Below are 576,716 nucleotides of genomic sequence, written 5' to 3' on the forward strand. Positions count from 1 at the left end.
AAATTTCTCAATGGATATCTAGAAGAAGAAATTTATATTGAGCAACAAGAAGGATTCAGATTCATTGAAAATGAAGGGTTTGTGTGCAAACTAAAAAAGGCCTTATATGGACTCAAACAGGATCCCAAAGCTTGGTATGTATGATTGGATCGATACCTTTAGCAAAAATGCTTTAAGAAAGTACTGTAGATAGAAATCTATACATAAAATCTGAAGATAATCATCTACTAATCGTAGTAGTGTATGTGGATGACATAATCTTTGGTAGCAACCTGGGACAATTGGGAAATAAATTCAAAAACTATATGTAGATAGAGTTTGAGATGTCCATGATCATAGAATTTTCCTTCTTTTTAGGATTGAAAATTTCTCAATAAAAAAATTGGGGAATTTATCTCCCAATCCAAATACCTACGAGAAACTCTAAAGAAGTTTGGGATGGAAGATTGAAAGCTAGTTATCACTCCTATGGTTATAGGTTGTAAATTGTGCAAATAAGATGAGACAACATTGGTAAATCAGACTGAGTACAGATTAATGATATGAATCTTGTTGTATCTCACAACTTCGAGTCCAGAAATCATGTATGCAGTGGGCTGTGTGGCCATATTTCAAGCTTTCACCCATGAAAGTCATGTCATTGTTTTCAAAATGATTTTCAAATATCTTCAAGGAAAAACTGATTATGGTTTGTGGTATGCTAAAAGAAGAGAGTTTAAGTTAAAAGCCTATACTGATGTTGATTGGGTAGGAAGAATTGATGATGGAAAGAGTACCTCTAGTGCAACATTCTTGTTAGGAAACTACTTAGTGTCCTAGATCAGCAAGAAATAAGACTCCAATTCTTTGCCAACTATTGAAGCATAGCATATTGTAGCTTCCACTTATTGCTCAAAAATTCTATGGATGAAGAAGACATTGAAGGACATTAAGGTAGAGTTGACTGATCCCATTCCAATCATGTGTGATAATACTAGTTCCATCTGTTAGAAAATTATATATTACGGAGCAATGGAACACATAAAATATTGCAGAAATATAAACACAGAAAATGCACAAAACAAGAGAGACACAGATATACGTGGTTCACCCAGTTTAGGGTACGTCTACCCCGAACAGCCAGTCCTTCCTTTCTATTATCCAGCAAAATGAAGAGACACAACCTACAACAAATCCGCTGTAATATCCTCTGTTTTCTCTCACAGTCTCACCTCTCTGTTTCTCGCTCACAGAATAGACATCTATATCACACAGCCTCAAATACAATACAGAGACACAACCTACAGCAAATCCGCTATAATATCCTCTGTTTTCTCTCACAGTCTCACCTCTCTGTTTCTCACTCATAGAATACACATCTATATCACACAGCCTCAAATAAAATACCCTCATACAAAGAGAGGGGTTGCCTTCTAGGGCAAAAAACCCTAAACTAAACATAAGTTCTACCGTCAGATCATCCACCTAATGAACGGCCCAGATTGACTAGAAATTACTATACTTTTACAAGGCAATTTTACATTTATTTTTGGCTTCAGGGGCGCTGCCCCCGGCCCCCGCCGGGGGACCGCTAGCCCCCGGACCCCCCAGCCGGGGGGACAAGTCCCCCCCGCACCACCCCACGTGGAGGGGTGTACAAAACTTCCTGGGATATACATCCGGTTGAAACAAAGACCTCTGAACAATCATGCTCCACACACAACAATCTCCCACTTGGAGAATGATTGTAGCAACTCCACCGCTGCTTCATTTGCTGGACAATGACTCCTCTTTGGACCTGGCTGTTTCTCATCTTCATCGTCATCCTTGAAGACCAATTGAAACTGAGCATGTTCTCAGTTTCTCCCTGGTTACAACTTTTGTTAGCATATCTGCAGGATTCTGGCTAGTGTGTATCTTTTTCAGCTTCAACTCTCCATCTTCCAACACTGATCGTATGAAATGATACTTGAGCTGTATGTGTTTAGTCCTGGAATGAAATGTTGATTTCTTTGCAAGATGAATGGCACTTTGGCTATCACTGTATAACGTGCCCATATCATGCTTCTTACCCAACTCACCCATAAACCTTTGTAACCAAATCATTTCTTTACTAGCCTCTATAGCAGCAACATACTCTGCTTCTGTTGTTGAAAGTGCAACAACACTTTGGATTTTTGAAACCCAACTAACAGCTATTCCTCCAACAGTAAATACATATCCTGTAGTGCTTCTCCTGTTATCTCTGTCACCTGTCATATCTGCATCAACATATCCTTGTAGGGAGATGTTTGAACCACCAAAGCATAATGCTTGATTTGTGGTACCTTTCAAATATCTGAGAATCCATTTCACTGCCATCCAATGTTCCTTTCCTGGATTGTTCATGTACCTGCTTACAACTCCCACTGCATGTGCAATATCGGGCCTTGTGCAGACCATTGCATACATTAAGCTTCCAACTGCTGATGCATATGGAACTTTAGACATATAATCCATGTCTTCTTGGGTCTTTGGGCACATTTCCTTGCTAAGTTTGAAATGGCTAGAAAAAGGTGTACTAACTGGTTTTGCATTGTGCATGTTAAATATTTTCAACACCTTTTGTATGTACTCATTCTAAGACAATGTTAATTTACGATTTTTCCTGTCTCTAGTTATTCTCATACCAAGGATTTGTTTTGTAGCTCCCAAATCCTTCATTGCAAATGAATTTGCCAATTTTCTTTTGAGCACATTTATTTCCTGCATGTTAGATCCTGCAACAAGCATGTCATCTACATACAATAACAATATAATATAGCTGCCATCATTTTGCTTTTTCAAATAAACACAATGATCAGAGTGATATCTAGTATAACCTTGTTCAGACATAAACTTGTCAAATTTTAGATACCACTTCCTTGGAGCCTGTTTTAAGCCATACAAGCTCTTCTTCAACCTGCACACTAGTTTCTCCTTCCCTTTCACCTCATATCCTTGTGGCTGCTGCATACCTCCAAATCCCCATGGAGAAAGGCTATCTTTACATCTAACTGCTCAAGATGCAAATCTTCAGCTGCTACAAGACTTAAAATAGTTTTGATTGAAGTCATTTTAACAACAGGAGAAAATATTTCATCAAAATCAATACCTTTCTTCTGTGCAAACCCCTTCACCACAAGTCTAGCTTTATAACTCTGTTTTCCTCCATCTTCTTCCTTCAGCCTGTAAACCCACTTATTCTGCAATGCTGCTTTACCTACAGGCAACCTGACTAAGTCCCAAGTTTGGTTATGTGCTAAGGAGTCCATCTCTTCTTTCATGGCTTGCTCCCACTTCTTCCTGGTTTCTACTTGCACTGCTTCTCCATAACATTCAGGTTCACCAGAATCAGTCAACAATAAATAATATAATGAAGGAGAGTAACGTTCAGGGGGTCTACTTATCCCAGTAGATCTTCTAACACCACTTTCGGGTGTTTGGGGTGCCTGTTGCTGTTGTGGTGGTTGTTGTTGTTGTGGTTGTTGATTATTATTATTTTTAGGCACCTTTACTTTTTCAGTGATTTCGTCAAGAACTGCGTATTCCTTGTTTTCTTTTTCTTGCTTCTTTTCCTACAACTGATTCTTATACAAGACCTTTTCATTGAATATTACATCTCTGCTCCTAATGATTTTGTGATTTTCATAATCATATAAGCGATAACCAAAATCATTAACACCATATCCAATAAAGGTACATTTCTTTGACTTTGCCTCAAGTTTTGTTCTATTTTCTTTATCAATATGGACAAAGGCCTCACAACCAAAAGGCTTTAAAAAAGAGTAGTTTACCTTTTTACCTGTCCATGCTTCCTCTGGAACACCACCATCCAAGGAACTTGAAGGCCCTCTGTTTATTAGATAAACAATAGTATCTACAGCATCTGCCCAAAATTGTAAAGGCAATCCTGCATGCAATCTCATGCACCTTGCACGCTCCATGATTGTTCTGTTCATCCTTTCTGACACACCATTTTCTTGTGGTGTTCTTGGAACCGTCTTCTCTCAGCGAATTCCATGCTCTGAACAGTACCTATCAAACTCTTTGCTGCAATATTCACCTCCATTTTCTGATCTAAGACACTTCAATTTCTTTCCTGTCTCAATCTCAACCAAAGCTTTCCATTTCTTGAAAGTACCAAATACATCAAATTTATTCTTAATACAATAAATCCAAGTTTTTCTAGTTGCATCATCAATAAAGGTAACATAATAACGAGAGCCACCAAGAGATGATACCTGAGCAGGTCCCCATACGTCTGTATGCACAAGCTCTAATTTTTTGTTCTTATTTTCTTTCCCAACTCTGAGAAATCCGACTCTCTTCTGTTTTCCATAAATGCAGTTCTCATAGAAGTCCAAATCAACATTCTTCAAACCCGACAACAAATTCCTTGAGTGAAGAATCTTCATCCCCTTTTCACTCATGTGTCCAAGCCTATGATGCCATAATGTTGCATCTGCTCATTTGGAAGTTAAAGCATTAACAGAGTTAGAAATACCATTGCATAAATACAATGTACCAACCTTTTCACCTTTTGCTATTACCAGGGCTCCTTTGTTGACCTTCCAAGCTTTATCTGTGAAAGTTGTCACACAACCTTCACCGCCTAACTGCCCTGTTGAAATCAGATTTTTCTTTAGATCTGGAACATGCCTTACCTCCTTTAATAGCCATTGGTTTCCATTCTGCTGTTTTACAAGAACCTTACCCATTCCAACGATTTTACAGGGTTTATCATCACCCAGACGAACTTGTCCAAAATCTCCTTGAACATAGTCATGAAAGTATTTCTTATCAGGTGTGGCATGGAATGAAGCCCCTGAATCTACCACCCAGGAATCAGTAATATTTTCGAAAGAAAGAATCAAAGCATCTTGTAACACCTCACCTGTCACATTTTCTTCATGATTGTTTTCTTGCTGTGCATCTCCTTCTTTTCCCTTCCGAGATCTACAGTCTTTCTTTAGGTGTCCTTTCTTTCCACATTTCCAGCACACTATTCCCGATTTGGACTTGGATCTGCCTTTCCTTGATTTACTGCGATATCCTGAGCTCTTTCCTCTTTCCATTTTTCTTCCTCTAGACTCTGCACTCAAAGCATTTCCTGATGTCTCACCGGAGCTTTTCCATCGCATTTCCTCGCTAAGGATAGCACCAACAACATCATCAAACTTTAAAGTACTAGATCCAGAAACGGAGTTACTAATGGCCATTACCAAACCATTCCAACTTTCTGGTAATGAGCACAAGAATAACAGAGCTCTAACTTCATCATCAAAGTTTACCCCTACAGAACTTAACTAACTTGTAACTGTATTAAATTCATTTAAATGGTTTGCAACAGATCCACCTTCCCACATATTCATATTAAATAACCGTTTCATAAGAAATACCTTGTTTGAGGCCGAGGGTTTTTCATATAGTTTCGACAACGCCTTCATCAAACCCTCTGTCGTGGTTTCCTTCGAAATGTTGAAGGCGACTGACACAGCAAGGCACAACCGTATTGTTTCGAGTGCCTTTCTATCAAGAAGGTTCCATTCTTTGTCTTTCATACCCGTCGACATCTTTGTTTTTCCACCCAATGGTAGGTATAGATCTTTCTAATACAGATAATCTTCCATCTGCGTCTTCCATAGCGAGAAGTTTTGGCCGTTAAATTTCTCGACCCTAAACTTACCATCTTCCACCATTGCTCCCACTCAAACCAGGAACCCTTCTTTTCTGCGAGTTTATCAGCCAAATAGACCTTCGGCTCTGATACCAGTTGTTAGAAAATTATATATTACGGAGCAATGGAACACATAAAATATTGCAGAAATATAAACACAGAAAACGCACAAAACAAGAGAGACACAGATATACGTGGTTCACCCAGTTTGGGCTACGTCCACCCCGAACAGCCAATCCTTCCTTTCTATTATCCAGCAAAATGAAGAGACACAACCTACAGCAAATCCACTGTAATATCCTCTGTTTTCTCTCACAGTCTCACCTCTCTGTTTCTCGCTCACAGAATACACATCTATATCACACAGCCTCAAATACAATACAGAGACACAACCTACAGCAAATCTGCTATAATATCCTCTGTTTTCTCTCACAGTCTCACCTCTCTGTTTCTCACTCACAGAATACACATCTATATCACACAGCCTCAAATACAATACCATCATACAAAGAGAGGGGTTGCCTTCTAGGGCAAAAAACCCTAAAATAAACATAAGTTCTACCGTCAGATCATCCACCTAATGAACGGCCCAGATTGACTAGAAATTACTATACTTTTACAAGGCAATTTTACATTTATTTTTGGCTTCGGGGGCGCTACCCCCGAGCCCCCGCTGGGGGACCGCTGGCCCTCGGACCCCCCAGCTGGGGGGGATGGGCCCCCCCGGACCCTTGCCGGGGGACAAGTCCCCCCCGCACCCCCCCGCGTGGAAGGGTGTACAAAACTTCCTGGGGTATACATCCGGCTGAAAGAAAGACCTCTGAACCATCATGCTCCACACACAACACCATCAGTATCTCTAAGAATCTTGTCATGCACTCAAATACCAAGCACATCCCTATCAAGTTCCATTTCTTAAGAGAGAAGGTTGCAACTAGCATTGTTCGACTTGAATATGTGGCCACTAAATACCAACTTGCAGACATATTTACCAAGCAACTGGAAAGAGAACCCTTTGAATATCTTAAGTAGCAAATAGGGGTTGTGACTCCTCCTCCCAAATGAATCAATTATAATGTGTGTTGGTAGCTACTTAGCATGTGGGATCAATTGAAGAGTAGGTTGCAGTGGTTTGGGGGGATTTTCAAGATCATTCTTTGCAATTGATTTCAAAGGGGGAGAATATTACTTCTACATCAGAGAAGAACAATAATGAATAATACCATGCCCGGTTTCAGGGGGATCTTATGTAAGGGTGCATCAGAGAAGAACAACAATGAAAAAGGCCATGTCTAATTTCATGGGGAGCTTATGTTGTTGCCATCAATGCCAAAGGGAGAGATTATTGGACAATTGACATTGTCTGATTGATTGGTGGCACTTGGTGTGTTGGCATTGATGTCAACCAAACTAGCATTGAGGTTAGAAGCACCTAATTCCATGCACAAGAAGAAGAGTCAAGGTGAAAATAATGGAAAAGAGTTTGCAACCATGTTTTAGGTAGAAAATGGGCTCAAGGACTGTATTAGACCTTATCGAACAGAAAGTGCTTTGAAAAATATTTCTAAAGGTGTGTGGATGTCCAGAAATGGATTTATTGATGGTGATGGACCCACCAACATGTTAATGGACCTCCCCAGTAAGAAGTCCCAACTAAACCTCAAAGCATTTGGAGTAGGAGTCCCAACAATGGGTACTAAAGCTATGCCCTGATTGGGATAGTGCATAGAGGTAAGCAGGATATCTTTGTTAGAAGCAAGGGTATTATCTTGTAACAAGTCAAGAGATATGTATTGGGAGGTTCTAACACATGGAGGGAGAAAGAAGTGTGTCCCTTAGAAGCCTATAATATTACATAGCCTAAAAGGAACACATTAGTTGAAAGACATTAGCAACTAGAAATTAGAATAGTCAAAATTCCAAAGTGATAAGTCAAACCAACAACACGCTTCAATAAGATTCATAAAATCACATATGGAATAGTCCATACATAAAAGCATAAAATAAAACTACATACATTTCTAAAGTAACTAGAATAGTCAAACTACAATAACAACATCTGCATGAAATGTGTTGGCTCTGTTACATTATATAAAGTGAAAGTTCCATCCATACATACAACCATGATAGCCACTAGCTCCAAAGTGGAATGTTACAGTCAAGACCGCTTGCTCCTCCAAAGCCATGTACTCGCTCTGCACTGTGGAGAAGCCAAGGCTCATCACAGTACTCTCCAATCCCTCTCTAAGAAATGCCTAGCAAAATCTTAGCTCCCAAAACCCCATTCTATGAGTTATGAGGTTCTATTTATAACAAAGAGTTGGGTGACCCTTGACATTCCCCTTTGTGACTCTTGGACTACCCTCATGACTCTTCAACTTCATTACATAACTCTTTACATTACATATGATTGCTTGCATTCCGCTAATGACACTTGGAATTTCACTTTACATCATGTTTACAAAAACGATATGTTTTCGACATATACCCATCTGGGACAAAAATGACTTGAGTCAGCCAGAAAAGATAACACTAAGACTCAGAAAATTGTGGAAATACCAACTCATCAACATCCTCTCTGTGATCTTCAGTGATGAATGGATGCCATGCTTAGTAGTACACAATGGTGTCTGCGCACTCTTTGATGATGTCTTTTTAGAAATGAACTCTTGTTGCCATTGCTTCTGGGTATACTGATTTGGAAGCTTTGTCCAACTCATCCTATAACATGCATAGCTTTGTCATGACCAAGGTTGGACCGGAGATGTACATACGCATGTTATCTATGCTGACTTCCAAATTTGTGCTGGTCGCTGTGAGCATCAACTAATCAAAGTATGCATCAAGCTCCCATCTGACTTGGTTCTTCTCTTTGGCCTTGGTGAGAGTACTAATCGATGGGGTGCCATACTTTCTCACCACGACATCCAAAATCATGTAAAACTGTGCATACGAAGCCTCAACACCGGTGATGAGTGGCAAGAGTTCCTGATAGTTTTGGATCAAACTCCAGATGTGTACTTTGTCCAACTCTACCTGTGGCTTCATCATCTTGTGCAAGTGAAGTGGGGCTCTCTTTTACCTCATTATCCATGTCTATACATGTTCAACTGTGGCATGTATATATGTGAGTGTTCATGCTATCTTGATGTAGTGCTGCTAATGACCATGTAGATGGAAAATTGCCTTTTGCACAGTGACGAACCTGTCATACAGTCTTTGCGTGACTGTCTCAAGAGCCGGTACTTCAGCAAGTATCTCTTTCTTCATCTCTACTCTAGCATATCCTCTTGATTGTTCCGCTCTATGCTTGGCTGTTTGCAAATCCTTAGCCATGTGCTCATTTTCTACTATCAATAACTTAACACTCGAGCTCGTGGCTTCGGCATAAGCCTTTGTAGCATTAGCCAAGGCAGATGGATGTCTTCCCACATCTGACACAATCACTCATTCTTCAAAGTGTGTGGGTGATGCATGCTCATCTGGTGTGGGCGCTCTACATGCATTTAAAAACTTTGTGTTGTGACTCATCAAAGGCTATGTTGTACACATATGTTCCCATATTATCCTCAAGGAGAATGGTATCCCCTTGTTCACTCAGGACTTTATCTGTTGTTGGATCTGGTGAAGCTTGTGGGGTGACCTCAATTTCTTTTGGTATTATGTCAGTGTCCTAATCATGTCCCAACTACTCCATATCCATGTCCATCTATTCTATTATTGGTTCATCCTACGAAGAAAGTTCCTCTTCCTGTGGTTGCTCACCCTGTTCCTCTTTAAATACTAATTCAGAGTCTTCAACCTATATTAGCACAATTTTCACTGTCTATGCACTTTGTGCTTCCACCTGTTCCTGTTCATTTTGTGCTTCCTTCTCTCTTCTATTGTTGTTGGAGCTGGTGAAGCTTGTGGGGTGACCTCAGTTTCTTTTGGCATGAGGTCGGTGTCCTAATCTTGTCCCAACTACTCCATCTCCATGTCCATCTATTCTATTATTGGTTCATCCTACGAAGAAAGTTCATCTTCCTATGGCTGCTCATCCTGTTCCTCATCAACTACCAATTCAGAGTCTTCAACCTATTTTAGCGCAGTTTTCACTGTCTGTGCACCTTGTACTTCCACCTGTTCCTATTCTTGTTCTTGTTCTTGTTCATTTTTCACTTCCTTCTCTCTTCTATGCAACTCTTTTTCTTCTTTGAGCTTTTGTTGTACTTCTTGCAAATTCCTCTCTACATCTTCCAGTCTTTTCTTCTCCCTTTTTCATTGCACTAACCTCTTGTCGCGTTGTCACCTCTTTGCATCTATTTCCAAATATAGTTTCTCCACAAGTGGGTCTTCCTTAAACTTGTAGCTTTGCTCCATGTTTGTGCTTTCGGTAATCTTCCTCTTGCCTTTGTCTTGCATAGGCTTGTTGCTTGTTGTTCTTGTTCTTGTTACTCCCTATGGTGTTGTTGCCTTGAGTGCTACTAGCCACTCTACTGCCATGTTGAATGATTCATTGAGACTAGAGGAGTTATAACAATATCTCCATGGGTCTTCCTCTGGCCAATGACACGCCTCGTGGATCTAAGAATAGTGCACTTTCGCACAGTGGTCCCTACATAAACCATGTGGATCATACGGATTAAAACTCTTGGTGTTGAACTTAAACTTCTTGAAGTCTTCGACCTTGGCATCTGCTTCTTTCAAACTTCTGATCGCATACAACCCAATTCACAAAGGAAGTAGGCCATGGTGCACTCTTCTTCCTATACAATCCAACTGATAACCCTATCAAGATGTGGTATGCAACCTCCTCCATGACCAACTTGTCCGTGGAAAACCTTGGCAACACATGCAAAGATTTCTCCATGTTGTACATCCTAATGAAGGTGCCATCAGGTGAGGCCTACCAATCTGCAATGTTCAGGAGCACCTCCATTTATGCTTGGGACATGTAGGGCAGATCTTGTTCAATGATCATCGTGTATAGAGGGGCGATGAAATGGTAAGATATTCTATCCATTACTCCTCGATAGATGCAGTCTGAGAGAAACTTGCAATATACGTTCACATCATTCTTTAAAGGTGTCCACGCCCAACCCAAGCCAAGAAATTGTTGACGGGTGTTAGGGCCTAAATCTACCTCAGGCTGAGAAAGACAGAATCTAGGGTAACATCAAACCATGCTTAACTTGGTAGCTAGCCCTACCAGGTCGGGAGAGGGCTCTCTCCTGGTCAATCTCGAAAAATATGGCCAATAAATCTTGAGATGATTGATATAAAGACTAATTTTAGGCTAGGTATATGCTCAGAGGAGTTTGATTGAATTAATTTTGGTTTTCTAGTCCTATAACTATTTATTCCTCTGCTCAAGATAATTGATTATCCACTTGGCTCTTTCCAGGTTGACAGACAAGTCATGAATGTCATCTTGCTGCTCCCAGATGATCTCTTTGAGCTTTGAGCTCAAATCAGTGTCATCCTCCTGAATGAGAATGAAATCTGCCTCTGACCTTTTGAAGGTCCCTCATCATGTAATGGTTGCTTACCCTTGTCCTGTACCTGTTCTGCTGTTGGAGGAAATGAGACCCTTCCACCCCGGGTGGAGATAGTACTCGTTTTGCTGCTACAAACAATCTCCTGGTGCCCTTCTGGTAAGTGACAAACACTGGCACACTAGTGGTTTGCGTCTCATGCACCTCTTACTGATGTGAAGGCTCTCCTGGCTCATGAAAAACTAATGGGGGCACTTGAGGACCTATGAAGACCTCATGTGAAATGAAATCCTTCCATGAAACATTTAGTAAACCGAGCTGATGCAAAACCACAATTTTGATTAGTACAAAGTGATAGATGCTATTATACTGCTGATGAGGAGGCTTCCTTTACACTAATGTGGTCATTTTCTCAATATTTTGGCAAATGAAATAGGGGAGGTTCATCATCCTCACCCTAGTGAAATGCATCAACAATCTGATATGATAGGTGTATAAGCGAGAAAATCTGCCCTCACAGCTGAAATATTTGATTATGAGTTTCATAAGGGGAGCATATGTGTCTTGTAGGTACCTGAAAGGGAAGACCCTACTGACATGCCTCTGAAAACCAGCCTTGATATAAGGCTCATAATGATCTTTGTCCACCAGCTGCCCCTTATTCCACTGCTCACCTACATTCGGAATACTGGTTGCTTGAGCTATAGTCTCAGGTGTCAAGGTGAATGTCACACCTGCCAAATTGACTTGGCCATTGTGAAGATGGAGCACAAAGAGTCTGGAAAGCTCATGGTGGTATTTGACTCTTTCCACCATCTCACAAAATTGATAACAAGATTGAAGTTGGAAGAATGTCACAACAAGAGGGCAAGACAACAGTTCCAGCAAGTGAATTAGGCTCCTCCCGGTTATGTTTTCCACTCTTGTGAGGTCTCCTTGGTGCATGAATTTCTTTGGAGGAGTCACTGACTGTTTCCTCATTTCTGTCATAAGAAGAATCTGACTCCATGTTTTCCAATGCTTGATTTTTCTTAGATGAGTATGAAGAAATTTTATAGTGTCAATAGGTATTTGCTACTAAAAGATAGGGATTGATGATGAGTGGAAGGGACTGTGAATGAGGGGTTGGGGATGCTACTGGTAGGGTTAGTGGAGATGGAAGGGTTTGGGGAATGATATTTAGGGTTTAGGGTTGTTGACTAGGGTTTGGGATAAGTGAAGGTAGGGACTAGGGTTATTAGTTTTAAGGATAGGGGGAATAGGTATATGTAAGTGGAAAATGGAAGGATAAAAGAGGTGAATAAAATGTAGTGAGGGAGTGAAAATGGTAGGGGTGGGTTTTAGACAGCAAAAACAGTGATTTGTAAACCCTAGGCAGTTTTCTCAACAAACTATGCAAGGAACTAGGGTTTAAATATTTCGCTATTGAAACACCACAGACACTAAAGCAAACTCATGCATTGGCCATATGGAGGTGTTGACTTACTTGTGTCACGCCTCTCTGGTGCATGGTGCCAATTAAAAATTTGAATGTGAACTATGCTCTATGTGCGGCGCACGGGCTAGGTGCGCCGTGCCTGGACCCAGGTGCGCCGCGCTTGGAATTTTCACTGTTTTGAATGCAAAATGACTCCTATGCTTCAAAAACGTAGCTTTCACTTTCTCTCATTCACTTTTGGACACAAATGAGCTTCCGTTGACATGAATACACTTTATATACCAATGATTTTGATTTTTCACTTATGAAAACCCACTTTTCTAATGTTTGTCTTTCATTTGCTTCTTTTTTCTAAAACTCTATTTTGGGCAGTTTGTCTTACTTTTACCTTTGATGGAATAAATTCTTTGACATTTTGTTTCTTTTGCAGGAACTAGAGTGCGAAGGCTTGGCAAGGTGACTAGTGCTACCTTTTTAAATTATTACATATAGAAAAAATGAAATTACATGAAATTTTATACATAAAACATAAAAAACTATGTTTTTCCTCAAAATAGGGTTTTGAGGAAGAATCAATCACTGAGCATGTAATTATTGAACTTTTTGTTGCTGAAACTTTACTTGATCTCCTCATGTTCCTGCTGACCATTATTGAGTGTTTTCAAGACCTTATTGACAAAACCCTAGACCTAATGAGACCTAAAACCCTAAAAATGACTTTTGTAGATTTTAAGGACAAAAAATGACTGCAAATGACCTAAATGTATGAAAATGGGCCAGCAGGTAAAGAACATGAGGGAAAATGTATAATATGCCTCTACCATCAGATGATCCATGACCCTAATGGAATGTAGATAATCGGATGAGACACCTAACATGCAATGCAACAAGAGAATTTGATCACTGATGGAGGGATGAAGATACCGACACTAACAACGGGCACAAATTGCATTGAGAAGGTAAGAAAACAAGAAGAATATTTCTTGTTGATCCTTGGGTGAACTTCGGGCATTGGATACATGAAATTTCAACTAGAGAGCCAACATGTCAGACTAGTTGAAAGGTTTTCCTTCACTTGCGAGCTAATCCAACATAGTAACCCAACTCTGCAGGAAGGTCTTTGTACTCCCTCGTCCATACAGATGACATGCGAAAACGACTAAGAATTAGCAATCCTTCCTAAGTGTCTTCATCTTGTATATCTGGTTGGGAGTCATCTTGAAATTTTCTAGCTCCCTTACCCAACACTTCAAAATGTCTCTTGTATTCGTGCTATTGTTGAGAGTGTAGAATGGTGCATCAATCCTGCTCATCGGCGGTGGAAAATGATACATATGTTTATAATATTTTGTCCTAAAGGAAGCAAGCTTTGCTCCACTGAAACTTCTTAATATCATCATCTCAGGATCTGTGTGTGAGACAATCTAGTAGATCACATCTTCACATGGGAATACAGGAAACCTGCATGCAACCTTGTACAATTCTGACTTATGAATATTGACATAGACCTGTCAATCCTCCAGATTCTCCTCAAATCTGCCTGTGAAAATTGTGTTGATGTATTTTCATGTGATATTGATGTATTTCTCGATGAACAGGTGTGTTTCTATGCACATGAGCAAGCTCATAGATGCCTACTCAACCACATCCCCAATACTTATTTCAAATGTGCTTTTGATCAAACTCTCTTGAAAGCCATGATATCTATATTACTGAGAAGCTACTCAAAACCCTGTGGTACCTGGAGACGGAGAAGACACTCATGGAAAGACAATGTTAGCTAAAAAAATATCAAGAAAATCGAGAATCAATTGGGCAACAAACTAGTAACTATTGAGAAATATTTCACAACATTGACTTTGGGAGGCTGGAAGACTGTTAGTTGGAAATGAAAATTGTGCAGTCTAAGTTGTCAGTGAGGCTTACTACTACCTAGAACTACCCAATGTGCAGTCTAGTGAGGTTGATTACTGATTGAAATTGCACAATGCGTAGAACAGTCACATTGGGTTGTTGGTTGGAACTACGCAATGTGTAATTAGAGTGGGGAGGACTGGGCACTACCTCCCAAGATTGTGCAAAGCATAGATGGGAGCTAGTGTGGGAAGCCTATGCATAATTCCTGGATGCAAGGCAAAGCCTTGACTATTAGGAATGCGTAGAGCATGCTGAGAGAGACAAGATCAGGGCCAAGGCAGCCTGAATCTACCCAATGGCAACCTAAAAATGCGAAGGACTAAGTGTGTGTGCAAAGTTGGTACAGATCTGAGTGAATAGACATGCATGCAATTCAAGCAAGTGCAAAAATTAGTCAAACGACAAAACCAAGAAGCTCATGAAGATAGTCACCGCAATGGTGACCGTTAGTGTAGAAACAGTGTTATGCATGTGACACTAAGGAAAGGTAATGCAAAACTTGAAACATCACTTCTACAAGCTAAAAAACATTGAAACACAAGTGGTCTTTCAATAAAACTAAGGAAACAACACTCATACAAGCCAAAAACTAAAAGGAAACAAACAAATCGGCAAAAGGCATGAAAAGCAAAACTTACCTGGAAAAGTTGCGCTGACTATGCCGAAGGTTCCTAGATGCCTCGGGAATGCCAGAGATCCAAGATCGAATGTGAAGAATCAGCACTAAGGCGCCGTCTAAATATATTTGGTGAAGTTAGGGTTTATGACACGCATGCCACAAATATAGGAAGAAGTGACACTTGGCAAGGAGTTTCTAGAAACGACTTTGCATGTAACTCCTGCTGCTAAAAATAAATCCCTAAAATCTAGTGATGCTTTTTCATTCTTTTTTCTTTTCTCTTTTTTAGGAAAATATTCCTGGAATGCAAGGAAGGATTGCATAGCTTTGAAGGGAACCAGACAACCTACCAACACATGTAATGGACAACCATTGAGGGAAAAATTTTGCACTATTTCTGGGTTGGGTGGCCCTGGCTGGCTAGCCAGCTCTGCTCAATCTTCTAGAGCAGTGATGCTAGCCTACTCTACGGATTTTTCTGGAGCAGTGTTGCTGGCCAATTTTGTACATTTTCAGAGAGAAGTGTAGCTAGCCTGGGCTACTCTGTGCATTTCTGGAGAGCAGTGCAGGCTGGCTGGAACTACACATTTCTGGAGAGCAGTGCCAGCTGGCTAGAACTGCACATTTTTGAAGAGCAGTGCAAGCTGGCTGGAACTGTGCACTTCTGGAGAGCAGTGCCGACTGGCTGGAACTACACATTTCTGAAGAGCAATGTCAGTTGGCCTACTCTGCGCAATTTCCAAAGGAAGGTTGGATGTCCTTATTTGCGTAATTCCTAAGTGTAGGGTAGCTGCTAGGCTACTTTGCGCAATTCCTGAGGGGAAGACAGACTATCCTCCAAGATTGCACATTTTTTCCTAATAATCCATTGACCAGATGTGAACCAAGCACTTGTGGTTGAGTGACGGGACAAGTGAGTGAACATAAGTTGTTATGCGTCAGATGAAATCAAATAAACACAAGTACCTAATCAGTGCAAGGTAGCTATTATGATTTTGAGGAGGGAGGCTCCAAAATGAATCGAAGGAAAAATTTTGGAGGGTGTTTGTCGTTGCTACAACATTGGTGACACACTGATAAAACTCCAAATCTCTGTATGGACCTTGTTCATGAAAAGTGAATCTAATTGCTTCAGAAGTATTGTTTGATTCATTGATCTTCATGGCTTTAACACTCAGCTTAAGTTAAAGGCATAGTCCCTACCATTCTCTTGATTGGTTAGCACACATAACAAGCCAAGACAATTCAGTGGTTTCGATTGGGGATGAGGGGTATATTGGTGCACAAGTAATAAATATGTCAAAGTCTTAGTTTCATCTACGGTGTTGCTCCGCTACTAGTAGGCCTGGATAGTACCCCGGTGGAGTCACATAGGAACACAAGCATCACTTCATTTCTAGTGATTTTGGTTAGTACCTCAGTGAAGTTACTTGCATCACCTCTCTTTGTTGCAATCCTTTCTCTTCTTTCACCTTATTTATTTTTTCAATTTTCAAAGTGTTTCAGGGAAAACTAGTGTCAATTCAAACTGCTAGTCCCACTAAGATGGGTAGCTATCGTAGAAACAAACAATGAAAGCCTTTCGAGAGTTCCTTTAAGTGTGATAGATTAGAGGGAAGAAAAGAGGACCAACCTGGATCTTCTGCTTTGATCCTAGCTTGATTTCCCTTTCCCTTGATAGAATTTTCCACTCCTCTCCTACATTTCTTGCTTCAAAGAGTACCTGTAGAGTCAAAGTAACAACAAACCATCAAAGCATCTCCATCTAAAACAGCATAAACAATGCGGAATCAGAAACACATTGACCATACAATTGCATTCATAAACAATAAGATTCACAAATACATGATTATATGGAAGAAAACTCAAAAAACTTTATTAATAGTAATGAAAGAGAGGATTACAACCCAGCTGTCTGATCCAACATCGTCCTCCTAGTGTAGAAGGCCTCTTCACCTCATGAACAAGCAAATCACCCAACAATGCAATGTCTCTTCTCACCAACAAACCAACACCACTTCCTTACAAATTACAAAATTCCAGCCTCCAGATCTCCCAGATGAGGGATCCATTTATAGAAGTATTGCAAGGGTGTGAGTCAGCTCTGGGTTTTTTTATTAGTGTCATTCCACTGATAGTTCTTGGTTCCACTTGGAGATTTCATTGATCTATTACTCATCCCTGGGTGAATTCAGAGAGGCAAGTGTCACAGGAGAAGTTTCTAGAAGATTCCATGATCATCCACTTAGCAAACTGTCTCTGCCATTTGTCTATTCTCACTCATCGCACCCCACAGAAGGCCATTTCAATATGCATTTCACCTGGCTAGTGAGGCAGCCAGTATGCATCGCACCTTTTCCATGGAGTGGTCAGTATGGTTCAGGTTTGGCCAATTCTGAGTAGTTTTTCAGGTGGAATTTCTGGGAAATGATGTAATCAGTTGAGCATGATCCTTTAGGGTATGAAACAACACTTTTAGGGACTAAATAACCCTTATTTTATGGACATATGAGTTGGGGTTGCAGTTCCCAAATATGTCTATAATAGCTGCCCCCTAAAGCATGAGGTCGTAAATCTTCTGATGTCGGGTGAAATGCTTTATCATGAGGATTCGAGGTATTCTTACTGGAAGGTGACTTGGTCTATAATTTTCCCTTCGGGCAAACTTGTCGCTTTGTGTTTAGCAAGCCTAGCATTAGCGAGACTCGTTCTTGTTTAGGTGGACAAGTTTGTCGTTATTGTTTTAACGAGTTTAACGACAAAGATAACTTGGTCCTTTTCATGTTTATAGAGTTTGAAAAGGGATGAAAAGGATACTCCAATAGTCATTTTTCATGGCATAATCCCTTAGGTCCGAAAAAGTATAAAATAATATGAAAGGGATGACTTTTCAATAGCTTTAACGAGTCGACAAAGAGAAGCGCTCGATCTTTTTGTTTAATAATCCCTCAGGTCCAAAAATATTAAAATATATGGGAGGGATGGTGTTCCCATTACTTTAACGAGCTGGAGATGCCAATGGCTCAACAATCTTTTTATGTTTAACGAGTCTAAAAAGAGTTTAAAAGGGACTCTTTTTTTAGGAACGAGTGGTATTTTCGGGTAGCAACTGGTTCCAGGTAAGTTTGGAACTTCTCAAAACATGGCAGTGTGAAGAGGGTGGCAATCAGAATCACTCATCGCAGATGTTCCTCAAAAGGGTAAACAATCAAGTGGAAGTGTATGGTCGGCCAAATGAATGGAGGTGATGGTAGGAACACAACCAAGGTTCAAAAAGGCTGATAGCATTGTGATGACAAAGGTTATTTACCAAAGGTGGTTTCATTTTTTAATGAGCTTGAAACAGAAGAAAAATATGCTATGTGCAGGTTTATTTTTTAACAAGCTTGAACCTTGCAGGAACATTGCTCTTACCAATCTTTTGATAATGTCTCTTGGTATATTTATTTCTTAATGAGCTTGAACACTACTATAACATGTGCTCATTGCCTTTTTATGCAAGCTAGAAACGACCAAGCTACGAGGTTAAAGGGTTGATAACCTACAAACTAAGAAAATTAAAGGGTGTTTTTCACTTGCATACAAAGGTTTGCATGCCCCCAGGTGTTTTAGTAAAAGGAGAGTTTCCAGGTTACCAAATGGAAGTCCTTGCAGTTAGGTAGGATTGTTTCTATCGGCAGACAAAAACTCTTCCTTTTCTTTGTCTACTGAAATAGGCGAAGGTGACTAGTGTGAGCTTCCAATCATATAACATACGAAGGTGAATGGTGTGAGCTTCCAATCATAGTCATACAAAGGAAATAAGTTATCAGACTGATCACATAACCTACACGGGATTGTTTTTCAGTCCAGGAATTATAACCTTTCAAGAAAATCTCTCTTTTCCTCTGGGTTTTCCTACCGAAGCAAACTAGGGTGTATGCCCCCTAAACTTCATCACACTCACCGAACTACTCGGTGTAATTAGGTGGGTGGAATGAAGGTTGAAGAGACATTTTTGATGCGAAGAGACCATTTAGGGATGATGGTTGATTCATAGCTATGTTTGAGCCAGGAAATGAAAGCTGGTCGACAAGTTGCACCATTCTGCCTTCATGTGGAAAACACATCACTCGAAAGTATGTGGAAATAATAGCTTCCATGCTCTATATATAATCACATCTAAGGAGTAGATTGTAATCTAGTGGACCTTGGACTACCATCATGTTCAAATGAACGATTTTCTTTCTCAAAGTTATCGGTAACTTTGGAAGGATCCCTAACGGTCGACAGGTTCCTTTGTTGAAGCTCGACAAATTTTGTTTTTCAGGAAAAAGTGATGGCGAACCAAGTGCTTTCCAAGTAGTTGAGGAAAGGATACTCACTGAAGCCCCTTCATCTATGATAGTGCCAGACACGATCATTTTGTAAACTTGTACTATGATTCGAAATGGTACATTAGATGGAAGGCAAGATTTTTCTAGTTGATTCCAATCAAATAAAACAACTAGACTGCTCGAAGGAGGTACCGAATAAATGTTCGGATAAGTTTCATGAACTGGGGGGGTCTCTTCCTGTTGTAAAGGAATGGGTGGATCGCCCCCAATTTCATTAGACTCTGTATCGATAAAAGGAATTTGAACAATGTCGTTCTCATTCTCTTTGGGAACTGTATCATCCGAAGGTGGGCCTTCTGAAGGCAAGACTGGGTCGACTTCCATCTCGACCAGTTGACTTTGGTACGGTATGGACTTAGAAGGTTCACTTTCAATGATAGGTGATTCGATCGACAATTGAGTTATGTCAATCGGGTTTTCAACTAGCGAAGGACTTGGCAAGAGTTTCCTGTATCTAGGTGGAAGTTGCTGCAGTGAAGCAGGATGGTTATCCAAAATGCTTTTGGCTTCATCCATAAAAGGAAAACAATGGAGAGTATGATAACCTTCACATAACCTACATGGAACTCTAACTTTTCCTTTCTATCTATTGACTTCGTTTTCACTAGTTGACGGTGTGCTATCAACCTGACTATTAGAGGTTGATGATATTGAATGGTGCAAACAGGGAGACCATTCTCTCAAAATCTGCAGAATGCAAGGGAAATCTCAATGGTAGTGGCTCCCCTTGCAAATTGTGCATGGATTTTTTAGTTTGGAAAGTTTAGTGTGCAGATTTTCGCCAAATGATGCATTGTTGTTCCCTTGTTTAGCTAGCTTCTTCTTCTTCTCCTTCCCTTTATTTTTCTTCTCAGCTACTTGGTTTTTAGTGTCACTAGTTTCACCAAGCGAAGAGGAAGAAGGGGAAGGAGAAACAAACAAAGTAGAAGGCGAAGGGGTAACTTCAGTATCTTCTGGTTGCTGATTAGATTGTTGAGGAATTACGATGTTTTGAACGACAGAGGTCGAGAAAAGCCATACTGGTAAGCTGATTGTGGTTCCTGGAAGGGACAATGTAGCAATATATGGAGAACCAATATCTCCCTAAGAGGAGAAAGGACTAGGATTTCCTCCAAGTGGGATTCCTTGATTGGTGGACTGCATTATCTCAACCTTAAATCAATGATTGAATAGGGATGTTATTCAGATTTAAATGAATTTTAAGACACTTTGACGCAACTTTCTTTTTCAATTTTTAAGAGTCAAGAAAAAGCTAAAGGTGACTCTAGTCGCCTTCGATTTTTAATGAGCTTGAAGTGACAAGTGCTTAGATGTACCTTTTCTTTTAACGAGTCGAAAAGGAACGAAAGTGACTACTCTAGAAATCTAGACAGAGGGATTACCAAACCAATCGCAAAACTGCAAAATACACCTTGGTGATAAATGATAGAGAAATTACCAAGGACTTATGTACGGCAGTCAATCTTTCCGAATGTTGTGTTCAGTGCATTGCGATCGATAGGGCGACAAACATGGCTTCCTAAGGATAAAGGATATCAGCCTATTGTGATCTCCCAATATATACTCGACGGTACAGGGAGCACAAGTCTGTACTAGCACTTGTCGTATCAAAGAGGAGGAATCACCCAACCTTCGATGAAAACGATAGTTACCAGGTTTTACGACATCGGAACACGTCTCTAGCCTAGACTTCTAGATGTGTTACGTTAGGTTCCAAAGCGTTTTTATGTTCATTGAGATTTATTTTAGAATTGGTCTTGCTTATAAGTTTGTCTTTCAAGGTTCACCACATGATGTAGATGTAAAATTCCTAGATATGCAATCTAAAATGATAAACAGTCATTTATGTTCTTTTAGCAATAAAAATCCTAGCTACAAAGGAAAGAAGACAATGATTTTTCTTTCAGCAGAGAGCATAAAGCACACACTAAATGCACTTTCCTAAATCAAATTTTGCATGTAGTCAAAATGCAAATGCACATGCATGTATTTGTTTTCTACTTCCTTAATGTGTGAATGCCAAAAAGGAAACCTAAGTACAGATCTGAACTATTTTCTTTCAAAGTGACATTTCTAACAATTTCTTTTCAAAATGAAAGGAAGACTAAGACGATACTTTTCGAATTTGAATTGAAAACTACAAAACAAAAATTAAAATACTAATAACTCAAATCAAGTACAATCAAATATCTAGAAGAGGAAGACTTTATGACATTGTTCTTTTGATTCAAAATGACAATTACGACACTTGTATCATAAACGACAGTTCAATTAAGCTACTTTCGACAAGGGAAGACTGTAAATGATTCACAAATAAACAAAAACATTTACAATTCCTAACTGATGGAGGCTGAAATATGTGAAGGAAGAAGGTTCTAGCAAGAAGATACTGATAATGAACAACAAAACTACTGAATAAAGCTAAAAACAAGGAGCAAATAACCAACTTTCAGAGAATAAAACAATATCACTCAATCATCGCACCTGCAACACAGGGAAATAGGGATGCATCTCACCTACAACACACGGGAGGTGCGATGCATCCAGGTTGCATAGTTACAGACAGTGCGATGGACCAAGGAGCGAAACTGAGCTTGGTTTTTGCTCAAAATTTGCAGCTAAGTTCAGTGATTTAGGCTGAGTAATGATGGATAGTAAAAACAAAGCATAGGGGTAAGATCTTATGAGGTTCTGAGCTACCACAAGGGCACTTAGAATGCTTTGTAAGTCAGATGTTCAGTTCATAAACCAACCCAGAGATTGACTGAAGTAGCATTCATCTACTTCACAATTGCATAACAAAGGCGTTTCGAAGGCTAGCTGGCTAACTTCAGGCTCTGTCTGTAGTTTATAAAGCAAACAATAAACAAACAAAACAAACTATTCGTTCCCTAGCAGAGTCGCCATTTTGTTTCAGGGAAAACTAGTGTTGATTCGAATTGCTAGTCCCACTAAGATGGGTAGCTATCTTAGAAACAAACAATGAAAGCCTTTTGAGAGTTCCTTTAAGTGTGATAGATTAGAGGGAAGAAAAGAGGACCAACCTAGATCTTCCGCTTTGATCCTAGCTTGATTTCCCTTTCCCTTGATAGAATTTTCCACTCCTCTCCTACTTGTCCCGCTTCAAAGAGTACCCAGCTATCTGATCCAGCATCATCCTCCCAATGTAGAAGCCTCTTCACCTCATGAACAAGCAAATCACCCAACAAAGCAATGTCTCTTCTCACCAACAAACCAACAACACTTCCTTACAAAATACAAAATTCCAACCTCCAGATCTCTCAGATGAGGGATCCATTTATAGAAGTCTTGCAAGGGTGTGAGTCAACTCTGGGTTTTTGATTAGTGTCATTCCACTGATAGTTCTTGGTTCCACTTGGAGATTTCATTGATCTCTTACTCATCCTTGGGCGAATTCAGAGAGGCAAGTGTCACAGGAGAAGTTTCTGGAAGATTCCATGATCATCCACTTAGCAAACTGTCTCTACCATTTGTCTATTCTCGCTCATCACACCCCACAGAAGGCCATTTTAGTATGCATCGCACCTGGTTAGTGAGGCAGCCAGTAAGCATCACACCTTGTCCATGGAGCAGATAGTATGGTCCAATTTTGGCCAGTTCTGTGTAGTTTTTCAGGTGGAACTTCTGGGAAATGATGCAATCAATTGACCATGATCCTTTAGGGTATGAAACAACACTTTTAGGGACTAAAGAGCCCTTATTTTATGGACATATGAGTTGGGGTTGCAGTTCCAAAATATGTCTATAACACAAAGAACTATGCATAGGAACTTATTTATTTCATAGGCAGAAGAGGGATCCTGACTTATTGAGAGAAGAAGAGGTTGTCCCTTCAAAGAAGTGTTTTATATAAACCTCTAACAATAATTGTTAAGGTTTTCACCCTCACCTTACTCTACCTAAATGAGATGACAAGGGTTAACCCAAAGGAACCAATTAGAGTATATGGCACTAGTTAAAAGTGCAAGCGTTGTGTTTTCACCAAGACTCAATCTGAACAGAACGTATTTTCCATCAGGGTATCATCAACTTAAGACAACAAGCTATTCATAAAGAGAGAGTACAACATATAACAAAGTGTTCATAGATGTACAAGTCCTCTTGCTTTACCTTGCTTGTCTCAAGAGCCACAGGAGATTTCATGCGAAACTAAACCTATGAGTGCAAAACAAGTAAACAGACAAGAAAGCTAACAAGCAATGCAAAAAAAGTAAACAAAGCAAGCATGAAACAAAGCAAAAAAAAAAGCAAAGGACAGAAGTAAATTAAAGCAAACAAGCTATCCAAACAAAGTAAACAAAGCAAGCATGCAAACAAAGAAAAGCAAGAAAGAAAACACTACTCCTACTCCTAAACTAAACTGTGCATGGGCCCACTCACGTGAAGTGATATTTCCAATGCAGCCATCAACGCATTTGTTTACCCATGTTGGTGAAGGCACGGTTTTCTAGAAAGATAAGCATGCAAACAAACAAACAAGAAATATATAACAATGAAGACCAGCATGCTCTGAGTTTAAAAATATGCACAAAATGGAAAAGAATAAAAGTGCAAGATAAGAATTCTGTGGGCGTATCATGGTTATGCATCACATTTTGTGTAGATGATAAACATGCACACTCTTTTGATCGTGACAAATTCGCAATAATGAGAAAGAAAGACAACTTACATTTAGCAATAGTGCTCGTTGTGTATGATTCCTTCAATGCATGAGAGATAGGATCATGTGATTTAGGTGGAGGGTGTGAATTTTGTGAATTAGATTGATCTTAGATGTAAAGAAGAGAGTGATGAGGACCTTTGGGGTTTTCAACATATTTCTGATCTGAAGTGGAATTGACCATAAGAAAACGAGGGCCTGACATAACCATAAGCTCGGGCTGAAGTGCCTCGATAGCTTGTGGGGTTTCTACTTCAGAAATAGGTAGATCATCAAAGATGGGTGGTTTAGAAAGATCAACAGTGAATGAATCAAAATCATGATCTAATGAAGGAGAAAAGAGATCACGATAACCACGATCAGAAAATTCGATGGGTTTATCGGCATCCTCATGATCTGATGAATCGTACAAAGGGGTTGATGAGAAGAAGGAATGTTTACCCTATGCATTTCTAGAAATTACAGATGAAATATTGAGTGGATTTACAAATAGAGATGTGTCCTCTCTGCTATGCAATGACATACTGACATCCAGTCTATTCTATGAATGATTGGAAGTAGATTCATCTGGGAATGAATTATCACATGGAGAATTAACAATGGAAGAATTACCAAAGATGTCATGGAAAAGTGGATGAGGTGTGAACATAAGGAGGTCATCCTTCACCGAAAGTTATTCTTCAGATTCCCAAACATACTAATCATAAATGATAGCGTAGGTTTATTGCTCAACACCAACTCTGTCAACAACTTGATCCTTGTAAACAACAAGTGTGGAGTCCGGAATGGGAGAACACAACACAGTACAATCTAGAGGATCAACAAAGCACAACGACGGAGGTTGAGGAAATGAGTCCACATGACAACCAACATTCTTTCAAGCCAAATCTATGCAAAAATCAAGAGCAGGTGGGGTGGTAGGATGTGATAGTTCAGCATATAGATGTGCACCTTCTCCCGCCTCACACTGTTGGGCCAGAATTGTTTGATGAGATGAGGATGGATAATCACTTGTGATAGCAACCTTATCTACCTTGGATTTAGCAGCTCTAACACCAAGGTATGTTGGGATGGGTTTGAATGATTCTAACACGTGTGGATTTTCAGATATGTGAAGAAGGTATTGAAATATTTCACAGAGAAATTTCAAATCAATTTCATCCTTTGGGAATTGAAATGTAAGATTACGAAAGTGATCCTAGTGTTAGAAAATTATATATTACAGACCAATGGAAAACATAAAAATATTGCACAAATATAAACACAGAAAACACATAAAACAAGATATACACAGATATACATGGTTCACCCAATTTGGGCTACGTCCATAGAGAAACAACCATTCCTTCCTTTTATATTATCCAACAAAATGAAGAGATACAACCTACAATAGATCCACTGAAATTCCTCTTCGCTCTCACACAATCTCCTCCCTCTTTCTCGCTCAAAACACACATCTACATAGCTGCCATACAATTCCCTCAAATATAGCGAGGGGTTGCCACCACATTACGAACTTGGGTCCAATGTGGTGATACCGAAGATAATCAAGCTCCACACCCAACACCTAGACTTGCACCAAGGATTCATCAAGGGCTTTCCATAATTCGAGAATTTTTTTGTTAAGTTCTTTATGGTCAAAGTGATGGAAATCACAGTCTATCTCTTCAATGAAGTGATTGAAAGAGTGAATAGATTTATCAGGCAATGTGACACACCATTTCAATGGGTGCCCTCAAAGCGCGAATGCAAACTGTTAGGGTCCCACCCTAACCCCCTTATTCATGTAGTAGGATCGAGTCATAGTTATAGTTAAGTAAGGAGTCAATAAAGCCCATATTAATAATTGTAAGTGGTTAGCCTGCAATTAATGACGGGACCATAGTTAGTTGCAAATGGGCCATGGTATTAGATAGATGGTATTAGTAAGAACCATGGTATTGATCCATGGTATTGCATGTATGAGTCATATATAAAGGATAGAGACTCCCTGCGAGGAGCATCCTGTCTTATTTTGTAATCGAGCTCTGCTCTATTGGAGGTTGCCCCCTCGAAGAGGCAAGTGAACATTGCTTTCTGAATAGTAAAATATTTGTTGTTTCTCACTATTCTAAGTTCTGGGTATATTTCTTCACATATTCTGTATTCCAGTATCGTCTTGCATGTTAAGAGCATAACAAGTGGTATTAGAGCTCTTTCCAGGGCCGGTGGGATCTCCATTTCTTAGCAAATTTTTTTTTGGCTAGAGATGTGTTCCGGCGTCTTTAAATCACGGGATCTGTCGTTGAGTGCATAAACCTGCGGATTTGGGGAGGCATGCACGCAGGAAATACAAGAGGTGGTCACGCTTGTTGGACTCCCTTGTAACCCCTGTGGGTACCCCTTCGAGTAGTAGCGCATTAGAAAGAATCGTGCATGGACTGTCTTCCAAGTACCCTCTGGGTATGTCGGAAGCCCCCTAGCTCCTTTGAAACCTCTCCATAGATAAACCATCGGCCGTCTTGCTGCTACAATACACCGAGAATAGCACTCGGAGAGATTACTCGCCCGTACGATAGGGTAGTCGGGTTGTACGGCTAAGGGTATGATTGATCCTCCTTAGTTAGAGCCCTGAAACATTGGGCCAAGTACTACTGTCAAACCCTTATGTATATTGTAATCTGTAGCACCTAACACTCCTCGAGACCATAGTTCCCTTTTCTATCTCAGGATCACGCATAATCTCTGCCAGATCAGATCTCACAAGTGGGGTTGCAGTAGCAGCAGACATCAGATCCACAGCAGCAGTCGGTGCCGCCGCTCAGAGCTATCTGATCAACCATTCAGATCTCTCAAATCCACCAGATCTGAGTAGTTTTGTGGGGTTCCTATACCGAGGCGTGATTTTCGTAGGACTTTTGGCAGCATTGACATTTTTGGGATTCGACTACTGCAGTATTCCTAAGAACGGAGTAAAACTCCGTTGAGAGTTTTCAGAAACAGAAAAAGAAAAAAAAAAGTCTGAGACCCCCAGGGCGCTTATTGGTGATCTAGCCCATAAGAATTAAGACGACGAGCTGAGCAAGGTGGTACCATTCAATTGTCAGTGAAAAAAATTCGGGCGGTCCCAAATTTCAAGTACATAGGATCGGTGCATGGTAGAAACTAGAGCTCAAACTATGGCCAATGAGAAGATCGACAAACTTGAACAATCCTTGCAAGCCATCCAATCTCAGCTTGACAGACTAACTGACACACTCTTTAAAGGCAAGGAGGAAGCCTGCGAGGAGGCGTATATTGGCAATGGACACAGTGAGGGTGAGTCTAGCTACTCTCTTCACCTCTGGGGCACCCACCAACAATCTCGTCCGTGACCTCCCAAGCTGGATATGCATAAATTTGATGGTACTCACCCGACCACATGGATAGCACAAATGGAGCAGTATTTCAATCTAAATAACATCTTAGATAATGAGACTCAGCTTATGGTGGGGAGCATGTACTTGGACAATGCAAGATGGCAATGGTGGGAATGGCATCAACATTGCAATGGAAGTTTTCTGACTTGGGCCACCTTCAAAAAAGCTCTTACAGAGCGCTTTGACCAGGAATCTTCTTTTTTGGGTCATCTCACTAAGCTCTGACAGACTGGCACAGTGGATGAATATGTTACAGCCTTTGAAGCCTTAGCTTTCCGCACTAGGGATCTCTCAGATGCGTTCTACACGGAATGTTTTATCAGCGGTCTTAAAGAGGCCATACAAGCCAACGTTTGACTACACCACCCTCCCACATGGTCAGAGGCTTGCAAGGTATCTCGTAAGTGAAATGTGCGTTAGTAGCCCAGTCCATTCGCCCAAATTTCACCACCAAGGGTTGCCCCCCACAGGCTCACAGCACGACTCAAACACTTAAGGTTCAAAAGGTGTCACCTGCAGAAATGGCCGAAAGAAGAAAACAGGGATTATGTTACTACTGTGATGAAAAATACTCCCCAGGTCATAAATGCAAGGAGCCTAAATTTTTTCAAATTGATGCCACTGATTATAGCTCATTGGAGGAAGCCCCACCACTTAAGGAACTGGAGGAGGTAGAAGAAGACAACCAGAAGGATAATGTCCCTGATGAACCAGTTATTTCGCTGCATGCTTTGGCAAGGATTTCTTCACCTCAAACTCTAAAAATCAAAGGTTTTATTAAACATCGCCCAGTAGTAGTCTTGATTGATAATGGAAGTACACATAATTTCATCCATCAAAAAGTCGCGAAAGCAGTGCATTGTTTTGTACGAGTAGTTTCTAACTTCCAAGTCCAAATTGCGGATGGGGGAACAAAGAAATGTGAAGGCCGCTGTGAAAATGTCAAACATCAAATGGGGGATTATCAGTTGAAGACCCACATGTTTTCCATACACATGGGAGGGTGCGACATTGTCCTCGGTGCTGAATGGATTCGCACTCTTAGGCCAATCACAATGGATTTTCAGGAGTTATATATGAGCTTTAAGCAAAACAACTCCACATATACCCTCCGTGGACTCCAGGTGGGAGCTCCCTCTATCATCAGCTCACATAGGATGGAAAAATTGCTAAAAAAGGGCCATCATGGAGTTATCGCTCAATTTAATGCCATCCAGGCCGTCGAACCCAATTCTCTGCAGATTCATCCTGAGATGCAACAAATTTTAAATAACCATTTGCCAATCTTTGATAAGCCTCATGAGCTTCCACCCTCGCGAGGGGAACATGATCATAGCATCACCTTGGTTTTAGGGGCCCAACCACCAAATTTGCGCCCATACAAATATCCATTCACCCAAAAGAATGAAATAGAAAAAATAATCAAGGAACTTTTGGAAGCAGGTGTCATTCGTCCCAGCATTAGTCCTTATTCATCACCAGTGGTCATGGTGCTCAAGAAAGATGGGGAATGGCGGATGTGTCTAGACTTCAGGGTGCTCAATAAGTTGACAGTCAAAGATAAATTTCCCATCCTGGTTGTTGATGATTTGTTGGATGAACTCAATGGGGCTCAATTCTTCACTAAGTTGGATCTCCGCTCAGGCTACCACCAAATTCGCATGAAGGAAGCTGACATTCCAAAGACTGCTTTCAGAACTCATGAAGGCCATTATGAGTTCTTGGTCATGCCATTCGGTCTTTGTAATGCCCCCATCTACTTTTCAGAGCCTTATGAACCACCTTCTCAAACCATATCTCAGGAAATTTGTCCTTGTCTTCTTCGATGACATCCTCATCTATAGTTGCACTTGGGCTACACATCTTCAGCATGTAGATCTGCTCTTGCAACTGCCCCGCAAGCATAAATTATTTGTTAAGATGTCCAAATGTTCTTTTGGCATGGAAGAAGTTGAGTATTTGGGCCACATTCTGGGGCGTGAAGGTGTCAAGGTGGACCCCAAAAAGATCCAGGCAATGCAGGATTGGCCTCAACCTAAGACCTTGAAGAGCCTAAGAGGATTTTTGGGTCTCACAGGCTATTATCACAAATTTGTTCGCAATTATGGCCGCATTGCGAAGCCCCTCACTCAACTCCTCAAGAAAAATTCATTCTTCTGGAATGATGATGCACAACAGGCATTTGCAGCTCTCAAAAATGCCATGTGTTTGACTCCAGTCTTAGCACTACTTGATTTCACCAAATCTTTTGTCATTGAATGTGATGCTTTGGGTACAAGTATTGGGGCAGTCTTAATGCAAGAAGGTCGACCCTTGGCCTTCACAAGCCAACAACTAAGTGGGAGGAATCTGGGACAATCTACCTATGAGAAGGAAATGATGGTCATCTTACATGCAGTAGATACCTGGCGACCTTACTTACTGGGGCGACATTTCCAAATCCGCACAGACCATCACAGTCTTAAATATTTGTTGGAGCAACACCTATCCTCCCCACAACAAAATAAATGGCTCGCCAAAATGCTGGGATATGATTATGAGATCATTTACAAGAAAGGGTGCGAAAATAGTGTAGCAAATGCATTATCTCGCTAATTTGAGGAGGAAAGTACCCTGCTCGCAATTTCCCTTCCCATTCCAGAATGGATTGAAGAAGCTCGCAGGGAATGGTTTTCACATCCCGGGCTCTCCCAACTCATTACTCAATTGCAGGCAGATCCAAATTCCACCAAGGGCTACTCATGGCAGGATGAGATTCTTCGCTACAAGGACAAAGTCATAATATCAACAACATCCACCCTCAAAAGCCTCATTTTGGCAGAATTGCACTCATCCCCCACTGCAGAACATTTAGGCTTTTAGAAGACATATGCTCGCACAAGAAGATCATTTTTTTGGACAGGCATGAAAAAGGACATCCTTACTTTTGTAGCGGAATGTGATGTCTATCAACGCCACAAAGGGGAGACAGTCAAAGCACCAGGCACATTACAATCATTGCCCATCCCGACATCTATATGGACGGAGGTTTCTATGGATTTCATTACAGGTCTTCCAAAGTCAGGAAATAAGTCAATCATCATGGTGGTTGTGGACAAAATTTCTAAGTATGCTCATTTCTGCACCCTACCCCACCCATTTACACCGACTTTGGTTGCTCAATATTTCATGGATCAGATCTTCAAATTGCATGGCATGCCCACTTCTATTGTGTCTGATCGTGACCCGATCTTCACCAGTAAATTTTGGCAGGAACTCTTCAGGCTACAAGGCACCCAACTAAAACTCAGTACTTCCTATCATCCACAAACGGATGGTCAAACTGAGGCCATCAACAAATGTTTGGAAACCTACCTTAGGTGTTTCACTTCAAAAAAGCAACATCTATGGGTACAGTGGTTGCCTCTAGATGAATGGTGGTATAACACCAACTATCATGCCACCACCAAAGTGACTCCCTATGAAGCAGTTTATGGTCAACTCCCTCCTTCCCCTATTTCTTATATCAAGGGGTGCTACAAGGTACAAGCAGTGGATCAACTCCTACAAAACCGCACAACCATGCTCGCCCATCTTAGAGAGAATCTTCATCAAGCTCAAAACCGCATGAAGCAATAGGTAGATCAGCATCACTTAGAGCGCCGATTTCAAGAAGGGGATTAGGTATTTTTGAGGTTGCAACCATATAAGCAAACTTCACTCAAAGACAAGGGTTGTCAAAAACTATCTCCAAAATTCTACAGACCATATCAAGTACTTCAATGCATTGGAGAAGTGGCCTACAAGCTAGCTTTGCCACCCACTGCAAAAATCGATACAGTTTTCCATGTCTCATGCCTCAAGAAAGTGATTGGGAACAATTGCAGAATTCAAACCAGTCTACCTGAATTGGATGAAGAAGGGTCAATCTGGCTCCAACCTGAACAGGTCCTAGACACACGAGAACGACACCTGCGTGGCCGCATGATCAAGGAAGTCCTCGTCAAGTGGAAATACACCTCTCCGGAAGATGCAACCTGGGAACCAGCCACTATTCTTCAGCAGTTTCCACAACTTCAGCCTTGAGGACAAGGCTATTCTTAAGGGGGAGGGCATGTTAGGGTCCCACCCTAACCCCCTTATTCATGTAGTAGGATCGAGTCATAGTTATAGTTAAGTAAGGAGTCAATAAAGCCCATATTAATAATTGTAAGTGGTTAAACCGCAATTAATGACGAGACCACAGTTAGTTGCAAATGGGCCATGGTATTAGATAGATGGTATTAATAAGAACCATGGTATTGATCCATGGTATTGCATGTATGAGTCATATATAAAGGATAGAGACTCCCTGTGAGGAGCATCATGTCTTATTTTGTAATCGAGCTCTGCTCTATTGGAGGTTGCCCCCTCGAAGAGGCAAGTGAGCATTGCTTTCTGAATAATAAAATACTTGCTGGTGTTTCTCACTATTCTAAGTTCTGGGTATATTTCTTCGCATATTCTGTATTCCAGTATCGTCTTGCAGGTTAAGAGCATAACACAAACAATGAGGCCACATAATCCTTAGGGTATTCCAAGGTATCATAGAGATCCTCGAAAGTAGCTAGATGCCTAGGCCAAGTTTTTCCACCTTCACCTTCATATGTGTATTATGACAAGTCATTCCAGACATCCTCCGGGATTCCGAAGTCCTGTCCATAAGACATACATCTCAGAGTACGAATTGTACATATAGTCATGAAATATGTGTACAGATTGAAAATTGACTTTGATGAATCAACTTGTCATCTGGCCCTCCCTCTAGCACCAAAAACGTTGACGGTGCTAGACCCACCAACATGTTAGGGGATCTCCCCGGTAAGAAGTCCCAACTAGACCTCGTACCATTTGGAGTAGAATTCCCAACATTTGGTAGTAAATTTATACCTTGACTACGATAGAATGCAGAGGTAAGCAGGATATATTTTTCGGAAGCAAGGGTGTGACCTTGCAACAAGTTAAGAGAGATGCATGGGGAGGTTCTAACACACAGAGGGGGAAAGAAGTGTGTCCCTTAGAAGCCTACAATAGTATGCAACCTGAAAATATCACACATGTTGAAATACATCACGAACTGGAAAGAAGAATAGTCAACAATCCAAAGTGATGAGTCAAACCAACAACATGGTTCAATAAGATTCATACAATCACATACAGAATAGTCCATACATAAATGCGTAAGTTAAAACTACATACATTGCTAAAGTAACTAGAATAGTTGAACTATAAAAACAACATATGCATGAAATGTGCTGGCTATGTTATATTATATAAAGTGAAATTTCCATCCATACATACAACCATGATAGCCACTAGCCCCAATAGTGGAATGTTACAGTCAACAAGCCTTCTCCTCCAAATATATGTACTCGCTCTGCACTGTGGACAAGCCAAGGCTCATCAAAATAATCTCCAAGCCCTCACTAAGCAATTCCCAGCAAAATATTGGCTACCAAAAGCCCATTCTATGAGTTATGAGGTTCTATTTATAACAAAGGGTGGGGTGACCCTTGACATTCCCCTTTGTGACTCTTGGACTACCCTCATGACTCTTCAAGTTCATTACATAACTCTTTACATTACATATGATTGTTTGCATTCCACTAATGACACTTGGAATTTCACTTTACATCATGTTTACAAAAATGATACAATTTCCACATATAACCATGTGGGATAAAAATGTCTCGAGTCAGCCAAATAAGAAAACATTAAGACTCAGATGGTTGTGGAAAGACCGTCTCATCAACATCCTCTCCATGATCTTCAGTGACGAACTGATGCCATGCTTGGTAGTGTGAAATGGTGTCCGCATACTCTTTGATGATGCATTTTTGGAAATGAAATCTTGCCTCCATTGCTTCTAGTATATGGATTTAGAACCTCTATCCAACTCGTCCTATAACATGTGAAACTTTTCCATGAGAAAGGTTGGATCCACGATGTACATACGCATGTTATTTGTGCTGGTGGCCATGAGCGTCAACTGATCAATGTACGCGTTGAGCTCTAGTATGATTTTGTTCTTCTCTTTTTTCTCAGTGAGTGTATCAATCGATGGGGTGCCATATCTTCTCACCATGACATCCAAACTATTGTAAAATCGTGCATACGAAACCCCAACACAATTGATGAGTAGCAAGAGTTCCTCATAGTTTCAGATCAAACTTTGGATGTGTGCTTTGTCCAACTCTACTTGTGGCTTCATAATCTTATGCAAGTGAAGAGGGTCTCCCTAGCTTGCACCTCATTGTCCATGTATGTACCTGATCAACTACGGCATGTATATCTATGAGTGTTGGCACTATCTTGATGCAACACTACTGATGACCATGTATATGGAAAAATAGCTTATGAACGATGACGAAACTATCATATAGTCTCCACATGACTATCAAGAGCCAATACTTCCACAAGTATCTCTTTATTCATCTCTTCTCTGGCAAATCTTGTTGATTGTTCCTCTCTCTGCTTGGCTTCTTGCAACTCTTTAACAATGGATCATTTTCTGCTATAAAGTACTTAACACTCGATCTTGTGGCTTCAGCATAAGCCTTTGTAGCATTGTCCAAGGTAGCTTAATGTCTTCGTACATATGACACAATCACCTTTTCGTCAAAGTGCACAGGTGATTCATGCTCATCTGGGGTGCGTGCTTGTACAACTCTATGTTGTGACTCATCAGAGGCTATGTTGTACACATTTCTTCCTAGATTATCCTCAAGGAGAATGGTATCCCGTTTTTCACTCCGGCATTGCTCTGCTGCTAGAGCTGGTGAAGCTTGTGGGGTGACCTCGATTGCTTTTGGCATGAGGGAGGTGTCCTGATCCTGTTCTAACTGCTCCATCTCCATGTCCATATGTTCTATCATTGGTTCATCATGCAGAGAAAGTTCTCGTTCCCGTGGCTTCTCACCTTGTTCCTCATCTACTACTAGTTTAGAGTCTTCAACCTGTATTGGCGCAATTTTCATTGTCTATGCACCTTGCACTTCCTCATGTTCTTGTTCATGTTGTGCTTCATTCTTTCTTTTTCACAACTCTTATTCTTCTTTGAGGTTCAGTTGTACTTCCTGCAACTTTCGCTCTACATATTCCAATCTTTGCTTCTCCCTTTTTCTTTGTGCTATCCTCCTGTCTTGCTGTCACCTCTTTGCATCTATCTCCAAAGCTACTTTCTCCATAAGTGGGTCATCCTTAAACTTGTAGCTTTGCTTCGTCTCTATGATTTCAGTAATCTTCTTCATGCCTTTACCTTGCACAGGTTTACTTCTTACTGCTGCTATTGTTGTTGCTCCCTATGGTGTTGCTACCTTGAGTGCTGCTAGCCACTCTATTGCCATGCTGACCAATTCATTGAGCCTGGAGGAGTTATAACAATATCTCCATGGATCTTCCTCTCACCAATGACATGCCCCATGGATAAAAGAATAGTACACTCACTCAGTGGTCCCTACATAAACCATGTGGATCATATGGCTTGAAACTCTTGGTCGAACTTAAACTTCTTGAAATCTTTGACCTGGGCATCCACTTCTTTCAAACTTCTGATCGCTTACAACCCAATTCACAAAGGAAGTGTAAGCCATGGTACTTTCTTCTACTTGTGCAATCCAAGTGATAACCCTGTCGAGATGTGGTATGAAACCTCCTACATGACTAGCTTGTTTGTGGCAAACCTCAGAAACACATGCAGAGCTTTCTCCATGTTGTACATCCTGAAGAAGGTGCCATTGAGTGAGGCATACAAATCTACAATGTTCAAAAATGCCTTCATTTCTGCCTGGGACATGCAAGGTGGATCTTGTTCAAAGATCATCATGTACAAAGGGGCGATGAACTGGTCAAATATTCTAGCCATTACTCCTCGGTAGCTATAGTTTGAGAGAACCTTGCAATATACACTCACATCATTCTCTAAAGATGTCCATGCCCAACCCATGCCAGGAAACTATTGATGGGCACAGATTGCATCGAGCAGGTAAGAAAACATGAAGACTCTTTCTTGTTAATCCTTAGGCAGACTTCGGGCATTAGATACATTCACTTTAAACTAGATATCCAACATGTCAGACCAGTTGAAAGGTTTGCTTTCACTTGCAACTGATCCAACATAGCAACCCAAATGCGGGAAGGTCTCTGTACTCCCTTGACCATACAAATGGCATGCGGAGATGATCAAGAATTGGTAGGCCTTCCTAATATTATTTTTCTTGTATATTTGGCTGGGTGTCATCCTGAACTTTTATAGCTTCCTTACCTAACACTTCAAGATGTCTCTTGTATTCATGCTATTATTGGGAGTGTAGAATGGTGCATCCATCCTGCTCACCTACAATGGAAAATGATACATCTACTAATAATCTTTCATCCTGAAGGAAGCAAGATTTGATCCACTGACACTGTTTAGTATCATCGTCTCAAGATCAGTGTGTGAGACAATCCAGTGGATCACATCTGCGTATGGGAATATGAGAAACCTACATGTAACCATATACAATCCTGACTTATGAATATTGACATAGACATGTTGGTCCTTCACATTCTCCTCAAATCTTCCAGTGAAAATAATGTTGAAGTCTTCCCATGTGATATTGATGTGTTTCTCGATGAACATGTGTGTTTCTATATACACGAGCAAGCTCATAGACCCCTGCTCAACCACATCCCCACTACTTATTTCAATTGTGTCTTTTGATCCATCTCTCCTGGAAGCCATGTTACCTGTACTGTTGAGACGCTGCTCAAAAAGTTGTGGTACTTGGAGACAGATAAGACACTCATGACAAGAAAATGTTAGCTAAAAAATATCAAGAAACTTGAGAATCATTCGGGCAAAAAATTGGTGACTGTTGGGAAAGGTTGTGCAACATTGACTTCAGGAGGCTAGAAGACTGTTAGCTAGAATTTCACATTGCATAGTCTCAACTTCAAGTGAGGCTTACTATTGACTGGAACTATGCAATGTGTAGTCCAGTGAGGCTGACTACTGACTGAAACTACACAATGCGAAAATAGTCAAGCTAGGTTGTTGGCCAGAACCGTGCAATGCGCAAATTCTTGTGGGTAGGACTGGGCACTACCTCCTAGGATAGCCTAGAGTACAGCTTGGAGCTAGTGTGGGCAGCCTCTATGTAATTCCTGGAGGTAAGGCAAAGCCTTAACTACTAGGAATGCGTAGAGCCTGATGGGAGAGACAAGATCGGGGCCAAGACAACCTCGATCTGCCAAATGGCAACTTGAAAATGCAAAGGACTAAGTGTGTGTGCAAAGCTAGTGCATGTCTAAGTGAATAAACATGCATGAAATTCAAGTAAGTGCAGAAATCAGTCAAACAGAAAAACCAAGAAGCTCATGAAGATAGTGGCCGCAACAACGATCATTAGTGCAGAAACAATGTTATGCATGTGACACTAAGGAGAGGTTTTTCAAAACTTGAAACAACACTTCTACAAGATAAAACACATTGAAACGCCAGTGGTCGTTCAATAAAACCAAGGAAACAACACTCATACAAGCCAAAAACTAAAAAGTGATAGAAAAAGCGGCAAAAGGCATGAAAGCAAAAATTACCTGGAAAAGTTGTATCGACTGTGCCGAAGGTTCCTAAATGCCTCAGAATTTCCAAAGCTCTAATATCAAATGTGAAGAATGATCTCTAAGGCATCATTTAAATAGATTTTGCCAAATTATGGCTTATGCCACAAGTCTAGGAAAAAGTGACACTTGGCAGGGAGTTTCTAAAAACGACTTTGCATGTAACTCTTACTGCTAAAAATAGATCCCTAAAGTCTAGGGATCATTTTTTCTTTTTATTTTTTATTTTTCAGGAAAGCTACCCAACATGCAAGGAATGATTGCACAGTTTTGGAGGGAACCGGGCAACCTACTGGCACATGTGGCGGACAACCACTAGGGGAAAACATATGTGTTGTTTCTAGGCTAACTAGCCCTAACTGGTTGGGGAGATCTACAATTTTCCAGAGTAGTGGCATTGTCCTGCTCTACACGTTCTTCTAGAGCAGTGTTATTGTCCAGTTCTGCAAATTTTTGGAGAGCAGTGCAACTGGCCTAGGCTTCTCTACACATTTTTGGAGAGTAGTGTAGGCTAGATGGAATTGCACATTTCTAGAGAGCAGTTTCGGCTGGCTAGAACTGTGCATTTATGGAGAGTAGTGTCGACTGGCCTGCTCTACGCAATTTTCATAGTAAGGTTGGTTGGTGCATTTTGCACAATTTCTAAGTGCAGGACAGTTGCTGGGCTACTCTGTGCAATTCCTAAGAGGAAGACAGACTGTCCTCCATGATTGCGTAGGTTTTCCCAACAGGGAAAATTTTAAGAACCCCCCCTAAATTTATAAATATAATAAATGGGCGAATCTCCATGGTATATAGGAAAAATGAAAGGCGATTTTATCAATAATATAATATGCATATATAATTTTTTCGCGAATCTCTCACCAGGCATGGCGAATATTTTACTTAGTTATAAAATCTTGTAAGATCTTGGCGAGTCTTTCACTAAATAATAAAACTTTGTAAAGTCCTAGTGAATCTTAGCATAGGCTACATGCTGGTTTAATTCCCCCATTTAAATAGGCTACATTCCAGGTGAATACCATGGGTCAATACCATGTGCCATTTTGGTGAATACCATGGGTCAATACCATGTGCCATAATTCCCCCATTTAAATAGGCTACATTCCAGGTGAATACCATGGGTCAATACCATGTGCCATTTTGGTGAATACCATGGGTCAATACCATGTGCCATTTTTATTTTTATTAATTCTAATATTAGGGTTAATAATGGTTTTTTGCATGGTATTAATAACAATCTAGTCCATGGTATTTGTCCCATAGTATTTTGGCCATAGGTTTCACCTAAATATAACCCATTTTTTGAGTGTTCGTAAATATAAGGTGACTTATGGAGTAAATATAAAAAAATGTTTTATTTGTTTACCATACCTCTCGTTTATTTATATTTTTATTAATTTACCATTCCTCTTTTACAAATATGGTATTTGGCCCACAGGATTCACTTAAATAAAACCTCTTTCTTGAGCCTTCATAAATAGTACGAGGGTTATGGACTAAATATAAAAAGAGGTTTTATTTATTTACGATACGTCTAGTTTATTTATATTTTTATTTATTTACCAAATCTTTTGAGTAAGTATAAAAAGACGTTTTATTTATTTACCATACATCCACTTTACTTATATTTTTATTTGTTTACACCCTTACATGTATATAAGGTGACTTATGGAGTAAATATAATTTTTTTTTTTTTTATTTACCATAGCTCTCATTTATTTATATTTTTATTAATTTACCATACCTCTTTTATAAATATGGTATTTGGCCCATAGGATTCACTTAAATAAAACCTATTCTTGAAAATGGGCGAATGGAAGGTTGTAAGTCCTAATTTCAAGGGCTTAATTTACCTTTTTTACCCTCTCCCTTAAAATAAGGTGGACTATTTGAGGTGATTTGTAAAAATGTACTATGATACAAAATATTCGCCCACTAAAAATTTAAAACCCCTTAATTTCGCCAAAGGGCAAACATTCGCCCCTAAAATTATCCTTGTTTCCCAACAACCCATTGACCGGATGTGAACCAAGTGTCAGGTCAACTTGCGGTCAGTGAATACAAGTTGTTATGTGTTAGAGGAAATCAAATAAACACAAGTACCTAATCAATGTAGGATAACTGCTATGATTTTGAGGAGGGAGGCTCCAAAACGAAGCGAAGGAAATTTTTTTGAGGGTGGTTGTAGCCACTACAACTTGATCTCTAGATCAAAATTTATTGATAGCCAAAGTAAGGATCTTGAAGTCCTTTGGAGTAAGCTAAATTTCAGAACCTCAAAACCAAGGAAGCAGGCTGAATATCAGAACCTTGAATTTCGAAAGTTTGGAACTTTAGAGGGTTGGAATCTCGGGACCTCGAAGGGTCAAAATCTTGGGACATCAAAGCATTAGAATATAAAAAGCAGGTCGAATATCGGAACCCTAAATTTTAAAACTTTAGAATTTCGAAGGGTTGAAGGGTCGGGACATCAGAATGTTAGAATATTAGAAGGAGGTCAAATATTGGAACCCTGATTTTTGGAACTTTAGAACATCAGAGGGTCAAAGGCTTGGGATGGTCAAAGGTCAGAATATCAGAGCCTCAAAGATTTCTTTAATAGAAACATGATATATCATGGAACCAGGGAAGCAGGCCGAATTTCAGACCCCTCAAAACTTCAAAACCTCAGAACCTTGTAAATTTTGTTGTATTGTTCAACAAACCCCATTTTAATATATTATAAACTTCTTATGAAATTTACTATATTAAAATAGGGACCCTTTAGTTTTAAAAAATCCTTTGATTTTATTTCTTTAAAAAACAAAATATAAAAAATATCAAATCAACATAAAAAAATGTTAATAAAATCCCATAACCAAAGTTTAATACTTAGAATTTTTAATTAAAACCCAAGTATTAAACCTTGAATATAAAAAAACCAAATTTTAAATAGCCCCAAGACCTAGATCACACATATGCTTTTAAAGCCCTAAGTATTAAAACATGGGTTATTTAAACAAAAAATAAAAATAATTGGAGTTTCATTCTTTACCACTCCCGCACATCGAAAATAAACAATACACTAAGGCAATAACGCTCCACTAATTCCATTTGCGATTGTGATATGATATCAAACTCGATGAGATCGTAAACTTCACTTCATTAAAACCCTGCATCTGCGTAATCGCAAGTTCCATAGACTTGATGCCTGCGCCACCGATTATGATATGCGATAAAGCCCAGACTGTTATCGGGAAAACTAGTGTCTATGCAGAGCTACTAGTCCCACTAAGGTTGGTATCTACCTTAGAAACAAAAAAACTAAAACTACTTTCATTTTCCTTTATGAGAAATAGATAAGAGGGGAATAAGGAGACCAACCTCTGTCTTGCGCTTAGTTCCTTGCTCGATTCCTCTCCCTTCTGATAGATCTTTGCTACTCGCTTCCTTGTCTACCCAACTTCACAGACCACCTGTAGAATCAAAGCAGCATAACACTATCCAAGAACATAGATCTATTATCATAAACAATATAGGATCAGATATATATTGACCACACAAATACACATAACATCAATCATACAAGAATGTGGAGGAAAACTTGAATAGCTTTATTGATAATCAAGAAAGAGCAAAGAGGATTACAACCAATTGTTCTGACCCAACATCATCCTCTCAGCAAGAAAGCCCTTCTTCACCTCATAAAAAGCTTAGATCACCCAACACTATGATATTGCACCAAGAAACCAGCAGCACTTCCTTACAAGATACAAAATTCCAGCCTCTGGATCTCTGGGACGAGGGATCCATATATAGATGTTTGCAAGGGGGGTCAGTCAGATTTTGAGAGTTGATTAGTGTCCTCTCTCTGATATTTCTTGATTCCACTTGGAGATTAATGATCTCTTACTCATCCGTGGGCGAATGCAGAGAGGCAAGTGTCACAAGAGAAGTTTCTAGAAGATTCCATGATCCTCCACCTTGCAGATTGACCCTGCCATTTGTCCACTCTCACCCATCGCACCCCATAGAAGGGATTTTAAATATGCATCACACCTATTGTGTGTATTTAGGTGGGATGCAGCACACTTTGACCATGGAGCAGGTGAGATGGTCCAGTTTTGACCAGTTCTGAGTAATTTTTCATGGAGAACTTCTGGGAGAAGATGTAATCAGTTGACCTTGTTCTTTTAGAGGTTGGAAAAACACTTTTAGGGACTTACGAGCCCTTGGTTTATGGACATTTATGATTGGGGTTGCAGTGCCCAAAAATGTCTATAACAGTTGTCCCCTAAAGCATGAGGTCGTTAATCTGTTGATGTAGGGTGAAATGCTTTATCATGAGGATCTGAAGTTCTTTCAAGCTGGAAGGCGACCTGTAATAAGATAAAATACAATACATTATCTTCATAATATTTTCATGATCTAGCTGAGGTGGGCATTCCCATGCTCGGCTTTATAAATTCATTTTCATGTACATAAGACATAAAATCGTCTGAGTGTAGACTGATGATTATGGTAGAGCCATCATCCCTTAGATTGGATGATTATCTGTGCAGTAATGATGTCCATTTGATGTCTTTATTTTCCTGAATATGTATCGCAGCCCGGATGGATGAAACTAGATCTGGGGTCTTCAATCTCATTCGATCTTCACTCAAAGTACAAGTCGATCCATGTGAGAGATGTTCTGGAGTCGAACATGGAAGGACATCGCCTGATTACCAGCCAATGATGGAAGCTGTTAACAGGCGCGAGAGGAATCACCGATAATGATGATGACCCTCAAGGTATTACAGTACAATTCACGTGGTGTGAATAAGGGACTTGGCGTCGAACACCACGCAAAATCTTTCGGTCGAAGGCCATTGATGTAAACCTGTTGCCGGAAGTGAGAAACTTGCCACTGAGGCATGCAAGCTTCAAAGTACTGAAAGGGTTGTTCCTAGATCGACTTCTTGGATAATGAGCTGATGTCGACAAGAAGCAATCTGTCATAGGAGGGCCTTAATGAATCCCAGATCAACGACACGGAACGGAGCAAATGATTTTAATGGAGGTAAAAACGATCTGGTGATATAAGGTTCAGGGTGGCGTTCATGAAAGAATGGAGCGTGAATGTATTGCAATAGGTGAGACACAGGTGAATTCTCTGAGTGACTTCTCTTGAACATATCGGCGACACTGACATGATGGATTGATAGCATTAACCCCAAATATGGATGGTGTGACGGAACCATGGTGATGTGACTAGTGAATGGAACAACCCAACCCGACTCGGATGCGGAGTGAAAGTGTCATGTTCAAGAGCGACTTGCTACCAATAAAGTTTCTTCAAGTTTTCTTCCCAATTTTCCCCAGTCATTGCTGACTAGAACCTCTTTATTTTTGTCAAGATTGAGGAGGATAACATATGCTTGTTCTATAATTTTTCCTTCGGGCAAACCCATCGCTATGTTTTAACGATCCTAGCGATAGTGAAACTCGTTCTTGTCTGTACGGACAAGTTTGTCGCTATTCGGTTTTAACGAGTTTAACGACAAGGATAACTCGGTCCTTTTCAATTTTAGAGAGTCTGAAAAGGGACGTAAAGAAAACTCCAATAATCCTTTTTCGTCATATAATCCCTTGAGTCCGAAAAAGTATAAAACAATACAAAAGGGATGGATTTTTGGTACTTTTAACGAGCCGAACAAAGCAAGCGCTCGATATTTTTGTGTAATAATCCCTCAAGTCCAAAAAGATTAAAATCTAAAGGAGGGATAGCACTTCCAGTCCCTTTAACGAGCTAGAGAGGCCAATGGCTCGGCAATCTTTTCATATTTTACGAGTCAGTTGAAAAGAGCTTAAAGGAGACTCGTGTTTTGAGGAACGAGTGATAAATATGGGTAGCAACTAATTCTAGGTAAGATTTGGAATTTTCCAATCACGACAGTGTCACAAGGATGGCTAACAGGATCACTCTTCGCAGCTGTTCCTCAAAAGGGTAAACAATCAGATGGAGGTGAATGATCAGCCAAAACAAAGTGGAGGTGATGATGAGAACACGACCAAGGCTTCAAAGGCTGATGGTAATACATTCACAATGGTTATTTATCGAAGAATGGTTCATTTTTTAATGAGCTTAAACTCTGGGGGAACATTTGCTCATTGCTTATGTTTATTTTTTAACGAGCTTGAATTCCACGTTAAAACTACTCGATATAATGGTCATTGATTGTCTTGATTTTACCATTGACAACTTTGTTCTTTCAAAGGTTGTACTGCCTATTCAATTGCTTCATCAAACTAGTTAGAAACGAACAATATACGTTTGAAAAATGAGTTAAAACACTAATATTTTACTTGAATTACGTGAAAAGTAATTTAAAAGTGCTTTTTACCTCTCATTTTACCATTTCATTTGAACTTTGGTTTGTTGGAGCTTTGGAGGTGTTTTCCCCCTTGATTTTCACTAGCTGATTCCGGGAGATTCTGTGGACGATTCTCAGCGCCGTCTGGACCAGGTAGGAGCTAAACCTGAGCTCTTTAATTTCATCCTTTCCATTTTGCATTCTGAGCATGTTTTCTGGTTTTTCTGAGCCTCTAGGGTTTAAAAAACTCACCTTGGCTCCATCACACCTCTTCTACATCGAAAGGTGTGATGCATGCTGGCTTGGCCATTGGCCAGTCAGCATGCATCCCACCTAGAACACTGTTGGGGGTACGATGGGTGCAAAGAGGGCCATTTATGCATAGTTTTTCATGGAAATTGTTGCCTGTTTCTCACCAAATCAGGACCTTGACTCTTCTCTTGTTTGTTTCAGAGATTCATTGGAGCAAAATGCATGTTACATGGTGAGAATGTGAGCATGAAGAAGAGGACATGCTTTCTTTACATGATCTGGTTACAGTAAATGCACTGCGGAACTGTGGCCTGCTCAAGTTTTTCCGCATCTCTTGCATGAGGCAACAAATCAACTTGTTGCAGTATTTTCTTGATGCATGGGATCCTACCACCCAGGTGTTCCAGATTAGGGGCAAGCATATCCCCTTGACTGTCGTGGACATCTATTTTTTGACCAGCTTATCGAGGCGGGGTGCCCCTATCTCATTATCAGGTTCGACCCGTGGGGGTGAATCTGTGAGAGATTACATTCGCAGGTATTGCAGAGAGGGATCTCAGCCGAGTAAGGACGGCAAGATCATTATCCGAGATATCACTAACAGGTCCCTGAGGACCATTTTGTTAACTTTTGCTAGACTGGCTGGTAGTGCGGCACTTCACGTGGCCAACAGGTCTTATATGCAGTTCGCCTTGGAATGCCTTGAACCAAAGGTGTTCAACTAGTGTGATGCAGTACTCTCTGTGATGAAAGAAAAACTGACCAAGGTGAAAAATGGAAGATTGAAGAACTTTGGATATGGTTCTATCTTGACAGCTTTCGCCTTGGAAAAGATCCCGCCGATGTAGCCGCAGTATGTTTCACTTGGTTTACCTCCACGGACTGAGCCACAGATGCAAAGATGGGTCGACCTTATGGCCAGACATGCTGGTCAATCCCATATTTCTTTCTCTGATACCTTTTTTGAGTGGTTCAACCATCAGGAGATTGTTTTTTCCAAGTATCCATATGCTGGTATGGACTTTCGAGGTGATTCGGATTTGGAACTGCCTGCTAGCGAGTAGTGGGGTGTCATTGGCAAATTCTCTGACCATATCTCTGTTTATCATTTCTATATATAATGTTCTTGTGTTTTCTTCTATCAGGACTAATCAAAACTCATGTGCTCATGCAGATGTTGTACCAGTTCGACCAGTAGTGTGCCTGAGAGTGCCAGCTGCCGCTCCAGCAGGAGAGGGTGCGGGAAGGGCTATCCTTCGCGATCTTGACGTGGTCGAGACTCTTTCAGCATTGCGAGATCAGGTCAAGGGCCTTACTCTTGGTATTCCGAACGTGAGGACTGACGAGCTGCCCCTAAGGTTGCAGCGACATACCACTGGTGTGCCGAGTCGGTGGACTAGGCTTTTATGCATGATTGCACAGGCGATGACTTGTTATCACCAGCATCATTAGACTAGGGTGCCCCCTAGCATTTTGAGTTTTGGTTCAATTGACCAATTTTTTCTTGGTTACAGAACATTATGTGTAAACCATAAACAGTTATATATATATTTTTGATTTTTGAAGTTTTATTTTGGTTAAGTTACATGATCTTGATGCAAATACTGATGAAATGCTTCTTTTTATAAATGTTGCAAATGTCTATCTAACACATAATTTGCCAATGATTCTGTTAATGTGTTTAAGTTTCTGGAAATACACTGATATTGAATGAAATCAAATTGTCTTTCCAAAATCTTGACCCTTAGGAACATACGATAGATAGCTGGATTTCGAACGGAGTAGATACCGGTGAGTTGTAGTATGACGAGCTGTCAGTCTAGCCTGACGACAAGTCAGCTTATGCCATGTGTGATGGCATCAGAGAGAAGTTCTATCAATGCGCTATATTCAGCGATGTTATTTGTTTATCGACCAATACATACCCCTCTGAAACTTACTAACTCACCGCTTGGATAAAAAATGGCCCAGGCCGCAGAAGATAGGTTCTGTGAACTACGACTTGCTCCGTCGGCATATCCAACGAAAGATTCCAATGGGTCCAACATCTGTGAAAAATGTAAAAAGTGGATTACTTGACCAAAACAATTACTCTTAGCGAAAACAAAAATGTAACAAAAGCACATAGGTTACCACACTGAATCATGCGTAGTAACGCTTAAGGTACAACCCATTACGGGGTTGCGCCAGTGGAATCCCGTCATAATCCATTAACTTGTAGGCTCCTTTTACTAACACTCACTTAACAATATAGGGGCCCATCCATAAAGACTTGAACTTACCTGCTCCCAATTTATCAGATTCCTGGTCATAAAGTAAGACCAAGTCACCTTCTGAGAAAACATGGTATTTGACATTCTTATCGAACTACGCCTTGACTCATTTCTTATGGGATTCGTTAGCTAAAGTGGCATCATGACGGGTTTCATCCAATTGGATTAGTTCCAAGAAATGAGCCTCCTCTTCTGAAGTTCCGGGGAGAAGGTCAACTGCGAGTTTGAGGGACAAGATTTCACACTGAACTGGTAAGATTACTTCTAGGCCATACACCAGTTGAAAAGGTGTGAACTCGGTTGCATTCCTTACCGACGTTCGGTATGCCCACAAGGCTGAGTACAGGATTAGGTGCCAACTCCTTTTGTGGACTCCAATCATCCTTTGCAGCATCTGCTTTAGGACTTTGTTGATTGCTTCAACTTGTCCATTGGCCTGCGGGTAATATGGAGTAGAGCTGTCGTGGGACAACCCTAATTTGGCAGCCAATTCAACCATCATGTGGTTGCGAAAATGCGATCCATGATCTGTGACTATAGCCTGTGGAACGCCGAATCTGGCGACTACATGATTAAAAAAGAAAAGGGCAACTGTTTCACCAGTGTTATCTAATGTAGTCATCGCCTCGGCCCATTTGGTAAAATGGTCTATGGCGACTATGATATACCCATGGCCCCCGATCAAGGTGGGGTTACATGTCATGAAATCAATGCCCCATTTGGCGAATGGCCCAACAACAACTATCGGTTGCATTGGAGCAGGTGGCTTTCTGGTTTTGCTATCGAAAATTTGACATGCATGGCAACTTCTGATTGCGGTTATGCAATCTTTGAACATTGTTGGCCAGAAGTATCCTGCTCATAAATTTTTTTGTGTTGTAGTGTAACCAGACTAATGCCCCCCACATGCGCCTGAATGGCAATCATTCAGGACTTTTTCAGCCTCCTTGTGGGTGAGGCACCTCCTCATAACTGTATCGACACCATGATGGTAGAGTGTATCACCGACGGTCATGTAGTCTTTTGATTGGTATCGAATACGTTTTTGTTCCGAGCGGGAGGTATTAGACCTATATTTTTGGGTTTAGAGATAGATGATTATATCTCCATACCACGGATTACTTGAAGATATCAGAAACAATGATTCATCCACAATGGTTTCTTCGGATGTTTCATCGTTGGACGACGATGGGAGATCGCATAGTAATTCCGTGAAAACCAGGGATTTCTTTGATTTGGATTTTACGAATTCTAGATCAAACTCTTGGAGAATTGCTATCCATTTTGAATATTTGCCCCCCAGCAACTGTCGCGACAATATATAAGTCATGGGGTTGTAATCTGACAAAATGGTAGTTTTTTGAAAGAGGACATAGTGTCGAAATCTTTGTATCGCTTGAACAGCTGCGAGAGCCAGCTTTTCAACATAGGAATACTTGCTTTCTGTATCATTTAAGTTTCTACTCAAATAATATATAGGATGTTCAATTCTGTTGTCTTCTTGAACTAAAACCATTGCGATGGTTGTATTTGCTGCAGCGAGATACAGGTTAAAGTCTTTTTGATAATCGGGAGTGTACATTAATGATGCTTTCATTAGGGATTATTTTAAAGCATCAAAGGAAGCTTGCGCGACCTGATTCCATACGAAGGGCACTTCCTTTTTCAATAGACGTGTATAACCTTTAGCAAGTTCGACATAATTTGGAATGAACCTCCTCAGAAAGTTTGCTTTCCCTTGGAGTTTCTGAATCTGAAGCAAATTTGAAGGTGGAGGAAAATTTATGATTGCCTGAACCTTACATGGGTTGAGACGAATCCCGTCCTTTGAGACTACAAAGCCAAGCAAACGGCCAGAACTGACACAGAACACACACTTTTTGGATTGAGTCGTATCTTGTAGTGTCAGCAACGTAGAAATATCGCTCTCAAATGCTGCAGATGATCAGTTCGCTTTCGCGAATGATCCGGAAGGTCGTCGAGATATGGTTGAACGATGTTTTTGATGTCATGGAAGGCATAATTCATTGCCCTTTGAAATGTTGCCCCTGCGTTCTTTAGACCAAAGGGTAATTTACGATATGCAAATGTGCCCCACGGACAAATAAATGGAGTCTTTGACTAGTCCTGTGGGTGGATATTTATTTGATTATACCCAGAGAATCCATCCATAAATGAAAAGATTTCACATCCAGCGCATTCATCAATTATCTGGTCAATAAAGGGTGTAGGGTAGTTGTCTTTCAGACAAGCTTGATTTAGATCCCTATAATTGATGCACACTCTAATCGTTCCTTGTTTTTTCATCACAGGAACAATGTTCGATACCCAATCGGTTAGAGGAACCGGGTATATAAAACCAGCATGGAGAAGTTTCTCAACTTCTTCCTTGATGGCAGTGGCCTTCTTGGGGTGCACCTGCCGTAGCCGTTGTCATACCGATTTGACATCTAGATACATCTTGATTTCGTGTTCAACTATACTCGAGTCAATGCTTGGAATTTCATCATATGACCAAGCAAAGACATCTCTGAATTCACGAAAGAGAGCGTTATGTATTTCAAGTTCTGAAGGAGAACAACATTTGCCAACATAAATATTCTCTACAACATCCATTTTGGTCGAGATGTTTATGGTGATAGTCTCTTCAATATTGGACAAGTTTCGCTCAGAATCCACTGTGTTTACAGTATTTGATAGGAAATCAAAAACTGAAGGATGATGAAGGTTATCAGGAGTATCTTCTTGACAATGTGGAAGATGGGAACGATGGTGGTAATCTTCCCATGGCGACCCTTCAATTGTCATTGACTGAACAATTCCTTCGTCGGTGTAATGCACTTGCGACCAAGGATCTGAAGGGGTGCCATATTCCTTAGACCTATCTATCCAAATGCTCGATGAGCGTTGATTTGGGTCTGCCTCCCATGCCGAAAACATTGATTGCTACAATATTTCTATTGGGCTTGGAGGAATTACCTGCGGATGATCCATGTTAATATCGTTTTCTGAGATCTTTTGAATCGAAGATATCATATTGCAGGTTCCTACCATCGCCACTTCCGCTAGGTTGATTGGAGGCGGGAGGACAAAATTCCCTATTAATATAAGGTCTTTTAGTAGGCCTACTTCGATATTTTGAAGCGAATTGGGGCTTGCATGGATCATCGGAATGCTTCTCATAACTTGGGAACTATTGGGGAAAAAAGTCTGTTGGTCGACGATTGTAATTCCTCCTTGAAAAGGAAGTCCAATCTTCCTAAAATAGGTCGACACAACTGCTGCCATGGTATATATCCATGGTCTTCCCAGTAGGATGTTGTAATCGAGGTTTCCGTCGATTACTTCGACATCTATTTCTACTGTTTTCCCCCCTAGTTCAACTTGCAAGTTACTTAGAATACCATACGGTGAGAGTCATTGGTTCAAATCCAATAGTAGGTAAACTTATTAGATGCCATCGAGTTTTCAATGGTATCTAATAAGTTTTACTCCACGTGTTTGGATCGAGGTGGAACATTGAATACATTTTTCAGATCATTATAGAAAATGTTAATTAGAGACAGGGGGTATATGTTCGTCTGTCAAATGCTTTTAATGTCGTCGAAGATCGTGACAAGGTTGGAGATCCTAAAGTTTTCCAGCAACTCATCGACATAATACATGTAGATGCCCCCTCATCAATGATTATTCGATGAACAGTTTTGTTGAGGGATTTCACCTGAATGAGGAAAGCTAGTTGAGCTGGTAACTGAGGATCGTATCCTTTATGATTAAAGGACACCATATTAGAATCCTTTGGGTCTATCCCACCTATAGCTGATAATAAAGCCTGCTTTTGGGATGGGCAATTCTGTAGTACTTCAAGTGTTGACATAGCAGATGGTGATTGGGCCAGATCTTCCGCTATTTTATAATGTTGTGCTGCTCTGGCATGAGGATTAAATGTCGATTTGTGTACTACTCCCTTTGGCGGTTTTATTATTAGCTCTAGAATGATGGGCAGCGTAACTTCTGTCGAAGTTGTTGTCGAAATACTAGGTTAATCCTTATCCTTGTTGTTCGACAGCTGTGGATTCCTGTAATCTTTATTCCTTGTTGATATCAAAACATCATTTTGCTGTTTCGAAACCAACAACATCAGTACTTGGGACGGGGAAGCATTTTCACTAGCAACCAGATTTGTCCCTGGATTTGGAAACAGATCAGTTAATACCGCTGAGGCTTTTGAATTCTTGAAGAATCTTTTAAACTCAGCTTTATGTGGACAATCTCTTGTCCAGTGATCCTCATCACATATTAAGCATGGACCTTTTGGTTTCCTATCTCTAGGAGGGTTTGCAGAAGAATTTTCAGGTGATGATTCCTCCTGTTTCTTCTTCTTCCCTTTGTTTTTCTTCTTGCCTCTTGGTTGCTTGGTTTCTTTGCCTTTATCAGTCAAGATGGCATTTACTTCTGAGGTGAGAAGTTCTTATTTTTCATTTTGACTGGAAATCTTACGGGCCTTTTTAGATGTAGCCTTTGTCGATTTCGTGTCTGTCGTGCCAATCACACCATCGCCGGCATAAGAGTCATTGTTCGATTTAGGAGGAGGAGGGACGGAAAATTCCGGTCTGGGAGCGTCAGGGATTTTATCATAGAGCATGCCAGACCGGGTATAAATCAAGTCTACATATTGCGCACGAGCAATTACTTGCTCTTCAGTGATGACTCCTCCTTTTGCCACATCTTCTGTAATGGAAGGTAATAATGAATTAATAAACCACTCAGCTAAAAGCTGATCAGGAACATACGTTTTTACCATTCTACGACGACGTCACCACTCATGTATATGATCGGATATGTGAGTGGTCATTGTTTGCTTGAAATTGGTAAGAAGTTCTGTTCCCGTTTCGTACCTTATCGATAACTGAAAATGGGTTAAAACGGTTGTGGCTAGGGCACTGAAGTTTTCAAATGAAGCTCTGGGTAACTCAATATACCACTTTGCTTCCGGACCAGTTAACGTCCTCTAAAAAAGGTGAAGTCTAATCGAATCATCATTTAGGGTGTTTGATGAACACCACAGATGAAACGTCATCACATGATTCGACGGGTCTTCACCTAGATTTCCATTAAATTTAGGAATATCTGACGAGAGTTTATGTGGAATCGTTGGCCACCAAGGGGCATAAGCAATTGGATCGTTTGTTAGCCGATTTAGATCTGGTAACTCTAAAGTTGCCACAAAGGGTAACTGTTGATTCAGGTTTGGCGAAGCATACCCAGGATATGACAGAATGGCCTGAGCAGTTGGTCTTTGCATACCAGCATAATGCATTTGATGCTGGTAACTTTGGTAAGATTGATGGGCATAGCCATTATAGAATGGTTGATTTTGACAGTTTTGAATATACGGCTGCCCACTTTTTGCAAAGATTTCTTGCTCAGATCCTTGGTATACTTGTTGGAATTGCGGTTGTTGGTATTGCACCAGCCATGGTTGCGAAGCCATGTGCTGTTGTCCAATACTGACCGTTTGACCAAGATGAGGGGTAATTGTACCCGTTTGGGCCTCTGTCATTCCACTAGTTGGCGACTGTGGTTGAGTCGCAGGGACAAGAGGCTGTTGCATTACAACCTGAGAAACCTGAGGTTGGCATACAACAAGAAACGCTTGTACTTGCGACACCGTCACGATAGCCGGCGTAGTTTGTATATTTGACATAGGTAAACATTGTTGCATCGAATATACAACTCTTGGTTGTTGAGGCAGTATTGGCACCCAACCACTAGATGTAATTCCAGCATAACCTGAATTTTGTTGTGAACTCATGTATGGTTGTCCTCTCGGAGGTGACAATGAAAGGGTATACTGCCCCCCATACGGCGGTAATCCGGTACTCAAAGGAATCGTTTGTCCTTGAGAACCGGACTGCCCAAATTGACACCCTGGAGGATCAATTTGCTGAGACTCAACATAAGAGTTCCTGGATGAACAAACAGGATCGGACCATACTGTCGAAATAGCCCCTATGTGGGCCCCTTCTAGCGATTGAGAGCTAGTTGGGACAGATGGTATGCCGATGAACATTGTTGGAGTGATAGCAGGAAGTTCTGTTGTCACTGTGTTGGATGACACAATCCTAGATGTCGACAGTTGTTTAGACATTTCTAGTCTGTCCAAAAGATTGCCTAGCGATTCTACAGGAGCTTCCGATAACGGTAGACTAATTTCTGATGAAGAAGGATATAGGGTGATCCCGACTCCAAACTGTAATGGAGTACTAGATGGAGGATCCTCCACAATCTCTTCTATAGCAATCAGACCAGGTGGAAGAGGTAGACCGTCAGGTCCATAGAATATTTCTAGTGCCGAAGAAGGTATAGAATCTGCAGCGACAGATGTTTGGGGAATAACATCTTCTGAATTAGCTGTAGATGGAGCTGGTTCAGTAATACAAGTGTTTACCTTCACACTAGGATCAATTCTACTATCCTTTGGTGACTGCTGAACTTCTTCTGTAAAGGCAGGGATACCAGAAATGTTTGGAGTAATCGAAGTCTCTGATGGTGTTGGAACACTTGTTCTAACTTTACCAGGGGATTTGGAACCAGCTAAACGAGTTCACTTTGTCCGTAACAGTTTCGATTCTGGAGACAAAGACGGTTGACTCGTAAGCCTCCATGAATGATGGGGTTTCAATTGAATTTCTTCCACGATTGTGGATTACTCGATCAACTAAAAAATCAAGGGGAAGTATGTTTCCGAATTAGATGAATTTTAGATGCTTTGACACAACTTGTTTTTTCAATTTTTAAGAGTCAAGAAAAAACAAAAGATGACTCTAGTCACCTTCGATTTTTAATGAGCCTAAAGTGACAAGTGCTCAAATGGACCTTTTCCTTTAAGGAGTCTGAAAAGGAATGAAAGGGACTGCTCTGGATATCTAGACAAAGGGATTACCAAACCAATCACAAAACTGCAGAATACTTTTTACGGTACGACAGTCAATCTTCCCGAATGCTGTGTTCAGTGCGTTGCGATCGATAGGGCGACAGACACGGATTCTTATGGATAAAGGATAAAGCCTATTGTGGTCTCCCAATATATACTTGACGGTACGTGGGAGCACAAGTCCGTACTAGCACTTATCGTCTCAAGGTGGAGGAATCACCCAACCAACAATGAGAACAACAGTTACCAGGCTTAACGACGCCGGAATAAGTCTCTAGCCTATACTTCTAGATGTTGTGCATTAGGTTCCAAAGTGTTTTTAGATTCATTAAATTTATTTTACAGTTGATCTTGCTTAAGAAATTTTCCTTTCAGGTTCACCACGTGATGTAGATGTACAATTCCTAAAATGCAATCTAGGATGATAAACAGTCATTTAATCTTCTTTTTGCAATGAAAATCCTAGCTACTAGGGAAAAAGAGATGGCGTTCTTTCAACATAGAGCAGAGAGCACACACTATATGCACTGTCCTAAATCAAACCAACAAACAGTCTAAATGCAAATGCACGTGCATGTATTTGTTTTCAGCCTTCTTAATGTGTGAATGATAAAAAGAAAGCTAAGCACAAATCTGAATTATTTTTCAAAGCGACGTTACTAACAAGTTTCTTTTCAAGACAAAATGAGGACAATGATGACACTTTGCGATTTGGAAATGAAAACTTGCTTTCGACACTTGAAAAAATACTAATTCAAATCAAATACAAGAGTAACAGTGTAATTGACTATCAAGAACAATCAAATTCTCTTCTATGACTGAAAACAACACTTGCGACACTTTCAAATCAAGAGACAACAGTACGATTACGCTACTTCTTCGTAAAAGAGAACTGAAAATGGCTCAAAATACATAAAAAATTTACAGTCCTTTGAACAATAGAGGTGGAATAATAGCAAGGAAGGGGGTTTCAGTAGAGGTGTACTGACTACAGGCAGCAAAACTCTTGAATAGAGCTGAAAAGAGTGAACACAGAAACCAAATCTAGGAGTAGGAAAGGCCTTGTCTGATCAACGCACCTATAACACAGTGAACTGGAGATGCAGCACACCTACTACACTTGAGAAGTGCGATGCATCTAGAATTCAAAGAAGAGATAGTGCGCTGGACCAAGGATGAGACTTTAACTGGGTTCCGGGTCATAGTTTGCAGCTCAGTTCAGGGATTTAGGCCGAGCAAGTGGTAATCAGTAAATCAATCATAGGGGTAGATCTAAAGAGGTTACTAGATCCACCACAAGGGCAATTAGAGAGCTTGTAAATCAATTTTTCAGTTCATAAAGAAAACCTAGAGATAGATTGAAGCAGCATTGATCTACTTTGCACTTGCATAGCAAATGCAGTTCGAAGGCTAGCTGACTTAACTTTAGGCTCCGTCTGTAAGTTTATAAAGTAAACAAATGCAGATAAACAAACAATCTATTCGTTCCCCAGTGGAGTCACCATTATGTTATCGGTAAAACTAGTGTCTATGCAGAGCTACTAGTCCCACTAAGGCTGGTAGCTACCTTAGAAACAAACAAACTAAAACTACTTTCGTTTTCCTTTATGAGAAATAGATAAGAGGGGAATAAGGAGACCAACCTCTGTCTTGCGCTTGGTTCCTTGCTCGATTCCTCTCCCTTCTGATAGATCTTTGCTACTCGCTTCCTTGTCTACCCAACTTCACAGAGCACCTGTAGAATCAAAGCAGCATAACACTATCCAAGAACATAGATCTATTATCATAAAAAATATAGGACCAGATATATATTGACCACACAAATGCACATAACATCAATCATACAAGAATGTGGAGGAAAACTTGAATAGCTTTATTGATAATCAAGAAAGAGCAAAGAGGATTACAACCAATTGTTCTGACCCAGCATCATCCTCTCAGCAAGAAAGCCCTTCTTCACCTCATGAAAAGCTTAGATCACCCAACACTATGATATTGCACCAAGAAACCAACAACACTTCCTTACAAGATACAAAATTCCAGCCTCTGGATCTCTGGGATGAGGGATCCATATATAGATGTTTGCAAGGGGGGTGAGTCAGCTTTTGAGAGTTGATTAGTGTCCTCTCTCTGATAGTTCTTGATTCCACTTGGAGATTGATGATCTCTTACTCATCCCTGGGCAAATGTAGAGAGGCAAGTGTCACAGGAGATGCTTCTAGAAGATTCCATGATCCTCCACCTTGCAAATTGACCCTGCCATTTGTCCACTCTCGCCCATCGCACCCCATAGAAGGGCTTTTCAAGATGCATCACACCTAGTGTGTGTATTTAGGTGGGATGCAGCGCACTTTGACCATGGAGCAGGTGAGATGGTCCAGTTTTGACCAGTTCTGAGCATTTTTTCATGGAGAACTTCTGGGAGAAGATGTAATCAGTTGACCTTGTTCTTTTAGAGGTTGGAACAACACTTTTAGGGACTTAAGAGCCCTTGGTTTATGGACAGTTATGATTGGGGTTGCAATGCCCAAAAATGTCTATAACACAGACCCAATGGAATTATACACCGTATTCCATAAATTCTTGTGTCCACAGCTATCGCAGTTACCAAAGGGCCCTAACTCATGCCTTAACCGATTGTTATATGATATCGGACCCGATGGGATTATACATGTTAATTCATAAATCCCCCACATCTGTGGCTATCGCAAAAGTTCCGAAAAAGCTTAAGCTCATACCACAACCGCATACTAATTGCGATATGCGATTAGCTCGGACTTGATAGGATTATAAATTCCATTTCATACATCCCCCACATCCGCGCAATCACAAAAAAGCATGGAACTTAATCCATTCCTCCTCCGCTCTGAATGTTGATTGCGATATGATTTGAGAAGGCCCCGTCTGGATTTTGTTTGGAGTACTCCCATCCTAAAAAATTGATTGCAATCATTCTAAGTTTTACCTCTGGTCTAAAAGCGATTGCGATTTGGTCTTTCTTGTGATTTAATCAAAACGGATCAGATCTAATTTGCCTAGATCAACAACAAGGAAGATTTCAGCCCCCCCTGTGCTCAATTTTAAGTTTCTCAAAGAGGGGGTCCGTAAAGTGGTTTTTTTCATCTAGCCCTATATCTATGTGTCACTTTTTTGTTCTTTCAGAATCCCCTCTTCACAAACTACTTATCACTTCAAATCCCCTCTGAAAAAACTACTAAGCATCCCCTTTTTATCAGCATCTGTTTTGTGATTTGCGATAAGACCATAAAGTCTGCCTCTCTTATCACAAACCTCACTCCACATTATTCTCCATGATGTTTGTGTTTGAGATTTATGATGCTCTACATTTTTATCCTCATTTCCTACAAAACGTGATTTGTTTTAAATGAAACTCTCTTATCAGTCTCATTTAATTTTTACTTATCAATTCATGTTTTCCATTTTCAGGTTCATGACATAAGAGTATAGTTGTGCTGATAAGTAGCAGTTCAATTCAAAAACATGAACAAACATCCAGATAATATGGTGGAACAAAAAAAACTTATGAAGACAACAAATCACATTCAGAATGTTCTAACAAAGCATTGTTTTCCTTTAAGTGTTATTGAAGGGATCTGTTTAAATTCCCTCAACGCTCTACACAATACATTCAATTATTTTTCTACTATTTAAGCGTACTTGTTGTATGAAATTTGGGTCCTTAATTTTATGAAGAAAGGCTTACAAAATCTTGCCCTATTTTACTTTCATACTTTTCTCAATAGAACGACTAGAACATTGTTTTAGGAATTTTCGTAAAGAAATTTGAGAAGCTACATTTCTGTACTCCTGAAATCATCTTTCTGAGAAGGACTAACTGTTGCTATTCTTTTATGAGCTGAGAAATGTGCATCTAGTATTTCTATCTTTGTACCTTTGTTTTATTCATAAATAAATAGTTAATTTATCTTTTTATATTGCTTATTACATGGTAGTTAAAGAACAGTGTTACATGTATTCATTTCTGATCATGCTACCATTGATATTTTTAAATACATGTTAAGCAATTTTCTTTGATATTCTAAATGTGATATGAGTAATACACATTATTTTGATTAACTATTTAATCAAAATAATCATCTTGAAATATTTTCATTTCCATTTGTGTTTGAGCACTCTATATTTTCATTTACTAAGGAAAATCATTATAGATCACATCTAGATAAATGTTAAACAATCCCGGGTTATAGAGTAGATTAATGCATATGTTTTTTATTTGATTCATTTTTTCAAATCCGTCGATTTCACTCCACTATAAGAATTACACATTCATTCAATCACCTTTCATTGGGAAATTGGTCCCATTATATCCAGTCATAGACACTACCTAAATGGAAAAGGAGTTGTCTTAATATCTGGACTGGGTGGTTTTCCCTCATGTTGATGCAGCGATTTTTGAGGCCTCAACACTTTTGGTGCTAGAAGGAGGGCCTGTAGACTATGAATGGAAATTAAGTCCAATCGAAAAAGAAAAGGCCATTCCAAGAGTCATTTCCCCTCTAAATACCGTACAACTTGCATATCCCCTCCAGAATCTCCTACTTTTAGATCAGGAGTTGTACAATCACCTCCCAAGTCTCTTAGAATACTTCCTAAGGTAATCCCTATGGATTATAATATAAAATCACTAGAAATTACAACTTTTATAAATAAATTGGAAGACGTCTCCATTTCAGCAGAAAATCCTGAATCTTCTGAAGTTTCTGAAGGAAGTATTACTTCTATTTTTCATGGAACTAGTGTTTTGACTCGGTCTCGAAGTGAAAAAAATGGAATCTCGCCATTCAAATTTCCAATTCAATCCCACCGAACGAAAGCTTGTTACATCATATTCCCAAAAATCTACTAGTGATATTACCTCATTCTATCATTCACAAACATCTCCATTTATTCCTTTTTCATTTCCTTTATCTCTACCAATCACTTCATATATTCCCATTTCCTCTACACAAATGACTAGTGCTACCTCAAGTAGTACTATCACAGCTGTGAGTTCTTCTTTCATCACATCCACCTCCCCAACTATTATAATGGCACATAGACCGTGGTTCAATCCAAGAGTTGTTAAAATTCCAACGCCACTTCATCCTCTACCAAAACATCCTGAAAGATGGCTTCCCAAATTCAATCCTGATGATGGGTTACCTACTAAAGAGAACCTTCATAATTATTCATTAGACATTAATCTTAATGAGGTAGCTGAAGAAGGCATTGTTGTTAGATTATTCCCGTACACTCTTATAGGATCAACGGGGTCTTGGTACTTTTCATTACCAACCAATTCTATTACTGGTTAGGATAATATTTTTGAAGAAAATTCTTGACTGAATTTGGTGATGATCGCTCAAACGCATCTCTTATCAATGACCTTTCCAATTTAAAAATGATTTTAGGGGAAAAGATAAAATATTTCAATTCTAGATTTAACAAATTGTTAAATAAAATCCTAGCTACTTCTAGACCTAGTGTCGATGTACAAATTGGATGGTATATTTCATCTCTTCCTTCTAACATAACATTTTTTGTAGATAGAGCTAATAAAAATGCCTTGGTAGAAAACATGAAAGAAGTTGTGTCTATAGAGAAGGGGATAAATTCACTAAAAAGAAAAAGGATTAGGAAGACAGAAAATTAAAAAGAGTTACATTTAATGACGAATCTAAAAAGAAAACACTTAAAGATCCCTTTGATCTTGAAGGCTTGCAACAAGTCCTTAAAACTTTGTCTAACGAGATGGTAGAGATAAAAAACAAGTAGCTAAAAATTCTTCCAAAAAACCTTTAAAACGTACAAAATAAATTAGCCACCTAATCCACAACCTCCAAAAATGATCTCTAATGCAGAAACTGATGATGAAGATGAGGAGGAAGGAACATTTTCTGTTGATGAATCCCAAGATGAAAAAATATTTGAGTTAAATGGATTGTGGGATTTTATTCTTCCTATTTCTAATAGTAAAAATGAATATGAAGCATTATCTGTTGGCACAAGAAGTAAAGGTCCAGTTGATCCTATACAACCAATTCAAAAAAAGAAACCTTCAACTTCCACTACTAAAGATAAAGCTATTGTTAAAAAATCCACTTCCACTTCCCCCCAAGTAATTCTGTCTTCATCCAATTCTCCATATTCACCCAGAAACTTAGTAGTTTCATATACTATTGAGTATAATATAGTTGAGGATATGAAGAAATAAAAAAAAAACATTCCCCTTCATGAACTCACTAAACTCAAACAACAACATAAATTTTTACTGAAAGAATTGAACGCAGTACCCGCTTCTCTTCTTCTTGTTGTTGTGGTATCCAAAGCTTCTAATGGAATAGGTAAACCTCCGAGTCATTCATTATTCTATTCATGCGATGCTATTTTGATAGGTGATAAGTCTAATTCACATACCCCTCCTTTTCTTTAAACTTTTGAAATATTTAGTAAGAATGTATATAATTGCTTGGTAGATTCAGGGGCTTCGAATATCATGCCATATTCTGTTTATATGAAATTAAACATGTCACCCCAAAAAACTATAGTTCACATTGCAAAACTCGATAGGACAAAAGTCAAAGTCATAGGAGAAATGAATTCAGTTCTTATTAGATTATCTTCAAATCCTAAAGTTTGTCAAATAATTGATATACTAGTTGTTGATATCCCATATTTTTATGGTTTAATTCTTAGTAGACATTGGTCAGAAAAACTACATAGTTATTTTTCCACTAATTGGTCTCACTTATGGCTCCCATTTAATGGAAAGATGAATCAAATTAGAATCAATCGATAAAAACACATGAAACATTCGGTAACATATTTTGAAGGTGAAAATGAGAGAGTAGTGTTTAATAATAACATTCTTGGAAACTACTCTACTGAATCAGTTTTTGAGAATTTTAAAGCACAAACATCACCATTTTTGAGTAATTCTGTAACTTCTCAAATTGAAAATTTTTCATAGAGAGACTTTTCCAGATGTGTAAATATGCTAGAAAAACCATTAGTTAATTCTTTATTTTGGGCATTGTATTTTTATGGATCTAAATCAAGTGATGGTGCAGGAGTAGGTTGCATATTGATTAATCCTAAAGGTGTGAAGACAATGCTAACTTGCAGATTGGAATTCGAATGTGCAAATAATATTGCAGAATATGAGGCATTGGTCCAAGGTATGTACAAAGCAATTAGCCTTGACGTTAAATACCTTCAAGTTTTTGGAGATTTAGAAATTGTAGTTAAACGAGTAAGAAACGTGATGCATTGTATCTCTACACACTTGAAGCATTATCAGTCTTTGGTTCAGTCTCTCATTTCACATTTTTTAGCATTTAACATTTATGCTATTCCTGGGATTCAAAATGTCAGTGTTGACCTTCTTGCTAATGTTGCATCAAAATTGATCCCATCCGAAGATTACAGTCCCGATAGATTTTCTATAGAGTTAATTTTTAGACCATCCATTCCTGATAATATCACCAATTGATGAGTATTTAATGATGATGAAGACATTTTAAACTTATTAACTTCTGAAAAATCTTAAATAATTGATGAGGATGAACAAAATGACAAGTAAAAACATAAAATTGATGATAATCCCATTCCCAAATCTATAGTAAAACTTGAGGATCTTTATGATTTAAAAGATTACTAAGTTAAAACTTCAAAGTTCAAGTTTGAGATTTGAATTAATAAACCTTGGGATTTTTGTCTTAGGGGGTCCTAACCCAGGTTCACAGTTAGTTGCACCAAATAAATCCCTACACTACTGGCCCTTTCGGCATCAATCCGTAGTGCGCGGACTGAAGTCTCACCCAAAGCAGTATGGGGAGATGCTGGAACCAAGTTTTCGCACCCAGAGATCAGTGTGATGTCCTTTTGGTGACCTAGTTATGCCTTTGCACAAACTTCTATGCTCCTACGGTCTAGTGCTATAACTTCCCTTAATCGGTCTCTAGAACTCCGTGAAGGTCTATGGCTGACTTTTGCAGACCTTGAATAGGACAATTAGCTACTTACGCGCATCTTAGATTACCCTTAGATAAATAATTACTCAGGATTACCTAAGTGTTCGATAACTTTAACAAAAATCGTTATGATCTTCGCATAATCACTTAACATTAATCACGTTCAGATAACAATACAGATCAAGTAAAGTCACGCATCAATACATCATTATTTTATAAAACCATCATTCATCACAGCATATAGCACATTCATACATAATAGGAAATAAATATAGGAATTTCTGTAACAATATTCTTTATTGATATTTAGCAAAGGTTTACAGACTCAAAACTTCCTTGTGCACTTAGCTGCGGACACTACTCTAGGCCTCTGTGCACTCAGCTGCAAAGCCTCTTCCTCCTAAGAATTCTATCTTGATCTTCCTTCTAATGACCCATTACATTCATCATATCTTATCATCCCTTAGACTCTCTAAGACACACCTATTTATACAATCCCATAGTCCATAGACCATGGATATATCTTCAAAATATGACTCAAGTTACATAAAAGAAAGGTAAAACCATTTTTGACTCTTAACTAGCTACGTGCTCCGCGACCACAATTTACAGAGACTTTACATACTTTTACATCAAAATTTGGGCTTTTCCCCCAAAACTAACCCAGGGGACCCCATCCTAACAGGCCCCCAACACAAATATTGTTACTTTCCCTCGAGTCACTCATCTGGCGCAAATATCTTGTTGTGAAGATCTCCCAGCTCCACCAGCACCATGGCTACTTCAGTCGCACTCTGCATGGCTACTTGGTTCACCTGTTCAACCAGTTGTTCTGTGGCTGGCCCTTCGATGTCCTGCTTGACCTTTTGCTGTGTAAGCTACAGGTTCACCAAACTTTCCTGTATGTTGGTGGAGACTTGGTAGGCTTCTTCGAACCAAGTATCTAAATTCCCCTTAAGGACTTCCACTTTTTTCTACGTCGCTTCCTCTTGTGTAAGGAGTTGCTTCCCCTCCTGCAACTTGGAGAGGCGTTGCGCTGTAGCCACAGAGCACGCCATCACCTGCACTTCATCGTACTGCTGCTGAAGCACACAAATCTCTATCTTTAATCTCTACAGGTTGGTATCTTCCTGTAGGGTCATCACTAATTCCATGGCCTACTCAAACAACTTTGTGCAGTCCACAACTGTGGCATCCACAATAGCTATTCCATCAAAAACAATAGCTTCGCGTTGTTCCCTAAGGTATGGCAGGGTGGAAGGCTGTGACCTGAGCTACATTTCTATGATTTTCATGTTGAGCTCAAAATGAACTCGAGCCACCTCTGTCTTAGCATCATGGACACCCACTACAAGTTTCCTGATCTTGGCCTTAAGCAGTGCCTCCTCAGGTATGTGTAACTTCGGTATTGTCCTGCAAACCTCTGCAACCGCAGCCGCCAGCTGGGCGCTCTATGCCTAGATCATCTCTTTTTCCTTTATGGCCTCTGTCTTTTTGGTGAACATTTTCTCATTATTCACCCGATATTCACTTATTAGGCTTCTCTCGTGCTCTTAATTCCACCATCACACCTATATGTAGCGTGTGAAGATATTCATTGGGTAGCATTGGGAGGTTCAGGCCAATGTTTTTCATATTCCTTACGATTACCTTGTCATCGACTGATTCTAGCTCAAGGACCCTTCTGGTAGCACGACTACTCGAAGATCCACTGAACCAACCATCTCAGTAGCCTGACTGGTCCTAGGTGCCAGACTTGTCTATGCGGCGGTCACCTGCCCTGTGCCCACCTTGATCCTGCTGGTCTGGATTTGTAGTTCATGCAGATCCTTATAAATAGTTCCCAGTGACTATAGGTGTTCTTGTTCGAACTGGTGCAATAGTTCCACAATCGTGTCGTGCACTTTATCTCCGATCTCGTTGAGATCACCTTCTATGAGCATAATGGGATCAAGCGGTGGCTTCGTCACTTTTGACTTCTTCCGGGGCCCCTCCTTCTGTTGTTCCCTGTACCTCTTCACCTAGAATGGAGTGCTCTGTCCTTCATCACCACCACTGCCCTACTCTGACTATTCTTCTTCCTCGGTCTAGGGCAAAGGGGATTTACCGCTTTGCTTAGAGTCACGTTGTTCATGTTCAGCCTGCTGCTTTGCAACGCACCCCTTTTTCGGCCGGGCCTTCTCCACAGCCTCCTTCCTTTGCTTCTCAGCCAACTCTTGGACTGCCTGCTTTGCTTCCTCTTTCTTATTCTTCTCCATGGAAATCCCTACGTCTTTGCTCGTACCCGCAACTATATCATATGTAGAGTTCCAATTTGTCGGACAGTGCTTGATGACTTCTTGAATGCCATCATCCGTGGTAAGATAGGGCAAATTAAACCACTTCTATTGTAGATCCTTTCGCTTCGTGATATATACGTAGTGAAATTTTTCCTTGAACTCTACGTACTCTGATAACTTCTCATACACAGTCGATGACAACCAAGGCTGTTGGTTGATGGCCATGCGAATGCTCACCTCCATCAGAACACAATTTCTTTTTGTCTCCGTGACCCACACAGAGCCATTTGTGGCCCACAGGGAGGCAAACTGGTTAGCCTCCGATAATCCTTTCTCCAAGGGAGGTAACTGACTATCGTCCAGCAGATCCCAAGTGACTAGCACAATGGAGAGCAACAACCACATGTAGTGGAAGGTCTTGCTCTTGTCCTAAGCCTCATGACAATTCGCAAGGAACTCGCTATAGAGGTAGCACAACCAATTAAACTGCACACCCTCCATGCACTTTGTAGCTAATGAGATCACGAGCGCCAGAACCTCATCCAAGTGGCATTTCCTCATGACTTTATCGGCTAATATCTGTGTGGCTATTTGTATGACGGGGTTGTTTATGGACGTGATGGAGTACCCGCACCGCTTCTTGACTAAGTCAAATTTCTTCTTCATCTTTTCTGTCAAGTTTCCACCAAACGCCTTAGCCAGATTCAAGCCTGAATGTGGCAGGAGCGTGATCTGATAGATAAGCATGTTGTGATGGGGATAGGCATGCTCAGCCATAAACACCCATAATGCACCAAAGTCAGTAGTTGCTTTATGCAGGTGATATTGATGTTGGAGCAGTGGTAGTGGGGCACCCATAGCAGGTTCAACAACCCCGATTGATTTACTCCATGAATCCACTCAAATGGATCCAACATAGTGACACTTGATTCTTTGTAATACACCCACTTCATGTAGTTCTTTGTCACGAGGTGGGGGAACTTCTCATGGTGAGCCAAATCCTAGTCTTCCATCTTTAAATGGGGAATCTGCGCCAAGTGTAGACCTTCAAAGGTGATGTTCTCTAGTAGCAGGGGTGTATTAATGAGGAATTTCACCACGTCTGGGTCCTTGGTGACCTTCACCTTTCCTTTACGTGGAGGGATATAATCAGAAAACTTGGAGATGGGCTCCATGCCCTCAACATCTACATCCTTCATGCCCTCTTCAAACTATAAATATATCACCATCTCCTTATCCTTCGCTAGCAGCTTATCTTTCTTCTGGGCCTGGGTAGTAGAGTTCTTTTGCAACAACTCACACACTAGCATTGGCTGCTTCTACTTATCTTTCTTTGGCTTGGGGTTTTCATGCGCTGGTGTAGGCTTCGGCCTAGGTGACCTTAGCGTAGGCGTAGGAGCTGGAGCCTCCATACTCACAACTTCTGGAGCCACTCCTTTGGAGGAAACAGTTCCTCTGGTGCTTGCAGTCTCACCTAGTCCTGACATAGTGCTAAGAATAAACTGCTGGGTATCCTTAGGTAAAGTATCAAACACAGAGCGTGCGACCAAATCTGTGAAAAACTAAGGATTCATAAACGATAGACATCACATCTCAAAAATTCTATGGACGCAAAGTGTTCTCTGCTGGACAGCCATGCGTAATTTATAGGTAAATTTAAATTCAAATCCCACCGTTCCCCCCAAAATTCATCCATAAATGCTGATTTGGTAGTAGATCTTCAAATATTTCAGCCTTAAATGTCACCCCCCCGCTCCTCTTAACCGTCTCCTAGCTGTCAAATCATGAACAATGACTATAATGATCATTTTCTATCCGTGATGCATGGTATCTCCCTTCATAGTGCAGCTCCTTTCGCACACCTTCTCATACTGTGACATCACCCTTTTTTATGCAGCTCCTCTGTCACATAGCTCCACAAACCAAGCAGTGTAGTTTATAGTCTCGTGCTCCCTTGGAGCTATCTAGAGCACTAAGACTTTCCTACCATCATGTAGTCATTAAGTCGGGTCTCCTGTCTATGGCTTTAACCGGCTCCCATTCACTTTTCCTAGGAAAGGTTCTCTGTTCAGCTTTGCGAGCTGAACCGCACCCCCATCTACCCAATTAGATTCCTCCACTAGTCCAATAATACCTACCTCAAGCATCTTTTCAAACTCCAAGTGGACATTTTCCTTGTATTTGGGATTAAGGCGATATGGCCTCTGCTTAATGGGCTTCGCATCTAGTTTCAAATTTATTTTCATCACTCCCAAATCGCATATGATGCCTTTCAAGTTTGAAAATTTTGTAGGAAAAATATTGTGGTACTCGCAGAGTAACTCAAAAACTTTATCCACTTTGGCATCATCCCAATAATCTCTTATCTTTATGGATTTATGCTCCGCTTTAGTACTAATGTTTACCTACCTAGTCTTCAGTAGTGCAGTGATATCTGGGTTCTCTATCTATGGACCTTCAACCTCATGGTGGCCTTCCGCTTCTGGGATATTGATATTCCTTGGATCCTCATCCTCCACTTCAGTAGTCATATCATAGCATTCCAGCGCATAGCATATTTGGGTGCTCCAATTTGGTTGAACTAATTCCAAAGGATCCTGCGGAATTCATAAGAACACTGCCTTAACCTCCTACAACACCTTGTCAATGATTTTGAACCCATATTCAAAGCTGAATTTCCTCAAGAACCCTTCTCTGAAGATATCCGACTCCACGGTGTTTTGGCGGAGCTCTGTTTCTAAATACCAATTATATGTATTATATCTAGAGTGTGACACAATAAATGCACCCATTCTGGCTCTGTCTTTGTTCCACACACCTTAGTCCATTCGACCAAATGATCGTGTAGATAATTCCTCCCATCATACTTCTCAGTTAACCATACTTTAGGATGACCAAATCACATCCTCATCATCCTTCTATAATCACGCCACCCATTAAAGTTATCTTTATGTGTACCCCATCACCAAGCAGGTGTAGTGTGCAGTGCCAAATCTAGCGTCTAAAAGTAGTGATCCTCTAGAACTTCTCTTTCAAAAGCATCCAAAAATTTATCTACATTAGTTAAACCATTATAATAAGGCAAATTTATTACCTCTAATAACACACAATGCAACAATTTAGTCATCATATTGCAACACAATGTGGATACTTCATGCATCCTGTTTTGCCAATTTTGCAACTCTTTGTCTGATTCTGAGCTACAAACACTTTCATGGTCTCATGCAATTCATCCATTAGCTGTCGGATTAACCTAGTCTTGTTCTCACACTATTATTTTATAGACATGATCAAAATCGTCATCACTTTCCTCATAGTTGTGGACCGGTTCAGTATAGTGTGGTCTCTCTGCAGGGTCCAATGATACTACAACGCAGAGCGGTTTCCTTTCAAACGAAATTGTCCGATTCTTCAAATTTATGACCCCATTCATTTCGATAGCCCAATCAATTCCCAGGAGTGCAGGGTATGGATTTCTATCATCAACAATCTCTATAACTTTAAAATCAACCAGTGCGCTCGCACCTTCTATATCTATGGTAACTCCCTACAATCGTCCCATAAGGATAATCTTCTATTGGTTCGCCATCCTCAGTTGAATATGATACCACTACAATTTAGGTCTCCCCATTCTCTCCCCAGTTTGTTTAGGCAATACGTTCGCGTCAGACCCAAAATCCAAAATAACTTGGTCCATCTCATAGTCTCCTATATGTGTGGTAGGCCTCATCTCGCACCCTGTTCTTGCCTTATTCTTACCAATATTTTTGACTATGTGGGGTCCATAAGGAGCATTATTCTTACTGGCACATTTTTTTATCAACTCATGTAGCCATTTCATAGTCTTTCTATCATGTAGTAGTTTCATACAAGTCTCTAAGAAGGTGGCAAGCACAGAGGTGTCAACCTCTGTAGGCAGTTTGTTCTGACTTCCTCAGGTAGAGGCCTCAGTGAAGCTTTTCTTCGCTTCCATAAAATTTTCCTTCACACAATCCAGATCAAACCCAACCTCCTTTTCTAGAGCCTTGTGGACCCATCCACCTTCTTCAAGTTGTTTTCTCTTATCATCATCAGTTGCGATCCCACTTCACAACATGATATTCACACTCGGGTCCTCTTCGCATGGCTCGGCCCTCATCATTTGTAAGTTTTGGGTAGGATGTTGAGGTTGCGCCTTCTTCTCCTACATCTTGGCTATCAGAACAGGACATTCTTGATTGTGTGGTCAAACTGAGTGCAATATTGACATGACAGGCGTGTTTGATTCATATAATCCCACACGTAGTGTCCTGGCATTCTGCCATTGTAATAATTGACCTACCCACGACCCCTACCAGGTCCTCCTCCTCCTCAGCCTCGTCCGTGCCCCTAATATCCTCTGTGCATTCCCCCCTAATCTGGAGGCTGAGTTTCTGCTTGCATTCGATACGTAGGCATCCTCTATATAACTAATTTATAGCTTTAACAGTGGCGCTCATCGTGGGCCACTGATTTGTAGAAATCATAGAACAATTGTTGTGGCGTCTATATAAACTTTTGCTACAAATTATCATTGTTTGTTACATGTTTTCTAGCTACTTGAAAAATAGTGCATCATAGTGCAAGCTCTGCACTTGGTCCTGCTGGAGCTTCAGGCTTTAGGGCCATTGACCCCCCTCCTATGATGTAATTCATGAAGACAGGGCAATGATCCTTATCAAGCCCCTGGTTTTCACACTTAAGACACCAAACTTCTTCACGCACCTTTGGTCGAACTACTTTTTCCTTTTTCAAGCTCTGCAACTCCAAGTAGAGGTTCTGCAACTCTGCATGAATCTGTTGAACTCCCAAAGAAGCATCCTAGATAGGTGTCTCATGTAATCTTATCACAGTTTCCTGGGCTTCCACCTGAGTTCCTATCTTTTGCTGCGACAAAGCAATCCTTAGGTGGGGCAGGAGCAGGCTATAAACCAATCACAACACTGACTACCTATGAGATTCATATTAGCTTTCAGGATCTCACACTTCAATCTTTGATCTAGCTCCCATAGCATTTCATCGGGCCCCATCATGATTTCCTTAAATCCAATTATTGATTGTGAGGTATATTTAGGCTTACCGAATTCCTTGTTCAAAGTGGTCTGAGTATCTGTCAATGATGCCAATGGGTTATCAATGCAATACTTAACATACCATGTTAGTGTGCGGTCCTGCAGAGCAATGACTAATTGCGCCTTCTTTATATTATTATCCTTAATTTGTTGTTTTTTCCACATAGCCTTCACAACAAACCAAAATTGATCTAGATCCTCACTTCCTAAGCCCTTGAAAACTGGCAATTTCATCATATTCGACCTATTGACTGGCGGTGGTGGTGGTGGCGGCATGGGTGAAGGTGTATGTTGTGGAGGTGAAGGTGGAGGTGGTGTGGACATATGAGGTATCCGCGGAAAACCCTACCTTATCAACTGGACAACGCTCTGCGGTGAAGCCTGTGATGCTCCCTTGTTGTCACTTGAAGGAGGTCCAATCGATGGACTATATTCAGGACCTGATTTTCCTTGATTTCTAAAGCTTTGTCCACTTTGCGTAGATCCAAACATCAAGGTAGTGGCATAACCCACTTTTCACACAAGAGCATCTTAATCCAAGTATTCAAAGATCTCAAATACTTACCTCACGATCCCTTCAAGAAGCGTTGCTCTACTGTAACTGACCGAGGTATCAACCAAAAACTCTATAACAAATCCTCTAATGACTCGATCAAGCCAGTGATCAACTGCGCACACAATCTTACCTCATGAAGCTTCCAACCTTTGCACGAGCTCCGGGGTTGACACTATCACATCATTAAGCCTCCACCTTCCTTGGCCATCTGCCAATTTGGTGATCCACTCGTATAGTTCGATCAGAAAGGTGTAGAAGAAGATTTCTTGTATTTCTGTGTATAAATATCTATCCAACCACTGTTCTTTTGTCAGGCACGGATTTCTATTTTCTTGCACTACGAATTTGTGGATCTTTCTATCCAACCACTTCTCAATTTCCTTCTTGGTCGGATTCCAGTGATGCGAGATCACACATCTCTTTATGAAGATCCCAGTCCTGACAATGGAACCATTTGTTGGCTTAGGGGATCCTAACCCAGGTTCATAGTTATTTGCACCAAACAAATCCCTACACTATTGGCCCTTATGGCATCAATCCGCAGACTGAAGTCTCACCCGAAGCAGTATGGGGGGATGCTGGAACCAAGTTTCTGCACCCAGAGATCAATGTGATGTCCTTTTGTTGACCTAGGTCTGCCTCCGTGTAGAATTATATGCTCTTGTGGCCTAGTGCTGTAACTTCCCTTAATCGATATCTAGACCTCCACGAAGGTCTATGGATGAATTTGGCGGACCTTGAACAGGTCAATTAGCTACTTACATGCATCTTAGATTACCCTTAGATAAGTAATTACTCGGAATTACCTAAGTGTTCGATAACTTTAATAGAAAGAGTTATGATCTTCGCGTAATCACTTAACATTAATCGCATTTAGATAACAATACAGATCAAGTAAAGTCGCGCATCAATACATCATTATTTTAAACCATCATTCATCACAGCATATAGCAAATTCATACATAATAGAAGTAAAGGGACCAAATACGGAAATTTTTGTAACAATATTCTTTATTGATATTCAGAAAAGATTTATAGACTCAAAACTTCCCTGTGCACTCAACTACAGGGGCCCGTGCACTCAGCTGCGGACACTACTCTAGGTCTCTACACACTCAGTTGCAGAGCCTTTTCCTCCTCTAAGAATTATATCTCAATCTTCCTTCTATTGACCCATTATACAATCTCATAACTCTTAACTAGCTACGCGCTCTGCGACCACAATTTGTGAAGACTTTATGTCTTTTTACATCAAAACTTGGGCTTTTTCCCCAAAATTGAACCATGGGACCTCATCCCAATGGGATAGATCTTAAACCTTAGAACATCAATTTAGGACTTGGTATCTGTTTGAAGAAATATTATCCTTCATTCATTTGTTAAAAAAATATAAGGATATCTTTGCTTGGAGTTACAGAGATCTAAAAACATTTGACACCTCCAACATTCAACACATAATTCCAATTACATCTAATGATAAACCTATCCAACAAAAATTAAGGAAAATTCATATGAACTTAGTAAATCAAATCAAAAAAGAATTGAATAATATCCTTAAGGCTAAAAACATTTTTCCTGTTAGGCATTCAAGATGGGTTTCCAACTTGGTACCTATTAGGAAGAAAACCGGTGATATATGCATTTGTATAGATTTTAGGATTCTCAATAAGGCCGGCCAAAAGGATAATTTCTCGCTACGCACTATGAACATATTTTATGATCAATTGTTGGTTCGGAACTTATGTCTTTCCTTGATGGTTTTTGAGGATATAATCAAATCATGGTCCACCTAGATGATAGGCTAAAGACTACTTTCAAAACTAAATCAGGAACTTATTCCTACCAGAAAATTCCATTCGGTTTAACAAATGCAGGGGCCACTTTCCAACAAGCCGTGGATATAGCTTTCAAAGATCCGTTAAACAAAACAATTGTTGTTTATTTGGATGATATTACTATTTATTCAAAGAACAAAAATAATCGTTTGCAGGACTTAAGACAAATTTTTGAATGCTTGTTGGCTTGTTGGGGCTTAACCCAGGTTCAGCATTAGTTAGCCAAAAAAATCCCTACACTACTGGCCCTTTCGGCATCAGCCCGTGGAGCGCGGACTGAAATCTCACCCAAAGCAGTATGGGGGGATGCTGGAACCAAGTTTCTGCAGTTTGAGATGGTTTTGATGTTGGTTTATTCCTTATATTCCTTCTTTTGCGTAGGTCACCTAGTTCTAGGGCTCACCAAACTAGCCCTTTACTCCGCCCTTCAGTACCTCCACGAAAAAGGATGATCGACCTTTGCGCATCCCTAACCTATAGCTCAAGCACTTTCACGATGCTAGGGAAGCGTACCGTGCAGATTCCTAGACTAGTTTAAGTGTCTTACTTATCTTATTAAACAATCATAGTTAGCACCGTGTAAATATATGTTCTTACTTACGTTCACTTAACCAATGTAATTACATACATTCGTGCATCATATAAGCATTATAAATGAAATTCATACATAACATGTCAAGATGCATTAACAGGAAAAAAAGACATAGAGTTTGTAAAATGATTCTCTTTATTGATATCTTCAGATGATTACAGACTCTATCTGCCCTGTGCACATAGTTGCAGGGGTCCACGCACTCAGCTGTGAACTTCTACCCTAGGCCTCTGCGCACTCAGCTGCAGAGCCTCTACCTACTCTATGACCTAAACTTAGATTTCTTTTCTTATCTTCAAGACTTCATCTACAACTCATGACTTGTTAAGACTACTTAGAGCTTACTTAGCTCTTTTTATACAATCCCATGGTCCGTGGATCATGGGTAGATATTTTACATCTGACTTTACTTTACAAAATAAGGGCAGACAACCCTTTATGACTCATGACACCTCTATGCTCTGCGATCACAAAATGTGAAGACTTTACAACTTTATTACAAATTTCGACCCAAAACTGTCCTTGGGGGATCCCGTTCCCAACAACATTGTAGAAAATATGGGATTTCATTAAATCTGAAAAAAAAAATTTCACTCTTAGTGAAGGAAAACTTTTAGGATTCATCGTGTCAAAAAATGGAATTTACATTGACCGTAATAGAATAAAAGAAATTTCTCCACCATATAACAAAAAAAAAACATGCAATCATTTTTTGGACAGATCACTTTTGTCAAAAAGTTTGTCCCTGATTTCTTGCAAATTACTTTGTCGTTACAACAAATTATTAAGAAAGACACAGTTTTTAAATGGGGTCATCATGAAAAGAAAGCATTTGATTTAATCAAACATGAAATTATCAATGGTCCTTCTTTAAATACTCCGAATTTCTCCGATCATTTCATCTTATATACCTTTGCTTCTTCAACATCTTATGTCGTTGTTTTGACAGAAATTAATAATCAGAAAATTGAAGCACCCATCTCTTTTTCCAGTTCAAATTTTCAGGGTACTAAATTGAATTATTCAGAAGTAGAAAAACAAGCATTTGTTGTATATAAATATGTAAAACATTTTAGACCTTTTCTTTTAAAAACATGCATGAAAGTAATAGTCCCACTCCCAACGATGAGGAAATTACTAATGTAGAAATAATTAGGAGAAAAGAGATAAAATTGGGTAACATCTCTACAGGAATACGATATTGAATTTAAACTAGCCAAAATTGTCATAGGGCAAGGTTTCTTGAAGTTGCTTACAGGCGAATCCAACATAATAACTGAAGGGAACACAGGATACAATGAACACATTTATGAGGTAACTGTAATTGATGTTGAGTCCCAATATGCTGATTTAATTTTTTATTTGAAAAATGGATATTCTCCTCCCGAACTCAATCATAAAAGAAAAATAGATTTACGATTAAAAGCAAGTGATTATGAGATTGTTGATAGTGTGTTATTTAGGAGAAACTATGATTCCATATCATTAAGATGCCTTGAAAAGTTTGAAGCACAAACAGTTTTGCAGGAACTTCATGATGGACCAGCAAGTGGGCACTTTGGAGGAGATACTATTACACACAAAATCTTACATGTTGGATACTACTGGCCCACTCTCTTCCAAGATACCCACACATATGTAAGGAAATGCAAAACATGCCAAACTACTTCTGGAAGACAACAGAAACCAACCTTGCCTCTGTAGCCAGTCAACATTGAACAAACTTTCAAACAATAGCGACTAAATATCATAGGTGAGATCGTTCCTCATTCTTCTAAAAAACATAGATATATTATGACTGCTACAGATTACTTCACTAAGTAAGTGGAATCAATTCCTCTAAAGGTAGTCAATTTTGAATCTGTTATTGAATTTATTTATCAATTTATCATTACAATATTTGGTTTTCCTTCTGCACTTATATTTGATAATGCATCTTATTTTTTGGGTACCAGTATGATTGAATTTTCAATTAGGAGAGATTTTAAACTCAAATATTTTGTCAATTACTATCCCCAGGGAAATGGTTTGGCAGAATCCACTAATAAAAATCTCCTTAAAATAATCAAAAGAACTGTTGATCAAAATCAAAGAAACTGGCACAAAGATTTAATATTTTCTCTATGGGCTGATAAGATAACTCAGAAGGCCTCTATAGGCACTTCTCCATTCAACTTAGTATATGGAAAGGAAGCCATAATTCCATCACATTTATCTCTTCCTTCATTAGCCCTAGTTCAATTTATTGAAGAAATACCTTCTTTTTCCTTGCAATTAAGAAATTCACAAATCCTAAAACTAGAAGAAGAAAGGGAAAAGGCCAAATTCATACACACCAAACATTAATAGATGGTGAAAGCTTATTTTGATGCAAGTTCAGTCACACAAAGATCCTTCCAAGTTGGAGATATAGTTCTCAAGTGGAACAAAGCACATGAAGAAAAAGGGAAACATACCAAATTTCAGAAATTATGGCTTGGTCCATTTCAGATTGTTGAACATATAAGACCATCTACATTTATACTTCAAGATTTATCAAGAAAGAGAGATTCTCTTCCTGTAAATGGGTTCATCTTAAAGAAATTCTTTTCTTAGGAATGAACAAAAAAAAAACGGTAAAAGATAACTTCCATTGTACATCCCGCTGCACTCTATTTCCTTTTACATATTTTGTTAATAAAATGTTAAATAGTACTCTATTGACTTTTCAAACATCTCTTGAAGTTATTTTAATTTTTTCAATTTGAAGGTAGTATTTTTTTAAGAAGTGGTTACCAAAATTGAAAATTAGATAAAAATTATAGAGCTCTAAAAATCTTTTCCATTAAGTTGTAAAATCTTTTAAAAACCTCAAAAAATATATCCTTTTACTCTAGTTTTAGTCAAAAAAGGTTATCCTTAAAAATTAAAGACTGTCTTATGACTAAAGAACTTTCAACTCGGATTTGTCATCCAAAACACTTAAGGAGTCAATAATCCTCCCCATCCATCAAAAAGAGAATTTTTAGAGTGTAATTCTAAAATATAATAAATCTAAAAAGATAAGAGGTCTCATCACCAACCTGCTTACCATGTTCATAGGGAACCAATTAAACTCACATTACCTATTAGCCTCCTGTTGCAACAGGTTTCATATTTCATGATTGACAGTGGAAGTGCCAAAAATGTTCATCTTTTCCATACTGCAAAAGTTCCATTTTTGAAAAAATTCCTCGGTTAAAGGAAGGCCAAATAGCTTAATCTTGGCTTCCTTAGGTTTAAATTTCTTGTTTTAGAGATAGAGAATAAATATTTGTCCAAACAGTTTAAGCTTGGCAGATTAATAGCTAGGTAGAGAATGAAGGTGCCCAACTGTCTAGTCAGGTCTCTTGGATGAAATAAGGGTAGTTTTTAGATAGGAGGGAAGTTAAAAGAAAAAAGCAATCAGGGTTTGCAAGTCTAAGTGCACCCTTCCCGAAGTAACCAAAAATGCTAGGAGTATTAAGCTGGGTAGGTTGCCTGGGGTTGCGGAAACAAGATTATCTTTAGTTTTGGCCTTGGAAAAGAAGGCTCATCTCATTAGTGGCAGAGGTACCAAAGCAGTGTTTATGGCAGAATTCTGAGAAGCATGTTTAATTTCCCTTCACCCCCCTAAAAGTCTCTTACTAACATTCCCCTGAAGGACCTTGGGATCTGCCCAACAAGTCCTATTTTCAGTCCATTTATGTGAAACATTAAGTCAAATTTTTGGCTTTCTCCATGGAAAGAAGCCACATTCTTGGGTAAAATCATTTTTCCACTTCCTATGCAAATCCTATGTATATCATCACTTCATAAACTTATCATTGTTCCCTTTCCATTTGCACTTCATAAAGTCATATTAACTTCTAATTCTACTATGTAGCTCCCTAACTACTTTCCTATCCCTATTTACTACTAGAACTATACAAAGTTACAAAAAAAAAAAAATATTCCTACCCCTTGGCACTATAGCCATATATTCCAGAGGTTTGGGGAAATGTCAAATCCATCTGGGACTTGCATTTAACCCTTCCCCGTTTGTCCCTTGGGATCAGTTAACCCCTGGTTGAACTGTTAACCATTTATTCCCCCTTCATCAGCCATTTTCTATCACACTACGCGTTCACATTTTGGAATATAATTGTTTTAACCCACACCCATGCCGCATTAACCCAAAAACCCTTCTTTATTAAAGTCCCCCCCCCCTCGTCGTATGAATAAACTAATAAAAGACGCCGCAGGCCCCATATCTATCCATCCGCCGCATTAACTGTCCCGCCGATCGTCAGATCTGGCACGTCCAAGATCTACGGTGGGCGGGTCTTTTCATGCCCCAACATGCCGAGGGTTAGCGTCCGGGAGATGGGCGGTTTTTCCGTCATACTCCCGCCACGCGTCGACCTCTTGGCTATGGCAGAGCCCCTCCCTTCGAAACTGCCTGCGCACAAAAGCAGTGGCCTAAAAACAGATATCGCCCTCCCCTGTGTGACGTTGGCGCCACGTCTTCCCCATGACGTCACCTCCGTGCCTCTGCTGTTGTACCACGATTGTTGCCACCTCATCCCTTTCGCGCCCACGCCCTGCCACCGTGTCATTGCCACGTCACCCATCCGTACCTCGGACCCACCGATGACATCATGCTGACATCATCCCAAAAAAGCGCCAAAAGCGCCAAAATGTCATTTTTGCATAAAAAGCGCGCAAACGACCGTTGCATTTCACTTCTATTGGTTCATTTGCAAGGCACTGGCTCACTGTTTTTACCATTCTCTCAGTCCCAAAGCTTGAAATCGACCAACCAAGCTGCTGCGGCCTACATTTCGACCCCATAGCTTGCCATTGCACTGGCTCATCCACTCTCGGCGCCGTTTTAACCAGGTATTTTCCCATTTCTCCCCTCTTCGCTCCGGTTCTTCCATGTTTTTTCGTTGTACATGCTGCAAACCTGCAAAACTCCTCAATTGGCAATTCTGCTACACCTAAGACTTCACTAAAACCCACTGGTAAGCCCTTATTTAAAAAGCAATCTTGTAAACCCGCACCCGTTTACAGTTTCACCATCAAAAACTCCATTTAAAGCTTGGCCTCCAGACAAAACCTTGTAAGAGCTCAACATTGCCCAATTTCACCTCATTCCACTATATACATCAGTCCATTTGAAGTCATAGTAACTCCTTCCCCTTCTACATTGCTCCTCATAGTCTTTAACTCCAGAAATTTCACTAAGAGAAGGGAAGTTGGCTCACAAACTTTGCAAAGATTGTCTCTCTCATAGCATAAGTGCCAAGCAGTCAAGCTATCGTTACATTTGAGTTCAGTCCTAGGTTCCTCTGCTACTCCTTGCAAGCAACTTTGTTAGCCAGCTATTGCATCGACCTTCCTTCCAAGCTCAAACAGTGAAAAGTTCTATAATGGCCACTCCATCAGAGCTGAGCGTCGCTCCCATAAATCCAGCAATCAAAGAGCTTGAATCAATGGCCTTGGCTGACACAGATTATCTCATTCAAGACCTAATTGGGAACAGGAATCATTTGCATACCTACTTCCAGCTAAGAAACAGCTTCATAAACAACACTGACATGTATGGCATATGGGAGTCCAATTTGCCACATTATTTCCTCCCCTCTGTCAATATTTTTCCTGAGATTATTCACCTGTGTGCTGCAAACTATGAGCCAAATCATAGGGCTGTTAAGTCTCCATCTGGGAGCATACTTTTCTACATCACTCCTGACTCCATCAACCAGATGTTAAATTTCAAGCAGACTGAGCTACTATTGCCTTTCTCCATGAAGCACTTGCTGGATGAGGCCTCCTGGCTCCCTGGCCCCAGGATTGAGAGAATTGCTAAGACATTTATGAGGGCAGATTGCCAACCTAAGGAACCACGTCCATTCCTTTATGACCATTTCAATGAAGTGGGCAAGCTACTTGTAGACATGATATCCTATGTGTTAGGCTTTAGAACGAGTGAACATGTGGATGAGACAGTGTTGGTTCTATTGTCTTCATTCAGCCAAGGACAGCCTCCTGCTTTCAAGTATAATTATGCCAAGTTCATAGCAAACAAAATTCATGACCAGCTCACCAAGCTAGATAGGCAGGGAGTTTTCAAATATTCCTCATACATCTATCATTTTTTCATGTATTACCAGTCTGAATGCTTCCAATGCCCTATCAACAAATTGGATTCAAAGGGAGAAAGAAGATCTGTTGTCTTCTGGTCATCAATATTCCATCAAATCCAGCATTCTCCTTACTCTTACTATGATTTCATTGACCAGTTTGTTTATCCAGTCTCCTGCCTCCTAATGAAGGCTCCTCCTCCCAGAATAACTTATGAGATGCAGAAGATACTGTAGCTATCTAAGAGCTACAAAGTAGGTGATTGGTACCTATACTAGAATCACACTATCATCAGAATCTATGGCTGTCAACTTTGTCCCTACAGGCTCCCAAGATATGTACCAATGAGGTTGTTTACCTTGGAATACTACAGGCAGCTCATCAATTCAGATCTGACTCATTTTCATAGCACCAAGAAGAAGGCTCGACTGAAATTTAAAGACCACCTAGGCCCCTTTATCATGAACAAGAAGGAAGGTTGGCAAGATGCTGACCTAATACTCAAGGATCAACTTAAGCTGAAAAGAAGTTTCTGGTGGGTCCCTTATGACCCACTTGGCTTTATTAATGCCAGAAGAGTCAAATATAGGTTGACACCCTATGATCACTGCAAAACCCCACACATTGAAAAATATGCTAATCAAGATGCATGGGCACAAGGCACCTTAGTTGAAGAATTCACTCAGGAGGAAATTTTGGAGCAAACTGCTAAAGATCTTGAAAAAACTCTTGACTTGGATTCTGCTGACCAGGTAACTTTCAAGCTGCCATACCAAGTTGAAGAGGGCACATCTACAGCTGCAGCTTCACAAGCTGCCCAAGGAGCTTCTACATCAGCAACAGGTACAACTAAAGGAAAAGAGCCAATGGAGATAGAGCAAGGAGTGGTCACAGATCAGCCTGCCACTTCAATAGAACAAACTCAAGGGCAGGACCCTCCTCAACAAACAGAGGTGCTACAAGTGCCACCTTTGCAAAGTCCTGTCAATGAAGAAAGAAGAAAGAAGCGGGATAGGGAAGAATTTACACCAGCTAGTGGCTCTGCACACTAGCCCGAAGCTAAAAGACAAAGAGTTGATCCTCCATTTGATGAGGAAGTCAGTGAGGAACTTATAGAAAGCCTGAGAAGGGAAGCAAGCCAGCATACAGCTACAAGTTCTTTCCAACAAGAGCAAGACAGACCTGCCATGGAGGTATCTTCCTCCACACAACAAAGCAAGAGACCAACTAGCGTCAAAGCCAGCTTTAAAGAAATTAAGGCTCAAAATGAGCTACTGAGAGTGCAATTGTATGACCAATTCCTGAAGGCAACACCTGCCAAGCAGGAAAGGTTGATGGCAGCATATGACATTAAAGAAGAAAGGATGATTCTCACCCACTTCAAGCCCAAGGTTCAGCAGCCACAGTCAGTTGCAGACTATGTCAGGACAAGATTAGAGGTCCTATCCAAGGACATTCACCCCATGGATCAAATAGAGTTACATAAGCAAGCAGGGGAAATAGTTTATGCCACCCTGGTAGACAAGGCCACATTGGCCCATGAGTTAAAAGAATCTCTGAGGAATACAAACACCCAGTTGGATTTAGAAAGAATGTCCTCCACAGCTAAAGACAACAGAATTAAAACATTGGAGGAGATCATTATTGACTTAGGACATGATCCTAAGGATCCTAAAGGTGTGAGGGCACTTATGAAAAAGAAGGATGATGATATTGCTGCCTTAAAAAAGCGATTGAGGTTGCTTACCACTGAGCATCCTCAAACAGCAGAACTGGTGAAAGAGAAAGAAGCTGAGGATACATTGGACCTGTTAGTGCAAATGAACCAGAGAATAATTGAGATGGAAGGGGAGCTGGAGAAAGCACTACAAGGCAAGCAGGGAGAGTCAATTTGCCAACCACCTCAAATAGTTCCAACTGTTGTTACTGTTCCTCCTTTGCAAGCGGCAGCTACCCCTCCAATTATTCCAGCTACTACAACAGCTACAAAAGCTACAGCGACTACAACAATAGCTCTTGACTCTATCTTGAGCATGGATGAATTGACAAAGGCTATCAAGGAGCTAGAGCTTCAAGCAACAGAGATAAAAGAGGCCAAAGAGAAGCTGGCCAATCTTGAAGGAAAATATGATAAGTCCAAAATGACAGTAGCTGAGAAGACAAGGGAAATTAAAGCCCTGAAGGACAAGATAAAGACCTTGGAGAAAGAACTATCTTTGGACAAAGCCCTGGCTGAAATAAAAAATATTCTGTGGGCCAAGGTTAATTAGTCAATCACAAGCCAATGGAGGTCAATTCAGGCCATGTATGAACAGGTAGAACTAATTGGCCTTGCTCAGTTTGAAACTCAGAGAGCCAAAGCAGCATTGGGAAACATGCCTGAGCAGGCCAACAAAATGATCAACTTTTTGAATCATCAGAATAAGAAGAGTTGGCAGCACTCCATATCATGAACAGAACAGACGCCATATTGACAGCAAAGAGGGTATTAAGAGGCTTTGTGCAAACCGTAGAAGCAAGATGTCGGGAAATACAAAGGGATATAGACAATTTTGAAATAAAGCTTGCAGCACTACAGACTAAAGGATTTCCCAGCCTACTGACCAGCATTAGGAGGTTGTTGACACGTGACCAATATGCAACCAGGCTCAATAATTATGTCACAAATCAGCTTACTGCTTCATCAAGTTCTCCAGCACAAGCAGAACCTCATTCAGGACAAAGTCTCTATGACAAGCTGGAAAACTTATTTTACATAGAACATGAATTTAACCATCTGTTTGAGATGCCACCCAACTATTACAGGTACACAGAGGCTGATGAGACACTCATCAAGATACAAAAGCATCAGTTGCCTCCCGAGGATTGGTGGCAGGCAATGCTGGCCATTTTGCCCAGGTAATTTTCAGTTTTTGCCCTTTTTGTTTATTTCAAAATCTCGGTCAGCTATGAGTCAGCGAAAGGAGGCACGAGAGCACCGGACAGAGTGGTCAAGGAACGCACAGAGCAGGTTGGAGCAGTGGAAAAGCAAAGAGCTGGGACGACAAGCCTAAAAGCGCGGATTTTTTGAAAGCGCAGCCCAGCCGACTCAATTCGACTCAAAAGTCAAATTTTTCTGACAGAATGAACAACTGTTACATTCATAATTACTGCGGCACTTATTTCCTTCAGCTACTACTCCTTAAAAGTTGGCGAGGAAGTTATGAGCTATTAATTCATCATCTAGATATTTTGTATCTTGTTTTTGTATATATACGACCCTCTGCATTGTAAAAAGGGTTGGTTGGTTGTATAGCTCCAAGAGAGACTCGCTCTGTATACCTGATGTTTTACTTAATCAAAGACTGCTGAAAAGCTTGGAGGAATGACTGTGTGCTATGTATCAATGTTTTGAAGAACTGAATGTGGAATTCTTGTGCTGCAACATGACTCAATAAGTGTTTCTTACCTAAAACGCACCAGTAGTCCTACTCCTTGACTCCACACCCAATGGTTCTAAAACTTTCATGCTATCCCTGCCTCTTTACTTGAAAGCATCATCCATCCCACCAAAACTAAACAAAACCCCTTGTACTCAATAACTAGCCTAAAATCACCATCAACAAAGCTAAATCCTAAAGAGAGAGCCCTCTCTGACTGCTGGTGGGCTAGCACCTGCAGTCCAAAGATTGGTTTGTGATTACCTCGGCCGTATCCCTCAAGGAGCTAAGGGACAACCTGAGTGATAACATTACCACACTGAACACGAAATCAAGGTAATGGCTTATGATTTTTAATTATAAGACAAGGGGTCTCATCACGAGCCAACTTGTTTAGTTTTAGTTATTACCGTTGAATGACATTTTCGTTATCTGGCTACCAAACCAGGGCAATGGCTTTTTAGCATCAAAAAAGAAAAGAAAAGAAAAATAAACTTACCTCTAATTATTACACTATTAAATGGATAGGATATTAGATTGTTCTTGGTTAAAAGGTAACCCTTCCGAGGCTATAAACGCTTACTGGCAGTAGTGGCTCTACCTGTGACAAACAAGTACACTACAAACTAAGTCATAAAAGGCCCCCTAATTTATTTTTATAAACTGATTAATGATTGGTACAAGTAAATAGGTGTTTTTCATTCATGAAAGGTTTTTAAAAGAAATTGAAATTTAATGAGTTTTATAGTCAGAGTAGTTTTATTTATCTAAATGTTTAAAAAAATAGTTTCCACTTCCTAAATTATTTTTATTGAATCTTTGAAGAAATTCGTTATTTATTAGAGATAGTTGGTTCTTCCAATGAATCACCAATTGTTGTACTATTCAACAAACTCCATTTTAATATATTATAAATTTCCTATGAAATTTATTATATTAAAATAGGGACCCTTTAGTTTTAAAAAGCCTTTGATTTTATTTCTTTAAAAAACAAAAAAAAAAATTAAAAAAAGAAAATCAACATAAAAAATGTTAATAAAATCCCATAACCCAAGTTTAATACTTAGGATTTTTAATTAAAACCCAAGTATTAAACCTTGATTATAAAAAACCAAAATTTTAAATAGCCCCAAGACCCATATCACACTTAAGATTTTAAAGCCCTAAGTATTAAAACATGGGTTATTTAAACAAAAAATAAAAAATAATAAGAGTTTTATTCTTTACCTCTCCCCCGCATCGCAAATAAATAATACACTAAGGCAAGACCCCTCCGCTAATTCCATTTGTGATTGCGATATGATATCGGACCCGATGGGATCGTAAACTTCACTTCGTTAAAACCCCGCATCCGTGCAATCGCAATTTCCATAGACTTGATGCCCACACCACCCATTTTCGATATGTGATCAATCCCAAACTCGATGGGATTATACACTGCAGTCCATAAATTCTTGCGTCCATGACTATTGCAGTTACCAAAGGGTCCTGCCTCATGCCTTAACGAATTGCGATATGATATCGAACCCAATAGGATTATACATGTTAATTCATAGATCCCCTGCGTCTGCAGCTATCACAAAAGTTCCAAAAAAGCTTAAGTTCATACTCTTGACTCATACTGATTGCGATATGTGATTAGCCCCAACTTGATATGATTATAAATTCCATTTCATACATCCCCCATGTTTGTGAAATCGTAAAAAACCATGGAACTTAAGCCATTTCTCCTCCGCTCTGAAGGTCAACTGCAATATGATTTGAGAAGGCCCCCTTTGGATTTTCTTTAGAGTACTAGCCTAAAAAATTGATTGCGATTATTTTTACTTCTACCTCCGGTCTAAAAGCGACTGGGATTTGATATTTCTTGTGATTTAATTAAAACGGGTCAGATCTAATCTGCCCAGATCAACGATAGAGAAGATTTCAGACCCCCCTGGGCTCAATTCTAAGTTTCTCAAAGGGGGGGTCTGAAAAGTGGTTTTTTTTGTCCATCCCAATATCTACATGTAATTTCTTTGTTCTTTCAAACTCCCCTCTTCACAAAATACTTACCACTTCGAATCCCCTCTGAAGACATGCTAAGTCTCCCCTTTTCATCAACGTTTGTTTTTCGATTTGTGATAAGACCGTAAAGTCCACCTCTCTTATCACAAACCTCACTCTGCATTCTTCACCATGATGTTTGTGTTCGGGATTTATTACGCTCTACATTTTTATCTTGATTTCCTACAAAACATGATTTGTTTCAAATGAAACTCTCTTATCAATCTCATTTAATTTTTACTTATCGATTCTTGTTTTCCGTGTTTAGGTTCATGATAGAAGAGAGATAGTTGTGTTGATAAGCAGAAATTCACTTCAATTAGACGGACAAACATCCAGATAATATGATGGAAAAAACAAATCCTATGAAGAAAGAAAATCATGTTCGGAAATTTCTACCAAAAAATTGTTTTCCTTTAAGCGTTATTGAAGGGACCTATTTAAATGCCCTCAACACTCTGCACAATACATTTAGTTATTTTTCTGTTATTTAATCTTACTTGTTGTATGAAATTTAGGTCCTGAATTTTATTAAGAAAGGCTTACAAAAGCTCGCACTATTGTACTTTCATACTTTTCTCAATAGAGCGACTGGAACATTGTTTTAGAAAATTTCATAAATAATTTTAAGAAGTTGCATTTCTGTACTCCTGAAATCATCTTTGTGAGAAGGACTAAACTACTACTATTTCTTTTATGAGCTGAGAAATGTGCATCTAGTATTTCTATCTTTGTACCTCTGTTTTGTTCATAAATAAATAGTGAATTTATCTTTTCAGATTGCTTATTACATGGTATTTAAAGAACATTGTTACCTGTATTCATTTCTGATGATGCTGCCATTGATATTTTTAAATACATATTAAGTAATTTGCTTTGATATTCTAAATGTGATATGAGTAATACACATTATTTTGATTAACTATTTAATCAAAATAATCATCTTGAAATATTTTCATTTCCATTGGTGTTTGAGCAATCTATATTGTCATTTACTAAGAAAAATCATTATAGATCGCATCTAGATAAATGTTAAACAATCTCGGGTTATAGCGTAGATTAATGCATATGTTTTCCATTTGATTCATTGTTGCAAATCCATCTATTTCACTCCACTATAAGCATTACACATTCATTAAATCACCTTTTATTAGGAAACTAGTCCCATTATATCAAGTCAGAGCCACTACCTAATCAAAAAAGGAGTTTTCTTAAGGTCTAGACCATGTGGTTTTCCCCCGTGTTGATGCAATGATTTTCAAGGCCTCAACACTTTCAAACCCCTCATAACTTCGAAACCTCGGAACCTTGTAACTTATTATTATGAATTATTTTAAAAGCATCGAGGGTTGCATGGAGCAAGGATTTGCAAAGGAAAATGTTTACAAAAGCAAGGAATGAGGGGCTCTTTCTCTCTCCTTGGAAAGGACACATGATAGCAGTTGATTGTTGCTCAAGAGCAAACGGTGGTAGATGAGACCAACATGACATAGAAGTACTAAGAACATGTGTAAAACAAATTCAGCATTATTGAGTGGCCTAATGGAGCAAATCTTGGTGACATGTGTCACCACTAAGGAGATGCCACGTGGGAATCATGACACGAGAATGATGTCACCATGGAAGTATATTTCGGAGGTCGAAGATTTCGTAACTCTCTATAACTGTATTTTGAGAAAGTCTTGATGTCAGGGAGCTTCCGATGTTGTTGGCATCTAGTCATGGAGCCCAAAGAACCAAGGGCATAGAGTAAGAAAACAAGGAGATAGGGCCCCGACAAGATCCTGAAGGGCTTAGAACCTAAGTGCTATGGAGACACCATGTGGGAAGTATATTTTGGAGGTTGGATATTTCATAACTCCTCCATAATTACACTTTGAGAAATTTTCGATACCAGGGAGCTCCAATGTTGTTGGTGTTTAGTCATGGAACTCAAAGAACCAAGGGCGTAGAGAAATAACACAAGGATATAGGCCCCAAGAAGGATCTTGAAAGTCTTAGCACCTAATTTCTATGTTATTAGTCATAACACCTAGTCATATGGTGGAAAAATAATAAAAGTCGAAGCAAAAGGGGTTAAAGGCAAAACTCTAAATTTCGAGATGGTTCTTGTAATATCTTGGAACATATCACCTTAATAAAGTTACGATATGTGGGGCTCTGAGATTTCAACACAGAGGTGTATGAAAGATGAATGAGTTGGTAGCTAAGAGTAAATGTGCACAAAAGAGTTGGTCTTTGAAATAAATAATGACTGTCAATATCACTAAGTCAAGGGTGACGAGGACCACGATTTTCAGAGAAGGGTGTTGGGCCTGTCTTGAGTTGAAGTAAGCCACCCTTGATCTCCCATGCATGCTATAAGGGATTAAATGAAGAACAGAGCCTCATAACAAAATATTTGATTACATGAGGGAGATTCATGCCTGAGGTATGTGTTAGTCTCCATAAGACAATTCAGAAGTATGTCTTGAGCTATAAAAATTCATACTGTTGGTACAAGCTAAATTTAATGGAAGAGCTCGTTGAGTCTACAGTTTGATGGAGATTTATTTATCAGTAGGTTGAAAGACACTAAGGCGAGCATTCCTTGCATAAATTAATATGCAATTGCAGTTGCTGAGTAGCTGAGAAAGAGAAAATTCTCAGAAGCCCATGCTCTGTGTTTAATATGATTGTAATAGAAATGTATCATACACAATAATAGGAAGGAATTCCATGTGTAGGAGTACACTCGGGTAGTGTGAATGGTGAAATGATTGCTAACAAAGACAACATTGATCACAATGTAGGAGAGGAACAAAATTGTGGAGAGGAGTTATACAACTTGAGTTGGCCTAATGGTTAAGAGCATGTGTTTCCTCCTAAGAAGTCACAGGTTCAAAACCAGAGGGGGTAGAGTATGTATGCCTTCGTAGACTTAACAGTCAAATCGCTGCGAGGAGGTGGGTCCCTTATCCCACAAACAAGGGGGTCTCATACACCAATTTGGTGTCTGGCTTGGCTGTGACCTTAAAAATGGATATTATTATTATTATTATTATTATTATTATTGTGCGAGCTGAAGAGTGTGGAGTGGAGTATGTGAAAGTTGTGAAAATGACCGAAGTGTTAAACTGAGACATAGTGTTGTAGAGGGCTATGATTAGAGCTTAAGGATAATAAAGGAGCACAGTTTAGAGGAGATCTACAGAGAATCATATTTTTATTTCTCTATATATGTATTTTCCCCTATTTTTAGTTTGAAAATTGTATGAAAGGTAGAACAATGGCTAGAGAAAGTGGTGGCCTACATTCATAAGAGGTTAGTGCCTCTTGGAAAGTAGGGGCTTGCTATCTTAAGGGGGTCGGTACCTCCTGTGAGTGGGTGCTCACAAACAAATTGATGTAATTAAGTAGGTGCTTAATTTACATCATAACAATAAACAAATTGGTGGTTTTCTCCCTTTGGGTTTCCATATAAAAATACCTATGCCAAAATGTATATGCTACTCATATGATGGATTTTATGTACATTTGAATGCCTTATTTTGCTGATCATTTTTATTTTGTATGAAATCTCTCACAAGTAACTTACCATAGTGAAAAGAGTCAAATACTTATACTTAAAATTCGAAAGAACCTCATTATTACTGATTCACCATCACTCTCAGTAATTCCTTACCAACAATCCTCATTGGAAGAAAACTGGGAGTTGGTAGGGTTGCATTTCTACACCATACAATATAATTTATATGTAATCTCCGAAATGAAATCAGTCTCTTACCCTTGTATCAACGCTGAGCTACATGCATTCTTCCATTTCTAGCTAAATTCTAGAAGAACATTGATCATTTAGGAGAGTGAAGGAAATAGACATAAAAGATGTGAGGAACTAAGAGAACTCTCCATTTTCCCCCCTTTTTTTATTACGTTGGTCAAATGAACAACTGATTGGGGTTGATCTTGTACTTTTGACATATTCAAATTGATGTGAGCAAACTTAGATGCATGCAGATATAAAAATAAGAGAACTAAATACGAAGGATATTTGAAACATCTAGTGTCATGAAAGTGTTGTAATCTAAAATTGATTGGTTGGGATAGGTAAGTAGGGAATACAAGGTAATTTTTTACTATAACAACATATTGAGAAGACTGAGGACTTTTTCATTGATCGTATTGCTATTATCTTCCCTAAGGACATATAAAATAGCTGACAGGGTTTGGTGAGGAACCTCGTGAAATGTATGAAGAGGGTAATAAGGAGTTTGTTGTGGAATCAAGGTTTCTTATGATAGAATAACTTTAAATATATTTTCACTATCATCCTGAGACAAAGAATTTACACCTCGACCAACCCTTCATTAGTGAATTGTTATAAATTTTCATCAACAAGGAATTGGAAAGAATCTCGAGCAACGGTTGAGGTAACTTGAAAGACATTATTTCCCATTTTAGAAATAATGACATTCTGTCAAGGGAAGTAGGCAACTCCCAACCAACTAATAAAATCTTGAAAATCATAAACAGTGGGGAAAATTATGTGATATAACCCTAACTAGACGAAATGAAAGAGGTCATTTGATTGATTAAAATGACCCAGAGCTTCTTGAATAATGGTTAGAAGATCAAGTGGACACTGATAATCATAAATGTTTACTTCTTGGTATATAAGAGGGATTTTACTGGGTGCTTGTCATTTAGACGACTGGGGTTCTTTAATTTTCATCATGTTTTAACACATTTAGGACTAAAACTTTGAAAAGATAGGAATAATTAAACAAACCTTGAAGCGTTAAGAATTAGAACAAGGTTATAGCACATGGAATAATGTAACAATTCAAACCAGAGACTTAATTACCCTTCGACCATTTGAAAATAATTTTTGTTTGTCTCAACTTGAAATCTCCTTTTTTTTTTAAATAATAACGTCATTTCTCCAGGCTCGCTTGACTAGTGGTTTTCTCAAAACCGTAAACCACTACGTTGGAACTAGATTTGGTAGTTTTAGACATAAGGGTCTCGGGGAAGGGGGGGGGTTCCTCGCATTCACTGTTATCTGTCAATCCCATGATTACTAGTGTCAAAAAACCACCAACATGAGGGTTTGGCTTGTTTTGAAATCTGATACATATGAACCCTAGCCTACCATCCGATGGTGGGCCTCATACACATATCAGGAAATGAGAGCTAGAACTTGTTCACTCCTTAAGCTTTAGAATAATTTTGGGATAGAGCCCACTTTTATATATTTAAAAAAAAATTAAGTTGAACCTGTGATTCTGTAAGCCCAAACATATTTGATGTGAAATGAACTTTTAAGATCTTTAAATACATTGAATAAGAGTCATTCTTCCTTTTTTTAGCATTAAGATAAATTCTTCACCATAAAACAAACAAAAGGATATTTGTGCAACAACACCTAGCATGCGTAATATTTTCTATGAGTATGCTCTGTAACAAATTGTTCTTGATGGAACCTAAAGCCTATGTCATAACCCCCTAATATGGATTTCTTAACTCTATTTCTTAGTAATAAATTTATGTCTAGGCACTTAAATTAGCCAGCCAAATCATGTTTTCTACTATGCCAAGTACACTATGTAGATGAGGATGTTGCATCATGTAGTAGCCTCCTTTCCCTCTAGTCAAGGCCATCTAACTTCTTTAGTGTTTTATACTTGTGTCTATACTCATCTAAGTTCACTATAGTTCATCGAACCACTAGATAAGATGTCTAATAATCGAATGGGTGCCTTACTATGGGTAGGGGAAATCATCCATTCAAGGTGCAACAAGGTAAGGTGACTATCTTAAGTGCACATTACTAAAGGGCTGTGTAATTTCAACAGAACTATACATCCAACAAATCCATTGAGTGAAGGTCTTATAGATTTTCCCTAAGGGATTGCTTTCATTTTAGGAATGAAAATTTGCTATAAATTCATATGGTAATTTGTATACCACCAAAGCTATTTTTATTCACAATGACCACATGAATGCATGTTCAATTGGATTGTTTAGCAAGCCTTGACCTATATTAAATGGATTGAGTGTGTGGAACTACTAAATGATTTTCTAGATCCTTGTTTGGTAATTAGTTTATTATATTTCAATTTCAAATGCAATTTTTGATTATTATGTAGCTTTTGTTATCCCTGTCGCCAAGCTACTATAATGCAATAGGTAAATGGTTGAATTTCTATTAATTAAATCAAATATATCATATATTTTTCACTTTACCAAGCTAGTATATCATTTCAAATGCAATTTTTGATTATTATGTAGCTTTTGTTATCCCTGTCGCCAAGCTACTATAATGCAATAAGTAAATGGTTGAATTTCTATTAATTAAATCAAATATATCATATATTTTTCACTTTACCAAAGTATAACTTTAAAAAACGATTTTCTATTTTGTATTAATTATTTTATTCAACTTTATATCTCACGAATTGGTTATCTAAATGCACATGTTATTGGTCATTACCTCAATTAACCAACCCCTAGTGACCTATCTGTCTCGAAGAATACTTCTAAAATATGCATGTCATTCATGCAATCATATCAAAGTAGATAGTGTGTTATTTTCCATAATAAATCAAATAAATGCTAATAAACAACCACCGTATATCCATATGCAGTTAGAAAATCAAACTTACATGTATAAATTAATAAACTATAGATCAGTGCCATCTTTTATACTAGTCAAAGTACACCTTCTCGATAGATTTACTCAATCATTAGTAACAAATTATGATCATATCTATGCCATAATCAATGTGTTTTTTTAATGTGATCTTCCTAGTATTCCACACTAATTCGACTTAATGTCTACCACATCAAAGGAAGATTATGAAAATGTAATCTACTTTACCCATTATTCCACGTAAGTTGCAAGTGGTGCGTGCCATGTCAAATGATATTGTATTAAGGTGGAAACAATCACTTTATGTTACTTGTGATTTCCATCTTTGAAAGATTTTTTTTTGTGTCAACATTGTCATTGTCTTGTCTTAATTTATGTTTGGCCACAACAATAGAATTAATAATTTTATGATACTTATTGGAAAATATTATAAATGTCTTAGCCGAGTCATTGTTAATAAGATGGTATGAAATGTCCATATGCAAGGAGAAAATTAAAGTTACAATTAGAAATTAATCACCTTGTAGATTGATACATTTTTAGAACTACTAAACATCGTTTTTAATTGTTGGTAACGATTATTCATGTCCCAGGGGAATTGTGTGATTGTGTTTGGTGTCGTGTCATTTCTTTTATGTATTTGCAATGTGCCTTTTCTTGTTTGTATGGATTCGATTGTGGATTTGAGAAATAACAATTATATTTGTAATATAAATTATTCATGAAATATTTATGTTTTTTATTATTTTTTTTAATTTTAATTTAGTTATATTTAAATTACGCAGAAAGGACTAGCTACTGTGTAATATTTGTTTTAGAAATCTTTGTGTTATGATATAAAATTGTTCATATATTTTTTGATTCTTATATGATATATTTAAAGATTTTTTTTTGACACAAATGATTAGGTTGACATTAATTATGCACTGGTACACAACAAAATAAATAAATAAATAAAATAAAAAATAAAAAATTGGAGAGAATTATAATGTTCAGGATGATGCATATTCGGCAAGGGAAAATATGGAGAGATGCTTGAGACCTTCTTTTAAAAACCTATTATAAAAATACAATCTGAGAGCTATATTTTTTAATCAATAGGGAATTGGGAGGCATCTCGAACAAGGCCTACGGTAACTTGAAAGACCTTATTTCCCATTATAGAAATAATGACATATTGTTGAGGGAAGAAGGCATCTCCTAACCAACTAATAAACTCTCAAAAATCATAAACAGTGGGGACAATTATGTGATATAACCCTAACTCAATGAAATAAAAGAGGTATTTTGAATGATTAAAACAACCCAAAGCTTCTTGACAAATGGTTATAAGATCTAGTGGACATTGATAATCATAAATGTCTGCTTCTTGGTTTATAAGAGGAATTTTAACGGGGGCTTGTCATTCAGAGGACTGTGTGTCTTTAATTTTAATTATTTTTAATGCATTAGGGACTAAAAATTTGAAAAGATAGGAAGAGTTAAACATACCGGGTATGTGTTAAGAATTATAACAAGATTGTAGCACAAAGAATAATGTAGGAATTCAAACTAGAGACTCAACTACCCTTCGATCGCTTGAAAATAATTTGTGTTTGTCTCAGCTTGAAATCTCCTTTCGTGTTTAAAATTATAATGTCATTTCTTCAAGCTTTCTTGACTGGTGGTTTTGTCAAAATCGTAAACCACTACGTGGGGACTATCTCTGGTAGTTTAGACATAGTGGGGGTGGGGAGGTCCCTGCATTCAATGCCAATTCTCATTTCGATGATCAGTGGTGTGAAAAAACCACCAACATGAGGGTTCGACGCGTTTAAAAATTCATTACATATGAACCCCCATCGTCCATCTGATGGTGGGCCTCATACACATGTGGGGAAATGAGGACTATAACTTGCACACTCCTTAAGCCTTAGAAAATTTTTTGCATAGACCCCACTTTAATATATTTTTAAAAACTTTTAATCTACACATGTGAAACTGTAAGCTAAAACATATTTGATGACCAATGAAATGTTAGGACCTTTAAATACATTGCATAAGAGTCATGCTTCTTTTTCTTTTTTCTTTAACATTAAAAAAAATCTTCACCACAAAACAAACAAAAGGATACAACACCTAGCATGCCTAGTATGCTCTATGAGTGTGCTCCATAACAAATTGTGCTCAATGGAACCTAATGCCTATGTCATAACCCCCTAATATGGATTTCTTAACTCTATTTCTTAGTAATAAATTTATGTCTAGGCACTTAAATCAACCAGCCAAATCATGTTTTCTACTATGCCAAGTACACTATGTAGATGAGGAGGTTGCATCATGCAGTAGCCTCCTTTCCCTCTAGCCAAGGTCATCCAACTTCTTTAGTGTTTTATACTTGTCTCTATACTCATCCAAGTTAATATATAGTTCACCGAACCACTAGACAAGATGTCTAATAATCGAAAGGGTGCCTTACTATGGGTAGGGGAAATCATCCATTCAAGATGCAACAAGGTAAGGTGACTATATTAAGTGCACATTACTAAAGGGCCATGTAATTTCAATCGAACTATACATCTGACAATCCATTGAGTGAAGATCTTATAGATTTACCCCAAGGGATTGTTTTCATTTTAGGAATGACAATTTGCTATAAATTCATATGGTAATTTGTATACCACCAAAGCTATTTTTATTCACAATGAACACATGAATGCATGTTCAATTGTATTGTTAGCAAGGCTTAACCAATATTAAATGGATTGAGTGTGTGGAACTACTAAATTATTTTCTAGATCCCTTTTTGTTTATTAGTTTACTCTATTTAAATTTCAAATGCAATTTTCGATGATTATGTAATTTTTATTATCCCTGCCACCAGGCTTGTATAATGCAATGGTTAAATGGTTGAATTTTTATTATTTTAGACAAACATGTCATATATTTTTCACTTTGCCAAAGTTTTGTTGAGAAATGGCAACAAGAAATTGCATTTTAATTGTCATTGAATTATACTATGAATTAAATTCGAATTCTATTCTCATATCAACTTAAAATAGTTAACGTAAGTTTATTAAACTTACTTAACTTGGGAAATTCGAGTTGGAAGTCTTATGGAAGTCATGTATATGTTCTCCCTACTTGTAGGAGTCTAGTGTGAGTTAATTGTGAGTTGTAAAATAGAAGACTCAGTTTCATGAGTCAGTTCAGTTAAATTAGTTCTCAAACCATTTGAGAGAACTAATAGTGAGTTAACAGTCAGTGGTGACACTAATGAACTCCACTAGTGCTACTCTAGTTAAATAGATATTTACTCATCAGAAACTCATGCATGTTGATTATGAGAAAGACCATGTTGAGACTAGAGTGGAGGGACAGTGTACTATTTTTTTTAGATTTTTCTAAGTTGCACTGATAGTGCATGCATTTAAGAACTGAGCCTTAAGGGATTGCGCTATTTTTAGAGGCTTTATTTCCCTTTAAATACAAGTTATCCTGAAGAGGAATTACACTTTGGAATAGAGACTTGGAGAGCTTGCGAAGAGGCTAACATTTAACCTTGAGCTTGCTTATGAGTTGGAGACTGAATTTGTTAAGTGTTGGGATTGTTCTAGAGAGAACAAGCAATGTAATTTCATCTTGATTTTCTGGATTAATACAAAACAGATAGTGGGGTTTTGAGCTATGGTTTTCCTCGGATATTTATTATGTTATGTGCCTTTGATTCTCTTGCTCTATTGATTATTGTTTGCTCAATGTTTATGGGCTTCTGCTGTAAAGAGTAGAAGTAGATTCTTGTCTCTTTCTTTAGCAAATTGCATTAGCTTGTGAATCTACATGATTTTCGAAATGGTATCAGAGAAAGATAGTTTTTTGGGCTCAGTGTTTGCAAAGTAAATCTAAGAATTTATGTCAAAAATTTTCAGAAAAAGAAAAAAAAAAAAAATTGCAAATCTGGATTCCTTGGGAAAAGATACCCAAATTCAAAAAAACAAAATCTGCCAAATCAAAGTTTAGATAAGGGAGATATCGTTGATTTAAAATCAACTCTCTAGAGGAGATTTCAAAGTTTTGAGTTTCTGAGTTACAGGTGAAAGTCGAATTTGCATACATACTTCAGGATCAATGGATGGCGTTCCATGGGTTAAGGCTTGAGTATGACTTGGAAGGCAGCTCAAATTTCATAGCCTAGAGGGATAGGATGGAGGTTGTGCTAGAGGTCAATGGCTTGAAGGAATTTTTTGAACAAGCAATTCCTAAGCCAGCAACTATTGATGCGAAGAACTTGGCTAAGTGGAAGAAGTGTGTGGTGAAGGCAAGGTAGATAATCATAGAGGGGGTTTGAGATCATATTTTCTTAAGTCTCCATGGAAAGGAAACCTCACATTCTATGTGGAAAACATTAACAGACTTGTATTAGAATAGCAGTGATCAAAGGAAGCTGGAACTGAAGGATAAAATTCCTAAAATCAAGATGGAGAAAAGCGAGAAAATTCCAAATTACTTGACCACGTTCACTCAATGTAGAGATGAAGTTGTAAGTGTTGGAATCATGGTTGCTGAGGAGAATATGGAGAGCCTTTCTCTTCTTGTACTCCCAAAGATTTGGCATAGTTATCACGATTTTGTCAATGGTCAGGAGAAGATACCAGATTGGGAATGACTATGGTCGGATTTGATGTAGGATGAGATCAGGAAGAACACCAGGGATGGCTCTTCATTAAAGACTGATGATGAAGAGAATTGTGCCTTAGAAATTAAGGCGAGGAAGGGGAAAGGTAAAATTTATTGTTCCAAATCATATTCTTATCATGGAGGTAAGAAGAAGGACATGAAGAAAGTTAAATGGTTTCATTGTCACAAGATGGGTCACTTTGCTACAAATTGGCCATTGAAGAAATCCAAGGAGAAGTCCTCAAGAGGAGCGGTGTGTGAGGCTTTGGCCTCCCAATTCAAATTGGATTTTTCCTTCATTAAATGAATGATGTCTTCAATGATGGAAAGTTTCTGGTACTTAGACAGTGGGGCTTCATTCCACATGATTGGCAACAAAGAGTTATTCAGTGAACTGGATGAAAAATATCTCAAAATGCATATCAATATGGGTGATGATGGTAAGTATAGTGTTACTGGTATGGGCACTATTACATTTCAAAGGGAGCATGTGGATCCACTCACTTTGAAGAATTTTATGCATGTACTCGAACTGACGAAGAACTTGGTATCCATTGTCATGCTTGAGGATAGAGGCTATGATGTGATATTTTCTAAAGGAAAGGTGTTCCTTTGACACATAGCCACGGGTCAAGTAAAGAATATAGGGATTCGAGTTCGGAATCTCTATAAGATAGAGGTAGAGGATTGTTCTTCTTTGAGTTCAAAAGAAGAAAAGATGTTGAGTCAAGATGCCGGCGAGTTGTGGCATAGGAGATTGGGCCACTTGCATCATGGGGATTTGAAGATATTGTAGCAAACCTCTACCAGTGTTCCCAAAGGTACGCTTGATCAAGTTGATACACGCAAGGGTTGTACTTTGGGAAAATACACCAAGCCTTCCTTTGGAGATAGAGACAGTCGAGCAAAGTCTATTCTGGAGAGAGTCCATTCAGATGTGTGTGGACCATTCTCGATAGCATCCACGACCAAACATAGGTATTATAGGCTTATTCCAGTAAGAGGCCAGATGATGGTCACTTCAGGATTTTTAGGTCATCGATTTATTTCCATGTGTCCAAAGATGCATGGAAGAAGCTTGAGCCAACAAGAGAGATGGGGATCTTTGTGGGGTACACTAATACTCCCCACAACTATCAGGTGTACATTCCAACTAGTCAGATTACAATGGTTCACATGGATATCAGGTTTGATGAGGAGAATTCCATGCAAGTATCCCTTGAGAGGGTGATTAAGCTACATGCAAATGAGGAGCTTTTAACTCCTAAGGTTGAGGGGCCTCAGATTGATGTGGATCAGCCACATTAGAGGTTCATATAATGGAGACATCCACTCAATCAAAGTCTTCTAGAGAGGGAAGAAAGTGCACTAGAGAGGCTGACAGATTGTTGGATGATGCACGAGATAATGTGGGAGCACCCTCTTCTCAGCGTAGATAGAGGATGTCACTAGAGAGGTACATTGGATACATGGCACTTATGGGTGCATGTGTTGTGACAGAGCCATATTCCCTTTAGGAAGCAGTGCAACAATCGGTTTGGGTTGATGCGATGGTGGAGGAGTATGACTCCATAGTTCGAAACAATGTTTGGGATGTGGTTCCAAGACCGAAAGGAAAGTCAATTGTGAGCTCCCATTAGCTTTACAAGGTAAAGAAAGCTATCAATGGTAGTGTGGAGAAGCATAAGTCCAAATTTGTGGCATGTGGCTTTTCAAAGGTAGAGGAGATTGACTATGATGAGACCTTTTCTCTTGGAAGATCCATCAAATCGATGTGAAGACTATTTCCTCATTTGCATGATTGAGGAAGAAGTGTACATAGAGCAGACCAAAGGTTTTGAAACCTTGGACCATGAGTTGCATGTGTGCCAACTCAAGAGAGCATTGTATGGGCTGAAACAAGGACCCCATGCTTGGTACACCAGGATAGATACTTACTTCACTGGGTTGGGCTTCACGAAGAGTGAAGCAGATGCGAACCTATATCACATAGTTGTGGAAGGTAGGATGTTGATCACTGCACTTTATGTAGATGATCTCATACTGACAAGTGATGAGAAGCTCATCAAATCTTGTAAGGAGGACCTTGCAAGGTATTTCGAGATGAAGGACATGGGGCCCATGCATTACTTTCTTGGCATAGAGGTATGGCAAGGAGATGGGGAGTGGTTTGTATCTCAGGGAAGGTATGCCAATGAGATACTCAGGAGATTCTGCATGGAGAGCAATAAACCCATGGAGACTCCTCTAGCTGGTAACTAGAGGAATGAGGATGCTACTTCAAGGGAAGTAGTGGAAGCTGATGTTTATAGGAAGCTTGTGAGTTCACTCCTATACTTATTGAACACACAACCGAATATGTGCTATGCATTTAACCAACTTAGTCAAGCGATGGTTAGGCCTATCAAGCTGTATTGGAAGGTGGAAAACCATGTATTGAGATACGTCAGAGGCACTACTCAGCTTGGGTTATGGTACATATGATAGAGGGAGTGAAGCTTCAAGGCTTCAACAATGAAGGCTGGGTAGGGAGTCCATCTGACAAGAAGAGAACACCAGGAGGGATATTTAGTATTAGGTCAGTGGCAGTTTCTTGGTACAGTAGGAAACAGAGATTGGTTGCACTCAGTTCGACAGAGGCAGAGTACATGGCTGCAAGTCAGGAAACATGTGACATTATATAGATGAGGAGGATCTTGGTTGGTTTTTTTGGTCAACAAATGGATCCGACAATGATTTATTGTGATAATAAAATTTGTATCAAACTCTATGAATATCCATTATTTCATTATCGGTCCAAGCATATTGATATCTGATATCATCATCTAAGAGATTGTGTATTGAGGCAGATCATGTTGTTAGACTACATTCCCACGAAGGAGTAAGATGCTGACATCTTGATAAAGCCATTGTCAAGATGTAAATTCGAGTTTCACAAAGACAGGATTGGGGTAGTTGATAATCCCTTTCTTGTTGAGAAATGGCAACAAGAAATTCTAGTTTAATTTGTCCTTGAATTAAACTGTGAATTAAACTCGAATTCTATTCTCATAGAAACTTAGAATAGTTAAATTAAGTTTATTAAACTTACTTAACTTAGGAAATTCGAGTTGGAAGTATTTTGGAAGTCATGTATATGTTCTCCCTACTTTGTAGGAGTCCAATGTGAGTTAATTGTGAGTTGTAAAATAGAAGACTCGGTTTCATGAGTTAGTTCAGTTAAATTAGTTCTCAAACTAATTGAGAGAACTAATAGTGAGTTAATAGTCATTGGTGACACTAATGAACTCCACCAGTGTTACTCTAGTTAACTAAATATTTACTCATCAAAAAATCATGCATGTTGATTCTAAGAAAGACATAGTTGAGACTAGAGTGTAGGGACAGTGTACGATTTGTTTTAGATTTTTCTAAGTTTCACTGATAGTACATGCATTGAGGAGCTGAGCGTTAAGGGATTGCACTATTTTTAGAGGCTTTATTTCCATTTAAATACAGTCTATCCTTCATAGGAATTACACATTGGAATAGAGTCTTGGAGAGCTTGTGAAGAGGCTAAGCTTTGGGCTTGAGCTTGCTTATGAGTTGGAGATTGAATTTGTTGAGTGTGGGGATTGTTATAGAGAGAAAAAGCAATTTAATTTCATCTTGATTTTACATATTAATACAAAACAGATAGTGGGGTTTTGAGTTGTGGATTTCCCCAAAGATTTATTGTGTTATGTGCCTTTTATTCTCTTCCTCTATTGATTATTGTTTGCTCTTTGTTTATGGGCTTCCATTGTAAAGAGTAGAAGTAGATTCTTGTCTCTTGCTTTAACAAATTGCATTAGTTTGTGAATCTACAGGATTTTCTACAAGTATAACTTTAGGAATATTTTATTTTTATTTTGTGCCAATTGTTTTAATAAAATTAATATCTCACATGATTGGCTATCAACTTGCACATGTTATTGGCCATTGCCTCGATTAATCAATCCCTAGTGATGCATCTATCTCGAAAAACCCTTATGAAATCCATAAGTCATTCATGCAACCATATTGAGGTAGATAGTGTGTTATTTTCCATAATAAATCAAATAAATGCTAATAAGAAACCATCGTATGTCCATCTACAGTTATAAAATCAAACTCACATGTAGAAATTAATAAACTGATAGATTGGTACCATGTTTTGTACTAGTCAGAGTCCTTACTTTCTCGATAGACCAACTCAGTCATTCATACCACCCATGCAGAGTCATTATTTCATTATTAACAAATCAGGGTCAAACGTTTTAAATGATCATAGCTATGTCATAATCAATATGTTTTATTAATATGACCCACAATGACTATGCAGTGAAAGTATTATAAATTATTCCTCTACTTCTATTATTCCACACTAATTCAACTTAATTTCTACCACATCAAAGGAAAGTTATGTAAATGTAATCTAATTTACCTATTCCACATAAGCTGTGAGTGATGTGTGCCACATCAAAGAATATATATTAAGGTGGAAACAATCCATTGACATTAGTTGTGATTTCCATCTTTGCAATATTTTCTTAATACTAATGTTGCCTTGTTTTCATTTATGGCTGGCCACAACATTCTAACCCTCAATAGAATTAATCCTTTTTATGATAATTAATGGCAAAGATTATCAATTTCTCAATTGAGTCATTGTTAATATGGTGCCACAAAATTTCCATATGCAATGAGAAAAAAATAAAATTACAAGTAGAAACCAATAAACTCGTAGATCGATACATATTTAGAACTAATGAACACAAATTTTACTTACTGGTAACGATTATCCATGTCCTAGTCAAATTGTGTTTTGCACAATGTTATTTCTTTTGTGTATTTACAAAGTTCCTTTACTTGTTTTTATGGATTCGATTGTGGATTTGAGAAAGAGAAACTACATTTTTAATATAAACTATGCATGGAATATTTATGTTTTTTATTGCTTTTCATTTTAATTTAGCTATATTTAAACTAAGAAGGAAGGAATAGCTACTATGTAGCACTTGTTTTGGAAATAACTTTGTTATGAATGTAAAATTATTCATATCATTTTTGGTTCTCATATGATATATTTAAAGTTTTTTTTTTTTTTACATAAATGGTTAGGTTGATATTAATTTTGCATTGGTACGTAGCAGGAAAAAAATTTGGAGAGAATTAAAATTTTCAACCTGACGCATATTTGGCAAGAGAGAACATGGACATACATCTGAGACCTTCTTCTAAAGACCTATTGTAAACATACAATTTGAGAGCTATATTTTTTCAAGAATAAAAAGCGAACATCTTTTTATTAAATAAAAATAGTGTTTACATATGTCAAATAGATCATAGTTCCCCAAAAAATTGTCCACATAAAACATGTTGACTAGATTTACATTTATATCAAAAAATAACTTCCATATGTGCAACAACATTCTCATTATAGTCCGACTATCCACACAAAAATATATCCTTTATGTCATATGATCATAGTACTTAGGTATGTGCAAATAACAATACCATTATATAATGTCCTTTGATAGCCATTATCCTTCTTCACCTATTGTACGACTTAGTATAGATCATGGTATCCAAAAAAATGATAGAATTACATAGAACAAAAATTAACATGAGAGAAAATTATAAGAAGGCCACATCAACTATGCCATAGGAATTTTTCCCACACCATGTAATTTGTCATTTCTGAATGATTCATAGCTGAATATGAGAGTTATTGTAACAGTATCGGGTTAAAATTTCATGTAATAAAAGTTAATAAAGGAAAAATAAGACCAAGGTCAAGGGACACTTATTCCAAGCTAAATGTTGGGAAAAATATCCTAGTGGGAATCGCTTGTTGTGTTTATGGCTAAGGGGAAATTTGCAAAGGCAATGGAAAAGGTTTTGAAAAGGCAAAGATGCATTAATTGGAATTTTTTTTTATGAAAATAAAAGAACTTAGGAGAAAGGGAGGTGAAAGGTCACAAGTTGCATGTGAGGAGAAAATTGAAGGAATAGAGAGGGAAAATGAAGAAATTAGAGGCATCAATAATAAAAATGCATCAGAGCATCAATTGGTAGCCTTTTGTAAGTTTAGTTTTGGAGTTAGTCTCAGAGAGGAGAAGAGCACCAAGAAGAGAAGGAAAGCAGGTAAGAAAAGGAAGGGTAAGGAAAGTAAAGGAAAGAAATGATCAAGCAAGGAAAGGTTGGATCAGGCTGCTTCAGTAGAAATAATTGCAGGTAACATATTGCATGTATGGTTTACTAGTTGGCTTTGGCATGCATGGAATATGCATATGTGTATTTGGTTTCTTTGTTGTTCATGGGATGGATTTTTCCTGGTTTGTTTACATTGGTTTCAGCCTTTCCTTGCCATTTCCGAATATCCATAGTGTGATGGGATTCTTTTCGGTTGAGCTATGGATTTCTGGAAGGTTTTCGATCTGTGTGAGGTGGTCTCAGGAAAATCCCAAGGGCTGGGGGTGGAGATGCTTTTCTCTTGGAAGCCCTCAATAGGTGGGTGGAGACGAAAAATTCCTCAAGGGATGGTGAACGAATTATAAGGAAACCAAGATCGGTTTCATTTTGTGATCCCAAAACTGGTTTAGGTGAGATCATGGTATGGTGAGGGTGGAGGTGGTTTAATATCTAGATTCCCATGGTTTTGTATGGATGGTTTTATCCCATGATATCCCACATTCATGCTTAGAATAGGGCACGAAGGTGATTGGATGAAAGAAAGATTTGGTTCAGCCCAATCTATGGTCAGGGGGTATGTGGAAGTCCCTAACTTGGTTGGATTTTTCATACGGTTAATAAAATATAATTTCATCTTTCTTTTATTGAGTAAATTTACTTGTTATTATGTGGCTTTAATGGTTGTTCTCTCATTTTTATTTATCTAGTTATATGTTGGTTATAAGCATGGTTAATTGACAGATCTAAGTATGGCTCTTAACACATTTCTATTAATGAATGTCTGGATAATGAATGCAAGACATAATTGGTGTTATGACATATATTGTGAGAAGGCATTGTTCCTTATTGTTTATTCTCAGATAAGTTTTCAGATCATTATGATCATATTTTCATTCATGACCTATAGGTTGCATGTTCACCATGTGTTTGACAGAATTTTAGTCCCGGTTGGGAGGGATTAGGTCAAGTCCTGGTTCAAGTTTTGGTTTATAATATTTATTTCTATGCCATTTATCATTTCTGGAAGTTCCATTGAGTTCTAGGTAGAGGACTAAGTCCTGGCCAGGAAAAACTGGCTCAAAATTCGGGGTTGCTAGAATAGAAATGATTGGAAAACTTCACAGTCGCATGGAGGTAGGCTACATTCACTTGCATGCCTTGGGAAGGGAGCGATTGAGGCTCTAGGTTAGTGAAAAGAGAGTTATCTTAGGGGTTGGACACATAGAGGGGTTGAATTTCCCTTGGAGGTCTTGCAACACCTAAGGGAAGTCAAGAAGGTCTTAAGTTTTCAACTCCATTTCCTTAAGTTAATATAAGAGGTTGAGTCTTAACATAGTGACCCTCGGTTCTTGTTTACACTGGGAAAACTAGAGAAGTGGGTAAATGTGGTAGGAGGAAGTTACAACTATATAGAAACTATAAACCCGACAAAATTGGCCTACCAAAAAGGAAACTTTAGAAAAAGAAACCATTCCTTAAGAAGGGGGGTCAATTGACATTTTAGCTAACGAGGCTCCAAAACTACCACTTCTTGAAATTTGTTGATCTTATTCATTCTTGTGAGCTTGAATATCAACAATATAGCAATGTAATGCTTCATTCTTATGTTCTAACTAGTTTACATGGGTTTTGAGTTGTTGCACTTCATCCATGAGGATGTGGATTGAATTATAAAGTTGTTGGATATGTTTATGGAGACCATATTCTAATACATGTTGGGAAAGTAGAGGGTGGGGACAAGATTCAAAGATATCGGAACCTCCTGGCACTGTAGGGATAGACTTGAAATGATCCATGTGTCTTATTGCACTAAGGAATGGGAACTGAGTGAAGTAGGATGAGCTTATGAAAAGAAAAAAAAGGAGTGGGACTGCACTTGCAAACAGAGGGGAGGTGAAACTTGACAAGTAGAGAGTGCAAAGGGAGGAGGACTACATAGGAGAAGGAGACGGGGGAGATTGAGAAAAAATATATTTCCAAGGAAGGAACTAAATTATCCACTCTCTAGAGCTTTGATTAAGTCAGAAAAGGCACATTTTTTCAATTAAGGAAAACCTAGTGCTCCAAGGGGAGAATTTAAATTGGAGCATAAAAGGATAATACAAGTTTGTTGCTTCTCTTGTAGCCAAGCTTCGAACTAAGAGGTCACTGTACATTTTAAAAAAGGAATTACAACATTAGAAAGATCCATGGAAGCCCATACCAATAAAGAGAAGATCATTGAATTTGAAAATTGAGATTCCTCATAGCTCTTTGTTACCATACAACCTCATGATTGACTTCCTTCCTTTTGAGGAGCCATGCAAACCATAGAAACCTAAGCCAGAGTTGACATATAATATTTAGGAATGATGAGGAATAATTTTTCATCATAGAGAGGATTGTTGGGTTGTGTTATATTTTTTCCACGAATAGCCTACGTATTTTACAGGGGGGTTAGAGGGGGGGGGGGGCGGAGCCCCACCTTCGTTGCACCAATTGCGTAGTGGGGGGGTCACAGGGGGTTTGAGGGGGGCAGTTGGCCCCCCTCTACAGGGTCCTGGGAAACGCCCCAGGGAAATGTTTTTTGGTCCCTATATTGGGTTGGGAGGACCTACTTATGGTCTTGTGCATGGTTTTCACACATGGTTTTGGACGCAATGGTTTTTCGGTCCATGGTGTTCGAAATGTATAAATATGTATTGTAACATTGAAAGGAACATAATGAAAAATCAATTTGGTAGTCCTAATTTTGGGATCCAGGGGAAAATCTCTGTGTATATGTGTTTTATGTGTTATGCTCTTGCATTGTTTATTTTTTGTGTTTTATAATTCATATGCAGTTAATTTCTGTACATGGTTAAAACCTACATTTGGTATCAAAGTTGTTTTGGTTTCAAGGGGACGCCTTTGTTGTTGAGGGGTTTCGCTCAGGCCTGTGGTAGACCTTGTTCAATGGGAGATCTGCAGGATCGATTCTCGTGGTGAAAGAATATGGCGAGTAGTGGAAAGATAAAGATCGAGAAATTTAATGGTCAGGGTTTTGAGTTGTGGAAACTTAAGATGGAGGATTTGTTGGTGGATAAATATCAGTGGATCACAGTAGATATGGGTACTAAACCAACGAGAGGGTCTGATGAAGAATGGAAGAAGTTGGATCGGAAGGCTAAGAGCACAATAAAATTGTGTGTCTCAAATTCAGTATTGCTGAATGTATCAGGGGAAGCTACGACGAAGCCTTTGTGGGACAAGTTAGGGACTTTGTACCTACCTAAGTCTCTAGTGAATAAACTGTTCCTACGGAAAAAGTTGTATAACCCGAGGATGAAAGATGGAGACTTGGTGACAGAACATATGAAAACATTTAATACTGTGGTAAGTCAATTATTATCTATTTATATTAAAATTTCAGATGAAGATAAGTGCATCAATTTTTTGTGTTCTCTACTAGATTCGTGGGATGATCTGGTTGCAATAGGTAGCAATGCAACTGCCTTGCATTTTGATGAAATAGTCTCATCCTTGTTGACAGAGGAGATGAGAAGGAAATATATGGAGAGCCAAAATGGTGATGCCTTGTCTGTACGAGGATGATCCCAAAACAAAAACAAAAATAAGTCATCAAGTGGGAGATCTAAATCTAGAGGGAGATCTAAATCTCCAAGAAAACGTGTAAAGGTGGTTTGCTAGAAATGCAGAAAGGAAGGGTACTACAAAAGGGACTGTAAATCTAAAGCTCTTGAAAAAGGAAAGGGATCTGATGATGCTCCTTATATAGAGGCGAAAACCACCTCAGATGAAGGTGGGGATGTGTACTTGGCTTCTTCAAGTACACATGTAGATCACGAGGCATGGTTGATTGACTCAGGTGCATCCTTTCACTTCACTCCCCATAGAGAGTGGTTCTACGAATATGATAAATATGATGGTGGTGATGTCTTCTTAGGGGATGATAGGAAGGCTAGAATCATTGGTCATGGAAAAGTAAAGTTGAAGTTGCAAGGTGGAAGAGTTAGAACACTTCTGGGTCTTCTGCACATTCGTACATTGGCCAAAAATCTGATTTCTGTAAGCAAGTTGGATGATGCAGGTGTAAAAATAGTGTTCGAGAAGGATACCTGCAAAATGGTTTGGGGAGCACTGGTATTGATGTGGGGAGTTCGTATTGGAACTCTGTACAAGCTGCAAGGTAACATTGTTTTTAATGGGTGCAATAGTTCTGTGGTTCCTAAAAGTGGAGCAGAAAATCTAGTGGTCTCTGGAGAGATTCAAGACCATGATGTGGCATCAAAGGTTTGGACATATTGGAGAGAAGGGCCTTCTAATAATTCATTGTAAAGGTATGGTAGAAGTTATGAGTAATAGCTCTCTGGATTTTGATTTCTGTGAAAATTGTGTATATGGCAAGTAGAATCAGGTGAGTTTTGCCTCTGATGGTAAGAGGGCAAAACAGATATCAGAGCTTGTGCACAGTGATGTGTTTGGACCTGTGAAGGTTCCATCATTGGGTAAGTCTGTGTACTAAGTATCATTTATAGATGACTTCTCAAGGAATACATGGATATATTTCCTTAAGAAGAAATTTGAAGTCTTTGACAGGTTTAAAGAATTTAAGGCTCTGGTGGAAAACCAAACAGAGAAGATAAAGGTGTTGAGGTCAGATAAGGGTGGAGATTTTTGCAACAAGGAATTTAAATGATTTTGTAAGAAGTGTGGTATAGCACGACAGAAGACTACTTCATACACACTTGAGCAAAATGGAGTTGCACAAAGAATGAACAAGACATTGATGGAAAGGGCAAGAAGCATGCTCAATGGTGTCGGGTTATGACAGGAATTCTGGGCAGAGGTGGTCGAGACAGCATGTTGCCTGGTCAATATATCACCTTCATTAACATTGGAGGATAAGAATCCACAAGAGTTATGGACTGGTAAGAAACCCTCTCTTTCACATCTGAGGGTATTTGGATGTGATGCATATGTACATGTTCCAAAGGAGAAAAGAACCAAGTTGGACAGTAAATCTGAAAGCTGTATCTTTATTGGGTATAAAAATGGTTTAAATGGCTATAAGCTTTGGAACACAGTAACAAGGAAGGTTGTGTATAACCAAGATGTGGTGTTCAGAGAGGTGAAATATGTTATTAAACATGAAGTCCCATCAAAGGAACCTGATAAGATAGAGTTTGAGCTAAAGGAGGAAGAATTAGACTCTATAGCAGAAGAGGAATCAGAAGATGGAGAGCCACAAACTCCGTGTGTTAGAAGATCAGTTCAAGAAAGAAGGTAGCCAGAAAGGTATAGTCCATCTGATTTATGTTCAAATTTTTCTGTACCTGTTACTGATGATGATCCCAGAGTTGTGAAGAAAGCAGTAGATTCATAGGATGGAAAACTCTGGAAAGAGGCCATGGTTGATGAAATGGCATCTTTGCATAAAAATGAGGCTTGGGATCTTATGGAGTTACCGATTGGAAGGAAACCCATTGGCAACAAATGGGTCTTCAAGAAGAAGACAAATGCAAAACGAAAGGTGGAGAAATACAAATCTTGGTTGGTAGTAAAATGTTATTCCTAGGTGTCGGGAATTGATTTTGGTGATATTTTTTCTCCTGTTGCCAAGGTAGCTTCTATTATATTACTTTTATCTGTTTTTTTTTTTTTTAGTTTTGAAGTAGAACATATGGATGTGAAGATAGCATTTCTTCACGGGGATCTAGAAGAGGAAATCTACATGAAGAAACCTGAAGGTTTTGCGGTGAAGGGTAAGAAAGAACTGGTATGCAAGTTAAAGAATTCTCTATATGGGTTAAAACAGTCACTAAGGATGTGGTATCAGAAATTTGATACATTTATACGGGGACTTGGCTTCACCAGAAGCAAAGCAGATCACTGTGTGTATTTTAAATTAATTGTTGACCATGTTATTTATCTGGTCTTGTATGTGGATGATATATTGCTGGTTGGAAATGACAAAGAAATTATCCAGGATTTGAAGACCCAATTGTCCTCCAAATTCGACATGAAAGATCTTGGTGCCGCAAACTATATTCTGGGCATGGAAATTAAAAGAGATCGAGCAAGGAGGAAGCTCTAGTTAAACCATAGGAAGTATGTTGAGGCAATACTACAGAGGTTTACTATGCATGATAGTAAACTGATGAAGGTTCATATTCCTGTAGGTGTAAAGTTATCTGCCGAACAATGTCCCAAGATAAAAGAAGAGGAAGAGGACATGTCCCATGTTCCATATGCAAGTGTAGTCGGTAACCTGATGTATGTAATGGTATGTACTAGACTAGACATTGCACATGTAGTGGGAATATTGAGTAGGTTTATGTCAAAACTAGGGAAGGAGCACTGGACAGTAGTGAAGTGGGTTTTCAGGCATTTTCATGGCACTAGTGATTATGGTTTGTGCTACCAATGAAGACTAGGATTGGACTTAGTGTTGGATATTCGTGGCTTTGTTGAGGCAGACTGGGCTGGAGATCTGGATCAGAGAAGATCTACAAGTGGGTATGTGTTTAACCTATTTGGAGGTGTAGTCAGTTGGATGAGTAAGAAACAACCTATAGTGGCACTATCAACTATAGAGGCAGAATACATGGTAGCCACTCATGTAAGCAAGGAAGCAGTTTGGTTGTAGTGATTGTATTCAAGTATGGGGTTAGTACAGGGAGCTATAAGAATAGAATATGATAGCCAAAGTGCAAATTTTCTTGGCAAAGAAACCTGCTTATCATTCAAAGACAAAGCACATTGATGTTCAAAATCACTTTGTGAGGGATATGATAGAAAACAAAACAGTGTCACTGGTAAAGGTGGACACTCTGAAGAATACTGCAGATGCATTAACAAAATCTGTGAGCTCTGAGAATTTCTCTTGGTCTAGAGAAACAATGGGCATTTAAGGTCTGGATAAATGACTAAGCTCTCCTCTACCCCCCTGTGGAAAGAAAACAACAAGTGGGAGAATGTTGGGTTGTGTTATATTATTTCCACAACTAGCCTACGTAGTTTACGGGGGGGGGGGGTTAGGGGGGGGCGGAGCCCCCCCTTTGTTGCACTGACTATGCAGTCAGGGGGTCATAGGGGGGGCAGAAGCCCCCCTTATATGGGGGGTTTGATGGGGGCGGTTAGCCCCCCTCTATGGGGTCTGGGGTAGCACCCCGGGGAAAATATTTTTGGACCCTATATTAGGTTGGCAAACCTACCTATGGTTTTGTGCATGGTTTTTGCACATGGTTTTGGACGCAATGGTTTTTCGGTCCATGGTATTGGATGCTTTGGCATGTATAAATATGTATTGTAACATAGAAAGGAACATAATGAAAAATCAATCTGGTAGTCCTGGTTTTGGGATCTAGGGGAAAATCTCTGTGTATATGTTTTTTATGTGTTATGCTCTCGCATTGTTTATTTTCTGTGTTTTAGAATTCGTATGAAGGTAATTTATGTATGGGGCTAAAACCTACAAGGATGAGGTGAGGATGAAACCTGAATTCCTGCACCCCTATAACTATTAGATACAAAATGAATCCACCGTGCACCATGAAGACTTCCTTCCCCACCTGTCGAAGACAAAGGCAATTCTCATGGAGTTTCTTCAAATGAAGTCCTCACATGGCTATAATCTCGAAGGGAAAATTTTCCCATGCTCAAGCATTTGATTTATCCTTCAATTGTAATGAATTTCCCATCCTTTCAACCCTCCTGCCAGCTTAAGGGATTATTAAATTTTTAGCAAAGAATCAGTCGTTCGTAGAAAGATCCACCTACCTAGAGAGGGAGGGAACATGACAAGAACATGTACTACCTCTAGATCAACCTTGATGACAATGATATGATGCCAAGGAGTATGAAGTCACCCTTTGTAGCATGATGGGATGGGATTTGGAGCTAGGAGGGTTTGCATTATAGTGTTTTCTTGTTTGATACCAATTTCTAAAGTTTTGTTGAGGAGACGATATCATTCACTTAGTTGAGCTCAATGGAATAATTTTCATTCTAGGGGCCCCATTGATCACTAATTTCCTGGTTGTAAGAAGGCATGCTTATTTGCTAGAGCATCTGTTGCTGAATTTTGATGTCTCAAAATGTGAAAATAGGACTTTGAAGAAAAAGAGTCCAAAAGACTAGCGACCCTGCATTGGAGGAGGTTGATGTAGTTGTTTTTAGGAGAGGACCCCTTTAGGAGATGATGAATAATGATGAGGAAGTCTCCATTGATCACAATTTTAGACACATTCATCTCTTGGGCTAATAGCAGACCAAGATAGAGGCTATACGTTTCTACCACATTATTAGTCTTGTATTATAATCCCCATGCATAATAAAAAAAAAAATTCCATCAAGACAATTAAAGAAAAAATTTAAAGAGGATAAATTACATATAAAAAAAGCACTTTGTTATTAAAAAATGAAGAATTGAGTCATATTGAACTGTGTAGTTACTTATAAGTCTCATAGAAGTGAAGACAACATCCTTATTATTTGTAATATTAGCCCCATAAATATCTAAGACAAAGTATATCGATAGAATTGGTTAATAAGTAAAACAAGAAGCACACATTTTTAGCCATTAGGTAGCCAGAAAAGAATTTGAATAGGTCTTAGAGATCATAGGCCATGCTAACATCAACATAACCACATTGGGAGACATAAAATGTGTGCATCATTGCATTGTTCATAAACCAACTTCTTATTTGTTACGTATATATAGTAGTGTCAATGCAACGAGACAATTAGGAGGGCATAACCCACCTATTAGTATATCAAAGAGCTCGCCCATATGATTGATAAAATTCAACATTTATCCTCCAAGCAATTGTTTAGGAGTTAGGTGGAATGTTTATTGGTCCATGTCAGGATGGTGTGCCATAAGTTTATACCTATCCTCCTCCATCAAACAAGAATTCCATGTTTCCTAAGAAAAATGTTATTCCAAGTCTATTTTGAAGGAATTATTGTTTCCACTCTCCTTTGCATGAAAAAGTAGAAACAAAAATTTTATTTTTTGAGCACAAATTTGAAGGTATTGCTACTGCTTGCATGTCTCACCTATTTTTTTTATTTTTAATATTGTATGCATCATTTGTTAAACGTTTTTTTCTACATGGACATGTTGGGCTTACATGAAACAACTAAAATATCATCTTTTACATAAAATGTTGATAGAAGATATCAATTAGCAATTTAAAAGTATAGGTAAATATCTCTAACATGTTAACCACAAGATTAGGCATTTTTAGGGTAAACCCCATACTACATGATAAAGTTTAATTGGTTACCCAAGTGGATATGAATAGTTCAATAATATTCACCTCATTGTGTAGATTAATGTTGAGAAATGGCAACAAGAAATTCTAGTTTAATTTGTCCTTGAATTAAACTATGAATTAAATTCGAATTCTATTCTCATAGCAACTTAAAATTAGTTAATCAAGTTTATTAAACTTACTTAACTTAGGAAATTCGAGTTGAAAGTCTTTCTATCATCATGTGTATGTTATTCCTACTTTGTAGGAGTCCAGTGTGAGTTAATTGTGAGTTGTAAGGTAGAAGACTCAGTTTCATGAGTCAGTTTAGTTAAATTAGTTCTCAAACTGATTGAGAGAAATAATAGTGAGTTAACAGTCAGTGGTGTCACTAATGAACTCCATGAGTGCTACTCTAGTTAAATGAATATTTACTCATCAGAAACTCATGCATGTCAAAAAATTCCTTGGCCGAGTGGAAGAAGTGTGTGGGGAAGGAAAGGCAGATAATCCTTGAGGGACTACGAGAGCATATTGTCTCAAGTCTCCATGGAAAGGAAACCCCACATGCTATGTGAAAAACATTGATGGACTTGTATGAGAATAGCAGTGATCAAAGGAAGTTGGCATTGAAGGATAAAATTCATAAAATCAAGATGGAGAAAGGCTAGATGATTTCAAAGTACTTGACCAAGTTCGCTCAATGTCAGGATGAACTTGGAAGTGATGGAATCATGTTTTCCAAGGAGGATATGGTGAGCCATGCTCTTCTTGGACTCCCAAAGAGTTGGCATAGTTATCAGGACTCTATCAATGGTCGGGAAAAGCTGCCAGATTGGGAACGATTATGGTCGGATTTGATGCAAGATGAGATTAGGAGGAACACCATGGATGGCTCTTCATCAAAGACTGATGATGAAGAGAACTGTACCTTAGCGATTAAGGAGAGGAAGGGGAAAGGTAAAATTTCCCATTCCAAATAAAATTCTTATCATGGAGGTAAGAAGAAGGACATGATGAAAGTTAAATACTTCCATGTCACAAGATGGGTCACTTTTCTACAAATTTTCCATTGAAGAAGTCCAAGGAGAAGTCTTGAGGAGGAGTGGTGGGTGAGGCTTTGGCCTCCCAATTCGAATTGGATTTTTCCCTCATTGGATGCATGGTGTCTTCAATGATGGGAAGTGTCTGGAACTTAGATAGTGGAGCTTCATTCCACATGACTAGTGACAAAGAGTTATTCAGTGCACTAGAGGAGAAAGATATCAAGATGCATATCGAGATGGGTGATGACGATACGTATAGTGTTACTGGTGTGGGAACTATTACTTTTCAGAGGGAGAATGTAGCTCCACACACCTTGAAGAATGTTATGCATGTACCTGGATTGACGAAGAACTTGATATCTATTGCCATTCTTGAGGATAGAGGCTATGATGCGATCTTTTCGAAAGGAAAGGCATTCCTTCAACACATAGCCATGAGTCAAGTAAAGAATATAGGGATTTGAGTTTAGAATATCTATAAGATAGAGGTAGAGGATTGCACTTCTTTAAGTTCAAAAGTGGAAAAGAAGTTGAGTCGATATTTCGGTGAGTTTTCACACAGGCGATTGGGCCACTTGCATCAATGGCCTTTGAAGATATTGTAGCAAATCTCTATTGGTCTTCCAAAAGGTACACTTGAGCAAGTTGATACATGCAAGGGTTGTACTTTGGGAAAATACACTAAGCATTCCTTTAGAGATAGAGACAGTCGAGCAGTGTCTATTCTAGAGAGAGTCCATTAAGATGTGTGTGGAACATTATCGATAGCATCCATGGCCAACACAGGTATTATGTTATATTTGTTGATGACTATTCTCATAAATGTTGGGTATTTTTTATGTAGAAAAATGATCAAACTTTTACAAAGTTTTGTGAGTTAAAAGCATTGGTAGATAAATATTCTGGCAAGAAGGTTAAAGCTCTATGGAGTGATAATGGTGGTGATTATGTATCCAATGAGTTTAAGAACTTATGTGCAGTTGGTGGGATTAAACAAGAGTTAACAGAACCCCATAACCCTCCACATAATGGGGTCGCTAAGAGGAAGAACAAGAGCATAGTAGGGGCAGCAAGGGTGATGGTGCATGAACAGGGCCTACCACTACACTTGTGGGCTGAGGAATGCAACATAGCGATTTATGTTCAAACCATAGCCCACATCGGATACTTGAGATGAAGATACCAGAGGAGGCTTATCCTAGTATGAGGCCAGATGTTGGTCAATTCAAGATTTTTGGGTCATTGGTTTATTGCCATGTGACCAAAGATGCACGGAAGAATCTTGAGCCAAAAACAGAGTTGGGGATCTTTTTGGGGTACACTGATACACCAGTCGGATGATAGTGGTTCGATGAGGAGAAGGCCATGCAAGTATCCCTTTGAGAGGGACCTTGAGCTAAATGTGGATGAGGAGATTTTAGCTCCTAATGTTGAGGGGCCTCAGATTGATGTGGAGGGGCCACATTTAGAGGTTAAAAGAGTGGATACATCCACTTAGGCAGATTCTTCTAGAGAAGGAATAAAGTGCACTAGAGAGGCTGACAGATTGTTGGATGATGCACACAAGAATGTGGGAGCACCCTCTTCTCAGCACAGAAAGAGGATGTCACTAGAGAGGTACACTGGATACATGGAACTTAAGGGTGCATGTGTTGTGATAGAGCCATCTTCCATTCAGGAAGAAGTTCAACAACCGATTTTGGTTGATGTGATGGTGGAAGAGTATGACTCCATAGTTCGAAATAGTGTTTGGGATGTGGTCCCGAGACCGGAGGAAAAGTTAGTTGTGAGATCCCGTTAGCTTTAGAAGGTAAAGAAAGATGCATATGGTAGTGTGGAGAAGCATAAGGCCAAATTTGTGGCCCATGGCTTTTCACAAGTAGAGGGGATTGACTATGATGGGACCTTTTCTCTTGTTGCAAGGTACTCATCAATTAGTTCTATTTTGGCACTATCAGCACAAATGTGTTGGAAGATCCATCAAATGGATGTGAAGACTTCCTTCCTCAATGGCATGATTGAGGAAGAGGTGTTCATGGAGCAGCCCGAAGGTTTCAAAAACTTGGACCGTTAGTCGCATGTGTGCCAACTCAAGAGAGAGTTGTATGTGATTAAAAAAACACCCTGTGCTTGGTAGACCAAGATAGATAGCTACTTCACTAGGTTGGGCTTCATGAAGAGTGAAGTGGATGCGAACATGTATCACATAGTGGTGGATGGTAAGCTATTAATCATTGTAATTTATGTAGATGATGTTATACTGACAGGTGATGAGAACCTCATCAAATGTTGAAAGGAGGACCTTGCAAGAGAGTTTGAGATGAAGGACATGGGGCTTATGCATTACTTTCTTGGCATGTTGGTATGGTAGGGAAATGGGGAGTTGTTTGTATCTCAAGTCAAGTATGATAACGAGATTCTCAAGAGATTCTGCATGGAAACCAATAAACCCATGGAGACTCCTCTAGCTGGTAATTGGAGGAAGGAGGATCCTACTTCAGGGGAAGTAGTGGAAGCCATTGTTTACAGGCAGCTTGTGGGTTCACTCATGTACTTGGTGAACACATAACCGGATATGTGCTATGTAGTTAACCAGCTTAGTCAAGTGATGGTTAGGCCTAACAAGATGTATTGGAAGGAAACAAAGCATGTATTGAGATACCTCATAGGCACTACTCAGTTTTGGTTATGGTACAAATGGACAGAGGGAGTGAAGCTTCAAGGCTTCACTAATGCATATTGGGAAGGGATTCCATGACAGGAAGAGCACATCAGGATGGATATGTAGTATTGGGTCAGCAACAGTTTCTTGGTACAGTAGAAAATAGAGATTGGTTACACTTAGTTTGGCAGAGGCAAAGTACATTGCTGTAAGTCAGGCAACATATGAGGCTATTTGGATGAGGAAGATCTTGGTTGGTTTTTTTGGTCAGCGGATGGATCCGATGGTGATTTATTGTGATAATCAAAGTTGTATCAAACTCTCTAAAAATCCAGTCTTTCATGATCGGTCCAAGCATATTGATATCCAGTACCACCATCTCAGAGATTGTGTATTGAGGCAGATCATGTTGTTAGATTACATTCTCACGGAGGAGCAAGATGCTAACGTCTTAACAAAGGCATTGTCAAGATGTAAATTCAAGTTTCTTAGAGACAGGATCCGGGATAAGAAATTCCAGTTTAATTTTTCCTTGAATTAAACTATGAATTAAATTTGAATTCTATTCTCATAGCAACTTAAAATAGTTAAATTAAGTTTATTAAACTTAATTAACTTAGGAAATTCAAGTTGGAAGTCTTTCTGTCATCATATGTATGTTCTCCCTACTTTGTAGGAGTTCAATGTGAGTTAATTGTGAGTTGTAAAATAGAAGAATCAGTTTCATGATTCAGTTTAGTTAAATTAGTTCTCAAATTGATTGAGCGACCTAATAGTGAGTTAACAGTCAGTTGTGTCATTAATGAACTCCACTAGTGCTACTCTAGTTGATTGAATATTTACTCATCAAAAATTCATGCATGTCAATTCTGAGAAAGACCCAGTTGAGACTAGAGTGCAGGGACAATGTACTATTTTTTAAGATTTTTCTAAGTTGGACTGATAGTGCATGCATTTAGGAACTGATCCTTAAGGGATTGCGCAGTTTTTAGAGGCTTTATTTCCATTTAAATACAATCTATCCTCCATAGGAATTATGCATTGGAATAGAGACTTGGAGATCTTGTGAAGAGGATAAGATTTTGCCTTAAGCTTTCTTATGAATTCGAGATTGAGTTTGTTGAGTTCTGGGATTGTTCTAGAGAGAACAAGCATTGTAAATTCATCTTGATTTTCTGGATTAATACAAAATAGATAGTGGGGTTTTGAGTTGTGGCTTTCACCGAATATTTATTGTGTTATGTACCTTTCATTCTCTTCGTCTATTGATTATTGTTTGCTCGGTGTTTATGGGCTTCCGCTGTAAATAATAGAAGTAGATTCTTGTCTCTTGCTTTAGCAAATTGCATTATCTTGTTAATCTACAAGATTTTCTACAATTAAATAGTATCATGACTAAGCATGGCCTTATGGTTCAAAGTTGAAATGGTGAGGTTTTAAATGGGTGTGGTTACAATTAATGGTTTTTAAAGTTTGAAGCAATTACACTGGTTCTTTTATTCGATATTTACAGTTTGAAGAACAGTGGCTCTCATTGTCTCAGAATATTGAAAATGTGATTTTTTTTTATACAACATTGACAGTCTGTAAGTAAATTCTATTTATTGACCCTTTTAGATTCACTTTAATTTCTAGTATAGGTTCAACCCTTGGTCCATGTCTGAAGTGACAAGTTCCATTCTGAATATGGGAGAAAGTATCCTTTTATTCTTGCAGGGTCTCTCATGATTTGTTTTGTAGTGAGTACCGATGACTCTAAATATTATAACGGTACACCTCATTTCTTATTTCTAAAGGCTTACGTTTTCTATTTATTTTGAATCATTAGTTTCTTGTCTTTGCCCACATATGATTTAACTTTTCAATCAAGTGACAATTATAGGATTTTCTAGGGATATTGGTTACTTTTTAGGATACACTTGAGCATTGGGAGTAAGAAATATTCCTAAAATGTATATCTATTCCTATGTATTGATGTTATGCTTTTATAAACAAAAATTTACATGCTTAACTTTATTTTTTAATTAATTTGGATTTACATGTGGCTACTAATATTATTTTCTTTTTGAGATCTCTAGGTATAGCCCCTGAGTTCATCCATTATTGAGTGCATGTACGTGGGAATTTGAGGAGGGTATATCTTCTTTTTGAGTGGAAATTGAAAGATTCAATTCACTTAAAGCTAGGGAAAAGGTCTAAATTCAAACACCTAATAAGAGGAAAGGTTTTTCTGTTGATGTAAAAGAAAATAAACATCGTCGAAAAGAAATTCAGAAATATGATTGGACTCCAAAGTTTACTATGGGAGGTATATTTTTTTGTAGGTAAATATCTTTAGTATTACAGGAGAATTACATAAATTACATTCATCTGAGTTTTAAATCTCAACGGAAACCAACCTAAGTCTGGCAGAAGCATTAAATTTAGCTAGAATCTCTTCGATGGCCATTTTGTTGTCAACCAAGAAGTCAGAGTTCCACATGTCCTGGAGGTTAGCTTCGTGCGAATTTTCCCTGAGATACATGACATAAATGTGACTAGGAGGAAGGGGACTAGGGGCTGCGCACTAGACCCAAGAAAAATTTCAAGCCCTCATAATTGTAGCACATAGTGTTGAGCATAGGTAAAATGGCTTGTCCCTCGTGACATGCTAAGATCGATGGTGATGGTTCATCATCCAACAAATTATGGGGATCCAAAAGTGAATGCGAGACCCCCCTCCTTCACCATGTCAATTATTACTTGACACCCTACAAATTGTTGATTCAATGAGATCCATGCAAGCCATTGGATTGGTGTAGTGGAACCGTGTGATGTAATAGTGTACAAAGGCCCTCACTCCTTCACCTTGCCAATTATTGCTTGACCCCATGCATGTCATTGATTTCACCAGTGGGTATTTTAATTTTCAGATCTTATGATGAGACTCAAAACGTGGGTGTGATGCCTTCCTTTTTTTTCCTTATCTGTTGTCATTTGGTTGGATCCAGAGGTTGCATGTCTCAGAGTGCCAAGGCATGACACTGAGAGGTCGAGTTTGCGGAAAAAATTTGGTTTTCGTGTTTTTTAAAATTTGTGATGTCATTAGTATTTTGACGACACAATACATCACCACTATGGAACATTTGTTAGAAGGAAAACTCAGCTTCATTACACATACTTTAACTTTCATTGATCATTTGACGACACTACACAAGTCTTGCGACATTTGTTGGTCATATGAAGACAGTTACAATGAAACATAATGTGGACACTATGGAACCATTCTTGGATAAAAGCACCTCATGTCAGTAGACCGACCCCACATTCCTTTGGTCATCCGTAAGAGATGTGTAGGTTTTTGCAATGATGGCCTTTGACTCGTTTTCGCTAGACCAATGTAAACTTTGTCAAATTTAAATAGTGTTATAACCCTATTTTCCACTCCATTAAATAGTGTTTAAATAGTGTTATAACCTCAAGTGTTTGGCTAACATGCATCCCTTTTCACATTTTCTTCTACTTATGTGAGATTTATCCCATGATAAAAGGATGGAATTATATAATTGAGTTATTTCTCATAATTAATTTGCCAAAATATTATAATTAGGAGATAATAATATTTCATAATTGAGATAATGGAGGAGAAAACTCATAATTGTTAAGAAGGTTTCTAGAGTATTCCATTCCCAAGGAGATCAACTTGACCCACTTATGTATGAGTTGGCTAGGGGTCCATTATTGTAGACGTTTCCTAACTTCTCAAGCCCCTAGGTTTCCAGATACATTCTCCCAAAGGATAGAATGAGCTTGTATATTCTCACTAAGAGGAAAGGGGTTAGGGGGTGTTGTGGTGAAAACACAACCCCCCCATTATTGACTTGCTCAACTCAAATAATGGGGACGTTTTTTATAAAAATTTGGCTAAATACCTTTTTGGATTTTTATTTAAGTTGATTGCCCTACGCTTTCGTTAATTTTACATTTTTTTGGATTATTGTTTTGATTGCTTTGTTAGAATCGATTTTTTATAAGCTTCCCATTGATGCTTGTTTCGCCTCATTTGGTCAACTGGTTTGAAAATGACACTCTTTTGAAGTTTCATCATTTATCTAGCCTCGGTTAAAAATACATAAAATGTACAATATTGCATTTTGTAAATAAATTAGTTCAATAAGGCATTCATTTTAAATATTTACCCATAGCGAGTTTTTACTAACATTTTTCCATTTTTAGTTATGCAGCTAAATCGTTAATTATCGAGATTTTAATAATTCACTCCAATTTCCAAATCAAATCCTAATCTCGAAAACCCAAAATTTTCAAAATGGTTGTAGTTTATTTTTATATTTTTACTTTTATTAAGAGTCGCTGTAGTTTATAAAATAACCCTCATAAAATAAAATCAAAATCAAAATTGATTTTTAATATTAAATCTTAGATTAATTAAATTAATTATTAATTAAAATATAATTAATTTAATTAAACTAAAATTTAATATATAAAAAAATATAGATCAGGTCGGAAATTTTATTCGGAACACATTTTAAAAAGCCCCGATACACATCATACCCCGATGCGATATCGGATCGGGGATTTTGTATTGTATTGTTTTAAAAGCCCGATGGCCATACCCCGATACCTCCGATCGCCGAAAAGCAAAAGGGAATGAACATTTATATCGCGTCGGGGCTCTCGTATGAAACAATTTTAACAAACCCCGATATCCATCTCCCTCTCGATCCGATTTGCCGATAAGCGTAAGGGCAAAGGGGCATTAACTTAATATTTGTTTTATGTTCCGACTTACTCATAAATAAAAAGTCATGAACATATATTAGAAAATACTAACCATATAAGCTTTGTTTTTATGCTAACACTCATTCATTCGTTGAAAGGTAAGTTAGTTAGGAATGAGTAAGTAAAATAGGTTGTTATATATTAGTTTAGTTATAATATAATATATTAAAGTAATTATTTAACATTGTAAATTAATTAATATATTATTTAATTAATGAATTTTAAATTAATCAAATTAATTAATTTATAACATTTAATTAATTTGATTAACTTAAAATTTAAATATCATTTAGATTAATATTAATTAGTTTTTTAATTAGATTAAATTTGTTTATAAATAGTTAATTAGATATCAGTTAATTAGATTAATAATTAGTTTAGTTTATAATTAACAGTTAATTTAGAATTAATTAGAGACTAATTTAGCATTAGTTTTTAATTTCAATATTTTTAGCCCAACAAAGTTTCCAAATTCATGACAGATTTGATCCATCAACTTTGGAGGCTTATAGATTAAGTTATATTTGGCCAAATGAGGCCCAGGACGGCTCATTGGAAAGATAAAATCAAGGAGAACATTTCTGAGGAGGTTTCGTTGACAGATTTGGTCATTTATTTGGTCGAAAATCAGGCAGAAGATCAAGCTCCGAATTTCTAAAACAAAATAAATTTTCTGAGTTATTTTTTGCATTTTCATTTGCCCAAGCCTCTTCTAATTGCATATCCATTCGTCAATAATATCCTTGGCCAATTAAATCATCCCAGGCATCAAGAAAAATTTTATATTTTATCTTCAATTAGTTATTTAAATAGAATTTGATTGGATTTGATTTAAATGCCAACAATGCCATGTTGATTTTATTGTTGCATTTTAATTTATTTTGATTTCTTTTTGTAGGAAAACAGTGGAAGAAATATGGAGAAAAAGATCTCAATCAATGAGAATGCTCCAACAATTTAAGATTAGAATTTTGAGCAAGTAAAATTGGATTTAGCAGATTTCTCTTCAACAAACTGTTCTCTCAAGAATTCCTTCACAAATGGTATAAGTAATAGATTGCAAAATGGAATAGGGGCTACTCTCCTCTGCAATTTTAGACTTCTGAAAGCACTATTGTAATAGGAATTTAGAGTTGTAGGAGAGAGGAGAGAAAATCTCAGATCTGGGGATTATTGAGGATTTTCCCTTTGTATCTTGAATTATGCATGAAGGGCAAAGTTTGCACTATTGTGGCTTTAGCTTTGAAAGTAGAAGTTCAAGCAATGTAAAGGGTTGTTGGAGACCAAGTACAGAGAAATGGATGCAATAAATTGGTATTTCTAATACTATTGTTTCAAATATCAGTTTTAATTTTATGGTGACAGGAATGTGTCATTTTATTCATGTTTGTGCACTATTGTCAATATGGGTAATTTGTCTCAATCTTGTTATTATGGATTAATTTCTCATTTTTGAGTAACTACTTACTCAGAAATCTGTCTTATGAAACTGATTTATTGAATGGTAATTTGTTGTGAACTATTTCCACATGTCATTATTCAATTATTAGATTTACTGATTTGATAATTAATATCATTTTTGTGAACTAGTTCCTGAATGTTGTTGGTTTATTATTTCAGTTAAGAGGTCTCAATAGGATGTGCTTTGGTAACCATAATATTAAGTTAATTGAACTACTTCATTAACTTGATATTCATTATAAACAAGACATATTTAAATCCCAATACTTTAATTATCTTGCTCTTAGTTGGTTTAGATTTATATCTGCCTAATTAAGATAGGATTTAGATTAGTTTCTTTTGCTTGCATCATAGAATAAGCTTTCATTTAGAGTAAATTATACATTCTTTTAAGCCCTCTCCTCAAAGAGGCAAAATTTTAGTTGTGGCTTGGCTGAACCCAAATCAGCGTAAGGGTCATTCTCTTGCCTGATCAGCAAGAAGAAGTGATCTGATATCCCTGTCTATTGGTAGGTAAAGATACATCATAAACCAATAGCAATAGGGAGAAGGTAACTGGACCTAGTTAAACCAGTTGGAGCCACCACACCAAACAGAAAAGGAGCTGCTTTAAGTTCCGGACCGGGTGGTTATCCCCCATTTTTGTTGCAGCGATTTTCGAGGCATCAACATTTTTGGCGCTAGAAGGAGGGCCTGGGATTTTTTTTGTCTGTTGGAGTCTTTTCAATTTTAATATTTTATTTATTGTGATGGCTCCTCTTAAACTTCCAATTTGGAGTTGTATCCATGGACGTGCATCTTCCAATACTCCACCCGAAGTGGTAAGACTCTTGTCTCAGGTAAAATTCAATGGCAAGAGAAATTCTTCTACTTTTAACCATGCCTTTCAATTTATTCAAAATGTTTCAAATTACGATTTTCGAGGAATTGATGAAAGCATTTTATGCAGAATTTTTACTCTCACATTTGCGGCAAAAGCCAGAAGCTGGTGTAGAACTCTTCCAGTTGCTTCAATCCACAGCTGGGATCAATTTGTTACAATTTTCATTTGTAACTTTGACGGCTATGATTATGAATAGGTATGTGAGGAAATTGAATATCTACGAAGGTTTGAAAATGAGTCTGTTAATAATTTTAATATTCGATTTCATTTGAATTGCTTAAGATTTAAAGACGAAGATAAACCTACAAAAGAAGAATCATTAGATTGGTTTGAATATATTTGTTCTCTTCCACCCATTCCCAACCCATATGAAATTAATTCAAGCTTTGTTCCATCCCATTACAATATAAATGAGAATTCCAATATGGATATCCAAATAAATTGTGATGAAGTGGTTGTACAAAGCTTGGAAAATATTTCCATTCAAATGCAAGAAGACAACAACAGCAATTTTGGAGAAAAAGTCGCCTTGAAATCTGAAAGCTACTTTGAAGTAAATTCGGAAAATCAAATCGCAAATCAGCAAGTACAAGCAGCAATCAAAGTAAATAAAATGCAAACTGCTGTACAAATTTCTGAATTTCTCCATGATGAGCAAATGCCGAAATCACAGCGGCAAAGCAACCTTCTTCAAGAAAGCCTGAGTATGCAAAGGAATGATCTACAATCTGAAATTTACAATGAACATAATGCACAAGAGCTCTCAAACAGAGACAGTTTTAAATGCATTGTTTCAGGTTCACATTTTTCCCTTTATCCTGATATTTTTAATGATAGTAATTTTTCCCCTCTTGGTATCAATGATATTTCAGAAATGAAAGAGGATGATTTAAATGAATTACCATTAAATTTTTATCAAAATAAAGAAACAATAATTTATCATTCTTTTGCCACTAATGAACATGAGATTTTTGTTCCTCCTTGTTTTGGTATATTGGATGAAATCGAAGGGAATTCCAGACAATCTTGTGAGGTCATTTATGATGATTACTCTGACATTGAGGATGTTGATTTCTATTCTTCTCAAGAGAATCCTTATGATAAAATTCAAATAACATCTGAGGATGAGGAACGCTTCAATTTAGGAATTATCCCAACTAATCCTCATTTTAGAGCAGCAAATTATCTTCATGATTTCACCATTCAAGAAAACATTCCAATTTATGATTCATATGAGGATCAAACTCCCATTCCTATTCGTAATCATAGTTCGTTTTCTATTTCACAAGTTGGAATTCGAAATTACCCAAATTTCATAATTCTAGCCAATCCTTGTGAAAGAGAAATTATTTCAAAATAATCCTAATTGTGCTGTAACATTAGTTGTACAAATAGTGATTTCATTCTAGTTTTTCTTTCACAGTTATTTTGTTTAAACTTAGATTTATTTTCTGATTTTATTTTGCAAAATTTTCACACTTTTCGTTGGCATATTGAACACCTTACTATCAAACACTCAATTGATGCATTGCCCGATTGGGAAATTGAAGTTTCATATTATAATCATGAGCATCAAAAGATATCAATATTTCAATTTCAATCAATGCTAATGTTTCATCAAAAGCTTCTATTTTTTCAAAGGCAATGTCAACAAGAGAATGTATTTTTGCAAACCGGCCAGCAATTCAATTCAATTAATAATTGTCCATTTCATTTGAAAGAATTCCATCCATTTTTCATTAATTCATTTGAAAAATATTTGGAAATTTTTCTCTCAAATGAGATTTTTAATAGCTTAACATTTGTACACAACACTAACAATTTTTTCCAGGCCTTTGAATTTAAAAGCTCATCTTCACAATCTGGTTTGTTATCTCTTCCTTTGAACATTTCTCAATCATTAATGGAAATCCATCCAGATTTTTGTGATCCAATTGGTATTGAATTGGAAAGCAAATTTCAAGAGAAGGAGATTTTAATCAACTTACTAACACTAACTGTACATTTTGATTTCATATTTAATTTTCTTAGTTTAATTATATTTGTATTTTTATTACTAACATTTGAACTGTACATAAACGCAGCAATTAAAATGAGAAAATGGCTACACTGGAAATATGACTATACCTAGTCATTTTCATGTATATGGTTAGAATAGGAGTAGAATTAATTTAGTTAGTTTGTTTTGTATAGTTAATTTGTTTTAACAGTTCTGTAGATTAAAAATAAAACAAAGCAATCAGCCATTCTCATACATGTTCAGTGAAAACATTTTTCCCTATCAGAAAATTTTAATTCTTGCTTCTTTTTTTTAAATTTCTTACAGCAATACCTCTACTCTGCCTATTTTGAATAATGTCTTGATTAAATTCAATTAAAGTTGCACTTGGTATCGATTTCCTCAAAGCCACTTTTCTTCATTTCGGAATTTCCTTCTAAGATTTTCTTTTGAAATTTATACGGTAAGGATTTGAGGATATAAAAGCTTCATGATCCCATTATCCCATGAAATGTATGACTGTCTATCAAAAGCTTAATTCTAATTCAATCATTATTAGTCAATCTAACCTTTCACGATAATCATATGAAGTTCATATTATCTTCCTCGGAATTTGCTAAAGCTTTCCTTCAGGATGTCCATTTTGCCGAGTGCACACATTCAAATATGTTTTGATATTTTTCCACAATTAGTGGCTTTATCCCATTCTGATCTTTAGTTGATTATTTGATGCTGCAATACGCATCATATTTATTTACTAAAGGCATTATTAAATAGTCGCTATAACAATACAGATTCTTCTCAAGTTATTCAGAATAAGCAGAGATAATAAATTGTTGTTTCAATTCAAAAGGGGAGCCTATTTTTATATTTATTTCTGGTAAAATTTATATTTCTTAAACATGAATAAACATATTTTATTTATGCTAATTGCACACTTAGATTTAGAATAAATGATGAGATGATTTTGAACAAAGTCGAAATTTTGATAAATCAAAGGAAGAATTTGAAGATTCATAAGGTAAAATTTGCAGACAATTTCCTTCCAGGTATGCATTTGCAAGTTCGTTCTCATCTCTTATTAGTTTCTCTTTTCCTTAGTTTATTTTTTATTTGTGTTCTGTTTTATTTACAAGTTTTCATTCGTTTTCGAAACTTGAAGTAAGTAGCGAACCCATTTCAAATTGCAACAGGTTCAGGGAAATTTTATTTTTGATTCATTAGAATTTGAACATTCTTTAACTTTGATTTTATTCACTTAGAAAACACAATTGAAATTTCAAGGAATATCGTAAGACCATTCGCATCATAAGATTTCATCGGAAGTAGTTCTTAGCATTTCTTTTGATAACAAATTGTTCATAAAATACCTCCGATGTATTATCTTACTCATATGCCATATCGCATTTCGCATGTCAGAGCTTTGCAGTCGAAGTATACTTCCATTATTGTGAATCACCAATAATTGGCTTTACCGATATTGCGATGAACACATAATCTTGGACCCGATAGGAAATTCAAATCAAAATCATAAAAAATATCGCGTCCGTTCAATCGCAATAAAAGTAAGAGCATAATTTTAAAAGGGACGATGTCTCGGATCCGATATGTTATTGAAATCCCATCATAAAAAGTTATCGGGTCCGCTCTTCATCGCATATCGGCATCGCAAAAAATACATTTTGTTACATCAGGTACCCAAAGTTTGCCGATTGCCGATTAGATACGTCATCCATCGCATCACTGATAGTGCAATCATTTCATCACATTTTTTATGCTCACGTCATTTCTCTGAATGTGCGTTTTGTGATACAGGAAGTGCAATGTAAATATTCTTCGATTCCCGATATAATATTTCTTTAATGATGTGATCGCTTCATTTCATTGCACATGTTCTTATCGGCAATTTTCCATTGCAATCTCCGATGCGATAACTTCCAATGCATGCCTTTGAGCCATTAACATTTTATCGATATATGGCATAGCAACAAAAGTGAAGTCTTGCAAATTAAAATTGAAGCATGGTGAAGAAACATGTTATGGGAATCATCCGATACGGCGATATGTTATTTTAAAAGCAAGCTTGGGAAACCACTATGGGAAAAAAACAATTATTGACAAAATTGTAGCATACAAAAATCATTTCAATTTCTCATACATTTTAGTTTTAAATATATAATTCCATAATTAAAAATGGAATTCAAGACCTCTCTATCTTCATATTTGAATTCTATTATCTTCGATTTGGTCTTGATTTTGGATTTTATAAAATCATGGAGTTTATATGAAACTTATAATATTTTGAGAAACATTCGTTACTGCAAATTCTCATTCTCATTTCTGATGCATTTTTTTAATTTCAACTCCCTTGAGCATTAAGCATTCCATTTTTACATTTTACTGCTTGCTTTAGTGTAAATAAAATAAATAATGATTTTGGGTTACAGGATTTTGGTTAGTTTGACTTCTTTATGTTTTGAATGCTAATTAAAATTAGAAGTCAGCTAGTTTGGAGAAACTGATACTTTCAGGTAAGATCAAAAGAAATTATCCAATGGTAAGATTCATGTACCCACTTTCATTAATTTCCATTTCGTTGCTTTAGTTTCAGTTTTGTTTTTCTAATATACAAATCTGTTTTGCAGCTCTTCATAAAAACTTTCAATCCTCTGCCGGATCATATTCTTGAAGTCCATACTCTTCTTCTGGCTTAATTTCAAGAAGCAGCGATAATCTTCGTCGAAACAGCTACATCAGGAAGTTTCTCAACCTTTAGTTTGTTTATTTAGGCATCTTGTTTTTATTAGAAAATGATTAAGATGATGCTTTGAAACAAGAAGAATAATATAAGACAGAAAGGTTTTCATTGTGGCTGAATTTTATCATCGCTGCTATTCAAAAAGCCTAAAACACTCACAACCCTGCAAGGTATGATTTATCCAATCTCGACCTGAGAATGATTGATTACACGATTATTTTCTTTCTCTTCTTATTGTTGAGACATTGGTATAAACATTCTTGTTTGAGTTTATCTTGCGAAACTTGGATTTTCCTTTCCATTTTTAGAGATTTCTTCGTTTTTATTTTTGTTCATTGATTTCTTTTCTCATTTTAGTATAAGAATTCTTTTCCTTTGGATTTCAGCTTTGATTTTGGTGACTTTGCCATTATTTATATGGAAGGCCTATTTGTTACCTAACAATGGTCAGAATACGTGGAGAAAAATTGTTAATAGTCACCTATTAGTTTTTTCTTAAATCTCTTAGTAAAGTTTGATTTTCTTATTATAAAGGTAGACATACTTAAGGAAGAAATTACCAATTTAGAGAAGTTGGCAAAGTATCATAAAATCTGAAAATTTCTTTTTTCATCAAATTGTAATCATTTTGAGATTTCAAAATTTTATTAAGATCTTTCAAAATTTTATTATCAGTCAAGAAAAGTTATTTATAACCAAGTAAAGACACTTTACAGCAAAGCACCTTTAACTCTGAAATTGTCATTCTTAACTCTTAAGGAGTCAATGATTCTCCCTGTCCCAAAGAGTCTTATTTTTCTAGAGTATAATCCAGAAATATATTTAAACTTAAAAGATAAGAGGTCTCATCGTGAGCCTGCTTACCATGATCATAGGGGAAAAATAGGCTGACATTACCAACACTGCTAAACAAACCAGGGTAATGGCTTATGATTGCAAACAATTATAAGACAAGGGGTCTCATCACGAGCCAGCTTGTTCAGTCCAATTTTAACCAGTGAATGGCATTGTCAACTATCTGGCTACCATACTAGGACAATGGCTTTTAAGATTTACTTAAAAAATAAAATAAAAATAAAAAAAGAAACATATATAAACGGATTTATCTCTAGGGAAATATTTTTCAAAGAGATGGGATTTTGAATCATTGATGATTAAAAGGTAACCCTATCGAGACTATAGATGTTTGCTGGCAGCAATGGCTCTACCTGTGACAAACGAGTATACTTTGAAAGCTAAGCTGTAAAATGACCCCTACTTTATCTCTACAACTAATTAATGACTGATATAGAGTTTTGAAATATTTTAATTTATGAGAAGTTTTAAGAAAAATTACAATTAGATGATTTTTGTTTTTATTCAGATTAATGAACCTAGTCAAGTATTCCAAAAAAAATAATTTTCTCTTCTTTAATTATTTTTACTTTAATTTTAGGAAAATCTCATTCATATCAAAGAGAGATAATTGGTTCTTCTCCCATGTATCGCCATTGTTGTGGTGAAAACACAACCCCCCCATTATTGACTTGCTCAACTCAAATAATGGGGACCCTTTTTATAAAAATTTGGCTAAATACCTTTTTGGATTTTTATTTAAGTTGATTGCCCTACGCTTTCGTTAATTTTACATTTTTTTGGATTATTGTTTTGATTACTTTGTTAGAATCGATTTTTTATAAGCTTCCCATTGACGCTTGTTTCGCCTCATTTGGTCAACTGGTTTGAAAATGACACTCTTTTGAAGTTTCATCATTTATCTAGCCTCGGTTAAAAATACATAAAATGTACAATATTGCATTTTGTAAATAAATTAGTTCAATAACGCATTCATTTTAAATATTTACCCATAACGAGTTTTTACTAACATTTTTTCATTTTTAGTTATGCAGCCAAATCGTTAATTTTCGAGATTTTAATAATTCACTCCAATTTCCAAATCAAATCCTAATCTCGAAAACCCAAAATATTCAAAGTGGCTGTAGTTTATTTTTATATTTTTACTTTTATTAAGAGTAGCTGTAATTTATAAAATAACCCTCATAAAATAAAATCAAAATCAAAATTGATTTTTAATATTAAATCTTAGATTAATTAAATTAATTATTATTTAACATATAATTAATTTAATTAAACTAAAATTTAATATATAAAAAAATATAGATCGGGTCGGAAATTTTATTTGGAACACATTTTAAAAAGCCCCGATACACATCATACCCCGATGCGATATCGGATCGGGGATTTTATATTGTATTGTTTTAAAAGCCCAATGGCCATACCTCGATACCTCCATACCTCCGATCACCGAAAAGCAAAAGGGAATGAACATTTATATCGCGTCGGGGCTCTCGTATGAAACAATTTTAACAAACCCCGATATCCATCTCCCTCCCGATCCGATTTGCCAATAAGCGTAAGGGAAAAGGGTCATTAACTTAATATTTGTTTTATGTCCCGACTTACTCATAAATAAAAAGTCATGAACATATATTAGAAAATACTAACCATATAAGCTTCGTTTTTATGCTAATACTTATTCATTCGTTAAAAGGTAAGTTAGTTAGGAATGAGTAAGTAAAATAGGTTGTTATATATTAGTTTAGTTATAATATAATATATTAAAGTAATTATTTAACATTGTAAATTAATTAATATATTATTTAATTAATGAATTTTAAATTAATCAGATTAATTAATTTATAACATTTAATTAATTTGATTAAATTAAAATTTAAATATCATTTAGATTAATATTAATTAGTTTTTTAATTATATTAAATTTGTTTATAAATAGTTAATTAGATATCAGTTAATTAGAGTAATAATTAGTTTAGTTTATAATTAACAGTTAATTTAGAATTAATTAGAGACTAATTTAGCATTAGTTTTTAATTGCAATATTTTTAGCCCAGCAACATAATTTCCAGATTCATGACAGATTTGATCCATCAACTTTGGAGGCTTATAGATTAAGTTATAAAAATGATATCTAATATAATGCACTGCGAAAATCCCCCATACTTAGATTAAGTTATAATTGGCCAAATGAGGCCCAGGACGGCTCATTGGAAATATAAAATCAAGGAGAACATTTCTGAGGAGGTTTCATTAACAGATTTGGTCATTTATTTGGTCGAAAATCAAGCAGAAGATCAAGCTCCGAATTTCTAAAACAAAATAAATTTTCTGAGTTATTTTCTGCATTTTCATTTGCCCAAGCCTCTTCTAATTGCATATCCATTCATCAATAATATCCTTGGCCAATTAAATCATCCCAGGCATCAAGAAAAAGTTTATATTTTATCTTCAATTAGTTATTTAAATAGAATTTGATTGGATTTGATTTAAATGCCAACAATGCCATGTTGATTTTATTGTTGCATTTTAATTTATTTTGATTTCTTTTTGCAGGAAAACAGTGGAAGAAATATGGAAAAAAAAATCTCAATCAATGAGAATGCTCCAGCAATTGAAGATTAGAATTTTGAGCAAGTAAAATTGGATTTAGCAGATTTCTCTTCAACAAACTCTTCTCTCAAGAATTCCTTCACAAATAGTATAAGTAATAGATTGCAAAATGGAATAGGGGCTGCTCTCCTCTGCAATTTTAGACTTCTGAAAGCACTACTGTAATAGGAATTTAGAGTTGTAGGAGAGAGGAGAGAAAATCTCAGATCTGGGGATTATTGAGGATTTTCCCTTTATATCTTGAATTATGCATGAAGGGCAAAGTTTGCACTATTGTGGCTTTATCTTTGAAAGTAGAAGTTCAAGCAATGTAAAGGGTTGTTGGAGACCAAGTACAGAGAAATAGATGCAATAAATTGGTATTTCTAATACTACTATTTCAAATATCAGTTTTAATTTTATGGTGACAGGAATGTGTCATTTTATTCATGTTTGTGCACTATTGTCAATATGGGTAATTTGTCTCAATCTTGTTATTATGTATCTCTGTTTTTATGGATTAATTTCTCATTTTTGAGTAACTACTTACTCAGAAATCTGTCTTATGAAACTGATTTATTGAATGGTAATGTGTTGTGAACTATTTCCACATGTCATTATTCAATTATTAGATTTACTGATTTGATAATTAATATCATTTTTGTGAACTAGTTCCTGAATGTTGTTGGTTTATTATTTCAGTTAAAAGGTCTCAATAGGATGTGTTTTGGTAACCATAATATTAAGTTAATTGAACTACTTCATTAACTCGATATTCATTATAAACAAGACATATTTAAATCCCAATACTTTAATTATCTTGCTCTTAGTTGGGTTAGATTTATATCTGCCTAATTAAGATAGGATTTAGATTAGTTTCTTTTGCTTGCATCACAGAATAGGCTTTAATTTAGAGTAAATTATACATTCTTTTAAGCCCTCTCCTCAAAGAGGCAAAATTTTAATTATGGCTTGGCTGAACCCAAATCAGCTTAAGGGTCATTCTCTTGCCTGATCAGCAAGAAGAAGTGATCTGATATCCTTGTCTATTGGTAGGTAAAGATACATCATAAACCAATAGCAATAAGGAGAAGGTAACTGGACCTAGTTAAACCAGTCGGAGCCACCACACCAAATGGAAAAGGAGCTGCTTTAAGGTCCGAACCGGGTGGTTATCCCCCATTGTTGTTGCAGCGATTTTCGAGGCATCAACAGGGGGAAGTATCCAAACTATGGCGTGAGAGCTCTATTGTATTGGGAGAGGAGACCATACTAAAAGATGGAGGATAGGATCTTATTTGTTGAAGGTATATTGATGTCCTTTCACTTCTATGATTAATAAAAACATATGTTCCTTCCCTGTATCTATTTGTATTCAACATGTTTTATAGTTGTTTCTATGATATTCTCATGTAATGATCTTCTGAGGAAGGTAACTTGTTGTCTCTATCTATTTATGGTTATGTGTAGGGATCAATATCAAATTTGGATGAGGTGGATTGCTCGAATGGAGCGCAATAATCTGCATCAAACCCAAAATCCTTCCCTAACCTGTGAGGAGGCCAGGTGCACACATATTTCCTTGTAGTATATAGAACTGATTGTCTTATGCATGTTTGATCATTTGGGTTGGGACACTATTATATCTCTATTGGTATTTCCTTTTTTGGTCTAGTGATCTCAATCGGGCATGAGATCATGGAGCAATAGCTCCTTGCATAATTAAATGCAACAGAATTGGTGCTTTCAATGAGAGCATTTTTCTTTTTCCCTCTTTGTATTTAGATCTCTTCTCTTTTGCTTTGGATCTAGTTATTTTTTGGTATCCCATTGATTTCTCCATGGATTTTTGGACTTTTCTTTATCTCCATTGGTTTTACTTGCTTCATATCTTAGAGGATCGTAGATCTGAATTTTTGTTTTTGTTTTATTTTATTTTTTTTAATGAGAGAATTACATGTCGCAATTATTTTACCAATTTTTGTTCTTTTTTGTACAGAATTTGATAAAAAAAAACCATGTATCGGGATTCCTCTCACATTTCTACCCCAAAACAAAAAAAAAACAATCACTGAAAAAGGATTCTGTGTGAGAGAGTTATGGCCAATTGAAGATCAACCAATTTTTTTTCTTCCACCCTTGCGTGCAACTACTTTTTCTATTGGTTTGTGTATTTTCTATACATAACTGAGTAAAAATAATTACATATCTATAATCCTCTTTAAATTTTACCTCAAAAAAAACTACCTTAAATGGAGTTTGTATGAGCAAGATATGGCTGATTAAAAAATCAGCTTATTTTATATTTGTTTTTCCCAATTTTTGGGTTTTCTTTCAACTTATTTGCATTGTTCTTCTTCAAAAATTATTGTTATTTGTTAGATATGTTTCTTATTTTTGCTTTCAAATATGAAACATATCATATCTAAGCATACTCTTGTTGTGCTTTTTTTTGTATCATTACTTTGGTGCTACTCTAAGGTTTTCCTTGGAGGTTTGGTGTGCTTTGGTTGGGGCCATTGTCCTCATCTTTAGATCTAATTTTTCAAATCTATTTAGTTGATCAAGCAACAACTAAGATCTATTTTTTATTTAATTTTTTCCTTTATTTAGCTTTTGTCACTTATTTCTAAGTGATCTCTTTCCTCTCCTGTTTGTTTTTGTCACAATTGATGGTGTTGTGATTGGTTGTGCAATTGTCATCTAGAAAACTTCATTTGAGTGTGCTTTATATCGCTTTATATCACTCTCGTTTGATCTCGTTTAGACGTTCCTACCTCTAGGTTTTGGTTTTGACCTTTGTATAACATTGGCCTTAGTTGAGCCATTGTGCTACATCCCTAACCTGTTTACATTTCCTTCCCTCTTCGACTTTTAGCTTTCAGTTTGATCACTTTGAGTGTGTTTGTTTGTTTGGTTTTGTTTTCCTAGCTTTAATGCTTTTGGAGTGCTTTACGTTCTTTCTTGGGAATTTTTCTTTGGAATCTTCTAGGTTACCTTATCTTTCCTTTTTGGTTCGTTTTTGAGTCATCAATATAAAAATAAAAAATAAAAAATAAAAATTGGGATAATTTTCATTTAGTGAGAGTGCATCAATAGGCATTGGTGTGTTGTGTAGAAAAACTATTACCCTCTTATGCCTAGAATTCATCAAACTGAAACGAGAATTTTCATATAGCTGCATCAAGGTTACTAACAAAGATTCATTCACACCATTTTAATTTCACGTTGCAACCCAATTGTGTAAATTACATCTACTTGAAATCAACGTGATAATTAAAATCTACTAGACTCGTCTTTTATTTTTACTGGTAGCATACCAACACTAGCTTAGGCTAGGGTCTTGGAGATAGGAGTGTGAGTTAACTGCTCGAAGACTACAAACAAACATAGCAACTTTCGATAGGGGGTTAAATCCATTTGCAGTAGTGCATTCTAGGAATCTCTCTTCATAAAAGGGTCAAGCATGAGGTCACACTTGGGCTATGTAGGGTGACATGACCCATTTAGCTTAATTTAGGGTGTCACAATATTGTGTAATTTGCACACTACAAAATATGTTATTACCATTTGTTGTAGCACTTAGGGAGAACTTGGGAGGCAACTCTCAAGAGGGTTTCAGTTTTAGCTCCTTTTTGGAGTTACGTGTCCTTCCCTTGCATGTGGATTTGTCCTATGATTGTCCCCCTAGGTCATGTTATTGTTAGTGGTAACCATAGTGGCCTATATCTTAGGGATCATACATAGGTGTAGGGTCAAGGTTGTCTTCTCTGTACCTGGGACATATATTAGTCATACTCTCTCAGTCCTCTCAGGGGATTGTTCCACATATAATGAGGGAACTTGTACCGAGTTCATAGCTAAAAGGGCTAGGAAGTAGATCGCTAATATAATTGTTTCACTATCATACTCTTTGTATTTTGGTCTACATGTTCTATCTTTTAGGGCATTTTTAGTGTGTGATGTTTGGTTCAAGTCAATATTTTTGGCCTTAGGGTGTTTGCACTAACATAATTGTATTAATCTATAATTTATCACCCTAGTTGAATTTTCCCGCCATTAGTCACGTCATCTTCATGGTTTTCCTCCTGAACAAGGTGGAATTATCACTCCTACATGGATATTTTCTGTCAATGCTTAAGACTTAGACCAACACATAGTCTTGGACACTATACCTGGTCCTTCTGATAATGATCTGATCTTTGTTGAAACTTTGGTAGACAATTATGATGCTCCTGCTAATCCACCCCTAACCAATCCATTAGGACCTATGTTGTTGCAGCTTAACCTTGACAGTTCTACACCTACCTATACTTTCCTACCTTTTTCAATTATCCATCCTATGATGGAGTTTGAGACCTCATTACCTTCAGCATTGATAGTGTCAACCACCATGTCATCATTGTCGCCTCTTAGTGTGGTCATACCTACTCCCCAATCTATACCTCTCACTTCTTGGGGAATTTTGCTAGTCTCATCTATAGCTCCTGCAAATTTCTTAAATGTTTCCATGCCCACACCATATTGTATGTCGACCATGGTGCCTTATCTTAGTTATTCAGTAGGATCAGGAGTCTTTTCACCGATCTTTTCTCAACCAACAATTACTTTTCCTCAGGTAGGTGTGGTTACTTTCGGAAATATGTGGGGAGGATCATCAGTTGTTCCTAGTCATCCTAACGGAAACATTTCTTCTAGCATGTTGCAAACCTAATATAGTTCGTTTTTTAGAGGGGCAACACCTACCAGTACTTTTCCTAGAGGTTCTAGTTTACATGGAGGCAACCCTATTGCTGGTATTGTCACTCATATAGGTTATTATCCTTATGGTGGTCCTACCACTCAGGTTAGTTCATCTTATCCTCCTAGTTACAACCTTGTGAGAAGTCATGCTCTTGGGAGTCCTTTTTTCTCTAGGGGCACATACCTTGGGGGGCATATTCCTAACACCACTCATTCTGGCCCACAACATTCATATGTCGGGGTGAACCCATTCCTTAGCCAATCACCATGCATCAAAATCCCTATATGGGGGGACAACAAGGTTGGTCAGGGGCTTCTTTTGCCTATGATCCATTTAGCCAACTCCACAATTCGTTCTTATCTTCTCTTGATTTACTAGATTTGGAAAAGTTGACAAATGACCCCGTTTGTCATGATCCCTGGCCCCGTTTGTCATGATCCCTGGTGGCCACCTATGCCCACTAAATTACCATCTAACATTCCCAAGTTTGAAGGGAATCCTGGGGAGAATCCGTCCACCCATATTAACACCCATCACTTATGGTGTTCTTCTAATTATTTGGTGGATCATTCTATTAAACTTTGCTTGTTCCAACGTATGTTAACTAGGGATGACGCAAAGTGGTATATCTGTAGAAATTTGAATAATATAACACTTATTCATAGAGATTATCCTGATTATACACTATTTGCGGAATGCATGCATAATACATAACCTCCTCTACCATTGATCATCAATTTGCAGAATTAAAAACAATCGCATGCGGACATTGAAACATCAATCGCACATATCAACACAGTATGTAATGGGGAAAGCATACAACTGAAAACCCCCAACTATCTGTATATTATAATGATAGAAAACATGTAACAATACATAGTACAATACTCCTCACAAGTACTCAGTACTATCTCCACATGCTACACACAAAACTATCTCAGATCTGAACGAGTCACGGGTTCAAATCTCCTCCATTGTTTGCCTACCTCCACTACACAATACAAGTTGAGAATAGGTTAGATCCAAGTTAGAATTCCCTTGGCTTGTACTGCACAATCCTCATTGGCAATCTCAATCAATGATTGTGCAAATCTCATGCACAGCTATAGTCACAACTAATAGTAGTCTCACCCTTTCCCCCACCTCTAACACTTGTCTCCACTGAACTGTCCATGCACTAAGTTAACTGATGTATTCTTTAGTTGATTTATGAGTTAATAATTAGTGAATTAATTAATAATTAATTCACATCACTCATCACTAGTGTATTTGGCAGTTAGACTAAATACAACTAGTTCAACTAAGTCAAACTGAACATAACTCCAACAACTCCTCAATCAACTCCACCAAACTCAATCACTTGAGTTCTAACTGAAGTCCATCATGCAATAACTCAACTAACCCATAGGAAAAGCATATTTCCTTCTGGTAGTTGCATTTTCCACATCCGTGGCTCGAATTGAAGTGCTGCAAGAGGATAAGATAATGTTTATAGTCCAAATATTATTAAGAGCTAATAATATTCAACTATTCTATTTTTAGACTGGCAGTCTAAAAATAGACTCCGCCCATATGTCTAAAAATAGAAGTCCATCTATTTTTACCAACATGATCAATCATATATAAATAGTATCCTGCAACTCATAGACCATGATCCATATTTCTAAAAATAGACATAGTCTAAAAATAGACTTTGCGCCAAAAATAGCCTGCGGGCCCACTTAGTGAAGGCAACTTCTTTTCACTAAGCTCCATCATCTTGTTGCATTTTCAACACTCCCTCTCAATAAGATATGGATTATCTGCAACCCCTATCCTGCCTCTGTGGTATTCGAATTTGCTCCTGGTAAGCGCCTTCGTCAAGATATCAGCATCCTGATCCTCCGTGGGAATGTATGAAAGTAACATGATTCTCCGCTGCACACAATCTCTGATATGATGGTACCTGATGTCAATGTGTTTGGATCTATCATGAAATACTGGATTAGCCGAGAGTTTAATGCAACTCTGATTATCACAATAAATCACAGTAGGCTCCAAGTGTGACCTGAACAACCCGACCAGGATCTTCCTCATCCATATAGCCTCACATGCAGCCAAACTTGTTGCCATATACTCGGCCTCTGCTGAATGAGTGCCACAGATCTCTGCTTCCTGTTGTACCAAGAAATTGTTGTCGACCCGATACTGAAGATCCCTCTAGATGTGCTCTTTCTATCCATTGGGCTCCCTGCCTAATCTGCATCTGTGAAGCCACATAGCTTCACCTCATCCTCCTGTTTGTACCACAATCCATATCCCGATGTGCCTCTGAGATAACACAATACATGCTTGCAACCATGCTTGTTGAACTTCTCCAGTATCTCTCGGGCATACTTACCCTGAGAAACAAATAGTCCATCATTGCGCTGCCAAATTTCAAATCCCAGGAAATAATGAAGGAGGCCCAAGTCATTCATCTCAAACTCTCTAGCAAGATCCTCCTTGCATGAAAGTATCAACAGCTCATCTCATGTCAAAATCAAATCATCTACATAAAGTACAATGATTAGCAACTTATCCTCCACCACAATCTGGTATAGGTTAGGATCCGCCTCACTCTTGGAGAATCCAAGTCCGATGAAATAACTGTCTATCCATGTGTACCAAGCACGAGGTGCTTGTTTCAACCCATACAACGTTCTCTTGAGCCTGCACACATGTGACTCGCTGCTAAAGATCTCAAAACCTTCAGGCTGCTCTATGTACACCTCCTCCTCAATGACTCTATTGAGGAATGTGGTCTTCACATCCATCTGATGGATGTGCCACCCCATCTGTGCTGAGAGAGGAAGAATTGTATGTATGGAAGAATACCTTGCAACGCAAAGGTCTCCTCATAATCGATCCCCTCTCTCTGTGAGAAGCCTCGGGCAACAAATCTTGCCTTGTACTTCTCCAAACTCCCGTCAGCTGCCTGCTTCACTTTGTAGATCCATCTTGAACCCACCATTGATTTCCCCTCTAGTCTTGGGACAATCTCCCATGCACTATTTCTGACAATTGAATCATACTCTTCCACCATGGCATCTACCGATGCGAGATCCTCCACAGCTTCCTTGAAAGAGGATGGCTCAGTCATGACACATTTTCTCACAAGAGCCATGTATCCAGTGTACCGATCAGGTGACTATCTCTGTCTATGCTGTGCTGTAGGTGGTCCTACAACCTTCTCTACATCTTGATCCAGTCGCTCAGCTTCTGTAGTGTGCTTTCGCCCTCTGATGGTTGGCACTGCATGAGTGGTCTCTTCCACTCCATGAACTTCATCTTGTGGTTGATCCACATCCTGAAGCTCATCCTTAGGAACTAATAGCTCCTCATCTGCATGCAAGTGTGGCTCCCTCTCAAGTGAACACTTCATGGCTTTCTCCTCTTGAAATTTGATATCCCGTCACACAACAGTCTTGTGACTATCTGGAAAATACACACGATAGTTGTGGGGCGTATCAGTGTACCCCACAAATATCCCAACCTCTGCAGTCGACTCCAGCTTCTTCCTAGCATCCTTTGTCACATGCATGTAAATAGGAGAACCAAAAATCCTCAAATGGGAAATATCAGGCCTCTTACCAGAATAAGCCTCCTCGGGTTTACTCATGCCAAGTATCTTGTGAGGACAATACTTCTGAACATATACTGCAGTATTGCATGCCTCCACCCACAAGTGAAGGGGTAGGCCTTGATCATGCAACATCGCCCGTGTAGCACCCACGATCGTTCTGTTCTTCCACTCAACAACCCCGTTCTGTTGTGGGTTATGGGGAGCTATGAGCTCTCTTCGAATCCCTTCTGCACTGCAGAAGTCCTTGAACTCGCCAGAGATGAATTCACCACCATTGTCGCTACTAAGAGCCTTCACCTTCTTCCCTGATTCCTTCTCGACCAGTGATTTGAACTCATAGAACTTTGAGTATGTCTCGCTCTTCTTCTACATGAAGAAGATACAACACTTTCAAGAGAAATCATCAACAAATATCACATAGTACTTGTGCTTTGTTGTCGAAGCTACTAAGAAAGGTCCACACACATCTGTGTGAATTCTCTCAAGGATCGTCGTGGCACAACTATCCTTCTCGTGAAAGGTGGCTTTCACAAATTTTCCCAAAGTACACCCCTTACACTGATTTGACTGCGCAAGAGTGCCTTTAGGAAGCCCAGTAGAAATCTACTGCAGTATCTTCAAGGCTCCATGGTGAAGGTGGTCCAATCTCCAGTGCCACAGCTCGCCATCATCCCGGCTCACCAGTCCTTCTGCCTTGCATGCCATTGTTGCATAGCCATCTACATGCAATTGATAAAGGTTCTTGACTCGAACCCCTATCTTCCAGATTTCTCCAGTTGTCTTACTATGCAGGAAAGCCTTTCCCTTATTGAAGACAACATCATATCCCTTGTCTTCTAACATCGCCACAGAGATAAGATTCTTCCTCAATCCTGGAACATGCATCACTTCCTTCAATATGAAGGGTTTACTAGACTCCCTCTCAAAGGAAATGGTACCGATACCGGTCACACTGTATCTACCATCATCGCCCATCTCGATGTGCACTCCAAGATCTTTCTCATCCAGATCAGAAAACAAATCTCGATCTCTTGTCATGTGAAAAGACGCACCACTGTCCAAGAACCATACCGATCCCATCACACTTGATACCAAGCATGCGATCAGTGAAAAATCTAGCTCAAACTGCGAGGCTAAGGCCTTTCCCGCTGCAGATCCAGCAGCTTGCTTATTTTTCTTCTTCTGCGGACAATTTGTGGCATAATGTCCATGCTGGTGATAGTGAAAGCACTTCACCTTGGACATGTCCTGCTTCTTGCCTTTCGCACCGGAATGAGAAGCTTTCTTGTTCTTCCCCTTCTTTTCTTTAGCAGCCAAAGCACAATTTTCTTCATCAGATGCCTTTGATGAAGATCTGTCCCTGGTATTCCGCCTGATCTCCTCTTGCACAAGATCAGACCAAAGTCTCTCCCATCCTGGCAATTTCTCCCGACCATTGACAGAGTCCTGATAGGAATGCCAACTCTTCGGAAGACCAAGGAGAGCCAAGCTCACCAATTCCTCATCATCGACAGTCACCCCCACACTTCCCAGCTCATCCCGACATTGGGTGAACTTCGTGAGATACTTGGGCATACTGTCTCCTTTCTCACACTTAATGTTTCTGAGTTTATCCTTGAGCGCCAACTTCCTCTGGTCGCTCTTGCTTTGGAATAAATCTGTCAACGCTTTCCACATCAAGTATGGAGAAGCCTTTCCATGCAGGCTAGATAAAATGTGATCCTTCACACCCTCCAACAGAATCCTTCGACACTTTGCTATCTTCTTTTGCCAAGCCTCAACTTGAGCAGCATCAGTAGGCTTTGGGACTTCAGCATCTATGAACTCCTTCAAACCATTGTCATCTAACACCACCTCCATCCTATCTTTCCATGCAATATAATTCAAGTTGCCTTCAAGGCCATACTCCAATCGTAATCCGTTGAAAGACATTTCAACTTCAACACCAAGAAAACACTACTGCAAATTCGAATTCCACTAGCTCAAAACTCAACCGCTTCTGATCTAAAATTCATGAGAAAAAAGTATTTCGCGTACAGATATTGACTGTATGGGAATTTACCGGATATCAGGATGAATCCATAGGCTACCTGGCTCGATTATAGACTCTGCCTAAAGAAATAAAATGTAATCACTTTCTGAATAATAGATCTAATGATCAACTTCGCTCTGATACCATGTAGAACTTTTTCTACAAATCAGCTAGCTCTGATACCATGTAGAAATTTGAATAATATAACACTTATTCATAGTGATTATACTGATTATACACTATTTGCAGAATGCATGCATAATACATAATCTCCTTTACCATTGATCATCAATTTTCAGAATTAAAAAAAATCGCATGCGCACATTGAAACATCAATCACACATATCAACACAGTAGGTAATGGGGAAAGCATACAGCTGAAAACCCCCAACTATCTGTATATTATAATGATAGAGAACATGTAACAATACATAGTACAATACTCCTCACAAGTACTCAGTACTATCTCCACATGCTACACACAAAACTAGCTCAGATCTAAATGAGTCACGTGTTCAAATCTCCTCCACTGTTTGCTTGCCTCTACTGCGCAATCCAAGTTAAGAATAGATAAAATCCAAATTCAAATTCCCTTGGCTTGTACTGTGCAATCCTCATTGGAAATCTCAATCAATGATTGTGCAAATCGCATGCACAACTATAGTCACAACTGATACTAGTCTCACCCTTTCACCCACCTCTAACACTTGTCTCCACTGAACTGTCCATGCACTGAGTTAACTGATGTATTCTTTAGTTGATTTATGAGTTAATAATTAGTGAATTAATTAATAATTAATTCACATCACTCATCACTAGTGTATTTGGTAGTTAGACTAAATACAACTAGTTCAACTAAGTCAAACTGAACACAACTCCATCAACTCCTCAATCAACTCCACCAAACTCAATCACTTGAGTTCTAACTGAAGTCCATCATGCAATATCTCAACTAACCCATAGGAAAAGTGTATTTCCTTCTGGAAGTTGCATGTGCCACATCCGTAGCTTGAACTGAAGTGCTGCAAGAGGATAAGATAATGTTTATAGTCCAAATATTGTTAAGAGCTAGTAATATTCGACTGTTCTATTTTTAGACTAGCAGTCCAAAAATAGACTCTGCTCATATGTCTAAAAATAGAAGTCCATCTATTTTTACCAACATGACCAATCATCCATAAATAGCATCCTGCAACTCATAAACCATGATCCATATGTCTAAAAATAGACATATTCTAAAAATAGACTTTGCGCCAAAAATAGCCTGCGGCCCCACTTAGTGAAGGCGACTTCTTTTCACTAAGCTCCATCATCTTGTTGCATTTTCAACAATATCAAGTTATATACTACATCCTATAGTGACTTCCCCTCCTTAGCTCAAACCTTCTTGGCACACTTCTAGTTGCATACTCAATATGAAATCAACTCTAATCCCTTGTCCAATTTCAAACAAGATGATGCCACAATTATTTCTAATCACATTCATGAGTAGCGTCATCACAAGAGGTTAGTGAGAAATAATTTACCTGATGAAATCTTACATAAATGGTACATTAGATCTCTCTGGCCTCAATTTTCCAAGGATGTGTCTATGTTTTGAGCTGTTACTAAGGAGAAAGTCATTTTAGCTTCCCAACAATTGGATCTTATCTATTCATAGTTGGATACGCTATATGAAGTGTTGCCTAATGCCCCTAGTCCTTCTATTAACCCTCCTAAACCTTTTCCTGGCCCACATGCCGATGGCATGATTGGTTTTGTTTCCGGTTCCATGAGCCAACTTGCTGCCCAACTTGAGAAATTGATTGTTACATATCAAGCCCCAGCAAGTTCGCCTGGCTTTACTAAAAAAACCTCTCCTAAGCAGTCCACCGACATTCTAACATTGAATTCCACTCAACCGAAGAAAAATCAACAATCTAGTGGTAAAAAGATTAAAAAGAAGAATAAAAAAAGAACCAAATTTCTCATGAACCCCAAAACCAACCCTCATAATTAGGGAGGGGGCACCAATGAACATCATCGTAACTAAAATTCCCTTGCAAAATATGTCAATATGAACACCAAACTCATGATTTCCCTCAAATGGATGAACTCCATAAACTCCTTTCACCACCATCTACTCAACAACTTATTGTTTTAACTCATCCATTCCCTGCACAACCTTAGGAATAGATGGTTTCTCAACCTCCTCCACCTTCACAAGAGGGAAATGAGGGGTCATTTTCTCATTCCACCCATTGCTCGTCTGTCTTTACATGCAAAGAATACATAAATGTGACTACGTGAGCCAAATCATATGATGTTCCTGATTCGTGTTCTTCTTCTAAGGACTCACCCACTCCACCTACTTCCACTAGACATTTCACATTAGATAAGCCTTTGGAACCATTTTATCACCCCCCACAAGGTTGCCATCCATAAGACAACACAGAATCCCTCTTCCCAAGCTGCTCAACATTGCAGTATTGTTGAAGATCTTGCCCAAGCTCCTTGTGCCATGTTTGCCATGGAGGTTTTGCAAAGTTTTCCTCAATAGCACAGGGCCTTGTTGTCTATTATTGGTGGAGTAGATATATCTAACTCAAGTCTCATTCCATTTAATACCACTAATGATGCTCCTCGCCTTTCCCATCAGATCACTTTTCAGATTATCGTGCATGTTTTCCACAAGAATATTCATCACACTTTCATGGATGAAGGATATTTGACATGTGTCATGTCAGTATCATGTTGGAATTTTGTAGGCTCTCTAGCACTCGCTAAGTCCAATACCACTCTCCAAGCCTTTGATGGACACAATTTTGTACCTAAGGGGGTTCTTCCCAAGCTTTCCATTGAGGTAGGAGGTAAAATTACTTGTGTCGATGTTGAATTCATTGACTCTCCTTTGGATTATAATCACCTCCTTCACCATAGCCGGTTTTATTCCATGAGCGCAATTATCTCATTCATGTTCTATGTCCTTTGATTTCCTCATGAAGGCAAGATTGTCACCATAGATCATCTTGATTATTGCATGCCATCAACCAAATTTCTACTATGGGAAATTCAGTAACACATGTGGGAGATAATCTTGGTTAGTGGGAGATAATCCTGGTCAGTATTAGAGTGTTGGCGTGGTCTTGTTCAAAAGTTCATCTCTTATTGGAGACTTTCCTCAATTACCACTCCGTGATATTCGTTCCTCCTCTTCTAAATATCTTATGCATATGATCTCTTCTAACACCTAGGGACCCCATAAATCTCCTGATCCTTGAGTGGCGTCTCCTGATCTTATGGAAGTTGATCAAAATAGTGAGCATCCTTTGCCACCTGTTGTGGAAGAGATTGCCTCTCCGACAGTCCTATTAGTACCTCCTGACGGTGGTCAGAAACTCCATCTTAATATGGACTATGACCAGGCTCATTTTCCCATAGAGTCCACCACTCCACATGTTCCACATGACTCCCTTGATGACAGACCGGCTGACTAGTCAACTTGGAATGATTTCGGGGGAACCTCCTCGGCCTTCCTTGGACGATTTTGGGGGAACCTCCTCGGCCTTCCTTGAACGATTTCGGGGGAACCTCCTCGGCCTTCCTTGGAAGTGACACCCTTGGATCGAGTGAAGTCTTTGGCTTCTACTACCAAACATTCCAACAAATTTTCCACCTCCTTTCCACCTATTGACGAGCATCCTGTACCCCATTTATGTCTTGATACTCCTTTATGTCCTTAGGTTACTTTCAAGAGTGCAACTATGCTAGAATGTCCCTGGCATGGTCAATCTTTCTGTATTGGGCAGCTTGACTTCCTTCGGCATGGCCCCACATTGGTGATCCATATGGTCCCCTCACCTTCCATGAGTTCGCATATAGAAACCCTAGGCATGTGCCTAACTATGGCCACTCTTTAGCATGACCTACTGGACTGTGTTGCGCTTGTACATAGTGCACATAGGAGTGTGACACTTTATCTATTTTTTGGTTTGATGTGCAATGCAAGTACTTTTCATGTCTTATTTATGCCAAAAATCCAACAAAAAAAGTTATAAAACTAAAAAAAAATTAAAAAAATGTGGTCTTTTTTTACCTCATCCATGTTTATTTCTTTCATTATGTGATTTAACAATGGGTCTAGCATTTTTTGATGGTTTTTACAGAATAGGGTGGTGCTTATATTGTGACATCCATTGGACCTTAGGTGTGTTTCTCTTGAACTTGAAATATAGGGGTAGGTCATCTATCACTATCACCAATGCATTATTAATTGTCAGTGCCATATTTTTTCCTTAGGTCTAACCCCGTCAAGTTGTGACTTTAGCCACTTTCCATAATGCATGTTGTCACTAGGTGGTAGAAATTACTTGCTCACAAACACCCTAGTTAGCCCCTTTTTCCATCTTAGTGTCCATGCAATCATTTCTATTACATTTTCGGAATCCTTCCTTCTAACCCGCCATGACTTAGAATCTGAGTCTCATGTCCTATTCTTCATCTCTTTTCTGGCCATACCCAAGGAATATTCTATACTTTATCCCTTGTGATTACCACTTTTATCAACCTACTTCCACATGATGAGCCTTGGTTTCTCTCTCCCATCGCCATCATTTGCTTGGTGTTTTACCCTTTCTTGGAGGAACCGATGCGATGAGTCGTCCTATTAGCCAACCTCTTGTCCTCTTTATGACATGAGAAGTTCCACCATTACCACAACCAATTGTTATCCTTTATACCACTTGTTCTTCCAAGAGGAGTTTTCTTTAAGCTCTTTTAAAACTCCTTAATTTAGAAAAGACTGTTGAGTGAACTTGTCTCCTTCATGCTAGTAAAAGTACTTGATGTTGTGTGTGGAGCATGATTGTTTAGAGGTATTTGTTTCAACCGGATGTATACCCCAGGAAGTTTGTACACCCCTCCACGGGGGGGGGGGTGCGGGGGGGCCGATCCCCCTCTGCTGGGGGGTCTGGGGGCCAGCGGTCCCCGGCGGGGGCTCAGGGGTAGTGCCCCCGAAGCTAAAAGCAGATGTAAAATTACCTTGTAAAAGTATAGTAATCTCTAGTTAATCTGGGTCGTTCATTAGGCAGATGATCTGACATTAGAACTTATGTTTATTTTAGGGTTTTTTGCCCTAGAAGGCAACCCCTCTCTTTGTATGAGGGCATTGTATTTGAGGCTGTGTAATAGATGTGTATTCTGTGAGCAAGAAACAGAGAGGTGAGACTGTGAGAGAAGACAGAGGATATTACATCGGATCTGCTGTTGGTTATATCTCTTCATTTTGTTGGATAATAGAAAGGAAGGACTGGCTGTTCGGGGTGGACGTAGCCCAAACTGGGTGAACCACGTATATATGTGTCTCTCTTGTTTTATGCGTTTTCTGTGTTTATATTTCTGCAATATTTTATGTGTTCCATTGCTCCATAATATATAATTTTCTAAAACTTGAAGGGTCGTCTACCCAATATAAGTTTAACCATTCTTTGGACTAGGATAGAGTAGTTATGAAAAAGGAATACCCTAGTCTACTTTGGCTAGGATGTTCCCCCTTGTATACTTTTATCTCTTTTCTAGGTTTAGGGGACAACTTTACGAAAAAGGAACTTATAAGAATATAAGGTAGGGAACATTTATTTCCATCACTCATTAAATAGAAGCATCCTTTATGTCACCCTTAAACATGGCACCTTTTTTTTTCATTATCTCATAGTTGGGTTTTAGCTTGCCTAGGAGCCATACCATACAAATGAGCTTGTCTACTCCTCCACCTGGTTTCTCTTCTAGTCATATAGAGCATGCCTCGATGCCTCCTGTGTTGTTACATAATATCACATGGTGCTCATTAGTTAAGTTTCCAAGTCACTTTTTTGTTTTGCTACTATGTGTTCAAGGGAAACCTCAACCTGTGTTGGAAATATTTAGTAGCCTATTGACCTTTTTGTGTCGGCCATCCCTTTGTTAGTTGTACTTCATCGCTTCATGACTTCATCCATACATCACATCATCCTAGTTTGTTATGTGTCGATTGATGGGGGATACATTAAGGCCCTCCTTTGAATGATCTTCCCTTGTTTACTTTAGCTCATTATCCAGGTGTTTGATCTAGGAACCAGTAGTACCTTGGAGCTTGCAGACCTTAGTGGCAATCTTCCTCGCGATTGACAATGGGTTTACATCATTGGCTCATGATTGGTCACATTCATTGGTGTTTCACGTCAGCTCATTTATTCACACTTAGTGGATTATACTAGGTAACTTGAGGTCCATTTTCCTCATTGATGGATTTCCTAGTGTATGTTGCTAGTTTAACTCATTGGCTAGTAATCAGACAGTTTCTACCATATTCAACCTCAGCTGATCTATTCACATGCTGTAGATTCGTACCATCGGGGTTATGTCGAAGACCCTAGGTTAGGGACATATCACTCTTATATGGCATTCTTCCTAGGCTACGTTGGAGTTATGTATAATTTATGTACTTTGAGGATTATCTTGAGACACTTCTTTGTTTATCATGTGTCCACAATCCTACTGATGTATACTATGACATAAATCCACATTGCATTTGCTAGTGGCTATGCTCTATTTTTTTAGTCACATGGATCCATTGTGTATGTCTTCATGGCCATGTTCTTCATTTCATGTCATGGATCAACAGTGTATTTTATGGCAGCCATGTTCAGTATCTTCTTATGACTGAGCATGGGTATGTCTGCCTCGAGGATGTTATCAATAGAGTTAACACTTCACCATTTGAGTTCCTCCGATCAGGATTTGTATTCTTCACTCCTTCCTCCAATTTTCAGCTTTGAGTATTATTGTAATGCATTTCGGCCATTAATTTCTCTTCTAAACTCATGCATTAGGGGGCATATGTTAGAAACCTATTTTCCACTCCATTATAGTGAGAGAAACCCAATATCAACTTAACTCAGTTGTTTGGATAAAATGCATCCATTTTCGTCTTTTATTTTACTTATGTGAGATTTATCCCATGATAAAAGGGTGGAATTATATGATTTAGTTATTTCTCATAATTAATTTGCCAAAATATTATAATTATGAGATAACAATTATTTCATAATTGAGATAATTGAGAAAAAAAACTCATAATTGTGAAAATGATTTCTAGAGTATTCCATTCCCAAGGAGATCAACTTGACCCACTTGTGTTTGAGTTGGCTAGGGGTCCATTATTGTATAATTTTCCTAACTTATCAAGCTCCTAGGTGCCTAGATACATTCGCCAAGAGGATAGAATGATCCTATATAATCTCACTAAGAGGAAAGGGGATAGGGGGAATTATCCAAACTATAGTGCAAGAGCCCTATTGTATTGGGAGAGGAGACCATACTACAAGCTAGAGGAGAGGATATTAATTGTTGAAGGCATATTGATTTACTTCCATTTATATGATTAATAGAAACATATTTTCCTTCCCTATATCTATTTGTATTCAACATGCTTTATAGTTGTTTATATGATATTATGATCAAACAATCTTCTTAGGAAGGCCACTTGTTGTCTCTATTTGTTTGTGGTTCTATGTAGTGATTGATATTAGGTGCAGACAAGGTAAAACACTCGAGTGGAGTGCAAGAATCTACATCAGACCCAAAATCCTTCCCCAAGCTGTGAGGAGGCCAGGTGCACGCATAATTCCTTGTAGTATATAGAACCCAATTTCTGATGGATGTTTGATCATTTGGGTTGGAACACTATTATATCTCTATTGGTATTTCCTTTCGCGATTTGGTGATCTCAATAAGGAATGAGATCACAGAGCAATAACTCCTCACATAATTAAATGCAACAATATATATGGGAAGGGCTTTTAACAAAGACCTTTGGCTTCAATGACAAAGGTTTCAATGATGTTTTTCATCAGAATGCCAAGGAAAACTTGGGATGTATAAATTTTGACCATACCACATGCGACATTTATTGGAATCCAGAATATTTTTTGTGAGAGCAATGACAGGGGGTCGAAAGAATAGCCAAAGGCCATCGAAAATTAAGTGAATTTGTGGTAGTGGAAGACAAATTGATCTTGAATCTATAAGGATAAATTTGAAGGGGATATGCCCATATTTGAGAGGGTCCAAGAGGAGAAGGGAATAGGACAATGATCAAATGTGGTTGAGGGAGGATAGAAGGTGAGATAGTGAGGTTTCTATCAAGGAAATATATATGAACAAGGAGGAGGTATAACCTATTTTCAATGTTCCCCAATCCCATTCGATGATTAGTACAAGTGAAACTATCATTTAAAGCTTCAACATTCATCAAATTGAATTGAGAGATGGTGTTTTCCATTCACATTTGATAAGGATCTTGAAATATGATCCTTCCTTTATTTTCTCTTTAAATAAGTGTTTTATTGAATTCTCCTATAATGATTAAGTGTTCCAAATGCACATCACTTCTCTTATTTGAGATGAAATTCAAATACTATACTTTTTCTTGATAAAATAAAGGCATATATACATTGATGACTATGATTTCTTCATTAGTTTGGACATGAATGATTCTTATTAGGAGTTACTATCGGGCATAAAGAATATAATCTAGATGATAAAATTAGGAGCTATAGATGGTACATATACGTCCATAAGCTCCAAGATTTGTCACCATCTATCTTGAAATACATATCCAAAACATTATTATTAGTTTGATGGCCTCAATGGCTTCAAGTTTCATTTCTTGTAGAAGGAAAATGATGGGTCTCTCTTATCTAATAAGATTCTTGACTACATATATTTTTGTTGAGCTACCCATTCCTTGGTAATTTTGGGAGATAAGCTTCATTTAAAATTAGTTTCTTTGGGAGCCTCTCTAATTATTATTGTTACTAGTCTCGACTAAATAGATCTGATCTATCCTATGTTGTGTGCAAAGGTGAATCCCTTTTTCAAGAATTTCTTCCTTACATCTTTGTTTAGATTACGACTAGATTTTAAAATTGTTTTAGGTCTTGAGGCTTCTCAAATAATCCCCATCTCTAAACTCATTAAGCAACACCTTGATACTATATTATGCATTCTAGGCTAAGGAGTGGAGGGTTTTGTGAAGGGCATGACCTACTTATTCTTCATGTTCAAACTAATGGTTATGGTTTTCCAACAAGGGAACTTTAGCATTTTCTAGAGGATCTACAGTTTCATCACCATTTTGATCATTTTCCAAATAAGATAGGGTTTCATATCCATTGTTGAGAAACCTAAATTTTGCTTTCCACTTACTAATAGGAACTTCAAATTAGAACTTTTGTTTGCTATAATTGGAATTGTTAGGCACGGTCTTTCATGTGCATGGCTTGAGCCTATTATTTTTTATCAGGGAATTAAGGTTGATGCTTACTAAAGAATGTTAAGGTTGGGTAGTTTCTTTCCTATAGTACACTTTTTCTTAACCATTTTCCATTATTCCCTCATTTCTTGAGTTCCTAGGGTGTACTTTTTGAGAAATTATTGCAAATATGACCATATCAGGACAATATTGGCATTTAAATGGGAGTTTCTCATACTCTACAAGTTGGATGTGTTCCTAGTTATCCAATTCCAATTATATTGATTTTTAAAATCCCTTCTCAAAATCAACCTCATTGACACATATTCTATCATAATTCATCCTTTCATCTCAAGGTTTTGAATTATCTATGTATTTCCAAAGGTATCCTAATAGTGGTTAGGGTATCATCATTCCAAAAATGTAATGGAAAATGAGGGAGATGAACCTAGATAAGAATTGTTGAGCGGGTGTCATCTTCTATGCTAAAATCAAGGGTCCATTTGTTAAGGTACATGCCTCTTGCTCTCATGAAGTAAAAATCACTTCTAAAGATGTGATTTTAGTATTATTCTCAAAAAGGGAAGGAAATAAAAATCACAACTACATAAGTATTCGAGACTTTCCCCTCGATGAGGGTGCACAAACCCTTGTCCAACAAAAGTCTCATGAACTTGAGTCTTATCACCAAAAATTGATCATCTAGCCATAACTTACTAGATGGATCGAAGTACACCATGTAGGGCCAATTTTACCGTAGTAAAATTGCTTTCACTATAAGAAATTACTTGATAAACCACATTTATTAAGTTATTTCTGGTTAAAACCATGAGGAATAATTAAATAAATCATTATTTATCTTATTTTACTATAGGATAACTAATTAATCATTATTTTGTTATTATTCCATGTTAAATTTGACTAAATCCCCTAGGAATAATTAAAAAAACCATTTTTTGTTTATTATTCTTTAACTACATTTTCGAAATAATAAACAAATCATTTATTTATTTATTTATTATTTCTAAACAAAAGTATTTGACAAAATTAAATACTTTTTCCCTCCAACAAACTATAATAAAATATTCCAAGTGGTTAGGTCTAGAATTTGGTTAATAATGTTTTATTATTTTACATTATTAGAGAATAACCTAATATTTTGTTATAAAATGAAGGGTTTTACATTGATTCTTCACTTTGGATCATTTTCATTATTGCACTCACTGTTGTAACTTTGATTATAATCATTTTCGCTTACCGTTTTCTTTTTCCATTTGAGTTCCCATTGAGCTCAAACATTTTTTGTTGGGTTTACACATTGTAGAGAAGAGAGACTCTACAGAGCTGAAGACATTGAGGATAACCAAGAACCCATCCCATAGACGGGGACTGGTAACATTATTTGTTCCCTTCACAGGTGTCATATAATAAAATATATTTTTATATTTGGTTTCCATTGGATTATTGGATTTATTTGCGCTTATTTTATTATTCCATTTTGTTATTTAACTATTTATGTTGCATAGATCAAGACTTTGGCAGGTTTTGTTTCTATCATTTGTTGCAGATCCACACTGTTTTATATCCATTTTTATTGTTAAGGTTGTTTTACATCCGCAATCTAAAGTGGTTTCTTTTCGTACACCTTCGAGAAGAACTCCACACAACATATGGCAACTCCGCTGGGAATTAGTTACACATTTGTCATCCAATAGATGGCAACTCTGCATTTTAAATTATGATTTAGAAACCTGGGTGACCTTCAATTTTCAACTTAGGTTTTTTCCTTTTTTTAGTCTCTTAATGTTGTTTAATAGCATTCTAACCCTATATTAGTCAAATTTCTAACTTTTGAAAGCTTTCTGGTTATTTCCGTAAGTAACAGGAACTAGCCGCAATAGAGACAGAAATTTTTTTTTGCGACTTGCTGCCCAAGAACTAAGGAGAAAAAATCACACTTTTTAGTCCCAAACCTGCAATCTGGAGGTCCAGAGCACACTTTCTAGCACAAATAGTGTGATCTCCCCTAAATGAGGTCAATACCTACGATTTTAGGGTTTTCGGGAATTTTTCTAATTATTTTATGGGTTTTGCTGAGAGCACTCTACTAGGTTGGTTGACCACTGTCTTAGCCCACTTAGGCCTTGATATACTCTATTTTTCTCATTGAACTGGAATTTAGCCCCATAGGGCTTCTAGTACACTTCCACCTAGGAGGAGTTTAGCTGAGTAAGAAGTATGAGTTTTTGCAAAGCTTTCAGCCATACATTTCAGATCTGTACCTTTCCTTTTCATATCTTTAAAGATAGGCTGTTTCCATCCAAATTTTCCTTTTGAACATTGTTTGGTCATTTGCCTTTGGGTGCCACTATTTTCCCTAGGTTCCCAACCCATCTCCCTATCTTTTGCAATGATTTTCCTTACTGCTTTTTTGTTGTTGGTGCACCACTTTCTAGTAGCATACTGTCATTTGATCCTAGTCACATAGATGCTTAGATCTCTTAGCCATTTTAGTGTGTTATCAGTTGAATTTTCCACCAACCAGCACAGTGTTTGTAAACCCAATTTGGGTGGGGTTTAGATAATTGATTTTCTGTTTATTTTCTATTTTTAATTTCAGTTTATTTACAGTATTTCAACAATCTTTTCCTTTTTCTTTTTTCAAACACAATCTCGTCTTTATTACTAAACACACATATTTGCACACATAAGTACACCTTAAGAGAAGGGCACTTGGTTAACACCACCAATCCAAGACTTAATTAATTTATCTCCCTAATAGAGACATGGGCATTTTGTTTATCTCCCTTCACCATTTCCATGTCACTCATGTCTTGCAACCATTACGCCACCAAGGCATTTTTCACGGAGACTTTTAGGTCTTCATCCCTAGTTTCCACTTGGACATATTACTCCTCCCTGCAGAGTTCGAGTTAGTCCTCCCCCGAGTCCCCATACTAGCTCTTCTTTTGGTTCATCTTATTGCTCATCCAATTTTGAGCCTCCTTCCTTGCACACCGTCATCATGTCAAGACCCACTGCAGGTGCAGGAAACCAACCTGGTGGTGGCTCTAGTTCTGCCCTGGTAATCACATCTAGCGGAACCATTATAGGAACCATCCCGACAACTCCTTTTCTACCTTTCATGGCAGGGTTAATTCCTTCGGATTTTAGCCAATTTATTAACGACCCCATACACCATGATGATGGTTCGCCAGCTATTCCGACTAAGCTTCCTTCAAACATTCCCAAGTTTGAGGGTAATTATGGAGAGGACCCCACTAATAACGTCCACTCCTTCACTATGTGGTGTTCATCGAATTCCATCATCGATGACTCCATTTGTCTTATGTTGTTCCAATGCACGCTTACTGGAGATGTTGTGAAGTGGTACATTAACCAACCCTCCACTTATCATTCCACTTTTGTCACACTTGCTAAAGCGTTCCTTTCATAATTTCAGTTACCTCTCCAATACAACACTCGTATAGAGCTCTTGCCCACATTTCGTCAGTCCTCTGCCACCCATCTTTCCGACCATGTCTAGGAATGGTGTAGAACGAGGAGCATGTTTCGTGCTCCTTCCTTCAAAGACCATGTCTACCTTGCTTGGTTTCTTATGACTCTTTTAGTGCCCATTGCCAAATATGTGACATATCACTTTCCTCAGATAGAGGAAGACGCTCTCGAGACCACTCTAAGATATGACTTGATTTATGCTTAATCCGGTTATGTCTATATCATTATACCAAAACTTCCTCATCCTGGTGGTGCCAATGCATCAGGGGCATCTCACACTACCGACGGTATCGTTGGAGCTATTTCACATCCTTCGTTGTATACTCAATATAATTATGGCTATCCACAGAGGGCACCAGTTCCTCCAACACTTATTCCCATCCTCCCAGAAACATGTATTTAGGACAAAGCACATATTATGCATTCACCCAACCACATCAGTAGATGTCAGGGCTAGCTAGTGCTCAACATGTCTACCAAACCATTTCCCCTTCACCATCTTACACCTATGCACTGTCGAGCGCTCCAACCCCTCAGGCATTAGCGTCGTAACCTCCCATGCATCCTCAGCCCCAACAACCACTGCCCCCTCAGGGTCAAGTGTATGCATAGCAGAGTGCGACCAATCCCCAAAATTCGAAGAAAAAGAATAAGGAGAAGGGTAACAAGGGTAACTAGGGTAACCAACCTAACCAACCCCAGGGGAACAAGCCTAACACCAACAACCAACAATAGGGCAATCATCCTAAGCAGAACAAGGCTTTTCGTACAAACAAGCCTTGTTCATGTTGTGGTGTACATGGCCATTATACTCATGAGTGTCCCCTCTTACCTCAGATGCACCAAATGTGGGAAGCCCAAGCAACTTCTAGAGGTCAACCGCCCATGCAATAACTGCTTCATAATCCTACGCAAGGATTTGTTGCTACTCAACCTCAGCAAGGTCAAGCAGCCCACCCTCCCCAACCTTTTGGTCCTGGTGACTACCATATCCTCATGGTGAATTCTGATGAGGTAAGTACCTTCGATGTTAACTTGTAAACTCAATCGTGTTAATATGATAAGCCATCGACTTAGTCCGTAACCGAGCCCAAAACCAAAGAGTATATTGAGTCACTTACAAAATCAAATGGTCCTTTATAGATCCCTCAGCCCAAGGTTGATTCAATTCCCAAGATCCCCAAAGGGCCATTGTGTCATAATGCGACTTCTAACCAAGCTACCCACACATACAGTATAGTAGATGACTTGGGGCAATCACCTACTGGCATGTCGATCCTGGAGGTCCTCCAGTCATGCCCATCTCAGCAGAAAGCTCTACTAACAACTTTGGGCATAGTAGATCCTTCAAATGATCGTTTGATTGTCTTTTTTGTTGATGCGGCATAACATCCTCCATTACCATCATCAGTTTCTTTCCTAATACAATTTTGAGTCTATAATGACATCATCTCTCGGTGCATTATTGACGAAGGTGGATCCACCTACATGATTTTCGCTACCATTTGGAAGCAACTCAAGTCACCTAAACTATGCCCATCCACCATCACTTTGCATGCTTGGGACGATCACACCTCCCAGCCTCTCGGCATGTATCGCAATTGTCTAGTGACTCTTGCAGGCAATATTATTATTGTAGAATTGAGGTTATCAATGCCCCTCTAGATTACAACATTCTATTAGGTCGTAGTTACACTTATGCCATGTCAGTCGTCGCGTCTGCAGTTTTTCGTAAGATGTGCTTCCCCCATGAAGGGAAGATCGCCACTATCGATCATTTGACATACTACGAGCTATCATCCTTGACCTCCACTGAGTCCATCATCTCATCGATGTCTGACATGCATTCTACCACCCCTATCATGGTGTTTCACCTAGAGTCTACAAAGATTCCACCTTGTTGGTTGCTTACCCTGGCCCTCGCCCTCCCATCTCTGAGCCCAGCTCATCGAATGTTTGCATGTTACAAGCATCACGGGCTGCTCACAAGCAGTCTGGTACCTCTAGTCAATAGTAACCTCCTCAACGCCCTGCTATTGTGACTTCAGCTGAACCATCTGGATCCACCCCTCCAAGACCTCCTCCTTTTGTGGGTGCCTCTCCTTTGTTCCCACCAGGCACTCTTCCTCCAAGTCTTAACCATCTAGGAACCATCCTGTTGGGAAATTATCCTATAAGATAGATACCTTTCTTGTTTCCTCCTCCCAAAATCTTTTATGTCCCTGTCATGGCTTCGTTGAGTCTCCCTAATATGAATTTGGGGATCCCAGTCTGGTACATTGATCCCCCAAAGCACTCCACCTGATCAATTCAGAACATATCATTCTTTGACCCCAGTTCAACTAGTCCCTACGACCCCTGCTATTGCTCCAGTTCCTCAATAGGAATCCACTTCTATTTTGAAAGCATCTGAACGGGGGGGCAAAGCCAAGAAGAAGCAACCTAAGGACAAGGCTCCCAAAGCACCTCTAGCTCCCAAGCCCCCAAAGTGGACACCTTCGTGTGCTTTCTATAACGTGGTTGGGCATGCCACCAATAACTATCCTGACCTTTCTGGTGTCAAGCCCTTGGTCAATGATATGTTTCCTGAGTCTAACATACCTGAGGTCTAACTTACCTTACTTGATTCAGCCAAGAAAATCAAATCGTTGGTTACGAATCACCCTTGTGCTTTGTGCGATCATTATGGCTACTATTCCCATTGTTACCCTAATCTCGACGAATTTCGCAATTGCCTTCATGTGCTTTGTGACTTCGAGGCCACTCATAGTGGATGATATACTCCTCTAACTGTGGATTCTGGTGCCACTAGTACACCAAAACAAGGGGACTCTAGTCCCACCATCGTGATTCCTATAGAGCTTTGAAATTACACCTCTCCTACACATTTTCCCAGACTTTTTCCCTCACCAGCACTCCATAAGCTATCAGAGATCATTGCATATTTATTTTAAAAGAGCATTTAAGTGCTTTTCTGACTATTTTTTTGTGTTTGATGTTTGAACTAGATTTTTCTCATTAGCTGCGGAAACTAGTCACTTTCTGCTGCTGATTCAACTTTCAGCAATTGTTTTTGTTAAAATCTATGTTGCAGGTGTCATTAGGCAAAACAAGCCACATGGGCAAGTTAGAAATGACCTAGACATGGATCAAGTCCTATTGGTTCAGCCGGATTCATCAAGGGAAGCTGTGGTCAACGGTGGTCAAACGGTGGTCCAACATAAGAGTCCTATGGCAGCCAGACTCTGTTTTCCAACACGTGAAGGATTCTGAAGGATGCGTGGCCATTCCTAAATCTCTAGGGTCTGTTGCCACCTGTAGACTACCCCACGATGCAAATCCAATAGCCACAGTTGATAGATTTAATAGTCTCGGCAACCATTACGCTAAATCCATGGACGTTGTCTTTTACGTGTCTCCTGTTCACGTAGTTTTACAAGAAAACAGTTATGTAACCTTTGTTAGAGTTAGTCTTTTGAATGTAATTTTGTTGTTCGAAACCCATTGTGTCGTGACACTAATTTTATTGCTGTAACTGTGTTTTGAAATATACGAGAAGACTCTGTTTCTACATGATTGTGTGAACATAATTTTGGATTGATAGCCTGTTGACCGAGGCTATGCAGAGGGCCCCTGTACACTGAGGTTTTGTTTTCATTGTTGCTGTACAGTTTTTATATCTCGTTTCCTTATTTCCATTGCATATATTCCATAGTCATCCACCTGTGTATAATTCAATTGTTATGGTATTAACATTCCACTTCTGTTCATGATTTTACAGCTTTGTATAACACTGATCAGTGTATGTATGTTTCAGGATAGAGTAGGCAGCTCGGGCATCTGCATATAATTTTCACAATGACTAATGACATGGGATTAATTCTCTGCTGACTTTGCTTTTCTTAGTATTTTAATTCCAGTTCTGTTTTGTTGATTTCAGTTTTGTTTACTTGCTTTGATAGTTAGCTTATATATTAAGTTGCTCAAATCATTGATGGTTACCTCCAAAATCCATAGCTAGACTAACTGGTGAGGGATCGAATTATGAATGTGTGATTTGATTTTAGTTTTACTTTTCTGCAATTAGATATTAAATTGCTCATATCATTGACGGTTACCTCCGAAAGCCGTAGCTATACTAACTGCCAAGGGATCGAATTATGAATGTGTGATTTGATTTTAGTTTTACTTTTTTGCAATTAGATATCAGATTTCTCATGTCATTGATGATTATCTCCAAAAGCCATAGCTAGACTAACTGGCGAGGAATCAGATTACGAATGTTGTGATTTGATTTTAGTTTTACTTGTCTGCAATTAAATATTAGATTGCTCATGTCATTGATGATTATCTCTGAAAGCCATAGCTAGACTAATTGGCGAGGAATCGGATTATGGATGATGTAATTTGATTTTAGTTTTACTTTCCTTGCATTTTTTTATTTCTTTGAGTGCAGTAGATTAAATCATTTTTCTGTATTTAGACAGCAACAGAGATGATAGTTCCATGATCAGTAGTTCACTACTTACTTGTTTTAGATAGCAGCACATCTTTCATTCTTGTTCAAGTATTACTGTCATCACTAGTATATTCTAAGATCTTCTGGAGTGTTAAGTGTTGGAAACCATTATAGAGGACATAATTGCCTAAAATATAAATCCATACTTGCCTTCTAAAGACTTAGGAATAGGATTTACATTCATATTAGGAGATAAACGAAGATAAAAACCCCCAAAACAAAACAAAAATCGAAAGCGACAAAAAGTAAGGAAAGGTTATCTTGCACATATAGTGCACCACACTTCATCAGTTTATGACTCCAAGATTGATAATTAATGTAGCAATTTAGGACACACTAAATTGACCAAACAATTCCTCCCCCCGATGTTGAGATGAGGGATGCCATCATCCATATCCTTTACCTATCATCATCCTTGAGATCTTAGCAAGAAAACCTCTCTGAGGTTCCCACGCACACTTTTGTCAAACCTCCCTTGTTAGAAACCCAGGTCTAAACATCGCTAGATCTTCCATCTACTAGCTCGTCACCTACCATTTCAGATGATGTGTATGTGAACCTTCTTTCTCAGGATGATGCACTAGGTATTACTGCCGCATCATGTAGTCAATATTCCTCACGTCCACCCATATTCCATTCTGATGAGGACATCATGGAAGCCATGACTACCCCTGATTACCCTTGGTATGATATGCACTATCGTGCATACTTCCTTCCATATTTGTGAATGCATAATTTTTACCCCCCATCTCACTTGTGATGATCAATGATGAATTCGATACCAGGCCCCTCGCTACCTTCTCATAAGTGATGATCTTTATCATCATGGTGTTGATACTATCCTTTGTCATTGTCTCACCAATCCTAAAGCAGAGCAAGTGATCAATTCCTGTCACAGTGGCACTTATGGTGGTCACCTCTCTAGTATTGACACTGCCTAGAAAATCATATGCACGGGTTACTTTTGGCCTTCTCTCTCTAGTGATTGCATTGAGGTAGTCAAACACTACCCCAATTTCCAAAATTTTTCCCTAAAGGAAAGAGCCCCACTGACTCCCCTCCATCCTATCATCACAACCGGTCCTTTCTGCAAATGAATCATTAATTTTATCGAGTGTCGACCACCATTTGTTAATAACCATAAGTATATTATTGTGGTGGTTGACTATTTTACCAAATGGGTTGAGGCCATGCCTACGTTCGACAACACGGTGGCTATCATGGCCCTTTTCTTTTTTAACCATGTTATCGCTCGATTCAAGGTTCCGAAACAATTGGTCTTTGACCATGGTTGAAATTTTGAAGATGAGGTATGGCTCGATCTATCCACACTGTTGGGCTTCCAACACTAGTATCCATCATCTTATTACCCCCAAGGTAATGGAAAATTCGAAGTAGTCAACAAGATTCTCAAAATGATACTTCATTGGACAGTGAATAAGCACAAGACCAACTAGCATATTATGTTCTTCCCAGATTTGTGGGCCTATACAACTTCTGTTAAATCTACCATGGGGTTTACTCCTTTCCACCTTGTTTCTGGTGAGAAGGTAGTCTTACCGATCGAGTGTGAGATCCCTTCCCTTCACCTAGCAGTTGAACTTCTCCCTGACACCCAACCATTAGAACAAAGACTTATCATGCTTGAGCATGCCTCTGAAGACCATCGTGTTTCTTTGCAAACCATTGAAGCAGACAAAAAGTGCACCAAAGCCCAGTATGACCAAAAAGTCCACCCTCGTACCTTCCATGAAGGTGATCTTGTTCTGGCGTTTGGCTAGGCCCATGATGCCCTAGGACATGGGAAGTTTGAATCGTTATGGCTATGACCTTACATCATTCGTAAGTACTTAGGTAAGGGGGCATATCTTCTGGAGGATTTCGAAGGCCAACTTCTTCCTAATCCTAACAATTCACTCTACCTCAAGAAATTTTACCCATAGCATATCCAATTGATTTGTGTGTATTTATTTCAGTCATGCATTTAGGTAGGTTGCAACATCTCATTTGTTTTCTTTTGCACCTTTCAGAAGAATCCATCATGCACACTATATATCGGTTATGCCAACGGTGTGAGTCGCTTCTCCAGGAATCTAGGCTCAGTAACAAGGGCCATTTTCACCCCCTTGCATACGTTAGTCCATTCTAATGGCATGTGCATTGGATCTGCCACCAATAACCAGGCCGAATATGATGCAATGATAGGTTTTTTAGTTGATGCCCTTACTCATCACATCCTTCATCTTCATGTTCGTTTGGATTCCTTGTTGCTTGTCATGCAATTGAATGGTGTGTATCATGTGCATAACCAAGTCCTATTTAGAAAATATCTATGAGTTAAGTTGTTGGTATGTGAATTTGAAACCATTATTTTCAGTCATGTTCCTAGAGTCCAAATTAATTATTTAGATATCATTTCAAATAACATTCTAGATTGGCATTTATCGCATGTATACCATAGAAGAAAACCATAAACAAAACACATGGTGAACCATCATCATCATATCTATATATATATATATATATATATATATATATATATAAGATGCATAATCACATTATGTATCACATAAAGCATATAAGTGTTTGGAGCCCATAGCTGTAAATACATTATACATGATATGTTACAAAAATCAAAACAAAGAATGTCCCCATCCCTAGTCACTATTTGGTGGATCCCGCGCCAAAGGTTGTGCTCCACCTTCCCACAGATCATGTACTACCTGATCGGCCATCACTATGCACCACATGATCCTTTTCCACTCTGAGGGAAGACCTATACACTTATCTTTGTACCGATCTTCTAGATCATGCCTATTAGAGCCTAGATTGACCTCAGGCTGAAGAGAGGCAAGCCTAGGATAACCACAAACCAAGCTTAACCTGGTAGCTAGCCCTACCAAGTCGAGAGAGGGCTCTCTCCTTGTCAATCTCAGTTGAGATGACTAAATAAAATATGGATTTTAGGCTAGGTATAGCAGCTCTAGGGTTTTTGGTTGATTTTGAAGGTTTTGTTGCTGGATCAAATGAAATAGGCAGCTTTGGGTCTGGGAAATGAAGTCAAGATGCAGGGTGTTCTATGGGGTGAGGTAGGTAGGTGTTTTGGCACTTGGAATTGAATGAGATGGTAGGTAAAAGACTGGTGAGGAGCTAAGGAGGGCATGCAAAGATCATGAGTCCTCTTCAAACAACTGAAAACATTAAAAACTAAATGTATTCCCAAGGCATAGCACTGTTACCAATGTATTCTACCTATCTATCTTGATTTCATTTAGTTAAGAAGAATGAATCATATTTTTGCACACATAACACATGAGAAAAACTAATTATAGAAGGATAAACAATGAAAAAACACATTACCACAAGAATCCCTCAAAAATAGCTGCAAATCCTGGTTTATTTCCTTGCCAAATTGCTGTAGAGATGTACAATGTAGCTCAAAGCATCCACTAGAGTCCAACCTCACCAAATGACCAAGAAAACACATAATATAGACATCAAACAACTCATCCTAACCTTCAGGGGTCGAATCCATGAGAAAAGGGGTTGTTTCAACCATTTCCCAACTAAGAACTGGAATATAGGCAGTGGAACAACTTGCCTCTATAAGCATGGAAACTGATTCATTGACCCCCAAACCACCTCAAAATGATGAATCTACCCTCTAAGGTCATTTTACAATTACATTTACATAGCATAGCATCATTTACAATCATAAATTCATCCAAGATGAGAGAAAAAGTCAACTTGTAGAAAAACTAGGCGAAATTTGGATTTTCGAGCACACTGGCTCTATGCGTAGCGCCACCTACTAGGTGCATAACACCACTTCTCAGCTGATTTTTGAGGCCTTCCCCTTAGAAAAATTGAGCCCAAGATAGCTCATTGGAACGGTCTGCTTGTCTAGTTTCTAGAACATCTTGAATTTTTGCATTTGGAGGTCATTTTCCCCCTCAAAAGTAGAATCTCCCAAAGCTGCTTCTGTGTATCCAAAAAGAGGTAGAGAGGTCATTTTTTGATGGTTTTTTGACCTTTAGGTGACCAAGAGTTTCTCCAAAATTTCTGAAACTTTTAGATATTGATGCTCTCATCATGCTGAATCCAAATATGCAAACCATTTCTCCAAAAAGTCTCCCAGTTAAAAGCGTAGCACCAGCCTCTGGTGCGTAGCGCCGACTTCAAAATCACTTTTGATAGCCTTCACAATGTCCAAATTGGGCGTGTGATAGATCTTTGGGAATCGTGTCTATTCTACTTTCTAGAACATCTTGAATTTTTGAATTTGGAGTTCATTTTCCCTGTCAAAAGTCCAATCTCCCAAGACTGGTCAAAATGTGCAAAATGAGGCTGCCTAAATGCAGAGTGCTATTGCAGTCAACTTTTGAAGGTCTTCCTCAACTCCAAATTGAGCTCATGATAGCTCATTGGAAATATATTTGTGTCTAGTTATCATTTGACTCATCAAGAAAGTCATTTGGTCATTCCATCTAGGAGAAAAATTGATTTTACCAAGGTCACTCCAGAGGTGCATTAACCCTCCTGAGGCAAATGATGTTTTCGACATTTCTCCCAAACCATGAAACTTGTGTAAAAAATGAAAGAGGTTTTTTCTTCTTGGGTCAATGATGGACAAACCTCTCTCACTTTTGTCAAATTCATCTTCTATTTCTCAAAAACATCATTTGAATAAAACCTATCCTGATATGTGGAACAGGGGATTTGTAGAAATGAAGGGAAATGAAGGGGATAAGGGGCTTCTAAATTCTTGAGAAAATTTTGGAGAATAGGGAGGGATGTTAGGAAGTAGGGGAAAGTGTAATTTCAAATATTGAGTGAGGGGAAGGGGTCCAAAAGGGAAAAACATAGGCCTAGCCTAGAAAATTGTCAAATTGTAGCAATTGGCTAGGGTTTGTGGGAAATTAATGAATTTGAGGGATATCAGTGATGGGAAGTGCTTAAGAAGGTATATTAAGGATAGGGGAAGGTGTATGAGCATCAGGATACAATTTTTGTTGATGATTTGACCATCCAAGAAAAATTACCTTCAAAACCCTAGGAGAGGGAAATGAGCCTTACCCAAGTACAACTAAAGCACGAACAAGGTGTAAAATGACCCATTGGAACCTGAAATGATGATGACAACTTTTTGAATGATGGTACACTCAGCTGAATGGTGACATGGACCAACACTTGGAAAACTTTGAAAGGAGTGAAAACAAATCCTAGACCTAATACCTAGTGACCAAATTTTACTTGAAGACTCATTAAAATGACAAAATTTGACTTTGACACCCTAAGACCACTTTCTAAGAGCATGTTTGATCATTGGTGGAAGGTTTCAAAGACTGACACTAACAATGCCATCTGCGCTCAAAAAATCCAGTTAGGAGTACATCACATCTACAATGTATGTGAGCAAGTAGAGCACTGTCATATGGACCCTAGTGTGACGCTGATGTTCTCTGACCTGTAGCCCCAAGCACTATAGCTTGGCATGCATATCCTGCTAGTTTCACTAGTGATATATGTGCATACCACATATTTTAAACTCAGTATAATGTACATGTAATAAAACTATGAAATGCACCATAAAAATAGCAACTTAACACTTATCGTCTGGTCCCCATGCTCATTTGGGTGGAAGTGGCAGGTCAGGATCACCTTGGTAGTTCATCCCACTATAGGGATAATCATCTATTTATAGGGGCATTTGATCCCAGTGTGCAAAAAATTATGGTCAGAACACATTCCCTACCCCCCCTCCTCCCCCTCTCTATAGTAGTTTCCCCTAGTGGCTCATCCTGGCCTCTTGTGGGCCCCCATCCCTGATATGTACTTAAGGGTGGATGGTAGCTATCTTCTCAAAGAAGAAAGCACATAGAATTGTGCTAAATGCATAGTCATGGTGCACCTGTCTCCTTCATAGACTCAATTGTCGTTTCACTAAAAACAAGACCATTTGGGCCCACCCATAGTAGTTCCCTACTAATACACTCTCAACAAGCATCATCTACCCACTAATGATGTGGTGGAACACCTGGCTGCCTAGAAACCATAGCACTATTGCGACGACAGCCCGTGTCTCCAGCCTCTCTAGATCACTAATCGCGATGGTCATTCCCTTCACACAAACACCTCGTGGATAATGGCAATCCACGAACTCTACAATTTTCCTCCCATGAGGCAGCATCGAATGTATTTCCCCCACCATCCCTAAGGGGGGGAGTCCAGTGAAGAAATAAATGTCCTAGAAAGTGAACTCAATCTTGTGCCCCTGCACCATAAAGACCTCCTGTTTGGGATCCCAATAGCTCACGATCCTAGACAACAAGGGCTCACTTGTCCTCATCAAAGGGTTCCCTAACAACTTGAGAACCCCGTAGCGAGCTAGTGCCCCTCGAAGCACCTGATTTTCCCGAATCTTGGATCGAAGGGTGTCCAAATCGCATTCACGCCAGTTGATTTTCAACTCTTCCATACCCACAAAACACCACATGTATTGTCATTTCATAGATGAAAACACTGGTCTTGATTGTTCAGCATTCAGCCCCCACCAGTCCAGCAGATCACCCTCCCTCTCAAGTCCAGCTCATAGCTTTTTAGCCAAAAAAGTGTGAGCTCGCAGGTTTTTGACCAGTTCCTACAAACCAGATTGCACTTCAAGCCCAAAAACATGTGAGACGGTCGTGAGGAGCAGCAAGGCTCTCTGAGGGAGCTATGCGGCACCAAAATCAGAAAATGAACCACTGAAATTGAAGAGATGAGTAAGTCTACCTACCTGAAAGTCATAGATCCTAATTCCAACAGTCGGTTTGCCTACTACGATCTCCACAAGATTTAGGCATTTTCCTCCTCTCCAAATTCACCAATTCTTAGTTAGCAAATGAACTAAATTGAAGGGGAAAAGCCCTTTTCTAGGATAACCCACAGTGTTTATGTCACCCATTGCGACCAAACCATAGCTCAGTTTGAAAAACCGTTAGCACCATTGGAAAGATTTCATCAGGAACTATAATGTGTCTCTCTTCATTTTTGATGATTTGACACCTCACTCGGAAGCCAGTTTTCCAAGAAGGGTCACTTCATCACCTCTCAAAATCAAATTTCTTCATATGCGACACTTGTACTTTGGGGATCACCTTCCCTTGGCTCTTGTTGTCTCATGTGTCGATTTTCTTCATGAGAAACCATCATTTTCTCATGTTTTCATGGTCCCCACTGGGCCTATTCAGTGTGGCAGTATCATCTAGTCACCCTTGTTCAGAGCATCCGTGATGAGTCACCTTTGCATCCATGGAGTCTGTCTCATGTCCCATTTTATCATGTCATAGTATTCCATCCATATTTGCATACCATTCATCCTATGTTTCCCAGTTTTACCTTTAGTCATACTATCCACCATCCCCTTTGGAGTCGAGTCAGTTGTTTCCAGGTCAACCATGCACTTTATGCTCTGACAACGGAAGTCGTCTGTTTTTCCCTCAGTCCCATTTTCCCCATTTTCCCTAGTGTCAGTCCATTATTCACATTACTATTTTCCCTCATGCCTTAGTTGAGGATCTCCTTGCCTCACCTATGGCAGGCCCTATTCTGTCAACCTCAGCACATCTATTCCAGAAGAATGGCCTAGAGGGTGATGTATCTTGGTTCCAGCGTCCACTCTTGTTCGGTGCCTTGGATAAAGCAAAGTGAATCATAATTTCCCCTCTGACTTGATTGTTTCATGCTCATGATTCATACATTTGAGGGTCCAGTAATGCAGCAAATTGTACTAGTGATTCCCGGGCGTGTGTGAGATGTTTCAGACCTCATGAGGGGGTGGCCCTTCAGGTAGCTCCCCACATGCCTGGATCACTTCATATTATGCTACAACCTCAAATGCAATTCTGCAGATTTGATGGGTTCGGTTCCTTTCGCTTGCAGCGCTCATAGCATGCATGTCTCCTTCAAATTATCCATTCAATTTTACAGAACCCTTTCTAATTTAGTAAGGCTTCTTTGGTTGTTATACCCTCCCTCCTGCCAATTTTTTTAGGGAAGGGCCATTATGTCTCACGTACTGAGATGTTATTGTATTCAATCATGGCTCATGTTTTTCTAGGTGCATTATGTATATCAAATACATTGTATTATTTTCTGGCTCAGTTATGCCATCATGCCATGTACCATTCAAAATGTACTTTAGTGCTCAATTTCATTTTGTTGGGTGCACCATTATTATTTTTACTCAGTTATCTCGGTCAGTATAGGTATGCCTCCCCCACCTCATTTGATATCAGGTACCACATCATAAAAGGAGACTTACATCAGTTAGTTGGTATCACCCCCTAGTCACTATCCTCTTTTGATTCAGATCCATTGGTCTCTCTCTCTCTCTCTCTCTCTCTTTGACTCCCCTTTGGTGTCTAATGATTGTGTCCTTCCAACGTACTTTTGTCATATGTTTTTCTCCTAACACTTGTACATTGGAGGGCAATCTATTATCACCAAAAATTGATTATCTAGCCATAACTTACTAGATGGATCAAAGTACACCGTGTAGGTCCAATTTTACCATAGTAAAATTGCTTTCACTATAAGAATTACTTGATAAACCAAATTTATTAAGTCATTTCTAGTTAAACCCATGAGGAATAATTAAATAAATCATTATTTATTTAATTTTTCTCCATGAATAATTAATTAAACCATTGTTTAACTAATATTCCTTGTCATATTTGACCTAATCACGACAAATAATTAGATAAATAATTATTTATCTTAATTTTCTCCAGGAATAATTAATTAATCATTTTTTAGTTATTATTCCATGTTAAATTTAACTAAATCACCTGGGAATAATTAAACAAACCATTATTTGTTTATTATTCTTTAACTACATTTTCAAAATAATAAATAAATCATTTATTTATTTATTATTTCTAATAAAAGTATTTGAACAAATTAAATACTTTTTTCCTCCAACAAAATCTAATAAAATATTCCAAGTGGTTAGGTCTAGAATTTGGTTAATAATATTTTATTATTTTCCATTATTTGAGAATAACCTAATATTTTGTTTTAAAATGAAGAGTTTTACATTCATTCTTCACTTTGGATCATTTTCATTGTTTCACTCACTATTGTAATTTTGATTATAATCACTATCGCTTACCATTTGCTTTTTCCATTTGAGTTCTCATTGAGCTCAAACATTTTTTGCTGGGTTTACACATTGTAGAGAAGAGAGGCTCTACAGAGCTGAAGACATTAAGGATAGCCAAGAAACCATCCCATAGAGGGGGACTGGTAACATTATTTTTCCCTTCACAGGTGTCATATAATAAAATATATTCTTTATATCTAGTTTCCATTGGATTATTTGAGTTCTTTGCTCTTATTTTCTTATTCCATTTTGTTGTTTAACTATTTCTGTTGCATAGATCAGGTCTTTGGTAGGTTTTGTTTCTGTCATTTGCTACAGATCCACATTGTTTTACAACCATTTTTACTGTTAAGGTTGTTTTTCATCCACAGTATAAAATTGTTTCTTTTCGTACACCTTCAAGAAGAACTCCACGAAAAAATGAGACAAGGCTAGAGTCTCATGATTTGACTAATGAGTCCATGTGCAGCTAATTTCAATGCCACAATTTGAGAGAGTCTAGATTTGATAGAATTTTTGGGAACATTTTCGATCATTTTTATGAAGCAGGTTAGTTGAGACTTGGACGACTTGCCCAAAGAGGAAACTAGGGCACAAAAGGCATCAATATCACACATGATGGGTTGGATGGCGGGTAGTGGTTCATTCCAATGGGTTGCTCCATGGGGGAAACCAAAGCTCTGAGCTAGGGTTTCAGAGACAAGATTACACATTTTTGTAACCTTTTATCTCATCAATTTATGGCAATTTAGGAAAGCTTATCTTAAATATTTTGAGTACATAAATAAAATTGTAAATCAAACCAAGTATTTCATTTCCTTTCTTAAAATAAAATAAACTACATTTAGTCTTAGTGAAAGTTTTTTTTTTTTTTTTTCTAGTTAAAACTAATCTATTATATACATAAACAGAATTCGGTTACATCATTTCAAGACAGAAAGAACCAGATGCCTATAATGGCAGCTTAGAACAACTGAGACTACAATGTCCGAGGACTTAAACAGACCAAAAATAAACCAGCCCTCACAAAGGCGCCAACAAAATAACAGGATAATCCTGCGCAGGGGAAAACAGACACATCCCACCCAAGGAACAAGAGCCCGGTACCCAAGACCCACACAGAGACAGTTAGCCGACATAACAAAAACTTGAGACCAAAAAATAAACAGAGCAGCTGGAGAGGTCGAAAGGCTAAATAGAAGTGCCGCCGAGACCTGGAACGATGGCGCCGCTATTCGTCCAGTTCCTCCTCAACCACTCGGCACCACCCGTATTCCTCCACCTCCGCTGCAGTGGGAGCAGTTTCCATGTTAGCGTCTTTGCCTGTGCTGATCATCTCCTTCTGAGCCAGAGGGCGATTTGAGACATCCTCTGGTGTAGCTGCAGGCGTTTCCATGACTGTCTCTAAACCATCAGCAGGCTGCTTCCCGTGATCATCAAGAGAGTCGCTGCCGTCCTGTGAGGCATCGATGAAGAGAACCGAGACATGGGCACTAATCCTAGGGCAATTCATAGAACTATTGAAGTTGAAAATGGCAGAGCTGAAGGCGGGCATTGAAGCAGAGTCAGGAGCACTTGAGTCTAGGAATTGACTGGACTGAAGGGGGTGGGCATCAAGGGAACGATGAAAATTGCAACGACAACAATGGGGATAGGAAGCTTCTGTAGGAGGGCGAGAAGACCCCCCACGAGAGGTGCCACGACGACTGAGCATACGTTGTCTAGGCCTGACCATAATTGCAGGGTCCAAATGGAGAACACACAACGCGTAATTGAGGAACAAACCAGACCAGGGGATACCAAAAACCGACGGTGAATTGACCTGGGCGAAAAGATAGCCTCTTGGAGCTACTTGCAGCTCCAGGGGTTGCATAAACATACCCTGGGGATGAACAATGAACATACCCTGAACCAGCGCAGTGAGATCCAACCTCCCATTGCTTTTGACATAGTTACCTCCACCTCGAAACCCGTTCGCCATTACTGCGACCTCCATGCGAGCTGAAGTGCCGGACAGGGCATTTAAGCGTTTCTGGAGACTAACAAACATTTCATTCCCTCGCGGCCAAATACAGGCCTGCGCCCATGTGTTTCCCTTGCGACGACGCATGGCTGGCATGTGGCCACAATTAAACGCACGTCCCATCCAAGCTGTCACCCGCATCCGGGGGAGTCGCATCTCTTTGGAGCAGACGAGTGCATTCCTGTGCTTGATCATGATTTGATATGATATCCAGTTTCCCTGTGAGTAGAGTATTCTCATTTTCCACCCCTATATTGGCCAGGAGGTCAACGACCTTGTTGCCTTCCCTTTTTATGTGATTAAAGGTGATGGCCCTGTTGCTGTGGAGCGCTTGCTCTAAGGCTTCCAGTCTCGCTTCGAGCCTCCAACTGGTAGCTATTTTCCTTGCATGAGATCCATTTAGGAGATGCTTGGCCATATTTATAAGAATCTGGGAGTCTCCTTCCACTTCCAGGGGTTGGAAATTGTGTTTCCAAGCGAGAAGGAGTCCTTGCCAGAGTCCCTCTAACTCAGCCGAGTTATTGGTATCCCACCCGATGTTCCCAAAGTAGAGCAGTAGGGGTGTGCCTTCGTGATTCCTTACAATTCCGCCAAAGCCTGCAATTCCAGGATTTCCTTTTGAGGCCCCATCAAAGTTAAGCTTGAAGGTGTGCTTTGGGGGGGCAGTCCAGGAGACTTTTTTAAGGTTGCTGCCATTAGAAGGGCTGTTATTGTGAAGTCCTTGAGGAAGATGCATTTGCCAGTTTTCTAAAATGGCTTTCTCATTGTCTAGAGTCGGAAAGTCCTTCTCAGTCCATGAGCGGAGCAACAACGTCTCTTTGAGATTCCCACAAAGCGTACTCCAGATACTATCTATCGAAGATCGCTGATCTTTGAATATGCGTTTGTTCCTTTCCTTCCATATGCTCCATAGGAGGAACCCTGGGATTATGTTCCATAAATGGTTGAGAATTTCACTTTTGTAAGGATTCTGTTGCCAATGACGTAAAGAGTTGGTGATATCGCCCTCCAGTCTGCATCTTCTTTGACATCTGAAGCTAGCCTTTTCCCATAGTTGATTGGCTAAGGGGCAGGAGTCCAGGAGGTGTTGGAGAGTTTCCTCATGGGAATTGCAATTAAAATAGATGGAGGGGCCATCAAAATTTCTGCACTTGAGTTTATCCCATGTGAGGATTCTCTGATGTCCCACCAACCAAAGGAAGTAGGAGACTTTGGGCCATGATCCTAACCCCCAGATTTTGCTCCAAATTGGGTCAGGGGGAGCAGGGTTATTGCTTATGATTTTGTAGGCCTCAGATGTAGTGAAGGCTCCTTTAGGCCGATACCCCCATCGTAGAATGTCTCTGCCTTCGTCAAGTCTGATGCTTCTTTTACACAGCTCCCTTTCTAGCTCCTCAACGATTTGGTGATTTTCAATTGTGATTAACTGGTTGCCCTGTTTCCATTTCCTGAAGCCTTGCTCTGTCTCCTGGGTCCAATAATGCCGAATCTTATCTTGCTGCTGCTCCTCCCCAATGAAGTTCGGAGGTGGATTAAGAATACGACTGAGCTGTGGCATTTGGTTCCAAGCATCTGTCCAGAATCGTGCAGTTCTGCCATTTCTTACTTCCCAGAAACTATGCTGCTGTATCAGCTGGAAGTAGTCTTAGTGAATGTTGACTACCATCATCTATATCTTTAATAAACCCATCCACATAAATTAATAAATCTAATTAACATAAATGTCTAATAACATTAATATAACCAATTAAACTATTCTCATAAACTAATCATGTTATTTTTATTTTTATTTTAAAAATAATAAATATTTTTTTATATTTTTTATTTAAAATAAATTTATAAAAATTAATAAAGTTTATCCTACCTAACACTTTATAAAGAAATGTACCATTAAATAAAACATATTACAGCAAAAAGAAATAATAATTAACCATTTATAATTCCATAATATTATTACTTAAGTGGAGGGCTTATAATTCTATAAAGTTACAAAATCATGTTACCCAAAATCATTTTTTAAAATAATCGAATATTAATTCATCGCTCATATTATTGCTCTTAGAAAACTATTCTCACTTGCGACTTAAACCCATCATTATGAACATTTTCTACTCCTCATGACTTCCTAAATCGATGGTATTAAATGATAAAACTCAAATGGTATTAATCTTTTAAGCAGGACCCATTTGCATTATGTTAAAATTAATGATTAATAATTTCATTACTAAGAATTAAATTGATTCTGAATAAATCTTAATGGGATAGATTCAATGAAACTGTGTAATTTCATTCAAAGTGTATTTTTTTCCCTCTAATTTATCTAGATAATACCATACAACCATTACAAAACATTATCAATTTCATATTTGTCTTACAAGTTAAATGATTTAAAATAAATTTCTTGCTACATAGGCTCATCATGAGATGAAAAATGATTAAGAGATTAGATGACCTTGTGTAAAATTAATAATGATTTGCAACTAGTTTTAGAATTAGAAATTGCCTATGTCTATGCCATAAGTCTCGCTAGAAAGTAATTTAGTTAAAGAATGTGTTTATGTATTTACATGTAAATTTAATAGTTTTATGGTGTTTACAATATAATAAAATCATGTCTACCCAATACAATATATAATATATATTGTAGTAAGTAATAATTTTAATATAGTTTAAAATAAAATATTTTTGTTGGGGTTGTGGATGTTTTGATATTCAGTTGAATAATTCAATAGTGTGAACTAATTGTGTAGTCTTAGAGTTCAATAATGTTATTTCGGTCATTTGCAATATGTCAAATTAACGATTAATAATTTCATTACTAAGAATTAAACTGACTTTCAATAAATTTCAATGGGGTAGATTCAATGAACTATGTAAATTCCATTTTAAAGTATAATTTTTATCTCTAATTTTATATAAGGAAATTACAAAACATTATCAATCTAATATTTAACTTACAAATTAAATGATTTAAAGTATATAAAAAAATTGTTGCATAGGCTCATCATGAGATATAAAATGATTAAGAGATTGGATGAGCTTATATAATTTGCAATTATTTTTTTTATATTTGGAGTTAGAAATTGCATATGTTTATGACTAAGTTTGGTTAGAAATAAGTTTAGTTTAAGAATGTGTTTATGTATTTACATGTAAATTTAATAGTTTTTTTGTTTGTTAAGTTGTGTGAATTCTGAGATGATTGTATATTTAATTTTTGGCTTGAGAAATCGTGACCGAGAGGCATCTAAGTTATCAAAATCATTCAATGGTTGCATCCAACCTAGGCCACACCAACCCTTAACATGGCTACATTTTTTCCCATAGAGTTTTGAACTGGTGACCTTCACATTATGGAGTGTCTTAATAGCACACCCCATCAATGTCTATTCTACACCTATATGCTACATATAAAATTAATAATTGTATGAGGTCTAAAGCATAATAAAATCATCTCTACCCAATATATTGTAGTAAGTAATACTTTTAATATAAATCAAAATAAAATATTTTTGTTGTGTTGTGAATGTTTTAATATTTAGTTGATTAATTTAATATTATGAACTAATTATGTAGCCTTAAAGGTTCAATGATGTGCTTTTGGTATGATTATTGTTGTTATTGACATAGTCACAAGTGTGTTGCTAAATGGATAAATGCAACATATTATTTCACATAGAATCCCAATAGTGACCACCAATTCTATTCTTCTCTCTAATTTTCACTTCTTGTATTTTGTATACATTTGTAATTTAGAGATTATGAATAGAGGAGAAATAAAGTAATTCATATTTCCATTGATTAGTTAGACCTAACCTTATGATTGTAAACATGTTAGTCGATGGATTTATAATTTTTTTTGTTGTAATGAGATTCATGTTGTTCATATATCACCGTAAAATTGTATTCAATGAATAAATACAAAGTTGAGCTTGTTTCACAATTTTCTTACTGTATAAATTTATTTATTTATTTTTTTTTTTTTCTTTTCAGAAGAAAAAGTTGTATAGTATTATATTATAGTCAAAAAAGATCTGTATATACATATAACAACAAAATTATATCCTAGGGATAGTCTCCTAATCAGAGAATATTTTAGTATTTACATTTTTTAGATCATATTCAAGTATGTGGACAGTATCATATAGAGGAAATATTCCAACAATTTCAAAATTATGGACACACCTGGCCAAAGGACTTTTTATCCAGAAAATAGGAGCATGAAGCATACCAGATTTTTGTCCACATTAAATACCCGGCATTGAGAAGGGCTGAATGATGTATGTGGAGGATGCAGTAGAGATACTCAGATGCCACTTACCATATGGAGACTGCATACCCTTCTTTGATAGTTCATCCGCTTGCTCATTTTGCGCCCGCTTTATATGTGTGATAGGGAATAGTGAAGGCTTCCATAGAGAAGTAATCCTGCCCAACCATCTAGAAAGGTTGTCATTTTTTATAGATAGATTTCCCTTCACGTGTTCTATGATTATTTTGGAGTGACTATATATATTGATAGGGCCGATGTCCATGAATATGCAAAAAAGAGGCAGACCATGTAAAGCCATGGCTTCAGCATTTTTATTGGTACCATTGCCACCATTTCAAAACATGAAGTATTGAAACTCATTTGATATACCAATATAAATGCCACATGCACATTTGCCTTCTTTTTCTGCACCATCAAAGTGTGCCCGTGGGAAGAAAAGCTGTTGTGAACTTGAGACTGTATTTTGATGCTTCATCTGTTGAGGAATGTTTGGGAGTATCGAGAAGTAGAAGGGGATAATCTTATCAAATATATGCCCAAATTCCTCCTTGCTGTTTTGAAAAATCTTGTTGTTTCTCCACTTCCATATGAACCAGTTGACAATTAGAGGAATGGGACGCCAAATTGTTCTCTGTGAACCCCACCATTCATATGCATCTGTTATGGAGGGATGTGAAATTTCAAGAAAACCAAAATAAGAGGCCATTCACTTCCATAAATTCCGAGTTAGTGGACATTTTAGAAATATGTGCATGTTATCTTCTGCATCAAATAGGCAGATTATCCATATGGCTAATCCATGCCAACATCTTTTCTATAAATTTTCCCATATGAGATTTTTGTCGTGGTAAACTAACCACGAAAACAGTATTATTTTTAGAGGACAACCAGCGTTCCATAAAGAGTATGGAAGAAGTTTATGGGAGGTTTCTCTTCGTTGTTCAATCATGGAGAGATATATATCTCTCACTAACACATAACTTATTACTTTATATCACCATAAAACAATAGTGGAAATGTAAGTTGAACTTACAAAACTTGTTTTTTGGTTATTTCATTATGCTAATGTACTCTTGTCATGCTAAAATCTATATCATAACATCATTTTGCATGTAATATTTTAATTTTTTACCCAACGTATGGTAAAGACTTGATGTTGTAGGGAAAAATCTTTGATAATTAAGGTTAGATCACTGCAAGAAAAATTCCTACTTTGTAAAACTGATTGATTGTGATATGTAACTAAATTATATAAGAAAAGAAAAAGGTGCATATGAATTTATGGTTAATTCTTCATTATTTCCCATGAGCAATCTAAATAATATTTTTACGACTCTAACTTTTTTCTAGATTTGCATATAAATAGAAAAGTAACCTTCTCAAAATATAAATATAAATTGAAATAAATACATAAAGAGATCGTAAGAAATTATAATGTATTCATTTTCATGAATATCAAGTAATTACTTCAACCTCAAACCCTAAAATTAAAAGCACATAAACGAAAACATTATATGATTATGTTTTTGATTAGGGTTGGGATGGGGAGCAAGGGATGAAAAGAGAGATGTTCATCAATAAATATAATGTGAATAACAATGAACCATATATTTTATTGATGTTGCTAACACCTTCATCACCTAAGTTTGGATGTCTCTTATCCAATTATCAATTTGTACTTTGTGTTAGCACTTTGTAGTTTTCCTAGGTTGAAGAGGAAACTGTAGAGGTAACCATAAACCACTTTTAAAGTTTGGATCTAGTATTTTCAACTTCAGAGAGGGCTTTCTATGTATGTTTTTTAATCTTAGTGTTTAGATCTTAGGCTAGGTATGAAAGGTCAATGATAGGTTTTTTAAAGTTTTGGTTGTAAAATGAAAGAAAAGTCCATTGGGCATGGAGTCATAAAATCTTTAATAATCAATTAAAATAAACAGAGGAGATGAAATAGGGTGAGGTAGGAAAACTCCTAGATCTCGTAGAGTTGTTGTGGTGTGGATGGGATGAATAAGAATTAGGATCAATTAAATATAGAGCATACACAGATGAATTCTATACTTAATATAAAAAAGAAAACATTTAAGATTGTTTAAACAAGCCATAGCAGAGTACCATAAGTAAATTCAACTCTTAATATTCTTGCAACAATCAGGAAGGAAAATCCATGTGAAACTTGAAAGGAAAATAGATTTACAAAGAGGGAAACATCACCATTTGCTTGAAACAAGAAACCTGAAACCAAATTGCCTCTATATTATTGAATTGATTACTTCAAAATATGTTGCTTACAATCATAGAAAAATAGTTTCTTCTTGCATAATCCAACCCTTTCTAAATATTTTTACAAAATATTTATAAATTTTGTCTCGAATTAATTCGGACTTCAAAACAAAATTTATTACAAAATAATATCTACTGAAATAATGTAGATATTTCAAAAATAAAACTAAGTAATAGGAAATCTAGACTATTTCTCATGTTCTATTCACACTTCGAGGAGATTTGTTGCTGATTGTAGCTACTTTTGTGCTTCTTCTATTTGCCTGCTTCCTAATTTACATGATTCTTGTTTACCAGTATTCAACGAGCTCCAACAATGTATCCCACTGCTCTTCATTAGGAATGGGGAAATTTAACACGTTCTGAAACCTCTCATCTACTTCTCTGTATGTCTGAAAAGTTGGCTTATTGAGAAATAGATGGTGGACTTCATGCTGAATGTAGAGGTTGTGTTGTAGTCCTTCTAAGAAATCTTCTCTAGTCATTGTTCCTCTAACCTTGGTGAATTTGGAAGTATCTATAGTGATGTTTCATAACTCGTCTTGATAGTTCTCTAATGAAATCAATTTTCCATTAGAGGATTTCAGAGATGGAAGTCCTTTTTCCTGTGATACATTAAATTTTTTGTTAAATCTTTTCATATGTAACTCCAACTCTTTGCATTTATTCTCCAAATGTATCATGAGTTTCATCTTTGTCAGAACTCTATTCACTTCCATAATTGTGCATGTTATGTCTTGAATTTGGGCTTCTTCTAACTCATCTCTAGTCTTGAAGTTCGCCACCTTAGTAATTATGTGTGCTTCCATTGGTCTGTGCTCAATTTTAGATTTTGTTTTCTCAATTGTTGCTTTGATCCTTTGTACTAGCTCCTCCTGCTAAAAAATAATTTGAAATGATGACCACAATTCTGTAATATTGACATTGATGTTATGCCATATACTTTTCTTGGCCTCTACCAAAATTTGAGATGTCAAAGACTGATTCTCATATTTTTCAATTTGTTAAGTCAATTTGAAATTCCTTTGTACCTCTGCTAGATATGCATTGTCAGCTTTGATTTTGTTTTCCTCCATCTTTGTCAGTGTTTCCATTAACTTTTCTTTCTCCTAATTTGTTATTGATAGTTCTCCAAAAGATTTGAATAGATTTTTAGAAGAATCTGCAATGGATGTCTCTGTTTGTACTTCCTACTATGTTGGTGTACCTATAGCTACTAATTGTTCCTTCTCTTTTAACAGTGCATCCATGTTTGCCTCCATTTTTTGAATCTGAACGTTATGTTCAACTATTAATTTGAACAACCTTTCCTTTTCTATCTCCATATTAGTTACTTCTTTGGCCTGAGGGTGCTCTGTGGTTGGAAGCTTGAGTTGTTTCCTCAGAGCTTGAATATCTGCATCTTTATTTTTAATTATCTCCTTAGCTACTTTGATGTTACTAGGATCATATCATATCTTAATCACTAAATATTCCAAATTTTTGGTTCTAGTATCTTTGGCCAAAGATGACATTCGCTCTATCTTTAGCTTCGAATGCATATCATTCAAGGATACCTACAGTTTTGAGGTAGTTATGGCTAAACTTGCCAGTGTTGAATAGATCATTTCATCTACCTATTTATGTAAATCAATTTGATCAATTACATGGACCTTTTTGGTATCAAAAGAAAATATTGAAGATTTGTAGCCTTCTGCACTTTTGGTGACAAGAACTATGGGTTTCAAGAAGGCCAATTGGAAATGCCTCTTCTCAGTTTCAGGTGCAGACAACAACTTGTGTTGAGTAGTAGTAGTTTTCTTCCAGAACTCTGAATATGTTGTATCCTTTAATGCTTCATTCCTTCTCTTGGTCTCCCTGTATTTGGCAAAAATATTCTATTGTGTTGTAATCTGAGATGTAGAAGACATAGGTGACTCAATTGTCTCCTCAACATATGGGAATGAAGTAGTGGGAATACCTGTCAAAACCACTGTGGTTTGCTCCTATGAGCCCTTTTATTATGAGGATTCTTCCTGGATGTTTATTATTTGAGAATAAATTTTAGTATCAGTTTTGGTATTGGTCTAAGGATCTTTATTTGTCCTCTTGAAAACACGAAATTTTGAAGCTCGAGCTTCTGAATCTGTAGGGGACATATGTTCCCTTCGTCTCCTGATTTCTTTGTCCTTTGTAATAGGAGTTTGTATAGAGGATTGACTGACAATTTGCTCTTCAACCTCCTATAGTGTGTTCTCTATCCATTGTTCATGATTGGCATACTTCTTTATCTTTGGCCTAGGTGTATGTGCATATGGTGTGGTCTTCTGCTCGACTCTTAATCTTGAAATTATCCCTAATGGATCACAATACCATGTGGAGCTTAGCCTAAATTTCATTTGATTTAGTATTTCATCTACTTCCATTGTTTCTGCTCTAGTATTTATAATATAAGGCCCAACATGTGCCTTCAATTTAAATTGTGCCTTCTTTTTACTTGATAAAAAATGTAGGTCATCCATGTTTAACATATGTCTAATGTATTCCAAGGAAAAAATACTTACTTGTACAAATACTGGTAATCTATAGGGAGGAAGTTCACACCCATAGATTTGAATCTCTATATAGTTCTAGTAGAGATACCAGTCTCCAACCTTAGCTTATTCTATAAGATGAAAAACCTTCTGGATCTCTGGTAAAATCCTTGGTATAATATTGTTGCTAAGAAGACACAAGGATGTATGTAAAAACTGATCTACAAAATTGGTGAATGAATAATATTCTGAATTCCTTCTTACTAAAGAAGTATAGTGAATGACTGATAGTGGACTTCCTTGATCTTCCATATTCTATAACTAGAACTTGAACCTATCTGCTTGATAGAATAACATCAAATATACTAAGACTTATTGGTGTTTGAATGCACCTTCAGTGTTAAACTTTAGAAATTTTTCATGAATAACATCTAACAAGTATTGACTGTAATTGAAAATGAGAGATGGCTTCTGACCAACTGAAAATACTGACAAGAAATCTAACACTAATTCATATACCCATTGGTTTATAGGATAACCTAATAGGAGCGTAACCATGGAAATATCTTGTCTTTACATCTCAGGGAAAATAGAAGCAAAGTATGGGGGATATGTTCTAAGAAATTCAGAATTTTCAGGTAGAAAACATTCAAAAATATGGGCTTGCTGGGGGAAGTTAAGTTTTTTGTATATTTCCATGAGTGCATTAGTGGAAAATGGGTGAAAATAAGTTTTAGAATTAATTTGAATGGCTTAACAAATAACTTCTAGGGTAATTCAGAACAATATTTCAATATTTTGAGAAATTACTTCTTTCTAGCTTGGGAGGTACTTGAGATGACACCAGGTAGCGCACTCTGGGAAAATATGAGTTTGGGAAAAGGTAAATAGGTAAAATAGATTCTGAGATGCTTAAATCATCACTATTATTTAATTACTTTTGTTTTTCCCAGTTATGAGTCTCATACAAATCAAATTCACATTGAGTTTCCACTATCTTATAGTGTGTGTCAACTAAAGGCATCCCATTTAAATTGGGACAAAGGGTAATACTGGACTTTCGACCACCATTTTCGCTTTTCCCTTATGTGACGACAATTCATATTGTAGAGAGGTCGAAAGGAAATTACCCAACCTTTGCTTAATTGGTACTGAAAGAGGGTGGCGATTGCAAAAGACACTGGTGCACAAAACTATCTCGCAGCGTGAACCGACACTGATACAATGTAATGGAAAAGGGAGAAATGTTGGGAAATGTAGTGTTTTTAAAATGAAATGGGAAAAATATCAATGATGAAATTACCATTTTTGGAGTGTCACCATTAATAAATTTAAACGTTGGCAAGAGTTTAGTGACCAACGTCTACATGATTGTTCGTGGGAGATTTTACCAACAATCATGTGATGTCATGGGGTGGAGTGACATGGAAGATGAGGTGATGTGGACATATGTCGTATGTTGGTGGATGTTTTTGTGTGTTATGAGTGAGTGGTAGCCAGCGAAAGTGGGGGCAAATAGAAAGAGGAGATGGTTTTTTCTTGGGGGGGTCAGGCGGTAAGTGGTAAGGGAGGAAAGGCCCCCGAAAATCTTATGGGGTCACCTCGTGCCCCTTCCCCCAATTCAAATCTCTAATTTATACCACAAAAGGGTGGTTGAGTTAGTTGGGGATGTATATTAGAGTTGTACATGTGTATGAACTACATAATCCTACATCATGAGTGTGCATTACATGTGATTTATATATATATTAAATTCATTTTGGTGGCACTCATGGATTTAATGGAGGAACCCATGGGTAGAATGCAATATCTTCAAGGAAATCCACATCCATCTACATATGTGATCAAAAAATATATCAAATGACTAGAAGGTGATGGAATAATCATAGCTAAGTAGCCACTAAGGGTATCTTTAATAAAGGGTGACCAAATAAAGTTATAATAGATGCCCCATATTATACAAGGTCAAAAGTAAAGTTGATGGAAGAAATAATTTATAATAATGTAGAAAAATATAACAAGTGAAACCAAGTGGATTCAAACAAACCAAGGATTTGAAAAAGTAATTACAAATAAAAACCAAAGCATCTATTACACTCTTCTTTGAGGTAAGCATACCCATGCTTAGGAGGATGAAAAACATGGTCACCAATCAAGCAGATTGTGAATCCATGAAGTTATATAAAATGAAATATCATGGTTAAAAAGTAAAACGCAATGGATCCATGTCAAAATAGTGTCATAATAATGAATTATACACTAAGGATCTATGTATATTTATCAATTCATAGTAGATTAAGGAGACTCTTCAAGTATTTAATCCTCCTCAACTTGGAAATTTGTAGGTTCTCCATAGCTTATGATAGTTTTATTTTCATTGCGACAAACACCCTCCAAATTTTTTCCAATACTTGAATTTTGGAGCCTACCATGGATCTTTCGATCTATCATTCCATAGTCACTTCTTGGTCAGTCGATGCTTTGTTAATTCTTTGAGATTTCTTTTGGATCGTAAGTGTCAAAGTCACCTACTCACACATGCTCAGTCTATAATGCATTCATGAAATCATTCTTTCCCACAATATTGAACAATCATCGCATAGTCCAATAAGATAGTTCATGTGCAATGTTCAACCCATGTCGGTAGTCAGTGCACACTATCATTGATAGTCCATCGCTTTGTTTGCGATCATACTTCTATTTCTTTGAGTTTCTTCAATCGTCGCCTTTTGTGCACATTCATCTTCACAAGTTTCATTTTCATGCTTATGACTATCATTCTTTTCTTGCGTTCACTTTAATTAGTGCCATTTTCATGTTATCTTCATCATGCATGTGTTATTTTCACCGTCGTTTACATATCACAAGTGTCGTTCACACTTTTCTTGCCATATTGCAAGAGTTGTCTTTTAGCGAGGGAATTATTGCTTATCGCATAAAGTGGAGTGTTGAATTGTTTCAAGGGCCAATGCTTGTGATAATGAGTTGATATTATCATGTAGAAATGTTTTGTACTCATTTCTGTAGTTTCAAATATTGTCGCAGAGTGGCGTCACTCTCGTTGCAAAGTGTACCTTTGGTGTCGCACTTGGGGAAAGTCGTTGCAATGTCGTTGCATTGATGGAAGTATGTTGTTAATGTATTCATAGTGATCAATGTTATGTCTTCAATTGTTCTATGTGTGTGATCATGTTCTAGATTTTTCCTTGTTCACATTGCCTCATTGATTCCACACTTAGCCTCATCAAGAAAATTTCACTCTCAGGCAACTTGACCTCACTCGGCCTTCCTCAATTGTGCATTGCGTAATATTAAACCTTAAGCTCTGACCTTACCTCTTGGAACTGCATATTTCCTGTCACAGTGCCCAACTTTGACCCTTGAGCTCTAGAACTGTGCAATTTATGCCTCCTAGTTAGCCTAACTGCACACTTCGCAGTGTGAAGCCTCAAGCTTCCAGCCTGACACCTTGAGCTATGCAACTACGCAATCCTTGAGACTGTTATCCCTTTAGAATTACACATTTAGTAACTTCAAGTCTCAATCATTAACCCTAAGCCCTTGAATCCCTCGACTACACAATCTCCCAGCTTGTTCTCCATTTTGGACTGCACATTGGGCAACTTCAAGCCTTAAGCTTGACCACCTAAGTCCCCCAACTATGCAGTCACTTAGCCTATGACCTTAGAACTCCATAATACATAGTCTCAAGCCTCAAACCTCCAACTTGATCCCTTTAGTTCCTCAATTACGTAGTGTCTCTTCCTCGGCCTCATCAACTATGCATTGCACAATCTGAAGGCTCAACCCTCCATTTTGAGTCCTTGTGTCCCTCTATTGTGAAATCCTTTGACAATGACCATCTTAAACTATGCATTCCACAGTATCAACCCTAGTTATGGACCTTAGCCTCTAGAACTGTGTAATCCCTAAGTTAGTCACTCAATCAGTCATCAATTCCAATCCTAACAAGTGATTTCATGAAGCACTTTAGGCTAGGGGCTTATCAGAATTATGTTGCCTTATCACGAGTAGTTTGTAGTTGCAAGTATTCTATTATGTCATGAAGGATGATGATGAAGGAGATGGAGAAGGAGACCTACTAGAATATACCCTTGTACCAGCAAATACAAGTTGATCCATCAAGAGAAGACAAAGGGACATTGGTTTGCAACAACAGATGAAGACCAAGACCACATTGGAGACTCCTTATCTTCAAGTCACAAGGAGAAGGAATAAGAAGAGAAAGTTCCATCTTTCAAGAATACAGAAAGTGTTAGAAAATTATATATTACAGAGCAATGGAACATATCAAATATTGCATAAATATAAGCACAGAAAATGCATAAAACAAGAGAGACACGAATATACATGGTTCACCAAATTTGGGCTACGTCCACGGTGAAACAACCAGTCCTTCCTTTTATATTATCCAGCAAAATGAAGAGATACAACCTACATCAGATCCGTTGTAATCCCCTCTCTGCTCTCAATATCTTTTCCCTTTCTCGCTCAGAATACACATATACATAGCCGCAATACAATTCCCTCATATATAGCGAGGGGTTGCCTTCTAGGGAAAAAATGCTAAATTAAACATAACTTCTATTGTCATATTTCTGCCTAATGAACGACCCAGATTGACTGCGAAATTACAAAATTTTACAAGGCAATTTTACATCTATTTTTAGCTTCAGGGGCATTTCCCACGATCCCCACCAAAACTACATGTTAGAAAATTATATATTATAGAGCAATGGAACCCCTTTCCCCCACGGACACCCCTTGCAGTGCAAATAACAGGCGGCGTTGCCACCCCATTACGAATTAGGGTCCAATGTAGCAATACCTTTAAATAAAGAAGATAATCAAGATCCACACCCAATAGAAGGAAGCAACAGTAAAGAGTGACTTGAAACTACCATGTCATCATGCAGTCCATGTCACCAATGTCATGTCATGTCATGTCACCAATCATCATCTGCCACATCATTTTATGGAATATGTAATTCATCATTGGAAAATGTATTGTAAAAGTGGAAGTCCAACAGTCGTCCATGTAATCATGTAGGAAGTCAAAGAGTCAGGGAGAATTCGAATAGTCATGAGGGTTGTCCGAGAGTGACAAGGGAGATGAATGGTCACATCATTTTTTATATATACACCCTCATTGTACAAGAAAATGACTTTTCACCTTGGCTTCTCCCATAAGGCATAAGAGAGACAAAGCCAGTGCTTTTGGGGAGCAAGTCGTGGCTCCAATGTTCCACTATTGGAGCCAGTTATGTTCGTTGTATACATGTATCTTGGGACTTTTACTTAATAATTGAAGCCTGATGGTCATCAAATTTTCATGCATGGATTGTGAACATTTGTAATATTGTTCTATGAATGCTTATGACTCATGTTTTCTTTCACTTGTACTAAAGTAGTTGAACTATTTCAGTTATTTTAGTGCTTATCTTATTAAAAATGTGTTGTAATGGTTCTAACAATTGTCGCATCTATGTGGACTATTCTACTTGATGTTAGGCGATTATCTTTTCAGTTGTGTGTGCCTACACTAAGGTGGTACTATTACCTCTCTCTTAAGAGGCTCACCTCACCTCCCTCTGTAGTAGAAGAACCTTGATACACCTGCAACCAAACATTCACCAGGCACACTTAGTTGCTTTTTGCAAAGGCATGTACACACTTCTCTCTCTTTCTAATAGCAAAATCCAAGGCAAATCAATAAGAATATATGGCAATTGGGCTGATACTCTGGATGGCGTTCCTATTCCAAATGGTGTGAGGTCTAATTGGGACTTCACATCGAAGAGACCCCTTTGTGACAGATTTTCAGCGTTGTGAACAACTGGTGCTAGAAAGAGGGCCAAATGACAAGTTGTGCCTTTTGAGTTTGCTATGAATCTCTTATCATAAATGGCTCATCCTACAATCGCACTCCTGGGGAGTTTTTCTAATCTATCACCTAGTAAACTTTTAATCCTCGATGAGCCTCTTTATCACTTATCTCAATTGAGGTTTGATGGTGAGGATGGAACATCCATAACTGAGAAAATTTCTAAATTTATTAATTTTTGTGAATATTATGAAATCAATGATGAACATAGTTACTGATCAAACGAGAAAATTACATAGTACCTGCTTTTTTGAGGTAGCAAAAAATCACTCGATTTTGAAAAATGGTGATTCAGAATACACCTTTTTTTTTGGACAATATTTTTGGAACTTTAAATTTTTTTATGTATCAAGTAATTTTTTAAATGTTAGTGATTTTCATGCTAATTTTGAAAAGCATTGATGGAGCATCAACGCATTATTTTAGAGGGCTTACTTTTTACACTTTAAATTTTTTTATGTATCAAGTATGAACATTTTTTTAAGTAATTTTCATCTTGATTTTGAAAAGTGTTGATCAGCATCAATCCTTTTTGTTTAGAGGGCTTATTATACCTGTCGCAATCATGGTATAATGCGTTCAGTTTTTCCTTTGACTGGGTATTAATTTGTCTTTGACCAAACAATTATGATGCTTATCCACACTTTAACATTAGGGATTCAATTTTTATTATTATTTATTATTATTGAAATTTATTTATTTGTAAGGTGATTGGTTGAGGTCTTATTATAGGTTGTTTAGTAACTTCCATTTCTATCAGTTACTATTTTTTGTTTTTTGTTTTATTTCCTTTTTACTTAGCTTTTTCTTTTTTTCATTTTCTTTTTCTATTATTTCTATTTTCATGAATTATATTCTTTTCACAATATTTTCAATTTAAGGTGACATTGAGTTTTGCCTTTGACTTGGTATTAGTTTGTCTTTGACCAAAGATTTATGACACTTATCCATAGTTTAACATTAGGAATTCAAATTTTGTTATTTATTATTATTATTATTTAAATTTATTTTTGTGTAAGGTGATTGATTGAGGTCTTATTATGGGTTGTTTAGTAACTTCCATTTCTAATAGTTACTATTTTTTTCGTTTTATTTCCTTTTTATTTAACTTTTTGATTTTTTCTATTTCTTTTTTTCTATTATTTTTATTTTCATGAATTATATTTTTTCACAATATTTTCAATTTAAGATGCCTTATTATTATATTAAAAACATATTTTAATAAATTTAATTGTAACAATTATATATATTAATAAAAATAAAACACATATAGATATATGTATGTTAATATAAACAATATTAGTTAATCATATTTCTTAATTTTTTGTATGGCACTTAACAATACAATATTTTTTTCTTCTTTTTTTTTTGGTGATGAAAACTGTCTTTGTTATTTTTTTATTTAATTAAGCTATATTTAAGCTAAGCGATAGGTACTAGCTACTACATAGCCCTTGTTTTTTACACTTTAAATTTTATACTGTATTAAGTGTGGATAATTTTTTTTTAAATGTTGGTGATTTTTATGTTTGTAATAAAACATAAAAATAAATTAAAAAAAACATGACAAAAAAAATCAAATATAAAAAAATATATAAAATAAATAAATAAATAGCCATAAAAATATAAAAAAAACCAAAATTATCTTGTAAAAAAAAAATTAAAAAAATAAATAAATAAAAGAGTATCAAAAAATAAATAAAAAATGAAATTTAAAAAATATATATAATTTAAAGAAACAAAAAAAAAAAAAAAAAAAAAATTAAATAATTACCAAAAAAATTTAAAATAAAAAAAAAAATTAATAAATAAAAATTTAAAATTTAAAAACTAAATTTAAAAAAAAAAAAAAAAAAAAAAAAAAAAAAAATTAAGAAAGAAAGAAAAATCCTAGCTCGCCCCACCCTGCCCTCACTCCCTGCCCATCCCACTTGGTCAAACCCACCGCACCCTCCTTACCCACCCACACCACTCCTCCCTCCCTCTCTCCTATACCTCCCCCACCTACCCTATGTCGTCCTCCCTCCCACTCCTCCCCACGACTCCCTCCTTGCCCACGCTACCTCGCATTGCCTTCCATCCCTCCCCACCCCTTCCTCCCTTCCACTCCACCCCATAGGTAAGGAGGGCAGGCTGGGGTGAGAGAGAGCGTGCAGTGGGGAGGAGCAGGAGCGTGGGGTGGGTTGGTGTGGAGGGCGGAGAGCCGAGGGCAGCGAGTGAGTGGGGTGGGAGGGGGGAAGTGGTGAGCCAGGATTTTTGTTTTTAATTTTAATTTTTAATTTTTAGTTTAATTTAATTTTTTTAATTTATTTTTTTATTCTTATTTTTTTATTTTTTTCCTTCTTTTTTTTTTAATTTTTAAAGTGTTAATTTTTTTATTTTTTATTTTGCTAATTATTTTATATATTTTTTATTATGAGTTTTTTTTGTAATTTCGTAATTTTTTATTTTTATTTTTCTTTTTTTTGGTTTTTATTTTATTTTATTTTTTCAACTTAATATATATATATATATATATATATATATATATATATATATATATATATATTTAGATTTTTTTCGTTAATCTTTAATTTTTTTTTCCTTAAATTATGTCTATTTTTGAAATATTTCCCCCCTTTTTATTTAATTTAATTAATTTAAATTTTTTTTGTTTCTTATTTTTATTTCCTTTTTTTCTTTAAATTTTTAAATTTTACAAGTTAATTTTGATTTTTTTTTTTTTTTTTTTTAATAGCTTTTTTTGGTCCTTTCTATATATTTTTTATATTTTATTTTTTTGTCATATTTTTTAGGTTTTATTATTTGTTATAATTTAAAAAAAATTGTGTTTTTTTTTTTGTTTTTATTTTTCTTTTTCAATATTTTAATTTTTGTTTTCTTTTGCAAGCACGTGAGCCAGCTGTGGGAAAACCAGGGCAGCGAGACTAGAAGCCCCAACTAGAATTCGAGCAAACTCATGCCCTATCAAATACCCCTATCATAGATACAAGTATCAGATGCACGTGGTGGCGGCCATCAGAACTGTGCGCAAATTGGACTCAAAGCCGCCGGGGTCTTACAATATCCGCTATGTTCTTAAGGCGTATAACGAATGGCTTTCGTTTAGAGATATGTGCGTTGTGTTGAAGGAGCAGCAAGGTTGGAGGCCTGCCACTAAATTCTTTGCCTGGATAAAGTTTCAGCTATATGAGCAGTGTGAGAAGCGTGGTCAGCAGTGAGTAGTGAGAGTAGTGAGGAGTGAACAGTGATCAGTGTGAGAGTAAGGAGCTTTTATGTAGCAGAAGTATTGAGCAGTGATAACCTAATCAGCAGGGAGCAATGCGAAGTAATCTTGGCATTTTATAGACATACATATTTCCTGAAATAGGTTGGACGACAAATGCATTAAAACATGACAAAGGAACAAGAAATTTTAGAACATGTGGAGACAAATGATTTAGGACAAGTGAAAATTGCCTCACTCGCCAAAGCTGAGAAGTGGGTTTGGGTCAATGCCAAACAATATCGAGGCATTTTAAAATGAAGAATAGCCCTTCTAAAATGGGAGCAAATAAGGAAGAAATGGTCTAAAAAGAAAAGTGTTTGAGCCCTTCGCAAAAAGCATTCAAGCAAGTCTCCTCTACAAGCACATGGCAACAAGAAGTTTAGAGGAAAAGTCATTGATGATTCTGCCTTATATATTCCTATGTCCACACCTCTCACCTGGTCATCCGATCTTTATGTGAAAGAATTGTTAAATGCAAAACAAAGGTTGGAGGTTTTAGAAGCTAAAGGGCAGGAAAGAGATCATAAAATTCATATAATAACAGCTAAGAACAAGGCTTTAGCAAAAAGCAATAAAGTTTTAAAAGAACAAGTGGCATTGCTACAAGAAGCTCTCCTAATAGGGAAGATAGAATGGCAACGCATGAAGGCAGATGTGCAAAACATAAAGAAATCTATAGTGGAAAGTAAAGAGGTGGTGAATGTGAAATCATCCCACGATAAAGGGAAAATGATTGCCCAAATAAACAACCATGAAGAGAATGCAAGAGAAGAAACGAAAGGAGATTCCACCAAAGTTTCCAAAACTTGGGCTCAAGTTATTAGCAATTTTGCTAATAAGGATGGAGAAACAAATATTCAGGTTCACAACATGCAAGATAGTGAAGGCAAGGAAAGACAAAGCAAGGCAACAAACATAATTATCAAAGGGGTGAAAGACTATGGGAAAAATGAATGTACTCTTGACCTTGCAAGAGACTTCTTGAAAGAAAGGTTGCTATGGCAAGGACAAATATGCCAAGCATAGAGGGTGGGTAAGTTTAATGGGGAGAGAGCCAAGCCCATAAAAGTCATTATGCCTAGCTTGTGTGATAAATATATCATTTTAAGCAAGAAACATCTCTTGAGGGGTTCTCATTTTCTCTTAGAAGAAGATTTAACTGTAAAACAACAAGACGAAAGAAGGGAGGAAATTTTAAAGGTTAGGACAGCAAGAGATGAAGGCAAGAGAGCATGGATTTATAAAGGCAAAGTTGTGGTAGCATGATTTGGACCTCCTTCAAAACAGAGCAGCAAGATGGTAATAAAGAAGAGACAACAAACTCTTCAACAGGAAATCAGAATGCAAGGTCAATATGGGAAAGCAGGGACAGAGACTCAAATGTGAGTCTTGCATGTCAAAATAAATAGAAATCAAGTCATACCTAGGTTTCCTTAAGATTAGTTTGTTGGAACTACAAAGGTTACCCATGGAGACGAGGACCTAGGTTAGGGTCTATTGCAAAGGATAGAGACATAATTTGCCTCATAGAAACACATGAGCATGAAGGGTGCAAGACACCTCTGTTTGAAGGATATTGGAAGATGGCAGTGTGGAACAAGGCATCAGGGAATGGCAAAGGGCACAATGGTATCATGGTTTTAGTAAGGAAGAAATAAGATCGTCTCATTCAATTAGAAAAAGAAAACTCAAATAAGCAATTCATTTGGTTTAAAATATCAAAAAATGGAAACCACATCAAAATTGCAGCATGCTATTTTGTGCTGCAGGTTTCAAAAATCTACAAAGGTAGAGGGCTTGACCACAAAGATCCATTTGTAGCCTTAAAAGTGGATATTGCAACATATTCGCGGCTAGGTGAAGTCCTTATAGTGGGTGATTTCATGCTAGGACTGCAAGTGAGCAAGCTAGCATTCTTTGTTGTAAAGATGATTGTGATGCTATTTGGCTTACAGAAGAAAGTAATCATCAGTGGGAAAGAATTTTAGAGGACAAGGGCTGAAATCTCTTTGGTGAACAATTGCTTACTCTGTGTGGGGAATTTGATTTAGTCATTTGTAATTCCTTGACTAAATGGGCAAAGTCTGGTAATTTCACTTGCAATACTTACAATGGAGCAAGTGTGGTAGATTATGTAATTTGCTCGCATGGTTTGTGTGAGAAGATGGAGGAAATTTTTTTTGGAGATCAGTTGTGGGACTTGAAATCAAATCACAAGCCAATTTATTTATGTTTCTCTTGGATTGGAAATAAACAATTAGAGTAAAAAATTTAGCATGTCCAACAAAATCTCCCACAGGGCAGAATTCTTTTGACCCCAGAAAATTGTAATACCTTCAAAAATTCACTAGAGAGGCTCTTTGAGAAGAAGAAAATTACAATTCACAGCCTTCATAGTCATGAATTAACACATTTAATTCAATGTGCACTTGCAAAGTGCAAAAGAGAAAAAATTAAGAAGTTTGAAACAAATTTCTTTCTGGTTAATGCTTGGTTTGACAAGGAATGCAAAAAGGCAAGGAGAATTTGGAAAGAGTCAAACAAGGATAACATAAAGCTCAATGCTTACAAGCAGTTATTAAGCAATAAAAGGGCTGATTTCATGGTTTCAATGAGGGAATAACTAATATTCCTTGGGAAAAATAATCCCAAATTATTTTGGAAAGAGCTCCAACCGAAAAAGATACAAATTGGAAATAATATTACAGCTTCTAAATTATTTGACTATGCAAGACAACTTTATGAGCAAGTTCCCAAGGTTGACCCTCCCCCCTTGGTCAATGCTAATACTGAAATATTCATGATACAAGAGGTAGAGATGGGTATCAAGAAGTTGGGTGTTGGAAAAGGAAAAGACTTAGCTGAACTCCAATCAGAATATCTAAAGTGGGGCTCAAAGATTCTTTCACCTCACATGAAAAAATCTTCAACAACATCATACAACAAGGGCTCCCCATAGATTAGACAACTAGTCTAGCAATACCTCTTTTCAAAAGCAGCGACGTCAATAATCCCTCCAATTATAGGACCATCATGATAAACCCTTTGTTTGCAAAGCTATTTGGAAGCATGTTAGAAAAAAAATTAGCAAGTGGGCAGAAGAAAGAGATAAGCATGCTAAAGGGAAAGAAGGTTTTAGACCTAAACATCAAGGATAATTTTAGGGGCGAATGTTCGCCCTTTGGCGAAATTAAGGGGTTTTAAATTTTTAGTGGGTGAATATTTTGTATCATAGTACATTTTTACAAATCACCTCAAATAGCCCACCTTATTTTAAGGGAGAGGGTAAAAAAGGTAAATTTAGCCCTTGAAATTAGGACATACAACCTTCCATTCGCCCATTTTCAAGAATAGGTTTTATTTAAGTGAATCCATTCGCCCATTTTCAAGAATAGGTTTTATTTAAGTGAATCCTATGGGCCAAATACCATATTTATAAAAGAGGTATGGTAAATTAATAAAAATATAAATAAATGAGAGGTATGGTAAATAAATAAAACATTTTTTATATTTACTCCATAAGTCACCTTATATACATGTAAGGGTGTAAACAAATAAAAATATAAGTAAAGTGGAGGTATGGTAAATAAATAAAACGTCTTTTCATACTTACTCAAAAGGTATGGTAAATAAATAAAAATATAAATAAAATAGACTTATCGTAAATAAATAAAACCTCTTTTTATATTTAGTCCATAACCCTCGTTCTATTTATGAAGGCTCAAGAAAGAGGTTTTATTTAAGTGAATCCTATGCGCCAAATACCATATTTGTAAAAGAGGTATGGTAAATTAATAAAAATATAAATAAACGATAGGTATGGTAAACAAATAAAACATTTTTTTATATTTACTCCATAAGTCACCTTATATTTACGAACACTCAAAAAATGGATTATATTTAGGTGATACCTATGGCCAAAATACTATGGGACAAATACCATGGACTAGATTGTTATTAATACCATGCAAAAAACTATTATTAACCCTAATATTAGAATTAATAAAAATAAAAATGGCACATGGTATTGACCCATGGTATTCACCAAAATGGCACATGGTATTGACCCATGGTATTCACCTGGAATGTAGCCTATTTAAATGGGGGAATTAAACCAGCATGTAGCCTATGCTAAGATTCACTAGGACTTTACAAAGTTTTATTATTTAGTGAAAGACTCGCCAAGATCTTACAAGATTTTATAATTGAGTAAAATATTCGCCATGACTGGTGAGAGATTCGCCAAAAAATTATATATACATATTATATTATTGATAAAATCGCCTTCCATTTTTCCTATATACCATGGAGATTCGCCCATTTATTATATTTATAAATTTAGGGGGGTTCTTAAAATTTTCCTTGCTAAACATTCCACAGTTGGATCATTGTATAACTTTAAGGCACATCATTGAAAAGGTTTGGGAGATAAAGGAAGAAGTCTTTTGTTGCTTTTTTGATTTCAAAAAAACATTTGACTCGATTCCTAGGGATAATCTTTGGCACAGAATGGAGGAACCTGGGGTTCCTAAACGTTTGAGAGCAGTTGTGCGTAGACTGTATGAAGAGGTGAAAGTCAAAATTAGAACTTCAGCAGGCATTTCTGAAAGTTTTAGAAGTGATATCAGGGTCAAGCAAGGTTGCCCACTATCTCTTACCCTTTTTGGTTTATATGTCGACAAGCCTAAGGAGTGGCTAAATTCGCAAGGGGGTGATGGTATCTATTTGGGCAACATTGTTATAAGGCTTCTTTTATATGTAGATGACCTTATTTTGATTGCTAAATAAGCTCTTGGTTTGTAAGAGAACTCACTATCCCTTAAGCATTTTTGTAGAAGTGTGGGGATGCAAGTCAATATCATCAAAACGAAAGTAGCGGTTTTCTCTAATAAAAGAAAACCTAACCATCATAAGTTCTACTTTGAAGGCAACATTTTGGAAGAAGTTGCAGATTACAAATACCTCGAAATTGACTTCAACAAAAATATAAGTTGGAATGATTATAGAAAGAAAAGAACTTTGGGGAGTTGGAAAGCATTTTATGCTTTTCAAAATAGGTGTAGAGAGGCAGAGTTATGGTACTGGAAAACCACTCAAACTCTTTTTGGGCTTCTAGTGATTCCGATGATTCTCTATGGTTGTGAACTATGGGTCAGTAGTACATCCAACATGCAGTGGAGTCAAATTGAGAAAATTCAGAAGAATTTGATTATAAACAAATTTAAGATTAAAAGTGCAGTTCCTTATGCTATCTTGTTAAGTGAAACAAGGACTGCTCCTATTGAAGCAATTTCTATGGTGCGAGTCATAAGGTATTTAAAAAAAAAAAGGAGCAAATGGAAGAGGGTAGATGGCCTAAGGTTGTATTTAATGATAGATTGTGCAAGAGAAAAAAAACTTGGATGCAGCAAAATAACAAATGGTTTAGTAAATGGGGTATTTTCTTGATGCATGTCCCATAAACAGCAAAGGGATAAAATATTTTGTTATGGAAAAGTTCCACAAGTGTACTTGGGATAAGGAGCTAGGAAGAAATAAAAAGTACTATATTGAAGTGTTTAATCCCACTCATATTCATCAACCAAAACCATACATAGAGTCCAATATCTCTTGGAGAGCCAAAATTCTTATTGCTCAGTTAAGGACTAATTCTCATCAACTCCGTTGTGAAACAGGGCACCAGAAAAGGCCAAAGGAAGTGTAGGAGGAAAGAGTATGTATTTTTTGTTCTTCCATAAAAGTATAAATAGAAAAAAATTTCATTTTAGAATGTGAGGCCTTCAAAGACAACAGGGAAATTTATGTAGATATGCTGACAACCAACTCTTGGAATAATCTATTTAGTGAGGGGTTTGTCAAGAAGCTAGGAGCATTTATTTTGAAGCTTCATAGAAAAAGGGTCGAATACATCAAGCAGATGAAGAAGCAATCTATCCCATAGGCTATCTTTAGCCTCGTGGACATTAAAATAATTTCATTTTTTCTTTATTTATTCCTTCTTTATTTTTTTTCAATATTTGAATTTTTGTTTTCTTTTGTATTTTTCATTTTTAATTATTTTTATATTTATTGATTTTTATTTTTATTTTCTGCAGAGTATATGTTGATGCTCATCTAGCAACCTAATCCCATTATGTGCAATTTGATAGTTGATTTTAAATTTTTCATTATAATGAATCAAGTATGCCCCCACAATGTGTCAATTTCATTGTTGGTCTTTAAGTTTTCATTACAATGGGTCGAGTTCACCTACACTGCATGTCAATTTGATGGTTGATTTTTAAATTTATTTTGCAATGTATCAAGTTGTCTTAGGCTAAGATTTTAAAATCACTATACATTTAGCATTTAAAAAAAAATACTCTTGGTATAATAACTCTTTCATTCAGATGTTCTTTTTTAAAGTTTTTTTAGTCATAAATTTTTTCCATAATGTCATCCTTGAAATATTTTGAAAACTTAAGATTTTTTTGTAGTCACTATCATTGGTTTTAATTCCATGCTTGAAAAATTTTCATGATTTTAATGTTTTTCTAAGTCGTGATATTTTATCTTTAATGCTATGGTTGAAAACAATTATATGTATTTTTTCTTAGCACCGTGCCTGAAAATTGTTGGAATTTTAAGGTTTTTCAAATACGTGATATTTTAAATTTAATGTCATGCCTAAAAATCATTGAAATTTTAAGGCTTTTCAAAAATGTGATATGTCATGCTTGAAAATTGTTGGAAATTTAAATTTTTTCATAGGATATTTTATTTTTAACGTCAATATTTAAAATTGTTGAAAATGTACCCTGAAAAGAAAAAAAGGTGTTATTCCAACATCAACACTTTTCGTTTTCAAGGTGTTTTTTACACAAAAAAAATTGGTTTGTATTGTCATTTTTAAAAAATGTTGAAAATGTACTCCAAAAAAAAATGTTATTCCAGCATCATCACTTTTCGTTTTTAGTCTGTTTTTTCATGTTTTTTTGGGGTTTTTGGGCTAGAGTACCCATTTTGAGGTAATAGTTCCTATTTGATTGGTAATTACGTTGATGAATATTTTTCTTGTGTGGATTTCTTCCTCACCCTTGAAGATCGTGTTAATCGATGGTATCATATCTTACCATCTGCTTCCATCCATTTTTTTCATCATTTCCGCAAGGATCTTTATCAAGCGTTTGATAGGTATGATTACCAAGATCTTCTTACAATAATTAATTAGTTAAGAATGAAGCCTAATCAATCAATTGAGGATTTCTCTAATCTATTCATTCACATTTGTTGTGAATTTCCTTAAGAAGATATGCATTATAATTTCTTTAAGCACAAGTTTGAACATTTGGTTCACAGCTCTTTGCATGGTAAATCTGAACCTCTTGATGTTTCTACTTCCCCAACTCTTGTAAATCATGAGACACCCCAAATCTCAAAGGAGGAATATGCTATTACTTTTATTTCTTGTTCTCCTTTTCCACTTCCAATGAGGGTGGCTTCGTACAATGATAATAAAGTTGAGAAATATACACATCACATATCTAATCCATCTTCTCATCCTCCTTATGATTTTCATGATTCAAATCTAATGGAGGAAATCCTTGAATGGCTCATGAAGCTTATGGTGAAAACCAATTTTTCCATTCTTGAAGATGGTATTAACACAAATAACTTTGATTTGGATTTTTGTTATCCTCTATCATCTACATGCCATGACTCTTTGTACCATGATCCACTTGATCAATTTGCTCCACTAGCTAGTTTTTCACACTCTCTTGATTTTCAAGTTGTTGGTCCAAATTTTCATTAGGTTCAAGGTAGTCACATTTCACAGGTAGAGGAGTAGAAAGGTGAAGATTCTTTCAATATTTATTCTCTTTTTGAAAATCTTTTGAGTGAAGGTGGTGTTTCCTGATTCTAGGTTGATTATTGAATTTGGTAATCTTGGTAGTCAATCAAATGGAATCAATTCTCCTAATCAATCTCAAGTATTGGGCAACATTCATTCTGATGAGGATGACTTCATTGATATATATGATGGTGAATTCCCAAGTGCACCAACTAATCTTTCAGTTTCTCAAGAAGATTCTATTTCGAAATATTTAGATCTTAAATCTGTTTCGGTCAAAGAAAATTTGGTAATGAATACTTCTTCCTCTTCACCTCCATATCCTTTGTGCTCTACTCTTTACAATGCATCAACTTGTGACAGAGACTCTCAATTCTCTTCAAGTTTGTTATATCATGAGTTGAATCTTGAAATGACACAAGATAGTGAGAATATCCATGATGAAGAAGAAAGCAATGAAACTATAGAGCATCCATTCCATCCCTTATCATCTCTTGTTTTGTATGGGGGAAACTCTTCGAATCAGTGTGATCACAAGATTGCTTTGATTCATACATCTTTAGATAAGATCAGAATAATATTATGACTTGAGTAATTTGTTTGTTGAAGATAAAAAAAATGATCAAATAAGTGATGTACATAGCTATGGTCCAGATAATGGTGATCATGTTAACTTAATCAATAGCAATTGTCCCCATGCAATTTACAATCTAGATTAATTTATAAAATGTTCTTATCTATCCTTTCAAAGTTTTGGAACATGTCAAGAATTCGAGGCACTTCAACTCTCGTTCATGGTTGTGTCAAGTTCTCGTGATCCTAGTAAAAATCCTGAACCATGTCAGATCTGGATTTTCTTGTGCAATTATTTCATTCATATTGTTTCATTGAATGCAAACTCATTCTTGGTGGGTTTTTGGATTTCTGATTACAATTTTCCTATTTCTCGAGATCTAATTTTTGATCATACTGTGGTAATGAATCCATCCTCATAAGAATATATTCTATTGAATTCACATTGAATTTAGGTTTGGAATGTACACCTTTCATGAATGTGTGGAATCGCAAAGTTGATCAATTTGAAGATTAACTTTGGCTGAAGAGTTCATAAATGTTGAGTGTTATGGTGAATAATCAACTCTTATTTTTTCTTGTGAATGTCTTCATGACACCAAAAATCCTCTTGAATGTTAGCAAGTGCTTGAGTTACTTATTGAATCAAGTTCCTATTTTTCATCTATTACATCCTGACTAGTTTCATATGTTCTCTATACCAGCATTCCTTTTCAATTATTTCAATGATTGTGATGCATGTATAGTTTGTCACCAGTTACATGAAAATGGTTTTTCATATTTATCATGTGTGAAAGATGTTTATATTATTCATAGAATTTGTGAAACGGTTAAAACTGATCTATCTTTGTTATCTTTTAATCGAGAATCTCATGTCGCAAATGGTCCATCTGATCATAATATTAATTGTCATTCATTTTATAATTTTCCCATTAGTATATCCGATGACATTTGTTTCACGTTGATTAATATTTATAGCTTATCTCATTGTTCAGATACTTGGCAAGAAATTGAGGCACTTCAACTTTCATTGATGATTATGTCAGGCCCTCACTATTTTGACAAGCCCTCTAAATATGATCAGATTCATTTTCCTTCGCAACATTCTCATCTTGATACCATGCTTTTAATTGCAAATTCATCTTTTCAAAGGTTTCATGGTTTTGAAGAGGATTGCTTTGAATTTTACAATGCAATCTATGATTTCCTAGAAGCATCTTACTTAGTAGAACCTTTTCTAATAACAAGTTGCGCTCTTTTCTCATTCTTGCTAATAAGGATGGCACAGATGAAGGCACATTCACAAGAAAATTTTGAGGTTTGTATCTTTATAATTTTCATCAAACTTTAGGTAAGATTGCAAGTTGGGAAGTAGTGATGATGACATATCTTTCTGTTTTTTTTTTCTAAGGAAAAAATTGTAATCTTTCATTATGAGAGAAAAATTACATGTAGTAGATGCCTGTGGCATATGCTGTGTCTTTAAGATCAGTATAGATCTTTGTACAATAGTTTGCTGAAACAAATGATATATCTTTCTGTTAACAAGGAAGACCTTCAAATTTTTGTGCAAGTTATTCAAGATCTTATTCTTTCCATTTCACATTGTTTTATATTTGTTTTAATTTCTCACATCCTTGTGAATGTGGGTTGGGAAAACTATGGTGGATTCACTGGAAGTTTCATTACACTTGACCCTGAACTTCTGGTTGTTTATGTTAGGAGTAGGAATAACTGCATTCTAGTTTCCCCTCTCTTGCACTCATTCTGCATTTGTTCTCCTTAGTCTTTCTTTTGTTTTCTCATTTTTGTCTTACATCATGTTTTGGTTTAAGCTTCCTTTTGCTTGTATTTTGGTTTTTCTTTATTGTCGTGTCGTATATTTCTTTTCTATTATGTGAATAATACATTACATGAAGGGTGTACCATTTGGGCTCGAAAGACAATGTGGCCAAATAGAAAAGGGATTTGTGAATCTACAATATTTGGATGACCTTCTATCCTTCTTCTCCATCTTGGCTACACCTTTGGTCAATGATGTTCTAATGGAAAACACTATCCTTGCATAAGGAAAACTTTGTGTCGAACCATGATATTTATGTCTATTCTGGAAACCTTATGCCTTCACTTGGTTATTTATGTTTCAGTGTTTTCACGATTATCCAATTAAGTAGAAGAGTAAAAGAGGGAAAATATAAACGAGCAAACCCAAATCAAAGGTATTTATATGCTTCTCTGAAGGAAAAACCTCTCCTCCTCTTAATAGATCGGGATCCCTCTTCACCCATGAAATAAATAAGTGCTTATGCACAATCCTATATAAATGAAGGTGAAAGGAGATAAAGGCTTCCTACATTGAGAGGTGAAGCAAGCAAATTTGTTGGGGTACTGTCTAGGCTCGTTGGTAGAGGAGAAATTAGTTTTTTCCCGTAGTAACTCTGTCAGGGTATTGTCCAAGCTTGTTGGTAGTGGAGCAACACCAGAGACGAAAAACTATGCTATGAAAATATAAGGCTCGCAAACTATACTACCCTTTCCTGACTTGAAACATTGTGATATCACTAATCTATGTTTTTGTTCAATCAAGAAAGCATAGAGGGGACAATGTGTATTCACGGGGTAAGTGGGGAAGCCAAGGTAATCTAAATAGTGAATCAATACTTCCTAAAGATATAGACCTTGCACAAAGAGTTATTGAGGTAGAGAAGTTGGAGCTCTACCAATGTGTCACCAAGTGTTGTCGTTGCGACAAACACCCTCCAAAATTTTGCCAAAACATGAATTTTGGATTCTACCATGGATCCTATGATTGGTCATTCCATAGTCACTTCTTTGTCGGTCGATGTTTTGCTAAGTATTTGAGCTTGATTTTGGATAGTAAGTGTCAAATTCACCTACTCACACATGCTTAGTCCGTAATGCATTCATGAAATCATTCCTTCAAGCAAGCTTGAACAGGTATGGAAAATTCCACTAAGATAGTGCCTATACAATCTTCAACCCGTGTCGGTAGTCAATGTGCACTGTCATTGACAATCCCTTTCTTTGTTTGCGATCATACTTCCATTTCGGTGAGTTTCTTCAACTGTTGCCTTTTGCACACTTTCATCTTTGCAAGTGTCATTTTCATTATTATGACTATCATTTTTTTCTTGTGTTCACTTTAATTAGTGTCATTTTCATGGTATCTTCATCCTAGCATGTGTTTTTTTCACTATCATTCGCATATTGGAAGTGTCATTCATACTTTTCTTGTCATATCACAAGTGTTCTCTTTTGGCGTGGGAATTTCCACTTTTCATGTAAATTGGAGTTTTGGCTTGTTTCAAGGGCCAATTTTTGTGATAATGAGTATTATTATCATGTAGACATGTTTCACACTCATTTCCAAAGTTTCAATAATTTCCACATAAGTGTCGTCACTGTCGTCACAACATGTACTTTTAGTGTCGCACTTGGGGAAATCCATCGCAATGTCGTCGCATTGAGGGAAGTATGAATTTACTGTATTATGAGTGATCAATGTTGTGTCTTCAATTTTTCTAAGTGTGTGATCATGCTTCGGTTTTTTCCTTGTTCATGTTGGCTCAATGATTCCACACTTAGCCTCATTTAGGAAATTTCACTCTTGGGCAACTTGACCTCACTCAACCTTCCTAAACTACACATTGCATAGTATTAACCATAAAGACCTATTTTTTCCTCTTGGATCTGCACATTGCACAGTCACAGTACCCAGCTTTGACCCTTGAGCTCTAGAACTGGACAATCTCTGCCTCCTAGTTAGCCTTAACTGCGCACTGTGCAATGTCAAGGCTCAAGCTTCTAGCCTAACATCTTGAGTTGTGAAATTCTTCAATCCTTGAGACTATTCTCTCTCTAGAACTGTGCATTGTGAAACTTCAAGCCTCAATCCCCAACCTTGAGCCCTCAAACCCCTCAATTGTGCAATCTCCCAGCTTTTTGTGATATTTGGACTGTGCATTGGGAAACTTCAAGCCTCAAGCTTGACCTCCTGAGTCCCTCAACTATGTAGTCACTTAGCCCAGGCCCTCAAAACTATGCACTACATAGTCTCAAGCCTCAAGCCTAAAACTTGAGCCCTTGATTCCCTCAACTGTGTAATCCCTCTGCCTAGGCCTCCTCAACTATGCATTGTGCAGTCTCAAAGTTGAAGCCTCCAGCCTGAGTCCTTGCTTCCCTCAACTATGGAATCCTTTGACCCTGGCCATCTGCAACTGCACATTGTGCAACCTCAAACCTCAGTCTCAAACCTTGGCCTATGGAACTGCACAATCCTTGAGTCATTCACTCAATCACTCACCAATTCTAGTCCTACCAAGTGATTTCATGAAGCATCTTAGGCTAGGGGTTTATCAGACTGATGTAGCATTGTCATGAGTGGTTTGCAGTCACAGGTATTCTATTATTTCATGATAGGATGATGATGAAGGATATGGAGAAGGATATCATGCTATAAAATACCCTTGTAGTTGCAAAGACAATTTTATCCATCAAGAGAAGACAAATGGACATCGATTTGTAAGCAAATGAATACCAAGACCACATTGGAGAATCCTTATCTTCAGATCATGAGGAAGAGGAAGAGGAAGATCATTTTCCATCTTTCAAGAAGACAGAAAGGAAGCAGTAGCAAAGAGTGACTTGAGACTGTCATGTCATCATGCAATCCATGTCACCAGTGTCATGTCATATCATGTCACCAGTCATCATCTGCCACATCATTTTATGCAATATGTAATTCAACATTAGAAAATTTATTGTAAAAGTGGAAGTCCAAGAGTCATCCATGTAATGTGAAAATTCATGTAGGAAGTCAAAGATTCATGGAGAAGTCGAACAGTCATGAGGGTAGTCCAAGAGTCACAAGGGAGATGAATGGTCGCCTCATTTTCTATATATACACCCTCATTGTAAAAGCGAAGGACTTTTCACCTTGGCTTCTCCCATAAGGCATCAAAGAGACAAAGTAAATACTTTTGGGGAGAAATTTGTAGCTCCAATGCTCCACTATTAGAGCTAGTGATGTTTGTTGTATACATGTATCTTCATAGTTTTACTTAATACTTGACGCCTAATGGCCATCACATTTTCATGCATGGATTCTAAGTATTTGTAAGAATTTTCTGTGAATGTTTATGATACATGTTTGCATTCACTTGTACTAAAGTAGTTGACGTATTTTGGTTATTTTAGTGCTTATCTTATTGAAAATGTGTTGTAATGGTTATAGCAATCATCGCACCTATGTGGACTATTCCGTTTGATGTTGGGAAATTCTTTTTTGTTTGTGTGTGCCTATACTAGGGTGGTACTATTACCTCTCTCTTAAGAGGATCACCTATCCCCCCTCTGCAGTAGAAGAACCTTGATACACCTATAATTGAACATTCACCAAGAACACTTACTTGCTTTTCGCAAAGGCACGTACATGCTTCTCTCTCTTGTTAACAGCTAAAGACAATGCAAATCTATAAGAATATATGGAAACTGAGCCGATACTCTAGATGGGGCTTCTATTTCAAATGGTGTGATGTCTAATTGGGACTTCACATCAGGGAGACCCCCTTGGTTGATGTATTTCCATCACCGTCAACAAGTTTCCATTTAGTGATTGGATTTTGATAGAATACCTTGTGAACCTTTAGGGATTCTTCCTCAATTACTTAGCATGCTAGGTGGGGAATATTGTCCTAGTTGATTTGGGTAATAGTGGATGGAAAATTGGACTTTAGCATGCTCCTTTCACTTGATTATCTCTATGCTATGAATTTTTTGGTGACTACAATATTTTGGCTCATCCATTTTCCTCACAATGGAAGCATTTTCGTTATTAATCATCTTCCATCTAATAATCAGCATTGTAATTCAAATTTACCTAGGTTGCGAATTTAAGTGTTTCTAATATTTGAGTATATAAAACCCCAACATGGGTGGATTATGTGGCATCATACCCTCAATGTTTAATTATGTGAGTATATTGTACAAGCCATTTAGAGCTTCCCTATTGATGTATGTTTAGTTCAAAGATGGATTACTCGGGGTGTTATTTTGGTTATATGCACCCTTCCTTGCCATATATATAAGAATCTTTCCATTCTTGTGCATAATGGTTTGGATTTGAATATGTGTGTGTCTGTGTATGTGTGTGTGTTTACTTTCAAACTTTGATATTTTATGTATTTTTTGGTCCCATTTTTTTTTCTCTAATTCTATTTTGGTTTACATTTTTGGGATTGATTGGCTTGATGAAATATAGTACTGAAAACTATGGGATCAACACGTTACCATAGTAAAAATGATACATGTTTATTAGGAATACAAATTCATACCAAACACATCAATAAAAAAAAAACTCATGGTGATAACAAAAGAATATGAACTTGAAATAATATATGCAATTTTCATCAATTCCATGAAATCATGGCATTTAAGAAAATATTAAGATGGAATTAATGTTGTTCATGGGTCTTGGATAGATGGTGATTGGGTGCAATGTTGAAGTACTCCTATATGTTAAGTCATCAATTCAATTCCCCACCCTACTCAGAGGTTATTCTTGGACATGATTATGATGTAGCTTCACCAATTCCAAACTTAAAAAAAATATATATGGTAGTAAGGCTATTTCCATCAAAGAATTTAACTTACAAAATACTAATAATAACGAATGTCTTTTGCTAAAATGTAGATATGGTTATTTTGAACAGTTGTGACACAGTGTATTCAAATGAAAAGAAGTACAACACACTACAATATGCATAGGTTAGTCAACATTCAACACACCATTAAAGACAAAGAAGAAATTTGATTATCTAAAAACGTTGCTCAAGTCCACAAATCAAAAAACATTGTAACCATATAAAAATATGCTATATTACACGTGCTTCTTGTTTGAAAAAAAATCACCAATACATATATTGAATAATGTCAAATAGGTTTATGGTACATTGACAATACCAAATATTAATTCCAATCATTTTCAACCGATATGCAAAAAATGCAATCCAATGGAATAATTTTGGATCAATACAAAGAACAATGCTATATCGTGCCAAATGTCAGGTTGAAACCATTTTCAACTATTCATACTAATTAAAGTGCACCATAACCAACAACAAAAAAATACAAAAGGATCACGTCCTCTTAGAAATGACATCTTAAAGAAGCTATTACCGAATTTCATAGATTTATCACATCACAATTACTTAACAAACAAATTTGATGTCAATTACATGTTGTGTGACTTTGTTGTTCATGGAAACTTTATGATTCATCATCGAATGAGAAATTCCTAACTATTTTTTTTGCAAATGAAAGAGCATCTACTTAAAAAGTCATGTTTGAAAACATCATTCTACTAAAATATTTTAGAATTTCAATTTTGTAATTCATTGAATTCATTCTTATACTTAGTTTCAATATGAAGTACAAGCCTATCAAAATTGAGATATGGATACATGTGGCCGGTTGAAAATGATAAAGAAGAGTGCTAGGGAATTTCTATTGAGAAATATGATCAGAGAAATGAACAAGAGTGGGGAAGATTATGGAAGCTCCCAAAATTTTGCATCATGAGATAATAGAACTATCTATCACTTTGCATTGGAGATAATAAATATTATTAGGATTTTAGTTGTATGAAAAGTGCACTTACCACAATTTTGATTCCTACTAGAATTTTTGTTAGACATTATTTTAAGGTTCTAGCTAATGAAAGTTGTCAATGAATATTATTCAATTGAGTCTTTTGAAAAAGATTTCAACTTGGCTTGTATTATGTCCAAATTCTTCTATAGATTTAAGTAAAATTTTGTAAAAATATTCCAACACATTATCAAATTTCCAATAGTATTTTTTGTTTCCTTGACTTGGAGTACTTTCTTATTGGCATTTACACCTCTTTTATTTGTAGCAACATTTTCCTAGAATGTAGGTTTCCACAATTATTCATAATGTGCTTGAAATTTTTGTAGATAAATCATCTACTTAATTATGAAATGTCTAGCATTTTGAGTGGACCCTCCAATGATAGTTATGGACACAAATCTTGAATTATATTAGAAAAGAGTGTTGAGGTTTGGATTTGTATGTTTTAACTTTGTACAATTAATTGATGCAAACAAATTCTTAATAAAAAGAAAAGATGCAATGGAATACACACACATTAACAAAAATATTTTATCTTGGAAACCCAAAAAGAGGATAAAAAATCCATCTAATAGCTTATTCTATTAATCCCTTGGAAAAAAACCAATCAATCCGACCAAGTGAGCCTTCACTGCTCATATCCATGGAACAATGAAATGAAGTCTTCTAAAACCTTTTAAAGGCTTAATTACATGCAATCCATGGGCACAAAATCACGAGAAACAAAAACCACCACTATTAACTAAGTAACTTTGACTCTTTCCCTCAGCCACTTTTACCGAACAATCCACCTTTAAAACTTTCCTTGAGTTTCCCTTGACCAAATGGGCTAAATTGGCCAATTGAATCAACACTGCTCACCTCTAGGCCCTACCCCACTCAAATGTTATATCTAGGGTATCTTATAATTTAGCATGCCCCCTTATCACCTAGGTCTAACTCCATAATTTATTCTTAATTTTCTAGGGGTACACATGCCTTATTGGGTCTAACAATAGTATGCCCATTTACATGTAAAAAATTTCAACTCCATCATAATAATATTTTTATTACTTATGTTATTTAAAATAAACAACTAATATATCTCTCTTCCATAGGTCACTTACTTCACCATTAAAAATGTACAATTTTAACCAAACAAGCCATGATAAATCATCACATACAACACTTTTTCAAACACTTCATTTGCATCCTTGGCATAAATATAGTCTCAACACAAGGATTAGCATGGGTTTTCTTGTACACCTACTTGCACATAGCCATGGCTCTTCTCATTATCACACCTACTAATGAAAACCCATCAAGATTCTCTCTAATATTTGACCTCATCCCATGGCCCTAATACCAAATGTAGGTTTTAACCCTATACAACTAATTGATAAAAACAAATTCTTAATAAAATAGAATATATGCAATGGAAAACAAAATAGTTAATAGAAATATTTTATTATAGAAACACAAACTAAGAGAAAAACCCAACTAGAAGAATATTCTATTAGTCCCTTGACTAAAACAACCAAGCCAGCTAAGCGAACCTTCACTACTCACTCCAAATTTTAAATTCTTCATGACATGCAATCCATGGGAACAATACCATGGGATACCAAAACTATGTTCCCAAAATCACTATTGTTAACCAAATAATTTTGATTCTTTCACTTGGACAAGTTTAACTAGCAGGATTTACAAAGCGATATTGATAACCATTAGGAGAGATTTCTTAGAATAAATAATAAGTTTGTTGACACCTAACCTTTAGGATTAGGAAACTATTGTAAATATTTCACATAATAAAATGAGAAGGTGAAGAGGCACTAGAATATGGATTCCAAGAGTCTCCCTCTCAATGTATATTGTCAATCTAGGTTGTTATTGATGTCAATTTAGCATTGGAAAATATCCTTGACATGTCATAGGATGACTATAACTCATGTTTGATAAATATGTCAAGATACCTTGATGATCTAGAAACTCTTGATGACTTATGTGACATACACAGGATGGCATGTCCTACATCCGATGATATTGATGAAAAACACATGATGGCATGACAAACCTCTGATAATGTGAAGCCATAATCCTTGATGAACTTACCTCTAGTGATCCTAATAATGGAAGACTACATGATGTAGCATATGCTCGACGACATGTCATTTATGATATGGTGACCCTATGATGAAGAAGGCAAATGACCCTACCTCCAATTTTGCACCAATAAATGACCAATCACATTAAAAAATATTTTTTTACTACCTTATTGTCAAAATTTCTCTATGAAAACTTCACCATCCTTTATAGAATATTTTTAGCTTTCCAATGAGCTATTACTTGGCCCGAAAATCCAAGTAGTTTGAAAGTTATTGATTTTACAAGTTAAAGTTATTTTTCTGCCTAGTAAGTTGACCTGAACAAGCCTACTCATGTCGGCTCACCTAAAAAGACATGACTATTCATAGGATCAACGACTATAAATATAAACCTAATGCATTTAGATAAGGGCAATATTTGAGGTCTGCAACTTGGTGATCATTTCAGATAAAAGAAAAAATGTAGTGAGGAAGATGAGGACAAGGATCAATAGAGTTTCTTGTACTATCTTTCAAGCTTGGATTAGTGGCATGAGAAGCCTCGATTGTAGTCTTATAATCATCAAATATCTATGATATCTCACCTATGGACAAGTAAACACCTCACACTACAAGAATAGAAGCTCAGACTTATTCCTTGATTACAACACCACATACCTACAGTTCTGAAATTTCGGGTCTATAACAGTTCTGCCACTACAGGGACAAATATTTTTTTTTTGGAGCTCAGACTTGACAAATTTTGGATTGTATCTCTTCAACTCAGATCTATGGTGTAACCAGACCTGTGGTGACACCTTCTGAGAAGACAAGGTTGTCATTAATGAAGTGATTTGGAGGAAGCATTGTTGAAGATAGACAACGCTCGTTGAAGAAGATATTGTGAGCCATGAAAAATCATTAAACCTATGTTAACGAATTGAAGTTGAGGGTTGAAGCCCTTGAGGTAGGTGCCTCATAGAGACAAGGTTGGTGCCTTGGAAGATAGGGTTGGAGCCCTAGAGGATAGGAGACCTCAAGAGACTAGGTTGGAGCCTATACTAGAGATAGGGTTGGAGCCCTAGAGGTTAGTGCCTCAATGTGACAAGGTTGGAGCCTTGGGAAGTCCAAGTTGGTGCTTGGAAAACTACAGGATGGAGCCTAGGAGATTGAATATTGGTGTCTTCATTTAGGGTTGGAGCCCTACACATTATTGTATTGAATTTATTGTAAAGAAGAGATTAATAAAACTATTTATTCTTATTGTTAATTTTGTGTTCTAACTATAAGTGATCTAAATGGTAAAAATAACAATTGAAAAGGAATATTGATTCACTCCCCCCCGTCAATATTTCCAACATATACATTGATAATTTCTTTTAGTGAAATTCATTCATTCGTGGAGTTACACAATGCCTAGTCTAACATGGTATCAAAGCTATAGTTCTCATTTAATGTTTTATGCTTCTCTTGTTATTTTCCTTGATCTATCCTATGTCCACTAAATGCATATTGTCCTCTATCGTTGAATGCATACAGTAATATGTCAGATCAAAATTTATTTTAGATTCCTCTTGAATCTTAATTCTTTGTCCGTGGATATCTACAAAAATTTTGGAGCGTTAATCCTATGCTATGCCGGTCAACATTGCATTTGGTTGAGCACTAAAATTTGTTAGAATGAATGTTAATCAAATACTGATATATATGTGTTGAAGAAACTATTAGAGTCCTATAGTGATAGGATTCATAATTTTGAATTGGCTAAGGTTAAGCCTTATAATATTGTACATAAAAGAAATATCAAAGGACAAAATGAATAAGAAAAGATCAAAAAATGAAAATATATGAACCCCCCCAAAAAAAAATAGATCATGAAAGTGTGAAAGTCTAAATGCCACTACTATTTTACTACTTTACTATCTTAAATAATGGTTGTGTGCAGCTTGTCATACATGCCACAACCCATGGTAATCAAACTGCTTAATCTTGACTATTTCATGCTTTAAATTTTATGTTTATAGTTAGAGAATAAAATTTGACCAAACAGTTTAATCTTGGCAGATCACTATATAGGTAGAGAAAATAAAAGGAGCTTATCAGTTTAATCTGAGCCCTTGGATGAAACAAGGTTATAAGTAGATAGTTTACTTTTCAAAAGAAAAGTGAATGATAAGGGTTTTCTAGCCTAAGTGCACCCAAATAAAATGAAGAAAAAATGTTAGGGTAAGTAATGGGTAAGTAGAAGAAAGGTTGCCGAAGTATAAAGTTGATTGGATAAAAGCACATTTATCATGCTTAACCATATCTTTCAATGTGCATGAGAAGTTATCAAAGAAAAAATAATGGTTTACAATTTCATTTAATTAACTCCCCCTCATTCATTTCATCCCTTCATTTACTAATTTCCCCATTCACAAGTAAATTCTAATACTAAAAATCCTTCAAGTCATAAAGGCTTAGAGCATTTCTCTGACTTTTGGTGGGACCGGACCCTTGGCTTAATGAATTACGGACATCAAGTGTTAGAATTCCCATCATAAAATTCATTTCCCTCCATTTCCCTAATAAAACCATTTTTCCTAAGGTTAAACTCAATTTGCCTATGAAAAGTAAATAACCCCAAGTTAAAATTCCATTTCATTGAAAAACCCACAAAAATATTTTATCCTAAGTATAAAGTGTATGTGAATAAAATGCACAAATGTTACATTATGCTTAGTGGTATGCTCACTCCGCTCATTTAATTTCATCTTAATTTTTAACATAATATTATAGTTCACGATATACCTTTTTCCGTATATAATTAAATCCCTTATATAAATAACCCAACCCTTAGTTTAGTTATAAACTATACTTTATCCCATATTCTCGACTTAATTCATTGCTTCTCAGTAAAGCTAAAGTAATCCCATCATTAAACCCCGCCTGATCATTTAAATCCACGATTCAATCATAATTAATCCCAAACCTCCAAGGCTTAAAGCCCTGGGCCCCCCGAAACCTATGATCATATCATCCACGCACATCCCTCGCCCAACTACAGTCTGATCATCATCGTCCTGATGGTCCACAACCATATTGTATTCACCCAATGACCAACCGTTACCCACCCGATAAGGTGGTTTTCCCTGGCCCCCCATCTGTTATGTGTCACGCGCTAGCATAGATTGGGTGACCCCTCCAAAATACCACTCCCTCCATGAAAGAAGTGTGATGGCTTGGGAAACCACCTCCCCGCCAAACCCGAAAAACCGCCCATTGTTCATTCATAAATTACCTGCCAAAAAGTGATCGTTGCTCAATATAATGGTCGAGAAGCCCTTTTCGCCTTTTTTCGCTCATTTTCTTTGTAAACCTTTTCAAACCATTGTGACACCTGCAAACGTTGAAATCACCAGTTGACCTCAAATTCCATTCCTAAAGAAGCTGCAGAGACCCCAATTAACCTCACAGTTCATACCAGAGCCATTCAAACTTCTGTAGTTGTCGAGAACACCAAATTTCAAGTCAATTCACCCAAATTCTAGGTATCTGAAAACAAATTACCAAACACCCTTTCAAATTTGAAAATGTTTAGTCTGTAAAGTGTTTTAATTAAGTAAAATTAATTGAAATTACTTTAAAAGTTAAATTGTGTGCCCAAACCCTTTTGAAAGCATCTGAACTTTCCTCAAAACCTCTGAATAAACCTGTATTGCCAAATTCAAATCCACAAGAATTGAATTATGGCTGCCCCTGTCGCCATGGATGTTAGACCTATCACAACTCCCCATTTGGACCTTGACCACCTTCCCCTGGCGGATAGGGGTTTTCGAATCAGAGACACAAGTGCATATGAAGTCCTGCTCAAAATTCATTGTTTGAGTAAAGACATATATCATAACCATTCTGATGACATTGGCCTTTGGGACTCCAATTTTCCCAACTACTAGTTTCCCCAAGTACATATCTTTCTTGAAATCGCCCATATATGCCATGCCTGTTACATTCCCAGCCAGAGAGCTATAATGTCCCCTGACCAAAAAGTCTTGTTTACCATCACAATTGAGTCAATCAATGAGATGTTGCAAGTCCAACCATGTCCAAACCTGACCCCACTCGCCATTGGGGATTTTTTAGACCTGTACACCAAATTGAGTCCATCAAAATTGGCCCAAATATTTCAAACTTTCATCGCAGAAGAGTGGCACGTTCCTAAAGAATCCCCTCCATATGTTTTTGCCATTTTTTCTGAAAGGGGAAAACATATTATAACCATGATATCATGTATTTTGGGTTGTACCACCGATGAATTTTTTTATGAGCTCGTCCTAGCCTTCATGTCCATTTTCACCCTAGGAAACCCTCCTGCTACTTTGTACAATTATGCCCAGTTCATAGCTGAAAGAATGCATGAACAATTTACCAGAATGCATAGTGAAAGAGTATTCAAGTACTCATCTGTACTATACCACATGTTTTTGTATTATCAGTCAGACAGATTTCCCTTCACCATCCAAAATCTGGATACTATAGGCCAACCCGGGTCTGTCATATTTTGGACACCACTTTTCCACAAGTATTCATCATCATACACCTATACAGACTTCATTGACTCTTTTGTCCATCCAGTCATGACTATGCTAACAGGAAGTCCTCCACCATAATAAGCCAATAGATCAAAAGAGTCCTCCAATTGTCCAAGAAAAGTAAGGTGGGAGATTGGTACCTTTACCAAAACCACACTAAAATAAGAATCTATGGTTGCCAGCTTGCCCCATGCAAAGTGCCCAAATACCTCCCCATGAGGTTATTTTCTCTAGAGTATTATAGGAAAATAATGAACTCTGATGAGGTCAACTTTGTATCAACCAAGAAAAGAACTCAGTTCAAAGTCAAAAATCAGTTAGGCACTTTCATTTGCAATTCTAGAGAAGCAGGGCAAGAAGCAGACCAAATTCTGCAACAAATGAAGTTCTAGAATAGTTTCATGTGGAGGTATGACCCTCATGGGTTTATGATCGAACTTAGAGAAAAGGTCAAATTGGGACCTTACATTCATCACCCCATACCAAATATAGAGAGATATGCCAATCAATTTGAGTGGTTGGAAAACACTTTCATAGACAGGGATAGTACAAAGGTAGATTTTGAGAATACCTTGTTTGATTTAGAGAGACAGCTTGATGAAATCTCATTCCTACAGGTACGAGAGCAAGAAGGAACCATGAGTACCCCTACTATTTTGCAGACTCCTTAGAATGAGGAAAAGAATCCCAAGAGGAACATAGAGGGAGCCTCCAGTTCAGGTATGGACACTTCAAATGTGCAATATGAAGCCAGCCAGAGAAAAAGGCCATGACCCAATCCTATTTCAGAATAGGAAGACACAAAAGGCTCAGTAGAAGTAACTAATACTGAGTTAGACATGAGCAAGGGTACAACTCCATCTGGAGAAACATAGGAGCCATCTACATCACAGACTCAAATGTTAGAAAGGAAGCTCAGTGTAGAAGTCTCCTCATTTAGTAGGCCTACTGATAAAGATAAGGACATTAAGGATAGGTTCAAAGAAATCAAAATGAGAAATGAGAAACTGAAGGCACAATCTTATGCACAATATCTCAAGCTTACACCTACCAATCAAACCAGGTTGATGTCAGCTTTTGACATCAAGGAAGGAAAGATGAAAATGTCCTTCATAAAGCCAACTATACAACAACCAAGGACATCAGCAGATTTCAAGAAGATTGATTTTGAGGTATTGGCAAGGGATATTCATCCCATTGACCAAATTGAATTTCACAAATAGGCTGGAGAAATGATTTACTCCACCCTTATAGGAAAAGCCATAGCTTCCCATCAGTTGCAGAATTCATTGAACAACATTTCATCCCAGTATCAATTGGAAAAAGCCTCCTCACATGCCAAAGATACCAGAATCAAGTCTTTGGAAGACTTAGTGATTGAATTGGGACATGATCCCAAAGACATCAAAGCTACTAAAAAACTGATCAAGAAAAAGAATGATGACATTACAGCACTCAAGAAGCAATTGAAGATACCTCAACTACAGCATCCTCAGACACAGGAAGTCTTGGAAAACCAAACCAGGCATGAAGAGTTGATGGACTTAATCCTTAAACTAAATGATTAGTTGAGGGAAATAGAAAAGGAATTGGATAGCTTAATCCAATTGAAGCAAAGTGATTTTGGCACTACATCAGTGAATGCCATCCTATTAGTTACCACAGCTATTCCTTCCACATTTGCAGCCTCATTGGCTCCCACAACTCCTATGGCCACAACGCAACTAGTTTCCACAGAGTCTACATCAACAACAGGTACATCAGGTGAAGAAGCAACAAAGTTGGTTAGAGCTATGGAAGAAATGTCCATACAGGCAACAAAGATAAATAAGCTCAAAGAAAAAGTGACAACTTTGGAAACTGATTACAAGCTTGCAAAAATCATGCACAAAGAATAAGTGCAAAAATTTGCTTGAATGAGTGAGAGATTAGAAGTGATGGAGAAGGATCGAACACTGAAATAACCCCTTGGGCAAGCTAAGGAACTACTATGGGCCAATATCATTGACTCTGTCAATGATATTTGGCCATCTATTCAGGCGATTTTTGAGCAGACAGACTTAATAAACATGGTTATAGAGGCCATCCAAAGATTAAAAGAAGAATTAGGAGAATTGCCAGAAGAAGCTACCAGAATTATCCAATTCCTTAATAGTAAGTATAAGTATGAGCTTCAGGAATTGGAAATAGAGGACAAAACATAGACAATTTTGGAGGTGAGAAAGGTCCTCTCCAAGAGAAACTTAATGCTAAACTTGGAGGACAAGTGTCAAAATATGTAGGTAGCTATTGACAAATTTATGGCTAAGTTTCAAATTTTGAGAGAGAAAGTTTTACCTACTCCCTTAGTGATACAAGCTCATGACACAGCAGGATTACAACAGCAAAATCAGAGAGCTAGCAAAAGAACATGTCAATACATCATCAATCAAGGCATTGCCAACAGGAAAAGTATTCTACTAGACATTTGAAAACTTGTTTTACCTCTAGCATGAGGTAAAACACTTGTTTATTAATAAGCCTACTTTTGCCAAAAACACCGAGGCAGATGAAATATATAGGACGATGCTAAAATTTCAATTACCTGATGCTGAAGCATGGGAGAAATTAACCGATTTGCTACAAGAAATATGTAGTAAAAAGGTTAATGTACAGTAAAAGTAAAAAATCAAGGTAAAAAGATGAAGACAGATCAACAGAGTTAAAGTGTATCAGTGTCAAAGTGTACCAGATGAAAGGCTAAAGTAAATGAAGCTTCCAGCATCAAAGATCAAATAGCAAAGCAACATAAAGGGCTAAAATCAAACCATAAAAGCCAACACTACCAAAATAAAAGGGATAGCATGAAGCAGTTCAACAGTTGTCTCTATCTTCTTGCAAGAAGATATTTCTATTTCCTATATTAAATCTCAAATTAGTTTGAGATATTTTGTAATAAAATTTTGTATAAATAATGCACAATTCGAAGTATGTATGGGGATTCTATTAGACATTTCTATAGACTTTTTGATCAGACAACCTAGAAGGTTATTGTATCATTTGCTGAGCCAGCAAGCTAGATTGATGAATAAAGATCAGACATTTCAAAGGATTCATGTGTTAAGCGAATTTCAAACAAGTATTCTCATGTGTTGTTGTCATTTTTCTCAAGTTATTCATAATCTTTAATGGTTTTCCAAATCTAAATGTTATAACTGGAATACTACTTTAGAACTTGTTTAATTACACTCTATCTTAACAATTATGCATTTGAATGTTTTCTTTTGATATTTAAATTAAAGAATTCTTAATTTTTCTTTGGTTTAGATTGATTTCATGAATATCCAGGTTAAAGGATTCTTAATTTCCCTTTGATCTTGACTACCCCTTCATTCCTCATTCATTATTTGTGTCTAAGAACCCTTAACTGCTTTCTCACCCTGAGTGAAAGCCTTTCACCCCTCTATCTCAAAGATCTAAAAACACTTTGCTATCTTGCCCTTTGAAAGTTCCCTTTGGTGAGTGAATCCAGTTTTGATTCCTTATTGTTTGACTCCATAGCCTAATGGTCTAAAAGACATCATTTTATCCATCTGTCTAAGTAGATCCCACCACCCAATCTCAAATACAAATAAAAAACATCTTGAACATTCATAACTAGCCTAAAATCACATAACTAAAACAAAGTTAAATTATAAAGAGAGAGCCCTCTCTGAGCATTAGGAAGGCTAGGTCTGATCTCCAAAAGTGGTTTGTAGTTACCTCGGTGATTTCTTTCTTTAACCTTGAGAAATACTGAGTACTAACATAATGGCGAATCCACTGGGGACTTCGATCCTCAATCTCCTAAAAACTTTAAGGAAACCTTCAATCAAATATTGAGCCCCTTAAGGTCCTTACTTGAAGTAAGTTTTCAGAAAATTTTATAAAAACAATTTAAAACTTAAAATTTTGGCTCCTAAAAAGATTCACTACACTAGGGCCAACCCAAATCCAAATCCTGCAATTGTAGTGGATAACCCAGAGAGGATTTTAAGACAACCTAGAACAACAAAAACTCAAGCCAGTAGTAGCTAGCTAGACAGAGCCAATTCACTCCTTGAGGAGTTTTTAACTTTAGAAGAAGTCCCTTTTGACTTGTCATTTGACCTCTCACTATTTAGAACCAAATCTGAGAATGATATCCATGAAACAGTTTTAGACCCTAAGTTTACTCAACTCATTGAATCAAAAAGGTTTATTCATCCAGATTTGGATAAATTTTTCTTTGATGCTTTTGACAAGTTAGAAGCCTTGACCTCTACGTTTATCAGTAATATAGATAGTGCTTATCTTCAGTAATCTATAGAGCTAGTTGCCCTTACTGTTGTTGCATCTCAAATTTCTTCATAATCATCACTCATTGTAAATCCACCTTCCTTTACCACAACTTCGTCAATTGTATCTACCACAATTCAATCACCTAAATCACTTATTTATCAATCATCTTCATCATCATCTAGTTCACCTCCATCAGTTTCAAGCCCTTATTCAACCACCTCAACTTTACCCCCTAGTCAAACCAGAATCACACCAATGGCAAATAGATATGTTACTTTTATTTTACCTACCCAACTTCATGCCATGCCTGCAAATTATCAGAGTAAGATTTTCTTGTTTGATGCTACTGGTCATTACACTACCCAACAACATGTAAACAAGATGTCTGACTTTTTTGAATTGCATGAAATAGATGAGGCAGATGTCCAGATGAGATTGTTTTCCCAAACTTTAACTGGTGATGTCAAGAAGTGGTTCAAAGCCTTTCCTGCCAACCATATTGCAGACTTAGCAAATTTTCAAAGGTTATTCATTGATAGATGGGAAAGAAAGAAGAACCCATTGCAAATACTTTCTGAATATGACAATATTAGGAGAGCTCCCAACGAGTCAGTTTAGGACTATTGCACTAGGTTTAATAATATCTATAATGTAATTCCAGCCAACATTAAGCCCCCTCATGACCTAGCATTAATTAAGTTCCCTGATGGTTTTGATGCTGATATGTCATACCAGCTAAGGGAAAGAAATCACGAAACCCTTGAACAAATTCAGAGTAATGCTGTCAGTGTAGAAGCCAACCTGTTAGCTAGGAAATCATGAATGAGGAATGAAAAGAACATTGTATTTAAAGAAGAAGCTTCAACTTCAGATGGAAAAGTATATGTTTTAGCTAAAAGTTTAGAAAGAATTATGGATAGGTTAGATATCATGGATAGGAAAAATCAATGGGAGAATCAACAACAAAAACCCCCAATAAGAAACCCAAATTTTAGGAAGAACCCTAATGCTGCAAAAAATGCTACACCAAAACAACGGATTAGGCCACCCTTCCAAGAAAAGTATGTTGAGGAATCACAAAACCAAGAAGCAGAGGATGATACCCAGATTAACTTACTAGAAACCACAAACAAAGACATTTTTTTTCTTACTCAAGAAGAACAGGAGTTATATATGCTTCAACAGTTACAGTTAGAATCTGGTGAATCTTTTGATTTTAAGCAGGGATATGAATCAGCTATATATGAGGTACATAAACAATATAGCTTGAGAAGTAAGAAGAATAACGAAACTCCCATTAAAAGATCCATCCAAACTCAGACTAAGATAATAAAAGAAACTCCAGTTAAAAAGTATTGCAAATTCTCCCTAGGGGAACACCTGAAACTTCAACCCCTAGGATTGTAGATATAACCTCCATTGAAACCCAAATAGAGCCAATCATTGAAAATAATCAAGATAAAAGAGATCAAGGTAAAATAGTAGAAACACAGACTAAAATATGTACTTCTGAGAAACAGGATAAAAACAATCAAACTGCACACATTAAGGAAGATTTGAATCAAACAAACAAACCTCATCTCCCTTTCAATATTAAAAATGAAATAGCTAAATTAAACATATTAGTTCCTCTGACCAAACTAGTAAAGAATGAATCTTATAGGTCATAGATAACTGAGACTTTGAACATAGTAGAGGGAGAGGATTCTGTTAATTTAAACGATGACCAACCTGAATTGTTGTTTGGCCCTGAGGCCAATGGAATTCATTAGCAAGGGGGAGTTCCTCCATTTTACATCAGCCTAAATATTCATGATAAAATTTTGCATAACGCTATGTTGGAATCAGGAGCATCCCACAATCTCATACCAAAAGAAATAATAGAAAGACTGAACCTAGATATTACCAGGCCTTATAAGGATTTATTTTCTTTTGGCTCCAGCTAGGTTAAATGCCTTGGTTTAATCAAAGACTTATGTGTGACCCTTGTCCAGTGCCCTGAAAAGAGCATTCTAATGGACATTGTAGTTATAGATATCCCACCAAAATATGGAATGCTACTATCTCGCTCATGGGGAGAAAAACTGTAGGGATCTTTGTAGTTGGATATGTCTTATGCCACCATATTCGTTTTTGGCCAACCAAGAAAATTATGTAGGGAGACATTGATGAAGTATGTTATCACTCAGATTTTCCTTGAAGTTGTTGGGAAGAGGAAAGGGGTCTGAGGTAACCACAAACCAACTTTTAGGTACAGAATCTAGCCAATCTGTACCCAGAGAGGGCTCTCTCTTTAAGTTTTAGCTTTGTTTTGAAAGATATTAGGCTAATTATGAACTTTAGGAGTTTTGGTTGAGTTTGGGTGGTGAGATTCAATAGCAAAGGGGTGGGACTGAGTAATTTAGGCCCTTGGGCTACTGGATTCAAAGAAGATGGCTTAACTAGATTTGGTTTCTTAACAAGGGAGGGTTTCACAGGGCAAGATGGCCAAACAGGGAACAAATAAAGACTTAAAATAGATGGAATGGACTCGAAATAGGTGAAGGGCAGTTAAGAATCCTTCAACCTATTCAAAAGAGGGAAGTTTAAATGATCACTAATAAAGAGCAGTTAAGTATTCTTTACTAAATAATCAAAGTGAATAATCTAGAAAACAGGAGCAATTAATATTTCACTGTTTATGCTAGTTAAGAATTACTCTTTTTCGTTTATCATTCAGATATGAAACATAGATGATATAAGAAACAAGGAAAACTTTAACACATAAGGTATAGAGGACGTATTGATCTAGTGTTTGACTCAAGAAATCTGTGAAAAGTCCTTTGCATCAATTCTTTATCTAGCAAGCCATACAAAATTTGGTCCAATAACGCTTTATTCTAAAATAAACAATATTATAGCAATGTCTAAGAATCCACCCTCAATACTCCAACCGAGGGAGTATTTATACAAAAATTTTACAAAAAATATCTCATAACACAGTGAGATATATTCTAGGATGACTATGAATAAGTTACAAAAAAATAGAGACAAATGGTCTGAAAGATAGGAGAAAAGGTAAACTGATGTTGTGCTTTTCCTATTCGTGTGAGTGTGCTAGAGGCAGGCCCTATGATTTGGCTTGCTGCTATCTTCTTTAGTAACTCTGTGCTCACTGCCCTATTTTCACTTATACTCTTTACCTGTTCTAATATACTTCGACCTATTTGATCTCTGCTCATCTTCTTTGCTATTACTTACTGCAGTAAATAACCAAAATTTACATTTTACCAAGGATAATTTTACAAAATTTCTAATATGTGTAGAAATTTCTGTTTTCCCACCCCGGTTTTCAGTTTCTCATTATTTCTCCCATATAGTTAAATGCCCTTTCCCATAACCATACATTTAACAAGCTGAAAAAAATAAATTTGCTGAAAACACAAATTCTGGAAATTTTACAGAATGCTGGAAATTGCATAAATAAAAATCAGCAGTAATAAACAGCCATTAAAACACATTTAAACACTGAGATTTTTGGTCAATGTGACCCTAGAAAAACCCCCTACAACTCTTGGGGAAAACCAGTTTGAGAGCTCTTCTTTATTTCTGAAAATTGCCTTTTACAGTGAGAAATTTTCAGCAAAAAATCAGTAAGCAAATTTACAACTTATCTCTTTTCCCATGCTTCACAGCAAACTGGAAATTACAACAAATAGGACAGCAATAAATGATGTACGGTCTCCTCGATTTTCGTGCCCACTTTCAGCATTAAATGCTGTTGTATGGCCCTCGTTTTGTGTGCAGAAAAAACTAGCAAACTGCTCCTCGATTTTTTGCAAACCTCTCCTCGAAAATTGTGCCAAAATCTGCCTTTCACTGTATATTGAATCAGCTGTACAAATCTGCTCAACTGCTGCCTTGGAATGTGTGCCAAGCTGCTATCTCCTTCTCCTCCCTGCTCAGAAATTTCTCTTGCTCTCTTGCTCTTCTTCTCCCAATCTGCTCATGAAAGAATTGAATCGAATGTGATCTTTTCCTCCTTTTCCTCCCTTAATATAACTCCAAATGACTTTTGGGTGATCCAAGTGACTTTTGGGTGATCTCTAAATCCAATGGCTGAAATAGATTTAGATCAATGGCTGAGAGTAAATGCTCATTTAAATCTCACTTTTTATTTTTTAATTCACCCCACTTTAATAAAGACCCACTTAGTCATTTATTTCCAAAGTCACTTTTCCTTTCTAATTTTTCATTGACTTTATAAAAGTCACTTTAAAATTAGACTTAGTAACTTTATCACTTAAAGTCACTTTTAAATTAGATTTAACTTTATAAAATTATAAAGTCACTTTAGGAGAAAAATTAAATTCTTTTGGACACTTTTCCCTAGGCCAAAGATCAAAGCCTAAGGGAACCACCTGTCCTCCGGTACCAAATTTCAACACTCCCTCTTACTGAGGAAGGTGTTCCTCACCACACCCATCTTGTCTCTGAAGTAGACATGCTTGCCCCGTGGTAAGGCTTTGGTAAGGATATCTGCAACCTGCTCATCAGTGGAAATATACTCAAGCTTCACAACTCCCTTCTGAACATAGTTTCTAATGAAATGATATCTAATCCCGATATGCTTTGACCTGTCATGAAATACTGGATTCTCCGTGAGTTTAATGTAACTCTGATTATCATAGTAAATCACTAAAGGTCTCAACGGCTGACCAAATAAGCCAAACAACATCTTGCGAAGCCAGATAGCCTCACAACTAGCTAGACTGGCTGCCATATACTCTGCTTCCGCTGAACTCAGTGCTATTGACTGCTTCTTCCGGCTGAACCATGACAGTACTGCTGAACCCAACCCAAAACAGCACCCTGAAGTGCTCTTCTTATTAGAAGCACAACCTGCCCAATCAAAATCAGTGTATCCTGCCAATCTCACTCCATCTCCCTGCCTGTAGTCCAGACCATAATCCACTGTCCCCTGCAAGTATCGCAAAATGTGTTTTGCAGCCACCCAGTGAACCTTCCTAGGCTCACACATAAACTGACTCATCGTGTTGACTGCAAAACAGATATCTGGTCTAGTGTTGACCAAATACATCAAGGAACCAATCAACTACCTGTACAATGTGGGATCCACCAACTTGGAATCCGAAGCATGAAGCTTCTTCCAGTTGGTGATCATTGGTGTCGACATGGGTCTACAATCCTCCATGTGGAATCTGCTAAGGATGTCCACAATATACTTCCCCTGCCCCAGGAAGAAATTCCCCTCCTCCTGCCACACCTCCAAACCCAAAAAGTAATGCATCAAGCCGATGTCCTTCATCTCAAACTCCGTCGCAAGATCTCTCTTGCAGTGCTCTATGAGTCTCTCTGCACCTGTAATGATCAAGTCATCCACATACAACACCAGAATGAGAGGCTCCTCACCAATCACAATAAAGGTTCGGATCTGCCTCACTCTTTGTGAAACCCATCCCCTGCAAATATGTATCTATCCTAGAGTACCAAGCTCTGGGAGCTTGCTTCAGGCCATAAAGGGCCTTCTTCAGTCTGCACACATGGGACTCCTTCCCATGCACCTCAAAGCCCTGTGGCTGCTCAATGTACACCTCCTCCTGTATGAAGCCATTGAGAAATGCAGTCTTCACATCCATCTGGTGGATCTTCCAACCCATCTCTGCTGCTATCGATATAATGGAGCGGATCGAAGTATATCAAGCCACGGGAGCGAAGGTCTCCTCATAATCAACTCCCTCTACCTGGGAGAACCCTCTAGCCACAAACCTCGCTTTGAATTTCTCAATACTGCCATCTGCAGCATGCTTTACCTTGTAAAGCCATCTCAAAGTAACCACAGATTTCCCCTCAGGCCTCGGCACCACCTCCCAAACATCATTCTTCATGATAGAAGAATACTCCTCCTACATGGCCTCTCTCCAGACCTGCTGGCCAGCTGCCTCCTCATAGCTAGAAGGCTTGGAGTCAAGGATGCTGGTAACCATCGCCATATAGCTACAAACCTCTCAGGTGGTCTACTCTCTCTGACCAGCCTCTTCGGCTCAGCAACAGATGTGGCATCTCTCAAGGTGTCCTGAAGCCACTTGGGCTTTCTCTTCCCTGAGCATGCTTCTCCCATAGGAGAATGAAACTCCTCCTCCTCATCACCATCAGTAGCCTGAACTCCTGACTGTCTGTCTGCTGTCCTCCTGCCTGCACCTGAACCTGTAGAAGCTGAGGCACCGTGTGAACTGTCCATCAATGGACTCCCTAGTGAATTGCTCTGTGAACTGCTCTGCATGATGCCTGGAGCACCACCCCTCTGGCTTGGCAAGCCACTGCTCACTGACGGACCTGACATCCTCATAGATGTACCTCCGGATCCTCCTGATCCCTGCCCACTGGATCCCTACGACTGACTCAACTGCTGCTGAGGGTCTGGCTGATCCAGATACTCTAACTCACGTGACCTCCTAAAGGCCCTGTCCTCCTCGAACTTCACATCCCGTCTGACAACAACTCTCCTCTGTGCAGGAATCTAAATCCGAAAGGCCTTTGAGGTCTCACTGTAGCCCACAAAGATACCCTTCTCTGCGGTGGGCTCTAGTTTGGTCCTCTTCTCCTTGGGTATATAGGAGTATGTAATGCATCCAAAGATATGAAGATGACCAATATCAGGCTTCTTCCCAGAGAAAGCCTCCTTCGGAGTCATGTGCCCCAAGGCACGATGCAGACTCCTGTTCTGCAAGTAAACAGCTGTGTTACAGGCCTCTGCCCACAAGAACAATGGCAACCCCTGATCATGTAACAAGGCTTTGGCAGCTCCTATGATGGATCTGTTCTTCCTCTCCGCAACCCCGTTCTGCTGGGGGTTGTAAGGAACAGTGAACTCCCTCCTAATGCCTGCCTCCGCACAATAGTCAACAAACTCTCCAAGGGTGTACTCTCCTCCATTGTCCGACCTCAAGGACTTGATCTTTCGACCTGTCTGAGTCTCCACAAGAGCTCTGAACTCCTGAAACTGCTTGAAGACCTCACTCTTGGTCTTTAAAAAATAAATCCAGGTCCTCCTGGAGTGATCATCAATGAATAAAACATAGTACTCATATCCACTCAAGGAAACATGAGACATCCGACCGCTCACATCGGAATGAATCAAATCAAGTATCCCCGTCGCTCTGCTGTCACTGCTGGGAAAAGGGGATTTGGCAAATTTTCCCATCGCACAACCTCTGCAAGTATCAAAGTTATCAGTACTGAAATCTGGCACACCTGTAGTGATCTCCCGCAATGTCCTCAAGGCTCCATGATACATATGTCCCATCTTGCGGTGCCAAATCTCACACAGCTCAGAACGGCTAGCTCTGCTGTCGGTACTACTGCTCAATGCCAAAAGGGGCTGGAATGCAAACTTGTACACCTTTGCATGGCGTGCACCTATCACTCTAGCTGAATCAGCTGGAGTGCCCCTGGGATACATCAACACCTGTCCTCCCCTGAATAGTACCTCATATCCTCTGTCCTCCAAAGCTGAGATGGATATGAGGTTCTTCCTCATCCCTGGCACATAAAGAACCTCTGACACCTTCAAGGGAGGTTTGGACTCCCTCTGAAATGTCACTATCCCCACCTCGACTGCTCTAACAACTCTGTCATCACCGAGTACTACCTCAATATCAGTGCCACTCTCTGAAAGCTTTGAGAAGTACTCACAGACTCCTGTCATATGACGTGAAGCCCCACTGTCCACATACCAGATACCTGAAGATGCTCGTCTAATCGAGGGAAAAGCATGCTCCCTCTGAACCTGTGTGGCAGGTGATCCTGCACTAAAGGACTCACATGTAGTGAACGGAAACTCTCGGTCAAAACGACCAGCAAAGTCCTCAATCTCTGCTGAAGCTGCCACGTCCTGGTTCTTCTCCTTCTTCTTCTTCTTCTCCGGACACACAACTACATAGTGTCCCATCTTTTGACAATTCCAAAACTTCACCTTGGAATAGTCCTTCTGTGTGTTCCCCTGTTTACCTTTACCTTTGCCTTTGTTGCCTCCTGCCACCAGTGCTACATCTTCATCCTGCTCAACTAGCTTGGCTGCCCCAAGCTGACCTTTCCTGATCTCTGTCTGAATGCAATCATCCCAAAACCTCTCCCATGTGGGAAGGGTCTCACGTGCACAAACCCCATCAGCAAAGTTCAACCATGAACGGGGGAGGCCATTCACTGCAATCCGCACCAACTCAGTGGGTGGAATGACCTCCCCAATCGCGACCAACTCATCTCTCACATTAGTAATCTTTGTGAGATATCCAGCTGCACTATCATTACCCATCTTAATGTTCTTCAGCTTCTCCTTCAGGACCATCTTTCGGTTCTCATTGGTACTCTGGTAGAGATTGGACAATGCTGTTCACATCTCATGGGCATTGCTCTTTCCTCTCACATGAGGAATGCAATGGTCTTTGATTCTGTTTAGAATCAACCTCTTACCCTTGTTGTTCTTTTTATTATAAGCTATCAACTGAGTAGCTTCAGTAGGCACAACAACAGGGTTCTGTGTGGTATGCACCATGATATCCCATACTTCTGCCTCCCCAAAGATACTCTGCATTCTCTCCTTCCAAACACTGTAATTTATATGCCCATCCAGCCTATCCTCCACCCTCAATCCCAATGACATCCTGCTGTCCTAAAACTAAAAAATAGCACTGCTGTAGTAAAGATAAAACTACTATTTATGAAAAAATCAACTTGCTGGAATTTTCTGAGTGAAAAATCAGCAACTGTAATTTTTTCTTTTGCTGTCCCAAACTGCCCTTCAGCACTCAAGCTCTGATACCATGTAGAAATTTCTGTTTTCCCACCCCGGTTTCCAGTTTCTCCTTATTTCTCCCATATAGTTAAATGCCCTTTCCCATAACCATACATTTAACAAGCTGAAAAAAATAAATTTGCTGAAAACACAAATTCTGGAAATTTTACAGAATGTTGGAAATTGCATAAATAAAAATCGGCAGTAATAAACAGCCATTAAAACACATTTAAACACTGAGATTTTTGGTCAATGTGACCCTGGAAAAACCCCCTACAACTCTTGGGGAAAACCAGTTTGAGAGCTCTTCTTTATTTCTGAAAATTGCCTTTTACAGTGAGAAATTTTCAGCAAAAAATCAGCAAGCAAATTTACAACTTATCTCTTTTCCCATGCTTCACAACAAATTGGAAATTACAGCAAACAGGACAGCAATAAATGCTGTACGGTCTCCTTGATTTCGTGCCCACTTTCAGCATTAAATGCTGCTGTATGGCCCTCGTTTTGCATGCAGAAAAAACCAGCAAACTGCTCCTCGATTTTTGTGCAAACCTCTCCTTGAAAATCGTGCCAAAATCTGCCTTTCACTGTATGCTGAATCAGTTGTACAAATCTGCTCAACTGCTGCCTTGGAATGTGTGCCAAGCTGCTATCTCCTTCTCCTCCCCGCTCAGAAATTTCTCTTGCTCTCTTGCTCTCCTTCTCCCAATCTGCTCATGAAAGAATTGAATCGAATGTGATCTTTTCCTCCTTTTCCTCCCTTAATATAACTCCAAATGACTTTTGGGTGATCCAAGTGACTTTTGGGTGATCTCTAAATCCAATGGCTGAAATAGATTTAGATCAATGGCTGAGATTAAATGCTCATTTAAATCTCACTTTTTATTTTTTAATTCACCCCACTTTAATAAAGACCCACTTAGTCATTTATTTCCAAAGTCACTTTTCCTTTCTAATTTTTCATTGACTTTATAAAAGTCACTTTAAAATTAGACTTAGTAACTTTATCACTTAAAGTCACTTTTAAATTAGATTTAACTTTATAAAATTATAAAGTCACTTTAGGAGAAAAAATAAATTCTTTTGGACACTTTTCCCTAGGTCAAAGATCAAAGCTTAAGGGAACCACCTGTCCTCCGGTACCAAATTTCAACAATATGTCTTCCCACCATTTTTCTTCTGGCAATCTGTTTTTCTGAAGTTTTCTCAGGGTTTCATCAGTTTCTGTGTACCTGAAAAAGGTAGGCTGAATTGGAAACAAGTGCTTTATCTCATGCTCGACATAGAACAATTTCTCTAGACTGTCATAGAGAAATTTGCCTGTAGGTAATGCTTTTGTTCCTTATGCACTTGTTGATGAACCTGCTTGGTTGCCTGCATACTTATTCAATTTTTCCACATAGTCTTTATGACTCTTTAATTTATCATGAATAAATAAAGGACTTGGCCACCCTTTACCCTGCAAAATATCAAATCTCTTCATGAAGGCATTGATTTATTCCTGCATGTCATGGCACTTTCTTTCTAAGTTTTGCATCAGAGTTCTTTTAGTAAAAACCCTTTTGATTTCCAAAATTGTCCCTATTCTATCTTGAATGCCCAACGCTTCAAGCTGGTACTTATTCCTGGTATTCAAAAACTATATGAGTCTCTTGGCTTCCTCAGGCATATTTCCTAATTCCGCCCTTGTCTTTTGAATTTATTCTTGCGCTAGTTTCACTAAATCAATTTGCTCAAAAATTATTTGAATTGATGGCCAAGCATCATTTATTGATTGAGTGATGTTGGCCCAAAGAATTTTCTTGATTTCTAGTAGAGGCTTGTCAAAAGTAAGATTTTTTTCCAATGATTTCACTTTGTTTTCTAACACTTTAATCTCTCTTGTATTTTTTGCAGCATTTATTTTTGAGAGATCATACCTTTGCTATAAGTTGGCATACTACTCTTTACCTTATTTAGCTCTAAAACTTGTAGTTTCAGGTCCTCCATTGATTTTATTAGCTCTCTTGTGCTTAAATTAGCAATGCTACTCTGTGCTACTCGTTGTTCCTATTTTTGTTGTACATGTAATTACCTCTGTTGTAACTGCTGGAATATTTGGTGCTAGCACTACTCCAAGAGTTGAAGGGACTGCTGTTGATACTATTGTTATCACATTGGGAGGCTGAGAGGTCGACTCTCCCTGCTTGTCCTTCAATGGTTTTTCAAGTTCCTGCTTAGTATCATTCAGTCGTTCATTAAGCTTTAAGAGCAAATCCATCAGCTCTTCTTCAGATTTTTGCTTTATAATCTCAGTATCTATGGATGCCTGGAAGGTGGCAGCTTTAGTTGTTTCCTTAAGGTAGTAATATCTTCATCTTTCTTTTTGATTAAGGCTTCTGTAGCCTTAACATCTTTGGGATCATGGCCCAATCCAATAATTATTTATTCCAAAGACTTTATTCTGTTATCTTTGGCTTGGGAGGATTCCTTCTCCAAGTTTAGTTGGGCAGTAGTGTTATCCAAAGAATTTTGCAACCTGTGGGCCATCATTGCCTTACTAGTCAAGGTTGAATAAATCATTTCTCCAGTTTGTTTATGTAACTCAATCTGATCTAAAGGATGAATATCCTTTGCCATGACTTCAAAATTTGTTCTGAGATAATCTGCTGCTGATTTAGGCTACTGCACCTTTGGCTTGAAATAGCTCATTATCATTCTTCCTTCTTTGATGTCATAGGCTGAAATCAATCTCTATTGATTTGTGGGAGCCATCTTCAAATATTGGTTATAAACATGAAGCCTCAATGGATCATTCCTGGCCTTTATTTCTGTAAATGTTTTCTTGATATCTGAGACATCTGTCCTTGGTGGCCTGAAAGAAGATATTTCTTCTCTATGTTGTCTTTCTAGCTCCTGTCTCTGTGAGCTAGTGGATGTTCCTCCTACTAGAAAATTCTGTTGGCTCTCTACTCTTTATTCCCTCTGACTATCCATAGTTTCTTCAGTAAATTCCTCCTCTGAAAGGGGATTTAGTCTTTGTCTTTTTGTTCCAGGCTATCCTAAAGGTTCACTAGCAGGGGTAATTGTTTCCCTGTCTGTCTTTTTGTTTCTGTCCTCATTTAGAGGCGTTTTCAGAACTGGAGGCTCTCCCATATTGATCTGAGTGGGAGGAGTATGTATTTGAGCCTGTTCTTTGAAAGCTTCAGGCTGCTTAGGCATTGTAGGTTGTTCTGTGGTTTGAAAGTTGGTCTCTAATTCCTTGCCCTTTAATGTTCATGTGGCTGGTGTGCTTGTTTCCTCTGAGGGTTGCTGAGAGGTTCCAGCGATAGAGGCACCAATTCCTGATCCTTGAGATAACTCAAATGGTACCTGCCCAAAAGAATCCAAGTCAAGTGTTTTCTCAAGATTTCTCATAACATTCTCAATATTGACTTGTTCACTATCATGTTCTACTAGGTTCCCTTCCCTCCATTCATCCATATTTGCAAATTGTTCGATCTCTGCAATCCTATGGTGAATGTATGGTGACAACCTGTTTTTCATTCTCCTATCACATATGAAACTATTAGGGTCATATGGCCTCTAACCAAAACTTTTGTGCAACTTAAGATGATCTTCTAGAATTATCTCTGCTTCTCTCCATGCTTCCCTATCATTGCAGACAAAAGGGCCTAACTAATTTTTGTATTCCGAGTTGAGCTTTCTTTTGGCTTTGCAAAAATGAACCATGTCTATATGTATCATTTTTCTAAAATACTCCAATGCAAACAGTATCATTGGAACGTATTTGGGTAATTTTAAAGGGCAGAGCTCACATCCATATATCCGGATCTCTATATGGTTCTTGTATAGGTACCAATCACCTATTCTGTATTGCTTGGAGAGTTGTAGGATTCTCTTGATGTCACCGCTGATTCTAGGAGGGGAAACTCCTATCAATAAAGTGGTTGCAGGATGAACAAATTGGTCAATGAACTCATTGTATGAGTAAGGGGATTCATAGGATGCATGGAAAATGGGACTCCAAAAGGTAACAGACCTTGGGTTGCCTTTATTGTCAAGTTTCCTCACAGGGAAAGGGAGGTTCTCTGACTGATAATACAACATAAGATGATAAATGAAAGTAGTGTATTTAAAGACTCCTTCATTGTCCAGTCTCAGGAATTGGTCATGAATTTTATTGGCAATATAGGAGGCATAATCATACTTAACAGCAGGGGGTTGTCTAGGAGTAAAAATTGACAACAACACTAGGGTTACATCATCAACATACTCACTGGAGTTGAATCCCATGATTAAGGATATCATATCAACAATGAGTCTTCCTATGTCTGTGAAGAAAGTTTGCAGATAGGGGGGTGGGCCTTTAGGCTGATGTTTAGGCTCGATGAAAACCTGACAGATGCGAGTCAATTCTGACTGAGACAATTGGATAGATTTCTCAACTAAATATCCTATAGAAAGAAGAGTGAGAGCTTGTTTAGGGAAAAGTTGCAACATTTCATTAATGGATTCAGCTGTTATGGGGAAAAGAACTGTTTGACTTGGGGACATAATAGCTCTGAGGTTAGGGTCATAGTTTGCTTGGCATTGATGAATCAGATCAGGGAAAATATGGAGTGAGGGGAGAAAATACCTAGGAAGGTTTGATTCCCACAGTCCCAGGATATATGTGCCATTTAGGAATTGGTCTTTGGCTTGGCAAAAGACTTTCAGGTGGTTTATTTCAATGGCTAGGTCCCTTATCTGAAAGCCTTTATCTGCAAGAGGCAGATAGTCTAAGTCTTTATGAGGGGCATTTATGGGTGCAACAGATAGAGCCACAGGGGTTTCCATTTCCGGTTCTTGTGGATTCAGAAAGGAATTTGGGTTTTTGATGAAAAATGGGCGAAGAAACTGATCTGGGAACTTATATTGGCAAAATAAAGACTGAATTTGAAATGAATTTTGATTTTCTCTATGGATTTTATACTGTAAAACCAAACTTGCAGGGTTTCAGCAGAAATTGGATAAATACCTATATTTGAGGAATGAACAGAGTAATAATAGGTGCTGATGGTGGCTAACAGGTTCTGGCTGCGTCGACTGCAATTTTCTTGGCAGGGTGGCGGTTGGAAAGCTTGAACACTTGACTTGGACATTGTTTGCATGGGAGCACGGGTTACAGTACAGAATAATGAAAACGACACTTTGTTAGTTTTATTAACAAAGTGAAAGGTTGCGGGATTTTTATTATGCGGGCGGATGACATAAGGGCGAAAGGATGTTTTGTTGCATGCGGAGGGCGGTAAGTGGTATGGTATCGTACCACTTTTGGAGACGGGCGGGATTTGACCGGGAGCCAGTGATTCCATAGGTTTTGCGACGCATGGCAGGGTACTGTGCGAAAACCACTTTGCGATCACGTGCTAACGCATGGTCACAAAGTGGTGCGCGATATTATTAATGGTCGTTGGATGATGGAGGTGTGATCGGATGACTAACGGGAGGCGCGATACGGCGAGGTTTAACGTGAGCGGGCCCGACCCAATTAAAAATTATTTAATCGTATTGGGAGTGATATGATTGGTTGGGAAAGGTTCTTAATTAACCATGAGGGTTAATCAATCCCATTTTGTGCAGCAGGGGGATTAGGTTGTTAATGAGTTACAGATTAATTCATTAATCCTATTTTAAACAATGATTATGGTTGTATTCAACCGGGGGGTGGGGTATATAACAATTTGGGGATTTTAATATATAGTTGAATACTATGGGAAAGGGTGAAATAGTGCGGGATTTATATAATACATAGGTTAATAGTTAATATGACATGAAATGTAGAAGCGCTAAGAAAAACAATAGGATTGTGTATTTAACTTAGGCTTAAGTGGAAAAAGGGGTTTTTATGTGATATTGTATGTTTTTGAGAGTGAATGAATGATGATTTTAAGTACTTAGGCTTTGAAAATTATTGGACTGAGGGTTCAGTCCCTCCAATAGTCAAAGAAATGCTCTGAGCCCCTCTAATTTTCAAAGACCTTAGTACTTTAGGGGGGAATTAATGAAATTTTTAGGGAAAAATGAGAAGGGAAGATAATTATTTGACCTTGTCTTGCTTGAAATGTATCAAGTGTAATGTCTGCCTTGTGAAAATTAACACATTTAGAGACATTATCCATCACATGTAATTCTGCAACATCATCTACCTACCCTACCTACTTTAACCTGACATTTTTCTTCTTTATTAGGGTGCACTTAGACTCGCAAACCCTCATCATACTTTTTTTTCTTTTACATGCAGATGTCTATCTAAGTCTAACCTTATTACATCCAAGGGCTCAGATTAAATTGTTGAGCTCCTTTTATTCACTCTACCTATCTACTTATCTACCAAGATTAAACAGTTTGGTCAGATCTTTATTCTCTATCTCTAAAACATAAAATTGAAAATTTGAACTAGTCAAGCTTAAGTTGTTTGACTGTTCATCAATTGTGGCATAAATTACAAGTTGCACACAATTTTTTTATTAAATAAGAGTAAAAATTAGTGGCATTTAGACTTGCACACTTTCCTTGGTATTTCTTTTGGTGGGGTTCATTTTCTTTCACTTTTTTGACCATTTTATTCTTTTCACCCTTTGATTTTTCTTTTAGGGTATACCCTCTTTACATTTTTTAAATTTTTTGATTTTTGACAATATGGAAAACCTTTGAAACAGGTAAAGGTATGAACATATTACATAGCCCATCAAGTCAATCATGAAATATGACACCTATTAGTATAGGAGCATAACGCTGGCTCCACTTGGGGATGGATTTTCGTGGTGGAAAGTCAAGAACAGTAGGTCAGATGGCCTCTGAATGACTTTGACTGTGCTCTGAAATCTTCTTTTCCTTGATGCTTTATTGTATGTATGACAATGACACTTCTGAAGCTCAGGGCCTTCTCTTAGGGCTTCAACTCCAGCAAGTTACTATCCAATCAAAACTGTGACATTACCAAGGATATAGTATGTACATATTAAAATCAAGATACATTAAAAAGTAGGATCAAAGTAATGTTTCAACATCTGACCATTAACTAGCTCTTATTCTGTTTCTGTGCCATCCAAGTTTTTTCGGATAGTAAGTATTGTTTCCTTGTAAAGCATAGATAATAAAAGGTCCTTTCCATAGGAAGTCGAACTTCCCATGTTTTCCCTTATCCTCTCTCCTAGAATCCAATCTTAAAAATTTGTCTCCAAGGTAGAAATCTTCTGCCTTGGTTCTTTTATCAAATATTTTCTTAAGCTTCTCCTGCAACACTTGGGATCTTTGATATACTTCCTCTCTGGTCTGCTGCAGATGGATGGTCTGGTTTATCCTCCTTTGAATATCATTAGGTTCCACTTGAGCTTCTTGAAGTAATTTCATTACAAGAACTCCTAAGGATGAAGGAAATACAGCCTCCATGCCATAGACTAACTCATATGGACTAGTTCCAATAGATTTCTTGGTGGTGAGTCTGTCTGCCCATAGTGCATTTGTAAGTTTCTTGTGCCAAATTTTCTTATTCTCTTCCAATAATTTTTTAATAATATTAATGAGGCTCTTGTTGGAAGTCTTAGCCAGACCATTACCTTGAGGGTAATAGGCTATGGAATGGCCTAAGGTGATATGGTACTTGTTATAGAAACTTGTCATCTTCTTGGATTTGAAGGCAACAGCATTGTCAGTTATGATTTTATTAGGACAACCAAATCTAGACAATATGTTGGTTCTTAGGAATCCTATAATGACTGTGTCATTGGCCTGTCTGGAAGAAATGGATTCTATCCATTTGGTGAAATAGTCTATGGCAGTGAGAATCCATTTGTGTTGGCTAGAAGAGGGAGGATGGATTTCTCCAATGAAGTCCAAGCCCCATTGCTGGAAGGGTTTCTCAATGGAAATTGGTCTCAGGGGTAAAGGTAATAGTTTTCTCTTGCCTTAAAAAATTTGACATTTATGGCAAGCAGTGACAAATTTCTTTACATCAGGGAATAAGGTTGGCCAATAAAATTCAGCCCTTAGGATCTTGTCTGCAATTCATTTACAGTAAAGGTGTCCACCACAATCTCCTGCATGAAATTCTTGGAGAGCCTTGTCAGCTTCTTCTTTCAATAAACAATTCAATAGAATACCTTCATGATTTTTCCAAAAAAGAGCATTATCTAAAATACAAAACTTTGAAGCTTTCATCTTTAAAAACCTTTTCTTTGTTTTGAATAACCCTGGAGGAGCCTGCAAGTTTAATAGTACATAAATTATATCAGCATACCAAGGTGAATCTAAGAAGGCCTAGTTGATTTGTGGAGCCTCCATCTCCAGTTCATTATCCAGTTCATTAATATCCAGGGCTTGACAATTTGTTTCAGTCATGAGCTTGGCCAATACCTATCCTTTTATAAGCTTTGTAGGTTTTATTTTAGTATCATACTCTAATATAGTAGCAATCCATTTACCTCTTTTGCCCTCAATTCCATCCTGGGTTAAGATGTCTTTGACAACAACATTTGGTACATAGGCTATCACATGGGAGTACAATATGTAGACTCTAAAGTCTTTGATGAATTTTACAAGAGCAAAATCTTGTTTCTCCACGATTTTGTATTTTAATGGTGCATCCCTAAGTGCTTTACTAAAAAAGGCTATAGGTTTCTCACATCCTTGATCATCCTTTTGTAATAAAATAGCTGCTATGGTGTGTTCTGATGCAAATGAAAATGTTATGAAGTCTCTATCAAACTTTGGACTTGTAAGGACTGGTGTTCTGGTCAAAGCCATTTTAATTTCTTCAAATGCTTGTTTGGCTTCTACTGTCCATTTAATACTTGAATCCTTTTTCAACATATTATTAAGCAATCTAATTAATTCAGCTAAGTTAGATATGAATCTTCTCAAAAAATTAATCTTTCCTAGGAAAGCTTGAAGTTCATTGACATTTCTATGGTGGGGTATTTGCAGAATAGCTTCTATTCTAGCAGGATCAATTCTAATGCCATCTTTGGAAATGATATGGCCCAAGAGTTTGCCTTCCTCTAGACCAAACACGGACTTCTTTGGATTCAAAGCAATACCATATTTTCTGCATTTTAAGAATACTTGTCTAAGATAATCCAAATGTTTCTGATCTGATTTAGAAAAAACAATTAAATCATCTAGATACATAACCAGAAAATCATGAATTTCTTTTGCAAATTCTATGTCCATTGATCTTTGGAAGGTTGCTCCTGTGTTTTTAAGTCCAAATGGAATTTTAACGTACTTGAATGTGCCCCATGGTGTTGTAAAAGCAGTTTTTTCTTGGTCATTAGGATGAACCAGAATTTGGTTATAGCCTGAGAACCCATCTAAAAGTGAAATCCTAGAAGCACCTACCACCCTTTGTAAAATATGATCCATCTTGGGTAAAGGGTAATTATCCTTCAAAGAAACCTTATTTACATTTCTTAAATCAACACATAATCTGATTTCTCCAGTTTTCTTCCTAGTAGGTACTAGATTAGACACCCACTCTGAAAACCTAATAGGAGCAATAATCCCTGCTTCATACATATGTTTAATTTATTTTTCAATTAAGGGCAGTAGTACAGGGTTAATTATTCTGAGCTTTTGTTTGAATGGTTTCTAATTTTCTTTCAGAGGTATTGTATGCTGAATTATAGAGGTGTCATATGATTTTAAGTCTTCATAGCTCCAGGCAAAGACAACCTGGAATTTTCTCATTAGTTCAACATATTTTACTTTTTGGTCAAGGGGCAAAGATTTAGATAACTTTACCATTTTCGGATTTTCTTCAATCCCCAAGTTATAGTCCTCAATACCTGCTTTTAATGGTTCCATCTTAGGTTTCTTTGGAATATCATTAAAATCAAATAAATCTTCCAAAGGAGTTAATCCTTTAGGCAAATGATTGTCTTTTAAATTAATGACTTCATATTCTCCTTCAATAATCTCATCAATATCCATTTCTTTAAGGTCCTGCATTTCTTTGATGGTGAACTTTGTTTGATGAAGCATTTGAATTGCACTTTCTGTTGAAATGTCTGTTTCTATCTTATTTTTTTGATCAAACTCAATAATTGTATCTACATCTATGTTACTGCTAGAAAATTCTTCATCTAAAGTCAAGAAATTGTTAATCTGCTTATCGCTATCAAACACTTGCCAGTTCTTTAAATTGTCAGGTATGGCTGGTCTGTGTCTAATCTCAGCTGTGAACTGATGATTAGGTTCGAATGGTAATTTATAGGTGCTGGCAAACATTGCTAGACTATGAGCTTGCAATTTATGTTTTCTTGGGATTTTAGCAAGCTTAGTTTCCAGAAATGTATTGAGAATCTCTATCACTGTTCCTCTATAATATCTCAGTCTGGGATCATTTGTTAGATACTTCCCTTTGATGTGTTGAATTATTAACTCAGAATTTCCTATGACAGATACCCTAATTGTCCCTAATCTTTTGACAAGTTTAAGACCTAGCAACAGAGCTTCATATTCTATCATATTATTGGTGCACTTAAAGTTTAATCTATAGGCACGGCCTTCAGCATGATCATTTTCAAGATTGTGCACCCAAACTCCTGCTCCTACTCCTAATTTGTTAACTAAACCATCAAATTCTAAGTGCCAAAGAATTTCATGTTCATAATTGGTATCAGGAGTTCAGGAATCTGTTTAATAGGGAGATCTGATTTTTTACTTCCTTCTGGTTTGGGTATCTGATGTTTCATTGTTCTCAGAGATTTCCTGGATTTGAACACTAGACTTTCCATTTGTAATTTATTTTGGTTCTGCTGCTAAAACTTCTAATTCATTTGAGGGATCACTTTCAACATTGTAAAGAATGAAAGAATCCATATCAGAGTGTATTGAGTAGATAGGGAAATTTTGGGGTTTCTCCTGACTACTTACTACATATTTCATTAATGTTTCTCTATATAGTTTCTTGGGTTGACCGAACACTGAAATAGTAGCATAAGACATGTCCAATTGTAGAGATCCTTGAAGCTTTGCACCCCAAGATCTGGACAATAACATGCCATACTTTGGTGGAATATCTGCTACTACTATGTCCATTAAGATTGTTTTGGTAGGATATTGAACTAGTGATACACACAAGTCTTTGATTAATCCTAAACATCTCACTTGACTCGAATCAAAAGAAAAGAGGTCTTTGTATGGCCTGGTGATGTCTAGGTCTTATTTCTCCATTACAGACTTAGGAATTAGGTTATGAGATGCCCCAAAATCAAACATGGAATTATGAAGTATTTTATCATGTATGTTCAAACCTACATAGAAAGGAGGAATTCCTCCATCTACTAGTTTTCCATTCACTTCAGGGCCAAATATTAATTCGGGTTTATCATCAAAAACATTTACTGAGTCTTCATTTATAGAGATTTTGAGTGATCTATTGATTTGGCTTCGGTAGACATCATGTTTAGCTAATTCAGACAATGGAACAACTATTTTTAATTTGCCTACTTCAGTCTCCAGATTAAAAGGTTTTTCAGTCCGAGTTCTTATATTTTAGACAGTTGGATTCTCTTTATCTTCTGTATTTTCTGTGTTTTTCTCCTTCTCAGGAGAGGGGTTATGGGCTGAAATTGTTTCCAAATCATCTTCTAGAGGTTCTTCCACGTTTCCTTTGGGAGGAAGAGAACTAGAGAGTTGTCTATTATTGGGTTGATTTCGAATACATCTTCAATAATTGGATTAGCAGGATTAGGATCTGATCTAGAAAGAATATGTACAGGGGTGGTATTGGTCTTGCCTTTGTTGGGCTGTTTTGTAGCTTTCTATTTGTTGGTTTCAGGGACATTAATTCTTCTACTCCTCAGATTATATTGCTTGTAGACTTCATAAATGGATGTATCATATCCCTCCCCGAAGTCAAATGATTCACCTGATTGAGTTTGGAATTGTTTAAGAATGTGAGCTTCTTGATCTTCTTGGGTCAATAAAACTTGTTGTTCATTGTTGAGTCCCATCAAATTTATTTGAGTATCTTCTAATGGTTCATCAGAAGTTGAGGCTTCAGCATAATTTTCCTGGAATGGGGGCCTAATGTTTTGATTAGGACCAGTGTTTCCAGTGTTCTGGTTTTGGTTCTTCCTGAAATTTGGATTTTTCCTAGTATTGCTTGGTTAACCATCCCAAGGGGATTTCCTTTCAATTGTTTCTACTCTATCTCTAGCCTATCCATTCCTTTAATAATAGCATCCAGTTTCTGTTAAAAGGCTGAGGGTTCTTCTTTCAATGGTATCCTCCTTTCAGTTCTGGCTTTAGCTCGTTTGGATATTAGGTTGACTTCAACACTGACAGCTATACTTTGAATATCTTCTAAAGTCTGAGGAGCTCTTTCCCTAAGCTGGTATGCCATATCAGAATCAAATCCATCAGGGAATTTGATCAATGCCAAATCTGGAGGAGGTCTGAGGTTTTGAGGGATAGCATTGTAAACATTATTGAACCTAGTGCAGTAATCTTGCACAGTTTCTTGTGTTCCTCTCTTCAAGTTTTCATATTCTGATAAGATTTGGAGAGGATCTTTCTTCTTCTCCCATCTGTTTAAGAATTTTCTATAAAGAGCTTCTAGGTCATTGATACTATTTGCAGGGAGGGCTCTAAACTAGGTTCTAACTTCTTCAGTCAGACTTTGAACAAATATTCTCATTCTTACATAATCTGCATCTATTTCATATATCTCAAAGTAATTAGTCATCTTTTTGGTATGTTGTTGTGTAGTGCAAGTACCAGAGCCGTCGAAAGGAGTGATTTTACTTTGATAGTCTTGGGGCATAGCCCCTAGATTGGCTGGTAATACCAGAGGAGTATATTTGTTTGCCATTGTAGTAGATAGTGTTGAAACAACAGCTGGGGTTGGTCTTGGAGTGGTGGATGGAGGGGTGGAAGGGGTGGCTTGAGGTTGAGATGTCTGAGGTATTGATGATGAACTTGGAGAGGTTGTAGTGATCACAGAAAGGTTTGGTGTTCCTTCAGAGGTAAGCTCAGATTGTATGGAGTTCTGCAAATGTCTATCAAGATGTGAAGTGACAACTTCAAGTTGTAAATCTTCAATAAATACTGGGTCATGAACAGTGCGGGCTAGCTCGGAGTCAAAAAAGGTTACAAATAAAGAAGTCTCAAAATACACATCAAAGGGTTCGTCCTCAAGGTAGATCCACTTCAGAGGACAGGATCTTGATCTGTATAAAGGCCGAGAGCTAGCAGAACTTTCTTGGCTTTCCTGTCTCCTAAGAATTCTGGGGATCATATTAGGATTTTCAAACATAGGTGGTGGATTTGGATCAGGATTAGCTCTAGTGTAATGAGTCCTTTCTGAAACCAGGTTTCTAGGTGTATTTTTGGTTTTTTTTTCTAAATGGGTTTGACAATACAACTTCTACGGTTTCTTTAAGAGGCTTTAGGCATGGGATTTGAACTTTCTTAAAGACTTATTTGACAAAAGGAACTAATCAAGTGTTTGAAACTAGATGTTCAATCCATAAACTAGACCAGAGATAGACTAAATCAACATTCATTTACTTATGCAATTGCAAAGCAAGAGAAATTCAAAGGCTACCTGGCTAACTTCAAGCTCTGTCTGTAGTTTATAAAGTAAACAATAGTAACAAACAAATTATTCAGATCCCTAGTGCAGTCGCCACTATGTTATCACTCAGATTTTCCTTGAAGTTGTTGGGAAGAGGAAAGGGGTCCGAGGTAACCACAAACCAACTTTTAGGTACATAATCTAGCCAATCTGTACCCAGAGAGGGCTCTGTCTTTATGTTTTAGCTTTGTTTTGAAAGATATTAGGCTAGTTATGAAGTTTAGGAGTTTTGGTTGAGTTTGGGTGGTGAGATTCAATAGCAGAGGGGTAGGGCTGAGTAGTTTAGGCCATTGGGCTAATGGAGTCAAAGAAGATGGCTTAACTAGATTTGGTTTCTTAACAAGGGAGGGTTTCACAGGGCAAGATGGCCAAACAGGGAACAAATAAAGACTTAAAATAGATGGAATGGACTCAAAATAGGTGAAGGGAAGTTAAGAATCCCTCAACCGATTCGAAAGAGGGAACTTTGAATGATTACTAATAAAGAGCAGTTAAGTATTCTTTATTAAATAATCAAAGTGAATAATCTAGAAAACAGGAGCAATTAAGATTTCACTATTTATGCTAGTTAAGAAGAAAACATTGAGAATAATAACGATTGAAAACAGATTGCAATCAAGCACTTTCTGAATTACTCTTTTTCGTTTATCATTCAGATATGAAACATAGATGATATAAGAAATAAGCAAAACTTTAAAACATAAGTTATAGAGAACTTATTGATCCAGTGTTTGACTCAAGAAATCTGTGAAAAGTCCTTTGCATCAATTCTTTATCCAGCAAGCCATACAAAAGTTGGTCCAACAACACTTTATTCCAAAATTAAGCAGTATTACAACAATGTCTAAGAATCCACCCTCAATACTCCAAGTGAGGGAGTATTTATACAAAAAATTTACAAAAAATATCTCATACAGAGTGAGATATATTCTAGGATGACTATGAATAAGTTACAAGAAAATAAAGACAAATGGTCTCGAAGATAGGAGAAAAGGTGACTGATGTTGTGCTGTTCCTATTCTTGCGAGTGTGCTGGAGGCAAGCCCTATGATTTGGCTTGTTGTTGTCTTCTTTAGTAACTCTGTGTTGGCTACCCTGTTTTCACTTATACTCTTTACCTGTTCTGATACACTTCGACCTGTTTGATCTCTGCTCATCTTCTTTGCTATTACTTACTGTAGTAAATAACCAAAATTTACATTTTACCAAGGATAATTTTACAAAATTTCTAATATGTCTTCCCACCATTTTGCTTCTGGCAATCTATTTTTCTGAAGTTTTCTCAGGGTTTCATCAGCTTCTATGTACCTAAAAAAGGTAGGTTGAATTGGAAACAAGTGCTTTATCTCATGCTCGACATAGAAAAAGTTCTCCAGACTATCATAGATAACTCTATCGGTAGGCAATGCTTTTGTTCCTGATGCACTTGTTGATGAACCTGCTTGGTATTCATGGAGATATGAATTTATTTTGATTATGGAATTATTATCAAGCCGACCTACAACTCATGTAGGCTCAGAAGCCCAAAAGTCACATCTATTGACCCACCAACGTTGTGTATAAATATAAGAGGACTTTTCCTCATTTGGACTCACTCATCTCATCACATCTCTCTCTCTCTCTACTGCGCAGATATGAGTCTCTTCTCTACTGCGCTGAAATGGGTCTCTCTCTCTCACACATGTGAAGCCGGAAGCTGTTGAATTTGAAGCTGCAACTGTAGAAGTAAATATTGACTTGTGTGGCCTACAAGATATCCTCTTTGGAACTGTACTGTAGGTTCATCTGAACCTCCTTTGAAAGCCGCAACTTTTGGTGGTGGAATGAAGTCAATCCGACGAACGGTTTGCAAGATATCGACTACCCTAGTTTGAAGCCGGAAACTACTGAAACTGAAGCTGCAACTGCAGAAGTAAAGATTGACTTACGTGGCCTAGAAGATCTCCTCATCTGAACTGCACTGTAGGTTCATCTAAACCTCCTCTGGAAGCCAAAACTTTTGGTGGTGGAATGAAGTCAATCCGATTATCGTTTTGTGAGATATGGTCTGCCCTAGTTTGATAATGAAGCCGCTAATGCTGATGCTACTGATCTAGGGTTTGCTACTGCTGATATGAATCAGATTTATTGTACTATTTCTCTCTGCTGAATTATTGAAGATAAAAGAAGATTTGATCAAAGGGTTTCCCCACACATTGTGGGGTTTGTCCCTGGCTAGCCGCCACATCTTGTGTCTCTTGTCTTGGCTTGTTTTCAGTCGATCGTTTAATGTTCTATCTGCACTTTACTTTATGTACATGTGATTGCTAATTGGTGGAATATAATAAGAAAAAGAAGTAAACTGTTATAAGCATAGAACATACCATAACTTAACTTGGTATCAGAGATGAGGTGAAGACAAAGCCTGAGCAAGAGCAAGAGCAATCATTGAAGACAAGATTGGCAAGGCTATCCTAAAAGAACTATGGGGTCCTCAACACTCTTTCCTGCCGAAGACAAGCTCCGTGAGAAAGCTCACTATCACGGATGGAAGATGTCTATCGATCTAACACTTGAAGATCAAGGAGTGTTGGACCATGTAAGAGGCAATATTGTTGAGCCTTCATCAAATGCATCTGCTGCTGCCTGGAACAAATGGAAAAATGGAGAAGTCAAAACAAAGAAGATCATCCGGGACTCTATCGACAAGCGCTTGGTGACCTACATCTCTGATCTAGACACCTCCAAGGAAATCTACGACAGACTGGTGAGTTTATTTAAAGTTAATGATGCAAATCAAGTTTTGTTTCTTAGAAATAAGTTGAGGGAAATCAAGAATGGTAAAGATGAAAGTATGCAAGCATACTTCTTAAGAATCACCGAGATCAAGAACGATCTCCTATCTATTGGGGAAACCATTACTGACAGAGAAATGGCACTCACAACTCTTGGAGGATTACCATCTGAATGGTATGTGTTCAGGACTACTCTTCTGAACAATAATGTAATTCCTAGTTTCGAGGAATTAATGGCTAGATGCATTCAAGAACAAACAAGGGTAGAAGAGCAGGAAATGCCCTTGCCTAAAGGTCCTCCTACTGATTTTTCTTCTCATGCTAAGAAAAGAAATAATTCTGGGTCTAAATCGAAAAGAAAGGCTGGATTTAAGGGTGGAAGAAAAGGACGATGTTTCATTTGCAATAAAGCAGGTCACTATGCAAGGGAATGCCCTGATAGAAAGGACTCTCACTGTGACGATGATCAAAATCCCTCTCATGGTAATCGAAGGAATGGAAAATTCAACAACAAAGGAAAAAGGAATGCGGGAAATCAAGGAAGGGGGCAACCATTCAAGAAGGCTAGAAATTCCAGGTATGAATCTAACACTGTTGACGATAAGCAGGCTGAATATTATCTACCAGCTGCTCTATCTACCTCCGCTCCTTCGGACTAAATGGGAATTTGGCTCATTGATAGTGGTGCCTCAAGACACTTCACTGGTTAGAAAGAAGTACTCTATAATCTGGTAGAGAAAGAAACTAACCTGGAAATTGTCCTTGGAGATGACATGAAATACCCAGTGAAAGGTGTAGGCAATGTTTCTCTTAAATCTGAATCAAGGTAATACGATTCACTTACAAGATGTATTATATGTACCTGATCTCAAAAAGAACCTGGTATCCATCTCGGCAATGGAAGACAAAGGCTATAAGGTAACCTTAAGCAATGGCAAGGTATGTATATGGAAATGCCTTTACTCTTGGGTTTAGTGTTGATTCATCATATCAAGTCGATGGAAGTCCGCTAGGTGTCATGTCTTGTGACACAACTCTTCAGTCCGAACTTTGGCATCAGAGGTTTGCCCACCTTCATTACTAAGCCCTACTTGGTGTAAAACAAATGGTGACAAGGATGCCCGAATTCCAAGTAGAGAAAGAAGGTGTATGTCCGGGATGTGTCGAAGGAAAGCTCAAAAGGGGACCGTTCCCCTCAAGCCAAAGCAAGACCTCTGATATATTACAATTGGTTCACTCAGGCATACCTGAGGTTGGCATTAAGAGGGAGACTACTACACCACATACTCCTTAGCAGAATGGTGTGGTGGAAAGGAAGAACCGCACAATTATGGAAGCTGTCCGGGCCATGCTACATGATCAAAGTCTTCCTAAGTTTCTATGGGCTGAAGCTACAAACACTGCTGTATATGTACAAAATCGATGCCCTCATCAAGCATTGGGTTCCAAGACTCTTGAAGAAAAATTCACCGGTAAGAAACCTGATGTTTCTCATTTTAAAATTTTTGGAAGCCCTGTATACTTTCATGTGCCGAAAGAGAAAAGAAATAAATTGGGAGCATCTGGAAAGAAGGGAATTTTCGTGGGCTATGGTGAAAATACTAAAGGCTATAGAATCTATGTAGCCAGTCAAAGGGAAGTCATAATTAGTCATGATGTCACCTTTGACGAAGATATGGCTCTCAGCAAGGTGATCAATCTTCCGACTTTGAGGAGCTCTCAAGAAGTCGACACCAGGGAACCGAAAGAAAAGAATGATGAATCAATGCCTGATGTAGAAGAACCCATGGATCCGATTGATCCTCCTCCATATGAGCCTTCCTCTTCTAGGAATAGGCCTTCATGGCTTAAGGGGTTACTTGATGATGCTGAAGGACATGCTGCACCCTGAGGAACCTTCCGTCAAAGTAAGAAACTTAATAGGTATCAAGGATACCTGACCAGCATCAGCACGATCATACAAAATGAGCCTTCGTCATTCTCAAATGCCGTCAAACATCAAGTATGGAAGGATGCTATGACCGAAGAATATGAGTCTATCATAAAGAATGATGTTTGGGAAGTAGTTCCCAGACCCCAGGACAAGACTGTTGTTACTTCCAAATGGCTTTACAAGATAAAGCATGCAGCAGATGGAAGTACGGAAAAGTATAAGGCTCGTTTTGTTGCTCGTGGAAGGTATAGGCTATGATGAGATATTTGCACCTGTTGCCAGATATACTACGATCCGCTCGATCATAGACCTTGTGGCTTCACAAAAATGGAACCTACATCAGATGGATGTCAAGACCGCGTTCTTGCATGGTTCTATCAAAGAAGAGGTCTATGTGGAGCAACCTAAAGGATTTGAGATTTATGATTGAAAATCTCATGTATGCAGGTTGAAGAAGGCTCTCTATGGGCTGAAGCAAGCACCCTGAGCATGGTATGAGAGGATCAATAAGTACTTGATGAAGCTGGGATTCACTAGGAGTGAAGTCGATCCTAACCTTTACTTTAAGGTTGAAGATGACAAGCCTCTCATACTGGTGTTGTATGTGGATGACCTCTTTCTAGCAGGTGTAGACCCTCTCATTCACAAATGTAAGAGGGAGATGGCTTCTGAATTTGAAATGAAGGACCAAGGACTTGAAGTGTGGCAGAAGCAAAGGGAAATTTTCCTATCTCAAGGAAAATATGTGGTAAAGATATTGGAAATGAAGGACCAAGGACTTGAAGTGTGGCAGAAGCAAAGGGAAATTTTCCTATCTCAAGGAAAATATGTGGTAAAGATATTGGAAAGATTCGGTATGATGGACTGCAAGCCTGTGACTACCTCGAGGATCTTAACTTTTAGAAGTTATATGGTAGTGATGTCAGACCAGACTTGGGAAATGCCTCTGAGTTTCAAAAACTCATTCGCATTGATGTTCTTGGTGAACCTCCGTCCGAACATATGTTTTGCAGTTAGCATTGTGAGCTCATATTTGGTTGAGCCTCACTGGATTGATGCCAGGAATCTTCTGAGTTGTCTTCAGGACACAATCTCTCATGGATTAAGATACACTGCCGGAGATGTGAGACTACTTGGATATATTGATGTTGATTGGGCAGGCAGTGTGGTGGACCGTAAGAGCACTTATGGGCATTGTTTCACCTTGGGATCTTCTTCAATATCCTGGATGAGCAGGAAGCAGAAGTCGGTAGCTTTGAGCACCGCCGAAGTAGGATATATTGTTGCTAGCATGACCTCATGTGAGGCAGTCTGGTTGCGAAAGCTCTTCAGTGAGCTGTTTGGATTTACATTGGATACCACTGTGATTCTCTATAACAACCAGAGGTGGGATTCGATTATTGAGGAATCCCATATTCGTCGATTGCTCCAGCAGATAGACATCATCTGGGATATGGTAAGAAACCCTTGTACAAGGGTCCTGCATGTTGCATACATTGAGCTCTGGGAGCTCTGAGGGCTTGCGGTTATTACTGGAGCAACATACGACCACAGGGTGACTCACCCTCCCCTGGTGGTGCACACTGGAACACGATGATTCGCTCTCTTATGGGACAAGATGATTCGCTCTCTTGTGGAATAGGATGATTCGCTCTCCTGTGTAGCAGGATGATTAGTTCTCCTGTGAGGCCTGGATTGATGTGTTCTCCATGGCGATTGTAGCAGGATTGATGTGTTCTCCTGTGAGGCCTGGATTGATGTGTTCTCCATGGTAGCCTGGATTGATGTGTTCTCCATGGCAATTGTAGCAGGATTGATGTGTTCTCCTGTGAGGATAGGATTGATTAGTTCTCCTGTCGAGGCATCCTACCCATGCAGTCTGGGACTCATGGGAAGTACCTCTCATCTGATCAATGAGCAGGGAAATGAAGTTAGGGACCATAGTAGTACCGATGGACACACTGTTGTAACTACCGTACTCCCTACGCTAGGATGACCTCCATTGATCTGGGATCAATGATACTAGTCTGGGACCAGTGGTAGGAGTTGTACCATACTATGACGCTGACTTCGGGTCGGTTGAGACTGGTCTGGGATCAGTGGTACATACTCTGAGACTGACTTTGAGTCAGTGGAGGATGATATTGGTCTGGGACCATTAGGAGTTGTACTCACTATGACGCTGACTTTGGGTTGGTTGAGATTGGTCTGGGACCAGTGGTACATACTCTGAGACTAACTTTGAGTCAGTATGATACATCCTCGATCATTTCTTCTTCTTCATAATTCGGACAAAAGCAGAGTAGAACAAAACAATGCAAGAGCAAAGCAGAACAGAACAAAACAATACAGATCAGTGTAGGGAATAACAAGACAAAGCAAAACAGGCAGAATAGAGCAGAGCAGAGCAAGGGTCAGGCTGTACAGGGCAGTGCATTTGATGGATGAATAGTAACGATCGATAGACAGATTGCAGATGAAGTTCTCCATGGTTGAGAGGGAGTGTTAAAATTGGCAACCAGGGCAAAACTTCATGTGGGTCATCTTATTCATGGCTGATAATATTTTTATTAGATTCCTCTCGTCGAGAGGTGTAGGATTGATATAAAGATCATCCAATTCCGATAAGTATTCATGGAGAGATGAATTTATTTTGATTATGGAATTATTATCAAGCCGACCTACAACTCATGTAGGCTCAGAAGCCCAACAGTCACATCTATTCACCCACCAACGTTGTGTATAAATATAAGAGGACTTTTCCTCATTTGGACTCACTCATCTCATCACATCTCTCTCTCTCTACTGCGCAGATATGAGTCTCTTCTCTACTGCGCTGAAATGGGTCTCTCTCTCTCACACATGTGAAGCCGGAAGCTGTTGAATTTGAAGCTGCAAATGCAGAAGTAAAGATTGACTTGCGTGGCATAGAAGATCTCTTCTTTGGAACTGCGCTGCAGGTTCATCTGAACCTCCTTTGAAAGCCGCAACTTTTGGTGGTGGAATGAAGTCAATCCGACGAACAGTTTGCAAGATATCGACTGCCCTAGTTTGAAGCCAGAAATTGCTGAAACTGAAGCTGCAACTGTAGAAGAAAAGATTGACTTGCGTGGCCTAGAAGATCTCCTCATCTGAACTACGTTGTAGGTTCATCTGAACCTCCTCTGGAAACTAAAACTTTTGGTGGTGGAATGAAGTCAATCCGACTGTTGGTTTGTGAGATATGGTTTGCCCTAGTTTGATAATGAAGCCGCTAATGCTGATGCTACTGATCTAGGGTTTGCTACTGCTGATATGAATCAGATTTATTGTACTATTTCTCTCTTCTGAATTATTGAAGATAAAAGAAGATTTTATCAAAGGGTTTCCCCACACATTGTGGGTTTTGTCCCTGGCTAGCCGCCACATCTTGTGTCTCTTGTCTTGGCTTGTTTTCTGTCGATCGTTTAATGTTCTATCTGCACTTTACTTTATGTACATGTGATTGCTAATCAGTGGAATATAATAAGAAAAAGAAGTAAACTGTTATAAGCATAGAACACACCATAAGCATTTAATTTTGACAGATCATACCTTTGCTCTAAGTTGGCATACTACTCTTTTACCTTATTTAGCTCTGAAACTTGTAGTTTCAGGTCCTCCATTGATTTTATTAGCTCTCCTGTTCTTAAATTAGAAATGCTGCCTTGTGCTACTCCTGTTGTTCCTGTTGTTGCTGTACCTGTAATTACCTCTGCTGTAACTACTGGAATATTTGGTGCTAGAGCTGCTCCAAGAGTTGAAGGGACTGCTGTTGAGACCACTGGTATCACATTGGGAGGCTGAGAGGTCGACTCTCCCTGCTTGTCCTTCAATGGTTTTTCAAGTTCCTGCTCAGTATCATTCAGTCATTCATGAAGCTTTAAGAGCAAATCAATCAACTCTTCTTCAAATTCTTGCTTTATAATCTCAACAGTCTGTGGATGCCTGGAAGGTGGCATCTTTAGTTGTTTCCTTAGGGCAACAATATCTTCATCTTTCTTTTTTATTAAGGCTTTTGTAGCCTTAACATCTTTGGGATCATGGCCCAATCCAATAATTATTTCTTCCAAAGAGTTTATTCTATTATCTTTGGCCTGGGACGAAGCCTTCTCCAAGTGTAGTTGGGCAGTAGTGTTATCCAAAGAATTTTGCAACTTGTAGGCCATCATTGCCTTACCAGTCAAGGTTGAATAAATCATTTCTCCAGTTTGTTTATGTAACTCAATTTGATCCAAAGGATGAATATGCTTTGCCATGACTTCAAAATTTGTTATGAGATAATCTACTGCTGATTTAGGCTACTGCACCTTGGCTTGAAATAGCTCATTATCATTTTGCCTTCTTTGATGTCATAGACTGACATCAATCTCTGTTGATTTGTGGGAGACATCTTCAAATATTGGTTATAAACTTGAAGCCTCAATGGATCATTCCTAGCCTTTATTTCTATAAATGTTTTCTTGATATTTGAGGCATCTGTCCCTCGTGGCCTAAAAGAAGATATTTCTGCACTTTGTTGTCTTTCTAGCTCCTGTCTCTATGAGCTAGTGGATGTTCCTCCTACTGGAAAAGTCTATTGGCTCTCTACTCTTTCTTCCCTCTAACTATCCGTAGTTTCTTCAGTAAATTCCTCCACTGAAAGGGGATTTAGTCTTTTCCTTTTTGTTACAGGCTGTCCTGAAGGTTCACTGGCAGGAGTAATTATTTCCCTGTCTCTCTTTTTGTTTCTTTCCTCATTTAGAGGATTTTGCAGAACTGGAGGCTCTCCCATATTGATTTGAGTGGGAGGAGTATGTATTTGAGCCTATTCTTTGGAAGTTTCAGGCTACTTAGGCATTGTAGACTGTTCTGTGGTTTGAAAGCTGGTCTCTAATTCCTTTCCCTTTAATGTTCCTGTGGCTGGTGTGCTTGTTTCCTGTGAAGGTTGCTGAGAGGTTCCAACAATAGAGGCACCAATTCCTAATCTTTGAGATAACTCAAATGGTACCTGCCCAAAAGAATCCAGCTCAAGCATTTTCTCAAGATTTCTCATAACATTCTCAATATTGACCTATTCACTATCATGTTCTACTAGGGTCTCTTCCCTCCATTCATCCATGTTTGCAATTTGTTCAATCTCTTCAATCCTATGGTGAATGTATGGTGACAACCTGTTTTTCATTCTCCTATCACATATGAAACTATTAGGGTCATATGGCCTCCAATGAAAACTTTTGTGCAACTTAAGATGATCTTCTAGAATTATCTCTGCTTCTCTCCATGCTTCCCTATCATTGCAGACAAAAGGGCCTAACTGATTTTTTATTTTGAGTTGAGCTTTCTTTTTGGCTTTGCAAAAATGAACCATGTCTGTATGTATCATTTGTCTAAAATGCTCCAATGCAAACAGTCTCATTGGAACGTATTTGGGTAACTTGAAATGGCAGAGCTCACATCCATATATCCAGATCTCTGTATGGTTCTTATATAGGTACCAATCACCTATTATGTATTGCTTGGAGAGCTGTAGGATTCTCTTGATGTCACCACTGATTCTAGGAGGGGAAACCCCTGTCAATAAAGTGGTTGCAGGATGAACAAATTGGTCAATGAACTCATTGTATGAGTAAGGGGATTCATAGGATGCATGGAAAATGGGACTCCAAAAGGTAACAGACCTTGGGTTGCCTTTATTGTCAAGTTTCCTCACAGGGAAAGGGAGGTTCTCTGATTGATAATACAACATAAGATGATAAATGAAAGTAGTGTATTTAAAGACTCCTTCATTGTCCAGTCTCAGGAATTGGTCATGAATTTTATTGGCAATATAGTAGGCATAATCATACTTAACAGTAGGGGGCTGTCGAGGAGTAAAAATTGACAACAACACTAGGGTTACATCATCAACATATTCACTGGACTTGAATCCCATGATTAAGGATATTATATCAACAATGAGTCTTCCTATGCCTGTGAAGAAAGTTTGCAAATAGGGAGGTGGGCCTTTAGGCTGATGTTTAGGATCCATGAAAATCTGACAGATGTGAGTCAGTTCTGACTGAGACAATTGGGTAGATTTCTCAACTAAATATCCTATAGAAAGAGGAGTGAGAGCTTGTTCAGGGAAAATTTGCAGCATTTCATTAATGGATGCAGATGTTATGGGGAAAAGAACTGCTTGACTTGGGGACATAACAGCTCTGAGGTTAGGGTCATAGTTTGCTTGGCATTGACGAATCAGATCGGAGAAAATACCTGGGAAGGCTTAATTCCCACAGTCCCAGGATATCTGTGCCATTTAGGTATTGGTCTCTGGCTTGGCAAAAGACTTTCAGGTGGTTTATGTCAATGGCGAAGTCCCTTATCTGAAAGTCTTTATCTGCAAGAGGTAGATAGTCTAAGTTGTTATGAGGGGCATTTATGGGTGCAATAGATAGAGCCACAAGGATTTCCATTTTTGGTTCTTATGGATTCAGAAAGGAATTTGGGTTTTTGGTGAAAAATGGGTGAATCAACTGATCTGGGAACTTATATTGGCAAAATAAAGATTGAATTTGTAATGAATTTTGCTTTTCTCTGTGGATTTTATACTGTAAAACCAAACTTGCAGGGTTTTGGATGAAATTGGATAAATACTTGTATTTGAGGAATGAACAGAGTAATAACAGGTGCTGATGGTGGCTAACAGGTTTTGGCTGCGTCGACTACAATTTTCTTGGCAAGGTGGCAGTTGGAAAGCTTGAACAGTTGACTTGGACGTTGTTTGCATGGGAGCACGGGTTGCAGTACAGAATAATGAAAACAACACTTTATTGGTTTTATTAACAAAGTCAAAGGTGGTGGGAGTTTTATTATTCAAGCAGATGACGTAAGCGGGAAAGGATGTTTTGTCACATGCGAAGAGTGATAAGTGGTATGGTATCACACCGCTTTTGGAGATGGGCGGGATTTGACTAGGAGCCAGCGATTCCATATGTTTTGCGACGCATGGCAGGGCACTGTGCGAAAAACACTTTGCAATCGCATGCTAACACGCGGTCACAAAGTGGTGCGTAATATTATTAATGGTTGTTGCATGATGGAGGTGTGATCAAACGACTGATGGGAGGCGCGATACAGCGAGGTTTAACGTGAGCAGGCTCGACCCAATTAAAAATTATTTAATCGTAGCGGCAGTGATATGATGGGTTGGGAAAGGTTCTTAATTAACCATGAGGGTTTATTAATCCCATTTTATGTAGCGAGGGAATTAGGTTGTTAATGAGTTATGGATTAATTCATTAATCCTATTTTAAACCTTTATTATGGCTGTATTCAACCGGGGGGTGGGATATATAACAATTTGGGGATTTTAATATATAGCTGAATAATACGGGAAAGGGTGAAATAGTGCGGGATTTATATAATATATAGGTTAATAATAATATGACATGAAATGTAAAAGCACTAATAAAAACATTAGGATTGTGTATTTAACTTAGGCTTAAGTGGAAAAAGGGGTTTTTATGTGATATTGTATATTTTTCCTAAGTAAAATAGGATTTTACTTAGGAAAAGACTTATGAGAGTGAATGAATGATGATTTTAAGTACTTAGGCTTTGAAAATTATTGGGCCGAGGGTCCGGTCCCTACAATAGTCAGAGAAATGGTTTGATCCCCTCTAATTTTCAAAGACCTTAGTACTTTAGGGGGAATTAGTGAAATTTTTAGGGAAAAATGAGAAGGGGAGTTAATTATTTGACCTTGTCTTGCTTGAAATGTATCAAGTGTAATGTCTGTCTTGCACTTGTGATGAAAGTGAAAATTAACACATTTAGAGACATTATCCATCACATGTAATTCTGCAACATCATCTACCTACCCTACCTACTTTAACTTGAAATTTTTTCTTCTTTATTAGGGTGCACTTGGACTAGCAAACCCTCATCATACCTTTTTCTTTTACATGCAGATGTCTATCTAAGTCTAACCTTATTACATCCAAGGGCTCAAATTAAACTATTGAGCTCCTTTTATTCACTCTACCTATCTACTTATCTACCAAGATTAAACAGTTTGGTCAGATCTTTATTCTCTATCTCTAAAACATAAAATTAAAAATTTGAACTAGTCAAGCTTAAGCTGTTTGACTGTTCATCAATTGTGGCATAAATTACAAGTTGCACACAATTTGTTTATTACATAAGAGTAAAAATTAGTGGCATTTAGACTTGCACACTTTCCTTGGTCTTTCTTTTGGTGGGGTTCATTTTATTTCACTTTTTTGACCATTTTATTCTTTTCACCCTTTGATTTTTCTTTTAGGGTATACCCTCTTTACATTTTTTAAGTTTTTATATTTATTTTTGAACAATATGGAAAACCTTTGCAACAAGTAAAGGTATAAACATATTACATAACCCATCAAGTCAATCATGAAATATGACACCTATTGGTATAGGAGCATAACAAAGTACATGGTTATTAGTGAGGAGAAGCCCCAAAAATTTCCCGTATACTCCATGCACTCAGATATGGACTCCTTCATCTTATACAATGCAGAAATTGATAAAAAGGAAATCACAGCCAAAGACCTTAAGTATAGAACAACTAATAGTGAGAACATATTCCATGAGCCACTTTGGCATTTAGACTTTGATGGGTCTGTAAATAGGTTAGGAGTTGGTGTAGGAGTCAGGATCCATAATATGGAAAATAACTATGCTGAGGGACATGCTTTTAGATTGAACTTCAAATGTACCAATAACATGGCCGAATATGAAGCCCTGACTCTAGGGTTACAATTGGTTAGGAAATTGGGAGCCAAAAGAGTTTCTGTCATGGGAGACTCAGAGCTGATTATGAAACAAATCAGTGGTGAATATTCTGTCAACAACCCTAGGCTTGGTAGATATATGGATACTATTTTAGGCTTGGTCAAGGACCTCCTGGAATCAAACTTTGCTTCCATTCCAAGAAACCAAAACATGCAGGCAACACATTGTGGCTACCTTTGCTAGTACATGTAAATTGCCATTCCAGCCAAACCACCAATACAATGAAGAAGTTAGACCTAGGCTTGTTATACCAGATAACCTTAAGTATTCACAGATCTTTTCCCAGGACTCTCAAATCTATGATTTCATGAACAATGAAGGTGAATTTCGAAACTGTAAGATAGATATTGACTGCACAATAGACAATAATGTAGAAAGAAACTTAGATGTAAATATTTTTGATATACATGAACCAGCTAAATTTACTGAGGTAGAAATAGATAGTTTAGAAAATGTAGAGATACATGAAATTACGGATGATGATCTTAAGATTCTGAATTTGAAAGATAATTTTTTGCCTAAAGGATTAGTACCTTTAGAGGATTTGTTTGACTCTAATGATGTAGCTAGAAAGCCCAAGATGGAACCTCTAAGAGCTGAAATAGAAGAAGTTAATATAGGAACTACAGATAATCCAAAGCTCATCAAGATATCTAAAGCCTTGACCCTAGAGGAAAAGGTCAAATATATAAATCTGTTTAAAGAGTTACAGGATGTATTTGCATGGAGTTATGAATACTTAAAATCTTATGACACCAGCATAATCCAACACAAAATACCTCTAAAAGAAGATCATAAACCTTTCAAACAAAAACTAAGAAGGATAAACTCAGTTCTTATGCCATCCATAGAAAAAGAGGTTAAAAGAATGTTTGGTGCTCAAATAATAGCACCCATTAGATACTCAGACTAGATTTCAAACTTAGATACAACTAGGAAAAAGACAGGTGAAACTAGCCTTTGTGTAGATTTTAGAAACTTGAACAAGGTTTCTTTAAAAGACAACTACCCCTTATTGAAAATGGACCATATATTGCAAAGGGTAGTGGGCTCATCTAGGATTTCACTCTTAGATGGATTCTCTGGCTATAACTAGATATTAGTCCAACCTGAGGACCAAGCCAAAACTGCTTTTACTACTCCATGGGGTACCTTCATGTATTTGAAGATTCCCTTTGGATTAATGAATGCAAGTGCCACATTTTAGAGAGCTATGGATATAGCTTTTGCCAAAGAAATCCATGATTTCTTAGTAGTATACTAGGATGACATCACAGTTTTCTCCAAATCTAACAATGAACATTTAGACCATCTCAGAAGAGTATTTATCAAATGCAGGAAATTTGGGATTTCTTTAAATCCTAAAAAGACACTTTTCGGTCTAGAAGAGGGAAAGTTGTTAGGACACATCATATCTAAAGATGGGATTAGGATAGACCCTACTAGAATAGAAGCCATTTTGACCATTTCCCATCCCTGAAACATAAAAGAGCTACAATCATTTCTAGGTAAGATTAATTTTCTTAGGAGATTCATCTCAAATCTAGCATAATTAATTAGGGAATTAAATAACATGCTAAGAAAGGACTCATCAATCAAGTGGAAATTGGAGGCCAAACAATCCTTCGAAGCTATTAAGGAAGAATTAACCAAGACTCTAGTCCTAATTATTCCTGGCTTCAGCAAAGATTTTATTATTTTTTCATTTGCTTCAGAACACACCATTGCAACAGTCTTGCTACAAAAGAACAATAAAGGATATGAACATCCAATAGCATTCTTTAGTAAATCCTTAAGAGATGCCACACTTAAATACAATATCATGGAAAAACAGGCATTGGCTTTGGTTAAAGCTATCAAGGATTTCAGAGTATACATTATGTACTCTCACATCATTTCTTATGTTCCAAACTCTATAGCTAAGGACATTTTGACTCAAAATGGGCCTGAAGGAAAAAGAGGCAAGTGGATTTCCACAATATTGGAATATGACATAGAGATAAAACCCACCAAGGTCATCAAAGGCCAAGGTTTAGCCAAATTCATGGCTGAATCGAACTGTCAGACCCTTGATATCAACTTCATTAGTGCTTTGGATGATCAGGAGGAGATGGTGACTCCACAGATCAGTGAACCCTTTATTGAATCACCATGGTATGCAGATATTACATTTGTATTACTAAACTTACAAGCTGCTCCTGGACTAACAAGAACTAAAGCTATATTCTTAAAAATGAATTCATTAAGATATTGTGTTATAGATAATGCATTGTTTTGGAAGGATAGTAGTGGTATTCTCTTAACATGTTTATTAAAAGATGAAGCTGACAAGATTTTACAAGAGTTTCATGTAAGGGACTGTGGAGGACACTTGTACTGGAAGAGTACTGCTGACAAGATTCTAAGAGCTAGTTTCTACTGACCTACTTTGTTTGCAAATGTCAAAAAACATGTGATCTCCTGTCATAAATGCCATATTTTTAGGGAAACAGAAAACTTTTACCCTTTCCTCTTAAACCAACTTCGACTGAGATGTGATTTCAATAATGGGGGTTAGACTTCATTGGAGAAATACACCCCCCAATCCTCAGCTTAGCATAAGTCGATTTTAATAGCCATAGACTATTTTACCAAATGGATAGAGGCCATACCTTCTAGCCAAGCCACAAACATTGTCATAATCACCTTCTTGGAGAGTAATATCCTTTCAAGATTTGGATGTCCTCAGAAGCTCATTACTGATAATGAAACAGCCTTTAAGTCCAAAAGAATGATAGATTTTTGTAATAGATACCATATCACCCTTGGCTATTCCACAGCATATTACCCTCAAGGTAATGGACTAGCAGAGTCATCCAACAAAAGCCTAGTCAATATTATCAAAAAGTTAATGGAAGATAATAAAAAGACACGGAACAAGAAGTTAGTCAATGCCTTATCAGCAAATAGAATAACTACTAAAAAGTCCATAGACACATCACTCTACCAGCTGGTTTATGGGATGGATGTAATTTTCCCATCATCCTTGAGAGTGCCAGACATGAAAATTCTTCAGGAAATACAGGTGGAACTGAATGACATTCAAAGAAGAATAAACCAAACTATACACCTGCAACAGACCAGAGAAGAAGTGTATGTAAAATCACAGATAATCCAGGAAAAAATCAAGAAAGTATTTGATAAAAAGACTAAAGAAGATGATTTTCACATAGGAGACAAAGTCCTTAAGTGGGATTCAAGGAGAGAAGATAAAGGCAAGCATGGAAAATTTGATTTTCTGTGGCAAGGCCCTTATGTCATTTTTGGCTAAAGAGGCAACAATGCCTTTTTCTTGAAAAACATAAATGGATTAGATCTACTAGGAGGACCTATTAATGGTAGGATGCTAAAGCACTACTTTTCCATTGACTTACAGTAGTTCACTTCATTTTCCATCATTGCACATAACATTGCAGAGTGTAGATTGGATTGTATGGTAATCCTTTCAAGTTGAAGCCTGTAGAGAAGGCCCTAAGCTTTAAAAGATTTACTGTCATAAGTATCAATAATGCAGATTCACAGAAGGAAACTTTGTAAGGTGACTTTAGCCACAATTCAAAGGCTACTGATATTTAGAGTTCTTGACATTTCACTAGGAAATGTTATCCCCATGTGGAGCCACTGTTAGAGTCCTATAGTGATAGGATTCATAATTTTGAATTGGCTACGGTTAAGCCTTGTAATCTTGTACGTACCTTTGCTTTCTGCAAATTTTTTCAATGTTAAAAATTAAAAAATGTAAGGAGGGTATGTCCTAAAATAAATATCAAAGGACAAAAAGAATAAGAAAAGATAAAAAAAATGAAAATATATGAACCCCCAAAACAAAAATAGATCATGAAAGTGTGTAAGTCTAAATTCCACTACTATTTTACTGCTTTACTGTCTTAAATAATAGTTGTGTGCAACTTGTCATACGTGCCACAACACATGGTAGTCAAACTGCTTAATCTTGACTATTTCATGCTTTAAATTTTATGTTTATAGTTAGAGAATAAAATCTAACCAAAAAGTTTAATCTTGGCAGATCATTAGATAGGTAGAGAAAGTAAAAGGAGCCCATCAGTTTAATCTGATCCCTTGGATGAAATAACGTTAGAAGTAGATATTTTACTTAAAAAAAAAAATGAATGATAAGGGTTTTCTAGCCTAAGTGCACCCAAATAAAATGAAGAAAAAATGTTAGGGTAAGTAATGGGTAAGTAGAAGAAAGGTTGTTGAAGTAAAAGGTTGATTGGATAAGAGCACATTTATCATGCTTAACCATATATTTCAATGTGCTTGAGCAGTTAACAAAGAAAAAACAATGGTTTAAGTTCATTTAATTAACTCCCCTTCATTCATTTCATCCATTTATTTACTAATTTCCCCATTCACAAGTAAATTCTAATACTAAAAATCCTTCAAGTCATAAAGGCTTAGAGCATTTATCTGACTTTTGGTGGGACATGACCCTCGACTTAATGACTTATGGACATCAAGTGTTAGAATTCCCATCATAAAATTCATTTCCCTCCATTTCCCTAATAAAACCCCTTTTCCTAAGGTTAAACTCAATTTGCCTATGAAAAGTAAATAACCCCAAGTTAAAATTCCATTTCATTGAAAAAACCCACAAAAATACTTTATCATAAGTATAAAGTGTATGTGAATAAAATGCAGAAATGTTACATTATGCTTAGTGGTATGTTCACTCCGCTCATTTCATTTCATATTAATTTTTAACATAATATTATAGTTCTCTATATACCTTTTCCCGTATATAATTAAATCCCTTATATAAATACCCCAACCCTTAGTTTAGTTATAAACTATACTTTATCCCATATTCCCGACTTAATTCACCACTTCTCGGTAAAGCTAAAGTAATCCCATCATTAAACCCCACTTGATCATTTAATTAATCCCAAACCGCCAAGGATTAAATCTCTGGGCCCTTAGAAACCTATGCTCATATCATCCATGCACATCCCTCACCAAATTGTCGTCCGATCATCATCACCCACATCCAACGATCCACAGCCATATCTGGTTCACCCGATGACCGATCGTTACCCACCTGATAAGGTGGTTTTCCCCACCCCCCCATTTACTACGTGTCATGCACTAACATAGATTGGGTGACCCCTCAAAAATACCACTCCCTCCATGAAAGCAGTGCAATGGCTTGGGAAACCACCTCTCCACCAAACCCAAAAAACCACCAACTGTTTATTCATAAATCACCCACCAAAAAGTGACCGTTGCTCAATACAAATGCCAAGAAGCCCTTTTCGCCTTTTTTCGCTCATTTTCTGTGTAAACCTCTGCAAACCATTGCGACACCTGCAAATGCTGAAATCACCAATTGACCTCAAATTCCATTCTTGAAGAAGCTGCAGAGACCCCAATTAACCTCTCAGTCCATACCAAAGCCATTCAAACTTCTGCAGGTGCCGAGAACATAGAATTTCAAGTTAATTCACCCAAATTCTAGGTATTTGAAAACAAATTACCAGACACCCTTTCAAATTTGAAAACGTTCAATCTGTAAAGTGTTTTAATTAAGTAAAATTAATTGAAATTACTTTAAAAGTTAAATTGTGTGCCCAAACCCTTCTGAAAGCTTCTGAACTTCCTTCAAAACCTCTGAATAAACCTGTATTGACAAATTCAAATCCACAAGAACTGAATTATGGCTGCCCCTGTCACCATGGATGTCAGACCTATCACAACTCCCTATTTGGACCTTGACCACCTTCCCCTGGTGGACAAGGATTTTCAAATCAGAGACACAAGTGCATATGAAGTCCTGCTCAAAATTCATTGTTTGAGTAAAGACAGATATCTGAACCATTCTGATGACATTGGCCTCTGGGACTCCAATTTGCCCAAATACGATTTTCCCCAACTACAAATCTTTCCTAAAATTATCCATATGTGCCATGCCTGTTACATTCCCAGCGAGAGAACTATAATGTCCCCTGACCAAAACGTCTTGTTTACCATCACCGCTGAATCAATCAATGAGATGTTGCAAGTCCAACTAGGTCCAAACCTAATCCCACTCTCCATTGGGGATTTGTTAGACCTATACACCAAATTGAGTCCATCAAAATTGGCCCAAATATTTCAAACTTTCATTGTAGAAGAGCAACACATTCCTAAAGATGCCCCTCCATATGTTTCTGCCATTTTTTCTAAAAGGGGCAAGCAAATTATAACCATGATATCATGTATTTTGGGTTGTACCACTGATGAATTTGTTGATGAGATTGTCCTAGCCTTCATTTCCAATTTCACCCTAGGAAACCCTCCTGCTACTTTGTACAATTATGCCCTGTTCATATATGAAAGAATGCATGAACAATCTACCAAAATGCACAATGAAAGAGTATTCAAGTACTCATCTGTAATATGTCACATGTTTTTGTATTATTAGTCAGACAGATTTCCCTCACCATCTAAAAGTTGGATACTAGAGGCCAGCCCAGGTATGTCATATTTTGGACACCACTTTTCCACAAGTATTCATCACCATGCACCTATACAGACTTCATTGACTCTTTTGTCCATTCAGTCATGACTATGCTAACAGGAATTCCTCCACCTAGAATAAGCCAAGAGATCAAAAGAGTCCTCCAATTGTCCAATCAAAGTAAGGTGGGAGATTGATACCTTTAAAAAAACTACACTGAAATAAGAATCTATGGTTGCCATCTTTCCCCATAAAAACTACCCAAATACCTCCCCATGAGGTTATTTTCTCTAGAGTATTTTAGGGTAGATAATGAACTCTGATGAGGTCAACTTTGTACCATCCAAGAAAAGAACTCAATTCAAAGTCAAAAATCAGTTAGGCCCTTACATTTGCAATTCTAGAGAAGCAGGGCATGAAGCTGATCAAATTTTGCAACAAATGAAGTTCCAGAACAGTTCCATGTGGAGGTATGACCCTCAAGGGTTTATGACCAAACTTAGACAAAAGGTCAAATTGGGACCTTACATTCATCACCCCATACTAGAGATAGAGAGATATGCCAATCAATTTGAGTGGTTGGAAAAAAATCTCATAGACAGGGATAATACAAAGGTAGATGTTGAGAATACCTTGTTTGATTTAAAGTGATAGCTTGATGAAATCTCATTCCTGTAGGTACCAGAGCAAGAAGGAACCATGAGTACCCCTGTTGTTTTGCAGACTCCTTAGAATGAGGAAAAGAATCCCAAGAGGAACAGACAGGGAGCCTCCAGTTCAGGTATGGACACTACAAATGTGCAATATGAAGCCAACAAGAGCGAAAGCCCAAGACTCAATCTTGTTTCAGAATAGGAAAACACAGAAGGCTCAGTAGAAATAATTGTTACTGAGTTAGACATGAGCAAGGGCACAACACCATCTGGAGAAACACAGGAGCCATCTACATCATAGACTCAAATGTTAGAAAGGCAGCTCAGTGCAGAAGTCTCCTCATTTAGTAGGCATGCTGATAAAGATAAGGACATTAAGGACAGGTTCAAAGAAATCAAAATAAGAAATGAGAAACTAAAGGCACAATATTATGCACATTATCTCAAGCTTACACCTACCAATCAAACCAGGTTAATGTCATCTTTTGACATCAAGGAAGGAAAGATGCAAATGTCCTTCATAAATCCAACTGTACAATAGCCAAGGACATCAATAGATTTCAAGAAGATTGATTTTGAGGTATTCGCTAGGGACATTCATCCCATTGACCAAATTGAATTTCACAAACAAGCTGGAGAAATTATTTACTCCACCCTTACAGGAAAAGCCATAGTTGCCCATCAGTTTCAAAATTCATTGAACAACATTTCAACCCAGTATCAGTTAGAAAAATCCTCCTCACAGGAAAAAGACACCAGAATCAAGTACTTGGAAGACTTAGTGATTGAATTGGGACATGATCCCAAAGACATCAAAGCTACTGAACAATTGATCAAGAAAAAGAATGATGACATTGTAGCACTCAAGAAGCAATTGAAGATACCTCAACTGCAGCATCCCCAAACATAGGAAGTCTTGGAAAACCAAACCAGGCATGAAGAGTTGATGGACTTAGTCCTCAAACTAAATGATCAATTGAGGGAAACAGAAAAGGAATTAGACAACTTAATCGAATTGAAGCAAATTGATCTTGGCACTACATCAATGAATGTCATCCCAGCAGTTACCACGGCTGTTCCTTCCACATTGGCAGCTTCATTGTCTCCCACAACTCCTATGGCCACAGCACAACTAGTTTCCACAGCGTCTACGTTAGCAGCAGGTACATCAGGGGAAGAAGCAACAAAGTTGGTTAGAGCTATGGAAGAAATGTCCATATAGACAATAGAGATAAATAAGCTCAAAGAAAAGGTGACAAGTTTGGAAACTGATTACAAGCTTGCCAAAATCATGCACAAAGAAGAAGTGCAAAAAGCTGCCAGAATGAGTAAGAGATTAAAAGCCATAGAGAAGGATATAACATTGAAAGAACCCCTTGGGCAGGCTAAGGAACTACTATGGGCCAATATCATTGACTCTGTCAATGATATTTGGCCATCTATTTAGGTGATTTTTGAACATATAGATTTAATAAACATGGTTACAGAGGCCATCCAAAGAGTAAAAGAATAATTAGGAGAAATGGCAGAAGAGGCTACCAAAATTATCCAATTCCTTACAGTAAGAATAAGTATGAGCTTCAGGAATTGGAAATAGAAGATAAAACAGAGATAATTTTGGAGGTGAGAAAGGTCCTCTCCAAGAGAAACTTAATGCTAAACTTGGAGGACAAGTGTCAAAATATGCAGGTAGCCATTGACAGATTTATGGCTAAGTTTCAAATTTTGAGAGAGAAAGGGTTACCCAGTCCCTTAGTGATAAATGACAAGCTCATGACACAGCAGGATTACAACAGCAAAATCAGAGAGCTAGCAAAAGAATAGGTCAATACATCATCAATCAAGGCATTGCCAACAGGCAAAGTACTCTACCAGACATTTGAAAACTTGTTTTACCTCCAGCATGAGGTAAAACACTTGTTTATCAATAAGCCTACTTTTTCCAAATACACTGAGGCAGATGAAATATATAGGAGGATGATAAAAATCCAATTACCTGATGCTAAAGCATGGGAGAAATTAACTGATTTACTGTAAGAAATATGCAGTAAAAAGGTTAATGCACAATAAAAGTCAAATAACCAGGTAAAAAGATGAGGACAGATCAGCAAAGTTAAAGTGTATTAGTGTCAAAGTGTATTAGATGAAAGGCTAAAGTAAATGAAGCTTCCAACATGAAAGATCAAACAACAAAGCAGCATAAAGGGCTAAAATCAAACCATAAAAACCAGCATTACCAAAATAAAAGGAACAACATGAAGCAGTTCAATAGCTATCTCTATCTTCTTGTAAGAAGATATTTTTATTTCCTAGATTAAATCTCAAATTAGTTTGAGATACTTTGTAATAAAGTTTTGTATAAATACTTCACAATTCAAAATATGTAGGGGGATTCTATTAGACATTTCTATAGACTTTTTTATCAGAAGACCCAGAAGGTTATTGTATCATTTGTTGAGCCAAAAAGCTGGATTGATGAATAAAGATCAGACATTTCAAAGGATTCCTGTGTTAAGCAAATTTTAGACAAGTATTCTCATGTGTTGTTTTCATTTTTCTCAAGATATTCATAATCTTTAATGTTTTTCCAAATCTAAATGTTATAACTGGAATACTACTTCAGAACTTGTTTAATTACACTCTATCTTAACAGTTATGCATTTGAATGTTTTCTTCTGATATTTAAATTAAGGAATTCTTAGTTGCTCTTTGGTTTAGATTGATTTCATGAATATCCATGTTAAATGATTCTTAATTTCCCTTTGATCTTGATTACCCCTTCATTCCTCATTCATTTTCTGGGTCTAAGAACCCTTAACTTCTCTCTCACCCCGAGTGAAACCCTTTCACCCCTCTATCTCAAAGATTTGAAAACACTTTTCTATCTTGCCCTTTGAAAGTTCCCTTCGGTGATTTAATCCAGTTTTGCTTCCTTATTGTTTGACTCCATAGCCCAATGGTCTAAAAGACATCATTTTGTCCATCTACCTATGTAGATCCCACCACCCAATCTCAAATACAAATCAAAAACCTCTTGAACATTCATAACTAGCCTAAAATCACATAACTAAAACAAAGTTAAATTATAAAGAGAGAGCCCTCTCTAAGCATCAGGAAGGCTAGGTCCTGATCTCCAAAAGTGGTTTGTAGTTACCTCGGTGATTTCTTTCTTTAACCTTGATAAAATACTGAGTTATAACAGAACCAATGAGTCGCATATGCAACATTTGGTGTGGTTGCATAGGGTATGTACACTAGTCAAAACCTTAAAGTTAGAGCATTGAAATGTGCATTGATTCTAGTATATACGCTGGTCGAAACCTTGAAGTAAGAGTGTTGGAATGTGCATTCAAATCCTATGTATAGTATGCTATCTATTACATGTTGCATTGAGATATTTTTGAAGGCCATGTGGTGTATGGAATGGATTGATGTTAATGGTATGTGATGATTAATCCTGGTATGCATTTATTAATGCCTTTGTGTTGAATGGAATTATATGTTGGTGTTGTTATATTGTATGCATTGATATCCTGCACCATCTCTAGTATGTTGGTGTTGTCACATTATATGGTGGTATACTATATGTTGGTGTATTATATGTGTGTTGGTATGTTCATTTATTATTGTACATTTGAATTTGAGAATTGGTTAATATATATATAATGAAACTCTTATATATGTGCTTTATGGCACAAGTATGCAATTTGCATTGTAATCTCAAGAAAGGCAGAGGGATTGTGAGGTGTAAGTATTGTTAAAATGCATTCTCTTATTTCCATAGTTGGAGTAGTTCTCTCTGGAAAAGATAAATACCATGAATGGTCCAAAAAGATAAATCACAACCCTCATTTTTAATGAATTGTGGAAAGGAGTTTATGAATGAGAAGTTGGAATCCACAGGAAAAACACACATTAGACAAAGAGCGCGCTATATGGGATAACAAGACAAGCAAGGCCTATGCCTTGATTATAGCATCAATCAATGAAGAGCTTAGTCATCATATCACACCATTTAAAAATTCCTTTGAATATTTGAAGAAGCTGAAAGATTCAGTATGACTCACACTATGAGCTTGAAGTAGTCCAGCTTATGATCAAAATGTTAAATATAGAAGTGAACAATGACGTTCCCCTTGCCTTAGCCTCTAAATAAGAGTCATTAAGTGTGATATAAAATATACTAGAGTTAAAATATATGTTCCTCTCACAACTTTCATTAAGGCACTATTTCCTACCTATTCCCATTATCTTGAATCATTACATGCCAGTGGAAAACTTAAGGATATTTCCTTTCACTCTTTTGTGGAGAAGTTTGTTGAAAGAGAGAAAGATTTTGGGAAGATGAAAAAAGTTGCTTAGTCTTCTAAAGAAGTTTTGTTCCTTGCATAGAAAGAGAAGAATTAGGCATGTGATTCTTCTAGAGGAAGAGGTGGCAAAAGAGGACATAGAAGGAAGAACAATAAAGGTAGGGGGGGCGGGGGAAGCCATTACCAAGGAGGAATACCTAATATTCATTGTATATGGTGAAACAAAATTGTACATGATTCTTTCGAATGTAATATATCTTAGGATAGAATCGGAAAGGAAAGGAATTAAGAGAAAGGAAAATCACCAAATCAAGGGAAAGGTAAAGAACTCAAATTTTCTCATTATATTGTGGCTCATTGAAATATTGGAGTAATTAAATACTTGTTTAATGCTTCACTTGCTTCGTGGAAAGATGCATGGTTGCTTGATTCAGGAGCAACTTACAACATGACTTTTTGAAGAGATTTCTTTGAAGAATTCATCAAATATGTTGATGGAGCAGTCTACTTTACAGACAAGTCAAAACTCAATCCATCTAGTCTTGGAACCATTAGGCTCAAACTGCCTAGTCTCCCTAACTTTATTCTACATGATGTTCTCTACTTCCTAGAGTTGCGAAGAAACTTGTTGTCCTTGGCTCACATCTATTGGCAAGGACACTCCATTCACATGTTTTATGGCAAGGTTGAGGTGAGAAAAGCATCAAACAAATCACTTTTCATGACTAGGATAGAAGAAGAAAGCTTCTTAAAGCTGCAAGGAACCTCTACTCATGCAAAAAATGTTGCATACAGTTCTCAATTTGATGAAGGTACACTACCATCTAGTCTCCTATGGCATGCTATATTTGGACATATAAAATATGACATACTTCACTTATTGAAGAGAAATGGTGTTACTCATTTGCCAACCATTCTTTGGAAACTTAAGCAATGTGATGCTTGTATCTTAAGAAATCAAAGACAACAATCTTTTCATAATTCTTATTCTAGAGCACATAAAAATATTGAATTTGTGTGGCCCTATGCCTATACCTTATGCAAATGGAAATAAATACATGATGACTTTTATTAATGACTACACCAAAATGTGTCAGGTACATATATTGAAGAACAAATCTGAAGCTTTTGAAACTTTCAAAAAATTTCATGCATGGATTGAAAATGATACACAATCTCATAATGGCTCTATTCATATTGATAATGGAAAATAATATACTTCAAATGAATTTGAAAACTATCTTCACTGGCATGGGATAAAACATCAAACAAATTCCTTACAATCCTCAACAAAATGGTGTAGCTAAAAGAATGAATAGGACAATCTTAAATATGGTACGTTTAATGATGTTTTTCAAAAAATTAAAGCTAATATTGTGGGTTGATGTAGTTCTATGTGTAGTTTATATTAAGAATAAGTATTCATCTCAGGCTCTCAAAAACAAGGCTCCCTATAAAATGTGGTATGGCCACATCCCTTCAGTGAGGCATCTTGGGGTTTTTTATTCCACCTGTTATGCCTTGATACCTAAGGAACAAAGAGAAAAACTTGGTCCAAGGAGTCAGAAATGTATCTTATTAGGGTACTCAAATACCTCCAAAGCATATTATCTCTATAATGAAGTAAACAACAAGTTTATAATATCTAGAGATGTAATTTTATAATCCTCAAACAACATCAAACAACAATGCCTTATAATGCTCAACAAAATGGTGTAGCCAAAAGAATGAACAAGACAATCTTAAATGTTTTATGTTTGATGATGTTTTTCAAAAAATTAAAGATAATGTTTTGGGTTGATGTAGTTGTATGTGTAGTTTATATTAAGAATAAGTGTTAATCTCATGCTCTCAAAAACAAGACTCCCTATGAAATGTGGTATGGCCACATTCCTTCAATGAGGCATATTGGGGATTTTGGTTCCATTTGTTATGCCTTGATACCTGAGGAACAAAGAAACAAACTTGGTGCAAGGAGTCAAAAATGTATCTTATTAGGGTACTCAGATATCTCTAAAACATATTGTCTCTATAATGAAGTAAATAACAAGTTTATAATATCTAGAGATGTAATATTTCTTGAATATTCTAAGACTGACACATGCAGTGAAGAAAAACATATGAATGAAGAGGGGTTGGAGGAATTCATTCAGGCATTCATTTATTTATGAGGTGTTGGAGTCAATCATCAAAGAGGTGAAAATTCCTCACAAAAGGAGGAACAAGAAAATAATACTCAAAGAGAGTTCAGAAGGAGCGATTTCACTCTGGTGATAGTCCATCTCAAGAAACCAAGAAGGCTTATTGGTTGATAGTTTTAGAGAAATTACTTCCCTGAGGACTGATGAACCCACTAGAAGTGGCTTTCCTTAGGACTAATCAACCCTCTAGGAAGCTTGTGGATTGATGAACCTGCTATCCAAGTGTTGTCGTTGTGACAAAAACCCTCCAAAATTTGTTCTACACTTAAATTTTGAAGCCTAATGTGGATCTTGTGAACGTTCATTCCATAGTCATTTTATGATCGAGCGATGATTTTTTAAGTATTCTAGTCTTCTTCTCAGTTTGTAAGTGTCAAATTCACCTACTCACACATGCTTAGTATGCAACAAGTTCATGACCACACTCTTTTATACAAGCTTGAACAGGCATAACACAAGTTCATCAAGACAGTGCCTATGCAATTTTCAACCTATGTTGATAGTCAGTGTGCACTTTCATCGATAGTCTCTCACTTTTGGTTGTGGTTGTTCTTCTATATTGGTGAGCTTTTCCAATTGTCTCTTTTGCACACCTTTGTATTTACAAGTTTCACTTTCATGTTTACGACTATTGGTTTTGCTTGTTTTCACTTTTATAAATTTCATTTTCATGTTATATTTTTTCTAGAATGTGTTGTTTTTTATTTTGTTTGCATTTTGTAAGTGTTGTTTGCACTTTTCTCTTGCTGTCACAAGTGTCGCCTTTTGGGCATGGGAGTTGTCATCTTTAGGGCATGGGAAGTTTCGTGCATCACATAAGTGGATTTATGGTTTTCCTCAAAGGGTAAATTTGGTGTTAATGAGTCTTATTTATCATATAGACGTGTATTACATTCATTACCAAAGTTTCATGCATTGTCGCATAAGTGTCGTCACTGTCATCACAAACTATACCTTAAGTGTTGCACTTGGAGGAAGTTTTTGTATTGTCATCGCATTGAGGGGATCATGTTGTTTTTTTCTTCAAAGTGATCAATGTTGTTTCATCAATTGTTTTGTGTGTGTGATAATGTTTAGGTTTTGTTCTTATTCACTTTGATCTCATTGATCCCACAATTAGCTAAATCCGAAAAAGTCTATGCCTGAGCAACTTGACTTCACTCAACCTTCATAAACTATGCACTACGCAATATCATCCCTAAATCTTAGACCTTTCCTCTTGGAACTGTGTAACGCATAGATCCTGCCTCCAAAACTATGCACTATGTAGTCTCAATGCTCAACCCTGACGCTTGAGCTCCAGAACTACACAACCATTCCTTCTAGTGACCTTCTTCCGCACACTATTCAGTCCAATCATCAAGCCTCCAGCCTAACCTATTGAAATGTGCAACTTCATAAGCCCTATTCCTTTGTCCTTCAAGAACTGTACAATGGGAAACCTCAAGCCTCAAGCCTCAAGCCTACCTTCTTATGCCCAACAACTGCACAATTTCCTTGTCATGGCCTGCCTGAACTATGCATTATGAAGTCTGAAGGCACAGTTCTGGCCCCTTACCTATTTATCTATGCAACTACGCAATACTTGATCCAGCCCCTCATCCCAACACCCAATTCTAGCTTAGTCAATGGTTTTCATGAAGCATGTTAGAAGGAGTTTATCAGACTGATGTAGTCTTGTCATGAGTGGATTTTAGTTATAGGTATTATAGCATGTTATGATAGGATTATGAAGAAGGAGACCTTGCTGGAAGACACCTTTGTAGCTGCAAAGACAAGTTGATCAATGAATAAAAGACAAACGAACACCAGATTACATCAGTAGTTGCAGATCAAGATCATATTGAAGACTCACTATCATCAATCCTTATGGAAGATGTTAGCACTCAAAATGAACCTCAAGGCTAAGAAGAGGCAATTCTGAGGTAACCACAGACCAAGCTTTCGATCTAGCATCTAGCCCTGCCAGACTAGAGAGGGTTCTCTCTTTGCCAACAAAATGTGGCTCCAATAAGTGAATCTTAGGCTAGCTATGAAGTCCGAGGATTTGATTGAAAGTTGAGGGTCGAAAACAAAAAGAGAAGGGACCATTGGGCTATGGAATCAAGGCTAGTTTCTGCCGTCAAACTTGGGGCAAAGTAAGTGCAATGTTCAGCCAGATAAATGACGTAAATGAGAGAAGGAAAGAGGAGAAATCCCGCTGCACATCAGGCATCAATTAGGGGATGGATCTACAGTGGCAAATTTAGAAGAAAGAGTAGCACAGGGTTACTCAACAGGGCATCTAACAGAGGATGGATTCTAAAAAGATAACCACTACATTAAACAACATAATCATTGTGAAAGGAGAATCGTGCGTGGATGGATTCCTAACACTTCCCTTAGAGAATGTTGTAACGAAATTAGCAGAAAAAAGTAAATAAATAAATAAATCATGGAAATGAATTTACAAGAAAAACATGTTGCAAATTAAACACCATGATGGATCCTAAGTTTAAAGGGCAGAGACTGCTGCAATAGAATAATATTCAGAAAAGTTTAAGCTTTACACAGTCCAATAGCAGCTTTCCTCTGCTAAAAATTTGAACCCTTTACACTCTGAAATTCATAAAATATATACAATTAGCTCATCCATGTACTAAGGGAGTTGAGCTCAACCATATCCCTAAAGATAAAAATAGTTACATTAAATTTGGACCGAATTTCTGAAAATATGGGTCAAAGATGAACTCGTATCTCTTGAACCATAACACCTGTTACAAAACAGAAAGAGGTTTTTGTATATAAGGTCAGTTTTGAGAAAAACCTCTCTAAAATTTGGGAAATTCGTTACCACTTGCTCGGAATCTGTGCCACAAAATAATCTCTAAAACATGAAATCATTAAATATTTAAATCTGTAAAAATAGGTTGTAAATATCTAGTCAAATATTCCAATTCATGACACCTGTGAATAAACTGAAAGAGGATTTTTTTATATGGCTTGTTTTTGATAAAAACCTCCTTGGGTTTATCAAAGTTACTTTCCATATGTTTTCAAATGGCACCACACTACAATGACTAAAACAGTAAAACAAATGCAAAATTTGTTTTGTTTTAATGTAGGCTTCAAATATCACTGCATATCGCCCATATAGTAACACCTGTGCATAAAATGAAGGAGGTTTTTGTTGTATGGTATGTGATTGAGAAAAACCTCTTTCAATTTTGTAAAATTCATGTCCATTATGTCAGAAACGGATTTTGTAGTAAACTTGTCCCTATGTGCAGCAAATGACCTCAAAACATGCATAACCAAGAATCAATCATTCATTTCAATCATATCTTCTAATCCAGGAACTGGTTTCGGGCATGAAATATACCGTTGGAAAGATATTTCTGAGCTGCTTCTGATGAAATTACTTAAGATATGATTTGCACTGAAAATCATGGGTAAAATATCTCTAAAAACTAGACATAGTAAGAGACCATTTTGATCCCTTGTGACAGGTTGCAAAGACTGGAACTAACATTGGCCTTATTGGGGATGATAGCTCCTTAGAGGTGTCAAGAACACCGTAGACCAAGTGCCTAGCTAATTGGGCCAATATGGTCAAAAACTTACAACCAAACCGAACACTGAAAATCACACACTGCAAACTGAAAACCAGATGTTGAAGGATGTCTATCCAACAAGCTTATTACACACTTATCCTACACTAATCTACTGAATAATCACTGAATCAAGTGATACTAAAGTGCCAAATCAACCAATCAAGCAGTTTTTGTAATGATGCGGTTATTTGATGGTGTTTGAACCAAAACATAATTGGAAATTCTACCAACAATATATACACATAGTACCTTTGGCTCTGTAAAAGGAAATCTGGTTTTTCATTCAACTTAAAAAAATATTCCATACATGCTGCTATAGGATCATAAAAACTAGATTTTATCTTCTACCCCAACTCATTAACATATGCTCTTGGCTGGAGATTGTCACATCCTTGTTGTAAATCAAAACATCCTTCAATCCAACCATCCAAGGGTAGCCTTACCTTTTCTTCTTTTGGAGGAGGGAGAGTTTCCAAGAATTTTTTAGGATCTTGGAAATCATATGATTCAATTTGAACGTCCAATAGTTCAATTTCATTTTCTAATCTTTTAGCAACTAAACCAAGAAAACAATTTTTACCTTCAAGTGTGAGTCAGCTGGATTTCGAACAACAAAATACTGATGTTGAGAAACTCTGATCAATCTGAAATTTCGCTAACTAATTCCTTAAAGTTAGTAATATTTCCCCATATAAAGGATTCTCCACATACCTTATCATCGGTGATTACCATAAATGCTCTGAAATCTGGATTCTTTGGCAGTGAAGTTGCTCTGAACTTTGAAACTTGGGATATTGAACAATGGAGTCACCAGGTGAATGATTCCAGCCTTCATATGTGTCTGACTGTTGTCCACCATCAACAATCAGATCTGCAATTTGAAAGATCTTTCTCAGAGAAGGTCTGTCACCTCATCCCCAGCAATGGCGCCAATATGTTAGCACTCATAATGAACCTCAGGGCTGAGAAGAGGCAATTCCGAGGTAACCACAGACCAAGCTTTCGATCTAGAATCTAGCCCTGTCAGACCAGAGAGGGCTCTCTCTTTGCCAACAAAATGTGGTTTCAATAAGTGAATCTTAGGCTAGCTATGAAGTACGGGGATTTGATTGAAAGTTGAGGGTTGAAAACAACAAGAGAAGGGACCATTGGGCTATGGAATCGACCAACAAACTTGGGGCAAAGTAAGTGCAATGTTCAGCCAGATAAAAGATGTAAATGAGAGAAGGAAAGAGAAGAAAGCTTGCTGCACTATAGGCATAAATCAGGGGATGGATCTATAGTGGAAAATTTAGAAGAAAGAGAAGCACAGGGTTACTCAACAGAGCATCTAACAGAGGATGGATTCTGAAAAGATAACCACTACATTAAACAACATAATCATTCTGAAAGGAGCATCATGCGTGGATGGATCCTAACACTTACCTTAGAGAATGTTGTAAAAAAATTAGCAGAAAAAACAAAGCATGTAAATAAATTTACAAGAAAAACATGCTGCACATTAAACACCGTGTGGATCCTAAGTTTAAAGGGTAGAGACTGCTCCAATAGAATAATATTTAGAAAAGTTTAAGCTTTACACAATCCAATAGCAGCTTTTCTCTGCTGAAAAATTTGAATCCTTTACACTCTGAAATTCATAAAATATGTACAATTAGCTCATCCCTGTACTAAGGGAGTTGAGTTCAACCATCTCCCTAAAGATAGAAACAGTTACATTAAATTTGGACCGAATTTCTAAAAATAGGGGTCAAAGATGAACTTGTATCTCTTGAACCATAACACCTGTTATAAAAATGAAAGAGGCTTTTCTATATAAGATCATGTTTGAAAAGAACCTCTCTCAAATTTTTGAAATTCATTTCCAGTTTCTCGGAATCTGTGCCACAAAATAATCTCTAAAACAGTAAATCATTAAATATTTAAATCTGTAAAAATGGGCTATAAAGATCTAGTCAAATTTTCCAATTCATGACACCTGTGAATAAAATAAAAGAGGTTTTCATTATATGGCTCATTTTTGACAAAACCTCTTTGGGTTTCTCAAAATTACTTTCCATCTGTTGTGAAATGGCGCCACACTACAATGACTAAAACAGTAAAACAAATGCAAAATTTGTTTTGTTTTAATGTAGGCTTCAAATATCACTACATACCTCCCACATAGTAACACCTATGCATAAACTGAAAGAGGTTTTTGTTATTTGGTAGGTAATTGACAAAAAAATCTTTGCTTTTGTAAAATTCATGTCCATTACATCAAAAACTGATTTTGTAGTAAACTTGTCCCTCTGTGCAACAAATGACCTCAAAACATGCATAACCAAGAATCAATCATTCATTTCAATCATATCTTCTGATGTAGGAACCGGTTCCAAGTGTGCAATATATCATTGGAAAGATATTTCCAAGCTGCTTCTGATGAACATACTTAGGATATGATTTTCTCTAAACTTCATGTGTAAAACATCTCTGAAAACCAAACATAGTAAGAGCCCATTTTGATCCCTAGTGACAGGTTGCAAAGACTGGAACTAATAGAAGATGAAGAGGAATAACATGTACCATCTTTCAATAAGACAGAAATATAGCAACAACAAGAATGGCTTGACATTTCCATATCATCATGCAGTCCATGTCATCAATGTCATGTCAATTTTTGTAAAGGTGTCATGCCATCATTTTCCACATCATTTGTGGATTATGTAATTTCAATGTATGAGAAATGTAATGTAAAGTGGAAATCCAAGAGTCATCTATAGAATTTGAAAAGTCATGAAGGATTCAAAAGGTCACATAGAATTCAAATGATCATGAGGGTAGTCTAATATTCACAAGGGAGGTGAATGGTCACCCCATTTGTTATATATACACCTGTTAAAGCCCCGAAAACCGGGTCGACAACAAGGGGGATACCCGCCCGGTCCGGACCTTGGTTGGCAGCTCCTTATCCGTTTGGTATAGCGGGTCCGACTAGGGATAATGGGACCAGTTTCCCAATCTAAGGGTGTGTGTGTGTGTGCAGAGTTGGATGATGCTGATCTAAGAGTTCTAATCTAAGCTACTTTAATCTAATTCTATGCTATTGTAATCTAATGAAAACAGCACATCTAATCTATGCTAACCCGGGATGTATTTTTTCTATTATACGATCTAAAGAGATTTCAAATAATAACTGGTAATAAAGATCATTCATCTATCATAAGAATGGAAATAAATTAAGATGAACCACTTTGCATAAAAAGTTAGGAAAAACAGTTGTGAACAGCATATCGCATAATAAGTTATTCATATATCAAACATAAACAAATGGCTCCACTGTACAAAAGTGCCAAATGGTAACTCAAACATTCATGCGATAACATATAAACAACTAAAAACTGTATATCACTTTAAAGAATATAAACAGAAATTGTTGAGATTGCAACAAGATGATGGAGCTTAGTGAAAAGAGTCGCCTTCACTAAGTGGGCCCACAGTCTATTTTTGGCGCAAGTCTATTTTTAGACATATGGATCATGTCTATGGATTGCAGGTTGTTGTTTATGGATGATTGGTCAAGTTGGGAAAAATAGATGGACTTCTATTTTTGATCAAAGTGTGAATGATCACAGTGTGAGTGATCAAAGTCTATTTTTAGACTGGCTGTCAAAAATAGAAAAGTCAAATATTATTGTCTCATAATAATATTTGGACTATAAACTTGATCTTATTCTCTTGGAGCACTTCAGTTTGAGCTACATAGGTGGCACATGCAGCTGTCAGAAGGAAGTACGCTTTTCTTATGAGTCAGTTGAGTTGTTGCATGCATGACTTCAGTTAGAACTCAATCAGTTGAGTTTAATGGAGTTGATTGTGGAGTTGATGGAGTTGTGTTCAGTTTGACTTAGTTAAACTAGTTGTAATTAGTCTAACTGCAAATAGACTAATGATGAGTTGTTAAACTAATTATTAACTCATGATGCAACTAATGAATACATCAGTTAACTCAGTTGCATGTCAGTGCATGTTCAGTTCAACAGGGACAGGTGGTAGAGAATCAGATTGCTATCAGTTGTGACTATAGTTGTGCACCAGATCTTGCACAATCAAGGGATTGAGTATGCCAATGAGTTTGCTCACGTATTTGCCCAGTATTGTAGCCTTTGCTCACGTCCAACAAAGTGTGAGTGATTATTTTGAGGTGAAATACGAGTTTGGGAAGTCATTCTCATCAGTTCTTGAGCAGGTATTGAGCAGTGGAGGCAGGCAAGTAGTGGAATAGATTTGGAGATCAGATCTGAGCTGTATTGTGTGTAACAGGTGGAGCTGGTACTGGATTGCTTGTGATAAGCATTGTACTTTGTAATGTTACATGGTCTCAATCATTAATATACAGATAGTTGGGGTTTTTAACGAGATGCTTTCCCCGAGTTACATACTGTGTTAATGTGTGAATGCTCTTGATGTTTTATTGTTATTGATGCTGCTATATTGATGATCAACGTAGAGGAGCTTATGTATTGTGTATGTATTCCGCAATAGTACATGATCAGGATAATCTCTGTTGAATATGTGTTAAATTATTCAAAATTTCTACATGGTATCAGAGCTGTTGATCATCAGATCTACTATTCAGGAAGTGTCTACATTCTATTTCTTCAGGCAGAATCTGTAATCGGGCCAGGTAGCCTCTGGATTCATCCTTCCTTTGGAAGGTGAGATATCCGATGAATGCCCATACAGTCAATCTCTGTACGAGAAATATTGTGTTCTCACGAATCTTAGATCCGAGGCGGTTGAGTTGGTTGCTGGTGGAATTCGAATTTGCAGCAGTGTTTTCTTGGTGACAACGCAGCAATGTCTTTCAACGAATTGCGATTGGAGTATGCTCTTGAGGGCAGCTCAAACTATATTGCATGGAAGGATAGGATGGAGGCAGTATTGGATGATAATGGGCTGAAGGAGTTCATAGATACAGATATCCCAAAGCCTACTGATGCTACTCAAGCTGATGCTTGGCAAAAGAAGATCGCAAAATGTCGAAGGATTCTGTTGGAGGGCGTGAAGGATCACATTGTGTCCAGCCTCCATGGAAAGGCTACTCCATATTTGATGTGGAAATCATTAACAGAATTATTCCAAAGCAAGAGCGATCAGAGGAAGCTGGCACTCAAAGATAAACTCAGAAACATCAAATGCGAGAAGGGTGACAGTATTCCCAAGTATCTCACGAAGTTCACTCAGTGTCGAGATGAGATGGGAAGTGTGGGGGTTACTGTCGATGATGAGGACTTGGTGAGCTTGGCTCTCCTTGGTCTTCTGAAGAGTTGGCATTCCTATCAGGACTCTGTCAATGGTCGGGAGAAATTGCCAGGATGGGAAAGACTGTGGTCAGATCTTGTGCAGGAGGAGATCAGGCGGAGTACCAGGGACGGATCTTCGTCAAAGGGAGCTGATGAAGAGAATTGTGCTTTGGCTTCCAAAGCAAAGAAAGGGAAGAGCAAGAAAGCTTCTCAGTCTGGTGCGAAAGGAAAGAAGCAGGATATGTCCAAGGTGAAGCATTTTCACTGTCACCAACACGGACACTATGCCACTAATTGTCCGCAGAAGAAGAAGAACAAGCAGGCTGCTGGATCTTCAGCAGGAGAGGCTCTAGCCTCACAGTTTGAGCTTGATTTTTCATTGATCGCATGCTTGGTTTCAAGTGTGATGGGATCCGTGTGGTTCTTGGACAGTGATGCGTCTTTTCACATGACGGGAGATAAATATTTGTTCTCTGATCTGGAGGACAAAGATCTTGGAGTGCACATCGAGATGGGCGATGATGGTAGATACAGTGCGACCGGTATCAGTACCATTTCCTTTGAGAGGGAGTCTGGTAAACCCTTCGTATTGAAGGAAGTTATGCATGTTCCAGGATTGAAGAAGAATCTTATCTCAGTGGCGATGTTAGAAGACAAGGGGTATGATGTTGTTTTCAGCGAGGGAAAGGCTTTCCTGTGCAGCAAGACAACTGGTGAGACCCGAAAGATAGGGGTTCGAGTGAGGAACCTTTATCAGTTGCATGTAGATGGATGCGCAGCAATGGCAAGAAAGGCAGAAGGATTGGTGAGCCGGGATGATGGCGAGTTGTGGCACAGGAGATTGGGTCACCTTCACCATGGAGCTTTGAAGATACTGCAACAGATCACTACAGGGCTTCCTAAAGGCACACTTGCGCAGTCAGATCAGTGCAAGGGGTGTACTTTGGGGAAGTTTGTGAAAGCCACCTTTCACGAGAAGGATAGTCACGCCACGACGATCCTTGAGAGAATTCACACAGACGTGTGTGGACCTTTCTCAGTTGCTTTGACAGCAAAACACAGGTATTATGTGATTTTTGTTGATGATTTCTCTCGTAAGTGCTGGATCTTCTTCATGCAGAAGAAGAGCGAGACATATTCAAAGTTCTGTGAATTCAAAGCTGGTCAAGAAGGAGTCAGGGAAGAAGGTGAAGGCTCTTAGGAGCGATAATGGTGGTGAATACATCTCGGACGAGTTCAAGGATTTCTGCAAGGCAGAAGGGATTCGTAGAGAGCTCATAGCTCCCCATAACCCACAGCAGAACGGGGTAGCTGAGCGGAAGAACAGAACGATCGTGGGTGCTGCACGGGCAATGTTGCATGATCAGGGCCTACCCCTTCACTTGTGGGCGGAAGCATGCAATACAGCAGTTTATGTGCAGAACCGTTGTCCTCATAGGATACTTGGCATGAGTACACCCGAGGAGGCTTATTCTGGTAAGAAGCCTGATCTTTCTCATTTGAGGATTTTTGGTGCTAACGTTTACATGCATGTGACGAAGGATGCTAGGAAGAAGTTGGAGCCGACCGCAGAGGTTGGGATATTTGTGGGGTACACTGATACGCCCCACAACTATCGTGTGTATTTTCCAGACAGTGGTAAAACTGTTGTGCGACGAGATATAAAATTTCAAGAGGAGAAAGCCATGAAGTGTTTGCTTGAGAGGGAGCTACACTTGCATGCAGATGAGGAGCTATTAGTTCCTAAGGATGAGCTTCAGGATGTGGATCAGCCACAGGATGAGGTTCATGGAGTGGACGAGTCCACTCATGCAGCGCCAACCATCAGAGGGCGAAAGCGCTTGACAGAAGATGAGCGACTGGCTCAAGATGTAGAGAAAGTTGTAGGACCACCTACAGCCCAACGCAGGCAGAGACAGTCACCTGATCGGTACACTGGATACATGGCTCTCATGAGCAAGTGTGTTGTGACTGAGCCATCCTCTTTCGAGGAAGCTGTGGAGGATCCCGCATGGGTAGACGCCATGGTGGAAGAGTATGATTCTATTGTCAGAAACAGTGCATGGGAGATTGTTCCTAGACCGGAAGGGAAATCAGTGGTGGGTTCGAGATGGATCTACAAGGTCAAGCAGGCAGCTGACGGGAGTGTGGAGAAGTACAAGGCAAGATTTGTTGCCCGAGGCTTTTCACAGATAGAGGGGATCGATTATGAGGAGACCTTTGCACCTGTCGCAAGGTATTCTTCCATACGGACGATTCTTGCTCTCTCAGCGCAGATGGGATGGCACATTCATCAGATGGATGTGAAGACTACGTTCCTCAATGGAGTCATTGAGGAGGAGGTGTACATTGAGCAACCCGAAGGCTTTAAGGTCTTCAGCAGCGAGTCGCATGTGTGCAGGCTCAAGAGAGCGTTGTATGGGTTGAAGCAAGCACCACGTGCTTGGTACACACGGATAGACAGCTATTTCACAGGACTTGGATTCTCCAAGAGTGAGGCGGATCCTAACCTATACCAGATTGTGGTGGAGGGTATGTTGCTTATCATTGTACTGTATGTTGATGATTTGATTCTAACGGGTGATGAGCTGTTGATACTGTCATGCAAGAAGGATCTTGCTACAGAGTTTGAGATGAAGGATTTGGGCCTCCTTCACTATTTCCTAGGATTGGAAATATGGCAGCGCAGTGGTGGACTGTTTGTTTCTCAGGGCAAGTATGCTCAGGAGATACTGGAGAAGTTCAACATGCATGGCTGCAAGCCTGTTGATACTCCTCTTCCTGGAGGTTGGAGGAAGGAGGATGCCACTTCGGGAGAAGAAGTGGATGCCACTGTTTATCGACAGTTGGTGGGGTCGCTGATGTATTTGGTCAATACACGACCCGATATATGCTATGCAGTTAACCAGCTTTCACAAGCTATGGTTAAGCCTACCAATCTCTTCTGGAAGGCGGGCAAGCATGTATTGCACTACTTGAGAGGCACATCGGGATATGGTTTGTGGTACAGACAGGAGGATGAGGTGAAGCTATGTGGCTTCACGGATGCAGATTGGGCAGGGAGCCCAACAGACAGAAAGAGCACATCAGGAGGGGTCTTCAGTATTGGATCGATAGCAGTTTCTTGGTACAGTAGGAAGCAGAGATCCGTGGCACTCAGTTCAGTAGAGGCCGAGTATATGGGAGCAAGTTTGGCTGCATGCGAGGCTATATGGATGAGGAAGATCCTGGTTGGTTTGTTCAGTTCTCATTTGGATCCTACTGTGATTTACTGTGATAACCAGAGTTGCATTAAACTCTCGGCTAATCCTGTATTTCATGATAGATCTAAACATATTGACATTAGGTACCATCATATCAGAGATTGTGTGCAGCGGAGGATCATGTTGCTTTCATACATTCCAACAGAGGATCAGGATGCTGATATTCTGACGAAGGCTCTCACCAGGAGCAAATTCGAGTACCACCGAGGCAGGATAGGGGTTGCTGATAATCCATATCTTGTCGAGAGGGAGTGTTGAGATTGCAACAAGATGATGGAGCTTAGTGAAAAGAGTCGCCTTCACTAAGTGGGCCCGCAGGCTATTTTTGGCGCAAGTCTATTTTTAGACTATGTCTATTTTTAGACATATGGATCATGTCTATGGATTGCAGGTTGCTTTTTATGGATGATTGGTCAAGTTGGGAAAAATAGATGGACTTGTATTTTTGATCAAAGTGTGAGTGATCACAGTGTGAGTGATCAAAGTCTATTTTTAGACTGGCTGTCAAAAATAGAAAAGTCAAATATTATTGTCTCATAATAATATTTGGACTATAAACTTGATCTTATTCTCTTGGAGCACTTCAGTTTGAGCTACAGAGGTGGCACATGCAGCTGTCAGAAGGAAGTATGCTTTTCTTATGAGTCAGTTGAGTTGTTGCATGCATGACTTCAGTTAGAACTCAATCAGTTGAGTTTAGTGGAGTTGATTGTGGAGTTGATGGAGTTGTGTTCAGTTTGACTTAGTTAAACTAGTTGTAATTAGTCTAACTGCAAATAGACTAATTATGAGTTTTTAAACTAATTATTAACTCATGATGCAACTAATGAATACATAAGTTAACTCAGTTGCATGTTAGTGCATGTTCAGTTCAATAGGGACAGGTGGTAGAGAATCAGATTGCTATCAGTTGTGACTATAGTTGTGCACCAGATCTTGCACAATCAAGGGATTGAGTATGCCAATGAGTTTGCTCACGTATTTGCCCAGTATTGTAGCCTTTTCTCACGTCCAACAAAGTGTGAGTGATTATTTTGAGGTGAAATACGAGTTTGGGAAGTCATTCTCATCAGTTCTTGAGCAGGTATTGAGCAGTGGAGGCAGGCAAGCAGTGGAATAGATTTGGAGATCAGATCTGAGCTGTATTGTGTGTAACAAGTGGAGCTAGTACTAGATTTCTTGTGATAAGCATTGTACTTTGTAATGTTACATTGTCTCAATCATTAATATACAGATAGTTGGGGTTTTTAGCGAGATGCTTTCCCCGGGTTACATACTGTGTTAATGTGTGAATGCTCTTGATGTTTTATTGTTATTGATGCTGCTATATTGATGATCAACGTAAAGGAGCTTATGTATTGTGTATGTATTCCGCAATAGTACATGATCAGGATAATCTCTGTTGAATATGTGTTAAATTATTCAAAATTTCTACAGAAATGGTCAAGAGATAAAAGTACCATTTATGACTGGTCCTACTCATAAGTTTCAAGCAACAATGATTTATCTCTCCTTGTTCTAATATCTACCAAGAGTACAGAAGTGCAACATCAGTAGCAGATATCAAATGCAAACATCAACAAACCTTGATCCATTCATTCACCAAAACCTCCTCTGAGGGTGCAAAGTGCATGTTCTGAGGACAAGTTTTTGATAAATTTCTAGACCCTTCTCTAAATGCATGAGAAGGGTTTAAATACTTCTAACTAAATAAATTAATTACATAAATTTAGGATACGGTTTAAATGACCGCCCTTTATCTAAGCAAACTTATTTATAAAAATTGAATCTAATTCCTAACTATTTCTGCATTTGCTCTTTAATGTTGCGAGCATTCAACATTTGCCTGGGAAGAGTCCGTTGGTTGTTTTTTGCTTTTGCTTGAGCTACGCAAATAGAAATGGCAAGCACTGGCACCACTTTTTTAGTAAACTAGAAGATATTTTTGGGAATCATCCTCTGGCTGGGTGAATTTACTGTGTATATACTTTGTAACAACCCAAATTTCTCTCAAATTGCTTCTGCTTTTACTATCTCGGTTTCCGGACTTGTGGATGACTAAGCAAGTTAGGGACTTTGCTTTCTGAACAATTTTCTTAGCGATGCGCGATTAGTGCTAGGCGCTAATCACGCATCGAAAACTGCCTTCGTTCTTTGATCTGGGCCTTTCTGGTGCGTTTTCTGCCTTTAGCGCTTTTTCCTTTACCGGGCATAAGCTTCAGAATTTTGTAAACATGCTGCTTTTGTGAGCTTTTGACCTTGAGTATCGAATCGCCTATTGATATTAGCATCTGTTCAGTAATACTCTTAAACCTGCGTTTCTGTTGCATGCGGTATCCGTTTATGAGGACATCTCTTCTCTATTCTTCGAGTATTGACGCTTTCCCTTTTTCCTTAGATGTTTCCTGCACATTGCTTCATGTTGTTTCCTGTTTTTCATTCCTGCAGTTCACGCAAAGGAAAAGAGTAATGATAATAAATTTTGACACGAAAGCTCTAAGCTCTACGAATGTATAAAATCATGACACCCATAGTGAACTGACTCTTCGAAAAACACAAAACTGTCCTTCATGAATACTTTGGCGTACATTCATTAATTTCCTTTAAGGCGTGCACCCAATTTTGGTTTAGGGACAACTTTTCTTGAATGCTGAGCCGAGGAAATTTGTGATGGGTGATTTCTGCGACTTGCATCACAGCATTGCGGATCGCATTATCAAGATGTGTCATCGCAGATCAGTTTATCACAGAATCATGTTATCGCGTTGTCGCAAGATCGCAGCATCGCGTTTATCGCAAGATCGCAGATCGTAGATCGTTGCAATTTGTTAAGTTATTGTGTGTTTTTTATACGATGTTGCGATATGTGATGTCGCATATTGGCCATCGGAGATTTCTTAAGATCTTCATTTATGGGTGCTTCTTAATGTATGCGATGTGATGAATTTCGCGTCGCTTTTTCACAGTTTTTTATTGTGCTCATAAAGAAATGTTTTACTCTTCTCCGTGCGATGTATTTTTTAGTATAATACAAAAAAAAATTATTAATTTTTTTGAATTTTTTACTAAGGGTCCCCACTTGTTTAGTGTTATTGCTAATACTAAAGAAGGAGGGCGGTTGTTGGTGGCCACAACAATGGCGATTCACTTGGAAGAACCAGTTATCTCTGCTTTTATATTGAATTTTTTAAACTTCCAAAACGGAAAAATTTTCATAAATCTAAACTTTGTTATGGACAGATAGAGTACATTATGCCTTATTCTATCAATGATATTTTGTTTCAACCTCTTTCTATTCTAATTGTTTGCTTCCTCAGGCTTGTCCTTGTATTTATATCAGCCATTACTTGGTCTTGTAAAGATAAAATAAAGTCTTCTCTGTGTGCTAGCTTTAAAATATGCTCGTTTGTCGTAGGTAGAGCCTCTACTGCCAGTTGGCATCCATAGCCTCGACAGGGTTACCTGTTACCCAGCAATGATCCTTTATCCTGCTTAAGGTTATCTACAACCTTCAAAGAAAAATCCACATTGACAATTTTTCCTTTTTTATTCTTAAAGAACAATGTCTTGGTTTGGTAGCCAAATTATGACACAGTCATTCACTTGATTTACACTTTTGCTGAACAAGCTGGCTCGTGATGAGACCCCTTGTCTTTTGATTTCAACAATCTTGAGTCATTTCCCTATTTTGAAGGACAGTGTTTGGCAAAGTCAGCAAAGTTATAATATCTGTGATCATGATAAGCCGGCTCGTGATGAGACCTCTTATTCTTTGAGATATAGTGTTTCTTGGATTGTCCCTCTGAATGCTGTGATTTTCTTTAACAGGGAGGAAATCATTGTTTTCCTTAAGAAAGCTCTGGATGACAATAATAGAGTTTGAAAATAACAGTTTTACAGAGAATCTTTATTTTGTTATTGATACCTTTCATTGTGCTGATATAAAACAATTTCTTCGCTAAAGGTTGCTTTCATCAAATTTTTTGAAGTTGAAACTAGTATCATATCTAGGCTAAAGTTTTTAACTGTATCTGTCAATAATAAAGATCAGATTTTCAAAAATTTTCTATTTATACAAGCGAAAAGCTCAAAATCTGAAAGAGAATTGGTGTCTTTTCGTGAATACTGGTAGTAACCATTTACAACTGGTTTTATTATGAAAAAGAAAAGAAAAATAAAACTATTCTACAAAATAGAAGAATAATCTTCTATGGAAAATATATTTTAAGGATTTGTCCATTAACAGGCAAAGAATCCCTTCTACCTGCTAAATCCTGTAAGACAAACGTTGATGGACCTATGACTTCAACAATTTGAAAAGGACCAAGCCACATCCTTTGAAATTTTGTATGTTTGCCCTTTTCTTCATGAGCCTTATCCCACTTTAAAACTAAATCTCCCATATGAAAATTTTTTCTGGTCATTATGTTTGAATCAAAAGAGGATTTTATTAGCGCTTGGTGATGAGTATGGGTTTTCTTAGCTTGTTCTCGTTTCTCTTCTAATTTAATTATTTCCATTTGTCTTAGTTGTATGGAGGAAGTAGGTACTTCATCAATGTATTGTATTAAAGACAAAGAGGGAATGACTAAGTGAGTTGGAAGAACCACTTCTTTCCCATAAACTAAATCAAAGGGGGAAGTGCCGATCGAAGCTTTTTTCGTTATTCTATCTGACCATAAAGCATTTACCAAAGCTTTATGCCAATTCTTTTGGTTCTGGTCAACTGTTCTTTTAATAATCCTGATTAGGTTTTTATTTGTTGACTCAGCTAACCCATTACCTTACGGATAGTAATTGGCCAAATATTTTAGTTTGAACCCTCTTTTAAGTGCAAACTCAGTCATTGCATTTCCAGAAAAGTATGATGCATTATCAAACATTAAAGCCGTTGGCAATCCAAACCTAGTGATTATAAATTGATCTATGAATTCGATAATATTTTCATAATTAGCTGTCTTGAGAGGAACTGCTTCTACCCATTTAGTAAAATAATCTGTTGCCGTGAGGATGTATCTATGCTGCTTAGAAGAGTGAGGAACGATCTCACCTATTATTTCCAAGCCCCACTGACTGAATGGTTTCTCGATGTTTACCGGTTGTAGTGGCAGGGACGGCTTCTTTTGTCTTCCAGCAGTAGTTTGGCAGACTTGACATTTCCTCACGTAACTGTGTGAATCTTTGAACAGCGTAGGCCAGTAATATCTTGCACGTAAAACTTTATGTGCAGTAGCATCTCCAGCATAGTGTCTGCCTGCTGGTCCATCGTGGAGTTCCTGCAAAACTTTTTCAGCTTCAGTTTTTCAAGACATCTAAGAAAAACAGAATCATAATTCTTTCTAAAAAGAATATCATTTATGAGCTAATATTGTTTAGCTTTCAATCTCAGAGCTCTTTTCTTAGTGTGATCTAGGTGTGATGGAGCATACCCGTTCTTAAGATAATAAATGATATCAACATACAATGATTCTGCATCGTTTAGGCTTACCTCATACATTTGTATGTCTTTAGATGAAATTTCAGAGATTTGCGATACTCCAGCCAACATTTTGCAGAAGCCTTGACCTCTTACAATGTTTGCTGGTTTGATCTCAAGGTCGTATTCCTATAAAGCAGTGATCCAATTTGCTCTTTTCTCGCCCATTTCCTTCTGCACTAGAAGATTTCTTACCGCTGGAAACGGTACTATGATCTTAGTATGGGTTTTAAGTAAGAAAGGTCTGAAATATTTGACCGCTTTGAAAACAACATAGGCCTGTTTTTCCACATCTGAATAATTGAGTTCAGCACCTTGTAAATTTGAGCTAAAAAACGCAATTGGAGCTTCCGCTTTTTCTTGATTTGCTTGAGTTAGAATCGCAGCATATGATTTCTCTGAGGCAAATGTGTATAAAACAAAAGATTCTGAAAAATTCGGGGTTGCTAACGATGGAGCATTAATAATAGCTTGTTTGATCAGGTTGAATGCTTCATGTTCATCTTGACCCCATTTAAAATTTGAATTCTTTTTAATCATGGTTTGCAAAGGAGACACAATTCGTGAAAAATCTGGGACAAATCTCTTTACAAAATTGATTTGACCAAGGAAAGATTGCATGGCTTTTTTATTATGAGGTAGAGATATTTCAGAGATTTCTTTGATTCTGTCAGGATCAATGTGAATACCGGCTTTTGACACTATGAATCCTAGAAGTTTTCCTTCACTTAATGCGAAAAAAGATTTCTTTGGGTTAAGTGAAATCCCATACCTTAAACATCGTTGAAAGATTTGTTTTAAATCTTTGAGATGGTCGCTTCGCTTCTTGGAGTACACTATTATATCATCCAAATAAATTACTACAGATTTATTGACTAAACCCTTAAATGCAATGTCCATGGCTCTTTGAAATGTAGTGCCGGCATTAATCAAACCAAATGGCATCTTCCGATATGCATATGTGCCCCATTTAGTTCTGAATGTGGTTTTCAACTAATCATCGGGATGCACCAGCACTTGATTATATCCTGAAAATCCATCCAAGAAAGACATCAGTTCTGAGCCTGCTACTGCCTGTAATATCTGTTCCATAGGTGGAAGAGGAAAATTGTCTTTTTGACAGGCTTTGTTAAGATTCCGAAAATCGATATAGATTCTAATATCTCCATTTTTATTTCTAATGGGTACCGTATTGAAGACCCATTTGGAATGTCTGACGGGGAAAATTATTCTGGCTTTTAATAACTTATTTAGCTCAGTTTTTATCTGATTTTCTAAATTGGGGTGGATCTTTCTCAGTTTCTGTTGGACAGGTTTTTCGTTGTCAATCATAGGAATAGTATGCTGAATGATAGAATTTTCGTACGTCTTCAGCTCATCGTAATTTCAGGCAAAAACATTTTTATATTGTCTCAAAAGACGAATATACACTAGTTTTTCTTTAGGGACTAGGCCGATGCCTAGATTAACGTTTTATGGTTTATCATCGGTTCCTATGTTTACTAATTCATAGTTCAGAGTTGGACTGTAGAGCTTTGAATTGGTAGACCTTTTAAACCGATTTTTCAAATCGTATAAGTCTTCTAACTTAACCACCAATTTAGGTATAGCATTATCAGTGCTATTTTGTTGTATTTGTCGATCGTGATGGTCTTCGTCAATTATCTGATTGGAGTAGGATCCTTCAGAAGTGAGGAAATTTACAATATCAGGATCGTCATTGAATACTCTCCAATTTGTAATGTTGTCAGGGATGGACAGTCTAAAGATTAATTCTATTGAGAATCTATCTGGACTAAAATATTCGGAGGGAATAAGCCTAGAGGCTATGTTAGCCAAAAGGTCTGCACTTGCGTTTTGGAGTCTCGGGATTGAAGAAATATTAAATGCTATGAAATGCTCAGTCAGATCTTGTACTAAAGATTGATAGTGTTTTAAATGACCTGATAGGCAATGTATAGTGTTACGTACCTGTTTGACGATAATCTCAGAGTCTTCGAAGACTTGAAGATACTTGACGTTTAACCTGATTGCTTTGTATAGGCCTTGCACCAAGGCCTCATATTCTGCTGTATTGTTTGTGCAATTGAATTCGAGTCTGCACGTAAGCATGGTCTTGTTTCCTTCTGGACTAATCAGAACGCATCCTGCTCCTGCTCCTTCGTTAGATTTAGAGCCATCGAAATATAATTTCCAAAACAAAGATGTATTTACAGGTTTATCTACAAAATTAACACACTTTGAACTATCAGTTTGGGAAAAATTTTCGACTTGGGACAAAACTGAATTTTCTAAGTAAGGTGATGTGTGAGAATTGAAATTACCGAGAAAAGAATCTATCGAGTAATTGCCTATGATACTGTTGTTATATGACACTGCTTCATTTTCTCCCTCTAATTCCGTTACTATGTACTTCTGGTGTAACTCTCGTTCAACCTTTATTTGATTCGGTTTATCGTTGTAGGGTAACCACATGTGCGACCAATCGGTTGCAAAGTATCCATGGAGTTTCTCGGACCAATCCCTGCTAAGAATTAAGCCATAGAATTCCGGGATATCAGCCACTAGAATGTCAATAACCTGACATACCTTCGGGTTAGATGACAATCTTATGGTTACTTGATTAATTTCACCAATCACTTCGACTTGAGATCGATCAAGTTGAACTATGCACACTGCAGATTTTTGTGGTTGAACATTTAACTTAGCACATATTGATCTGGGTTAAATATTCGATGAAGCACCAGAATCTACCAAACAATTGTGCACATTTTTATTGAAAATTTCATAAGTGAGAAGAAACGGGGGAGTGTGAGATCTTAATCTTCCTCCAATCAAGGCGATATCATTTGGATCAATCTTATTGATCGCGTTAGTTGGAGGTCTTCCCATGTTGTGGGAAGCTTGAGAGAGTACAACGGTAGGCAAAGGTACAATAGGCATGGCATGTAATTCTTTCATCATTATCTTTTGTTGATGCTTCAATTTGCTCAATTCATAAAGGGTAATATTAGCCCTAGTCTTTTTCATGTCATCAATAATATTGTACTCCATTTCATCCGACACTATCAGTGTTTTAGATGGAGTTGTTTGATCTGCTTGGATTGGGCTAGAAAATCGGGTCGACAACAAGGGGGATACCCGCCTGGTCTGGACCTTGGTTGGCAGCTCCTTATCCGTTTGGTATAGTGGGTCCAACTAGGGATAATGGGACCAGTTTCCCAATCTAAGGGTGTGTGTGTGTGCAGAGTTGGATGATGATGATCTAAGAGTTCTAATCTAAGCTACTTTAATCTAATTCTATGCTATTGTAATCTAATGAAAACAACACATCTAATCTATGCTAACCCGAGATGTATTTCTTCTATTATGCGATCTAAAGGGATTTCAAATAATAACTCGTAATAAAGATCATTCAGCTATCATAAGAATGGAAATAAATTAAGATGAACCACTTTGCATAAAAAGTTAGGCAAAACAGTTGTGAACAGCATATCGCATAATAAGTTATTCATATATCAAACATAAATAAATGGCTCCACTGTAAAAAAGTGCCAAATGGTAAGTCAAACATTCATGCGATAACATATAAACAACTAAAAACTGTATATCACTTTAAAGAATATAAGCAGAAATGGTCAAGAGATAAAAGTACCATTTATGACTGGTCCTACTCATAAGCTTCAAGCAACAATGATTTATCTCTCCTTGTTCTAATATCTACCAAGAGTACAGAAGTGCAACATCAGTAGCAGATATCAAATGCAAACATCAATAAACCTTGATCGATTTATTCACCAAAACCTCCTCTGAGGGTGCAAAAGTGCATGTTCTGAGGACAAGTTTTTGACAAATTTCTGGACCCTTCTCTAAATGCATGAGAAGGGTTTAAATACTGCTAACTAAATAACTTAATTACATAAATTTAGGATACGGTTTAAATGACCACCCTTTATCTAAGCAAACTTATTTCTAAAAATTGAATCTAATTCCTAAGTATTTCTGCATTTGCTCCTTAATGTTGCGAGCATTCAACATTTGCTTGGGAAGAGTCAGCTGGTTGTTTTCTGCTTTTGCTTGAGCTAAGCAAATAGAAATGGCAAGCGCTGGCACCACGTTTTTAGTAAACTAGAAGATATTTTTGGGAATCATCCTCTGGCTGGGTGAATTTACTGCGTATATACTTGGTAACAACCCAAATTTCTCTCAAATTGCTTCTGCTTTTGCTATCTCGGTTTCCGGAATCGTGGATGACTAAGCAAGTTAGGGACTTTGCTTTCTGAACAATTTTCTTAGCGATGCGTGATTAGCGCTAGGCGCTAATCGCGCATTGAAAACTGCCTCCATTCTTTGATCCGGGCCTTTCTGGTGCGTTTTCCGCCTTTAGCGCTTTTTCCTTTATCGGGCATAAGCTTCAAAATTTTGTAAACATGCTGCTTTTGTGAGCTTTTGACCTTGAGTGTCGAATCGCCTATTGATATCAGCATCTGTTCAGTAATACTCTGAAACCTGCATTTCTGTTGCATGCGGTATCCGTTTATGAGTACATCTCTTCTCTATTCTCTGAGCATTGACGCTTTCCCTTTTTCCTTAGATGTTTCCTGCACATTGCTTCATGTTGTTTCCTGTTTTTCATTCCTGCAGTTCACGCAAAGGAAAAGAGTAATGATAATAAATTTTGACACGAAAGCTCTAAGCTCTACGAATGTATAAAATCATGAAACCCATAGTGAATTGACTCTTCGAAAAACACAAAACTGTCCTTCATGAATACTTTGGCGTACATTCATTAATTCCTTTAAGGCGTGCGCCCAATTTTGGTTTAGGGACAACTTTTCTTGAATGCTGAGCCGAGGAAAATTTGCAATGGGTGATTTCTGCGACTCGCATCGCAGCATCACGGATCGCATTATCAAGATGTGTCATCGTAGAGTTTCCTGATCAGTTTATCACAGAATCGCGTTATCGCGTTGTCGCAAGATCGCAGCATCGCGTTTATCGCAAGATCGCAGATCGTTGCAATTTGTTAAGTTATTGTGTGTTGTTTATGCGATGTTGCGATATGCGATGTCGCATATCGGCCATCGGAGATTTCTTAAGATCTTCATTTATGGGCGCTTCTTAATGTATGCGATGCGATGAATTTCGTGTCGCTTTTTCGCAGTTTTTTATTGTGCTCATAAAGAAATGTTTTACTCTTCTTCGTGCGATGTATTTTTGAGTATAATACAAAAAAAAATTATAAAATTTTTTGAATTTTTTACTAAGGGTCCCCACTTGTTTAGTGTTATTGCTAATACTAAAGAAGGAGGGGGGTTGTTGGTGGCCACAACAACACCCTCATAACTCATTCAAAGGAATTTTCACCTTGCCCCCTACTATCAAGAATTAGAGAGGATGATAGTTCTTTTGGAGGAGCAAGTGGTTGCTCTAACACTCTAGTATTGGAGCTAGTAGTGTTCATTGTATTGTTGTATCTTGGAAATTTTTCTTAATACTTGAAGCTCGTTGAGCCAACACACTTTCATGCATATATCATAAATATTGTAAGACTACTCTTTGAATGTTTGCAACGTACGTTTTTTCATCTATACTAAGGAAATTGAACTATTCCAATTTCTTTGGTGCTTATCTTGTTAAAGGTGTGTTGTATGTTTTTTAACAATTGTTGCTTCTATGTGAACTATTTCACTAGTTTATCATTGGTTCATTCATATATATGCTCATGTGTATTTATTAGCTCAATACTATTACTCCTCTTTTAAAGGCTCACTTTTATTTCCCCTCTCATAGAATAACTTTGATACATTTTGCAACTAAACATTCCATAAGGCATACTCACTTGTTCAACTAAAAGTACATGTGCATTACTCTCTTGTGCTAACCATCGTAGCCAAGGAAAATCTCTAAGAACATATGGAAGTCGGGCCTTATTTCTAGAAGGGCTCCCACACCAAATGGTGTGAATTCTGATTGGGACTTTTCATCGGAGAGAACCCCTTGGTTGACAATTTTCCAACATCATCAACAAATTGTGCTAGAAGGAGGGCCAGATGACAAGATGTGTCTATTGAGTCTATTTTGAGCCTCTTGTATTAAATTGTTCTTCCCTAAATCATAATCCCAAAATTTTTCTCTAACCTATCCCCTAGTAAACTTTTCATCTCCGCAGAAAATCTTGATGACTTGTCTCAATTTAAGTTTGATAGTGAGGGTGATACATCCATTGCCAAGCATGCATATTATTTTCTTAAGTTCTCTCAACACTATGAAATTGACTGTGAATATGTGCCTTGTATTCTTTTCTACCTCACACTTGAAGGTCGAGTTAACTAGGGGTTTCATACCTTGCCACCCACTTCCATTCATTATTTTGAACACCTCATCAAGGAGCTTCATTTAGCATTTGATAGGAATGATTGCCAAGATTCCCTTAAAAGAATTAATGAACTAAGAATGAATCTTAATGAACCAATTGAGGATTTCTCTAATCAATTCCTTCACCTTTGTTATGAATTTTCTGAAGAAGACACGATTTGGGTTTCTTTAAACAAAAGTTTGAGCATTTAGTTCATATCTCTTTTCATGGTGAATCTGAACCCCCCAACGTTTTTTCTTCCACGACTCTTGTAAATCATGAGATACCTCTAATTTAAGAGGAGGAACCTACTATTCCTTTTTTTCCTTGTACTTCTCCTTTTTCAGTTCTGATGTGGGTGCCTCCTTGCGATGATGTCGAAGTTGGAAATCTGAAAATCAAATGGTTGATCCGTCTCTTCAACATTCATCCATTTATTATGATCCAAATTTGATGGAGGAAATATTGGAATGGTTCATGGATTCTGGGGTGAAGGTTGATACTTCCACTCCTTAAGATTGTACTAGCATTTTTAACCTCAATCCTAAATCTTGTTCCACTTAAAGTATTACTTCTTCAAGGGACATTTTTCATCCTTTATTATCTACATGCCATGACTCTTTGTATCATTCTCTTCTTGATCAATCTACTCGACCAAATAGTTCTTCACACTCTCTTGATTTCAAGTTGTCAGTTCAAATTGTGATCAAGTATAAGGCAGACACATTACACAACTAAGGATCATAAAAGTGAAGAGACTTGTGATCTCTCTTCCCTCTTTCAAAACCCTTTGTGTCAAGATGATGTTCCTTCATTTTTGGATGATTTTTAATCTACTAATCTCAGTAGTCAATTGAATGAATTTAATTTGGTTAATGAATCTATAGTCTTGGGAAACCATCATTCTAATATTGATGACTTCATTGATGAATTCCCAAGTGCACCATTCAATCTTTCAGTTTCTCAAGAATATTTTGATTTGAAAGAATTAGATCCAGAATATGATCCAGTCAAAGAATATGTCCTTATGGAAACTTCCTCTTCATCTCAGTATCCCTTGTGCTCTATTTCTTGCGATGAATCGACTTGCAATGAAGATACTCCTTGCTCTTCAATTTATTCATCTGATGAGTTAGCTCCTTAATTGACACAAGGTAGTGAGGTTAGCCATGATGAAAAGGGAAACAATCAAATCATTGAGTATACATTCTACCCCTTGTCAATTCTCGTTTTGCATGAATAAAATTCTTCTATCCATGTTACTCATGAAATTTGTCAAGTATATTTATCCTTACATGTGCATTTAGAAGAATCTTTAGACTCAAGTAATCTGGTTTTTGAAGTTGTAAAATCTGGTAAAATCAGTGATAGAGATGGTTGTCACCCGGTTAGTAATGGTCCTATTAAAATTACTGGTAGTAGCTATCCACACACCATGTATGATCTTATTCAATATTCAAAATTTGATTTTACAATCCTTTAAAGTTCTAGGACTTTTTAGGAAGTCGAGGCACTTCAAATTTCGTTGATGGTTATGTCAGGATCTTCCAACTCTGGTAAGAACCCCGAACTACATTAGATTTGGTTTTTTTCACAAAACTCTTTTCTTTAGATGGTTTCACTGGATGTAAATTCCTTCTTGAAATAAGTTTGGTATTTTAGATTTAGTCTTTATAACTTTCAAGATTTGGTATTTGATTGGATTCAATATTCTATTTCAATTGATTCATCTTCATGAAAGCCTCTTACACTTAACTCAGGTTTGGAGTGTGTATCTCTTATAGAAGCATGTAACTACAAAGTTTATCATTTCAAAGACTATCTCTAGTCGAAGCAATCGTCTATCATATGCATTTCAAAATAGCCAGCTCTTGTTTTTTCTTATGAATGTTATACTGCTAATTTTTTTCTTCATTGCACCTGAAAACCTCTTGAGTACTAATGAATGCATGAGTTATTTGGTGAATCAAATTCTTCTTTACTCATTGTATCCTAACTAGTTTCATGTGCTTGCTATGCCAACATTCCTTTTCACTTCTTTTGACAATTACGATGCTAGTGCAGTGTGTAACCAATTACAAGAAAATGGTTTGTTACATTCATCAAGAAAGGAAGATGATTCTATTATTCAAATAAGTTGCAAAACTTTTCAAGTTGACCTATCCTTATTGTCTTATAATTGAGAATCTTATGTTTTAATCATTCCATCTGATCATAATTCCAGTCATGATGACTATCATTTAGCTTATCATTTTCTCACCAACATATCCGATGAAATTTTTTCTACATCCTTTGATCTTTATGATTTATCTTTTCCTTGTTCAGATACTTGTCAAGCAGTTGAGGCACTTCATCCCTCGTTGATGGTTATGTTAGGCCCTCACTATCTTTGCAAGCCCTCTGAACATGATCAGATTCATTTTCCCTCACAAGATTCTCATCTTGATCCCATACCTTTAATTGAAAATTCATCTTTTCAAGGATCTCAAGGTTCTCAAGAGGATTTTTTCAAATTTCATGATCCAATCGCTGAATGGTTGGACCAATATTATCTGGAAATATCCATTGCAAATAACAAGTTTCGATATTTTCTCATGCCTCCTAAGGAGAACAGTGTAGATGAAGATACATTCATAAGGAGCTTTCGAGGTTTGTTTGATTATGGTTTTCATTGAAAAGGTAAGATTTCAAGTTAGTTATAAGTAGTGCCTATGAAATATTTTTTTGTTGACAAGCAAGACCTTCAATTTGTTTTACAAGTTATTCAAGCTATTATATTTTTTATTGCACATTGTTTTATATCTCTTTTAATTGCTTGTATCTTTGAGTATGCGGGTCGAAAGAAACTAGAATGTTTGCACTGGAAATTTCATTACACTTAACCATAACCTTCTAGCTGGTTAGGTTAGGAGTAGGTCTAACTACATACTAGTCTCCCTTACACACTCATCCTAAACTCAATCTCTGTACTTTATCTTGTGTTTTCTACCTTTGTCTCGTACTTTGTTTTTGGTTTAGCCTCCATTTTGTTTTTCCTTTTGAATTTGTTTCCTTGGCATGTATTGTTTCTTCTTTTCTATTTTATTTAATAAGACTTTGCATGAAGCATGTTCCCTTTGGCTCGAAAGACGATGTGGAAAAATTTGAAAAGGGCGATTTTGACAATGAACAATGCTTGGCTTATCTATTATCCTCTTCTCTATCTCAGGTTCATATATTTTGGTCAACGATGTTTTAATGGAAAATATGTTACTTTCATTAGGAAATCTTTATGTAGAACCATGATACCTGTATCTATTTTAGCAACCTCATTTCTAAGCTCAGTGTTGTAATGTTTTGATGTTCTACATGTTGATCCAATCAAGTAGAGAAGGAAATGGGGAAAACCTTGATGAGAAAACTCATATCAGAGGTTTTATATATGCTTCTCTGAAGGAACAACCTCTTCTTCCCTCAATAAGTTGGGATTTCTCTTCCACCCCATGAAATAAATAAGTGTGGAAGCACAGTCTTATAAAAAAAAAAAAATAAAGGATGAAAAAAGATAAAGGCTTCCTGTGTAGGGAGGTGAAGCAAGTAACTTCGTCGGGTACTTTCTAGGCTCCATGGCAGTGAAACAATGCTTATGTTCCTATAGTGACTCCATCAGGGTACTGTCTAGGCATCCTAGTAGTAGAGAAACACCAAAGATGAAAAATCATACTATGAATATCTTAAGCTTGTGGATTGCATTACCCTTCTCCTGAATCAAAACATTGTGATATTGTTGGCCTTATGAATGTGTTCAACCAAGAAAGAGATGGAGGGGGTTGTATATATAACTGGGTTGAGTGGGGAATCCAAAATACTGTGCACAATGAATCAAAGTAATATGCATGATGAATCAATACTTCTTTCCAAACTAGACCCTATGCATAAAGTTAGACTAAGGTAGAGAAGTTGGAATTCTACCAGTGTGTCGCCACGCATTTTCGCTGCAAAAAACACCCTCCAAAATTTAGTCTATACTTGAATTTCATAGCCTACTCTAGATCTTGTGATCATTCATTCCATAGTCATTTTATGATTGATCAATGCTTTGTTAAGTATTATAGCCTTCTTCTCAATTTGTAAGTTTCAAAGTCACTTGCACACAGATGCTTAGTCTAAAAAAAGTTCATGAGCACACTCTTTTATGTACGCTTGAATCAGCATAGCACAAGTCTATCAAGATAGTTCTTGTGTAATATTCAACCTATTTTTATAGTCAATGCACACTTTCATCGACATTCTACACTTTTGGTTGTGATTGTCCTTTTATGTCGATGAGTTCTTCCAACTGTTGCTTTTGTGCACCTTTGTATTTGTGAGTGCCTCTTTCATTTTTATGACTATCACTTTTTCTTTTTTTCACTTTTATAAGTTTCATTTCCATGTTATCTTCCCTCTTCCTTGTGTCATTTGCATTTTGCAAGTGTCATTTGCACTTTTCTCTTACTGTCACAAGTGTCATCTTTTGGGCATGGGAAGTGTCGCGCATTGCATAAGCAGAGTTATGCTCTGTCTCAAAGGGTAAATTTGGTTTTAATGAGTCTTATTAATCATAAATACATGTATTAAACTCATTCCCAAAGTCTCATGCATTATCACACAAGTGTCGTCACTATCATCGCAAAGTGTACCTTAAGTGTCGCACTTGGAGGAAGTTGTTGTATTGCCATTGCATTAAGAGGATCATGTTTTCTTGTCTTCAGAGTTATCAATGTTGTGTCATAAAAAAAAAATTTAGTGTATGATCATGTTCATGTTTTTTTCTTGTTCACTTTGATCTCATTGATCCCACACTTAACTAAATCTAGAAAAGTCCCTGCCCAAGCAATTTGAATTCACTCAGCCATCTTGAACTGTGCACTATGTTGTCTCAGCCCTCAAGCTCAGACCTTTCCTTTTGGAAATATGGAATGTGTATATCCTTCCTCCCATAACTACACATTTCATTATCTCAGTTCTTAGCACTAACCCTTGATCTCCATAAATGTGAAACCCTGCCTTCTAGTCACCTTCTTCTACGCATTGCACAGTCTCAAGCATCAAGCCTCTAGCCTAATCTCTAGTGTTAGTACGAAAAATCTTAGTATGTGTGCCAAAAATGCTTCACTTAAGTCACTGGTGACAATTGACCCTAAAAACAAGATGTGGTTGTTTACGCTTCATATCTGCAAGGACAAAATAAGAAAACCCTGCAGTAAAATTATCATATGTAGCCCAAAACATAGAATAATAAGAAATAACCAATGTAATAACCCAATACAAGCTTAGAACGAATAATATTTTTATTAGAAAACACCTAGTGAAGGGGGTTTACAACATGTGTTTGCAAAATCCCCCTCTGAGAGATGGGTCCTTTGATGTCCTTGTGCTTCAACAATTTGTTTCTCTCTCCATATGTAGAAAAAACCAAAAGCAAGATGGAACTCAATTGGCAACTTAAATGTTATTATGTGATAATGGTGATGATGATAATGATCACGGTGAAGAATGAATTCTTATTTATAGCATAATATTGGGCTCAATTAGGAATTGGAAAATAATAAAATTTTATTGACCAATTCAAAATCTAGCCATTATGAATACTTTATTATATTTTTTGGAAAGGGAAAAGATATTCAAAATGGGCAGTTACCTTTATTAATCACTTTGCATGGATTAAGAAAAGTGTGAATTTGAAATAATTATTAAATAATGGTTTAACAATTATTCCAAATATAAGAATAAGGAATAATAAATAAATAGTGATTTATTTAATTATTCCAAGGTGATTTAGTCAATTGTGTTAAGAAATAATTATGAAATAATTATTTCTAGTGAAAAATAAATAATAATGATTTATTCAATTATTCTCGTGGGTTTTTTTTTTATTTTAACCATAAATACTTTAATAACAATGGTTTACTAAATCATTTCCTATGGTGAAAGTGATTTTACTATGGTAAAATTAATCCTCCATCATGTGTTTTGATCCACCTAGTTAGAAATTGCTAGGTGATCATTTTTTAGGTGATAACAGATTGCCCCCCAACGTACAAGCATCAGAAGAAAATATTATGACCAAAATACGTTGTAGGTTACACTTCCACGAGACACCAAACAAGAGTCAAAGAGATACATCTAAAGCAATGCAAGGAAGGACAGAGGAATGGAGGGGGACAGACCTACTAAGCTTATATAATTCGCCTTTCATCACATCATTGGGGGTTAGATGATGTTTGTAGAGAGTGTACTGGCAGGGACCTACTATGGTTGGGCCCAAAGGATGTTTTCATTGTTGAAACAATACTTGGGACTATGCAGGCGACATATTAATGATAATGTTTCATTTGGTATAGTTGTGTGCTCATTATTCTTTGTGAAGACCTCGACCATTCGTCCACATGTACAGATTCGTGATGGGGGCCCATAAGAGCCCGATATGCATCACTCAGGGTAACTACTATGATGAGGTGGAGAATGGGGAGTTGGTCGGGTGTTCCAACCTAAGTTCTTTGCTCATTGGAACTAGATGTCACTACACATAGATGACTATCCATATAGTGGAATGAACTTTCAGGGGGGTGATGATCTACCACTACTACCAAGACAAGCGTGGGGTCCAAATGGTAAGTAATAGTTGCTTTATTTTGGTCCCATGTATATTTTAGGAAATATATGTATGTGGTACTGATTTCAAAACTTGTGGTATATAGATAAATCACCACTGAGGTCGGAAGGATATGCAGGATGAGATGCAACACCTGGGGATGCAGATCAGAGAGGTTTGACATCACAACAAAGATCAGATAGTAATGCACTAGTGGAGGATCTTTGTCGTAGGTTCAGTGTGCTACTGACCAGGGTGACAGAGCATGGATGGCATGTGCTAGAAGATCAATATACGGATGAGTGCACTAGGCTTCCCTCGCAATGGCGAGGTATCACAAGGCACATAGCTATGTTCAGTCAGGAAATTCAAAACTTACAAGTAGGTGGAATGGAGCCATTGGCCTGGGATCCTCCAGAGGATAGTGGTTAGGCATAGGGACATGTGGGCCCCTATTTTTTGTATGTAACATGCTATGGTCATGTCAGATGTATTTAGAGTAGTGGACTCCAAACACTATATGTTAGATATTATGATACATAATCTGGTTATGCGTATTTTGTGATGATTGTGGTTCTCCATTTGTGCATGTTATGGATGTATTATTGTATATGCATGTGATAAATTCCAATATAGAATGTTATTTACAATGGTATCTACATAGTTATTTTGTGCTCTAGGGACATGACTAAATGTAATGGATTTAGATTCACATGCCAAATTCTTAACTCGTAGATATTTTCTAAATAGGACAGGATTACGCACTTGATAAACATTGTTCAATTGAATTATAAGTAGCAAGGAATCAAAACAAACATGAAGGTAAAGGATGCGATGATCAAGGGAATTATCTAACAAACCTATCATTTCATCATATTCAGACTGGTTATTGGTGGCAGTTCCAATGCAGATGCTGTTGGAGTGAACTAACGAATGCAAAGGGATGAAAATGACCCAAGCTGCCGAGGCTAGATTCCTGGAGAAGTAACTTCCACCATCGGCATAACCGATATGTGGTGTGGATGATGGATCCATCTAAAAGATGTAAGGAGACAATGAATGAAATGATGGGGAATGCAGGCTACCTAAATGAAAAAAAAAAAGGACATGCATTTCCATGGGAAATGTTATGGGTATAATTACTTCAAGTAAAGTGAATTGTGAGGCTGAGGAAGGATTTCACCTTCTGGACCCTCTAAAAGGTATTCCCCCTTTCACCATTTAGGAATGATGTAAGGAATGATCCATAATGGTTCAAACTTCCCATGCCCTAAGACATCATGAGCTTGGTCATAGATGAGAACAAGGTCACCTTCATGAAAGGTATGAGGGTGGACTTTCAATTCATACTAAGCTTTGGTGCATTTTTTAGCCACTTCAATGGTTTGCGATGCAACACGGTGGTCTTCATTTGTGTGCTCAAGCATGTTGAGTCTTTGTTCTAAAGGTTGGGTATCTAAGAGGATTTCGATAGCAAGGTGGAGGGAGGGGGTTTAACACTAGATCGATAAGACTGACTCCTATCCAAAAACAAGGTGGAAATGAGTAACCTAGTGGCGGTTTTTACAAAGTTTCTATAGGCCTACAATGTAGGGAAGAGAAATAAGGTGCCAGTTGGTCTTGTGTTTATTCATCATTCGTTGAAGCATAGTTTTAAGAACTTTATTGACAACTTCAACTTGGTCATTGCCTTAGGGGTAATAAGACGATGAATATAGGTGTTTAAAGCCCAACAGTGAGGATAGCTCACGCCATATCTCATCTTCAAAGTGTCAACCATGGTCGAAAACCAACTAAAATCAAGTGATAACATGGTTAAATAAGAACATGGTTGTAGTAGCTACAGTGTTATTGAACATGGAAATGGATTCAACCCATTTGGTGAAATAGTTGATAACCACGATAATATACTTATGGTTATTAGCAGGTGGGGATCGAAACTCAATAAATTCAATGGCCCATTTACAAAAAGGACCAGTTGCGATGAAAAGAGGGACGGGAGTGAGTGGAGCTTGAGCCTTGGGGTCATATAATTGACAATTCATAAAGCGTTTGACTGCCTCAATGCAATCACTAAAGATAGAAGGCCAAAAGTACTAGCACGCATGAATTTCTACGTAGTAGCCATTCTAGAGAGATGACCACCACAAGGGCCACCATGATAGGAATCGAGCACTTTCTCAGCTTTAGCATGGGTGAGACAATGACAAAGCATAGTATCAACACCACAACAATAAATATCATTGTTGATGAGGATATAGCGAGGGGATTGATGTCCAATATGTTGTTGACCATCATGAGTTAGATGGGGCTTGAAATTTTGGGTTCGTAAATAGGTAAGGATGTCGCCATACCAAGGATAATTTGAGGTTATGACAAAAAAGTGTTCATTTGGAAGGTCATCATTTACCAACGGATGTGGTGCACTAGTAGGAATTCATAAATGAGTTCATCAAGGGCTAAAACTTTCTGACTTTTGGGTGTGAGAAATTCTAGATCAAATTATTGAAGGATAATGATCCAACGGACATACTTCACATTAATGATCCATCAACTTAACAATAATTCCATGGCGTTGGAATTAATCATAACTTTAGTGGTACACATAATGATATAGTGACAAACTTTTTGAACAGAGAACACAACATCCAGTGCCAACTTATTTTCATGGGAATAGGACATAAGGGTACCATTAAGGTTCTTACTGTCATAAAAGATAACATGCTCATTTCCAAAACCATCTTCTTGGATTAAGACCCCGACATCCAAATAGGTGGAAGCTGAGATATAAAAGATAAAGTCCCTTTCGAAGTTAGGTGGGCTAATCAAGGGAGCAGAAGTCAGAGCACATTTGAGGGCATTGAAAGAATATTGAGTTTTTTTTATCCTGGATTAACAAAATTTTAGATAAAAGAAGTATAAGAAACCCATGCGCAGTGGTGGCATAGTCAGGAACAAACCTACGAAGAAATTTGGATTTGCCTTAGAGGCTTTGTATACGGCAAAGGGTATGAGGAAGAGGAAGTTTGAGAATGGCTTGAACTTTGAGAGGGTCAATCATGATGTCATTTTGGGACACAATGAAGCCCAATAGTCAGCTAGCAAGAACACAAAAGACGCACTTAAGGGGATTGAGTCGAATATTATACTTGCGGTATCGAAGGAAGATGGTACACAAATCATGAAGGTGTTGCGATCAAAGCTTGGAACAAGAGGTGAGATCAACTAGATACGCAAGGATAATGTGAGCAAAGTCATGAAAACAATATGACATGGCATGCTAATGATGCAGGAGCATCTGACCCTTTTCTAATTTAAAGAGGAATCCAAGAGGAGCGATGAAGACGTGGACAGTCAAGCTGGAAAACAGGACGAAAATCTGCTCTAAAACAGATTTAAAGAGGATTTGATGGATTTTTATCTATGTGCATGTATTTTGGAGAACTTCGTTAGAGGAAAACCAGGAAAGGATCGGATCGATCCTTCCAATCTAACATGTCTTATTTAAATGTAATGAGATAGAGTGTGTAGGATATAGGAGAATAGAGAGGTATTTGTGAGTGGCCAGGATGTAACCGAGGGTGAGCTTGTTCTAAGGCTGCAATGCCTTAGACGCAAGTGATTTTGTATATAATAAATTTATTATATTCTGTTGATTTCCTACTGCGTGTTGAGTTATGAATTTCTGTGTGTGAGTTGTTGATCGACATTGACCTCTTCGAAGTCGGTGTCGATCTATATATTGTGTAGTTGTTATATATGTTATTGTTTAAATGCTATGTATGAAGAGCATTGGCGTGTTGATTTGAATTAATATAAGTAACAACTCTGAGAAGAGTCGGGTCCGCTTCAAACCATCACATCGGGTGGAGAGGATGGTCAGATATCGCAACCTTTGACAATTCCAACTTCCGAATGGTGACAGTTCTGATTTTTCGATTTCTGATTGAATCGAATCGAAATGTGAATCGGACAGAAAGTCATTACAGAGACAACCATGGAAAATCCAGACCATATGTGCCACTAAAGTCCTTGAAAGCAGCAAAGGACTCTGCTAAATGTAAATACATTGAGATCGGCAGTCATGCTACATTTTTTCCGGTGGATTGTGACAAGCGGTGTTGCGCTTGGAACAGATCGGAGGATCTCTGATTCCGATCACGTCTTTGGTAATATTGCACGGGTTTTTAAGCTCAGACAAGGTGATGCTCGATTCAATTGAAGATCCACGTCAATAAGTTCAAAGGTTTCCACTTCCGATAAGGCTTGTGGGCCATAACCCACAGGCCCAGGATCGAGACTTTTCCATGAAAAGGGATTTTGGGCTTACCCCAAGATTTCTTTTCATCAAAGTGGTATCAGAGCAGGGAAAGTTTCCTGCGAGGAGAAGGATTCCAGAGAGAAAGAAGAAAAAGCAGGAGGTACATTTATGCTAAAGCTGGAGAGTTTATGGTCTTACCGTTATGCAGATGGCGGCAGCGGAAGGTGAGAATATTTGTAGCAACCTAGAGCAAGGTTTGCTCAATTGGTTCCAGAGAAGAGAACCAGAAGGATGCCAAAAGACCGAGTGCGGAGGGCTTGGTGAGGTATCGTGTAAAAGAAGGAGACTGTTACTGCATAGGTTGGTTGTAGCTCACAAAAGATCATGAAGGCAGTTCCACTGAAGAGATACAATGGGTAGAATTGCTAAGGACCAGGAGAAGTATATGACCAGGAGGTCATAAATTTTTTTTTTTACCTCGGAAGTCTGATGCAGGAGCATCTAACCATTTTCTAATTTAAAGAGGAATCCAAGAGGAGCGATGAAGACGTGGACAGTCAAGCTGGAAAACAGGACTAAAATCTGCTCTAAAATAGATTTAAAGAGGATTTGATGGATTATTATCTACGTGTATGTATTTTGGAGAACTTCGTTAGAGGAAAATCAGGAAAGGATCGAATCGATCCTTCCGATATAACACGTCTTATTTAAATGTAATGAGATAGAGTGCGTAGGATATAGGAGAATAGAGAGGCATTTGTGAGTGGCCAGGATGTAACCGAGGGTGAGCTTGTTCTAAGGATGCAATGCCTTAGACGCAAGTGATTTTGTATATAATAAATTTATTATATTCTGTTGATTTCCTGTTGCGTGTTGAATTATGAATTTCTGTGTGTGAGTTGTTGATCGACATTGACCTCTTCGAAGTCGGTGGCAATCTATATATTGTGTAGCTATTATATATGTTATTGTTTAAACGCTATGTATGAAGAGCATTGGCGTGTTGATCTGAATTAATATAAGTATTGACTCTGAGAAGAGTTGGGTCCGCTTCAAACCATCACATCAGGCGGAGAGGATGGTCAGATATCGCAACCTTTGACAATTCCAACTTCCGAATGGTGACAATTCTGATTTTTCGATTTCTGATTGAATCGAATCGAAATGTGAATCAGACAGAAAGTCGTTACAGAGACAACCATGGAGAATCCAGACCATATGTGCCACTAAAGTCCTCGAAAGCAGCAGAGGACTCTGCTAAATGTAAATACATTGAGATCGGTGGTCATGCTACATTTTTTCCGGTGGATTGTGACAAGCGGTGTTGCGCTTGGAACAGATCGGAGGATCTCCGATTCCGATCACGTCTTTGGTAATATTGCATGGGGTTTTAAGCTCAGATAAGGTGATGCTCGATTCAATTGATGATCCACGTCAATAAGTTCAAAGGTTTCCGCTTCCGATAAGGCTTGTGGGCCATAACCCACAGGCCCAGGATCGAGACTTTTCCATGAAAAGGGATTTTGGGCTTACCCCAAGATTTCTTTTCATCAGCTAAAAAGTGGCCCCAACATTCTTTAAACCAAAGGGCATGACCCTATAAGCAAAAGTTCCCCACGGACTAGTGAAGGTGGTTTTAAGTTGATCAACATGACGGATACGTATCTAGTTATATCTAGAGAATCCATCCATAAAGGAAAGAATCTCATGCCCCACACATTCATCAATGATTTGGTCTATGAAAGCTATGGGAAAGTTGTCTTTGGGACAAAATTTGTTTAGATCATGAAATTGTGTGCAGACATGAAAGGTGCATTGCTTCTTTAGAACGAGAACAAGATTGGACACCCATGTGGTGTATTCAATGGGGTAAATGAAACCAACCTGCTTGAGCTTATTGATTTTGGCTTTGATAGCATCACACTTGGAAGGATGGATAGGCCTTTTCTTTTGGTGAATAGGAATGACATCGGGCCAAGTGTCGATGTGATGTTCAACAATGACAGGATCAAGTCTGGGCATCTTGAAATAACATTAGGTGAAAAAATTAAGGAATTATTTAAATAACTTAGTGTAAGAATCAATTTTTTCAGGGGTGCATTGAGCCCCCAAGGTGATATTTTCTTCGATCCTTAGTTTCTTCAAAATGCTAATTTTGATGGTAAGGAAGATGTTAGCCATATTTCCTTTTTCAAAAGCATCTGGTACAGGAATGGGTTCTCTAAACCAATCGACCTCATAATGGATGAATTCTTTGAATTCCACAACATATTGATCACGGGTTTGTAGCATAAAGAAGTATGCATGATGGTGCATATCATCCTAAGGATAATCAGGGGTGTTCATGGCTTCCATGATGTCTTCATAAGAATGAAATATGGGAGGATGGGAGGAAGAGAAATCACAAGATGAAGAGGAGCTACTTGAAGCATATTCATGACAGACAAGGTTCACATGCACATCGTCAACAAGGGGAGACAAATGAATAATAGATGTAACATATACCGATGTTGAGACCAAACTATTCTCCAAAAAAGGTTCAGTAGAATCACAATAATAAACATCAAGAGAGTCCCAATATATCGATACCATGGATGATGACAGGTAGAGAATAGGGACAGAACTATCCATCATGTTGACATCAAGAGGGGGAATCACAATGGTGGGTTGGAAAACCCCCTTTTCTCGCATAATAGTGGGATGAGAACCCACAGGTAGAGGAGTAGTGGAATCACTATGAGTGGCCTCTAACTCGCGAAGCACTTGAAGTGTATCACAAAAGTCTTCGAGACAGGGACAGTGATGGGAATAATGATCATAGTTATAAGACAAAGCACAAGGGTGATTTGTGCCTAAGGATTTGTTCTTCTTAGCTGACTCGAGTAAGGTGACATGGACCTCGGTAATGTTAGAGTCAGTGAAGGTATCAGACACCACATTCTTGATATGAGGGAGCTCAGGACAATTATTGGTGGCATGCCCAACAACATCACACAAAGCACATGGAGGAGTAAGCTTTGACAGTTTAGGAGGAACTAGAGTTTTTTTGGGTGCCTTGTCTTTGGGTCCATTTTTCTGGGCTTTGGCCCCTTCACCAGATGCATTCACAATAGGATTGGCTTTCTATTGAGGTTTTTGTGGAACTAAAGAAAAGGAAGAGGTAGGAATAGCAAGTTGAACTGAGCTCAAAGCTATGTAAGGTTTGAGTTGATTAGGAGAATTGTTTGCAGGAGGATCAATGTACTAGAATGGGATCCCCAGGGTGATTTTAGGTAAACTCAATATAGACATAACTAGGGTAGAAAATATTCGAGGTGGAGGGAATAAGAAAGGTATATAACAAGAAGGGTAGGTGGAGGGAATAAGAAATTTATCTAACCAGAAGGGTAATGGCCTAGGGGCACTGCTCCCAAATGGTTAAGACCTGGGGGAACGGTTCCAGGCTAAAAAGGAATAGAAGAGATACCAGCAGAAGTGTTGGGTTGTGTTATATTCTTTCCATGACTATCCCACATAGTTAACTAGGGGTTAGAGGGGAGGAGGTCATAGGGGGTTTGAGGGGTACCCGTAACCCCACTTTATGGGTTCCGGGGTAGCGCCCCAGAAAATTTTGGTTTTCGACCCTATGTTAGGTTCGGCGGACCCACCTATGGTTTTGTGCATGATTTTCGCACATGTTTTTTGGACGCGATGGTTTTCGATCCATGGTATTGGATGCTTCGGCATGTATAAATATGTATTGTAACATTGAAAGAAATATATGAAAAATCAAGCTGGTAGTCTCGATTTTGGGATCCAGGGGAAAATCTCTGCGTATATGTGTTTTATGTGTTATACTCTCGCATTGTTTATTTTCTGTGTTTTAGAATTCGTATGCAGGTAATTTCTATACAGGATTAAAACCTACATTTGGTATCAGAGCAGCTATGGCTTCAAGGGGACGCCTTTGTTGTTGAGGGGTTTCACTCAGGCCTGTGGTAGACCATGTTCAGTGGGAGATCTATGAGATCGATTCTAGTGGTGAAAGAAGATGGCAAGTAGTGGAAAGATAGAGATCGAGAAATTTAATGGCCAGAGTTTTGAGTTGTGGAAACTCAATATGGAGGATCTGTTGGTGGATAAAGATTAGTGGATCAAGGTAGATTCGGGTACTAAACCAATGGGAGTGTCCATAAAGAATGGAAGAAGTTGGAGCGAAAGGTAAAGAGCACAATACGATTGTGTGTCTCATCTTCAATATTGTTGAATGTATCAGGGGAAGCTATGGCGAAGGCTTTATGGGACAAGTTAGGGACTTTGTACCTCTAAGTCTCTGGTGAATAAACTAATCCTGAAGAAAAAATTGTATAACCTAAGGATGAAAGATGGAGACTCGGTGACAGAGCATCTAAAAACATTTAATATTGTGATAAGTCAGTTAGCATTTGTTGATATTAAAATTTCAGATGAAAACAAGTGCATCAGCTTGTTGTGTTCTCTACCAGATTCGTGTGATATTCTAGTTATTGCAATAGGTAGCAATGCAACTGCCTTGCATTTTGATGAAACAGTCTCATCCTTACTGACGGAGGAGATGATATGGAAAAATATGGAGAGCCAGAATGGCGATGCCTTGTTTGTATGAGGACGGTCCCAAATAGAAACAAAAATAAGTCATCGAGTTGGAGATCTAAATCTCCAGGAAAACCTATAAAGATGGTGTGCTGGAAATGCGGAAAGGAAGGGCACTTCAAAAGGGACTATAAATCTAAAGCTCCTAACAAAGGAAAGGGATCTGATGATGCTCCTTCTGCAGAGGTGAAAACCGACTCAGATGAAGGTGGGGATGTGTACTTGGCTTCTTCAAGTACACATGTAGATCATGAGGCATGGTTGATTGACTCAGGTTCATCCTTTCACTTCACTCCCCATAGAGAGTGGTTCTACGAGTATGAGAAATACAATGGTGGTGATGTCTTCTTGGGGGATGACAGGGAGGCTAGAATCATTGGTCACAGAGAAGTAAAATTGAAGTTGCAAGGTGGAAGGGTTAGAACACTTCCGAGTGTTCTGCATATTTCTGCATTGGCCAGAAATCTGATTTTTATAATCAAGTCGGATGATGCAGGTGTAAAAACAGTGTTCGACAAGGATACCTGCAAGATGGTTCAGGGAGCACTAGTATTGATGCGGGGAGTTCGGACTGGAACTCTGTAAAAGCTGCAAGGTAGCACTGTTGTTGATGGGTGCAACAGTTATGTGGTTCCTGAAAGTGGAGCAGAAACTCTAGTGGTCTCTAGAGAGAAGGCCATGTTGTGGCATCAAAGGCTTGGACATATTGGAGAGAAAGGCCTTCAAATACTTCATGGTAAAGGTATGGTAGAAGGTATGAGTAATAGCTCTCTGGATTTTGATTTTTGTGAAAATTGTGTATACGAGAAGCAGAATCGTGTGAGTTTCCCCTCTAGTGGTAAAAGGGTGAAACAGATATTAGAGCTTGTGCATAGTGATGTGTTTGGACCTGTGAAGGTTCCATCACTGGGTAAGTCTGTGTACTATGTATCATTTATAAATGACTTCTCAAGGAAGACATTGATATGTTTCGTTAAGAAGAAATATAAAGTCGTTGATAGGTTTAAAGAATTTAAGGCTTTGGTGGAAAACCAGACAGAGAAGAAGATAAAGGTGCTGAGGACAGATAACAGTGGCGAGTTTTGCAGTAAGGAATTTGAAGAATTCTGTAAGAAGTGTGGTATAGCATGAGAAAAGACTACTCCATATACACCTCAGCAAAATGGAGTTGCAAAAAGAATGAATAAGGCGTTGATGGAAAGGGCAAGAAGCATGCTCAGTGGTGCTGAGTTAGGATAGGAATTCTGGGCAGAGGCGGTGGATACTGCATGTTACCTGTTCAACAGGTCACCTTCATCAGCGTTGGAGGATAAGACTCCACAAGAGGTATGGACTGGTAAGAAACCCTCTCTTTCACATCTGAGGGTATTTGGATGTGATGCATATGTACATGTTCCAAAGGACAAATGAACCAAGTTGGATAGTAAATATGAAAAGTGCATATTTATTAGGTATAAGGATGGTTTAAAAGGGTATAAGCTTTGGAACCCAATCACACGGAAGGTTGTGTACAGCCGAGATGTGGTGTTTAGAGAGGTAAAACATGTTATTAAACATGAATTCCAACCAAAGGAACCTGAGAAGATAGAGTTTGAGGTTAAGGAGGAAGAATCATACTCTACAACAGAGGAGGAATTAGAAGACGAAGAGCCACAAACTCCGGCTGTGAGAAGATCAGTTCGAGAAAGAAGGTAGCCAGAAAGGTATAGTCCATCTGTTGTCTGTTCAAATTTTGCTTTATCTATTACTAATGATGATCCAAGAACTATGAAGGAGGCAGTAGATTCAGAGGATGGAAAACTCTAGAAAGAGGCCATGGTTGATGAAATGGCATCTTTGAAAAAAAATGAGGCTTGGGATTTGGTAGAGTTGTCGGCTGGAAGGAAACCCATTGGCAGCAAATGGGTGTTCAAGAAGACGACAAATGCAGAAGGAAAGGTGGAGAAATACAAAGCTAGCTTAGTAACAAAAGGTTATTCCCAGGTGCTAGGAATTGATTTTGGTGATATTTTTTCTCTTGTTGCCAAGGTAACTTCTATTAGATTACTTTTATCTGTTGCTGCTGATTTTGATTTTAAGGTACAACAGATGGATGTGAAGACAACATTTCTTCATAGGGATCTAGAATAGGAAATATACATGAAGAATCCTGAAGGCTTTGCTGTGAAGGATAAGAAAGAACTGGTATGCAAGTTAAAGAAGTCCCTGTATGGGTTAAAATACTCACCAAGGATGTGGTATCAGAAATTTAATACATTTATACAGGGACTTGGCTTCACCAGAAGCAAAGTAGATCACTGTGTGTATTTTAAATTAATTGGTGACCGTTTTATTTATCTGGTCTTGTATGTGGATGATATGTTGTTGGCTGGAAATGACAAAGAAATTATCCAGGATTTGAAGACCCAATTGTCCTCCAAATTCGACATGAAATATCTTGGTGCTGCAAACTATATTTTGGGCATGGAAATTAAAAGATATCAGGCAAAGAGGAAGCTCTGGTTAAACCAGAGGAAGTAGGTCGAGACAATACTGCAGAGGTTTAATATGCAGGATAGTAAACCGGTGAAGGTTCCTATTCCTGTAGGTGTGAGGTTATCTGTTGAATAGTGTCCCAAGACACAAGAAGAGGAAGAGGACATGTTCCGTGTTCCATATGCAAGTGTAGTCAGTAGCCTGATGTATGCAATGGTCTGTACTTGACCAGACATTGCACATGCAGTGGGAGTATTGAGCAGGTTTATGTCAAAACTAGGGAAGGAGCACTGGACAAAAATAAAGCGGGTTTTCAAGTATTTGCATGGCACTAGTGATTATGGTTTGTGCTACCAAGGAAGACCAGAATTGGATAGAGTGTTGGATATTCATGGCTCTGTTGATGCAGACTCAGCTAGAGATCTGGATCAGAGAAGATCTACAAGTGGGTATGTGTTTAACCTATTTGGAGGTGCAGTCAGTTGGATTAGTAAGAAACAATTTGTAGTGGCACTATCAACTACAGAGGCAGAATACATGGCAGCCACTCATGCAAGAAAGGAAGCAGTTTGGTTGCAGTGATTGTGTTCAACTATGGGGTTAGTACAGGGAGCTATAAGGATAGACTCTGATAGACAAAGTGCAATTTTCTTAGCAAAGAACCCCGCATATCATTCAAAGACAAAGCACATTGATGTTCAGTGTTACTTTGTGAGGGATATGATAGAAGACAAAAAGGTGTCGCTGGTAAAGGTGGAAACTTTGAAGAATACTACAGATGCATTGACAAAATCTATGAGCTTTGAGAAGTTCTCTTGGTGTAGAGAAACAATGGGTGTTTCAGGGCTGAAAAAATTACTATGCTCTCTTGTGGCCGCCTGTGGAAAGAAAACAACAAGTGGGAGAATGTCAGGTTGTGTTATATTCTTTCCATAACTAGCCCACGTAGTTAATCGGGGGTTAGAGTGGGGGAGGTCACAGGGGGTTTGAGGGGTACCCGTAACCACAGTTTATGGGGTCTGGGGCAACGCCCCAGAAAATTTTGGTTTTGGACCCTATGTTAGGTTGGGCGGACCCACCTATGGTTTTGTGCATGATTTTTGCACATGTTTTTTGGATGCGATCGTTTTCGGTCCATGGTTTTGGACGCGATGGTTTTCAGTCCATGGTATTGGATCCTTCGGCATGTATAAATATGTATTGTAACATTGACAGGAATATAATGAAAAATCAAGCTGGTAGTCCCGGTTTTGGGATCCAGGGGAAAATCTCTGTGTATATGTGTTTTATGTGTTATACTCTCGCATTGTTTATTTTCTGTGTTTTAGAATTCATATGCAGGTAATTTCTGTATGGGGTTAAAACCTACATTTGGTATCAGAGCAGTTTTGGCTTCAAGGGAACGCCTTTGTTGTTGAGGATTTTCGCTCAGGCCTATGGAAGGAAATGGGCTTGGTGGAATTGTACTTGAAGGTTGGGTTGAGTTGGGAGAAAGAGGTTACGGAGGGGTAGACCGCTGTTAAGGCATACCTGACTTCTTGTTGGTAGCCTGTGACACTTGAAGCATGAAAACACTAGATGATCTAGGCTGAAAAGGGCTAGGCAATGGGCCATAATAAGCCCCAAGTAGCATGGAATCTTTGTAGACTCCAAGAGACACATCAATAAGGGAAGTGATAGTACTATTGCTACTCACTGATTAGATAGTGATATGAGGAGAGGTCTAAGACTGAGAATCATAGTAAGTCAATTGGTCGATAGTGACAATATTTCCATTGTGGGGAAAAAACATCTTGTGAAATATAGCAGATGTGAAATCGGACATGGTATAGGTGTAACTATGACCCAAAAAGATGTTATAATATAATGGGGCATCAATGACTTCGATATCAATTAATACATTCTTGTCGGCAACAGTGATAGGACAGTTGTGATACAAATTGAGGGGCTGGGAAGGATGACTGTCCCAAGCATGAAGAGTGATAGTGGATGGGGACAGGTCAAAGGAACCAATTTTCTTCCAAACACTAGTGTACATCACATTGGTGGAGGCACCTTCATCTATGATACACCACTTGACTGTGGCACTCTTTATGGAGACTACTATTTGAAAGGAAACTAAGGAAGGAAGGGGGGTTGTTTTAGGGAAAACTAGTGTCGATTCAAACTGCTAGTCCCACTAAGACGGGTAACAATCTTAGAAACAAACAAAGAAATCTTTTCAAGAGTTCCTTTAAGTGTGATAGATGGAAGAGAAGAAAAGAGGACCAACCTAGACATACGAGTTTGGGGTTGCAGTGCCCAAATATGTCTATAACAGGGGGATTTTCAACTTTCCCAACGCCAAAAACAATCATACGATCGTTAGAGGTATCCACATATCCTAATGCAGATAGTAGAGCTTTTTGTTGGGGTAGGAACATCAGGAGGACTTCCAGCGTTGGCATGGCAGTAAGAGACTGCGCCAAGTCATCTACTATGCTATAAGTATGGGCGACTTTATAATAAGTATCATTTGTTAGTATGAAAATTCTTAGTATGTGTACCAAAAATTCTTCACTTAAGTCACTAGTGACAAGTGACACTAACAACAATTTGTGGTTGTTTATGCTTTAGATCTGCAATGACAAAATAAGAAAACCATGCAATCAAAAGATCATATGTAGCCCAAAACATGGAACAACAAGAAATAACCAATGTAATAAACCAATAGAGGATTAGAACGAATAATATTTTTATTAGACCACACCTAGTGAAGGGAATTTACAACATGGTTCTACAAAATCCGCTTCCATGGGATGGGTCCTTTGATGTCCTTATGCTTCAGCAATCTGTTTCTCTCTCTCAATATGAAGAAAACCCAAAAGCAAGATGGAAATCAAGTGGGAGCTCAAATGTTATTAGGAGATAATGGTGACGATGATAATTATCATGGCGACGAATGAATGGAAAACCCTCTTATTTAAAACAAAGTATTGGGCTCAATTAGGAATTGGAAAATAGTAAAAAATTATTGACCAATTCAAAATCTAATCATTAGGAATACTTTATTGTATTTTTTGGAGAGGGAAAAGATATTCAAAATGGTTAAATACATTTATTTAGAAAATGGTTGAAGTAATTAACAAATAAAATGACTTATTAATCACTTTGCAAGGATTAAGAAAAATGTGAATTTGAAATAATTATTAAATAATGGTTTAACAATTATTCCAAAAATAAGAATAAGGAATAATAAATAAATAGTGATTTATTTAATTGATTTCTCTTTAGTGAGACTTTTTGGAAGCTTTTCTGGTGAGTTTTTCTGGTCTAATTTCTCTAAAACTTGGCAGGAATTTATTGAAATCATGACAAGCTTGATGGGTAACCCTTGCACAATCAAGGTTTCCTTAGGGTTTTTCAGGGTGATGAATCCATATATGAAGTCAAAAAACCGGTTTAAATAATAGAAATCAAGATTTCACCTCAAATGTTTCCCTTGGATTCCGACACCGGAAGTTCAAAAAGTCGCACTAAAGACAACTCCTTATTTAATTATTCCAAGGTGATTTAGTCAAATGTGTTAAGAAATAATTATCAAATAGTCATCAAATAATTATTTCTAGATAAAATTAACTAAATAATGATTTATTCAATTATTCTCATGGGGTTTTTTTATTTTAATCAGAAATAATTTAATAGAAATAGTTTACTAAATTATTTCCTATGGTGAAAGTGATTTTACTATGGTAAAATTAATCCTACATGGTATATTTTAATCCACCTAGTTATAAATGGCTAGGTAATAATTTTTTAGGGGATAACATCTAGAACTACATAACTGTGCAAGCCTTATTCCTCTGTCCCTCTAGAATTGCACAGTGGGAAACCTCAAGTCACAAGCCTGCCATCTTGAGCCCCTCAACTCTGTATTTTCGTTGCCCTGGCCTACCTTAACTATGCATTATGCAATCTCAAGGCTCATTCCTAGTCCCTGACCTCCTAATTTGTGCAATTGTGTAATCCTTGAGCCGGTATCTTAGCCTAGCACTCGGTTTTAGCTCAATCAGTGGTTATCATGAAGCATGTTAGAAGGGGCTTATCATATGATGTAATCTTGTCATGAGTGGATTTTAGTTGGAAGTATTATATCATGTTACGACAAGATGATGAAGAAGGATACCCTACTAGAAAACACCTTTTTAGCTGCAAAGACATGTTGATCAATGAAGAAAATACAAAGGGACACCAAATTGTGGCATCAATTGGAGATCAAGATCATATTGAAGACTCACTATCTTCAAGCCTTATGGAGGAGGAAGAGGAAGAAAATGTACCATCTTTCAAGAAGACACAAACATAGAAGCAAAAACAATGACTTGACATTGCCATATCATCATGCAGTCCATGTCACCAATGTCATGTAATGTTTTGTCAAGGTGTCATGTCATCATTTGCCACATCATTTGTGGATTATGTAATTTCAATGTATGAGAAATGTAATGTAAAGTGGAAGTCGAAGAGTCATCTATAGAGAAGCCAAATAGTCATGAGGGTATTCCAAGAGTCACAAGTGAATGGTCACCCCATTTTTTATATATACACCATAGCTCATGAAAAGTACTTTTCACCTTGGCTCCTCCTACTGGGCATTAGAGAGGAAGATAGTTCATTTGGAGGAGAAATTGGTTGCTCTTACGCTCCACTATTAGAGCTAGTGGTGTTCATTGTACCAATGTATCTTGGAACTTTTGCTTAATACTTGAAGCTCGCTAAGCTAGCACACTTTCATGCATAAGTTGTAAATATTGTAAGACAACTCTTTGAATGTTTGCGATATAGGTTGTTTTCATTTGTACTAAACAAATTGAACTATTTCAGTGGCTTTAGTTCTTATCTTGTTTAAGGTATGTTGTATGTGTTTTTGAAACCGCTGCTTCTATCTGAAATATTTCGCTAGTTGATCAATGGTTCATTCATATATATGCTCATGTGTCTTTATTAGATTAGTACTATTACTCCTCTTTTAAAGGCTCACTTTTATTTCCCCTCCGGTAAATGAACCTCAATACATTCTACAACTGAACATTCCACAAGGCATACTCACTTGCTCATCCAAAAGTACATGTACGTTACTCTCTTGTGCTAACCATAGTAGCCAAGGAAAATGTCTAAGAACATATGGTCGTCGGACCTTATTTCCATAAGTGCTCCAACACCAGATCTTGCAAAGTCTAATTGGGACTTTTCATTGGGAAGAACCATAGATTTCGAGCACCTACAACACTAGGAGAGAAACACCCAAGTAATACGGGGGTTGATGAATCACTGGGTGTAACCTTGGGGCTAACAACACTAGTGCTTTCTCTCACTAATGAACTACCTAATTTTATGATAGCTTATCCAACTGATGAACCTTCCCATGTTAAAATGAAAATCTTCTCCTAGAATCGAACTTTGACTCCATGTGCTTGTAAAGAACCCCTATGTTGATATTGATCGAGCCAAAAGCCTTGTGGTGTAACAATGGAGAACTGTTGAGAAAACCTTAGGGAAACAAATCCTTGTTCATTATATTGGACATCCTGATTAGCTGGTGGGTAAAGGTGGATTGATCTTTGGGGACTATGTTTCAGCCGGTAGCACTAGTTTTTATTCCTTTGAGCATTCTTCCTCAAGTTTTGGAATCTAGCTCGAGGGTGCTTACATGCAAGAAGGACTACAGTGCAAGCCAATATAAGGGTTATTTCTTGTATGGACATTGTAAATGCTCACAAGGTGTTAAATGCATGTATTAATGTTAAGAAATGTCATCTCCTAAATGAATGTGGAATGTTATTTCCTGTATGGTTTTGGGGAATGTTTATTATTTATGTTAGTAATGGGAATGTCATTTCCTATGGGATTAATGAGGAGTTGTTCATTTCCTATATAAATGGTTTAATCCCTATGTGAATGATAAAGAATGTCATTTCAATGTGAATTAGTGAGGAAAGGCTTATTTCCCATAAGAACACTGAGAAATGATGTGTCCTATGTGATTGATGAAAAATGGCTAACATATGTGTCTAATTACGAGCCTGAAAATCTAGTCTAATTGCTTGAGTGTAAGAGATGTATCATGTCTCGATATAATTGATTTTTCTTGAATTAAAAAGGGTTTGCATCAGCAGGCCCTACATTATGGAATTTGTTCATAGGAAGCATGTATTTATTTATGTAGTATTGGTTGGAATGGGTTGAAATCACATTTAACCTTAGGAGATATAGCATTATGTGTGTGTGTGTGTGTGTGTTTTGTGTACCTACATATGGGCTAGATAGAGTTCTTATTATGTATGTATGTATGTATGTATGTATTTATGTATATTACAAAAAATCTCAAGGGAGATAGGCATGGGCAAACCATCGAGAATTTCTAGTGAAGCTCAAGAGGCTCACATATACACATTTACAAGAAGCTTAGGAGGGACAAAAAAAAGGGTGAGTTGGGAGTCGATGAGCTTGGAGGTATTGAGAGAGACGACTCGAATGTGATGTGGGAAACTAGGGAAAGTTTGAGCTTGAGCTAGTCGGGGTCTAATCCCAAACTATATGGTAGGGTCGGTGTTGGCAAAAAATGGTTCATCCTAGTAGGTGTATGTCCACCACATTAAATCTTAGTCCCTAGTAGTTTAAAAATGAGGCCACTTCTACTTTAAATAAAACTCCCAAGGTATTTATGTCTTGGGGTATTCATGTCGTGGGATGGGAAATTTTACCATATTTAATAGGAGATTATTTGTACATAAAGGAAAGATCCCAGTGGGAGCTAAACCATGAGGACACTAACGTCTACCTAGGCTAACATTGCACCATAGTGGCAAGCCACATGGTAGCCAAATTTGACCTTTTAGTGGGGCCATGTTGCCCAAAAATATGTGACACATGACACTTTTAAAGGAGGGAACATGGATAGTGTCATGTAAACATGACATCGGAGAGATGTCACCCTTCATTGACATCACCTGTTGAGAACGGGTTCCCCCAAGGACAGTTTTGGGGCTAAAATCCCATGTTTTGGGACAAATTTTGTAATAAAGTTGTAAAGTCTCCGCATTTTGTGGTTGCAGAGCACGAAGGTGTCAAGAGTCATAAAGGGTTGTCCACCTTTATTTTGTAAAGTGTAAGTCAGCTGTAAAGATCCACCCATGGTCTGTGGACCATGGGATTGTATAAAAAGGAGCTAAGTAAGTAAGCTCTAAGTAGTTTTGAAAGTTGAAGGAAGAAGTAGAGAAGTTTTGGAGTCTTGGTAGAGAATTCTAAGTGTTTCTGGTCTTAGCATAGGTAGAGGCTCTGTAGCTGAGTGCACAAAGGCCTAGGGTGGAAGTCGTAGATGAGTGCATGGACCCTTGCGGCTGTTTGTGTAGGGCAGATAGAGTCTATAAACTGAAACTGATAGAGTTTAATTTACAATTTTTATGTGAGGCGCGGATATATGTGATTATATTGGTTAATTCAACGCGAGTAAGAATATCAGTTTACGCGGCGCTAACTATGATTTTTTAGTAAGATAAGTAAAACACTTAAGATAACTTGGGAACCTGTACAATACGCTGTCATAACAGCGCGAAAGTACCTGAACCGTGGGTTAAGGCTGCGCGAAGGTTAATCATACACCTTCGCGGAGTACTGAAGGGCTAAATAAAGGGCTAGACTGACAAAGCCCTAAGGCTTAGTGACCTGTGCGAAAGTAGGAACAGAGGGTATAAACCAGCATCACGATCATCTTAGGGTGCGGAAACATGGTTCCAACATCCCCCCATACTGCTTCGGGTGAGACTTCGGTCCACGCTCCATGTGTTGATGCCAAAATGGCCAGTAGTGTAGGGATTTTTTTGGCTAACTAAAGAACCTAGGTCAAGCCCCACAAAGCCAAGAAATGGTTCTGTTACCGGGACCCGAAATCTGCATGAGAGATGTGTGATGTCGTATCACTGGAATCCAACTAAGAAAGAGGTTGAAGACCAGTTGGATAGGAAGATCCATGAATTTATGGCGCAGGAGAATAGAAATCCATGGCTGACAAAGGAACAGTGATTGGATAGGTACTTGTATATGGAAATCCACAAGATCGTTTTATGTTCCTTTCCAGTTGAGTTATACGAGTGGATTGCAAAGCTAGTGGATAGCCAAGGAAGGTGGAAACTTGACGGTCTTATTATCTGGACCTCGGAGCTAGTATAGAGACTGGAAGCCTCTGAGGATAAGATCGCCTATGTTGTTGGTCATTAGCTAAATCGCATCATAGGAGGATTTGTGACTGAATTCACGGTCGATACCTCGGTTAGTTACAGTGAGGTGAAGCAGCGCATTTTCAAAGGTCCGTGAGGTAAGTACTTGAAGTCTTTAAATACCCAGATTAAGATGTTATTGTGTGAAAAACAGGTTATGCAGCTACCTGATTGTTCGAAGCAACACAAAGTGGAAAGGCTTACAGAAATAAAGGAAGAAAGGGTCCTGAATATAGCCCACTGATTTCACCTCTGTTCAGTGACGAAGAGGGAGTAGTGCAGGCTTCTCTGTGAAGTGTAGTTCAGTTAATAAGACAGGAATTACCGTGATTGTCACATCCACCTACACCACCTACAACTTCACCACCATCACCTGCGACTTCACCCATACCACCACCACCTCCACCGAAGTTTAACATGGAAAATTCAGTGAAGTTTCCTTTGTTTAAAGGCTTGGGAAACGAGGAATCGGACCATTTTTGGTTCATCGTGAAAGCTGTATGGGAATCTCAAGGCGTCACATATGATCACATGAAGAAGGCAACACTGGTTAGCACTTTGCAGGATCACTTGCTAACTTGGTACATCAAGTACTCTAATGATAACACAAATGCTAGGTTGGTAGAGATCCAAACCACGCTGAATAAAGAGTTCAGTAGGCTTAAATCCGAGGCAAAATCGATTGTGGGGTTCAAGGAAATCACGATGAAACCAAGTGGGATGCCTTCGGAATTGGATGAGAGATTGAAGTGTAAAATCCACGAAGCCAATATGAACTTAACAGATGGACAACACTGCGAATGGTTCGTGGCTTCGCTCCTGCCTCACCTAAGGGTTGCATTGTCACAATAGAAGATCATGACTCAGGAAAAGGCCTTGGATATTGCCATAAGATTGCATGAGACGCTAATGCAAGATCTCAATTTGGGGGTTCAGTAGATCCATGTGTAGTTGCAAAATCTTTGCCTTGAAATGCAAAGTTTGAAGCAAGACAGAACAGTTCGATCAGAGGTACATGAAGAGATATGGTGCATAAAATGTAAGGGTCAAGGGCATGACAAAGACCACTGCTCGGTCTTTGCAAACTATATTGCAGGAGGAGGACCGATGCCTTTGAGGTTGGAGGCCCAGGAAGGACCGAGTGCGGGGCCTACATTGTGGTGCGCTATATGTCAAGTAGCAGGGAAACATACGATGGATAACTGTCATTTGCTGCAGAAGTTTGTATAAACACCACAACAACTATTTTGCAATTTCTGCAAGTTGGTAGGGCATGATGAGTGAAACTACCAAAGTTATGAATTGATGATGGAAAAAACACCTACCGATAGGGTTCAAGTAGAAATGTGGGCCCCTGACTAGAGCATTGGGATGTTGCGAACAGGCTTTCAGGGGCGCAAGCGAGACCAAGGCAGAGGAGGACCTGGCAGAGGTCGGGGACAACTGATCTGTTACAACTGTGGAGGACCAGGACACTATGCTAGTGAATCCACTAACACAACATGTCCGTCGTGCAAATATTGTACTCAATTTGATCATGAGACAGAGGACTGTTCTACACTGATAGTAAGGATATGTGAGAAAGGGTTGCTACCACCTCAACCGACTCAGAACCTATAGATGATGAGGTCTGAGCTTCGCGAAGAGCATCCGTATGTGAACATAGTGATCTGAAGTGGAATTGCAATGAGTGATGATAAGGGGAAACAACCTGAAGATAGTGCATGGGTTTGCAAAGCTCCGATGAAGGAGGCTGAAGTTTATTTGGAGCGCGCACGCGAAACGTTCATGGAAGCAAAGAAGAGCTTCATTGAGGCATCTACCTTAGGAAGCAGGAATAATCCCTATTAGTAAATGGACCCTTCTATGCTTACGACCTTTCTAGAGACCTGCATGAAGCTGTTGCGCAATAATAGGGCTATGAAGGGATTACAAGAACATATAAATAGATGCACCGAAAACACTCTGGGTGAACCGCACGTGGTGCAGAATATTGGTAAGCATAATGCAAGTACAGGATGAGAGATGAGAATGACCGCACAAATTGGAGAATATGAAATGGATCAAGTTATTTTGGATCTGGGGTCAAACGTGAACGTTTTACCAAAGAAGACTTGGGAGCGGATGGGGAGACCCGCGCTGCAGTGGTCTCTAATTCAGTTAAGGATGGAAAATCAGAAAAATATCATCCCCATGGGACGATTGCAAGGAGTGACTATAGATATTGAAGGCACAAGCGCATTGGCTGACTTTGAAGTGATAGAAATTGTGGATGACAGCAACCCCTACCTTCCGCTCCTTGGTATTGATTGGGCTACTGACATGAACGGGGTAATCAACCTAAAGAAGTGAAATATGATATTTGAGACGAAATCGTTATGCATAATAGTACCCCTAGATCCTATTGAAGGATCGCGCTACACTGAACAAGTCTACGATTACGAAAGGATGACGATTTTGATTGCATATATAAGATAACAATGCGAGACCAAGATCGGGTGAATCTAACACCAGATGGATGAATTGCATGGGATCGCGAAAGTTCCGCACCTCAGAATCTGATGAAGAATTAGAGCACTAGCAGAATCAACTACATGAAGTAACCACATTGAGTAGTAACATGATAACCTGGTGGCTGCATTGTGTATCATCAAAGGTAAGAGACCTGCCCACTTACGATGGCCTGAATGATGTAGATGTATTTTTGGATGCATTTGAGAGGGAGGTACCAAAAAAGCAGCGCTTCGAGGCTTTGGACTGGGCATTGCGTGCTACGCCCGCAAGATGGTGGGGTACACACAAGGGTAGCTTTGACGATTGGTGCAAGTGTAGGCGGATGATGTGAATATGCTTTAGGAAGCCAAAGGTATGAATGACAGACAAATATGACGGGAAGGATGATCCGCACACACACTTGGCCAAATGGGCTAAGGCTTATGGAGTGAAGCCCCAACCTGAATGGGTGCACTTGTTTTGTCACACCTTGGATGTCATCCCGATGAACTGATACTTGGAGACAAAGCTCCACCATGGCACGGGTGGATGGGATATTCTGTGCAAAGGGTTCATAATGACGTTCAGCTTTGAAGATGGGTTTGACTGTATTGACGAAGTGATACAAGAAGTTAAAGCAGCAATCTTTAGAATACAGCAGGATCCTTTGGATCTGATTCAACCCAATTGGACTACTCAGCTAAGCCATGTGCTGGAATGCTATAATGTGATTGCTGAAGAAGAAGACAAGGATCCACAAAAAATTAATATCCCTGAAACCGAGGGTCACTGCGAGGTCGAGGGAACGCAGATTGAGAATCCTGATATAACTGTGCCACTAAAAATGAAACAAGTAAATATTGGTATGGAGGCAGAGCCAAAATTCACAAAGAATGGATATTACTGGGATGACGCGACGGTAGATAAGGTCACTGAATTTCTCTGTGAATATCAGGATTTGTTCCCTACCACATTTACAGAGCTAAAGGGGACAATAGGAGACTTGGGCCTTTTGAAGATCAAGTTAAAACCCGAGTGAAGCCAGTTAATCAAAGACCTTACCATCTGAATCCAAAGTATAAGGAGAAGGTCTACTTAGAGCTAGAAAAGATGCTCGCGGCAGGCATCATTGAGCCTGTAGAAGAATCTGATTGGATGAGCCCAATGGTAGTATAGGAAAAAAATAAAAAGGATGAAATAAGGATATGCGTAGATCTCAGGAAGTTGAATGATGCTTGCGTACATGATCCCTTCCCCACTCCATTCACTAATGAGGTATTGGATAATGTAGGTGGCCATGAAGCGTACTCCTTCACTGATGGGTTCTCTGGGTACCATCAGATCAAAATCGCGCCTGAGGATAGAAGCAAGATGAAATTCGTGACTGAGTTGGGATGTTTTCAGTACACTGTGATGCCTTTCGGATTGAAGAATGCACCTACGATTTTTTTGCGTGTAGTCTTTGCTGCATTCAAAGAATTCATTCATAAGTTTCTGGAGGTGTACTTTGATGACTAGACTATGTTTGGATTGGTAAAATGCCATGTGGCAAGTTTGCGCTTGATGCTAGATACTTGTTGAAGGTACCAAATCATGCTCAATCTTAAGAAATGCCTATTTTGTGTTCCTTTTGGGACTCTGCTAGGACATGTGGTTTGTAGACAGGGACTGATGGTAGATCCTATGAAGATCACATTGATACTTAACTTGGAGGTGCTGAGGAGTGTAAAACAGTTGCATGCAACCTTAGGAAATACTGGGTATTACAGGAAGTTTATCAAGGGCTATGCCTAGATCACCAGGCCTATGGAGAAGTTGTTGAAAAAGGATGTCACATTCTATTGGAATGAGGACTGTAAGAAAACATTAGATGTTTTAAAAGAAACAATGGTCACCATGCCGATTTTAGTCTTCCTGGATTGGAAGAAGGAGTTTCACGTACATGTAGACGCATCATCTATAGCACTGGGAGCAGTGCTAACACAGGCTGGCGAAGGAGAATTGGATCATGCTATAGCATTCACAAGCAGGAGGTTATCCAGGCCTGAGAAGAACTATTCCACCACTGAGTGTGAAGGGTTAGCCATGGTATACGCACTCTAGAAGCTTTTACACTATTTTTTGGGTGGACATTTTAAGATGTATATGGATCATTCTGTGTTGAAATACCTGGTCAATAAGCCTGTGTTGGAGGGGAGAATCTATAGGTGGTTGTTATTTTTCCAAGAGTATGATTTTGAAGTTATTTTGAATCCTAGATGACTAAATGCGAGACCAGACCATCTATTGCACATTGAAACAGGGGAATAGCCCACTAATTTGGAGGAGGGATTGCTTGACGCACAACTATTTACAGTTCGCATCATAGATGGTCACTTTGAAGACATCATACACTTCTTAACAACAGGAACCACCCCGGAAGGTTACAACGTCCAGTAGAACAAGGAGTTAGTGGTGCGCATGGCAAACTTTTCTGTCATTGCCGGTCATTTGTACAAAATGGGATCTGATGAAGTATTACGATGATATGTACCAGAGTTTGAGAGGAGTAGTATCCTCATAGACGCTCATGGGGTCATTGTGAGAGGCCATTATGCTGGAAGAGAAACTGCACAGAAGATTCTATGTGCAGGGTTGTGGTGGACAACCCTCCATTAGGATTCAAAAGCTTACTGCAAGGCCCGTGATGTGTTTCAAAGGACTGGTAGGCCATTGCGAAGGGATGAGCTGCCTGTGAACCCATAGATGATGTTATAACCTTCTGAAAAATGGGCGATAGATTTTGTGGGACCCATTCAGCGCCAAGGAAAGAAGACAAGAGCATGGTACATTATCATCGCAACTGAGTATTTGACTCGATGGGAGGAGGCACAACCCTTGAAGGACTGCACAGGCATGACTTCTGCGAAGTTCCTCTTTGAGTATGTACTGACGTGATTTGGGTGTCCAAAAATTTTGATGAGTGATCGTGGTACACACTTTCTGAATGAAATGATTAGCGAAGTGATTAGGACTAGAAAAGCATGCCTTATCACCCACAAGCTAATGGGATGGTGGAAGCACTCAATAAGGTGCTGGAAAATGCATGACAAAGGTTTTCAATGCTCAGCGAAGTGATTGGGACCTGTGCATACCCACAGTACTATGGGCCTATCGGATGACATGCAAAAAGCTGACTGGACAGACACCCTTTAGGCTAGTATATGGCGTTGAAGCAGTGATGACCATGGAATACATTGTGCCTAGTCTGCACATAGCGACACTCATGGGTATGATGGATCGCGGAGCCCTGGAAAAGAGGCTCACATAGCTGGCTGAACTTGACGAAGAGAGGTTTCTAGCTGGATTTCACCAACATGTACAAAAGTAGCATGAAAAAGCATGGCATGATCAACACATTAAGCTGGGCACCTTTAAGGTAAATGATCTGGTTTTGTTTTTATGAAAACAAGTTTGATAGATTTCCAGGGAAATTTAGAATGCACTAGTTAGGGCCCTATGTCATTAAGGAGATTACCGACGGTGGAGTAGTTTATTTGGTTAAATTGAATGGAGATCCCTTCCTAGGAAAGGTGAATGGCAGTCGATTGAAGCCATACGCTGGTGATCCATCCAGGTGACTATATGAGGATAGCATAGTCTTAGCGCTCCAATAAGCTGAAAGGAGGCGCGGGACTTTAAACTACACTGCCCTGGTTGGGGAAATGTGCAATTGAAGGATTGTGCGGAGCGAGGAAGTGTCACAGGTTTCGTGATAGCATGAAGAGAGCTGTGCTACCTAGGGAGAAATCATGCAGGTCATCCTGAAAGTGACTGTTAAAGACATTGTTCATGATTTGACAATAGAAATGTGGCCAAATGCAGTAGGTGGCAAACATTTAAGACAAACTTTATGGGTAAGACACTTGGAAATCTACAGCCAATCCGGATTAATGAACCAAATGTGGGGGGAACGGTCGGAGTTGAATTCAAAATGCCCTATAAATTACAGCTGGCTGCCTGATGAAAAACACTTGGCATTTTGAGAATTGAGTTGTTGAGCTCTCAAGCGAACATGAATCGTGAATTATCTGAAGCTCTAATAGCGAGTTTGGCATTTGAGAAATTACCAAAGGAGACACAAGAACTATTGAATAGCATCATGTCAACACCGAAAGAAACCGTAGCTATTGGGGAAGCAGTGATAACTGAGGGGGTTTCACCGGAAGTTGTTAGGGAGGCAGAGGAGTTGCTCCAGAGGTTGCTGAGGTATTAGCTAAAGTTCCCAAATCACCCTGAACACCTAGATAGAAGCCAGCCCCAACCAAGAAGAGTGTGAAGGATAAGAAGGGCAAGCAGGCTGCGATACCAGTGTGCACGTCGCCCGAGAAGAAACCCACCGAAGGACAAGCCCACCTTACAAGAAAAGGGCAAAGCCATTAACCTGGAGTCAGAGGAGGAAGAAATTGAGGACATCCCGATGGATGATGAGGACTTGGGGATAGAAGTGGAGGAAGTTGAAGTTCAGGGTGCTGACTTTATCACTAAGTTTCCCGAGTACATCCCTCCACACAAGGGCAAGACCAAGGTGCCAAAGGACATTGACAAGAGCAAGGTCCCCTTCCAAACCCCTCTGATGCTAGATGAGATTTCCTTTGAAGGACTATTCTTGGGGCAGGTTCCTCTGTTAAAACTAGAAGATTGGGACTTAGTTGACCATGAGAAGTTCCCGCACTTAGAGATAAAGTAGCTAATGCGCCGCATTATTGACACAACCACGGGAATAACTGCATTGGAACCACGTAAGTGGCTTAGGAGAGTAGACAAGGTAGGTATGCTCAACGTACTATGGGTGTCACACTACAATCACACCCTGATTATAGTATTGGTCATCAAGTAGCTACTATGCTTGGTGCACGATGGGTGTTTGTGGCTAGAGGAGCCAATAACCATCACCGATAGATTGATCCATAGGATCACGCGGCTGCCATACAAAGAGGAAAATATGGCCATGATGTTTGACTAACAAGGTGGCGAGCAGGCCCTTGTAGAGGCCATGAAGGAGAAATTCAAGCTTGTAAAGAAGTCGCACAGTTATGCCATCTCAAGTATCAGTGACCTTGTAGTCAAGGTGGCCACACAGATTTTGGCGGGAAAGGTTATGAGGAAGTGTCGAGCAGATGAAGTGCCGACACCAGTCATTGCTCTTGCAGCCCAATGCACCAAAGGAGTCTAGTTCAATTAGGCACACTATCTCTGCAGCGAGTTCCTTGCAAACTGCCATGAGGCACAGGAGCTCAGCAATACTTTCCACTATGTGTGGCTCTTGCTGTCTATTGTGCTAGTAGCTTGGGAGCTACCAGAGGATAGTCAATTCCCCTCGGTCATGCCGGACCTTCCAGAAGTAGCAAAATATGCTTCACTGTGGGCAACCAAGGATGCTCAGCGCATCAAAGATACCAATATATTCTAGATCTTGATGGAAATGAACATCTGCATGGCCATCAATCGAAAACCACATTTGTCGCGTACAGTGTTTGCCAACTTGTAGGGGTACACGGAGTTCAAGGTAGACTTTCAACATGTGTCTATCAGGGCATGAAAGGACCCTACACAGACATGGTATGACTTGCCTTACTTGGCAACGAATGATGCAATTGATGCAGTCCTTTATCATTGGCCGGCAGAGTAGCGCACTACCTTAGACTTGGCGGTGGGGGTGAGCAAGTCCGCCATGCAACACAAAAAGTAGGAGGCCAATCTCAAGATGGCACACCTAGTCAAGAAGAGGAAGAAAGAGGCTGCTGACAAGGCCTAGGTGGAGCGTGATGCCGCCCAACAAACGGAAAAATAGACAAGTGAGACAGAGCATGGATATGAAAAAGGCACGAGGTCGCCTTCGCCTGACATAGAGGAAGAAACTGACGAGAAAACAGAGTAGCATGGAGCAGACCCACAGACAACATCGAACTGCATCAAGTGTCCAAGGGAACAAGAGAAAGTGGGGTCGAGGAAGAAATCCAAGGCCACTAAGGTGACACTGGACCCAATCACCCTCACAAAGCGCGATTTGCATGACATTGGAGACACGGTGCGGGATGTCACTGTGGAGGCACTACAACAGTTTGAGCAGCAACATCAACTGCTATTGGGGGCCATCTAGACAAGTCTTCAAGAGCTACAGACCCACGCATCACAAGCTGGCATGATGTGTACCAGCCTCACTATCGACACTTCAGAAGCTACGGAGATGCTGCGTATGAAGGTATCAAGTGCAATAGTGTTGTTGGATAGAGCACTAACCACAAAGAATGTAGCTGACAAGCCCACTATTAGCACCCTCAAGGGAGTGGGGTTGAACTTGGCAATGCTTCCTGGTGAGGCACTCCACCTATTGTAGGATGGAGTGATCATGGAGCTGAGGGCCTGTAAACGCCGTGCTTTATAGGTGATCAATGAGCAGAGGATTAATAATGAATAGATGGCCCTACAGAGAGACTCTGTCATTGCCGCCATGACCAAGGTAACTGACTGAAACAAGTGCATAGTTCAGGTTGTGGAGGAGGCATGCCAAATGGTCCCGGAGTTGGCCATTCCTAGGAAAGAACCAGTAGAGGTGCACATCTGCAAACTTGCTACAGGGATGTGCGATGCTCGCACAAAGTTGGCTAAGGTTCAATTGGAGTTGAGCCTACAGATTGCAGATCTACAGTTGAAGCCCCAGCCTTCAACTCCACCAAAAGTAAAGGAGCAGCGTTCAACCACTGTCACAGAGGCGATAACAGTGGTAGACAGTGTAGTAGTAGACTGCACACAACTTTTTGAATAGCTGTTCGAGGTCTTCACGAGCCTGCAGGAGGACCCTAATGTATAATGGCTAGAGATAGAAGCATGAGAATTGTAGCAGCGCTATGACAAAGTAAAAGGTACAGCATGATCCGTCGCTCTCATGTAGAGACTAGCGAAGCTACAAGAGGCCAAACAATTGAAAGAACAGGTAGATGCAGCACGATACAAGGAGTCAGTGCTGAAGGTGCGCTTAAAGCCCTAGTTGGATGAGGCTTATACGGTCACAGCCTCTATTGAAGCCAAGCTTGCTAATCTACAAGCAACTCAGCAAAGCTTCAGGCTGATAGTTCAAGACCCGCGATCAAGCAATTGGTTGAAGAAGAAAAGCAAGCAGTCGCACAGTGCACTGCTGAGGTTGTTGTCATACAGGTCGAGCTGGGAGGTCTTCACACCAAGATCTCTGCACCCACATAGTGACTCGAGGGCAAGTCACCATGTTTGTGTTGGGGGCTTGTTGGGAACGAGTTCTCCCAAGGACAGTTTTGGAGCTAAAAGCCCATGTTTTGGGACAAATTTTGTAATAAAGTTGTAAATTCTTTGCATTTTGTGGTTGCGGAGTGTGAAGGTGTCAAGAGTCATAAAGGGTTGTTCGCTCTTATTTTGTAAAGTCTAAAGTTGGCTGTAAAGATCCACCCATCGTCTGCAGACTATGGGATTGTAAAAAAAGGAGCTAAGTAAGTAAGCGCTAAGTAGTTTCGAGGAAAGTTGAAGGAAGAAGTAGACAAGTTTTGGAGTCTTGGTATAGAAGTCTACGAGTTTCGGGTCTTAGAGTAGGTAGAGGCTCTGCAACTAAGTGTGCAGATGCCTAGGGTGGAAGTCTACAGCTGAGTGCGTGGACCCCTGCAGCTGTGTGCGCAAGGCCGATAGAGTCTGTATTAAACTGAAGATATCAATAAAAAGAAGTATTCTACAAATTTTGTGTATTTATTTATTGTACTGTATATGGTTATATAGTTTTTTGGGTTTAATTTACAATGTTTATGTGAGGCATGAATATATGTGATTATATTGGTTAATTGAACATGAGTAAGAATATCAGTTTATGTGGCGCTAACTATGATTGTTTAGTAATATAAGTAAAACACTTAAGATAACTTGGGAACCCATACAATACACTGTCATAGCAGTGCGAAAGTACCTAGACTATGGGTTAAGGCTATGTGAAGGTCAATCGTACACCTTCGTGGAGGTACTGAAGGGTGGAATAAAGGGCTAGACTGACGGAGCCCCAAATCTTAGTGACCTGCGTGAAAGTAGGAACAGAGGGTATAAACTGACATCACGACCATCTCAGGGTGTGGAAACTTGGTTCCAGCATCCCCCCATACTGCTTCAGGTGAGACTTCGGTCCGCGCTCTATGGGTTGATGCCGAAAGGGCTAGTAGTGTAGGGATTTGTTTGGCTAACTAACGTTGAACCTGTGTTAGGACCCATAAAGCCAACATCACCCTAGTGGTTTCAGAAAGAGGGCAAAATGAAATGGCTACGGAAATTGTTCTGGGATATGTCAACATGACATTGGAGTGACATCACCCCAGGTTGATGTCACCAGGAGATTTCAGGAGTAGAACAATTAGAAATGGGCAAGGTATATATGTTCCAAGATAGAGATATTTCCCAGTAAATGTGAGCAAGGGAGTTCTATCTTGGGAGATTTAGAAGGGGACGTAATAATGATGTCAGCAAGTTATTCGAGCCCCTAAATGGAAAAATATTTGTGATAATCGAAAGCAATTGAAATGTTTGTCCTGCCCTAGCATATTTATAAGGAGGGCTATAAGGTGCTCTCAAAAAAACATTGTGGTTAAGTGGCATGCCACAAGAGAATTCCACGATGGCTCTATATAGGAAACAATGTGATACAAACAAGGCAAGGAATGAAATGGCAATGAGATGGGATGCCACATAGGGAATACATGGGTGCCACATGATAGGACATGGTAATGTGGCAAGAGGTCATTAGAAAAACCTTTGAATGGCCATATCCTTCAATTCAGAAGTTGGATTGAGGTAAAATTTTATATCGTTAGAAATCTCTCAATGAGACAAATGCAATGGAGATGTTTATTTTAAGTTTCAAAGAGTTTGAAAAGTGATTTTATGACCCATTTCCATAACAAGATATTGGCAGTCAAATAAATGATAGTAATGCCTCTTTCTAACCCTAGTATGGGTTATGGGTGGATGAGGATATGTTATAAACTGGTATCAAAGAAAAGGTTTCAACACTAATCCTTTGGAAATAAAGATTGGATCCTCATTATGGAATAATGTTAGAATAGAAGGTTCAACACTCAACCTATGGAGAGAAATTTTGGACTCTAAAGCAGTATAATAACATATTAATAGTCGGTCATAAGGTAATGTTTAAAATTCCAAGTTCAATTTGAATTGGATGGGATCAAAAGAAAAGGTTTCGCGTTGTACCTTTGGGGCATGATATTTTTTGTTTTGTCACTCTATTATAGAGTGATGTGTTTTTTATGATTGCTTTCTTGTGCAAGTGGGTGTTCGTTGTAGCACTATGATTGTTAGTTATATGCTAATTTCTTTCTTGTGCAAGTGGGCGTTGGTTGTAGCATTGTGATTATTGGGTGGTTATGTGTTGATTATGGACTGTGCATTGCATGCATACCCATTATGAAGTTTATAAATGTGCTAATTATGAATTATAAATATCTCAGATGCTTATGTGTTGGTTGATTTCTATTTGACCCTTTTAAGGTTGTAGATGCCATGGTTGTTGGCCTTAGTGAAGAGCCTAAATTTAATTACTAAAGTTGGCCTTGATACAAGGATGAATTTAATTTGCTAATGTTGGTCGTGGTAAAAGGTTGAATTTAATTAATGTTACTAGCCTCATAAAGAAAGTTTATTTAAAAAAATTTAAAGCTTGATTTTTAAAAACTGATAAAGTTGTTTTATGAAGAGGATGATTTAATTAATGTGGATGGTCTTGGTAAAGGACTAAATTTTACAAATTTTGATGGCATGATAGAAATAATGATGACATATATATGTGTTTCTAAATTTTGAAGGCATTTTGATATATGTGTTTCATTTCATTATTGTGTCCTGGTTTGAGACATGCAATTGATAATAAATTTAAAGATGTGTGAATATTTGAAGGGTAACATGCTTAACCTAGAATGGAAAGTGGGGTAGATGATATATATGTATTTTATTTTCATTTATGCACTAGCAACTGAGTGTGTGGTAACACATAGGAAGACTAAGTGGCAGCAGAAACAAAGCATGGTACAACATGATATGGACCGAGTCCATTAAGAACAGAAAAAGGGGGAAATCTCTTGAAAGAGTAGAAGCTTTCAAGAGCTTGAAGGATGAGTTCAAGAGCTCCAAGATAGAGAATAGGAAAGGATGAACACCATTCTAATGTAAAATATGTCTTACCTACAAGGGTTGTTACAACACACTTAAACCCTATGAAATGTGGACAAATGTTTAGCTAACAAGGCCAAAAAGAGATCTCGTGATGCTGAAAGGGAAAGGAAATCTATCTCCTATTAGAATTTTGGAGGGGATCACATAAAAAGGAACTATTCCCACAAGCAAAAAATGAAAGAAAAAAACTCTTGTGCTTGCCACAAGGACATGAACCAATGGGGTATAATGCTAGGAAAGAGGAGGGGTTGCTCCCTCAATATCTTTGAGATATTTACATATACGTTAGGGTCCCTCTGTGAACTATTTTGAGGGATTTTGATACTTCACTATTGCCATAAAACCTTGGGAAAGGTCTCAAAAAAGCTTCCATAAAACTATTGGCCTCATGTCTTATTTTTATTGCTTTGACTGATGACTTGAATCAACAACACTATCCTTACAAAAAGAATCAATGAAACAATAATTTTTAAAGTTTTGGCCATTCCACCATAAAATATTCTAATTTCTCGGTAATAACCCATTTCCTCTCCCCTTTATTTTCTTATATATATAAACAAAACATTTCAATTGATAAAATAGTTTAATATCAACTATGTATATATTATATAGTGTAATAAAAAGTTATGATTAAAAGATTTTATTGGTGTGTTGTGAAAATGTATAATTCCTTTTATGATAAACATAAAATTGGTACATGGTATGTATGTGTATATATAGAGAGAGAAATAATTAAAGTAAATCCATCTTAAGCAGATATTTATCAAGTTCCAAAATGGATCGAATCCCTTGAGGTGCAAACCTTTTTTCTAATTTTACATTCTAAAACGGGTTTGCAACTCAATAAGTTTAATCCCTCTAAATACTTAATAGATCTAGGATTAATATAAATATATATTGATTTAAGAAAAGGAAAAAATGCAAAGATACCATTGCAATAAAAATTGACAATTTATTTTTACCATGCAAGCAAGCCTTGAATATGGGTTTTTGATAGTCAATCTAGCTCCTTCATTTTGAATTTTGGTTTTTTCATATCCACAAATGACAAAAATACATAATTTAATGTTGATTCAAGTCATTGTTTCCTCTATTAAGAAATCCATAACAAATTTGTACCCACCTTTGTTACTATTTTTGTTAGGTGGTTCTGGTAAACATGAATCAATCAGGTTACCAATAGTTTTCGAGCTCTAGGTTTATGAGAACCCATGGTATTCATATCAAATGTAGCATATTTAAAGGTGGAAAGACTCTAGGTAAATTTGTTCCCGTGGCCAGTGGGATCCCAACAATGGTGTGTTTAGACACCACCACTTCTCTCCAGGTTTCATGATCCTAACAATTGGTATCAAATCAAGGTGAGATGAGCGAAATATATGATTGTTGAGTGGAGACATAATCAATAAGGAGTAGCATGAGCAACCAAAATATCCCAGTGGAGGAAAGAGACTTTTTATGTGAGTAGTTCATCTATTAACTAGCTAATGCAGATGGTGGTAATTTACTGCACAGTGTGGAGCATGAAAGAGGGTTTGAAGAGGTTGAGAAGAAAATCGATGAGAAGAAGCTCGTGGAAGAAATATCCCCACCATAGAGAAGAAGATTTCTCCTCCTAAGGCCGATAAGAAGCTTCCCAAAAAAAGTAATAAGAAGAATGGAAAAACAAAGAAATTGCATACTGTTGTAACAAAGCCATTCAAGTTGTGATGAAAGCTGCAATGATGTGATAACACCAGTGGTGTGTGAATACCCTAAAGTTTTTTGTTCCAAGTTATGAAATCCTAACATAGTCAAGTCTATGTCCCTAAGAAGTTGTAAGACCAGTTTTTCAAGCATACATGTTGAACAGGAGCAAGTGATTATTGTAAGGCCTTAAGACTTTGATCAAGCATACATGTAATGTAGTGGTGTATGGAGTCATGAAGTTGCGGAATGGATCACTTGGATAGGTACCAGGGTGTCAGGTGTATCAGCATCCTAGCTTGGGGGGGATGTGATATCCTAGGTGAGATGGTTGATGAACTATTAGGACCATCTTATCTCCTCAAGTCAAGATTAAGGGAACAATTTTTAGGGTAGTTCAAGTAAACATGATTCGGTCAAATTACCAATGGTTTTCTTGCTCCAGGTTTATGAGAACCCATGATTTTTACCATGGTATTCATCTCAAATGTAGCCTATTTAAAGGCAGAAATACTCCATGTAAATTTTCCCTTGTGACAAGTGTGATCTAAGCAACAATATATTTAGACACAACCACTTCTCTTGGGGTTTCATGATCCTAACAAATGTGTCATGTTGCTTCTCAACTAGCAAGTGTCAATTCTAGAAAATTTACTACTCTTGTTCATCTAATTTTTGTTTCTTTCCTTATTGACCAAAAACACTTCTTCACAAACACTTTATTTTATGAAAACAAATTGAAAATACCATACTTTTGATGGTGTTGGACCCACCAACATGTAAGGGGTTCTCCCCAGTAAGAAGTCCCAATTAGACCTCAGACTATTTGGTGTAGGAGTCCCAGCAGTGGGTCATATGGTAATGCCTTGACTGCGGTTTCACACAAAGGCAAGTAAGACATCCCTGTTGGTAGCAAGGGTGTGACAACTACAGTAAGTTAAGGAAGGTGTATGAATGATTCTAACACATGGAGAGTGATATGAGTACCCCCCTTGGAAACTTGTGATAGCATGGAGTTAAGAAGGGAACACACGAGCAAAGATGCACCACAACATGGAAGGCAAGTTAGCTAGCAATCCAAAGTGATGGTTAAACCAACAACACGTTTTAGAAAGATTCATACATACTTATACAAAATAGTCCATGCATGCATGCATAAGCAAACAAATACATATATGATTTAGAGTAAACTAGATAGCATAGAATACAATACAACATATGCATGAAATGTGTTGGCTCTATTATATTAAGAAGTGTAAGTTCTAGTCATACAATACATCCATGTCTAACCACTAGTTCCGAGAGCAGAATGCTACAGCCACAACTGCCTGCTCCTCCAAAGAGATATATTAGCTCTGTGCAGTGGAGAAGCCAAGGCTCATTACAATACTATCCAATGTCTATCTAAGATAGTCCTATCGGAAGCTTGGCTGACCAAAAGCATTTAAAATGAGTTGTAAGGTTCTATTTATAGAAAAGGGTGGGGTAACACTTGACATTCCCCATTGTGACAGTTTTTCTACCCTCATGACTCTTCATCTACTCTATGACTGTTACATCAAACTATCGACACTTGAACTTCCACTTGACAAGACATTACATTACAATGCACATGTGCCCATGTGAGACAAAATGGCTTGAGTGAGCCATGCAAGATGTCTATGACACTCGGTTCGTTGTGGTGAGACCAACTCTTTGACATGCTTGTAATGGTGAAGGTGGTGAATTGATGCCAAACTTGGTCATCTGTGATGGTGTGCATGTGCTCCATGGTGACATCTTGCTGAAGCAAACTCTTGCCTCCTTTGCATCTAGGTGCATTAGTATGGCTCCTTCGTCCAACTCATCTACTATCATGCGCATGGTCTTCTTGTGTGTGGCCAAACTGGCAATACACTAATGCATAGTGTCTCTGCTGATCTTCTAGTGTGTGCTGGTGGTCATGCACATCAACTATCAATTGCATGTTCAACTCCAGTTGGACTTGCTTCTTGTCTTTGCCTTGGTGAGTGGGCTGAATGGGTGGGATTGCATGAGTGTGCACAATGACATGTATGATGTTTAATTCCAATGCATGCAATCAACAATACTTCTCACCATGTCTGCTCCATGCCAGCTACTGGGATGGATCTTTAACTTGTATAGGTGTAGTTTCATCCATGAGTGCATGTTGTGCCCGTTGCTGTACTTGTTTCTACTACAACTCATTCTCTCGTCTATGCAGCTCATGTTCTTCCTTGAGTTTCTGCTTTAGCACATGCAACTCCTTCTCTATTTCATTCTCTATCTTCGCGCAATCTTCATGTCACATCGTCACCTCATAGCCTGAGTCTCCAAAGTTGCTTTCATCACAAGTGGATCTTCTTGAGCTTGCAACTGTCTTCTGCCTCTATGTTGTCAACAACCTTCCTCTTGCATTCATTGCATCCAGTGTGTTGCCTTTAGTTGTTGTTCATGATGCTACTTGCTATGATGTTGCTGACATCATATCTTGATGTCCTTGTCTACAAACAACTTGATGTCTTCGTGGGTAGGCAAGTTCATAGACACTTAATCGACTACATCCCTGAGTGTGCTGTAAATGGTGTCTCCGACTCTCCTCTCCGAGAAACCATGGTACCTATGCTGTTGAGAGGTAGATAAACACCTGTGATACCTGGAGACATGGAAACACTCATGGAAATAAATCTGTCAGTCGAAAACCAAAACTAACTTGAGAACTGACTTGCAACATACCTATGTGACTGATCATGAAGGTCGCACAATTTCCACCAGGAGGTCGGGAGACTGACTACCAAAACTGCACAAGGAACAGTCCAAGCTATTAGGAGGCTAACTAACTACTAGAACTGTGCAATGCACAGTCCAGCCTGGCCTACTAAGGACTGAAAATGTGCAATGTGCAATTTTAGTTAGCAATGACATGCAACATGTTATATACCTAGGGGGGATAATAGGGGGTACCAAGGGAGGTACCCAAGGTAATAATGTAATAATGGTATGGGCCATAGTAATAAATAAGGTGGTTAACCCATGTCATGTAAGGGACCACAAGTAGTTAATAATAATGTAATGGGCCCATGGTATTAGTTGATGGTATGAGGAAACCATGGTAATGATACATGGTATTGTATGTATGAGGCCTATATAGAGGCTAGAGACTCCACATGGAGAGATATGAAGAGAAGTATTATTGTATGAACAGGCATATGGCTTGTGGAGTGTTCTCTTTCCTTAAGGAGTGAATGTATGGTGTTGCCCTACCTTAAGGGTTTGATCAATAAAGAGAATCATTTCTATCTATATTCAATCTTATTATTCTTGGGTTTATTTCTGTTATCATATACTTTTGGGTTAGATCTACAACAATTGGTATCAGAGCTACAACAAGTGGTATCAGAGCACTTTCTTGGGCAAACCATGGAGAATTTTTTTTGGGATTTTTGGGTGGCGAATTTGCAGATCAGATCTGTACGTTTTGATGCAAGATCTACAAAATCTAATTGAAGATCTGTATTCCAAGTGAAAAAATAGCTGATTTCAAAAAAAAAATCGGTTGAATCGGAGTCCGGATGAGGGAGATATCGCTGATCTAAAAATGAGTGGGGTTGCAGACAATCTTTCAGGACAGCGAATTTTCAGCGCAGATCTAGACGTCTTGGCACCAGATCTACAAAATCTAATTGTAGATCTGGAATCTTTGTGAAAAAACACCTGATTTCAAAAAACAAATCAGTCAAATCGGAGTCCGGATGAGGGAGATATCGCTGATTTAAAATCAGCTCTTTTTGCAGAAATTTTGGGTGACGGCGGGAGAGTAGCAGCGCAGATCTGAAATTCCAGTATCTGAATCAGGATTTCTATCACATGGGCAGATGCAGAAGGGTTGTTCCATTTCCAAAAACAGGTTATAATAGAGATTCTGAGCAATATTGACAAAACTGTGACAATTACAAATTTTCGCCAAGTAAGTGAATTTATCTCATGGAGAAGTATTATTTTACAGGGAAAGATAATGGTCTTACTATTGAAGAATACATAAAACAAAAAAAGTTCGTATGGGACAAAAGTTGGAAATGGTGGGTAGTGCAGAACTTTAGAGATGAGGCCACCACATGGTGGGGATTACTTAACCAAAAGAAGTGTTACAACCTGCCCGATGAAGAATTTGAAAAATTACTTTTAGACAGATGGTCTCATGCTAGAAAACAAGATAAGGAGAAACATGTGGGGTTATTTCCTACTGGTATATCTTTATTGCAGGTTCATGGATTGATTCAGAAGGAGAAAATCATTGTGACTATAAATCCTAGTTGCAAGCAAAATCTTATAAGTGTTAATTTGGCAAAAAGATTGCAAGTTCCAGCAAAACACATTGAAACTGCACAAGTTGATAATGAGGATGTTCAAGTGTACAAGGATTTGAAGATTTCTATGGATAAATATGTGTTGCATGGTGATTTTTATGCTTCAGAAATGGATAATATGGATGTTGTTTTGGGATATCCTTGGATGGAATCCGTGGGTACTATCAATATTAATGTGCAAAAGAAATTCCTGAAGCTCTGGTATAAAAAGAAGAAAATTATATTACAGGATATTTCCATCAATAAGCAGGTAGAGCACATGGAGGCTGAACCGGAAGATGTTCCAGGGACTGACATATTAGATGATGGGCCTTTGATGATCAACAATCAAACACAAACAGAGGCTGAAGAAGAAAAGGTTACAGGTGATGATACATCAGAGGAGGGCTCAGTGGTTGAAGTCATATTAAAAAAGAAGACACCACAATAGGCACCACAGCAGGGTGAAGTAAAGAAAAAGCCATCGTGGGTTAAAACTTCAACATATCATCACCCACATCACCCCGCAAGACAACCATCAAGATGGCAACCAATTAGCCACATGGACAACAACCCCCGCATAACAGATCGAGAGGAGCGAAGATCCACCTACTACACATCCACACAGAAGAGCTACCACAGTCAACTTCCATCTCAAGCGAGCAAGGCACCAGCGAGATCGAGGGTTCACCTTTCTCTTGGATGGCTAGATGCACGTGCATGGTACCAGTGGACTACTCTTTTGAGTAGATCTTATTATTTATGTTCTTCCCATGTTTCAGGGACGAAACATGCTTAGGGGGGTGGAATGTTATATACCTAGGGGGGATAATAGGGGGTACCAAGGGAGGTACCCAAGGTAATAATGTAATAATGGTATGGGCCATAGTAATAAATAAGGTGGTTAACCCATGTCATGTAAGGGACCACAAGTAGTTAATAATAATGTAATGGGCCCATGGTATTAGTTGATGGTATGAGGAAACCATGGTAATGATGCATGGTATTGTATGTATGAGGCCTATATAGAGGCTAAAGACTCCACATGGAGAGATATGAAGAGAAGTATCTCTCCTCTCTGAGAAACCATTGTACCTATGCTGCTGAGAGGTAGATGAACACCTGTGATACCTGGAGACATGGAAACACTCATGGAAATAAATCTGTCAGTCGAAAACCAAAACTAACTTGAGAACTGACTTGCAACATACCTATGTGACTGATCATGAAGGTCGCACAATTTCCACCAGGAGGTCGGGAGACTGACTACCAAAACTGCACAAGGAACAGTCCAAGCTATTAGGAGGCTAACTAACTACTAGAACTGCGCAATGCACAGTCCAGCCTGGCCTACTAAGGACTGAAAATGTGCAATGTGCAATTTTAGTTAGCAGTGACATGCAACAAGCAAACTGCATTGCGCAGTTTCTAGGGCCAACAGGACAATGTCTCCAAGAATTGTGTAATGCATGCCTACAGGTCAGTTCCTAGCTAGACTTGCAAAATTTCTGGAGGGAAGGCAGAGCCTTCACTTTCGGAAATGCGTAGTGCTAACCAGGCAAAGCACAGTCCCAGCCAAGGCAGCCCAGTGCGGCTAATGGGCAACTGAAAACATAAGAAGTGTGAATTCATGATGAGATGAGTGCAAACAAGAGTGAATAATCATTCATGCAAACAAAAAGCATAAGATTCATAAAATGGGAAAGCATGCATGTGTGTGAAGCGAGTCGCCGCATCAGCGACCATCTGTGCAAAATAGTTTCATGCATGCGACAGCAGGGAGATGTTAACAAAAACTAAAATGGTGCCAGTACAAGATAGTATGTATGAAAATGACAACAAGCACTCTCTGAAATCAATCAGACAACATTCATATGAAGCGAAACACAAAAAGCAACAGAAACACAGTGTGAGACATGAAAAGCAGCTTACTCCAAAACAGCTGAGTTGAATGTGCCAGTGAATCCTAGATGCAATGTGGGATGTCATAGATCCAAGATCAATGGGAGGAATGAGCTCTGTAGTTTCCGTATGATAAGTTTTGATAAAATCGAGGTTGTGATGCGCATGCCACAAATCTAGCAAAAGTGACACTTGGTGGGAGGTTTTTGAAATGATCCTTGCATGTAACCTCCAACTACTAGAAATAGATCCCTGAATTAAGGGATGGATTTACATGCTGCCTTGGGAGGAGCATCCCATGCATGTGAATCAGTTTTTCTCAGTCCCGTAGGGAATCAGTCAACTCAACTGCACATGAAACAGTCTGCGCAGCTAGGAGGAAAAATGTGCATTTCTGGGAGGGAGTTGGGCTGGCTCACTGGAGGGATTACACAATTTCTGCGTAGAGCAGCCAGCTGCTGTCTAGAATTGCACAATTTCTTGGTTTAGCAGCCATGCTGGAAGGAATTGTGCAATTTTCTTAGTGAACAATGACAAGAATATTTGTGCAATTTTGGAGCCTAGCAGGTTGCCAGACATAATTGCGCAATTTCTGAAGTGGAAGGTTGGTTTCCCTCCAAAATTTCACAATTTCTTGAGGGAGATGTTCAACCTGCAAATGGACCAAGTCTGATGAAATAACCTGTGAAGGGGATGCAACAAGCTTTGTTGGACAAGTTGTCATTCTGCAAGAAAAACAAGGAAACTTTTGTAGTTGACATGGCAAGACATGCTGCTGTGAAAGGTTGGTAGGGAGGCTTGGTAGGGAGGCTCGAAAATGAAACTAAGGAAAAATTTTGGAGGGTGGTTGTAGCTACTACAAAACTTGGCAATGCACTACTAGAACTCCAGCTCTGTGAATGGACCTTGTTCGTGAAAAGCAAGTCTAACATCTCCGAAAGTATTGTTCAGTTCTTAGTTTGTCTTGGTTTTCACACTTTCTTGATTGTAAGTTGTAGCATCTGCCAAGCCCTTGGTCGATCGACACACATTCCAAGCCAAGCCAACATGTTTTTTTCGATTGGGGTTGAGGAGTATATGATACACAAGAAGTATAGTTGTCAGAGTCTTAGTTTCATCTCTGGTGTTTCTCCGCTGCCAGCAGTACTGGGCAGTATCCTGACAGAGTCACGCAAGAACACAAGCATGGCTTCACTACCAGCGAGCCTGGTCAGTACCCTGGCGAAGTTACTTGCATAACCTCTCTACATAGGAAGTCTTTTTCTTTTTCCTTATTCATTTTTCCTGTCTTCAAACTTTTTTCACTTTTTCATTTTTTCATTTTTCATCTTCCTAACTGTGCATAACACTTATTCATTTCAAAGGCAGAAGAGGGATCCCGAATTATTGAGAGCAGAAGAGGTTGTTCCTTCACAGAAGTAGTTTATGTATACCTCTGATGTGCTTGCTAAGGTTTTCCCCCTCACCTTACTCTACTTTACTAAGATGACAAGGATTAACCCAAAAAGAACTTACTAGAGTAGGTGATACTAGTTAGCACACAAGAGTTATGTCTTCACCAAGGTTCACTTCGAACAATACATATTTTCCATTGATGTGTCATGGACTGAAGACAACAAGTTCTTACATAAGAGTACGGACAATAGATAACCAAATGTTGATAGTTGTACAAGTCCTCTTGTACTTTACCCAACTTGTTTCAAGAGTCGCACATAGTCCATGCGAAACTAACCTACGGACAATAACAAGAAAACAAACCAAAAAGAAAAGCAAGAAGCAGAAGCAAATGCAAAAGCAAAGCAAGTAAGAAAACAAACAAGCAAGCAAACAAACACACAAAGAAAGAAGCAAACATGCATGCAAGAAAACACTACTCCTACTTCTAAGCTAACAGTGCATGGGTCATCTCACATGAAGTGATACTTCCAATGCAGCCACCGGCACATTGGTTTACCCATGTTGGTGAAGGCACAGTTTGCGAACATTGTAGTTGCGCAAACCAGCAAGCATGGAAGATAATACGATGAAGACGGACACACTTCGAGCTTACAAGAGACCACAGAACAAAGATGAGTGAAAGTGCATGACATGCACTCCATGGAGCTGCCATGGTGTTGTGCTACACTGCGTGTAGATGTTGAGTGTATGCATTCTCTTGACTATGACATGCAAGTAAACATGAGAAAGGTAGAAAACTTATGTTGTTCATGTGTGCTTGTTGTGTAAGATTCCTATAATGCATGAGCGATGGGATCGTGTAGTTCAAGTGTAGGAAGCGAAATCTAGGTGTTTGGTTGACCTTCAATGCAAAGCAAAGAGTGATGAGGAGCCTTGCATGTTTCAACAATTTCTTGTCCAGAAGTGAAACTAACCTCATGACAGCGAGGGCCTCACATAACCATCAGCTCATGCTAAAGTGCCTCGACAGTCTATGGGGTTTCGACTTCGTTGATAGATAGATCATCATAGACCCGTGTCTTAGATAGATTAACAATGATTGAATCAACATCGTGATCAGATGAAGAAGTAGAGAGATCATGATAACCAAGATAATAAAATTCAGCATGTTTGTCGTCATCCTCATGATTTTATGAATCGGGCAGAGGGATAGATGAGAATAAAAGGTGTTCACCCTCTCTGTTTTTAGAAATGAAAGATGACTGATTGGACAGAGGTTGAGGTAACAAATCCATGTGACAACCAACAGGCTTGTAAGCCAAATCTACGTAGATATCAAGAGTAGGTGGGGTGGGAGGATGTGACAGTTCAACGAATGTGTGTGCATGATCTCCCACATCACTCTATGGTGGTGGAGTTGTTTGAGGAGGTGAAGGCGAATAGTCACTTGTGACAGCAACTGTGCCTGCCAGTGATTGCACAGCTCCATCACCGAAGTGTGTTGAGCAAGGTTTGGATATGCGAAGAAGATACTCAAATATTCCATAAATAAATTCCCAATCAATTTCATCTTCAGAAAATTGGTATGCAAGATTACAAAATAGTGTGTAAAACTGATCAACAGATTCATCGGGTGCTTTTCGTAATTTTAGAATTTCTTGATCGAGTGCTTTATGGTTAAAGAGATTGAACCCGCGGTCTATCTCTCCAACTAGATGAGAAAGAGTGAATATATTTTTTGGGCAGCATGGCACACCAGTGCATTGGGTGCCCTCGAAGCGTGTAGACGAACAGTGTGCAGGTCATGTATTCTTCAAAGATTCCATGTCTTTCACATGAGCCTACAACGATGACCGCGTGCCTAACCAAGGCTACATGGGCTCCACCATCGTATGTTTTATGTGACAAGTTATAAGATAGCTCTTCCGAGATTATGAAGTCATTTCCATAAGACATACACTCCGGAAGAGAAACTTTGTAGTTAGTCATGATAGATATGTAGAGATTCAAAACAGATGTATGGGCTCAGCTTGTCATCTGGACCTCCTTCTAGCACCAAAATGTTGATGGTACTGGACCCGCCTACATGTAAGGGGATCTCCCTGATAAGAAGTCCCAATTAGACCTCAGACCGTTTGTTGTAGGAGTCCCAGCAGTGGGTCGTACGGTAATGCCTTAACTGTGGTTTCGCACAGAGGCAAGTAAGATGTCCCTATTCATAGCAAGGGTGTGACAACTGTAGTAAGTCAAGGAAGGTGTATGAATGGTTCTAAAACAAAGAGAGTGATGTGAGTGCACCCCTTGGAAACCTGTGATAGAAAGGAGTTAAGAAGGGAACACACGAGTAAAGATGCACCACAACATGGAAGGAAATTTGGCTAGCAATCCAAAGTGATGGTTAAACCAACAACACGTTTCAAAAAGATTCATACATTCTTATACATAATAGTTCATACATGCGTGGGTAAGAAAACAAATACATATATCATTTAGAGTAAACTAGATAGCATAGAATACAATACAAAATATGCATGAAACATGTTGGCTGTATTATATTAATAAGTGTAAGTTCCAGTCATACAATACATCCATGTCCAACCACTAGTTATGAGAGTGGAACATTACAACCACAACCGCTTCCTCTTCCAAAGAGATATACTAGCTCTACGTAGTGGAGAAGCTAAGGCTCGTTACAATATTGTCCAAGCTCTCTCTAAGATAGTCCTCTTGGAAGCTTGGCTTAACAAAAGCATTTAAAATGAGTTATGGGTTATAGAAAAGGGTGGGGTGACCCTTGACATTCCCCTTTGTGAAATTTTGTCTACCCTCATGACTCTTCATCTACTATATGATTGTTACATTGAACTATCGACACTTGAACTTCCACTTGACAAGACGTTACATTACAGTGCACATGTGCCCATGTGAGACAAAATGGCTTGAGAAAGCCATGCAAGACATCACTGACACTCGGTCCGTTGTGGTGAGACCAACTCTTTAACATTCTTGTGATGGTGAAGGTGGTGAGCTGATGCCAAGCTTGGTCATCTGTGATGGTGTGCATGCGCTCCATGGTGACATCTTTCTGAAGTGAACTCTTGCCTCCGTTGCATCTGTGTGCATTGGTATGGCTCCTTCATCCAACTCGACTGCTAGCATGCACATGGTCTTATTGGGTGTGGCCGAACCGGTAACACACTGATGCATAGTGTCCCTTTTGATCTTCCAATGTGTGTTGGTGGTCATGCACATCAACTATCAACTGTATGTTCAGCTCCAGTTGGACTTGCTTCTTGTCTTTGCCTTGGTGAGTGTGCTGAATGGGTGGGATCACATGAGTGCACATAATGACATGCATGCTACTGATTTCCAATGCATTTGATCAACAACATTGCTCACCATGTCCGCTTCATGCTAGTTGCTAGGATGGATCTATAACTTGTACGGGCATAGTTTCATCTATGAGTGGATGTTGCGCCCGCTATTATACCTGTTCCTGTTGCAACTCATTCTCTCATCTATGCAGCTCATGTTCTTCCTTGAGTCGTTTCTTCAGCACATGCAACTCCTTCTCTATTTTTTTCTCTATCTTCGCACAATCTTCATGTCCCGCCATCACCTCATAGCGTAAGTCTCCAAAGTTTCTTTTATCACAAGTGGATCTACTTAAGCATGCAACTTTGTTCCACCTCTGTGTTGTCAACAATCTTCCTCTTGCGTTCATTGCATCCGATGTGCTGCCTTCAGCTATTGTTCATGATGTTGCTTGCTATGATGTTGCTGACATCATATCTTGATGTCCTTGTCTACAAACAACTTGATGTCTTCGTGGGTAGGCAAGTTCATAGACACTTAATCGACTGTATCCTCGAGTGTGCTCTAAATGATGTCTCCTAGAAACCATTGTACCTATGATGATGAGAGGCAGATGAACACCTATGATACCTGGAGACATGGAAACACTCATGGAAAGAAATTTGTCAGTCAAAAACCAAAACTAACTTGAGAACTGACTTGCAACATACCTATGTGACTGATCATGAAGGTTGCACAATTTCCGTGGGGAGGTCGAGAGACTGACTGCCAAAACTGCTCAAGGAATAGTCCGAGCTATTAGGAGGCTGACTGACTACTGAAAATATGCAATGCACAATCCAGCCTAGCCTACTAAGGACTAAAAAGGTGCGATGCCCAATTTCAGTTAGCAGTGACATGCAACCAGCAAACTGCATTGCGCAATTTGTGGGGCCAATAGGACACTGCCTCTAAGAATTGCGCAATGCATGCCTAGAGGTCAGTGCCTGGCTAGAATTACACAATTTCTGGAGGGAAGGTAGAGCCTTCACTTTCAGAAATGCACAGTGCTAGCCAGGCAAGGCACAGTCCGGACCAAGGTAGCCCAGTCCAGCCAACGGGTGACTAAAAACATGAGAAGTGTGAATGCATGATGAGATGAGTGCAAACAAGAGTGAATGATCATTCATGCAAACACAAGTGCAGGATCCATAAAATGGGAAAGCAAGCATGTGTGTGAAGCGAGTCACCGTAATGACAGCCATCCATGCAAAACAGTTTCATGCATGCAACAACAGGGAGATGTTCACAAAAAATGAAACGATGCTAGTACAAGCTAGTATGTATCAAAACAACAGAAAACACTCACTGAAATCAAGTAGACAAAATTCATAAGAAGCGAAACACAAAAAGCACCAGAAACGCAGCGTAAGACATGAAAATCAGGCTTACCCCAAAATAACTCAGTTGAATGTGCCGACGACTTCTAGATGCAATGTGGGATGTCATATCTGCAAGATCAATGTGAGGAATGATCTCTACAGCATCTGTTTGATAAGTTTTGATAAAATTGAGGTTGCGACACGCATGCCACAAATCTAGGGAAAGCGACACTTGGTGGGAGGTTTCTGAAATGATCCTTGCATGTAACCTCCAACTACTAGAAATAGATCCCTGAATCAAGGGATTATAGGTTATAACCCCATATAGAAATTACCTCCATACAAATTCTAAAACACAAAAAATAAAAAATGCGAGAGCATAAAAACCATATACACAAAGATTTTCCCCTGGATCCCAAAACTGAGACTACCAGCTTGATTTTTCGTTATGTTTCTTTCAATGTTACAATACATATTTATACATGTCGAAGCATCCAATACCATGGACCGAAAACCATCACGTCCAAAACCACGGACTGAAAACCATCGCGTCCAAAATCATGTGCGAAAAAACATGCACAAAACCATAGGTAGGTCTGCCCAACCTAATATAGGTTCCGAAACCAAAATTTTCCGGGGTGTTGTCCCAGACCCCATAGAGTGGAGTTACCTGCACCCCTCAAACCCCCTGTGACTCCCCCGCTACGCAATTGGTGCAACGAAGGGGAGGCTCTGCCCCCCTTCTAACCTCCTAGTTAACTACGTGGGCTAGTCGTGGAAAGAATATAACACAACCCAACATTCTCCCACTTGTTGTTTTCTTTCCATAAGGGGTCACAAGAGAGCTTAGTCATTTATCTAGCCCTGCAATGCCCATTGTTTCTCTACACCAAGAGAACTTCTCAGAGCTCACAGATTTTGTCAATGCATCTGCAGTATTCTTCAAAGTGTCCACCTTTACCAGCAAAACCTTTTTGTCTTCTATCATATCCCTCACAAAGTGATACTGAACATCAATTTTCTTTGTCTTTGAATGATATGCAGGGTTCTTTGCCAAGAAAATTTCACTCTGGCTATCACAGTATATCCTTATAGCTCCCTATACTAACCCCATACTTGAACACAATCTCTACAACCAGACTTCTTCCTTGCTTGCATGAGTGGCTACCATGTATACTTCCTTTGTAGTTGATAGTGCCACTACAGATTGTTTCTTACTCATCCAACTAACTACACCTCCAAGTAGGTTAAACACATACCCACTTGTAGATATTCTCTAATCCAGATCTCCAGCCTAGTCTGCATCAACAAAGCTACGGATATCCAAAACTCTGTCCAATCCTGGTATTCCTTGGTAGCACAAACCATAATCACTAGTGCCACGCAAATACCTTAAAACTCGCTTCACTGTTGTCCAATGCTCCTTCCCTGGTTTTGACATAAACCTGTTCGATACTCCCACTGCATGTGAAATGTCTGGTCTAGTACAGACCATCGCATACATCAGACTGCTGACTGCGCTTGCATATGGAACACGGGACATATCCTCTTCCTCTTCTTGTGTCTTGGGACACTGTTCAAAAGATAAATTTACACCTAGAAGAATGGGAACCTTCACCGGTTTACTATCCTGCATATTAAACCTATTCAATATTGTCTCGACATACTTCCTATGGTTTAACTAGAGCTTCCTCTTTGCCCAATCTCTTTTAATTTCCATGCCCAAAATATAGTTTGCAGCACCAAGATTTCTCATGTCGAATTTGGAGGACAATTGGGTCTTCAAATCCTAGATAATTTCTTTATCATTTCCAGCCAGCAACATATCATCCACATACAAGACCAGATAAATAACATGGTCACCAATTAATTTAAAATACAAACAGTGATCTGCTTTGCTTCTGGTGAAGCCAAGTTCCTGTATAAATGTATCAAATTTCTGATACCACATCCTTGGTGATTGTTTTAACCCATACAGAGACTTCTTTAACTTGCGTACTAGTTCTTTCTTACCCTTCACTACAAAACCTTCAGGTTCCTTCATGTAGATCTCCTCTTCTAGATCCCCATGAAGAAATGTTGTCTTCACATCCATCTGTTATACCTCAAAATCAAAAGCAGCAGCTGTAGATAAAAGTAATCTAATAGAAGCTACCTTGGCAACAGGAGAAAAAATATCACCAAAATCAATTCTCGACACCTGGAAATAACCTTTTGCTACCAACAGAGCTTTGTATTTCTCCATCTTTCCTTCTGCATTTATCTTCTTCTTGAACACCCATTTGTTTCCAATGGGTTTCCTTCCAGTCAGAAACTCCACCAGATCCCAAGCCTTATTTTTGTGCAAAGATGCCATTTCATCAACCATGGCCTCTTTCCAGAGTTTTCCATCCTCTGAATCTACTGCTTCCTTCACAATTATGGGATCATGATCAGTAATAGATAAAGAAAAATTTGAACAGAAAGCAGATGGACTATACCTTTCTAGTGGCCTTCTATCTTGAACTGATCTTCTCACACCCAATGTTTGTGGCTCTTCATCTTCTGATTCCTCCTGTGTTGTAGAGTCTGATTCTTCCTCCTTTAGCTCAAACTCTATCTTCTCAGGTTCCTTTGGTTGGACTTCATGTTTAGTAACATCTTTCACCTCTCTGAACACCACATCTTGGCTATACACAACCTTCCTTGTTACTGGGTTCCAAAGCTTATAACCCTTTAAACCATCCTTATGCCCAATAAAGATTCACTTCTCATATTTACTATCCAACTTGGTTCTTTTCTCCTTTTGAACATGTACATATGCATCACATCCAAATACCCTCGTATGTGAAAGAGAAGGTTTCTTACCAGTCCATACCTCTTATGGAGTCTTATCTTCCAATGTTGATGAAGGCGATCTATTGACCAGGTAACATGCAGTCTCCACTGCCTCTACCCAGAATTCTTGTCCTAACTCGGCAGCACTGAGCATGCTTCTTGCCCTTTCCATCAACGTCTTGTTCATTCTTTCGGCAACTCCATTTTTCTGAGGTGTATATGGAGTAGTTTTCTATCGTGCTATACCACACTTCTTATAGAATTCTTCAAATTCCTTACTGCAAAACTCTCCAGCATTATCTGTCCTCGGCACCTTTATCTTCTTCTCTGTCTGGTTTTCCACCAGAGCCTTAAATTCTTTAAACTTGTTAAAGACTTCAGATTTATTCTTAAGGAAATATATCCATGTATTCCTTGAGAAGCCATCTATAAATGATACATAGTACACAGACTTACCCACTGACGGAAGCTTCATAGGTCCAAACACATCACTGTGCACAAGTTCTAATATCTGTTTCACCCTCTTACCACCAGAGGGGAAACTCACCCGATTCTGATTCCCATATACACAATTTTCACAAAAATCAAAATCCAAAGAGCTATTACTCATGCTTTCTACCATACCTTTACCATGAAGTATTCGAAGGCTCTTCTCTCCAATATGTCCAAGCCTTTGATGCCACAACATGGTCTTTTCTCCAGAGACCACTAGATTTTCTGCTCCACTTTCAGGAACCACAGAGCTGTTGCACCAATCAACAACAGTGCTACCTTGTAGCTTGTATAGAGTTCCAATCTAAACTCCTCGCATCAATATGAGTGCTCCCCGAACCATCTTGCAGGTATCCTTCTCGAACACTATTTTTACTCATGCATCATCCAACGTGCTTACAGAAATTAGATTTCTAGCCAATGCAGGAATATGCAGAACACCTGGAAGTGTTCTAACTCTTCCACCTTGCAACTTCAACTTTACTTTTCCACAACCAATGATTCTAGCCTTCCTATCATCCCCTAGGAGGACATCACCACCATCGTATTTCTCATACCCGCGGAACCACTCTCTATGGGGAGTGAAGTGAAAGGATGCACCTGAGTCAATCAACCATGCCTCATGATCTACATGTGTACTTGAAGAAGCCAAGTACACATCCCCACCTTCATCTGAGGTGGTTTTCGCCTTTGCAAAAGGGGCATCATCAAATCCCTTTCCTTTGTCAGGAGCTTTAGATTTACAATCCGTTTTGTAGTGCCCTTCCTTTCCGCATTTCTAGCACACCACCTTTATAGGTTTTCCTGGAGATTTATATCTCCCTCTACATTTAGATCTCCCACTCGATGACTTATTTGTTTTTCTGTTCTGGGGCCGTCCTCATACAAAAAAGGCATCACCATTCTGGCTCTCCATATTTTTCTATCTCATCTCCTCCGTCAGCAAGGATGAGACTATTTCATCAAACTGCAAGGCAGTTGCATTGCTACCTATTGCAATAACCAAACTATCCCACGAATCTGGTAGAGAACACAACAAACTAATGCACTTATCTTCATCTGAAATTTTGATATCAACAGATGCTAACTGACTTACCACAATAATAAATGCATTCAGATGCTCTGTCATCGAGTCTCCATCTTTCATCCTTAGGTTATACATCTTTTTCCGTAGGAACAGTTTATTCACCAGAGACTTAGATTGGTACAAAGTCCCTAACTTGTCCCACAAAACCTTTGTCGTAGCTTCCCCTGATACATTCAACAATACTGAATCTGAGACACATAATCATATTGTGCCCTTTGCCTTCTGATCCAACTTCTTCCATTCTTCATCAAACAATCTTGTTGGTTTAGTATCCAGATCTACCGCGATCCACTGATCTTTATCCACCAACAGATCCTCCATCTTGAGTTTCCACAACTCAAAACTCTGACCATTAAATTTCTCGATCTCTATCTTTCCACTGCTTGCCATCTTCTTTCACCACCAAAATCGATCTCCCATATCTCCCACTGAATAGGGTCTACCATAGGCCCGAGTGAAACCCTTTAGCAACAAAGGCATCCCCTTGAAGCCAAAATAGCTCTGATACCAAATGTAGGTTTTAACCCCGTACAGAAATTACCTGCATACGAATTTTAAAACACAGAAAATAAAAATGCGAGAGCACAAAACACATATACATAGAGATTTTCCCTTGGATCCCAAAACTGGGACTACCAGCTTGATTTTTTGTTATGTTCATTTCAATGTTACAATGCATATTTATACATGTTGAAGCATCCAATACCATGGACCGAAAACCATCACGTCCAAAACCATGGATCGAAAATCATCGCGTCCAAAATCATGTGCAAAAAAACATGCACAAAACCATAGGTAGGTCCGCCCAACCTAATATAGGGTCCAAAACCAAAATTTTCTAGGGCGCTGCCCCAGACACCATAGAGTGGGGTTACTTGCACCCCTCAAACCCCCTGTGACTCCCCCCGCTACATAATCGACGCAACGAAGGGGAGGCTCCACCCCCCTTCTAACCCCCGGGTTAACTACATGGGCTAGTCATGGAAAGAATATAACACAACCCAACAAGGATTCATTTGCATGTTGCCTTGGGAGGAGCAGCCCATGCATGCAAATCAATTTTTCTCGGTCCCAAAGGGAACCGGTCAACTCAACTGCACATACAACAGTCTGCTCAGCTCGGAGGAAAAAATGTGCATTTCTGGGAGCGTGCTAGGCTGGCTCCCAAGAGGGATTGCACAATTTCTAGGTAGAGCAACTGACTGTTGCCCAGAATTGCACAATTTTTAGGCTGAGTAGCCCTGCTGGGAGGAATTGCTCAATTTTCTTAGTGAATAGTGACAAGAAGATTTGCACAATTCTGGAGCCTAACAACCTGCCAGATAGAATTGCACAATTTCTGGAGGGAAGGCCAGTTTCCCTCCAGAATTGTGCAATTTCTTGAGGGATCTTCTCAGCCTACAGCTGGACCAAGTCTAGTGAAACAGCCTGTGAGGGAGATGCAACAAGCTTTGATGGACAACTGTCATTCTGCAAGAAAAACACTGAAGCTTGAGTACTTGACAAGGCAAGATATAATGTTGTGAAAGGTTGGTAGGGAGGCTCCAAAACGAAGCTAAAGCAAAATTTTGAAGGGTGGTTGTAGCTGCTACAACAAATACCAACTAGGGGTTAAACTTGTACCTTTATTTTTCTTATTTAACCACTAAATATTAACGATTTTAAATTTTACACTTTAATAATGACATACACTTAATTTTTAGACCCGTCAAAATGTTATACATACATACATACATACATACATACATACATACATACATACATACATACATACATACATACATACATACATACATACATATATATATATATATATATATATATATATATATATATATATATAGTTCGAAGATTCCATATGTATCCATAGTGTTCAAACTCACAACAGGCATAAACTCTCCAATAGTAACTCTTTGGACTTGTTAGAAAAAATCTCATCTTCATCTCCACCCACGTCATGTAAACTTGCACTAAGTTTAAAAGTTAAAGGTTGAAACCCATGTTGTGTTACCACATGCATGGACCATTATTAAACTATATAAAACACTAGCCTGTGGACATAATCAAACTGAAAGGTATTTTAGATGTCTTACATTCTTTTCTTTTTTTTTCCTTCTTTTTTCGCATGAAATAGTGATTTTATCTCATTTTGAGAGTTTTTATGTACTTTATTTTCTTGTTTTTCTATGTCAAATAGCAATTATTTGTTTCAATTTTAGAGATTCTATGCAGTTTCATTAGCGTTGGAATTGTATATTTTAACTTTGTATAGATAATACACACAAATTAATTCATAAAACAAAAATAGAATATACAATGGTGAGATCTGAAAGTATCCACAAAGATTCTTCTCCTAGAACCAAAAACCAAAAAATCATATTGATTTTTCATTATATTCATTTCAATGTTATAATACATTATATACATTATGAAGCATTCATAAAACCCCAATCCATTAACATTGGATTAGAACATAATTGTACTTCCTTTGACCATATCTACAAAACCATGGGAAAAACCACTATGTGTAAAACCATGAGCAAAACCATGGGGAAAACTGCCCTAAAAAAAATTCAAGGCACTTCTCTGAACCCCGTACAGGGGGACTACTACCCCTTATGAACCCTTCCACACTCGGAACAATGCATCATCGATGGGGTTACTCATGCAAATAATATAAAACATACCCAACAGGTATGTTGATGATAGATCTTGGTTTTTATAAAATGGGTCCATTTGTTAGTTTGATTATAAAATGGATCTATTTTTTGGATGTGTATGGAAATATGAATTGCAAGGTTACCAGGGCTATGTTGTGTTCAATACTTTTTTTGAAATCCCCTGTGGGTTAATTTCCCTTGTAAACATTTCCTTGTAATTATGTAAGCATAAATTAAAATGGTTGAGAGAAAGGGACATGAATTCTAGAGTTTTAGGAAGGTGGTTTTTTGGGATTTAAAGGAATATTAACTTGTTTTATGACAATAATGAATGGTTGGTATGTATGATTTAAATTGGACTAGTTAAATCAATTAATGTATTTGGGCAAGAGGACAGAAGAACCATGCCTGCCTTGGATAATTTCACAAGGCAGAAAGGATAAAATTAATGGATGATGGGCTAGATGATGGACGTGAAGACAAAACCACTGTGACCGATATGGAAGGAGGCGACAAGGAATCTCTACCACACAACTTAAATGGTGGAAACTACATAATGGAAGAGTGGGGATCACACTTCATGCATGAGAGAGAAGAACATTCTCAATGGGCATTGTCTTTCTCATGCATTGAGGAGGATACACTCCTTCATTGAGGGAAGTAGAGGAGGTCAAGAGGATCTTGTTGAAATGAGCAGAGGAGGTTGGTAGAATCTTATTGAAATGATTAGGGGAGACCGAGAGGCACTTGGGAACCTTCATTCATTCATGAAGGGAAAGAGTCAACAAGGGGAACATTAACTCTTGCATTTGGAAAGGGAAAAGTGATTGCAGAGGAAAAGAGAGCAAGAAATTCATCATGAAGAGGAAGGAAACAGGATGAGAAAATTTGACAAAGAGGGAGAAATCAGACTATAAATAGACCAACTTATGAATCCAAGAGGGCTTGCTAGTGGAGGATAGAAGTAAGTGGCTTTCCAAGGACCGATGAAGCCACCAATAAAGGTTTTCCTTGGACTAAAGAACCCATTAGGAAGTTTTTGGATGGATGAAACTACTGGATTGGGAAGAGACACTCAGGTCTTTGTCAGGTTGATGAACCACCAAGAGTTTCCTTGAGGCTAAATCTATGATGTTTGACTCACTAATGAAATACCCAAAGAGGTGATCTCTTCACCCATCCATAGCTTATCCATTTATTGAACCTTCCCATGTTGAACTGTCATCCTCCTGTGGTTTCTTGAGGACTAAAGAAACCACCTGATGTGGCTTTCCTTAATCACTAAGAGGATTTTGGTCTAAAGAACCTACTGATTTGTCAATATATTTCCCACTTATTAACCTTCAAATATTTTCATACTAATCCCTCCTCCACTTGTAATCAAGTAGTGGCTTATCTCATGCTGAAGAAACCACCAAGAGTGTCTTTCCTTGGGACTGAAGAAATCATTAGGAATCTTATGGAAAGAACCTATTGATTGATCAATAGCCTTCCACTGAATAACCTTCCCATGTTATAATAAGATTACTCTCTTGATCTAGAGATGTGATTCTCTATGAAACAATGGACCCTCGTGATAAAATTTTACTAATTTAAAGATACTAATACTGAGTAGTGGTTTGCTTAAGGGTGAGGAATACCACTAGGAAGCTTATAGCATGAAGAACCTATTGATCTATCAGAAGCTTTCCACTATGGAACCTTCCTATACAATAATGAAATTGTACCCCTAGATTAGAGATGTCAGTCTATGTGCTTATAAAAAACCCTTGTGATGAAGCTAACCAAGGTCAAGCCCCGTGACATGATAGTAGGAAACTATTGAGAATAGTTGAGGGAAGTGAGTCCCTATGTATTTGTTTATTTGATTGGATGGTGGGTGAAGGAAATTTGGCCTTGTGACATCTTATTTCATCTTGTGATAGTAGATTTATAGTTCTTATTGAATTATTTGAAGGGTGGAGGTGGTGGACCTCTATATCCCCTGTGAGCAACTGACTGCACTAAGTATCTTGTGGGTGGAGGTGGATTGTCCTTTAGAGTCCATGTTTCTGATGGAAACATTAGTTTAATCCCTTAAGCATTGATCCTCAAGCTCTAGAATCTGGCTCGGGTGTGACAACTACAAGAAAGACTTGGTTGTGGCTTGTTTATGATTGGGTGGAGAGTGAAGTCCCAATCTCAGTTGTTGAACGCATTTTACCAAATATGTATATACTCAAGATTTCTATCGTGAATGCTCGTAATATTTTTAATGCGTTGGATTAAGGCCTATAATGGTATTGAATTGATATGTTGGTTTATGCTTGAGATCTAATATGGAATCTAATTTCCTGCATAGTTAGAGAATGTTGATTTCCTATATGTTTCCTAGGTAATTGAATAGATTCATTTATGCATCCTCGATTCTGTTTTTTTCTTATCATTAGCTCGAGATGATGTAGATCACTAAAATATTATGAGCTTGAAATTAAACTAAGTTTCCTAAGCATAAAGAGATGGCTAATCTCTATTAGTGATTAATTACTTGTAATGAAGTGTTTGAATATCTAGCCACTGTGTTGATAAAGCACTCTTTCTAACAATAAAGAATGTGATTTCTTGTATAGAAGTGCTCCCTGTATATTTTCTTAGGGATGGATTTATTCATGTATCCATTCTACACTTACAATTTGGTCTAAATGGCCTATGTATGGAGAGATAGACAACCTATGTTAATTAATTGGATGATCGTATGAAAATGATGTGGCTAGTAAGCCTTGATTTATAAATTGTAAAATTTAGGAGGAATAACTATAACTTATACAAACATGTAATTATGTAATGCCATGCCAGGCTAAGGTGTATTTCAGCTCAAGAGGGATAGAATTCATTTATATATATGTATATGTTATACATACATGTTTTTCTTGCAAGCTACAGGTTGAGTTGGGCTAAGTACTTACATAAATATCAGGAGGGATAGCTCTAAAGGGTTCACCACTATATGTATAAATGCTCGTATGGGATTGACCAGAGCTTGGGCCTTAAGGAATGAAGGGCCCAAGCATCAAGTCATAATAGTTCCATGTGATAGAGCTCCATGATCGAGCATCAAGGGTGGAAAATCCCAAACCATATACACATCTATGATGTAGGGGCTATAATTTAGGCTCGAAGGAGCAAGGAATGATCAAGCCTTACATGCCATATGGCCAGGAGACATGACCAAGGATGCACAGGCAGATGAGATTTGAGTCATTGGATGTGAAAGTAGGATTAGCACCATCCACATGTCCTGAAGGATTTACCCTAGAGAATTTGAGTGGAGGTTAGATTAGAACTCGTCGAAATTTAATCAGTGGGATGATGCAACATTGTGGGGTCCTCCCATCTAATCTCAATTGTCGATTTGATATACACACTTCACACTGTTGGATTGACCCTGAAGAAATTTCCCCAGAGATTTCAAAGGGAGCTAGAATGGAAACTCTCGTGAATTATTGTAGGAGGAAGGTCCACAAAGTCTATAAGACTTCATGCAATTGGTTGATACACTTCCTCATAATTTGATGTGGCACATGATGGGGCAACTTCCACGTAACCCCGGAAGCTCTTCCTCAATAGTTTCGACAGGGAATTGCAATGGAACCCACTAGTATTTTATTCTTAGGGTGATGTGGCAATGGAGGGGCCTATGTCCTCATACCTCAAATGTTATATATATATATATATATATATATATATATATATATATATATATATATATATATATATATATATATCATATGAAGGCTCTTTTGAAATGAACACAATAGCAGATGGAGCAGTGTTGCCACGTGGTAATGGTTCAGATATGAATTGGGTAACCACGTGGCAAGTCAAATGATGTGGCGAGACCTGATAGGCTAGAATTTGATCGGCCATATATTTTGATCTAGGAATTGAATTGAAGAAAATATTATATTGTTGGAAAGGCATTGATGAGATGAACACAACGATTTTGTCCATTTTAAGTTTGGATGAAGTTGAAAAAGATCGAAAAATTTAGACCCCATTTCCATAACAGGACATTGGAGGTTGGGTTGTCAAAGTAACTACCTCCTTCTAACCTTAGTAGGGCCTAGTGATAGTAAGGGGTATGTTATAAAGTGGTATAAGAGCTTCCATGTTCAACATTTGGACTAGATGGGCTCTATGTAGAAGAAATGCAAACCAAAGTTTCAACTCTAGACCTTTGGGAATAAGTTGGTGCAATGTTATGGAATTAACGGAGCATAAAGTCAAAGCATTGGACCTATCTTGAATATTTGGAGCTAGGATAGAGCTTTAAATCTAAGTGTTGTAGCTGAATTTCGATATAGTTATAACATTTGATTGTGATTTGTATGATAGTCACAAGGATGTTCTGTTATGATTGATTTTATTGAAAATGCAATGGTATTCCATGTGTTTGTTAGGCATCTTCAAGTTCTGGATAGTCTATTGTTGTGACCATGGATGCTTGTTATTTCTTTAGTTTTTGCAGAACTACCTACATGGTTTTTTGCATGATTGTTTAAGTGGTGTGTTCTAACACAATTGGTAGGAATGCACATGTGCATGTAAATTTTGATTTTTGAGAAATTATGTTGAGATATAAGTATGCCTAGTTATGTCCTATAATTTTTAGACATGTGACTAATGAATAAATCGAGATATATGTGCAGCTACAAGATCACATGCTTGGTATAGCATGACAAGGTAGAAACTAATGTGTAGTTTGCATGGATGATGCTAACACTTGAATGTATGTGGTAGCACATAAAGGGACTTGGTACAACAAGAAAAGAGAAACTTGTAAAAAAAATTAGACACTTGAGATAACAAGGTATAATGTTGGATGAGAGGGAAGAAGAGAGACCCTTTGAGAAGCATTGAAGAAATTCCTCCTGGGAGAAATTGGAGGGGCACCACAAATTCAGAAGATTATCATAAAAGCTTAAAGAAGGCTTGGGAAAAATTTTATTCATGAAGCATTAAAAACAATAGAAGTCATGAGGATTGAGTCATTGATATCCTTTAATATTTTATGTTTTGTGCCTCTCGATTGATTTTATATTTAATGTACCATTTTGGTTGTTGACTTGTGCATGGAAATGCTATTTTGTTTTGTGATTTTATGATTGTTGTCATGAATTTCATTGTTTTTACAGTTGCCCTCTTTTCCCTTGGATTTTTCCATTTTATTTTTGTGCTTCGGGGTCCTTGGGAGCATTTATTGCATGTGGAAATAAAACCACAGAGCTCTAGGAAGAGAGCTGAGGGGGAACCCAATTGAAGCATGCAAACTGGGTAAGGCCCTTACATATAAATAAAAGCATGAGTAAAAAATCGGAAAGTTAGAAATGGGCAGTGCGAAGATGGCATGAATGAGAACATGTTGATATTGGGTGGATGTGCTGGAAAAAGGACATCGTGAGAATACCTTGAAACATTACTCCAGAATGTGATAGCAAGCATAAATGAAGAAATACACATGTTTATAATTTGACTATGCAAGCAGTGCTAACAGAAAACAATAATTGTAACACTGGTAGTAACAACAAGGTAAAAAGGTAAATGGGAGGAGTTGGACAAAGAATTCCTTTGGCAGAGGATGTTGAAACTTCATGCATGCTTGCATAAAAGAAGGGATTTCTCTAAAGCTCTAGTTTTATTTGGCATGTGTTAATGTATAATATGTGTGGGACACCTAATTCACTAAGGGTTATGGTGTGTAATATGAATAGTCATTGGATTCCAAGAGACCACTTGGAATATGAAAACCAAGGGTTGGAAAACAATGTATTAATATATATATATATATATATATATATCTTGTTAATAGAATGCAACCTCACATTAATCATAATCTTGTCTACCCTTTGTGAGTGTTAAACATGTTATCAGAGTGGACGAATTCTTTCCCTACTCAAGTGTGAGCCATTGGTTTTGTAGCCTTTCTCTACGTGTTAATTCTTCCCTCTGCTCATCAAGATTGTTGTAATAATTTGTCTACTCATCAAAACTGTTTCCCTAAACCAAAACTAATACTTGTCAAAATTGTTACCCTAGATTATATCTTTCCCAACTATGCTCATTAGGTAAATATTAGCTCCTAGTGCTTCAACTGTTATTGTGCAAAAAAGGTGTGAACTTCCACTACCATCACGAGCAATTTCCATAGTTATTCATTGTACAAAACATAGTATTTTACCAGTTCATCATATGCCCTTTGCAGTAGATCATTTGAAAGTTCAATAACACTACTGAGATTTGGATCCTTATGACTACCTAAAAATTGAAGGATAATCAAAACGAATTGTTCTCTGTGTATGTAATAGCACTCTTTGTGCATATACAATAGCAGTCACTTGAGGTTTATTCTTTATGAAAAGGTTGTGTGAGAATAGGGTATGTTGTTAAGGCTTTAACAATCATTGTTGATGATAGAAGGAGCGTCAGTAGAAATTCAAATACCTTTTATCAAACCCCAAGGAAGTTGATGACTTTGTGTTTGAAGCAAACTTTCATTCATAAGGTGCAACCCACTTGTAACATTTGTCATCATTGATATTAGTTGTATAATAACTGTGAGAATCCATCATATAGAACCAACACTCCTTTTCCATTTTTGGTAGGTAGTGTATAATAGCTATGAGAGCACTCGTCACATAGAACCAATGCTTCTTTGTCATTTTTTTATAGTTTTTGTGTAATAGATATGAGAATACCTGAGTTTCCTATTATGAGTGTGCATGGACGGACTTTCCCTTCATGCACACAGGTGATTGGGTGTACCTTTCCTTCATGGATGAAATATATTATGATCATAAATTAAAGTAGGGAAAAACCTAACATCGCAGAGTTGGATATTGGAAGAAGGAATTGATATTTAACCATTCTTTTTATCGTCAAAAGTAATGGAGTAGATATCGAATTAAGTTAGGAGGAGTGTGTTTGTATCGCTATCAAGAAGCTTCAAAGAATTCTTAACATTTTCAACTCTTCATTTTCAAAGGTACACCAGGGTTCTTGTAACCCTTGACTCGGTAGCACAGAAACCAGTGGAGGTTTCTTAGTGGAATTCATGCTCCATGGATATGCTATATTTTCCAACATTGGAAAACACTACATAGTAAGTGATGAAAGTATCTTGACACTTTTTTGGTTTGGAAGTGCCATATTCTACATTTTAGTTTGATGTTTTTTTTACTAAATCAATGGTACATTGATTTTGAAGATCAATTCAAACTATAGAATAACTGTAACTTGAAATTTGTTTAAATTGTATGTGTGTGCATTATTGGTTGAAGTCAACACCCTTTATTTCTTTAGCTTGAGTTGTCAAAAAAATGACTAGAATTACTGAGTTATTAGAGTTTCTAAATACTTTAATACACTCCATTGTTCATGATATAGTCGAAATTTGTAAGGGAAGTCTCTCTGACATTCAAACCTACTTGCAAAATGCACAAAACAATATTGAGTTTCTGCAACTCAAATCCCAATTCCAACGAGATGAGCTATAGTAAAAGAGTCGTTATTATGAACTTGTTTTTATTTATAATAATACTCTATTTGAGTTTGAGATGGATTCCCATAAGAAACCAAAAACTAATAAAATTAGTGAGGTTGAGGTTGATTTTCAAGATCATATTTGCATGCAGATGTAGAAATTCAGCCCACACTTCCCAAGCCCATCATCAGAACTTGGGAAGAGCTTGTCCACAATAAGAATAGAATTGATATTGGATATGAAAAGGATGTTTCCTTTCATACTCATGACTACTCTAAGCCCATTAAGTTTCAAAGTGTTGGGTTTCTTCAAGGCAACTCAATTTCATCTACTACTTCTCTTCCACTGCAACCACAAATTGTCAAATTCCAACATTGTGATAGAGTTAACCATGTTAAATTCATTCTTTTGATCTTCACTCATGTGAGAATTGTCATAAAAATACTTATCATTTAAAGAGATTCTTCGAAAACAAGCCTCTTGCAAGAAAGAAGATTCATATTGGATGGATTGCTTCTTGGAAATGGGCTTCAACGGCCAAGAGGATATTTCGGTCATACCACATAATTTGTTTTTTGAGTATTGACAAGTATTGAAGTTGAGATTTCTTCATCTTCTCACCTCGTATCTAGAAAAGGGTGAATTGATGGTCATCTACAAACTTCAAAGATACATCAAGTGAGCCTAAGCCATAACCTAAGGTTGTTACCTAAGCCTAGAGCTAGAGTCATCCATACCAAGATTCAGAGTTGTAGCTAGAGGTAGAGAAATTCCCCATGAGCATACCTTTTGGTTGGTGGCCTTCCATAAACCACCATAGGTTGAGACCTCGGTCTCCCTTTTCAAACATTAGGGAGAAATTCCTCTAGCAAAATACTTGAACTTCTAGCCACATTTGGAAATGTTCCAGGAACTGCATCAAGAATTCTAGGTTGAGACCTCAATGGTCTCCCTTTTCCAACATTAAGGAGCACTTCCTATAGAAAAAGACTTCAACTTCTAGCCAGATTTGGAACTATTCTAGGAACTACACTAAGCATTGCAAATTTAGTGTTCATCCTTAAACCACCACCAGTTGGACACCTAATCTGCTAAGGGTTATGATGTGGAATATGAACAGTCATTGGAGTCTAAGGTACCACTTGGAATATGAAAACCAAGGGTAAAAAAATAATGTATTAGTATGCATATCTTATTAATAGAATACAATCTCACATTTATCTTAGTCTTTCCTATATTTTGTGAGTGTTTAACAATATGTCCATGATTGAATGGATAAAGTATGATAATGAAGAAGGTTGGTTGGGTCCATGGGAAATAATGTACACTGAAATGGCATCCATGAAAATGGCACAAAGGAAGTCCTCTTAATTTAACCTTAATTACAAATGTAATTATGTATTGAATACATGATCCTGTTGGTGAATATACATATGTAAATATATGATATGTTCATGATCATGCCAAATGTTTATATACATATATGGATTCCATTGTGACTAACAGGTTTTCTCAAGAGTCATTCTTAGGGAAGAATGATGGTCTATATTTATCTAATGCAAATATTGTTGGCATGTAAGATTCTTGTTTGTATGAGGAATCAATTGGGGAAAAGTAGCCTTGGTTGATTTATGATTTTAATATCATGTGAATATGATTCTTATATTGTGCCCTATTTGCATTATGAATAGGGAATGTTGAAGGATATATCAGCAGAATGAGAGCAATGTGATTTGTAGCATGTTGGGACAAGCATGAAAAATGAAGGTCTTGGAATTTGGGTTATGGGGACACACAAGAAAGCATGGGAATTTCTCGATCTTGGTCAATGAAGTTGATTGAAAGAGAAACACAGCTTGAAGATACCAAAGTGTAGAAAAAGAACCAATAATACTGCAAAGAGCCACTAAAATATCTTTGATTTAATGGGTATATATATCCATTGTGTTATTGGGAAAATGTAACAATTAAATGTAAATGAGTTGTAAATATAAATCTCATTGTCGTTATTCTTGGGTTAAGCATGTTTTTCTTTTGTGTTTAGGAATGAGAACATTGAATATGGTGTTCCTATAAGGGGGTGAGCATTGTGACATCCTCTGTGAGTTAATTCCCCTTGTAAACATTTCCATGTAATTATGTAAACATAAATTAAAAAGGCTGAGAGAAAGGGACACAAATTCCAGAGTTTGAGGAAGGAGGTTACTTGGGATTTAAAAGAAGCTTGACTTGTTTTATGACAACCATAAATGGCTAGTAGGTATGCTTTAAATTGGACTAGCTACATCAGTTAATGGACTTGGGAAAGAGGAATAAAGAACCATTCCTACATTGGATAAATTCAAGATGAAAAAAGGACAAAATTAATGGATGATGGGATGGATGATAGATGTGAAGAAAGAAAAATCGTGACTGAGCTAACAATAGGTGACAAGGAATGTTTTCCATGAAACATAAATAGTGGTATTTCCGTAATGGAAGAGTGGTACAGGTCACACTTCAAACACATGAGAGGAACATTTTTGAATGATATAAAGATAAAAAAAAAAATAGGCTAAAAAATGAAAGTGCTCGGGAACTCTCAAAATTGGCGTCAAGTTGTAGTGTTTGTCATCCTGATTCCAATGACACTTGAACGGCCTCAAACCAACATTGTATGCTCAATTTATGTTGTTCTAAAGTTTTGGCCAAACAACCAAAAAAAATTGCAGATGGGTTGATTGGGTTACTGACTGGGCAATTTATATTGCAGACGTCAGCATGCCAACTAGTCATACAAGGGGCCAATCAGAGCTGGTAAAGTGTTGGTTCATACATGGGTGAGTTTCCATCATTCTATTGGCTGAGGTTATTTTGGTGGCCCAATAGGAGGCTGCTGTGTGGCCCAACCAGAGGTCACCATGTGGCGCCTCCTCATTGGCCAAATTTTTTGTTATAGGCCCTAAGGCCTCATGGGGGGGTGTTCGACCCCTCGACCTACCACACTATAGTCCATTTCTCTACTGTCACACCATCAATTAGTTCTTAAATGTATTTCATCATGTTATATTGAAATTTGAATGGTTTACACATTGGGGGGAAGGGTGGGGTGCTTAGCCCCAACCATCGGTCACATATAGCCCATGGGACCACAAGCATGCACTTGGTAGAGAGGGTGAGATTGTAAGCCTTGAACCATGATCACCTGGTTTGTCATATGACCTGACATATGCAAAGGGGAGTTGGGTGGGGTCGTTACCCCCAGGCCCTAGTTTCATGCAGTACCATATGATCGTAGACAAGGGGGATATGGCAGCGGAGGCAGGCGGTTAGCCTCGAATCCCAGCCACATTAATACCATGTGACTACAGTTGGGGTAGATCCAGCAGGGACAGGAAGTTGGCCCCCATTCCCTGACCATATGGCCACATGTGACCTCATCCCTACTAGAAAGGAGCCAAATCCGATAGGGGAAAACTGTTGGCCCTAACCCCTGACCTTATGGGTGCCATGTGGCCCTAATTTTGCACATAGGGGCTATTGTGAAACTTAATGAGAAAACAAATTTCCCATTTTTCAATGGGAATTACATCGGTCCCTAGTGAATTTGTCACTCAACAGACTATGTAATGGGTAAATTTGCAGGACAATTAGCAGGTTTTGTCAATTTGCAGGACAGATAGTAGAGCTTGGCTTTGAGAAGTATAACCTACTCAATGTGTAACATTTTTTAGCTCAAGAAGAGACTAGATGGGGGTTTTTTAGCATCCTAGATCGAATTGAAGCCTCAATTTTCTGATTTGTGCACTTTATGATGGAATTTTTGTAGAATCAAGTCTTTTAGTGTTATAGACAATTGGAGTTTTGAATTAGTATGAAGGCATTTTGAGCATGGAGAGAGTCTATTTTGAGGTTTTCCAACCTTCTAGTTTCATATGCAGCAGTTGTTACTTCAGTAGATCAGCTCTTTTTAGTTTTTCTCAATATGTGCTCATAAGAGAAGCTCTTCTCAGCACCTCATTATGTACCTGTTGTATGTTTTTTCTTGGATTGTAGGTGGAGTAAAGGGCCCTGTTGTGCGAGTCCTTTTTATGTTGACATTTTCATGACTTCCTATAGGGAGTCATTTTTCTAAGTGAGAATTCTTTGTAGGAGAAAAAATCCACTCTATTGTCAACAATTTATATGTATTCATTTGTTGTTGAAATCAATAGAGCATTCTTGTTGTTGGAGCAGGCCCGGAAATGTAGCCCGAGAGGGGTGAACTTCATCATCAAATGTTGGTGTCTTCTCTTCATGTTTGTCATTTTGACTTGCATGTGAATGTGTTCTTTTTAAAGTTATTGTGAAAACCAAACTCACCATTTTGAATGGGATGTGAAACTTGTTTACCTTTAAAGACCCATTTTATTTACGTGCAAAGCATGAGAGCATGGTTAGTTTTTGAGAAGAGAAGTTCTCCTCCATTTTCATATCATCGAGGGGAATTTTCTTTCTCACATATTGAGGAGGAGACACACTTTCATTTAGGGAAGTAGAGGAGGTTGAGAGGCTCCTATTGAAACAAGAAAAGAGGTCGAGTGGATCTTGTTGAAATGAGTTGGGGAGGTCGAGAGGCTCCGAAGAACCTCTAGACGGTTCTAGAAAATTTTCCAACCCTAAGGGGGTCTCCCTGGTATGAAGTCCAAATTAGACCTCACACCTTTTGAGGTAGGATCCCCATCTAGACCCCAGCTCGGCTACCATTGTGATTGTTTTTTTCTCTTGGATATCAAACGTAGATACAAGTGTGAGACTGAATGCAATATATTAGAAGAATGAGAATGAGATCAACTCTACATTGATAGCTTGTGGAACATGATATAATAATACAACAACAACATCATGAGAAAAAACATGCCTTAAGGAAACATCAGATAGAGGAAACTAATTAAGACATAGTCAAAGGGAAAGTGTTGGCAATCAACAGTGAATCAATTCATAATCAACTACTAACATAAACATTCAATAAAGGGAAAAGATTCAAAGTCAACATACAAGTTGCATGAAAATTAATTAGTTCATAAACATGTAATCGATGTGTAAACCACATACATACATAATTGAAATACTATATAGCCAATATAAAAATAGAGGAATGCATGGGAATCAATGCAAGAATGAAAAAGTTTCTCATTAATATTGTCGCCAATTCGCTTACATGTACAACAAGCTTGTCAAAACCAAATAGTGGGACAAGAGTAGTTCATATCATCTTCATAACATAGCACTAGCCTCACAATCGCTCTACCTATAAGCTATCAAGAGTGAAGGATTTCAACTTTTCAAGCAAAAGATAGCAATCTTATAACTAGCCTAGGTTAAGTGCTAAAATTCTCCTTGCTTGAGCCATTAGGCTAAATTTAAGAACAAATGAGGTGACCCTTTACCTTCCATATGACTCCTAAATTCCCTCATGATTCTTCATCTTCCAAAAGGCTCTTGGAATTCTTTTTAACTTTTGATATTCTCCCTTTTGTCCTTTTCTATAATTTCAGTATCTGTCATTTATAAGAAATAATTACATTTACAATATAGTTATTGGAAATTCAATTCACTCTTGGTGTAGTGACTTGTAGGAAACATTAGTGTTTAATGATCCAAGTGGATATTGGTGGCAACCCAATTATTCCACCTAGACCCCCTAGTCAGTTTCATCTGTTTACTTGTTCATTTCAACATTTACTATTTTTAGCGGTTTTTCAAGTCCTGAACTTCTGGAGCAGTTTTGACCCCCTAAATGGTGTTTTTTGAGGTCCATAGTAGGCCCATAGCCATGGGCAAGGGCCTACAATGAAACCTATAGTACTCAGAGAGACCTTTCGAATAAGGTATCATACATGCCAAACAAAGATAATATCACCAAGTTATGACCCCAGGAAGTTGGCTACCCAACTAACGCCTGTTGGGTTGTGTTATATTCTTTCCATGCAGTTAATAGGGGGTTTGAGGGGCACCTGTAACGCCAATTTATGGGGTCCGGGGCAGCGCCCTGGAAAATTTTGGTTTTGGACCCTATGTTAGGTTGGGCGGACCCACCTATGGTTTTGTGCATGATTTTCACACATGTTCTTGGATGCGATGGTTTTCGATCCATGGTATTGGACACAATGGTTTTCGGTCCATGGTATTGGACGCGATGGTTTTTGGTCCATGGTATTGGATGCTTCGGCATGTATAAATATGTATTATAACATTGAAAGGAACATAATGAAAAATCAAGCTGGTAGTCCCGGTTTTGGGATCCTGTGGGAAAATCTCTATGTATATTTGTTTTATGTGTTATGCTCTCAAATTTTTTATTTTTCTGTGTTTTAGAATCCGTATGCAAGTAATTTCTATACGGGGTTAAAACCTACATTTGGTATCAGAGCAGATTTGGCTTCAAGGGGACGCCTTTGTTGCTGAGGGGTTTCACTCGGGCCTGTGGTAGACCCTATTCAGTGGGAGATCTGTGAGATCGATTCTGGTGGTGAAAGAGAAGGCAAGCAATGGAAAGATAGAGATCGAGAAATTTAATGGTCAGATTTTTGAGTTGTGGAAAGTCAAGATGGAAGATCTGTTGGTGGATAAAGATTAGTGGATCATGGTAGATCTAGGTACTAAACCAATGGGAGTGTCCGATGAAGAATGGAAGAAGTTGGATCAGAATGTAAAGAGCACAATACGATTTTGTGTCTCAAATTCAGTATTGCTGAATGTATCAGGGGAAGCTACGACAAAGGCTTTGTGGGAAAAGTTAGGGACTTTGTACTAATCTAAGTCTCTGGTGAATAAACTGTTCCTGTGGAAAAAGCTGTATAACCTGAGAATGAAAGATGGAGACTCAGCAACAAAGCATATGAATGCATTTAATACTGTGGTAAGTCAGTTAGCATTTGTTGATATTAAAATTTCAGATGAAGATAAGTGCATCAGTTTGTTTTGTTCTCTACCAGATGCATGGGATAGCCTGGTTATTGCAATAGGTAGCAATGCAACTGCCTTGCAGTTTGATGAAATAGTCTCAGCCTTGCTGACAGAGGAGATGAGACAAAAATATGGAGAGCTAGAATGGTGATGCCTTGTTTGTACGAGGACGGTTCTAGAACAAAAACAAAAATAAGTCATCGAGTGGGAGATCTAAATCTAGAGGTAGATCTAAATCTCCGGGAAAACTTGTAAAGGTGGTGTGCTGGAAATGCGGAAAGGAAAGCCACTTTAAAAGGGACTGTAAATCTAAAGCTCCTGACAAAGGAAAGGGATTTGATGAGGCTCCTTCTGTAGAGGTGAAAACCACCTCAGATGAAGGTGGGGATGTGTACTTGGCTTCTTCAAGTACACATGTAGATCATGAGGCATGGTTGATTGACTCAGGTGCATCGTTTCACTTCACTCCCCATAGAGAGTGTCTACGAGTATGAGAAATATGATGGTGGTGATCTATTCTTGGGGGATGACAGGAAGGCTAGAATCATTGGTCGCGGAAAATTAAAGTTGAAGTTGCAAGGTGGAAGGGTTAGAACACTTCCAAGTGTTCTACATATTCCTGCATTAGCCAGAAATTGGATTTTTGTAAGCAAGCTGGATGATGCAGGTGTAAAAACAGTGTTCGAGAAGGATACCTGCAAAATGGTTCGGGGAGCACTGGTATTGATGCGGGGAGTTCAGATTGGAACTCTATACAAGCTTCAAGGTAGCACTGTTATTGATGGGTGAAATAGTTCTATGGTTCCTGAAAGTGGAGCAGAAAATCTAGTGGTCTCTGGAGAAAAGACCATGATGTGGCATCAAAGGCTTGGACATATTGGAGAAAAGGGCCTTTGGATACTTCATGGTAAAGGTATGGTAGAAGGTATGAGTAATAGCTCTCTGGATTTTGATTTCTGTGAAAATTTTGTATATGGGAAGCATAATCGGGTGAGTTTCCCCTCTGGTAGTAAGAGGGTGAAACAAATATTAGAGATTGTGCACAGTGATGTGTTTGGACCTGTGAAGGTTCCATCACTATGTAAGTCTGTGTACTATGTATCATTTATAGATGAATTCTCAAGGAATACATGGATATATTTCCTTAAGAAGAAATCTGAAGTCTTTGATAGGTTTAAAGAATTTAAGGCTCCCATGGAAAATCAGACAGAGAAGAAGATAAAGGTGTTGAGGATAGATAATGGTGGAGAGTTTTGCAGCAAGGAATTTGAAGAATTCTGTAAGAAGTGTGGTATAGCATGGCAGAAGACTACTCCATATACACCTCAACAAAATGGAGTTGCAAAAAGAATGAACAAGACGTTGATGGAAAGGGAAAAAAACATGCTCAGTGGTGCCGGGTTAGGACAGGGACTATGGGAAGAGGCGGTGGATACTGCATGTTGCCTGGTCAACAGGTCACCTTCATCAATGTTGGAGGATAAGACTCCACAAGAGGTATGGACTGGTAAAAAACCCTCTCTTTCACATCTAAGGGTATTTGGATGTGATGCATATGTACATGTTCCAAAGGAGAAACGAACCAAGTTGGATAATAAATATGAAAAGTGCATCTTTATTGGGTATTAGGATGGTTTAAAGGGTTATAAGCTTTGAAACCCAGTAACAAGGAAGGTTGTGTACAGCCGAGATGTGGTGTTCAGAGAGGTGAAAGATTTTATTAAACATGAAGTCCAACCAAAGGAACCTGAGAAGATAGATTTTGAGCTAAAGGAGGAAGAATCAGACTCTACAGCAGAAGAGGAATCAGAAGATGAAGAGCCACAAACTCCGACTGTGAGAAGATCAATTCGAAAAAGAAGGAAACCAGAAAGATATAGTCCATCTGCTTTCTGTTCAAATTTTTCTTTGTTTGTTACTAATGATGATCCCAGAACTGTGAAGGAAGCAATGGATTCAGAGGATGGAAAACTCTGGAAAGAGGCCATGGTTGATGAAATGGCATCTTTGCAAAAAAATGAATCTTGGGATGTGGTGGAGATGTCGGCTGGAAGGAAACCCATTGGCAGAAAATGGGTGTTCAAAAGGAAGACAAATGCAGAAGGAAAAGTGGAGAAATACAAAGCTTGGTTGGTAGCAAAAGGTTATTCCCAGGTGCCGAGAATTGATTTTGGTGATATTTTTTCTCCTGTTTCCAAGCTAACTTCTATTAGATTACTTTTATCTGTTGCTGTTGCTTTTGATTTTGAGGTAGAACAGATGGACGTGAAGACAACATTTCTTCATGGGGGATCTGGGAGAGGAGATCTACATGAAGCAACCTGAAGGCTTTGTGGCTAAGGGTGATGCAGGAGCATCAAGGCCAATTTTCATTTTTTATTGATGTAATAAAGGGGAGTGTGACATTTTAATTGTTTTATTAATTAATTTGGTATTTTTAAATAAAATAGGAGATAAATTATAAAAGTGGGGATTTTTTAAATATTCTTTTATTAATTAAAAGGATATGAGAGAAAACAGAATTAGGTAGAAAATTTAGGTAGTAGGAATGCTATGTACGGGACTTAGTTGAGTCCATACCTAAAATGAATTTAAATTAGATTTAGTTGAGGATTAGGTGGAGAGATTTTTGGAATGAATTAAATTCATTATTTATGTATAAATATGAGTGGTTTTTGTGAGAAGGTAGAATAGAATAGAGAGGAGAGGTGAGGCTTGGACAGACAAAGTTTGTAAGCCTCTAGGCATTTGTAAAGGGCCATCGATTTGAAAATCTGGTCATGAACTAAGAGGTTTTTGAAATTTTTACATTTGGTTTTATTCATGAAGAATTTTGGTTTTAGAATTCTTGTGTGAATTGTATATTGTGTGATTGATAAATTAGTCTTGAGCTTGATTGGATCGATGCCATTGAAGTTGTTGAGACCATATACATAGCTGAAAGTGAGTCTGCGCAAACACCAAGTTCAACAGTGAAGCGATAGATGAATCGATGGTTTAAAACTCTATTGCCGAAGTAATTGATTTATTGTTGAATGTCAATGCCCAGTGCAAATTTGAGTCTACATTCTCTGTGTAGGGATGGGTTCTTGAATTCTATTTGATATTGTATAATCTTGAATGACTGACATATGTGAAAGGGCATAGAGCTCATTTTGAACGCTGTCTATTTTGAGCAGATCAAACAGTGAACCGATTGATGCAGCTGGTGGTCGATATCAACGTGGAGGAGAAACAATAAACAATTCAGTGGAAATTGAGTCGAATAGTGAGAACGTTGTGGGTGGAGTGTACGCAGGAGTAACTACTGCGTAAATCAATTCTTTACAGTACGTGTCTCATATGAAAACTATGCAATTACACAAATGCTGGCGTAGAGTACCGGTCTATAAACAAAGGGTAATGTTGTTTTAAAACCCAGTTTGATTATCAAATCAAAGGCGCCGTGGTAGAAATCAATTGTAGATTCTCTATATATTTGTTCTACGTGTAAGAAGTTGGAACATAATTGTGATAAATTGCCAAGTCCACATGCGGCGTAGAGGCGGAATGGTAAGTGTGTGGTTCAATAGTTGTTAGCATTCGATTTTTAATCATAGCCTAAGTTGGTAATTGCCATAGTGAAATCGATGTGTGGAAGCATTCGTCAAACCTGAATAGATGAAAGGTGAATTATCGATTTGCATAAGCATTGGCTCAAATGGAATTTGATGTTGCATAGTTATTTCAATAGTCAACGTGTAATGTTGTGCAGGCGATGTTCTTTTAAATGATATGCATTTGGCATAATTTGTTCAAATCGAACTCTTAAGCAGATGGTGGATTGCATAAATTGGGAATCCATGGTTATTAAAATATAATCCACAAGGTTGAAACATTTTCATTCCATGATATGCATTGAGGGGTTTAATCACATGAAAAGGTGATAGTTGAGGGTATGGTTTCTTTCGCATGAGTTAATTGAATGTTGGGTTTTAATAAAGAACCTTATGTATTTAAGTATGGCTTCCATAAACCATAAAATTTGAAATAGACGTTATTAGCTTCCGCTTATGAGAGTATGGTTTTTGTGAACATATGTTGAAGAGCTTCCGTGTGCAATATGATAGTTTGTGAAATTGCTCGGACATTGAAGAATTGTTTGGGCGATTATTCGAGATGCATTTTGTATATGCATGAGAATGGAGAGATTCTGGGTTTTGTAGGGTTTTTCCTGCGTCATTTTGGTATCAGAGCTGGAATAGCTCTGTGTGGAGATTTAAGTTTTCAGTTAAATTAATTGCATGTGTTAAGATCAGATTTTGGAACTGATGAATATTGCAGCACAGAGATGCAGTGCAGTTGAGGAAGTGAAGCAAGATCAATAGGATCTTGAAAGGTGAGCTGACAGGTATTATTTATCTCTGGTTTAAAGGTTATGCTTGGATAATTTGATTTACAGGCATAGTGAAGAAATCTCAGCGGGAAGAAGTAGATCACAGCTAGATCGCAGTGATGAAAGAGTCCAACATGGATTCTAAGAGAGAGTGGCAGAACCTGAAGATTCAACAGAGGTTGAATAAAGTTGCAGATGAGTGAAGCCTGAAGGAGCAGTGAAGAAATAGAAGGGGCCGAGTACTGGTTTGAACCAGAGAAGGATGCAAACCGAATATCAGCAATTTTCGGTTTGAACTTTTATTGAAGAGACCATTCTCATCAGTGTTGAGGATGTAAATTTTATTGGGCGGAATTCATTACCTAATCTCAGTCAGCAGATTATGCCAGGGACCAGGCAGGCGCATTCTGCGTAGATTGTCAAGGAGGGACGTGTATTACTGGAACAATGAATTGATTGTAGAATTGCTGATGGTAATGAGGAGTATTGTGGAATACTGAGTTCGAATGGCATGGTAATTATCGTGGATGAACTGGTTGCATGGGTTCCTACCCGAATCGGGACAGAGTCAAAGCATCAAGTGCGGAGGGGATCTCGTCTGAAGATGGTGAAGATTTGAAACTAACGAGAGCATCGGTAAATGTGCTATGGGCGCAGAAGCAAGCGTGAAGGATTACTGAAGGGAGGATTGAATGAAATCCACAGGTGAACAGATGAGGTTCACAAAGGAGGAGAAGATGACTGCTGATAGTCATTTCAGAGGTTCTGGAAAAGACCTCAACAGAAGAAGGAAGAAGGAAAATGCCAAGGTAAGTGGCATATGTGAGCAGTTGACGGATGAAGAGTACGAGCGGGAGAAAGTTGAGATAACAATTCACCTTGAATTGTTAATGGAGTTGTTGCAGGAAAATGTGAAAAACCAGACACGTGGTTGGACCATGAGAAAGAGGATGAAGTGGAAGAAGCTACACGCAAAGAGGGAAATATTGATAAACATACAGTTGGCAACAGAGCTAAGGAAGCTCGAGCAGATGTTAAGTTGTGGAGAACTCAGAGAGGCTGAGTTAAAAATGGATGTTTCCATTTGTGGCCCAGAACAGGGTGAAAGTCTGGGTGAAGAGACCAAAGAGGAGGATCTCATGAACTATTGGGATAGTTCATAAGCATCAGGTTCCTTTAGCTACCGTTCTGAAAACTCGATTTCATAGGTAGTGGCTAAAGGAACCTGATGGAGGAGGAAAACTTGTAGAATTTGATCCAGAAGAAATTACAGTTACTATGCATGATAGAGATGAAATATTTTTAACATTTATGGAGTTAAATGAATGTTATAAATTTTCAAATAATGATGTAACTGTAGGTACAAAAAATTACATTAACAGATATGATGTCGAAATCAGAGGAGTCGAGCAGAAGTTAGTTGGCAGTGAGATGGAAGATCATAAGCAGCAAGGAAGTTGTGTCTGTAGGGACATAAAGGAAACTGTGAATCAGGAGGATGAAGACGAAAGCAGCCAAAAATTCGAAACAAGATCTATTGAAGTCCAGAAAGTCAATGATGGGAGATTGATGCCTGAAGCATCAAAAGAGACCGAAAGGTCTTATCTTTTTAAAACTAACAATTTATTGGTGAACACAGGTACAACACTGGATGAGAGAGTTGTTGATATAAAAGCAATCCAAGACTATAGTTGTAATAAAGGAGCAGTTATTGATTATTTTCTATTGCAGGAAGTTGAGTGTTTAGCTCAGTTGGAGACGACAGAATTTGACAAAGAGGAATTACTTAGAGAAATATAATTAATCAGGAGAATCATGTTGAAAGTATCTCAGAGGAAGACATCAGCAAAGAAGAGAAGCAATAGCAACAAAGTGAAGACAAAGACAGATTGTGAAAGCAAAGCCAATGGGGCAATGCAGCATAAAGTGTGGAGACCTGGAGAAGAACAATAGACAGAAGCAGCGACAAATGGAAAGTTGCAGCACAAGATATGGGATCCAGGCAAACAGAGATCCGAACACATGATCAGACGATCATGATTAATTTCAAACTTGGGAGTCTAATGCAGGAGCATCAAGGCCAATTTTCCTTTTTTTGTTTATGTAATAAAGAGGGGTGTGAAATTTTAATTGTTTTATTAATTAATTTGGTATTTTTAAATAAAATAGGAAATAAGTTATAAAAGTGAGGATTTTGTAAATATTCTTTTATTAATTAAAATATGAGAGAAAACAGAATTAGGTAGAAAATTTAGGTAGTAGTAATGCTATGTATGAGACTTAGTTGAGTCCACACCTAAAATGAATTTAAATTAGATTTAGTTGAGGATTAGGTGGAGAGATTTTTGGAATGAATTAAATTCATTATTTATGTATAAATATGAGTGGTTTTTGTGAGAAGGTAGAATAGAATAGAGAGGAGAGGTGAGGCTTGGACAGCCAAAGTTTGTAAGCCTCTGGGCATTTGTAAAGGGCCATCGATTTGAAAATATGGTCATGAACTAAGAGGTTTTTGAAATTGTTACATTTGGTTTTATTGATGAAGAATTTTGGTTTTAGAATTCTTGTGTGAATTGTATATTGTGTGATTGATAAATTAGTCTTGAGCTTGATTGGATCGATGCCATTGAAGTTGTTGATACCGTATACATAGCTGAAAGTGAGTCTGCGCAAACACCAAGTTCAACAGTGAAGCGATGGATGAATCAATGGTTTAAACCTCTGTTGTTGAAGTAATTGATTTATTATTGAATGTCAATGCCCAACGCAAATTTGAGTCTACTTTCTCTGTGTAGGGATGGGTTCTTGAATTCTATTTCATATTGTATAATCTTGAATGACTGACATACGTGAAAGGGCGTAGAGCTCGTTTTGAGCGCTGTCTATTTTGAGCAGATCAAACAGTGAACCGATTGATGCAGTTGGTGGTCGATATCGACGTGGAGGAGCAACAATAAACAATTCAGTGGAAATTGAGTCGAACAATGAGAACGGTGTGGGTGGAGTGTATGCAGGAGTAACTGCTATGTAAATTGATTCTTTACAGTACGTGTCTCATATGCAAACTATGCAATTACACAAACACTGGTGTAGAGTACCGGTCTATAAACAAAGGGTAATGTTGTTTTAAAACCCAGTTTGATTATCAAATCAAAGGCACCGTGGTAGCAATCAATTGTAGATTCTCTGTATATTTTTTCTGCATGTAAGAAGTTGGAACATAATTGTGATAAATTGCCAAGTCCACATGCGGCGTAGAGGTGGAATGGTAAGTGTGTGGTTCAATTGTTGTTAGCATTCGATTTTTAATCATAGCCTAAGTTGGTAATTGCCATAGTGAAATCGATGTGTGGAAGCAATCGTCAAACCTGAATAGATGAAAAGTGAATTATGGATTTGCATAAGCGTTGGCTCAAATGGAATTTGATGTTGCATATTTATTTCAATAGTCAACGTGTAATGTTGTGTGGGCGATGTTCTTTTAAATGATATGCATTTGGCATAATTTGTTCAAATCGAACTCTTAAGCAGATGGTGGATTGCATAAATTGGGAATCCATGGTTATTGAAATGTAATCCACAAGGTTGAAACATTTTCATTCCATGATATGCATTAAGGGGTTTAATCACATGAAAAGGTGATAGTTGACGGTATGGTTTCTTTCGCATGAGTTAATTGAATGTTGGGTTTTAATAAAGATCCTTATGTATTTAAGTATGGTTTCCATAAACCATAAAAGTTGAAATAGATCTTATTAGCTTCCGCTTATGAGAGTATGGTTTTTGTGAACATATGTTGAAGAGCTTCCGTGTGCAATATGCTAGTTTGTGAAATTGCTCGGACATTGAAGAATTATTTGGGTGATTATTCGAGATGCATTTTGTATATGCATGAGAATGGAGAGATTCTGGGTTTTGCAGGGTTTTTCCTACATCAAAGGGTAAGAAAGAACTAGTATGCAAGTTAAAGAAGTCTCTGTATGGGTTAAAACAGTCACCAAGGATGTGGTATAAGAAATTTGATACATTTATACGGGGACTTGGCTTCACCAGAAGCAAAGTAGATCACTGTGTGTATTTTAAATTAGTTGGTGACCGTGTTATTTATCTGGTCTTGTATGTGGATGATATGTTGCTTGTTGGAAATGACAAAGAAGTTATCTAGGATTTGAAGACCCAATTGTCCTTCAAGTTCAACATGAAAGATTTGGTGCTGCAAACTATATTTTGGGCATGGAAATTAAAAGAGATTGGTTAAAGAGGAAGCTCTAGTTAAACCAGAGGAAGTATGTCAAGACAATATTGCAGAGGTTTAATATGCAGGATAGTAAACTGGTGAAGGTTCCTATTCTTATAGGTGTGAGGTTATCTGCTGAACAGTGTCCCAAGACACAAGAAGAGGAAGACGACATGTCCTGTGTTCCATATGCAAGTGAAGTCGGTAGCCTGATGTATGAAATGGTCTGTACTAGACCAGACATTGCACATGCAGTGGGAGTATTGAGCAGGTTTATGTCAAAACCAGGAAAGGAGCTTTGGATAGCAGTGAAGCGGTTTTTCAGGTATTTGCGTGGCACTAGTGATTATGGTTTGTGCTACCAAGGAAGACCAGGATTGGACAGAGTGTTGGATATTCATGGCTTTGTTGATGCAGACTGGGCTGGAGATCTAGATCATAGAAGATCTACAAGTGGGTATGTCTTTAACCTATTTGGAGGTGAAGTCAGATGGATGAGTAAGAAACAATCTGTAGTGGCATTGTTAACTACAGAGGCAGAATACATGGCAGCCACTCATGCAAGCAAGGAAGCAGTTTGGTTGCAGGGATTGTGTTCAAGTATGGGGTTAGTACAAGAAGCTATAAGGATAGACTGTGACAACCAAAGTACAATTTTCTTGGCAAAGAACCCCGCATATCATTCAAAGACAAAGCACATTGATGTTCTGTATCACTTTGTGAGGGATATGATAGAAGACAAAAAGGTGTTGCTGGTAAAGGTGGACACTTTTAGGAATACTACAGATGCATTGACAAAATCTGTGAGCTCTGAGAAGTTCTCTTGGTGTAGAGAGACAATGGGCATTTTAGGGCTGGAAAAATGACTAAGCTCTCTTGTGCCCCCCTGTGGAAAGAAAACAACAAGTGGGAGAATGTTGGGTTGTGTTATATTCTTTCCATGTAGTTAACAGGGGGTTTGAGGGGCACCCGTAACCCCACTTTATGGGGTCTGGGGCAGCGCCCTAATTTTTTTTTGTTTTGGACCCTATGTTAGGTTGGGCAGACCCACCTATGGTTTTGTGCATGATTTTCACACATGTTTTTTGGACGCGATGGTTTTCGGTCCACGATATTGGACGCGATGGTTTTCGGTCCATGGTATTGGATGCTTCAGCATGTATAAATATGTATTATAACATTGAAAGGAACATAATGAAAAATCAAGCTTGTAGTCCCAGTTTTGGGATCCAGTGGGAAAATATCTATGTATATGTGTTTTATGTGTTATGCTCTCGCATTGTTTATTTTTCTGTCTTTTAGAATTCGTATGCAGGTAATTTCTGTATGGGGTTAAAACCTACAACGCTAACGAGGCCCACAAACAGTTGTTGTTACATCTCTTGGGGTTAGGGTTTTGGCTGTTTAGAGTTTTCTCATGTTTTCTAATAATAAATAGGCCCTTGAGCCTCATTATAACATAGCTCAGATGCATGTAGCCACCACATCTCTTCTTAAAGATAAGCTACCATCGCCCGAGCTATCTTATTTCCATTCTGTTTGTAAGCATAGTTCAATATTTTTCTATTAATGAAATGAAGTGTTTTTTTGTTGCATCTCTATGTTTATGATTATATATGTAAGTTGTTGCATTCCTATTTAAGTTTAGATCAATGGTATCAAAGCGGTCCGATCTTTCTCTTTTTTCTTTACATGTCCCCAATGATGTCAGGGTATAAGGAGTTAGGGCTTGATCTCGTGGAACCATTGCAATATCAGCCTCACAAAACCGAACGATCTCCCATGGCAGAAGAAAAGAAAGATGAGGGGGCAGGATATCTTTTCAAAATGTTTCTTGAGGAAGCCCTCGAGCAACAGAGGGACACGATGATGGATAACTTTGCCCAGATCCTTCGACGGCTTTCCACCGGCAATGCATCTTCATCCAGCAACCACTCTGGAGGCACCACTCCTTTTAAGGTACAAGTTAACTTCGATATTCCCATATTCGAAGGCTTGATAGATGCAAATGTCGTAGATAAATGGTTAAATCTATTGGAAGGATATTTTTCAATTCATGAGTTTTCCAATCGGGAAAATATTACTTTTGCACTACTTAAAGTTGCCCCACACGTCAAGGATTGGTGGGAAACCTACTATGAAAAAGAGGATGAGAGTGAACCCTCGTTCTTTTTAGCCACACCCACTTGGAATGCTTTTCGAGATACCATCAAGGAACAATATTACCCTGTCGGGAGATATGAATACAAATACATAAAGTGCACCACGCTACGACAGGGAAGGGACCAAGATGTGCTAGAGTTCATAAATAGTTTCCATACCCTTCACACGAAGCTGGGTATCAAGGATACTGAATAGAATTTGGAGCTCAAGTATCACAGTTGTCTACACAAGTACATCCAAGACAAGATGGATTTCCTGGACATTTCCTCGGTCGGCACGGGGTATTGGTATGCTATCAAGATTGAGCAGAAGTTTAAGCAGAAGAAGCAAGACTTTGGATTTGTGAATCCAAAGCAAGGAAAAGGAGCCCCCAAATCGTAGAACAAAGGACTAAGCCAAGACGTCGCTACCCAGGACAGCCCACCGAAGCCGCAAGCAAAGAACAACGCCCCAAAGACGAAGAAGGACACGAGAAAATGGTGTGAGTTCCATAAGAGCTCCCCTCACAACACAAGTGAGTGTCGGGCCAAGCAGTCACTGGTGGCCAAGCTGAAGACTTCTGAATCAAACTCAAGTTTTGAATCTGAATCAGAACCCAATAAGAGAACTAACAAAGGGAAGTAGATCATTGATTCACATCCCAATGCCACCATGGCCACCACCAAGATCAACAAGATTTAGCCTAAAGATTGAGAGGAGGGGGAATGCCTCTTCCACTCATAGATATGGGTGAATGGTTCTCCGTTGTAGTTCAATGTTGATAGTGGGAGCCAAAATAACCTCACTTCAGTAGAGTTCATGAAGCAGTTGGGCCAAAAGACTATGGCACATCAATAGCCTACACCAATGGGTGGCTTCACCAAGGATGAGATCTTCGTGTCAGCCAACAATGTCGCCTTCCCTACAACATCAAGCCCTTCATGGATGAGGTACTTTGTGATGTTGATCCTCTTGAATTTTGTGATGTATTGTTAGGACAACCATACTTGTGGAAGCAACATGTTTTATATGAGTCTAGACCTCACTCTATGATTATTACTTGGCTAATAAGTTGTACAGGATACTGGAGGTATCCCCACCTACCACCATCTCTTTCATCACTACAAAGAAATGTAGTAAGATCATTTCCCATACTAGGAATTCTTTTTTCCTTATGATTCTCCCCCAAGGAAAGAAGAAGGTTGTGGCCACAGTTTCGAAGCAGCGCTCCTCTGCACAACAACAGCATATGGACAGGTCGTGGAGGAGTACAGGGATATTTTCACCTCACCCATAAGGGTGCCTCTGCACTTTTAGGTCATGCACTCCATTTATCTGACCCTGGTTGCGTCACTTCCCAATGCACCGATCTATCCACACTCTATTATTGAGAACGATGAGATCAAGAGGTAGACTCAGGAACTATTATAGAAAGGGCACATCAGGCCAAGCTCATCACCTTGTGGGAGCCTGATTGTATTGGTACAGAAGAAGGATGGGACTTGGAGTCTTTGTATTAACTATCAGGCACTAAACAAGATCACTGTCTAGAATAGGTACCCAATCCTGCGGATTGATGACCTTCTAGACCAACTCAAGTTGGGAAAATATTTCAGTCGGATTGACTTGAAGTCAGGTTATCACCAGGTGCCTATCGAACCCTCTGATGTGTGGAAGACTGCCTTCAAATCCAAGGAGGGCCTTTTTGAATGGTTGGTCATGCCGTTCGGATTGGAGAACGCCCCTGCAACCTTCATGAGACTAATGGACGACATCTTTTGACCCTTCACCAATGCATTCATGGTTGTGTATTTAGATGACATCTTGATCTCTAGCCAGAGTTGGGAAGAGCACCTCCACCATATTTGACAGGTCCTTCAAACCCTGCGCAAACACAAGTTGTGTGCTAACTTAGAGAAATGCACCTTTTCCCTGACCTAGGTTCAATATCTGGGGTACATCATTGATGAGCAGGGTGTACATGTGGACCCATTGAAGATACAATTCATTCGAGATTGGCCAGCCCCAACCATTCTAACAAAGCTCTGTAGCTTTTTAGGTCTTTCCAATTTCTACGGTAGGTTCGTGTTGGGGTTCTCTCATATCACTTGGCCTTTAAGTCAAGTCACCAAGGGCAGAGCGAAAGCAAAGCTTTTTTGGTTTGAAACCCAACAACAAGAATTATCCAAGTTGAAGAATTTAGTTTGTTTTGCACTAATGCTCACATTACCAAACCTGCAATAACCATTTGAGATTGAGACAGATGCCTCTAACTATGCTATTGGTGTGGTTCCTACTCAGCATGGGCATCCAGTGGCTTACCATAGTGAGACACTTTCAGACACAGTCCAAAAGTACCCCACTTAGGACAAAGAAATGTATTCCATTGTGCAGGTTTACCGTCAATGGAAGCATTACATTCTGGGGAAGGAAACAATCATCCACATATACCACTGACCTCTACATTTCATATAGACACAAGGGAAGTTGCAAAACAATCGCCATCAGAAATTGTCCACCTATTTGCAACATTTCCATTTGAACATTAACATAAGAAGGGAAGGACCAATAATGTTGTTGATTGCCTCAGCTGACCACTAGTCATGATGTTGATCACTGTGCTCAACTCCTGTGTGCACGAGACATCAGGGTGGCCGCATCTTTACAAGAGCGATCCAAAATTCAGTAGAATATACCAAACACTCCTGGAAGGGAAGCAAGTTCCAAATTTTCACCTTCACGGTGCACTGTTATGCCATCTAGGACACATCTGTGTTCCTTCGGGTGAGCGTGCCAAGATGATTTGGGAGGTGCACTATAGTCGGGTCGTTGGACATTTCGGAGTAGAGAAAATAGTGGCGGTATTGCAGAAGTATTTTTATAGGCCGAAACTTCGTTAGGATGTTGGGAAGTACATTAGATCATGCACTTCCTGTGCCATTTCCAAACCAACCATCAATAAGCAAGGCTTGTATACTCCTCTACCTACTCCTAGTTGGCCTTGGTAATCTGTCTCCATGAATTACATGTTGGGCCTTCCTTCTACTAAGCTCAACAATGATTTCATTTTCATGGTCGACTACAGATTATCTAAGATGGCCATCATGGCAGCTTGCAAGAAGAGTATCACAACAAAGGCCACTGCTAAGCTCTTCTTTGAGCGAGTATGGGTACACTTGGGGATCCCATAGCCCATTATCTCAGATCGGTACAACAAATTCTTGAGTGCATTTTGGTCAAGTCTCTGGTCGATGTTGGATACAAAACTTACTAAGTCCATGGCTTTCCATCCCCAAATGGTCAAACAGAGGTTGTCAACAGGATGATCGTACACATTCTATGCATGTACAACTCAAAGCATCCACACACATGGGATGAAATCTCCCCTATATCCAACACAGCTATAATAGAGTTGTCCATAGCTCAATAGGCCACAACCCCTTTCAGGTAGGACTGGGATTTCAGCCATTATGCCCCATTGATGTGGCCATACCATTTGCAGCCACTCAGGTAGATTCGGCTCACATTCAGTCTGAAGCTAAAAGGGCTAACATCTTCATTAAGCACATTCAATACATCTGCTAGTAGTTCCATGATATATTGGACAGAGCCAATGCTAAGTACAAGAAGCGCCATGATCAGTATTGAGTGGCGCACAAGTTCTAGGTGGGCAACAAAGTTTGGCTACATTTGTAGAAGGAGCGCCTTGTTGGACCCAATCGCAAGATTCGCCCACTCCAATATGGGCCATACACCATCATCAAGGCCATCGGTGATAATGCCTTTGAGTTCAGCATCCCACCGTTCCTTGGTCTGCACCCAATGTTCAATGTAGATCGCCTTCAACCATACTTTCCACCATTGTTGGACACATCTAACATTGTAGAACAACTCACACCAATAGAGCTCAAACCGGACTGCATGGAATAGGCCACAACTGATCAGATCATGGACACACAGACCAAGAACTCTCACCAACAAAGGATACAACTATGTCAAATTGTCAAAGAAGACTAACTCCTTCACTAGGGAAAGTGGTTCACCAAGGACCAAGTTCAACAGAAATTTCCTCACCTCATGGAGGTTCTGCACATAATGGGGACCATTGCTTCCTAAGGGGGCAGGAATGATCCAGGTGGATATTGGTTGCCACATGCCTATTCCACCTAGACCACCCAGACAGTTTCATCCATTTCCTTATTCATTTCAACATTTACTATTTTTAGCATTTTTGCAGGTCCTGAACTTTCAAAGCAGTTTTGACCCCCTAAACATCATTTTTTTGGGGGTCTGCAACAGGTGAACAAGCCTGCAGTGAAACCTATAGTACTCAGAGAGACCTTTCCAACAAGGTATCGTATGTGCCAAAAAAAGATAATATGACCAAGTTACGACCCCGGGAAGTTGGTTTCCCAACTAGCCCTAATGGGGCCCACAAACTCTTGGTGTTACATCTCCTAGGGTTAGGGTTTTGGTTGTTTAGGGTTTTCTCATGTTTTCCAATAATAAATAGGCCCTTAAGCCTCATTTTAGCACAGTTCAAAGGCATGTAGCCACCACATCTCTTATAAGAGATAAGCTACCATCGCCCAAGCTATCTTATTTACATTTTTTTTGTAAGCATAGTTCAGTATTTTCCTATTAATGAAATGAAGTGTTTTTTTGCTGCATCTCTGTGTTTTTTATTATATCTGTAAGTTTTTGCGTTCCTGTTTAAGTTAAGATCATTTAAGTACTTTGTCGTTGCGATCATATCTCCATAGAGTCACCCTAGTGTTGTTTGGATCATCTAACCATTATTATGGAGGCATTCATACATCCCTGTGACATTAGACTTGCAATTTTCCCACAACTTTAGACCTAGAATACATACAATTAATAATTCCATCAGCAAATTACAAGACTAAAAAATAACAAGATAAAATTAGTAATAATTATCTTTCATTTATCATGAATGAAATTATTCAACAAAATTAGTCTTCAAAAACTCGAGAGTGTCTACATCCCTAAAATGAGAATTCACTCAATCTTTATAGGATTTACAAAATCCTTTGCACGTCATCACCATATATTATCTTATAACCCCTTGTCGCATCATTCTTCACGGTTTCTATAATTCTGTGCTACAACATTTGGATATGCCCTTTATTGTTGCATTGGCAAACTTCTCATATTATTAAATCCCTTGAATCCTTGCTAGCATAACTCTTGTTGTGTAACCCTTTCACACATTGGTTACTCCCTGACGCATATGTATTTCCTTGTTTCATTTATTTTTTTGTTGTCATTTTTTGATACAGTATCCTTATGCACTTTTTAAAAGATAATCCTTACAATGCACTATGATATGGTATCTTCATAACGTTCCTTTCAACATGCATTATATGACTTCCACATAACATTTGATTGTATAATCATTATTTTGGATTGGCATGGCACATACAACTAATACATATCCTCCCTTCATGTCATGGGTATGTTACCTACATGCTTGGATTTAATACATGTCTTGGAAGTGATCCCATTATGGTTACCAAAGGTTCACCCTTATGCTTATGACCTGCGCTCTTTATCTTGACATATTTTATGCGCTTGGTGTATCAAGTTTTAGGTGCTTGATTTGCTATATGAAGTTAGAGGAGTCCTCGATGAAAACAAATCCAGCAAATCAAGCACCTAAAACTTGATCAAAATGACATCATGGTTAACTTTGATGTTGTTTCCTTATTTACCAATATTCTTGTCCCCGAAGCCATTGATCTAATCTCCAAGTTGGTAGACTATGAAACTCTCAACCTTATCAAAATTTTCCTTACCACCACCTTTTCCACCTTTGATGGAGTTTTCTATGAGAAAACTGAGGGCACGACCATGGGTTCATCTCTTCCCCGTTGCAGCTAATATTTTTATGGAACACTTTGAAACCTTATCCATTGAGACTTTCCACTTAAAACCTAAATTCTGGAAGTGGTTTGTTGATGACACCTTTGTTATTTGGTCTCATGGTCTACCCAAGCTTCATGCCTTCCTTTCCCATCCTAATCACATTTCCCCTCACATCCAATTCACTATGGATATTGATGTCATACTACCTCGCCTCCCTAATGGATCCCTTACTCAACAAGTCTATCGAAAGAAAACTCATACAGATAGGTACCTTCATGCCAGCTCCCAGCATCATCTAGCTCAAAATTATATCGTGCTTAAGGCCCTTGTTTGTAGGGCCATTCAGACCTCCTCTTATCGATATTTCATAAAGAGAAATCCCATCACACCAAATCCCTTAAATCTAATGGTTACTCCACATCTCAAATTAACAATGCCTTCCATTTCGTTCTCCATCCCCATCTAAAAATCCCTTCCAATAACCCTCCCTTAGCCAAGGTAACATTACACTACATTCAAGGAGTAACTCGCCATATTTCTAATATTTTTTCTAAAAATAACATCAAGACATTTTTGAAACCTCAGAAAACCCTCAAGCAACTCTTCATATCGGCTAAGGAAAAGAATGATCTTATGCTAGGCCATAGAGTCTATGAAATCCCTTACTCTTGTGGGATGTCTTACATAGGGAAAACTGGTAGATCCTTCCAAGATTGCCTAAAAGAACATATGGATGACATCTACCATAACAAAATTGTTAAATTTGTCATCGTCGAGCATTCCCATAATACCAAGCATCTTATTAGTTTTGATAAAACCAAAATCTTAGCCTTCGCTCCCTTCCATGACAATCGTGTCATCAAGGAAGCCCTCGAAATCGAAAAACACCCTAACAACTTCAATCAAGGTGATGGATATCATTTAAGCCAATCCTGGAAACCCATTATTTATTTCTTGTCCTCTAAACCTCATTCCCCTCACATAAGTTATAACCCCTCTTAATCCTCTTATTCTCCTATTTCTATTTCTTCTCTTATTCATGTTTCCTATCCCTTAGATTTTTTCCATCCCCTTAACTTATTTTTATTTACTTTTATTTATTTTAGTAGTTCCTATCCCACCTACAATAATATTAATATTAAAAATTCTCAAAAAAATTGAATTGAATTCATTCATTTATTTTTAAGTTCTTTTTAATTTCTTCCCTATTTTATCTTATTAAAAATATATTTAGATTTGTTCGCAGGGTCTTGGATAGACAACGATTTGGTGCTTTGTTAAGGCACTCCTTGATGTGAAGTCATTGGGTCAATTCCCCGCCTCGATCGGGGTGATATATTGAACATGACGAAGATGTAGTCCTCCCAAGCTTTATATATATTCCTTTATCATTTAATGATACTTTAGTTAGTTTCCATGTTTTAATAAAATCTATTAATTCTTATTTTTTTTTAATTTAATTTGAACATATTCATGTCTTTAATGTTATATTAATTTTTTCATATTTAAATATCCATTATTTTTTAAGCCAAGATCTTCTGGGGAAATCACCATTATTTTTATTTAATAGTTAGTTAGTTTTATTTAATTTAATTTAATTTGATCAATATTTTCCTCTTTTAAAAATATTTAATCTTAATTTAATTAAACCAATATTTATCTCTTTTAAATTTCAAATCTTATTTTATTTAATTTGACCAATATTTATTATAATATTCTTTAATCCAAAAAAAAATATTTTATTTATTTTTGACCAATATTTATTATAATATTCTTTAATCCAAAAACATTTAAAATAATATAGATCTTCTGAATAAATTTAACCATCCTAATTATTTTTTGACCAATTAATTTACTTGGGTGGTTTGACCTTAAAATGTTTAATATAAATATTTTAATATATTAATATTCTATACTTTAATACATTTTGTTCCCCTCAAATATTTTTTATTCTCTTTTAAATATTTTATTCAAGTCAATTTTAAATCTTTTATTTAATAATTTAAAATCGTCAATTTTTCCAATGGTTAATTTATTAATTTCATCAACATTATGGCCTTCCCAAATAATCTCATTTTTACTTTTTCTAACTGTTACATTTCAACACCACCCTCTATTTATTTGGGTCTAACACTCTTCACATTATCATAAAAGCTTTTAGTCCATGAAGATGGGTGAAGGGTTCACCCGAAATACACAATTCCCCAAAAGTCCTCACCAACAACTATAGTGTCATTATCATGCAGTAATGGTTTGGATATGACTTGGGTACCATGTAGGCACCACGTGGGGGCCATGTTGACACCACGTGGTAGGTCTGATGATGTGGTGAGGCTTAATAGACCAAACTTCGATCAACCATATCATTTAATCTAGAAGTCAAATCAAAGAAAATTTAATATCGTTGGAAAGGTCTCAATGAGACGAACACAACAATGTTATCCATTTTAAGTTTGAAGGAAGTCAAGAATGGTCAAAAAATTTAGACCCCATTTCCATGACAAGACATTGGAGGTTGGGTCGTCAGAGTAAATACCTCCTTATAACCTTAGTAGGGGCTAGGGATACTAGGGGGTATGTTACACATTTATACTTGAATGTGAATGTAACTAGATTTGGGAATTTTAGAGGACCATAGGGAGAGCTCCCTCCTTAATGGTTGGAAGATTATGAGTTTCTTCAAAAGCATGTCTATATTTTATTATTTCTTAACATGTTAAAAAGTTCATATATATTGTTCATCTTCAAAATACGTTATAGTTAATGGGTTTGACCAAGATACTTGAGAAGTTTTTAAGGATGGTTGACCACGATTGTAAAATCTTTAAAATTATATAAATAGTGATTATGTATAATTGCACTAAATCATTAGCTATTTAGCAATGTGACTGCAAACAATTGAATATATTTGATATTTTCAAAATAATATAAAACATGTACATCTATGATGTTATTTGGTTAAACTTTATTTATTTTATGATCAAGCTACATCTATTAAAAAAATTCTAATAAAATAGAACACAACAAAAAAAAATAACAAAAACACATATAATACATGATATGTAAATAATGGATAAAAAAATGGAACGTCATAAACAATAAGCTTTTAAAAAGAATTTTTTCATAAAAAAATTATTATCAAATTTACACCATAATGACTAGAACTAATCTTTCTATTTCAAATTTTATTAAATCCTACTTTTTTATTTCTAACATTTTTTTTTTCATATCACTAATCAATTAAAGTGGGTAGTTTATTGTCCATTCCACTTACAATTTTTCTCTACCTTTCTCATTATTATTTTGTTTTTTCTATTCAAAACCATTTTTGTGTAAACAATTATTATTGTGATTACAACTCATTGTGAGGGAGATGTGTAATTTGGTTAATTTTAGTTTAAAGTATTATAAAAACATACTCTCACTCTCATTGTGCTCACTCCTTCTCTTAAAGAATTATGGCAAGAATATTTCACTCTCACTCTCCACTATAAATAAATTATTTAGATATCCATGTCAAATAATATAACTTTATATCAAATTTAAAAAAATAAAGCTAAAAAACCAAACAAAATTTATATTTTCATATTTCAAAATAAATATTTAAATTTCCATCTAAATTCATTTATTTTGATAGCAACTTCTTATATACATATGAACCATAGTAAAATATTTTAATATCCATTACCCTATGCCAAGGACACTTGCAACAACTCAAAGATTGCTGATGTGACCCAGCCCATGCTTCCACGTAGCCTCGGCTTTACACCTGTTTCGGGCTTTATGACGTGGTGTGTTTGTTTGTTGTTTCCGGCGGTTGTATGTAATGTGGATAACAGATATTTTGTTTTGGAAAGTGGGAATGATTTAATGCATTATTTAATGCCCATCTACGGTCCTTGGCCCTGATTCCCTCGTTCAGTCTATGCCCAAAATGGTTCTGCTTCCCGATCATTCACGATGGTTATGTTCTATTGAGCGACTCTGCAAGGGTTTGCTTGTCACTTTGTATGGTTTTTGCTCCGACGCATATGGCAATCTCTGGTTTCTCTTTGGGTATGGTTGTAAATGAATGTCGACCTTCCAAACTTGTTGATGCAGTTGTTTGTGGACTTCTCCTATGGCACGAGCCTATCTTGGCTCTAGAGGTGCGCCTACTCGAACTCTTTTCACACAGTAAGTTTCTTGATCTCGTGCTTTCATTCTTTTGTGGTTTGGTTATGGAATAAGGTCTCTCATCTGATGATTGTCACTTGTTGTTAAATTGTTATTGCCTTTGTCTACTCGATATGTAAATCGGTTAACTTCTGGTGTCCATGAACTCAGGTAACAGGGTGATGGTCTTCCGCGGCTACAAACAGGTAAATAGTACTCTCCTTGATTTAATTCGACCTTCCTCTGGCATTGACACTGACTGAGCCTGCTCCTTCTGTCTCAGGCTCCTTCAATGCATCAGCGGCTATGTTTCGCAAACCCCTTGGTCCAGTCGCACTTAGGTAAGTTATATATCCCTTCTGCATCTATTCTGCTTCAATTTCGAGGTCTCTCTATACAGGTATGTTGACTCAGCTCTGTTTGGTATGTCCAGGTCAATGGATCAACCTGGGTACGCGGATTCCTTACGGGTTCTGTATTCAAATGTAACAACCCTCTACCGGTAAGCTCTAGCTCTTAAAGTCCGTCAATTTACAGTTAGGGTCTTTAAGTTTCTGTAGGGTTTGTCGCTCGCCATTTTGCATTCGTGTTTAGTCTGAATCGCTTTCGAAGATGAAGCTCAAGTCTGGCTTTAGTTTCTGTTCTAGTTGGTTGTTCGTTTGAGTTAAGGGTGTTCACTGTTATCAAACCCTAGGCTAGGGTTTGTCCACTCTGTGGATGTTGGCACTTGTTTTTGTTTATAAACGAATGTAATACATCTATATTTCTTAGATCAACATCAATGTGAACATAATTTTGTTATCTCTGTTTACTTATGAAAATATGAAGATTCGTTCGAAAGTGCCTCTGCTATGGTTTGTTTTCCCCGGCACTCTGTTTCCGATTTTATCCTCTCGGTCGACTTGCTATACTTTACTGTTCTAGTCGTGGGCTCAATTTGTTGATTCTTCGCTCTGATTCTGTACGTATGTATGAATTCGATATTGTTTGTTGTTCGATGAGGACAAAAGGAAACACGACCTACAGTGGTCGTTCTCTGTCTGCTAGCATTATATTAACAGTTCAATGAAATGAAAAATAAAATAGTACAGTATGTAGGCAATGACACAGATGGACAATTTAGAAAAATGTTCTGTCTCTGTTTTATTCCTTGATTCTAGAAATGCTGAACCTTTTCCTTGTTTTACATTGCTACATTTATACATTGTTTGTTTACAGTTAATTGAAACTGTAATTGTTTTCAGTTGAACAGAAATAATATGTTTGTGTAACTACTAGTTCTCAGTTCGGTTGACATGACAAGATATTCAGTTAGACAACTTTGTCTTTTCCTCTTTAAGTTGAAAAAACAATTATTAAACTGTTGTTTATTTCTGTCGAACAAATAACAACCCTAACCGACTATTAACTTTGACTAACACAGCAATTAATAGTAAAACAAAATAAAATCATATCCCATGTCCTGATAAACTAAACATAAAAGAAAACAATCCAAATACTCAAACAACTTTCCAACCTGGCAGAGACTTCACCCGGTCATGGTGAGCTGGATGCTCCTGCATCAACTGTTGTCTTCATACGAACATTCAATGTGAACGAGAAGACATGTCAAAGGCTATTGTCTCAATAGAAACCATCAGGCTATAGTTGGTGGTTGAAACGAGAAAGTTCTCAACAAAAAGTTGTTCTCCTTTCAAGGGAGACCATGTAACTACTTTACACAGTTTAAACATGATAGTCAACAAAATTATTTTTTCATAAATATGGTTAGTGTTTGAAGGAACATGATGGTCAACAAAATTATTTTTTCATAAAGATGGTTAGTGTTTGAAGGTGTATTTTAATTTAAATTTGAATCATAAATTGTTGAGAGGAATTTATTGTTAATTATATTTTAATTTTGAAAATATAAATAGATTTAATATTTTGAAAATATTTAATTTGTAATTTTAATAAATTTTCATAACAAAATTGTTAAAAAATATATGTAAAAAGATTAAAAAAAATTGAACAATTAAATTAATTTAGTTGAGAAATAGATTAACAAGTTGTAAGCAATTGAATTACAATATTTTTAAAATGTAAGATCCATGGTAAAGTGAAGCTCAATATTTATGGTTAAAAATCTTGTTATATTGTAAGTATTAAGCTTTTATGTGTTTAATAATAAATTTTAAAGATGGTTACAAAATTATTATTTTAATTTATATGGTACATGGGGTCTTAATTTATAACTATTATTTATATCTGATATGTTTTAATGTAATAGAGGGTTTAGATATATCTCACAAGTATACTCTTTTTGCTTTTAACTTTAATTAAATAAATGTTATAAAATTAAATTCAAATAAATTATTTATAAAATATTTTGATTATGAAATGAGAGATGGTTTTTGGGCATGTGGTATTGATAGTCATGGTATTGTAGCAAAAAAATTTACACATTAATGACCTCGAGAGGGGCTCTTATTACATGTAAACATTTTTTAAATTCAAATTTTTTATATTATATTTTTGTTTTTATTAATTAAATTACAAACATTTTATAGATAAGGGAAAATCACAATACACATATCACATTAAAAATATATATAACATATATAAATAGTAGTTATAAATTACTATCCATTTTACAATAGAAATTAAAATAATTATTTTGTAGTCTGCATAGGTTTGGTCTGGTGGCCAGTGGACGATTTGCTAAGTTGTCCGTGCCGCTATGCAGGTCACTAGTTCGAGTCTGTCTTAACCGAAGGTCACAAGTTCAAGTCTCCTCTTAACCGAGGAGTTCGAGGCTCCTCTTACCGAAGGTCATGAGTTCGAGTCTCCTCTTAACTGAGGGTCTTGCGGGCTGGGCAGTTCCTCCTAGAGGTTATAGTGGCAGCCATACCACCGCCATTGCCTAGTCACCAAAAAAAAAAAAAATTGTAACTATATTTAAATTTAATTAATAAGTATATAAAAAATATTTTTTTACAATATAACAATATTTTTAACCATGAATATTCACTCTATTTTACCATGAATATTATTAACTTCTAAATAGGCTTTCTTACAATACCATGGCTCATTTAAAAAAAAAAGAAAATTATTAATATTTTATTTTAATTTAATTTTAGAACATTTTTTAAATTAAAACTTAATACTTATATTAAATATAGAATATAACAAGATTCTTAACCGGGGATATTCACTCCCATTGTACTGTGGATATTATTAACTATAAATAAGTTTTGTTACAATACCATGGGCCAATATCATGGTTTATCAATACCACTTTCCCAAAAACCATAACTCATTTCAAAATCAAAATATTTTATAAACGAGTTGTCTAATTTCTCTAAAATCTACCAAGAAATTATTGAAATCACAAGCTGGAGGTAAGATGGATCTAAGGATCTATAGTACTTTGGGGGTGAATATCCATGTTTAAAAATAATGTTATATTACAAGTTTATTGTAGGTATTACAAATTTTATGTGCTTATTAATCAAATTTAAATATGGTTATATAATCATTATTTTAATTTATAAAGTAAAATAGACCTTAACTTATAGTTACTACTTATCTATTACATATTTTAATGTGATATGTATATTATGATTTTATTTTATGAGAAAAGTTAGTAATTTTATTAATAAAAACAAAATAACAAATATAAAAAATTGAATTTTATTATTTTTATTACTTTTAACTTTTTATTATTATTTAATTTAGCTTACATATATTCAAACTAATTATAAATATATTCAAACTAATTATAAATATTTTTCAAATTTTATTTACTAATTTGAATGGTTCTTCTATTTACTAGTTTAAATTGTTCTTCTTTATATTCCTCTAGTTCTGAAATCTCTCTTCCTTAAATGTTTCTATAACATAGACCTTTTAAATTATCAATAAACAAAATAACACATTCAAACTAATTAGAAATATTTTTCAAATTTTATTTACTAGTTTAAATTGTTCTTCTATTTACTAGTTTGAATTTTTCTTCTTTATGTTCCTCTAGTTCTGGAATCTCTCTTCCATAAATGTTTCTATAACATAGACCTTTTAAATGGTCAATAAACAAAATAACACACCCTTTGTGAATCTTACAATATCTTAATCTTAATAGTAATCAGTAATTGTTAATTTCACATATATATACACTTTGAATGCTTGTCCTTGAACCATAGCAAGAGAACTCTTTGCTATCCAAAACCTGTGATTATATATATTATATCGCTTCAAAGGCATGTCCATGTGCCCTATAGTTTCGTTTCGTTGATCTTTGGAGAATAATTGTTGATGATAACCTCTTCCTTTGCCTTGCGTTTTTGTTTTTAGTTTTCGTCCAAGTGATAATCTGGAATGAATTGCATTTACACATTACCCTTTGCCAACAAAATGCATTTCCTTTTTATTTCATATTCTTGTTTAGTACCTTTTTATTAGGGTGGTGTCTTGATTTTATAGTTGGTGGGTTTGGTTTATTCTATTTTTTCTTTGGAGGGAGAGGAAGCCACAATAATTGTTTTAAGTCTACTCTAGGTTTTAACTATGTGGTTGAGCCAGAGAATGAGGTGTAGACAAGGGAGGTGGCAGTGCTCCTCAAGGTCATAGAGGAGCGAGACCCTTCGCTTATGACTAGGCTGCCACTTATTTCAATGTGGTTCCATTAGAGACTAGGAAAGAAATTAGAAAGCTTGAAACTCAAGCAGGTGATTGAAAGACAACCTCATTTGGACTCTAAAATCATGGAGGTCATGTTAGCATGGGTTCCTGGCTTGGGCACACCAGGGGTAGGAAGAAGAAATATTTGAATTATGTGGCTCTGCACTGGCAAATGAAGAGCTTGTTGGGCCTAGTATTGAAAGATAAGCAAGTGAAGTGGTATAATGTCTTCATGAGTGTGGCGCATGTGGAAGGTCATATTACTTGTGAAACCAATAGTGGTAATCTAATAGACCCTTTGGGCTCAAGTGCAAGGGTCCCCATAACAATCTCCTCTTCAAACAATGATTAGTGACCAAATAGTGACTTATATAGACAATTATTGCAAATACAAAAGCAAAAGTACTACTAAACCAAGCTACTCAGAATTTTACTACTTAAAATAAAGTGATTTGTGAACTTTGTCCAACATAAAATGAAAAACACAATATACTAATTCTTATTATATTAAAATGAATATCAATATAAATTTAAAATTATATATATTTATATATATATATATATATATATATATATATTAATTGAGTATACCTCATTTATATATATATTAATCGAGTATACCTCGTGTGATAAGGAAGAGTGGCTATTATCCTCTCTACCTTGCGAGTAATTTTTACATTAAAAACACTGATTGGCTTTACGTAGATATAGCTAACATTAATCACTGATACAATAAACCATAAATATATCAGTTCCATCCTCTTTTCCTGGTCAAGACTTCCATTGGTGATCTGCACGATCATTGGTGATCTCTTCTTTGTCAAAACTAATAAAAAAACGTTTTTGCTTAATTCGTTTCAAGGGGAGAAAATCTGTGGTGCCTTCATATTGTTATTTACTGACTCGTTGGGTGCTAATTAACGGTTTCTTCTTTGTTACTTGTTTATTTTGGAGTACATTTCCTTTCATGGCCCTTTTTTATTCACTTCTGGTCAATCCCTGTTTCCATTGCTTTCACACTAGTTCAGTCCTGATATGATTGCATTGCTTTCACACTGGTTCAGTGCTTTTCTTGTACTGTTTATATATCAGTTTTGTTCTGTCTGGTTATGATGAAAATAAGTTCAGTTTTGTTCTGATATGGCAAATATGTGAGTAAAATGCTTTAGGTCGGTTTTCATAAGAGTTTGATGAAAGAACTTATTTTTGTCTTGATTATGAGATGAAAGTGGGCAAAATTGTGAGAAAAGTGCTTTAATTTTACTATGTAAAGCATTTTTACTAATAATAAAATTTTATTCGGTTAGAAATAAAATTGATGTATAAGATTTTTTATTCATTAGATGAGGAACTCTTAGGAAGGATTTGAGATAAAGGACTTTTCGGCTGAAAGATTTGAAATAATAAATTTTTTTGTTTAATGATTTGATTAGCAAAATCTATAAAAATATAAATAATCTATTTTTTCTAAATTTAAAGACCTTTCTAAAAATATATATATATATTCTTAAAAAAATTACATTTAAATTTAAATTTGTTTCCCACATTTTGATTTTTATGCTTAAAAAAGGTACAGAATAAATTGCTCATTGATACACTTAAAACCAGAAGACATACATCAAAGTTGTTATTATTGGGCATGGAAATAGAAAAGGCGTTGAACATAGATATATATTCTGAATCCAAGCCTTGTTGTATTTATTAAACAGCTACGGTTTTGTTCTTACAACATGCCTCTTTTGTTTAAAAAATGCAAACATTTTTACGGTTCGTTTCCTAGATTTTGTACAAAACAAACAAGATTATCCTATATCGTTTCATTTGACTTGTGCATGGCTGGTAAAAAAATATGGTTTCACCTCACCTTCAAGGTAAAGAAATAATGGTATTGTTTTTTATATCTATTTGGTTTGTGTATGGGTGGTATCTTTATTTGGATTGCAAATTTTAAGAATATGTAAATTTTAAAAATGTTTTGAAATTTAATTTTTTTTATTCTAAAATATTTGTAGAATTTAGTACAACACTATGTGTGACACAACATTTTTAGGTTATTTGATTGTTGAAATTAAGAGATAGTTTTTCTGGTTATTTTTGAACAGTTTTGCAAATAAAGTGAACTATGTTTTCCTCATTATTATTTTGTAAATAATGTGTACTAAATTTGAATTTAACTAAATTGCAAATTTCAAAAATATTTCGAAATAACAAATAAAGGCAAAGTAAATTATTTAATTTGATATCACTCTTATTTATCAAATTTCAAAATACTCCAAAAATTCACAATCTTAAGTAAAGATGCCTATTAGTGTGAACAAGTCATTGTAACAATGTTTACCACCAACTAATGATGTGCTTTATTGCACGAAATGCCCATGCATACAATGTGGTCATGTTGCAATGTTAGTACCCTATGCACAAGTACACTTGTGCAACAACTCTTTTCACAACTTGCTCAAATATCTTGGGAACCTGTCAATTATTGCTGTCTTCTGTCAATTATTGCTGTCTTCCTACTAACATTCAATGTGAAACAGCCAGACATCTCAAAACCTTTTGTCACAATAGGAACAATGTGAACTATACCTGAAGAGTTTTGGAAAAAAAATCCCATGGTTCTTCCAAAAATTTCTGCAATTCAAATAAGACAAGACCATTGAGTTGTCTTGCACTTTGCAAATATTCAACTTTTTTCAAATCCCTCGTTGGTGGTTGCAACGAGGAAAAAGACAACTCGGCCAAACAACGTTTGGCAGTTTTCCTCTCTTCTATAAATGCAACTCCAGTAAAAACTTGAAGAGTCTTATTTATTACCTGTCAATACAGGACATAATACCAGACCATGATGATCACCCTTTTTTCCTGTAACTATTTTGCATAGCTTACACATAATAGTGGATAAAGCTGGTTTTCCATAAAGAGAACATAGACTATAAAACCTAATGCAGTTAGTGTTTTAAAGGGAAAGTTTAATGGTTGTATTTATTTTGATCTTTTAGTTTGAGTAGTATATTTGTTTTTGGCCAAAGTTGTAATTAAATAAGTTATATTTTTGAATATAGAAATAAATTTAACTAAATTGATAATAAAGTATTAAGATTATACAAATTAAGCAATAACCTATAAATCATAAAACTATAATATTTTTAAGATATATGATAACTTTTAAACAATAAAACTATAATATTTTATGAACAAGATAACTATATTTATTTTGAAATATATTTATTAATGATAAAAGATAATTACTCTTATAGGTGTCTTTTTTATTGGACCTTCCTAGATTAATTCTTTCTCAATTTTAGTATCAAGAATTAATGATGTTTGTATAGTCTAATAGTTTCCTCTACATTAAAACATGGAATTTATACTCATAACTTCATTGGATCTCTAAATCCATGTTTATGTTTTTCACATTTACCTAATATGATTATAAATTTGCTATCCACCTTCTTTACAACCACATATCATGATTAATGAAAAATAAAGTCAAAGCAGTTTAATGTTGTTGAAACTCACCAAAATACAAAGCATGAATTTAGGATAAAAGCGAGATGCATTCTCATTTGTATGATATACATCAATACAATTTCACTCACCCTTGGTTTTCATCTTCCAAGAGGTCTCTTGGACTTGTCATGATTGTTGGCCTTCACTTGAGCCTTTCCGCCTTCTTCTCAAACTGAATGTGCCAAATTCACATAACCTCAATGGATTATGTTTCCAACATTCCCCCTTAATCTGAACAGGTGTATATGTTGGCCCAAAATTCACATTAAGGCAGGACGGAGGGAAGGGGGGTGAATTAGTGTGAGATCAATTTCACAATTTAACAATCTTAGTTGGTTATTCATTCATTTAGTAGTGATTATGACCATCATTTATCACAATACATCATCACATAAGTATCATAAACTGAAGCAACAAAAGAAAGCATCACATCACATCACAAGGAGACACAAAATTTTTAGGTGGAAACCCAAATGGGAGAAAAACCACCAACCCTTCTTCTACTTATTTTTCAATTCTTCTACATCAATTTGCAGGCCCCAACCTACGGTAGTCAACTACCTCCAAAATATGCAAGCCGCCACTTGTGATAGGCTACAACATGATTAAGGCTTCGACCTTGAAGATGCAAGTAGTTGCTCACTGTAGGTCATAACCTAATTGAGGCTCCAACATCAAGATTGAGTAGGCTCCAACCTACTCTAGGCTCCATCCTAATTGAGGCTCTAAACTCATCAAATGAGTAGGCTCCAACCTCCTTTCTTTGCTTCCTTATGGACCTATATTTCATCATATTATCAAATTGGATCCATGTTCATAATATATCATTGAATCTACATATAAGTAATTTGCCACAAACTGTAAACACAACCTACACACTCTACCACTACCATAAACATTGCCACTGTAACAATCATTGTCTCTTCAAATCAACTTAAAACCATTGTACTACCCTAAAACCTAAAATTAGGAATTGTTATTACTGTCACAAAATTGATGTCAATCTTTATTGTTGGTTGTCATATTGTTGTCCCAATACTCTACTCCAAATATTACTATAATTTGGTCGCTTAACACCTTCTCTACACCATTTTACTTCATGTATCAAAAATACATGTAGCATGCTCATAACTTTTTTCCAAACACACAAAAGAGCTTCTAGTCATCAAACATAAGCCATAACAATGTCAAACCCTTTGAATGCATCCATCTCTGAATCTTGATCACTTAGCTTCTTTCATATTTCAATTTGGATAAAAAATGACTTCAATAACCCAAAAAGACCATAATAAACTATATAAAGGTTTAAATGTTCAATAGACTGCCTCTTTCTGGGTGCCCTATAATCGACCCATTGGATTACGATGTTGGTCACTGAAACCTACTAATTGTTTGACAAAATGCTCGAATATAATAAAATTGCATTACCAACTTATACTGCCATAGGTAAAACTTTCGACCACCAAAACACAATCCCGATGACTTACCAATATTGCTCTGAGTTCTGGCTTGTTATGTGGCCCATCCGACTTGTATTTGTTGATGGTATATTTTGAGGGACCTAAAAATGACGTTGGGCCCTACCTCATATTCTCCACCAGAGTTCAAATGGCTCGGGGATTAACCAATCATCAACGTCCCCATAAGTTATACATTTCCGCATGTGTATCGTCATTCAAAAAGTGAGGGTCTTGGACTCTGACATGACCACCTCGCATGGAGTCTAAGTCATTATCGTCACTAGTAATCCAACTGTATACTCTACCAAATAGTGGCAGGACCCTTTCCATGCAAGGCCTTCCTCCACCAAAATTTAAAGCAAAGTGACAACCACCAAAATTCAAACATATCCACAAACATCATAACAAGGTTTGTTATCGCTACAAGAACCATAACCATAACCAAAAGAAAAATGATGTGTATAATTTGAGCCAAAAAAAAAACTTCACTTTAGAACCACGTGAACAAGACTAAACAACTCCATCACACTATGACCATGATCATATATTAGACCTTTGAAGAGTATTGTAACAGAATTGAAATTGTGTGTTAGTTTATTTGAATTCATATGCATTGTGACTACAAAGTGTGTGTGTGTGTAGTGAAGGTTGCATGATTTGGGAGCTTAGGGGAAACCAAGGGCCTCCCCATATAGCCTGAAGTTGACCTATCGTATGACGATTCGACCTTTCCAAAAGTCATAAGACCTAAATCTTTATAACAATATGCCCTCACCACATGGATAGGACCTAAGGCTCATTAGACATCCATGTGTTGATATCATCATGATGTCACACACCCCACATGGCACTCCCTGAGTGAGCCACATGTCATCTAGATTCGTGCCTATTGGACCACTAAAAATGTTATTTTTGCTTGCAACATGACAACCTCCGGTGGCTCCACATCAACATGTTGGTGTCATCACCCAATGAAAATCATGTCATGTGTCATCATGCAGTTGGATGATTAACCATCATGCATCTTTACCCTAATATGATAGTTGACCTTTTGAGAACACGATTGATCAATTCTGGACATGCATGTTGTTTAGCATCATTAAATAGTGTGTTACTTCTATGATTGTGGTCATTGATATGTTAAGTCAATGGTGGATCCACTCTAGACTTGCATGACATTTAATGAATTCAATATTTGGTTTTTGGCCCTATAGTTTGGCCTTATAATTTTTCCCCAACTAATATTGATTTTCAACATGCAATAACTTCTCATCTAGGAGGAGTTTTTCTTATCAAAATATATCATTGGAAATATATCGATGAGCACTATGCAACTATGTTATCTATAATATCATTTAAGAATCTTAACTTAGTGAAGAACTCAAATAACATCAAGTACCCATATCCTCATGTAGTGAGACCTTGCAAAAGATCAAGCTATCTAACTACTTCACGAATTAGAGTTCTGTTGCTTTTATGATCATCAAGTATGGTCTTGTTGTTGTTGTATGTGCACCCCCTTTGACATCAAAGACATCTTGTTGTTGTTGTATGTACACCCCCTTTGACATCAAAGACATCTTGTTGTCATTAATGACAACAGTATGTGCAACAATATCCCCATTTGTCATTGATGGAAACACCCCTATACATTGATGGTCATTGGATGTCAAATCGAATCAGGGCTCCAAATGAAGTATTGTAATCTCTTCCTTTTGCAATACCTACAATATCTCCCAATAACATCAATTTTTGCAATCTCTCCCCCTTTGAAATCATGGAAAAGGGTCACAGACGTCTGTAAAAATATTCCATTTTGATGAACATGTATGAGTATCTCGTTCTGAATGATCATGTGGACCTATCATGAACCATTCTTTAACATATATTCTCCCCCTAAGACCATGTTTCTTCTTCATGCTTCTGACTCTTCCAATTATCCCCTTGAAACCATGCTTCCACTATTGTTGTACTCCACCTGAGATCGTGCTCCTTTGTTTATCTATAGGTACATATCATATGCATGTATTTTTTTTACATATGAGATATCAAAACATAGCCCAAAAAATATTTTTAATATCTACATTCTCGGATTACCTTTGAATTATCCCAAGGACCTAATATTTCCTGTGAATGTGATGAAGTCCCCCTTGTCTAACTACAATAATTCTTACTTCCTTCTTTTTCTCCTTAAATTTACCTTCTCAATGAGTGTCATATTCTAGATCAATATGTGTATCATATTTTTCCTCTGTCAATTTGTTCCATAACTTCTTCCTTTATCATCACCCATTATTTTTATTTCCACAATCAAATCATGTATGTCATAACAATCTTTGAACAAAAAAACTCCTCGTATTAGGAAAAAATTTAAATGGAACAATCATAGATTCTGCCAAGGACACATAACATAATTAGCAACTCATGACATAGCCTTGATTACTCAAGGCATGTTTAAATTATGGGTTGTTAGCGCCTAGATTTACCTCAGGCTGAAAAGGTAGGATCTAGGGCCAACATCAAACCATGCTCAGCCTCGTAGCTAGCCCTACGAGGATAGGAGAGGGCTCTCTCCGGGTCAATCTCAGAAAAAGATGATCTATGGGGCTTGAGATGACCAAAATACAAACTAATTTTAGGCTAGGTATGAAGTTCAAGGATTTGATCTGGTTTTTTGAGGGTTTTGTTGGAAAAAAGGGAAAGGCAAATTTTGGGTCCGGGGATGAGGCCAGATTTTTGCAGAGTTACCGGTTGGGGCAAGGTAGGCAGTGGTTTTGATGCTTTAGATTAAATGAATGAATGGAAAAGATCGCTGAGGAGCTGAAGAGGGTGTGAGGGTATCAAGAATCCTCCTCAAACTGGAGACAACATTGAAAACTAAACAGAATTTAAGGCAGAGCACAACAAACTCATGAATTCTACCTGTGTCACTCAATTTGTTTAATTTCAGAAGCAAAGAGAAGGGAAATGGCATAAATAAAACATCAATGAACTTATGATTACATGAAGAAAAACACCATCAAAACACAGAGCCACAAGGATCCCAACAAGTGTTGCAAAACCCTGGTCTTTCCTTTGCCAAAAATGTAGAAATCAGATGTACAATGGAATGCCAAGCAATCCCAAGTGTCCAACCATGAAAATGACTGAGAAATTACATGATATAGACAAGCCTAACTCCTTCCCATGCCTCTAGGGGTCGAGCTCATCATTCTAGGAGTTGTTTGAACCAATTCTAAACAAGGAACTGAAATCTAGGCAATCAAACAACTTGCCCCTATATGCTAGGAAACTGATTCATTCATTTAATTTTCACTTTTTAGTGAATGAATCCTCTAGAACAAGTAAAAATGTGCCAATATTACATCATGGTTATCAAATTACATCATGAAAGATCAAGAGTAACATCAAAAAGCAAAACTGGTCAAAACTGGGTGAATTTCTGAGCTCAAGAGTGAAAATGAGGCCAAATTTCTCTATGCACCGCGCCCAAATTCTCTATGCATCGCACCAATTTGGAGCTGATTTTGAGGCACTTCCCGAAGTCCAAATTGAGCTCATAATAGCTTGTTGGAAATCCTTGCCTGTCTACTTTCCAACCCAAGTGGAATTTATAAATTTGGATGTCATTTGCCCCTCCAAAACTTCAATCTTCCAAGACTGCTTCCTGTGTGTCAAAATAGGGGCAGTGAGGTCATTTTTTGAGTGTTTTTTGACCTTTTGAGGGCTCAAAACCTGCCCAGATTTCTTGGCCATGCACAAGAAACCATAATTTTTCATGCCAAATCCAAAAATGTAAAGTTTTTGAGATTTGGAGCCCCCTAGCAAAAGCGAGTGCCACGTGGCGCGGCACATAGGGAGGAAAACTTTGTTTTTTGTGCCGAAAATTTTCAAAAATACAAAAATTGCTCCAAATTTCTTGAAATTTGGGCTGAGTCATCTCTATCAAGTTCTATGATGGGCCAAGGAAGCCTCAGCCAAGATTTGAAGTCCTTCATCCTCTTTTTGCCTCTTTGATGCCTTCCTTAATTTTGCCTTTAAATCCCTGATTCGCGCCTTGCAAACTTTGTTTTGTGCCATGTAGTGGAAAGCCATGTGTCTCAGCAATGCTTTGTCCCTATCGGCTTTGTCCAGTAGTCTCTCTAAGTGGATGTTGGCTCTTTCAAGCCATGAATCTCGATCGGCATTAACCTCCTGCTCAAGTGAAGTGAACTCCACCCTCCTCCTTTGGGCAGCTTGGTGATTCTCCCGAATGTTTTGCCACCTTTATGAGGTCTCCTGGATGCATGTACTCTTGTTGGTGAGTCAATGTGTGTCTCCTCTTCATACTCAGATGAATGCTCAGATGCCATAACTGCTGATAGACAAATTGGTTTGAAGAAACAGGTGCTGATGTATGAAAACTGTGTTGGACTGCCTTTTGGTGAGGTCTTTGACCTCTGGCACCAAGGGGAAAACAGTGAAACAAGGGACTGCAACGGGAGGGGAAAACAGTGAGGGATTAGGGACTGTTGGGATAAAATCAGTTAGGGAAATATGGGAGAGTTTGGGAATTTATGTATAGGGTTAGGGTTTGAGGTTTTGGGTTTGAGAATTTGGGAAAGGGAATTTGGGAGAAGGAATTAATGATTTTAGGGGTAGGGAACAATGAAATCAAGGAACAAATGGGATAAGGGAAATAAGGGAATGATGGAAAGAGGATAAACTTGGTGGAAAATAGTTGTTAAAACCCTAGGTAGCAACATTTATGTGAAGACTTTGAAATGGTAGGGTTTGATCATTTGTTTAACCATTTCCACTCATCAATCATCATACCATAGCACAAACTTGGATAAATTACAGAGATGAAGGCTCTACCTATTAAATCCGTGCAAGTTCTAGGCGATTTGGAGCAAAGGTTAGTAGTTCCGGGCCCTTTAACTGTATGCGCCGCACAGCATACCCAATGCGCTGCGCCTCCCCAGTGCGTCGCGCCTGTGTAAAATAACACTGCGTGTTTGCTCCCAGTGCACTGTGCCTCACCAGTGCGCCATGCCTCACCAGTGCGTCGTGCCTCACCAGTGCGCCACGCCTCACTAGCGTGCCGCGCCTCCTACTCAGTGTGCCGCGCCAGAGATTTACAGCGATTTTTGCCCAATATCCTCACTTGTTCACAAAAATCGATTGGTGTTGCTTCGTCTTTGCTCTTGGCATGAAAATGAGCTTTCAAAACTGGGAGACATGTTTTATACATTGGCTTTTCAAATTAATTTTGCCAAAGACCCGCTTTCATAATGTTTTGGATTTGTTTTATCTTTCAACTCTATTTTTGGACTTTTTTCATTGCTTTTTCACTTTGCAATGAGTGAAATGACCTGAGCTTGGCTTATCTTTGTAGGTGATGGAGCTTTTGGGCTAAGGAAAGAAACCAGGGTGCAGATGAAGGAATTTGCAATGACGAAAACAAAATTTACATGATTTTTGTACAAATAAGGCTAAATACTCTGTTTTTTCCTCAAAACCCTGTTTTGAGGAAAAACACATTTCCGAACACTTGTTGAGGAAATTTATTAATGTTGAAACATCCTCATGGCCTGCTGGCAATTATTGAACACTCTGACACATGTTTTGACAAAACTCTAATACAACCCTAGACCTAAGTGACCATGAAACCCTAAAGACAACTTATGTAGTTTTCAAGATAAAAATACTATATATGTTTTTTAAATGATGAGCCAGTAGGTAAATAACATGAGGGGAATGAGTGAAAAGGCCCTTCCATCAGAAGATCGATGCTCCTAATGGAATGCAGATGATCGAGCTAAATGAGACACCTAAAAATGAAATGCAACAAAAGAGGTTTTGATCTCTGACAGAGGGCTGAACAGACCGACTCTAACATGGGTCACAATTTTTTCTCCTCCAAACCTTGGTGCGTGTTTCTCTTTGCTGATTAGGTCCTTCTTCTTTCTCGGTTTTCTTAGGGAACCTTATGTAGCATTCTCATGTAATCTGACCAAGGTTATGACATCTAAAAAATCTTTGAATGAGGGAGAAATTGATGCATACTTTCTTCCATTTAAACCACATCAATCCAATATGCCTGCAAACTTACTTCTAAAATAATAATAACAATCTCTCTCATAGACTCTGCAATATTTAGCCTTATGTCCAAAATTTGTACATAGAAAGAAATAACCAAAAAATGCACTTTCATACCTAGATGGGAACAATTCCCTTGATAATATTTTGAAGCCAGTATTCCTTAGACAAGGATTGATCCCTTGATGATATTTATTCTTCAATACCTTGGCATCTTCTTTCTTATGGTGCATATTGGTGCAACAATCGAGAGTAGCAACACTTCTAGTTTGATCTTCATTTTGTCTTCAGTCTTTTCTTCAATTTCATTTATTGAGTCTTATTTGCAACTAATACTTGGATATCTTTGGTAGTGAAGAAAGTTATCCAATGTTTGTTAACTTCTCAAACTTTTGTTAAGTTTATCAACTTTAGCCCTTAAGGAAGTAAATGCTTAAAATTGTGACTTCAAGGAGATGATTTCTTCTTTAAGAAGACTAGTAAATTTTTCTTCTATATTTCTTGCTTCCTTTTCATATGTTTGAATGAAATTGGATACAATATTGTCTTCTTTTATGTCTTTATCATGACCCTTCTTGGTCCATGATTCATCAAGTATGTATAGACTATTGTCAATCTTGAAAGGTTTAACTACCAATTTGCTTATGTTTGACTTTCGAATTTTGTCAATCTTCATAGCTTTAACTACCAATTTTCTTATGTTTGACTTTCAAATTTCACACCATGTGGAATTAAAGATGACATAAAAACCCTGATAACATATCTAACTGACACTCTAGATTATGCTTCAGTCCTTCTATGCACAAGACATCTTAAGCTTCAGTTCTTCCATCATTAATGACAACCATGCCTTTTCAATGATATTGGCGGATGCATTGTTTCCAAAATTTACTTTACCTTCATATGTCTCCTTAATGTTGATTAACTTACTTTGATCACCTGTCATGTGTCTTGAGCAACCCTTATTGACGTAGCACTTATCCTTTTGCTTATGAGCATATAATATAAGACCACAACTCTCTTCCTTCTCTATCTTAGATGGGCACTTTTCTTTACAATGATGATATGGAAGATGACTGCAAGTGGTTTCCTTATGTTCAAATGAATGACATAAAAAGAAAACCATAAAATAATGTACGATACCTAGACGTTTTCCCTTCGCTACTTGTTTTATTCTAAACATGTTCTTGAATTTTCTTAGCTAACTGCTTTGCTACATCTTCCTTTTTCTTGATATGGTTGATCATGTCATTTTTCTCCTCCACTTGTTTCATGGCTTCATCTAGTTGCTTTATCAAGATTTCATTCTTTATTTTGACCTCCTCTAGCTCAAATTCTATAAGCATAATCAATGTTGCATCTAAGTCCATATTACCTTGATCCAACTTCCAATGGTTAACTATTCTAGTATATGACCTGATCTAATACCACTTGTTGGCCCAAAAGTCACATTAAGAGAGGGAGGCAGGGGGTAAATCAATGTGAGGTCAATTTCACAATTTAACAATATTAATTAACCATTCATTAATTTACCAGTGGTTATAGACATCAATTATCACAATGCATAATCACATAAGTAGCATAAATAGAAGCAATAAAGAAGACAAAAATTTTATGTGGAAACCCAAATGGGAGAAAACCACCAACTCTTCTTTTGCTCAGCTTTTAATTCTTTCACATCAATTTGTAGGCTCCAAACTGCAGGAGACAACTACCCCCAAAATATGAAAGTTGCCACTTGTGTTAGGCTACAACTTGATTGAGGCTCTGACCTCAAAGATGCAAGTAGATATTCACTTTAGGCTACAACCTGATTGAGGCTCCAACATTGGGATTGAATAGGCTCTAACTTGATTGAGGCTCTAACCTTAGCAAATGAATATGTTCCAACTTGCTATAGGCTCTAACATGATTGAGGCTCCAACCTCTTTTCTTTTCTTCCTTTTGGACCTCTATTTCATCACATTATCAAATTGGATCCACGATCGTAATATATCATTGAATTTTCATATAAGCAATCTATTAGAAACTGCAAACACAACTTACACACGCTACCATTTCCATAAACATTGCCACTTGGTGGCCACCTAGGATCATGGCATATGGGGTAATTTGTTCGTTTTCCGAAAAGTCAAGAGGTGTTATAAATGGAATTTGTTGTTGGTTAAATGGATCATAAGGGAAATAAGGACACCCTAATGGACCATATGGTCCCACATAACATACTTGATGGCAGATGAATGTGTACCAAGGTGGTATTTTATCCCATTATACTAATCTCATAGGCCAACAAATGAGGTTAAAGGATGTTTCTCCCAAGGTAACTTCCCCTAGAGAACAAATGACTCCCAAAATCATGACTACTCAAGGTATTATACCCAGTAGTAAAGGAAAAACCTCCTTGTACAAAAGCACCATCATAAGCATTAGAGCTCATACACATAGTGGTACTAACGGGGTGAGTGCCCCTGTAGAGCTATAAAAAGGGTCTCTTTCACCTCTAATTACCTCACATTAATATGTCAATCCAGGAACGTTTCGTTATTTCAAAGAGTGTCTCAGTTTGAAGCTATCATTTGCCAGAGTAATGCTAGTAGTACAGTGTTCAGAAATACAAGAGTAAATGGATGATTGTCTATAGCTTAACCACTTCAAAAGATTAAATCACACCTTCAAAAGACTAAGCAACTTATCAGTCAAGGGTTCGGTAGCAATAACCCATCCCTTTGGAAACTGATGGAAAAGGAAATCAGAGAACAGATCGTGGATCTGGGAGCTGGACAGTAGATGTCAATGCTCACTACAGTCTGCAATCGTTCTTCACGCCAATACCAGGAATTGGAACGGCAAATAAGAAATGGAACAACAATTAAGAAATCAAACAACAAGTCTGAAATGGAACAACAAATCCGAAATGGAACGGCAAATATGAAATGGAACAGTAGCTAAGAAATAGAATAGCAACTAAGTCTCACAAGCAGTAACTTCTTAGTCTATTAGATCAAATGCATTAATCATAATCCTCAGGAATCAAACGGAAATCTTTCACTCTTAAGGGTGGATTGAATAACACACACCAATGGAACAGTACTGATTACTGATAAATTATGGAACAGCGCTTGAAAACCATATACGCACGCAACACACTTATGTAGCAATCTGATCCAAGTATCGATCTCAGTTAGAAAGAATACGACTGCATTTCAAAATAGAACAACATTGTTCGTAAATCCAACAGTCACAAAGAACATAACTTCCAAGATGAATTTCGTAACGTTAATGAAAAGGTGCACAGCACAAAAGCTCTGTAATGGAACAATAATAGTATTCTGTAAAGACTAGCAGTATTATATCAACTCTTAAAAGAACAGTAATATGATGCAGAGTCAATACAATCGTTCTGTCTGTAGAAGCCTTAATGAATTAAACATAACAGAGCATGTGATGTAAACTTATAAAACACACCAGATTACCAAATGACGTCAATAGGCAAACCACGCATGAACCAAACGTAATAATACAGGAGCAAGTGTCCTCCGGGGCCAGGCCCTTAGCCTCCAGGGGTACACTACTTAAAGTTATTCCAGACTCAGAGATGAAATAATAACCAAGTTTGTATTAACGCATAGAGCAGAATTACAATAAACCAATTCTTAACGAGACTCGATGATCAAAGTTTTGATATTAAAGGAAATTACATAAAAGCATAACCGTTTCTAACCCTCTTCCCGAGCTAACAGTGCTGCCCCTTTTATAAGGTTGATGGCGGAGATATCTAGGTGCAGAAATAGATAAAACAGTGATCCCTCAGGATCAAGGATCCTGAGGGATTCGCCAAACCGTTAGTCTTCAGTCATTTCTTTTCTCTCCTCCGCCGAGCTGATATCTCCACCTCCTTTCCCGGGCTAATTCGCTTTGATTTTCTTTTCCTTGTTTGCATTCGGTCTCCCGTCAAAGGGACAGAGATTAACCTGTCCTTGTCCTTTCCTTTGGAATGGCAACTTCTCGTTTTTCCTCCTTTCTGCATAAGGAAATGACAATTGTCAACGTTTTCGTCTTGCATATTAATCTCACATGGTCTATTATAATTCTTTATTATTTTCCTAGTTCATGATGCAAAAGGTTTGTAAATTTCAATGAAAACATACTGAAATAATCATCAAAAACATACCTTCTTTAGTACTCCACACACCCCCCTGCTTACCCTGTTTCATGCCCTCATGAAAACATTATAGTTGACATGTAAGGCAATGAGAGAATAGGCTGGAGATGGAATCTCATGTGGAGGCCTACAGCCGTGATGAGTAACTAGGTAGTCAAAGAAATGGCCTGTCTGACCCTCAGGCATCTCATACAGGGCTTGGTATCCAAGTGCAGGGTGCCAAATAATTGGACTCTGGAACCTATATCCTAACCAGGATGGCCCTGCCCTCGAAACGATTTCACCATAGAGGTGCAAGCGGTTGGCAGCTAATTTAAAATTCTCATACTTAAACGGTTCCCTGAGCTAGATATTTGGATTAGAGATTTGATACCGAAATTTAGCTACATCAATGGAAAGGTCTTTGATAGAGAAAAAGTATTCTAATCCCTGCCGAATGAGTGCCTCATGCATGGGTCCTAATGCTTCAATTACACCCAAAGTCTTCATGAGGTTTCTATGTGCTCTCCACAACTGTACTGGGTCCCTAGGCTCAGCCCTTACCCATAAATCTAATTTGTTTTCTTGCCTTTGGAAAGTATTATAGGCTTTAAGCCATTTAATTTGATTAACCCCAAATGAGATGAACGCCTGCAATTGGACATCCCCAACAAAAGGGCCAGGGTTCAACTCGGTCTCCTGGTCTAATACAAGGTTATGTAAATAGAACTCACATAGTAGTCTTTGGACTTTTACCCTGTAGTGCTTACAACAGTCTATAAAATCATTGACAGTGTTAATTTGTATGGGAGCACTTGCTTTAACAGCCTTTATTTTTAGTTGCAAATACCGTTCCAGTAGAGACAAGGCATAATTCTTGGCAGGGGCTCTACATGCTAAGACGTCATTGTATAAAGAACACAAGGTATCCATTTGCTTGATAACTATATCTAACCTACGAGTTACAATTGTGACTTTCTCTTGTTCCCTTCGCCACCCTTCAAAGGCCTGGCTTTCGGATAGATTGACGTTCCTAAGCTACTGCTGTAGCTCTTCATACTTTTCGCGAGGGACTGTTTGCTCCCTAAGCTTTTCTGCTTCTTGCTGAGCTTGCTTCAAACCCTTTTGTAGGGTTACTGTTTTTGGATCTTTTCTCCATGCGGCAGTGGAGGCCGGGAGTTTTACCTGAACTTTCCTATTGCGTTGCTTTGAGTTCATAACCCTTATTACTCCCGAAAGTGGTGCCTCCGTCTAAATTTCCTTATCACGGGTCATCATCTCATCCATTTCTATCTTAACGTGGATATCAGTCCATTGCTGTTCCTTTTCTATTGGAACAACAGTCTGTTTCTCAGCATCAGTTGGAACAACAGCCTAGTTTTCGACAGGGTTTTGAACAGCAGGATGGATTCTGGTCCTCCGCCCCTTTGCCTTGAGGGGTTTTGCTGGAGTGGTCACATTTTTCCTTCCCGAAGTCCTTTTTACCCTTTGCCTTGCTTTTAGAATCCTAATCTGCTGGTGGAGCTGGACTATTATATTCAATAATCTCTGTTGTTCCTTTCGCAGTTCTTTAATTTCCAAAATTTCCTTAGAAGGAACAGCAGGCTGTTCACTGCAGCCTGGACTGTGACTAATTCCCAGATTTTCCTTCTGGGGTGTTTCTTCACTGTCCTGCTCTGGCTGTTCCAGGGCAAGAACCCTAACTAGTTCTGTTATTTCTTGGGCGACCTCTCTTTCTACCCCTGTTTCCTCCGGAATTTCTTCTGGTGTCTTCTGGTTAGGAACGGATTGTTCCTGTTCAGTATCTCCTATCATCTTTTCATCATGAACAGGAAGATTCTCTTCTTCTGCCTCCTTTGCATGTGGTTCTTCAGGTGCATTTTCCTCCTGGGGTTTCTTCTTGGCATGGGGGTCTGATGGACTGGAAGGTTGGCCATATTCGCCCATATTGGCCAAGACTTCGGCCAATTCGTCTTCTCCCACTAGGTCCTGCAATGGGCTACCTTCCTATTGTTCCATTTCCTCCTCCTGCTCGGATTGCTCGGCTTCTTCTTCCTTATCTTCTTCAGTTTCAGTTTCTTTTTCTCCTTCTTCTTCAGATTGTTCGGCTTCTTCTTCATTTTCTTCTTCTTCTTCAAATTGCTCGGCCTCTTCTTCTTTTTCTTCTTCTTCTTGCGATTGCTCGGCCTCCCCTTCTGGCCGTGAGGGTTGCTCATCTTCAATTTCTACCAGCTGGCTGGTGTTTTCTTGGGGCTTCTCCAGCCTCCCTCGTAGTCGTGACCGATTTCCTACGTTTTTCTGGCCGTTCGGGTATACCGGCAACATGTTTACGCTTTGCCAATTCCCTGCGTTTTTCTGGATGCTCGGGTGTACCGGTGGCATGTTTGCGCTTTGCCAATTCCCTGCGTTTTTCTGGACGCTCGGGTGTACTGGTGGCATGTTTACGTTTTGGGGATGGTGCGGTCAATCCCCCATTTATCATGGCAATTAGCTCTTCCCAGCTACTCTACTGCTGGGTGAGGCTATGGCTGACAATTAACCGAATCAACCCATGATGACTAACAAATGACTCTACATGCTATGCCTTTTTTATGCTCCGTGCAACGTCATGAAGTAACAAATTCAAAAATGCAGGTAAATTCACAGAGCATTTTTGCTTTAGTACAACTAAAAGTTTAAGATGTCGTGGTCTTACCACGTCTTTTCTGCCTTCACAGGTGATGTAGCTTTGAATGGTCTTTGCCAATTCTGCCCACAACTCTCCTAGTGCTGCTGGCAGAACTCCCTTTCCTCTAATTGCCAGGCTCTGGCCTTCATCCTAGAAGATTTCTATAACCTTCTGCAATCTTTCCTTTTTTAACATCCATACAGGTCTAGTGGCTAGTAGTCCCGAGACTTCTGCGATTATGTCATCAGTGACTGCTATGTGTCTCCCCCTCACTGTGGAGTAATCCTCTTGCAAATTCTGCAAGAATTCAATTGCCACAGTCTCGTTAGACTCCTGCAAGCAGTTGAGATAAGTCAGCCACCCTGCTCTTGCCAGGATTTCCCGGGCAGCAGCAGAGACTGTTAACACCTGCGGTTCTCTCTGAATCGATCTTCCTCCCATGGTTTCGCTATAAACTCTTAATGGAACGGCAGCTGTTCGTGCTGTTGAAACACAGAGAGGCTGACAAATGCAAGACTTGTTCAAAATCTAATGCTGCAGAGTATACAATAGAACTGGCTTATGAACAGCAAGTCGTGCAGAAAAAATAAACATAGTATGCCATTGAGCCATGCCATGCCCTAGTACACAACTTCCCGAATAATGGGCTGACACGTAACCCAGGGAATGATGAGGTTAACCTCCCCCCCCCCGCAATGTGATAGGCTATCCCAGCCATCAAATAAAGGAGCAGCGCCTGCTCTGAAGCAGAGTCATAAAGGAACAGCGTATGGCAATATGCCATGTTTACAAAAGCAGCAAATTACCGCAATCGAGGCATGGAGTTGGATCGCTTAATACATCAGAAGCTGCTGTGATATGATGCGAGGCTGGGAGGATAGGACATCTGTCGTACATTCCAAGTCTGATGCGGTCATTGTCAACTGCTTTGCCATGATTGGTGATAATATATTTACATGCGTTATATGATTCGGGAAATAATATATGATCAATTACTAAGGTATAAGAAACAGAAGGGTGCTAGTAACTTACCTATTGGTGTAAATAATGTGACTTCAATACCATTAACAGTGCTCTGCTGCCGACAGGTGTCCATAACCTTGGCAGAGTTGTTTATTTCACCCATGGAACCATGATCCTTTGTGTATGCTTAGGGAATGTTGTGTGATGTCAAAATGTAGGCCATTATGCTGGCTTGGTGACCAGTTAACCACAATGCCATTCACGAGGAAGGAGCGAAAAGTGGGCAGGCCGGCTCGTGATGAGACCTCCTGTTCCAAGGGTTGTTTATTTGGTATACCTTTTGGACCATATCCCTGGTGTGGTGGCCATAGTGGGAATGCCACTTCGCTTTCGTCCTCATGATCATGGTAGGCTGGCTCTTGATGAGACCCCCTATCCTGCATTTGACAACTTATAAGTCATGTTTGCTCTTTTTTTTCTTTGTTTTTCATAAAGTACTTTCCCTTATTTATACACAAAGGGTGGTTCAACACTCCTTAAGAGTAGGAATGGTGGAAGAAGTCTTAACATCTCAATAGGAAGATACAAACCCTTTGCTCTTATTCCTAAATAATTATCAAAGAGGATAAAAAGGGATCATCATGATAAAGATAACCAATCAGAGGAGAATTAGTAGAACAATGGCAGCGAAAGATGATAAATAAGTGTGTCCTTCCTTCTGTCCTCTTACCAATTCAGAGCAATTTCTTATAAAGATAGCGATTTATGATTGACTAATTCCAGTATGTTATGATTTTGTATCCATCGCATAAGTGCATAGCTGTATTCTAAAAGACTTGCAAGAACAGGAGCAATAAGCATCCTATATTTAGAACAGCAAAAGGAACAAGCTGTTTCTCAAGGAGAGCAAAAACATGCAAGGGACAATAGAAGAGCACAAATGTTGTTCCTTTAGAAAAGGAACAACAAAAAATGCAAATGTCATTCCTTTGAAAAAGGAACAGCAAAAATGGAAAGCACTATTCCTTTGGAAAAGGAACAGCAGAACACACAGGTGTCGTTCCTTTGGAAAAGGAACAACAGAAATTGAAAATGTTGTTCCTTTGGAAAAGGAACAGCAGAACATACTAATGTGGTTCCTTTGAAAAAGGAACAACAGAAATCGAAAAAATGTTGTTCCTTTGGAAAAGGAACAGCAGAAACACACAGAAATGTTGTTCCTTTGAAAAAGGAACAGCAGAAATCGAAAATGTTGTTCCTTTGGAAAAGGAACAGCAAAACAAGCAAAAATGTCGTTCCTTTGGAAAAGGAACAGCAGAAATAAAAAATGTTGTTCCTTTGGAAAAGGAACAACAAAACAAGAAAAAATGTCGTTCCTTTGGAAAAGGAACAACAGAAATCGAAAATGTTGTTCCTTTGGAAAAGGAACAGCAAAACAAGGAAAAATGTCGTTCCTTTGGAAAAGGAACAACAGAAATCGAAAATGTTGTTCCTTTGGAAAAGGAACAGCAAAACAAGGAAAAAGGTCGTTCCTCTGGAAAAGGAACAGCAGAAATCGACAATGTTGTTCCTTTGGAAAAGGAATAGCAAAACAAGCAAAAATGTCGTTCCTTTGGAAAAGGAATAGTAGAAATCGAAAATGCTATTCCTTTGGAAAAGGAACAGCAGAAACACAAAGAAAAAAACCAAATTACAACAAAATGACGGTTGATCCAAAGGGGGTTGCTCTTTTGAAAAAGGAACAGCCAGAAGAAAAAGCTGTTCTTTTGAGAAAAAAAAGGAACAACAAAAATAGCAGCAAAAAGTTGATTCAAAAATATGTACAAAAATGATTCCAAAAAAAGGAATTATGTACAAACTATAAAAAGAAATAAATTCCTTAATGAATTACAGGTGAGGAAGACTTCTCTTCCTCCCCCAAAATCTCCATATCAGAGTCTTGGCGTAGCTACTGGCAGAAGGACTCCCGAGTAAGTGGTTTGCGATAGAGACAAACTCGGTGGCCGTTTGCCTTGAAGGCATATCCAGAACCGTCAATAGTGATTAGAGTAAGGGTCCCATTCTCATGTACCTTCTGGATTTCATATGGTCCCAACCAACGAGTCTGGAGTTTCCCGGGGAAGTCCTGAAACCTGGAGTCATACAAAAGAGCCTAGTCTCCTTTGTGGAAGACTTTATTTTTAATGAGAGCATCATGCCATTTAGCTCACTGCTGTTGGATCAGGGCAGTGTTTTGAAGTGCAGAGAGCCTAATTTCGTCCAACTCATGCATCTGCTGCAATCGATTAATTTGTGCCTCGGTTAAATCTAAGCCAACTTCCTATGTTGTTCGTAATTTTTGGATTTCGAATTCTATGGGGAAAATGGGTTGTTTTCCAAACACTAATTGATAAGGTGAGTAACCAATGGTGCTTCTCCATGTTGTTCTGTCAGCCCACAGTGCTTCAGGTAGTCTGGCAGCCCAATCACGTCTATGTGATGCAATGGTTTTCATTAGGATTGCTTCTATTATTTTATTGCTGCTTTCTACCTGCCCATTTGCCTGTGGGTGGTATAGAGTAGTGATTTTATGCTGGACATGATAGTTGTTGAGTGTTGCAGCTATTCTGTTCCTAGCAAACTGTGGTCCACCGTCTGTAATTATTTCTCTTGGAAGGTCATAACGTATAAATAGATGGAACAGGAACTGTATGATAGAGTCCTCTGTAGCTCTTGGCAATGCCTCTGCTTCAACCCACTTGGTGACATATTCTGTTGCCACCAAAATATATGTTTTCTGGTTTGATGATGGGTTAATTGGTCCAACGAAATCAAGAACCCATCGCTCTAATGGTTCAATGACTAGTTGTGGTTTCAGAGGCATCTCATCAGATTGACCAGGGCGTCCTGCTCTCTGGCAACGGTCACAGGCTTGGACAAATTTCTTTGCATCTTTGAAAATCATGGGCCAATAATACCCTATCTGCAGCACTTTATGTCCAGTTCTGCGATCGGCAAAATGTCCACCACATGGTCCATCATGGCAGCCTTTTAAAATGTCAAAGATTTCATCTTCTTGAATGCATCTCCTGATATGCATGTCTTCTCCTATATGGAACAAATAGCCCCCAATCCAAGAAAATCGAGCACTCCGCTGAACAATTTGTTTCCACTCATTAGGGGTTAGATGCTTTGATAATTTACCCACTGCTAGATAATTGGCAACGTCAGCATACTAGGGTGTTTGAACAGCCACAGCAAACAGATGCTCGTCCGAAAATTGGTCTTCAACTGCTACTGCATCAATTGGCTTTGGAATTCTTGAGAGAAAATCAGCTACATGATTTTCTTTGCCAGGTTGATCCTTGATTGTAATGTCAAATTCCTGCAATAAAATCAGCCATCTAGTTATTCTGCCATTTGTGACAGGCTTATTTGCTAGATATTTTATGGCAGAATGATCTGTATACAAGATAACAAGATATCCAGTAATGTATTGTCTAAACTTATTGATAGCATGTATTACAGCTAGAAATTCTTTTTCAGTAACAGATTAATTTAATTCAGCAGGGGATAAATTTTTGATGATGTAGTAAATTGCATACGGTTTTTTATTCTCTTCCTGACCAAGGACTACTCCAATGGCTGTATCTGAGGCATCAGATGATATCTGAAATGGCAAATCCCAATTTGGTCCTCGAAGGACTGGGGCTGTGGACACAAGCTTCTTTAGATCCTTGAAAGCATGTTCACATTTTCCTGTCCAAAGAAAATCAACGTTACCAGTTAGTGCATACAGAGGGCAGCACTGTGTGAATAATGTTTTATAAATCTCCTATAATAACCAGAAAATCCAAGAAAACTGCGTACCTCCATTTGAGTAGTAGTAGTGGGAATAAGCAAAAGTATTTGGATTTTGTCTGGGTCTACCTGAATGCTAGCTGCTGAAATATAATGTCCTAGGATAAGTCCTTTAGTCATCATCATATAGCATTTTTCGTGGCTTAAACAAAGCCTGGTAGCAATGCAGCGTTGTAGGACTTTTCTAGGGTATCTAATGCTAGATCGAAATCATCTTCGTATGGTGTAAATTTATCCATGTATACTTCAAGTCCTTCATTTATTAAATCTGCAAAAATGCTAAGGATAGCTCTTTGGAATGTGGCAGGAGCATTGCATAAGCCAAAAGGTAGAACTCGGTAGGCAAATGTTCCCCAAGGACAAGTAAAAGTAGTTTTGTCTTGATCTTCAGGGGCAATCTGAATCTGATTGTATCCACTGAAGCCATCCAGGAAAGAAAAGAATTTCTTTCCTGCCAAAGTGTCTAATACTTGGTCGATGAATGGGAGAGGGAAGTGGTCTTTTTGTGTTGCTTTATTTAGCTCTCTGTAGTCCACACAGATTCTCCATTTCCCATTCTTTTTTGGTACCACCACAAGCGGAGAGACCCATTTACTATCAGAGATAGGGTAGATAAAATTGACATCTACAATATTTTGAAGTTCGGCTTTTACCACATCTTTTAGATGAAGATTTAGTCTCCTCTGAGGTTGATGAACAGGTCTTGCATCTTTTTCTATATAAATGGTGTGTACATAATTGGAGGTCAATTCCTTTCATATCAGGATAGTCCCATGCAAATGCTTCTTTATATTTCCTTAACAAATGGATGAGCTTCATTTCTTGCTCGGGTGTGAGGTTGGAATTAATATTTAAGGTTTTACCCAGTTCAATCTCCACAATTTTACTATTTGCAATGGAAGTAACAGGTATTGTTTGATCATGCATATCTTTCAGAGGACCTTCTTCTAATTCATTATCAAATGCTGCTTCTATCATATGACACTGTGTGCAGGATCTGGATTCAGTTTGACTAATGAAATTATTAATGGCATCGTCTTCTGTTTGGTCTTTGAAATCAAGTGCCTCTTGTATGGTTAATGGAGATCTAATGTTATCAGTAAGATATGATACAGGGTGCTTACTAGTTTTGATTATTGTGACACTTGGCTGCGTTGGAGGATATAGAACTAAGTTCTTGATATTTGGTCCTCTAGTTATGGTCATATTTCCTTGCCGACAACCAATGTAAGCATCGGCAGTGGCAAGCCAAGGTCTACCTAAAATCAATGGATGTCCATCAAGTCGGGTTTTGGGATTTATTATCAGGAAATCAATTGGATATTCCCAGGAATCAACAGAGACCATGACATCATGCAGTGTACCCTCCGGCCTAACCACATATCAGTCAGCCAATTCTAGCAAGGTAGAGGTGGGTTCTACAGATGTAATGCCTAGCTTTTGGCAAGTAGTGGTTGTTAAGATATTAATTGCAGCTCCTAGATCAACTAAGGCATTGGACAGGGTCTGACCATAAATTTGGACAGTTACAATTGGATTTCCTGGGTCTTCATATTTAATGGGTGTTTCTTTTCCTGATAGTAAGTCAGATAGAGTGCCGACGACTTGGACTCTTGGATTATTTGTTATATTCCTCCTTGGTTTCTTTATGCACAATTCTTTGATAGTTTTTGTGTATATCAGGATGTCTTGAATGGCTTGGAAGAATGGAATTTTTATGTACAGATTTTGTAATTCTCCCAGAATGTCAAAATCAGGATATTGTATAGGTCGAGGTATGACTAATCGTTCTGGGAACGGGGGAGAGGATGTGGTTGCTTGATTATGAGTTTGTTGTTTATTCACATCCTCTTGTTGTGACAGATGTTCTCTAGGTAACTAATTGTCAACCTGAACTATCTTATCTCCCTCAGTTTCAATAATACGCCCAGATCTTAACTGCAGATCATTACACTCCCTCAGATCGGCTCCTATTTCTAGTGTTTCTATGATTTGGACAGATTGGACCGGTCTATTATTTGGATTGGGTTTGGGTTGGGTTGGGAGTTGCGGTCTCAGATTAGACTGGGGATTTTGTTGTAAGGCTAGCAGTGTAGGTTGAGGGAGCGGAATGGTTCCTATTGGCTGATGCATCGGTCTCTACTAGTTTGTCTGCCAGGCTGAACTTTGTGAAGTAGGGGGAGTCCATTGTGGTGGATATGAGTTACTTTGCCAATATGGTGGGGTATAAGGAAGATTCGGCCAACCAAATTGGCTTGCCTGATTCAGCCACGGGTTTGAGGAAGGAAACGACTGCGGTGACCAGTTTGGAAATGGGGATTGGGATTGACTCTGCCTCATATTATATTGTTGAGCATTATACTACGGAGGCTGAAAAGAAGAAGTTGGGTTTGGAAACATACCAGATTGTCTCGGTTGCCACTAACGGCATTGGTTGAGAAAATACACCGATTCTGGCTCTTATTCTGCTTCCTTATATACTTCTTTCAATCTAGGGAGTGAGGGGTAGCTTTCCGTCAGGGGATCTTTTGTACAGATAGCGCATGTTTGGACTGCATCCAGTGGACACTCCTTATGACTATGCTTTTTCCTGCATCGGGGACAGAAGATTGCCAAATTTTGTTCTGCCTCCATTTGCTTCTGTTTGGCCTGCATAATATCAAGTTGTGTAGTTAGTGTCCCTAGTATATCAGTTTTAAAATTTTCCAATAAATTTCCAATTTCTACACTCGTTACTCCTCCTGTCATAATTTTATTATCTCTTACAAACCGATCATGTTCTACCGATTTTACTCTTGTGCTGCTTCTCACGCTCCTGATACATGAATCAATAATGTCAGCAAAATTTTCTTGATAAATATCTCCGTTTCCCATAATGTTTAATGTTTCAATCCATTGTTCCTTCATGCCCCTTATTAATGTTGTTTTTAACACATTATCAGGTAAAGGTAGTGATGCATAGGGAGATATTTGAAGATTATACTGAAAGCGTTCCACATGCTCCTCTAATGTTTCATTTGGTCTAGTTGTCATCTGGAATATTTCGTCCTTCAGTTCTCTAGACCTGCAATAGTCCTGATATTTTTTCAGAAAAGGTTCTTTCATTTGATCCCAGTTATTTATAACCCCGCCACCTATCCCATAAACCATCTTAAAGTAGCCCCTTTTAATGTAGAGGGAAATAGTTTCAGTTTCTGGGGTCGGTGATGTAATCATATCCCCTGCACAGTACATCAAATTCAAATAGAAATGCATCCGGATCTTCTGATGTAAGACCGTGGAATGTAGGGATATGTTGAAGAGGGATTTCTTTCATAGGTGAATTTGCTGCAGAATCCACTATAGTGTATTGTAATGTAGAAGTTTGAGTGTTTGGCTGGTTTTGAGCCATTGGGTCGAATATATGCCGGTATCCTTCTAGGATATCTAGGAGAGTATTCCTAGGTTGAGATGGAATGGCTTTAACAGGGACAGTTTTAATAACACTTCCTCTATCTGGGATAATGAGAGTGCCTGATGTCTGAGGAGATTGAGTTTCTTCAACAATGATTTTTGCAGCACTTCCCTTGTCTTGGCTGTTTAATGGCTGAGTTGTTCCAATAGGAGACCTTGGTTCCTCAGTTTCCCCCGTTTCTCCTTCTCCTTCACAAAGATTGCTGAGATTCCCTTCCTGCAATAGTTCTGGAGTAGAATTTTCAATTTTTTGACAGTCCTGCTCTTCAGTTTGACTATGCGCCTCAGCAAAGGCTACAGATGGTGATCCTATGGCCTGGAGGGAACTAGTAGGTTGTTTATAAATGACTTTCCTGGGTCCTACTGAGGGCTGAGATTCTGCTTTCTTGTAGATTTCGTCTATGAAGGTTGTTCGGCCAAGGGTCACCGGCCCCTTAGCTTTTTCTGGCTTGGGTAGAGGTTTGGAATTTTTTTTTGGCTTTTTCTGCTTAGTCATGCACTCAAATAAACTACTAAATTTTACTCAAACAAAACAACAGCAAATCTGTAGGAAAGCGGGCAGAGGAGAAGGGCTTTTACATGCTCCACACGTAGGTTCTTACCTTCTGTTTTTAAAACCCAATTCTTCCCTAACAGGTTCGTACACTACTCAGAAAATAAAAATAAAAATAAAAATAAATAAATAAAATAAAAAAATAAAAAATAAAAAATAAAAATAAAATAAAAAATAAAATAAAAATAAAAATAAAAATAAAATAAAATAAAATAAAAATGGCTACACTCTTTCCTCGGCAACGATGCCAAAATGTAGAGCTATAAAAAGGGTCTCTTTCACCTCTAATTACCTCACATTAATATGTCAATCCAGGAACGTTTCGTTATTTCAAAGAGTGTCTCAGTCTGAGGCTATCATTTGCCAGAGTAATGCTAGTAGTACAGTATTAAGAAATACAAGAGTAAATGGATGATTGTCTACAGCTTAACCAACTTAACCACTTCAAAAGATTAAATCACACCTTCAAAAGACTAAGCAACTTATCAGTCAAGGGTTCGGTAGCAATAACCCATCCCTTTGGAAACTGATGGAAAAGGAAATCAGAGAACAAATCATGGATCTAGGAGCCGGACAGTAGATTTCAATGCTCACTACAGTCTGCAATCGTTCTTCACACCAATACTAGGAATTGGAACGGCAAATAAGAAATGGAACAGCAATTAAGAAATCGAACAGCAAGTCTGAAATGGAACAGCAAATCCGAAATGGAACAGCAAATCCGAAATGGAACAACAACTAAGAAATAGAACAGCAACTAAGTCTCACAAGCAGTAACTTCTTAGTCTATCAGATCAAATGCATTAATCGTAATCTATAGGAATCAAACGGCAATCTTTCACTCTTAAGGGCGGATTGAATAACACACACCAATGGAACATCACTGATTACTGATAAATTATGGAACAGCGCTTGAAAACCATATACGCACGCAGCACACTTAAATAGTAATCTGATCCAAGTATCAATCTTAGTTAGAAAGAATACGACTGCATTTCAAAATAGAACAGCATTGTTTGTAAATCCAACAGTCACAAAAAACATAACTTCCAAGATGAATTCTGTAACGTTAATAATCAGGTGCACAGCAAAAAATCTCTGTAATGGAACAGTAACAGTATTCTGTAAAGACTAGCAGTATTAGATCAACTCTTAAAAGAACAGTAATATGATGCAGAGTCAATACAATCGTTCTGTCTGTAGAAGCCTTAATGAATTAAACATAACAGAGCATGAGATGTAAACTTATAAAACGCACCAAATTACCAAATGACATCAACAGGTAAACCACGCATGAACCAAACGTAATAATACAGGAGCAAGTGTCCTCCAAGGCTGGGCTCTTAGCCTCCAGGGGTACACTACTTAAAGTTATTCCAGACTCAGACATGAAATAATAACCAAATTTGTATTAATGCATAGATAAGAATTACAATAAACCAGTTCTTAACGAGACTCGATGATCAAAGTTTTGATCTTAAAGTAAATTACATAAAAGCATAGCCGTTTCTAACCCTCTTCCCAAGCTAACAGTGGTGCCCCTTTTATAAGGGTGATGGCGGAGATATCTAGGTGCAGAAATAGATAAAACAGCGATCCCTCAGGATCAAGGATCCTGAGGGATTCGCCAAACCGTTAGTCCTCAGTCATTTCTTTTCTCTCCTGCGTCGAGCTGATATCTCCACCTCCTTTCCCGGGCTGATTCGCTTTGATTTGCTTTGCCTTGTTTGCATTTGGTCTCCTATCAAAGGGACAGCGGTTAACCCGTCCTTGTCCTTTCCTTTGGAACGGAAACTTCTTGTTTTTCCTACTTTCTGCATAAGGAAATGACAATTGTCAGCGTTTTCGTCTTGCATATTAATCTCACATGGTCTATTATAATTATTTATCATTTTCCTAGTTCATGATGCAAAAGGTTTGTAAATTTCAATGAAAAGATACTGAAATAATCATCAAAAACATACCTTCTTTAGTACTCCATAGCCCCCAGGTAAACTAGCCCCTTCGAAGGAAAAGAAACCCCCATAGAATGGTGTCCCACCTATCATAGAACTATTCCAAGGTTTATATGTAATATCAAAAACATTATTTCTCACGTCTTTGCTAGAAGCACCCATTGATCCCCCTTGTATGTTTGTTGAATTAGGTATACCCATGTTAGGTAAAGTGACTATAGGTTTTGATGAAATAGGAGTAAAGATCCCATTTCCTACAGGTTGATCTGGGTTTTCCCTCTTCTAAACACAAAGGTGGATGAGGGCATAGACATTGACAAACATAGTAAACTTGTCAGGGTCACAAAAGTTACTTGTGGAATGCCCTAGGAAGAAAAGAGAGGTGTGGTAGGAGGAATGTATCTCAACATGCTAAGTGGTGGTAATGATGGCATGGTAACAAATAATTTCAATGTAGAAGGTAAAGAGGGACCCATCTCCCCCATGGTAGAAGTTTTGCTCTCACTAGACATATGATGTGAAAATAGATAAAAGGGTTTATTACCGTAATGTATTAGTTGCACTAAAATGGGGTCGAGAGTGTCAACCAAAGGTGGGCTTATATATTTTAATGGACTCTTTTCTACTATCTCGACAGTAAAAAATATTCCTCCCCGGAATCAAGGTTATCCTTACCAACCTGTAAATGGTTTATGCCCTTCAGTAACGAAGTTATCCTTTGTCTATTGTGAAAATTGTATCATTGCAACAACTGATTTACGTTTCCTACTTATTTCATCATAAGTTATTCATGAAATTACTTCAACAAGCATTAAAATAAACAATGTTGCAAATATCGCATCGTAATACAGAAACAAAATTATGCACACATTGACACAGCTATTTTGGACTAATGTCCCCAGAAAAACCCAATGTGGGAAAATCGGTGCAGCAAAGGAGGATTTTATTATTCAACAATTTTCTAGTACAACAGAGTGCCAAACTGGCTTACCCAAAGATAGACAAATTTCCAGCACTTCTTCTGAACCCAGCATAGGCCCTACTGACCTCTAAAACCCTCTGTGTCAGCCTGAAACCCTTTGCGTCAGCCTGAAACCCTCTGCGTGGATGACGTAGGCCCTTCTGGCTCTGTGCAGTCTCTGCTGCCTCTATGTCGATCTCCCATCTCTCTGTTCCGTACTTGCTACCTCTTGACTACTCTCCAAACCACTAGTTCAATTTCTCAGCAAACCCCACTCCAGAAATTGAACTGACTAGTCTCCCTCAATATGTTCTCCAAGTGACCCTCAAGCCTCCTCCTATAATTTCCTCATTGACAAATCAACGGTTGAGATTAAGTCCCTAATCAACGGCTAAGATTAGTTTTGGCTTGATCCATTTCTTTTGGACCATTCTAACATAGTTTCATATTAATACATTAATACTTTATTTTCTCTAAGTTTAGACTTAGGGTCTCCATTAAAAATATTAATTATTTTAATATCTCCTGAGGTGTTTAGAATCTTCCCAAATCCTTTCTGGGTATTGGAGATCTCATGTGCCCCAACATCTCCACTAAATTTCGTGGCTCGTTCACATCTGATGCTACCCCAAATCAACACTCCCTCTTAGCGAGGACTGTGCTCTAGTAATACTCCTCACTAAGTATCACCCTGATCATCCAGCATCAGTCCCTATGTTGATGTTAAGCCTCCTTGCCCAACAATCCTCTGCACTGCTGCATCCTATACTGCTACCCATGACTCTGCTGCTGCCACTGTTGCATCTGTACGATAGCTCCCTCTGCATCCGTGTTGTTGCTTGTCCTTTCTCCCAACACTGCATCCGCACTACAACTCCCTCTACATCTGTGATGTTGCTAGTCCTTTCTCCCAACACTGAATCTGGACTACAACTCCCTCTTCATTCGTGCCACTAACACACTGCTTTTGAAAGGGGTTCTTTACCATCCCCATCTTTTCCCTAAAGTAGTCAAATTTTGATTTTCCAAGAGCCTTGGTGAGGATATTTGCCACTTATTCCCCTGTAAGAGTGTAGCTCAATTGTACAGCTCCTCATTGTACACAATCTTTGACAAAGTGACACCAGATATCAATATGCTTTGACCTATCATGGAATACAAGATTCTTAGAGAGTTTGATGCAACTCTAATTATCACACATGATCCTGGTCGCCTCAATATTTCTTCTCAATAGGTTTACCAGTAGTTTTCTAAGCCATATGGTCTCACACAAAGCTATGCTTTTTGCCATATATTCTGCCTTAGATGAGCTCAGAGCCACGAACTTCTATTTCCTACTACACCAGGAGATCATTCTTGATCCAATGTTGAAATAGCACCCAGAGGTACTTTTCCGATCCACTGCACTTCCTGCCCAATCTGCATCAGTAAATCCACTCAACTTGATATCCTTCCCCTTAGTGTATAAGAGCCCATAATCAACTATTCCCTGTCAATACCTGAGAATGTGTTTGGCTACTTCCCAGTGAGCCTTCTTTGGTTCCACCATGAACTAACTGAGGGTGTTGACAGCGTAGCAAATATCTAGCCTGGTATTGACTAGATACATCAGGGACCCTATGAGCTGTCAGTATAGGGTGGGATCGACATCCTTGTCTTTTGATGCATCAATCTTCTTCCAGTTGGTGATCATTGGTGTAGCCATAGGTCTACAGTCTCCCATCCTGAACCTTTTTAGGATTTCTATAGCATACCTCCCTTGCCCAAGGAAGATTTCTCCTTTCTGCTACCAAACTTCCAACCCTAGGAAATAGTGCATTCGTCCCAGATCCTTCATATCGAACTCTGTGGCTAGATTCTTCTTGCAGTCCTCAATTAGTCTAGATGATCCTATAAGGAAGAGATCATCCACATATAATACTAAGATAAGTGGCTTGTTCTCTACAACCAGATAGTAGAGATTCGGATCCGCGTCACTTTTGACAAACCCATCTTCTGCAAGTAGCCATCTATTCGACCATACCACGATCTCGGTGCCTGTTTCAGCCCATACAGGGCTTTCTTAATTTTGCATACACGAGACTTCTTCTCATGAGTCTCAAAGCCCTCTGGTTGTTCAATGTATACCTCTTATTCTATTACCCCGTTCAGAAATGTCGTCTTGACATCTATCTGATGGATCTCCCATCCCATCTGGGTTGCAAGAGATTTCACAGTCCTAATAGATGTATACTTGGCTACAGGGGCGAAGGTTTCCTCATTGTTAATCCCTTCCTTTTGAGCATACCCCTTAGCCACAAACATGGCCATGTATTTTTCAACACTATCATGCGCAACATATTTGATCTTGTAGATCCATCTTGAACCTACCACAGATCTGTCTTGAGGCCTTGACACCACCTCCCAGACATCGTTTACCATTATGGAGTTATTCTCCTCCACCATCGCATCTAGCCAAACATGATGTTGAGTTGCCTCCTTGAAGATAGCAGGCTCCCCATCCTGAGCTACTAACGCTTGATACCTGTCTGGTTGTTTTCGCTCTCTTTTATTGTTCCTTGGCTCTCCGATGAAGTTCTCTGCATCACGCAGAATCTAACAAAGTTCCCTGTTGGTTCTTCCTCTGTCAGCATGTGCTTCTATTTTCTTCTCCTCCTCATCTTGAGAATCTTCCTGATCATAGGAACAATTCTTCACTTTCATTGGTTGAAGAGGCATGACCAACGGATCCTCTTTCGACTGCTCCTTGGAAGGAATTTTGCGAGATCTTCTTAAAGCTCTATCCTCCATGAACTTTAAATCTCATCGTACTACTACATTCCTAATCCCTAGAAGATATATTCTATATGTCTTAGCATTCTCACTCTATCCTACCAGATACCTCTTTTCTGCAGCCTGATCCAACTTCTTCCTCTTATCTTCGGGTATGCGACAATATGCTAAACTCCCAAATATCCTGAAGTGACTGACTTCAGACGTATTCCTAGTGAATACTTTCTGTAGAGTAATCTTGACCAATGTCTGATGAGTCTTATTCTAAACATAGACAGTTGTGTTGCATGCTTCTGCCCACAGGAATTTTGGCATATCCTGATCATACAGCATCGACCTAGCTGCTTCTACAATAGTCCTGTTTTTCCTTTCTACCACCCTATTTTGCTCCGGATTGTAAGGAGTTTTCCACTTTGTTCTGATGTCCTCCTTAGCACAATAATCAATGAAGTCCTTATCGACATACTCTCCACCATTATCTGAGCACAAAACTTTTATTTTCTTCCATGTCAGATTCTCCACTAGAGCCTTAAACTCCTTGAATCGATAGAAAACCTCATCCTCGGTTTTCAGAAAATAGATCCAAGTTTTCCTCGAGTGGTCATCAATGAAGGTAAGGAAATACTCGGCACCGCTAAGATCTTTGATAGACATAGGTCCACAGATATTTGAGTGTATCAATCCTAGTACACTCTTGGCCCTGTGGTTGCTCCTTGGAAATGCCGCTTTGGCATACTTTCCTAGAGCGCATCCCCTTCATACATCATCTTGTTCGGTACTCAGATCCGGAACTCCTATTACAGTGCTCCTGAGAATTCTCAGGGCTCCATGGTGCAAGTGACCCATCCTTCTATGCCATAGTTCATTCAAGTCTTTGTCCCCATGACTGCCTATTAGTGCCATTGGCGATTCTAGTTGTAATCTATACAACCGATTACTTTTGATCCCGATTTGCACTTTCTTTTTCCAGCTTGGGTGTTTGACGTATACCTTTTCCTTGATGAAGTAGATGTCATATCCCTTGCCTTGTAGTTGTGACACGGAAAGTAAGTCATCCCCAATCCTGGTACATGTAGCACATTTGTGGCATGGAACCTCTCTCCCGATTCTATCTGAAAAACTATGGTACCATTTCCTACTGGAGTACACTTTTCCTTGTTTCCCATGGTGATCTAAAAGTTCATATTCTCTTCTCGATATTCTGAGAAACACTACCTGATTCCAGTAATATGCCACGAGGCTTCACTATCTATATACCATACTTCTTATGATGCATCACTAGTCATGCACGCCACTTCTTCTTCCAACCTAGAAGCCAACATAGAGAAATTGAAATCTCTCTCTCTTGTGCAATCTTCTGAAAATCTCTGTGAGTCCCCTGAGGTAGATGCCTCTGCATCGTGATCTCAAACCATAACTAATTTTCCCCTTCTGTATCTGATTACTTCCTTTGATACCATGTGAAAATTCTATCACTGCAACAACTGATTTAGTTTTCCTACTTATTTCATCATAAGTTATTCATGAAACTACTTCAACAAACATTAAAATAAATACTACTGCAGATACCACATCGTAATACAAAAACAAATATATGCACACATTGACATAGTTATTTTGGACTAATGTCCCTGGAAAAACCCAATGTGGGAAAACCGGTGCAGTAACGAAGGATTTTATTACTCAGCAATTTTCTCATACAACAGGGTGCCAAATTGGCTTACCCACATATAGACAAATTTCCAGCACTTCTTTTGAACCCAACATAGGCACTACTAACCTATGAAACCCTCTGTGTCAGCTTGAAACCCTCTGCGTCAGCCTAAAACCCTCTGCGTTAGCCTGAAACCCTATGTGTCAGCCTACTGAGGCTCTGTGTAACCTCTCTAGCCTTCTGCGTCACTCCTGCAGCCTATGCATAGATGACGCAGGTCCTTCTGGCTCTTCGTAGTCTCTACTACCTCTACGTAGCTTCCTCTGGCTCTACGTCTGCCTCTTCTACCTCTGCGTTGATCTCCCATCTCTCTGTTCCATACTTGCTGCCTCCTGACTGCTCTCTAGACCACTGGTTCAATTTCTCAGCAAACCCCACTCCAGAAATTGAACTGAATGGTCTCCCTCAGTATGTTCTCCAAGTGACCCTCAAGCCTCCTCTTATACTTTCCTCATTGAGAAATCAACGGCCGAGATTAAGTCCCTAATCAACGGCTAGGACTAATTCTTGCTTGATCCTCATCTTTTGGACCATTCTAACACAGTTTCATATTAATATACATTAATATTTTATTTTCCCTAAGTTTATACTTACGGTCTCCATTAAAAACATTAATTACTTTAATATCTCCTGAATTTTTTATAATATGCCCAAAGCCTTTCCAGATATTGGAGATCTCATGTGCCCCAACCTCTCCAACAAATTTCGTGGCTAGAGCACATCCAATGCTACCCCAAATCAACATCTACAAGGTGGTGGGCCTTCATCTTCCAGAGAAAGGCCTAAAAATATATGAGAATATCAGATGTTTTTTCAGCCACAGTGAATATATTTTTATTTACAAATTAATCAATTAATACATCCCTATGGTTAGTTACAATTGAGACCAAACAACACATGCTAAAAAATCTAGGAGTCAAGCACACACAAACCAAGAGAGAGAGAGAAAGGGATCTTCCTGTTGTCGCAGCTTGGTTTATGAGGGACCAAGTTGACAATGAATATGTGGTTTGTATATTTACGTTGGAAACCATCTTAATGGTCCTTTTAGACCATGAAAAAGTACCCTTATTAGCCATGGTATACCCCCCAATAAGTCCAAGTGAATTTGACCAACATCTACCCTAGGTATAGCATGGATGTCTCCCTTGTTGTCACCCATGTAAGACACCTAATGTTATGACCACTAGAGCTAAAACATACAACAATCTGGATTGGGGGAATAGTATTTAGTCAGATCTACATGCAAGGGAAGTAAAACTATGCCTGAAACTCCCTAATAGATTGCTCAAAGTAAGCTGTACTCCTCGCAAGTGAGTCCCCAAGTGATATGTGTATACCATGCAAGAAAAACCAATAAAGTGGGGTAGATCACTCCGCTAGCCCTAATGTGACCTTTTGACTGACCCTAGAAAGGGCTTCCCAGGAAACATGCCACTAAAAAATGATTTTCCACCCCTACCACAACATGGTAGGTTTGTTTTTGTGGTCTTCGAGAGTTTACCACACTCCCCTATTCCGAGAGCCTAGCTTAACCTATTGTTTGTGTGCTACTAGTGAAAATTAAGAATCTCAGATTGATTTTACTATGTTAATTTTAAGATTATTTTTTACTCTAAAAGAAGTGGTGTGCAATTGATATGGTGTGAAAAGACTCAAGACACAACCCTATTAATGCAAAATATATGGAAATGAAATTTTTTCCTTTTTCATTCAATGAACTTTGGCTACAAAAGGGAAGATATCATTTCTCATTTTCAAATGAAAGAAACAACCTTACACATTCTCAATTTCCACTCTCTCAAATTCACTAAACTTATATCATAAACTAACCCCAAAAATAATTCCAAGAAAAAAACTCCAAAAGAGCTCAAAGAGAAACCAAGCAAGAACACCAAGCACTCAAAAGCTAAAACTTAGCTTTCCAACTAAAAGATCACCAAAATAAATCAATCAAAATCCAATGAACGAAAAGAGGAAGTGTAAAGAAAATATCAGGGCTATAGTTCAATGAAGACAACAAAATCAAGCAGCACCAATCATCTACAATGGTAAAAAGCTAAACCCTGATTCAAGGCTAAGATAAGAGAAGAAATGAAATAAAAGAGAACTCTTCAAATTTGATTAAATGAACATATCTGAAATGTTCCAATTGACCTCTCAAATATATATTTACATAATTACAATAGGAAAAAGACAAAAAACGCCACTAAAAGCAAGACAAATTAGGCAAAGAAACATCAATGGAAACCCTAAAATTAGAAAATTAATTAGATCTAACTCAAAACAAATGTTTTGATGTAGATCTAAAATAGATCTGAACTAATATGCTTAGAATAAAATTAGATTTGAAAATGAAAGAAATACCTGAGAGAAATCCCCTCAAAAATCAAGCAAAGCAACTTTATAGGAAACTCTAAAATTGAAAAACAAACCAAATCTAATCCAATACAACAATTTTGAATCGGATCTTAGGAAAATATTCACTAACACACTTAGTAGAAACACAAATCTAAAAGATGAAAACAATATCTGAGTGAAAACTCAAATTACAGAGATGGAAGTAGGTTAACAGTGAGCAACCAACGTCGGTGATGTAGATTAATAGTGGATGATACACGTCAGTGACGCAAATTAACAATGGCTAACCAACGATAATGTTGTCTGACACTTTGTAATAAACTCAAAACATAAGTCATCAAATAATACTACTTTAAACAACAATTCAAGCAATATATAATCATATATAAGGCCAATGAGACTGACACATACCCAAATCATCATAAATCAACAGAGAAGACTCATGAAGAACCAAAAAATGAAAATAACAAGAAAAAGGGAGATTAATAACACTAGGTTAGACTCCCCAGTGGAGTTGCCAACTCTGTTGTAAATGAAATTACACAATCACAAGAAGTTATTATTCCATGAATGTTGCTCGATATTCAATAAAGATGCATGTCAAATAATGAACAATTCAAATAATCCTCACATATGCAAACAATAATAGAGAATATGAAGGAAGAGGGTAGGCCATACCTCTTAAAAAAAGATGTAGCAGATAGTTCGAGCAGCGAGCTTGAGGGTCACCAGATCTCCTAGCTCCTAAGTACCAAACTAAACACCTGCACAAAGGCAACCAAAACAACTACCCAAAACTCTTTTTGCAAGATTATGCCAGCATAACAATAATCATTGATAATCCATGAACAACATATTAACATCAAATAACATTAACAATAGAGGAAGGGAATCAACTTTATTATAATGTCAAGTGACATACAAATGAATATTATACCTCAAGGCAATAAAAGCCTCCACTCTAGCTTGCAACTTGGTCTCCACCTTCTAGAAGTATAGCCTCACAAATCAGCAAAGCTCATGCTTAGGGAGAATGTATTTGGATGTTTAGGGGCAATAGAAGTTAGGAAAATTCTACAATAATTCACCCTTAGCGCATTCAACCAAATCAGTCGAGTTGATCTCCTCAGGAATGAGAAACTCTAGAAGGTTAAGGATTGGCATTGGTTACAAAAGGAAAATTTGTGTCCTTGACTCTAGTTATACATTGTGAATCAGGGGAGCAACATAAGGTGTACATGGAAAACCAGTGTCACTACTACAAAAAGGTCAAAATCAAGGATACAAGTCATGCATCAAGGTCCAACAATACAAAGGCTCATGCAACTAACTCAATGTGGGTAAAATAGGTTGATAACAACACTTTAGGTTCATTCCACATTCCAGTCACTTTACTTGTGAACACCGATAGAGGTATTTACCAATGTTAAGAAGCGATAAAAAAAATTCTTATACTAGGCATTCCTTGGGATGTAGGAACTAGAGGATTTGCATAGAGACTCTTATGTCATGCAACATAGGTTTGTGGATGAAGAGTTGTTTTATTAGAAAGTAGTAATAATCAATTCAAATGAACATTATATCCTAACATAGTGCCAAAGATATATGATAATTTTCATGTGTTATGCTCTAGCAAAATTCATCAACCACTCTGATAATACTTTTCACTTCACAGGTTCGATGTTCAATCTATGGTTCCATAATGTATGTGCCATGGTGGCCATATTTTAGGGACACAAAAATATGGAAAAAATAACATTGGTTTCAAGGAATGTCAACTCTTTTTTTTCCATTAAAAAAATACTCAGTTATAGAATCCCTCGATCAAGTGATTCAAGGGAATTTTCTACAATTGTCTATTGTATAAAATTGTGAAATTAATCAGTCTTCAAGGAGAAAGATTTTGGCTTAATATAGCATGTTCAGCACACTTCTTAGGAAGACGAGGATCACTTTGCAAATATGTGAAGCCTCTTGGAGACGATTTAAATATGGTGGCTACATGTTGATGACATAGTTTGATAGGTTGTTAGTTATTAAAATATGTGGGAAAGATGGTGAGAATTTATAATTTTTCTATGTATTTGGAATATTGGATGTATTGAACCATATTGAACCTATATAACTATATATAGGTATAGCTATTTTATTAGAATTTGTGACTAAAAAATGATAGAGAAAGAGAGAAGATCCAAGACTATCATTTAATTGTCAAAGATGAACATGGAGATCCCCAATATGTGAGTGATTGGAGAGGAATATAGTATTCTTATGATTGTATCATTACTTCTTATTGATGTATGTAGTAATTTTTCAATCCTTTGTTATGTAGGATCATTCCTGAGTCTACATAGCAAAAAAATTTGTAGCTATAAGGGTGTTCTAGCTATGATTGTTTCACTCCTTGAACTATTTGTCGAGTGGTGTAGTATAAGTCTTGATTAGAAAGTGTAAAGAGAATGTAAGGCTGAAATGGACACATTCTATATCTAGATTTCTTTCCTAGAGAACTGGAAAGTATAGAATTTGGTGGCCATGTATCTCGATATATGGAAGTAAGTTCATAAGATAGTCAATGAATCAATCTACATGGTTGGATTGATTTTAGGCCCTCATGTACAACAGGTTCCTAATCAATTTATGGTATCTGTGTACTTTGGTTTCTATTTGGTATACGATAACAATTCATCAAATGAACAGAGAAGCATGGACACATTTTATGGTAGTATCAAGTTGCATAGTTCTCACTTAAGAAACCAAGATTGGTTGCAGGCTGAATTTTTGAAGAGGATGTTGGGTGTGGAGCCTGATTATCTTCTTTATTAAGAGGTATTGCCGCATTAGACCCAAATTCGTAACGGGGCGGAAATGTTGTCCTGCATTTAATCACCATCAGGGGGGTCCAGGGGGGCATGATGGCGATTTTATGAGCCGCCCCAGTAGGGATTCGGGGGAAGCGCCCTTGAAGCTAAAAATAGATGTAAAATTGCCTTGAAAAATATTGTAATTTTGTAGTCAATCTGATTCATTCATTAGAAAGATGATCTGACAGTAGAAGTTATGTTTAATTTAGGGTTTTTTTTCTCTATAAGGAAACCCCTCATTATATACGAGGGAATTTTATTGCGACTATGTAGATGTGTATTCTAAGCAAGAAAGAGCGAGGAGATTGTGTGAGAGCGAAGAGGGAATTACATCAGATCTATTGTAGGTTGTATGTCTTCATTTTTTTGGATAATATAAAGGAAGGACTGGTTGTTTCTTCGTGGATGTAGCCCAAATTGGGTGAACCATGTATATTTGTGTCCCTCTTGTTTTGTGTGTTTTCTTTGTTTATATTTCTGTAATATTTTATGTGTTATATTGCTCTGTAATATATAATTTTATAACAACTGGTATCAAAGTTGAAGGTCTATTTGGATGATAAACTCACAAGAGAGAAGGGTTCCTAGTTTGAGTGGGAGAAATGGCAAAAGATGGTAGGTTTAGAGTAGAAAAGTTTAATGGCCAAAACTATCAGTTGTGGAAGATGCAGATGAAATATTATCTATATTAGAAATATCTATACCTATCATTGAGCGGAAAGATAAAGAATTTGACAAGTATCACAAACACAAAATGGGATATTCTCAACAGAAAGGCACTTGGAACAATACAGTTGTGCTTAGCAGCGTTGATAGCCTTTAATATTTCAAAGGAAATGACAATAGAGGGTTTAATGTCGACATTGGAAAAACTATATGAAAAACTCTCGGCCTCAAATAAGGTATTTTGTATGAAGCGTTTATTTAATATGAAGATGTCAGAAGGTGGATCTGTTGCTGATCATTTAAATGAATTTAATATAGTTACCAGTTCGTTAAGTTCCGTAAGGGTAAATTTTGATGATGAAGTTAGGGCTCTGTTATTTCTGTGCTCATTACCAGAAATTTGTAATGGTTTAGTTATGTCCATTAGTAACTCTATCTATGGATCTATTACTTTAAAGTTTGATGATATTGTTGGTGCAATCCTTAGAGAGGAAATGCGATGGAAAAGCTCTAGTGAGACATCAGGTAATGCTTTGACTATAGAGACTAGGGAAAGAAAAATGGAAAGGGGAAAGAGCCCAGGATTTCGTAATAAGTCAAGGAAAGGAAGATCCAAGTCCAAATCCGAGATAGTGTGCTATAAATGTGGGAAGAAATGAAACCTAAAGAAAGACTGTAAGTCTCGGAAGGTAAAAGAAGGAGACATGCAGCAAGAAAATAATCATGAAGAAAATATGTCCAGTGATATGTTGCAAGATGCTTTGATTCTTACATTAGAAAATATTATTGATGCCTGGGTGGTATATTCAAGGGCTTCATTCCATGCCACACCTAATAGGAAACATTTTCATGATTATGTTCAAGGAGATTTTGGACAGGTTCGTTTGGGTGATTATAAACCCTATAAAATCATTGGAATGGGTAAAGTTTTCATAAAACAACAGAATTGAAAGCAATGGCTATTGAAGGAGGTAAGGCATCTTTCATATCTGAAGAAAAATATAATTTCAAAAGGGCAATTTGGAGGTGAAGGTTGTGTAACTAAATTTACAGATAAAACCTCGAAGGTCACTTAAGGAGCCCTGGTAATAGCAAAAGGAGAAAAGGTTGGTACATTGTATTTATGTAATAATATTTCTAATTTTGTTAATGATTTAACCTCTACAGGAGTAGATACAGCATTGTGGAATTATAGTCTCGGGCACATGAGTGAGAAGGGGATGCATGTTCCTCACTCAAGAAATTTATTGCCAGGTTTGAATCATGTTAATTTAGAATTTTGTGAGAATTGTGTTTATGGAAAACAAAAGAGAGTCAGATTCTTCAGAGTTGGGAAAGAAAATAAGAGTGAAAAATTAGAGCTTCTACATATAGATGTATGGGGACCTACTCAGGTATCATCTCTCAATTGCTCTCGCTATTATGTTACTTTTACTGATGATGCAACCAGAAAAAACTAGATTTATTATATTTGTAATAAATCTGATGTATTTGATACTTTCAAGAAACGGAAAGCTTTGGTTGAGAATGAGACAGGAAAAAGGTTGAAGTGTCTCAGATTAGACAATGGAGGTGAATATTGCAGCAAAGAGTTTGATAAGTATTGTTCAGAACATGGAATTCACAGAGAGAACACAGTTCTAGGAATGATCCAGATCTTGGGGGGAGGCCCCCAAGATCTAAAAGATTGAAATGGATTTTGGGGGAGAGGCCCCCAAGATCTGAAAAATTGAAATGCCAGAAGAAAAAGAGGAGAGTTCCCAATAAACAAAACCACAAAGAAATTTTTTATTAAAACAGAGAATAACTGTAAAAGCTACATTGTGGTGGACAAACTATCCTTTTACAAAATGTGACTTGTTACTTATAGTATTTTTCAGTTACAATACCACGGGTCAATTCCATGGGTGAATTAATACCATGGGTGGATGTCACAATACCATGGGAAAATACCATGGGTGGATGTAACTTACAATACTATGGGTGGATAAATACCATGGGTGGATGCTACTTACAATACCATGGGTAAATTCCATGGGTGGATGAATACCATGGGTGGATGCCATTTTCTATTTGGATAATTCCTCCCTCCTTAAGAAGCAATGATCCCCATTGCGTGAAGTTCCCCCCTACGAAGCCTTTGTTGAATATGAAGAGCCATTGAAGAGAAGGTTTTGATGTGGTTAACCCATAACCATGATGAACGAAGACTTGAGGATAGAGATGCCTTGTAATACTTGTGAACAACTGTGACACTGACAGTGTGCGGCCTAGCAAATGGACTTTTATGAAGTGTGGGTTTGTGGATGACCCATAACCATGGTTTGACGCCATTTTCTATTCAGATCAAGGAAAACCATAAGAAAATGGTGTCAGAAAGGATGAACTAGACAATCATGGAGTGTGCAAGGTGCATGAGATTGCATGCAGGATTACCTTTACAATTTTGAGCAGATGTAGATATTTTTGTTTATCTAATCAATAAAGGGCATTCAAGTTCCTTGGATGTTGGTATTCCAGAGGAGGCATGGTGTTATTCTCTTGATCTGCGAGAAATTCCAGAATACCAAATATGCGAAGAAATACAACCCAGAACACATAATAAAGTGAGAAAAATAGCAAGTGTTTTATTATCTAGAGATAAAAGCAATGTTCACTTGCCTCTTCAAGGGGGCCACCTCCAGTAGAGAAAAGCTCGATTAAAAAATAAGACTCGATGATCTTTCCCTTCTAACTACAACTATTTATAGCTAAATGACCTTCAACAACCTAAAGACTAGTGGTCCTTTGCATAACATGGGTTAACCACTTTATTTATTAATTATGGCCCGTTTGCAACTAACTGTGGTCCCTTTCCTAAACGCGGGTCAACCACTTACAATTATTAATACAAAATTTATTGACTCTTTAACTAACTATGACTATGACTTGACCCTATTGGTTTTATTACATAAATAAAGCGGTTAGGGTTGGACCCTAACATGCCCCCCCCCATCAAAAGCAACCTTGTCCTCAAGGCTAAAGCTACGGAAACTACTGAAGAATAATGGTTGGTTCCCAAGTCACATCTTTTGGAGAGGTGTCTTTCCACTTGAATTGGACTTCCTTGATCATGAGGTCACGTAGATGTCTTTCATGAGTATTGAGGACCTATTCAAGTTGGATCCAGAGTGAACCTTCCTCATCCAATTCGGGTAGACTAGTTTGAATTATGCAATTGTTCCCCACCACTTTCTTGAGGCATGATACATGGAAGACTAGATGGATTTTTGAAGTTGGTGGCAAGGCTAGCTTGTAGGCTACTTCTCCAATGCATTGAAGTATTTGATAAGGTCTGTAGAATTTTGGAGCTAATTTCTAGAAGCCCTTTTCTTTGAGCGATGTTTTCTTATATGGTTGCAGCCACAGGAATACCTGATCCCCTTATTGAAATGTGTGCTTCAAATGATGTTGGTCTTCCTATTGCTTCATTCAATTCTGAGCTTGATGGAGATATCTTTGAGACGAGCTAGCATGGTGGCATGGTTCTGTAGGAGTTGATCAGCTACTTGCACCTTAGAGCATCTATGGATATAAGAAATAGGTGAAGGTTGGAGTTGGCCATACACTGCTTCATATGGAGTCATCTTGGTGGCTTCATGATAGGTAGTATTATGCCACCATTTAGCTAAAGGTAGCCACTGTACCCATTGATGTTGCTTTTCTGAAGTGAAGCACCTTAGGTATCTCTCCAAACATTTGTTGACTGCTTCAATTTAACCATCAATTTGGGGATGATAGGTAGTACTTTGGAGTTGGGTGCCTTGTATCTTGAAAATTTCTTTCCAAAATTTGCTGGTGAAAGTCGGGTCATGATCAGACACAATGGAAGTTGGCATGCCATGCAGTTTGAAGATCTGGTCCATGAAATCTTGAGCCACCAAAGCGAGGGTAAATGGGTGGGGTAGAGTGCAAAAATGAGCATGTTTAGAAAGTTTGTCCATAACTACCATGATCACAAATTTGTTTCCCGACTTTGGGAGACCAACAACGAAATCCATAGAAACATCCATCCAGACAGAGGTAGGGATTGGCAATGGTTGAAAGTTTCCTGGAAACTCGATTGTTTCTCCTTTGTGGCGTTGAAACAAATCACATTCAGCTACAAAAGTAAGAATTTCATTTTTCATGCTCGTCCAAAAGAAAGAATGACAAGTGTGAGCATAAGTCTTCTGAAAACCTAAATTCCCTGTAGTGGGAGATGAGTGCAACTCTGCCAAAATGCGAGTTTTGAGGGTGGATTTCGGTGATATAACTACTCGATCCTTGTAGCGAAGAATCTCATCCTTCCAAGAGTAGCCAACTGAGGAATTAGGATCTTCTCTCAAGTTATTAATGAGTTGGGAGAGAGATGGGTGTGAAAACCATTCCTTGCGGGCTTCTTCAATCCAATCTGGTATGGGAAGAGAGATTGATAGCAGGGTGCTTTCATCCTCAAATTGGCGCGATAAAGCATCACTACTACATTGTCATGCCCTTTCTTGTAAATTATCTCATAATCATATCCCAACATTTTGGCCAACCATTTATTTTTCTTTGGCAAGGATAGACATTTCTCCAAACAATATTTGAGGCTTTGATGGTCTATGTGGATTTGGAAACGACACCCCAATAAGTATGGTCACCAGGTATCTACTGCATGTAAGATGACCATCATCTCTTTCTCATAGTTAGATTGTCCCAGATGTTTCCCACTCAATTTTTAGCTGGTGAAAGCCAAGGGTCGACCTTCTTGGATTAAGACAGTGCCAATACTAGTACCTGAAGCATCATGTTCAATCAAAAAAGATTTGGTGAAGTCTGGTAGTGCCAATACTGGAGTGGAACACATGGCCTATTTGAGAGCCACAAATTCCTGTTGTGCTGCATCATTCCAGAGGAACGGATTTTTCTTGAGAAGGTTAGTGAGGGGTCTAGAAATGCGACCATAATTGCAGACAAATTTGTGATAGTAGCTGGTGAGACCTAAGAATCCCCTCAAACTCTTCAAGGTTTTTGATTGGGGCCAATATTGCATTGCCTATATATTTTTGGGATCAACCCTAACACCTTCACGACCCACAATGTGTCCCAAATACTTGACTTCTTCCATGCCAAAAGGGAACTTCGAAAATTTGACAAATAATTTGTGATTCTGAAGTAGTTGCAAGATCAATTCTACATGATGAAGATGTTTTTCCTAGGTTAGGTTGTAGATGAGAATGTCATCAAAGAAAACGAGGACAAATTTTCAAAGATATGGTTTCAACTGGTGATTCATGAGGCTTTGAAAAGTAGATGGAGCATTATAGAGATCAAATGGCATGACCAAGAATTCATAATGGCCTTCATGTGTTCAGAAAGCAGTCTTGGGAATGCCTACTTCTTTCATGCTTATTTGTTGATAGCCAAAGCGAGGATCTAGCTTGGTAATTAATTGAGCACCATGTAGTTCATCAAGTAGATCATCAACAATCAGATTAGGGAATTTTTCTTTGACAGTGAGCTTGTTGAGGGCTCGAAAGTCTGGACACATGCACCATTCCCCATCTTTCTTTAGCACCATGATCATTGGTGATGAATAAGGACTGATGCTAGGACGAATAACACCTGCTTCAAGGACTTTCTTGATGATTTTTTCAATTTCATTATTTTGGGCGAAAGGATATCGATATGGGCACACATTAGGTGGTTGGGCCCCTGGAACCAAAGTGATGCTATGATCATTTTCCCCTCTAGAGGGTGGAATCTCTTTAGGTTTGTCAAATACCTGTTGGTGGCAGTTTAAGACCTGTTGCACCTTAGGATGAATATGAAGAGTAGTGGATTCTATGGATTGGATGGCGTTAAACTGGACAATGACTCCATGATAGCCCTTTTTCAACAATGTTTCCATTCAATGTGAGTTGATGATAGAAGGAGCACCTTCCTGGAGTCCACAGTGTATGAATGTGGTCATTCTGCTTAAAGCTCATATATAACTCCTGGAAATCCATTGTGATTGGGCCTAGTGTACGAATCCATTCAGCACCCAAGACAATGTCACAACCACCTATATTAATCAAAAACACATGGGTCTTTAGGTGGTAGTCTCTCATTTGAAGTTTAATATTTTCATGCCTGCCTTCACATTTAATTGTCCCCCCATTAGCAATAAGGACTTGGAAATTAGAGAATGTCCTTACAAAACAATGAACATCTTTGGTGACTCACTTATGGATAAAATTATGAGTGCTTCCACTATCAATTAATACCACTACAGGGTGATGTTTAAGAAAGCCTCTTATTTTGAGAGTTTGGGGTGCAGAAATGCTCACCAAAGCATGTAGTGAGATAACTAGTTCATTTGGCATAGTTGTGAGATCATTATCATGTTGGATTTCCTTAGCTTTGTCCTTTGGCCCCCCAAGGGGTGGGGCTTCTTCAGATGAGCTGTGACCAGTAACATCAATTTGAAAGAATTTGTGTTCCTTGCATTTATTCCCCGAGAAGTATTTGTCATCACAGTAGTAGCACAATCCTTGTTTTCAACATTTTTCCATTTCTGCAGGAGACACCTTTTGAACCTTAAGTGTTCGGGTAGGTCCTTGAGCCTAGGTGGGACACCCTTTGGCTATGAAATTTGGATGAGTAGACTGGGTAGCTAAAGCAAGTTCCACTTCGACAGCCTTTGTGCAGGCGTCTATCCATGTAGGTGGATGGTGCATCCAGACATGTGATTGGATGGCTTCTTTGAGACCACTGATGAAAAAATCCAAGTAGAATTCATCTCCTAGACCTCCTGTTCGGATGGCCAATGTCTGAAAGGCTAAAAGGTAGTATTTTACTATGCCTATCTGTCGGAGCCTAGTAAGATGGTCCAAAAAATTAGATTCTCTTTCAAAGTGGTCACAAAGGGATTTTGAGAACACCTACCAAGTTATGTTCCCGAGATAATATTTCACATGCCATTGCCACCATTTCCATCTCTCTTGGTCCAAGTAAAGGGTTCCCACACGTAGTTTAGTTGGATCATCACGGATATCATTAAGAATGAAATATTGTTCCAATTGTGCTACCCATACTACCGGATTAGAGCCATCAAATTTATACATGTCCATCTTGGGTGGATGAGGGTGGGAATATTGGTGATTTCCATGGAAGTGAATATGATGGCTAGATTCTCCTTCAAGGTGTTCATCAATACTATATTCCTCCTGATGCAACCCCGATGTGCTCTTGTTGAGGTGTTCAATGAATGTTGAAATTTTCTCCAGTTGTTCCTGGAAAGTATCCAACCTTGTTTCAACGCACTCAATCTTCTCATTGGCCATGACTTGAGCTTTGGTTTCTACCATACACAAATCTCGGTCATTTGACGTCACTTCGAAAAAATTTGGGATTGCCAAAAAATTGAAGCTGACAAGTGAATGGTACCACTGCGATCAGCTCGTCGTCCTGAATCTTATGGGATGAGCCTCTTGTAAGCATCCCGGGAAGGGTACGTGGAAGTGCAGTCCGTACGCGGTTCTGTCTAATGCGCTACTACTCGAAGGGGTACCCACAAGGGTTACAAAGGGAGTCCAACAAGTGTGACCACCTCTTGTATTTCTTGCGTGCATGCCTCCCCAAATCCACAGGTTTATGTGCTCAACGACAAATCTCATTGTGTAAAGATACCAGAACACGTCTCTAGCCTAAAAATACTTCTGCAAAAATGGAGGTACCACCTGCCCTGGAAAGTGCTCTGATACCACTTGTTATGCTCGTGACCTGCGAGAAATTCCAGAATACCAAATATGTGAAGAAATACAACCTAGAACACAAAATAAAGTGAGAAAAGTAGCAAGTGTTATATTATTCAGAGATAAAAGCAATGTTTGCTTGCCTCTTCAAGGAGGCCACCTACAGCAAAGTAGAGCTCGATTACAAAATAAGACTCAATGATATTTCCCTTCTAAATACAACTATTTATAGCTAAATGAACTTCAAAAACCTAATGACTAATGGTCCTTTGCATAACATGGGTTAACCACTTTATTTATTAACTATGGCCCATTTGCAACTAACTGCCATCCCTTTCTTAAATGTGGATCAACCACTTATGATTATTAATATGGGCTTTATTGACTCTTTAACTAGCTATGACTATGACTTGACCCTATTGGGTTTATTACATAAATAAAGGGGTTAGGGTTAGACCCTAACACATGGACAGTAAAAAGGTAAACTACTCATTTTTAAAGACTTTTGGTTGTGAAGCCTTTGTCCACATTAATTAAAAAAAATAGAACAAAGCTTGAGGAAAAATAAAATAAATGTACCGTTATTGGATATGGTGTTAATGAGTTTGGTTATTTCTTTTATGATTATGAAAAACACAAAATCATTAGGAGCAGAGATGTCAAATTCAATGAAAAGGTTGTGTATAAGGATTAGATGCAGGAAAAGAAATAGGAAAAAGAAAATAGAGAATACACAGTGCTTGATGAGACCACAAAAAAAGTAAAGGTTCATGAAAATCATAATGATCAATAGCCAGAACAACAACAACAACAACCACAGTAGCAACAAGCACCTCAAACACCTGAAAGTGGTGTTAGAAGATCTACCAGGATAAGTAGACCACCTAAGCGATACTCTCCTTCATTATATTATGTATTGTTGACTAATTCTAGTGAACCAGAATGTTATGAAGAAGCAGAGCAGGTAGAAACCAGGAAGAAGTGGGAGCTAGCAATGAAAGAAGCAATGGAATCCTTGGTACATAACCAGACTTGAGACTTAGTCAGGTCGCGTGCAGGTAAAAAAACATTGCAGAATAAATGGGTTTACAGGTTGAAGGAAGAAGATGGAGGTAGAAAAAGGTATAAATCTAGACTTGTGGTGAAGGGTTTTTCATATAAAAAAGGTATATAATTTGATGAGATATTTTCTCATGTTATTAAAATGACTTCAATCCTATTTTAAGTCTAATAGCAGCAGAATATTTTCATCTTGAGCAGTTAGATGTAAAGACGACCTTTCTCCATGGGGATTTGGAGGAAGAGATCTATATGTAGTAGCCACAAGGATACGAGATCAAAGGGAAGGAGAAACTAGTGTGCAGGTTGAAGAAGAGTTTGTATGGCTTAAAATAGGCTCTAAGGTAGTGGTATCTAAATTTTACAAGTTTATGTTTGAACAAGGTTATACTAGATGTCACTTTAATCATTGTGTCTATCTCAAAAGGAAAAATGATGGTAGTTATATTATATTATTATTGTATGTAGATGGCATGCTTGTTGCAGGGTCTAACATGCAGGAAATAAATGTGCTTAAAGGAAAATTGGCAAATTCATTTGCAATGAAGGATTTGGGTGTTGCAAAATAGATCCTTGGTATGGGAATAACTAAAGACACGAAAAATCAAAGATTAATTTTGTCTCAGAGTGAGTACATACAAAATTTGTTGGAATGTTTTAATATGCAAAATGCAAAACCAGTTACTACACCATTGGCTAGCCATTTCAAACTAAGGAGATGTGTACTAAGACTCAGGAAGAGATGGATTATATGTCTAAAGTTCCATATGCATCAGTAGTTGGAAGCTTAATGTATGTAATGGTCTGCACAAGGTCTGATATTGCACATGCAGTGGGAGTTGTAAGCAGGTACATGAACAATCTAGGAAAAGAACATTGGATGGAAGTGAAGTGGATTCTCAAGTATTTGAGAGGTACCACATATCAAGTATTATGCTTTGGTGGTTCAAACATTACTCTACAGGGATATGTTGATGCAAATATGGCAGGTGATAGAGATAACAGGAGGAGCACCACAGGGTATGTGTTTACTATAGGTGGAACAACTTTTAGTTGGGTTTCAAAATTGCAAAGTGTTGTTTCACTCTCAACAACAGAAGAAGAGTATGTTGCTGCTATAGAGGCTAGTAAAGAAATTATTTGGTTACAAAGGTTTCTGGATGAATTGGGTAAGAAGCAGGAGTTGGGCAACTTATACAGTGACAGCTAGAGTGACATTCATCTTGTAAAGAACTCTGCATTTCATTTCAATACTAAACATATATAGCTCAAGTACCATTTCATATGGTCAGTGTTGGAAGATGGACATTTGAAGCTAGAAAAGATACACACTAGCTAGAATCCTACAGATATGTTAAAAAAAGTTGTAACCAGGGATAAAATGAGATTTTGCTCAGTTTCAATTGGTCTTCAAGTATGGTGATGAAGATGAGAAACAGTTAGGTCCAAAGAGGAGTCATCTTCCAACAAATGAAGCAACGATGGGTTAGCTATAATTAGTCTCCAAGTGGGAGATTGTTGGGTCTGGAGCCTGATTATCTTCTTTATTCATAGGTATCGTCGCGTTGGACCCCAGTTCGTAATGGAGCAGCAACACCACCTATCATTTAATCATCATTAGGAAGTTCCAGGGGGGTGACGACAATTTTATGAGCGCACACACCCCCCCCACCATAGTCAGAGTTCAAGGGCAGTGCCCCTGAAGCTAAAAATAGATGTAAAATTGTGTTGTAAAATATTGTCATTTCGTACTCAATTTGAGCCGTTCATTAGGCGAATGATCTAATGGTAGAAGTTATGTTTAATTTAGGTTTTTTTTCCCTAGAGGGAATTGTATTGTGGCTATGTAGATGTGTATTCTAAGTGAGAAAGAGAGAGGATATTGTGTGAGATTGAAGAGGGAAGTACAGTGGATCTGTTGTAGGTTGTATCTCTTCATTTTTCTGGATAACATAAAGGAAGGACTGGTTGTTTCACAGTGGACATAGCCCAAATTGGGTGAACCACGTATATATGTGTCTCTCTTGTTTTATGTGTTTTTTGTGTTTATATTTCTGCAATATTTTGTGTTCCATTGCTTTGTAATATATAATTTTCTAATAGGGTAATGATTATTTTTTAGCAAGGAGGAAGCAAAGGTCCTGAGTACAACAGAGAGATATTTGGAGAGCATGTGAAAATGCTTGTGTCAAATACAACAGTGACAGTGTTGTTGGAAGCACTATGGGAGTAGTCAATATTGGTTGGAGCAATGGAAAAAAATATTAGGTGGTAGATAACTAAGGTAAAATTGTATGTGTGTTGCATAAAATAGATTCATGACCATATTGTTATGTGAGTCACACATATTATAGCAAGCCTATATGTGATATTTTAAGTTGATGTAGTGATCCTGGATAATATATGTACTTGGTATCTCCATAAGCGGAGTTTTCCATTAAATGTACTTGAGTCAGTTGTGATGTAAGCCTAATGAGGCATCTATACCCCCATGTATTTTGTGGTAATTTGAAAACTGCTTTGTAGTTGTACGTTTGTAGTAAGCCAAAAACCACTTGGCTTGATATGATGAATCTTATGAGAGACGAGGAACAGCAAGGTAAGGATTCATGTAGAGTTTTTTAATCCCTTAGGAGTGTGATGACAGGGCATCAAGAGCATAGTTGAAGGTAAGCCAACAAAACCAAGAGCAAGGTTGAGGATAAGCCCAAAAAACTGAGAGCATTGTTACAGGTAGGCCGAGAAAACCCAATATGATGATGATAGTGATGTAAGGGGAATTAAAGGTACATGTACAGATATAGTTATGAATATATGATGGTTGAATGAACTATGTACACGAAGGACATCCTAAGAGATGGATAGTTGCAACAGCTAATTACCTATGCATTTTGGTGGTTGGTTGTTTCTTTAAATGAACATTGTTATGATCCTTGTGCCTTAAAAATGATAAGAAACAAATAATTATAGTTCAATTAGAGGGGAAACCTCATTTTATAATAAATATAGTGAACAAGACACCATTTGATAATCATAAGACTAGGTCTCCTTAGTGGATATATAAGAGACAAAGGAATATGAACCATGAGGGGTCTAAGCCTACATAACATTATAACAATAGAAATGTAATCACTCAATATATAGGGCTTAATAAGGGGTTTTTGGGTTAACATGGGGCTTATATAGGGTTTAACATGCCCCTCCCCTTCAAAGAAGTATTTTCCTCAATAGTTAACTATCTGTGGGTGTTTTTGCATGAAACACTCATCTTCCATGTCACTTTTATTGAGGTACTCAATAACCACTCGATTTCTCAGCTACTTAGTCACTATTTCCAAAAAAATGTGGTTCTAGTATTATTTTTTCTTCATCATTAATCTTTTGAAGAATACTTTAGAATGCGATCTTATCATCGATGACCTTATTTAAACATGAAACATGGAAGATTGGATGTACATGTGAATATGGAAGCATCTCCAATTCATAGTTCGTACTCCCAATCCTTTGCAACACCTTATAGGGGCCATAATACCTCAGAGCTAATTTATTGTCTTTATTTTTTTACTTGAGGGACATATATTTATATGGTTTTAGCCTCACAAATACACAATCCCCAACTTCAAATTCTCTTTCACTTCGATGTTGATCTACTTGTTGTTTCATCCTATTTTGTGCCATAACCAAGTTGTCCTTAGATAGTTTGAGAACCTCATTTTGGTGTTGGATATGGTCCCCTACTACTTGAGCATTTATAGTCCCTTTCAAGGGTGATGTGATGGATGGAGAATGATATCCATAAATTTCCATAAATGGTGACATTTTTTATGAAGTATGGAAGGATGTGTTGTACCACCATTCTACCAAGGGCAGCCATTTGACCCATTTTTTTTGTTTGTCAGATGCAAAGTAATGTAGATATTCTTCTAAAAATTTATTGAAAATCTCAATTTTCCCATCAGATTGAGGATGGTAAAACGAGCTATGAGCTAATTGAGTACCCAAACAAGAAAATAATTCAGTCCAAAATTTAGAGTGAAAATGGGATCTATATCACTTACAATAATATTTGGTATTCCATGTAGCTTTTGGAATGTTTCCATCAATGATTCTTCCACCATACTTGCTTTAAGAGGATGAGAAAGAGAGAAAAAGTGGGCATGCTTTGTCATTCAGTCAACCACTACCATAACGACACTCTTCACTTCTGATTTGGTTAAAATTGTATAAAATTCATTTTTTCCCAATGTTGGCTTGGTATGGCCAATGGTTTAAGGATCCCTGGGGTCTTAATTGTCTCTCGTTTATTTTGTTGGCATATCACACACTCTACCACAATTTTTTACACATCTACTTTAAGGGATTTCCAAAAAAAGATATTTCTTAATTCTATTGTATGTATTCAAGGACCCTAAATGTCCTCCTATAGGAGAAGTGTGTAATTTCAATACAACCTTATGTTTGAGTTGAACATTCTTACATAAGTGGCCTTGAAACCATAACAAATCATCCTTCCATGTAAATTTTTCTACTGCATTAGGGTCCTCATGTAGTTGTTGAATGATCTTGCATGTATTCTCATCTTGCTACCATTTTATCCTTGCTTCTTCCACCCAATCAAATTATGAAATGGAAATAGCACATAGTAAACCATTTGTGTCTTCCACTTTCCTTGAGAATGCATCCACCAAAATATTTTTTTTTCCTTTTTTGTAGATAATTTCGAAGTCATAACCCAACATCTTTGTAGCCCATTTTTGTTTCTCTTCTAAAGATAGTCTTTTCTCCAAGAAGTACTTTAGACTATCATGATTTGTTTTTACTTTGAAGCGTCTTCCTATTTTGTATGGATGTTGTTTCTTAACTACTTGTAGTATGGCCAACATTTCTTATTCATAGATGAGTATGAGTAAGTTATTTCCTTTAAGTTTGCTACTTTCAAAGGCAAGGGGTCTTCCTTCTTGCATAAAAACTGCATCAATGCCATGGCCTGAGGCATCACACTCCATAATAAATATTTTTGTGAAGTCGGGTGTCGCCAAGACAGGAGTTGTACACATAGCTTCTTTAACTTCTTCAAACACTTCGATTGCTTCTTTAGCCCAAGAAAATGCTTCCTTCTTCAATATGAAGTCCCAACTAAACCTCACACCATTTGGTGTAGGAGTCCCATTTGGCATGATGGCCTGGTTGCCATTATCTTAGATATTTTCCTTAGCTCTTAATGTTCATCACATGAGAGTGTTATGATTGTAACTTCAAGAAAGTGAGGTGAGTATGCCTGGTGAGTGTTTAATGTAACTTGGTGTCTGGGTTCTCTTACTATAAGGGAAAGGATAAAAGTGAGCCTCTAGATGAGAGGTAGTAGTACCACCCAGGGAGAGACACATGTGAAAAAAACAAGTGTATGTCCAGCATCCTGCGGAATATCGCACAACGGATGCAGCAGTCGTGAAAAGTAACTTTCAAGGGAAAACACGTACACTGCCCAACGGAGTAGTCCACACAGGGGTGACAGTCGTTAAAACCAAGAAAACACAAAGATGGCCTATCTAGTGTCCGGCGAAGTAGTCCACATGGACGAGATAGTAGTGATCAACAATACAACACATATTCAACAATGTAAGTACTAAAATAACTGAAGTAGTTCAACTATCTTAGTACAGGTTAAGAAAACATGCATTACAAATGTTTAAAGAATCATCTTACAAATGGATACAACACATGCTTGAAAACATGTTGGCCTAAGACAAGCTTATGAATTAAGAAAAAGTTCCAAGACACATTTTTACACCATACATCACTAGCCCCAATAGTGGGACATTGGAGCCACTCCTCGCTCCTCAAAGAATAGACTATAAACTCTCAAGGCTATGTGGGAGGAGCCAAGTTGAAAATTCTTTTTCTCATACAATGAGGGGTATATATATTCAAGAGGGATAACTGACCCTTGTGACTCTTCGAATTCCCTCATGAATGTTTGACTTCCTATGACTTCTCAACTGACGTGACTCTTCAACTTCATCTGTGCATCTCTTGGAATTTCACATTACATTACATTTTATTACAACAAGTATGGCCCATATTAGTGATGTCGCCGAGACAACTCATGACAAAACTCGACATGACACTATTGACATGTACTGGCTGACTGTGGTGTTGGTGTCGAGCTACTATGCTGCTTAATGATGGGTGTTCTCTCGATGTATCATGTCTTCACCTATGCATGGCAAAGTGCGTGGGGTCTTTGATGGTCTTGGTCTTGCTTGATGGTTCTCGTGTATGTCTCCCCTTCACTTGATGATTTATGTGCTTCTTACATTCATTCAACTACGAGAAAGTATTATAGCATGCACTACTTTTTCATCACGTTTGTCATTGTGCCATGTTTCATTAATGTACATGTTCTTGCAATCGTTCATGACGAGGTGAAATCAAATCCAAAATCTCCTAGCCTAGCATGATGCATTTTTTGTTTTGGTGTTGGTGACCGGGAGAGGGATAAGGCACTGAAAATTCATAGTGCACCGCTCAGGCCGGGATGTGAGGCTATGGAGCATTGTTGGGAAAAGCTACGCATATGTCACTAGGAGGCATATTTGCACAATCTGGGAAAGAAGTGATAGCTACGAGGTAGAACCAGCTCGGCAGAATTTCTTAGTTTCCGGGAGGAATAAAAGGTAGAGTTTTGAGAGGAACAACTAGGCAATTCTGCACAATTTTCAAAATGGGGACTAGGCAAGTCATTTGGGGGTCCAGCTAGGAATCTACACAGTTTCTCAGAGAAAGACAAAGTAGGAAAAAGGAGACACTGGAAGACATTTCTACCCAGTTTCTTAGAGCAAGGCTAGATTGGGATATAAGGAGCTGCTGGTCATAACTGCACATTTCTGAGAGACACTATCAGATAGGATGTTGGGAGCGGGATCCCCAAAGGGTATTTTTGGGGCTAAAAGCCCATGTTTAAGTCAATTTTTGTAATATAATTCTAAAAGACTCCGCATTTTGTGGTCGTGGAGTGCAAAGGTGTATGGGTCAAAAAGGGTAGTCTGTAAGAGATCTACCCATGGTCTGCGGACCATGGGATTGTATAAAAAGAGCTAAGCTCTAAGTAGTTTGAGAGAAATCAATAAAGAGAATGGAAGATCATATAATATAGTGATAGCTCTGAAGAAGAAGTCTAAGTCTTGGGTCGTAGCGTAGGTAGAGGCTCTACAACTAAGTGCATAGAGGCCTAGGGTAGAAGTCCACAGCTGAGTGTGCAGACCCCTGCAGCTGTGTGCACAGGAAGGACAAAGTCTGTAAGCACTTGGAAGATATTAATAAAAGGAGTTATTCTACAATTTCTCTGTCTTTGTTCTGTTGATGTGTTTGGATATTTTATGTATGAATTTCCTTTATTATGCTTATATGATGCGCGGATGAATTCAATTACATCGAATAATTGAATCCAATTACGAATATGTACTTACGCAGTGTTAACTTTAAGTATTTGACAAGATAAGCAAATCACTTAGAATAATTGAGGAATCTACATGGCACGTTGCCATAGCAGTGTGAAAGTACCTGAGCCACAGGTGAGGGTTGCGCAAAGGTCGATCATATACTTTCGCGTAGGTATTGAAGGCCGGAATAGAGGGTTTGTCTTGCAGGCCCTAGAGCGAAGCCACCTGTGCAAAGGCAGGGATAGAAGAAATCAAACGACATCGCAACCATCTCAGGGTGTGGAAACTTGGTTCCAGCATCCCCCCATACTGCTTCAGGTGAGACTTCGGTATGCCCTCCGTAGGCTGATGCTGAAAGGGCCAGTGGTGTAGGGATTTGTTTGGCTAATTGTAGGAATTTACAGGGTAAGTTCCTCAGAAAGAACACCAAAGGACACCGCTCACAAACAGATCACAGATCAATACACCAGTACTTTTGACGTGGTTAAACCCTCAAAGAGGGAAACAGTCCATGGCCTGAGCCAACGCGGCCACTTCAGGCAATTTGTTAATAAAAGAATGAAAATCTACATAAGCTTCTTTCATGCATGGTTAACCTACAAATGACCCTCCATGCTCTTTAAATAGAGATCATGGACCAATCGGGTTTTAAGCCACGGATCAAGTGTCGGTAATACCGAGGAGAGAATGAACCGTCGGATCACTACATATCATGACCGTCGGATTGTAAGTTACAAAATGTACATAGTAAAGAAACACACTTTACCTAACTCTATACTAGACCAAGTTATACTTAACTATTTCCTATGTGTCGGAATATCCTAACATCCCCCCTTAAGAACAACTTGGGATAGGATTGAAGGATTTACAAATATGACACAATAGGAGAAGGAAGGAGGCACTAGAGCCTATCCCCCCTTAGTGACAACTTCCTGAACTCCAACCATAAATCGAAGTTTAGTGAACTTCGCCTCTGTGAGAGCCTTTGTAAAGATGTTTGCAACTTGATCATCTATTGAACAATATTGCACTTCAAGAACATGGTCATGGATGAGCTTTCTGATGAAGTGCATGTGCAGTTCAATGTGTTTGCTGCGCTGATGTTGGACTAGATCTTTGCATAGTTGAATGGCACTTTGATTATGACACCAAAGTGTAGTCGGATGCTACTGCTGAAAGCCAAACTCTGACAGGATCTGACGAAGCCACAAGGCTTCCTTACTAGCTTCTACGGCACCACGATACTCTGCTTCTACTGAAGAAAGAGAAATGGCACCTTGTTTCTTGCAAGCCCATGTAATAGGTCCTGAACCAAGAGTGAACACATAACCTGCAGTAGACTTCCGATCATCAGGGTCACCAGCCCAATCAGAATCAGTGAAACCAACCAATAGAGGAGATGCTTTGGCACTGTAATGAATCCCAAACTGAACTGTACCTTGAACATAACGAAGTATTCTTTTATATTCTTTCCAGTGACTTTCACGTGGGTTTTGCATAAACCGAGCAACAAGGCCAACAACAAAGGAAAGGTCAGGACGAGTATGGGTTAGATACAAAAGTTTTCCTACAAGTTGACGGTATAAGGTAGCATCAACTTCAGGAGAAGTACAAGTGACTGAAAGTTTGACTCTAGACTGAAAGGGAGAAGGGGCTGGCTTACAGTCTTCCATGTGAAAATGGCGTGGAATATCACAAGCATACTTGGACAGGGAAAGGGAAATACCTTCCTTGGATTGCAAGACTTGAAGACCAAGAAAATAATGTAAGTGTCCTAAGTCTGTCATTTCAAACTTCCTTTTAAGGCTAGACTTCACATGGTTTATAAGGTTGGGATCACTACCAGTCAGGATAAGATCATCAACATAAAGAACAAGAATGATAAGAGACTTGCCCACTTTCTTGGTGTAGACAGTATTGTCAGAATGACACCTAGAAAAGCCATTTTCTAAAAGAAAGTTATCCATTTTGGCATACCAAGCTCGAGGAGCTTGCTTGAGACCATAAAGGGATTTCTTAAGCTAACATATAAGGCTGGAGTCTGTTTGTATAAAGCCAATAGGTTGTTCCATATAGATTTCTTCATGCAAGTCCCCATGCAAGAAGGCGGATTTAACATCCATCTGATGGACTTCCCATTTGAAAGAGGCAGCAAGGGAAAGAACAAGGCAGATAGAGTTCATTTTGGTGACAGGGGAGAAGGTTTCAGTGTAGTCAATGCCTTCAACTTGTGAAAAACCCTTAGCAACAAGACGAGCTTTATCTTTATCAACTTTCCCATCTAGTCCATACTTGGTTCTGTAAACCCATTTGCATCTAACAAGTTTTCGCCCCTTTGGTAGAGGAACAAGATCCCATGTATCATTTGCCAATAATGAATGATATTCTTCATTCATAGTTGCTTCCCAATCTGGATGGCCTAAGGCTTCTGCAAAGGTGTTAGGATCATAATTCACTGAAGCCTGAGCCAGTAAAGAAGAGGCTCTATCAAATTGAGAACGTGTACGTCGCTGATCTGTAGGATCACCGGCAAGATCACCTGCTACATCCCGAGTAGCACGGACCCATTTTGGAAGCTGAGGAGCTGAAGGAGGATCCTGAGAAGGTGGGGGAGGATTTTCATCCTCGCTTTCATCATCTGAAGGAGAAATATTTTCAAAAGTAGAAGAGATAGAGAGAGGTGGCACATCCGCCGAACAGGGCTCGCAGGCCGATATATTTTCAGCAAACTTTACATCTCTTCTAATGATAACATTTTTGGACTTAAGTGGAATAAGTCTATATCCTTTGACATCTTCAGAATATCCAACAAAAATACATTTTTCACTCTTAGGTTCTAAAGCTTTATGTTTCTCATCTAGAATATGGGCCCATGCTTCACTTCCAAAAACACGAAAATGACTTACATCTGGTTTAATTGAGCTCCATGCTTCTTCTGGAGTGATATTCTTTAAAACCTTAGTAGGAGTGTGATTTATTATGTAATGTGCACAGTTAATTGCTTCTGCCCAATAATTAAGACTAAGTCCTTTAGATTGAAGCATACAATTAGCCATTTCCTTTAAGGTGCGATTCTTCCTTTCAGCTACACCATTTTGTTGTGGAGTATATGGAACAGTATGTTGCATTTGAATTCCATTCTCAGTGCAAAAGTTGATGAATTTGTTGTTAACATATTCTCCGCCATTATCAGATCTTAGCTTAAGAATTTGATGTCCAGATTGTTTTTCAGCAAAGGCCTTAAAGGCCAAGAACATGTTAAATACTTCACTCTTGAGTTTTAAGAAGTATACCCAAGTGCATCTGGAGAAATCATCAATGAAAGTTAAGAAATACTTGCAGCCAGAGAATGAAACAACTGGAAGTGGACCACATAAATCACTATGCACGAGCTGTAAAGGGGCTGAGGCGTGCCAAGAGGCACGTTTTTCAAAACTGTCCCAATGATGTTTTCCGAGTACACATCCGGAACAAACACCATCTCTGCAAGATACCATTGGAAGACCTGTCACCATATTTTCTTTACATAGATTCTGAAGGGAGCGATAGTTTAAGTGACCAAATCGCTCATGCCAAAGTTTGCTCACTTCATCATTATGAGCAGCAAATACCGAGGGAAGATTTGATGATCCAAAGTTGTGAAACTTATACAACCTTGTAGAATCATCAGCAATGCCAGTAGCTAAAATTTGTCTAGGATCTCTTAGGTCCTTAATTACAACATCGTGAGGTGAAAATTCAACGATTTTACCTTCACCTGAATGAGTTATCTGATATACAGATAGAAGGTTGTAGGATAAGGTTGGAACACATAATACATCATTAAACTGACCATTGTCTATATGAACAGTTCCAGTCCCTACAACACTAAGAGATCTATCATCACCAACATATATATTTTTGGTGTTACAATCATTTAAAGAAGAAAACATGGCTTTGTTTTTGGCCATGTGATAAGAAGCTCCAGAATCAATGAGCCACTCATGAGAATGAGAAGAAGAAGATACATTTAGTGCATAGCCAGACCGAGATGCTTGACAACCACATGCAGAAAGTGCCATTCCTGAAGATGAAGTTGAAGTTGAAGAGTGCTCCAAATGGATGTTATGCTTCTTCATTGCTGCTTCCAAGGCTTCCATCTTCTTAAAGCATTTGGATTCTAAGTGGCCATCTCGATCACAAAAGTTGCAATGTCTATCAGTCTTCTTCCCTTTGTTTTTATTTGTCTTATCATTTTGTTGAAATGATTTTTCATTTTGAGGCTGAAATTGCTTAGGACCCTTGTTTGGTTTAGGACCATTCTTTTTAGGATACAACTTCTTAGGATTCTTTGGATTTGGTTGCTGCTGGGCGGCTAACGCTTTCTTAGAAGAGTTTCCAAGATTAAAAAGACCAAGGTGTAAGAGTTTTTCTTGTTCTCTTATTAAAGAATCACAAAAAGAATCAAAGGAAGGGGACTTGTAGTCTTGTCCTTGAGAAATGAAGGCTTCTCTTGTAGAATGGAAGGTGGAAACAAACATAGAGTAGGCTGGTCCCAACTTAGTAAGAATGGAATAGATAAGGTTACTATCTTCTTTCTTAACCTTAACATCTTCCAAGAGAAGTCTAAAGGTCTTGAACTTGGACAAAAAATCTTCAATGCAAGAAAAATTATTGGGGTCCAATGCAAGCAACTCATTTTCAAGTTGATGGGCTCTAAGTTCATTTTTAATTCCAAAGACTTTAGCAATCTGTTTCATTGCTTCATCAGGAGCATCAAGTTCTGCAATATGGAATCTAAGATCCAGAGAGATAGACATCCCTATCAACCCACGTGCTTGATCTTGCCTATTTTCCCATTTCGATGCCTTATCTTCATCTTTCGGTTTGGTTTCTTGGCTTGTGGCTATTCTGTAGAGACCTTTACTTCTAAGCAAATCCACAACGTAAGACCACCATTGGAAGTAGTTGGTGTTGTCAAGAGTAACTTGGCATGGACTTTCCATTTTAACAGAAACTAAAGCTATAGATGGTGAAACTAAGTGTTCCAATGGAAAGATCTCAAAAAATTAGGTTGTTTCAAAAAAAACGGTTCTGAAAACGGCTTCCGGATGAAGAAGTTATGGCTTTTTGAAGAAAATTTGATGAAGTCACCAACGAAGTGCGGGAATGTGCGGAAATGAAAAATCCGCCCCCAAAAAAAGGAGATTTGAACTCAAGACCTCTACTCTCATAAATTAGCTTTGAACCAAGTGAGCTATACAAAAACTTTGAGTGTGAGAGAGAGAGAGAGAGAGAGAGAGAGAGGGGTTGAAGCTTTGGGTTGCGTGCTTGCTTTGAGAAAACTCTTTTTTCCTACAAAACAAAAAAACACAAAACCCAACATGGACATACAAAAAAAGCGAACCTTACGGCTCAAAGTTAGCTTTAGCCAGAAACTAAATATTTTCCTCAATGTTTCTGGTTTTCCGAGATCACACTAAGGCGTAGCGGAAAAGAGAATACGCATGAGAAAAATCCTTCCTTTCTGTTTCTGATTTGCCCAGATCGCACAGAGTCATGGGGAAAAGAGCATACGCAAAAATGAAAGGTATAGATCCAGTAATAAAAAAGGCTAAATAAACCGAAACCGAAATAAACAGAGAGAAAATAACTGTAAACTGCATATAAACACTGTATACCTCCAGATCTTAAAAATGACACAGCTAGGGCTACCGGAAACCTTTTCACGTGAAACGAAAGGGGTTCCTCACTGGAACAAATGCTCCCAACACAACAGAGCAGTCCTCTCAGCCTGCAAGCAGTCAGAAATAGTAGATCTAGGAAACGGTAGTCGGATGCAATTCTACCGGCTTCAGATTTGGATCACCAACAGACGCGGCCCTCAAATAGCTCTGATACCATGTAGGAATTTACAGGGTAAGTTCCTTAGAAAGAACACCAAAGGACACCGCTCACAAACAGATCACAGATCAATACACCAATACTTTTGACGTGGTTAAAACCCTCAAAGAGGGAAACAGTCCACGGCCTGAGCCAATGCGGCCACTTCAGGCAATTTATTAATAAAAGAATGAAAATTTACATAAGCTTCTCTCATGCACAGTTAACCTACAAATGACCCTCCATGCTCTTTAAATAGAGATCATGGACCAATCGAGTGTTAAGCCACGGATCAAGTGTCAGTAATACCGAGGAGAGAATGAACCGTCGGATCACTACATATCGTGACCGTCGGATTGTAAGTTACAAAATGTACATAGTAAAGAAACACACTTTACATGTCGTATCATTGGAATCCAACTAAGAAGGAGATTGGAGACTGGTTGGATAGAAAGATCCACGAATTCACGCACAGGAGAAAAAAAACCTGCGATTGACAAAGGAACAGTGGTTGGACAGACACCTGTATACAGAGATCCACGAGATATTTTTCTGCTCCTTCCCTATTGAGCTATACAAGTGGATCGTGAAGCTAGCAGATAGCCAAGAAAGGTGGAAACTTGATGGTCCTATTGTGTGGACCCTGGAGCTAGCACAAAGGTTGGAAGCGTCGGAGGATAAGATCGCCCACATTGTTAACCATTGGCTCAATCGCATCATAGGAGAATTTGTGACTGAATTCGCAGTCGACACCTTAGTCAGCAACAGTGGGGCGGAGCAGCACTTTTCCAAAGGACCGCGAGGTAAGTACATAAAATCTTTGAATACCTGGATTAAAATGCTATTGTTTGAAAAATGGGTTATGCCGCTACCTTGATGTTTGGGACTACGCGAAGCAGAAAATCTTACAGGAACGAAGGAAAAAAGTGTCCAAAGTATAGTCCCTGTGCGAGGTGACGAAGAAGGGATAGTGCAGATTTCTCCATGAAGTGCTATTTAGTTAATAAGACAAGGATTCCCACGAATACCACCTCTGACTTCACCACCTTCACCTCCAACTTCACTCGTACCACCTCCACCTTCACTACAGTTCAGTATGGCAAATACAGTGAAGTTGCCTTTGTTCAAAGGCTTGGGAAACGAGGACTCGGACCAATTCTAGTTCATTGTGAGGGATGTATGGGAAGCTCAAAGTGTTATAGATGATCATATAAAGAAGGCGACACTGGTTACTGCTCTGCAAGATCACACGCTAACTTGGTATATTAAGTACTCTAATGATAACCCAAATGCTATAGTGGCAGACATCTAGGCAGTAATGAATGGAGAATTTAGTAGGCCTAAATATGAGGCAGAGTTGATTGTGGGATTCAAATAAATCGTGATGCAACCAGGCGAGACACCTTGGTAATGAGATCAGAGGCTGAAATGTACAATCTGTGAGGCCAACATGAATTTGACAGATGGACAGCATCGCGATTGGTTTGTGGATTCACTACTACAACACTTAAGGAGTGCATTGTTGCAGCAAAAGATAACCACTCAGGTGGAGGCCTTGGATATTTCCATGAGACTACATGAAACTCCGATGCAAGATCCAAATCTAGGAGTTCAACAGATCCATGCATAGCTGAAGAATTTGTGCCTTGAGATACAAAGTTTGAAGTAGGACAAGATGGCCTGACCAGAGGTGCACGAGGAGGTATGGTGCTTAAAATGAAAGAGTCAAGGTCATGACAAAGACCATAGCCCAGTCTTTGTGAACTATGTTGTAGGAGGAGGACTGATGCCTTTAAGGCCAAAAGCTCAAGTAGGACCTAGCGCAGGGCCTGCATTATGGTGTGCTATTTGTTAGGTAGCTAAAAAACATGCCACTAATAACTGTCACTTGCTACAAAAGTTTGTACAGACACTACAATAGCTATTCTGCAAATTTTGTAGGTTGGTAGGGCATGATGAGCATACTTGCAGGAGTTATGAATTGATGATGGATAGAACTCCTGCATATAGGGTTCAGGCTGAAACGCATCCCCTTGACCAAAGTGCAGGGATGGCACGAACCAGATTTTTTGGGCGCGGATGAGGCTGAGGTGGAGGGGGACCTGGTAGAGGTTGAGGACAGCTGATTTGCTACAATTACAGAGGACCAGAACACTATGCCCACGATTGCACTAATCCAACACGTCCATCGTGCAAGTATTGCATGCTGTTTGATCATGAAATGGAAGATTGTCCTACACTGATAGCTAGGATACGTGACAAAGGGGCGTTGCCACGCCCGCTGACTCAAAACCTGTAGATGATGAGGTCTGAGCTGCACAAGGAAGATCCAAACATAAAATCTGGTGAAAATGACACTTGGTTCAAGGAATGTTGACTCATTTTTGTCATTATTGAATGTTCAGTCATATAAGCCCTCAAGAAGGTCATTTAGGGGGATTTTATACAATTCTCAATTGCAGAAAATTGTGAAATTAACTAGTCTACAAGGAGGAAGATTTTGGATTGACCTAACATGTGTAACACACTACTCAGAAAGACAAGGTACAGTTTGCGAAGAATGGTGATAATTTAATATTATTCTATGTCTTTGGAATCTTGGATGTATTCAACCTTGTTAAGTGCTAACTCAATCTATGTATAGTCATTTTTTTAGAATTTGCGACTCTAAAAAATGACAAAGAAAGCAAGCAGATACAAGACTATCTTTGAAATATCAAAGATGAACATGGATTTCTAATGAATTGTTTAAAACAAGGCTAGATCTTGTGATTAGAAGATGTGTTAGGGAAGATGAGATGCCTAATATTCTCAAAGCATGTCATGATGAACCATGTGGCAGACACTTTGCTGACAAAAGGACAGCCTATAAAATCCTCTCTTTAGGATATTATTGGCCATCCCTCTTCAAAGATGCAAAACAATATGTCAAAAGATGTGACATATGCCAAAGAGTAGGGAAACCTACCTTCTCAAATGAAATGCCATTACAACCACAGGTACTCATCGAACCCTTTGAAAAATGGGCTTTAGACTTCATTGGACCTATTAACCGACCATCTAAAGAAAGAAAGTATATATTGGTATGTATTGATTATGTCAATAAATGGGTAGAAGCCAAAGCATTATTTTCTGCTACTGAGCATTCAGTTGTTAGTTTTCTTTATGAGGATATTTTTACTCGCTTTGGTGTTCCAAGAGAAATTGTGACAGATCAGGGAGGTCAATTAAGATCCAAACTGGTGGAGAAGTTGATGGAAGAGTACAAGGTTAAGCACAGAAAATCTACTCCTCACCATCCGCAAGCAAATGGTCAAGTGGAGTCTACAAACAAAGTTATTGAAGGTATCATTACCAAGACTATTCATCTACATAGAAGAGATTGGGCAGAAAGGCTTCCTGAAGCTTTATGGGCCTATAGAACTACATGGAGGAATACAACATGACATTCTCCCTATGAACTTTTTTATGGGAAAGAAGTTCTACCCCCCATTGAGTTCCAAGTTAGAACCTTCAAGATGGCAGTTCAATTGGGAATGGATCTATCAAGAAGGAGATTGGGCATTGCTATTTGATTCCAAGTTCAAAGATTTCAAAAGTAAATTTCAGACTCATTGGCTTGGGCCATATGAGATTGACAAAGTCTTTAGCAATGGAGCGGTAAGAATCAAAACCATTGATGAACATCAAACCCTTCTTATTGTGAATGGCCACAGATTAAAGATCTATCATAAGCCACTCTCAAAGGAGGAATTTGTCAAAATCTTTCAAGATAATTCTACAATAAGGCTGGTGAAGAAGAATCCTTCTTCTCCACCAGCCTAGTCTTTGTTATTTTCTGTTAAAATCTATATATATCTATATATATATATATATGTATGTATGTATGTATGTATAAGCCTGAAAACCAATCACTGATTGGAAGTCTTATACAGAAAATGCAGGGTGAAAATCAGAAACTTCTAACGCCCTATATTTTCCAAAAAAAAAATTCCTCTCATTTTATTCATAGTTTCATGTCATTTCGCTTCACTTCATTTCATCATCTCATTCCGCCAATAAAATCCCTTTTATGACCAGTTTTCATATATCATTCACTCAGTCATCATTCATTTCCATCCATCTCCATTCAGTCATATGTTCACTGTGTCAGTTTCCGCAGTTGAATTCTGTTTCCGCAACTAAAAACTGATTCCGCAGCTGATTGTTGATTCCGCAGCTAACACTCTGTTATTTAGTACTAACAGTCAGATGTTAGCCAAATAATGATGAGAACCAAATGCAGGTATGACAAAGGAAAATATTTTGAAGATATAAAGCACCTAAAGCACCAACAGGAAGCAGCCAATCAAAGGTTAGTGGATGGAAGTGGCAAAATTCTAAGGTATGAGCAAGATTCATTTCAAATAGCATTTTAAAGCACATTCTATATAGTTATGAAACCATCGGCTCCATTATGTGTAATGATTAGCATTGATAGCTTTCATAACCACTCCATGGCCTTTACATGATTCCACCACGAACTTTGCATTAATTTTTAACGGCCTCATGATCCGCCTCTGAATTTAACTCGTGTTTATTTGTACGTTGGCATTCCACTTGCTGAACCGGGTAATTATGAGGACATAATCTATTTGATCACGGCTCTTTCCCGCCGCACAAATCCGCAGTCATTTTGAGAACATGCTCACGCCTAGTCCGCAGCCTTCTAGTTCAAAAGCCAGGATCACTCTATTTCCATACTATCCCATTGAAGTTGCATTTGTTATTTCTAGCCTGTTTACATCTCCGTGAACTCATTCTCATTACCTGTTCTCTGCTCTTCCGTTTACAACTACTGGCTTCTCTCCACAAAACTTCTCCATTCCCCGCTAACACAAACGCTTCACCTCTATCAATCCATTACTCACAACCCATCACTCACAGATGAATTTTAAGGCAGGAGGAAGGAATGGGTCTTCTGCTAAGAGTAGAACCAGACAGGCCTAAATTCATGGAGGGGTATCCAGAATTGAAAAGCATATTAAGGAAGGCACGATGGCTGCAGTTCATCCAGAAATTCAGAGGTCACAATAGAGAAGTCACGAAGACATTTGCAAGGTCTTTTAATGGTGTGGAAGTTGAGGTTGGAGATCTTAAATTTTCAGTCACAGAGGCATCTATCGCAGTAGCAACAGAACTCCCACGGGAGGGGGAATGGTGTTTCAAAAACAAAAACTTTGATGAGAGGGCCTGGAGGATTATATTACGCAATCCAGGTATGGATATAACCATTTTCAAATGTGGAATCCTTGTCTCTGCTCTAGAGGAAAAGTGGACTAGCTTATTATTGATAATCTATAAGTTTATTACATGTGAAAGACAGTTTGGGTCCATGTATATGTACCACATCCGGTTTCTAATGAATTTTCTAGAAAATCAAACCATCATTTTGCCTTACTTTCTATTGAATAGCCTGAAAAAGATGTCCATAACTGTACAAAAGAATCTGGAGGACATAGAACCCCACCTTTACCATCACGGCCTTGTAAAAATTTTGATTGAAAAACAGTTGAAGGAAAAGAAAGACACCTGGGAACAATTCTTGATTAGAAACTTCTTTCAGGATCCACTTGAAACACCTGAGAGTAGCTCAGCAAGAAAAAGTAGGAGAAGGAAAACAAGTGCGAACATTCAGGACACTCCTACTAACATAGCTAAAGAAACTAATAAGGAAGAGAAGTTGTCTGAATGTAGGAAGGAAAGAACTGAGGTTAGGAAGCAAAGAAAACTAAAGGGGAAAAGAAATATTGAAGCTGTCTATTAAACCCCAGAACCTTCCTTAGAACAGGACCAAATACTTTCTGAAAGACTAATTTACCTTCAGGAACAATCACCTGTAGCAAAGAGAAAAGGGAAAGAAAAACAGAGTGTGGTGAAAGGAGACACTAGCTCATAGAATCTAAGGAGGAGCTCCAGAATTAAAGGATAACTGAGGAAAGTACAAACTAAAGGGGCCCACTTCATTGATTTAGGAGGGGAAACACTGGAACCGTCTCAAGCAATCCCTTCTGGCCGTAGCCCACACCATACTCCTATTTCTCAGCCAGATTTTGAGATCAGTCCTTCTCAGCTAGATTTTGGGGATAGCCCAAGAAAGGCTACACCTGAGATAGATCCAACCCAGTAAGAAATGTATGATTTTATTGAGTCGTTGGAGAAGACTGCCACAAATCAAGGCACTTCATCTGCCCAGCCTAATACAGCCCAAGAAGCTCTAATCCAATCACTAAGACAGGAAGTTTTTGAACTGGAAGTCCTAAATAGACACATCAAAAGATAAAATGAAACATTAAAAGAACAAAGCAGGTTGGATAAGATTATTCACGACAACACCATGTTGCATCTTGGGCTATGGCAGAAGAAAAATAGAAAATTGAATAAAAAGAGCAGGAGGTTGAGCAGGGCTTTTATCAACCTCAAATTCAGGTGCCTAATGAGAAAACCTAGGATGACAGTGGTACCAAGAAAGAAGAAAAGAAGGCTGGATGTGTTAGTAGAGGTCTCAGAACACATGAACTGAAGGGAGGATGATCACAGTTTTGGTTGAATGAGGACATGCAACACCTTCACAGTGGGGGTATGTTGAGCCCTGAAACTACATCTCTTCTACACACTTTTCTAGACTTTTTCCCCTCACCGATGCCTCATAAGCTATCAAAGACCATTACATATTGATTCTGAGAGTGCATTTAAGTGGTTTTCTAACTATGTTTTTGTGTTTGCTATTTGACTTAGATTTTTCTCATTAGCTGCGGAATGCAGCGACTTTCCACGGCTGACTTGAGATTCCACAGCTGTTTTTGTATATCTCTAGGTTGCAGGTGTCAGCAAGCAAAACAAGGCATGTGGGCAGTTCAGAAATGATCTGGACATGGACCAGGTCCTATTGGTTTAGCTATATTTGTAAAGGAAAGCCTTGGTCAAACGGTGGTCAAATGAGGAGTTCTACAGCAAACAGGTCTCTGTTTCAACACGTAAAGGGTCCAAGACCATTCCTAGATCCATGGATTCATTTTGATAGTTGTAGACTGCCTCCACGATGCAAATCCAACAACCACCTTTTGGTAGATTGAATGATCATGGCAACCAACACGCTAAGCTCACAGGTGTTGTCTTTTTATGTGTCCCATGCTGGAGGTATTCCATAGGAAAAACAATTATGTAATTTCCTTTATAAATAACGCGTTTGCAAATGCATGTAGTTAGTTTTTTTTATGTAATCTTGCTGTTAGTTCATGTACTATGCCATGACATTGGTCCTGCTGTTGTAACGAGAGGATCCTTCCTCTGTTTTGCAATATAACAAGACTCTGTTTATATGACTATGTGAGCATAATTTTGGATTGACAGCGTGTTAACCAAGGCAGTGCAGAGGGCCCCTGCTGGCTAAGGTTTCGTTTCTTTATTTCTGTAAAGTTTTTATGTGTTGTTGTCTTATTTCCATTGTAGATATTTCACAGTTCGTTCACCTGTGTATATTTCATATTTTAGTTTTGGTGTTAATATTTCATTCCTGTACATGATTTTCCAAGCATTGCATATTTTTGCTAACACTGACCAGTGTGTTTCAGGATAGGCTAGACCGGGGCATTTTCATACAATTTTTGCAATAAAATAGTGACATGAGATTGGCCTCTCTTCTAACTTTGTTTTTCTTAGCTTTCAATTTCAGTTATGCTTTGATTTCAGTCTTATTCATTTGTTGTTGATAGTTAGTTTAGATATCAAATTCTTCATGTCATTTAACATTATCTCCAGAGCCATGGCTTAACCCCGAAAAGCTACTTGGTGAGCTATCAGATTATGAGTGAGGTGATTTGATTTTACTTTAATTTCTGCAATTAGATATCAGGTTCTTCATGTTATTGACGTTATCTCCAAAGCCATGGATTAACCCAGAAAAGCTACTTGGCAAGCTATCGGACTATAAGTGAAATGACTTGATTTTATTTTCATTTGCAAGTAGATAATTTAGATATCAATTCCTCATGTTATTGACGTTATCTCCAGAGCCATGGCTTAACCCTGAAAAGCTACTTAGCGAGCTATCGGACTATAAGTGAAGTGAATTGGTTTTGCTTTTATTAGTTTGCAGTTTTTGATTTGTTTGAGTGCAAAAGCTTAACTTTTATTTCTGTATTTAGATGAGCAGCAGAGACAGTGATTTCATGATCAGTGGTTTATCGTTTGTTTGATTTGAATAGCTGCACATTTACATTATTGTTCAAGTACTAATTTCATCACTAGCATGTTTTGAGATCCTCTGAAATGTTAAGTTCTGGAAGTCATCATAAAGGACATAATTGCCTTAAAATCTATATCCATACTTGCCTTCTAAAGTATTCTTAAAACTTAGGAATAGAATTTCCATTCGCATTAGGAGACAAACCAAGATAAAACCCCCAAAAACAAAATAAAATTGAAAACAATAAAAAGTAAGAAAGAGGTTGTCTTGCACATATAGTGCACCACACTTCATCAGTTTACGACTCCCGGATTGATAATTAATGTAGCAATTTAGGACATACTAAATTGACTAAACACCAACTACACTATGCCAAGGACACTTGTGCAACCACTCTTCTCAACTAAATAATAACACAAACAAGACATATAAAAAGACTATTGTCTTCCTACCAACATTCAATATAACAACAAGACATGTCAAAGACGGTTGTCACAATACCAACATTCAATGTGAACGATATTTTTAATTACATTGGACAAAATATTGGCAAAATGTTTGGGATAGTTCTTACAATATTCTGGAATAAGACAACAATCCCATTGAGTTGTTTTGCACTTTGTAAATATCCAACGTTTTCAAATCCCTCTGCAATGAGGAAGAAAAGCAATGAGGATGTTTGGCAGTTTTCCACTCTTCCATATATACAACTAGATTTAAAAACTTATTGAAAAGTCTTAAACATTTTATCTGTCAATACAGTACATGCAATTAGCATGACGTTGTGCTTTTTATAGCAGACCATAATGAGTCACATAAAACTACTTTGCATCGCCTAAACATAATAGACAGAAAAGCTGTTTTTCTTTTATGGCAGATCATGATGAATCACGATTATTTTTCCTAAGTATTTTATATAGCTTAAACATAATAGCCAACAAAGCTATTTATTTATGAAAAAATATATATTATAAAAAGGTGGTTAGTGTTTTGAAATGATGTTATTGAATTTTTTGTTTTTTATTTTTTTAATTTAAATTTGAATTTGGTCCGTTAAAATTTTGATTTTATTGAAATTTACTTTTATTTAAATTATATTTTTATTTTTATTTAAATTATATTTTCAAATATATAAATGGAATCAGTATCTTAAATATATTCTAACTCCATTATAAATTATTTTTATAATTTTAACCAATTTTTAAAATAAAATTAACTAGAAAATATACCTAGAGAGTTAAATAAATAAATAACAATTAAATTAATCTTATTGAGAAATAGACTAATAACTTATAAATAATATCGCTATAAAATTCTTAAAACTTTTTAAGTGTACCATAAGTATAAAAAAAATAACTATAAAAATTTATGAGAATAAAAGGTAAACTAGCAATTAGCATAAACCTATTATCCAAATAAAGTGAAATAACAACATGAAACATAAAAACAGTGGTTGTAATCACTAATTGAAGCATGAATGGAGTATTGTGAAATAGCTATAGCAATTCCTCCATTCTAAGAAGGAGCTCATTTATGGTGTCATTCATGTCAAGTAAAGTGATTTTATATGTCAGTATGAAGATATTGGTTTTGATTTCCCCTATATTTTCAAGTATCAATGACCCAATTATTAACAATGGCTAGAACTTGGGAATCATAATGGTGTCCCTCTAGCATACCTAATAGGATTCCAAAATTTTAATTTAATTATCAATATGTATTAGGTGGGTTGTAGGGATTTAAGCTTCACTAAATATTTTTATTAGTAAAAAATTTCTATGTCCACAAGTGTAATTGAATTCTTATTGTTTATTGTTTCTTTATTATATTTGTTTGGTGACATGTTTTTTGAATGTGTATGTGATTGACCTCTTATTTCTTATTGTTGTTTTACTATGTTTTTGTTGTTACATATTTGTTTAAATGTATATATTTTTAACTCATATATTATTTCGTTTTATCTTCTTCTTCTTATTTTGTAAGAAAGCAAAATTTCATTAAAATTTTAAAATTTCACCGTACAAGTATGGATAAGCACGAAAAAGTTGTGTATGAGTCGAGAATGTTTTGGAAACAAAAACTTGTCTAACCTAAAGAAAACATGGGAGAGACCATTCGCCCTTAAGGAAGAAACCAAATGGTCTCCTTGAGTTTCTTGAGACTAGTTTCCCACATAATTAGACCATAGCAAAAGCAAGAGTAGCAAAGATTGGGAAAGTCTTCACATCAAAAGACAACATAAAAAATTACATAATAGGATAAGCTTGGACATCCTTTCTTGGAGATGATGGCAAGCCAGGTCATGTCGAGAGGTACTTGAAGGGATCACCCTATTCTTCTGGGAGTCATGGAGGTCGCTCTCGTTGAACAAGTGTCCCTCTAATGTTCATGTTGGCCTCGTGCCATAATTTTTCTCCCTTTGAACTATCTGTCGCAGTTGTCTTGCTAGCAGCAATTTGCTACCCTCTCCACATGGCTTGATGTACCTGGAATGTTTTTTTGTTTTTCCTTCTATTGCAGAGTCCCTAGTTTCTCGGGACTATGTGGTTTTTCACCCTGAAAGATCGAGTTTTAAGTGTCTGAATGAATTGAATTCCTAGAGATTATGACAAGACACATAGAGCTAGATGGAAATGAAATTTTGTAATTCTTCGCTCGAGGACTTACAAAACCTCCTCCTAGTCCCTTAATTTTCGACCAAACAGATTCCTAACTGCCCAGTGTCCACCACTAGTATTTTTTATCTCATGTGCTTCCATGGTTGTGAGCATGCGGTCTAATGTGTAGTGGAAGATCTTCGTCAAATTACTCAACCCTTTGGCCATGCCATGGAGGAGGAGGTTGATAGCCTCTTCCTCTCCCTCCTCTCCTTGCACATCCAAATTCGCAAACCCTGGTTGACAAGTGATAAATGCCACCATCATTAACCCCAATCTCCTTAACCTACACTACCCTGAAAATGCAAGAGAAATCTACCACATGTGAAGCATTGTGAATGTGGGAATGAATGTTCCTCTAAGGTGTTAGGCCTAATTCCATGTCCCAAGAACGGTTTGAATGCAGTGTCCTTGCCCGTCCACCACCCCATCCTGCACATTAAATGAGGCATCCAGGGATGGGAAAGAGGGTTTGCCACTAATCCCTAGCCATTAATGCAATAAGACTCATTGGTATTGGAGGTGTCATTGTCATCAAATATTAAAGAGGCACCCGAATATCATGTTAATTCTTTTTATCATTAATAATAATAATAATTTAAAATAAAATTATAATTAAGTCAATTTTTATGGTTTTTTTCATTTTGATCATATGAGATGTATTATAAAGTTTACCAGCCATTTAATTTATTTAACTAGGCTAATAATATATCATTTTTATTCAAATAATATTTATACATTATAGGTGTCATTTTCATTTAATTTAACAATGTTTTCATTGTAAAGTCATTTTTTTAATTAACCACTAGGGTTAGCTCAATTGTTTAAGTCCCCATTGTTAAAGCACCTTTGTTACTTAGAAGTCACATGTTCAGTTAGTTCGACAATCTAAGGGTCAAGCTTCATGGTTGCGCTGGCAACAAGTGATCTCTTGCGGTAGATGTGTCTAGTTCAAATATTCTCACTTTTTCCATTAAGTGAATGTTTTTTAAGAGTTAAATATTCTCACTTTTTCAATTAAGTGAATGTTTTTTAAGGGTTTGAATTGTTCTTTGTACAATTTAGGATCTCTCTTAAATGTTTTTAAAACATGAAGCTTTTAAATAGTAAAAAATTATTTGGCATGATTATTTTATTGCACTATGAAACTTATTCTACATCTCAATATGAAAGCAATGTGTAAGTGTTCAAAAAGTGTCAAATAAATAAAAATATTTTTTTGCTCATGTTGACCAAAACAAAAATCTAAATAATCATATAAATAATATCAACTTAAACAAAAATCTAAATAATATAAATATGTAATTATACACATTTACGGCCACTGTGAAAATAGATTGAACGCCCAATATAAATGTTAGTTATTTTCACACCCAATATAAATATTAGCTATAATGTTGACTATAATGTTGCGGTAGTTATAGGCATGTACAACGTATAAAAAAAATTAAATATGACCAGATCCAATCAAGTAGTGGTGTCCAGGTATTATACGCATTATCCATAAAGTAGATCAATTATGAAGAATATATATTAATTATCTTAGGCAGACAAAACATAAACCGGAACTGAGAATCCCCATACCCAATCCCTACAGCTCTAGACAGCCTTGCTAACCCGATGGATTCACATTATTAAGTTGACAGCCTTGCTAACCTGATGGAATTAGTAAGTGCTATAATTAAATCGAGTATAATTTGTACATAAACTTATAATTTAGTTTTCTAAGATATTTATAAATTAAATAGATTTGTTTAAACTTATAATAAATCTTTACAGGTGTAACCCCACAACACATTCATCTATATAAACTTATTATTTAGTTTTATAGGATATTTATAAATTAAAATAGATTGGTTTATAGCCAAATCCAAGAGCTTAAATAGTGTGATAGTAGGGTTTGTACATAAACTTATTATTATTTATTATTATTTAGTTTTGTAGGGTATTTATTAATTTTAAAGGTTTTTCCAATAAAGAAATTCAAATTCAAAATTAGTAACATCATATAAAATGGGCTGGAAAAAAATTAAGTAATGTATTAAAAAATTAAGTAATGTGTTAATAAACTACTAAATCAATGTTAAAAGGAATTTCAATTTGACTTAACATTATGTAAACTTTTCAGTTTAGAAATGATCTAGAATCTTATTTCTTTTGGCATATTCATATTGGACATTAAGAAGGGATATTGTGAAATATTTTTAAGTGCTCTCTATGTGAGAAAGATTTGAGACGTGGATCATGGAAATGGATCTATATCAAAATATGTGTTACCTTTATATTGTTGTCTTCACAGGGACATTTACTTTGACTCTCAAGAACTTCTTGTTGGGTATTAAATTATCAGTTTTTCCTTTGTTATTCGTTTTTTAGTTGGAGATGAACCGACATTCTTCCTCCTGACCTTTTTCGTTCACTTCTCGTACATCCTTGCCTGCACTGCTTTCACACTATTTATTTTTTGATATGATAAAAATTGGCAAAGTAGTGAGAAAAATGCTTTAGTTTTATGGTCTAAATCACTCACTCATAATGATAATATATTCTAATTTTAAAGTCACTATCAAATTAGAAATCAAATGTAAGACAATTTAGATTTCATTTCAAAAATTTGATTGTTATGGTTTATTAAAATTTAAACTTATAATTTCTTAGAAAAACAAAACACAAATTTTTAATCATAAAAAATACATATAAATTCTTATTTTCACATAATTTCAAATTCTTATTCTTATTTTCACACGTTGGAAAGTTTGCATAACTTTAAAGGCTTGACATTAAAAAGGCCATGTTACCTGCCTAAGTAAAGCAGGGAAAAAGTCATACTCTCATTCAAAATTATGGTTATGAAGGCAGGTAACAAATTGCTCACTCATACACTTCAAACCAAGAAGACAAAACATCCATTAAAATTATTATTTGGCATGGAAAAGAAAAAGTTGTGCACATAGATAAATCTTTTGAATACCAATCTTGTTATATTTATCCCATCACCATGTTTTAAGTCCTACAACATGCCTCCGTTTTCTTAAAAATGCAAAAAAAATTATGATATTTTCATAAATTTTGTATAAAACTAGCAAACAAGATTATAATTTGGCAAGGCAAAAGAATATGCTTGGTCCATAAGTAGGTATTTTGAATACAAAGCTCAAGATTTTTTTGTTAAGTATTTTTAGTTAGCTTTTACAACATTTTTATTTTGATTTAGTAGATAGGAAAAAATTTATATATTATTTCATATATCTTGGAAAATTTAAACAGGAATAAGATTTTTGTTTTTTCATGATTGTTATATTGAAGTGGTTATTTAAAAATAGAAAGCTTGAACTGCAAAAATGCAATAATTTAAAATTTTGAAATTTTTCAAAATAGTTTTTTAATAAGTTGTAATTCAAAATTGGCTTCAAATTTATGTTTATAAAACCTTCCACTATATTGTGAACCTAATCCATCACTAAATATCATAAACATCATGATGTTTACAAAAAAATTAAAACATGTTTTACTTCAACCTGATATAGATAATCAAACCTTTATGTTTCCAAATTCTCTAAAACTTATCCTCCTACAGCATAATGGAATGAATCCATAGATATTATACAAGCCTTGATGCTTACACATGCTCTGAACCTTGTTTTTCTACAAGTGATTCAATGCCATAGAAGCATAGATATTATACAAACCTTGATGCTTACACATTCTCTGAACCTTGTTTTGTTACAAGTGATATGGAAGCATTCATTTTATGTAACATTATTTATCTATATTTTTTTCTCTTATATATTATTTTCTAGATATTATTTATTGATAAAGTTTTTCTAGATATTATTTATTGATAAAGTTTTGAAATATTTACAATACATTGTGTAAAAAAAAGGATAGAAAGATATCTATAAATAAAATCATATCATTTTTCATGGAAGGATATCTATAAATAAGATCATATAAACTATGTAAAAAGGGATAGATTGTAAATAAGAGCATATCTTTTTCTATGAAATGATATCTATAACTAAAATAGTATCATTTTCATTTAGACAAACAACCATTGGATAGACATTTTTTATTAAACAAATTCTTTTTGGCATTCTACAAAAAGAAGAAGATAAGATAATCTCATGAGTAAAAATTATCTTATATTTTATCTTTTATAAAATAAATAAAGCCATGATCTTTAAACTATATCAAAGTCTTACAAATATAAAATGAACCTGAATGCGCCAATCACCAAATAACACAAATTACTAAACACATCCTAGAAAAGGTTCCAAAATGCCTGACATATTAACAATTCCAAAAGCTATTATTCACTATCTATGTTCACTTACAAAGAGGAGGAAGGCCATATCTAAGCCAATACAAATACAAAGATAATTTTACAGTGTAAAGTTTTGCTAAATATGTCTTTCAAAAGAAAAAAAAACTAAAATTTGAACTCTCTCATAATTTCATTTTCTTATTTTTGTTATCTAAAATTTTGCTAAATATTTCTTTCAAAACAAAAAACAAAAAAACTTATACTTAAACTCTCTCATGGTCTTATTTTCCTCTTCAACCTAACATCTAAAAACTATTATAATTATCAAATTCCTCTTCAACCTAGCATCTACGAACTATAATAATTATCAAACTTAGCAAATTATCCATAAAGTGTCTACGTATTTCACAGCTTTCTCTACGAGCCTTAACATTTTCATAGCTTTTGTTAAGGTAGCTTTTCAGCTTTCTCTACGTATTTCTTTCAAACAAAGCTGTTATGGCCTCATTTTCCCTTCGACTTGGCATCCGGACACTATAAGAACTATCAAATTTACAATTCAACTTCGCATCCGAGCATTATGATAATTATCAAATTTACCATTTATCCATTTCAGTTTATATATATATAAACTGCTGGGATATATATATATATATATCCCAGCAGTATGATAATTATAAAATTTATAATTTATCCATCATATTTTTATGTTTATATTATTAACTGTTGTGTATATATATATAAAATGTTTATGTTATTAACTGTTCTACAGTGACATAGTATAAATGTGCTTTTAAATTGACGATGACTAACTTACTAAATTCAAATTTGACATTAAGCTGTCATAAGACTTAGAACTTGTACAACACCATGTGTGACACACAACATTCTCTAGTTAGTTGACTGTTGAAACGAAGAGATGTTTTCCCCACCCTTGAGCCAAACGATGTGAACGATATTTTCCTCGCTGCCATTCTGCAAACAATGTGAACAAGTCATTGTGACAGTGGACCCTCCACCGGATGATGTGTTTTAATGCATGAAATGTCAATGCAAAACAATGTGCTACTCTAACATTCAATGTGAACTCATATTTTCACAATTACAAAGAACAACATATCAGTGAAAAATTAATTCACATGGTACTTCCAAAATCATTGAACTGATAAGACAATTATCAAGACCATTGAGTTGTCTTGCACTTTGCCAATCGATTCTCGGTAGTTTTCCGCTCTTTTACCAATGCAATCCCATGTACAAACTTCTTGAAAAGTCTTATTTTCACCTGTCAATATAGTACATGCAATTGGCATGATGTCTTTTTATAGCAGACCAGGATGAATCACTTCTTTTTCTTGAAACTACTTTGCATGTCAATGTGTTTTTGTTAGCTGCTGCAGTATTGGAAATTTGTAAAATTTTAGTGTGATTTGATTGTTCCACCAAATGACACTCAACAATAAAAGAAAATACTTAGTTTAATGTAGAATTTCTGTAACTTAATGGTTTGAATGGTAATGATGATTGCACTTTGTATTAGGCTTTTGAGGATGATAAAGTAATTGTGGATTGCTCTGGATCAACAAATGGGGTTGGATTCCAAACTAGAAATGTATAGGGAAGTGATTTGTGATCAATGTTATCACCAGCTAAATTTGAATTAGTGTGTGGAATGAGATCTAAAGTATATCATAGTGCATAATGAATTCCATAACTATGTTGGGTATCTGTTATATTTATTGCACTACTAACTCCACACATAATATTTTGTGTTGGACTTGGTGGGGGGGTAGCAGCGCCCCTTATTTGGAGGGTTGCAAGGGAGGTGATACCCCTTGCACCTCGCTTGGGGTTTTGCCCCAAAAAAAAATTGGCTGGCCTGCCCATGGGCAGTGCCCCTAAAAAAAATGGCTAGCCTCCCCAAGGTAGTGCCCCTTAAAAAAAAATATTGGTTGGCGCCTACCCATGGTTTTAAGCATGGCAGTTCTGATCATCTTTGGTGGCTTCTATGTGATATGAAGCTCCAAAGTTTATGATCCATGCATTAGGAGATGAATGACTAGCAAGTAATGCATGCACATTCCCTCGTATTCCAGGTAATCTTTTTACGTGCTTCTTCTTGGCACTCTCTAGAATACAGTCACCAAGATTATTTCACTGGAGAGTGGGTGCCATGAGATCAATAGTCTTCTTCATGCATGATGATTCTGGATGGTAATTATGGTTGCAATAGCTACATTTTGATTGACTCTTCTTTCCCTTCTTTTCCTTTAAGTTGGTAGATTCATATAGAGGTATGGGATTGCCTCCCTTTCTTAGATCTTATTAATTTTCCTTTCTTTTGCCTTTTGAATTGTCAATTGGATTTCAAGTTGACCTTGCCCCTTACATGTGCAGCCAGTGCATGGGCTTTGGAACTTTTCAATGTTCCAGTGCATATATTAAGAACTCAATAAAATCATGAAGTGTGGGGATCTTCTAGGATGCTCCTGTTGCAAGTATGATTGTGTAAAAAGTGGAAACAAATACAACATACTATGGACCCAATTTTGACAATATGGCAAGAATTAATTGACTTTTTTGCTTGGATTTGTTGATTTTGCATCCTTTCTATTGGAGTAACAAGGCTTTGAACCTTGCGAAGAAATATTGAATGTTTTTTAAACTACTTAGATCCAATGAGTTGAGCTCATTTTCAAGAATGTGACCGAGCATCTCGTTCTGCTTCCCAAAGAGAATCTCTAAAGTGGTCCAAACTTCATTTTGAGTGGCACATGCTTTGACATGAAATAGTATTTTTTGAGAAATTGATAAGCATATGGGACCAAAGGCCTCATCCATGTGGCTTAAATATTTGGACTTTTCAACCGTGAAATTTGGTTCAATCTTGGTTGGCATGGTTATCTAATACAATTATCTACTTCTGAGCTTAAGCACAATCTTTGATTTCCATTCGCTTTCTTATAGCCTCAATTTGTAGTACCTAATAAAAGATTGTTTACACTCCAATGGGCTTTGGTACCATGTGAAATTATAGTTGAACTTGCACATAATGTATCTAGCTAAAAAACAATGAACAAAATTTGCAATTAGGAAAGAACAAAGAAAATTCATAGAAAGTATAAATGAATTATATTCACACTCACACAAAATACAAATTACATAAGATGGACTCTATATCCCTAAACTAATACCCCATAGTAATGAATCTAGAGAGATGTAGACATGCATTGATACCTAATCCTAATTAACTACCCATGCAAACATCAATGAATTATCTCATATCAATAAAGATAAGTAAAACTCATACCTAATCTAAATAAAATACAATTAAATATATATAATCTAACTAAAATACAATTAAGTACCATTAATATCTCCAATAAGATAATATACTTCATTGCCCAAAATCTCAACACAAAACAATGAAAATAAAGGTTGTAATGTTCAATCCATAGGCAAGTGCTAACACTAACTACCCTATGCCAAGGACACCTTTGGTACAACCCTTTTCACAACATGCTCAATATCTTGGGAACAACAAAACAGCCAGACATGTCAAAGGCTCAATCCATAGGCAAGTGCTAACACTAACTGCTCTATGCCCCGTTGCAATGTTCAATCCATAAGCAAGTGCTAACACTAACAACCCTATGCCAAGGACACCTGTGCTACAACCCTTTTCACAACTTTCTCAAATATCTTGGGAACATTCAATGTGAACGAGAAGACATGTCAAAGACTGTTATCTCAATAGGAACAAGCAGGCTCCAGTTGGTGGTTGCAACGATGAAAAATGCACCTGTGCCAAACGATCTTTGGCAGTTTTCCACGCTTTTATAAATTCTTGAAAAGTATTATTTTTCACCAGTCAATACAGTACATGCAATTGGCATGCTGATCTTTGACCGTGATGAATCACGCTTATTTTTTTACCCTTAGGTACTTTGCATCGCTTAAACAAAATAACCAACAAAGTTGTTTTCCGTAAAGAGAACATATACTATGACAGGTAATGCAGTTACTGTTCTAAAATAGAGTAAGAGCCTGTAAGCAGTAGAACGAAGTGTACTCGGTGATGAAAAAGATAATCTACTTTATAATAACATACTATTTCCATTCAAACTGTATTTATACTGGTTCCATTCGAACTGGATTTATATATTGTAGGCACCATTTCCATTCAAACTGTAATTATCTACCGTGGGCACTTTAAGTACCAAAAAGTCAGCTGACTAATTATTTATTTGCATGTTCTGAAGTAGTATTTCAGTTTGTAGTTTAGTAGTAGGTGAATTCCTGCAAATGATTTTTATTTATTGAATAGAGATTATATTGATTTGTATTTAATGAAAAGAGATTATATTGAAATAGTATTTATGGTATTGAAATAGTATTTCTGTTTGTAGTTTAGTAATAGGTGAATTTTTGCCAATGATCTCCATTATAATGAAAAGAATTATATTGATATTTATTATAATTAAACGCTGGGCTTGCCAAACAAAATTAGTCTAAAAGTAAAGACAAAACTAGACTGCAATCTTATGTTTCCTTCTCAGAGGTATAGTTGTTTTAATCAGGGGAAGGAAGACTAGACAAAATAGAATTACAATATCCATACTTGTCAGCCAAAAACCAGGTAAACACTTCCTATTGCTATTGAACAAAAAATTGAAGTCACCATATATACCATAGAGAGTTACATGTGACTAAACTCCAAAAAAGAGATAAGGGATTATAAAATTAATGAAAGCATGGAAACTCGGGAGTGCAACCAGAATGAGAGTGAGAAGTGTCATTGCGACCGAGGAGAACAAACAGAAAGAATTCAAAAGGAGGTAGCCCAGCATAACTACATCATCGCATCATTTGCAGGATGAGACTGATGCAAGGAGACTAGTCAAAGATGAGAACCAATGAAGAAGGCATTGGAAGCCGTTGAGGAGAGGGAGCGATCAAGGATGCCACAGCCGAAGGTAAATCATTTATTACCATCAGAGCCTCATGGTCCTCCACATGTTCCTGCACTAATTCAGTATCTGAAGTAGAGACCGCATATTTCTCCACTATAACTAGCCTGGTGTCAATATCATTGAGGTTGAAGTGAAGGTTCCTTAGTATCCTTTTAATATCTTTTTGTCCTGCAAACAATTGACAATTATCGATTTATTTGTTCCTCATAACCATGCGTAAAAGGATGTCAAGCTATTGGTGTAGATTGATGGAGTGAAGAAAATGGAGGCAACATTTCCTAAACTGCCCCGGGTCTAGGACCCAAGTGCATCGATGTCCAGAGACTTCAGAGTGTGAGAAATAAGATCTCCCTCCAAACTCTTTTGACTCTAACAGAAGGATTTCTCTTCTGACTTCCAAAGGGATAGAGTCAAAGAAGATCACCATTGAATCCCATCCAAAGAGCCTACGTCTTTATGAAGAGGAGTTTGACTGTTCGCCCCTCCAACTAAGTCGATGATGTTGTGGAGCCATGAAACTAGAGTTTCCCCTCGGAACCACAATAATTGAGTGACCAAAAGAAGAAAAAGAGCATTGATTGCGAATACTTGTGCAAAAAGGTGAGCGAACCCGAGCAAAAGGAGAAAACTTATCACCCCAGATAGTATAGGAAATGAAGAGTGTGAGTAGCGGCACTTCTATATAGAGTGAGTGGATAACCAAGAGAACACAAGCCTCAAACCAAAAACCCTAGGCAGAAAGTGGCACAAGAATAGAACACTTAACCACGGGGTAAATGAGTAGAAGAGCGAAACAACATGAGATCACACCCAACTCACCCTTTTAGACCCTGAAGGAGAAGGAGGTTGTATACCAAACCCCACACACCAAGATAGGGTTATTGAAGGATACACCGATGGGTTTAGAGCTCTGGAGTGACGAGGGTGACAATATTGCCACCAAATCGAAGGGTGGCCCCATGTTGGTGTTATGGAGGAACAAGACGAAGAACATTGACCTAACAATGGAATGACAATACTAACAAGAGCTTTCCAAATAAACGTTAATGTAACCAAACATCATCTACCATAACGAGAGACTTAGAATCATAAAAATGGCGACAAGGGATTGAAGAAGGATAGGTATACCAGAAGTACCTGAGGTTGCCTGAGCTTGTGAGATGATCTTCACCACCCCAATTGTCGTAACTAATTTTCCACCAAAAATAGTAGTTGATCAACTTGCTTATTTCCAGCAATTGTTTTTATCGTACTCAGACCTTCACAATAAACAGTGAATATATCTTGTTTCCAATGTGACACATTGAATTAATTAGTTTCTATTATATACTTGATTAAATCATAAACATGTAACAATTATATCTTGAAATTTTAATATTTTAAAATAATACCAATATAAATTCAAAAAAATATCATAATATTTGTTTTATTTTTTTTAAATTTAAAAACTCAAGCTCATAAAACTCAAATTCAAACTCATGTTCCATTATAAATTAAAATCCCTCTCATCAAAAGTTAAACTGAACAACATTCTATTCCTTCATTCCATAAGAGCAAGCCAAACATTGTAAAGTAATATTCAATCTATATCAATGTATGATAACATTATATCCCTTCATTCCATAAGAGCAAGCCAAACATTGTAAAGTAATATTCTTCATAATTGCCCCATTGCCTCATTCTCTTTCCCTCGTCAAATGCCTTTTTAATCTTCTCACTCCATGTGCACAATCATGAGTGGTCTCTTATTATCCCTATGGCAAGGCATTGGATATTGCAATGGGTTTTTGGTCAAACCCATATTAGTATATGGGTTTGACCAAAACAATTTGCAAAAAATTCTCGAGTATAACATTGCACATTGAAATATATGATTTTTTAAAAATAATTTAATTTATTTATGTTCATCTTGATTGGCTATCAAGTTGAACATGTTACTGCCTATTGTCTCTATTAATGTGCTCATTACCTCTATTAATTAACAAGAAGTGCATAGATCACATCAAAGTGTAAGATAGGCATTTATGATGTATAATGAGCTAAAATTCTAAAATTTTCTGAAACCATATACTTTCAAATAAATAAATCACATCAAAATGTAAGATAAGCATTTATGATGTATAATAAGCTAAAATTCTAAAATTTTCTGAAACCATATACTTTCACATAAATAGGTGGAATTTTTTGATTAACTTAACACGGTAAGGGTTATAAAATTATGTACAAACAAATAAAGAGTAATAGTTATGCTAATCCACGGTAAGGGTTATAAAATTATGTACAAAGAAATAAAGAGTAATAGTCATGCTAATCCATAGGAATAAAACTGAGGAAGCCTAGCTAAATTGTTTATAACTACTTCTTTTTTTTAACGTGCATGGTACGCCAAATCGACTTTGATAAAGTTGTTATAGTATAAGTTGTTATTTTATAAATTAAAACGGTATGATATTATAAATGTAAAAAGTTCTATATTAAATTGAAGTGATTAGAAGGATATTTATGTTATAATGTTCTTAAGGTTAACAAAAATGTTGACTTAAAAATAATTAGCTTAACAAAATTTATATAATAAGTTTTTATAAATTAATTTTTTAGATTTATTTTAATTCTAGATTTACCAAGTTCCTAGATATCAAATATATTTTGGCTCTAAAAGAGATTCCCATGTCAAGTGATTTTTTTCCCCTAAGTGCTTGGTAGATCTAGAGCCAAGATAGATCTAAGTTGGTTTAATTTCCCACTTTAAATAAGCTATATTCCACATGAATACCATGGGTCATTTTTCTTTTTATTCTTATTTTATTTTTATAAAGTTATTTTTATTTTATTTTTTAATTTTATTTTAATTAAAATATTTATGTTACAACATCTCTTCCATACTAAACTAAAGAACATTTAATTTCATTTTAAGGGTATATATTTAAACATTTTTTTTGCAAGTTACTTTAAAACTACCTTAATAAAACAAACAATAAAGTTAATTTAACATTAAATAGAGTATTAAATATAATGTTTACTTAATTTTAATAATATTAAATTAATTAAAAAAAATATTATTTTAAATATTTTAACAAAATTTGATGATTAATTTATAAAAAGTAACCTTTAAATTATTTTTAATTTATTCTATATTATAACGTTTGCTTTACTAAAACAAACCATTACTAAAAAATAAAATAAACAAAACATAGAACCTAAACTCTTCTTCTTATTTAAGATATTATTTAAGATATAAGTAAATATATGATTTAAAATTTAAATTTTTTCAAAATTATTATTCTAATCAACAAAATCACCCTAAATTATATTTTTAATTATTTCTAATAATTTACTGTGAAATGTTTACCTTATATTATCTTTTTAATTAAATCTATTAAAACAAATTATAACTTAAATACATTGTATCTCTATAGTGGTATATTACAGAGTGAATAGATTTGACATTAATTTAGTCAAATATATTAAATATTTTCCAGTTTCCTAAAGTAAAATTAAAAAAAAAAAAAATTGTCATTTATTTTATTCATATTTATCTATCACATTATTGGTTATTTATTTTAAGATGTTATTAGCCAATGTCTAGTTTAACCATCCATTCATATCACAGATTGGTGGAAGTCATATCACTCATATCACACTTTTGTGATTTAATTTTCATACATAGTAGGTTCTGGTTCGAATGACCTCTACTAATAGGTTTGTATGGAAATAATCGTAGGCACATACTTTGAGGATGCATCTTCTAACCGCATAGTGGCCTAACATATTTGGATTTATCCAAACACTTCTATTTCTATCATTGTTTAAGCTAAAAAATCAAATGCAATTATCCTCCATTAAACTCTCCTAAATCTTGATTTTTGCATACATTTACTCAAGCCTATAAATGTATAGGTAATTGATTATTGTAATTAACGTAATATTTTGATTGTTGTAATTAACTTAATATTTCTCGTTACATTGTTTATAGACATTGGATCTAATTCTAAGTGTTTTCAAGATCATTATTGAGATTGTATAATACATGATGTGGACCAAAAAAAATTAACAAAATCCTAATTTCCGAGGATCAACGTTCCCAAAAAGTGTATTGGTTTAAAATTAATTGAGCAAAACTCATACATGTTAAATTTCCCAAATAATGTATTGGTTTAAAATTAATTGAGCAACACTCATACACGTTACAAGAGCATCACGAGAGCATTTATTGTTGATAGAGGCAGAAAAAAATGTGGTATATTCGCTCAAAATATATGATTTTTTTTTTTTTTTTAAAAGAACTAATCCCCTCAAACAAACCAATTTACCAAATATATATTTATTTTAAATTATATATAAATTTATTAAAAAATAAATATTGTTTATCATATTGGTCTTTCAACTTGAACAAACTTTCTTAGTTGATTATGTTTTATTTTAATTTAGTTATATTAAAACTAAGGGGAAGGGAGTAGCTACTATGTAGCACTTGTTAATTATGTTTTTGTTTAATTCATGTTAGTTGACTGAATTTATCAAAGTCTATATCCTAGATGGAGTCAAAATGCTTATTCCCTTTCATTTTGTGTTCATGTATTTTGTAAGATTTGTCTTCATTTCTATTTACAATGTACTCCCACTTGAAAGTGAATACATTTTAAGAAATATTTAATCTATTTAATTTACAAGATTTTAATTTTTCCCATTAGCTGTAAAAAATGAATGCAAAGAAAAAAAAGTATATACTAAATGTGCATTGTGTCGTTAGTTTGGAATATAATATTGCAAATCTTATTATAATAAAGTTAATATTCACACAATTATATAAATTAAATGGTTGATAAACATTCATAAACATCAAAAGACTTACTCCATCACATCTCACGTTACTAAAATTTAAAAAATCATAATTAATTAGATTTTAACTTTATTATTTTATTATTATTATAAAAAGAATGAATATATATATCTATATATATATATATATATATATATATATATATATATATATATAGATATATATATATATATATATATATATAAATAAATACAGGATGAGGTCAAAATCCCTCTCGAATTGGCCTAGGATTGCTAATAAATAATGCTTACTAAATGCATCGACTAGCTACTCATACTCAATACGAAGTACATCTGCAAAGTATCGGACTAACCTAATCACCTTTTTTTGGCCAAATGCTACCAGCGCTATCTATAGAATCTAGTTAAAGCAATGAATAGAGATCCTTTTCCCACTCCTTTTAGCAAGAGTGATTGGTCCAGCCAATACAGTTGGTCTGGGAACCGGGGATGAAGGATAGATAATAGAACCTGACTTCCTTCCTTGCGACTGGACAGAACCTTCCTTCCGGCCAATCAATTTGTTCACTTCTATCCGGGCACCTATATATATCTATCTATATATATATATATATATATATATATATATATATATATATATAGATATATATATATATATATATATCAACAAGATTATTAACCATGGATATTCATCCCCACTTTACCATGGAGATTCATAATCTATAAATAGGCTTTATTACAATACCATGATTTATCAATACCACATGCCCAAAAAACCATAACTCATTTCATATTACACTTGTTCATATGATATTCGTTTCAATTAATAGATCTAATTAAAAGGGAAAAAAAGACATAACTAATTTGAATAAAAATATCAACCTTTTGATTTGTGAATACTATTAAGAATATTTTAAAATATTATGTGGAAGTTAAATGTGTACCATCCATCTAATACTTAATGATAATTAAATTAAAATTCTAGACACCCTATTCTAAAATAAACATGGCATAACTATATATAATATATATAGGTTTTTTAAATTAAGTTAATGTATGGCCTAAGCCAAACATTGAAATATTTTTCATAAATGTCTCATGTTCCTTCCTAGCAAAACTTCCATCACCTTTCTAAATCTTCTCATCGCTCACTCATAATCTTTTATGCAACCAACTCACAAAATAGAAGAAAGAGATCTATATCAACGACTTAAAATGTAGCCTCTTCAAGGGGGAAACCTCCTTTACATTACACAAATGAACAAATCTTGGATGATACAAATGACAAGACCTCATTTCTATATATAGGAGTCTAAGGGGGCACAATATAATCAGAGCCAACATAACAACAATAATGTAAGGGCACAACAATAACAATAGTGGGCTTCTATGGGGCACACTAATAACAATATGGGGACAACATGGGCACAACAATAACAATAAGGGGTCCAATGACAATAATAATAAGGGAATACACTAGTATTATAGGGACCTAACATGCCCCTCTCCTTCAAAAAAGTGTTGTCCTCAATGCTTGAGTAGTTCTGGATGCTTCTGTATAAATTTCTCATCCTCCCATGTAAAATCTTTGGCGGGTAAGTTCTTCCACTTGATGAGATACTCTGAAATTAATCGATTTCACAGCTATTGGGTTCTTATTTCTATGACTACTTTAGGTTCCAATATGATTTTTCCTTCCTTGTCAAGCTCTGGAAATATTGTTTGAACTGGGAGCTTGTCACCTATGTTGTAGGGAAAAGTATCCGATTCGGATGACCCTATCCCACTCTAAGGGTGATAGTACCTCAGCAACAACTATAAAGAAAAACTACTCAAGGTTTACTTCTTTATAAAAGCAAGAGAGAATGAAGAAATGCACTAACCGTTGCCTTGCGCTTAATGTCGAATCCAAACTCTTCTCTTTGCTTGCTTGCTCCCAGCTCCTTGCTCTTTTACTGGCCCAGCTACAATGAGATCCTGTAAAATAACAAAGAAGGAAACTACAAGAAGCATGCAATCATAACTGATTCAAGGATTAGCATAAATCAAATATACAATTATCGCAACACATCATTGAAACAAATGTATATAGAAGAACCTCAATAGCTTTTATTAATAGAACAAGTAAAGTTCTGAGAGTGTTACAACCATTGAAGGCCCCAATCCAGCAACACCTCCCAACAGAAAGAATTTCTCCTCTTCACCTCCTTCAAGCAATCACCCAATAGTTCTATAGTGAAACCAACAGCATATCATTACTTTGCACAAAATTCCAGCCTCCTGAGCTCATAGGAGAGAGCTCAATATATAGATGAATTGAGAAAGGATGAGTCAGCTTGCAACTGATGTGTAGCTGCCTTGTGTCCTCTCTCTCTTCAGTTAATCTTCAGTTCTTGAGTCCACTTGGAGAACTTTGCTTCCACTTGGAGAAACAGAGCCTTTGACTCATCACAAGGCGAAATCCCTGATCCAAGTGTCATTTTTGGAAGATTCCAGAGCAATGACTCAGTGTGCCACATGTCCAAACTCGCTCAACGCAGGTGGCCTTTGTTCTACCTGCTTTGCAACACAGGTACACCATGGAGGAGTTGTGTTTCAGCGCAGAAGCCTAGTGGAGCACCTGCTTTGATTTCAGGATTGCTTGTTTTTGAGTATTTTCAGGTGGAGAACTGATCTGAGAGCTGTTGGTTTGCTGACCTTGTTCCTCTAGGGGTAGGAACATCATGTTTAGGGAACTTTGGATCCCTTGGATTATTGACAATTCATACCTGTTGCTGTAAGGCACAAAATTGTCTATAACAGATGCCCCCTAAAGTATGAGGTCGTTTATCGGGTGAAATGCTTTATTGAGAGGATCCGAAGTTCATTCGATCTGCTGAGAAGTGTCCTGTAATAAGATACAATACAATACATTATTTTTCATACATTTTCATGATCTAACTGAGGCGGGCATTCCCATGCTCAGCTTTATAAATACATTTTGGTACATAGAACAGACGATCGTCTGATTGTAGACTGATAATTCTCTGCTGAAATTATCATCCTTTGAGAAGGATGATCATCTGCTGCAATGATGTACATATCAAATGTCTTTATATCCTGAATATATATCGCAGCCCGGATGGATGAAACTAGATCCGGGGTCTTCAATCTCTTCCGATCTTCACTCGATGTACAAGTCGATCCACGTGAGAATTTCTTAACGTCGAACATGGAAAGACATCGCTTGATTACCGGTCAATAATGTAAACCGTTAACAAGCGCGAGAGGAATCACCGATAAGGATGATGACCCTCAAGGTACGGCAGTACAATTCACATGGTGGGAATAAAGGACTTGGCGTCAACCACCATGCAAAATCTTCTGGTCGAAGGTCATTGATGTATACCTGTCGCCGGAAGTGAGAAACTTGCCATTGAGGCATGCAAGCTTCAAAGTACTGAAGGGGGTGTTCCTAGATCAACTCCTTGGATAATGAGCTGATGTCGACAAGGAGCGATCCGTCAAAGGAGGGCCTTAATGAATCCCACATCAGTGACATGGAATGGAGCTAGTGATTGTAATGAGGTGAAAACAAACTGTGATGTATGATTCAGGGTGGCGGTCATGAAATGGATGAAGGACAATGTATGGCAGTGGATGGGACACGGTTGACTCTTTGCAGAACAACATCTCTTGAACATATAACGACACTGATGTGATGGATCGGTAGCATTACCCCAAATGTGGATGGTGTGGCGAGGACCATGGTGATGAGACCGGTGAATGAAACAACCCAACCCGATGTGATACGGAGGACAAAGTGTCATGTTCAAGAGCGACTTGCTACCATTAAAGCTGTGAGGTTCTCCTAATTTTTCCCCAGTCATTGCTGACCAGTACCTCTTTATTTTTGTCAAGCTTGAGGAGGATAACATATGCTTGTTCTATAACCTGCCCTTCGGGCAAGCCCATCGCTATGTTTTAACGAGCCTAGCGATAGGGAAACTCGTTGTCGTCTAAAGACAAGTTTGTCGCTATTTAATGAATTTAATGAGTCTAACGATAAGGATAACTCGGTCCTTTTCATTTTTAGAGAGTCTGAAAAGGTACATAAAGTCAACTCCAAAATTGCTTTTTCGTCATCTAATCCCTTAAGTCCGAAAAAGTATAAAACAATACAGAAGGGATGAATTTTCGATTGCTTTAACGAGCCGAACAAAACAAGCGCTCGATCTTTTTGTGCAATAATCCCTCAGGTCCAAAAAAGATTAAAATCTAGAGGAGGGATAGCTCTTCCGGTCGCTTTAACGAGCTGGAAGGCCAAAACTCGGCAAACTTTTCATATTTTACGAGTCAGTGAAAAGAGCTCAAAGAAGACTCGTCTTTCGAGGAACGAGTGATAAACAGGGATAGCAGCAGATTCCAGGTACAGGTTGGAATATTCCAATCACGGCAGTGTCACAAGGATGGCTAAGTGAAATCACTCTTCGCAGCTGTTCCTCAAAATGGGTAAACAAACATATGGGGACGAACGATTGGCCAAATGAACGGATGGAGGTGAGACTGCAAGAACACGACCAAGGGTTTTAATATGGCTGTCAAAGGTTACATTTACCAAAGTTATTTACCGGTTCATTTTTTCTGGGTGAGATTGAACTCTAGGGGAAGATTGCTCACAACTTATGTTTATTTTTTTAACGAGCATGAACTATGTGCTAAAACTGCTCGGATCTTGCGTTTATTTTTTAACGAGCATGAACATTGCTAAAACTGCTCGATTCTTACATGCCCCCAGCATCATAATAACGCAAATCGAGGTGCATGCCCCCCAAGCTTCATTGCATTCAACTTGGTGGTTGGAATGAAGGTTCAACTAGGGGATTTGTTTCATTTTTTAATGAGGTTGACACAAGATAAGAACCGTCCTCGGCACCCACTGTATTTACAGTATTTCCATTAGGGCGACGATCCATGCTGACAAAATATTTAGGAATCTTCTGAATCCGTTGGATATAGAAGATTTCATATTGTAGGTTTCCACTGTGGCTACTTCCGCCAGATTACTTGCCGGCGGTAGGGCAAAAGTACCCATTAAGGTAGGGTCTTTTAGGAGACCTACTCCGATATTTTGGAGTGATTGATTACTTTCATGGACCATTGTGTTGCTTCCCGTAACTTGAGAACTGTTGGGGAGAAATGTTTGTTGGTCGACGATTGTAATTTTTCCTTGAAAAGGAAATACAATCCTCCTGAAGTAGGTCGACACAACTGCAGCCATGGCATATATCCAAGGCCTTCCCAGTAGGATGTTGTAATCGACGTTTCCGTCGATTACTTCAACATCAACTTCTACTGTTTTGCCCCCCAATTCAACTTGCAAGTTACTTAAAATCCCGTATGGAGTGTATGATCGTCCATCAAATGCTTTTAAGGTCGTTGATGATTTCGACAAGGGTGGTGAGCCTAAATTTCTCCAGCAACTCATCGACATAAGACATGTAGATGCCCCCTCATCAATAATTGTTCGATGAACGGTTTTGTTGAGGGCTTTCACTTGAATAAGGAAAGCTTGTTGAGATGGTAACTGAGGGTCATATCCTTTATGATCAAAGGCCACTAGATTGGAATCCATTGGGCCAATCCCACCTATAGCTGATAATAAAGCTTGCACTTGGGAGGGGCAATTTTGCTGTACCTCAGGCGTCGACATAGCGGACGACGATTGAGCCAGGTCCTCTATTATATTATAATCCTGTGTTATTTTTTCACGAGGATTAAATGTCGATTTGTGTACTACTCCCTTTGGCGACTTTATCATTGGTTTAGGAATGATGGGTGGCACAACTTTGGTCAAAGTTGTTGTTGAACTACTAGGTTGTTTATTTGCCTTGTTGTTCAATTGCTTTGGATTCCTGTGATCTTTATTCCTTGTCAAAGCATTATTTTGCTGCTTTGAGGTGGACAACATAAGCACTTGGGATCGGGAAGCATTTTGATTAGCAACCAGATTTTGTCTTGGACTAGGAAACGGATCAGTCAATACTGCTGGGGTTTTTGAACTCTTGAAGAGTTTCTTAACTTCAGCTATATGAGGACAATCTTTCGTCCAATGATCCTCATCGCATATATGACACCCTGTCGGGGGTTTCCCTTTCCTTTTCTTTTTCTTCTTGCCCCCTGGTTGCTTCAGTTGTTTGCCCTTGTCGTTCGACATGGCATTTACTTCTGAGGCAAGAAGTTCCTCATTTGCATTTTGACTAGAAATTTTGCGTTTTCCAGTCACGCCATTACTAGCGTGAGAGTTAGTATTTGATTTAGGAGGGGGAGGAATTGAAAATTCAGGTGTAGGGGCGTCAGGTATTTTGTCGTAGAGCGTGCCCGACTGAGTATATACTAAGTCTAAGTATTGAGCACGAGCAATGACTTGCTCCTCTGTTACGACTCCTCCCTTGGCCACATCTTCCGTTATAGCCGGAAGTAACGAATTTATAAACCATTCAGCTAACAGCTGATTGGGAACGTAAGTTTTCACCATCCTACGACGACGACGCCACTCATGTATATGATCAGATATGTGAGTGGCCGTTGTCTGTTTGAAGTTGGTAAGGAGTTCTGTTCCTGTTTCATACCTTATCGGTAATTGAAAATGGGTCAGGAAAGTCGTGGCTAAGGAGCTGAAATTGTCGAAAGAGGCTCTGGGCAATTCAATATACCATTTAGCCGCTGGACCTGTCAATGTCCTCTGGAAGAGGCGAAGTCTTATCGAATCATCGTTTAGAGTGTTCGATGAACACCACAGATGAAAAGTCATGACGTGATTCGACGGGTCTTCACCTGGATTTCCATTGAATTTAGGAATGTCCGATGGAAGTTTATGCGGAATCGTTGGCCACCAAGGGGCGTAAGCAATTGGATCATTCGTCAGCCAGTTTAGATCTGGTAATTCTAGAGTTGCTACAAAAGGCAACTGATGGTTCAGATTAGGCGGAGCATATCCAGGATAAGATGGTATCGCCTGAGCAATGGGTCTTTGCAGACCAGCATAATGCTGACAACTTTGACAAGGTTGATGGGCGTAACCATTATAGCATGGTTGCCCATTACTTACAAAGACTTGTTGCTCAGGTCCTTGATATGATTGCTGGAATGGCAGTTGTTGAGATTGAATCAGCTCTGGTTGTTGGACCATTTGCTGTTGACCAATATTGGATGATTGACCAAGATGAGGAGTCACAGTACTTGTTTGAGCCTGAGTCGCTCCAGATAAGGAGGCACTACCCTGAGATTGTGATTGATGCAACGCATTCACCATAGCAGGAGTGGTGGTAATATTCGACACAGGGTGTACTGGTTGCATTGAAGATACAACTCCTGGTTGTTGAGGCAGTATTGGTACCCAACCGCTAGATGTAATTCCAGTTTGACCTGAACCTTGTTGTAAACTCCCATATGGTTGTTCTCCGGGAGGGAACAATGAAAGAGCATACTGCCCTCCATATGGGAGAAATCCAGTACTTAAAGGGTAAATTGGCCTTTGAAGACACATTGGATCAGTTTGTTGAGTTTCAACATAAGAAGTACCAGATGATAATCCGGATGAAGAAATAGGAACTAACCATATCGTCGTCCCTGATGGGACTCCGGCTTGTTGTTGACAATTTGCCGGGACAGATGGTATACCAGCGAACATTGTTGGAGTAGCAGCAGGAGGTTCTGCTGCTGCTGTGTCAGACGACACAGTCCTAGATGTCGACGGTTGTTCAGACATATCTAGTCTATCCAAAAGGTTTCTTAGTGATTCTACAAGAACTTACGATGCCAAAAGACTAACTTCGAAGATCAACGCAGGAACAGGGGGATGATTATTCCACTTAAAATAAATTTTATTAACGACGCTTTAGACACAACTTTGCTTTTTCATGTTTTAAGAGTCGAGAAAAAGCTAAAGATGACTCTAGTCTCCTTCGATGTTTTAACGAGCCCGAAGTGACAAATGCTCGGATGGACTTTTTCAGTTATAGAGTTTGAAAAAGACCAAAAGAAACTTCTCTGGAGTTCTAGGCAGAGGGTGTGCCAAACTTTTCGCGAAACCACAGAATGCGTTTTACGGTACGGGTGGTCGATCTTCGTGAATGCTGTGTTCACTGCGTCGCGATCAGTAGGGCGGCCGACACGGCTTCCTATGGATAAAGGCTTTGTTCCTATAAGGGTCTCCCAATATATACGCGACGGTACGTGGGAGCACAAGTCCGTATTAGTGCCACCGACTCTCAGGAGGAATCACCCACCTTCGTAGAGATCGACAGTCACTATGTTTAACGACGCCGGAACACGTCTCTACCTAGACCTCTATGTGTTTGCGTTATGTTACAAAGCGTTGTTATGTAAATTGAATTTATTTTAATGTTGATCTTGTTTAGCAGTTTGCCTTTAAGGATCACCACGAGATGTTTGATACAAATTCCTAAATGCAGTCTAAGATGAGAAGCAAGCTTTTTCAAATCTTTTTGACTGATGAAAATCTTAACTACTGAGGGAGAAGAAAGGCATATCTTTTCACACAGTTCATACAGCACAAACTAATGCACTTTCTCCTAAATCATCATGCAAAATTTTTCAAATGCAAAATGCACAATGCATGTATTTTCTTTTCCCTTTCTTAATGTTGATGTATTACAAAAAGAAAGTTGTTATATAACTTTGATTTCGATTTAAAGCGAAAACAAACAAGCTTGTCCAAAATCAAAAGACATCTTAAGATTTACTTGTTTAATCACTGAAATACATGAAATCAAACCATAATGACGAAAGTAAAAAGACTAATCAGCTATGGACAGCAAACAAGCTAACTCTTTAGACCAGCAAAATGCCTAACACAGGTTCGGATCTAAGAGGCCAAAGCAAGACTAGTTCACTTTTCGTTATGGGAAACTGTAAATGATGTAAGAAATACAAAAGAACAAGTACAGTTTCTTTATATAACTGAGGCGAAATAATGGCAAGTAAAGTTGGTTTCAGATAGGTACATGGACTGGTAACTGGCTGCAAAACAATGGTGAAAACAGGGCAAGAAACAGGAGGAAACCCCAGTAGCACTAGGAAAAACTGGATCAAAGCAGGTAGTACACTGCCTGTTTGACATTCAGCGCAGGTCCCGAAGGGGCTACCTGCGTTGCAAAGCAGGTAGCCTGTGTACTGCCTGCTTTGGAAAACGAAAGTTGCGTTTTCTCAGTCTCCGGGTCACAGTTTTCTCAAAAATTCACGGTTTTTGCTCAAATCAGAAGCTATCAGTCAAGTACACACTAAGGGATGACAAGGAAGATGAAAAGCTATCACTAAGAGCTTACAAGGATCCTTGTAGATCAGCTCTTCAAATCATGAACATGCTCAAAAATGAGCTAGAGTAACTGCCCTCTACTTCGCTTTTGATATAGTCAAAAGCTTTTCGATTTGGTACTCTTTTGTTCAGGAAATGAATAGAAAAATACTACAAACAATCAAACAGATACGATCCCCAGTGGAGTCACCATTTTGTTGTAGGGAAAAGTATCCGATTCGGATGACCCTATCCCACTCTAAGGGTGGTAGTACCTCAGCAACAACTGTAAAGAAAAACTACTCAAGGTTTACTTCTTTATGAAAGCAAGAGAGAATGAAGAAATGCACTAACCATTGCCTTGCGCTTAATGTCGAATCCAAACTCTTCTCTTTGCTTGCTTGCTCCTAGCTCCTTGCTCTTTTACTGGCCCAGCTACAATGAGATCCTGTAAAATAACAAAGAAGGAAACTACAAGAAGCATGCAATCATAACTGATTCAAGGATTAGCATAAATCAAATATACAATTATCGCAACACATCATTGAAACAAATGTATATAGAAGAACCTCAATAGCTTTTATTAATAGAAGAAGTAAAGTTCTGAGAGTGTTACAACCATTGAAGGCCCCAATCCAGCAACACCTCCCAGCAGAAAGAATTTCTCCTCTTCACCTCCTTCAAGCAATCACCCAATAGTTCTATAGTGAAACCAACAGCATATCATTACTTTGCACAAAATTCCAGCCTCCTGAGCTCATAGGAGAGAGCTCAATATATAGATGAATTGAGAAAGGATGAGTAAGCTTGCAACTGATGTGTAGCTGCCTTGTGTCCTCTCTCTCTTCAGTTAATCTTCAGTTCTTGAGTCCACTTGGAGAACTTTGCTTCCACTTGGAGAAACAGAGCCTTTGACTCATCACAAGGCGAAATCCCTGATCCAAGTGTCATTTTTGGAAGATTCCAGAGCAATGACTCAGTGTGCCACATGTCCAAACTCCCTCAACACAGGTGGCCTTTGTTCTACTTGCTTTGCAACGCAGGTACACCATGGAGGAGTTGTGTTTCAGCACAGAAGCCTAGTGGAGCACCTGCTTTGATTTCAGGATTGCTTGTTTTTTAGTATTTTCAGGTGGAGAACTGATCTGAGAGCTGTTGGTTTGCTGACCTTGTTCCTCTAGGGGTAGGAACATCATGTTTAGGGAACTTTGGATCCCTTGGATTATTGACAATTCATACCTATTGCTGTAAGGCACAAAATTGTCTATAACAACCTATAACCTTCTTTAAGCATGAAACATGGAAAACTAGGTGCACTCGGAAAGATGCAGGAAGTTCCAATTTGTATGCCATAGTACCAATCTTTTGCAACACCTTGTACGGACCATAATACTTTGGTGATACTTTATTATCCTTTTTAGCTTGCTTGAGGGACGTTTGTTTGTATGGTTGTAGCCATAGAAATACCTAGTCACCTACATCAAAATTTCTTTCATTGCGATGTTGATTTGCCTGTTGTTTCATTCTATTTTGCGCCAAAGTGAGGTTATCCTTTAAGAGTTGGAGAACTTTTTGTTGATGCTCGATGTGATCTTCCACTACTTGAACTTTAGAATTTTCTCTTAAATATGATGTGCTGGATCGTGGATGATATCCATAACGCACCATAAATGGGGTCATTTTTGCTGCAGTATGGAAGGAAGTGTTATACCACCATTCAGCGAGAGCCAACCATTTGACCCATTGTGTCTGTTTATCAGATACAAAGCAACGAAGATCTCCTTCCAAAAATTTGTTTACTACCTTAGTTTTCCCATCAGATTAAGGATGATAAGATGAGCTATGAGCTAACTGAATACCCAGACAAGAAAATAATTATGTCCAAAAATTTCCAGTGAAAATGAGATCTCTGCCACTTACAATAACCTTTGGGTTTCCATGTAGCTTTTGAATTGTTTCATAAATGCAGTATCAATTGTATTGGCTTTAAATGGATGATATAATGCATAAAAGTGTGCATACTTGGTAAGTCTATCAACTACCACCATGATGACACTATTTCCTTCGGACTTGGATAAACCTGTGATAAAATCCATTGAAACCTCCTCCCAACGTTGACTTGGAATGGATAAAGGTTGTAATAGACCTGGGGTCTTAATTGTCTCAACTTTAATTTTTTGGCAAACCAAACATTCGGCTACAAAATTTTGAATATCAAATTTAAGGCCATCCCAAAAAAATCCTTCTTAACCCTGTGGTAAGTTTTTAAAAATCCCGAATGCCCTCCTAAGGGAGATGTGTGCAATTCCCTAAGAATATTTTGTTTGAGTTGGGAATTCTTACAGAGGTAGAAGCGATCTTTGTACCATAACAAATCATTTTTCCAGCTAATGTATCAGATGTACTGGGATTTTACTGCAACTTTTGAATGAGTGGCCACACTTCTTCGCCATTCTTCCATTTATCCCTTGCTTCGTTTATCCAATTTGGTTGGATAATAGAAATGACACAAAGCAATGCTTCCACATCCTCATCCTTTCTTGAGAGTGCATCTGCAACAAAATTTTTCTTCCCTTTTTTGTAGATGATTTCAAAGTCATAACCCAACATCTGTACGACCCATTTTTGTTGCTCTTCTAAAGATAATCTTTGTTCTAAAAAGTATTTAAGACTACCATGATATGTTTTTACCTTGAAGTGTCTTCCCATTAGGTAAGGTCACCATTTCTTAAGTGCATGTAGTATTGCCAACATTTCCTTCTCATAAATAGCTTTGTGTAAATAATTCCCTTTGATTGGATGACTTTCGAAAGCAATGTGTCTTTCTTCTTGCATTAAAATAGCACCAAGTCCATTTCCTGAGGCATCACATTCCACAATAAATGTTTTTGTGAATTCTGGAGTAGCTAAGACTAGTGCTTGGCACATTGCCTCTTTAAGATGTTCAAAGGCCTTCATTACTTCTGGAGTTCAAGAAAATGCATATTTATTCAGTAATGTTGTTAGAGGTGCCACTATTCTCCCATAATTCTTAACAAACTTGTGATAATACCCTGTCAACCTGAGAAATCCTCACAGATGCTTTATGGATGTGGGGATTTTCCATTCCATAATGGCTTTAATTTTTCTAGGGTCTACCTTAACACCTTCATGAGATATAATATGACCCAAATATTCCACCTCTTGTACTCTAAAGAAACATTTGGAGATTTTGCATATAATTATTTCTCCTCCAATATTTTTAGCACTCTGTCAACATGTTGAACATGATCCTTCCAAGACTTGTTGTAGATTAGTATATCATCAAAATACTAACACAAATTTTCTAAGGAAGGGTTTGAAAATGGAATTCATCAAACCTTGAAATGTAGAAGGTGCATTGGTAAGGCCAAAAGGCAAGACCAAAAATTCATAATGACCCTCATGAGTTCTAAATGTTGTTTTCGGAATGTCTTCAGTCTTCAGTCTTCATTCTGATTTGATAATATCCTGAATGAAGGTCTAACTTTGTGAAGTAAATTACTCCATGCAATTCATGTAATAATCCATCAATGACATGAATGGGAAATTTATCTTTAATAGTGAGCTTGTTGAGCTCCCTATAATCCGAACACATGCACCATGATCCATCATTCTTGTGCACCAATACTACTGGAGCAGAGAAAGAACTTTGACTAGGTTGAATTATACCAGCCTCTAGCATTTCTGCAACCATATGTTCAATTTCATTCTTTTGGGCATAGGGATATCTGTAAGGCCTTATGTTTGGAGGAACACTTCTTGGAATCAAATAAATAACATGATCATGATCACAAATAGGTGGGAGGCCTTTGGGAGTCTCAAATACCCTAGAATGAGTGTCCAAGACTTTCTGGAGATATGGAGAAATAGATGATTTCAATGTGGGAACCTCTAGCGAACATAATTGTGCAATTATGCCTCGTTGTTCTTTCTTTAGTAGCTTTGTCATGCCATTAGAGCTGATTATCTTTCTCGGTTTCCCTGTGATACCCCTTAATTCAACTTCCTTTCCTTCCTAAACAAATTTCAAGAAAAGTTCTTGAAAATTAAAGTTATCATACCCAAAGATTATAGCCATTGGACTCCTAGTACAACATCATCACCACCCACTGGAACGGAAAGCATTGGACTATTCAACACATATTCTCCCATGGATAGCTTGATATTATGGCACTTTCGAGAGTAATTTATGGTTCCTCCATTTGCAACCATCACTTGAAACTTTGGTGTTGGATATAGGAAGAAATTCAATTCCTTGGCTATCTTACAATGAATAAAATTATGGGTACTTCCTGAATCAATCAACAATATTACCTTTTTTTCTTGATATGTCCTTCTATCTTGATAGTTTGAGGAGTGATAATTCTGGCCAATGCATTACAAGATATGGTTGGATTCATTTCTTCTTTCTCTAGTGTTTGTTCCTAGTGTGTATCCTCTTCTTTTGATCATTCTTGTCCCTTTTCTTTGTACTCTTCACAATCTATGTAAAATAATTTCTTCTCATCACACTTATGACCTTTAATGTATTTTTATCACAACTGTAACAAAGCCCTTTTGCTCTTTTTTCTTCCAATTGTTGTGGTGTCAACCTTTTAGGTTGTGGAAGGCTAAGGGCAACAACACATCCATCTTTATAGTTGTGAGTGGTAGGTTTCCTTGTTGCCATAATTTTTCTTTCAATTTTTCTTGCCAACCTGAATTCCTTCTCCAATGAATCAAGTTCCCAAAGGTGAAGCTCATGTTGAATGTTATCCTTTAAAGTCTCTATGAACACATAAACTCTATGCTCCTCTGGAATATATTTTACCCTTATATTCAATTTTTGGAAGTCCCCAATGTGCTTCACCATTGAACCCTTTTGTTTGAGATTTATCAATTGGCTAAAAAATGTGTTGCTTTTTGTATCCTCATAATGTGCTATCATTTCTTCCATAAAAATCTCCCAAGTGACAGTTTGTTTACGAGATAAAATCCATCAATACCATACAAACTGATTGGGTTCCAAATATAAAGTTGCTATGCGTACCTTTTGTGTGCTTTTCACATTATGGAGATCGAAATAATGCTCCATCTGTAGTATCCATGTTACAGGATCCTTGCCATCAAACTTCCTTATATCGATATTTGGAACATGGTAGGTCATCAATCCAACATTAGAGTCTATGAAATCATGACTAACATTTATTTTGTTCTCATCACGAGTTTCCTTCACTACCCTTTCGCCATTAGTAAGCATTTCTTGTAGCAACTTTGTCAAATCTATATTCAAATCTTCCATGTTGCCTTTAAGTTTTTCTTCTATACCATTCATCTTAGCTTCCATTCCATTCTTTAAACCATCCATTTTAGCTTCAGTTACTTTTTGTGAGAGCGAAATTTGTTGCACTTGGTCTCGTAATTTTGATATATCATGTTGCATTTCTTCATCTTCTTCATGTGTCATAGTAGAGATTTCAGGTTGCTTACTAGGTGTTTCCATTTTATTTCTTTGGCTCATCAATGAATAATAATTATGTTTCACATTTCCCTTTGAATCACTTAAAATTACTTTCTCAAACAAGGCTTATTCAAATTTAAAAAAGAGAAAACTACACATTTTGTTTTTTTTTTTTGCTTTTTTTTCTTTGTGTGAGCTCGATCTTGATATGCCTGTAACTCTATAATTTCAAATCTCCAAGTTCTAAAATTTCGGCCTATGATAGCCCTTTGAGTCTTCTTTCCAACCCCACAATCCTAATCATAATTGGATTCCCAAAGAAAGAGTCATGCCCAATCCCCCGTGATGACCTAATTATATACTAATTTAGTAGAGCGAACTTGTATGATGTGCCACATGTCACTGTTTCGACCATAGGTTCTGAAAATGATACCCAACAAACTACAGTCCATCTGAATTATGTCATTTTTTGTGAAATTTGAATCATATGCTCAAAGAGAATGTTATGGTGATTTTCCCCAGGTGACTTGTTTGCGATCCAATTCAGGAGCCTGAAAAAACCCTAACTTCCTCTGTTCATATCTCCGAAAATATAGCAAGACAAGATCTAAAATTCAGTCATGTGGTTCATCAGGATGTCATCTCAATTGGGTTTTAATTTCAGATCTTGAAGTTTCGTATAAACCAAATTATAGCGAACATGCCACGGTGACCTTTTTAAAGCAGTAAAAACCTAGAATCCAAAGCTCTGATAACAATTATTATGCAACCAGCTCACAAAATAGAATAAATAGATAGATCAACGACTTAAAACGTAGAATCTTTGAGGGGGTAACCTCCTTTACATTACACAAATGAACAATTCTTGGATGATACAAATGACAAGGCCTCCTTTCTATATATAGGAGTATATGCTTGTATGATTTCCTTATGTTGGCATATTGTTGTTGTTGCTAGAGGATGTTTGGTGTGACATGTTTCTCTGGTGTTGATTGGTTATATTTGCTACTTGTTGTTGATATGAGAGAGGATGGATGTTGGTTGATGTGTATCATTCTTCAACCATGGATGTAGAGATCAGTTGCTCCAGTGTTTTTACTTCAGTTCTTACTTCCTTATCAAATGGAGTTGACCCTTTGCCATTGATGTCAAAGGGGGAGTGATAGAGGAGAATGATATGGATTTTGTGTGTCGTTGTCATCAATGCCAAAGGGGGAGACTGTTGGAATTATGGTGTGCATGGTTCTATATAGTTTATGTTGGCATTGGTTCATGATGGTAGCTAGTTCATGTTGGCATTAATCTCAACCCTATGTAGTCTAGCTGATGTCTAGATGCCTTCCTTGTAGTGTGGTTGAATCTAGTTGAGTTGACATTGAGATGAATGTGTTGGCATTAATGTCAATCGTATGATGTCACACTCGTGATGGTCATATGATGGCATTGGTGTTGTTGTTGGTTCCTCATGTGCTAGTGGTGTTCAGGGATATGTTTCCTTATGTTGCCTTATTATGCATTGATTGGAGGCATTGGATATGCTAATACAGGTGGATGATGAAAATCTACAGGCATTGGAGGTGATGGCTCAAGTGTCATTCATGTTGTTGAGATGGCAAATTATTTGATTTGGAATACTATTTCTTCAACTAAGCTCATGGAGATGACTTGTTGCAGCAGTATGTTGGTCTGATGATGATATTACAAAGCTATTACAAAGTGTGTTCAGATGTGTTGCAACTTATGTAGGTGGTTGAGGAAAGTAGACGACTTATTGACACTCATGTCAAACTTGTTTTTTTGACTTCTAGGTTAACTTGGTGATGACACTTGTTCATGATTTTTACCATCTTTCAAAGGTGTCACAAAGCTTGACAGAGTTTTTGAGGCTTGTACATATGCTTAGAGAAGAAGAGGATTAGTTTTAGGAAGTTTTGAGCCAAAGTAGAGTTGAAAACTTGGTTTTTGAGGGCATATGTAGTTTCCTTCATAGGAACCACGTATATACACAGTTTTCCTTCACAAGAGTCATCTATGCATCCTAGAAATGATTTTTCTTTGGATTCCTTGTGCACATATAATTTATTTCAACTTGGTAATTCCCATAAGCTTTTAAATTAATTGGTAAAGGTCGAAATGGGTTGAAAGACTACTCCAGTGGCTGTGAATGCATTTAGTGCACAACAGGGAAATTTTAAGGATGAAAATTTGTCTTAAAGTTTAGAAATCTTGGTGAATCTTACCAGCCCCAAAATTCCAAATTATAAAATGTTTGTTGATATATTTGTAAAAACATGCAAATTTCTAATAGTTTTATATATAGCCTTTATACAATTTTGGCAATTTTGGAGGTAAAAGAATTTTATACTATCAAATTTGGGCAAATCATCTTTAGAAAAAAATGGAAGTTGGCGAATCTGTTTTTTGGAAAAAACCATGGAAAATTAGCCCACTTGCGAATATTAGCCCCTAAAGTTTTCCATGGTGCACAAATAGTGATGGTTGAGGATTTATTTCGTCAAATTTGTGCACTCTTGATCCCAATCAAAAAGTGAATTTTTCCCTACATGTTTTATATTCTACATTTTGAAGTTGGTTGATGATTTGTTGAGTGCGAGAGTGAGTTAGAGAAGGTTGCATAGAGGAAATATGCTTTAGACCTAGTTGTGAGTATAGATGCTTCAGTGTATGAGTGTTTATGGCAGTGTTGTAGCATAATTCTAAAGCAGAACATCAGTTTTCAGATCAAATTCGTGGTCATTGTAGAAGAGTTTATTTGGAGGATATGGAGTAGATTTTATGCTCCTAGATGATTGTATTATTGATGGCTACATTTGTGACACTATTTGTTGGAGTTGAGAGCATGTTATTTGTTGTGTTTTTTATTGATTTTTTTTTTGTGTCTTGCTACTGGAGATTGTATTGCAAAGTTGAGTCTAGTTGAGCAGAGAGTCTGAGATCCATTTTGAAAATAGATGAAACGAGGTACACATAGGGTAGAGGAGTAGTGACTACATGAGTGAGGAGTAGTGATATCAAAGATTTAGCGAAAGGAACAATTTATTCAACCAATTGGAGTTGGATAGTCTAATCAAGGTTGGGTGAGGATCGATGATCATGGTAGATTTGAGTTGATGGTAGTTCATAGATCTGTGTGAGAACAGTCTTTCAAGTAGATCAATAGAATTGAGTCTCCTAGATGCTTGTTGTTGACCTATTGTATATGAGTTCGATTCTCCAGGATGATCAGAGTTAGCTATCTATGTAAAAGACAAATTTCTTAACATAATAGAGATTCAGAGCATAGTAGCAACAACAAGGGTGGTTTTTTTCCTGGAAGGGTTTCCACCAGAAATCTTGTGTCTCATGTGTGATGATGTGATTGTGTGCATTGTTTATTATTTATTTTGTTGCTTATGTTTTTTATTTTCTACTCATATGGTGCACATGTTATGATTGGTTATTAGTTGTTGGTTAATTCATGTGTGATTCAATAGAAAATATTTAAATTGGTAAAAATTGATAATAAGTCACACTATTGATTCACCTCCCCCCACCCAAGTAGTGCTCAAAGGTTTCCAACAGATGATAATTTTCATGTGCTATGCATGGTGAAAGTCATTGGCCACTCTGATAAGACTTTGCACTTCAAGGGATCGATGTTCAATCTATGATTCCAGATTTCATGTGCCATGGTGGCCAAATTTTAGGCTCATGAAAATCTGGTGAAAATGACACTTATTTCAAGGAATGTTGACTCATTTTTGTCATTATTGAATGTTCAGTCATATACGCCCTCAAGAAGGTCATTCAGGGGAATTTTATACAATTCTCAATTGCAGAAAATTGTGAAATTAACTAGTCTACAAGGAGGAAGATTTTGGATTGATCTAACATGTGTAACACACTACTCGGAAAGACAAGGTATAGTCTGCGAAGAATGGTGATAATTTATTATTATTCTATGTCTTTGGAATCTTGGATGTATTTAGCCTTGTTAAGTGCTAACTCAGTCTATGTATAGTCATTTTTTTTAGAATTCGCGACTCTAAAAAGTGACAAAGAAAGCAAGGAGATACAAGACTATCATTGAATTATCAAAGATGAACATGGAGATGCCCAATATGTAAGTGATTGGGGAGGAAGATAGTATTCTTGCGATTGTGTCATTATATCTTGTTGATGTATGTAGTAATGCAACAATGTTTCGTTATGTAAGATCATTATTGAGTCTGCATAGTAAAAAGTGTTGTAGCTAGAAGGGTGTTCTAGATATGATTTTTTTTCTCCTTGAAATATTTGTCAAGTGGTGCACTATAAGGCTTGATTAGCAAGTTCAAAGAGAATGTAAGACTAAGATGAATACATCACATATCTATAATATTTTCCTAAAGAACTAGTGAGTACAACGATTGACACCCATGTATCTCGATAGATGGAAGTAGGTTCATAAGATAGTCAACGGATCAATCTACATGATTAGATTGATGTTAGGTCCTAGTGTACAATAGGTTCCCAATCGATCTGAAGTATTAGTGGTACTTTGGTTTCCAATTGTTATGTGATGATAATTCATCAGATGAAGGGAGATGCATAAAAGTATCATCAGATGAAGGGAGATGCATAAAAGTATCATTAGATGAAGGGAGATGCATAGACAGTTTTATGGTAGTAGTGAGTTGCATAGTTCTTACTTAAGAAATCAAGATTGGTTGTAGGAAGAATTTTTGTAAAGGAATGATGAGTTTCTAGCAAGGAGGACACAAAGGTCCTAAATACAATAGAAATATATTTGGAGAGAATGTGACAGTTCTTATGTCAAAGACAGTAGATATAATGTTATTGGAAGCATTATGACAATAGTGGATATTGGTTGGAGCAGTAGCAGCAAAGATTGGGTGATAGACAACAAAGATAAAATTGTATAAGTGTGTTGAATAAAATAGACTTGTGAACACATTGTTATGTGAATCACACATATTGTAGCAAGTCTATATGTTATGTTTTAAGTTGATGTAGTGGTCTTAGATCATATATGTTCTTGTGATCTCCATGAGTGGAGTTTTCCATTGAATGTACTTAAGTTAATCACGGTGTAAGTCTAATGAGGCATGTTAACCCCCATGTAGTTTGTGGTAATTTGAAAACCACTTTGTAATCTTAGGTTTGTGGTAAGTCGAAAACCACTTGGTGTGATATGATGAAGTTTGTGAAAGATAGGGAACATCTAGATAAGGATTCATGTAGAGTGTTGCGGTTCCTTGGGAGTGTGATGAAGGAGCATCGAGAGCATAGTTGAAGGTAAGCCAACAAAACCCAGAGCATGATTGAGGGTAAGCTTACAAAACCCAGAGCCAAGAAAACCCAAGATGATGATGATGGTGATGTAAGGGGAATTAAAGGTACATGTATAGGTATAGTAATGAATATATGATGGTTGAATGAACCATGTACACGAAGGACATCCTAAGAGACCGATAGTTACAACAACTAGTGACCCATGCATTCCAGTGGATGGTTGTTTCTTTATATGGACGCCAACATTTTTTATAATATTTAATGTTTATAAACACCAAGTTGGGACATAGCTAGACTTTGCTAATCAAGATTAATACTAGTCATTAAGAGGGAGTGTTAAAGTTATAGCTCCTACTTGTCTTACGTGTGATACTTTGTATGCAAAGGAGTTTGATCCTAGTCTTTACAAAGTTGTTAGATATAATTAGGTTGAGAGATATTCTCCATTAACTAGATTCTTATATTGGTGTGAGGTTGAGAGATTTACTTAATAAATTGATTTAGTGATCAAAATATTTTTTCTATCTTAAAATAATACTCATATATTTATACTATAACATTATTTAAATAATACAAGTATGCTTGCAAAATATTAATTGCAACATTCTCAAATTAAGTGACTATTAAAGCGAAAAAATGTTTTCCCATAATCCATTTTACAAAGAATATGAAAATGGAGCCTCAAATAAATGATGTGCTTTATTTCACACTATGGCAATGCAAAACAATGTAGTCATGTTAGTACAAAGTTGCAATCCATAGGCAAACGCTAGCCCTAACTACACTATGCCAAGGACACTTGTGCAACCACTCTTCTCAACTAAATAATAACACAAACAAGACATGTCAAAAGACTGTTGTCTTCCTACCAACATTCAATATAACAACAAGACATGTCAATGACTGTTGTCTCAATACCAACAATCAATGTGAACGATATTTTTAATTACATTGGACAAAATATTGGCGAAAAAATTGGGATAGTTCTTACAATATTCTTGGAATAAGACAACAAGCCCATTGAGTTGTCTTGCACTTTGTAAATATTCAACGTTTCCAAATCCCTCTGCAATGAGGAAGAAAAGCAATCAATATTTTTGGCAGTTTTCCACTCTTCCATATATACAACTAGATTTAAAAACTTATTGAAAAGTTTTAATCTTTTTATCTATCAATACAGTACATGAAATTAGCATGACATTGTGCCTTTTATAGCAGACCATAATGAGTCACCTGAAACTACTTTGCATTGCCTAAACATAATAGACAGAAAAGTTGTTTTTCTTTTATGCCAGATCATGATGAATCATGATTATTTTTCCTAAGTATTTTATATAGCTTAAACATAATAGCCAACAAAGCTATTTGTTTATGAAAGAATATATATTATAAAAAGGTGGTTAGTGTTTTAAAATGATGTTATTGAATTTTTTATTTTTTATTTTTTTAATTTAAATTTGAATTTGGTTGGTTAAAATTTTGATTTTATTGAAATTTATTTTTATTTAAATTATACTTTTATTTTTATTTAAATTATATTTTCAAATATATAAATGGAATCGGTATCTTAAATATATTCTAACTCCATTATAAATTATTTCAATAATTTTAACCAAATTTTAAAATAAAATTAACCAGAAAATATACCTAGAGAGTTAAATAAATAAATAACAATTAAATTGATCTTATTGAGAAATAGACTAATAACTTATAAATAATATCGCTATAACATTCTTAATACTTTTTAAGTGTACCATAAGTATAAAAAAAAATAACTACAAAAATTTATGAGAATAAAAGGTAAACTAGCAATTAGCATAAACCTATTATCCAAATAAAGTGAAATAACAACATGAAAAATAAAAATAACATTTGTAATCACTAATTGAAGCATGAATGGAGTATTGTGAAATAGCAATAGCAATTCCTCCATTCTAAGAAGGAGCTCATTTATGGTGTCATTCATGTCAAGTAAAGTGATTTTATATGTCAGTATGAAGATATTGGTTTTGATTTTCCCTATATTTTCTTGTATCAATGACCTAATTATTAACAATGGCTAGAACTTGGAAATCATAATGGTGTCCTTCTAGTATACTTAATAAGCTTCCAAAATTTTAATTTAATTATCAATATGTATTAGGTAAGTGGTAGAAATTTAAGTTTGATTAAATATTTTTAATAGTAAAAAAAATTTATGTCCACAAGTCTAATTGAATTCTGATGGCCCAGCCCTATGGTGACGTGGACAATGTACCCACGTGATCACTCTACAGGCCCTCGCTGTCACTGTTAGAGTTAAAGTCAAATCTGCCTTCAATCTGCAATTAATGATTACACCCTTTCTGCCGGTTGGTATGGCCACCTGCCGGTTCACCCGGTCGATATGCTTCCCGCCCTTGTTAAACCCTATTTGCTGAGTTTTCGGGTCATTTTGCTCTGTCGCTCAGTTGAGGTTTACTCTGTTTCTTTTTTTTTTCGTCGTCGCTTCCCGAGCTCGAACCTGGTCCGCTCCTTGGTCTTTCTATGGACCTCACTCTCTGTCCATACCTTGGGTCTCACCCTGTTGCGGCTTCTGGTGATAAACTGTGTCTCCGGGCTTTCTTTGCTGGGTTAACGAGTTGTTTGAGCGCACATGATTCTGCCGTTCTTCACCTGTGTGCAATGGTAAGTTTCTGGTCTTGATATGAACTCTCTAACGCTTGGTTCTTCCGGCTTTCATTACTCAGTTATGGTTACTGTACAGGTGGTCTGCAAGTTCGGCGCTTCCACTTTGCTGGGTTCCTCTTCGCTCTCAAAGGTAACTTATCATTCCCTGATTCACTTTGCTCTGGTTCCTGCGACAAACACTCACAGCTTCTTGTGCCTTGTTCAGTTAGGGTTATGGAATGTTGTTTCGGCGGTCTCCTGGTCGACTTACTTGTAAGTTCTTGACTCCATTACGCTGCACATCTATTACTCTTAGTTCTCTGGTTTTATTATAACCCTGATCTGTTATTTTGTTCTATCTAACCTTGCTTTGCTCTGGATGCAGGTTGATCTGGTGGCTAGCTGTCGAAGGCTTAGGGTTCGTTCGTCCTCCGGCTTCACTCAACCCTGCCTCTCTTCGTAAACTGGTAGGGTTTGCGCCATCGTTAGTGTAGCTGTAGATTTCTTTAGTGTCACTGTAGATTGTGGAGGGTTTTGACAGTTGTAGTGTTTGCCTGTGGCGTTGTATGGACTCAGCCGTGTCTCTTCCGGCGTTTGTAATTTCTATGACTCTGTTTTTTTCTACAATAACTTGTAGTTTCGGCCTTGGAAAGACGTTGGTCCTTTGATAGGTGTAAGGGTTTGTAAATGGTTTAATACAATGTTAGTCCAAAAATCCCGTGGCGGATTTCTTTGTGCAGTCGAACCTTAATTTCTGTATACAATGTCTATAATATTTTTATAAAAGAAAATGAGAGTAGTGATGTGTTTATTGGTACCTGTTACCTTCGTAAAGTTCTGTTGTATCGTTTGCTGGGGTTATGTGTCCACAACGCTTTTCCTTGCTTCATGTATCGATTATCTGTACAATACTGATTGCCAACTAGATTTCAACCGGGTGTCTGTAACGTCCTTCAATTCCTGTTACAGTTAATGTCTTTCTGTTCCAAATTCAATCTTAAAATACACAGTAAAGATTGTATATAACATATGGAAAATAGTAGCAGTAGATTATTTCATTTGTGAAAAAATACAACTCTGTTACAGGGGTTTCTTTCTTTTTTTGTCTTGCTGTCTATTACTCTCGTTCTGAAAGAGGGGAACCTCCTGTTCTCTTCTTTTTCTGTTTTTAAATTACATGGAGAGCATAACTGCTTCCCCCGTTACAGTTGAACTGTTCAACCTGAATGCTGTAACTGACATCTAGTTTCTTTTAACAAAGATTTAATTAAACACTATTTATCTCCTAAGCTAAACGACTTGTAATTAAAAATGCTCCGAATTGAAATGAAGTAAACAGTAATTAAAAAAAAAAAACAACAACCAACTTGATGACCTGTCCACCCAAGCCCGAAATCTTTATCTTGTTTATGTTCTTCTTCTGTGAGTCAGTCAACGGTCATGCGTCTTCCTCGGAGCTGGATGCTCCTGCATCAGGCTTCCGGGGTGGTAAAAAGTCATGGCTCCGTTCCATGAGGTCGTCAACAGAGTAGCCCGCTCTTTGTATCTGTGTTGCGTTGAGCCAAGAACTGTCCTCTATTGGACGGTTCTTCCACTTGACCAAATACCGCAGATATTCCTTCCTGCGTGTGCGCCTAGCTACCTGTGTATCCAGAATCCTTTCAATCTCAAGGGGTGGTGCCGTTGGCAACTGTCTCGTCCATGAATGTTCTCCATAGCTGGTGTCCCGCGGTGCTGTGGCTGCTGCATCACTCTCTGAATCAGCGACATAGGGAAACAGATCTGCCACATTAAAAATGGGAGAAATACCAATCCCGGGTGGCAGCTGTAACTCATAAGCGTTCGCAGAAAATTTTCGGATGATTTTGCAGGGACCGATCTTCTTGAATTTTAATTTGTTGTATTCCCGTTTTGGAAACCTTTCCTTACGTAAATACGCAAGGACTTCATCCCCGACGTTAAACTGAACTTCCCGACGCTTTGTGTCAGCTCGTTGCTTATACTTTTGACTGCTGTCCTGCAACTTCAGCTTGACCTGTTCGTGCAAATTGCTCATCGCTTGAGCGAATTCTTCCCCATCAGCGCTCCGTTTCTCGAGTTTCCCCAAATCTCGTAATTCATGCACTCCTCGCGGATGCATGCCGTACAAAATCTGGAACGGACTGTAACCGGTGCTGCGGTTAGGTGAATCGTTGTATGCGAATTCCGCCTGAGCAAGTACACGGTCCCACGTCCGGGAATTTTCCCCTGTTAAACTTCGAAGTAAGTTCCCCAGACTTCTGTTTACTACTTCCGTTTGACCATCAGTCTGCGGATGATAAGCGGAGCTGAACTGCAACTGAGTATTCAACTTTTTCCACAGAGTTCTCCAAAAGTGACCAGTAAACTTTACATCCCTGTCAGAGATAATGGATTTCGGGAGTCCATGCAACCGAACGATTTCAGTAAAGAAAAGGTGTGCTATATAAGTGGCATCGCTGGTTTTCTTGCAAGGTACAAAATGTGCCATTTTTGAAAATCGGTCAACTACAACCATTACTGAATCAAAACCCCGTTGTGTCTTCGGCAAACCCAGAACAAAGTCCATGCTCACTGAATCCCATGGTCGACTTGGAATCGGCAATGGCAAATAAAGACCAGTGTTTTGACTGTGACCCTTTGCTAGTTGACAAACTTTGCATCTACTCACGTACCTCTGCACATCCCGCTGCAGTTTCGGCCAGAAATAGAAATGCCGTACCTGAGCAATCGTTTTGTCTATACCAAAGTGTCCAGCCAGTCCTCCACTGTGTTTCTCCTGTATAATATTTTCCCGCATAGAACAGTTGGGTATACACAGCTGTCCTCCCTTAAACAGCAATCCTTCCTGTAGATTATAGTCTAACCACATGCTGTTATTTCTTAACAGAGGATTTTGGCAAGCTTCATATGCCTCCTTAAATTCGGTATCAGTCTGATACAGCTCTTTCAAATGCTCAAAACCCAAGACCTGCATCGTGCTTTCCTGTAGAAGCAACGTTCTTCTACTCAGTGCATCTGCCACCTTGTTCGCTTGTCCACTAATGTGCTTTAGTACGAACGTAAAATTCTGCAGATACTCAACCCAAGCTGCATGTTTGTGGTTCAATTTATGCTGCTGCATAATGTACTGCAACGCAGAATTATCTGTAAATAAAACAAACTCATTTCCTAGCAAATAATGCCGCCAATGCTTCAAAGCTTGTACGATTGCGTAAAATTCTTTGTCGTAGGTTGAGTATTTCTGCCTACTCTCGTTTATCTTTTCACTAAAAAAAGCGACCGGCCTGTCCTCCTGACTGAGGACTGCCCCAATGGCTGTACCACTAGCATCACAACGAACTTGAAAAAGTTTGTTGAAGTCAGGCAGCCTCAATATCGGTCTTTCAGTAATCTTCTTCTTCAAAATCTGAAAATTACTTTCTGTTGCTTCAGTCCAGTGAAAAGGCTGATTTACCTTCTTGATCGTATCCAACATAGGTGCGCAAATCTCGCTGAAATTTCTGATAAACTTCCTATAAAAACTGGCTAGTCCGTGGAAACTTCGGACTTCAAATAGACTCTTTGGAGAAGGCCAGCTAACTATAGCTGCCACCTTTTCTGGGTCCATTTTTAGTTCATTTTCTGCAATGACAAATCCCAGATACACTAATTCTCGCTGAAAAAAAGTACACTTTTTCAGATTAATTAGCAGCTTGTTTTGCTGCAGCTTCCTCAACACGCTCTGCAAATGCCTGAAATGCTCCTCTTTAGTCTTGCTAAAAATCAAAATATCGTCCAGGTAAACAATTACAAACTTACCATTAAATTCCTTTAGTACTTCATTCATCAGGCGCATGAATGTGTTGGGAGCGTTGCTCAACCCGAATGGCATCACCAGCCACTCATATAAGCCTTCATTTGTCTTGAAAGTTGTCTTCCACTCATCTCCTTCTCGAATTCGAATCTGGTGGTATCCACTTTTCAAGTCAATTTTCGAGAAATACGCTGCCCCGCTTAGGCAATCCATCATATCGTCCATTCTTGGTAAGGGAAACCTGTACCTGATAGTAATCTTGTTTATGGCTCTGGAGTCGGTGCACATTCGCCATTCTCCTCCCTTCTTTGGAGCCAAAATGGTTGGTACTGCACAGGGGCTCATGCTTTCTCGAATCAAGCCTTTGTCCAATAACTCCTGGACCTGTTTCCTGATTTCCTCATGGTCTTTAGGACTCATACGATACGCTGCTTTATTCGGTAGGCTTGCCCCTGGTATAAAGTCAATACAGTGACTAATACCTCTCCTTGGTGGTAATTCATCTGGAAGATCATCCACCACGATGTCCCCAACTTCTTGCAGTAACTTCTGAACTTCTTCGGGAAAATCTGATATCTGTGTATGTAGTACTACTGCCTTTGGTCTTCTTATGACAGCAAAACTTATTTCGCTGTCCTCAATCTGTTTTACAAATTCCTTTCCGCCCATCAGCAATGCCTTCACCCCACTGGTTTCTGCTGTATTCTCCTCCTTGATGGGTACAAGCGTGTGCTTGATCCCATATTTAATAAACTTATAGCAATTCGCTTTCCCGTCATGAACTGCACTTCTATCAAATTGCCAAGGTCGTCCCAACAGTAGGTGACAAACATCCATTGGCATGACATCACAAAGGATCTTATCCTTGTACTTACCAATCTGAAATTCTACCTCACATTGTTCGTCAACTAACAACTGATGTCCTTTCTGCAGCCATGACACTTTGTAAGGAGTAGGGTGCTTTAATTTTTTTAATCCCAACTTTTCTACCATTTCCACAGCCACTAAATTGTCGGTACTCCCACTGTCAATGATCAGTTTACAACATTTACCCTGTGACTTGCAGGCCGTCCGGAACAAAGCCTTTCGCTGATCCGGTTCTGCAACCTCTTTCACTGGTTTTAACAGCACCTTATTCAACACCAAAGCTTCACCTGTCTCTGGTGCGTTTTCTGCTTCCTGAGGTGTTGCTTCAGCATCCTCTGGCTGAGCAACATAAGCTCCTCTTCCACCTGCTGGTTCACCTTCAGGACAGTCATACGACTTGTGTCCCAATTTGTGGCAGTGGTAGCACTGGACAGTTCCCCTGCCCCAACCATTTCCTCTCCCTCGCTGAGGTGGTCGTCCTCCTCTAGTGCTACTGTCTTTTTCTGCTGTTCCAGTAGACTTAGAGCTGCTGCCTTCTTCACTTGAACCTGTACCTTGGCCTCTTCCAAACATTTTACCTTTCCCCCTGCCAGTTCCACCTCCTCTCCTGGCATTCTGCTTCCGGTTAATTTTCTCCTCTGCCTTCAGTGCAAACTGATAGGCTTCATCCAATGTCCGGGGTGAAAGGATACCGATTTCATCCAGGATTTCCCCCCTCAAGCCATTCACAAATCTGGCTGTTTTCTCCGGGGTGTCTTCCACATATCCTGCTCGTAAATTCAACTTATAGAACTCCTCTGTAAATTCTTTAACAGTCATTCCCCTTTGTTTCAAGTTCTGTACCTGCCTGTACAACATAATCTGGTAATCTTTCGGCAGGAATTTTTCCTTCAGTTTGGCCTCCATTCGGGACCATTTCTTTATAGGCTGTTTGTTAAGCCTCTTCCTCTCTGCCTGAATGCTGTCCCACCACAAGGACGCATGTCCTTTCAGCTTGGTGGCGGCGAACTTCACCTGTTTATCTTCACTAGTTTCCTCAAACTCGAAATATTTGTTGACTTCACTTAGCCAATCCAATAACACGTCTGCGAACAGACTCCCGTCGTAAGTTGACAGCTCGTGTTTTGGTTTATGACTCGACAGCAAAACTGACTTCAACAGTCGGAGTTCCGGTGTCACCCCCTCCAATTCATCCTCTGGTTCTGCCACATCTTCGTCACTGTCATCTGCTGGGTTTCTCCTTCCCCCAGCTTCTACTGCTTCTAATCGTTCTCGCAAGACACGGATCTCCTCACGGAGTCCCTCTTCTGCTACCCTCCGGACTCTTCCCCTTCCTCTTCCTCTTCTGCCAGCCTCCATTTCTTCCTACTCAACAAACTGCTCTGATACCACTTTTGATGGCCCAGCCCTATGGTGACGTGGACAATGTACCCACGTGATCACTCTACAGGCCCACGTGATCACTCTACAGGCCCTCGCTGTCACTGTTTGAGCTAAAGTCAAATCTGCTTTCAATCTGCAATTAAATGATCACACCTTTTCTGCCGGTTGGTATGGACACTTGCCGGTTCACGCGGTCGGTATGCTTCCCACCCTTGTTAAACCCTATTTGCTGTGTTTTCAGATCATTTTGCTCTGTCGTTCAGCTGAGGGTTACTCTGTTTCTTTTTTTTTTCACCGTCGCTTCCCGAGCTTGAACCAGGTCCGCTCCTTGGTCTTTCGATGGACCTTACCCTCTGTCCAAACCTGGGGTCTTACCCTGTTGCGGCTTCTGGTGATAAGCTGTGGCTCCGGGTTCTCTTTGCTGGGTTAACGAGTTGCTTGAGCGCACATGGTTCTGCCGTTCTTCACCTGTATTCAATGGTAAGGTTCTGGTCTTGGTGTGAACTCTTTAACGTTTGGTTCTTCCGGCTTCCATTACTCAGGTATGATTTCTGTACAGGTGGTCTGCAACTTCGGCGCTCCCACTTTACTGGATTCCTCCTCGCTCTCAAAGGTAACTTATCATTCCCTGATTCACTTCACTCTGATTCCTGCGACAAACACTCACAGTTCCTCGTGCCTTGTTCAGTTAGGGTTATGGAATGTTGTTTCGGCGGTCTCCTGGTCGACTTATTTGTAAGTTCTATGACTCCATTACGCTGCACGTCTATTGTTCTTAGCTCTCTGGTTTTATTATAACCCTGGTCTGTTATTTTGTTTTATCTAACCTTGCTTTGCTCTGGATGCAGGTTGATCTGGTGGCTAGCTTTCGAGGGTTTAGGGTTCGTTCGACCTCCGGCTCCACTCAACCCTGCCTCTCTTCGCAAACGGGTAGGGTTTGCTCCCTCGTTAGTGTAGCTGTAGATTTCTTTAGTATCACTGTAGGTTGTGGAGGGTTTGAACAGTTGAAGTGTTTGCCTGCGTCATTGTATGGACTCAGCCGTGTCTCTTCCGGCGTTTGTAATTTCTATGTCTCTGTTTCTTCTGCAATAACTTGTGGTTTCGGCCTTGGAAAGACGTTGGTACTTCGATAGATGTAAGGGTTTGTAAATGGTTTAACACAGTAATAGTCCACAATCCCGTGGCGGATTTTGTGCAGTCGAACCTTACTTTCTGTATACAATGTCTATATTATTTTTATGAAAGAAAATTAAAGCAGTGATGGTGTTTATTGGTACCTGTTTCCTTTGTAAGGTTCTGTAGTCTCGTTTGCTGGGGTTATGTGTCCACAGCGCTTTTCCTTGCTTCATGTATCGATTATATGTACAATACTGATTGCCGACTAGATTTCAACCGGGTGTCTGTAACGTCCTTCAATTCCTGTTACAGTTAATGTCTTTCTGTTCCAAATTCAATCTTAAAATACACAGTAAAGATTGTATATAACATATGGAAAATAGTAGCAGTAGATTATTTCATTTGTGAAAAAATACAACTCTGTTACAGGGGTTTCTTTCTTTTTTTGTCTTGCTGTCTATTACTCTCGTTCTGAAAGAGGGGAACCTCCTGTTCTCTTCTTTTTCTGTTTTTAAATTACATGGAGAGCATAACTGCTTCCCCCGTTACAGTTGAACTGTTTAACCTGAATGTTGTAACTGACATCTAGTTTCTTTTAACAAAGATTTAATTAAACACTATTTATCTCCTAAGCTAAACAACTTGTAATTAAAAATGCTCCGAATTGAAATGAAGTAAACAGTAATTAAAAAAAAGAAAAAACAACAACCAACTTGATGACCTGTCCACCCAAGCCCGAAATCTTTATCTTGTTTCTGTTCTTCTTCTGTGAGTCAGTCAACGGTCATGCGTCTTCCTCGGAGCTGGATGCTCCTGCATCAAATTCTTATTGTTTATAAACCCACGAGCAATAATACCTTATTCATAGTTCCCTTCATCGTTGCCAACTAGTCAATTCACATAGTTGATTTTCCAACAAATTCATCAAAGTTGCAAAGTTTAGTCGATGAGAACTTAAACTCGATCGGCTCAACTGATTTATGCTCCATTTTTTCTAATAAAAGAGGGGCTTAAATATGGCACAATGACATTATTGATAATGTTTGAAGGTAAAAAAAAAAAACATAACAAGCCCGCACTACACGTTCATTTACAGGAAATTATAGAGAAAATGGAAAAGGCAGCACCCTAGCTAAATCCAATGGCTCAAAGAGTGAGAGTAGAGTTTGTAAAAGAACCAAAGAGTGAAAGTAAGAAATTATTATTAGTTAGTTTTATAGGGTATTTATAAATCAGCATAAGCCAGCACATCATGCTCATTTAGAGGGAATTATAGAGAAATGGAAAAGTCAGTACCATAATCAAATCCAATGACTATGACAGTAGACTTTGTACTTTAATTTATTATTTATTTACTATAAGATATTTATAAACGAAAATAGATTTGTTTAAATTTATGACAAATCTTTAAAGGTGCAACTTGCACAGTGCTTTCATTTATTGGAATTATAGAGATGGAAAAGGCATCACCTTATCCAAATCCAATTGCTCAAATAGTGTGATAGTAGGGTTTATACCTAAAATTATTATTATTATTTAGTTTCTTAAGATATTTATTAATATCTTAGGGAATTATAGATAAAATGGAAAAACAACACTTTAGCCATATTCAAGCTTTCAAATAGTGAAAGTAAGTTTGTAAATAAATTTAGTATTATTTAGTTAGTCATACTTAACAGTTCAAATAGTAAAAATAGAGCTTGTAAATAAACTTATTATTATTTAGTTTTATAAGGTATTTATAAATCAGCATAGATTTGTTTTAACTCATGTCAAATTTTTAGAGGTATTACTAGCCCATCATCCTCATTTAGAAGGAATTATAAAGAAATAAAAGTAAGTGCTATAATTAAATCCAGTGTAATTTGTACATAAATTTATAATTTAGTTTTCTAAGATATTTATAAATTAAATAGATTTGTTTAAACTTATAACAAATCTTTAAAGGTGTAACCCCACAACACATTCATCCATATAAACTTATTATTTAGTTTTATAGGATATTTATAAATTAAAATAGATTTCTTTATAGCCAAATCCAAGAGCTCAAATAGTGTGATAGTATGGTTTGTACATAAACTTATTATTATTTAGTTTTGTAGGGTATTTATTAACTTTAAGGGTTTTTTCAATAAAGAAATTCAAACTCAAAATTAGTAGTATCATATAAAATGGGCTGGAAAAAAAATTAAGTAATGTATTAAAAAATTAAGTAATGTGTTAATAAACTACTAAATCAATGTTAAGTGGAATTTCAATTTGACTTAACATTATGTAAACTTTTCAGTTTAGAAATGACCTAGAATCCTATTTCTTTGGCATATTCATATTGGACATTATGTGGGGATATTGTGAAATATTTTTAAGTGCTCTCTATTTGAGAAAGGTTTGAGATGTGGATCATGGAAATGGATCTATATCAAAATATGTGTTACCTTTATATTGTTGTCTTCACAGGCACATTTACTCTAACTCTCAAGAACTTCTTGTTGGGTATTAAATTATTAGTTTTTCCTTTGTTATTTGTTTTTTATTTGGAGATGAACCGACATTCTTCCTCCTGACCTTTTTCATTCACTTCTCTTCCATCCTTGCCTCCACTTGTTTCACACTATTTCTATTTTGATATGATAAAAATTGGCAAAGTAGTGAGAAAAATGCTTTAGTTTTACTGTCTAAATCACTCACTCATAATGATAATATATTCTAATTTTAAAGTCACTATCAAATTAGAAATCAAATGTAAGACAATGTAGATTTCATTTCAAAAATTTGATTGTTATTGTTTATTAAAATTTAAACTTATAATTTCTTAGAAAAATAAAACACAAATTTTTAATCATAAAAAAATACATATACATTCTTATTTTCACATAATTTCAAATTCTTATTCTTATTTTCACACCTTGGAAAGTTTGTGTAACTTTAAAGGCTTGACATTAAAAAGGCCATGTTACCTACCTAAGTAAAGCAGGGAAAAAGTCATACTCTCATTCAAAATTATGGTTATGAAGGCATGTAACAAATTTCTCACTCATACACTTCAAACCAGGAACACAAAACATCCATTAAAATTATTATTTGGCAAGGAAAAAGAAAAAGTTGTGGACATAGATAAATCTTTTGAATACCAATCTTGTTATATTTATCCAGCCACCATGTTTTAAGTCCTACAACATGCCTCCTTTGTTTTAAAAATGAAAAAAAAATAATGGTATTTTCATAAATTTTGTATAAAACTAGCAAACAAGATTATAATTTGGCAAGGCAAAAGAATATGCTTGGTCCATGAGTATGCATTTTGAATACAAAGCTCAAGATTTTTTGTTAAGTATTTTTAGTTAGCTTTTACAACATTCTTATTTTGATCTAGTAGATAGGAAAAAATTTATATATTATTTCATATATCTTGGAAAATTTAAACAAGAATAAGATTTCTGTTTTTTCATGATTGTTGTATTGAAGTGGTTATTTAAAAATAGAAAACTTGAACTGCAAAATTGCAATAATTTAAATTTTTGAAATTTTTCAAAATAGTTTATTATAAGTTGTAATTCAAAATTGGCTTCAAATTTATGTTTATAAAACCTTCCACTATATTATGAGCCTAATCCATCAATAAATATCATAAACATCATGATGTTTACAAAAAATTTAAAACATGTTTTACTTCAACCTAATATAGATAATCAAACTTTTATGTTTACAAATTCTCTAAAATGTATCCTCCTACAACATAATGGAATTAATCCATAGATATTATACAAGTCTTGATGCTTACACATTCTTTGAACCTGGTTTTTCTACAAGTGATTCAATGCCATAGAAGCATAGATATTATACAAACCTTGATGCTTACACATTCTCTGAACCTTGTTTTGTTACAAGTGATATGAAAGCATTCATTTTATGTAACATTATTTATCTATATTTTTTTCTCTTATATATTATTTTCTAGATATTATTTATTGATAAAGTTTTGAAATATTTACAATACATTGTGTAAAAAAAAGGATAGAAATATATCTATAAATAAAATCATATCATTTTTTCATGGAAGGATATCTATAAATAAGATCATATAAACTATGTAAAAAGGGATAGACCATAAATAAGAGCATATCTTTTTCCATAAAATGATATCTATAACTAAAATAGTATCATTTCCATTTAGACAAACGGGCATTGAATAGACATTTTTTATTAAACAAATTCTTTTTGGCCAAATGTTAATGGCCAACTTCATTCTACAAAAAGAAGAAGATAAGATAATCCCATGAGTAAAAATTACCTTATATTTTATCTTTTATAAAATAAATAAAGCCATGATATTTAAACTATATCAAAGTCTTACAAATATAAAATGAACCTGAATGCACCAATCACCAAATAACACAAATTACTAAACACATCCTAGAAAAGGTTCCAAAATGCTTAGCATATTGAGACTTGCAAAAGATATTCTTCACTATCTATGTTCACTTACAAAGAGGACGAAGGCCATATCTAAGCCAATACTATTTTACCGTCTAAAGTTTTGCTAAATATGTCTTTCAAAAAAAAGAAACACTGAAGTTTAAACTCTCTCCTAATTTCATTTTCTTATTTATGTTATCTAAAATTTTGCTAAATATTTCTTTAAAAAAAAAAAAAACCTTATACTTAACTCTTTCATGGTCTCATTTTCCTCTTCCACCAAACATCCAAAAACTATTATAATTATCAAATTCCTCTTCAACCTAGCATCTACGAACTATAATAATTATCAAACTTAGCAAATTATCCCAAAAGTGTCTACCTATTTCACAGCTTTCTCTACGAGCATTAACATTTTCATAGTTTCTATATATGTTTCTTTAGCAGTTGTCGGTAGGTATATCTGTGTCTTTCAAACAAAGCTGTTATGGCCTCATTTTCCCTTCGGCTTGGCATCCGGACACTATTATCAAATTTGCAATTCACCTTCGCATCCGAGCATTATGATAATTATCAAATTTACCATTTATCCATTTCAGTTTTTATATATATATATATATCCCAGCAGTATGATAATTATAAAATTTATAATTTATTCATCATAACTTTTTAGGTTTATATTATTAACGGTTAGGTATATATATATATGTGTTGGCTTTTACTTCAGTAACTCATTTTATGTTTACGGGCCTGGAGTATGTCCTAAAACTGCATCTATTTGGCTAAGAGCTCGTTTTCCTCGAACGTAAAGAAACAGGTTAACGGCCCAAGACCCAAAGGCATGTGGCAGGAGTGAAAGCCTGCCCCTTAAGGACCACCAGTGGGTTATTCCAGGTGGCCTGGTTTTCCTTGATAACAGTGATCCGTCAAACTAACATTCGCGAATAACAGCCAGAGATAGCTGTCCTCACTATTGATTTGACGTCTAAGTTTGATAGGTTTTTCCACCTTTTAAAAAAAATAAAAAATCCTCGTTTTATGTTTTATGTTTATGTTATTAACTGTTCTACCATATACATGTGCTTTTAAATTGACGGTGACTAACTTACTAAATTCAAATTTGACATTAAGCTGCCATAACACTTAGAACTTGTACAACACCATGTGTGACGCACAACATTCTCAAGTTAGTTGACTCTTGAAACTAAGAGATGTTTTCCCCACCTTTGAGCCAAACGATGTGAACGATATTTTCCTCGCTGCCATTCTGCAAACAATGTGAACAAGTCATTGTGACAGTGGAGCCTCCACCGGATGATGTGCTTTAATGCATGAAATGTCAATGCAAAACAATGTGGTCATGTCAATACGCGTTGCAATGTTCAATCCATAGGCAAGTGCTACTCTAACTGCCCTGTGCAACAACTCTGTTCACAACACAAACAAGACATGTCAAAGACTAGTGTCTTCCTACGAACGATCAATGTGAAGAAGACACTGCTGCCTCAATACGAACATTCAATGTGAACCCATATTTTCACATATGCAATGAACAACATATCAGTGAAAAATCAATTCACATGGTACTTCCAAAATCATTGAACTTCAGATAAGACAATTATCTGAAGACCATTGAGTTGTCTTGCACTTTGCCAATCGATTCTCGGCAGTTTTCCGCTCTTTTACCAATGCAATCCCATGTACAAACTTCTTGAAAAGTCTTATTTTCACCTGTCAATAAAGTACATGCAATTGGCATGATGTCTTTTTATAGCAGACCAGGATGAATCACTTCTTTTTCTTGAAACTACTTTGCATGTCAATGTGTTTTTGTTAGCTGCTGCTGTATTGGAAATTTGAAAAATTTAATGTGATTTGATTGTTCTACCAAATGACACTCAACAATAAAAGAAAATACTTAGTTTAATGTAGAATTTATGTAACTTAATGGCTTGAATTGTAATGTTGATTGCACTTTGTATTAGGCTTTTGAGGATGATAAAGTTATTGTGGATTTCTTTTTGCTCGACCAACAAATGGGGTTGGATTCCAAACTAGAAATGTATAGGGAAGTGATTTGTGATCAATGTTATCACCAGCTAAATTTGAATTAGTGTGTGGAATGAGATCTAAAGTATATCATAGTGCATAATGAATTCCATAACCATGTTGGGTATGTGTTATATTTATTGCACTACTAACTCCACACATAATATTTTGTGTTGGACTTGGTGGGGGGTAGCAGCGCCCCCTATTTGGAGGGTTGCAAGGGAGGTGATACCCCTTGCACCTCGCTTGGGATTTTGCCCCAAAAAAAAAATTGGCTGGCCTGCCCATGGGCAGTGCCCCTAAAAAAATGGCTAGCCTCCCCGAGGTAGTGCCGCTTAAAAAAAAAAAATTGGTTGGCGCCTACCCATGGTTTTAAGCATGGCAATTTTGATCATCTTTGGTGGCTTCTATGTGATATGAAGCTCCAAAGTTTATGATCCATGCATTAGGAGATGAATGACTAGCAAGTAATGCATGCACATTCACTCGTATTCCAGGTGCTCTTTTTACGTGCTTCTTCTTGGCACTCTCTAGAATACAGTCACCAAGATTATTTCACTGGAGAGTGGATGCCATGAGATCAATAGTCTTCTTCATGCATGATGATTCTGGATGGTAATTGTGGTTGCAATGGCTACATTTTGATTGACTCTTCTTTCCCTTCTTTTCCTTCAAGTCAGTAGATTCATATAGAGGTATGGGATTGCCTCCCTTTCTTAGATCTTATTCATTTGCCTTTCTTTTGCCTTTTGAATTGTCGATTGGATTTCAAGTTGACCTTGCCCCTTACACGTGCAGCAAGTGCATGGGCTTTGGAACTTTTCAATGTTCTAGTGCATATATTAAGAACTCAATAAAATCATGAAGTGTGGGGATCTTCTAGGATGCTCCTGTTGCAAGTATGATTGTGTAAAAAGTGGAAACAAATACAACATACTATGGACCCAATTTTGACAATATCACAAGAATTAATTGACTTTTTTGCTAGGATTTGTTGATTTTGCATCCTTTCTATTGGAGTAACAAGGCTTTGAACCTTGTGAAGAAATATTGAATGTTTTTTTAAACTACTTAGATCCAATGAGTTGAGCTCATTTTCAAGGATGTGACCTAGCATCTCATTCTGCTTCCCAAAGAGAATCTCTAAAGTGGTCCAAACTTCATTTTGAGTGGCACATGCTTTGACATGAAATAGTATTTTTTGAGAAATTGATAAGCATATGGGACCAAAGGCCTCATCCATGTGGCTTAAATATTTGGATTTTTCAACCGCGAAATTTGGTTCAATCTTGGTTGGCATGGTTATCTAATACATTTATCTACTTCTGAGCTTAAGCACAATCTTTGGTTTCCATTCGCTTTCTTATAACCTCAATTTGTAGTACCTACTAAAAGATTGTTTACACTCCAATGGGCTTTGATACCATGTGAAATTATAGTTGAACTTACACATAATGCATTTAGCTAAAAAACAATGAACAAAATTTGCAAGTAGGAAAGAACAAAGAAAATTCATAGAAAGTATAAATGAATTATATTCACACTCACACAAAATACAAATTACATAAGATGGACTCTATATCCCTAAACTAATACCCCATAGTAATGAATCTAGAGAAATGTATACATGCATTGATACCTAATCCTAATTAACTACCATGCAAACATCAGTAAATTATCTCATACCAATAGACATAAGTAAAACTCATACCTAATCTAAATAAAACACAATTAAATATATATAATCTAACTAAAATACAATTAAGTACCATTAATATCTCCAATAAGATCATATACTTTATTGCCCAAGATGTCAACACAAAACAATGAAAATAAAGGTTGTAATGTTCAATCCATATGCATGTCAATACACGTCGCAATGTTCAATCCATAGGCAAGTGCTAACACTAACTACCCTATGCCAAGGACACCTTTGGTACAACCCTTTTCACAAAATGCTCAATATCTTGGGAACAACAAAACAGCCAGACATGTCAAAGGCTCAATCCATAGGCAAGTGCTAACACTAACTGCTCTATGCCCCGTTGCAATGTTCAATCCATAGGCAAGTGCTAACACTAACAACCCTATGCCAAGGACACCTGTGCTACAACCCTTTTCACAACTTTCTCAAATATCTTGGGAACAACAAAACAGCAAGACATGTCTTTCTACGAACATTCAATGTGAACGAGAAGACATGTCAAAGATTGTTATCTCAATAGGAACAATCAGGCTCCAGTTGGTGGTTTTCCACGCTTTTATAAATTCTTGAAAAGTATTATTTTTCACCTGTCAATACAGGACATGCAATTGGCATGCTGATCTTTGACCGTGATGAATCACGCTTTTTTTTTACCCTTAGGTACTTTGCATCGCTTAAACAAAATAACCAACAAAGCTGTTTTCCGTAAAGAGAACATATACTATGACAGGTAATGCAGTTACTGTTCTAAAATAGAGTAAGAGCCTGTAAGCAGTAGAACGAAGTGTCCTCGGTGATGAAAAAGATAATCTACTTTATAATAACATACTATTTCCATTCAAACTGTATTTATACTGGTTCCATTCGAACTGGATTTATATATTGTAGGCACCATTTCCATTCAACCTGTAATTATCTTCCGTGGGCACTTTAAGTACCAAAAAGTCAGCTGACTAATTATTTATTTGAATGTTCTGAGATATTATTTCAGTTTGTAGTTTAGTAGTAGGTGAATTCCTGCAAATGATTAGATTATATTGATTTGTATTTAATGAAAAGAGATTATATTGAAATAGTATTTCTGTTTGTAGTTTAGTAATAGGTGAATTTTTCCAAATGATTTCCATTATAATGAAAAGAATTATATTGATATCTATTATAATGAAACGTTGGGCTTGCCAAACAAAATTATTTTAAAAGTAAAGACAAAACTAGACTGCAATCTTATGTTTCCTTCTCAGAGGTATAGTTGTTTTAATCAGGGGAAGGAAGACTAGACAAAATAGAATTACAATATCTATACTTGTCAGCCAAAAACCAGGTAAACACTTCCTATCACTATTGAACAAAAAATTGAAGTCACCAGATATACCATAGAGAGTTACATGTGACTAAACTCCAAAAAAGAGATAAGGGATTATAAAATTAATGAAAACATGGAAACTCGGGAGTGCAACCAGAATGAGAGTGAGGAGTGTCATTGCGACCGAGGAGAACAAATAGAAAGAATGCAAAAGGAGGTAGCCCACCATAACTACGTCATCGCATCATTTGCAGGATGAGACTGATGCAAGGAGACTAGTCAAAGATGAGAACCAATGAAGAAGGCATTGGAAGCTGTTGAGGAGAGGGAGCGATCGGGGATGCCACAGCCGAAGGTACATCATTTATTACCATTAGAGCCTCATGGTCCTCCACATGTTCCTGCACTAATTCAGTATCTGAAGTAGAGACTGCATATTTCTCCACTCTAACCAGCCTAGTGTCAATATCATTGAGGTTGAAGTGAAGGTTCCTTAGGATCCTTTTAATGTCTTTTTGTCCTGCAAGCAATCGATAATTATCGATTTATTTGTTCCTCATAACCATGCATAAAAGGATGTCAAGCTATTGGTGTAGATTGATGGAGTGAAGAAAATGGAGGCAACATTTCCTAAACTTCCCCGGGTCTAGGACCCAAGTGCATCGATGTCCAGAGACTTCAGAGTGTGAGAAATAAGATCTCCCTCCAAACTCTTTCGACTCTAACAGAAGGATTTCTCTTCTAACTTCCAGAGGGATAGAGTCAAAGAAGATCACCATTGAATCCCATCCAAAGAGCCTACGTGTTTATGAAGAGGAGTTTGACTGTTCGCCCCTCCAACTAAGTCGATGATGTTGTGGAGCCATGAAACTAGAGTTTCCCCTCGGAACCACAATAATTGAGTGACCAAAAGAAGAAAAAGAGCATTGATTGCGAATACTTGTGCGAAAAGGTGATCGAACCCGAGCAAAAGGAGAAAACGTATCACGCCAGATAGTATAGGAAATGAAGAGTGTGAGTAGTGGCACTTCTATATAGAGTGAGTGGATAACGAAGAGAATAAAAGCCTCAAACCAAAAACCCTGGGCAGAAAGTGGCACAAGAATAGAACACTTAACCACGGGGTAAATGAGTAGAAGAGCGAAACAACATGAGATCACACCCAACTCACCCTTTTAGACCCTGAGGGAGAAGGAGGTTGTATACCAAACCCCACACACCAAGATAGGGTCATTGAAGGATACACTGATGGGTTCAGAGCTCTGGAGTGACGAGGGTGACAATATTGCCACCAATTCGAAGGGTGGCCCCATGTTGGTGTTATGGAGGAACAAGACGAAGAACATTGACCTAACAATGGAATGACAATACTAACAAGAGCTTTCCAAATTAATGTAACTAAACATCATCTACCATAACGAGAGACTTAGAATCATAAAAATGGTGACAAGGGATTGAAGAAGGATAGGTATACCAGAAGTACCTGAGGTTGCCTGAGCTTGTGAGATGATCTTCACCACCCCAATTGTCATAACTAATTTCCACCAAAAATAGTAGTTGATCGACTTGCTTATTTCCAGCAATTGTTTTTATTGTACTCAGACCTTCACAATAAACAGAGAATATATCTTGTTTCCAATGTGACACACTGAATTAATTAGTTTCTATTATATACTTGATTAAATCATAAACATGTAACAATTATATCTTGAAATTTTAATATTTTAAAATAATACCAATATAAATTCAGAAAAATATCATAATATTTGTTTTATTTGTTTTTAATTTAAAAACTCGAGCTCATAAAACTCAAATTCAAACTCATGTTCCATTATAAATTAAAATCCCTCTCATCAAAAGTTAAACTGAACAACATTCTATTCCTTGGTTCCATAAGAGCAAGCCAAACATTATAACGTAATATTCAATCTATATCAATGTATGATAACATTATATCCCTTCATTCCATAAGAGCAAGCCAAACATTGTAAAGTAATATTCTTCATAATTGTCCCATTGCCTCATTCTCTTTCCCTCATCAAATGCCTTTTTAATCTTCTCACTCCATGTGCACAATCATGAGTGGTCTCTTATTATCCCTATGGCAAGGCATTGGATATTGCAATGGGTTTTTGGTCAAACCCATATTAGTATATGGGTTTGACCAAAACAATTTGCAAAAAATTCTCGAGTATAACATTGCACATTGAAACATATGATTTTTTAAAAATAATTTAATTTATTTATGTTCATCTTGATTAGCTATCAAGTTGAACACGTTATTGCCTATTGTCTCTATTAATGTGCTCATTACCTCTATTAATTAACAAGAAGTACATAGATCACATCAAAGTGTAAGATAGACATTTATGATGTATAATGAGCTAAAATTCTAAAATTTTCTAAAACCATATACTTTCAAATAAATAAATCACATCAAAATGTAAGATAAACATTTATGATGTATAATGAGCTAAAATTCTAAAATTTACTAAAACCATATACTTTCAAATAAATAGGTGGAATTTTTGGATTAACTTAACACGGTAAGGGTTATAAAATTATGTACAAACAAATAAAGAGTAATAGTTATGCTAATCCATGCCAGGAATAAAACTGAGGAAGCCTAGCTAAATTGTTTATAACTTCTTCTTTTTTTAACGTGCATGGTACGCCAAATCGACTTTGAACCCAAATCTTAGGAAGTGCAACTAAAATGTATGAAAAACATTAGTTTTTAATTTGAGATAGAGATTATAAATTTGATTTTCTATATCATTTTAATAATTACAAAAACCAATTAATAATTTACAATATATGTTATTACTTTATAACATGAATTAATTTATGATATTTATAGCATATATTGTTATTTTATAATATTACTTTATAAATTAAGATGGTATGATATTACAAATGTAAATAATTTCGTAAATAGTTTCATGTATTATAGTATAAGTTGTTATTTTATAAATTAAAACGATATGATATTATAAATGTAAAAAGTTCTATATTAAATTGAAGTGATTAGAAGGATATTTATGTTGTAATGCTCTTAAGGTTAACAAAAATGTTGACTCAATTAACTTAACAAAATTTATATAATAAGTTTTTATAAATTAATTTTTTAGATTTATTTTAATTCTAGATCTACCAAGTTCCTAGATATCAAATATATTTTTACTCTAAAGGAGATTCCCATGTCAAGTGATTTGTTCCCTCTAAGTGCTTGGTAGATCTAGAGCCAAGATAGATCTAAGTTGGTTTAATTTCCCACTTTAAATAAGCTATATTCCACATGAATACCATGGGTCATTTTTATTTTTATTCTTATTTTATTTTTATAAAGTTATTTTTATTTTATTTTTTTATTTTATTTTGATTAAAATATTTATGTTACAACATCTCTTCCATACTAAACTAAAGAACATTTAATTTCATTTTAAGGGTATATATTTAAACATTTTTTGACAAGTTACTTTAAAACTACCTTAATAAAACAAACAATAAAGTTAATTTAACATTAAATAAAATATTAAATATAATGTTTACTTAATTTTAATAAAATTAAATTAATTAAAAAAATTATTATTTTAAATATTTTAACAAATTTAATGATTAATTTATAAAAACTAACCTTTAAATTATTTTTAATTTCTTCTATATTATAACATTTGTTTTACTAAAATAAACCATTATTAAAAAATAAAATAAACAAAACATAGAACCTAAACTCTTCTTATTTAAGATATTATTTAAGATATAAGGAAATATATGATTTAAAATTTAATTTTTTTTCAAAATTATTATTCTAATCAACAAAATCACCCTAAATTATATTTTTAATAATTTATTTTTAATTATTTCTAATAATTTACTGTGAAATGTTTACCTTATATTATCTTTTTAATTAAATCTATTAAAACAAATTATAACTTAAATACATGGTATCTCTATAGTGGTATATTACGGAGTGAATAGATTTGACATTAATTTAGTCAAATATATTAAATATTTTCCAGTTTCCTAAAGTATAATTTTAAAAGTTTTTTTTGTCATTTATTTTATTCATATTTATCTATCAGGCTATTTATTTTAAGATGTTATTAGCCAATGTCTAGTTTAACCATCCATTCATATCACAGATTGGTAGAAGTCATATCACTCATATCACACTTTTGTGATTTAATTTTCATACAGTACTTCTGGTTCGAATGATCTCTACTAATAGGTTTGTATGGAAATGACCTCTACTAATAGGTTTGTATGGAAATAATCGTAGGCACATACTTTGAGGATGCATCTTCTAACCGCATAGTGGCCTAACATATTTGGATTTATCCAAACACTTCTATTTCTACCATTGTTTAATCTAAAAAAATGAAATGCAATTATCCTCCATTAAACTCTCCTAAATCTTGATTTTTGCATACATTTACTCAAGCCTATAAATATATAGGTAATTGATTATTGTAATTAACGTAATATTTTGATTGTTGTAATTAACTTAATATTTCTCATTACATTGTTTATAGACATTGGATCTAATTCTAAGTGTTTTCAAGATCATTGTTGAGATTGTATAATACATGATGTGGACCAAAAAAAATTAACAAAATCCTAATTTCCGAGGATCAACTTTCCCAAAAAGTGTATTGGTTTAAAATTAATTGAGCAAAACTCATACAGGTTAAATTTCCCAAATAATGTATTGGTTTAAAATTAATTGAGCAACACTCATACACATTACAAGAGCATCACGAGAGCATTTATTGTTGATGGAGGCAGAAAAAAATGCGGTATATTCGCTCAAAATATGTGAAATTTTTTTTTTTTTAAAAGAACTAATCTCCCTCAAACAAACCAATTTACCAAATATATATTTATTTTAAATTATATATAAATTTATTAAAAAAAGAATATTGTTTATCATATTGGTCTTTCAACTTGAACAAACTTTCTTAGTTTATTATGTTTTATTTTAATTTAGTTATATTAAAACTAAGGGGAAGGGAGTAGCTACTATGTAGCACTTGTTAATTATGTTTTTGTTTAATTCATGTTAGTTGACTGAATTTATCAAAGTCTATATCCTAGATGGAGTCAAAATGCTTATTCCCTTTCATTTTGTGTTCATGTATCTTGTAAGATTTGTCTTAATTTCTATTTACAATGTACTCCCACTTGAAAGAAAATACATTTTAAGAAATATTTAATCTATTTAATTTACAAGATTTTAATTTTTCCCATTAGCTGTAAAAAATGAATGCAAAGAAAAAAAAAGTATATACTAAATGTGCATTGTGTGTCGTAAGTTTGGAATATAATATTGCAAATCTGATTATAATAAAGTTAATATCCACACAATTATATAAATTAAATGGTTGATAAACATTCATAAACATCAAAAGACTTACTCCATCACATCTCATGTTACTAAAATTTAAGAAATCATAATTAATTAGATTTTAACTTTATTATTTTATTATTATTATAAAAAGAAAATATATATATATATATATATATATATATATATATATATATATATATTATTATAAAAAGAATATATATATATATATTATTATAAAAAGAATATATATATATATATATATATATATATATATATATCAACAAGATTATTAACCATGGATATTCATCCCCACTTTACCATGGAGATTCATAATCTATAAATAGGCTTTATTACAATACCATTATTTATCAATACCACATGCCCAAAAAACCATAACTCACTTCATATTACACTTGTTCATATGATATTTGTTTCAATTAATAGATCTAATTAAAAGGGAAAAAAAGACATAACTAATTTGAATAAAAATATCAACCTTTTGATTTGTGAATACTATTAAGAATATTTTAAAATATTATGTGGAAGTTAAATGTGTACCATCCATCTAATACTTAATGATAATTAAATTAAAATTCTAGACACCCTATTCTAAAATAAACATGGCATAATTATATATAATATATATAGGTTTTTTAAATTAAGTTAATGTATGGCCTAAGCCGAACATTGAAATATTCTTCATAAATGTCTCATGCTCCTTCCTAGCAAAACTTCCATCACCTTTCTAAATCTTCTTATCGCTCACTCATAATCTTTTATGCAACCAACTCACAAAATAGAAGAAAGAGATATATCAATAACTTAAAATGTAGCCTCTTCAAGGGGGAAACCTCCTTTACATTACACAAATGAACAATTCTTGGATGATACAAATGACAAGACCTCCTTTCTATATATAGGAGTCTAAGGGGTCACAATATAATCAGAGCCGACATAACAACAATAATGTAAGGGCACAACAATAACAATAGTGGGCTTCTATGGGGCACAATAATAACAATATGGGGACAACATGGGCACAACAATAACAATAAGGGGTACAATGACAATAATAATAAGGGAATACACTAGTATTATAGGGACCTAACATGCCCCTCTCCTTCAAAAAAGTGTTGTCCTCAATGCTTGAGTAGTTATGGATGCTTCTGTATAAAATTCTCGTCCTCCCATGTAAAATCTTCGGCGGGTAAGTTATTCCACTTGATGAGATACTTTGAAATTAATCGATTTCACAGTTGTTGGGTTCTTATTTCTATGACTACTTCAGGTTCCAATATGATTTTTCCTTCCTTGTCAAGCTCTGGAAATATTGTTTGAACTGGGAGCTTGTCACCTATAACCTTCTTTAAGCATGAAACATGGAAAACTAGGTGCACTCAGGAAGATGCAGGAAGTTCCAATTTGTATGCCATAGTACCAATATTTTGCAACACCTTGTACGGACCATAATACTTTGGTGATAATTTATTATCCTTTTTAGCTTGCTTGAGGGACATTTGTTTGTATGGTTGTAGCCGTAGAAATACCCAGTCACCTACATCAAAACTTCTTTCGCTGCGATGTTGATCTGCCTGTTGTTTCATTCTATTTTGTGCCAAAGTGAGGTTATCCTTTAAGAGTTGGAGAAATTTTTTTTGATGCTCGATGTGATCTTCCACTGCTTGAACCTTAGAATTTTCTCTTAAATATGATGTGATGGATGGTGGATGATATCCATAAAGCACCATAAATGGGGTCATTTTTGCTGCAGTATGGAAGGAAGTGTTATACCACCATTCAGCGAGAGGCAACCATTTGACCCATTATGTCTGTTTATCAAATACAAAGAAATGAAGATATCCTTCCAAAAACTTGTTTACTACCTCAGTTTTCCCATCAGATTAAGGATGATAAGATGAGCTATGAGCTAACTGAATACCCAGACAAGAAAATAATTATGTCCAAAAATTTCCAGTGAAAATGAGATCTCTGTCACTTACAATAATCTTTGGGTTTCCATGTAGCTTTTGAATTGTTTCATAAATGCAGTAGCAATTGTATTGGCTTTAAATGGATGATATAATGCACAAAAGTGTGCATACTTGGTAAGTCTATCAACTACCACCATGATGACACTCTTTCCTTCGAACTTGGATAAACCTGTGATAAAATCCATTGAAACCTCCTCCCAACATTGACTTGGAATGGATAAAGGTTGTAATAGACCTGGGGTCTTAATTGTCTCAACTTTATTTTTTTTGGAAAACCAAAAATTCCGCTACAAAATTTTGAATATCAAATTTAAGGCCATCCCAAAAAAATCCTTCTCAACCCTATGGTAAGTTTTTAAAAATCCTGAATGCCCTCCTAAGGGAGATGTGTGCAATTCCCTAAGAATATTTTGTTTGAGTTGGGGATTCTTAAAGAGGTAGAAGTGATCTTTGTACCATAACGAATCATTTTTCCAGCTAAATGTATCAGACGTACTAGGATCTTACTGCAACTTTTGAATGAGTGGCCACACTTCTTGGCCATTCTTCCATTCATCCCTTGCTTCGTTTATCCAATTTGGCTGGATAATAGAAATGACACAAAGCAATGCTTCCACATCCTCATCCTTTCCTGAGAGTGCATCTGCGACAAAATTTTTCTTCCCTTTTTTGTAGATGATTTCAAAGTCATAATCCAACATCTTTACGACCCATTTTTGTTGCTCTTTTGAAGATAATCTTTGTTCTAAAAAGTATTTAAGACTATCATGATATGTTTTTACCTTGAAGTGTCTTCCCATTAGGTAAGGTCACCATTTCTTAAGTGCATGTCGTATTGCCAACATTTCCTTCTCATAAATAGCTTTGTGTAAATATTTCCCTTTGATTGGATGACTTTCGAAAGCAATGGGTCTTTCTTCTTGCATTAAAATAGCACCAAGTCCATTTCCTGAGGCATCACATTCCACAATAAAAGTTTTTGTGAATTCTGGAGTAGCTAAGACTAGTGCTTGGCACATTACCTCCTTAAGATGTTCAAAGGCCTTCATTGCTTCTGGAGTGCAAGAAAATGCATATTTCTTCAGTAATGTTGTTAGAGGTGCCACTATTCTCCCATAATTGTTAACAAACTTGTGATAATACCTTGTCAACTTGAGAAATCCTCGTAGATGCTTTATGGATGTTGGGATTTTCCATTTCATAATGGCTTTAATTTTTCTAGGGTCTACCTTAACACCTTCATGAGATATAATATGACCCAAATATTCCACCTCTTGTACTCCATAGAAACATTTGGAGGTTTTTGCATATAATTATTTCTCCTCCAATATTTTTAGCACTCTGTCAACATGTTGAACATGATCCTTCCAAGACTTGATGTAGATTAGTATACCATCAAAATACTAACACAAATTTTCTAAGGAAGGGTTTGAAAATGGAATTCATCAAACCTTGAAATGTAGAAGGTGCATTGGTAAGGCCAAAAGGCATGACCAAAAATTCATAATGACCCTCATGAGTTCTAAATGTTGTTTTCGGAATGTCTTCAGTCTTCATTCTCATTTGATAATATCCTGAATTAAGGTCTAACTTTGTGAAGTAAATTACTCCATGCAATTCATGTAATAATCCATCAATGTCATGAATGGGAAATTTATCTTTAATAGTGAGCTTGTTGAGCTCCCTATAATTCGGGCACATGTGCCATGATCCATCATTCTTGTGCACCAATACTACTGGAGCAGAGAAAGAACTTTGACTAGGTTGAATTATACCAGCCTCTAGCATTTCTGCAACCATATGTTCAATTTCACTCTTTTGGGCATAGGGATATCTGTAAGGCCTTATGTTTGGAGGAACACTTCCTGGAATCAAATAAATAACATGATCATGATCACAAATAGGTGGGAGGCCTTTAGGAGTCTCAAATACCCTGGAATGATTGTCCAAGACCTTTTGGAGATCTGGAGAAATAGATGATTTCAATGTGGGAACCTCTAGCGAACATAATTGTGCAATTACGCCTTGTTGTTCTTTCTTTAGAAGCTTTGTCATGTCATTAGAGATGATTATCTTTCTTGGTTTCCCTGTGATACCCCTTAATTCAACTTCCTTTCCTTCCGAAACAAATTTCAAGAAAAGTTCTTGAAAATTAAAAGTTATCATACCCAAAGATTATAGCCATTGGACTCCTAGTACAACATCAGCACCACCCATTGGAATGGAAAGCATTGGACTATTCAACACATATTCTCCCATGGATAGCTTGATATTATGGCACTTTCCAGAGAAATTTATGGTTCCTCCATTTGCAACCATCACTTGAAACTTTGGTGTTGGATATAGGAAGAAATTCAATTCCTTGGCTATCTTACAATGAATAAAATTATGGGTACTTCCTGAATCAATCAACAATATTACCTTTTTTTCGTGATATGTCCTTCTATCTTAATAGTTTGAGGAGTGGTAATTCTGGCCAATGCATTACAAGATATGGTTGGATTCATTTCTTCTTTCTCTAGTGTTTGTTCCTGGTGTGTATCCTCTTCTTTTGATGATTCTTGTCCCTTTTCTTCGTACTCTTCACAATCTATGTAAAATAATTTCTTCTCATCACACTTATGACCTTTAATGTATTTCTATCACAACTGTAACAAAGCCCTTTTGCTCTTTTTTCTTCCAATTGTTGTGGTGTCAACCTTGTAGGTTGTGGAAGGCTAAGGGAAACAACACTTCCATCTTTATAGTTGTGAGTGGTAGGCTTCCTTGTTGCCATAATTTTTCTTTCAATTTTTCTTGCCAACCTGAATTCCTTCTCCAATGAATCAGGTTCCCAAAGGTGAACCTCATGTTAAATGTTATCCTTTAAAGTCTCTATGAACACATAAACTCTATGCTCCTCTAGAATATATTTTACCCTTATATTCAATTTTTGGAAGTCCCCAATGTGCTCCACCATTGAACCCTTTTGTTTGAGATTTATCAATTGGCTAAAAAAGGTGTTGCTTTTTGTATCCTCATAATGTGCTATCATTTCTTCCATAAAAATTTCCCAAGTGACAATTTGTTTACGAGATAAAATCCATCGATACCATACAAACTGATTGGGTTCCAAATATAAAGTTGCAATGCGTACCTTTTGTGTGCTTTTCACATTATGGAGATCGAAATATTGCTCCATCTGTAGTATCCATGTTACAGGATCCTTGCCATCAAACTTCCTCATATCGATATTTGGAACATGGTAGGTCATCAATCTAACATTAGAGTTTATGAAATCATGACTAACATTTATTTTGTTCTCATCACGAGTTTCCTTCACTGCCCTTTCGCCATTAGTAAGCATTTCTTGTAGCAACTTTGTCAAATCTATATTCAAATCTTCCATGTTGCCTTTAAGTTTTTCTTCTATACCATCCATCTTAGCTTCCATTCCATTCTTTAAACCATCCATCTTAGCTTCAATTACTTTTTGTGAGAGCAAAATTTGTTGCACTTGGTCTCGTAATTTTGATATATCATGTTGCATTTCTTCCTCTTCTTCATGTGTCATAGTAGAGATTTCAGGTTGCTTACTAGGTGTTTCCATTTTATTTCTTTGGGTCATCAATGAATAATAATTATGTTTCACAATTCCCTTTGAATCACTTCAAACTACTTTCTCAAACAAGGTTTATTCAAATTTAAAAAAGAGAAAACTACACATTTTGTTTTTTTTTTTGCTTTTTTTTCTTTGTGTGAGCTCGATCTTTATATGCCTGTAACTCTGTAATTTTGGATCTCCAAGTTCTGAAATTTCGGCCTATGATAGCCCTTTGAGTCTTCTTTCCAACCCCATAATTTTGATTGTAATTGGATTCCCAAAGAAAGAGTCATGCCCAATCCCCCATGATGACCTAATTATAGACTGATTCAGTAGAGCGAACTTGTATGATGTGCCACGTGTCATTGTTTCGACCTTAGGTTCTGAAAATGATACCCAAGAAACTACAGTCCATTTGAATTATGTCATTTTTTGTGAAATTTGAATCATATGCTCAGAGAGAACATTATGGTGATTTTCCCCAGGTGACTTGTTTGCGATCCAATTTAGGAGCCTGAAAAAACCCTAACTTCCTCAGTTCATATCTCTGAAAATATAGCGAGACAAGATCTAAAATTCAGTCATATGTTCATCAGGATGTCGTCTCAAATGGGTTTTAATTTTAGATTCTGAAGTTTCGTATAAACCAAATTATAGCGAACATGCCACGATGACCTTTTTAAAGCAGCAAAACCCTAGAATCCAAAGCTCTGATACCAATTATTATGCAACCAGCTCACAAAATAGAATAAATAGTTAGATCAACGACTTAAAACGTAGAATCTTTGAGGGGGCAACCTCCTTTACATTACACAAATGAACAATTCTTGGATGATACAAATGACAAGGCCTCCTTTCTATATATAGGAGTCTAAGGGGTCACAATATAATCAGAGCCGACATAACAATAATAATGTAAGGGCACAACACTAACAATAGTGAGCTTCTATGGGGCACACTAATAACAATATGGGGATAACATGGGCACAACAATAACAATAAGGGGTATAATGACAATAATAATAAGGCAATACACTAGTTTTAAAGGGACCTAACATAATATTTTCTTGTCTAGACTAATAAAATAATCTTTTATTGGGACAAAATCTATGTTGCCTTCATATTTGATAGAACTCAGTATTGTTGCAACAATGTCGCAACTCCTAAGGGTCTCAGCATTAATTTTTTAACAATGTCACAACTCCTAAGGGTCTCAGCGTTAATTGTGAACCCAAAGTTCGTACAAATTTAAAGAGGGTGTAATATCCCTTGACTTAGTTTTATTTTTTAATTTGTATATGTCAAGTGTGATGATGTTGTGACTTTAAGACTTAAATGAAATTGGTTTATTAGTAACATAAAGTATTTTTTTACTAATAGTTACTTTATGTAAATATGTTTTTATTAAGTTATTAATAAAAAAATAAAAAAAAATTTTTATCGATAACTCCTCCAGATAGATAGGATGCTCTCTTAGGAGTTGGGGATAGTGGAGATCATTAATGAGCAAAGTAACTCCCTACCACCTAAGGGATAAGGGAGGAGGTAGTTACTAATGGATAATTTAAACTTGAAAGGGTGACTTTTTTTTCATATATTGGAGGTAGAATCATGTAGTGTGGAGTTGGAGTGAGGATGTATAAGAGACAAAAAGGAAAATGAGAACGTAATTTTTGGCTTGCAGCCCATTGAAGCTCGAGAGGACTCATCAAGGAGGAAGAGTCAAGGTTGGGAGGATTGTTGTAGCTCCAATAGTATTTTCCAGAAAAAAAATTGACAAATTGGTATATTAAGTAATTCATATTTTTATTAGCTATTACATGCTAAGTATTTTATTGTTGAATATATGTGTAGTATTAGTGTTGTTACAGTGTGCAAGTTTGTTAGATGTTTATACATGTGAATCAAAAAGGGAAATAAATTTATACTCTTCCCATTTTTAGAAAGTGTTCAAGTATTTCATGTACACATAAAATGATAAGGCCCATGTTATAAATATATGAAAGAAATATGTATTTTAATTACTATGTAAGGATTTTTTGGAATAGCATGTGATAAACATTTATTTTTTTAATGCATTGATAATAAATTAAAATTTGAGTTTCGATGTATGTGTGAACATGAAAAAAAAAGAATTAAAATAGAGGATGATATATCTAACTAAAAGTTTTGAAACAGTCGACTTAGGGTACTCTAGAAACGTTCATTTCTTGTATGTAAATCTAGTTAAGACAATATTGTAACCATAAAATAAATGAATACCAAAGGTGTGGTCGAGCTGGCCTAATACATCATAAAACAATGGAATTTTCGTCATGGCCCTACTGGCCAAACACAACTTTAACTATAAAAGTTATGGACAGATAAATGTATCTGAATAAAACTCTAGAGAGCAGTAGAAAATTTTCTATAGGTAGCTCAAGAAAGTCTAGTACGATGGACCAAGTGCGCAAATGAGGGGTAGTAGCCAACCTCTATAGTTATAGAGGGAATAGAAAGGAACCCATTAGCAAGTAGATTTATGCTATAACATTTATCCTCGAAATTCACCAAAGTATGTAAATACTAAAAACTATCAAGAATATATATTGGCAATTTCTGAAATTGTAGAGAAAAAAGGAAACTACAATTTATATTAACCAAGGGGAAAATCCATTTGAATCATAAAACAAAAGAACTCAACATACAATGTTATTTATAATGAAACAGGTGTTAACCAAAATGGTCGATTGAGACCTATGTTATAATTAAAACAAAATAGTGTCCATTGACTGAAGGCTTCCAACTTTGGTCATTTAAATAATACAAACAAGGCATAATTGCCTTAAACATTAAAATTTTCCCTCAAAGTAAAATTAAAATCGTTCCCATGATAATTAATTCAAAGTAGAAACTTTGAGATATATATATATATATATATATATATATATATATATATAGATAGGAAGTGATCGTGGACTGCAAATGTGTCTGACATGTAAAAGAGGAAATTGAAGTGATCAGGGAATGCAAATGCATCCAACATGTAGGAGAGGAAGTCGAAATCGTTAAAGAACTGGAAGGGTTCAGTATCAAGTATAAAGAAATGATTTTGGAATGCCAAAGAATAAGTGTACCCAAGAATTTCCGACAATACAAAGTATGAGTTGTGGCTTATCAAATAAAATTTTGCCAAATAGGAAATAATAAAATAACTGGGTAAAGATTATACCTAAGGAAAAACCCATTTCCAAAAACCCATACCCTCCACCTATAACAGATGCAAACTCTGTTAAAATGCTTGCAAGAAAATACCAAGACAACTAACTTTGTTAAGCTTAAAATCTTGTGGAATGAGTAAAATTTCCACATGGAAAGTATAGTCATGACATGGAATTTACATATGTAGTCATGGTGAAAAGACTTATGCCAAAATTTAGTCTTGGTCATATGAAAACCATGGTGTGCTAGGGTTTCATCCTTTAAACCCCAAATTTGTAAATCAACCAAGAAACATGAGAAATGTATTGAGGGTTTTATCCTTTTTAATGGAAGGAACAATATATATTACCTTCTGGGAATGAATCCTCTATTGAGAGGAGGTTTGAAGTGACTCCATATCTCCATTTTGAATCTGCATTCAAAAAGAAAAAGGTTAGTTCAAAACCCTAGTTTTTTTAACTAACCAAAAGATATCATTTACAAAAAAAAAAAATGAAAAACAAGATTTTACCTAGAAAGAAAGGAGAACGAAAATAATCCCCTGCAATAATTTTAATTAAGCCACAAGTTAGCTAAAGGAAATTTCTTGCTTGTGATAGAGATTGAGAGGAGTCTCGGCATCAAAAACTGAAACTCCAAGCAGATAAACAACCAATTAAATTAAAAATGCAAGCAAGTAATAGAAGAAATGTAGATATCTCATAAAAATGACCTTATACTATGTTACATACCTACTCGGCCATATGGAGCCACAATGTGTCGCTGTCGAAGGTGAAGGGATTAAGCCTGGAGGATGATGAGATTACAAGTATTCGTAATATAGCAATGAATGGAGATTGAAAAACTCAATCGGAGTGTAGAGCAGTTCTCTATAAAAAACCAAAAGGAAATGACCAAGTGAACTAGCGGAGGGAAGGTCATTATGGCTAAAGCAAAAGCCTAGCATTGAACATTGTTGATCTGAAAATATTTAATCGTAGTCTTCGATTGAAAATTCCACACTTTACCATGTGGAGTCACATGCGGTCAGGCGGGGGAAAACCTTCGTGGACCAATAGAGATGATTCGTGTGGTCAAGCATGGTCCACACGTTGGGATTTGTATGCTATTTCAAGTGTAGAGTAAGGAAACCCTCATACTTAGCCTTATACCATAGAGCACATCAACCCATATAAGGTATGAATAATTTAAACATAGAATGCATCAAACCTATATCATATGCCTTGGCATAATTAGGGTGTGCTTTGAGGTTCATTATAGAGGGGTCGGCACTATATGTGCAGTAGGCACTATCTCTTTATTTTTTATGACTTTTATATAGGTGGAAATACTAAGGTGAAATCTAAATATACATAGACCAACTTGACTATTCTATGTTATAGGAAAAACTAAAATTGTAGGAAATAACTAGTAGGAAGAAAGGCAACACACAAACCTGAGCTATTTGAAATAAAGGAAGACATACCACTCTATCTAAAATAAAATTAAAGCACACCTATTCTATCTTGCATGGAAAGCAAACACACTGCTAAAATAAAAGCTTACAAAAAGTAAACCCTAATTTTGTAGAAAAGAAGTAGCGTCTACAACAAATGAAATAAAGGCATCTATAAGTTCTCTGTATCTCTAAGATCCATTTTCAAGGTTCCAAGAGCATTGTAATACATTAAGAAAGGCACATCATGAGTTTGGTGCAAATCTGAGCGAGTTTAGAAGGTAGGTTGCAAATTGCTATAGGATTCCATGTTTTTTCTATAGGGGACAGTCGAGCAAGAAGGTGAACATGCTAAATGCGAGGTTGGAAGGCAAAGAATCTAAGGAGAAGTTGGAAAATGACCAAGTACACATATCCAAGGCATCACGACAAATTGTGGTAAGGTTAATTAAGCAAAATGAAAGGTTGTAGGGTTTCATGTAACTACGAAATAAGGTACAGTGCAGAAACAGAGAACATAGAACGATTGACAAAAAACAAATATTAGCAAAGAAAGTGTACTAAATGTAAAGTAAATATGCCATTTAGCTCATGTAATCACTACAACTATTATCACAATATGCTAAGATAAAAAGATTATTCATAAGAATATCTAACTAACCATATGTGAAAGTAATCTTTAAGAATACCTTGTAGAATTGAACAATTGCATGAACATAAATTATACAAGAGGGATCTTGAGTACCTAGGGTCGGCCCTAACCCAAGGAAGCTCAGAACCTTAAAAGAAATCCAAACTAAGAGTCGAAATCATATATCACTTCCATTAACTAAAAGGTTGTTTGTACATGACAAAGTTACAAAACTTGCTTGAAATCTAAACTTCTCTTACTCTTCACATGCTTCATTGTGATTCTATTCTATGCCTACTAGGCTTCTCAAGCCTCCTATTTATACAAGATGGGTAGGGGGCAGCCTCATTGAGGGGAGAACTACTTTCCCTCCAAAATCCCTAAAAAGCTTGACCTTGTTTCCTAGGCCATCACACAACATTAGGAAGAAGCATTTATTATCCTCAGCCAACCGAGTTAGAATTCTTCTATAGTGGGGAGTAGGCCCCACAAATATCTCTCGTTGGATCTCCTCGAATTTTTTGAGAACTCCCTTCAATATCCTGCACACGTTAAGCTAAGAAAGTGTCACTAATTACGAAAGGGAAGGTTCAATACAATTATTATGTGCCTACAAATGGTTAGATCGGCCTTATATTTTACCTATTTGGGAGGCCCATCATACCCCCTACTGGAACTATTGCTCACCCTTTGAGCAACTTACTCTTTTTCCTCCATATACTCACCCTTTTATTTCTATAAAAACTTGTTTGACATTCCATGTTGAGTTAGAGGTGGTTGTATTTTCTCGATGGAAACCTACATTATCTTCAATGGATTTCCATTCCCTGGACTCATCTTCCAAACTCTAATGTTCTTGGAGCCCTAGCAGTGGGGGTAGATTGAATAGGTAAATAACAAAGGTAAAATTGTATGTGTGTTGAATAGAATAGACTCGTGACCATATTGTTATGTCAGTCACACATATTGTAGCAAGTATATATGTCATGTTTTAAGTTTACGTATTGATCCTAGATGGTACATGTACCTGGTATCTCCTTGAGTACAATTTTCCATTGAATGTACTTGAGTCAGTCATGATGTAAGCCTAATCAGGCATGTGTACCTCCATGTAGTTTGTGGTAATTTGAAAACCACTTTTTACTTGTAGGTTTGTAGTAAGCCAAAAACCACTTGGTGTGATATGATGAAGTTTGTCACAGACAAGGAACATTGAGATAAGAATTCTTGTATAGTGTTCTAGTTACTTGGGAGTGTGATGATGGAGCAGCAAGAGCATAGTCGAAGGTAAGCCAACAAAACCTAGAGCATGATTATGGGTAAGCTGAGAAAACCCAAGACGATGGTGATGTTGATGTAAGGGGAATTAAAGGTACATGTATAGGTACACTTATTAATATATGATGGTTGAACAAACCATGTACACGAAGGACGTCCTAGCAGATCGATAGTTGCAATAGCTAATGACCCATGCATTCTGGTGGATGGTTGTTTCTTTATATGGACATTATTATGATCCTTGTGCCTTAAAAATGATAATAAACCAATAATTATAGTTCACTTCAAGGGGGAAACCTCCTTTTACAATAAATACTATGAACAGGACATTAGATGATGATCTTGAGACTAGGTCTCCTTAGTGTATATATATATATATCTATATAATATAATATATATATATATATATAGATATATATATATATATATATATATAGATATATATATATATATATATAGATATATATATATATAGATATAGATATAGATATATATATATATATATATTATATATATATATATATATATAGATATATATATATATATATATAGATATATATATATATATAGATATATATATATATAGATATATATATATATATAAAGAGACAAAGGAATATAGCTATAATAAAATGGGATCATGAGGGATTCTAGTCTACATAACAATATAAAATTAGAAATGTCATCACTCAATATCTAGGGCTTAATAAAGGGTTTTTGGGTTAACATTGGGTTTATATAGGGCTTAACATATCCATCCCCTACAAATAAGTGTTGTCCTCAACATTTGACTATATGTGGGTGTTTCTACATGAAACACGGGTTTTAGGGGTTCGCTCCAAAGTTGGAGTTTGCAGTTGTAGCGACTGTGACCACTTTTACAACTCATTGGAACTTGTGATTTCCAACTATGGGGACAATTTCTTATGGGGTACTTCATGTTCTTGTTGGTTCTAATTGCATTTTTTTAGGTCTACATTTGATAATTAGCTTATTATATTGTGGCTACTAGAAATCGGTTTTCTACTCTGAGGTGTGGTGACAACTATTGGTGCCTTTCCCATGTTTTAGAAATTTCTTATATCATCTTGTTTTCCAATTCTTTCCTCCACTACTAGCTCAATTTAAACAAACATTTCCTCGGCTCACGCTTCAACTCTCTTCCTGATATCCCTTATTGTTGGCATTCCTTCTTTTGATCCTGTATAGTGAGTCATCGATTATGTAACTGGTGTTGACTCCCCCTTCGCACCATGCCCCTAAAATGTATGTGCAACTACCAAGGGGGAGGAGGACATTGGAACCAAAGGAGAACTCGAGCCCAAACTCAAGCTCAGGAGGTTGTGGTTATTTACCACTTAGCCAACCCCTCTACTATTCGAGATGAGATTCGCCACCTTTATTATTCGAGATGAAATTCACCACCTTGAGACTTTCACAACTTATGATCGTCAACCCTTTTCTAATTTTTATAACCTTGAAGAGGTACCCCACTGGGTTCTTGACATTGGTCACACCAGGAGAAGATGGAAACAATACCTCAACTCCATTACCCTTCATTGGTAGTTGAAAACCCTACTAGGCAGAGTTCTAAAGGAGAAAAAAGAGGAATAGTATGACATTTTCTCTGCCCTGAATAACATCAAGCATGCCCAAGGGTACTAGTGTTCATATTTGGAGAGTGTGGATACCAGGATAACCCACTTGGAGAGCCATCTCCAATGCGATGAAAAGCCTCTAGCACCTCTTGGCTCTAGTGTCAATGATTTGGCTCCACTGACTTCCTTGGATGCCTGATTTTTTGGCATGTTCTATAATAGTATTTATGTTTGCAACTTAGTAGTTGATAGCCTTGTTTATTTCCAGCAATTGTTTTTATCTTACTCAAACATTCGCATGTGGAAAATTGAGATCACCTATTATATGCTTACTTAAATGATAAACATATGGCAATTCTATCTTCACATTTTGATATTTTAAAATAATACTAATAAAAATTTATATAAATAAATAAATAAATAAATAAAATCATAATAATTTTAAACTAATAATAAACTCATGTTACATTATGAATTAAAATCCATCTTAAATTGAATCCTATGACAACATTTTATTCCCTCATTCCATAAGAGCAAGCCAAACATTGTAATATTATTCATAATTCTCCCATGCTCCTTCCCTTGTCAAAATTTCCCATTGCCTTCTCAATCTTCTCTTCAGATCAACACGATCTGATCGATGGTCTCTTATTAATTATGTTTTTGTTTAATTTGTTTAAGGATTCCTGCTCTCTCTTCTTGAATGTTTTGATTTCTTTTTCCTATTTTCTTTTTTATTTTTATTTTTTTCTTTTCTTTTATTTTTATTTTTATTTTTAGTTTTTCATTTCTGTCTCATTTTATCTTTCTTTATTCTTTTTATTTTTATTTATTCTTTCATCCTCGTTCTTTTAATATTTTTTAGCTTCCTTAAGTTATTATTCCCTGATAATTTAATATTTAATAATATTTCAACTAATTTTAGTTTTCTTTTTCCTCGATGGGGTGATCATATTGGGGGCCAGTTGGTGGTGCATCGGATCATGGAGCCAGAGGGGCCTCCACGTGCCACACAAATGCCACGAAGGGTTGTCAGAACTCGTACCTTGCTCCCCACGAGCAGTGTTTAATACTGCACAGGGACATGCAGGTGGTCATTCATAGGCGTTGGGCGATGAGGAGAGAGTGTCAGGAGAGAAAGAGGTGTGGTTTGTTTGCGTCTTGGCTCAGGCTGTGGCTTGGGGTAGCAGAACAGGACGAGAACGTCAAATGCGGTTGGGAGGAGAATTGGCACCTGCATCAAGCATGGCCATGGGATCCGGGGGAAGAGTTCTATGTCTGGCGTGAAGGATTATTTGGTTTCAGGACTGGAATGCATGGGTTGGGAGTAGACACAAAGTTTTCCTTAGTCTGGTTGTATCTCTAGTTCAAGGAAGTTTCACTAGAGAGTTAGTTTGTTGGGGAGAGTGACTTCAGGTGCCATCTCTGGGGTGGTTCCTGCTCTACGGATCCCGGGACCTGTGGTGTGCCTTCCAACTTCTTTGCAGGTCGTGGTTACGGTGCTGGTGTTCGAGACTTTGTGCTCTTTGGCTCTAGTACAATAAGTTGAGTTTTATTTTAGTATTGCCAATTCAAAATTTTGTGGTGTGTTTCTCAGGGAAAGAAACACGCTTATCGTGGCAGTGTGGCCGGTGGTGGTGGTGTTGGTTGTATGCCTTGACAGCGAGGGTGTGCCCACTAGGGGGGTGTCAACCCACGTATGGATGAACACTAGCAGCACGGAGAGCCTAGCTCGAACTCTAAGTCGACAAAGAGTCATCACTCTGATGCAGACATGGCCATGTCCCCAGGCCATTCCGCAGGCCACGTAGAAGATCCAATCACCTTAGAGTCCATCGCGGCCCAACTAAATAACATCTAACTCAACATTGATACACTCATGGAGTAGAGGTACAATGACATGAATGAGTTAATTTCTTATATCAATGACCTCCAGCGTATGCCGAATGAGACCCTAAACTCTGTGGAGGGTCTTTAGCGTTAGCTCCGATGCACAAATGACTATCTTTGCACCCTAGAGACTCGGGTGGAACATATTGATTATCATATGCATGAATGTGTTGCTTTCTTTGTTTCACCTCCTGCGTTTCCTCCCAAAACCCCTCCTTAATGTGTATTTCTGAGATATGTATTTTTGCTCTTTTGTGCCAGCAATAACCAAAGACACCGGTTGTCTTGGCTTCTCTTTAGGCTTCTTACTGTTTAGAGCAAGGCTTGTGCTAGCTCTTAAGCCTGTGACACTGTATTTTGTTGCAATGGTGATGTATTTTGTTGACACTTATGCTATGATAATATAATGCATGTTTTTGACGAAAATATATATATATATATCTATTAATTTAATTTTATAAATAATATAATTCTAAGTGCTTTTCAAATATTTTTTATTCTATTTCTATTAATTTTATTACTTAATAATTTTGATAATGAAAATAAATAATAAATTATAAATAAATATTAATTTTTTTTCTTAATAACATTGAAAATGAAAATAAATAATAAATTAATATTATATTTCATTAACTAATTCCTAATTCATTACAAACTTCTCATAACTGCTTCTTCATGGTGAGTTGAGACAGAACGAACAGGAGCTCTGGCGATTTTCAAAAAATGATGGCAAAGGGTTTCGATAGGGGACCTAGGGTTTCCTCTGGTTTTGGTTTCATCAGCCCAAGTTTTCGATAGGGTCTCCCATGGGGTTGGACCAGTGCCTCTATGCGCACATGGGTTTACATCAGGGCTGCCACAACGTTTGGTAATTTTTATAATGTGTCGACGGTTTTGCTTGTGGTTTTCTTTTTACCTGCACCGGTCATCATAATTTCTCTAGCTCCAGTTTACCTCTTTCCTTAATAGCTTGGCAAGACACCCCCTGCTTTCTTTGGGTTTCACGTGCATCCTGTGGTGGTCTCGACAGAGAATGGAGGCTGTGCGGGGTTTAAACGTAGTTTAAAGCGGTTTGACCCAGGTTTCTCGACTCATCCTAAGATTAATTTTTCATTTTACCTCTCTTTACTTTGTTTTAAATGAATGGAGGAGGAATTGGTTGACTATTCCTTCGAAATTTTAATGCATTTGGACATTTCGGTGGACTCACGACCCATGTCACGAGTTGGGCATAGACTGGAGTCACCCTCTTTACTAGAAGATCAGGTAAATGACTTAATGTTAGGGATGGCTGATATGGAGGAGTCTCTCCAAGGCCTGGTGTAGAGCTATAAAAAGGGTCTCTTTCACCTCTAATTGTTGGAAATAATACTGAGAGGGGGGGTGAATCAGTATTATCAGATCAATCAAACTTTTTCAATGCTCAGAAACATATACGCTACTTCAGTTAAGTGAACCAGCGTGTACACGCTAGTGTGACTAAGTAAAACAGCGTATAAGAAGAAAACTCACAATTTAGTTAGCTTATTCTTTAGTTAAGTGCATCAGGACATTATTCACCACATTAACAGTAAACATGTGCAGTATAACAGAATAGATCAAAAGCCACACACATGAACACCAAGATATAAGGTGGAAACCCAATGTGGGTGAAAACACCTGCTGCAAGTTGTCTCTATCTTTCTTTAATATGAAACTTCAGTTTACAATCTTTTGTACTGGTACAACCTTATACCAGTACGCAGGCTACAACCTGCAGAAGGCTACAACCTTCTCTCGTTCTCCAAACTTCCTTGGAAGGGAGCTCCAACCCCCTTTGCTCTTGTACTAGCCAAGATACTAGTACGTAGGTGCTGACCTACAATCTTCTTTCTTTCAGGTATCACTTTTCATACATTTTCAGACTTGGATATTCCTGAAGCACAACATTACAATCTGAAGACCACAATTCGTTCAATTTCCACAATAGATCATTGAAGCATAAAACAACCAAACTTTGAATCACTGAACCTGTCAATCACCAGTTACCAGAACACAGAGTAGACTACAGAACTCTGCAATAACAGTCAGACCCCACTGTAAACCCAAAATCAAGCTTCAAAAGATATACGCTACTTCAATGAGAAAACCCGCGTATACACGCACTTTTACCGAAGCCAACCTGCGTACAGATCTAAAAATAAACTTTCTCAATTTGCAGCTGTACCAGACATTAGTTAGACCCAGAACATAACATTGCGACAATATGCAGATCTAGAAATACGCATAATCAACCATATCATTGTAGTGCATTTCAAACCATTAGATCCCGATCTATCCTTAGATCTAGTCTTCCATCAACCGATGTGATCTCTCCTTGGCTTAGATCAAGCAACCCAGAACCTGCATATCAGATCTCTTTCTCTCTTAGATATTCAAGCCTTGTCGAAAGATGATCTTGCCTAATGATCTTCTTCTCCTTATATAGTCTTAGGCCTAGCTCAATACCAAGAGCCAAAACCATAGTAACACAATACCATCAACTTCAAAACTAGGGATCGACACGCCCGTCGAGACACAATGGTCCGAAATCATAGGCACAACTTCCAAGGACTAACCACCATGGACCAAAGATACTTTTCCACATACACGAGCTTTTTCTGAATCCAACTAGCGTGTACACGCGACTTGGGCTTAACGAAAATGCGTATATGAACTTCCTTGGCATGCTGTACTAAGATCTGTCTTCTGATTAAGTTGCCATCACCTGTACCAACCTCTGAGCACCTGTACCAACCTCTGAGCACCTGTACCATCCTCTGAGTGAGTTGCCATCAAGGACAACACTTGAATCATAATGCCAACAATCTCCCCCTTTGGACTTGATGGCAACCACCACACCAAGTCACTCTCCCCCTTTGACATCAAGGGCAAAGGTTGTGCTCCCCCTGAGGACATGCTGATACCTCTGCTTGGCTGTGCTGACTCGTGCTCCCCCTGACAGTAGGCCAGATCTGCAAAAGATGTTCTTCAACAAGAACCAAGACTTATACACCATAAGGGACCTCCTATCACCAAAAGACTCAATACATACATCCATACTCCCTACCAAGAGGGGACATATCAGAAACAACCAATTATATTACAGCATTCATCCCAGGCATAGTGGGGAAACCAACATAGGCCGTTACATGACCTTGACACCATAAAAGAGATATGACAAGAGAGATACATGACATAGAGACAACAGATCTAGACCAAGACTTAGAAAGGCACCAGCAGCATCTGATAAACATCTTGTTAGATCAGCAACCAGGATTTCTTTCTGAGCTCCTTCTCCTGAAACCAACAACCAAAACATCTGAATGCCAACAATGCTTTATGAGACTTTTAAGCTGCTCCCCCTGAACCTGTGCCTGTTGCACTCCCTGAAACTGTGCCTGAAGAATTCTGACATTCCCATTGCTGTTCAGAACTCCAGAGTTTTCCCTTGCTGTTCAGAACTTCATATACGCGATTTCTCCTGTATAAAACAGCGTATGTACGCGGATATACTTTCTGCAACAAGCGTCACAATACACGCGACTTACCCATCATGAATCCGCGTATATACGCGCATATCCTTTCCGTAACCTGCGTATACCAACTTTTCTGTCAAACAAACTTCAACAACAGGATGAAGCATCAACTACTCCCAGCTTTTGTCTGAGATATTCAAAAGTTTCCCTGGGCAGTGGTTTTGTGAGAATATCAGCAACTTGCTCCTTAGAAGGAACATACTCCAACTTGACCTTCTGCTCAAGCACTTGTTCCCGAAGAAAGGTACTTGATATTGTATGTGCTTGGTCTTTGAGTGCATGACTGGATTCTTTGAAATGCTGATTGCACTTGTATTATCACATAAGATAGAGACAGGTGGAGTGCAAGTGATTTGAAAGTCCTGCAAGGTCTGCATCATCCAAAAGTTGTGTGCAACAAGATGCTGCAGCCACATATTCTGCTTCAGCTGTAGATAAGGCAATCGAACTTTGTTTCTTGCTGAACCAAGATACTAATCTGGAACCCATGAAGAAAGCACCTCCACTTGTGCTTTTCCTATCATCCACACTTCCAGCCCAATCTGCATCTGTGTAAGCATGAAGAGTGAGATCTGTATTTCTAGGATACCATAAGCCATAGTTTTGGGTCCCTTGAAGATATTTGAAGATTCTTTTGACTGCCTGAAGATGAGTTTCCTTTGGGTTGGCTTGAAATCTTCCAACCATTCCTACTGCATGTGTAATATCTGGTCGAGTACCTGTCAAATAAAGCAAACTCCCAATCATGGATCTATAAGTGGGTTGGTGAACTGCTGCTGATTCATCATTTGCACTGAGGCTGCATCCTGTAACCATGGGTGTACATACTGGCTTTGACTCTTCCATGCCATACTTCTTCAAGATCTGCTTGAGGTATTTGGTTTGAGACAAGAAGATACCTCCTTCATTTTGTTGGATTTGCAATCCAAGAAAATATGTCAATTCTCCAAGAAGTGACATTTCGAATTCTTTCTGCATAACCAAGGCAAAGTTTTGACTCATAGTCTCTTCATTGCTGCCAAAAATAATATCATCTACATAAACAACAAGAATTAGCAATTTGTTATTTTCAACTTTTATATAGAGATTGCTATCTGCTGATCCTTTTGAAAAGCCTTGTTGGTGAAGATATTTGTCCAACCGATAGTACCAAGCCCTTGGAGCTTGTTTGAGTCCATAGAGTGCCTTTTTCAATCTCATACAAGGTTTGGGTCATTCCCAAGAATGAAACCATCTGGCTGCTCAATATATACTTCTTCTTCTAAGTCTCCATTCAGGAAGGCTGATTTCACGTCCATTTGAAATACCTTGAAGTTTTGAAAGCTTGAGAGAGCAAGGAACATTCGGATGGCCTCTAGTCTTGCCACAGGAGCAAAGGTCTCTTCAAAATCTATTCCTTCTTGCTGTGCATACCCTTTACAAACAAGTCTGGCCTTGTTTCTAATTACTTCTCCATTTTCATTTAATTTATTCTTGAAGACCCATTTTGTTCCTATTACATTCTTATCTTTTGGTCTAGGAACTAATTCCCAAGTGTTGTTCTTTTCGATTTGCTCAAGTTCTTCATCCATTGCTTTGACCCAACATTCATCTTTGCATGCCTCTTTCACATTTTGTGGTTCAATGGAGGAGAGTAGTGCCAAGTAGCTTGAAGCTTCTGCAAGTGTCCTTCTTGTTTGTACTCCTGCTTCTTTCTGCCCCACAATCTGAGTTTCTGGATGATTCTTTTGGACATATCTGGATGGAGTCTTCTCTTCTATTCTTGTCTGCTCCTCTGGTTCTTCTTGAGATTCTTCTTCTTCTTGAGGTTCTTCTTCTTCTCATTTCGCCTTTGAGAGTAACCTTCATCTTCTTCAATGTCTTCATGATGAACTTGCCTAGGAATATATCCCTTCTCATCAACCACTATATCAATACTGTCAACAATTCTGCCAAGTCTTTTATTGTAGCACTTGTATGCTTTGCTATGTGGAGAATAACCAAGAAGAATGCCCTCATCTGCTCTAGGTTCAAGTTTTCCAAGTTGCTCATCAGTATTCTTAATATAACATTTGCTCCCAAAGATTTTGAAATGCTTCACGGAAGGAGTTTTACCACTCCAAAGCTCATGAGGTGTTTGAGTGCTGTTTACTCGGACATTTGTTTTGTTAAGAATGATAACAGCAGCATGTGCAGCTTCACCCAGAAGGTTGCAGGAGTACCTGATTCATCGAGCATAGCACGAGCCATTTGTTGGATAGTTCTGTTCATTCTTTCCACAACCCCATTTTGCTGAGGAGTTCTAGCTGTAGAGAATTCTCTTCTTATCCCATGTTCATCGCAGAAATCGAAAAATTCATTTGATGTGAACTCCCCACCTCTGTCAGATCTGAGGCACTTAATTTTGTGTCCTGATTCATTTTCAGCCAATGCTTTGAAGGATTTGAATTTTTCGAATGCTTCATCTTTGTGCTTCATAAGCCCTAACCAAACAAACCTTGAGAAATCATCAATGAATAATATCAGATATTCTTCTCCTCGAGGTGTCCTTTTCCTAAATGGACCACATACATCTGTATGGACTAGCTCAAGAGGCAAGCTAGCTGATCCTTCCTTCTCTGGAAAGTTAGTTCTGGTTTGCTTTCCAAACTGACAAGATTTGCATATGGTGTTGTCTGGAATTTTGATATCTGGAAGATCGCGAACTGCCTGATATTTGCATGCTTTCTTATTTGTGAGAAGCTTAGATGTCCCAACCTTCGATGCCATAACCAGTGCTCTTCATCCTTGCTAAGATAGCATTGTTGTTGTCCTTCTTCAAATATGTACAGATTATTTGGAGTTCTTTTGCCTTTGAGAACTGTTTTACCTGTATCAAGATCACGAACAAGACATCCATTCGATCTGAAAATAACCTCGGTTTTTTGATCACACATCTGGCTGACACTTAGTAGATTATGCTTCAATCCATCAACATACAAAACATTTCCAGCCTTGACCTTTTCTTTCAAAGGAGCAATACCTTTTCCTTTTATAGTTGCAGGAGTATCATTTCCAAAAGAAACTTTCTTTCCCTTTTCTAAAGTAGAATAAGATTCAAGTTTTTCTTTATCACCTGTCATATGTTTCGAACATCCACTGTCAATGTACCATAGATTTTCCTGTCCTTCTGCATAAAAAGCTATCCCACATCTTTCTGTCTGAGGTTCCTTTATTCTCCATTTTTTGGTGCTTGTGGCTTGTTCCTTTTTCTCCTGAAACCTGCTCCTGCATTCAGATTCTTTATGACCAAAATTATTGCAAATAGAACATTCAACTTCATTTTCAAGAACCGAAAAGTTGTTATAGGTCCTCTTTGTAATCCCTGTCATACTTCTTTGTTTTTGAGCTTCCCTAGTCATGATTGTTTTATATGCAACACATTGAGCTGCTTTGTGACCAAAGTTATGGCAAGAAAAGCATTGTCCATTGAAGAAGCTTCTGCGGTTATTGAATCTACCAGCCAACTGATTGTAATTTCTATTTTCATCTATTCTTGTGCCAAACTGAGAAGATTTTACCTGTGGTTGGTTGTAGCTTTTGTTCACCCTTAAGAAGGATTGTCCCTGATAGTTTCTGTTTGTAATTCGTCCCTGCTTTACCTGATTATCTTCATTGTTCTTCTGCTCATTTCTTCTTGCTGCATCAAGATAACTTTTTGAGGTGGATGCTTGAGAGGTTTCTCCATTATAGCCCAAACCTGTCTTGTTTAGAGGAGACCGCTGCACATTGATAATCTCATCCAAAGTTTCAGATCCTTTGACAAACTTAAGATTAATAGCTTTTGTTTTCTCAATTTCTTTTCTGAGACCAACAATTTCACCTTCTAGTTTTTCAAGATGTTTTTCCTTTTCATCAATTTGAAATTGCAAAGTATCAATGATCACACTCTTTTCTTCTATGCATCTCTTGAGTCTAGTAATTTCATTATAGAGATTATCCACATCTACAGCATCCTCATAATCATCATCTTCAAATGCCATTAACAGCTTATATTTATTACCTTGTTCATCTTCATCACTGTTTGATAAGCCATCACTATCTTCATGGGTGTAGTAGCTTTTCTTATTTGCACTTTGTTTCTTGTTCCATCTAGCAGGTTCTTTTCCTTTATCCTTATAAGGACATTTTGCAGCATAATGACCTACTCTTCCACAAGCAAAGCATTTGAAAGGTAGCTTACCTCTGAACCTTCCAGCACCCCTTTGAAGATTTCTGACAAAATTTGATTCTTCTTCCTCTTCTTCTGGAACATGGCTTGCTTCATAGTAATCTTCTTTTCCTGATGCCTTAAAAGCAGCTTCCCTTCTGTCTGATGGACCTCCCTTTCTCATTTCATAAGCAGTTAGAATTCCATGTAGCTGAGACATAGTGAGAACTTTGAGATTTTCCTTTTCTTCTATTGCAGATACTTTAGATTCAAACTTGAGGGATAATGATCTTAGAATCTTTTGAACTACTATAGTCTCTTTTATTTCTTCACCCAAATTTTTCATACAATTAAAATCTCATCTACCCGAAGAAAATAATTAGCCACACTTTCATCATTATACATCTTGAGAGTCTCATATTGAATCCTAAGAGTTTGAAGTTTAGCTTGCTTTACCTGTTCATCTCCTTCATAGCTAGTGATCATTTTATCCCATATCTCTTTTGCTGATTTGAAGTGCATGACCTTCATGAATTCTGTTTGGGATATACTTCCTAATAGAGTACTGACTGCTTTTGCATTTGTTTCATATGCCTTTTTCTCAGCTGGATCTGTAGGAGTAGCTGAAGGAAAAGCATAGCCTGTTTCTACAATGTTCCAAACTTCTGTACCTAGAGATTGAAGATATGCAGTAACTCTTACCTTCCAATAATTGAAATTTGTTCCATCAAAAACCGGTGGCCTGATTGATGCTTCTTTCTCGTAGTTGCTCATGATGAATGATCTACCTTCAAGCGATCAAGCTTCTCTGAAGGACCTCCTCTGATACCAATTGTTGGAAATAATACTGAGAGGGGGGGTGAATCAGTATTATCAGATCAATCAAACTTTTTCAATGCTCAGAAACATATACGCTACTTCAGTTAAGTGAACCAGCGTGTACACGCTACTGTGACTAAGTAAAACAGCGTATAAGAAGAAAACTCACAATTTAGTTAGCTTATTCTTCAGTTAAGTGCATCAGGACATTATTCACCACATTAACAGTAAACATGTGCAGTATAACAGAATAGATCAAAAGCCACACACATGAACACCAAGATATAAGGTGGAAACCCAATGTGGGTGAAAACCACCTGCTGCAAGTTGTCTCTATCTTTCTTTAATATGAAACTTCAGTTTACAATCTTTTGTACTGGTGCAGCCTTATACTAGTACGCAGGCTACAACCTGCAGAAGGCTACAACCTTCTCTCGTTCTCCAAACTTCCTTGGAAGGGAGCTCCAACCCCCTTTGCTCTTGTACTAGCCAAGATACTAGTACGTAGGTGCTGACCTACAATCTTCTTTCTTTCAGGTATCACTTTTCATACATTTTCAGACTTGGATATTCCTGAAGCACAACATTACAATCTGAAGACCACAATTCATTCAATTTCCACAATAGATCATTGAAGCATAAAACAACCAAACTTTGAATCACTGAACCTGTCAATCACCAGTTACCAGAACACAGAGTAGACTACAGAACTCTGCAATAACAGTCAGACCCCACTGTAAACCCAAAATCAAGCTTCAAAAGATATACGCTACTTCAATGAGCAAAACCCGCGTATACACGCGCTTTTACCGAAGCCAACCTGCGTACAGATCTAAAAATAAACTTTCTCAATTTGCAGCTGTACCAGACATTAGTTAGACCCAGAACATAACATTGCGACAATATGCAGATCTAGAAATACGCATAATCAACCATATCATTGTAGTGCATTTCAAACCATTAGATCCCGATCTATCCTTAGATCTAGTCTTCCATCAACCGATGTGATCTCTCCTTGGCTTAGATCAAGCAACCCAGAACCTGCATATCAGATCTCTTTCTCTCTTAGATATTCAAGCCTTGTCGAAAGATGATCTTGCCTAATGATCTTCTTCTCCTTATATAGTCTTAGGCCTAGCTCAATACCAAGAGCCAAAACCATAGTAACACAATACCATCAACTTCAAAACTAGGGATCGACACGCCCGTCGAGACACAATGGTCCGAAATCATAGGCACAACTTCCAAGGACTAACCACCATGGACCAAAGATACTTTTCCACATACACGCGCTTTTTCTGAATCCAACTAGCGTGTACACGCGACTTGGGCTTAACGAAAATGTGTATATGAACTTCCTTGGCAAGCTGTACTAAGATCTGTCTTCTGATTAAGTTGCCATCACCTGTACCAACCTCTGAGCACCTGTACCATCCTCTGAGTGAGTTGCCATCAAGGACAACACTTGAATCATAATGCCAACACTAATTACCTCACATTAATATGTCAATCCAGGAACGTTTTGTTATTTCAAAGAGTGTCTCAGTCTGAGGCTATCATTTGTCAGAGTAATGCTAGTAGTACAGTGTTCAGAAATACAAGAGTAAATGGATGCTTGTCTACAGCATAACTACTTCAAAAGATTAAATCACACATTCAAAAGATTAAGCAACTTATCAGTCAAGGGTTCGGTAGCAATAACCCATCCCTTTGGAAACTGATGGAAAAGGAAATCAGAGAATAGATCATGGATCTGGGAGCTGGACAGCAAATGCCAATGCTCACTACATCCTGAGATCATTCTTCACACCAACATGAATGAATTGAATGGCATTTAAGAAATCGAACAGCAAGTCTGCAATGGAACAACAAATCCGAAATGGAACAGCAATTCTGAAATGGAACAACAATTCTGAAATGGAACATCAGCTAAGAAAATAGAACAGCAACTAAGTCTCACAAGCGGTAACAATCTTAATCTATCAGATCCAATGCATTAATTGTAATGTACAGGAATCAAATGGCAATCTTTCACTCTTAAGGGCGGATTGGATAACACACACCAATGGAACAACACTGATTATTGATAAATTATGGAACAGCGCTTGAAAACCATATATGCACACAACACACTTAAATAGTAATCTGATTCGAGTATCGGTCTCAGTTAGAAAGAATACGACTGCATTTCAAAATAGAACAGCATTGTTCATAAATCCCGCAATCATAAAGAACATAACTTCCAATATGAATTCCGTAACGTTAATGAACAAGTGCACAGCACAAAGGCTCTGTAATGGAACAGTAATAGTATTCTGTAAAGACTAATGGTATTATATCAACTCCTAAAAGAACAGTAATATGATGCAGAGTCAATACAATAGTTCTGTCTGTAGAAATCCTAATAAATCAAACATAACAGAGCATGTGATGTAAACTTATAAAACACACCAGATTACCAATTGACGTCGATAAGCAAACCACACATAAACCAAACGTAATGATACAGGAGCAAGTGTCCTCCAGGGCCGGGCCCTTAGCCTCCAGGGGTACACCGCTTGAAGTTATTCCAGACTCAGAGATGAAGTAATAACCAAGTTTGTATTAATGCATAGAGCAGAATTACAATAAACCAATTCTTAACGAGACTTGATGATCAAAGTTTTGATCTTAAAAGAAATTACATAAAAGCATAACCGTATCTAACTCTCCCTCGAGCTAACAGTGCTGCCCCTTTTTATAAGGGTGACGATGGAGATATCTAAGTGCAGAAATAGATAAAACAGCGATCCCTTAGGATCAAGGATCCTGAGGGATTCGCCGAACAGTTAGTCCTCAGTCATTTCTTTTCTCTCCTGCGCCGAGCTGATATCTCCACCTCCTTTTCCAGGCTAATTTGCTTTGATTTGCTTTTCCTTGTTTGCATTTGGTCTCCCGTCAAAGGGACAGCGGTTAACCCGTCCTTATCCTTTCCTTTGGAACGGAAACTTCTCGTTTTTCCTCCTTCCTGCATAAGGAAATGACAATTGTCAGCATTTTAGTCTTGCATATTAATCTCACATGTTTTATTATAATTCTTTATCATTTTCCTAGTTCATGATGCAAAAGGTTTGCAAGTTCTAATGAAAAGATATTGAAATAATCATCAAAAACATACCTTCTTTAGTACTCCATACACCCCTGTGCTTACCCTGTTTCATGCCCTCATGAAAAAATTGTAGTTGACATGTAAAGCAGTGAGAGAATAGGCTGGAGATGGAATCTCATGAGGAGGCCTACAGCCATGATGCATAACTAGGTAGTCAAAGAAATGGCCTGTCTGACCCTCAGGCATCTCATACAGGGCTTGGTATCTGGGTGCAGGGTGTCAAATAATTGGACTCCGGAACCTATATCCTAACCAGGATGGCCTTGCCCTCAAAACGATTTTGCCATAGAGGTGCAAGTGGTTGGCAGCTAATTTAAAATTCTCATACTTAAACGGTTCCCTGCGCTGGATATTCGGATTAGAGATTTGATACCGAGATTTAGCTACATCAATGGCAAGGTATTTGATAGAAAGAAAGTATTCTAATCCCTGTCGAATGAGTGCCTCATGCATGGGTCCTAATGCTTCAATTACACCTGGAGTCTTCATGAGGTTTCTATGTGCTTTCCACAACTATACCGGGTCCCTAGGCTCAGCCCTTACCCACAAATGTAATCTGTTTTCTTGCCTCTGGAAAGTATTATAGGCTTTAAGCCATTTAATTTGATTAACCCCAAATTAAATGAATGCCTGCAATTGGATGTCCCCAACAAAAGGGCCAGGGTTCAGCTCGGTTTCCTAGTCTAATACAAGGTTATGTAAATAGAACTCACACAGTAGTCTCTGGACTTTTACCCCGTAGTGCTTACAAAAGTCTATAAAATCATTGACAGGGGCTCTACATGCTAAGACGTCATTGTATAAAGAACACAAGGTATCCATCTGCTTGATAACGATATCTAACCTACGAGTTACCTTCGTGACTTTCTCTTGTTCCCTTCTCCACCCTTCAAATGCCTGGCTTTCGGATAGATTGACGTTCCTTAGCTGCTGTTGTAGCTCTTCATACTTTTTGCGAGGGACCGTTTGCTCTCTAAGCTTTTCTGCTTCTTGCTGAGCTTGCTTCAAACCCTTTCGTAGGGTTACTGTTTTTGGATCTCTTCTCCATGTAGCAGTGGAGGCCGGGAGTTTTACCTGAACTTTCCTATTGCGTTGCTTTGAGTTCATAACCCTTATCACTCCCGAAAGTGGTGCCTCTGTCTGAATTTCCTTATCACTGGTCATCATCTCATCCATTTCTATCTTAATGTGAATATCAGTCTGTTGCTGTTCCTTTTCAATTGGAACAACAGTCTGTTTCTCAGCATCATTTGGAACAATAGCCTGGTTTTCGACAGGGTTTTGAACAGTAGGATGAATTCTAGTCCTCCGTCCCTTTACCTTGAGGGGTTTTACTGGAGTGGTCACCTTTTTTCTTCCTGAAGTCCTTTGTACCCTTTGCCTTGCTTTTAGAATCCTAATTTGTTGGTGGAGCTAGACTATTATATTCAATAATCTCTGTTGTTCCTTTCGCAATTCTTTAATTTCCATGATTTCCTTAGAAGGAATAGCAGGCTATTCACTGCGGCCTGGACTATGACTAATTCCCAGATTTTCTTTCTGGGGTGTTTCTTCATTGCTCTGCTCTAGCTGTTCTGGGGCAAGAACCCTAACTAGTTCTGTTATTTCTTGGGCGACTTCTCTTTCTGCCCCTATTTCCTCTGGAATTTCCTTTGGTGTCTTCTGGTTAGGAATGGATTGTTCCTGTTCAGTATCTCCTATCATCTTTTCATCATGAGCAGGCAGATTTTCTTCTTCTGCCCCTTTTGCATGTGATTCTTCAGGTGCATTTTCCTCCTGGGGTTTCTTTTCGGCATGGAGGTCTGATGGACTGGAAGGTTGGCCATATTCTCCCATATTGGCCAAAACTTTGGCCAATTCATCTTCTCCCACTGGGTCCTGCAATGGGCTACCTTCCTGCTATTCCATTTCCTCCTCCTGCTTGGATTGCTCAGCTTCTTCTTCTTCGGTTTCAGTTTCTTTTCCTCCTTCTTTAGATTGTTCAGCTTCCTCTTCGTTTTCTTCTTCTTCTTTAGATTGCTCGGCCTCTTCTTCATTTTCTTCTTCTTCTTCAGATTGCTCGGCCTCTTCTTCTTTTTCTTCTTGCACTCCTTTCTCATCGTCCTCCCCTTCTGGCCGTGAGGGTTGCTCATCTTCAATTTCTACCGGCTGGCTAGTGCTTTCTTGGGGCTTCTCCAGCCTCCCTCGCAGTCGTGCTAGCTAGACTGATTTCCTACGTTTTTTGGCTGCTTGGGTGTATCGGCGGTATGTTTACGCTTTGCCAATTCCTTGCGTTTTTCTGGACGCTCGGGTGTACTGGTGGCATGTTTACGTTTTGGGGATGGTGCGGTCAATCCCCCATTTATCATAGCAATTAGCTCTTCCAAGCTGCTATGCTGCTGGGTGAGGCTATGGCTGACAATTAACCAAATCAACCCATGATGACTAACAACTGACTCTAAATGCTGTGCCTTTTTTACGCTCCGTGCAATGTCATGAAGTAACGAATTCAAAAATGTAGGTAGATTTACAGAGCATTTTTGCTTAAGTACAGCTAAGAGTTTAAGATGTCGTGGTCTTACCACGTCTTTTCTGCCTTCACAGGTGATGTAGCTTTGAATGGTCTTTGCTAATTCTACCCACGGCTCTCCTAGTGCTACTGGCAGAACTCCCTTTCCTCTAATTGCCAGTCTCTGGCCTTCGTCCCCGAAGATTTATATAATCTTCTGCAATCTCTCCTTTTCTAATGTCCATACGGGTCCAGTGGTTGGTAGTCCCGAGACTTCTACGATTATGTCATCGGTGACTGCTATGTGTCTCCCCCTCACTGTGGAGTAACCCTCTTGCAAATTCTGCAAGAATTCAATTGCCACCATCTCGTTAGACTCCTGCAAGCAGTTGAGATAAGTCAGCCACCCTGCTCTTGCCAGGATTTCCTGGGCAGCAGCAAAGACTGTTAACACCTGCGGTTCTCTCCGAATCAATCTTCCTCCCATGGTTTCACTGTAAACTCTTAATGGAACGACAGCTGTTCGTTCTGTTGAAACACAAAGAGGTTGATAGACGTAAGACTTGTTCAAAATCTAATGCTGCAGAGTATACAATAGAAATGGCTTATGAACAGCAAGTCATGCAGAAAAAATAAAAATAGTATGTCATTGAGTTGTGCTATACCCTAGTACACAACTTCCCAAATGGTGGGCTGACACGTAATCCAGGGAATGATGAGGTTAACCTCCCCCCCGCAATGTGATAGGCTATCCCAGTCTTCAAATAAAGGAGTAGCGCTCGCTCTGAAGCAGAGTCATAAAGGAACAGCGTATGGAAATATGCCATGTTTACAAAAACAGCAAATTACCGAAATCGAGGGATAGAGTTGGATCGCTTAATACGTAAGAGACTGCTGTGATATGATGCGAGGCTGGGAGGATAGGACATCTGTCGTACATTCCAAGTCTCATGTGGTCATTGTCAACTACTCTGCCATGATTGGTGATAATAAATTTACATGCGTTATATGATTCGGGAAATAATATATGATTAATTACTAAGGTATAAGAAATAGAAGGGTGCTAGTGACTTACCTATTGGTGTAAATAATGTGACTTCAATACCATTAACAGTGCTCTGCTACTGACAGGTGTCCATAACCTTGGCAGAGTTGTTTATTTCACCCATGGAACCATGATCCTTTGTGTATACTTAGGAAATGTTGTGTGATGTCAAGATGTAGGCCATTATGCTGGCTTGGTGACCAATTAACCATAATGCCATTCACGAGGAAGAAGCGAAAAGTGGGCAGGCTGGCTCGTGATGAGACCTCCTGTTCCAAGGGTTGTTTATTTGATATACCTTTTGGACCATATCCATGGTGTGGTGGCCATAGTGGGAATGCCACTTCGCTTTCGTCCTCATGATCATGGTAGGCTGGCTCTTGATGAGACTGCCTATCCTGCATTTGACAACTTATAAGTCATGTTTGCTCTTTTTTCTTTGTTTTTCATAAAGTACTTTCCCTTATTTATACACAAAGGGTGGTTCAACACTCCTTAAGAGTAGGAATGGTGGAAGAAGTCTTAACATCTCAATAGGAAGATATAAACCCTTTGCTCTTATTCCTAAATAATAATCAAAGGGGATTAAAAGGGATCATCATGATAAAGATAACCAATCAGAGCAGAATTAGTAGAACAATGACAGCAAAAGATGATAAATAAGTGTGTCCTTCCTTTTGTCCTCTTACCAATGCAGAGCAATTTCTTATAAAGATAGCGATTTATGATTGACTGATTTCAGTATGTTGTGATTTTGTATCCATTGCATAAGTGCATAGCTATATTCTAAAAGACTTGAAAGAACAAGAGCAATAAGCATCCTCAATTTAGAACAGCAAAAGGAACAAGTTGTTTCACAAGGAGAGTAAAAGCATGCAAGAGGTGTTCCTTTTGGAAAAAGGGACAACCGAAGACCACGAACAACAGAAAATGCAAATGTCGTTCCTTTGAAAAAGGAACAACAAAGATGGAAATTGTTGTTCCTTTGGAAAAGGAACAGTAGAACACACAGATGTCGTTCCTTTGGAAAAGGAACAGCAGAACATACCAATGCTGTTCCTTTGAAAACGGAATAGCAGAAATCAAAAATGCTGTTCCTTTGAAAAAGGAACAACAAACACACAGAAATGCCATTCCTTTGGAAAAGGAACAGCAACAACAAAAAATGTTGTTCCTTTAGAAAAGGAACAACAAAACACGCAAAAATGTCGTTCCTTTGGAAAAGGAACAGCAGAAATCAAAAATGTTGTTCCTTTGGAAAAGGAACAGCAAAATAGGCAAACATGTCATTCCTTTGAAAAAGGAACAACAGAAATCAAAAATGTTGTTCCTTTGGAAAAGGAACAGCAAAATAGGCAAATTCTGTTCCTTTGGAAAAGAAACAGCAAAAATAAAAAATGTTGTTCCTTTGGAAAAGGAACATCAAAAACATACAAATGCCATTTTTTTGGAAAAGGAACAGCAGAACACAAAAATAAAGAAAAAGAACCAAATTACAACAAGATGACGGCTGATCCAAAAGGGGTTTCTCTTTTGAAAAAGGAACAACCAGAAGAAAATGCTGTTCTTTTGAGAAAAAAGAAAAAAAGAAAAAAAGAAAAAAAAAAGGAACAACAAAAATAATAACAGCAAAACGTTGATTCAAAAATATGTACAAAAATGATTCAAGAAAAGAACTTATGTACAAACTGTAAAAAGAAATAAATTCCTTAATGAATTACAGGTGAGGAAGACTTCTCTTCCTCCCCCAAAATCTCCATATCAGAGTCTCGGCGTAGCTGCTGGCAGAAGGACTCCCGAGTGAGTGGTTTGCGATAGAGACGAACTCGGTGGCCATTTGTCTTGAAGGCATATCCAGAAGCATCAATAGTGATTAGAGTAAGGGTCCCATTGTCATGTACCTTATGGATTTCGTATGGTCCCAACCAGCGAGTCTGAAGTTTCCCAGGGAAGTCCTGAAACCTGGATTCGTACAAAAGAGCCCAGTCTCCTTCGTGGAAGACTTTATTTTTTATGAGAGCATCATGCCATTTAGCTCGCTTCTGTTGGATCAGGGCAGTGTTTTGAAGTGCAGAGAGCTTAATTTCGTCCTGCTCATTGATATGCTGTAATCGATTAATCTGTGCCTCGGTTAGATCTAAGCCAACTTCCTGTGCTATTCGTAATGTTTGGATTTCGAATTCTATGGGGAAAATGGGTTGTTTTCCAAACACTAATTGATAAGGTGAGTAACCAGTGGTGCTTCTCCATGTTGTTCTATAAGCCCACAGTGCTTCAGGTAGTCTGGCATCCCAATCACGTCTATGTGACGCAATGGTTTTCGTTAGGATTGCTTCTATTATTTTATTGCTGCTTTCTACCTGCCCATTTGCCTGTGGGTGGTATGGAGTAGTGATTTTATGCTGGACATGATAGTTGTTGAGTGTTGCAGCTATTCTGTTCCCAGCAAATTTTGGTCCACCATCTGTAATTATTTCTCTTGGAAGGCCATAACATACAAATAGATGGAACAGGAACTGTATGACAGAGTCCTCTATTGTTGGCATTATGATGCATATGTTGTACTTGATGGCAACCCACTCGTAGAAGAACAAATCACTTATATATAACTAGATGAATCTACAGAAGAGATATCAGATGTGACAAAATACATGGGATGCAGGACAGCTGAAAGGAATCAGATGACAGTTCTCAGTATGACAAGTTAGCTTTGCCATCAAGTCCAAAGGGGGAGATTGTTGGCATTATGATACAAGCGTTGTCCTTGATGGCAAGATGACAGATTATAGTGCAGCAGGTCAGTAGCAAAGAATTGATGATCAGACTACAAAGAATGAAGAAAGAAGAGTATATACGCAGGTTCACTATATACCAAGTAGGGTACACACATAGGTATACACAGGTTCACTATATACCAAGTCGCGTATATGCAGGTTCGCTATATACCAAGTAGGGTATACACACGGGTACATGCAGGTTCACTATATACCATGTCACGTATACGCAGGTTCGCTATATACCAAGTAGGGTATACATGCACTTTCATGCAAGGAAAAGCGTGTATATGTTGGAGAACTTAATTTTGGTCCGTGGTAGTTAGTCCTCGGTATTTGAACCTATGGTTTTGGACCATAGTATCTCATCAGACATGTTGATCCCAAGTATTGAGTCCTTGGTATTGTTTATTATGGTTTTGGACTGTGGTATTGTGAAAGGACTAAGACTATAAAAGGAGAAGAAGATCATTAGGCAAAAGGTATCCAAAAACTCTTGAATATCTGAGGAAGGATAAGATCCAGTATGCAGGTTATGGGTTGATGATTGCTTGATCTGAGCTAAGGAGGGATCTCACTGGTTGATGGAGAACAAGATCTAAGGAGAGATCGGGATCAAATGGTTTTAAATGAACTATCTTTATATGGTTGATTATGCTTATTCTAGATCTGCATACTGACGCAAGTAATGTTCTATAAACGTTATGAGTATGACTGATGTCTAGTACAGCTGCAAAGTTATAAGAAAATATTTTTAGATCTGTACGCGGGTTGGCCTTTGAAAAAGCGCGTATGTACGCGGGTTTGATTCATCGTAGTAGCGTATACATTGTAAAGTATGATATTTGAAGTTGCAGTTGGGTCTGATTGTTATTGCAGAGTTCTGTGTCTGCTCTGTGTTCTGGTGACTGTGTTGTTAACAGGGTTTCAGTGTTTCAGTGATTCAGAGATTGATGATGCTAGTAGTGATTGTTTTGAGCTTCAATGATAGTTATGGGTCCAGTATGAAAATTTGATGAAACATGGCCTTCAAATTATAGTGTTGTGCTTCAGGAGTATCCAGTCTGAAAATGTATGAAACGTGGTACCCGGAGGAGAGAAGATTGTAGGCAGGCGCCTACGTACTAGTATCTTAGCTAGTACAAGAGCAAAGGGGGTTGGAGCTCCCTTCCAGGAGAATCTGGAGAATGAGAGAAGGTTGTAGCCTTCTGCAGGTTGTAGCCTGCGTGCTGGTAAAGGACTGCACCAGTACATTGTAAAAGAAGTTTCTTAATAAAGGAAGATAGAAACGAATTGCAGCAGGTGGTTTTCACCCACATTAGGTTTCCACCTTATATCATGGTGTTCATGTGTGTTGCTTATGTGTGTTTTACTACTACTGTTGACTATTAATATGGCTAATAATGCTCTGATGCATCCATTGAAGATCACATAACTGAATCATGAGTTTAATGGTTATACGCTAGTTGCAATAGACAAAGTCGCGTATATACGCGGGTATACTTAACTGAAGTAGCGTATATGAATCTGAGTATGAAAATTGAAAAGTATTATTGATTAGATAATACTGATTCACCCCCCCCCCCCTCTCAGTATTATTTCCAACATCTATAGCTCTAGGCAATGCCTCTGCTTCAACCCACTTGGTGACATATTCTGTTGCCACCAAAATATATGTTTTCTGGTTTGATGATGGGTTAATTGGTCCAACGAAATCAAGAGCCCATCACTCGAATGGTTCGATGACTAGCTGTGGTTTCAGAGGCATCTCATCAGACTAACCAGGGCGTCCTGCTCTCTGGCAACTGTCACAGGCTTGGACAAATTTCTTTGCATCTTTGAAAATCGTGGGCCAATAATATCCTATCTGCAGCACTTTATGTCCAGTTCTGTGATCAGCAAAATGTCCACCACATGGTCCATCATGGCAGGCTTTTAAAATGTCAAAGAATTCATCTTCTCTAACGCATCTCTTGATATGCATGTTTGCCCCTGTGTGGAACAAATAGCCCCCAATCCAAGAAAATCAAGCACTCCGCCGAACAATCTGTTTCCGCTCATTAGGGGTTAGATGCTTTGGTAATTGATCTACTGCTAGGTAATTGGCAACATCAGCATACCAGGGTGTTTGAACAGCCACAGCAAACAGATGCTCGTCCAAAAATTGGTCTTTAACTGCTACTGCATCAATTGGCTTTGGTATTCTTGAGAGAAAATTGGCTACAGGGTTTTCTTTGCCAGGTCGATCCTTGATTGTAATATCAAATTCCTGCAATAAAATCAGCCATCTAGTTATTCTGCCATTTGTGATAGGCTTGTTTGCTAAATATTTTATGGTAGAATGATCTGTGTACAAGATAATAGGATATCCAGTAATATAATGTCTACACTTATTGATAGCATGTATTACAGCTAGGAATTCTTTTTCAGTAATAGTGTAGTTTAATTCAACAGGGGATAAATTTTTGCTGATGTAATAAATTGCATATGGTTTTCTATCCTCTTCCTGCCCAAGGACTGCTCCAATGGCTATATTTGAGGCATCAGATGATATCTGAAATGGCAAATTCCAATTTGGCCCTCAAAGGACTAGGGCTGTGGACACAAGCTTCTTTAGATTCTTGAAAGCATGTTCACATTTTTCTGTCCAAAGAAAATCAACGTTACCAGTTAGTGCGTACAGAGGTGCAGCAATGTGCGAATAATGTTCTATAAATCTCCTATAATAGCCAGAAAATCCAAGAAAACTGCATACCTCTGTTTGAGTGGTAGGAGTGGGAATAAGCAAAAGTATTTGGATTTTGGCTGGGTCTACCTGAATGCCAGCTGCTGAAATATAGTTTCCTAGGATAAGTCCTTTAGTCATCATCATATAGCATTTTTCATGGCTTAGATAAAGCCTGGTAGCAATGCAGCGTTGTAGGACTTTTTCCAGTGTATCCAGTGCTGGATCACAATCATCTCCGTATGGTGTAAAGTCATCCATATATAATTCAATTCCTTCATTTATTAAGTCTGCAAAAATGCTAAGGATAGCCCTTTGGAATGTGGCAGGAGCATTGCATAAGCCAAAAGGTAGAACTCGGTAGGCAAATGTTCCCCAAGGGAAAGTAAAAGTAGTTTTATCTTGGTCTTCAGGGGCAATCTGAATCTGATTGTATCCACTGAAGCCATCCAGGAAAGAAAAGAATTTCTTTCCTGCCAAAGTGTCTAATACCTGGTCGATGAATGGGAGGGGCAAGTGGTCTTTTTGTGTTGCTTTATTTAGCTCTCTGTAGTCCACACATATTCTCCATTTCCCATTCTTTTTTGGTACCACCACAAGCGGAGAGACCCATTTACTATCATAGATAGGATAGATGAAGTTGACATCTAAAATTTTTTGAAGTTCAGCTTTTACCACATCTTTTAGATGAGGATTAAGTCTCCTTTGAGGTTGACGAACAGGTCTCGCATCTTTTTCTATATAAATGTGGTGTGTACATAATTGGGGGTCAATTCCTCTCATATCAGGGTAGTCCCATGCAAATGCTTCTTTATATTTCCTTAACAAATGGATGAGCTTCATTTCTTGTTCGGGTGTGAGGTTGGCATTAATGTTTAAGGTCTTACCCGGTTCAATTTCCACAATTTTACTATTTGCAACAGAAGTAACAGGTATTGTTTGATCATGTGTATCTTTTAGAGGATCATCTTCTAATTCATTATCAAATGCTGCTTCTATCATATGACACTATGTGCAGGATCTGGATTCAGTTTGACTAATGAAATTATTAATGGCATCGTCTTCTGTTTGGTCCTTGAAATCAAGTGCCTCTTGTATAGTTAATGGAGATCTAATGTTATCAGTAAGGTATGATACAGGGTGCTTATTAGTTTTGATTATTGTGACACTTGGCTGCGTTGGAGGCTATAGAACTAAGTTCTTGATATTTGGTCCTCTGGTTATGGTCATATTTCCTTGCCGGCAGCCAATATAAGCATTGGCAGTGGCAAGACAAGGTCTACCTAAAATCAATGGATGTCCATCAAGTCGGGTTTTGGGATTTATTATCAGAAAATCGGTCAGATATTCCCAGAAATCAACAGAGACCATGACATCATGTAATGTACCCTCCGGCCTAACCACAGATCGGTCAGCCAATTCTAGCAAGGCAGAGGTGGGTTCTACAGGTGTAATGCCTAGATTTTGGCAAGTAGTGGTTGTTAAGATATTAATTGCAGCTCCTAGATCAACTAAGGCATTGGACAGGGTCTGACCATAAATTTGGATAGTTACAATTGGATCTCCTGGGTCTTCATATTTAATGGGTGTTTCTTTTCCTGATAGTAAGTCAAATAAAGTGCCGACTACTTGGACTCTTGGGTTATTTGTTATATTCCTCCTTGGTTTCTTTATGCACAATTCTTTGATAGTTTTTGCGTATATTGGGATGTCTTGAATGGCTTGGAGGAATGGAATTTTTATGTACAAATTTTGTAATTCTCCCAGAATATCAAAATCAGGATATTGTATAGGTCGAGGTATGACTAATCGTTCTAGGAACGGAGGAGAGGATGTGGTTGCTTGATTTTGAGTTTGTTTTTTATTCACATCCTCTTGTTGTGACAGATGTTCTCTGGGTAACTGATCTTCAACCTGAACTATCTTATCTCCCTAGGTTTCAATAATATGCCCAGATCTTAACTGAAGATCATTACACTCCCTCAGATCGGCTCCTATTTCTGGTGTTTCTATGATTTGGACAGATTGGACCGGTCTGTTATTTGGATTGGGGTTGGGTTGGGCTGGGAGTTGCGGTCTCAGATTAGACTGGGGATTTTGTTGAGGGAGCGGAATGGTTCCTACTGGCTGGTGCATCGGTCTCTGCTAGTTTGTCTGCCAAGCTGAACTTTGCGAAGTAGGGGGAGTCCATTATGGTGGATATGAGTTACCTTGCCAATATGGTGGAGTATAAGGAAGATTCGGCCAACCAGATTGGCTTGCCTGATTCAGCCACGGGTTTGAGGAAGGAAACGACTGTGGTGACCAGTTTGGAAATGGGGGTTGGGATTGACTTTGCCACATATTATATTGTTGAGCATTATACTGCGGAGACTGAAAAGAAGAAGTTGGGTCTGGAAACATACCAGGTTGTCTCGGCTGCCACTGACGGCGCTGGTTGAGCAAATACACTGATTCTGGTTCTTCTTCTGCCTCTTTATATACTGCTTTTAATCTGGGAAGTGAGGGACAACTTTCTGTAAGGTGATCTTTTGTGCAGATGGCGCATGTTTGGACTGCATCCAGTGGACACTCCTTATGGCTATGCTTTTTCCTGCATCGAGGACAGAAGATTGCCAAATTTTGTTCTGCCTCTATTTGCTTCTGTTTGGCCTGCATAATGTCAAGTTGTGTAGTTGGTGTCCCTAGTATATCAATTTTAAAATTTTCCAACAAATTTCCAATTTCTACACGTGTTACTCCTTCTGTCGAAATTTTATTATCTCTTACAAACCGATCATGTTCTGCCGGTTTTACTCTTGTGTTGCCTCTCGAGCTCCTGATACATAAATCAATAATGTTGATGACAGCAAAGTTTTCTTGATAAATATCTCCTTTTCCCATAATGTTTAATGTTTCAATCCATTGTTCCTTCATACCCCTTATTAATGCTATTTTTAACACATTATCAGGTAAAGGTAGTGATGCATAAGGAGATCTTTGAAGATTATACTGAAAACGTTCCACATACTCCTCTAATGTTTCATTTGGTCTAGTTGTCATCTGGAATATTTCGTCCTTCAGTTCTCTAGACCTGCAATAGTCCTGATATTTTTTCAGAAAAGATTCTTTCATTTGATCCCAGTTATTTATAACCCCACCACCTAATCCCATAAACCATCTTAAAGCAGCCCCTTTTAATGTAGAGGGAAATAGTTTCAGTTTCTGGGGGTCGGTGGTGTAATCATATCCCCTGCACAGTACATCAAATTCAAATAAAAATGCATCCGGATCTTCTGATGTAAGACTGTGGAATGTAGGGATATGTTGAAGAGGGATTGCTTTCATAGGCGCATTTGCTGTAGAATCCACTATGGGGTATTGTAATGTAGAGGTTTGGGTGTTTGGCTGGTTTTGAGCCATTGGGTCGAATATATGCCAATAACCTTCTGGGATATCTAGGAGGGTATTCCTAGGTTGAGAGGGAATGGCTTTAACAGGGATAGTTTTAATAGCATTTCCTCTATCCGGGATAATGAGAGTACCTGATGTCTGAGGAGATTGAGTTTCTTCAGCAATGATTTTTGCAGCACTTCCCTTGTCTGGGCTGTTTAATGGCTGAGTTGTTCCAATAGGAGACCTTGGTTCCTCAGTTTCCCCTGTTTCTTCTTCTCCTTCGCAAAGATTGCTGAAATTCCCTTCCTGCAATAGTTCTGGAGTAGAATTTTCAATTTCTTGAAAGTCCTGCTCTTCAGTTTGACTATGCACCTCAGCAAAGGCTACAGATGGTGATCCTGTGGCCTAAAGGGAACTAGAAGGCTGTTTAGAAATGACTTTCCTGGGTCCTATTGAGGGCTGAGATTCTTCTTTCTTGTAGATTTCGTCTATGAAGGTTGGTCAGCCAAGGGTCACCGGCCCCTTAGCTTTTTCTGGCTTGGGTAGAGGTTTGGAATTTTTTTCTGGCTTTTTCTGCTTAGTCATGCACTCAAATTAACTACTAAATTCTATTCAAACAAAACAGCAGCAAATCTGTAGGAAAGCGGACAGAGGAGCAGGGCTTTTACATGCTCCACACGTAGGTTCTTACCTTCCGTTTTTAAAATCCAATTCTTCCCTAGCAGGTTCGTACACTACTCTGAAAAAAAAGAACAAATGGCTACACTCTTTCCCCGGCAATGGTGCCAAAATGTAGAGCTATAGAAAGGGTCTCTTTCACCTCTAATTACCTCACATTAATATGTCAATCTAGAAATGTTTTGTTATTTCAAAGAGTGTCTCAGTCTGAGGCTATCATTTGTCAGAGTAATGCTAGTAGTACAGTGTTCAGAAATACAAGAGTAAATGGATGCTTGTCTACAGCTTAACTACTTCAAAACATTAAATCACACATTCAAAAGATTAAGCAACTTATCAGTCAAGGGTTCAATAGCAATAACCCATCCCTTTGGAAACTGATGGAAAAGGAAATCAGAGAACAGATCATGGATCTGGGAGCCGGACAGCAAATGCCAATGCTCACTAAAGCCTGAGATCATTCTTCACACCAACACCAATGAATTGAACGGCAATTAAGAAATCGAACAGCGAGTCTGCAATGGAACAGCAAATCCGAAATGGAACAACAATTCTGAAATGGAACAGCAATTTTGAAATGGAACAGCAGCTAAGAAAATAGAACAGCAACTAAGTCTCACAAGCAGTAACAATCTTAATCTATCAGATCCAATGCATTAATCATAATCTACAGGAATCAAACGGCAATGTTTCACTCTTAAGGGCAGATTGGATAACACACACCAAAGGAACAACACTAATTACTGATAAATTATGGAACAACGCTTGAAAACCATATATGCACACAGCACACTTAAATAGTAATCTGATTCGAGTATCGGTCTCAGTTAGAAGGAATACGACTGCATTTCAAAATAGAATAGCATTGTTCATAAATCCCACAATCATAAAGAACATAACTTCCAAGATGAATTCCATAACGTTAATGAACAAGTGCACATCACAAAGGCTCTGTAATGGAACAGTAACAGTATTCTGTAAAGACTAGCGGTATTATATCAACTCCTAAAAGAACAGTAATATGATGCAGAGTCAATACAATAGTTCTGTCTGTAGAAATCCTAATAAATCAAACATAACAGAGCATGTGATGTAAACTTATAAAACACACCAGATTACCAATTGACGTCGATAAGCAAACCACACATAAACCAAACGTAATGATATAGGAGCAAGTGTCCTCCAGGGCCGGGCCCTTAGCCTCCAGGGGTACACCGCTTGAAGTTATTCCAGACTCAGAGATGAAGTAATAACCAAGTTTGTATTAATGCATAGAGCAGAATTACAATAAACCAGTTCTTAACGAGACTCGATGATCAAAGTTTTGATCTTAAAAGAAATTACATAAAAGCATAACCGTATCTAACTCTCCCTCGAGCTAACAGTGCTGCCCCTTTTTATAAGGGTGACGGCGGAGATATCTAAGTGCAGAAATAGATAAAACAACGATCCCTCAGGATCAAGGATCCTGAGGGATTCGCCGAACCATTAGTCCTCAGTCATTTCTTTTCTCTCCTACGCCGAGCTGATATCTCCACCTCCTTTTCCAGGCTGATTCGCTTTGATTTACTTTGCCTTGTTTGCATTCGGTCTCCCGTCAAAGGGACAGCGGTTAACCCATCCTTGTCCTTTCCTTTGGAATGGAAACTTCTCGTTTTTCCTCCTTCCTGCATAAGGAAATGACAATTGTCAGCGTTTTAGTCTTGCATATTAATCTCACATATTTTATTATAATTCTTTATCATTTTCCTAGTTCATGATGCAAAAGGTTTGCAAGTTCTAATGAAAATATACTGAAATAATCGTCAAAAAAATACCTTCTTTAGTACTCCACACCTGGGCCTTTCTCAACCAGTTACGGTGGTAACCAAGGGGTTTATACACCTAGGAGAAGGCACAAGCTCGCCTTTTCTTTCAATCTCATCACCATCGGAGCTTCAAAATTGGACATAAAAAAATCACCGGGCCGAGGGTTTCCAGAGTAGCGTGGGGTTTTCGTTGGAAGGGACCAATGTTTTGGGACATGGTTCAACCGGACCAGAGAAATTTCAAGCCACGGCGAACATCCCCATGAGCAACCAGGATTTATTCTCAGGTGGCTTTACAAGTTTAGCACCCGCAAGAAACACTCTGCCTTCCGGCTATTTTGATGGCATAGCAAGCAAGGACTCCGAGGTGGAAGAGGCCCATGCCTCAGACTTGGATGAAAACCCTTAGGGGGCCGAGCGACAGCAAAATATTGGGGCCAAGCGATAGCAAAATACTGGCCAAGGTTCAAAGGAAAAGACCGACAAGAAAACCCTCAAGGGGCCGAGTGGCAGCAAAATACTGGCCAGGGTTCAAAGGAAAAGACCGACAAGAAAACCAAGTTGTCGAAGTCAAGAGAGAGGGGTCGTTTGTTGGTGTTTGGGGAAGGTATAGGTATGGACAAAGCAGCTTTGACAGAAAGCACAGTGCTGGTGGGCAGGGTCCGTGGTAGGAACTACTCCCCGAGACATTTGAAGAAGTGGACTATGGAGGTGTGGGGAAATGTGATGGAGCAACTTCCTACGGTTTTGACGATGTCCAGGGGTTGGTTTGCCCTTATTTTTCCAGAGCTAGAGTAGGTGGATTAGGTGCTGACGCGTTATTGGCATTTGGAAATGACCCCCATCCTGCTAAAATGCTGGTCACCTCTCTTTGATCTAGAAAAGGAAAATCTGGGAGCTGGGCCGATATGGGTTCGACTGTCGGGGCTTCCGCTGCAATTCTAGTCAGAAGACATTTTTCGATGTATAGGGGATGATTTGGGGACTTACCTCGAGCATGACAGATCTTATCAGGATTCCGGTCATTTGGCAATGGCCAAAATTCTCATCCATTTGGATACTAGAGAAGGACTTGTGGAGAGCTACTGATTTCAAATAGGGGAAATTATCAGATGGTAGGATGGATTGCGAGGGCATCCCCTTTAGGTGTCAGAGGTGCCATGAGGTTGGTCATCTCTACAAATCATGCCCCTTAGTAATCATGCAAAGACTGAGTCTTCCAAAATTCTTTGCCTCGATGAGTACTCAAACAGAGTTGAGGATGGAAGATGCACATGCCGTGCTTCAGGGCGAGTCGATGCAGGATCAAGGGGTGCCTGAAGCAATGTGGTCTGAGATGGACTTCTCGACCTCTACTGCACCGATTACTAGAATGCGTGCTAGAGATAATGCCTTGTTCTCGGGTACTTCTCCTCCTCCCCATCCTTTGTTTACAAAAGATTGTATGTTATTTGTTTTTGCATCTTCTGTTTGTATGTCGGGTCTTGTTTCCGAGGTTGGTAAGCTGAGCCTCGTTATCTGTCCTATGGCTTCTACCCCTTCACCTTCCCTCTATACCCCTTTCGCTATTGTCCAGGATGATCCTTCTCAAGAATCCAAGGGGGATTCAGCCTCTGGCGCCTCCCACTGATATAACATGTGCTCTCTACCTCCCACCCTTCACTCTTTCAGATTGGATGAGGACCCTCACCCATCCTTACCTCCAAAGGCCCCACGGGGTAGATAATCCCACATGTCAAAAGCTATCAAAAGGGCTAGCATTGAAGTGGCTTAAAGTATTCAGTTTGCCATAGATCAGGTCCTTAGAGTAAAGAGGAAGCTTGCAAAAGTTGCCCCATGAAGTGAAACTCCTTTAATTGCAGGGGTTTGGCCAGCTCGGAAAAAAAATTGGCGCTGAGAAGACTTTGTTTTTTGGAAAAGTTGGATATCCTTTTACTGCAAGAAACCCTAGGATATGGATATATTATAAACAAAACCCTAAAATCCTTCCTATTGGATTGGATTTTTTTCTTCCTGGATGTGAGAGGGAGATTGGAGGGCTATGCCCTGGGTTTCAATAACAAATCGATCAAGGTTACAAATTCTTGGGGTGGCAAGGGTTTCCTAGGAGCAGATTTCACTTACATTTCGCTCAATATCCCCCTGAGGGTTATAAACATCTACAGGCCCTGCCAGAATAGGGAGGTTTTCTGGTAGAACCTGCTCCAGGCAAATTTTATGCAAGCTGAGAACCTGATTATTGGTGGTGACCTCAATTTCTCACTTGGTCTCGCAAAATCCTGGGGGCACAGAGCTCAGTCGGACTGTTTAAGAGGTCATTTTTTAGAATCTATTGGATGTACATGACTTGATAAACATTGACACGGTACGTATCATGCTGACCTGGTGGAACCACAGAACAGGGGTGGATGCCCTGGCTAGAAAGCCTGATCGATTCCTAATCAAAACCCCCTTCATCTCCTTTCACACATTCAGCAATGGGTGGCTTCGGGGGATTACTTGGATCATTCACCGATTTTCCTTGAAATCATGGATGCAAACTTCAAACCTAGTTCACCTTTCAAATTCATTGCTACTTGGCTAAATGAGGAAGATTTCCATGTTCTCGTCAAGGAAAATTAGACCCACTACAATCGAGATGCTAGTCCCCCTCGAGCAATGGATATATTAAATAACCTAACCTGCTTAAAGGAGAAAACCATCAGCTGGGCAAAAGCCAACAAGAAAAGGGAAGGCAGGGAGTTAAATAGGATTGAAAGGTAGCTAAAACAACTTGAGTCATCGAGGATGTCTAGCTATGCCTATCTTCAAGAAAAATACCATCTAATAAATCTGGAGAAAGATAAGATTAGGCTGCTGAGGAGGAATGACAAAAACTAGCAACTAAAAAGCAGAGCGCTATGGTTAAAGGCGGGCGATGAGAATTCAAAGAAATTTCAACAGTTTGCCAGAAGTAAAAAAGCTATTAATACGATTTGGGAACTAAAAGACCATACAGGAAGAGAGGTCAGTTCTTTCTTGCAGCTAGCTGACATGGGAGTTTGGTATTTTTCAAACATCTATAAGGATCCAAGGGGAACCACTATCGCCAAAATCCTCCAAGTTGTAGAGGCTATGCCTAGGTTTGTTGAGGAGGAGGAAGAGGAGACACTAAATCAACCTGTCACTTTGGGGGAATTGGAAGTAGCTATGAAATGCTTCAGCAAAGACAAAATCTCGGGGCTTGATGGATGGCCAATGGAATTCTACATTTTCTTTTTTGAGCTCATTGGGCAGGACCTTCTGCTTGCCATTGAGGATTGTCGGTTATCAGGTAGGATGTCGGAGGTCTTCAACTCTACTTTCCTGGCCCTCATCCCTAAGGTGGACAAGCCCCTTACTTTTGATGACTTTAGGCCCATTTCCCTCTGCAATTGTGTCTACAAGATTATCTCCAAAATTATAGCCCTTCGCATCAAGCCAATCCTTTCCAGGATGATTTCCAAGGAACAGTTTTCCTTTCTTAATCACTGCCAAATTCATGAAGTGATTGGTACTTCCTAAGAAGCACTTCACTCGATGAAAACTCTTTCCAAAAAGGTTGTTATCGTCAAGATTGACCTATCCAAAGCTTTTGATCATGTGAGTTGGTCTTACATATAGCTCATTCTTACACATATTGGTTTCCCACATCCGCTTAACAATTGGATCATATGTTGTTTCACCTCTGTGTCGTTCAGTGTTCTCATTAATGGGGCGGCTTCGGACTCCTTCCATGATGAAAGAGGGCTTAGGCAAGGATGCCCAGTTTCTCCTTTGTTGTTTCTTCTAATTATGGAAGGTTTAAGTAGACTATTAAAAAAAGTGCGCTTAGCTGGAGACATGGGAGGGGTGCCGATCACTGACAGGATTGTTCTCTCTCATCTTTTGTTTGTAGATGATGTTCTAATTTTCTTAAATGGCTCCTTTTGTGATTCCTCATGTTTCATGTTGATACAGAAGAATCATCAGGGAAAGAACCTGGGTTCAAGCACGGGGAACCAACAGTGGTTAGTCATAGTCTAGGTTGACGCTGATAATTTCACCTTACCCAAGGGGTAAGGAGTCTCACCCAAGGTGTGCTGCGACCAGAAGTAAGAAGGGTTCATCATGGAGTCAAGGAAGAATCAACTGAGGAATCAACCGATAACAGATATATAACATATCACACATAGTAGAGATAACATCATACCATCTAATACATAGAAACTACTAAATGCATGCATCTGACAGGACGTTACAAAATTTTAAATAGGTCATCACATCATTTACATTTTTACACATTATACTTCACAACTAGTTTGGACTTTCCTTTCCATTAATTCAATAGTAAAACAGTACAATACATCTTGGCATTCGCTACAAGTAAATATAAGGAATACCCGTGTACAGACCCACGAGCTTGTTCTCAGTCCCAAAGATCCTGGTCCTTACTGGCCCTCTCCTTTTATATTTCTCTCTGCCACCTAGACTGCTAGTTCCCATTCGGTTGTTCTTTCCCTTAGCTGCTCCTCCTCCTTTCTGCCTGCTCGGCTTCCTGCGCTGCCACCTTGTTGCAACCCTTCTACAACTGCTTGTTCCTGCCTTGTTGTCAAGCATACTCCCCCACAAGATAACCGTTTCTGCCACCTGTTTCCTCCTCCTTCTTTGGTCATCCAAAATTGATCAAAACCTTTACAAAATTAAACAAAGGCCCCGACCACAATTCTTTGACTCATTCCCGAGTCAATTCATTTTGGCCTTGGTCGGTCCTGCTGGTATTTCCATGGGTTCTTCAGTTGGTGGCTGCACTTCTTGCACTAGTTCTGCTGACTGCTAGGCTGGTGCTTCTTTCGCTTCGACCACTGCTCGCAAGGTGGTATCTGTTCCTACTGCACTTTCCTCCTTATGAGGTTCCCCGTTTCCAAACGAAGGCTCCAACTCCGAAACAGCTGTTGTGGTTTGCTTCCTGAATTCTCTATACTTTTGAATGGCAGTTTCCCATCTGGGAAGGATTGTGTCGGTGCGTTCAGTGATATCTTCGGCCGACTATGACATTAAATCTATTGGTCGTTGGTTTTGTAGGCTCTCCCATTGTTGTCTGCTAGAGTCACAAACCTCTTTTAGATTTATGATATGTGTGCGAATCGGTGGCCACAGGTCTCTAATCACCTTCTTTGTTTTCGGGGACTCTTCTTCAATTTGATCAACTTGGGCCTCGATTGCGCCAATCTGATCATTGATTTGCTACAGGTGGGCAGGGTCTATATAGTCCTTTGTGCTCGTGAATAATGTCTGTATTCACTCTCTCGTTGGGTAAACCAAGCGATTCTTTAGTGCCAGGCTTCCTGGCCAATCATGGACTTTGTTTATCAGTGCATAACCATCCACGAGGGCATCGGCTAGTGCTTGCTTCTTTGCTTCCACTCCATTTATTTTTCCCTTGAAAGTCCTCGTGTAGATCTCTACTTAGTTCGGTAGTGCTGATCTTACCGTCTCCAACTTCCTTTTCATGTCGGCATTAGTAGCTACTAGGTTTGAGCATGCTGCCTAGATGTGGTTGCAATAGTTGACTAGCATGTAGGTCGTGATGTTCGTCGATGCTTCTGTGCTTGCATCGACGATTGTTGGCCATAACGACCTGAATCTTTGTGTGACCTGATCAACTTGGGCTTGCAAATATGCATTTTCTTGCCTCAGGTGATCACGCTCTTCTGTTACCTCGTGCAGTTGCTTTGTCTGTTGCTCATGCTCCTTAGCCAGATCCTCATGGATCTTCTCGGCCCTATGCGATGCTTGCTGTATAAATATGAATAATTGTGTTGACGACCAGTGATGGAGTGTGTCGGCTTGCATTGTACTAGGCTCAAGGAAATTTTGTTGTATGGGTAGGCCACTGGCAATGGATTTTTCAGAGTGGGAGGTAGGCGAATGAATTTGTTGTGACTGCGGAGTGAACTGTGGAGTGGGGGGTACAATGCTAGGGTTCGGGACCACTGTGATATTTATAGGGAAAAGTGGCTTGTACGACTCAATCCTTTCTCCTTGTGGAATAGTGTTTGGGATTCTGCCTTTTGGTGGGTCTAGGCCCAGCATTAGTGATACAAGTGATGTTGGCCATGTATTGTTGGGAGAAGTGGTGCCTTTTTCCTGCCATGCTGACTCAAATTCTATTTCCATAGTTGTTCGTCATCTGCTAGATAGGAGGGTTTCTAACAAGGTCGTGAAGGTGGAGGTTGTGTGTGGGGAGGATTCACACGACTGTGGTAAGGCGGTGGAAGTGGTGGTAGGAATCTCTTCAATAATGGGGGATGCAAAAACTGAGTGCTCGACGTCATCAGTAAGGTCGACAACTAGGGGTGGTGGTGCTGGAGTAGTTTTCAGCTTTTTAACAGCTGGACTACAAACAACTCTTTTCTTGTTTGGCTTGGGGGCCGTTGGCTGAGATGATTGGTGGGATACTCTCATGGGGAGTTTCTTGGCCATCGAGGTTTTGATAATGGGTGAGAACATAGTAGAACCTTGAAATTGGGTGGGATAATTGCTCTCACCTGATTGCCCTTCAAAACTTGCAATTGTTCGTCTCAGCTCGAACATCTTCTCCTCCATCTAAAGCACCATTCGTTGGAGGACATCTTTGGTTGGCCTTTTCCTGTTGCTTTTTCCTACATATCCCCCTTATGCTTGCTGCTTCAAGGCTCCAAACAAATAATTGTACTTCCCATCAATAATTTCACAAGCCACCCCCGACCATGATCCCACCTCATTGTGTAGTGCTGTTGTAGTCAAGACGAACCTCTGCGGCCTCATCTTGAATGTCTCTGGGTGGACGCACCTTGGCCTAAGGTAGGTGTGTGCATGTGAAGCTCTGAACTAGATTTCTTCTGAATATTCATCTAGAAGAGTCTTAGGTATCCTCTGCATTGACCTTATCGTGGTTAGCATCATTTCATACCAATCCTTCGCCATCTCCCTTTGCCTCTAGTATACAATTTGTATTTGAGGTTTCTCGCTTCTATGTTTCTGCAGCTGTTCTTCAAAGCAAGCCTGGAATTCTTCTACTATCTGCGATTGAAACTTTGTGATTTCCTTCATTGTCCTGTGAGTTAAGTAGTCAAGGTTGACGCGAGGTTTCCTGACTGGAACTAAGCAACTAATTACTCAGGAAAGTTTCCCCATGTGTTTTAGCCATACTTTGCTACCGTCAGCTAACTTGGACATGATAATTGTGATGCAAACATGGAAAGGATAGAGGTGGCTGCATGGCGTATTAAATTTTCCATGATGGGTTTATTTATTAACTAAACTTGTGCTTAATGGGAAAATATTTTGCGGCTCCTACTTTGACAGTTGCATTATTAGTTACTTATTATGGAAATGACTACTGGTACGACGGAAAGGATGGGTACAACGTATGATCATAAAGGCTGGAAAAAGCACCTGCCTAAGTGTAATTTGCTGACCGTGACTGCTAATTCTATTTTCCCTCCCCCCGACCACAAATGGGTTATGGCATGATGACAATGTTGCCGCAACCTTATCGTCATTTCACTTATTTTTATGATAAAAAACAAGACTCTAACTAGTTGTTGAACATGACTGACTAATTTTTATTTCTTCCTACCTACTTGCGAACTCATTTCCGAGACCCTCTTTCTTTTGGATTTGTGGTTGGTGCATTATGGAAGGGCTTCAGGCGTGCGCCATTTACCCATCCATGTAGAATTATTCCATCCAGTTGTGCCAATCTTACTACTCCCGAATCTCTGATCTCTGTAACTATAAACAAGCCCAACCAATGCATATGTAGTTTCCCTGGGAATTTCTAGAATTTTTTGTCATATAGTAGTACCTGATCCCCAACTTCGAATGTCTTCTTCTTGATATGCCTATCATGCCAGGCTTTTTGCCTTCTCTGCTCCACTGACTAATGAAACTTAGCCAATAACCTTGACTCATCCAATTCCATTGGATGACTCAGTCTCTCTCTCAAGGCCATATTGTCTGTCATTCCCATTGCTTCAAATATGAACATGCTTGGTATTATAAATTCTACTGGCACCATTGCTTCCCTCCTGTATACCAGTTGAAATAGAGTTTGTTTATGAAGTATCTTTACTGTTGTCCTGTATGCCCATAGAGTTGCGGGTATTCTTTCATCCCAGTCATCTTTGTTGGCTGATACTATCTTTGTTAGACCTTTCTCCAAGATTTTGTTGAATGCTTCAACAACACCATTGGCCTGTGGGTGATACAGACTGCTCTTATTATGCTGAATCATGAAATTATTCAGAAGAGTCTCAATGGTTTCATTCAAAAAATGTGTTCCTTGGTTGCTTGTGAGACTCCTCAGGCATCCAAACCTTGAGATTCTGTTCTCAAAAATAAACCTTGCAGCTATCTCTGTTGTACAGTCCTTGATGGGTGTTACTTTTGCCCACCTGGTGAGGTATTCTGTTGTGGTTATTATGTATCTTGCACGTGAATGCCTCTTCGATGGTGCAATGGGTCCAATGAAGTCTATTGCCCATTTGTCAAATATTTGCACTATGTGGACGAGATTTAAAGGTAGCTCATCCCGTCACGAAGGCTTTCCAATCTATTATCACTCTAAAATTTCCCCAGGGTTGTCATGAAAGAAATAAGAGAAGTAACCACAAACGTACTTTTAAGATCAGGTTCTAGCCTTCCTAATGCTCAAAGAGGGCTCTCTCTTAATTATTTAACTTTGTTGAGTTAATTGATTTTAGGCTAGTTATGTAATCATGATTGGGTTTTGATTTGGTTTGGTGGTGGAATTACTGATCCAGATGGATAGATAAGTGTCTTTTTACCATTAGGCCATGGAGTCCAAATGTCAAGAAAACAAGACTGAATCAAGTTATAAAGATAGTGTTCACAGGGCAAGGTAGCTGAGTAAATTCAGATCTTTTAGCTGGATGGTGAAGTGGTTTTTCAATCGGGGTCAAGGAGCAGTTAAGGATTCCTCAAACCAGATAATGGAGGAAATGAAAGAGGTAAATCGAAACTAGGGGGAAATGAAGAATTCCTTACTCTGAATATCAAAAGAAAACATTAAATGAATAACTGTTCAAGACAAAGTGTACTTAAACAAATTCTGAAGTAAAATTCCAGTTATTTCATTCAAATTTGAAAACATGTATGTATGTGAAAAACTTAAGAAGATAACAATTCAACAAATGAAAGATACTTCACTGAAGTGGCCCAACACATGAATCCTATAATGCAATGCCTTTATTACTCAGTCCAGTTTGTTGACTTGAAATTGTTTACAATAAACCCTCAAGTTTTCAGATGAATGTAACTATAGAAATGTTCAGCAATCCACCCCTATACTTTGAATTATGAAGTATTATACAGAAAATAGTTACAAAATATCCCAAACTGTTTTAGGAATTATTCAAGGAAAATAAATATCTTCATGCAAGAAGATAGAGACACCTGGGAAACTAAAAGCCTAGTTGTCCATTTTTTTATTGACTTTGTTGTTTTATGCTTTGATTTTTTGCTGCTTTCTCTCCTTTTCTATTGCTCTACAATGGTTGTTATTTTACTTTGCCTTTTGAGTGATACTCTTTCATCTGATACTCTTTTACTTAGATGATCTACTATTTTTCTTTCATTGCTCTGTATTCACTGTTTACCTTGCATTTTCATAGTAAATTATTCAATTTTTCCCAAGTCTTTGTATTTGGTAATTTAATATTTACCATTCTTCTGTACACTTCATCAACTTCTGTGTATTTTGCAAAGGTGGGATTGTTTACAAAAATATGTTTTACCTCATGTTGGAGGTAAAAGAGGTTCTCAAAAGTCTGGTAAAGAACCTTTCCTGTAGGCATCCCTTTCATGGAGGAACTATTGGCTTGCTCCTTTGCCACTTCTTTGATTCTCTTGTCATAGTCTTCATGTGGCATTAACCTATCATTTATTACCAATGGATTAGGCAGACCTTTTTGCCTCAAAGCATCAAATTTGACCATGAACCTGCCTATAGCTAGCTCCATTGTTTGGCATTTGTCCTCAAGTTGCATCATCAGGTTCCTCTTGGTGATTACCTTCTTCACCTCTAGTATAGTGCCAGTTCTGTCAGCTATACCCAGCTCCTGCAATTCATATTTATTCTTCGAGTTAAGGAATTGGATTATTCTTGAGGCTTCTTCTGGCATATTTCCAAGTTCGGCCTTAACCCTTTGAATTGCTTCACCAGCCTCTTTAACTAAATCATTTTGTTCAAAGATCACCTATATAGATGGCCAAATATCATTGACTAAGTCAATGATATTGGCCCATAAAATTTGTTTTGCCTAGGCTAGTGGCTCCTTCAGTGTTAATTCTTTCTCCAAGTTCTGTATCCTTTCATTCAACCTATTTGTCTTCTGAATTTCATTCTTATGCATGATCTAGGCCAGTTTCTTCTCATCCTCTAGACTTTTAATTTGTTCCTTAAGTCTATTTATTTCAGTGGTTTGGATGGACATATCCTCCATGGCTTTGACCAGTTTAGCTTCTTCATCACTAGGATGAGTTGTTGTTGTTGTTGAACCTGTTGCTGATGTAGTTGTTGTTGCAGCTGGAAGTGTTGTAGCTAGTGGAGTTGTTGGGGCTAATGAAGCTACCAAAGTTGAAGGAACTGTGTAGTAACTGTAGGAATAGAAGTGGCAGTGACTGTCTCAAGGCTGGCTTGTTTCAGCTATATTAACTCGTCCAATTCCTTCTCCATTTATTTTAATTGAGAATTTAGTTGGAGAATGAGGTCCATCATCTCATCTTTCTAGGTTTGGCTTTCTAGGACCTCCTTGGTCTGTGGATGTTCGGAAGAGGGTAGCTTTAGTTGCTTCTTTAAAGCAGTAATATCCTCATTTTTCTTCTTTATTAGTTTTTCTGTAGCCTTGATATCATTTGGATTGTATCCAATTTAAATTACCAAGTCTTCTAATGACTTGATTCTGTTATCCTTTGCCTGTGATGATGATTTCTCTAGCTTAAACTGTGTTGTGATGTTGTCTAGAGAGTTTTGAAGCTTCTGAACACTCATGACCTTGTTGGTCATTGTTGAGTATATCATTTCACCTGCCTGCTTATGGAATTCAATTTGATCAATAGGGTGAACATCCCTAGCCAAAACTTCAAACTCTGTCTTCCTATAGTCTATTGATGATTTAGGCTGCTGGACTGTAGGCTGCAAAAAGGTCATTTGCATTTTACTAGTTTTAATGTCAAAAGATGACATTAACCTATTCTGATTTCCAGGAGTCTGTTTGAAGTACTGGGCATATGTTTCATCTTTCAATGCCTCATTTCTTAATTTGATCTCCTTATACTTCTCCTTTATGTCCTTTTCCCTATCCATTGGTTTTCTTTATGATGAAACCTCTATGCTAAGTTGTTTCTGAATGCTCTGAGTATTAGAGGTGGATGGTTGATGAGTTTCCTCTGAAACCAATGGAGTTATATTTTCTCTAACCCTTGTATCTGTGTCCATGATTTGAAGTGTCTTTACTGTCTCAATGACCTCTTCTTGCTCTTCTTGCTCATTTACAGGATTTAGCTTGGGCTTTTTCCTGTACATGATTTCAAATATGTCATGTGTTGTATCTATGCTTGAGAAAGAACCTTCTTCCCTGGTCCTTTTTGTACTTTTGTCCTGCAGGGCTGGAGTATGCAGAATGGAACTAGTATCCATCTGTTTCTCCATATCTATCAAGGTATTTTCCAACCACTCTAACTGGTTGGCATACTTTTCAATGTCTACCCTGGATTCTTGCATAAAAAGGCTTAATCTGAATTTGAGCCTTAGTTTGTTTATGACTCCTAAAGGGTCATACTACCATTTAAAAATGCTACTGAACTTCATTTCCTGTAAATACTTCTCTGCTTCTTCTCCAGCCTCCCTATTAGTACAAATAAAAGTACCAAGTTGGTTCTTTATCTTGAGTTGTGTTTTCTTCCTAGATAATAGGAAATCCACATCATCTGAGTTTATAATCTGCCTGATATATTCTAATGCAAATATCCTCATGGGAAGATATTTGGACAGCTTATAGGGAGTGAGATGGCATCCATATATTCTAATTTTAGTATGGTCTTGGTATAGATACCAGTCTCCTATTCTACTATTCTTAGATAATTGCAAAACTCTTTTTATCTCATAACTGATCCTGGGTTGATTGATACTCGTTATCATATTTACAATTGGATGCACAAAGGAATCAATGAACTCTTTGTAACTGAAAATAGTGGAATACTTTTGGATTAAGGGTGTCCAAAAGATGACTGATCTGGGATGGCCCTTAGTGTCCAACTTCTGGATATTGACTGGAAACTTATCTGACTGAAAATATAAAAACATGTGGAACAACATTGAAGAGTATTTAAATACTCTTTCATTTGGCAACCTGATCAATTGATCATGGATTCTGTCTACCAAGAACTGGGAAAAATTGAAGACTGTTGCTGGAGGCTTTCCTGGGAAAAAAATGGAGAGGAAAGCAAGTACAGGCTCATCTACATGCTCATCAGTGGTGTATCCTAGAATACAAGAGAGCATGGTCACAATTTGTCTAGCCCTCTCAGAGAAAATGGTGGTTGAGTATGGAGGACTGTCTGTAGGGGTATGAGACTCTTCTAGGATGAAAGTTTGGAAGATTTGAGTCCTCTTGGGAAGGTCCAGCTTCAAATAGAGTTCAAGTAGGTATTCAATGGAAAATGGGGTTTCATTTGGGCTTGGCTGGATCTGCAGCATTTGGTTTATTGATTCTGCAGTGATTGTAAACAAAATCTGTTGGTCAGGAGAGACTATGGCTCTTTGGCTTGGGATATAACAGTTTTGGCATAGATGGATTATTTCAGGGAACTGGTATACCTGTGGGAACAAGTATTTGGGAAAATTGGATTCCCATAGATGAATTTCATCATTTTGGTTCAGGAATTTGTCTTTACTCCAGCAGTGGAGTTTCAATAGATGGCTAGGGGAAACTGTGTCTTTAATTTGGAAATCTCTGTCAGCCAATGGGAGGTGGTCAACATCCAGGTGAGGGGTTTGCAGGGGTTTCTCATTTAGAATACTTTGGGAAGCCATAATTTGGTTTATTCTATTGAATTATTTTTTTTCTGGCTTTTGGGAGTAAACTCAGGACTTCAGGAATAGTGGGAGGAGTGAATACAATCTGCAGGAAAGGGTTTCTTAGGATGCACAATAGGTTTCTTCAGTTTAGTAAGGTTTTTAATTAATTTAATTAATTAACCTTTTATAATTACTGTGCAAAGTTTAGTTAAAGGGTCATTCTGGTTCTTTCAAGAATACCTGGAAAATAGAGACTTTGTGTGTAGACAGGGTTCTGTGGTAGCGGCGGAGGTTTCTGAGGCTTCAATTGTCTATGTGTTCCTTCAATTTGGAGTTTGCAGGGTCTCTAGGCTGTAAATGGGTAAAAAATGGTTGAGCAGAGTTCCCAAGGTTCAGAATTGGTCTACAGAGGTCTTTGCAATCAAATAACAATGAAAGAGTGAAAAGGGGGCTTTTTTGGCTTTTAACCGATAACGGTTAATTTAATTTGGGCGTGGGGTTAATAGATGAACAGTGGGCAGTTTTCTTTTATGTGGGGAGGCGGTTTTATGGCATATCGCACCGCATTTGAGTGAAGGGTTATATTTTTTGAGAGCACGCGATATAGCATGAGGCTGCCACATAGCAAAAGAGCGCTCGAGCAAAACCACGAATCTCGTGTGCTTTTGGAATTTTAACTGTCGGACGATGGGAGTGCGCGATATGGATATGGGCCGTCTGAACTGGAAGAAGTTGATTGGAGGACTATCGTGTGACAGAGTTGGAAGGACTGAGTCGGGGTGTGATTGGCAGGGCTCGGGGATTAATAATGGGGGGGTTACATATATTCAAAGGTTTAGTGAGGGTCGAAGATTTATATAGTGGGGAGGTAATATACATAAAGCGGGAATATATGTTAGGAAATAACTTAGGATAAGGGGGTTTAGTGGGATTTTAAGGGAAAAGGGGAAATTAATAAGGGGAAAACAATTTCTAAAAGGGTAATGTCTAGGGAAAAGTGTGAAATCAAGGGAAAAAAAGGGTTAAAATGAAGGGAAGGGGTTATTACAAGGAGAAATGAAGAGGGAAGGTTACTTTGGAATCAAGAAAGGGAAATTAGTGAATAAAAAGAAATGAAGGGGTAATGAAGGGAAGTTATCAAACTATACATGTAGGGGTTTAGTGAAATGAGGGGAAATTAATGAATAAGCTTCAGTATTCAAGCCTAAAATCATATAGAACTTTTTAGGGTAAATACCCAAAGTAATACACAATTTTTGTGAATGTCCTCCTTCTTTTGATAGTTCTTCCTACACATGAAACATAATATTTAAGCATGATAAAGGTGCACTTGAGCTAGCAACCTTGTGCATTCGAAAACCTCTTCTACCTACCCTTTATTTACCCTAGAATTTTCCCTTCATTTATTGGGTGCATTTGAGCTTGCTGACCCCTAACCCCTCTGGACCCTTGGAAGCATAGGATCGGAAAAAAGGGGGTCTTTCATTTCGAAAATTTAATTAATTAATTTAAACAAATTAATTTAATTAATTTAATTTAATTTAATTTAATTAATTATATTAATTAAATTAAATTAAATTAATGATTTAATTCTTAAAAAATAAAATAAAATAAAATAAATTAAAATATGAAATTAAACATAACTACTCAAATGATTAATAATAACCCAAAAATAACTTTGATTATGAAAGTAAAATTAATAAGAATAAGATCTAATTAAGATCTCTCAAATAAATATTAATCAAAATAAAAATTTTAGAATTATATAAAATTAAAGCATTAGGATGAAATATGAATTAATTGATTTTAATTAAATTCAATGAGGATTATTTAAATCAAAATTAATTAAATAAAATAAATTAATTTAATTTAATCAATTAATTATAGAAAAAGAGAGAAATTATAAATTAAATATTAATCAAATAAAAATTTTAAATGAAATAAAAATTAGAGCATTAGTATTATAAATTAATTTCTTTATCAATTTTAATTGGATTTCAATTAAATTCACTGGGGACTAATTAATTAATTAAAAACAAATTTATGTATTATATTAATTAGTCAATTTATTAATCAAATAAAAAATTAACATTTAATTTATAAATAAATAAAAATATAAAAATTAGAAATTAATTAATTAATTAATTAGATTAATTAGATAAATTAATTGATTAATTAGTTAATTAATTAATTAATTAATTGATAATTGATTAATTAAAGGAAGGCAAAAATAATTAATAATTTAATTTAAATTAAGTAATTAATTAAATAAAAATAAAAATAAAAAGAATTAATCAATTAAAACTAAAATAATTAATAAATGAAGTACAAGATTAATAAAATAAAATAAATTAAACTTTTTTGTTCATAATTAAAATAATTAAACCTAAACCAATAATGAATAATTAAATAATTAATTAAAATTTTTATAAAACTTTTATAAATAGAATTTTATAAAGATTTTATAAAATTATTATAAAAAGGAAAATAATAAATAAAAATAAAATAATAATTAATAAAAATAAGAAATCATGTGTCGGCCTTTATAAAATTAGGGTTCTTGGTTTATTTATATCCAGGTCACAAGGCTCTCTTCTCTCAATAATCTTTCATTCATATTCTATCTGATTTGTCCTGATGATGGACCCCCTTTGGGGTTTGAAACGTTGGCAGAATGAACTAGAAACTGTGGATAATCCAGATCATGACACTACAAAAAACTTGCACAGAAGCTTAAAATCTAACATGACCCCATATTCCTTTTTCTTTGATAAGCAAACTATCTAATTCTAACCTTATAACTTCCAAGGGCTCAGATTAAACTAATGAGCTCCTTATTATTCTCTACCTAACTACTAATCTGCCAAGATTAAACAGTTTGGCTAGATCTTCATTCTCTATCTACCAACATGAAATTTAAAGGATGAATGGATCAAGATTAAACTATTTGACCATCATGGATTGTGGCATTTTGACAAGCTACACACAATCTTATTTTGCAAGGCAAGTAAAAAGTAGTGGCATTTGAATTTGCATCACTTTCAGAATCTATTTTGATTTCTTTTTGGTGGGGTTCATATTTTATTTTATTTTTTAATCCTTTTCTTTTAGTCCTTTGATTTTTCTTTTAGGACTTACCCTCTTTACATTTTTATTTTTAATATAGGAAAACATTTTGTAGAAAGCAAAAGTATGTACAATATTACAAGATTGATCATAGCCAATTCAAAATTATGAATCCTATTATTATAGGACCCTAACACAATCCTTTGATAGACATCGCAGCTCTTAACAAATTCTTTAGAATCTTTATGAATATTTGCCCACCATAGTCCTGCTTACAGTATCTTCCTTGCAGTGGCCATGCCTCCCACATGGCCTCCTGCGACTCCCGCATGACATTCCCATCATACATATTTTCTCTCATGTTGAAGGACGTAGCGCCTCAATACTTGATCTAAGCCCATTTTGTAGAGGT

The sequence above is a fragment of the Pinus tabuliformis genome, chromosome 4_2 (genome assembly GCF_031772625.1).
Source record: "Pinus tabuliformis cultivar Carrire ecotype Pingquan chromosome 4_2, CPIR1, whole genome shotgun sequence".
Lineage (NCBI taxonomy): Eukaryota > Viridiplantae > Streptophyta > Pinopsida > Pinales > Pinaceae > Pinus > Pinus tabuliformis.